The sequence below is a fragment of the Scatophagus argus genome, chromosome 5, assembly GCF_020382885.2.
Source record: "Scatophagus argus isolate fScaArg1 chromosome 5, fScaArg1.pri, whole genome shotgun sequence".
In the NCBI taxonomy this organism is placed as follows: domain Eukaryota; kingdom Metazoa; phylum Chordata; class Actinopteri; family Scatophagidae; genus Scatophagus; species Scatophagus argus.
In genome coordinates, this window is record NC_058497.1 from 12210040 (window position 1) to 12668329 (window position 458290).

Sequence of the window (458290 nt, forward strand, 5' to 3'; positions counted from 1 at the left end):
AATGGGAGTGAAATGGAACAGCAGGTTTAAAAAAGAGAGAGGATTGGATTTCGGCGAAACACGGCCCTCTGGGTCAGAAAGTGAAAGAGAGACGGAGGGATGGAGGCAGAGAGAAAGAGAGATGATGCAGGGAGCGTGGGAGAGCGAGAAAAGGGCTATAAAACCTGAGAGAATTGTTGAGAAACAGGGAAATGAGGACGATGCAAGGGGACAGAGGTTGGGAGGGTCAAAGGGAAAGAGATGGATGGAGAGGGTTAGGACAAGTGATGAGTGAGCTGAGGAAAAATGAACAGGAGGGGAGAGTGTGAAAGAGAGGGAGTGGATAGATAATATTCATTCAAGAGACACTACAGTGTTTTCTAACCACTTTAATTTGCTTGGCTGACAGTTGACTTGTTTTTCACCTTTAATGCACGCTTGCTAGCGTACCTACACTGGTCAAATGTTTCTGCAGTGAGCGTGATTTTTGTTGGTTGTTTAGAAATATGTCGAACAATTCTTCATTGCAGAAACTGGATTCAAAACAGCAAGTGTTGTTGCACAACTCTTCCACAAGTTTTGATGTCTGATGTCTAATCCTGCAGGCAGAGGTGGGAAATTAAAATCAGCATCGCAGCAAACAGGAAATGCTTTGCCGAGGGCTTGTTTCCAAGGCAATGTGTTTACAGAGCTTGTCTTTATCACAAATTAGCATGCCAGGTTTGAGAAACTATTGTGATAAAATTCTGATTCTGACGGCATTCTGTAGCTGCTTCACAGAGATCATTGTTTGGGTTTCTTTCCCCAATTACCACAGTTTGAGCCATTTCAGAACAAACATTTGAATGGCACATGTAATTTTCCTACAACTAACAAAAATATATATGAACTTAGTGTTTAAAGGAAAGCAGCCACAGAAGCCACATTCATATTAACACCTAATCTTTTCTCCATTCTCCTGCTATACTCTTTCCTTTTTCACTTTTGTGACCTCCTCCTTCAATTCTTCCACAACTTCCTGTATTCATTCATCTATGACGTCCACTGTTCACAATGTTTGGGGCTTTCCTATGTTGTTTAACCAACAATACAATACCATGCTTATGTAAAGCTTGCCTATGTGAGACATAACATTTCATTTTGTATCAGATAAGCTTTCTAACACACATATTTGCAACATTTAGTCCAAATAAATACTTAAGCATGAGGACATAAGCAGAAAAGAACAGGGCCATTTCATTTGTTTCCCCGGTCTGAAGATATGTAATCATTCCATCTCAGAATGGAGTCACATTTGTTCGTTTAACAACATTTAGTCTGTCCTTACACAGCTTTCACTGGTATCTTTTTTCAGCACGCTAACTCGGCTCACATCTACTGGGTCCCCATAAAACAAGAGTGGTAAAAATGTTTTGGGTTACTGCACTAGGCTAGATTTCTCATGTGGGTTTTCTGGATTTAAAATGTTAATTCCTGCTGTTTTAGACTTTAGCCACATTTCAGTGAGAAAAACCCAGAAACCTCAGCAAGCTGCTTGTAAGACTTACTAAGTGCAGAATTCACTTACATCGCAACCAGGCAGTAATAACATTACTGTTGGCACCACAACATTGTGCATACTAAAAATGGGACACCTTAGTCAGATTTGAGCATAAAAATGCAATCTAAACAGCTGTGGCATCCACAGGTATTTTTATTTTTTTCTAAGGTTTGGTGCTGTTGAAAGTCTAGGGCTGGAGCCTGGTCTCTTAGGCACCTAGTGATGACACCTATAGTCTCTCCCACTGCTTCCATCATCTTCACTGTGGACACTGTGATATCCCACATTTCACTGTGCTACTTCATCAAATAAACACCTTGGATTGCAAAAGATGTCACAGTATGTCCCACCTCTGCAGAGGGTTTTCAGGGCTGAGAAGTGAGGGGAAAAGCCACCACCGGCCACAGGATGCTCATGAGGAAAAGGAGGAGTAGGATGGAGAAGCACTGAAAGTACACCGCGGAGGAGCAGAGGGAAGCTAGTGTGGCGATAGATGAGGAGCGTCACTGGCAGGATGGCAAAATGTTGGAGAGGACGACTGGGCTCACCCTGGTTTCCTGCAGGTCTGACTGACACAAGGGCCGGTAACACAACACCCCTCTCAGTAAGTGGTGGAGTATGTAATACTGGGAAGGATGTTTCACATACATATATATATAGAAATGTATCAATTTACTCACTACATATTGAATGATAAACACACACACTTTTAAATATGTAATGCAGAAACATTTAGTACATTTTGACTGACCTCCTTTTTGCTGTCATCTGTGTACACTTAGTGATTTTGCTTTCACTCAAGTAAAATTTCTTTGAAATAATTAAAGTGCACTTACTTGAGTAAAATAGGACATTTATTTCCATCCAATGGATTGTGCTCTCTCTGTGTCACCATGACTTTCCTCTGCACCACAGAGCTCTGTTGTTGTTCTTTAAAACTTAACACACCAGTCAGTCACACCGCTGCACATTCCTTCACTGCGGTGAAAATTTATGTAAGTAGTTTGATACAATCCCATAAACCGTCATGCTTCAGTATTCTCATTAGATTCATGACCAGAGGTTGACTGGAACAAATGCACCATTTCATTTTAAAAACTAGAGTGTATAGCTGTTTTAAAAAATATATATTTGTCCCTTTTACTTTTCAAAATAAAGCTGTATATTTGTGATTTATTTTTAAAGACATGTTTAGTAGTAGCAAATGAACTTGGGGTAGACAGTCAAAGGCAGGTTGGTGATGGACTAACAAGCTGCAGGTTTTGGTCTCTGAGATTTAATGACATTGAAGAAAGTGCAGAATATTGCCAGCTTTGTCCTATAAAGCTGCTCATTAGATGAAAAGCTTTTACACCACACGGACACATTTAATACCTGATGCATATTTGCTCGTCCTGCATATTTTCTGTAAATTGCTGTGAAAACCCTGCCATTGCAGTTTCTTCTTTTTGTTATTTTTGCTTGTCCTTACAATGAAGTAATCCCTGTATTTTACAAAACCATTCATTCAGAGTTTGTTTTACAAACATGTTTAAATGTTGGGATGGTCAGTTTGATTTGTTTGCAGTATATATAACAGAATATTAGTTTTAAGTAAACACTGAGCTGTCTTCATCTAGTATACCCTGCAACTGTCTTCACGTGCCTTTTCATCCAGTAATCAAGTTCATGATATAGTGGTTGCCTGCAATATTTTGTTACTTTCAAGAACAATAAATTAAGGTCTGTGTTAGTTTTTCAGTTAATTAACAAATGAGTACACATCGTCACAACTCCACTGTTGCAGCCTGTTTCCTGACAGCCTGCATGCGTTTTCATTATATAATTTCTGCTGCTAACTGGTTCATAGAAACATGTACAAGATTCATTACATCTCATTCAGGCGATGTAACATTTGTGTCAGAATTTCCAAGCACAGAACTGATCTTTCCATCTCTGAGGGGACATATTTTAGCAGTACCCAACATAACGTGATATCTGTGAAACCGTCATCCTGTAATGAGCCTTTCCTGAATGCAGTTCTGTCATCCAGGAGGAGAATATAGATTTTAATGAATCACTATACAAGTGGTCAGCCGCGGCCTCAGCCAACATGAAAATGTCCTCTGCCTGCTAATAACAGTATATGACTCCCAATGAACATTAAACTAATTGCACAGTTGAAAAGATGAAAGGTCCAAACGATTTCACATTATTTCTGCATGAGAAACACCGGCCCATGAAAATAAGTAGTGAAATTGTGGCTGGAAAAAAAAATCCCAGTGTTGTAGCTGCTTCTGTGATATCACGCTGAGCTTCAGCTTTTTTGTCAAGGAGCTGTGGTTTGTGTCACTTGACTGAACCAAAGTACTGGCAGTAATATTCAGGATAGACTGAATGGTATGTTTTATAAATGCAACATATTTACTGTATTATTTAAGTGTCGCAAATGAAATAATGAGTGTGAAGGAGAAAGCTGAAAATAGAAAAGCTGATCGTGCAGTGAAAGGCTTTAGGATGTCATACGACACCATCCTGATTTCAAACCACACACAGACTCCTTTCAGTAGGTGGAAACAGCTTCTGTGCAGTGCAGCAAGTTATTTCATACCTTTTCTTTGTTTGTAGGTGTAGGTAGGAATGTGAGAACACACATATGTTCTCCTCAGTACACTGTGCAGTGGTGTGTGCGTCAGTTCGCTCTTTCCCTGGAGACGTATCCTGCCTCCAGCAGAGTCTGAGGGGCTGACAGATGACCACAAGGTCACTCATCTCTGATCTGTGGTCCTCTCCGGAGACTCAAACACACTTCAGGGGAATGCTCTTTTTCTCTCCCCTCCTGTACTCTCCTCTGTTATTTTCTTCCATTTGTCTTTAACTCTTGTCTCCTCTCAGCGATCTTCTTTGTTCTCTTACACCTTTTTGTGTACCTTCTTCTCTCACCTTTTCGCCCCTCCTCCTGCTCTCTTTACAACTTCTCACTTATCTCTCTGCCTTCTGTCTTTGCTTCTCCAACAGTCTCTTCCTGCGTCACCGTCTCTCTCTTTCTCTTTTTCCTGCTCTACTCCATGATCTCCCTGCAGACTAAGGGGATTATTGTATTATTGCTAGATGTTAGACAGGATTCCTTCAGCACGTCTTACCATCTCTTATACCATATTTGAGACTAGCGACTGCTTAAAATGGCTGAGACAAAAAAAAACAACAAAAATTTTTCCTTTTGAAAAAACCCATAATTGTCCTATAAATTAGAGTGGTTTTTTCTATGAAAAAACTGCCCTGCACCATGGTGAGTTAGTGCCACATTATAATTGACATCATAGCCTATAAAAATAAGCTTGGTTGTGATAATACAATGAAACTTTGTATGTCTAAAATGAAAAGGAGATATGTGTACTACATTAATGTACAATTCAAATGTGATGAGATCTTTGTATGACAGCTGTCTGTACTCACTAATGTGAGTGTGTATATATAGTCTGTTGACTGAAAGAAAATGCAGCTTTCGAGTCTGTTTCCTCTTTTCTAATGAGCGTGAGTTGCCAAAGTGTCAAACAGGCCAGGAATATTTAAAGAAGTTGTCAGTAATATACTGTATAGTTGGTGGATTTATTTCAGTCAATAGAAAGTTAGACATCATGAAGAATCTATCCAATATGTGTGGTTCACCAGGAATAATCCTTTAACATTACCAAGGAAGACATAAGAAAGAACATCATCAGTGTAAGTGATTGTGTTTTCAATTTTTGAACAAATCACATGCGCAGTCTCTTGTATGCCGCTATGATACAGCTTGTGATGTCTTGGCTTGGCTGCAGTTCAGAACTGTTCAGTGTCTTGTGAGAGTCACGTCCATTCGGGTGAAGAGGTCGCCCCAGTGAAACATGGAGGGAAGAAATGGATTTGTATTCTGTTAATACGCTGGGACCTTTACGTTCTCTAAGCACTTTAGATGCTCAGATTTAGATGTAAGCTTAACACTGAGTTTGGAAAGCATCCAGCGATCCCTGTTCAAAGTCTTTCAAATCATCTGCTCTGATTTTCCTCATCATCTTGTTTTGTAAAGGATGTTCGCCAACCCCTCCTCTGAAAAGGAGAAACTCAAGTCAATTTCCCAAATAGCACCAGAGTTCAATACCTCTAACTACAGAGAAGAAATCCTTGGCTCCATTGGTGCCTTGTGCAACAGCTTGAAAGTATTTGGCTAGAGGTTTCTGCCCAGCATCCTTTTAAAGTCAGCTTCAGCAGTTTTTGTAGTTGTCAGTACAGACAGAATTGCTGTCTTTGCAGAAGCATTTTCATTCAGTACAGATGCTCAACAGATGGGCTGGGCTGTTGCAAGGATCACTTACCACCAGGGTACCATTTTGTACCCTGAAGTTCCAATAGAACAAATGGAGATGGATGTAGGAATCACACCTGCTCGGAATAAAGCATCTTAAAAAAATAAATAAACAAATAAAGACACAGTGATAAAATGAGCCTGTTTTGAGCTGCTCTACAAAAACCAAACACATCGTTTCAGCTGCTGGTTACAAAGTGGCCAGAGTATTGAGCTCGTGGGGTTTTATTTCTAATAGTTTCACTGAAGAGTTTTAGAGGCACATCAGAGGAAGTGTTTCTCTGTACGTAGCTGCTCTTTCTATAATCACGTACTGTTTATAAATCCATTTGAAGATGACAGAGACTTTTATCCCAGATATTGAAGTTTTAGTGAGCTATTCTATTCTGTGCTATTCCCCGTGCTGGATCAATGTCACCATCTCCAGCTGCACACACCATCCAAAAGCTGTTTTCTGGATTGATTTCACATGAGGCCTTCAGTCTGAATCAATCACATTTCAACTTCTGGCCACAAATGCTGTCAGTCCACAGATACAGTGTGTTTTTTTTACACTGTCACAGTGGGCATGTTTGGAGCAATTCTGTGGTCTAACCACACAAACTCGTGTCCCTTATGTTCTCTGACATGCTTTCTTATTGACTTAGTCCTAAATGATCTGCAGCTTACAGATGTTTGCTGTAATACAAGTTGAATTATATTCTTTCACTGAGACCAGAATGCAGCAGCTGTAAACAGACACCCTATAGCTACTGTAGGATCCTACTGGATCAGAAAACAATCTTGCAGGAGATTGGACTGTTCATCTGTCCTCCTATAAAAGTGGAAGAGGTTGAGGGGGTGAAATAAAAATGATTAAGAGAAGAGGGTGAAGGCAGATAAAATATATATATATATATAATTAAAGTGGAACAAACGCTAGACCCTCCCAGCAGTCACATACACACTCATGCAGTCTTCTTACATTTATGTAATTTGACTCCCTGAAGTTGGTTTTGTTTTATTTCCAACCCTGCTACAGTTTTCCATCTTACTTCTCCTTCTACAGCCCAAATATAGCGTGCTTATTACACTAGTTTTTATTTTAGTCTATTCTGAAAACTTGAATGTGCCTTCTAAAAACCAAACCAAAAAAACATCATTCCCCCCAGCACGGCTTTCTATACAATTTTTGCTTGCTAAGATTATTCTAAATGCCCTTAAGGAACCACAGAACATGCAGTTTCCTATTGGTTGACATTCGTGTATTGTTTCTGTCATACTGATTCAAGGGCAGATGGCATTAGAAGATGTTAGAGACCTAAAAAAAAAAAAAAAAAAGGCTTAGGACACTTTTCTGCTTAAATTATCGCCTCTAACTCTAACCCCTGAAAAATAAATAAATAATCAGGAGACTGCTGCCTAATAAAAACCAGAACAGGACAGAGAAATCTAGTGTTTTAGTGAACTCAGTTTGGCCCCAATGATCCTCTGTGCTCTCCATCTAATATTGAAGAATGTTCCAGATTAGAAAGCTGACAGCAGTTAACTGACCAGCTGCAGTAACCCCTCCCCTCTGCCGTCACAGCCAATGAAGCAGCGTAGATTAATGACCACTCAGACCCTCGGCCAATCACCAAACTCGGCTCTCATCTCCTAGGAGGGATGCCCTTGAGCAAACCCACACACACACACACACACACACACACACTCAAGCAGGGATACACATACTTGGCACTCACAAACACACGCAGCTCCTCTCTCACCACTTAATTCAGCCTCCTCTGAGGGCAGCGGGCCGCTCAGTGCTGATGTTTATGGTTTCTCTGAACCTGCAAATCACCGTTGTTACAGCTGGGCAGATTTATGAGCATGGCCCTGTCTACCGGCCCTTAGACAAACCATGGATTACACACACACACAGACACACACACACACACAAAAGCATGCATTCTGTTGAGGATGATACACGTGCTCAGACAGCATAAAGGTTCTTTGTTGTGTTTTGTGGCTCACTGTGGTATGTAAAGTGATCCAATCAGTGTGTGTGTCAGAGCAGATGTGTCATGTTGTTCACCTTGCTATTATAGTTTAGTATCCAGTCTAACCTCAGCACCACAAAGGCTATGAAAAAAAAACAGAACGGCAAATCAAATTTACAGAGTCAGATTTAATGCTGTTAAATATGCATTTTTTTATATGCATATTTTTTTTTATTTTTTTTTTTAAACAAATGAATCTCTGGAGGATTGCTTTTCACAATGAAGGGGACTGCTGGATCTGACAGCTGCATGTTGTTTGCTGTGACTAGCCTCTGCAGCACCAGAGGCTTTACAGGGCAAAGTGGTGAGATGAAGGTGAAGATCTTTGCTGGATTTTGCAGTTTACGTTGTCATTCCTGCAGCCAAGTGGGGTCAATTTCCAGTGAGTCCTGTGGAAAAAATTGGCAACTCTCTCATTTTGTTGATTTTGTGGTAAAAGTGCATGGCTTTGTATGAAATTGCGCGTTTAAAAAGGATCTATGGAAGAGGGGGCAGCCGTTTCATCATTTTTTTTTTCCTCACCTGGTTCTTCTTTTTCTTTTTTCTTTTTTTTTTTGATGACTCATCGTGACTTTGACTGCACTCATGTGGGAGGAGAGTCACAGTCGGGGAAATGTCACTAACAATCAAGCGGTGAATACCTGTAGATTCAGATTGCGTGTGGGCTGACTCTGGCCAATCTGACTCACATAAATTTTCAAGGAAAAGCACTTTTTACTCCATATAGTTGCAATGCACATTATTGTCTTAATACGCAGAAATGTCACTACACAGCATGAGACAGAAGCTTAATGATCTGCTGCTGGTTTCTAATATTGTTGATCTGTTTCTTATATCAGACAATCTTTCTCATGGAACCAGAGCAGCACTAAATGTGTCATTTCCTGGAAAGCTATTTTAACATGAGCTGCTCTCACACGTTTGTTTATTGTTATCTGTGATGATTCTGCACGTCCCACACTACAGTAGGACATCAGTTTCCTCTCAAGAGGAGGTGATCTGCACTGCGCTGTTTTCTCTATTGCCAAGTGGTCAGTGTGTCTCAGAATATAGAGAATAAAGAGAGTCAAAAGAAGCTGAAGTGTACTGAAGAGGGCCTTTCTTTTACATTTGGACATCAGTGAGGCTATTATTTCCAAATGCTGTTTGTCAGTGTGTTCACGAGAAGACGTTTTCTGCAGTCGCAGATTTTGTCTGAACATAATCATAATTTCATTGACTTCACTTGACCGGCACCCAACTAAATTTTGCTGCAGTGCGGAAAGCTTCAGATTTTAACAATCCATTTTGTCTTGGTGTGTGTCTGCGTGTGTGTGTGTGTGTGTGAAAAATCATCCTTCAGTACAACAGGCAAACGGGGTGGTACTGTGCATGAAAGTGTTATAGGTGCATATGTGTGAGGGTTTGTCCCCATACTCACATCTGCTTTTATCTGTCTGCATGCTCCAGTGTGTTTGTGCATGAGAGAGACTGTTATCTTTGACTTTCATGTATATCATCAGTATTGCATCAGCAGAGTGGTGGAGTGTTGTGGAGACCCGTCCCACAGTAGCTCCTCTCAATCCACTGTCTCGAGGAACACAAAACTACGATGACCTCCGCATGCCCTGAAAATCTTTAAATCTTTGTAAATAGTTTGCATTTAAATCGGGTCTTGAAAAGATGATGGAATGTGTTTTTATTAACTTACTTTTTTTCTTCTGAGTGGCAGTACTCTACCAGTTTCAAATGCAACACACTCCCTCCCAAATTTCCTAATTGGACACACAAGTTATCTGAATCCAGACCAGCTTTCATATGACGGCAAGTGTCCATGCAGAGTGTGTGTACAATATGTTTATCAGTCTGTTGGATAGTCTGTCTGTTCATTTGTGTGTGTGTGTGTGTAATTCTACTAAGTGCTGCAGCCAGGGCGGGATTAGCTCAACATTTCTGTCACTAACATGCTTCATTAGCAAAGACAGACTTTGCCAACCAGGCAGACACACGCAGTCTGACAAAACAGCTGAACAAATGGGGAGTGTGTGGAGAGATGTGAGTGGAGACAGGTGCTTTCCCCGCATTTCATTCATTTAATCAAATACAGACTACGCTTTATGTGTTCAGCTCGTGTATGGTTAGTCAGTTTATCTATGGGATAAAAAAAATGTTTGGAAAATAAATTTAGAAGCAACGCCAGGGTTTGGGCTTTTCTAGACAGGACAGAGAAAGGGAAATGTAGGGAAAAGTAAAATTAGAAAAGCAGAGAAAGAGGCTTAGGTAGAGATGGAGAAAAGGAGAGAGGAAAATATGGGACACCAAGAGTGTGAAAAGATAAGAAGGTGGTGGGGGGGTGTTTTGGCAGAATTTAACAAACCTACTGTGAAGAAAAGGAAGGATGGATGGAGAGGAAAAAGAGGTAGAAGTATCATTAATACGAAAAAGTAGCATGAAACAGGCAAGACCCAACAGCTAGACTTCTGTGAGAAGGGAAGAGACCAAAGGTGAAGAGAGGTAAGAAAGAAGGGAATGTAAAACAAATGAATTTACTCCATGTTGTTCCAGAAGAATTAAAGATTTGAAAAGCATGAAGGGACAATAACGTTGACGTTGAAATGTAGATAGTAAAAGCAGCAAGAGTGCAACAGAAAAAAAAAATAAAATAAATGTAGTGTGACACAGTAAAAGGGGAAAGACATACTGAGTGAAAGAAAGGAATCAAATGCAAGTGTTTTAAAGAGGACAAAGTGGGAAAAAAAGAACTTGATGGAAGTTCTGGCTTGGGAAAAAAAAAAGATAGGCCAGAAAAGAAGAGAGAGAAAATAAATGAATGTTAGACGAATAAATCTGCGATGAAGTGCGCCAGTAATGGATAAAAAAGAAAGATGAGGAGCATGTTCACATCTGCTTTAACAAGAGGGGAAGAGGAGGAGGTGGAAAAACAAAGGCAGAGGGATAGGCTGAGGAAAATGACAACTTTAAGGGAGCGGTGTGAGGTTGACTCATCTTCATCTGCTGTGATTTCAGTCTCTCTATTAGAGACAGATACACAGTCAAAGCACCAGCACTGGAACAGGCACGGTGTCAGACTGCACTGCTTTTAAAAGGCTGTGAAGGGAGAGAAAATGGTGTTAATGGCTCCAAAATGCTTTTAACACTCCTACCCACACAAGTCAGTCTCCTGCTTTTTCCATCGCGGCTTTCACTGGTACAATTACAGTACTAGGCCCCAGTTTGAAATTTAGGGTGATGCAAAATGGCTGCCGCAAAGTGGTTGCCGGGCCATAGAATGGAAGAAAAAAAAAAGACGTAACAGATGAGCACATGTACACATGTAACATGTTATAGACATGTAAAGCAAGTTTGTTATAGAAATCTGGAATATCTAGAAATAAATTGCACTTGTCATTTCTGTCACTGCTTCTCGCCTTGAAAGCGATTTACATTTCTGGCTACACTCAATCAAGCTGTGTCTCAGATGTTAAGTTGCTCTTCATGGTGGCCCTGAGAGTTCAACTCGATGCAACTTAAAGAAAACACAAACAAATTATGAAATCATCTTGGATAACACTTTCGATTTCACAACACATGCACATCGTTTAGGGGGAAAGAAGGACAACATAACACAGACATTCTGCAAAAAATAGCAACAGAATGACAGAAACTCTTTCCAGGGGAGGATTTAAAAAGTGCTGAATGCGGCTGCGAGATGCTTGTGGTCTCACCACTTCAGCAACTTCATGAGTCACAAACCATGGCAACAACAAGTGTTTACCCGGCAATGTGCATAACTTTTTAGTGCCCCCTGGAAACAGATTCTGTTGTCGTCTGTGCTTCATCAGGAAAGAAGAAGCAAACAGTCCCATGACCTTCAGGAGAGGACTTCTCTACAGCAGATGTTTTGATCAGTCATAACAGGAAAAGCGCGTCTGTGATTAACATTAATGATGGCCATACCAGTCATAGGAGTGCTGCTGATGCTCTAGCGTCCTGCTATTGCCCTCGCTGACTCACTTGCTTAATGGAACAAGGCCATCGTTAATGTTATGAGCAACACCTGTGCGTTTCCTACTGTGTCAAGTAAAAAGATCTTCTGTGAAAAAGTAAAGTTCAGCGTTCTCAAAGAAATCATTGTTTAGCATTGTTTAACTGTAACATCAGTGGTTCAGTTGACATTATGCTTTATCAGAACTGCTTGTTGGATGGTCAAATAAGAAACACACTTTACAATTGACACACGCTGTTAGTTGTCAGCCAGTCAACAAAACTATTTCTGTCACATGTTGTGTAAACACCTGAGTGTACCAGCAAACATTTTCCAGCAGAGGCTTTTGTAAAATACAAGCTGTTGGTCCCGTAGTCTATTTAAATAATATTGCATCTCCCCTCTTAATGAGGGTCGGTTTCACTGAATAAACATTTTTGTTTTTCCGATGTGGTCAGAAAAATGTCCAAACCAGTTCTTTTATTATCATATGCTGGTCTTATCCTCAGTGAATGCTGAATAAATGTCGGCAGTTTTAAGAATTTATCCATCAGTATCTTGAGCATGTAATTGGAGGTCAAAATGATGATATGTGGTCTCTGACACCACAGGATTGATTGTGACAGAGGTTTATAACGTTTGACACATTTTGACACTTCGTCCTTGGATTAAATATTACACTGAATAGGATGATGGGGATGCTGTAATTTATATTTTTCATTTGCTTCACAGTATTTGCAATTTTCATAATATATGAAGTGACGATGCATCTTGTCATTACTGCCAAAGGAGTGGCTACATTTTACATCATCCATATATTTACCATTAGAATGCCTTAAAGCATCATCAAATTTTATTTTTGATGTTAAAATTTCATCAAATGTCCTCCCTGCAATAGCTGTTATTGCTGCCCATGTTTTACTGTGAACCCACAACAGTGTCGATGTTTTTCATATGACCAACTTCCAAACTTCCAATAAGCTTTGTAGACAACTGTGGCTATTTATTAACTTGGAAAAAACAAAACATAGATTGAAACAACAGCAGCCAAGAGCCACAGAAAAAATAAATAAATAATAAAATAAAACACCACCACCACCACCACCACCACTGTATTGCATTAATGTAAAAAAAAAAAAAAAAAAAAGCATTTCCCTGAGTCAGGATTTTGCACAGACATGAATAATGATCTGGAAGTTTCCACCATCAAAAACAGGTCAGACATTCGCTATAAATTATGTAGCTGAGGGGCATCCAGGGCAGCCAGTCTGGACTTTATTTAGTGACACTGTGTGTGTGCCTGTGCGTGTCTATCTGTTTCCAATTGTGTGTTCACTGAGGTGTGTCCATTTGTGATTGCGCACATCAGTAACTACATGCGTATCTATTGTGTGGATTTGTATCTGTGTGTTTAGATGAGTTATGGCAGTCAGACTGAGGTGTCACAGAACAGACTTCCTTTCGTACTGCGGATAAGCTGCCTGTGGCTCTCACACTCACGCTCTGCACACACTCACGCACACACAGATAAACCTAATGTATTTCTGCTCTCGTGTGATTACAGCCTGATTATCACGCTCATGAAATCATACACATTCATGTAATTGCAATAAAAAAACCTACAAACACGCGAAAAGGTCACACTGGTGCTGCATTCAGTGTAGAGCTTCCCGTAATGCTGATGTGTTTTCCAGACCAATCCAGGAAACTGTCCTCAAGTGATGATTACATACAGTAAGGTAATCAAGCTTTTTCAGTCTACTTTGGATGCTGAATAGCTTTTCTGTGAGCTGTTTCTTTCCAGCTGAAGAGCTGAACCCATTGAAGATTAATAACGTCATTTTTCTCTGTCACTCCACTTTTGTCCTTGTCTTCAAAGAGCATTCTCTCAAAGTTAGCCAGCTTTTCAATATGACTCTGTTCCAGTGAAAACAACAGCTAATGGTCTGTTTGCCAGACTAGTGCCGGAAACATCTTTGTCACGATGACAGAACAGAGCACTAATTCACAAAGAACGTGAGGTGGTTTCTCTGTCCTCTCCTGTCTGCATTTTGCCCACACCGGAAAGTGATTGCATTTTTGAGACCTTGTCAAAAAGCTGATAGCTGAAGCTGATGGTGGAGCATAATCTGTATAACTAGTGTGTTTTGCAGAGGGGAGTGTTGCTCAGTGGTTAGTGGCCCATGCTGGTTGTTTACTCAGTGGGTGAAGATATGTCTGATTTGTTTGGCCTTGAGGATGCTTCTGATTATGTAGAGGGATGGTATGTTTGGGCAAGGAGTTCTACTGACTTGTTATATAAACTTTATTTTTGTTGATCGCTCTTTTGGTTGAATATGAAAACAGTTCAAGTGTGTGAATTTAATTTTTAATGGCAGCAGTATTTTTAGTTCATACTGAATCTGCTAAACTGAAATATATAACATATTTTCATACTCAGTGATGTGGTGGGGATGCAGTGTTGAGATGTTAATGCCATCTTGTGTCATTGCTGTGTGTAAATAGCTACTCCATCAGGCTGACTGACAATGTCCTTGACTGACCAGCCAACCCAACATACTGTACATGACCCTCCCACACTATGTGCAAAACATTACATTTATCTTCAGACTGAAAACAGTTGTGAGGATGTGTTGCTTAAAGAACCAGTTAGACATGAAATAAATAACAGACTCATGTGTATAAAGGCTTGTCAGATGCCAAAACACTGCGCAAAGTAGTAATCAAACAAGATTTTACAACTCTGAAAAATTACTCAACCAGGAACATGTACTTGTATGTATGTGACTGGCCAGCACCTTTCCTGCTGGGGGACATCCGGAAAGGTGCTGGCCAACACTGCACCTTTCCGGATGTCCCCCAGCAGGCTCTATTCAAATGAATGAGCGAGCTATGTTTTTTCTACGCAGGGCTCCAGTTGCTCAGAGCGTGGCCTTACATCTACACCTCCATGAAACGACTAATCAAAACAGTTCCAGAAATACTAGATGGACCTTGACTTGAGATTGTTTTGTCAAATATGCACAACAGTTTTCCAGGAGCAGACTTAACCATTATGTAAACTATGAATCTATCACACTACAGCACATAAGCACTAATGAACAAGAACTAAAAACACAGAATTTTTCTTGCATCTGATCTCCTTTGCAGTACTTATAATGTTGTGGCTGGTCTAAATATGACATCATTGTCAGCAAATGTGAAAATCTGACATTTTACCTTTGGTTTAAAACTTTACATTAGCATAGTTATCATGCTTTTACAACTTATCTCCAGCACATTTTTTTTCTCTCTTAGCAGCTGTTCAAATACCAACAGTGGGAAATTAAACCGAGTGTTTGGTGTGGTTCACATTCCCGTAACATAAGTGGCTATGTGTTTACCATGCAAGTCAGAGAAACAACCTTGGAATGGTAAGGTTTTCTTAAGTAGTGTGTGTGCAAGTGTTTGTCCACAGCCCATAGACCTCCTTCCCCAGCTGTGGTTTAGGTTGGGTTTTTACTTTACTTTACTAGAGTTTATTTAGTTACTTAAAGTTTTTATATGAGACGTCTCACATTCTTGGGTCTAACGAGTCACGCAGTACTTGGAGGCAGCATCAGCCACTGGGTAAGCAAGGGTTTCTGAGCAGACACCTTTGGATTCAAGGGTACACCTAAAAGTTTTCTGTTTTTCTCAGTTCCTTGCCATTTCTTGTCTCTTATCACACAGCACATTTCTTTTAAATGAAATGCTTAGCTGCTAAGAAAAAAGTGATTCTGAAGTAGAGGTTTGTTGTAATGGATTCTTCATTCCTTTGATTGTCCAATGTCTGACACTTGCTAGACCAACACTACAATCTGATTAAAGTAGAAATTTTCCAAACTTTAGCAGCCTAACTGGATTATTACCAGAGGGGTACCTCTCTCAGCTTGCATCAACGCAGTGTGCTGATGTTGGATCACATTACTTGCCATTTGGTTAATATTTTTGGTGAAACCCAGCTGTGATTGGTCAGTCCACCACTTTGGTCCAGAATGAAACATTTCAACAACCACTGGACAGTTTAGAACAAAATGCTGTACAGACATTCATGGTTCCCAGAAGGTGAATCCAAAGTACTTTTATGATGCTCTGGCTTTTAATCAAACACTGCACCAGCAGGTCACAGAATGCTGTACAGACATTCGTGCTGCCCTGGGAGATGAATTTCACCGATTCCCTGACTTTTCATTGGTGGTGTCACCATGAGATTGGCTTTTGTGGCGTTCAGTGAAATGCCTCAGCATCTTCTGAGTGCATTAAATTAGGTATGAGATGAAATGCAATAACTTTGGCAATCCTCTGACTCTACATCTAGTGCCACTAGGTCAAAATTTCAGCTTGTCCAACACTTCTGTTTATGAGAAAATCCCTGTATAACTAATGACATAATCAGCCTCAGCTGTGTTTTGTGTTTAGTGCTAATTAATTAATAAACAAGGAAATGCTAGCATGCTAACACACCAAATTTAACTGGTAAACATGGCTAACATTTAAGCTGATAAACAAAAGCATGTTAAAATTGTGAGATGAGAACGTTAGCATGCTGAATTTTGTATTTAGCATAAAGTACGGCTGTGCCTGACTACAGCCTCACAGAGCTGCTAGCAGAGCTGTAGGCTGAGCCTTGTTCGTTCACAGTGGAGACAGCAGTTGATCCAACAGCTGTGATGACTTCAGGAATTTACTGGAATGATTTCTGAGCTTCTGTTGTTCTAGATCTGCACTGGCTATGGGGGTGACTTTATACATTTTCTTTGTTACTGAACTGATGAGGTGCAGCAGGCCTATTCCTCTTTTTTTTTTAGCCTGTCTATGCTTTGATCTAATACGAGATACTGCAGCTGCTGCAAAAATTTAAATTTTGTGAACTTTTCTAAACAAAGTAAATATACAGAGTGTGTTCCGTCTATATTCCAATAATGTGATAAGGAACACAACAAACCCACAGCTACTGACACATCACCATAAAACATCAGTCACTGAGAATTCGTGTGTGTGAGAGAGTGTCAGATGCTCTGTGTAGCCTTCACTACCATGTGTTTCCTGTTTTTTGCACCTTTTTTGGTCTGACCAACCTCAGCTCTCCCAGACGGGTTTCTCGTACATGCACGCACACAAGACACAACATAATTTATAATTCACAGACAAACCACAGACCACACACTTTCCTGCTTGGGGTGTCACTAGGTGAAATCTGTCACTGTGTGATGTTGTTTTCCAGAAGCTGTTATTTCCTTGTTTCATGTTGTTTTTGGATTGGCTGTGTTCCCTCCATCTATTTTCAGAGGTGGACAGATTGAGTCCATGCCTTTATGGGTGTTGTGTTGTTTTATTTGTTATTCTTTCTTCTATGGTTTTCTAAAACAACATGGGCAAGGGGTGGGAAAGGAGAAAAGGGAAGTGATCAGGGTAACATAGTGCATATTATCACTAAGTGACAGGGGAGGGATCTTGTCAAAGGATCAGATTTACATAGTGAGAAGGTCATGGGTATATTTAGGGAGTTTCAGTATGACAGGAGAGGTAGGAAAGGAAGTCATTTATTATATGTGTATAATAAATATGAAGGGATGTTGTTTCCTTTTTAAGTACAATTTTAATAATGTATTTATGAATTTATTATTATTTGTTAGTTTGTTTAACAGGAGCAGAGCACATTAATAGGTATTGCTACACTGTGAATCTGCAAGAGTTGTCCAAATGGCTGTCTTCTATTGCTGCAGTCCCTGGATAGGCTTTACACTGCCACTCTTAAACAGCACATACAAATAAAAAATCAACAGTTATTGATTCAAGCATGCAGAGCATTATAGAGAGGTGGGGCAAACAGACCAACATTCATTCATTCTGTCTCTTGTCCAGGACCACCAGTTCCCTCTTAGGATACATAGCGACGACAGTCACCTTGGGAGTTTCATGCTGTTTCCTGCAGATTGCCCCATCCCTCCTGAACATGTGCCCTGACCAACCTGACAGAGTCATGCAGCGACCAGAACATGATTGGCAGCGTTTCCACCTGTGAGTCATGCCAACTCTGATTGTTACACAGACTGAGCCAGACATGTTGCTGCCAGGAAGTGAACCACGGTGAAAGCAGGTGATTATTTTAGCACTATTTCCTCACAGCATGAATGACCAGGATGAAAATTTAGAATTTATGTTCTCTTGATGTTCCTCCCACTTCCTGACATATAAAATAGGTTTGCCAACTTCTGATACAGAATTAACCATTGTTGTCTGGAGTTATTCAGTATGATATTAGAAGAAATGACTTTAAACTTAAGAAAATTTGCTGTTCATGCTTTTAACAAGACCATTGTTGATGATCGAGTTGTTGGACGACTGCTGTTTGTTCTGCACATGTTTCTCCAGTCCCACTAGAGATCCAGTGATTCAGTTGGTAAAATAACTCTTTTGCTTTTTCCATTTATATCCATTTTCTGTTTCTGTGCTTCTTTGTCCCTATTGTTAGTGTTCCTTTGGCCGGTCTTGGCTTTTAATGTACATCCCCTAAAGCATGAGATACTACATAATACAGCATTTAAACCAAAATCAAATACCTACATTGCTCATACAGGCTAATATAGGAAGGAGCAAGTAAGGTTAGTCTAGAGAACAATTTGAATTTCCTGTTGGTATAAGAAAAAAAAAAAAAAAACAGGAATCATGCCTGCATTCTCACTCACAGCTGTGACTCAACATCCACTAAACTAACATCCAATTGTTTGTGTGTGTGTGTGTGTACATGTGTACCACAGAAGATCCAGTAGTTACACAAAGCAAACCCGACTAGCATATGTCACTTGGGAAGTAAAGCTCTTAATCTTATTTAAATGTGGCTCATATCTGTGTTTTCCTCTGTCTTGTTGATGTTTGCAGTTTTCTTTACGCAGGGTTTGGTGTGTTGTGTGTCCGTATGGCCCTATATGAGTTTTATATGTTTTGCTTGTTTTGTTTGAGGAGTGTGTGTGTGTGTGTGCGTGCGTGCGTGCATGCATGCGTGGGTAAGCTCTTTAAGCTTGTACTGCAGGTAATTCAAATAACTGAATAGTCTGTAAAAATAGTGTGCCATGAGGTTTTTGTGTTTCCTAAACAAACCCTTTTATAATTAATACACACACACATGCACAAGAACATGCAGACCCAACAGTGCATCACTTCCCTAAAATTTAAGTGACTCCGATGCCTCAGGGCTTGTGTTATTTCTTCCTGTACCTCTCTCCATCTACCTCACTGTCTCTCATCCATTTTCCCTGTTCTCGTGGCCAGCTAAACGCATAGCCCATATTGGTGGTCACCTAGAGCTCCACCTTCTGGTTGCCCTGAAAGGAAAATAATGAATAAATAAATGGATAACATGAAAAAACAAAAAAGATTTCTGTGTTTACATTGTAGGCTATTTCATAATAAAAGTCCAGGCCTTCAGGTGTGCAAGGAAGAAAACAGAAAAAAGAGAATCAAAAGAAAGCCCAACGTAGATGTATGTTTGCTGTGTGCATTGGCTTTCTGGCTGGGATGAGTCACAAGGCACCTCAACACATCACTGTAAGCCTGGTCAGTATTGAAACAAGTGTGTAAATAACTCGCAGAATGACACATGATTAATGAAAAACTGATCTTGTGTGGCAGAACAACTGCTGTTTTACCATTACAATAATAATTCTGTGGTATATTATGATTTACACCTACCCAAGGGTCATGTGCAACTAGCTGAAGGCCTAGTTGTGTTGTAACTTATCTCATTTAGTTGTTGAAAATTACAGTTACACCTTTTTACTAATTAAATGCGGGTCTTACAAATTAGTACATCAAGAACCACCACATCCAAGAGTCTGTAGTTTGTAATATTTAATATTTAATTCATTCTTTAATTCATAATTCATTTGTTGGGAAGTAATTTTAATTTAAAGGAATATAAAATATATTTTGGTCTTGAAACCACTTTGGTGTCTTATGTTTACTGCCTGTATTTTTTCTGAAAAATCAGTGATGAGGGAGTAGTGGTGGGTTATGGTGGTGTGTGTGTGTGTGTGTGTGTTCGTGTGTGGCAGGGCACCAAAATGATGTGATGCTCCTATAAATGCAATTTCTCAAATTTGACTTTAGTGGAATTAAAGCAAAAACATCTATTCTGTGCTTATCTCCATCCTTTATGAAGTCACATGTAAAACTTTCAAAAACCTTAGTGTTTAATGTTGCATGCATCCACGGGCCATATAGCACGGAGCACAATAACACGTCCCATCCCCCTTCAAAAGCACTTGTCACTTGGAATAAACAGCAGTCTGTTTCTGCAGGATTTCACAAAGAGCTGCACTCGCTCCTTGAATCATAATACGGAGAAGCTTGCAGTAGTCACACACCTCGCTTCTTGACTTTCACTTTGAGTTAATCATTTATTTAATGGAACAGTTTGGATCTGAGAATGTCATTTTTATTGGACTATTTTAAATGTGCAAGTGAGGGCTCACAAGTACGACTGTCTCTTTTCTCCTTATGTCTGCAGATTCCTCACATACGGTCTTTCTCCATTATTCAAAAGAAATATCTAATATTCATACCTAAATGAAAGCTGTTCTATAATGTAGTGTGAAAGAGGGGAAAGATGGGAGCAAGGGACAAGGAGGACGGATGTGGCTGGAGGTCGGGAGGGACAGAGAAATGATGGTGTGTGTGTGTGTGTTGTGGACCGGTGACTGCTTCTGCTGGTATGTGTTTGAGTGAGTTTTGCAATTGAGGGAAAATAAAACAGAAAAAGTGAAGTGAAAAAGAATACTGAGGTTCAGATGAAGTCAAATCTTCACCCACACATTTCTAAACAAACTCCAACCAACTCTCATCCTTGGAGATGAGAGAAGTGTTTTGAGCACCACAAAAAAAAAAAAAAATATCATGTAAAAATGTGAAAAGATAAACTGATTAAATTGAAAGCAAACTGTCATGTTTTTTTTAACTTGTGTTAGATACTGGGCAGAGAAAAGAGACAAGGCCTCTCTTTTTAAGAAAAGACAGACTGACAGCGCTCCTCCTTTTCATTTCTGCTGCATGTCAGCTCAGTGTGTGTGATGCAGGGCAGCGCTGTCTCGCTACATCGTGTCTCAGTCATGGGTCATATTCTCACCATTCTTTCCTACACGCCTCAGTGACTTCATCAGCTCTCTTCCACCTCCTCATCATCTGTCTGTGTCTTGCTTTTTCTACGTCTGACTCTTATAAAACCTTCTTTCTGTCTTTTTTTCCCCGTCAGTCTTCTCTCCTAACACTTCCTGTCCAGTCTGTTTTCCTCTGTCAACTATAGCTTCCTGCTCACTGTGCCTGTTTGTCTTTTACTTCTTTCAACACTGTCCAGGCTGACTTACTGTGCTTTCAGATTTAACTTTCAATATAAGACAACATGTTGAGGGTGGCCAGATTCAACCACAACTCATATGGAAACAATATTTTCACAATTTGATGACATTGCATGATAAAAATTCACATTGCAACAGCTGCAGAGACTGTGAATGACCAGGAAACCATGAAAATAAAAATAAATTTCTCTTGAAGGTTCTGTTTTCTGACCTTTATATAAACTGATCTGTTGCTGAGTGAGGCTGTTGTTAAAGGGTCAGCTCGCCCAAATGACACAAAGCATTTTTCCCATTTCATTTTCTCCCTTCCTTTGCTGTGTCGCTGCAGTTTCCTTGAAAGACGTTGGCTTCCAAAGTACCCACGCTAAAACCAGGGAAGTGTAGTACCCTTTAATGGGCCTTTCACCAACCTTCACTTATTCAGGTCAATCTGGGCTTCATGAGAATTACTCAGTTTAAAAAGAAAAAAAAAAGTTATATAATGTCTGACTCTGGTGGAAGTTTTCCAAAAGCAATAACCTGGATGATGTAATCTCAGCTTGATCTTGAGACATTTATAACAGAAAGCAAGCATCACAAACTGGTAGTGTGGGGTTTTAAGGAAGGGGGCGTTTAGGAGGAAAAGAGTCTAATGAAAGACACTAATGGAAATGATAGAATCCAGCATTTATAGCGCCTAAGATGTCCCAGTCTGTACGTCTGATTTCCAAAACAAATTTTCCTCATATTTATGGATTTTTTCACTATTATTTAAAACTGCATTCATGATTATTTATTTATTTTTTGCTTTTCGGCTATTTTGAATTGGCTCAACAACCTGTAAACAAAATGCTGAAAGATTTAAGGCTCCTTTGCATTCACCAACTTGTTCACCAACAATGAGCCCGAAACACACCATAAACCCCTGTAGAGCTGGGGGGAGTGATGATAATTCTCTGTGGGTTCATCACAACTAGAGACACCTTTTCCTGGACATGTAGTCATTTGATCTGTTGTTAATATAAAAATATTGATTAGTGCAGCTTTAAACTCTGAAAATGATGACAGCCCAGTAGTGATAATATACTGTGCAATCAGCGGAATCAATAACTTCTAGATGGCTGAACAAGTTTTCTTCGTATTCTTTAAAAACAGCTTCTGCTGTAGCACAAGCTCCTCTACAGTGCAGCTAGTCACCCTTTAGAAAATCGTTAAGTCCTGCCCACAACCATCAGCCATCAAGGAAAATGGTTTGAGAACACAGTGAGTGCTGGAAGGCCTTATGTATGTTCGAGGCCACCTCTATGACTAATACATGACAGTAAGATTGAAAATCAACGATCTCTTTACCATAACACTACTTTCACATATGCACTTAAGCTAACACCATCAGAAAAAAGATAGATGTGGGAACTAGGAAATGAGATATAAAAAATATAAGAGAGAGATATCAAAACAGATGACTGAATAACAGTCCTCAGATGTTTCCCTCCATCCTTTATGGTTTAATTTCCTGGTTTCCTGGGTAACAGCAGGGTGGTGATTTGTCCTGATAAGAAATACAAAGAAAGCATCATGGCACAGACAAGATGAAGGAAAGAAGGAGAAGTCAGTAAGGAGAAAATAATGGAAACTTGGGATGCATGTGAGACATGACTGGATCAAAAGGAAAGTGGGACAGTAGCATGAGGTAGAGTAGTAGAAACTGAGTGGATGGTTAAAGTCCAGCTGGAAAAACTTAGAATCACCTAAATAATTTATGGTACCATAGTATAGTGTCAGTTAGATTTATACATGTTTAAGAAAAAAATACAACCTGAAAGCACCCTAATATTCAAGACAAAGTAGGTTGGCATTTTCTGTATTTGTGTGTGTATTTGTCCACAAGGAAAAGATAAGAAGTTGCTAACAAACACAAAAAGAGCCTGATACGAATGATGAGTTCAAACACTCTCTCTTCCTGACCTTTTCCCTCTCTTTCTGATTGATCGGCGTTTCCCTATAGTCTCTCTTTCTCTGTTTACCTCACTTTTTAACAATATTCTTAATTCTGCTCACATTTGTTTATCTCTCTGTATGTTTATTACTTATTCAGTCTTTCTCATCTCCTGAGAGGAGGCTAATTCATTTTGTTGAATCTCTAACTCAGAGACTTGTCAGTGATAGATGGGTGGCCAAATGACCAGCTGATTGGTGGCCTGTGAGCTGTGACTGGCGAGCTGTACGAGGTGGTCTGCTGTGTAATGATAACAGCACTGGAATTGGCACAGTAACCAGTGGGATAGGGAAGAGTCTTGAGAGATATAGAAAACGACTGAATCAAACAGCATCTGTGATAATATCTTCCTCTGAAATAATGACTGCTTTTCTATTAATTTTGGATCATCATCATTTTAACCGTAAGGCTAATAGTGTGTCCATGTCATATGTGAGTTGGAATAATTACTAGTTTCTGACTTATAAATGGAGGCTATGTAAACACCCATGTCGCTATGACTGGGAAGCAATTTTTTCTGAATGTCTCGGTCCATCTTGCCAATTACTGAAACTGAAGTGTCTGAAAAGGAAAACAAATATGGATACCTTTTGCCATGCAAAGTTAGCTTTTGTTGGTAATTAAACCTGGATTTAATGAATTGTGCTGTATTGTCAATACATTTTTAGTCAGCAAGGCTCCAGGGATGACAAAATCCAGCTGTTAGATGGTTTGCCATGAAAATTTGCACAGACACTGATGACCCCTGGAGGATGATTCATCCTGACTTTGATGATCCCCAGATTTTTCCACCAGTGACAACCATGTGGTTGATTTTTTTTTTCTTGAGAAATTCATAGTAACTGGATGTAATTCCAGTTCTGTGAGTAGGCTCATAGCCCTCAGAATGGGTGGATTGCTGTGAAATTTGGTGCAGATATCCTTGTTACCCAGAAATGTTCACAGCATGCTAAAAGCACATTAAAAATCCCATTGTGAGCATGGTAGCGTGCTTATGTTAACATTTAGCTTAAAACAGACTCACACAGCTGTTAGCATAACTATAGTCTACTATATATATAGTAGACTTAGTTAACATCATCTTCATACATAGGGCGGCACGGTGGTGCAGTGGTTAGCACTGTCGCCTCATAGCAAGAGGGTTCCAGGTTCGAATCCCGGTCTGGGCCCTTCTATGTGGAGTTTGCATGTTCTCCCTGTGTAGTGACGTGAGTTGAAAGTGAGTGCTTGAAAGTTGAAGGAAGGGAAACTGTTCAATCTCCCTCACCCATCACTGACAACAACTCTCAAATCAGCATGTTTCTTCAGTTGATGCAAAATCTGCTCCTAGCAATAACCAGTGCAGTCCTGGGTTAACGGAAAATGAATAGAGATTGGCCACTGACTTGGCTAAGGCAAAATAACTCCTCCCTCCCGAAGCCGAATTCAGTAACGTAAAAATTAAATAACAATTCAGTGTGATTGTCAGACTACCTAAACTTATAGCTGTGTAGCTGAACTGGTGCTGACTCACAGGTTCACAGCACCGTAAAGGTGACTGGAGACTATAATTGGTAGAAATTAGACTGGTGCAATTACGTGATCCCTCCTGAACTTACCACTGATATGCCGGTTTCTATGGTGACCTGTGTGCTCCGCTTGTTGTGTGCAACCCCTCCTCCTCCATGTTAACAGAAGGGACCCTGACCAAAGTAAAAACTCACGTGCACATCGAATAAAACATGGTTTGTCATTTTAGGTTGTTCTCATCACGCTGATGTATGTTCAAGTGTTGTTTTAATTAGTTATTTGATGTCATAAAAGGGGGTGAAACATCACGATTGACACCTGAGTGCTGCCCATGGTTGGTTCAGTGCACATTTAAGGGCTCTGCATGAAGTCATTAGTGCAAGATGGCAGCATTCGTATCTGAGATATTTTGGCTTTTCTTTTGTACAGTGGAAGGAAGTGGAAGCACATCATTCATGGTTTCTCCCCACATTTCTCTTTCCAGTGTGAGATACACACTGAAACGTAACATATTGAAGCAGTCAGACATCAAAAATCAAAGCATGCAGGCAATAATGCTAGAAACACTTTATTTATCAAGACAACCAGCTGATATTATTTAATAAAACAACAGAAAAACACAATAAATTATTTAGGAAAAGCATACAATTTTGTCATGAATATTTTTACGAATACAGCAAAGCAGGTTGACTTTTTGTTGCTAAAACTAACACCAACAACTTTTCTCTGAGCTGAAGATATGTCAATACAACAGTCCTCAGAAGGGAAGCTGAAACTCTGGACCAAATCTTAATAAAAGCTTGATAGTCTAAAAAGACTAATGTAGTGGTTTTGGGACTCTTCGTTATACAATCCATTTGTTCACACAGCCAGGTTTAAATGCCTGACACTGAAATACATGTGGACCTACTGTAGAACCAGAAGTGAACTGGAAGCAAAAACAAACCGATTATGAGGAAAAAGGAATGTCACTTTGAAGCATGCAACAACGGAATGTGCTGATAATGCCAGAAAACTGTCTGAGGATGCATGCATGCACGCACGCACGCACACACACACACACACACACACACACAGCCTTACATACATTTCCAATATATCTTCTGTTGGCAGCAGGTTTCATAAAAGCTCTAACATTGTCACCGTTACAGTAACTAAACATTTTGTTATCTAATCACCGTCTGTCTCGTTAGCTACTTAAGATTTAACAGGGGTAATTTACCTGCTAACCGTCCTCTGTGAAATCTGAACAAATCACCAGTTGTTTATGAGCTTTCTGTTCTCCTTTCAAAATACGACACACAAGAACAAAGCAAGACGCAAGAAGACAGGAGTTTTACAGCAAAGTGAGGCTGCTTTCATAAATGAACTACAGCCAGAAACAACTGTGTGTGTGTGTGTGTGTGTGTATAAATTACTTGGAATGTTGCTACCACAGAACCTGACACAACTCTGGAATATTTAAGTATTCTTTACTGCACTCCTTCCAAATAACACCCTTGACTACACACATGCACATAAAAGCTCTGTCGGCAGCTGATCGGGTTTCACTCTGATGGAGGAAACGGCTCAGTGTCCAGTTATTCTTTTTTGTCTCTCTTTCGTACAAAAGCAGTGTGTAAAATCCCATTTTCTCTGTGTAAATCCAGCCTTTAAGCGAGTTTTAGCGTGCGATGGTGGGGGAACACATGGGACGTGATGATGGAAGGATGACAGCTGACAGTGTCTTTCATTTCCCACTGCTGGGTCATGTGTATGGAAATGATAAGCAGTTAGTTTGAATTCTTGCTGCGCTGCTTTGATACTCTAGCTACCTACACACTCTTGCACGCACAGTCACATGCCGACAATCCACATGCTTATATCTGCTGCCAGCTCTCACAGACTGTTGGTAACATTGCACCCCTTAAACAAAAGGACCTCGTCCTGAGCTGTTACTGGCACACTGGCACACACACAAACACACATACACTCAAGTATTAGTTGTATTTTCAGCAGAGACCAAGAACATTACTATAATCCCCGCAGATATCTTTTTTACTGCTGCAGACGTGCAAAGCAATGGGTCACACTGTTACACATTTGAGCATCTTTGAGCATCAGAGCAACGTAACAAAAATTGTATTAAAAAAAATTGCATGAACATATTGGCTGAATACCGCTGAAGTAGCTACAGTCTGTTATGTGCAGTATTTCAAAAGTGACTCCTCTCTCAGCTCTCATCCTGGAGTGCTGCTAATCTACAAATAGGTGGCTTTTTTGATTATCCCTTTTCTGTCAGTCCCTTCCTTTAAAAGAAACTCCATGTCTCTCTTCCTCTTATGTGTTTAGGGTCTAAGGATCCCGTTAGCAGAAGTCCTGTTAGGAGCTGGAATGCCAGGAACGCTCAGAAAACTGGGCAGAGCACATCGGCCTCATCTGACATGTCCTTTGATGTGTTAGAGGGTGAGTGCGTGTGTGTGTGTGTGTGTGTGTGACACAGAGAGAGAGAAAGTCAGTGAGAAAGAAGGAAAAGGAGCATGAGGCGTACTGATGGAAGGACAGACAAAAGGGAAGTGTGGATGCATGCAGACAGGAATGTGTGTGAAACAAAGGAGGACTGCACTGAAAAATAGAGCAGCAAAGACTTCAGTATAAATTACTCAAATTTTTATCTTTAGGTAGGCGTGGAAGCCCGGAGTGAATGCAATTTAAATCTGGAGGGTTGCGGTTAGCCTAATTTCACATCAAGATAAAGTGTTATTTTGGTTTACACTTCCTCCAGCCCCTCTCCCTCCCTCTGTCTGTCTCACTCTCACTCATCAGCATGCTCCTGGCAGAAGAAGTGCCTGAAAGTTTCTGGAAACTGTCTTATTACAATACAAAGAAACTCAAATACATGCACATGAAATAGGAATAAAATACAGTTTACACAGTGGTTGAAGTCAAATTTAACTCAGTTAATTTGCAATCCATTGAACTCATTTGATCAAAATGTAAATGGAAGTTTAATTCAGTATGGTTGACATTTCATCATTATTTGGTATGGTATTTTTTGCATTCCAAGTGTTTTTGAAGTATTGTGTTTTTGGATTAAATTGAAAGGGAGTTCCTCTGGAGGTTAGCACTTTACAGTACACGAGTGATGTTTATGTGGTCCAGTATATTGGTCTCCAAGTTGAAGGAAAGTTAGATAACAAACATGTTTTGCTGGAAACATTTACGCATTTACAAGCTTGGTCTGTGTGCAGAGGAGGGTTGGTCTTTGTGTATGAAGTGAGCTGCGGATTGTCAGTCAAATTGATGCTTTCTTCTTTGCTGCATATGTGTGTCTGCGTTGCTGTAATTATACGAAGTCTGTTGCAGATAAGGGAAGAGCTCATCCAACAGTTCCAGATGCACGAGCCACTCGTGAGAGTCTCAGCGAGGGGGCTGAGAGGAACACACACACTCACACGTTTCATGGTGTGTGAGGAAGATCTCATCTATGACCCATCGCACCCGTGGCCTCCGATGGCGCTGATACAGACTGACCTCTGGGGCATACTTCAGCACCTGAAGGAGTCAGAGAATAAAACGGGATTAGGAGAGTGGGGAGGAAGTGGACTCACTGTTGCCTAGATTACCAGCAGTTGTTGAAAATACTTCACATTATTGTAGTTGATGCGAATTAATCCGGTTTGAATTTGAAACGGGAAGAGGTATGAGAAATGTAGAGAAAATACTGAGAAGCTGATGGAATGCTGTTTTTAAGACCATAATGCGTGGAAAACCTCTGCAGGAGTTCAACAGAGAAAAGGAAACACTGCACGTACGACAAACAAGCTTCACGGTGGAAGCAAGTGAAAGACATCAAAACAATTTAGAAAGCAGAGGCAAGATTTGTGAGAATAGAGACATGTAGAGTGATATTTTGAGCCATAACAAAACAATGACATGCACACCCTTCCCCTTGTTAATCAGAACTGACCACACTGGAATTCCTGTTTTATTCTGCGCAAAGAGAAAAAGTATAAAATATAAAAATTACATATCGAACAATATTCAACTACATATAAAGTGATAAACACAATCAAGTTACACCATGAACAGGCCAAGGACAATAACATGAGAAACAACCTCAATTCAAAGAAAACGCAGACATCCATGTTGCTCTGAGTCTACCAACAGAGATTTAAAAGGATCAGCTTGTCGACTTTTACAAGTGTAGTATTTTAGAGCCAGTATTCCAATCTCAGTACTGATGGAGGTGATTTTCAAGGACCAAGTAGTCTTGGGACCTAAAAACAAGCCCAGCCTTAGCTAAGCTGGCCCTGGGGAAAGGAGCAGTTTCTCAAGCAAAATCCAAAATAGCAAAAAAACCAGTCAGAAGTCTGGGGTACACAGGAACACAGCAGCAGCGACAACACAGGAAGTAAGCAAAGTCGAATAGATGGCCACAGCATAAGGCCACATTGCTCACAGGTGCCACTTCTTTGAAAATAGAGTGGAAGTACAAATTGTTCCACAACTGATGCAGTGAATTCGTTCTCCAAAGCTCAGTGAAAGCAAGGCTACCCATGATTTATGTCAGGACTTCCCAGCACTGAAACGTGTGAGTAATAATGTGTTTCTGTAGAAGTTCAGTCAGTGAGGGAAGCAGTTACAGGTATAAGACTGCCTGCAAGGGAGGAGATGGAAACACCCACACACACACACACACACACACATGCACACTGTCTATGCAAGAGAAAATTAGGATTCAAGCAGTTTTATGCACGTACAGACACAAACACACATTCTTCATGCTCTTGTATGCAGTGACTTACGCACAGGCTTGCATAGACAAAGCAGTTACAACCCAAATCCCACTTTTGTCTCAGTTTCCATTGTATAATTTTCATCAGAGAAAGAGAGAGAGAGAGAGAGAGAGAGAGAGAGAGCCCTGTGGTCCAAGTTTCAATAATGAAGCTATACAAGAACAAAGACACAAAGAGATGGAGGGAAGAGAGGGAAAAGAGTGAATGACAGGCTTAAAGAACAAGAATGGTGCATTGCAAAGGGATAAATTGAAAATGGGAATTGGGAAGAACGAAAGGATGATGGAAGCCCATAGAGAGAAGGGAAGAGAGAGAAAGAGTGACAGAATTCAAACAATGCACTGAGAGGGAAATGGAGAGACTGGAAAGAGAAAGACGGGGCTGACATAGAAATGGATGGAAGAGAGCAGCAGGGAGAGAGAGTGTGAGGCTGCTGGTGCATTGCTGCTTCATTGCTGCTTCATTGCTGATGCAGTGCCAGCCTCTGCACACCCCATCTCTCTCCTCCATGCTCGCCCTCTTACTCACTTACTCACACAGCATCTTTTTAGATACGCAAATAAAATGTACTGTAAATTTGACATGTCAGCCTTAACGTATGTTCGAATAAGCACTTGCATTACTTTTCTGCAACATGAGCACAGATCTAAAGTCTAAATCTAACACCATCGCATCAGGCCACAGCATGAATGTGCAGAGGAGATATTCAGTGCACAACTTAATTAAAAAAAAAAAAGCATTAATCTAATAACAGTCTTATGCAAGAGAAAATAAAATCTGTTTAGCAGGTGTAAAACAGCATATAACACAGGCTTAAGCTGGAAAAGAGATTCTTCACATGTCAGATCAGGCTGTTTTTAGTTCCTGTTTCCCCTTTCTTGCTGGAGGATGAAAGAAGGAGAAAAAGCTTTGAAAAACTGGAATAAACATCCGTCAATATAACCTTCCATGCCAGTGCTTACAAAACGAATATCAATATAACAAATGGTTTAAAACAAATTAGTGAAGCCAGTAGTACTGTGAGTGTGTGTAGTATTCATGAGTGCCTCTGGTGTTTGCACAGTACTATGACTGGGACTCCGGTATGCCAGTAATGATTAAAACCGAAAAATGAAAGACAAAGGCAGAAAAAGAGAGCAAAAAACAGAAAATAAAGAAAAGCGAAAAAACTAAGAAGGAAGTAAAATAAAGACAAAAGAAATACAAAAATAAATGAAAGCAATAAAGAAAACAAAGGAAGAATATAAGGATTAATGAACAGCTCTGCTTTGACAGGTTCATCAGCGTGTCCTCTTGTTATTAGACCGACCTCGTGTAGTTTGAGTGTCGTCTTGGAGGCCTGACAGGAGCAGCCGTTGTTCCAGTCTTCAGTTCCGCAGCCACAGTTGCCGCCGCAGCGCTTGACCAGCAGACACCGGGGAAAGAAGACCGCGTTGGTTGCCCTCAGTTCCTCGCGCAGATTTACAGAGTAGTTGCGAGGGGTACAGCTGTACCGCTTGACATCGTCATAGAGACGGTTCAGATCAACTGGATGGCGAGAGAGAGAGAGAGAAAAAAAACTCTTTAGTCACAAACACTTTCAGTTCTTTCTCAGTTTTTTCATTATTATTATTATTATTATTATTATGGACTGCATTTGAAAGAGGTGACATTGAATTTGGCCCATAGTGTGACATTTTTTTTGTTGATCAATCAAACTTGGCTATTTCTTTCTGTATTTGCCTTTGATACTGTAGCAACTTACTTATTTTAACATAACACATATAGCGACATCAGGTCCTCATCAATTGGTTAATAACAAAGTTACTATTGTGTAAAAAGGTATGAAACAATCAATAACAAACAAATGTTTTTTTTTCTATCATGGTAGTAGCCTACAATAATACAAGTGGCCATTTAAGTAAGAAAGGGTGAGAGAGCCTAAAAGCCATTTTGATTTATTATTGCTCATCTGTTGCTTCATATAATCACTAATAGAAATATGGGGCACACTGGAGGCAGAGAGGAAGAATGAAACTGGGGAGGGAGGCAAATAAGACAAAGTGGCTGTAATTCACACTAAAAATACGCTCACTATTGATTGAATTAAAATGGCTGAGAGATGGAGGGACACTATTACATGTGAGTACAATTGCTACAACAATTGACTGTAGAGGAACAGATGGAGAGACGAGTTGACGAAAGAGAGACATTAAGATGCAGACAGAGAGAACGCAGGGCCTCTTAATTGATCGAAGACTGAATGTATCGATTGGGGTCTTCCTTCATGTCATCACTTTGGAGAAAATGATCTTGTTTGTGCTCGTACAGTCTTTGTTCATTGGCCTGCTGTAATGGTTCAGAACTAATTTCAGGAGGATCAAGAAGACTGTGGGACAAGCTGATGGGAAATAAGGGATTATAGAACTGGTCCCGAGGGGAAAAGTGGGAAGACCAGAACCAGGAGCTTGATTAAAATAGGTCTGTATTTCTATATGTTTCACCAGTACTGACAAGCGAGACTGAATGACACTGTTGTACATACTGTTGCTCAGCACAACGAGAGCCCAAGGCCAAACTGTAGCAGGTGAGCACTTATTTAAAATATAAAATTGAAGTAACAATTTGCGAAGGAGACCAAGAATATATCCTTTGTGGAATGGAACACTTTCTCTTGCTCATATTCTACAGGCAATCCAGAGTGACCACAGGTGGTTTGAAGGACGGATGAGAAAAAATAAAAGAAGAGATGAGACGAAGAATAGACGAGAAAGACGAGCCACAATCAGCGGCTATAGTGACTGCTGTCTTCACTGAGGTCATCAACAAGGTAATCACTAGCTATACCACAGATGGTGATTGCACTAGACCATTGAACTGCGGCCACAACTCTCAACAACACACATTGGAAAAAAGGGGAAAAAGAACACTAAAACTGACTGGAAAGGTTATGCATTTGAATGCTAGTTCTAAGAGCCCGAAATAGAGTCCTGTCAAGCTCTACAGAGGCCTTGCAATGTTTGTGTCCTTGTTCTTCCCCCTGGATGGCTTTCTCTCTAATGTGGGAAACCCAGAATAGAAAAAACCCCACAATCATTAAATTGTGACTTGTGTATAAATTCCAACAATAGGCAATATTCATGTGAAAACACACACCTTTGTAAAGCACATTGCAGTTGTTTTTCCAGAACATAGAGAGAAAATAGGAGCCTTTTCATTCTGTAAGTAGGCTCTGTAGATTTGTAGACAAGGAGCCCTCCAGGACCCCTCATCACTGAGAATGGTAAGACAAGAAGGTCTCACTCCAAAGAGCTTGATTTACATTATGATACAGTACCCAAGCTGGTGTATACTACATGTGTGTGCTACTATGTGCGCCACAGTAAACCTGATTAGTTTGAATATTTCAGAAAATGTATAGATTTGAGGATTGCAAAACAACATCCATCCGTCAACATGAACAGTTGAATATATTACCTTAATTAGATATTCTTTTCCAAACCAGTTGTCCGTGCACCATGTAAGCAGAAATGACTTGAGCGATGTGTGTGCTCTGCTTTGAATTAATTACTACATGAATAAAAAGGGATGTTAAAGGTTTACAGACATTCCCTTGATGGTCTCCCAAGGTTCAGAAGAGATAACCTTAAGCACCGTAGGAAACTTGCACTAGACTACACTAGCACTTCATTACCTTCAGAAACCACTTCAGGAGAGGGTGACTGAACAGCCCCTCAACAAAAGCAACATTGACAAGAAGAAATCGCTGATGCGTTCACCTTCATGGCAGAATGCAGCTGTCCTCTGTCCAACACAAAGAAGTACAAAAGCATTAAATTGTTCCAACAAAGTAGTTCCCATAAACCTTGCCCTATAGACCCAGGCTAAGTCTATATGCTCCAGGGCTGATTCTAGGATCAGATCTTTAGAGTAACTCAGCTTCCATGCATGAAAAATTCTATTGTGAATATTTTGTTTTTTCTCTGTTCAACAGTTCCTATTTAGCCACTATGACAAGGCTGACTTCTCTCCACTTTCTCTCTCTCTCTCTCTCTCTCTCTGTCCTTTGGCCCTGACAACCAAATACAAACTTAAAATGACAAGTGAAATGAGTAAAGTGAAGAGTAAAATGATATATCTGATAATAAATAAAGCAAAAGAGAAAATTTATGGTAAATACAGAGGTTGGGAGTATGTGTACATATGTATATATTATATATATTAGTACATTGCTCAGTCCAATGCAATAAATGAGGGCAAAACAGTAGTTGACTGACTGACATGATAACTAAGTGGTCTTGAATGCTTGTTTACTTTCTCCCTCTCTCTCTCTCCTCTCTCAATCCTCATTTCTTCCTCTTTGTGCTGTCAGCCAAAACGTGACCATAACAGCTGAGAAAAAGAAAGAAGGTGTAGGAAGATGCGGGAAAATCAATATTAAATTATAACATTCTTCTAACTGAATATTGGGCTGCTGTGGGCATTACAGTCAGGTAACCTGAACCTGGCTGTTTTGCTGAGCCAATAAATAAATATATAATCCATCTAATGAAAATTAATATTTCTTTAGTGTCAAATATGTAATTGAAAAGCACCTTTATCAGTGTCTTTTCTGGCTCCAAATTCATGCGGCTTCTTAAGCAGACCTTTGAAAAAGCACTGCGCTGAAGCTGAAATGAAATAAATTAGCAAAATTTCGTAAATAAAAATAACTTGTTTCTTTCAGGGGGCAGAAAAATTGGAAAGAAAATTATGAAAGTTAATAATAATAATTATTCTTATTTTTCAGGCTGCTCGGGTGAAATATAGGTGTCCTGAAGCACCCCCGAAAGAGGGGAATATCTGCATATTCACTAGTCTAAAGCCATTAAGGGCCCAAATGAGCATGCCCAAGCATTGGCATCTTCACTGTCTATCCAATTAGTTCTCTTTTGCATGTCATGGCTCCCACCTCTATTCAAGAATTCGGAATGAATGTGTATCTAGACCCCACTCAAGTGCACCCACATGAAAACAAAGACCACAGAGCAAGCAGTGTGGAGACCTTCCACTGTTCAGACTGAAATAAAGTACAAGCAGGGTTTGGTTAAGATGGCCATTTCCACAGTCAGTCCAAGTAGAGCCTATAAAGCACACAGACCCAATTAGAGAGCACAGCCAGGATGAAATGGGATAATGAAAGTGAAATATTCTTTAAGTAAGTCCATTTTCAGTGAAGATTAATGAATTTTTCTTAGGCCACCACTAGATTTTTTACATCATGGAAATACAATGAGCTTGTACAACCCAATATAAGAATAAAGGACTTGTCAAGAACAGTACTTGCAGTGAACTACAACAGTGTAGCTTGGTGAGATTGGCTTGTTTGTGAGCTTTGCTGCAACAATGCAACAATAAAGATCAGTCATGCAATAGAAACTACCTGGAAATTGCCAAGCCTCCATATTATTTTAACAATGACAAATCTGCTTTGATGTGCAATATTATGTGTGAGCGAGAGAAGCCAAAGGAAAGTGCGGTAGGGTCAAGGGAGGACTAATGGCATTGATAATCAATAAGCAATTGTTCACAAATTGCAAATGTTCACGAAAAGAAACCTTTGCTGTGGGAGTTTCCATTCTTGACATAAAAGCATGTAGGAAACCCAATGAAGAATGAACAACAATGAAGCGATAGAGAAAAAAAATGTGGGATGTGATGATTTGCTTTGGCAATACAGAGTTAGAGAGATGAAGGCAGAAGATGCACCATTAATATTGACGACCTTGATTGTAATTCCGTGTGAGAGGTAAAATAGCACACATTTACAGATTTTACCCGGGGCTACAGCACAGACCCATCATTCTGCTGCAGTAGCACAGGTCACAGGCACATCGCAGACACCTTTCTACCTACACCTCCTTTTGTAAAGCGTATAGTTGACAGAGAACCCACCATTTATGTTTTTGTGATTTCACTGAAGAGCGAAATGACAATTTTTCAACAAGTGAAAGTTTCATATATGATGACAGAACTGTGAGAATGTCAAGAGTCTTGACAGGTGTTTCTAACATTTGGAATCTTTGTTTGCACCTCCCAAGTTGATGCAAGTCTTGATGTGGAGCTGCTACAAAAGCACATTAACACCACTGCATTGACTCTGATGGGCACGTTCAACGGCAAACACAGGGACAACAGGTATGTGTGTTTGTTTGCATGGGGTAAATGGAGTGCTTATAGTGTCATGTGTGAGTGTGTAGGTGTGTATACTGTATGAGTTTGTGTGTTTGCTTGCAGAGCTCAGTGTGTGTGTGTGTGTGTGTGTCTTTTTTTAAAGGGGAATAAGTGTAATCTCAAAGGAGCAGTGGTGTGGAACCCTTTCAGGTAGGGACAAAAGACAGAAAGACTGAGAGCAAGCACGACAAAATGACTGTGTCACTCAACAGACCCTGACATGAAAAAGGTGTAGTTTCTTTGTGTGTGTGTGAGACAATTATGAATATATTCTGTGCTATTAATGAGTGCTATTGCATTTTTATATTAACTTATTTACGTGTGAGTCAGCATGCATGTGAGTTACTCGCACTTAAAAAGAGCCCCAATTAATATTAGGATCAGACTTACTGTCCTTCATGGGAACAAAGGTGGGTGTGAGATACCGAGTGTGTGTGTGTCTTAATGAAAACAAAGCTAAGCTGCTGACTGTGGCACATTTCTGCTTCGCTGCACAAGTAGAATTTCCAATTAGAGAGAGCTGCCCTGGTACAGTTTATCAAAGACCTGCAGCACCTATGCACCTCCGTGTAGTGCTGCAACATGCACAAACTCCCCCAGTATGAGGAGCCCTCTCATGCCAGCCAAGCACACACATGCACTGCTAAATAGAGATAGATTTGCTGTCAAGCACAAATATTTAAGGAACACGAGAGGCCTCAGGTAGAAAGACAGAGTGCAGAGCAAAGACATAGAGGTAAAGGTGAGAGAGGTGGGGTCAAAAGCATTCAGCTGTGTTGAAGCTTCAATGCTTCTGTACATGAATCACACACATATGCAATGTGTGTGTGTATTAAGCATTTATGTGCCAACACTTTATATCTGCTCTTAAGGGGAAAAAAAAAAAATCTATTACCTCAGTGACTCCAGGTTGTTGGCACTGACTTCACAGTAAAGAACTGCCTTGAACTGCTGGTCCTGTGTCACCTTAAATCTGTCACTGACTCAATTTTAGACCCACTAGAGGGCAAATTGCTCCTCTGATGATGCAACAACTTAGTCAGGCTACGATGTGTTGTTGCATCACAATATGAGCAGGAGCTGGCTTCATTTTTCATGATGATCTTTTATATTTACAGGAAATGTATTTCTTCCATTTGAAGTTCAACTTTTTTTTTTTTCATGACCAAATTCATCAGAATGAATCTTATTTTTTTCCCATTTCTGTGTTCACTTCAGGGGAGTTAAGTGCATAGCCCTCCAGACGACATAAATGTCTTTGTAGTACTTTATGGAACTTGACACAGACTAGATCTCAACTTCAGGTGCATATGAAGCAATTTATCGGCATATTTTCACTGACTGTGACCTGCGCTATATCTGATCATAGGCACCCATCTGGCTCCCTCACAGTTCTTATAAGCCTGACCAGTAATTTCCTTCAAATTACAGACCTGTAGACTCTGTCCACCTAAATGCTGCACCACTGAGTTTTCTGTATAGACTAATAAAAGAGAATGAACCTCCTGTTGTGTGGGTTTCTCTCTCAACTCCCCTCCATCAAACCAGCTACAAACTACTGCATCAGTCTATAGTGAAATACTATATACACAGTAGAGTTGTTCAGGATGACAATCTGCTGCACAATAAAATATCATGAGCATAACACCATCAACTTAACTAACTTAACATGTCACTGCCAGTCGTCTGGCCCCATTGTGAAAGACACAGTATAATATGTAAAATAAGTTTTTTTCCCATGTCATACAATCTGAAAAGTAAATATTTCTGTTAATGGTCTCATTATATATTAAACAAAAATCATAAAATCACTGTACAAAACCTTAGCATTTATAAAGTGCCTGTTGAAAGAGAAAGATTAAAAACCGCAAATGTTATTTTTATTGCTACACAATTTTCTAAAATAAAATATTTTGTATCTCTAGAAACTTTGGGAACTTTGGGACATTTTTTTTTGCAATATTTTCTATATTAATGTACTCATGTATATGTATGTCAATGTGCACTCAACCACCAACTCTCAAGATGATAGACAGCTTTTCTGACACATCTGCTTGGTGTCATCTCATCTCAACCTATTTATGCTTTGACGGTGTCCAACGAACAGTAAATATTGTCTATGCTCGTCATATCCGCTCGTGGTTTTTCTGTATTGTAAAACTGTGTATGTGAGTGATCATTATCATGCAGTATGTTTGAGTTTATTGTTGCGCCATCCTGAAGGACTATAAAACATTAATATTTGAATTTAGGATGATGTGCATATGCTAGTTGGACAGGTTCATGTATGGCTTGTAAAATCTTGTAAAATGGAGAACTTACCTTTATTATGTCTACTTGCCAAATGATAGGCCCTGGATCTATAATGTATGTGTGTCTGAGTGTAGATGCTGTCCAGGTCCTGTCTCCAGGTGTTCGGGCTCAGGGATCTGAAAAGCTGCTCTACAGTGTCAAAAGCAGCTATGGTCCGGTCCAAATCGTCCAATGAGAAAGGAACCTCTGTGACTTCTGCTGGCATCTGTCCACCGCTGTCCTGCGAAAAACAAAGGTGAAAAGATAAAGACAAAAAAATATTTATTCTATTATCGTTTTAAGTTCATGCAATTGGCAGAAGTAACCATGTTGCAAAACCTTCTGGGAAATCTTGGAGTCACTTTGTTTTTTTTCCCACCATCATTATGGAGCAGAAAACAATGATTTTTTTTTTCTCAGTGTCTGGTAGCAGATTGGGTGACTATTCATTGCACACAATGTAGAAGCAATAGCTATATGCAGAGATAAGACAGGCTCTTCTACAGCTGAGGAAACATTGCTGAACTGAACTAGATGAAAACCTTGACAGGTTCCTGGTTCCTTACAAACTGCATATTTTATTGCTCAGCTTTTTTGTTATGTGCTATGATGGGGCAGTCAGCACTGTTACTTTCCAAACATTGAAAAGATAGCCAAGGATTTACGGGAAGATTTGGAACAGACAACAAAAAGCACTGCCACAAAGAAACAAGGAACAATGAACTTTAAAGGCCAAAGTCACTGCTGGTCATATTGACTTAAATTCCGACAGAGCGTTTAGTGAAATGGAAAACAGATTTTTAAGGAGACGTCTTGACCTGATGTCAGTCATTGTTTTCCTCCACAGTGTAGCTCTTTTCTGGTATTTCACTAACAGTATATTATTGATATATATTTATGTATTGAGGAGCGTGATGTACTGTGATTACATAATATAATACTCTTCATGGACTCCCCGTACGCTAAGTTACGAAGTAGGCTTTAACCTAGCTGGGTGTGGGACTGAGTGTGACTCTGCTACAGAAATCAATACATGTTGGAAAAACCGAACTTTATGTTTTCAGATGCCTAAAAATACTTTGATGTTTTCTCTAAACCTGATATCAGAGCAAAGTCAGCAACATAACAACTCAGTAAATAATGATTCCCCACTTAAATAAACTGTTAGCGCCATATTTTCTTTCAATACTACTTTGAATACCACCATATGCAAGTCAAAAAGGGAGTCGCTTTTAAAAAACTTAGTGTTATATAAGACATTTTTTGAACACATGATTTCCTTTTACATGTTGTTAGTTTTCCACTACAGTGAATACTGTCTGCAACAACTGTGACAAAAGTAGCAACATATATCACAGACGATTCTTACAAGGCCCATTAACTCTGCTGCAGTTTATCCAGCGAGAAGGCAATTGCAATAAAATCCTAATAGCATGTAGAGCTTTTAAGCCTGTGACTTTAGCTGCTGTAATCATCACTGGCTTCCATTCGGGTCAAAGGACAAGGGTAGGTGATGAGAAGATTGCAGGAGCTTATGGAGGGAGACTTAGATTCATTAAAGCGAACATGTAAACTAAAACATACCTGTGGGGCTTAATGTTTGCTAACATTTAGTGTAAGAGCTTCAATGCACTGACTTAATGAATATAAATTAAAAGTACTAATTTCAGTGTCACTCTGCCATGCTATGAAAATGTGAGTCCCGCTCATGTGAATACTAGACTAACTGCCTTGTGCTTGTTCGCAAGAGTGGAACAGGTGGACATACAGACAGGCGGATGGATGGATGGACAACACCAAAATATATTGCCCCTTTCCGTGGCTATCCCTGACACGCGGGCATAAAAATATGGCATGACAGCTCTACTGAACATCTGAAGTGAAAAGCTCCATTAGATTATTTTTCTGATACAATTAGTTTCAGATTATAAATCTTAGATTATAAATTGTTTAAAATGCTTTTTTTTTTCCCATTTAGAGTTAAAATTTACATATCAGTGAGGGGCTCATCTTTCTAATGAATCTATCACACTTTACATTTGCTCAGTAGTGTGAAACAGTCACAGACATGAACTTAATTTAAAACGATCACAAATCACCGGGAAAACCCACGAAGCAGATAGTGATTCAGAGCACCATTTGAATATAAAGTGGAAGAAGCGCCAACAAATCATAGCTCTACATGCCATCTCTACCGGCAGTGACATACATGCACACACAGAAACATACACCCACACGCATAAAGCCATTATCATTCCATGCAGAAAACATCCATGCAGCCCTACATACACTGATTATCATAGTCACATATCACACTGAACTCCACTGCTCGCACACACAGACACACACACAAACTGCACCCATGCACTTCTAAAAACATTAGTCTAAGTAAACATGCCATTTCACATCTCAAGCTTCATGTATAATAAATACAGTACATCCATACATGGATGTATTCTGTGTGTGGGTGTGTCATAGCCTATGCAAATAGTCCATATGTTGTATTTATTAGTGTAGTCATAGTCTCCAGTGTGCCAAAGAAGATACTTGATTGGGGTGATGAGGTTGGAGGGCAGTGTTAAAATATCAATACACAGATGTTCCATCTGCAAAAAAGTTATTTAAACATAGAACACCAGTTTGTAGTAAAAAAACTCCAAAATATATATTATTGAGGAGATCCAGCATGGCCATGTAGTTTTAATTCTTGTAAGTTTATAAGGTGTGCGTGTGTATGACTCACCGACATGGGCATAGTGACAGCCTCCCAGTTGGTGTTAGATGCAGGCAGAGAAGAGTCATACTGCAGGGAGGGACGGCAGAAATAACCAGAAATCAGAAACTGAGCAACAGCACAGACAAAGGGTAATAAACTATACTGAAGAGAAACAAAGAAGGATGATAATTCAATTGGATTAAGTGAAAAATATTTTGTGTTTCTTGTGAAGTTGGTCTAGTGGCTTAGAAAGGCACAGTCAAGAAGAATTTCAGTAAATGATGATATCTTGAATATGAATATTCAAGACTATCAAGTAAATAAAGCTGACGCAAATTTTTCCAAAAGCAGCTAAATATGATTTTGATAAGACTATAGAACTCCACATGTAAAGGATTAGGAAACTATCAACATCTCCCTTACATTTGAAACTTTTCAATAGTCACGTTTGCAAGCAGCTTATAAGAAATGGGGTGGAGCATCACATGTAATCTTAGATTATCCTGATGGACTGTCAGCATGTCAGGAAGATCAAGTCGGTCACAGCATGCTTTTGTGCGTGTGTTTGTTTGTGTGTGAGAAAGAAATCAGAATCTGATCAAAGCACGTTTAGGTGCTAAACACTGCAGACTGACTTTTTTTGTCTATCTCTCTCTCTCTGCCTGTCTGTCTCTCTCTGTCTCTGTCTCTCTCTCTCTCTCTCTCACGCACACACACACACACAGTCTCTGGCATCATTCGCCATTGAATCCCTCTCCTTGAAGGGTCTTAAATGCCATCTCCGGTCAATATGGAACAGTTAATCTGTCTCCACCACACTTCAAAGACACAGTGCCCTCACTTTGTCTCGGTGTGTGTGTGTGTGTGTAAGTAAGTGTGTCTGCTAATGTAATAAAGTTGACATCAAAGCCTGTCAGTGTGCAAAGGTTTTTGTTTAACAGATTCTTGCATGTGGCCTTTGAATGTACTCATGCACATAAACGCACACCCAAACCAGCTGTGAATGAGGTCAGAGGGTTTCCTGTAAGCGTGTGTGTGTGTGTGTGTGTGCGCATGCGCATGCAAGTAAATGCATGTTTACAGATTCCTAGTCTTATTTCCTTTTAAGGTTAAATGCTTCATTTCATGCACATCTGGGCTACTTAATAGGGCTGGGGAAAAGGTGAGGAGACAGGGATCAGAACATGCAGAGGGAAGACTGAAACCCTCTGTGCACACTGTAGTCCGATGCCATCTATCAAACTTTTTTTTTCTGTAATACTTCATGACTTCTTGTATACTCACTTGTATAAATTTTGTATAAGTCCTTAGGACACAAAAGGACCCTTTTTTTGTTTGTCAAGTTGCTAAAATAAACTCATTTGGATATACTTTCTTGTATGATTTATGAGGCAATATTTGTTATAGAAGCTAAAAGTAATATTTCAGGCAGTTGCGCCTCATTCACCCACGGTGAGGGAACACATTCTTATTTACAGTAGCAGTCTAGTGGAGGAGACACCAGGGACGTGCCCTTTTCAACCTCCATTTTGTACAGCCGGACACTGAAGCAGCTGAGGATTAAGTGTGTGGTAGATCGTGAGGAAGGCAAGTGTATTTCCCTGTCGACTTTTACTCCGCATGACCAGTTATCTCGCTTACAGCCAGAGGACATTTAGGCCAGTAGATAAATCACACCAACCACATTTATGCTGTCTCATCTCTGTCTGAGTCTGAGCTAATTTTCAAGTTGAAGACAGAAAATGCTCCGTTTCAAGTCAGAAAGGCTTTCCTTGTTGATCTTGTGTGATAACTGCCTGCAGTGTATTTAACTACATGTATTTTTGATGCTTGACATTTTTGTCTTAGTCACTGGCATAAAAACAGTAGTAAATTGCAAGTAATCAAAATTACTCAGATTTTCTTTTACATTGATACCTACATTTGGGATGGGTCATTAAATTAGTAGAAAATATTTTACTGTAGTTCCAGCAGCAGCAATAATACAGGTTTGCCTGGTGCATAGGAGGACTTAGGAGATCAGACAAAGACATTTGTGCCATCAAGATGATCTATAACATGATATATTTCAGTAAGAGTAAAAACAAATGTTTTTGAAAGCATTTGTTTGGTGCAGTTTTGTCTGCAAGTCCAGTCCGTATGGGAAATGCACATGTAGGATGACTCAGAACTGGATTCTGGGAACTCACTTGGATCATGTTCCTTGATCAATAGTCTTTTCCCACTGCAATTGGCTTAGCAACATTTCCCAGGAACACCAATCCAAAATACATCACTGTTACTCATATGATCTCAGACAGCAAAATTAGTGTTGACTTAACTGTTGATTGAGTTGAATAATCGCAGCAAAACTGCCCTCTTGGATATCTCTAAATCAGGATAGAGTGCACACTTAGGAACATAATAATTTTCATCTTATACGAATCTGCATACGGATGGTTTACCTTTTTTGTCCCTGCACCTCAGACAACCTTTGTTCACCACTGAAAATCAGTCAGTCAAGCAGAGATGCAAAGGTTTTAAAGTCTCACAATGATAGTGCTGCTTCTGTTCACAGTAAATAAAATAAGGTTGATTTGTGCACTCATACAGCTTCTCTTTGCGCCAACCAAATAGCTCCTAAAATGTTTATCTTATGCAATAAAAAGTACTCATTACTTCATTCTAAGCATTGCACTGCAGATGACAAATCACACCGTCTGAAAACATGATTTGGAAAGGAAGAAAAACGATTTTGGGTAAAACAGTGACATGACTAATGAGTAAGGCCTCTTTGAATACAGCGTTGCCTGTACATACAGGGCTTTCTTTTCTTTGGAAGGGGTAGCAGTTGTATTCTTATATCACACATGAAGGTCGATTTAAATCCTGCTGTGAAAACCTGCACTTTTGTTTTCTTAAAGAAAACCTCGTCCCAGAAGTAGTTGACCCATTTAGACCCCATTTACCCTTGATATCTCAAGTGTCTCATCTATGAATCAAACCAAGCTGAATTTTAATGTGCTTTTGTTTGGTAGCCAGATGATATACTGCATGCATCTCCCCTGGCCAGATCACAAATCTGATTGCAATCTGTCTTGGTTTCCCCAAGCCACATGCAAATTTGCATAAGCCTCATTTCAAGTAGTGGTAATGTTCCTGAAGCTGTCTGAACTTGGCTAAAAGAGTAAATGGGCACTAAGGCAGTTAAGAGTTTAGCAGAAACTTACTGTAACAATGTGCTGAACACAACCTTGAATCACTCAAACTGATGGCCAACAAGTGAGACTTGTTCACTTGTCTTTACAGCTGTCACTGGCGCTCCCTTGTCCGTACAGATCTGTGCTCTCACATTCACAGCATTCAGTGGATGAGCAATGATGTCACTGTAATTTCAGGATAACTGTATGACCGATGTATTTAAACCCTTTCACCATCTGGGTAGAATGCAACTCAAACTCTCTACCTTGGTGGTTTGAATATCTAGATTCCAATTTATTTGTAATGCCTCTTGAATAAATGTATACTTAGCTTTTTTGACATCAAATAGCTATCATTTGGCAATAGGACGAGAACCTAATCAAACCTGATAAGACTATAAATACAACTTGGGCCTGTCTCAAGTTTGGTCGTGCGTCAGATTTTGGTTCCCAAAATCCTAGAGGATCTGTGAAGAGCTCTAATGATGTATTGGAGAAAGTATGACAGAAACACCTACACACAGAATAGAAACATGGCAGAGGTTCAGTGTGGAAAACGTGTTTTGTTTTGGTCTTTTTTCGCTCTTTTCCCCGTATGCTTCTGTCTGACTCCACCTTACATTTTCTCTCTTTCACACTGATGCTGTTTTATTTCCCCTTATGGTTTTCCTTTTATCTAGTCAACCTCAGTCCATTCCATATCTCACTACCTCACAATGCTTAACTCTCACTTTACCTCTCTCAGCCTCTCTCAGGCTTTGGGTTGTTTTAGTCATTAGCTGACATGCTGATACCATCGCAGACACCTGTTCTCGCCTTCCAATGCTGCGTCTCCTCATTCTCTCTCTGCCTCCTTTCCTCTCTATGCCTCCTCTCCTCCCTCTTATCTGTTCGACAGGTCTGGAGAGAACAAATTAGACTTACTAAATTAAGCCACACACACACAAGGCTCCAGTCTAGCTGAAGGGAACTCTCTCGCTCTGTGTGTGTGAGTGTATGTGTTTTTGTGTATGTGTACGTGTGTAACTGTGTGTAACAGATGGAAAGACAAAAACACAATACAGGAGCTCTTTGAAAAGTGGGTAAAACGGATCAAATAAGACAAGCTCCAAGAGCTGGCTTCTGTTTTGAATGTGTGACGTCCACAGCACTCCATTGCTCAGCTTCCTACACCCCCTCATGCTTCTCCAGACTGGGGGTGTGCTGACTATACTACACAGCCCCACTTCAATAATAAAAAAAAATATAATAATTAATGTAATTAATTATATATGCATATTGAAATACATGACTGTGCTAGTCTAGCCAGGGTAAATGTTTTCACAGAAGTCGGAATTGTGTGAAAGTGAAGGATCATCTGCAAATACAGTATCTCTTTCTCTCTGTCTCTCTCAGTCTGTCTCTGACTCTTTACTCCATCTGTGCTCATGCGGTTTTTTTCCCTCAGATAATAAGCAGGACCACCAGATCAACCCTGTCAGTGATGCCGTGTCTCTTCCCCTCTCTCTCCTCGGCACTCATAAAAAGAGAAGCCAGGGAACATCTTTAAATGCCTCTCTGTCTCCCTGCTGCTCTTTCTCTTCCCCTTTCCTCTCTGATTATAGGATGGGTGAACATCTTCAAATCAGAGTCCTTCTCTTTCTTCTTTCCTTCTCTTGACAGAATGACAAAGCTAATCTCCTTATCTGTTCCTTTGACAGCCTTTAGGAGAACCCTTTCTCATCATTCCTCCTGCCCTCCTATCCCTATCCCTCCAACTCTCCTCTACTGTCAGTGGACATATGAGAAAAGAACAGTTGGCTAATACATTTTGTCATTTTACCGACAGTGTTACCGGATCCTACCTCCCTTACCTCCCTTTGTCTCTCCCCATCATCCCATCTCTCTTTTTTATTACAAGTGGAAGCATCTTACCTGCAGGCTTGCGGTGTTCTTTGGATTGAACTTGAACATTGAAAAAAAATCCTAAAAACTTGAACTTTAAATAAGCGCTCATGGTTCATCGCCAGCTTGTGTGTGTTACAGTGTGTGTGTGTGTGTGTGTGTGTGTGTGTATCAAGTCTCACCAGCAGCGAGTAGTAGACTTTGAATCCTGGCTTTGCGACAAAGTAATCATCAGACTTGAAGGTGACTCTGAGTGTGCTGGTTTTGGAGTTGAGACTAGGCGGTGCTTTCTGTCCACACCAGCGACCCCAAATTATTGTGCTGGTCTCTGATTGGTCCTCCACTTCAACAAAGTCATACCTGGAGCGAGAGAGATGGAGAGGTACGTGAATGTGTGGGAGGTAAAGATGAAAGATAAAAATGATGAAAACAAAAGGGGAAAGTAAAACAACAGTTTACTCTGATGTGTCCATATTTATCATAACACTGTGCACACAGTTTTTCTGAGCAAATTAGGATTGTTACACCAATTTTAGATAAGTTTAATGTCCAAATTAAGGTAAGGGCTGTGAAATATGGTCCCACTTACAATCTCACTCTCACTTCTGGTGACTACAATTTGGCTTTGGTTGGCTCAAACAAACAACATCAAACATGTAACTTAGTGAGCTTTAGAGCCATGCTAGCTTTTTCTGACTGTTTGTGTGCTAAACTAAGCTAACCAGCTGCTTGCTCCAGTTTCATATAGAACAGACATCGATCTTCCCATCTTACTCTTGGCAGGAAGGCAATAACCATAAGCGTGCCCTTGCCTGAGTACGCTACGTTAAGTAGGATATTTTGCAGGACAACTTTCTGGGTAACTTAGATGACATCCAGCAATCAATGCCCCACTCAATTAGTGAGTCCATCAAACAAACACACACAAATACACACAAACACACAAAGTCAATATGACAGATTTGAAGAAACAGGCTAAGCTACTTCCTTCTACTTCCTGCCTATCCAGAAATCCGCTCCCCCTCTTTTCCCCTTGCTGCTCCCCACTGTCTTTTCAGCAAAGTATTCACAAAGATGGCTAATTTGCATATGGGGATTAAAAAATCTATTTTCTCCCCCAACCCTCAAGGACAAACTTCATACTTCCTCCCAAGAAAGTCAACTTTAACTATGCATCTCTCGCATCGTGATTCCACCCCTTGTATCTTTTTATACTCTTTTCTCTCGCATTGTTTCAATCACAGTTTATTGTTGGTGTGTTCATGTGAGTTAACAAGTCATTTTCACACACTGTACTGTTTCTGTTGTACGTCATCTTAACTTGAGACTTTTACTACTACTTAAACTTTTCCTCTCTTCTTTGTCGCTCTGAACTGTCCTCTCCATCATCCCTCTGCTCACACTCTGGTTATGTTAGCACTGTTACTTTCATCTGACATTTCTCCTTTTACACCTTTTACTGTTTCCACATTCTCTTTGTGCTCTGCCCATCTATCTCCTTTGCCCCCTCAGGTATTCTCTCCATCTGCTTTTACCCCCATCTCTAAATCTCATTGCTTTACCTGCACACTCCATTCTCAGCCTCCTCCAACCCAAAGTGTCCGTCAAACTCCAGGTGTATGCGGCTCCCAGGCGGTGACAGCAGTTTCCATGACAACAGCAGATTGCGGGGGTAAGCGTTGGGGTAGCGTGGGCTATGGAGGACTCCACCCACTGGCGTTACTGTGATGTTTTCCTCTTTGCGGTAAAAGTCTGTGGTGAGGCGATTGTCTGTTAGTGGTTACAACTAATCAGTTAGTTAGTCCAGTTGTAAAATGAACACAAGGCAAGCAGAGACATGATTTACATGCAAAAACAACAAACAGACTTGTATGAATTCACACAGAAGCACAAAAACATATGCAAATGCAAACAATATGTTGTGACATTTCAGTTTGATGATGAAATGACTTCTGTGAAGACAGGTACTATAAATCCAGCTCTTACAGTCCTTTCAGCCTAATAACAGAGTATTTTGACATTTTTGGAAATGTGCGGATTCCCTTTCTTGCCAAAAATTAAATTAGGTGATGATACCAATCTCATAAATGCACCTTCAATGTGAACATACAGCCAGCAGCTGGTTAGCTTAGCTTGAAGATTAGAAACAGCCAACCCAGCTGTCTGACGGTAAATAAAATCCACCTACAAAATCACAGTTTGTCATTTTAACAGTTTTTGTACAGATAAAAAAAAAAGTTAAAGTGTATCAGTTAGTGAGCTTGTGGGTGCCAGAGTTGGCAGATTTAAAACACAGCCAGGCTAACTGTCTCCTCCCACTTCCAGTCTTTATGCTAAGTTAAGTAACAGCTTCAAATTTACAGACATAAATAAGAGTGGTATTGATCTGTGCTGAACTACTGGAGCACAGCCTCGTGTGGTTCAGTATTTGTGTGAAAGGAAGAAATCAGAAGCACAGGACAACTGTGAAAAGAATGATACATCATGGCTCTATGGACATGTCTGTGCATATGTTGCCCACTGTGTTTCTGAGAATGTTTATGAATGTGTTTAAGAATTTGGCCTTGTTTCAAAGTGCAAGCTTGACCTTTTCACCCCCATTAGATTTCAATATTACTTTGGTGCAAGTGGAACATTTGGCCCGATGATGGTTCAGGAACAAAGGTCAAGGGGACCGCAAAAATATTCAGATGCATTCCCTGACGATCATAAATATAAACTGCAAATGGCAGGGGAGAACTGACCATAGACCATATGCTGGTCAAAGGGAAGTTCAAAAACCACCTATCAACAAATCACATCCTGTTTTATAACAGCTCTTGAGAACAACAGATGCACAAACTGGCATCACTACTCTCAGTCTGGGCTAAAAACTGTTGTAGTAAAAAATATACTCATCAACACAGGGAACAGAGTGTGTATGTACTGTACAATGCAGCAATTAAACGTGTTGTGTTTTGCTTATGCATGCTTAGAAGATTGTGTAAGCATCAGTATCTGTCTTTTAAAGCAATGAGTGTACAGCAACAGAAGAAGTACTGCATCTACACTGTCTCTATGCCCTATGTACTTTACTAGCTCACTGCAAACGTGAAAATACAGTGTCTCTGATCTGTCATGGGCTTTTTTAGTGTCTGTATTGCTTTACTGACCACTATGAACTACAATGGTTCTAAAATTGTCTTTAAAGTATAATAATTGCTCAATAGAACATCATAATCACACCCACTGAATGTCAAAGCCTGATTAATTAACTCGCATGTAAATCTAATTTCCATATTGCACAACAAAATTCATTATTGTCCCCACAATTTTTTGCTGACTTCCTCAAAATTAGAAAGAATTGCCTTACACACACACACACACACGCACACACAAAAGGTCAGGCTGTATGCTGAAGTAGGCTGACAGGGCTTTATTTTCTGAGGGGTGTGTGGTTTTTGCGCGCGAGGGAGAGCTGAATGCATAATCAAGGCACCACAGCTTGCACCCCTGGGAGATGATGATGAAACTTTGGCCTTCTCCTCCACCTCTTCCCTGCAAACTTCCCTTAATACCTCCCCTAGTTATATCCCACCTCTCTCTCTCTCTCTCTCTCTCTCTGTATTTGCTCCTCTTTACTTTCTCCTCTTTCTTTCAGTCAGTAATTGTGTGTATTCGGTGATTCATCGTTCTTAAAGAGTCGTACCCTCAGGCATTTCTGGCTTCAGTAATTAACACTGTACCTAAGCATTTGTGTGCGTGCGTGCTCCTTTTTGCAATGGTTTGTGAAATTATTGAAGTCAGCTACTGAAGTCATAAGGTTATCGAAATAGTTTCTGTTTTCTGTTGCTGTGTTTGCAGCGTGTTTCTACATTCGCGAGTGTTTTACTCACTTTGCAGCAACAATGCAGCATATATGCTGTCAAATTATTGAAGATGTTTTCTTAATTCGTTTGTGTCTGCCTATTTGCACGACTTGCAGTGCATTGAGCTCTCAGGGTCAAAATAATTTATGCTTGTGTGAATCTGTCAATGTGCGTGAGTGTGTGTGGGTGTTTGTGTGTTGGGCAGAGTTTGTTTGTAATGGAATTCTTCCACTCCGCTGATCAGAAGCCTGACTGTGTAGGACCATTCAGTCATAAAAGTGCTTATGTGTCAGAAACTTTCACCAACTAAGGTCACCCGGGAACAAGATTCTCTCTCTTCTCTCTCTGTGAGCTTCTGCATCGATCAGCATTTGTGTGTGTTCATGGGGAAAATTTGTGTACATGATCTTTATCTTTTTTTATTTATTTATTTATTTATTGTATGTATGTGTATTGTATGTGCAGTGATCATTTGATAGTGCACTAGTGCACATGAGTTCACTGACATTTACACAATGTAGACAAAAGTATTGGGAGACCTGACCATTACACCAACATGGACTTTCATGACATCACATTCTAAACACGCGTACAGCTTTGAAGCTATAACGGCTTCCACTCTTCTTGAAAACTTTGGAGTGTTTCTGTGGGAATTTTTGCCCATTCATGCAGTAGAGCGATAGATGTTGTTGGATGAAAAGGCCTGGTTGGCAGTCTTTGTTCCATTTCATGCCAAAGGTGTTCGATGGGGTTGAGGTCAGGACTCTGTGTGAAGTCAAGTCCAGTCAAGTTCTTCCACACCAAACTCATCCAGCCACGTCTTTATGGACTTTGCTTTGTGCACTGGCGCACAGTCATGCTGGAATAGAAAAGGACCTTCCCTAAACTGTTGCCACAAAGTTGGAAGCATAGCATTGTCCAAAACGTCTGCGAAGCATTAAGATTTCCCTTCATTGCAAGTAAGGGGTCCAGCCCAACCCCTGAAAAGCAGCCCCATAAAGGGGTGTGTCCACTTTGTAAAGCATTTAATATGTTTTCGTGCACTTTCATTATAAGATATACAGGTAGCTCCTTGATATTAGGTTAACTGTGCACCCTCATATGAAACAGTACAGGAAAGACACGGTTCGGTTTCTACCCCTGAGGTCTGAGGTTTGTTGCCCCCTTTCTCTACCCAGTAACTGTGGAGCAATGCTGACACGCCATCGCTGTCTCATCCACAGCTCTCTCTATTGGTGCGGTAGCTGATGGAGAACCAGAATTGTTGTCAAACAAATTACTTAAAAGACATAGATGGGTCTTCCAGCTACAGCATTTCATTTGAGGTCTCCATAGCATGACTGACTCAGAAGCCAATCAGCTTGTTGTGCTAACCTCAGCACAAGTTGGTAACCATGTACAGCTTAAAGTTTCCTGTGTGTGTGTGTGAACTTTGGTTCCACATTTTGTACATCAATCTACATTCATACTATTAGATCCAAATGTTTCCCTCCCTTTCGTCTTTTCCTTGTATCTCAGTCCATTCCACTGAGGATGCATGCAGAGATGCAAGGAAGCCATGTGAGGAGAGGGGAGACAAGGAAAGATGTTTAGGAGAAATGAGACATGCTTTTCTCCTCAAGCGTCACATAAAGCAACGTCCGTGATGACAGCAGCAGCTGATCACAGCTGGATCAGCTGTCAGTCGGCTTGAACAGCTGTAGACTTTTGATGAGTTTGTGTCTGCACACGTACACAGTGCTAATGCTAATAAAGACACACAGTTATCACTGCAGAGCAGCAGTTTTCTGTTACTGGTTTAACAAACTCCTTCACATGAATAACAAGCTGAGTTCTGTATTTATACTGTGTCATGTCCTACTCAGAGGCCCAGGAACCTTTTCAATCGCCAGAATGCATTTAAATTATTAATTTGTCGTTTTCATCTGTATTTATTGATATTTTCATGGCGAATTCATTATTTAGGAAACCAGAATATGATTATGCTGTTGCTTGAATACTGAAAATTATTTATTAGATTAAAGTTTCAGGAAAAAAATGGATTATGTTACATAACAGACCCTCACATGTGACTGAATAGAAATGACAATAAATTATGTAAAAACTGTTTCCTGCCAACAGACTTTCCTATTCTCTCTAACTTTAATTAGTTAATAATTTAAATTTATTAGACCATGAAAATAAAAATCTTTCTCATAAATAGAGAAAGTTGTTTGTGGTCCTCTTGTTGTTCAGACCTACAATTAACACAGTTTTGAAACTAGATAGTGAATTGTAAAAGAGATAAAACACAAAACCTGGGAGGGATAAACTCTGCTGATCTGTCCAATCAGCTGCAGCGTCCAGTCAGTAACTTTTTCATATTCAATATGGTGCTGTGTCAGCTCTTGTGTATTCTTGCTCATGGCTACTAAGAGATGCCTCCTCATTTCACAGAGCAGAAATAAGAGCTTTGGGACTACAAGATAGTAGGCCTTTGTTTCACCAGTCAATCTGCTGAGTATTTGACAAAGATAAAATAAAAAAATCAGGAGTGCTGTTCTGTAGGTGATCCTTACCTGACCTACAAATGGGGAATATTTAATTTTGTCTCACTTGCTTTGATTTTCCTTAATTTCAGTGTTTGTTGCTGCTCTTGTATTATTAGGGCACTATGTTGGGCATACCCAACATCTCCTGCATTTGTTCTTCCTGTGGAAGTTTTGTGGCTATGTGGTTAAGGTTAAGCCTTCTCACATTGCTTATGCATTTGGTTGCTGATTGGCCTCACATACAGTAGGCTGGCTTTTCATTCTACTACCACTTATTTTGTGTGCGCATGTGTATGTATGTATGCATAAGTGTATGTATGCATGTGCAGATATTGTGACATGAACTAACATGCGTCCATCCTTGCACAAAGGTGTGTGTGTGTGTGAGAGAGAGAGAGAGAGAGAGTGTGCTAGAGACAGAAAGCTTTAAGAATGAATGTGGTAAAATGAAAAAAAATAAAAATGTTAATTTGCTCAAGTAGCACTCAGCTTTTTTGCTTGCAGTCTCTCATTTACTCCATTGACCTGACTTTAAATCATACAGTGATGTCAATGGCACCATTGCAAATTCATGCAAATGATACAATAATAAGAAAAGAGGTTTCTGTTCCTGGGCTTAAAGGCTGAAATGCAATCAGGTTTGAGCACAATCCTGCAGAGCCTACCTCATACACTGGGGACACAATGAGACACACAGTGTGCTCCAGAAGTACCAGGACTTTTTTTTGTTTAGCTTTGTATTACTGTCCTGTAGTCAGTCCAATTTGCTGGAGTACAAGGTCTTATAACAAAAAGAAAACGTGTGACTGTCCACACTATATTATGGCTGGATGAGCATGTGATGACTGAGAGGCAGCTATTGCTGGGTCTAACCATGCATGTGAAGACATTTCTTCATCACTGTTGCTCTGATTGCACTTTTGGTTTTGTTGTATCAAGCTGAGGCTGTTTTTTGTTTGCCTTTTTTTTTTTTACTTTCAGTATAAAGTTTTGAATTTTGTATTTCTTAGATATTTTAGTGAAGGTCCACTGAAAATGATTTAGGGGCAGTGGTAGAATATAACACTGATACTTCTGTTTTAAGGACTGTAATCACCTGAAACTAAGAATCAATTTTGTAGTTTTCATTACCTTGTATCCTCAGTATTTGAACAGTCACTCAGATGGACAAACAAAACACTGGCTCTCGAGTTTTTTTTTGTGTGTGTGTGCTTTTAGCAGCCACAAGATGAGGGATAAGATGAGGGGAGTTCAGTTGGTTGTATTCTGCAACCAAACCACTGCTACGAAATCTGACACACTGGACCTTTCAATAGGACACCTTGATGCAGGTGGGAACGATTGTACAATAGCTGGAAAACTATGAGCTGGTGAGGGGTTGTATCAACAGTCCCAGATAATCTCTCGTCTTGGACAAATACAGCTGTATTCTTGGTCCTATTGCCTTTTCTTTTCTTCTTTTTTAAAAAGTGTTTCTTTAAGTTGTGTCTTTGAGGGGATATGTGTTCTGAACCAGTTAAATAACACTTACCTCTTCTGAAACTCACATAAAGTTTAAGTGCTGCAATCAGAGGAAATAAGATGATGTCAAAAGTGCTGATAATATCACTGACAGGCTGACTCACACCCGTAGATTTTCAACTCTCTGCAACTCTCACATGCACATATACACATAATGTCTGACACTGGCAATTAAGCTTTCAGTGTCCTGATCTGACACTTACATAGCCGTGACAATGATGCTGCGTGACAGTGTGATGTGTGTGCGTGGGATCTATTAAAGTGTGCTTGTGGATGTGCAAGAAGAAGTTCTGATGTATGTGTGTACTTGCATGAATGCATGTCTGCCAGGATACATGCGGGTAAATTCTAACTAATTAAACTTGGCTCTCCCACCTCCAGTGCCAGGGTGTGATGTTCTTCATGCCTGTGAGATCTATTTCTGATCCAAGTGCCAATCACACTCTGATCACCCAGCAACCAGCACGAATCAGAGACCAGAAAATAAAGCTCTGTGGAGAAAGTACTGATGTCGCAGGGAAAGAACTGGTAATAAAGACGCAATATTAAACTTATTAAAAGTTTATTTGGTGAGGCCGCAGATGTGCAACACCTCATATTAAAATATTAAGTCTCTGTTGTGTGAAAACTGTTGTTCTTGAGTGACAGTTTGCATATGATACATTCTCACTTAGAGACACACTCCCACAGGACATTACCTATAACAAGCCAACCCCATTTCCTACATCTGCCACTCCCTGTCTAACATATCCTGTCTGACTTTCATCTTTTCAAAATGAATTCTCATAAGCCCCAACTCGAGCTAACAGGACACACATAATACATCCACTTTCAGCTGTGAACCCCCTCCCCCAGAGAAATGCAATGTTGCTGTTCTCATTTTTGGTGACATTCCCAGTTTCTGTCTAAAAAATAGGTGTTCTAAACTATTTTGGACTGGGATTTAATTTGCTTTGGGATTATGAAATTATTTTTAAGATACGTAATTTCATCCTGTTTGTTTTCTGGTGAAGAATTAGACGAGAAAATTGATGCCATCCTCATATCTGTTCACTCACTCTAAGGCTGCTACCAGCTGCTGGTTAGCTTACCTTAGCACAAAGATCGGAAAGAGCTAGCCTGGCTTAGTCCAAAGATAACAAACTCTACAACCCAGTACCTCCAAAGATCATTAATTAACTTGTTATATCTTTGTTCATTTTTAAACAAAGGGCTTTTTGCCAAACTATTTCTTGGCTAGGAATAGTAACTGGTTGCCTGGGAACTGACAGAACACATAAGTGAATTTCTCCATTTTCCAAAATAATGAACTACTGCTTTTATTATATGGAAACAAAATAACTTTTAAGTAAACAGAGCTCATGGAGCAAAAACATGTCAATGGGAAAACTATTAAATAAGGCAATTGGTATGTTACATAGTAGTTCATATGCAACACTGGATTACTATGGCATCTTCGTTCATACTGTGAGACAGTTACTGACTCAACCAAAGGGATCTATGAGATACATGTTGAATTTTAGTGAGGATTTTGAGTGAGTTTGGCTTTGACATGAAAAAACACAGGCATAGTTATTATTATTAGTGTCGCATACCGTGCATGTGTTTGTGTTGTACATAAATGTTTGTGTGTGTGTGTTTATGTCATTGGTTCATCACTGTATGGATCTGTATTTGTGTGTGTATGTATCTATATGTACCCTCAGAGTATTTCCACCCATGAGAAATGACCAAAGACTTTTCCATCTGGCTAAATGTTAGCTCAAGGCCTGTGTGTATGTGTGTGTGTGTGTGTGTGTGTGTGTGTGTGTGAGAGAGAGAGAGAGAGAGAGAGAGAGCATCACCCTGCTGCTTATCAAAGCCTGTGCTGGCTCCACTGTTTTGCGACTCTCTCATGACAAATCAGCTTTAAATATTCTCCCTTGTTTCTCAGTCACGCCCACACAAGCACAGAGGCATGAAAAGACACACACACACACACACACACACACACACACACACACACACACAAACACCCTGGAGGTGAACACTGCATGCCGAGGGGTGTCAGCTTTGGTCAGCATCTGCTGCACAACCCGCACTTCTCTTCCTCTCTCCACTTCCTGTGCTCCCTCCATCCTGCACCATCTTCTCTCCCCCGTTTCCCTCTCTGTCTGACCACGACAGACACACTGAAGCTCTAAGTTGTCTTTGTCTTTAGCTTTTGCAAATGGACACTTGATATACATTCTCATATTTTAATTCGCAAGGACCAAGTGAAACCTTTTCCCCTGAAGCATGACCAAGGTCCCAGAGAATTAAAATATTAATAAATTGAAAAAAAAAAAGAAAGAAAAAAAAACGGTGTGTCACTGCTGTATCTCTTCCTCTTGTACTGTCTGATATCTTACTCTTTTCTTCCAGATTATTGTTTTGGTGCAGCCCCCCCAATTTGCTGCTAAAACCAATTAACTTCCATCAATTTCTTTTGTGCAAAGAGACTGCGCGTTTTCTTTTTTTCAAGTCAGTGTAAAAGTGTGGGGAATTGGGAGGCTAAAGTGGACTGATGGCATGTAGAGGAAGGCAGAATATAGAAAGGATAGAAATGAGGGACCTTTCAATTACTCTCCACTCTAGTTAACAAAATGATGATCAAGAAGGAAAATACATGTTTCAAGAATGTTGGAGAGTCCATTCAGCAGGCCATATAGGCATTCATCTGAGAATTATATATGTGCCAAGGCAGCTGGGGTGTACATATCCATGAATTATAGAGGACAGCAGGCTTATATATAATTATAGAAAAGAACACACTACATGCATTATGTCCCCTCAGTTGGACACACCAGAGCTGATGCATTAGACTGATGACCACAGAGTTGTGGTCAGAAACGTGTTGTAAGATGAACATGAACATGCATTTCCATCTGAATTACTTGGAAAATGTGTTCAAAAAGCTTGAAACAATATATATATATATATATATATATATATATATATATATATATATAGTCCCTACAAGTACATCAAAATAGGATAGCAATAAGTAGAGTATTGGAGTAATGTAGTGAGTTAATTTCCCTTCCTAGTGTGTGTGCATGTGTGTGTGTGTGTGTGTGTGAGAGAGAGAGTGCATGTGTTCCTTTGAAGCCAACACAAAGGCATGTCCTGTGACACGGACAGAAGAGGTTAGACCAACAGCCACAGACCAAAACACTGTCTGGGCTCACTCAGTCTCTTCAAAATGACTATACGCAATGCCAAGTGGACAAGTAACAGAGCAGACAGACCAAAAATACAGAGAGGGACCAAACGAAGGTGAAGAAAGGCTGAGAATCAAGAATGAGACAGAACAGAGATGGAAGACAGTGGGATGGATGAGATGCAAACAGGGGGAGACAGTGATTGAGTGAGGCAGAGAAGAACAGGAAACTGAGAGAAAATAAATGTAAAGACAGAACAGATAACGAAAGAGGGACTAGCGGCAGCGGAAAAATTGAGATCGAAACATTGTTGCTGTACCGTGAAAAGGACGAGGAAAGTCCACAAAGCCCCGAGATACCTCGACATATCAAAGGCTGTATAATCTACACCAAAGAGTTACACTCATAAATAAGCAAAGATAATAACTGCTTTGTGTGCATCTGTGAAGTTATGTGCTTGTTTGTGTGAGGGTGTCACTTGCTTTGTTGTGATGTTTGTGCAAATTCATCATTATTTCGCTTTGTCATCTGTTTCAAAGGCAAAAACAAAGCAGAGAGACATCACTGGAAAACTGTGACTCATGATGCATTTCGAATTTTCTTTGGTACTGAAGCTTTTTAGCTGGTCCTTACTTCTTCACCAGAGAGTGTCAATGGTCCTTTTGGGCCTTTGATTAGCATTAGCATCCACTAGTGCCTCTCAGGCATCTATGACTCAACACCTGTTGATGGGAAAAATTAGCCTAATGGGTGCAAAGGAGAGCAATGGGCTGCACTTTATCCAACCAGGGTGGAAAAGTGGTGGTTCAAAAGTTCAAAAGACAACGTTAATTGATTTTTTTCAGTACATTGTTGGGTAACTTTGAATATTTACTCAAGCATATCTCAAGGATGTAAGGTGCAAACAATGTCAGTCTAGGTAAAATTACTTAAATTGTGCTATTATCCTCTATGGTTGAAAGCAACAACATAACAAAGATATTTTCTCTGGACTACAGAGATGACATGGCCTTTTCATACCACATGCACACATGCAAATTTATGCTTTTCTAAACTGCATTTAAACAACCATGTCAGGAGTTTGTGGGACATGTGGGACATGTTTTACAATGAATCCCAGCACTTTTATATTCTGTGTTATATCTGTAGTATCTTATTACTTAATTAATTGCTAATACTTAATGTTTTTTTAACTGTCACAACCTCCTACATGTTATGTGTTTCTTCGTGGGAGGACAGTGTTCATCAACACACTCAGTGCTCAAATTTCAAGCAAATTTTGTATGCAGACTAACATCTTTGTAGGTGTGAACACACTACATCCACAAATCCATCTTGTAATTCCAGTGAATGGAAATGGGACACAGCTTTAGTCTTGCTTCTACAAGCTAATCTCTGTATCACACTAAGCTAACATCTCTACATTCTCCTTGTCTTGTGCCAGACCACTTAGCATGCTCCCATCCTCTGTGAAGATGTGCTCCTGTTTAACACCTTGGCTAAGCTTGCTGAATAATGCAGAGGGGACCAACACTCGCTGAGTCAGCACTGAGGACAGGTCAGTGGAGACACGGCGGAGGAACTGCTCCAGCCACCCATAACGCAAACCAGAGGCGGCACACACATGTAGATAAAGATACTTGGATGCCAAAACATACATATTCATGGTCACATGCACACATGGACAGACTTAAATTGTGGAGTGCAAACGCATGAACATATACAGATGCAAGGAAGAAGAAGTAAAAAGAAAGTGAAAGATTTTCTGGGAAGCCCGTCTTTGCAAAAATGGAATTCAGCTCAGAGGGCAAGGGATGTGGATGAAACACATAATCAATTCAGATTAAAGCATGTTTCATAGTTGACACATTTGTCTTCATAATGATGGCACACCAACATTATCTGCATTAGACCCAAATTTATATCAGCCAATTTGCTTACTTTTGTCTGCTTGACTAAACAGCTTTAATAATATACAAATTATGTGAAAATCTAAAACAAATTTAGCAAATTATGATGATAATGTGCATAATAAAAAGTATTCTTAAGGACTAGAAACAAAACAAACAACAAAATTCACAGCAACAGCAACATATACAAATATATCTCCATATACATATATGGAGTATGAAAAACGGGTAGTAACTAAGAGCAGAAGTGGATGAGAAAAAGAGAGACAGAGGAGACAAGAAGAAACAAGGAGAAGAAGGTGGGAAAGAAGTGGAGATTAGGCAGAAATCCATGAAAGCAGGTGGGTGTGGGAAGCCAGCTCAAGATGTCAGACCGCGAGGAGGGTTTGAGGGAGGGGCAGGATAGAGAGCAGCAAAGGATGAGGGATGAGAGGGACTTGTCCCTGTGTAACCTCCTACACTGTGATGGAGTGCATTTACCAACACTTGATCAGCAATATCCTTCCTGTGCGTACGTGCGTGTGTGTGTGTGTGTGTGTGTGTGTGTCTGTGTTTTGCATGCCCTGTGCATTATGTTATATGTCATCTCTTTGTTCGATGCTGTATCTTTATTATGAAATTGGAGTGGTCCCAACCATGGATTGCTGTTCCTGCAAATCAAACAGAGGACAAATTGCGGTTTGGCTTAAGGTTGGATTGTTACACTTGTCACATTTCAAGAAATGCCAGGGGATTTTTCAGATATTTCTAACGTCTGTCATTCAAACTGGCAAATGTCAAGAATATTGGCTTAGGCACAATCACACACCATTTTCTACATTACTTGAGCTGCTTCTGTGTTTGCACATGTGTGCTCGTTTAAGTGATTCGGTGCTTCTGTTTTCTACATTACGGGCTAATGGGATAATGTGTGTGTGTGTGCGCTTGCGAGAGGGTTTGAAAATGTGTGTGTGTTTGTAAGGCTTGTTAGAGTAGCAGTTGGCTCCTGCTGACAGCTACTGCAGTCTGAACAACAGGGCTGACGAGGACAATCAATTAACCCTGCATTCACACACACACACACACACACACACACACACACACACACACACACACACACACACATATTGACACAAATACATGCACATAATAAAATCTCTTGCTATATACAGTACATGCAGTCACAATACAGTAAGCATCCAATCTAATAAATGCACACAAAGTCCGTTTTCTTTATAGACCAACATGAAGTTTCAACATAATTTTATCAAGAAATGGGTGAAATATGCTGCTGCTGGGTTGTGTGTCTGGGTGTGTGTGTGTGTTTTAGCCAAGCCCCAGCTGCAGTAGCACAAGTTTATCAAATATCAGCCTTGATCCCTAAGGGCTGCATGGACGCTGTTTGCTAGATTCATGTTTGTGCGCATGTTTGCTCTGAGCGTTGTGTGTGATGCTGAGCAGATGCTGATGTTTTGACAGCCATCCTGCTCTCAGTCTGTCTGCCTCACGTCAGCTGTGTGTAAGTGCGCCTTCGTGTATATACATATGTGTGTGTCGGGCAGCGTGTGCCCTGGTGTGTGTGGTCAGAGCGCAGGGTTAAGCAGTGGTGTGCCTGTCAGTGTGTATCTGACCTTCCATCTACCACTGGGATCACTTATCCTGCTGCAGGCTCCACAGTAGCACATAACACCACCCTTCTGCCATTTCTTTCCCCTTCTCCTTTTATATTCTGTCTCGCTTCTGCTCCTTTTTCTGCCTGTTAACTTTTCTTTCTGCCTCTCTCATTTTCCCTTCTGATATCCCACTAACAATGCCTGCTCCTTTGCTCCTATCCAGGTCCCCTATCCCCATTTCTCCCTCTCCCTCCTCAATATTTGTATTCTGCACACTCATGGCTCTCCGTTCCTCACTTCCTGCTACTCAGATACCAAATTCAGAGAGTAAATGATGAGATGAAAACAGGAGAGGGGAAGCTAATGAAGACAAGAGGAGACGGAGAAAGAGGGAGAGAGACAGCGGGAGAAATGCTGAGGTACACAAATGGAGAATCAGAGAGAGTAAAGGAAATATGGGGAGAAACGCTGACAGTCGGAGAGGGAAAGATGAAAGTGTTTGACAGAGGAGGGAAAAAGAATCTTTTTCATTTGTGTCAGAGCACCATTGTCAGAGTAACAAAGACAGAGCTCTCACAGTGCACTAGAGGATTTCTTCTTCACGCACACACACACGCATAAAACACACGACATAAATACACAGAGTGTTTATCTCTTTCCTTCAGCAGGAATGACTCTCCTGGGGTGAAAGAAGCTCCTGCTCTCATCTTTCTGCAGTGTCACTTCTGACATTTGTCATGTCTTCGCCCTCACTTTGCTCTGGTAGCTGAAACATGCTGGCATCAGACCTTTTTTTTTTCCAGACTCTCTCACTTGTACCTTAAAATTTCAGCAGGTATTGAAAACATTTGATTCATTGTCTGTTTCTCAAGAAAACATCTTATACTATACCTCCTGTGCTATTTTACAGATGTTTCGCTCTCAAACAGAACCTACAAATACTCCTTCATATGCAATGGATGATTTTATTGCTAAGTTCCGCTCTTGTTTTGTTCTGTTGAGCTGATAAAATGTCATATAAACAGCCGCAGCACGGAGTGAACAAAGTTACAGTACAGTTTTTGGGTAGGCAGTAGTAAACAGTACACTCAGGGTTCCATGGATTTATGCTGCAGGAAGCTGAGTGTGTTGTGTGTGAGTGCACCAGTGCACTTGTTTTGCCTGCCTCAACAACCTCAGCTCAACCTAGGTTTTATGATTATTTCCATCATTTCTGTCATCTGCCAACCACTCTGCCTATTCTATACTTTCTCAGAGCTCAAAGCGATTTTGTCAAATTATCGACTGCTCACCTCTGAGAAGCTGGAAGCAACAGTCGGCTGCTTTTGTTTCATACATGACACAAATGATCAACTAAGTGAGCAATAGTTTAAGCACTTCTTGACTCCATTTCCATACTGCAGGCTGAGCTTAGTTACTGTGTTATTTTACTAGTCCCTAAAGCCTTTGTGAACAGTTTTGAGGCATCAGCGCCCACAGTATTGAACAGATTCATGCTGAATAGATAAAAAACTTTAGTGGGCAGAACACAAGCAAACACAAATCGCAGGCCAAACCCTAAAAAGCCACATTGGAGGGGGTAACCCGATAGTGGTGATAGTGGGTCAAAGCTACCATCAATCTGCCAAAACAGCAAAGCAGGTTGTAAAATGGATACAGCATATTGTCTTACATGCTGAGGACATAAAATTGTGTTCGCAAATAGGTAATTGAACTACCTCTCTTTTGGTACATCTATCCTTTGTGCTCTGGGAATGAGCAGAAAGCCACCGTCAGCTGATCTAAGAGGGAACCCAAGCTCATAACTTGTCAGTAGCTCCTTAATGTAATTAGGGGCCTGGTCATATAAAGCCTTGAAGGTCAACAATAAAATGTTTAAATCAATGCGAAAATAAATGGAAAGCCAATGCAGGGAAGCCAGAATTGCGGTTACGTGATCTCATTTACTTGAATTGGTGATAATCCTCACAGCGGCATTTTGAGCAAGCTAATGGTGATGGAGGGAAGGCTGCGTAATACAAGAGTAGAGATCATTACAGAACTCAACACAAGAAAAAATGAAAAGCACCCTGTGTATGTTCTCAAAGTATAGGATCTTTTTTCAATCTTGTTTTTCTTTAAATTAATATGAGTTGAAAGAAACATGACTTAACAATCAAAGTATGTGGTTGTGAGTAAATAAAATAAAATACCCACAGTTGACTTAATATAATTGATTTGGGCTTCAAGACTGAGGACTATAAGAAAGAAAATGGCAATCAATATAATTCCCATTTTGTCTTCATTATTTTTAAAGAAGTTTTGAGAGGTCCAGCAAATAATATCAGAGAGGAAGGCGATAAGTTTGGTTAGGCTGCTATGATTGGTAGACTTTAATGGGGACGTACAACTGTGTGTCATCATGAATAATCATGAAGAATAGTTACAGACCCAAGATTGACCGGGGCCTCTTGAATGAAGTGAGAAAATGAGGAAAAGGTTCAGTGGCACAGATAGGAGCATAATGGTTAACAGCAGACCCTTTTAGACTGAGCTAAGCTTCATCACACAGTATGAAGATGGAGTGATCTGCCATACCAAAGGCATCACTCAAGTCTGGCAGGACCGCAACAGCCTTTATCTGCAGCAGTGCAAATAAAGGTGAACTTTTTCACGTATCCTTTGCCTGAACTTGATACAGATCAGCTGCCTTTTTGTAATTAACTACCTAAAATCCAAATAACTGCCAAATGGTTGCACTCATTTTCATTTCCCCTCACACTCCCCTCAGAGGGCCTGCTTCAATGCAACAGCTTGCCTGAGGGGATGTCAATATAATTAACATGCCAGCTGCAACTACACAGGCAGTGTTATACACTGATATTATTTGGGTAAATAACAAATATGTTGTGGCATCTTACAGGGCACTGCTCTGGCAGTGGCTGGCTATCAATTTGTCACCAAAATGTAAGTTTCTAATTCAGGACTCATCTGGCATACTTTTCCAGGGGGTCTGTGGTAAACTTTGCATTTGCAATTTAAACTGTTTGATATATTATAACCCACTGTTGAACTGAAAGTGTACAGCTTAGAGGTATTTATACTTTCTACATCAAGAAAATGTACAACAGTAAATTACTTTCCTCAGTATGCTTCATTTAAGCCATTTTAAGTGAAGTTCCAGGTGTGGAGTATTTGTATTAGCACTTATCTTTGCTGTAGGTCAGAGGACGTTACTGCGGTTAGTTTGTATTCTCAAATATACACAGTTTCTACACCCCCGTCCATCCTCTAGCACACAAACAAACATCGTCCTTCTATCTGTCGCTCTCTAGATTTCTAACACACTCACACAATTGGATCAGCAGTTTTCTTTTGGATTTACTGTTGAGTCACATTGGCTTTGTTTGTCAGGGACTGAAACAGAGCGAACGCTGTGGGGGGGAATCTCACCATCCAGCACATTCTCTATTCTGCTCCCCTTATTATCCTTAACTTTTATTCATCAGCATTTCGTTCACTGTTGGGGGTGTCTTCATGTGTGTTCACAAACTTCTTCCCACTTTTCAAACTTTTTTCTCCTTCTATGCTCTTCTGATTCCTCAATCCCTTGATTTATTTTCATTTTCTTTGCTTATTCATCACACTCATCCCACTCCCATTTCTTTTCTGAGATAACAGGTGCTCTCTGTCACTCTTTTCACACCTCTGCTCTGTCTCTTTTCATAAGTAAATCGCAACTGGTGATAACCATTTTCACTATTCATCCAGTCACCCAACCCTGGTACAATTCTTTCAACATTTGGACTGGACCTTATCACTTCCAGTCAAACAGAATTCGAAAAGTATTCAAAATAGCCTGTCCCAAGCCAAAGAGGAGAAATATGGCTTTGAAATAATGAATGTACATGACAAAAAAAATGTTCTGAGAAGGGGAAACACTGAGTTCTGTTTGTTAATGCTCCCTTTCCTTCCCTTCTCCAAAATCTCTTTCTTTGATATCTTTATTATATTATATATTATTATATATATATATATATCTTCAAGTTTCAGATTCATTCTTCTCTTTTCTTTCATCCACTAGCCTATCACTTTCTTTCTCTCTTTCTTTCTTGCTCCCTGCATCTCTCTCTGTTTTTTCCTCTGTTGTCTGCATCCACTGTGCCAGTCAGAGGGTTCAGCTATTGTACAAGACCGACTCCCACTCTACAAGTACTCAACATCTGTCGCTTTCTTTTTTCAGGTCTGCTCTCTAATTCTCCTGTACAGCATGTCCTCAACTCGGCTCAGCTTCAGCTCAAGAGTATTAATGGCATAGATTGAGTTAGTATATCCAAAAGAAGATGTTAGACAGCACTGGATGTAGGGAAATCCATATCAAGTTCGCATTAACTCAAATAGCTGTCAGGCTATGTAACATACCAGCCCAAAATCAGTCATCAACCAAATCCACACACAATTTACTCACAGACACATAAAACAAAACCACAGGAAAGCAGCTCACCGCCAAATTATACAGAAAACACACATCCAGACCAATCAACACACTCCTGTAATGTGGATTTAGCTACTGCTACACCACATTTTGTTACTTCTGTCGGGTTTTGGGGCCATGTTAGAGGAGTTTTCTGTTAAAAGTCTTAACATGCAAGTGAAGCACAAAACTTTAGAAGCATTGTCATTTTTTTTGAAAGTCCCCATATCAGGTCTTTGCCTGTTTTCTTTGTTTTTTTTTTATCTGCAACACCTAAGAGATAACAAGTGATGGTGGTTGTTGCCTGCACTCAAATCACCAGTATGAGGGGATTCAATACTTTTCTCTATAAGGATATTATGTGTATTTGGGTAATCCTGAGGAATTCCTTGTTCTTTTAAACAATCACATTTGGGGCATAAGGTGAAGAAGATTTATTTCCACCTCCCTGAGTTTGCACGGCTGTAGCCTGACCCTCCCAGTCTCGGAAGCCGTATTCGTCTGCAGCCTTCATCATGTTCACAGAGTCGTGGTCATGCCTTCTTTTTAATCAGCTCAATCATCTGCCTATTTTTGGCACTATACTCCATACTCTGAAATACCTTATCCCCGCATGCACTCCTCTATCAGTCTAGCTTTCTGCCATCTCCTTTATACTCTGCCCATTTGGCTTGCTGCTGGTCTTACTATCTCTCTCTCCAAGCTGACAGGGCAGAAATGTGGAAGGACAGGTCTTTTAACTTGCCATATCTCTCTCTGCACACCTTTTCCCTCTCCTCTTCCCTGTGCCCTCCAACTCTTCTGAGCACCCTCCTGGCCTCTCCTCACGAAATCAGTGCAGATATATGTGAACCTGCAACTATCTCCACTCAGGGCATCATCTCACTCTTTTGCCTCTCTCTTGTGGCACGCACTCCTCTCCTGTCACACTGTTGAAATGGTCACCACCCTGTTTTCTCTGTGCAGGGGAGGAAAAGACTGCCTGCCAAATGTTAGGGGTGGGGTCTCTTTGGCTCATGCAGTTCTTACATACTAAGTGTGTGTGTGTGTGTGTGTCATAAGTGTTTATTGGGGGATTCCTTTGAAAGGGAGATCCTGTAATTGCGTTTGCGTGTCCATGTGTCATCCTGGGTGGGTGGGTGGGGAGAAGTTTCATGTTGGGTGTCCTGAGTATGACTCATGAATTCCAATAACCTCAGTGACACTCCTCCCTGCTGTCACCGTTGGGTTTAATATAGTGACACAAAAACATTCAGAACCCATTGAACTCATTCATAGCCTGTCACAGACAGATCTATGTGTTCCTGTGTCCAAAAACACAAGGAAAGGATGCATTTAAGGAATTATTTTTGACATTAAATTTTTTTTTAAGTATCAGTGTTATTTAGTTTCCATTGAGATAGTTTGTTTGATGTGATTGAAAGCTTCAGAATAAGTACTTTAGGGTGTAGTCAATTACTGTTTCCAAGATTAATAATGAACTTTAAATCTCAAGTTTAAGTCAACATGGACAAGAAGTCAATGTTCAGAAAAAAAAATTAATTTAAACGTCTTTGAGGTCAAACTGTTTCGTCAAATATGACAAACTCTACAACAGGTATATAAAAGTACATCTGTATGTGTTACTGCACATTTTATGTTTGGATGCTCCAGCATGTTTTGAATAACTATTTATTTTTTGTGTGAGTGAGTGTGTACGTGTGTTATCAGAGGTAAGGCCACTTTGAGTTCTCAGACACAGTCAAGGACCATGACATCACACTCACTGATATCACCAACGCCTTCCTCCAGAGTATGAGAGCACACAAGCTTTTCTGAGTGCAGCCACTAAACACTGATGTTTCTTTTCATGAGCATATGCATGCATTGCTGTGTAACTTGTAAATCTATTGAGTGTATGTCTGTCGAAGTGTCTGTTGGTAGACATAGACTAAATGTATTGTTCTTGTGCGAGTGTGCTAAAATGTGTGACACTGTTTGCCACTGTTTTATATTTGCTCACATAGCCAACAGGTTGAAATATCTTTTGATTAAAAGGAGCAGGAACACATGGAGGGGGGGGTGGGAGGATAAAGAGGGAAATAAGAAAGGGAGAGATTGAAAGAAAGGGATCTGGAGAGATGGAGTGATATGTCATGAGGCACAGACTGATAAGGCAGCACTGAGACAGGAAGGCAACAGATAAGAGAAGAACCACTGGGAATAAGAAGAGGAGGAATCAGACAGATATGCCAGTAGCCTTTATAAAACCTCTGTGCAGATCTCTGCAGGGTGTTTGCACGGTCAGTCTCGACAAGCAACATCTCAGTTTTCATACTTTTAAGTATGAGAGTGTGTTCCTGTGTGTGTGTTTGTGTGCTTTCACACACAAGTAACGTGTGTCAGTATTAGTTGCATAACATTAGTTGATGTTAAAGTTAACAGGTTAAAAAAGATAACCCCACTTAAATCTCACATGTTTTCCATTCCCTCATGCTCACAAAGTTGTGCAACACCTCAGTGTGTGTATGTGTTGATGTGATTTTTAATATTCCCAGTCACTCTGTTGTGCCATGGACTTAAACATTAACAGAACAAATGTGAATATATGTGGATACATTATCCAGTTAATCACTTAGGACTGATTTTTTTTTCTCAATTTGTGACTCTGATTTTACAAGAGCATACAATTATCCCTATAAGAAATTAAATAATACATAACCCATCATATGAACAGTAAGAGGTAGTTGTAGGTATTAAAGGACATGAAAAACAACATGGTGGCTTTTTGTGATATGTCAATTTCCACTGAATTCTAACATCAGAGGACAGACTTTCTCAGAGTATGGCACAAAGACTTATGTAGCTTTGACATTAATACTATCCAGTTACAAACTGGCAGCCAGAGGCAAATATGTTCTCTCGTGATGCATCTGAGAGATTTACTTTTATTGTAAGAACTGAGAGGAAGCAGTGAACTGTATTACAGTTTAGCCTTGGACTTTGTGTCTGGGTGACAGTGTCAGTGACTGTATTCTTCTTTCTGTCTGGGCTTGCATACATGTGTGCATATTTCCCTGCCCGCAAGTGCTGCTCGCACACACACACACACACTCAGTAGTTTGTAATAGGTTTTATTCTATCTGGGTCATATGGTCTCTTCAGCAGAGATAATAAGTTGTTCAGGGCAAAAAGGCCAAACAGTGTTTACTTTGGTCTCTGTGTTTACGTATGTATTTGTGTCTTTCCACTTCTACAAATCTACTTGGTGTCCCCCTGTCTCACCCCCTCCACACAGACGCACTTCAATGGCAAGCGAAAAGAGCAAGCAAAACGCTGAACAAACACAGGAGGAAAAACCTTGGGGGGAATTCCTAGAAGTGAGCTAAGACATTTTGTCAGAACGCTCCCTCACGCACACGTTCAAATACACAAACATACACACATGGACACATTCACTCAAAAATGGATGAGTGAAAGCTCGGGAGCCCCTGTCAGCTGGAGGTTCACCCCTGCACAGTGAAACACAGCTAATCAGCACCAGTCAATCAAATAACGGAACTAAGCTCTCATATTCCACATAAGCCGACACTAAATGCATAAACGCAGGGATACACACACACACGAAAAGATAACTTAGGCGTGTGTATTTTTGTAAGACAGCATGCAGTGGATTAAAGAATAGCTAAAAGCTTGTGCAGCATCTAACAACCAGCCTGTCTCAATAGTAGGTATCAGACAGACTTTTATTATAACAAAAGATCATCGAGCGATCAAAGAATTCACTCCGATGAAGTCAATCTGACTTGATATTAAAAGAACATACATCAGTGAGTGGCTGCCCTGCAGTGACCGTGTTCAAAAAAAAGTGATCTCATCTTTAAAGCTCCTGTGATAAAATGATTAAACACTCAATAATTTTAATGGCTGCTGGCAGGTGATTGAAACGCTGACCCTCTGAAACTGAACTGTGCAACACTATAAAGTCTCCCACTTTGAGTTCCTGTTGAAATGAGTCTCACTTGGAGGACAACTGTCTCCAAAATGTTAACGGCCATCCTTTCCTTCACCGAGTGCACCAGACCAATCATTTCTTCAAAACATCATTACAGGGAGTTCCCATATTTTGAATTAGTTGGACAGATGGTAAGTGCAGACAGCCCCAGGGAAATGTACAAAAGGGAGAGATTTTTCTTTCAATTTCAGTTTATACCAAACACACACTTAAGTATGTGTGTAAAGTATTTATTCTAGGCCTTGGTGGGAACACACACTGAGAAGTAGCACTCCTACTTCAACACAAAGAAGTCTTTTTCCTTTCAAAGGAGAGGATGAGGCAAAAGTTTATTTCAGTGATGATCTGATATGTAATGTGGAGAAGCTCAAACAACAAGCATTGAAATTGTTTCTGAAGTGGTAAATGCTGCTAAAATTAAGTGTTTACATGTAAGAGGAAAGCAAAACTACAGTAATAGTTTCTGAAAATGACAAGGTCAAATAAAAATTAAGTGCACATTTTGCTGTGGTCTTAGAGTGACACTTTTCTAATAACATAAAATCACTACAAAATAGTTTTTTCCCAGAGCAAAAACTTGCTCATAAAGAATTTTCAAAGCATGTTCCAGCTTTAACACAGCTGACATCTTCTACCAGCATTAACTTTTATTTTGTAACGAGCCATTTCTTTGTCATCGCTCTGGTTTGCTCTCCTGTCTGCTCTGTCACAGCAGTCATACTTGTGCTGGGAGCAGAAGTGTTCAGTGTGTTCAGTGTTCAAACATCTGTGGGCGCAAGTAGTAACAAAAAAAAAAAAAATCATCTGAACTTCAGAAAGTTTCAGAGCCATTTGATGGGGAGCACTGAAATGTAGGCTGCTTAATGTATCAGTGTTATTCTTTTGTTATAAACACACACACACACACACACACACACAGGAGGAGTGAGAGGTGAAAAGGGCCTCAGGGGCAGCCGTCCAGGTTAGAACCTAATACAGTGGTATTTTCGTGTGTTCCTGCCAAAAGCAACCCTGCAGCTGTACACAAGCCTGTGTGTGTGTGTGTGTGTGTGTGTGTGATCAAACGTACTGGAGCACTGTGACTTTAGCCTTAGGGCCAAGTGAAAAGTAAGAATGGAGCACCTGTAGGAAGTTAGATAGCAAGAGGCTCAGGGAATCTGAAGAGTTCAGCTTCAGTGAAGGAGAGATGGACTCGAGTCCCACTCTTGACTGGCTTCTATCACACACAGCTGACTGACACATGCACGCTCTTTATTCACTTTTCAAAATCTGAGAAAGTGGAGCAGTTTGGCACCCAAGAGACTTTCCCTTGTAGCACATTTTGGTTCCCAGAACGTCTTGAGAACGTAGATTCAGCACTGCAGAACTGCAGTCGCGTTCCCTGAATGTTCCCCTAATGTTGTTGGTTACATGTTTGGTTCCCTCGATATTTAGGGAACATTAGGCTTCGTTAGGTTTCTGTATGTATGAGGGAACGCTTCCTTCCCGTTAGTTGTTGGTCATGACGTTATGTATACGTTCTGTGTTACTAGGGTTTGCTCTTTCTTCACAGCTTCCTTTGCACCCACTTTACATCATTTAGCTTTTAACCTTTTCTTCACTCTGCCGCCTGTCAACAGGTCAGTCAGCACAACAAACCATGTCAATCTTTTGTCACACTTAGAAAGAGTTCATGTGTATTTTAGGTAACACTGTTAGCCACCACAAGACAATCAGCCACTGCAAGAAAGGAGTTTCCTTTTTGTCCTTCAGATATTGTTCCTCTTAAATCAGTTAAGAAAGAACATGTTAATCCAATGATGCATTTATGCATTAACTTTATGATCGAAAGGTCTATAACTTCAGCAAGTCACACACATAAAGTACAGTAGTGCCAGTTGAGATAAAAAATAATTAGAATTATGGAGACTTTCTTATAAGATGATGGCAATATCTCAGAGAGACACACATCAGACACTAAACCCACAAGCAACACGCGACAGAAAGAAATAACTAAGTCATCTCACCGTCTCTCCTGATGTTGCCCCTCATCACTCTGGCGGTAGAAACCTGAGCCCTCCCGACCCCGGACAGAGTCCCCAGGAGCAAAACCATCCACATCTGGAACAGCACTGGTGTACTCATGGTGATAACAAACTCGATGATTCACGCCTGAGTTTAGGAAATGTCTTCTCTTCAACTTTTAGTGGCTTAAATAAAAGAGGGTTTACTCAACGACTAAAAAAGTTCTTGGCAAAACTTCCCATTTAGCAGCATCAGGCTTTCATAATCAAACTCTACAAAACTCCAGTGCCCGAAGCCAGGCGCACACGATGTCCCGACTTGTGCCCTAAAAATCCAAGTGATCGTCTTTCTCTGAGAGTTACGTGCCCACACACACCGAGAGCAAAACTCCGAAACTATGAAGTGCAGGTGGAGGGTAATATAGCTCCGTTCACGGTCAGCAATGAGCTTACAGGCGCCGAACTTCTTATCGCCGTGGAGTAAACAAATTCTGTTCAGTCACTGAGAAATATCCCGCATAGTTTACTGTTTCTATCTGAGGCGTTTGCGCTATGAAAGTCAGCGCGTCAAAGGCTGCCAACTGAGTGGAGCGCACCGACGTTGGGTGTGTGTGTGTGTGTGTGTGTGTGTGTGTGTGTGTGCGCGCGCGTGTGTAATGTGGGTGTGTAACTGAGCGAGATGCTGGGCCGGGAGGTCAGAGCGGGAAGGGGGGGGTACACACACTTTAAAACGCAATTTGGTGGGTATCTGTCCATCTATGTCTGTATCTTTCACTCCTTCTCTGCTACCTCTTGGCTACTAACTTTACCTCCTGGCTATCATTCGCCTCTTCAGTGTGGATAGAAGCAGCTTTCTGAGGTGACTGATAAAAAAAAAAGTTTGTCATTACATTTATATTTGTGTCTAAAGCACTTGCCAACTCCCTCTTTTTTTCTGCTGCTTTCTTTTCTGGCATCCTAATTTATGTGCAGATCGTGGCATAGCAAGGAAATTCACTCCAGCATTAGCTAGAATTTATTGAGAAGAGTAAATTTCTCAGGTCATGTGGTTGCCCATTAGTGGGACACTGCTGATGTCTTGACATCTTGCTGCATACAAAAACAATGATTCATATCATCTCAGAAAAGGAGCTTTCAATATGAAACAGACTCCATTTTACTAAAGCAACAGTGATTAATAGTTTTGGATAAGTATTTTTGGTTCAAAATAAAATTTGGTGATCATTGTTTATATTAGGATAAACATGATTACTGCTGGCCTCCCTGGACCCACCTACAGGCTGATCCCCAGAAAGCTTTCCCCTTCCCTGAATGCCCTCCCCCGCCTGAAGGGCGGCCCTGAGTATTGGCACACTTTCTCCTTCAAAGTGAACTGAGGAAATGCGCCGAAGACAGAATATTTTTGCAGGAAACTCAGGGGAGGGAGGGTCACCACAGCCAGGCACAGGAGAGGAAACATACCATGCATGAGCTCACTCAAGAGAGGGGAAGTCCCTTGAGTGAGCTCCTGAGTGGAAAGCAGGGAGCTAAGGAAACAGCTGACAGGAGCCCACTGAGATTCTGGTGACAGAAGGGTGGCCATTCTACCATTTATGACATACTGCATGTGTAAAATTCAGTGTTGGGGAACAAAAGGTTGGCATAGGCTATGTGTGATGGGGACAGTCTTTAAAAACATCTAGCAATTATACTATCAAAGGCCTCATCATTTTATTTTCCAAATGCCTTAATAATTAAAAAAAATAGATATTACCAAAGAATGACTGCAAATGACAACATCCTTTTGACTGCTCTGTGATTTTTGTCTTCCTCAGATCACTCACTGTCTAAACTGAGTTGTCACGACCCATCTAGTCTAACACAGATAACATGATTGCACTTGTTGAGTATCTAATAAGAATATCCTGCAAATGGATTGCCAGGAATCATTGAATAGGCAGCTTTGTGCAAGCCTAAAGCAGCCCATTTCAGGCAGGCATTATGTTTGAAGTAATTTTAGTAAGTACATTTCACAGTGATTTATCCACCATTGTAAAATGTCAAGGTTTTACATGCTTTATTTTTCTGTAAAACAAAGCAATGCCATCAACACTTCCTCTGAGTTTATAAATGTGTTTCAGACCAGACTAGTTCCCCTCAAGGCACACTCATAGTTTCATTCATTGCTCCCTTTCACTTTGTGTTTCTCTCACTCATCACACACTTACCATCAGCGTCTCCCACCTCACTCTCATTTCTTGTCATTCATGTTGTTCCATACCAGCACATCTCACTTTTAGTTATTTAGACTTTACAGGATGAACTTGCCGACTTGAGGCTTCTGCTGACTCAGCGCAAACCCCCCCCCACCCATTACCCCAGCAATTGGCTAATGAGTAATGCAGCACCTTTAAAACTTAGAACCACTTAGGGAATGATATAGGTTATTAATAGACAGAGGGAATTAATTAAAATTAAAAGCTATTAGACTACCCTGCTGAGCTTCAAAGGCATGTGCACCCGGGGAGTGAATCTGTAAGTACACGTAAGGATTGCCGACAGGCGCAAATGTATCATACACTGTGCATGCTCATGATGCACACATGTACACAAACACTCCTCACACACACGCATACACACACATACAGATCCATTTGAATCTACCCCACTGAAATAGTAACATGCTATGGTTGTAAAAAATACACATATATCTGGACATCAGTATAGACAATAATTTCACAAATGCATACAGCAAATAACATTAATGACAATACATTTAACCTACTTCAACCAGCCCTGTCTTCTAGTAATTACGTTCATATACAAACTAGATTGCAAAAACGTTTACAAGAGAAATGCAATGTTGCCTATTGTGTTTTCTATTAACCCAATGAGGACACGCATGAAATAATGTATGTGAAAAAATGTCAAGAACAGAATTTATCAGTAAAATATTAACACCATTTGTCGTACGTTTCCTTAAACATTTAACTGAAAAATGATGTTTTCCTAAACTTAACCAAAGGGCTTTTGTTGCCTACACCAAGCCACAGACCAGTGTGTGGACTCAAACCGCCATCCACATCAACCACCTCCTCGTGATTCTCGTGCGACCCATAAATGTGGTGATTCACTCAGTTAAATAAACGTCATCTCTGAGCAAAATCCAGGCATCGATTAAGTTTCCCTTATAAACATATTCACTGTTCCACATTAGTCGTACAAAAACATAATTTCTAGGAAACATGGTTGATTTAACAGTAAGATGCTCAGTATTGCATCTTGAATATTAAGTGATTAAACTAGGATTAAGATGCATTACAGTGCAGTCAGTAACAGATATGATCTTTCTCTTGCTGTGCCACTCTTTCTTTCCTCTTTTTTTCTTTCTTTGTGTGTCTGAAGCGTGTGTCTGCTTGCGTGATCTAGCATCAGTCTTGTCTTCCCTGAAGCCACCTCACAGTGCATAACACATATTGTAAAGTAACCTTACTGTCTAATGTGTGTCTGTGTATGTGGGGGTGGTGGTCTTGCTTTGAGGCAAATATGTCAAACTTCAAATTAAAAGGTGCGGGTTAAATCCACATCACTGAAAGGCTGAAGTGCCCTTGAGCAAAACACAAGGCACAGTTCTGTCTGGTGTGAGTACACTTCAGTGTTGAAGAAAATAATACAAAAATATATAAATACTCAGTCTGAATGTTCCAAATATGTTTTTATTTGAAGCAATCAATATTGTTTAATAAATACCACTTTAAAAGCAATGAAAAACAGGAATTTTGTACTCGGTTGTGACTTCAATTTTCTGTGTTTGTGCTTTGTCCTGTAAAGGATTTCACCATTGATTTACCCTGATTGTCTTGGCTGAAGCTGATCAATATGGTTAGTGTCTACTGTGGTGAAACATGTTCTAAATGGCAGGTGAGTGGGTGTGTGTTGAGTTGTAACTGGCTACAATATTCACAATATTCCATACCACAACTTCTATAAAGTATTTTTTTAAACTTTTTTTCTTTTTTGAAAAATCTTTGACCCGAAAATAGGGATATATATCTATATATATATACATCATATTTTTATATTTTTATTTTGTTTTCATATTTTGTTTATTTGTATTTGTACACCCCCATGAAAAATACTGTTGCTTTTTGGGAGAATTACATAGCATTTCAGGAAGGATTTCTGACAATGAATGTGCAATGAATAACAAATGAACTAATGACTAATGACTAATAGTGCAACACGTGTACAAACCATTTCTCATCTCTATAGCTTGGCTTATCTTCAGTCCTATTATTATGCAGTGTTCAATCTATGTGTTCCAAATAGAGTCTTCCAGCACAGACTTGTGTAGATGAAGTAGATGATTTCCTTCCAGAATATGAACAGACCTTAGGCCCCCTGTCCACATAGCATTGGAAAAGCATTGGCAAGGTGCCTAGGAGAGCTGGGATGAAGCATGCTGAAAAACGCTTCACATCAGTTTTGACTGACATTAGCTAGATAGCTAACATAACAAAATGTCAACTGTTTTGGCTACACTTAACAACAAGCTTACAACTCACAGGGTGAAAAAAGGATAAAACTCACTAATAGAGATCAACAACCTTCTCCATTTTCTTGGTTACCAGGGTGATGAATCCCACTCAATCTAGTATATGATTGTTTGTCTGAAAAAGAACGACAGTGACAACCCTAGTGCCTTTCAGAAAAGCTCAGACATTTTCAACTAAAAGCACTCAGAATGGCTCCACAAGAATGATGGCGTGCAATGAAAAAAGATGCTGTTTGTAGCACTTTTTGTTTATGCTGCTGCACACACATGGAATCCAGCAAGATTTCAGGGGTTTTTGTGCTCTATGTTTATTTGTTACGAGCAGGCCCTCCTATGCAGAAGTCCTTTTCCTGAGCTAAGCTCCTTCCTGTCCAGTATTTTGTTCCTCAGTTAGAGTGCAGATTGCTGGTAATGAAACATGACCAATATTATTTATTCAGAAGCCATGACGATATAAATACGGTACCTCAGTTTATAAGAAGTTTACAAACATATTTTTTTCACTTACTCTTTCTCATGTTTGTCAGATAATTTAGGATGAATGACCAGGCTCAAAATTTCTCACACAACCTCAATAAAATCAAAGTGAACTGGATTTTTAAGCAATTTCTTTAGTTTTGCTCATCACATTAAAAGATTTACATTTACAAGACCCAAAATTATGATTTCAAGTGCTGTTGATACTCGTCTGTCAGTCCAGGCTTCCAGCAATTTTCATATGTCTTCCTCCAGTGGAAAGTAGTTCTGTTCACAGTCAGGTTTTTGGATTATCTCAGAGTAACTAGAACGTTATTTCTGGAAAGACAAGTTAATGTTGATTTCTCAAAATGGATTTTGATTTCTGTAGTAGAAATTACAGAGACAGATATCTCAAAACCTGGAAAAATAAGCTAACATTAACATTGTTTTACACCACTACACAATTTTTTTTTTTTATTTGTTCTGTAAATTTTAATGTATTGGTTTTTCTTTCATTAAGAAATGCATTTTTTTTATGTACAAAGTACCTTGCTTACCTTTAAGTGTTACCAAGGCTCATTTCAGAGACAGAGGTACTATCCAATAACACGCATCCTCTCTCTCTGTCGCACACACACACACACACTCTCACATCGTTATAATAGGTTTTCTGGTTTTGGTCCAAATGGGCTGGTTTCCCAGAATTGGTGTGGTCCTGATAATATATCCATGAATGTGTGTGTGTGTGTGTGTGAGTGTGTATCAGGGGTGGATAAAAGCCATATTTATTATATGAATACCAGACTGCTCTGGTGGAGTTTTTTTGGGGCCAGTGTCTGATCCCCTCTGATATGAACACTGGCAACAACAGGGACAAGAGAAGAAAAAGAGGGTAAAGAAAGAAGAGGATGTGATGAAAAATCAGAGAAAGTAAGGGAAGGAGGGAAAAGATAGAGGACTATTGTCTCATATGGTAATGAAATACAGATACTGGAATCAAACTGAGGACAAACTGTTCTTTTTGGATAAAGAAAAGAACTTAATATTTGATTTAGAGACACAAACGGTGTAGGCAGTCCAGTCATCATGTGATATGTTTTATTTTGCATACATATGTAATAATTTCTCTGTCTCAGAGTCTCAATAATATAACTATTCAAAGGAAAAAGTGTGCGTGTCCAACCATTATGTGTGTATTAGTCTGTGTTGGATGTAAGTTTGCACAAATTCTGCAACCTCAGTTTTGTTTTGGTGAGAAATTATTCATACATGCAGTGTAGATGTAGAAAATTGTCTTTATATGTTTGATTTTTTTTTTCCAAATGAAATCCATGCAAACCTGTGGATAAAAATATGTGTTTGTTTATATATACATACACACCTTGGTTCAAAATGCCAATGTCTCTGCAGACAGTTCACATCAGATGTACTGCACCACTAACAGCCCAGACGTCACAAGTCAGAAGTTAATAGTTCAAAGATCATTGCTCTCTTCTCTTCTGTTTCTCTGTTCTCTGTCTGTTTTCTCTTTTGTCCTCACTGCCCCATCCCCTGTTTACCTCTTCATTCCCCCAACCTTTGGCTTAATGTCAGATGTAGGAGGATTAACTACCTTGATAGAAGGAGACGTGACCAGTGTTTTAGTGTGTGTGTGTGTGTTTTGGCATACCATGCATGTACTAGCCAAAAGTCTAAGAACCGTGACATAAAAAGTGCTGTAATTTTTATTCTTCAAGTCAAAAATGCAATCAATATATCATTAAACCGAGTTCTAAAATGAACAGGCACTGAGTGAAGCAAATGAAATGGTGAGAGATCTCATTTCCTGATTTTGCAGCTGTGTTTAAACACATAAATAAAATATCCATTTTGTGTTGAGTGTTGGGAAAAGATGTATAGAGAAAGTAGATGATATTGCGAAAGTATTTAGAAATCTTTCTAGGGTTATTTCAGTACTTATTTTTGGCAGTGAATTTTTGGCAGTTATTTTTGCAGAACTTTCTAAGTGACATAAATTCAAGCTGCTTCCAGCAACTATTGTGTTTGAAGGAACAAAAATGTCCAAACTTTTAACAGCCACAAAAAGCCTGCAGAGGGCAACTATTTCATATCAAAATGATACTTTCTGAGGATAGAATTTCCTTAAATGCCCAAATTTCTGTCCCTGTTAAGTTACTTTCCTTTCATGTAACATTAGATGCCAGTGATGGCATTATTTAAGATTTTTTTTTTATTTGAAAGACTTTTTGAAAGATAATAAGGTTCTTATAACAAATGGACTGTGGGAAATATCTTAAATGACCTATGCAATCCCATCATTTATTTAATTCTATATAGATTTAGGGTGTCAGCATCAATCAAAAATATTGCCTCCGTCTATTGTTTGATTTTCCTGAATGTGTTCAGTGTGTCTGGTCAGGTAACAGTGGCAGATTCCTCCAGGTTCCCACAGTAGCCTGCCTTTCTTGGTTGCCCTCTGGGAATCTCTTAATGAGCTCGGCATCCGTGTGTGTATGAATACTCAAGTGTGTGCACTGTGCCTATCCGTGTATATGTATGTATGTATGTGTGTGCGTGTGCCACAATATGAGCAATGGAGCATGAAGTTCTTAAAAGGTTGGTTTCATATGATGTGCTTGCATTGTGTGAGTGTGTAGGAGGGAAGAGAGGAGAGTGCGCGTCTTTGCAGGATGTCACAGTGCATGTTTAGTAAGTGTGTGTCTGTGCGTGTGTGTTCTGACATGCTCTGTTCGGCTGTGCTCCAGCCTTAGTTTGCACTAATTACAGATTCCATAACTCCAGGCTGAACTATGGCATCCTGCAGTTAAAGATGTGACCCCTTGATCAACCGTGTGTGACACATGTTCACTATGGACACACAGCAGTCACCCATTACATTCACATGTAAATCAGCATTCGTTTTGGCAAATAAAAGTATGACCCCATATTGACTGATAGCCTTTTGAAAATGAAAAAAAAAAAAAAAATTAAAAGGTTGAACTTTGTAATCAAGATCTGTGGGAAAATGTGTTACTTTTTTTTTCAGCAAATATAAAGTGCATCATGACACACAAGCAGCATTAAAAGTCTTCTCAGTTCCTGTTTATGGAGAAGGTTAATTACACTAAGCTTGATTTGATCACCAGTGAAAGCTAATGCAGGCAAATTTTTATATGGAAAAAATATATTATGACCATCTAGAGAACTATAAACCACTTCTTTACTGCTCATCTACCTCCTCAATTTGTTCTAATTAGACTCATTTTCATATTCATCCTAGTATCGTACAGTTTAATACTCCACTTTCATCTTCATCACATACAGAAGATCCGCTGGTGTGTGTCCATTAGAGAACGTCCTCCTCCTGCAACTGAATATCTTGTTAAAGCATCCAGAGTATTCAGAACCTCTCTTATTATTTATTTGGAGCACGATCAGCTGTTACCATCACAACAGCTACATAATAAGCCAGAATTGACTTATTAACCAGTTTTATTTGCGCAATTTCATTATTTAATTGGCTTTTGCAAATGAAGTTAGACTTCTGTTTCTGTGTGTGTGTGCATGCTTGTGCTTGTATATGTGTGTTTTATGTATTCTTGTCTGTTGCCAGATATGTTTGTGGCAGATTATCAGCAGGTAGGTGTATTAAACTGGGCTTGATACACAAAACGAAGGAGGATTATTATGACAATTATCAGTCCTCTGATTCTCTGTGTTCTACGGTCTAAGGTCTCTTGCCCCAATTTAAGCACATATGCACTATATATGAGTCACCTAGTATGCATTGAAGGCGGACAGACACGCACACACACACACACACACACACACACACACACACACACACCCACACAGGACAAGCACAGGGTCTATCAACATGAATATAAAGAGTAATGCCCCTGGGCACATAATAAACCATATAGGTAACATGATGAGCATATGATGTATTTAAAATAAACAGTCGATACACAATGACACACACAACAGAGTATGCACGTCCTCACACGCTCTCTCTCTTCCTCTCAGTTGCACACACACACACACACACACACAAACAAAGAAATGTATTTGAATAAAAACCCAGTTTAATGCACCACATCAGTGACAAACTAAACAAATAGTGAGCGAACACAACAACCCCCGACAGAGTTGATAAGATTTAATTGCCTTAACTCCTTATTATCAAGCACAGTAGAGTCATAAAATGTGAAATTAAAACCTTCACGGTCATTACAAGAATATAAACCCCTTTATTTAGTGCCTAAGCATTAAATACAGAATAAAACACAGGCACAGTTTGCCCACCATGGATTTATATACAATTTAAATTGCATTATGTAATAATTTCAACTACTTTTTTCAGATTTTCTCTTGGGTTTCTATTTGTTTTTATAAGCTTAAATCTACACCATGATAAGACTATTTTTCATCACATAAAGGTTTTACCAAGCTTGAAAATCAAAAAGGAAGAAAAGATTGTGAATAAGAAGTCAGAGAAAAGCAACTAAACAAACTAATCTGAAAACCTGTTTTGATCTTGTAGTTTTTAATGTTTAATTGTGAACTTCACTGTAAGTGTATCAAGTCATAAACCACTGTGGCTTTATGCTGGAACATTCTACACTTTGAAGAACTTACAGTACTGTGCTAAAAGTGATCAATCATGAGCCAAGAGCATTATATTCAGTCACATCTATATTTAAAGACCCAGCCATGGCACTGAAAAATGAATCAACATGAATGTTGATAAAAACAAACACTGTGCAAAGACTTTTTCATTATGTGTTTCCTAATAACACATAAATGTACCACAACACAACAAACGTCAGCCACCAAATCACAGTGCAGATATTTTAAACAAAATGTAGTTTAGTTTTAAGTGAAGAAACTGTGATAAAAAGTAGATAAATGTTCATCTGGGCATGCTGCCAGTTCATTGTCAAATTATTCAGTAGCATACTCCTACAGCATAGTCATCATTGCTCAAAATCTGTGGAGATCAGGTGGTGGTGGGTGGGGGGGGGGGGGTTGGGTTCATTTAAAGCCTGTTGATAAGTGGATGGTTCAGTGTGGGAAAGAGAGGGAAAGATTTGAGATTGAGTGAGATTAATGGGTTAGTGAGGTATGTTGAGCCTAAAGCCCGAGTCACAATGTTCTGCAGGGAAACCTTGGGTTCTGACAATTATGTGGATGTTTTTAGACACATACCACCCTAAACATTGCAGACTAAATACACCGGACCTAATGCACAGGACCCAGAGGATTTAACATTTCAATGCCAGTGACCACAAAATCCCCCCAGAGGTCCTGTGTCCCTTCCCCTGACAAGTTAGAGCTGTTTTTGCAGCACAAAGGGGACCTATTAATGTTGCTGCTGATCAGTGTCTGGAGGAGGTAATCTTTAGAGTTTTGGATTAAAGTCAACTATAAACACCACCACCTTCACTACCCTAATTCTTTTCCTGATGATATTCTCTATGAGCCGTATAGATTCTCAACTGAAGAGAAACTATAGAGCTCTGCGGATTATGTTTTTATGCTACATCCTGCTTTGCTGCCAAGTCTGTTTTACACTGCTGATACTGCAGCCAAAAAAAACCCACATAATATTCAATAAATAAAATTCATTTCACTTTGATTTGGCCGACAACTAAAGTGATTTCCACACATCCTTCATTATGGGACAGTGTTACATACACAGATTCATGAGGCACCAGAGACTATGGCACTGAAAATGCTCTTTTAGAACACTTAAAACCCAAAGTTGGAGCCAAAAGTGATGAAAATGCAATGCAACCTTTTGTATAGAAATGGCTCCACTTGTCCAGGATTCGATATTTGTGAAGTAGCACCTCTTCCTCCTTTTGATAGATGCTCTGATGTTCAAATTACCTCAGTAACAGGACACATTATTTAAATTACGTGTTTTTGTGTTTAAAGGAGCTTGAGGTTGAATGCTAGTTATATTAGAGAGGCACAGCAAAGATAACTGTCCAGTAATTTTGCACACCAGGCAGAAGTAAGCTGAAGGTGGTATTTGTATGTACTGTGTGACCCTGTAGGTTTAACTTGTCTGTTTTAACTTGCCCAGTGTATCATCATGATTTATAAAGTGCTCACGCTGTGCTTAATTTAGCAGAATAGAAAGAGCCTCTAACTGATATTGACATTATAACTGATGGTCTAGCCTACATCTGCAGTATATTCATATAGCCATACTGCACATATTTGTGTGTCTTAAGTGGCTGAGAGGCTTGGTAATGAGTTTACTGTTAAAGCCACCAGCCATCTGTATTTACACATGTTCTGTCTCCATATATTTCTGTTAGTCTCTGTTTTGCCCTTACACACCTGCAGTATGTTACCTAAGTATATTTTTGAGGATTCCTGCATCGTTTCCCTGTTTGTGTGTGTGTGTGGCTGGGGGTTGTGTTTCTCATTCGCTGTAGAAGAAACAGGCATCAGAAATGTCAAGTAGCCTCCAACGGCCCATTAATCCCTGTGCTTCACTGGTGGTGGTCAGCAGAGATATTTAGCATGTTGCGTGACAGGACAGCCTGATGCCGTCTTTACTCACTTACACTCACAGGCAGCCGAGACAAGGACATGCATTCAGACAAGGACTCCTCCTCCCCTGCTGCCTTCTTTATTTTTTAAAGTGCTGTGAAAAGTTATGTTTGCTGTATATGGGTTGTAAGGGATTCCCTGATGTATAAATTTCCAAAATCTAGCCAAACCTTAGGAGGCCGCTCACCTCAGTGTAACCATGTAGCCTTGATGGAAATGTTCTCAATAGCTCAAGGACGGGGATAATGGGGAGTTATTGGAGAACAGAGAGGGAGATGCTTTATTAAGTCAATGAATCATGATATGCTACTTCAATTTGGGGGACACTAAAAGGTGAAAAACCATTAAATAATTACCTATGAAAGAATCCTTTAGTGACTTATTCATAGTTAAACAAGGGGCTACTTTGGAAGACATTGCTAATTATTTTACAGATACTTATCAACTATATGATTTATTATTATAGTATGGGCCAATGTGTTTTACAGTAACTCCTCATTATATACATTATAGCCCTCAAATCAGAGTAATTCAGGAACTACTCATTAATGATCAGGTTGTTTCCGAGTGTTACTTCACTTATTCATTCGTAACTACTGTGATAAACTATTTTTTATTTAAGTTCACTTCTACAACCAAGAAAAGCTCTGCTGTGTGTGTTGAGCCCGCTTTAATCATTTCCATAGCAGATAACTGATGACTGAAGTGTCACAATCAGCCTCTTTGTTCCCCACCTCCAGCCACATTCCCCCTTCCTCAGCAACATTTATTGCCATTCCCCTTTAGTCCAGCAGATGGCCTCGGACTTGTCCTCCTTTCCCCATCACCTGACTGCCACACCCATTTACACACCTGGTCTCACTTCTCTCATCTGCTCTGTGGTCACTTAACTGGATAATTCCTTCCCACTCCTTGTCAGATTGTTGTGTTGTGCTGGCATTTTATTTTTGCCTCTGTACTGTATTCCGTTTTTCTGTTTACCTAAACTTGTTTCTGCCTGCCTGACCTGCCTGTTTGACTTTTGTTGCATGATATTGGATTTTGGATTCCTGCCTACTCCTTGTCGGATTTGTTTGCCTGTTTGGACTGCTCTCTATGGCTCTGCCTGCACCATTCGGTAAGTCTTTGTTCCCCCCGTTTTTGCTGTTATCACATCACTGAACTGCATTAAGTTATGCCCCCATTCTCTGTGCTTAGGTCCTAACCCTGTATTCTCGTTCTCCTGCATCATTTGTGACATGAAGCTTCCTCTCAGCAGCTGGGGAAAAAAAATAGTGAACAAGTGAACAGTCAATCCTATCATACACTAAAGTCAAAAGGTTCAGAGGACAAATTTATTAGAGTGTGAATGTTCCTAAGATGTTAATCACCTGCCAGTGACTGCAGAGCTATATTCTCTCTACCTTTAATCAGTTTTATAGTTAGCTGTGCAGGCTCAGTCAAAGACCATATTTCTGCAACAACAGTTCAGTGGGATCAGAATTTATGTGGCCACAAACTTTATGTCCCACAATGACACCCGAACTTTTTTGGGATTGATGACTAGCAATCCAACCAACAATAGCTTATTCAATCCACTGTGCTTTACTAGTTTTAAAGACCATATTCCTGAAGCATGAAAGAAAAAGAAATTTGTTTAATCATAAGTGGTGTGGGTACAATGATATGTTGTGAAATGAAGGTATGAATGCACAAATTAAGATTGTCTGGTTGAATTGCTAGACTGAAAGTGAAAACAGAAAATGCATAGGAACAGTAACCTCTCTGCACCATCCTTTCACACGCCTGCACTCTAATTATTCAGAAAAATAATATTTAAATAACTTTTTTTTTGTCCTGTTTGGAGCTCAGTGGAAACAGGTCAGTGACCTATTTTTCTTTTAGTTTAACATTGCTTTAAGCTTCATTTATCCAGGGAAGGTCTTCACATTCACAGACTTTTTGTATATTCGCAATAGGGAGCTACTGCAGACCACTAAGCTGCTCTGTTGAAGCAGTTGGAGTTAAGTGCTTGTTTTTCCTCTGTCCTAGTTTTTCTTTTTTTTTCTTTTTTTTCTTTTTTTTGCCAATTCACGGGATCAAAATGATGATCCTCCTCTCAAAGACCGTGTTCTCTCACATTTAGGTCACAGCTCCCCAAAGTGATAAAGAACGTCAACCTTGCAGTACTGATATGTACAGTAAAACAGTATGTGTATACTGGGGAAGAAAGCTGAAAACTGCAGGTGAATGCTGACTCAAGATGAGGCTGGGATAGCTGGGTTATTGACACTGAATTGGAGTGTGTTTGTGGTAGTCTTGCTTCTCTTAGAGTGAAATTGTCTTGACTATAACAGTTTCAGTCAGTGCTCAAAGTGCCCAGTCTTTATTATCGCTCTTAAAATTGATTATATAAATACATCCACGTGGTAGACTGTGTGTATGCATTAAAGTGTCCTGGCCTTCATGTGTCTTGCACTGTATTTTCACCATATTGTATCATTATTGCAGACATGCATCTGATCACTGTTAACGTATCTGAATGTTTTCCTTACACATGAGACAATGGATGATTAATGATTGTTTTCCTCATTGGGAACATGCCTTGGACTGTTGACTCTATCATAATTATACCGTGGAAAATGACATGATTGTACTGTTCCTGTGGGCAAGTTAAAGTCTCAAATCCATCTGTGTTATGCATCTCTAGAATGAGGAAACTGGACAGCCAAAAAGAGGATGAAAGTCTGCATGGAGAGGCCTAGGTTTCAAATGTGGGCTTGTCTTGCTGCCTGTCAAATCTTGAGCCACATTGCCACCCTGAAAATACAATGCAAGTTAAAAATGTCCTTGAAGACTGATTTACAATATAGAGAAAATCTTTTGTGTTAAGGAAAGTAAGACAAATATAATGTCAGTTGGTGCCAACATTATTTTTTATTGATTGAATTATATTTTTAAGTGACACATTCTCTTGGGGGCAATTAAAGGCATTTTTCTTCAAGATGCAGCCATATAATATATGCATAAAAGAAACAAAGCAACAGTGAGATATACTGTAAGAAGAAAAATGTAACTTGCTGAAGGTAAAATGAATTTTATCGAAGTGTGAGTATTACTTTTTTCCTCGGCCCAAGCTCGCATAATAGCAATGATTGATATTGTTTTGTTTTGTCCCACCCCGGAGACAAACAAACTGGGCAACACCTGCTAGTGTTCACATTCCAATTATTTACCACCTAATTATTCATTCCCCTCTGGCTTTCAGTGCAATATGATTGGCACAAAATAAATTCATACTGTAAATAAAGATGGTGAAATCCTCATTGCAGGCAGTGACTTTCAGCTAAAAGAGATGTATTGCTTGCCTTGGTCCAAACATTGGTGTCAGGTTGTTACTGCTACTTCACTCTGCACCTTTGGGTTCTCTGAATGAAAGCACTCACTTAGATTCACTCTGGGTTTATTACATTTTACAGTATATTTTCTTATTCTTACAGTCAAGGTCTCGGGGTAAAGAATGTCTTGGCAAATTTTCCTTCCCGAAGGGAGTAAATATTCATATCTTGGTGGATTTCTGTGTGTGGAGGCAAAATGAAGAAGATGGGCATGTGTTAGTACAAGAGAGGGAAATGGAAAGAGGCCACTGAGTATACTGAGACAGACAGAGGCGTGAAAAAAGACAAGTTATGTCTGAGAGAGAGAGAGAGAGACTGAGGGAGTGATACATATAAATGAATTGCAAAGTGAGAGTATGAGCATCAAGTGTATCTACATTCAGCCAAAGTACACTGCTGATTCAGCTGGGATGATCAAACACTCTTGTCTTGCATGCACAGTTTCTTTATCTCGTCTGGCTTTTCATCTCAAGCCGCACACACACACACACACACACACACAAAATCACCACTTCACTTTCTCTCCCCCTCCCCATTTTCGTATCCTCTCTATTCCTATTTTTTATGGATGCCAAGCTTATTATAGGACACAAGACTGCGTCCTTCAGAATTCAGATTTTTGTTGCTGCAGGGCAAAAGTTCTCTGAGGCAGTGGTGGAAGTACCCAGTAAAAATACTCATTATGTAGAATGGCCAATTTCTGAATAATGCAAATTATATTATTGGATAATTATTACATGATGTGTAAGACTATAATGTTGCAGCTGGGGAAAGTGGGGATCAGTTTAATTCTTTTGAGGACTGCTGGGTAACTGGTGAATTTTAATTAAGTTTAATTAACTTAACCTATAATAACAGATCACAGTTTATTTGATTATATTCTATATGAATCTGCCAAGTGGATTGCCATAAAATCTGTTGCAGATGTTTATGGGGCCCAGAGGATGAAGTCAAATGACTTTGGGGATCCTTTTCCTGTTGTACAAACAGCAGGTTGACATTTTGCACATAGAGTGAAATGTCTCAACAAATTATCAGCATGAATATCTCTGAAATTTTCTCCACATATGCAAGTTCCTTAGAGGATGAATCCTGCTGTTGAAATGCAAATTATAAAGAGCTTTTCTGATTTGCTGTTCTGCTATAGCACTGCCATGCATAAAAAGCTGTTGATCTGGTCAGTGACAATAATGACTTCGGTCATGACCTGATTTTCTCCCTCATGTTACCAGTTTGTTGATGTGTTTGATTCAGTATCATCAGTTCACTATCATTTTTGTGACACAACACTTCTAACTTGCTGACTTTGGTGATTTAGTGATTGACTTTTCATCATCAGCCTTTTCAGTTTGTCCATTACTTTGATTTATGGCTAAAAACCTGCAAAGCTAATGACATTCCCATCAGTCTCAGATGAATTTTGACTGTAGTGCTAATTAATGTGTCTCTTTCTGACTCTTCTACCTTTCATTGATCCAGCTCTTCCCTCTTTCTCTTTCCCAACATAATTTTTTCATTTATTAGCAAACACAACTCTTTCAACATCATTGTTTCATCTTTGTCCCTTGACTCCATTCCTTCTTCCTACCACTATCCATCTGTTTCCTTCTTACCTATTGCCCCCGTTTGACTCCTCCTATCTGTCTTTCCTCATTCTCCCTCTGCCTCTCACCATCCTTTACCTCCTTCTCTGTCACCTCCCATTGTTCCACTCCATCCTCAATGCCTGTCATCCTCTGTCCCTCCATCCCTCTGTGCTCTTGCACCATCCTCTTTCTTCTGTACTGTAATCATCTCTCGTTTTTTTTTTTTTTTTTTAATTTCCCCGGCAGACAGCTCCAGTGTTGGTCCATTTAGTCACAGGCTTTTAATTAGGAGAAAGCAGATTAGGAAGGCCACTCTCTACCCTACTAATGGTGTACACGCACTCACGCACACACACATACACACAGCCATCTTTGCACACACACAGAAGTGTAAGGGCTTATATCTATCTATCTATCTATCTATATGATTTATAAGAAAGTCTAAATGATCTAGCTTAAGCAGTGTTTGTAGAGCGTCAATGTGGCAGACTGTCTAGGAGGAAGAATAGCAACAGTATCATATTCATGTGAAGGCTTAAAGTAATCCTACTTGATCAGGTAGAAATACAGGAGTGAAAAGAAGGAATTATGACTCATGTAAAGTATTCTTTAATTGGTGTGTGGGAGGAACAAGGCGAATCACAGCTGTTATAAACTCCACATTTAAATTAAAATTGTATCGACTATATAGCACAAGTGTGAACAGAATGTCTTCTATAAATGTACAGGTCATGATATTCATCAAAGTTCATTTTCACAATTTGAAACATATGTAAGAAATCTTTCTTCCCACCTTCAGAGGTTCAAGGTGACAGAGCAAAAAAAAAAAAAACTAGCTTTCAGCTTTCTTAAATAAGTGAAAATGGTTTAAGTAATGAAATATATGGTCTCAGTTGAACAGATGTGACTGGTCTCATCTACATTCTCACTGTGCAGTTAGCAAAACTCAAAATACATTTAATCCAAATTGTACCAGAGGAGATTATCATAGCTGACAAGAAAGTTCACTCTCTCTCCCATATAATTCTGTATTTCTGCTGCAGCTACTAAAGACTAGTGATAAAACCCTATTTAGATTAGATGAAATATGTGTTGCTTCTTCCCTGCACCTGACAGAATACAAACATAGCTCTCAGGGAGGAAATGTTTGTGTAAGACTGTGTGTACATATGTGGGATCAGGCCTTTTAACATCCTGAGCTGGTCATCACACTCTTGTTAAATTTTCCAGCAGAGTGCATGTGTCTCAGTGTTTGCCTTTAGCGTGTTAAGTGTTTTCTGTGTGTGTATGTATTCAGTGCACTTGTACATGTGTCTTATTCCTTCTAATGGTGGAATGAATAAACATGAATTTGTCCTTTCTTGTTTCCTGCCCAGCAGGCTGCTACTATAGTACACAGCATCAACAGCTGTTCTTCTTGCAATGGGACAACAAAGGCAGACTTGGTCGTGCCATGCATCAAGTTGCAACTTTCCAGTGTGTGAGACATTTGCAAACTTCTTTTTGAAAAATGTTGTGCATATCTGGGCAGAGCAGTGTGCCAGCAGAATGCATTCATGCTTTAGCCTCTCCTTTTCGTCCTGACTAACCAGTTGATTCTCACGCTTACTTTTACTTAAGTTTATTTGAGTTACATTTTGCAGTTTTCTTACACCAACTTTTCCTTCTGTTCCCTGAAAACACCTACACACACACCTTCAAATTCAAAACTGGTGCTACTGTTTATCATAACAGAGCCCGTGATTCACTGAGCGAGTGGCTGGCATTTTAACAATACAGGAGAAACATCATTTTCATGGTTTGCTCATTAAATGATGACCTAGTGATGCCAGTGATAATACTCAGTGAGTCTCATCTTTTAGCAGTAAGCAGGCCATGATTTTTTTTTTCTTCCACTTGATTTATACTTGACAATACTTAGACATTTGATGGAGAAAACGGTTATTAACTTACATGCAATTTTTATGTAAGAACGCTGCCCTTTTCTCGTTCATGAGTGTCGACTGGACATAATATCCACTAAACATCTTAAGTTCACCTTTTCTCCTTTCCCTCTTCTCCTTTGTCTCATCCTCTGTCATTTGCAGCTAATTAAGTGGCCCCACAGAGCAAGTAGCGATGCATTAATTTGAGTCACAGAGAAAAGCGTCCGTCTTTCCTAGTGTAGGTTCTTGTAGGTGATGACATTTTGAGAGTGAATCAGTAGGTTTCTGTCAGTGTGCATGTATGAGTATCTGTATGCACTTGCATGGTGTGTGTGTGTGCGTGCACACATCTGGGTGTCAGCCTGCTGATGTGTTTTCTGAAACCAATAAAAGCGCAGCTATTACAAGAGTAGGTGTGGCTCAAACCTGTCTACACACACACACACACACACACACAGAGAGAGAGAGAGAGAGAGAGAGAGAGAGAGAGACCCAGATATTAATTCCAGATGCATTGGTTCTGTTCAAACTGAAGTAATTCTCTCCAGGGCTGTTCTTTCTTTGCATCTTTCTTACAGCCTTGAAGCCAAACACAACATATCAGTGAGGAGCAGGCCACCCTATGTGTTTGTGTGCATTTGTGTGTAGTTTTTTACATATTCAGATTCAATGTGCCTTTAATTAGGCTGTTAGGTAGTATAATTATATAATTTTGCTGTCAAAATTAACTACCAATGATTTAGTGAACTTGCTTCTGTGCTGCATATTCTAGCAGTTTTAAGAGAACACCAGTGAAATGACATGAGTATGTGTTCCAGTTTGCAAGATCTCAAGATGTCTGACAGATACAAGTGGACTTATGTGGCCAATTTAACGCCAAAAAACAGTAATGTATGTAGACCCTGTAGAGTGGTAGCTTCAAAAAGCCAGACCACATCTTGTAATGTTAGTTTATGAGATTTAAAGGGCTGGTTCAACCAGATCCCAAAAAAACTTTACTATGTTACCATTAGTGGTATGGAGTCATGCCGATAGTTTTGGTTTAATAAGCTTTTGTGATATAGTTCTATATTTTCTCCTGCCACCTGGAAACAATGGAGGAGAATATTTTTTTGTCATCGTCAAGTGGAGGGACAGCAAGGCAAATTTTTGATCAGGGCATCGTTTGTTTTTATTCACCCCAAAGAGCCTGAATACCTTACTGTACATCCATCATAAGCCAAGTGGAGCACAGTGTGTCGCCTCTTGCAGACAAGTTGAGAACCAGGTTGCCACATCTTAGAAATTGCATACGTCAGTTTTAATTTGTCCTCAATTCAGCTTCCAAAGAAAAGCAAAATTCTGGTCAATCTGTTTCACTGAGCTTCTTATTTTTCATGTGTTTGGCTTTGGTGTGTGTATTGCAAGTCTGAGAAAGGCAGGTTTTGAAACAGCAACAGAGGAAGAGGGAGGTTAGTTGAAGAAGCTCATTATGCTACAGTTCAATCCAAAGCTGAGACAAACACGGGTCCTGCCTTCCTCCCTCCCACCCAGCAGGCCCGATTGTCGAGATTCTTCACCACTGAATGGAGTCTTATGGTGATCTCTGGAACCGAAACTACTGTGCGCAGTAGTCGGGAGACCCGTCCGTCTCGACTAGATACTAGTCTCCTACGAGATGCATCCTGCTTACCAGCAGCATGGTGAGAATCTCAGCCGGCTACCTCAAACTTACGCTCGAGGGGGATCCGCAGATGAGCTGGCAGCTCCGCTATTTATATACTTTCCTGAGACAACGAATGGTGTCACTTCGACAAAAATAAGAGTTTTAGTATAAGAACTCTGTTAAACTTGGCTACGTCATAGTAACCATGGTGATGAAATTACCCGTATGCCAGAACGCACCTGGGCAAGAACCGTTTGGACTCACGGTGCATCTTACGTTATTTATCGAGCTCGTTTTTCTGCTTATAATGTGGCTAACTATATTAACAGTGAGGTAGAGGAACTAGTGCAACACCCAGTACGTAGTACTCAGTTAGGATAGGGTGGTGTAGTGGAGTGTGGTGTAGGGTGAGGGTGTTAGTGGGGGGCTGAGTTCAGTAAGGAAAATATATATAACTAATAATATATACTACTTGGTCAGGATAAGGGGAACAAAGACAGTTCAAATAAATATATTATGTATTCTGTACATCTGCAATACACCACATAAGTTACGTAAACTTATTTACAAATGTCAATTACATTAGATCAAAGTTCTTTCAGTTTCAGACTCAAACGGTCTCCTTGGTGAAAGTCCTGTTCTTTTGATTCGTCCTCCCCTAACCTCCATGTGTGGACTTTCTTTATACTACATCACCCAATATTTTTTTCTTTGTCATATTTGTGCTTAAAAGGCTTGAGAAAATCTTCATACAGTTTGTGTTAAATGACTCATGAAAAATGTAAAATGAGTTGAGAGACTGGCGTGTATTTCGTACACCATGTGGTGAGGCCAGGCTGCTTTTGAAGCAAGAATGTACAGTTTCCTAAGTGCCATTCTGTCTGTGAATTTCAGTCCTGCCTTCAATTCCACAGGAAGGTTAGCCTTACATTTGTAACAAAAAAACAGTCAAGGCTTTCTTTTTCATCTTATCAGACTGACGCATATCACGCACATTCTCATGCAGTTACACAACTGTAAAAACCAATGGAAGAAATTCATTCTTGTGAATCTCTCTGTGTCAATTTGTGTGTGTCTTTGTGAGATAGTCGGTGATCTGGTATTACATATCTGCAGGCTCTGCTTTAAGCTGTGAATGTTAAGCTATATTGCACACATGCTCATCTGTGCTGTATACTTGTGTGAACCAGTCATCATTATGAGACAACCCAGTGGATCCATACTGTACCTGTCAATCAAATACTCACACACACACACACACACACTCTCTGATATACACAGGTGTAGCTTTGCTCCGCTCCGTCACCACCTGTGTAGAATTGCTAGTGGCAGAACGCTGCTGTGCTGATATGGCTATTGCTAATTAGCCGCTGCATTAGAAATCACACAGTCTATTTTGATAGGCTTGCCACTCATTATTCAAATCCAATAGGCCACATTAAGCTATAGAGACCTCAACTGCCTTCAAAGCCTCTCATTTGTGCAAGAGAATGAAGCATACATGATGATGTTGTGTACGTTGCTGCTACATATATGTGTTTTCTAGACATATTGTATACTTTATATGTCAGTATGGATGTGTGTGGCTGCATTCCAAATTGCATTTCTTTCTTTTAATTTTAGTAAGTAATGCAGCTGCTCTTACATACTGTAGTACATACCGTTGCATGCTGTATGATTGCTAGTGGAACATACTACTTTGTCATAGACTTTGACCCTCTCATATATCCATTGTAGTCCATGGCACAAAATTGAAAAAAAAAAAAAAAGAAAAGAAAAGTATGTGACTTGAAACGCAGCCAATGAGCTGTCATCTGTCTGTGCCCTCAGGGTGGCTTACTCCATGTGAGCCGCAAAGAAGACTGTGGGTCAGAACAGCCAGAAAATCACATTGCTTTGCATACTTTGTGTGTGTGCGCACAGGTTTAAGTAAATAATAATTTTGGTAAAAATGTTATTTCATTACTTAAACCATTTTCACTTGAACTCTTTTCATTTTTAAATATTACAGGGATATTTTGAAGGAAATAGAGAGTTAACAGCCCATGCTGAAAGAGAATTCACAAGCATTTTCAATATTACAAACTTACAGTGAATAAATATAAAAACAAATTGACAACCAATGATCAATGTAACCGTTATCTACCTAATTTCAGTTTGTGTTGTGAAGACCATTAATTGTGCAACTTGATCATGCCCATACTTTAGTAAATACCTTAGGTGTACATGTTTGGCCGAGCATTAGTGAATCATATCTGGTGTTTTATTGTATTGATAAGAAGGCCCACTTGTTTGAGTGGGTACATCCTGGTTTGGTAGCAAGTAGTGTGAGTACAGTGAAGGAAAGAGGGACCACAATTACCTTTGCTCATGTGTGTCTTTAAGTGTGTGTGTGTGTGTGTGTGTGTCTGTTAATTAGTGTTTATAGTGTTGCTCCCCAGCCAGTAAAACTAGAGCAGCAGTAAAACAACCTAATTGCCCTCATAGCCCCTTGAGATAGAGAGGGACAGAAGGTAAGAGAGGATGGGGAGAATGAAAGAGAGATTGAGGAAAGAAAGAAAGAAACTAGGGCAATTAGGTAATAGAGAGATGCTGGTTTTAGAATGAATGGAACAAGAACGATTTCCTACCCTTTTTGCAAAATATTCATTAAACGAGAAGAAGAGATGAGACAAAGTGAGAGTTAAATGAAGGTACAGAACACACACACTTCTTTGTTCCTTTGATGGCCATGTGACATTTCATTTTAATTGTTCTGCACACCTTCACGGGCGTTTTCATTTATTTTCCTTAATTACACAGATTAAATTAAGTTTATCATTGGTGCATTCATGCTGGGAATTGATAAGACCACCAGATGTTTTGTCCTAAAATCACTGCATTCAGTGTAAATACTAAAACTGCCCTTACTGGTGCACAAAAAAAGGTAACAGTAGAGAGAGAGAGAGAGGAGATAATGTCAGTCAAGGTCTGTCAACTCACACAGTTCTGAGTAGAGGTGTAATTAGCTAATACAACTGAAAACACTTATTTGGGTGGCTCATTACTCTGCATGAGCTTTAATGCAGATGCATTAAAAAAATGATTTGATGATCATTATTTATTCTTCTGTACTTGTCATGCATTTCAGATAAAAGCTGAGAAAATGAAGAAAAGCCTCCTCTATGACTTGACTTTGGAGAGGAAATGTCTACATTGCATTTTTCTCAAGGAGATTGCTGATCGCTGTTAAAATGCTGTGTGATCTCCCTCCATATGTCATCTCTATGTGTGCCTGCAGTATCACTCATAATGCCACTTTTGCCTATTTATGTATCACTGACTGACACGATCATGGGCAGAGGCGGTGTGGCTGGTTTCATTTAGCTTTGTTAGATAATCTGATTTGAGTTGAAACATTCAGACACAAGCATGCAAAGGAAAGTCTATGTGTGCATATATGTGTGTACACACGGTGCATCCCCAAAACACACAGATGCACACGTGTGTCTATACATGTGCACAAATACGTCATGGGACAAATCATGTCCCATGTTGCGTGTGTGTGTGTGTGTGTGTCAGTGTGTGTACCCGGGCCTTGGAGGTTCCCCTTGTCATGATGTCTGAAATTTGCCCTGCGGCTGCTCCACCGAACAGCTGCTCTCTCCTTAAAGGCTCTCTCTCATCTTCTGCTCCCATTCCTCTCAGACCAATCTCTCTGTTTCTGTCTGTTTCTCTTTCCTCTCATCGTATCTCATTTGGTGTCATTCGTTGGTTCGTGCTCATGTACTTCCATCTATTTCACAAGGCAATATACATAGACTTGGACCTGGCTACACATCTCAGACCTCATTACCCAACACAAATCTTCACACACTCTACGTTCCCATTACTTATCTATTCTCACCAAAAAAAAATAAAAAATAATCTGATCTGATTCCTTACGTCATCCACTTCCAACAAATGTGGACAACCACAGCAGGCCAGTCTCTTAACCAGAGAGATGTGGGTTTAAGATACATGACAAAGATTCAAGTCAGACTAAAGTCACAAGTCTGATGTTTCTGGACACTTCTATGGAAACTGAATCAAACAAACAAGCAAAAACAAACAAACTGTCATCTGACTTCACTTGGACTTCAGCTTTTGAACTTGAAATAGCTTGATGATGATGACGATGGTGATGAAGACAGTAAATATTCAAATTTAAGATATGTATCATTGTTGGTGCCTGTGGAAAATGGATAGCAGTTGTCCAATATTATTGCTGTTCCAAACTCCAATTTTCTAAATTCACATTTTTACAAATATTCCTAAGGCCAATAAAATCAACGAAAATATAATCGGTTTGTCAGGAGGCAAATGGAAAAGGCACAGTAAGAAATATTGTGTGTTCACAAAGATGAGAGAGAGAGAGAGAGAGAGAGAGGAAAAAAGCATGTTTCAGAAATTTTTCATTTGATTGGCATTTATCCTGGAGCTTTATGAACTTACTTCATAAATGTATGGAGATGAGGGGACAAAGGAGGAATTTCTGCTGAGTTCTGAGATCGGTCAGAGGCTGAGCTGCCGCCTAAACACACACTCAGGCACAGGCAGTGTCTGTGCAGTCAGTACATTGGCTGTTTGGAGTGAATCAACTCGGTTAAATGTGGGCGAATGATGATCTGCAAAAAATTTGAACACACCTTTGCTCTTTGTGGCTGCATATTGCATTTTTATTAATCTTGCAATTTTCTTTTGTTTTTCATATAAGATATCAAAAGATATTTCAAATTGAAATCTAAATTTAGCGTAAGTTCTGTGACTCTTTGTTATCCATCTCTGTTTATTCCTGTCAGTTTTACCCCCCTCTCCCACCCCTTTACTCCTCCACCTCACTTTTCAATTAGAGAAGGAATGGAAGTGAAACATGACAATGAGGCATTTTGCTATTTCTGCTGGTCGAATAGGAACAGGCTACTGAATACTGGATGAGAGGAGAGAATAAAGCAGAGAAGCAGGCAAGCTGTTGGCTGCTATGAGATGGAAGCGACAGGCTTTTCTCTACTGTGTGGTACGAAACAGAAACGTCCTATTGCTCATTCTCTGTGCGTCCCTCCATTTTTCATTATGTCTAACACTAGACTCTGTCTCTCATCATAGCTACCCCCTCTCAAATCTCTTTTACCTGTCCATCTTTTCCTCTAATCTTACTCTTTCTGTGTTCCTGACAAACTCTTTTCCCATCTACACCCTCCCCCTTAATGGGTTCTTTAGATTTTTAATGAGCCTATATTTAGCTTTGCTGGAAAGGAGGGATGTTTCACTGTACCCTGAACAGTATTTCTACTGTCACCTTGGACATTTTTCCCCATCTGCCACATTAGGTTTATATCTTATCTGTGCCTTGTACCCCTCCCACTATCCATCTATCTTTCCTTCCAAGGGATTCATTATGACATGCATTAGTAGAGGAAATGCCAAATGCGCTTGTATCCAAATAATAACCTGTTTTTTCCATTAGGAACCTCTCTGTTTGTGAGTGCGTATGTGAATTATGTGCTTGTATAAAATGCATAACATCCATATTTTAAATGTCCAGCTGAGATTTCACCATCCCCAAAAAGCAGGGCAGCTGACTTCATAGTGATATTCAAAGCCTTTCCCAACTGAACTTTTCTTGACCAAAACTTTTAATAGGTGGTCTGACTTTTTAAAGTACTTCTTAATCAATCCTTTGCATGGAATTATACCCCAAATTTGTGGGCGGTTTTAGTTCTTGCTTTCTAGGAACCAGACCTTTTGAATTCTTCCACTCAATTCAGTTGACTTTAGTTGAAAGGGAGTGTAACCAGTCCTTGTATATTTTCATTAAAAAAATAATGTGCTATTGTATACTGAGAGGTATTAATTAACCTTGTCCTGCGGTGTTCTTTCAACCATTTTTAAAGACTTACTTTGTGCTACTGAAGATGTTTTTGTCGTACTATCCCATAAAGCCGTAAGGTAAACTTGGCAGTAAAATATAGTTTACTTTTGGTCATGGCTTGAAGACAGTATCCGTCAACTTGAGGAGTGATGCCATTCAGTTCACAAATTGAATTCACAACTGGAAGACGCACACATCTGGGTTCCTATTGTGATTTAATTGGTTGGTTATTGTCACTTTTACCGTAATAGGACTACATTTTCTTCATCCATTATACTGTGCAATATTAGATTCTTGTGATGGCATTGAAAAGGCAAATGACGGAAGGCAATGATAGCTGCAGTAGCACACAAATTTTTCCCTCACAATTCAATCTTGGTGTGTATTTTTTCCATGTCGTTTTTTTTAAATGAATGCATGCATTCAATGGGAAATGGAAGGGGGGAATATTTTCAGGATTGTTATTCTAATAAAATACAGATATCAAAGGACAACATTAAAAATCAGACCCCCTGGATTTTCATAACAAAGCTGACATTGCCCCATGACAAAAAGTCGTGACCCCATCATGGAAAATGTTGCCACTTAAGGAAGGCTCTTCTGGCACACACACACACACACACACACACACACACACACACATAGAAAAATTAGTGCTGGGTGGAAGCTGAAATAAAATACAATAGCAGGAAACACACACACACACCCACACACACACACACTAGCAAAATGTGGAAAAAGAATGTTGAATCCACAAAGGCTCGAGAGAGAACAAACATGCTGAGGTAGGAAAAGACACAAACAACACAAATGACCCCCCCCCCCCCCACCACCACACACACACACACACACACACACGCGCGCGCACTGAGGGCTTTTCACAGCAGTTAAAACTGTTATCCATCGCTGGTGTAGGATCAGTGCTGTGCCATTAAACTTTAAGCAGAGCTTGGTGTCAGGAAACGGTTCTTTACCACCTTTGGGCTCTGTGTGAACACATGTGCTTCACGTCTGACCATGTTCTCATTCCTTTGCAGCTCTCCCTCTGTGTCATTCACTCTTCTCAGCTCTTTTACTTTCCCTTTCACAACAAGTTCACCTTCCATGCACTCACCTCTTTACATGCCTGCTTGTGACAACAGGGGAGCTGACTTGTTGTTTCCAGATTAATTGTTGTCTTCTTCATGCTCACTCTTTCTTCCTTTGTTATCCTTAGCCTCTACATACAGCTTCACATTTTGTTATATTTTCAGCTACCATTAACCAACTTCTACAGGCTTACACATTTAAGTTATAACATAAAAAAAAAAACACAAAGCATTTTTATTAAATGTATATGATGGAAATTAGCCTGTTTGTCACACTTTCTCCTCCTCTCACTCATTGTGGTGATCTGAATCTATTCTCCCTTATAATTCAATCATGATTTTCTGTCTGCTGTAAGACTCTATGTCCTTAAGAGCCACATCCCCTCCTCTCATGTTTTTTTTTTTTTTTTTGGAGTCATCAAGGATATCTACATACACACATGCACGCGCACACACACCTTTAATCAGGAAAGGGGTGGGTTCCTTTTATAAGAGATCATGCTGCGTGTGTGTATGTGTGTCTGCATGATGTGTGCCACACAGTGTGTATTGCTGTGTGAAGGCATGTGATGGAGGATGATAACAGGTGATCAGGAAACGGGGAACTCCAGGAAATTCCTCAGGGCATGGGAGCGAGCAGCCACAGGAATGTGCAAACCCAACAAATACATTTAGACAGGGAGTGTATTTGGGCCAACATTTATATCTAACAAAAAAGCCACATGTCTGCTTATTCACCATAATTTCGCAAAGTTAATGCTGCTGAATACAGACAATTCAAAATTAAGCTCACAAACTGTTGTAGCCACAATACTGTGAGTACATATATAAATGTTTTCTGGGAATGTCCTGCCTCATCTAATCTTTGGTCTGAAGTGGCAAGTGTTTTGTATATATTGTAGAAACCTCAATTCCTAAACAGGCCACCTTATTTTTATTCAACAATGATTCTCCCCTCAGTGATAACAACAGTTTAGAGCTTAGGAAGATCATATTTTCAGGTCTAACCGCTGCCAAAAAGACAATAATACACTCATAATTCTCCCCCAAGCCTCCATCAATAAAAGAATGGTTGAATCATTTTAGGGATATTGCTCTCATAGAAAAGTCATTAGCAGGTAATTCATAAAGCGTGAGCATCCACTGTAGAAGCTCGGAAAATCCTGAGTGGTTCACATTTGAACCCACATTTTCTTGTGCTGATATATTGTGTCACAGTGATAGATTGTAAGGTGCAAAATTATCAATTGTGTGTTTTATTTTATTTATTTTTTTAGGCGTGTTACCATGCTTTCTCTTTCTTTCCCAGTAATACTTTCTTTACATTACGAGGGCATTCGTAGTGTATTATAATATGCTCATAATGTTTTCTGACTACATTCATGACCACATAACATGATGCTTTCTGGGGCACTATATAAACAGTTATGAAACAATATAGATGTGACCTGTAATGAATCAAAAGTTCAAGGGACTTATGATTGCTCTCGATTCATTTTATCTCACCTATACCCCCACAATAGGCCAATAGTCACTTAGGATTTAGCATTCAGCAGTCTTTTTTAAAGACATGAGAATGCATTACAGTTTGCTTACCACCAACAATGAAATGTTATGATGAATCATGCATTATCATGCATACATCATACATGTACTTCACTTTACTTTATTATTTACTTCACACTTTATGGCATGGAATATTTTAGCAAATTATGAGTCCTTATAACGCTTTATTGTTATGAGGTGTGTATGATGTTTTTTTGACCCCAACAAATCCTGCTAATTTAGAAGACTTATAATTCATTAAAAGTTGCATCTGTAATATTTTATGACTGCTGATATAGTGCCTCAGAAAGCATCATCTGTGTTGAGTGTAGTTATAAAACATTATGGATTATTACACGCTATGGATACTCCAATATCACGTTATGGATGTGGTGTTACCAAAACTTTTGCAGGTTTGATCTGAAACACACAATGTTGCTGCTTGTTTTTGAAAAAGTGGGAGAGCCAGCCTGTTATCTTGTTAGTTGTTTGTGGCAAAACACACCGAATATAAACTAAAAATTCACTTTACTTAGATTCTGAATTCAGCTTGCTTGTTATCTTGGCAGGAGAGTGAACATGATACTCTACTCCAAGGTTTGCTTTGTTCCTACTGCACCGCTCACATAGCCAAGAAATATTTTATTGATACTGCAATCATCTTACAGCTTCACAGTTTATATTGTTTTTCTGTCACAAAATATTACACCACAATGTCATTACACTTCTGAATATTACAGGGCTTAGAAGACAAAGAGAAGAAAAGCTTGTCCCCCGTTGCTTTCCTGCCATTTTGGAAAGTAGTAATGCCTTGCGAAGCTGGAGGCACCGCTGCCTGGAGTTAAACTCAGGTCTTTGCAGTCACTTGTGCTATACTTAGTACCCTACTTATTAACTGTTATTTTGTTATATATAAATTTTATATGTTGTGGTTAAAATAAATCCCACCGACAATTTATCATCAACAAATGTATGAAGGAATCCCTGAAAAATCTGATTGATTAGAAGCATGTTAATGACGTTTCCATCAGTAAAATCCTATTATGTCCATTCCTGAATTGCAGGCATTGCAAGAGACTAGCAGACAGCCTTAGACTATACAGAAAGCTAATGCCATACGTATCAATGCCATTCCACAGTCTTAATTTGAATGACAATACCTTCATGTTCTGTGGTCAAATGCTTTCTGGCAGTGCTGTGATCTCATGCAACTCAAATGACCACACTGACAGGTGTAGCAGGAATCATGCTGCACTAACGAACAGGAGATAGAATGATATATCGGGATTGGGAAGTATGATGGTGGGTTGGGGGTGCTGAACTTACCTGCTGTCTGCAAGAGAGGGAGAATACTGATGAGACTGAAACAGACAAATGGTGTGTGAGAAGGAGAGAAGAGAGATGGCGAGCCAGGAGTAGATGACAGAAAGCAGGGGGAGGTAATGGTGGTGGTGAAAGGGAGATAAATGGTATGAGAAAGTTAATAACAAGCATTGTGGTTCCTCAGCTCTGAGAGGAGGTAATAGTAGAAGAGAGGAGAAATGAGAAGAGAGAGAGCAGAAGAGGCAAATGGCTGAAATGTGCATTCCCTCTGAAGATGAGTGGCACAAATACCTCATTTTTTAAAAAATAAATTTTAGAAATAATAAAAGCAAGAATGGAAAAAATATAATGACATCCCCAAGATCACATTGAACAAACTTATACATCCAGGACTAGAGAACATGGTAGACAAGCAAAACCAACAAAGAAGGAATATTGCAATGAACAAGTGTATCTGCTCTTTGTCTTACCCTCTATGTATTCATTTCCACCTGCATGTGATGTTTGCTTTTGGATCTGGAGTAGAGTACAATTCAGTAAAACACAATGAATTTTATTCTCTGCTGAATAAAATTCATTGTGTGGACTGCTGAGTTTACCTGTCATGATATCTATAATATCTAATGGTTAATAGTTCCCGTTGCACAATGTACGTAGAAAACCCTATGAGAAGAAGAAAAAGATGACATGAATGGTGCTGCTCTACAGTTTGGTGGTATGCAGCAGATACTTCTGTATTGCTTGTCAGACAGCAGCTGAGTGAACAGGCGGTGGCTGTGGTGGGTGTTGTGTTTGTTGTGTTTTAATATTCTTCAGGTTCTGTGCAGAACCTCATCTACATCACTGATGCTGAGCATCATGAGCAAATGGGTACAGATGATGTTCTGGGAAGCTTTAAACACCTGCTGCAGAGCCCTCCTTCTTGGGCTGTGCACAAACCATGACAGTTTATAATGTTTTCAGTCAGGATGTTTTCTATCTCTCCTCTGTAAAACTTGAAGCTAAGTTGAATTAACTCTGAGTAAGCCAGTAAATTAACTGTTTTGATTTCAAATATGTTCTCGATTTATCAGAAATAAGGACATATTGCATACTTCTGCCTGTGAGTACTTTTATCTTACATATCTTGGGAACATGGACTGCTGAGTTCAACTTCCCATCTCCTTTTTTGTGTTGCGAAAGGGATTTTGACTGGCTAGATGTTGCTACTATTTATTGAATTGTTTGTAGCTAGTTGACATGCATTTGGTTGGGTGTGATCTGTATCAGACGTACAAAAGGAAACAGCATTGCAGTGGTCGTCGCTGTTTTGGCGTTGGATGTGATTACCACCCACCATATATTTGTATAACCGCTCTACAATTGGAAAGTGTGCACAGGACAGACTCTAAGTCAGCAATGAAAAATGGGAATCCATGAAATGAAAGAAAGGAGAGTTGCAGGAAGCAGAGAAGAGCAGATCACAAAGATATGCCCGAACATGCTCCAACTGTCAGCAGCTAGGCACATGAAAAGATGCAGGCACATAAAAAACACAGAATATGACAACACAACATGTGATGGAACACATATGTTAGCTCAGCCTCATCTAAGTGAGAGAGAGACGAGAAAGGTGGCTAGGTGGCAAGGGAGAGGCTGACGCAGAGGGAGGCAATTAGTGTGAGAGAGAAACGAAGTAGGAGAGAATGAAAGATCGAAAGTGACACTGGGGAAGAGGAGACAGACAGTAAATGAGGGTGGAAGATTTCTGAGAGAAAGAAGAAAGTAGGTAGGTCATGCAGCAAGGAGTAAACAAGTAAAACTTAAAATATTCGAAAATGCAACAGATGCAACAGCACCACTAACTTCAGGCCACAAAAATGATGTCTCTTTCATGGTCTGAAATAAAACTGAATATTGCATAACAGGTCCTCCATATTAGAGAACAAAATCAGCATTAGTCCATGTCTTCTACGATGACATTTTCTCATCTGAAGGCACTCACAAAATCGTTCTTGAAAAATAAAAATGTTTTATGATGTGACAGTGCTGTGGTTAAGGTTTAGATTTTTCAGGAGTTGGACTAGACCTCTTACTTCCACTGAAGGGAAATCTTAATACTTCAGCAAACCAAGACATTTTGGACAATGCTATGCTTCCAACTTTGTGACAACAGTTTGGTGAAGGCCCTTTTCTATTCCAGCATGACTGTCTCCCAGTGCACGAAGCACAGTTCATAAAGACATTGTTTGGATGAGTTTGGTGTGGAAGAACTTGACTGGCGTGATGGGGCATGATGGAGTCCTGACGTCAACCACATCAACCACCTTTGGGATGAAGTGAAACAGTGATTTTGAGCCAGGCTTTTTGATCCAACATCAGTGCCTGACCTCACTATTGCTCCTCTGCATGAATGGGCAAAAATTCCCACAGAAACATTCCAAAATCTTGCAGAAAGCCTTCCCAAAAGAGTGGAAGCTGTTATATCATCACATCTAAAACTCATAAAATGTGATTTACTGGATCGTAACAACTCCTTGTCTTTGGTGGGTTTTCTACCACTGTCCAGTGCTGGGCTAATTATTAACGGAATGATTTTTTGTCACCTTCCTGCTTTGCTCTCTTAATTACTACAGCTGCTTGAGGGCTTTTACACTTGAACATAAACATATGTTGTTTATGGGTATTTGCTGAATGACCAATACTATCATTCTTATTGGATGGACAGTTTCACATTATAAGCTTCGCTGGAAAAGGATATATTGCTTGGCTGTTCTCTACATGCATATTAGATTAAGCTATAAGTGCCCCTGATAAACTGGTCACACAGTGTATGCTGTTATGAACGCTGCAGTTCTGTGAGCTGAAGAACTGCTTGGTGATGTCGAAGGTTTGTGCTTTACTAAGTGCATTCTGTTATTACTATCACACTGCGTGTGTCTATTTAATTTACTCTAAGGCTGTTCACTACTCGCTTGTGTGTGTAAATGTGTTTTAGTTTGTGTGTGTTTCATATTTCAGGACAACCTATTTATTCTGCTTTTATGCATGTGTGTGCATGCATTTTGCACATGTGCATATGCATGTACATATACTGCACATACGTGCATACATGCAGGCATGTGTGAAAGTTTGTGTATTTGCTATACGGTCATCATGCTGCAGTCCTCCAGTCCCTCGGGGTTAACAACTCTGTTTGGGGGGGGGTCCAATAGAAGAAGCCAAAGAAGTGACAGGACAGAGAGAGTACTCCAAAGATCAGAGAGTGAGTGACATTTAAAGAGGAAGCGTGAGGGGGAAAAAGAAACAACAAGAAAATGTCATAAAGCATCAATACTTGTTTCTCTATAGTGTTTGCTTTTGCTTTTGTTTTAACACAAAATTAATTCAGCCAATGGTTCATAATGTAAAAGCCAGACAGAAAAAATGCTATATCCTCACACACACGCACACACAGACATGTTCTTATTGTTATTATTTCTACAGACAAAGACATTAGTGAAATGAACAAAAGAGGACAGAGAATGGGGGAAGATTTACTATGGACTCAACAATGCCTGAGGCAAAAAAAATAAGGGAACAACTGAAAATTTCATTTTCAGTGAGACGAGATGGAATGGGACATGGAAAAAGAGTGGGTGACAAAATCATTGAATGTGAAGATGAGAACAATAACAGAAAGAAAAAGGACGGAGATGAAGAGTCATTTAATTGTTGTGTTTACTAAAGTGGATGCCAGCATCCAGCACCTCAACGAGGACAGTGAAGCAGAGTGTGTAAACAGCTGACAGCACAGAAATGGTTGTCTAGTTTTTTCATTGTGCTATTTTAGGTTTCAATTAAGTTGTTGCATTTGTTGTATCAGCAGGTGAAGTCAAAGGGTTAATTCAACTGCTCTCACTTTTGCTTGCTTTTTCATCATCATCAATAAGTATTCCAGAAATACAAAGGTTTGCAGCTTATTTTTTATGCTCCCTGGCCTTACTATTGCCTGCTTTTCATAACAAAGTGAATTAAATTAAACTGTTTGGCCCAGAACATCACCAGCTGATATTCAACATGAAAGAAACAAAGGCTCAGGCATGAGGATTAAAGCTACAATGATGACAGGGTGATGCAGCAGGGCCATGTTAAACCGAGGATCAGGTTACAAAGACTACAAAGGTCTACAGGACAGAAGAAAAAAAAAGATGAAAAGAAATTCAAGCTGTTTTCCAAATAATGTCACCAATGCTTGTATGGTAATTTCCACTGTGCAGTAATGTTTGATTAAATTCTGTGCTTACTTAAGGCAGGCATGATCACCAAAAACAGCTGCAGGAGGGAGTTGTGACATCAGCCGAAAGCTCATGATTGTCCCTCATCAACTCAGAAGCTGCAGATAAGAATACGTGATCCACAAAGGCAGACCATTGTGGCCAAATAGATGAGAAAATAACAAGAAATGGTACAAACTTGTGAGAGGTGTGATAAAGTAAGGGGTGTGTAACAAAGAGCTAAAGAAAAGGAGGAATGAATGAAAGATGAGCCATAGAATGTGCAGAGGAGGTTAGGAAATAATGCTGAAGTTCAAGGGTGTTGGAGATGGGTGGGGAGTAAGGTTTCATCCTGAAAAATTAAAAATGGAGCAAATCAAATCTTTTCAAAAGTAAAATCTATTAGGGCTACATGGGGGAAAAAAAATCTTCAAATTGTTCTTATTCAAGTACCAACACAAAAGATGTGTTCTGGTTAGTCATAGTAACCACAGTGACAGATTATTCTCTCTCTCTCTCTCTCTCTCTCTCTCTCTCTCTCTCTCTCTCTGTTTGCACACTTGATCTGATGACCCACCAGATGCAACAGACATATTTACTCCTGTAGCCATTGTTCAAAATGAGCTAATCAGTAGAAGTGAAGAAAAAAAAAAAGAACTTTGGTGTAATCTACATTCTGCAGTTGTAGCACATTAAAATGTTGGGGGGTGTATGTGCCTTGAGGCTGACAACACATTGACTGCAGCAGTTGAACAAACACTGGAACAAACTGTAGTGTGGCTTAGTAAACTACCTGATTCTCCTCCACAAAGACAAGGCAGGCTGAGGCCGCTGGGTAACTGCGAGGTATTTTTCTGCCAGTTGCCGCAGTACAATTTCAATTTAATTTCATGCCTGCAGTGTGACGGGCGTGATTAATCTGATCCTAACAGACCATTTTGCAGAACACGTCTAAACAGTTGGTGCAGCTGAAGAGTCAGCGTCGGTAATGGGGATGTCGATCTTCTACATGTAATTCCTCAGGAGTCTGCTTAAACATCTGCTGTACTAATGCATTTATGCATTTGTTCTTTTAATTCTGTTAAACATCTGTGAGGCAATGTGCCCACTTGATCAGCCCAATCACATGCCCACTCTCTTTCACAATCTGATATCCAAAATAGATTTCTCTGATCGCCGACTTTACATGAACTCGCACAAAGTGGATGAATGTTCATCATCACACTGTGCCAATCTGCAACATCTGAGTTACTGACTGGTGTCTAACGGCATTACAGCTCCCAAAAAGTGAATATAAATAAATCATTTTGCAAATTTGACAGTTCAGACTAATCTACCTATAATACTATAACTATGAAAATTACTGCACCTGTGATTGTCCTTTTACATCATTTTGGATTAATGGCACTTAGGTGACTTTTAGCTTGCAGTAGAGTTTGCATCGGCTATTGTCTATAGTTGATTTGGCATTTGGGGCGCTGGCCAGTGTTTTGGGTTTTCTGGTTTAGCCAGTGAATGTTCAGATAATGATATCTGAGCCAAGATTGTGCTGGTCATTGTTCACAGCCTGATTAGCAACTTGTGATGCCCAGATGATATTGCGGCTAATCACTATAAACAGATTTCTGCATATGAGTGCAGATAAATTAGAAAACCCCAATAAACTTAAATTGTCATCAGATAATATCCGATGGGCTCCAAGATTACTTAATCTTCTTTCCATCTTAGCAGAGCAATCATTTTGACAAGCTGAACTGGGGGGTAGAACGTCCACTGGACATTTCCTAACTGTTCTCAGTAGGACACATAAGCAGTCCAAATGCTGGGACTGCTACCCCCTGCACCTATTTGAAGTTCTCAGGAACTCAGTCCTGCCTCCACAGTGTGTACAGTCATGTTTTTTTCTGTTTTTATAGCATGACAGGTATTTGTAGGTCATACTGACAAAGTTTGAAGTTGAAGCTTTTTTAAAAAAAAAAAAAAAAAAGTAAGATGATTAAACTGCACAGCTCGACTTGTAGTCAATATCTTACTGCCTTTCCTTTCCTGGCTCCATCCCTAACCTCACTAAAAATGCATGAATTTACTCTTTTGTCTCTTATTCATTCTCCTGCAGGTGCCTGTTTTTCAGCATAACCATAAAAGCAAAATCTTTCCACTTTTCCTTTCACTTTTTGAGTCTGCTTTGACTTTTGACTCTTGTTTCTCCTTCTCCCTTCTGCTTCTCCCAGCATTGTTTCCTCGCTAATCTCCTCTTCCCTCTCCTCTTATTTCACTCTCCTCTCTTGCCGTGTTGTCCTCTACCAACTCCTCACTCATCCTGCCGTGCATCTTCTCCTCCGTCTCTCCCTCTGTGCTGGGAGGTGAAAATGGAATAGAGTGAATGAACCCAGTGGAAATCCCGTATGAGGTTCTAAGGTCTTTGCAGTTATTAATTAGCTGAGATATTTATATCGGCATAAGCTGCGGGGAGGGAAAACATGAACAATCCTGCACATGGATAGAAATGTATACACAAATACAGGTGCGTGCTTTACACAATAAGCACTGGGGAAAGACAGGAAACAATCTTATCTTGTACAATACAATATTTAACACCTAAAGAAAAATTGTGGGGGGGGGGCAGGAATGTTGGAGAAATGGGGTTCATACATGGCTTAGATTTGACAGCTTGTCCTTGGAGATCTGGGCTTTAAAGGAATATTCCTCTAAACACAGTTCTTTTGAGTATTACCCCCCTCCAAGCTTGAAAGGTACTTTTGAAAACATAACTTGCTGTAGTCAGCTTGTACTCACAACAGCTACAATAAGTCCTTGTAGTGACCTTGATATGTAACAAAACAAGCAAATAAACAAACAAACAAAAAAAACCAAAAACTGATCCATACACCCAGTGAATCTTACCAAGCTGCTACCTACAACATGATCCACTCAGAGAATGAAAAGTCACAAAAGATGATTTAGCACACGTGTGATGTAGGACCTGAACAGCAGCTCGTAGCTGTAATTGTACATCAGCAAATCATCTTATATTACATTGTTGTAAATACGGTCGTCGCAAATTTCTAGTAAACCTAAATTTCATCTCAGTACAGCTACACCTAAAGAAATAATGGCTTTAAAATAAGACAGAACTTTTAACTGTTAATCTATTTTAAATGTAAATTTATTTAAACTATTAATCCTGATGGAAATTTTTGTGCCAGAGGTTGCTTAAAAGAGCACATTACAGTACACTGTTTACAGGTTAAAGACAAATTAAACTGCGAAACAAATTGCAAAACAAAAGACACCAGTACCTTTCCCGGCCGTGCACTCATTCTAGTTATTACTGAAAATAATAGTGAAAGTGATAAGATGGTTGGAGTACAAAATGCTAAATATGATGTAGGTCGGGTAAGTGAATATTTTTTTTAAACAAAATAGCAAGTAACAAAGATAAGGTGACAGATAGTATTGCATGATACTGTGAACTGACATTGCACATGATATTGTGGAATCATTGCATATTGATATTGGTGTGATGGCAAGAATTGATATAGATGTTGTGTGTTACACAGTAGAAGTGATGGTGATGTCAGTGTCTTTACTGCTGTGAATGGAAGAGAGAAACAGTAAATACCAGTAAAGATGGTGGCTGTGCTAAAGCCTCTTTTGAAGTTCATATGACTCTAAAGAAATGTTATTCAAATCAATGCATATACTTTTGTTTGCCCTTTGGTTCACGACAAAGAGAGAGAGAGAGAGAGAGAGAAAACGTAGGAACCAGGAAAAAAAAAGGGGGTCGTGCAGCCAAGACATTTTTTTACTCTCATCACTTTATTATTTGACTCTGCACTGGTAAATGGCTTGTTAAGCCTCCAGTTTAGTAAAAAAAAAAAAAAAAAAAAAGTGGCTGCAGGGCAGCTGCTCCCTGACCATTGTTGTAAATTGAAATATCAGCTAATATCAAAATATGAATATATCAATTCAGTCAGTCATCAAATGAATGGAAAGATTTGCTGGGGGGTTAAACACTTTAACACTGTATTCATGTCACATTCTCACGAAGGGCTGAGCCCTGCAACACGCCTTGTTTTAAAAGAAAAGCATTTGCCAGAAGTGCCTAAAGGTGAACATATTTAAAACTGCTCCTAGAGCTATGAAATATTCAACAGAGTATTTCGATGGAGGAAGTCCAGCAAAGGATCAAAGCTTTGTGCTGGAGTGAGAAGCAGCATCATGCACAGAAACACGCATAGATGGTTTGAAGGAGGAAAAAAAACAAACACAACTCAAATTGCAATAAAGAAGACACTGACTAATGGCCAGGAACTGAGGCCCAGACCAGGGCCCTTGGTCTCTTTTATTGGATAAATGAGTGCACTTTTGGTCTTTGGCCACATGACAGATAAAGGCAATATGTGTTTTGAAAATAAGTGGGAATGCAAGCTCTCAAGATAAAATGGGTAGTGGTGGTCAACTCCCTGCACGCACTAGTGACTAGAGGAGTATGTGATGCCATTTGGTTATAGCATTGATCTTGTTTCAAAGTCTGGCAATGAATCTAGTGCCAGTGCTGACAGACTGTTGCATTTGGATTGCTGCTAAGTGAGAATGAATGCCTCATGGTTCAGCAGTTTATCCCATCGAATATGTTTGCCACCACAGTGGCACCCAAGTCATGACTTCATTTGTCTTCTCCATTTTTTCTTTTTCTTTTCTTTCTTTATTATTTATTGATTCCACTTTCATTTGTTTCCTTGTACTGACCATGGTTTCTTCAAGGTTGAAATGTCCCCTTTTTCAGCTGTAAAATACACAGACTAAAATTTGTAATACATCCACTTTGGCCTTTTCTCCTGTCATATTCACTCATGAAGTTGGCAGCCTGGTGTTCAGAGAATAACCTCTTTCTGAACAGCAAGAAAACCAAAGAGATCATCACTGACTTCAGGAAGCACAGCACCAACCCAGCCCCCGTTTGCACGGCGTGTGTGTGGAGAGGGTCCACACTTTCAGGTTTCTCAGCGTCCTCATCTCCGCCAACATCTCCTGGACAGAGAACATCACGGCAGTTATCAAGAAGGCTCAGCAGCAGCTACACTTCCTGAGAGTCCTCAGGAAGCACAACCTAAACTCCAACCTGCTGCTGACCTTCTACTGCTCATCCACCGAGAGCCTGCTGACATGCTGTATCACAGTATTTTACGGTAGCTGTACCGTTGCAGACAGGGAGAGGCTCCAGAGACTTGTAAAGGCAGCACAGAAGATCATCCGCTGCCCTCTTCCCTCCCTGATGGACATTTACACCTCCCGCTGCCTCAGCAGAGCCAAAAGCATCAGCAAGGACAGCTCCCACCCTGGCTTTAACCTGTTTGACCTGTTGCCTTCAGGGAGGCGCTACAGGTGCATCAGGACAAGGACTAATAGATTCAAAAACAGCTTATTTATACATTGTATTGTTTATTCTCACTTTATTCTATGTTTGCACTGTGGAGTTTGGCATCTCAATGTACATGTGTATAGTGACAATAAAGGCATTCTATTCTATTCTATTCTATTCTATTCTATCTCTGTACTGTTCACCTCTGACCTATTGTACCTATTTGAAACTCAAGCAGTACAATAGTACAAATTCCACCAAGCTACCATGTCAGCTTTAAAAGAAGAATGTGCATGCTGTATGTTGCTTGCTGTTGCAAAGGACAGTATGCACTTGCGTACATTTACAGACTGCCGCACACACCCACACATCATGCTGAGTCGATTTGCATTTGTGGATGAATAGTCATTGGTGTGAAGCATCTGTATCGACTGGCGGAACAGCCTTTATTGATAAGGCCATAAAAGACGTGACATCTTAGAATTAATAACTCACCACAAAGCTTTCCTCCGTATATAACACAGATATCATTAACTGTGGCACTGCTGCCACACTGGTAATGGCTATAATCAAGCTCCAAGCAGCAGCTGAAAGTTGTGTGTATGTGTGTACACAGTTGTCTGAGGGAGTGTGGAGCAGCTTTTTCAGCCTTGTTTTGACAGAGAATGGATAAAGTAGGACTGCATGCATGAAAGGAAGGGCTAATTTTGTCTGATATTGCAGTGGCTGACCTGAGTATAATTCTACATTCAAGCCTGTAAGGTGACATTAAATTGTTTTCAACTATAGGGTTATTTTGTGGTTGCCTGTGTATGCAAGAGTGTCTGAGGATAATTACAGTTGTAAATACAGTATGTACTGTATGCTATAACCTATACAGAAAAAATAGGGTTAATGGCTAATCTAAATGAAAGATTCCTCGGTATTGGAAAAAAATGCTGACCAATTTATATAGGAAAAATGAGATTCTTTGAACCATTAGAGCATCTTTATCTTAGCTCACTCACTGGCTGCCTTATGGATTTAACAATTAAAGAGCAGAAGGTAGTTGCTTAGACCAATGCACATGTCTGATCTCAAGGAAATAGATTTGAGATGTTTCTTTGGACATTTTAGTTTGACTATGGCTCATTTCATTTGTATTTTTGAACCTTTTGATTTTTAACGCTTCATACATACCCTATTCAAATGTTCAAATAGTGTGTTTGATGGCGACCCAAATCAAGGCCACAAGCCGTAACTCTATGCTTTGACAATAAAGTTGTTACAAAGGCAGATATCTATGTTGCTATTTACTTCCTTAAATCATGTTCCAACTAAAAATAAACATGCTTAACCTCGTTCACAACAGTGATTTTCCAGACGTTTAATGTTACCAAAATCATGCAACAAAAATAATGTGTGGACTTAAAATATTTAAAATAATCTATGAAATTATGACCACTTGCAGACCACTTGGTTCAGAGTTTTTTTTATTTTTTTTTATTATTATTTTTTTTAATGGCCATTTGACACAAGTATACATACTGATTCATCCCTTAACACTCTTATTCTCTGACATACAAATGTGCTTAGGAGTTTGCTACTGAATATATGTTTTCAGTGAAAACGCTTTTATCTGACTGCTTTTTAGGATTAAATATGTAGGAATTACCTTCAAATACAAAGAACATGGTTAATGCATTAGCTTGAGCGTGGGAGGAACATATCTCTATGCTTAGCAGGACTGGATAGGTCTATACTAGGACAGACCTCCTGTTTTTTATTCCATGCATCACAACCAAAATCTAACAGCGCTTTTAATAGGTTTTGCATTCCATTTTAAATTTAGCTTGCATTTGAAAGTTATAAAATAGTTTTTTTTTTTGTTATTTTTTTTATTATTTAGTCTTTTGAATGACAATGCAAACCTGTATGTTACAGTGAAAATGAAAACTGATGAAAAGATTAAGAGAAAACATCTACCTTGGGGAGGAATTTAAAAGGGAAAGAGAAAGTCGGGTTTTTGGCAGTTTTGTGTTAATTTGGTAACTTTTTAATTACCAAGGCTCTGAAAGTCAGATGAATAAATTAAATGGAGCTTAACACAAGTTAAATCAGGAGGACTGCTGTAAAGAAGAAAGAAAAAGAAAGCATTGTACAGAGCAATATTAAGTACATCCAAGAGCAAGTATATCCAACAGAACAGCTCTGCTGTATCAAGTGCAGACAACAGAAGGCAGACAGGATCAATAATAGTTATTTATTGAAAATAAGCAACACTGAGCCACAGAAACAGACAAACCGTTTATATTTAAGGGTGATGCTGACAATTTAGAAAACATTATCCAGATTAGATCGACAGAATATGTGATTGTTGGATTACTCAAAAAGTGTTATGTAATCTACATGTAATCTAAATGGCCTGTAACAATGTAGTTTTAAATTTAGGAAAGAAATGTAAGCACATGCTCCATTAACTACTTTGATTACCTATAACAAAAAGAAAGACAAAATAGCATAGTCAGTATTAGTTGGTGTGAGCGAAACAACAATAACTGGAGCAGAATCATCTTGGGTTTCAGACTCAGTCACCAACAATCATTAGTAAGTGTTTTTATTAAAAATGGCCTAATTCATTTCCTTTCCCCTTTATTGCTGATGTGGCGGTACAGCTAATCTACACCTGAAACAGAACAGTTTGTGAAACATACTCTTATTTTTAATTTTGAAAGAATGATAACATCTGTGATGTTTAAACCTATTTTAAACAGAGACACTATGCAGTGCAACACAAACACACAAATAGCGAGCAAGTCATTCTTGAAGTCGTTTTGTCCTCTGAATGCTCTTTTAAGTACAGTTAGGCAGTTGTGCTGAAAACAAAAACATGATTCAACGTAACAAACCCTTTTCATCATTAATAATGAATAAGTCCTTTTAATACAGATGTAAACAAAATGTCCTGTAACAACTGCCATGTATATTCGACCTATGCAGGAGCGCGTATATGTCCATGCCTGCTAATGTATGCGAAGTGATGAGTGTGTGTGTGTGTGTGTGTGCGTGTGCGCAGTGTTGTTTTCCAAAGGAAAAAAAGAGGCGATGGGGATAAATGTTTCAGCACATTAACCTGCTTATATGCACATACAACATATGAACAGAGGACACACAGCAGCAGAGGAACACTCATGTATTTACATGAGCGACATGAACAAAACATGAATAGTCTGCCAAAAACATGTTTTGCAGTTAGAATCAAACACTAATCCAACAACCCTACCTGCTAAGTGTTATGTTGATATATTGTTAAATACACTAATGAGAGGAAGTTTAATTATTGTTGACTCAAATATGTTAGCTGGAAACTTCTTTTTCAGAAATTTATTTTCAAAGTGCAGTACCAGGAAATATTTTAGTATTTAAAAACTTCTTTGAGTTTCCTAAATATAACCAAGAAAACACCAAACATGCTTTCGTTGCCATTTTAGGCAACATGTAATACAGTCACTTTTACTTTATAGCCTGACATGTGTATCATATCAAGATAAATTTTAGATATTACGAAAATATCTAAATAAATCCAAGTTATCTGTTGAAATAATATTGACAATAAAACAGTAGTTTTAATGAACTCTTTGAATTTTATATCACCACTGTGTGCATGCTAATGATGAATGAGTTACAGTCAGGAGTGAACAGTTTATTTTCATTTTATCCATTACCCCAAGGAAGAACAAAAAAATTACAGGTTAGTCCAAACAACAATAAACACACTGCAAGTAATCGATTTATTCTTTTTACAGGCTTTAGGCTCTGGTGTTCACTGTTTGATTTAGTTTTACTGTTTCTTAGAAGAACATGAAGAACAGAGGAATGAGAAATATGCAGCATTTCCTCATCTTTAATTCTTATTCCAGTGCTTTGCTGTTTTTGATTTTTTTTTTTTAAATCCCACCAATAGCTAGAAGAGAGAAGGAAGGGAAGAGGGTGTTAATGTTCTGACAAACAGCCTGTTAATTTGAAAAGTCAAGCAATGTCTTTGATTATTCTAGGGTTTATGTACCCATTTGTGATCAGTTCAAGAGATTCTTAGTGTCTCCATTTGTTCCTCAGACTCTCTCATGTCAGATTATATTAATTAGAATTTGAGAAACACAGATAGCTGTTGTACACATTGAAAGATCACTGTTGCATTGTTGATAACAGCAAAAGGGCTCGATGAGTAAATTTGATGTGTTGATTTTACTGTAATAGGATAAGAACACAGTTGAAGAACCACTCAGACTTGTTAATATTAGTCTTTGTTGAGCCATGTCCCTAGAATGCACAGAATATCAGTTGCTCCTGACTGGCAGCCTGCATAACTGCAGATGTGTTGTCATGAGGGGCTTATATAGTGTGTGTGTCTGATTGTTTGTGTGCGTGTGAATGATTATGAAATGACAGTTCAGATATAAATAGAGGGGGAGCCATGCAGGTTAAGGTGGAAGTAAACCCGGGGTCATTTATTATGAATGGCATGACCGGACCACCTATGGTGATGGAAGCCAGCACCGCATGAGAGACCATAAAAATGTGAGCACAGATTGAAATGTAGAGACCACAACATAAAGGGACAGACAAAACCGAGAAAACATGCAAACAAAATGTCTGAGCTGTAAGAAAAGGCACTAGAAGCATGCAGTGGGGCACCATCATGCAGAAAGTCAAGATGTACCCGTCAGTGAAACAGTTCCAAAGGGTTTATATAGCATGTAGGGCAGCCTCTATGGCACCGCCTTACATTTCCTCTACTGGAAGGGCCCTCTAGGCAATTTATTTTATGTTTTATCTACCAAAGGGATACCCAAGAAGGCATGTTTCTTTCAAACATTGGAGCACCAGGGGGAGGGTGGGGGTAATTGCCTGGCTCCCACCCCTGAGTCCACCAGTATGTATGTTAATGCATGTGATGATGAAATGAAGTGTTTGGCAAATAAAGGGTTAAGCTCTCCCTATCTGCAATCACTGTGAAAAGCAAGGTTCTTGGCTGAGCATGGAATTACAGCAACACATTTGTTCCACATAACGACAGAAGGTCTTTTTCCCTTCATAAGAGGATGTCAGCACAAGCTATGTAATATCGTCATTGTAGAAACCAAATTAATGAATTTTTCATCTAAGGGGGGGCGCTTCCTGTGGAATCAATTCTTTTTGACAGCCAGCGCTAACTGGCATACACATGCTGGTTTGCTTTCAAGGTCTGGGGACCGGGAAACATTCACACCTTACTGCCTGCTTCAGCTACTGGGGAAGCTAGACCTAGATGAATACAAACCAAAACAAAGCTTTAGCAACAATTTCAGATGGGGGCACAGTGCAGAAAAATCAGATTGAAGCTTGAATGACAAGTGTGATAGCAGCTATCCTTCATAGAGGAAATAAACACTCTAAAACTAATTTCATTCATGACAAAAAACATATTGACACTTCATCACTGAAACAGTATGTACTTCTGTAAGTGTTGGTAACTTGGATATTTCCTTTTTTTGTGTGCAGCAAATACACCATGTACTGTAGCTCAGTGGAGGTCTGACAGGAGAAAAAGTGGTAAAGGGGACTTTGAGATTTTAGCAATTCTAACAACACTTGTGGTACTTTTATCCATGTTTGGAGTGGTTTAGTGATGTGTGTTATGGCAAAATAGATGAAGGCCTCTGTCAGGGGTGATATGTATCAACCACAAGCATGTGTGTGTGTGGGAGCAATCTCACATCATTTAGTTTGTTCAACCACCATAACATGACAACCCATAATTGGATATTTGGATAACAGTCTGACAGCTTATAATAGGTGTTTGTTGCTGTAAATATGTTAAGCTTTCTGACTTGGGCAATTATCTACCTCCATTCTGTCATGCTGCTGTGTTACTGTGACAGACTGATGTGCAATATAACCACTAGGTTTCAGTGTGATTTGGGAGGGCTGTCCTGGTGTTTGCGTGGTGTGTGCAGATGTGCATGCACCGGCACAAGCACGCACAATATGTGGGTGTGTGATGATCACAGATACCTTCCTTATAATGTGCGCATATAAACGAACATATTAACAGGAAATGTTACTGTAACTTGGTCTCTCAGCAAGCAGTAGGGGTCCCACCCACTGCGGGATAATAATTTATTAATAATGAAGAGAGAGAGAGAGAGCACATGAGGGCATGTCCCAAATGATTACAGTTCATAAATAGACAATGCTGTACAATTTGTGTTACAAAATTAGTTTTGTACTGACTGAACAAAAGAAGCTTTTTAAAAGCCATTTGACAGAGAGAAACAGTGCGAGAGCATCAGTGTCTCAAAACGGTTGTGAAAGCATTGCCTAATTATTTTTTTACTCAGTTTTGTTAGTGTAATGTCTAAATGACTTCATGCACCGTATCGAGTGGGTACTGCATCTCGTGAAAAATTCTCAATTTTAAATTCTGTTAAAGAGGTAAACAAAATCAGTGAAAGCAACACAAGATATAGCATACCCATGGGAAAATGCTTATTGTATTGTATCATTGCTTACAGTACACTAATACATAGCAGAATAATGTATAAAATAGAAAATGAAAAGCATTTATAATGGTGTAAGTGTCATGTTTGTGCAGGAAAGAACACAAGGAATAGGAGGACCCACGTGCAGACACAATAGGCAGTGCTTCATGCAGTTCAGTGATTTAATAATCAAACTATAAATGAGCGAAGAGACTTACACAAGACAGAGGCAGCCAAGGGTCAAAACCAGAGGTCAGTCCACACAGGCAAACAAATTCAACAGGGAATAAACAAAAGCAACTTCAAATTCCTTAGTTTTTCATTGCCTGGGAAACGGAGACTGCAGTACAAAAAGCACGGAGAACTCTGTAGCAGTCAGTTAGTCTGGATAATTTCGTGAGTTGCTGTTGCTGCCATTCTTAATTTGGATGGCAATATTTTCATATTGTTTGGACTATCTGTTAGACTACTGGTGCATGAATAACCCAGTTCTGCTAACTTGTAGGTGGTAATTGAAGATATTGTACAGACAGGTTTACAGTAAATTTAAATGTCAACAGCAGACTGTAATGTAAGACTGTAAAATATCCATCACAACACGCAATGAGAAGACCTGTCAAAGAAGTGATCAAATAAAATAAAGAACATTACAGTGATTCACTTAGAATGATGGACAACTGGATTTTTCATTGTTCTATTCCTCTTGTTCTTATTTTTATTCTGTCTTCTAAAAAACAAGTTTAAAAAATAAATAATTAAAAAATTATTATTATTGGCAGGCATCAAAACTGAATTTAGCCCTCCATGGAGGAAGAAAAGACATAAAACCTCTAATACAACAGTCAATTGAATTAACAAAATAGGAGTGCCTATGTCAGTTATGTCTGGGCAAATTAAAGTCCTCAATATTTTTAAATTCATAAACTCAACCAGGGTGCCATTCTAACAATGTGTTAGAAAGTGTTACCTTGTGCATTTGGATGAGATATCGAGGAGCATTATTGGATGACCTGAGATGAGAATGTGTAAAATCTTCTGAGATGTCAGTCACTCGTTCTCTAATATCATTATACCAATTATAAACTGGAACCGGTTTTGCTCTTGGCGTGACTTGACTGGTGGTAGTGTTTGCCATTTGTCTGTTGGTCTGTCCACCCCTTTGGTTTAAACTATAATATTCCGACAGTTAATGAATGGATTGCCATGCAAGTGTGTACAGATGTTCATTTTTTTCCCCTGAGGATGCAGTCTACTTATGGTGTTGATCCCTGGACTTTTCCTGCAACACCACCATGAGATTGACATATTTGGTTTGGTTTTGGTGAAACAATTTCAACATGTGCAAAAATTATACTTCTGAATATCAATATATTAGCTTTGTGCACTTTCTAGCATTAGCATTTGGCTCAAACTGCAGCCTCACATAATTACTTGCATGGCAATAGACTCTTAGCCTTGTTTTTATAATGACTCAGTAGTATTTGGCCTGACTGCAGCAAAGCGGGGACTGGAGTAATATCTGTGGCTGTTGGCTTTTCAAACTGAATAGTTGCATATAATCCTGAATTAGAGTTTCTTCTTTTACGATGGTCCTCAGTCATGTGCTCGGGAACCTTTTACAGCAACACACAAATAGTGCTCAGTTGTCCTCCAGAGGCTTTTACATGAGATCAAACGGTACTCAAATTTATTTTGTAGAGACTAAGCTGACCTTACATGGTGCAGTCATGCACTAGGTTTCAGTCTGGTCTTGTTCCTCTGATGGAAACTTGGTACCAGTAACATAAAGCACATCTCACTATTACTGAAATCTTTTTAATAATGCCGGTTTTAGTTCAGTCATCAATGATTTTTCATCTGAGCAGGACTAACAGCACAAAGGTCAGCTCTCCTGGGATTTTAGTTTGTTACTCTTAATTACTGATATTATTACTAATAATTGAAGAAGAAAAGTTTTTAATATTATTTTATTGGTGAGTGTGTTTTTATTTTATATCTATTTTTATAGAGGCATTGAGTAAATTAATATTCTTAGAGAATTTAATCATAAACCCTTTACCCACATACACATACTTCCCCCCCATACACACACACACACATGGAGGGACCAAGAGACAACCATCTCAGTCTTAATTGAAAGATGTAATCTTGCAAATGGAAACCATGAAACATTTAGTGTGTGTGTGTATGTGTGTGTGTGTTTATGCGTATATACTGTATGTGTGTGAGCTTCAAGAGACTGACTCAGAGACACTTTTGTCTGAATAAAAAAAAAACCACTGTTGACCTGCCTTCATCTCCTTTTATCTTCTCCTCTCCCTCCCTGTGCTCACTGACTCCATTCTCTTCTTCTCCCCTCTCGCTCGCTTTATCTCTTCTTTTCAGCTCACTCTCCTTCTATCCATCTACCCTTATCATTACCCAAATCTAAGACTTAATCCCTCCAGTACTGTCATTCCCCACCACTGTCCCCCTTCCTCTACTTCTCCCATCTCCTCCTCTCCCTGTAGCTCACATCTACCTTTTTCTCTTAACATGTCCTATGTCTTCTGTCCTCATCTCTCACTTCCATTGCACCCCTGTCATCCCACACACTTGTCCACTCAATCACTCTAATTTCTGCTCCTCCCATTCGCACTTGCCCCTAATAGGTACCACGTCTCACAGCCCCTGCTCATGTTTTTTTATGCTCTTTCATATCTGTTCTTTTTTATGCCATGTGTCCCCTGCTACTTATGTCACTCCAAACAATATTTTGCAAGACAGTAATAACTTTCTGTGTGTCTCTGTGTTGCTGCCTGAAGGCCACATGCCATGAAGGCCAGATGGGAAATTCATAACAAACATGTTCTGCACTCATCGGCCATTTCACCCATCCCAAACAAATCATACTGTGGAGGGTTTTTCTGGGATACAGTCTTGGCACATATTGATGTTGGCATATATTCATGTGCCAACTTGCTGCAGTCTTGACGATATACATCATTGCTGGGAGAGTTATTCACACAGTTTGTTATCTGTTTTTAAACAGAAATTCTCTGGTTAAACTGAGCCTAACAAAATTATAGTTGAAAGAAAGTGATGCAGGTCATGTTACATATTACACATATTGTATAACTGGAAATTTTATGGTTAAATTTGAGACAATCGGCTTGAGCCAAGAACCATGTTTTCAGTTATTATGTGGGTGAAGACATTTTCTCACCTAGATAACAACCATTTTCATGCTCACTGGTTTTCATCTTATTTTGATGAAGTGCTTTTTTTGGTGTCATGATCTAAACCTAGCTCATCTATTTCTATTTGATTTTTTTCTCCTACCTACTGCAACTTGTTATTTTTCATGTTTCTGAAAATTATTTCAACTCCCCCTGGGGAGGTCTAGCCCTAGCCATGTCAGTGTGGTCACAATGTGTATTTTATCATTATGTATTTATTAAATAAATGTAAAATGTATTTATTATTTTGATTTATTGAGTTGTAAATCATAATATTTCTTGTGTCAAAACTGTATTATGGTTCTCTGAGGCTGCTACTGGGAGAAATTAGTGTCTCATAGCTCTACTGCAGTTTATTTGTATCTGCGTTCTGGTTCAATCTTAGGACGGCAGGTGGACAAAGTGAAACAGAGGAGGATGAACTTGAAGACAGAGCGAGGAGACGGTGCCATTGATTTGACAGCCTACAGGTCCGGACATGCAGTTTCCAGCATCCAAGCTGGGCCACATCTGTTCAAGGTAAGCAATACTTACATACTGTATTTGCATCACTTGCAGGTTTCTCTGGATGTTTGTGAAACAATATGTTTTGTAGAGTTTATGGTCTATTTTGAAACCGAAATTTTATAGCGAGCATAGAAAAGCAGAGAAAAAACACATTTCATTTGATGGGCTTGGTTCAACTATGCTGTGTGTGTGTGTGTGTGTGTGTGTGTGTGTGTGTCTGTGTCTGTGTCTGTGCCTGTAGGTGGTTTAGGTTGGCTTGTGTAGAACTTTTGTGGCAATGACCAAACAGCTTCTCCTTGTGGAGGATCTGGCTATTTAAAAGTTTGATCTTTATCTTGATTAAACCTGAGAGTGCGTGAATGAGTGAACAAATCTTTCAAGGTACTTCACATCAAAAAAGAAAAAAAGAAAAAAAAAGGAGGAATGTTGGAGACATGATGTCTCAAAAAAGAATGAGAACTTGCATCAGAAAACATTTCTGGCATGTGTATTCAGCAGGATATTTGGAATCCAATCAGACTCGGACTCACACATTTTGCAGTGGCTCTGCACTGGCACACACATTTAATCACACATTTACTCCCCTGTACTCATACGTAGACACCCACATGCATGCACATAAACCACTAAGTTTAACTGTCAAGACAAAATCCCTGCTGTGCGAGTTCAGGAAAAAGGACTGCCTTTGATGGGTCCCTGAGAGGGATAAGGAAGTCTGAGGATGAGACTGAGACTGTCAGGGAGTATTTGACTGAAAATATTTGTGGGTGTGTGGTTGGTTCAAAAGTGTGCTCATGTGTTAAGTGTCTAGCTAGATCTGTCGACTATGGGATGGATCTGAAGACAGACACTGCAAAGCAATAAATATCAGTAATGTTAAAATTTGTGACTAAATAAGCAACAATCAAAGACAAATTCAGATTAGAAAACAAAATTATTAATATCATATAATAAGAGTTTACCACTCAAAACCTCTGGCACCATAAGCAAACACCCACACAACTGTAAATATATTCAGATACTAGACATATTTTCCTTGACCAACACAGAAATATTCCAGAGCGTTTCAGCTGACAATTATATAAAATGGGAAAAAGTGAGCAAATCTTTCAAAGCTTTCAGAAGTTCGCAAAGAACTGAGGCTGTGCATGTCTTCCCCATTTTCTATTTGACTACTGGAGGAGAAAATTCACTATCAAATTGATAACTCTGAAATTGGCCACTTATCCACATGAAACAACAATCTGGAAAGAGAGATGTCAAACCAGGTTCAACTGCACTCACTGCTGCTGACATCAGCAACTGAAGCAGATCACTTAAACTCACTTTTAAACCTATCAGGGCTCCCCACTGTTCCACATCACACAACATGAGGGATGACTCGATGACTCGCTGCGACACACTCCTTCACCAACCAGAGGGGAAGTGATGGAGAGTCAGTGAGTTTGAGAGCCAAAAAACAGACTGAATGCGCACATCAGGAGGTGGAACACAAACTGTTGCCACAAAGAGATTAAGCTGTGTTAATAAAACTTTGCAGATCATAAACTGGCCTTATTGAAACAGACATCAAAGACTTGTTCAGTGAAAGCCACCATACAACAGTCACAAATTTGCTGCTGCGCACACTGAGAATACGAGAAAACTGCTGCACCTGCCCCAGCGGGAGCACCTTTATTCAGACTCGGCACTGCTTCTTCGACAGATGGAGCTTTTTTTCCCCCGTTTTTATTTTATATATTTATATATATCACAGCATCAAGCAAGCCGTTGTGAGAGTGAAATAAGAGCAGATGATCAGAAGTACGGGTTTCACCACTGTCACACTGTGCCATCCCAGCTGGGTCTACTGACTACTGAGAAATGACCTGTGAGTGAAGTTGCTCTCATCATTCATTGTGTAACTGTAAAATCGCTCAAATTTGACAAGGCCCAAGTTCCTATTCTAAAGAACAAGGTACAAAAGAGGACAGCCAAACCTATCTGATTTCAGTGCAGGCTCTGGAAATATCCAGTCAGAGTCATCAGCAACTTAACTGCTTTGCTATCTTAGGTACTGTCAGTGCAGTTGCTAGTGGCCCTACAGCTGACTGGACTGTGGATCACAGGGAATGTCACTGTGAGCAACATGGCTTTGCTTTGCAGGCTCACACAGCTAGACACTAGACTGGGACCGGACACAGCCTCCAAGACCATCTGAGGTCAATTCGATGACAGGTGAAACAGTACAAAGGTGACTGACAGTGACTCAGATGAGGAAAGTGACTCGTGAGACACGAAAACATGGCAAGAAGGGACAGGGGAAAGGCAAAGTGAAATGGAGAGTTAAGTTGGTCATCAGCAATATACAAAAACAGCACATAGAGCATTAAAATTTTAATATATTTTTTATTTTATTTTATGTTTATTTTAATATATTTTAACTTCTTGATTGGTGAATTGAGAATTTGTTACGAAACCAGGGGTGACTGTGGGAAGACCAAACTAACATGGTTTTGGTGAGATTTGTCTTGGTCTTGTTTGAAGATGGGTTAACAAGCTCACAAAGAGAAACTCACTGTAACTCAATTCACTGTAGACCTCTGTACTGTTTAGACAGGAAAATACATCTAAGATTTTTTTTTTTTAAATTTTATTTATTGGACCAAATGTTAAGAGAGCTTGTGAAGTCTAGCAAGCCTTTTTTTGTATACATATTCCAGCTGAAACTACATGGGGCTATCAAGCTATTGCAGCTAGAGGCAAAAATTGGTATTACGAGAAAGGACAGTCAGAAATTAGCTGGTTAACATGCTAACTTCAATAGAACTGCAACACATTACACAGATGTCTTTGACATAACAGAAACACTGTTGTTGCTGCACGGTCCCTTGACAGTATTAGCTCATTTTCTGACCATATCTTACATATTGCACCTTTAATTTTTTTGGCTTTTAGCAATTTATTCAGTTTCTTTGTATTTAGCAACATGACAAAAGACAATCAACAAAATATATCTTGAAATGCATGAAGCTACATAGGCCCACACAGAAAATAAAGGGCATAAGACAGAGATATGTGGAATGTTGGGGACAGGCAGAAGAGAAGATGGAGGGGATGAGGGAACAAGAACATCAAGACAAAGTGATGTAAATTGGAAATGGAAGGTTTGGAATAATAAAAGAAGAGAGGGTTTAAGGACAGAGAAGTAGAAGGATTGGGCACATAAAACAGGAACAAGACACAGATGCAGGGATGGGGAGGGAAGAGATTTGATAGATAAACAAACTGGAGGAAGAGAAGCAGCTAAAACATCACCTGGGAAATGTAATGATGGTCCACAAAAGAGTGACAGAGAGGATTCCTTGGCGTGACAGTCAAAGAAGAAGAATCTGAGAGAATGTGTGCTGTGTGATTGAGGAAGGCGAGTTAATGTTCAGACAGGAAAGAACCAAATGAAAATGAGCTGAACAAGAGCTATTATGTAGATACTGAATGAATTCACCCCCACTCAAATAGTGAGGGAGGGAGGGAGACAGTTGTGAGGATGGTCAAGACAGGGAGGATGAGAGTAAAAGTGTGATCCAGAAAGCGATGGGGGAGGGATGTGGCGGGAGGAGACAAGCTCAGAAAGGGGGCTCATCTTCCGCTCAGCTGTGTGTCTTGGCTGGCTGTGAAAAGCCGCTCTCTTCCTGTCAGCACAGGAAGCCCACAGGGCGCCATTGTACCAGACTCAGAGGGAGAGATAGGGACAGAGAGAGTGATGGACAGAGGTTTGAATAATTTAGTGGAATTATTGATGAATTTAAGTTTCTGAAGGTTAAGTGTTAGTTGATATTCAAGTCATGCTGGTTTGCTTTAAGCTGCCTTTCTCTTGATTTTGCTTTTGCATATCTGCATGGCCAACGTCAGGCCAGTCTCATCAAGTCACTGATTGGTGTGCTTGATTGATTCAAAGTCCCAGTCCTCACCAAGACAAGAGTGAGAGTGCCTTCAAGCATGAGAGTTGCTCACAGTCGAGCAAGGGCCCAGAACCCACAGCCCCCCTCCCTAGCCCTGAGTCTCTGTTTACCAAAAAACTGAATTATGGTGAAATGTTACCACTGTCTCACAGACAGCTCATTGTCTGCTTTTTGGTTACAATTGGTCTTAATTTCAGGCAGAGATTAATTGCCAGGAGTGTGAGGCAGTGATTACGTCTCCTCCAAGGAGATGGCTCTTTCAAGGTCTTTCAGTGAAATCAGAGAATCTTTTCATTTCATTTCACTTGTTTTTGTAAGTGATTGCGCAAGTCACATACTCAGAGGAGCTGGCTCAAATAGCAGTGCACAGCTGTGTGTGCACTGGTACATAAATGTGAATCATTTCTCCTGACTCATTGAAACACTCCCATTGATTGGTCCTAATTGCACATCAAAAGATTACATTACATGATAGAGAATTGTATGTCTTTTTTATTTATTTATATTATTATACAATTTAGTTTTTAACCAGTGTCTGAAATCACTGTGTCTGTGTCTGTGTTTTCTGTTTTATTTATTTATTTATTTATATTTATTGAATCATACATTTTCCCCATTATTCTGTCACCAGGGAGGCTATAGGGTTAATGTAATAGGTTGAAAACAACACACAATTTTTCCACCTTGTCCAGAGACTAGGTGCTCCATGTTGCATTTGAGATCAGTTTCACGCAGTCTGAAGGCTTCAGTAGAGTATTTTCCCTATAAAAGTACAGCCCTGTAGTGACCCCATTCAACTGACTGTCACTGCACTCTGTCTACCATAGCGCCGTGTTATCACACATGAATTGCTTTTGTTGTGTGTGTGAGAGAGAATTAGAGACAGAGTGGGAGACAGACATTGTTGAAGACATGTGACCCCAGCAGCAGAAAAAAAGTGAGCTTTGCATCTGTTTATTTGATGATGTGTTTATGCATGTTTATGCACATGTGTTTACATGACTGCATTCAATATCCTATTCCACTGTGCAATAGCACATCTGTCCTGCTCCATTTATTGTATGTGTGTCGTGTCTTCCATACATGGAGTAGTTTGATATGTCGCAGCAGTGACGTGACTCTAGAAATTAGAGTAATTGGTAGCAATAAAGAAATGTGTGCAAAAGAAGCCAGCGAAAGAAAGGATGACAATAAGCAAGTAGAGGGAGAAAGGATGTGAGTGAGGAAGTCAAGCAGTGGATGAATAAAATATGTTCCTGCAACAAACACTCATGAGAAGGGGGCACAGAGATCCGGGGTTATCCCTATACCTTTTTTCTTTTTCTCTTTCACTTTGTGTCACTGTAATGTTCTTTTCTCATGTAACTGTGTCCATTTTTCTTTCTGTCCTGGCAGTTTTTACATCCCTAATGCTTCTTCCTGTTTTATCCTTCTCTTGGAGCAATTCATCTGTTTCCGCCACATTAACTGTAAGAATTAAATACACGTTGGAAGATTCTGCATATCATGAATGGTGTCTAATGCCAACATTCAGTGTCTATCATGAGACAGGAATGGAGGATGGGTGTCTACAATTAACAATTATCTTTTTTTACATTTTATTTTTTATCCACTTTCCTTTCTTTTCCTCTCTGACCCATTCTTTCACTTTTTTTCCCATTTCTTTCCACATTTCTCTCAACTACCATTTTCTACTTTCCATCTCCCTGGTCTACTTTTCTCTCCATTATCCTTGCTCCCGCCTCTACTCTGTTTTGTTCTCCCCCATTTTGTCCTGTTATCTCCTTTTGTCTTCAACTTTCTGGCTCCCGCTTTTAAGCCACCCTTTCATCTTATCTTTCCTTGTTCCCATTCTCCCATCTCATCCTTTGTCTTTTCTTTCACATTCACATTTCTTCTCTTAGGTTCTCTACTTATTTTTGCTACTGTACTTCTCTCTTTCCTATGCATCCTGTGCTTCTTGCATCTCCATTTACTCCACTCATTGCCCTCCTCATTTTTGGCTTCTTCTTTCATCTTGTCACCCCTCCTCCACTGTCGAACTACTGCTACCAATACTCCACCCCCAACAAATGTCAGCCTGGAGATAGCAGTTGTAGGGTAGCCATATTCTACTCATTTACTCCCATGCCTCTAAACTACAGTAATGCCAGACCACACCACAGCTGCGTCCCTTTTGCACAAAGATGTGAATGTTAAAATCAAAAACCCACAGCAAACTTCTGAACATTCTTAAACACTAATTCTATCTAGCTGCCAGCTATGTAAGGCACAGACCCTGCTGTGTATTAATATGTTGCACCAGATCAGCATAAGCGCAGGGTTTCCTCCACTTGTGTTTTTCTTTCTGTTGATAAAATAACTCCCATCTCCAGTCATTTTCTGGTGTTCAGATTTATTCACAGTAGGGGATTACAACTGACCTACACGAAATCACGACACATTCCCATGCTCAAACAAAATGTCACAGTGATTGGCTCCACATGTTGTTATACAGGTGAGCACAGGGAAGACGCTGTTTTTTAAAGATAGGTTCAACTTTCAATAGATTTTTAAGCTTTGGTGTTAATTGTGTTTCAATTCTACAATGCTTTTCTGTCATTTAACTATTACCAGTCTCACTGTTTTCTCAGTGAGACTTTTCTGTCCATTACTCAGCAACCATAACTCTGTGAGCGAATAGCAGATTGTGGACATGCTTCACATTTGGTGAGATATTGGTGACACAATCTTGGGCATCCACTCTAAAACTGTGCTGACTGTATAGATCTTCTGTGCTGCCCGGTTGATGACGTGTGTGAAGCATCCGTGTTTTAGAGTTTGTATCTTCTTTGATGCCATGTCCATATTTGAAGCATTGTAGTCCACCACAAGCTCATTGGCTTTGATGATGTTGAGCTTCATTACACCATGTGAGCTTTTTATCAGCCACTAAATAGATTATGTAAATTTGGACAGACAAGAATGTAAATTGTCACTTGACTGGTGCGTGGAGGCAAACAAATGCAAATTCTAGTTCAATAGTGATTTGTAACAGCTTTGGAAGTCAGAGAAAGCAATCAACCAGTCAGAAACAGAGTAGAGCTGGTCATTGCTTCACCATCCTAGGAAATGAAAATTGGCACCATTGACTGTCATGGACCTGGCCAGGATGACTGTATCGTAAGTTGAATCACTCCTGTCCTGTTGCTCGGTTACGTATGTTCTCCCAAGAAACTTGTCTTGCCTAATCCTCACCAGTGGGGGGTGTAATATATATGGCAGCTATAGCAAAACATTTATTTATTTATTTATTTTATTTTATTGTTCAATTTGGAGAACTTGCAATGCATCAGGGCTATAAACCAACACATGCAACAACAGTGCACACTGAAGGTTTTTAACATCTGGAAGACATGAGATGTTTGTTGAACCCTTAATGAATTCAAGGATCATTGAGGGAGCTAGCTGCCAGTGTGAACACAGACTGTGGTGAATTATTTCAATCTAATAACAAAATAGTTTATTTTCAGTAAAGCAGGTTGAACTGGAAAATCACTATATTCCATACAAAACATTGCACACACCTAATTTGCTTTATTTTTCTCTGCAGAATGATAAAATATGACAAAATACTGCTTTGGTGGTATTTACAGGGTGGCACCAAGCAGTGCCAGAAAATAAATGAAAAGGATGGATAATAAATGTTGTTGATCCCATAAGCGTTATTTAGCTGCAGCTTTGCTTGTTATTGTAAAGTTCATGCTCTGCTCTTCTACTGCATGCTAGCACAATTAATTCATTGTGTCATATGTAAAATCTTAATTCTGTGTTACTATAGCAGGACTGCTGTATGTGTTAGAGTGATGTTGACAGTGTGTGTACATGCGCACACATACATGTACACCCACACACCACTCCCTGTCACCCCCCATTATCATCATGATCATTTATTAAACGTGGCTTCCGACAGAAAGAGTGAGACTAAGAGTGAGGGAGCTCAGGGGAAGGAGGGATTGCTTTCTTAATTAAACGAAAGAAAAAAGGGAAAGAGCACGGCGCCATGGGCTGGGCTCCTTTGAATAAAAAACATTTATCTCCTTCACTGCATTCCCCTGCTCCTCATTTCTCTCTTTCTGACTTGGGTTAGTTACTCTGTGGCAGAGAGCAAGACACACACACACACACGCACACACACAACACTGTGCTGAGGCTCATTTTCTTTGTAGAGGTGAAACATGGGCATTGTTTGTTCCAGTTTACAAGAAACCGTGCTAAATTATATAACATTAAATGTTCTTGTGCACCTGCCAGTTTCACTACATGAACTGTTTCTCTCTCTCTCTCTCACACACACACACACACACTTTGGTGTTTTTGCCTTAGAGGGCCAGAACATTGTGAAAGAAGCACATACTAGTACTGTTGGTTTTCAACTTTCTTTTTAGGTCATATACAACAGTTATTAACTAAATGCCAAGATGCAAGAAGAGCCCTGAAGTGGCCCCACAGGTTTGATCGATGCCTTTTGCAGCACATCACTCTAAAAAGGGTACAGCACTGCAGGCAAAAAGTTGCTCTTATAGCCCAAGGAAAGTCTCACAGAAACTGCAACAATTATACTATATAGACAAAAGTATTGGGATGGGGCTATTTTTCAGGGGTTGGCCTGCCCCCCTTACGTCCAGTGAAGGGAAATCTTAATGCTTCAGCATACCAAGACATTTTGGACAATGCTATGCTTCCAACTTTGTGTCAACAGTTTGGGGAAGGCCCTTTTCTATTCCAGCATGACTGTGTCCCAGTGCACAAAGCAAAGTCCATAAAGACATGGCTGGATGAGTTTGGTGTGGAAGAACTTGACTGGCCCACACAGAGCCCTGAGCTCTTTGGGATGAACTGTGAGCCAGGTCTTTTGGTCCAACATCAGTGCCTGATCCCGCTATTGCTCTACTGCATGAATGGGCAAAAATCCCCACAGAAACACTCCAAAATGTTGTGGAAAGCTTCCCCCGAAGAGTGTTCCCTCTTTCAATGTGAATGTTCATTGCCATTTCTCTCTTGGCTTCCTAGTGTGAGGTGGAGGGAAAAGGGCATGTTGAACCGTCCTGAACCTTAAAGAACACCTGATGTTCTTAGACACGAAGGCCAAGTTAAGACTGCACTGTGGTGTGAGCCGTCCTCTGGCCATGAAATAAGTCATGGCCTAAGTTGTTTCTCAAGAAACTGAATAGCTTGCAGTGTGAGATCAAGAAAGGAAGGGTTGAAAATTTTTTAAAATGTTGAACCCTACTGAATTTCACATGAGGTAATGTAGTGATTTACCCAAGACTAACAAAGGAATTGTGATGCAGGTAGTGGACTGAAAAGTTTTGTCTTTACCATCCGTGGAGAAAATGTCCAATACTGTCACCGTCAAGCAAGATGTGGAGTTGAGTGATTTTACTTTTTTCGTTCATGGGTAGATGTTACTGTCTGCTAGACAAACACGGTGGTCCCTTCAAACTGACAAGCTCCTTAGCTGGACTGATGATGGATTGGTGTAAAAGATGACATACTCTTTTGGCTGAAGTCAAAGTGGGTGGAAAAGCTGTCCTGACAGAGAGGACCTTAAATGAAATGTACTTGATTTGCTCAAAGAGGACTCCTGAGAACTCCACCAGAGCTCTAAGTGAGAGGATTTAAACATGCTGTGTGTCCTCCTCACTCCCTTCAGGAAACATATTAAGATAAAGTGTGTGAACCCAGCCCTTTTGCCAGACTTAAACTTACAAAAGGAAATAACACATACAACCTGTGACAAGATGTGACAAGATTCTGTCCAGTAGGGGCTGCAGTACAACAATATGGAACCAACTGAACAATGCAGCGGAGAAGATTGAGACTCTAATTTCATCCATTTAGATTTTTAGGCAGAAATGTCAGATGAAGCAAGTGCACTTTAGTCATACAGTAGGGAAGTAGCACTAAATCCTGTCATGCTCTTGGTTATGTGTTCTTATGATCATCTACTTCTGCCTGATCCTGTCTTGTGATGGTCTGAGTCTAAATATGTGCACTTAGGATGGGAAAGTACTGGGAAATGTAAGGTTGTCAAGAGTTAAATATGGCCCATTTCCTTACCAACACATCCTTGGGGCAAATGAGTGGCGTGAAAATGAAGAGGATACAGAACATTCCATGCACCATATCCATCTGTAGTATATTAAAGTGACAGGTTCTATAAATAGGTCACACAGACCAATTTTGCCACATTGGTCCCCTTGCCACATCCTCATTGGTGTGTCTAAAATTATACTGTTATTGCCAGTGTTTTCCTGCATCAAAACCTGAGGAGGTTTACCAGTATTTTCACCAAAGATTTGTAGAAACATTTAGGTGACAGTGTTTGTTTCTGGTCCAGGCCTGGACATTTACACCAATCACATAAGCCCAGTTTTCATTACAGCAGCTGATGAGACTTAGGCATATGATATTCATGTTGACACAGAGCAAAGCACTAAAGCATAGTACAAGGAGACAAAGTCATTTTAAGCTTCAGTGGTCACAGGTTGGTGACAAATTAAAGCAAAACTAATCATTAAGCATCTTGTTAAGGGGCTGGGTCACTACTAGCCACTAAAAACAGGAGGTACAGGGGAGTAATGCCAGCTTGTGTGACCCAAAATTCACTAGAATTAACACTAAATATGATAAACAAGTACTGATAAATAATTAAAGCTATTCATTTGCTAATGAATTCATAAGTCAGAAGTCCATACAATAAAATCATGGCTCTGCTGCTGCCTGCTTGGCTACGTAGATCATCATGTTGACTGCTGACCATAACACATTTCAATTTTTATGAAGCTAACTAGCAAAGTTTAGCAAAACAGACATAACAAAATATTTCAAACTCAGAGCCACCGCTTCCAAATCCCAAGTGCAGTCAACAGTGTTACATATTGTGATGTCATTTTAGGCATTGTCGACCCCAGATGATGAGGTTTGGTGGTTTGGTTATCAGGAAGGTGACAGACCAAAGGAAAAAAAACTTCTTTAAAAGGTCAGGAACAAAGAGCATATTGTACATTGAAATTCACATGCGAGTGGCAGTGAGTGTGTCATTTCTCTCCCAGTGGGTGTATAAAATAAGATCTTACCAGAAAATGTCACTCTTAGTACCACTTTAGGCTCACATTGCAAGTAGAGATTGATATTCCATTTGATTGTGGTTGGTATGCATCATTTTGTTTATTGGTGTTTAGTGGTGCGATACGTTGGCGTATGTTATAATGGGATTACACAAGGGCTCGGCTGAATAATTCACTGCGGTTCAAGGATGGGCATTAATTCTCAGTAAAGAGACACCTCTGGACTGGCTGAAATCAAGTGTGATAACTTTGCACCACCAATAAAATCTCTGACCGTTTAAAAAGGAGTGTCCCTGTGATGAGCCTGTGCCTCCTTGGTGATAATTGTATGATGCTAGTGCTGACATTTGGTCAGTCTCTACAGTAAATGAAAATAGATGTAAATTGAAGTTAACAGTGCCACACCACATAAGATCATAAAATAGGAAATTAATAAAAAAAAAAGACACGCTTCATGCAAATTGTCAGTCCCCAAGCAGGCAGCGCTAAGGCCTGTGGACATGAGTAAAACTCATGTGCAACCTGCATGCATGATATGGAAATTCTGAGGCAAAGTTATGCAGCTACACACGTAATTTTTTGTTTATTTTTCTCTTGTATTTATTTATGTATTTCCTTATTTTTCTTATGACAGACTTTGTTTGGATTTTACACCTGTGCTGGCTATCAAATAGGGTTTTAAATTACATGGGCTATTTTCTGTTTGTATATAATAATAATTGTCATTATTTATTTATCAGGATAAATACCTCCACAGGAAGGAGAAAGCCTGATGCACTGCAGATAAAGGTCATGAAAGGTTAGCGACTCCTCCCACTTCTCACAGTCAGAGTCAGTGCTCGATCAGAGACAGAGAGAGAGAGAGAGGCAGAGAGAGGGAGAGAACTGATGAGAGGTGAAGGAGGTGGAGTTACTGTAACATAAAAAACTGCAGTAGCAGACAAGTGAGAGAGAAGGTGAAGGATGTGAATGTCAGGATGGATTAGAAAAAAGTAATGTGGTGGGACGGAAGAGAGAATAAATGGAGAGCAACCTCAGACACGGAGTGACAGACATAAAGCTACAGGAAAGAAAAAATGAGAAGAGTAGAGATGGGAGGAGGCTCAGAAAGAGGGTTTCAACAGTAGACCACTGACCAATGGCTGGCATTTAGCTCCTCACACTACTTCTAATTAAGCATGGTCTCTTATGTGTGTGTGTGTGTGTGTGTGAGAGAGAGAGAGAGACATTGTTTTTATTACATTTTATTTGTTTGGTACAAGCCCCAGTTGTCCAGCTGTCTGGTCTTGCAGGAACTTCCAAGATAGATGTGATTCTTTTGAGATGTTTAGTCAAGACGAACAGTGTTTTATTCCGTTATATTCCATGAATAATGCTCTCAGTTCAATGTTTTACACCCAACCGTCCAAACTGAAAACACACAAGTTCACTGACTGAAGTTGTAAAGAGTACATAGGGGATATCCAAAACCTGCACAAAGGACAACATGCACTTTGAAGAGCCACACCCCTGTAAGCATACATCCCAAGTAATTTTAAACTAGACACAGGAAAGCTTTTTGTTTGACAAACACTACCAGGTCCTGACACACCAGCTTTTGTTCTTACTACCTTTTTTCTGTCCCATCCACAAATTTGTATTGTTGGACTACCCTCTCCTGGAATACTTTTTCATGTTTTTGCTCTCTTGGCATGCGCCCCACATACAGTCGTCTCTCTAATGCCACAGAGTCTGAGAGCTGTGGGATAGCTTTTGTGGAATTAGTACAACACTGTTGTGGTGAGTCAGGGGTGTATGACCCCGGGGCAAGTCATGGGATGATTTTGGAACTGTATTTTCATATATTTCACAGTTTTCCCTCTAGCATCCAAGTCAGGTAGTGGTACATTTCTGCTCATCTGACATCAACTCCAAGTATTGAGGTCTGTTGACAGAATACTGTAGTGTAAATCATGCACAAACACTTAATAAATATATTTGTGAACATTATCTTTACTTTTCTTATCACTACTCTACATCACAATGAAAATGCACTTATAGATTACTTTACATTTCACAATTTTGTGTTTAAATGTCCATGCATTCATATTCCTTAATCCTTCCGATTCCTTTTCCATTGAATTTAAACACTAAGTAATTGTTACATTTAAATATGTTTCATAAATAATTTTATTGTTGTGGATAATATTGTTCCTCAGTGGGAGGGGTTTCCAAGTGGTATTATCGTTGCTGTTGCTGTTGCTGCTGCCGCTGCAAAGGCAACTAACTCGCATTTGTTTTTTTCAGAGCAACAACACATGACGTGTTTATTCATTCATTTTGTCTATATTGGGGATATGAAAGCAGTCTTCCAGCCTAATTGGAAAACCAGTCAGCCTTCATTTTTGTGTCTGGTGACTGACAAAATTTCAGAGTGAAAGTTCAACGGGATCCAGTCTAAACATTGATGGTGTCGCTATTCTGTAGCCATTATGCAATGCGCTTACTTTATAATGATGTACTTCTGTGCCTCTACTTTTACTTATGTGCTTATACTGTCCACTCCTACCAATGAAGACACCATATTTTGCTTCCGCCTATAAATAAACTCAATCCTCCTTCCTGAGAAGAAATAAATGCAAAGAACTGAACACACCAGATTGCATTTTAGAAAGATTTGCTTTTAATTAGCAAATACAGCATAATGTTTTACAAACAGGGAGTCAAATAGAAGTGACAGAACACATTAAGTGTAATTTCATAGATAGGAACAGCCCATCGGATAGATGATAAAGAACCACTTATTGTTGCCAGTGTTTATGTTGGGTATCATGTTCAGTAAATTTGTAGAGTTTAACCACAGACTTTTTTCTGAGATATTTTTTCTCCTGTCCATCTGGTATCTTTCTCTGTAGCTCATTTAATTCTGTTGGTTAGATGGAGGGTTGCCAACAAGCAACCAACAACATGGTCCTCAGACAGAAAACAGAAGAGTCCAAATTTGTTAAAACAAAATTATAAAAAAGACAGTGTAGCGTTAACTGTGAGATCAGTTTTATCAGTGGTAGGCTGTGGTGCAGTGGTCAGCACTGTTGCATCATAGCGAGAAAGTTCTTAGTACAAACCCTTTTCCATATGGATACTGTCTGCTCCGGCTTCCTCCCACTGTCCAAAAACATGGAGGTCAGGTTATGTGAACATGAGCATGAATGTTAACTCGTCTCTATATGTCACCCCCCTGATGAATTGTCCAGGGTGTACCCAGCCTAAAATAATAAATATCACAGATCTTTAACATGCATGATATAAAACAAAACAAAAACAACAATTCCCAATATTTTAAAATAACAGAAGAAAAAATAATGAGAACAATTTCTAAATGTATCCACATTTACATAAATGATGTCTCATCCACACGATGGAAATGGTGTTGCCATAGTTGCATGCTGCAAAACTGATCCACAGAGCAAAAGGAAAACAAAACCTGTTGTGGCAACTTCAGCCGCCACCAGACTGAAGAAATTAATCTGGCCTTTAGTATTTGAGTGCATATGAAAACATTTTGAGTAGATGACTGATGTTGCTGCTCCTTTTATACCTGGAGCAGCCCCGTTAGGCAGCATAGGTTCACTCTGAGTAGCTTTGCTCGCAAAAACAAGTTTGTGTGCATGGTGATGTGGAGGTAAATGGCCAAGTTAAAGTCCTTACAGAGAGCAGAAGCTGTGCAGGTAAATGACAAAGAGGTGAAGTTTTAGTGGTCAACTGAGAGGCAGGATGTGGGTACAAGAAGCTGAGGAAAGTCGGAGAGGTGGCAAGGCAATCGACAGAAATGAAGAGATGAAAAGGGACACACACACAGAAAGCTTTTGTACCAAATGTAAAGTGACAAAGTGGTTTTGAGAGAAAGGGGGAACATCCAACACAGAGAGATGAAAAGAGACAGGTACAGGTACTTTCCTACAAAACCCCACCCAAAGAGACTAAGTGCTCTTCAAGTATTTCAAACTCTCAGGCTACTGGCATGCACTTCCCATTAACACACACACACACACACACACACATACAGAGGGAGAGAGCTGTGTGTTGAGAAAGACAGATTTCAACTGCATTACACATATGCACTTAAATTTTCTAGGAGGGGGATAGACAACATGTTGGTACCTTCACTCTGTATGGCTGTGGTGTTAATTCTACAGACGCACACAACAACCTCCCAAGTTTACTTAGCACACAACAGGCAAAACCAGTGTGTCACCTTGAAAACATACTAATTAAAGAAGCACATCCCGTGCTTCATTTTGTTTGTACTTTCTGCATTTATTTACCTTTGCAAACAGACATAAATTACATACAAATCTGAAATTAAATAATTAATCGCATGTTTATTTGAGCAGGGACTGCCATGCATAAAGTATTGACTTTCAGGACATCACACACACACGTTCTCTTTGTCTCACACATACACACATACAGTGCATGTCAAAGCATGCGTGCAGCATAGACATGATTTTCCGCAATTTACAGTGAAAACAAACAAGTGTTTCATTATTCATGTTGATTAAGGAAACAGCTCAGTTTCTGTGTTCCACTAACAAGCCAAGTAAGAGGACCAGAGGAGGGGAAAGATGGCAGTTGTCTTGATTCCCATCAGCACATTCAAAGTCACACTCACATACCGTACACAACACATGCACACACAACACACAAATGACAGATAGCTCAGGTCCTGCATGGAAGCACTGACTTGCTTGGAGTGTTTCTTTGTCTTCATGGTGTAGGTTTCTCCATGAAACTGACTCAAAAAATGCTGGACCTTCCTGATAAAATACTACAGTCAACACACAATCTCCATCTAACTCAGTATTTGACTTCAAAAACCATCTAGTTACACCAATGACGATTAAATGTGACAAAAAATTATGTAAAAATGTATTTTATATTTAGATCAATTTGTCTGACATCAAAGTATTTTTTTTTTCATTCACTTTTGTCTAAAAAGCCTCATTAAATCAAATTCGATTCAACAATGTAAAAGCAAAAAACTTCCAAGAAGCCTTTTTTATGAACACTACATGTCTAAATTCAAAATCAAATCACATCAATATTCAATACAGCAAATTTGATATCTTGTAAATAGAATATTATTGTTTACTCAGTGTGAAGAGGACAGAGGGTAGGTAACATTTATATTTTCTGTATTTGTGCTGACTGGAGTGGTGAGAAAAATTATCTCATGAAGGCCTTCATATAAGAAATATACAGCATCGATGAAATCAAATCAGCAAAGAGCAGAGCAGGCCGTCACTACAGACCACAGGTATTCATATCTGGCTATCACAACATCATTAATGCTGTTTCTTGGAGGCATAGCAGAGGGAAATAACCTGTGATAAGTGAACAAGTAGAAAGTTGCTGGCACAAAGAAAAGTATTACAGTCTCCTAGATTCTTGCCGAAAACTGCAAGATTCCTGCTAATTTGTGTTTCCCATGGAGAACCCGACCGCGAGTGCTGATGAGATACAAGATGCTAGCAGAGGACAAGCTGTTTTGATGCTAAACTGCCATCGGAATCAGCAGTAACATTAAGAAAAACAACACATATATATACGTTCTTCATATTTTCACAATCCCATATACCCTAAATATCTCCACCTACACACACATACATGCTATCATGCACATGGGTAATGTTCATTGGGTTGAAAAGGAGACATTTGGACCACTTCCCACCTTTTGAATATTCATGTGCACCTGCTCTCAACCAAAAACTTATGAGATCACCAACATAACATTGCCACAGGCAGATATATGCGCCTCTGTTAGGCCTTGTACTTTGTGTGTGTGTGTGTGTGTGTGTCTGTCTGTTTGGAGAAAGCCTTTAACTAGAAGAAGACTGCGTGAAAGTGAAAAGGTGGAACACCTAGCCTATATAAATGATTGCATGCTAAATGCAGAGACTTTTTTAATGTGTGCATATTCAAGCATTTGCCACATAATTTTATTTAAAACTCTACTGATGTCCAGCGCAAGTGGGAGTGGGGAACAAAAGGACTGTTGCAGCAGTCGGCAAACTTTTCATGTACATTTTTATTCAATCTATTATAATAATGAGAAATTATGCAGATGGAAGACCTTTTTTTTTTTTTTTTTGCCTTTTTCTTGTGTTATCTCTACCCAGCCCTTTTTAGGTAATGCCATAATTAATGTAGTATGTGAGTGAACAAAAGGCATTGCTGTTTCAGATTCTAATACTGTAAATGCTTCGGGTTTTTTGCTGGAAGGAAGAACAACCTTGTCACTGTGAAAAGATGATCACAGAAACTGGCATTATGTATAATGTGATGTGGTATAATATGCCCTTGCATAATCTATGACAAAAGCTAAGATAATTTAGTAAATTATGGACAACCTTTATTAGTGTCTTGGAAATTGCTTAATCCACCTAATGCCAGGGGACATGTTGTGCAATAGCTAAATTGCAATTGCAACACTGACAGGCCCTGGCCCTATTTTGTTGTTTCTTGGTTCATATTTTTTATTTATTATTTAAAAATGCATGCATTTTGTTATTTTAGTGTGTTATTGTAAAATGATAGCACTTTTTGCGGTTGTGTGAAAGGAAGATGTGGTCATTGAGGGAATACATATGCACTGTAAAGTAATGCAGGGCGAAGTAAAATGTAAAAATGCAGAGTTTATTATTTAACTGCTAATTAAACATTTGCTTTTGCAATCTTTTCTAAGACACCACAATACTGCACATAAAATGAAAGAAATTAAAGATTGTGCAAGGTTGTTTCAAATTCAAATGGATAACACTCAGACATGTGACATGTCATCCCCTTACTGCTTTATGTTCCCTTATCACTTGAATTATTTTGACTCTTGGTTATATTCACAAAGTTCCGGATGGTTTGCCCTAGCAGCCACAAACAAACTCCCAGTGTGGTTTATCTGTATGCAGTAATAGTAGAGGAAAGGGTGCATGCGTCTACCTGTGTCAAGATTGAGTTGCCATTTTGCTCCTTCAAAGTAACAGTTTGCTTACAAGGAATTTTTTTTGATTTCCTTTTTTTTTTTTAAATGCTAAATTATTGGTAACATCGTTTGAAGGAGTCAAACGTCAAAGGAGTCATTATAATGAATTAATTCTCTGAGGGCTCCACCTATCAACATTATGAAGAAATATTAGTCTCCATGAGTCTAACTGATGACATAATGATTATCATTAAAACTGGCTTTGTTTGGAATTGTAACAATGTTTTCTAATCATTTAGAGAGGCCTTTGGTTTGACCTTTGGGAGCAATGAAGATTGATTGTACTGAAGAACAGCTCCAGGAGATGAATTTTAACTGAGTTCAGGTCGCTAGTGTCAGTGGTGAAGAGACTGAACGTTGTACTTTCTATGGTTGTTCAAACATGCAAGCTCGTTTGGTTTATGCTGATGTTCATGAAGTCCAGTCAAAAGCACAGAATATTGGTATTTTATGGTTGTGTAGGCCGTAAAATATATGCTATATGCTAAATATGTATGTTCTAAGTATTAAGAATTACACAATACTTATCATATTGTGCTCAGATCCATTCCGTATCAGTTAGGTTCTCATCAGGAGGGCCAGGGGACGATGGTGGCGTTAGCAAAGTGGCTGTCAAATGACAGACCAGTGTTTGAGACAACTTCGACTAACGTTTTGACGTCCCTGTGGCAACAAAACCCGGATATTTTCAGTGAGACATCAGGACATTTTAGAGCCAGAAACACAATATTTTTAATGAAACCCTGGGACATTTTCCATCCGTGTTTCTGGCAGCCAAACCAGATTGTTTTAAATTTTGTGCCTAAACCTAATCAGACCCAAAGCACAGCAGTGTCACAATATAAAATTGAAAACTGAGGCATAATGAAACTTTCAACATATCAAACAGTTTTAATATTTGTTCTGCCAATTAGGTTGTGTTCATGACATGACCCCCTCACTACATCCTTCAAACTTCCACTGACTATCTTTGGTGTTTGTAAGTAACCAACAACCATATGGTGAGGACCTGTCATGTGATGTGCACACTACAAGAGACCACAAGTCATGTTCAACTGACATAAAAGCCTTCGATGTAGACCCCCACCTTCCTTCCAATCCAATTCTCTGCAGGCACATTCACATCACAGAAAAATCCTTCCTCTCTCTCTCTCTCTCTCTCTCTCTCTCTCTCTCTCTCTCTCTCTCTCTCGCCCACCCACACCCACACAGACACGCACAGCTGTACTCCATGATTGGGGTTAAGCCTCGGGTTATCATTGAGGAAGGTAGGGGGGAGTGAATGGAACATGGAGATGGTCAGATATATTGTTTGCGTGTGTGTGTGTATGTGGAGGGGGAGATTTGATTTAAAATCTGCTCTTTAAATAAAAGACTGCATGAAGATCAAAATGTGTTCCGAGGTCAGAGAAAGGATCTACATCAGACAAGTAAGAAAGCACATGAGTAAATTCAGTTAAATAACACAGTTGTTATGGCTGGTGTGCATGTATTTAATCTAAATAATGTGGTCTAAGGTCCATTTAAAACAGTGTATTGTGTAAGTGTATTGAAAAACTGTCATGAAGCAGACAATAGCAACAACTTACTGCTTGCTGAGCCAAAACCAGTCAGTGATTCACTCCCCGTTTGAAATAAGATTCTCATGTCGTTTTTATTCAGATGATACAGTACCTGGGAAACATGCCCATATTAGCCTACATACAAAACGTGGCATGGACCTAAATTTGAAAATGCTAGCTAATGTTTTTGGTGATAATATGCTGATGTGCTATGTTTTAAGTGAGTGCATATGCATCCTCAAAGAGAAAAATATTTTAAAGGAAATGGAATCAAATGAATAACTTTATTTTTGTTTGGAATAGATATATAGGTTTTGGGTCTTCTTGTTAATAAGATTTGAAACAAATTACAAACCCCAGTAGCTATTTGCACATCAGTTGCGACTCACTGATTAAATATCTCTACATATTATTTGATACAATAAGCTAAAGTGATAAAAGTTTCCCATAAGAATTACACAATTTGGTGTGATTGAAGTTAAGCATTGCTATAAAGGTGAAACACATTCTGAAGCAGCAACAGTAATTAGCCGCTCAGTCACTAATTATAACCTACAAAAGAGTGAGAGCTACTCAAAGCTGAAATCTGTTGATGCCAGCAATAGAGAGAGGTGGCTGAAGTGATGTTCAACGACAACAACCAAGAGGCAGAGAATCCAAAGGTGACTGTGTCTCACATGCTTGTTCTGTGTGTACACCTACCTGAATGTAAATGACCTCAACCAGCCGTGGTTTGTTGTGTGTTCTCCATAACCGCAGAATTGATTAATACACCATAAAGGTCAAATTAAATAGCATATATCCATAGTAAGTTCACAGTAAATGTACATTTATATGTGTAATCCCCCTGATTTGAATAGCATTTACTGCCATTTTGTGAGTCAGAAAAGTAGCAGGCAACACGCAGACAGCAAGTTTCACAGTAAATGTGTCACTTTTAACCTTTAACAACACTGAATCATGCAGATGATTATGATTTTTTTTCTTCTAAAGGTTTTTAAGTATATAAGTGACGCATGTAGGTAAAATGAAAAGAGGACAAAACAGATTAAAACAGAGAGAGAAGCAAGAGATGGGTGGATCATCAGACTAGTAGGGAGGAAGAGCGATGGAGAGATGGAGGCAGAGGTTTGTGACCGCTACATTAGCCTCTGTGCTTGTCTCCCTCCAGCACCATTAGCATATCATTAGAAAACATCTGAACCCACAGATGTTGGACTCTTAGCCTGGCAGGCTTGCTGAGAAGCCAACACACACTAACACACGCACAAACGGGCTCGCTCCAAATCTAGTGCACTCTCATAGTGAACACACACACACACAAACAGTGTGAACTCCCAGATGTTTTATGTTGGCCCATGGCATGATCAGAGAAGAGGAGAAAGGAGCTGGCACAGATCTGAGTAAGAGATCTGACTGAGAGAAACACAGAGATAGTCTGTGTGCATTCATTCAGTAAAAGCATATAAAAGTGCAAAATATTAAAAGATGGACCTGCAGACCCAATCACATGTCTGTCCATTTTTAATGTTTTTATACATGCAAAAATGCACATCTGCAATCTGTATTTGTGCACATTGATAAGTGTGTGTGTGTGCTCATACACCCATATTATCAAGGCTGTTCATAGCCATCTGCCTGCCTGTGGGGACAGTGCTGTCTATGATCTGTCACACAGTCTGCATTTAGTCTGCCCTGCCAGAACTCGGGCAGAGCATTTAGACAAGGTGTCTGAAGATCCAGGACCATCGCACAAGAGGGTAATCATTATCTGACAGGCACCCAGGGATGGCATTTAATGGTTTTGGCAACCAGCCCGGCTAAGTCATTTGCTGCCGGCTTCATACCATCTCCACAAAAATACATCAAAAAAGAGGTGATGAGGATAACCTGAGGCACGTGCAGATTAAAGTACAACAAGATTCTGTTCCATGGAACATAAAGTGATTTTGTAGACTAAATAAAACTATTTCAAAACATATTTTTAAAATACTTGTTCTCTTCATGCAGTGTGTTGCGAAAAGTGCTTACCAAGTACAGCAGGGTACTTCTTCAGTGCACAAAAGGAGAATTCTGAGGGTTGTAGCAATACAAACTTCACATATCAACTGGGAACTCTTGGTAAGGATGAAAGGACTGAAATGCATTTTCTCTACAATGATTTTGTTAGCAATAAAGAAAGGCAGTAACAAAACCAGCTATTCCAACTTATATCACTATTATATTTTGTTAACAAGCAGTCCAAAATGTGTCCAAGGCTGCACAGTTCATTTCTTGACACAGCATAAATTTGAACCATTGAAAACTGTAAAATGCAGTTTTTATGTATACTAACCCAGAGCAGCATGACTTAAATATATTTAATAGATCTAATTTATTTAAATATATTAACATAAACACACACAAAAAAATACTCAGCATTATACAGTACCAACACAGAGACTATCTATTCAGTTCTCTGTCAGCTGTTTGTAGAATCAGCACACAAGTGCATCTTGCTGAGTGTCTTCTGTGAGCTGCTGTGCATGTTTATCATTGGGAGGGACAACACTCTGTGTGTATGTGCATGTTTGTGTTTACTTTAAAGTTTGTGTGTGACTGTGTGAATGTGTTGCTCTTGAGATGCTGTGAACATAGTTTTATCAAACAAAAAAAAGTTAAATACCCGACAGATTAATCCTGTGAAAGTTCTGAAACCTGAGTGCCTGTCATCTGCACAGCACGAGTAATTAAAAGTAGATAAAAAGTAAAATAAAAATAATAATAAATAAATAAATAATATAAGCTTTTTACTGTATCACTATATAATATATACAGTTGAACTTACTTACTTGTCCCAGCACTCTATAATTATTTTATTTATTTAATAGGTTTTTCTTATTGTTTTGTGGGTTCCAACATAGAAAATCTTATCCACGTTCAAAGAAAGTCAACCACATATGAACACAAGTTATACACTTGTGAAAATGTACATTTCACATGGAAATGTTTTAATCAAATGAGAAAACAGCCCATCACTAGAATGAGAATACACTCTACATGTGCATGTGAGTTTTTCTTTTGCTCAAGTAAATGTGCATGTGTTAATTAATAATTATTATATTCTCTTCACATATTAGACAATGTCAGTTTTTATAAACAACACTGTGATTGTGTCTTGTCAAGACAATGATGAGCACAACTGTGCTGGCTTAATCACTGAATTACTAGCTACCTTGTGGTTCCAGCTGCCTGTAATTTAGCCTGACGTTAATTCTTGCCGGTAGTCATATTGATGCGGCACGCTGCCACTCTGTCACTGAATCAAACCATAATACCATTTATTTACAAGTCACGGTTTATCGTCACAGAGTACTCTAATTTGACAGGTCTAGGAGAGACTGAGTGGAGTCTGTAACCATAATGAGTATGCTAGTTCAGTCAATCACCAGAGTGTTTGGCAAAGACCTTCAAACCTTCAAAGGTTTGGAAGGCTACAAGATACATAGGTTTGTGCTTCAGCCTGACTATACAACAAGCTGCAGTGAGTTGTTATGACACTCAGCTACCCTTTAATTTGTTAATTAAGTTTTGTAAAGAAAAGGGACATCAATGCCCACCTTTGATAGATATGTTTGTTTTCTGGTAACCAACCTATTTTACCCAATTCCAGGAAAATTGCACACAAAAAAATGTTCTCAACAAGGAGGAGCATGGATTTGCATGACAATGAGAAAACCAACACCCCTGACTATAGTGCTTGCCCATTGCCTCCTATTCATTACTGTTGAAATATTCAATCCGTCCTTTCAATGAAAGCTGCAAGTCACAAAAGCTGAACAATTGCTTTTGCATGTTATAAATGTACCATTCAGCAGCTACCATTGACGCACATTGATCCTCACCTTACTTAGAGTAATGCGACGAGTCCCCAGCTGCAACCTCACAGTGTAGCACCATCAATTGATTTGTATCTGCTAATGTTCTTTTTGTGTGTTTCCAATAAGAAACAAGATAGCTACTGGGGTTATAGGAGGTAGAGAATGATAAAAAGAGATATTCTTCAGCAGAAACAGGGAGAGAGAGAGAGAAAAAAGCGATTTTGCTTGGCACAGTGGGTTGAATTGGAGGAAAGAAATGCTTCTGGGCAAAAAGGAGATGAAAAGACAAAGGTGAAGGAAGGATACAGAAAGGGCTGGTTAATACTGATATAACCCAAATGATTTGCTGAAGGAAACGCAGAATGGTCAAAGGAGAGATGTTGGGAGTTGGAAGAATACAATCATGGGGCACACAGCTAAAGCGGAGGATACGGCAGGAGAGCTGTGAGAAGTTGCAGGTATGAGGAAGGTGGGGAAGAAGGAGGTGATGAGGAGGAGAAAAAGAACATTTAGATTGATGAGTCATCACACGGTGGATATGGGGAGAGGGGAAGAGAAGGATGGATGGATGAATAGCCAGAGATGAAAGTGGAGGGGAGGAGGGTTATTCTTATAACCTTTCGAGCAGGAGTGTTGACAAGCTGGGTGACTGTCGGCACAGACATAACATAACATCTGTGACACAGTCTAAAACAACTTGTTAAGAAGTGAGATAGATAGATATATAGATAGATAGATGGATAGATGATCATTGCCACCATATGTCACTATGTTGAGAGAGTGTGGCTACTGGCATAGTGTCCATTATTGTGTGAAGTACAGTCTATGGGAGGTCTTTCCATAATGACCAGTTGCTCTGCATGATGACAGCAGAAATAGATGAAGTTAAGTCAAGGGAAAATGGGGTAGGAGGAATACAGACACACACACACACACTCTCACACACACACACACACTGATGGACTTACATTGCTGCTTTTTCTTTGTTTCTCACACACAACTTAAAAATGTAATGCATTCCTAGCAAACCTTGGCTTGATTCACAAGCGTTTTTTCATCCTATGTATCTTTGTTAACTTACAGTCACGCTACAAGTGTGACAACATCAACTGCAGGGGTTAGATGGAGATGATGGATGCAGACAGACAGCATTGCTGATGTTGTGTTTTGACTTGCACAGAGCTGAGTGTAAGTTTCAGGGTGTCACATTGTCTGCCATAGTGCAATAGCACATTATGTGTTCTTTGACAAGAAACACAAAATGTGTGATCTCTTTCAATTTTGTCTTGATATTTTCATATTTCTCTTTTCAGGGAAATACTAAATGTGAAAAAAAAAATCAGTCCAAAAACTTACTTTTGAATATTGCATTGTGTCTAGTAAAAAGCCAATTAAAACTAGGAATAGAATAAAAAAATCTGTTCATTTATTTTAATTCACTTTGATGACAACAGAGTTGCACACAGCTGCAAAGACGAGAACCACACACCCACACAGATTGGTAAGGAGGTAATAGATGCTAAGGAGTTCATGAGTTCAAGGGTCACATTACAGAAGGGAAAAATATTTCTCAGACTGTTTGTCCTGGATGGCTATGATTTTTAGCACCTCCTAGAGGACACTGCCAGGAACAGGAAGTAAGATGAGTGCGTGCGAATCAAACAGATTCTTGAACGTATGGACAAAGTGTCTACAGTCATGCTAGTCACTCTCTGAGCTAAATGCAAACATAAACATGCTAACATGCTCTCGGTAACAGTAATAACATGTTGATGTTTAGCAGGTATAGTGTTTATCATGTTCAGTATCTTAGTGTAGTACATGCATGCTAATTGCTAATTTATACCAGCAGCTGTGGCTGCACAGACAGGGTGCAGATCTACTAACTGCAGGATTGTGGGTGGTTGATGTCCTTTGGGAAGAAGATTCAAACCTGAATAGCTGCCCATGGTTGGGACAGAACCTTGCATGATAGCTTGCTGCATCTGTGTATGTGTGAAGCACTTCAGCTGGTAGTACTGTAAAAGGGCCGTAAATCAAAGTATAATACACATTAGAAATTGAGAAGTCAGGTGATCGTCAGAGTTGTTTGTTCCAAGTGGAACATCAATGTTTTAACAAAGTTTAATTGCGATCTGCCCAACTGAGACATTTCAGAAAAAAATGATGGTAGCTCATGGTGGTACTGGGTCAAAAGTCACCAAAGTCATTAGAATTCATGTTCCATGGATCATACGTGTCTGTACAAATTTTAATGGTAATCCATCCAACACTTGTTGAGATATTTAGTCAGGATCATCCAGCAGACAGACTAATATTACCTTCTATCAAGCTACACTGCTTATGTTGCTAAAGATGCAACACAGTTTGTGGTTTTTGTCTGGATTACACAGAAAACGATTGTTGGGTTTGATCTGGTAACCATGAAACATTTTAATTTTTCTGACTGGGTAGTGCAACATGATTGTTTCAGCTGTGATCCAGGTTTGGCTTAAATGCTGCTGAGGTGTTGGCATTGTGCCAGACAGGGCATCTTAGGTTTGAACTCTGGCCAGTAGAGACTTGGAATTAGTCAGGTTAATTTGTTCTCTGAACATCTACTGCCGTTATGCCATATTGACTATAATCTTGATTTGATTAAAAGTGTTTTGCACTGGGACCAGGTGTTCAAAATGGGAGTGCTCATATGATTTGGCAAGAAAAATTTCTTCATTATAATCTCCATCATTGTGTCAATTTTCACTCAACATGGTGTCAGTACAAAGCTGACTTCAGTGGATCTGTTATGTCCATAGGACATCTGCGTTAACGGGTCTTTATTATCTAGGTGGACTGTGAACTGAGTAATTGACTCAATCCAGCACTGGGAGAGTTTGCCTGGGAGGCTGTGGATGTATGGATGAATGGATTTAGATATCTTGGATACTGATTTATAGATTAGATGTTCCGTGAGATATAGGAGAACAAGCAATAATCCTCTGCTGGGACATCATCCAAATTGACTTTCTGCAATAATATTTGTGATGGCAATGTTTGGTACTGTAACCGCTAATTCCATTGACGCATTAGCAGCAAAATTATTAGTTTTAGGTATCACTGTGCAGTTTGTTGAATTTATGCCCTCACTGAAGGCTACGAATGACTTGTTTTTTCTAAAATGTCTTCTGGGTTAAATAAAACTAGTTCATTCTTAACATTTTATAATGCAGTGCATTAACAATGTGTCCCAGGGTCATGATCCATTTTCTGCATTTCTGAGGCAAAGGGAAATGTCATTGGCACAAAATGGGAGAGATGCTAGAGTTCAGGGTTTCAGCAGGAGACACACAATTGCCTTCATTTCCCCCCCCCAAATGCTTCATCATGCCTTTGTCAGCATGTAATACAAGACTGATTCTTCACAAGTCAAGGACAACTAATAATAATAATAATTCAAAACTTATTTTCACGTCAAGTGAACTTCCTGTGTGACATAATATCCTTTTGATTCAGTAAAGCTGGTTTATGTCATTCTCCGTTCTCAGTACCTGTTGTTCAGCTGGGCATCACATACTGTACTAATAACTTGGTAATGCAATTGGTAATTCTGTCTAAATGGCTGATTTGTTTTTGATTGATTGGTCTATGGATAGGCTTACACTCAAACATATGACCCACTGGCCTGTATGGACTCTGGAAACTTGAACAACTGGGAGAGCCCCATGCAAATCCAGTGGAGGAAACCCACAAAGCACCAGGGAGAAGATTTATCATCATGGCCTTTTCACTTGAACGCATTCTGAGGTAAAGTCGTTTTCTACCCTTTTCACTTTGAAGCATGAGCACTGTTGTTGTGCAACACTTGGAGCATCCTTCTCTATCCTATTGCTTGCATTTGGGTACATTGTTTCATATAAAATGCATCTTGTGCTTTTGGATGTATTTTTTGTTATTAGTATTATGGATTACAGTTGAAGAATAGAAGCTGGATGCTCATAATGAACATGTTTTCCAAGAGCCACTGATGTAATGCCAGAGGTTGAACATTAATGGTGTCATGTGGAGTGCAGCGAGACATATCCCTTTAAAGACACCTTTAAACACCCACCAAGTCACCACCACTGTGCAAAGAAAATATTCCCACGGGGAGACCTCACAAAGGTGCTGTGTGTAAGTGCCTGTTAGTAAATGTAACATGGTGCAAGCAAAACTGGACATTTATTATGGTTATTCTGTGGAGAAAAAACTTTTTTTGAAATATTCAACTGTGCAACAACCTGCAGCACTTCGCCGAATATAACCCACTCAGTGTAAAACCTGAAGTCCTAAGATCAACCAAACAGGAATGAAAACACACTGCTAAGAGACAGAGGTAGAAATATATTGCAGTCAGTGGGTATTCATCATTGTGCTGGTGACTTAACCTCAGCCTACCGAGAATAATTTGTGAAAATGACTCTGCCCTGAATCCTGCACACTTTGGTAAGCTGTTTGTTGTACAAAGCCATCACGAAGCACAATACATCTACTATGGCAGCAGGCCAAAGGTTAATAATATACAACCAGATGAAACTCTCTCCACAACATATGCTCGTTATTCTACTTGGAATCATAGTGGATTGATCAGGCCAGCTTCTCAGCATGCTTGTTGCAATGAAGCATCATTTAGGTTGTACAGAAAATGATGCCGATTTGGTTCATCAGTTAGAAAAAGAGTCTCAGCGATAACCTACATTTTTTCAAGAGACATGAAATAGTGATAAGCCTTGGCTGTCCCTGTGTGTGTGTGATTTTTGAAGTAGTCAGACACTTTCCCACTTTCCATTCCGTGCACATATAGTCATTAAAGGTTTGGTGTAAATGTATGTGTGGTTCAGTCATTAAGCATTATACACGCAATTGGTATTATGAAGATTATTCCAACCTAACCAAAAGATTTGTTTATATGACATGACATGAGTTGGGAAAAAGACATAGCAGGAAATACACTACATGCTATACAATAATATGTGGCCTACTGGAGGCCAGCTGAAAGAGTCCCAGTCTGTCGCGCGAGGGGATTTTTCTAATTAGCACACCCTTATCCAGAGAGAAGTAACTAATCAGTGTCGTCTCCTGGTGGGGTGTTTGTCTTCTTCAGCAATGCCCGCAGACTCTGTGCTCCCAGAGCGGCACATGGTGTGAAAGCAGTGGAGAAAGAAAAGCCAGTTTCTTCCACCTCACCCCGCTGCCCGCATGTAGCGCAGTGAGATTCAGCACCATGGACAGAGTCTGATGTCAGTCTGATGGGGGGGAAACTGAACGCTGGCTGCATGAATCCGAATAACACATAACATGTACTTACTGTATATACAACATATTACCACACATATGCAAGGCTTCCCCTCAAGCGCATGTGGTTATATGTGATATAAAGACAATTTGATTTGCTATTACAATCCATATCATATAATTAGCTTTAAACTAAAGGTGGAGGCCGTCTATGTATGTTATCTAGTGTTGACGTGATGATGCTCCAAGTAAATTATCATCCTGTATGTAGTGGGAGGTGTAATGTAAAATGTAAAACTATAGTAATAATAATAATAACGTTGAATTCACTTTGTTCACGCTATTTGATTTACTCGTTTGATTTGCTCTGCAGCCGAGCGGGGAAACTCCTCAGAGATGGACAGACCCCATCTTTCACTGGGACAAGCCGTGAAGCTTCCCTTTCGTTTTGCCATCTGGAAAAATGAAACTGTGCTCTCCACCGTGTAACTATGCGATCCCAGACCGTCTGTCAGTTTTACCGACCTGCTACCGGCAGGATAGATAAAACGACTGTGAACAGGATACGGCCATAACATAATGCACTTTTACAGAGTGTACTCCCGGCTATGATTCTTCTTCTCCTTCTTATGTTAAGCTACACAAAACATTATTTCTGGCTTTCATCGTTCTGTGTAGCTGAATGATCGCATTTCTTGTGTGTGTGTGTGTGTGTGTGTGTGTGTGTATGTGTGTTTCCTTTCCGTGGCCAGATGTTTGCGCTCGTGATGTCGTGACGTTAAACATCCACGACGATGATGTTAGCTGGTCCCTGGGGCGCCATCAGCGTCCGGCCCGAGGATTCCCTCAGTCAGCTGGCCTGCGTGCTGCTGCCTTGGTGGGACGCACCGAGGCTGCTTCGGCCGCGGAACTGGACCGCTGCGTCAGAACGGATTGAGTTTGTAATGCAATTAGTTAGGCGCGAGTAGAGCCCCTACTCTTTCGCTTTCTCTGTCTCACTTTTACTGTACCTCACCAACAAAACCAATCAAAAGCGCAATAAATCATCGACCCCCACGAACCATTTCTCCCGTCTCTTTGAAGCACTCATTCCTTTTGCTGTCTTTCTTTCTTGAGCTTATACGTTATGTTAAAAAAGAAAAGATCTGGCGGAGTGGTTACAGATAAAAATATGAATCCTGTTAGGCTAAAATCTGTCAAGCTTACACCGAGGGGCGATCATGACCACAGAGTAGTACGCGCAAACACGCACGCATACTCACGCGGGTCACTTTTTTGGCTATTTCCTACATGCGCCTCGACCAAGCCTTATCAATCGGCTACAGCTACGAGACTCCGTGTTACAGCAAGTTAAAGACAGCAGACCATTTGTGTGTTTGTGTGTGTGTGTGTGTGTGAGAGAGAGAGAGAGAGAGAGAGAGAGAGAGAGAGAGATACGGGGCGCGCATGTCCAGTTCCTCCATGCAGACTGTTCTCTCAGCTCGCCAATCATTCTAGCGAGTTTTCCCACTCTTTCTCTCTCCCCGTCTTTACATGTGCACCGGACACACAGCTCTTTCCTGAGCGGACACTGCAGGGGAAGAAACGATCGAGCCCACCATGGAATAGGAATATTGCTGGACAAAACGGGGGAAAAGAAACCTCTCTCATCTTTCTTCTTTATTTTCCCTTTTTCTGACGCCTTTTTCTTCTCTCTCGCATCTCCCCCCGTTCTTCTCTCGATGTCTCTCAACAGTTTCTGAAGGGATTGAAGGAAAGAAAAATGAGGATTATTATTTTTTCTTGGCACTTTCTGGGGGTGTATTCCGCCCTTTGGGGGCTGGCGACGGGGGCTTTCCCCAGCTCTGTGCAGATAGGTGAGTTGGAGGGATTGCTGGTTTTACGCACGGACACTCAGATCTGACACACTAGACTGAATATTTAAGGATATTAGCGGACAGCAGTCACCAAGGAAAGGGGGCGCACCGGGACCCTCAGAACACAAAATCACTGTTAAAACTCTAGAAATCCACGCACAAGAGAACATACAAGTATAGAAACAAATTTCCATCTGTTTTTTTTATCCAAGATATTATTGGTGCGTCGTCTCTGCTGTGATTCATATGGTTTTCAAATGCGCACTCACTCTTTCACCCTATTCTTTTCATGTATTTGCGTGTATTTTAAAGGGTGTTGTGGGCTCATGAATGCTGTAGCGAGCTTTGTTCCTTTCTTGTCTTCTTCACTGTTTAGACACTGCAGTATTCTCGCTCTCTCTCCCCCTCTGTCTCTCCCTCTCTCTCTCTCTCTCTCACCCCTTTTCCATTTACCCTCCTGTCAGTGCGGGAGAAGCTTGTGATCAGTGATAAAGTTAACAAAATCTTGATCATCATTGGTTTGTTCAGTGCATATGGACCACACATGCACAAAATCCCTCTTCTGGCTCTCTTACGCACACTCATGCATGCACGTAAGCACACTTACACATTCCTACAGGCATGTGTGTGATAATGAATGCACTGCATCACTCCTGGTGGGGGGCAGCTGGGAGGTCCTATAATGAGATTCGGCTCCTTGACTCTGTCTCCCTACAGCTGCCAATAAACTTAATACGCTAAATATTTTTCTGCTTGACACACACACACAGACATTTGCACAGGTTTTCAAGCATGCATGTGCACATGCACAGTACACACACACACTGTATGCTGTCACACAGCTGCAAATATGCATTCATATTCATGTACAGCATGTGGGTGCACACTTGTACACTAAGAAAGCATACATGTGAACATGCATGCATGCACACGCATACTGTTTAAAGCATGAGCGGCCGTGCAGAAGCACACTCTTTCCTTCTCTCTCACTCATACAGGCATGTAGGATCATTCAGTGGTCTCTCCAGTTCACTTGAAAAGTCATTTGCATATCTCTGCATTGCACACAAGTGTAATGTCATTGGAAACACACGCACAGTTTCTTTTGCGTATATGTGTAAAAGAGACCTCCGTCTCTTTTGACACTGACACAGATGGGAATGTATGTGAAATTTCTTTGAGAGACTGGCGCAATAACGTGTCATGTTTGGTTATATCGAGACTCACCTGGTTGAAGTGCATGTGTATTAAACAACACACACAGGAGAGGTAATATAGATTAAAGCAATAAATGATTCTGTTAACACAAAATATGCTTGGCATGTATTGAAGATGTACATCTTGTTATTTGCATGTGTACGTTTGGCGCCTAGTTTTGGTTTCTGGTCTACTAAAGGAGCATACTGAAAAATTCAGAGAAATACAAAGGAAGAAAAAAAGGAAGACAATGTAAACTTTTAGTATGACCGAGGCACACACAGATAAGTGGCATGTTATGTGGCGACGATTGCTCAGTTCAATATGCTCTGCCTCCCGACTCCTCCCTTGTCATCTTTTCTCCCTCCCTCCCTCCCTTCTCTCTCTCTCTCTCTCTCTCTCTCTCTCTCTCTCTCTCTCTGTCTCCCTCTCTCTCATTGCACAATTGGCCAGTGTAATCAAATTCAGTTCGATATGATTCAGTAAACCTTAAGTGACATTTATTCAGTTTTTACATCAGTTCATTTCAATTAAGTTCAACCTACTATGTAAAGAAATGCAGAAATAATCTAAAGAATGAATAAAACAAACTCATGTGTATCAGTGATATCCATGGCAATACATCCAAACAACAGTCTCTATTCAGGTAAAGTACATATTAGACACAGAGGATGATTCTTATCTCTCTCTTTCCCATATGCTTTCACATTAATCCTCTCCCCCTTAAGTTTTCTTATGCTGTCAGCTCCTTACCATCACTTCTCTCACTTCTAATTCTTTTTTCAGATGGGCCACATTGAGGGATACTCTCATTTTTAAAGGCCAGCTGACACTTAGCTCTCATCTCCCTCTGCCTTTCTTTTAGCGTAGCCCATGCTTCTCCTTTATTTAGCTGACACTTTCAGATCTGGTTTTGTTTTATGTTCTCTCCAACTCATTATCTCTTTGACTGCCTTCCTGTCAGCTTAGTTGTCTCTCTTTTCTCTTCCACCCTTCTTTCCCCCTCCATCTTTCTCTGATTTCATCAATGAAATGCTAAGTGTGGGTACCCATAAGTGTCTTTTTACTCATGACTACAGTGCGTGTTTGTGAGTGAGGGTGTGCTGAAAGACAAATTACCTTTTATAACAAAGCTAATGAAGATCTTGGCTTTCTTCTCTCTCTCTTCCCTCCTCTGTTTTCTCTGCCCTCCCTCCCTATCTGTCTTTCCTTCTCAACATTACTCTCTGTCTTCCTGTCTCTCTCTTTCTCTCACCACACTTCCATCCGACCCCTCTCTGGCCTACAATAACTCACTTCCTTTCCTCTCCATCATGTTCTTCCCCTCTCTGCCCTCTCTCTTTGTCACTCTCTCTAGGTGGATTGTTCATTAGGAATACTGATCAGGAGTATACAGCGTTTCGACTAGCTATCTTCCTTCACAACACCAGCCCGAATGCTACGGAAGCTCCCTTTAACCTGGTCCCACATGTCGACAATATAGAAACTGCAAACAGCTTTGCCGTCACCAATGCATGTAAGTACTTAAAAGTGTATGTGTGTGTGACTCGCCTATGTTTTTCAGTCTCTATGCTTTCATTCTATTGGATAAAGATTGGTTTAATTAGGGGGTTATGTTGTTTAAAGGATCAGATAGTGACTTCATTGTCTTTGTCATGCACAATACAGTGGCTGAGTGGTCTTTGAGGAAGTGGTTTAAAAATTGGCTTTTTTGTAACCGTTGGTGAACAAACTGTCTATTTGAAAATGTTAATATTAGTCACTGAAGTAAATCTTAATGATCCTAAATACAAGACAGACTTCTTACTGCAAGGCATTGTTAGGCAATGTCAGTGGTTAATTTTCCCAATTACGGCCAATACTGGTTTTTAATTGTAATTTCGCTTCTCTATATATTATTCGCGTCTATTCACTCTGCACTGTTCCATCTGCAGGAAAAGGTAATAACACCCATCACAATTATAGCTTATTGCAACTATAAAATTAGTCTCGGAACAGTTGCAGACAGTTATGAAAATGGTTCCTTCGTGTTTAGAGCAAAGGGGAACAGTTGGTGCTTGTGTCCTCTCTGATCGTTTGAAGGATGACAGCTAATCTTTCAGCACCACTGTCTATTCATTGGGAGTGGAGATCTAATCCTTCACACTCCCTCTTGACCTGGAAGCCTGCGAGATTGTTTGCCTGATTTGTTTTGTCTGTACGGGAAAGCCAGCGGTAACAAGGCTATGTGGAAGGGCAGCAGCTGCCAACAGTTCAGAGCCACTCTGTATGGTACAGGTGTCTGTGTGTGCTTAATAACAAACATTTTATCATGATAAAAATGACAATTTTTTTATGGTAAATGCAGATTCTTCTTCATACGCAATTTTGCAACTAGAATTGGTTCTGGCTTTTTTATGTGATCGTACAGTGTTGAACTGACCACATGGTGTTGGTCATTAAATGACTCTGTTTGGACATGTTCTTCTCTGCACCACAGTGTGTATTTATTCACATTCATTCTGACACTTTTTTCTATACGAACATATTTGGCTGCTGCAAGAAGTTTATCATCACCCCTTCAGTCTGACCATTGGGCTGCCACTAGCCCAGCAAGCTGTGGAAAGCATTGCAATTCGCTGAAACTGATCCGATCATATTTTGTCGAGACCAAAAAACCTGATCTGTCAGGACTATGAGATGTACTTACTTGGTGGGTTTGCTTACGGTGGTGGAGCTTTGCTGTGGCCCTCTGCATGTATCCACATGACTTGGTTTGTGCCACACTAATCTAAATGCCTTTGATGTGTTGATGGTGTTAGGTGTGTCTCACTGTGTGCTTGTGAGTGTTTGCCCCTTTCAGATGGGAACAAATCCCAAGAGGATACCCTCTTGCTCATCTGCCTCTTGATGAAAGCTGATTGAGTCAGTACATGATGATGGTTACATTATTACTTTGGACTTTGTGATTTAGGTTTTGGAATAACTTTAGATTATTTACTTGCACTCAGAGCAAAATAAAAAAAATTAGAGCAGTGTGGCTGAGAAGTGTGTGGTAGTTACGCTGAATAAATAGTTTATTTTCTGTCTGTTTTCCTTGCTGTAAAATGCGAAGGTGTTCACAGTGTTTCGCACTGTCTACACAAGCCAAATATCCCTCAAGGGTATCATATCATATCCCCTCATAAACACACTCATATGGTGCATCCATCTTTTAGGGAAATTTTCAAGTGATGGTACTGTAATCTGTAACCTGCTTATCTCATTAAACTTTAATAAACTGACTGCTGGGGCTGTTAACTATAGGCACAGAGAACACAATCAATACAGTACAATACAACAGTGGAGTACTTCTCCTCATGATATTATATCACTTTGTTTAACAAGATTCTTTAAATACATCCTAGTTGTAAATGAAAACTGACACAAGCTGTTCCAATGTCAAACAAGGATACTGAAAACTGCAAAGACCCTGTTCTCAAAAAAGTGCTTCAGAGTCTGAAAGAGCTTGAATATCATCTTGCAATTGTTTAGTTTAGTGTTACTTGTGAGTGAAAAAGGTTTACACATTTTATATCCCTGAAATTAATATTATTATCATCATAGGACTTAAATGCAACCAAATACAAATTACATAGAATCAGAAATTAAAACCTTGTAATGCGGTTTCTTAGCCCCTGTATTGTTGCACCACTTGAGTCTTAAGTCTATCTACTTACTCCCACCCACAAATACGGTACTATTCTGTTATCTATGTGAGTGGGAGGGTACACACTTAATACGCATCAGGTAGCTTTTGTTTAATGTAAGGGGAGGAATATGAATTGTATTTGTGATTAGTAAAGAGGTGTAGTGAGGGGCAAAGATTTGGTACAAAACAATCTAGCAGGTGTTTTACATTATATGTGCATGCACAGAAGCCCCACTGACTGAGATACATTGCAGCAGCCTCCAGAAACCTCGCTCTCTATTTGTACTTTTACTCCTATGTCCACTACGTCCACTGAAACCCCAATGGCCTGCCGGTGGTTTAATTATAACAAATTCATGCTGTGTGGCTGAGGACTTCATTTTGAATCCTACTAGATATATTAATGAATTCAGAAAATGTGTGCATCAAATGTTACTTATCAGTGAAAAAGGTCCAGTTTGTCAGTTAGCTTGCCCACCCTTGGCAACGAGCAAAAAGTCTGTAGTTCATAGCTAATAAAATTAGATTATTCTCCAACTCCATTCTGCTCTGTGCTCCCACCACCAAACGGTTCACTCCCAGGATGGCCATTCTCTGGAGCTGGCTGCACTACAGGAGGTAACTCCTTATATATTTATTTGTTTATTTGAAAGTCTGGTCCCCATACTGTCTGCCTTGAAAAATTCTGGCCCTTGGGCAATGTAGTTGATGACCCCAACTTTAAGAGGATATATGTTTCTTGTCTTTTGCATTTTATATTAATTTCATTTACTTTGGTATGCATGTGGACTTAGCTACCAACTTTCTTACCTGTTTGGATGTCTCTTTGCATTTCTCTTTCCAGAGATAGTTTCACTACCTATTGTCTATGCTCTACCTTTCTATCATAGATGTACACACACACACACACTCACACACACAGGCATTGGGCCGTAAGAGGAGGAGTGTTTGGAAAATGAAGCTCTTCTATGTGAGCAGTCTGCTCTCTCTCTGCAGGCTTCACATAACAAGCGTAACCACTTTTCTCGCTCTTCCTGTCCCTCTTTCTGTCTCTCCCTCTTGCCCACTTACTTTCTCGCTTGTTCTGTCTCTCTCATTCTCCTCTGTTACCCCCTTGTCTCCTCATCTCCCCAAATTTTCTCTTCTCTTCTCTTCTCTAGTCTTCGTCATGTTTTGCCGTTTCTCCCCTCCATGCAGGCGTGGTGAATGGATCTCTAAATTAATCCCTGACTCTTGCTCCGGGTGGTGAGCAACGCTCCGCATTAGAATAGGGAATTCTCTCTGACCTTGGCTAGTTCCTCTCTATTCTAGTATTCAGGAAGCGTGAACGGATCATAAAAATCCCTGGTCCCCATCGTTTCCCCTATTCACCAAGGAATACAACCCATTTTCTTGTCCCAGGGTCACACATCCTCTGCTGTTGTCAGTCTTTCTTTGTTGTTTCCCACGTGCACATGCATTCCTGTGTGCATGTCTCTTTTGCGGTATCTGGACAAGTATATCTGTCTAGGTGCGTATTTGTGTCTGACTTTCTCCTTGCTGTGTTTGCATTTGTGTATATGTGTGCATGTGTGTGTGTCTTTTTGATGTGCCTCAGCCAGAGATGCACGCCATTCCACAGGGTTCACCACTGCATCTCTATTCACTGGCTTATAGAAAATAATTCACATGGATTAGCATGACCAAAAGCTGCAGTGATTGTGTGCCTGTGTGTGCGTCTCTCTCTCTCTCTCTCTCTCTCTCTGTATGTGTGTGGTGGCATTTCTGTCCATACTGAATGTGTGTGTGCAAACCTGTGTGTCACTGAGGTGCACTGGCACATATGAACCGACTGTGCGTGTGCCTGCTGAGACAGAGTGTGATGAAGATAGACAGAAAGAGATAAGGTGAATTAGGGATGGAGGAGAAAGAAATGGAGAGGAAAGGATTTGTAACAAAGAGGTGGTTATGGCTGGTTTGGGGTGTCAGAGCTGAGAGGCAGAATGATGTGCTGTTATGGCGGTAAATGCCATTCCTTATATATGGGATGGCATATTACTGTTATTTTAATTCACTGTATTTCCAAAATGAAGACAAAAGACAAATAATTCTCTTATGTTCTACGCTATACCAACTGCTCTCTACAGCAGTAATAATAATGATGATGTTGTGTGGTATGGTGGTTTTGGTGGTTGATTATTACAGTGAGGCATATCCTAATTTGTCATCTAGAGTTAATATACAGTAGATTGTGCCTATAGTGAATCATTCGAAAATCAATACTGTTTATATATTATTGACTGATGCCACAGATTGCATTTACATGCAGGCTGCACCTGATTATCCTTGCAGCCTGACTGAGTCAAACTGTTGCAGTCACTATCTCCTTGAGGTGTCAGTCTTGTTTTGTCGTCATTTAAGGATGAAATTAATTCATTCAGAAGCGCAAAGGTGATTAGACTACTGAATTAGAAATGGTACACTCATGACTTGGGAAAGTTCCCTTCTTATCATTCCTCACATGGTTAATTATTGTATTTGCATTAATATAATATTCTAATGAAATATTTACACATCACCTAATGTAACCTTGGCTCTTGTGCTAGCTGTTAGCACTCTCTGAATAAATCTGTGATCTTCATACTCTCCGGGATTGGGACCAGGACCAGGCCACATGAAAGCATTGTTGATAAAGTGTAACTGGGTGGCAATCAGTGTGTGAGTCAGTCAAGGTGATTTAGATTGAATGTGTAAACTCTGTGACTGAGTTCGGTCTCATAAAAACAAAGCACAGGGTCTCTAACTATAACTGCATTTTCAGATACTGGTGTCTTCTGATGTTAAATGTTAAATGGCATCAATTATGACTGTTAATGCAGAAGTGAAACAGGTCATGAGTTGTTAAAGCTGGATATATCACAGTGTGTTAAAGGGGTTTGTGGGGTAACTAAGGAGCTTGTGTATGTGCTCGCTATTACAACGCCATAGGCTAAACTGATGTGCACCTTCTCAAAGGTGCAACTAAATGTTGGAGCTATTGTGGCTAAAAATGAAATGAAACATTGTGCCTGGTCAGTTTGTGGTTTTCCCCACAAGTTTCTGTCCTGTGACAGCTGCAGACACTGGATTTTTTCCTTTTTTCACAGCATTCACTTTACTGATTGCTGCTGGCATGTTAAGAGATTTTCAAGTAATATAACAAAAAAAAAGCTTCTAAAATCCTTTACCAACCTTACCTTTAAAGATACCAAGTGGAAACACACCCTTAAAGGTCTTAATTCCTATGTCAACAGGAAAATAACTGCCTGTGTGGTAACTTAGTTGGTAATTGGTAAATGGTGTATGGTGTAAATACGGTGATGACACACACACAAACACACACTTTCAAAGAGTATATTCATGTCCACACTTGGAGCTTTGATTAAACAGATTCCTGGAACACCAATTCAGTAACACTCACCCACACATACACACACTTACACACACACAGAAATTGAAGTTTTTGCAGTCAGTCTCTGTGACACATATACACATTGATTTGACAACCTGTCCATATATTTCCAACTTCCTCACATACAGCACTTCTCTGTGCTCACTCATTTCATTAAATGGCTCTGTCACCATGTAGATGATTTGAGACGCTCAATAATAGCACTGTACTCACCTTCATTGGTGAAGTTTTGCATGGTTATATGTCTTCTTAATGGCCACACTGGGGGAAATAGAGTGAAAAGATATCTGAAAACCCAGCAAGGCAAGGAGATTTATATTGCAGCAAGCCTTCGTGTATTCATGTTACTGTCATACTGAAAGTGTTGGATGACTCTGATGGCCCATAAATGCTTTTCCTGACATCAAGAGACATTATTAAGTTCAGTGCTAATAGCACGGCAATAATGGATTAGTTTAAACATCTTCCATTTGCAGGTGCCTTCACTGGTGCATTATTTTGTTAGCAATAACTGTGTAATTGAAATGCTTTACATGATACTATTTAAAGTCAGGTTGACACTGGAATAGTGGTAATGAAACAGTAGGGAAGAGCAACAGTATATTCAGGGATGAACTGCAGCTCAGTTGATATTTTTCAGTGCCTTTCATAAGTTCAGAGCCTGCAAGCTTTACAGACAGTAGCTCTACTGGTCAAGAGGTTTAAAGCTGCCTCTTCACATAGATGGTCCTTACTTCATCCAGTCAAGTAATTTTAACATACATCATCCCTGCAGTTGGTCTATGTGCATATATTTGCATCAGCAAGCTAGCAGTGAGAACCACCAGTTTCACAAAATATCTGTGGTCTTATTCTTAACAGTATTTCATAAGAATTCATCTACCTCCTACAAGACACTGATAGCTATATGGTTAGTAAACGAAAAACGAGAGGTTGTGGAAGGAGATATCAGGTTTTGAGGGAGATTGTCAGACACACACAATTAGAAATCTAATAATATGCAGATAAAGTACTGTTTCTGCACTGTCCTGCTGTGCTAACAAACATTGATTGCAAAAATATAGTGACCATATTTGAACACATATAGAAAACTGTAAATTTTCTTTAAATGCATTTTAGGACTATTGTGGTTTTTAACCAACTCTTTTGTTTGTGTATAAAAGTACTGGTTTTTCATGCTAAACTGCGTCATGAATTTCAGCCATTGTTTTTCAGTATTTTCTCATACACAAGTATAAAGGTGAAGTTGTAAAGGGAAAATGATTATGTATAATGATTATGTTTCATTCCCTGTCACTGTGTTACAATTTATGGGAATGAGACTGCACAGGAACATCTTGTACTGATTGTACTGTACATCTGTACATCAGATTAATGAACACCACTTTGTAAATGGTCATGTATTTTTAAAAGTATTCATTAGCGGTGTTAGTATATTTCAGCAGCTATGCGCTTGAGGAGCTTGCAACCCTCCACTTGAAGCAAGTCATTAAAATTGTCCAAGTAGGTACTGTATGCCTGATGTACAGTGTTGAATTATATGAGCTTAACTGACCCACTTGTCATGTAGATGGTTTTCATCGTCTTGCTGATCCTTCATTATTTCCTGTTTTGGTCAGTCTGTTTAACAGACACTATCTGAAAATTCACAGCTACCGACAGCGTTGTGCACACATGCATTTGTGCTCATCACACTAATAGATTCACATTTTCTAATTTTATCATAATCACCAGTGACAACCAAATGTGTGTGTGTGTGCACACTTGCGTGGTGGCTTATGTGGTGTGTTGTAAGTGCTCCCTGAAGAATAGCTCTGTGCATCACTTTATTCTCAGCCTCAGTAATGACCAAAAAGCAAGCAATAATATTAGACCATGCAGTGTGTCACGATGCATCCACTCGTTCGCTCCAGTTTATCTGATTTCACTTAGTGATACAATAAAACAGACTGTTTCCCAGTTTGGCTCACTTCTTTCACTAAGAAGTCCACAGCCAAGGAGTGAACTTAACATCTGACTAGTAAAGGGCGACACTGTGATGCACAGGTAGCATTGGTCCCAGTAGAATTTGATTCTTTATTGTCAAATGTACAATAAATATGCAGCCCTTCTTGACAGTTTCTAAGACCAGTGTAGATGACAAGTGTAGGGTAACGCAGGAAAAGTTCCTCAAGCAGCTATTTTGTCAGAATTAAAACAGAGGAGTGTATCTGCTCATAGTGCAGCTTAAGAAACACATGTTGTTTTATTAATAAAGAAGACAATCAGAAAGAGCTGCAGTTTCATGCTGTACACTGTGTCAGTAGTAGTTTTCCCCACAACAAAAGGGTTCAGTACAGAGTAAACTTGGTTACCTTGCTATGGAACAGCTCAGTGTCTCTCCTTTGCATTGTTCCATTTCCCCCTGCAATAACTGACAAAATATTTTTTGTGATGAATGATCTACAGTTAGCACTAACAGCATTAACAAACTCATTGCATACCCTGTGGCTACCACACTATGTCATCAGTGTAATGTTCTGAATGTGAGGCAGATGCAGCTGAACGTTCTGTTAACATTAGCATTAACCTAATACTTATGATACAGCACTAAGTACAGCTCAGTTAACTATGGGACTGTTATAGGTGAGGTAAAATGACACTGGATCGCATGCATTTCCTTGTGAATCCCTCATGTAAACTCAGGCAATCTGAAATCAGCACAGAAATGACTCTGTCTTACTAACACTGAAAACTTTTTGATTTTGATTTTGATTTTGAAAAGGAAAGGCTTTGAAACAGAACTTTGACTATGCGGTAAATCCATAGCTATGGTACTAAAATGTGAATGAGTTTATGGAGACCATTAATGTCAGAAATATTTTTTTCTGACACTAAAGATGTCAGTAGGCAATATTGGTACACAACATGGTTTGTGATAAGAATAAAATAACGGTGAAACATGCATTTAGAAATAATAACGATGACCTGAAAGTCGTATTAATGAAATTCCTCTTCGTGTGTCTGCAGTTCCTGGAAGCCAGTTAAGGTAGAGTGAGACAGTCTTATTGCAGGTTTTTACAGACTGCAGAGCCTGAAGCAGATTGAGTTTAATTCTCCCACAGCATGCTGCAGTGTTTTGTCTGGGTCGGCCTGGTGATATGAAAGTAACAAACATTGCTGTAGGGAACGTCAATCAGAAGGACGGAGCAGTTCCTACTGAATTCGAAGTTAGCACTGTATTTTCTTGCGTGTTTGTTGAAGGCCCAGTACTAATGAACAATGAATAACATTATTAGACAATGCTGTATGTCTCAGTGAATAGTCACATTCCCCGCAGGTAATCTGACTTCGCCGGGATAAAAGGCAGACTGCGTCTCTTTAACCCACTTGCTGACCCACACCTACACACTCACACACACACACACACACACACACACACACACATACACACCATAAGTGCCTTGACTGTTTCTGTCTGTCTAATGTGTTTCATTAAGACTTCAGTTTTCCCACCGGGCATGATAGCTGCGCTGTAAACAGAAAAAAAAAAAAAAAATTGTTTCCTCCGTGTTTGTTTTTCACGCTGTGGCGTTTGGAAGATGAAAAGCATGAGAAGAGATGACAGCGGATTTTAAGTGTTACCCATTGCCTTAGCAAAACACAGGGGTCTTTATACTGCATGGAGCCATGTATGCAGTAATTGTCTGTGACGTCTTTTTGTTGTTCTTCACTCTCCCTCGGCTTAGCTGCTGTTGTTGTCATGTTCTGATCAAAGGATTTCCATTTCCAGTCTTTCTCCTCTCCTCTTTCTCTTCTGTCCCTCTCAAATTGCTTTTTTTAACGCTTAGAAGCACAGGAATGCACTCGTGCATAATCGCAAACACAAACACGATGCTTTCCTCTTGTCTTAGTTGTCTGCTTCTCCTTTCTATATTTCTCAGCTTCAGTTTCCTCGAGTCTTGCTCACCAGTCAGTTTCCACTGCGCTTACAGTATTTCCTTCCTTCCTGTGTCTCTCTTGCACACCCACCTCTGTCTGTCATTGCTCTGTCTCATTACTCATTAGCTGTTAAGTGGCTTTTGGCGTGGGACAAAAGCTGTGATTTGTATGTAATGGATTTCTTTAAACTAAAACTGACACATTGGTTGCTGAAGCACACACTGTACCTACGCCTACGTCATCACATCTGTCACCTGCAGTATTTATCTGTCCCAGTGTTTCTTTTGATTTCCCTCCCTCTCTCGCTCTCTCTCTCTCTCTTTCTCTCTCCTTATCTCTCCTGCGCATTTTATTTGTCCATATTTGCCACACTGGAACTTGGATCCTCAGTGAATATGAATGATTTCAGGACATGATGTATTTTGAAATCGCACTGTTTCACTGCAACACTGTTTATTTGGACGTTTCCTCTTAATCATGAGGCTCCCTATGTAGTCTGTCTGTCTTTCTGTCGCTTGTTCTCATTCTCTCTTTCTCTCTCACACCTACATACACACACACACACACACACACACACACACACACAAACACATATACACAAACAACAAGAACTTGTTCCCTAGCCCTCATGTGTGTGTTTGTTTCCATGGATTTATGATGTGGATGAAAGGAAGGGCATTAGTTAATATTGATGAGTGCTGCCACTCAGTCCTTCTCACTGAGGCTCACTTAGAGATGAGAGGCATGACCTTTTGCACACACACACACACACACACACACACACACCCACACCTGCACACCAGTGTGCACACACCTCCGCACATTCACTAACACTGACAAATGAACACAAAAAGCCCAACAAAAAAATGAAATTAAATTGAATAAAACAAACACACACATGCAAAGACTCGGTGCATTCATTGTTGTATTATTGAAGTTGACCTCTGTGCCTCTAACTGGAGAAACAGCATCTACATGTTTGTGCGCATGTCAATCTGCAGTGGTTAAAACCTGTTTGCTCATCAGGAACATTGAGATGCTTCCACACCTCAAAACCAGCATTGGCCTTGAACCAATTCATCCCTAATGGCCCATTGGTATTCAGCAAGAGTAATAGATTCCTAGGTAACCAGCAGGTAATTCATCACACTTACAAATAGGAAGAGACAGAGTAGGAAGCAAAAAAAGCTATTAAACTGATCAGAGCGGGAGCAAGGTTCATATGAAGAGAAAGAAAGGCTCTCATGGAAATAGAGGGAAATAATTAATTATGCGCTTTGAGACGATTATCGTGGGGGCAGATGCACATAAAAGAGGCAAGCATGGCCAACACATGTGAACACAGAGACACACATATATGCATGTGCGCACACACACAAACGCACACTCACACACACACACTCAGCAGTGCAGTTGAAGCAAGTCATCTAACCTTTATGCTAGACAGAAAGATGGGTATTGTGTATGTTTGTGTGTTTACTGGTCTTAGAGGTCAATTTCTTTCTGACAGCAGTGGTATTTACCTCGTTAAGCTCGCAGGTTTACCTGTGTGTGTTTATATGCATGTGTGTGTGTGTGTGTGTTGGGGGGGGTAGAGGGACAGAGTGCAAGTGTGTGTGTATGTGTCTGTGTTTTGAAAGTCACATCACGGTTTGCCCACTCACATTCTGGCTCTTCTTGCTGAGGTAGTGGAGTGCACCAAATCACATGCACACACACACACACACACACACACACACACACACACAATCGATCTGGCCCTTCAGACAGTCACAGTGATGGATGGATACTCCCTTGCTTCTATTTTTACCCCTGAGTGTCTGCCTTCTCATCTTCACAAGTATAAAAGCAAAAATCCCCTGTATAATAGTATAATCCACAAACTAATCGGTATGTGTGCTAAGAGGATGTTTTTCCATTATTTTCATTTTTATGACTAGTGTGTGTTTTTCTTCCAGCTAGCAGTCCAGCAGTTCTTTTTCTTTTTTCCTGGCTGAGACACTCCTGACTCTCTTTCTTCTGAGGCATCATTTATATCATTTTAATTACTTAACTGCTGTAGATATTAAATACTGAGCTAATTGTAGCTACTTTATATACTGTCGGTTAGGTTTATCTACAGCAAACCATCATATCCTCTAAGCTCATTTGGTTGTAGCATCATTGTACTATAAGAACCACATATACTATATAGCAAAGGTATCCAGACACAATTTCTGGGGGCTATTGTTAGTGCCTGGACTTGGCACCTTACTTCTAGTGAACTGAAATTGGATGAGTTTGATATGGAAGAAGACTGTAAGACCTTTGCCAGACCTTTTCCTCCAACATCAGTGCCTGACCTCACTATATTATTATTATTATACTATTTATACTATTATACTATTTCAAGAATTTCCCTCCAGGGATTAATAAAGGAATTCTGATTCTGATTCTGATTCTGATAACTATTGCATGAAAGGGTAAAAATGCACAGAAACTTTTCCAGAAGAATCTATGTATTCATGTTGGAACTTTGTTGGGAAATACATTATGTCATATGAGGTATGCTTTCCTGACCAAACATGTAGAGCAAAATCAACACAAGGGTGAAAGATCAAATTAACCAAATGAAATGTGATTTATACACACTCAGACAGTTCTGAGAAGAGGTCTCATTAGGTAACATAAGTGAAAACATCTGTATGAGAGTGCAGGAACATTTTTATATGCAAAATATACTATATTATAATTTGCTCTACCACGACCGGTTACAACATTAAAATGCTTGTGATCATTTAATACATCATTAAAAAAAATTAATTATTCATAAAAAATATTACACTGAATAAAGAGCACTTTAACTGTTGAACTGCTACTTTAACTGCAGTTGTAGCAGGAGAGTTGTTAAGGAGAGTGAACTTAAGTTTCTTTTTTTCTGATGGCCTCATCTATGAAAACTTTTGATAATGAATTTGACACCAAAAGAGAAACTGTTGTTAACCATCACCATACTTCCTACTGTGACCCTCACTAAAATCATTCCCATTATTAATATAAGTATTTCTCCACAGGCAGTGACTTTGGCAGCGTTAACACTCAAGGATAATACAGCTCTTTGTTACGCCATGTTTCTTCTCATTATAAGATCTATCAAAACAGTACCCAGACAATGACTCCATTTAGACAGGCATTGAGTTGGGAAATGTAAACTAGCTGAGCATTCACATTACCTCTCGGCAGTGCTGAAAAAGTTCAAAACAAGGTCAAATGCTTCCCATCTGGGGCCCTCCCCTAGTTAGAGGAGTGACCAGAAGGTACGTATAAATGGGATCACCAACCGCCTGGAGGACCCCACTGCTGTTGTTTTTTTTTCCCCCCTCTCTAAAATTCTCAAGGCAGAGGGCACTGCTCACTGTCTGCTCCACATTAAGTTAACAGTGTCTCAACTGTCTCAGTAAGTGCTTACATTATCATTAAAACATACATGCATATTTGTATTTCTAGAATTGTTTTGTGTCTGTGTGTTGTGTTCGTGTGTGTTCATCCATTCGTTTGCAGCACATACAGCATTTGAGTTCAAGTGGCTAAATACCATTCATTAGCAGCTATTACTGTCTGGCGACTGAGCAGCTTTAGGAAAACACTCCGCTCTGAAACTGTTGACTGCAATAGCTGTCAAAGCACATTTAGTAATCACACATATAGAGTCCCATAGGTAAATGTCAGACTGTGTGAGGGAGTGTGTGTCAAGAGAGAGCCCATTACTTATCTCTGTTAAATTAAGAATGGCAGTCTTTCTTTCTTTCTTTCCCACAGCCAGGGTTTGCTGTTTGTAAGGCAGTAGGTGAAACTTGAAAGGAAAGATTTGGGTCAGTAACGGTTTGGTGTCTGCTGTAGGAGGGACTGGGAGGTCCAAGAGAGGGTGAGAGAGGAGGAGGAGAAGGATTGAGAGGAAAAAGGAGAAGAGAAGGGCAGCTGTTATGAAGATCTACATTTTATGATATGTTTGTGTATATACATCGAATCACCTTCATGGTGGTTGGTGACAAGCAAGGATGCATGAATGTGATGCAGCTGTAGACATGCAGACATTATGGCAGCGTTTTACAGACTGTGCATCGTATTGAGCCAATGCTCATGCACTTTAACACTGTGTCACACTCATTCAGACAACTACAGACATTTACACACACACACGCACACATACCCACACACATGCACACGTCCTGGACTCTCGTCAAGGATTCTCCCACAAGCTCTATTCCTCACACACACACACTCACATGCTCGAGGGGATGATAGGATGATAGTACAGATGGCATACTAGAGTAATATTCTCCATATGGGATGGTAATATCGTCAGAGCAGTCATCTGGGGAGAAGGAGGGAAGGAGATTACATCTTCAGAGAGAAAGTGAGGGAGAGAGAAGCTGGCTACAATCATTGCCATAGGATTGGCCATGACTGAATTTGGTACTATAGAGTAATTGCTACTTATAATATAGTAAGTAAATGGAAGTAAATGTAGTCATAAACAGATAGGTGTCCTATACTTTTTTAAAGTTTGAATATTTAGCCATTCATATTTTACTATCCCTTTAGCGACATAGTATGTAGTTATATATATTTTCATATTAATACTGAAACATCATGTTGGTCATTAGACCCACCTTGTGTTTTGTTTGATTACGTGTGTTTATGTGATTATGAGGACAATAGAGGGAAAATGTGTAACTAAATGTCTTGAACTGTTTATTCGAGGTAACTTAGACCTGAAAGACTCACCCACCTGTGATAACACTGGCTCATTCCTCTTATCGTATGTGTCTACTCCTTATCCTCAGGAAGTGAATAACAAGAAATGATTTGTTACTTATTGCCCAAAATTTCCATGACATTTTCATTGCACTGCAGAACTATTCCTTGGTTCAGCACAAAGGAATGACTTTGACATACTGGGATGACTGAACATATTAATACAGTTTTATTTCATGGTAGTAGCTTACTGGCTTCATAAGAGATAATCCCTATCCAAGTAAAACCGCTAAGAGTCTAAGTGTTTTCTCTTACGTGTCTAAGTGTTTTCTCCATAGATTCTAACACAGACAAATTACAGCGTAAACAGAGGAAGAGCTACTTCCAATTGCAAGTTGCTAAATTGCTAATTGCTTTAATTATGCCTTCATGTTATGTGAAATCAGTCAAATGAATGTATTGAAAATACTAATTGGTCCGTTTAATCACTTTATTTTGTGGATTAATATCTAGTTATTATGAAGACTTCCTGTTTTTGCTCATCACTGTATTGTAGAGATTATCTCCCATACATGTTGACACATTTAAATCAAAATAAGATTACTGTGCTGTTGTCGTATTGTCACCACAGAGGATTACATAACAAGTTCCCTTGTCGGTTGTTGGGTGTTTAGTAACTTAATCACTGATATAAAAAAATTATAGCTGTCTATTGAAACCAGTTACTGTGGAGCCTTCTGACAAGGTCCTGGTCAGGAGCTGCTTGAATAGAAAAGGACCTTCCCCAAACTGTTGCAACAAAGTTGGAAGCATAGCATTGTCCAAAATGTCTTGGTATGCTGAAGCATTAGGATTTCCCTTTACTGGAAGTCAGGGGCCGAGCCCAACCCCTGAAAAACAGCCCCATACCACACCTGAATTTAATAGTAAAGAGGTTTGTTGCACTACCTTTGTCTCTATAGTGTATATTTCTGCAAGGTGTATCTTACAATGCACCTAATCATAGATTTATCCTTTGAACTTAAATACATATTAAAGGAAAGACAGAGCAAAATCTTAGACAAAAGTACAAGGAGGACCTCTGCTTTTCCTACAGAACCAACCACGACTCTGTCTGCAAAAACAGGCTAATCAGCAACGTAATTTACCCTCTTAAGAGATACTGAATGTCACTACACTGCCTGCTCCTCCAAATCGCTTCCAGTTCTGTAGAAACAACTCGAACAGACATGAGGATATAGATTGTTGGTTCTTTTTATAGTTCAAATCTATTTTTCATGAGAAGTCTTCTGCATTTTGAACTCCTTGGACTTTTTGAGTGTTTGTCTGTTGTGGATACAGCAAACAGTGCTGCCAACCAAGTGAAAATGGAACATGGGAGAAAGAGATGCAGAGACATCACATATGACACTAGCTACACCTTAGGCCTGGGAAACATGTTTTTCGTTATTAATTGACGCAAGATGCTATATTTCCTCTCAGGCACATTGTACTACAGTACCATGTGACCACAGAGCTTATGTATTCTTGCATCTGTGCTCATCCAACCAACCATCTAAGCAGTTGTCCATGTCCTGCATGTGTATTTTCACATTCTTCCCCCACATTCATTTTGTGTGTGCAATTATCTGCCCTGTTTGTTTGTGGTTATCTGTATGCAAACAGTTTAGCCTGAAGAAAGACAGAATGAGTCATTATCAAACATTGCTCCTGAGATCTTGATGTTCAGATAAGGCTCTGGATGTTTTTTCTGCCCATGTGTGATGATATGTGTATAATGCATAAGCCCAAGGGTGTATGTAAATAGCAGTGTTTGTGCTACAAGGAAAATTGTGTACCTGACCTAAAGGCAGTCCATGGATGTTTACTGCACAAGACAGAACACTGTTTATCTGGTAGAAATGAATTAATTTACCTCTGCAGTTTAAAAAATTATATATATTCTGTATACTGCATTCTCCTTCCACTAGTCCTTGTAAATTGTTCAGCTCAAGTTCCCAAGCCACTGACTTGTTAATTAATGATATTTTCTGTCCTCACAGGGCTAAACTCACCCATTCATGTCTTTACTTGGACGTTTATGTTTTTGTTTTACATGATGTGTTCACTGCGGCTGTAGTACAAATTAGAAAACTGCAGTATGAACTGCTGCAGTGGCTAAACTTAAAAAAAAAAAACATTACTTAACTTCTCAATTGACACAGTTTCTCTGTCAAGGAGAAATCTGTTCCAGACAGCTTTCTAACTAGGACGTTATGGTGCTGTGCGTCTCTGATAAACTTTTTTCATTGTATTCATTGGATAAATCCTCAACATTGGATTCCCTACTCAATAAATAAATAAATAAATTTCTAAAAAAAAACACAGTGAAGAAAGTTTCAGAAGAGAACAGCATGTCCTCAGCTCTGTACTGTCACAAAAACTGCACAAAGCTACAGTGAGTTTACACATACGTTACAGCTCTTGTATGTATGCATTTGATCATTCGACAGCATCCTAGTTGTCATGACTGTGGTCATATAAAACTGCAAGAGCTTTAGCTTTTGGTTGAGCTATCTCTGGCAAGATTGCGGAGGTGCAGTGTTTACAAGTGCTGTTGTTTTTTCATTCTCGTCTCAGTCTAAGTTCATGAACACCAGATGAACTGCTTATACAGTGTGTATTGTGTTCATTATTGTATTCTGCTATTCCGTTATATTGCTTTCCATTTTTCCCCCATCTGTCTTTGTTCAAATCCACTTTGTTTTAAGAGATGTTCATGAGAACATGTTTTTTATCATTTTTTTGCAGGATCTCACAGTTTCAACCCTCTTGTGAGTTAACTTCTCGTACACTAGATTTCGGTTCTCAGGGTATTTTTCCCAAAGAGGACTATGATCACACTTTCTGAAAAGTTGGAATGTGGAGTTGTCTTTTTTTCCTATGCCACTACATAGCAAAATTCTCAGAGTTAGTTTTCCAGTGTTAAGCAAAAGTGTTAAAATATAGATTTGAAAGGACATTGTTAAAAGTTTATTTAAGTTTATTTTACTTAGTTGTATGTACTTTAAAAAGTGTTAAATTAACTCTGCAAAGACTGGGACAAAATAAACAAAATAACAATACAAGAACTGACTCTCTCAGAATTAATTTAACACTATAAAATTTGCTGTGTATGTAGCTATAACTAAATAGTTTTTTGTTTTTTAAAAAAGGTACTTATTCATCATTTTCTGAAGAATACCCCCATTGGAGATAGCATAAAAGCTCTAGCTTGAAAAGGTAGCTTCAGCTTCTGGGCCTTTGATGCACCGAAGCCTTGAAGAATTGCAGATCTTTGAATGAGTCTGTGTTTACTTTTATTTTATGAGTCCTTGTTTACGTATACAAATGCACTTATTGTCAGTTATGAGCTCCCACTTATTCATTAATTGTAGGCTCCTCTTTACAACTTTATCTGTTGTTTTTAACTGTCCACAGAAAAGCTCCACTGGAGCAATAAATATTGAGTGCCTTGTTCAAGGGCACCTCAACAGTGGTTGAGGAGAGATGTTAGAGCACTATTGCTTTCCTCTAACCACACTTGAACCAGCCATCCTCTGGTCACAGTTCTGCCTCTCTATCTTAAAATCTATCACCACCCAAGTGGGTTGACATTTAATCATGTTTTGCATGGTTAATTCACCACAGTTGCCCCAGCATTTTGACAGATTATTCTATAATAACAGCCTTTGGTTCCTGGTCTCTCGTTGCCAAAGTGCTTGACCATGACATTGAAACTCTACCTGCTCTTGATGTAATTCTCCAGATGGAAATTTTAGCAAAAGGCTAAAATGTAAATTGATATATTTTGTTAAAGAAACGGGGGTTGAAAGGCATGCAGCAACCTTTAGAGATGTAAGACTTCTGGAGCCAATTCATTATCCTTTCACTGAGAAAGGGCAACATAAAACTGGTCTGACATACCAGGAGTTACACACAAAATAGATCAGGTTCACAGTTATGTTTCAGAGGTCATTTTAAATGCTTATGTGAACAGCTCTAGAACAGCAAAAGGTTTCAATAAGAAACTGAAAACCTGAGTTTGTTCTTGTATGGTTTGCTTTGGGCACAGTTCTTTCAGCTATGATCATATGTGGACAAACCTCAAGAGAGTGTTTGATTAATTGTGTTTTTTGTGTGTGTTGCACAATGTTGTCTTAAGGGAAAAGGGAATTATATTAGCACACAGAGATGATAAATAAGACTATTTATTATTTAAGAATAAGAGTGTGTGTGTGTGTGTGTGCGTGCGTGTGTTTTTCTGATCTCATGTGGACAAAAAGGGTTGAACACTTGGTTTACAGTTAGGTTGAGTTTGAGGCATTGGTTAAGGTTAGGGGAAAGGTTAGGGTTAAACAAGTAATGGTTACGGTTGTGATTAGAGTAAGTCTCCAGGGAATGAATGTTAGTCTGTGTAATGTCCCCACCGGGCATGAAAACCTACACCGTGTGTGTGTCTTTGTCTGTGTCTGTGTGTCTGTTTAGCTCTCTTGGCAGAGGTTGACTTTTTGCTTGAGGACAAATACTGTTCACTGTGCTGCTCCCCTGCAGCGTGTGGAGACTCCCAGGGGGGACTGAAGGTGTAGTTACACTCTGTGGCAGAACTGTGGCCACTCACAGGAACAAGGAAAGGGGAAAGGACCCATTCTCTGACACACTCCCTCTGTCTTTTTGTCTCTCATACTCTCGTTTTACTTTTTGTTACTCAGGTTTTGCTGAGTCTTTTGAGACAAGGAGATAAATGCAGCAACAGACACATCTGGCAGCTTTGCCCCTGATGATTTTAATCGAGAATAGAGCTAATTACAACATGCTAAGTATTCATCAGTCAGTGTGTTTTGTGTAGGTGCATACCAATTCAGAATCAAGACAATCCCAACATTTGGTAAACATCCATCCATCCATTTTCTATAACGCTTATCCGTCAGGCGGGGGGGGGGGTTTGAACCTATCGCAGCTAACTACGGGCGAGAGGCGAGGTCACCAGTCAATTGTAGGGCTGGCACACAACCACACACTCTCACACTCACAGCTAGGGGCAATGTAGAGTAGCCAATTAACCTAATGTGCATATTTTTGGGATTGTGGGAGGAAGCTGGAGTACCCGGAGAAAACCCACTTCAGCATACCAAGACATTTTGGACAATGCTATGCTTCCAACTTTGTGGCAACAGTTGTCCACTATTGCCCACTTGAGTATCCATTATTTTTCTCTGATGAGATATACCAAGTAAATATCATCATACATTAGTTCCTTGTCTGCACCAAAACTTACATGCAGAATCCACCAGAAATATTATTAGAGACTGGATTTTCACTACAACTACCTGACTTTATCATTTAACAGATTATGCAAGATTATTCGGTGTTCAGCTGCTAATTCGCTTGTCACGCTAATCAACATTGTATAAAACAGCAAGCCCAATTTATTCCCTCAGGTCTAGGGCTCGTTTTTGTCCTTGACAACTACATTAACATTGGAAGTAACAAGTCATTACAAGACAAGTTTGTTCACAAGTTTTCTTTAATGATTAATGCATTTTGTGTTCCCAAACCTTCTGTCTGAGACAATCTGTGTTTACCCAGGCTGGGAGCTCAGCAGACTCACAAGCAATAGCCACAGTCTGGTGGTTGAGTTTTGACATTTGGGTTTACATTTCACAGTCACATGTAATAAATTTAATTTGGTGCTGAATACTGTTCAGCCTGCTGATACTTTTCACAGAGGGTGACTGTAACCACGTCACTGTAACCACAGGGTTATGCTCCCTGTGTGCTCGAGAGATGTTTTTTTTGTTTGACTTTTGATTTCAATGCGACCCATACAGCAAGGGTGGTTATATAGTACCTAAATCCTGCATTTGTCATACAGAGGGAAGAACAGTTGTACAGAAATCTGTGTAGCCACTTCAAGTCCAGATAATGACAGCCCATATCCCTGATGTATAACCAGTGATGGGTCAGTCAGAATTCTTGTGCTTGTGTAAAATATACTCCTATCAGATGGTGCTTACACTGTGCTAAAGTCCAAATTATGTTAGATAACATCTATACTTAGTGAAGTAAGAAAGCTGAAACACTATGTTATTAAACTGACAGACTTTACAGGGGCCTATATTATGGTCTTGTATATTCTGTCAAGAAACCACACAGGAACTGATTAGTAAGATTCAAAACATATATAAGCTTGTAGCACCTTGCTGATCTCTGATTGACATGGTATCTTCACCTCCATCAGCAGGTCAGAGACTGCAGGGTCAACAAAGTCAGTGTCTGCAGGAGCAGGAGGCATATCACTGAACTGGAATAAACACAAACAAATAAGATTTGGTACTCCTAATTTAATAGCTGTCTCTGTTCATTTTGAGAGAGATATGAGGCACTTAGAGGTTGTGTCCACCAAGCACCTCTTTTTTTAGCTAGCAGCAACACTTAGCAGATGCTTGGGGAATGTGCTAGCCATGGTTCCTACTGTTGCTATGAGACAACTAGAAGCACAAAGCTCTTTGAGCAAAATTGGTTTTTAACTATAGTCACACTGGCACATTCAGTAAAAATATGCTCATCTCTTAACACATTAAGAAGTAAGCATCTTTTTCATTGCAAACAAGGAGGTAGAGAGGCCAGTGAAGAAGGCTCCGCCAGACACAGCCAAACTGTGCAGACATCAGCAACATGAAATGAAGAAAGAAGAGTGCAAACAGACATCTCTTTCACCTGTTTTTCACGGTGAACACTAGGTTTTATGACACTGGAGATGAGTTGCTGTCATTGCAGATTTCTGTCCACATGCTTGTGCACATATGGTATTTTCTGTCTAATCTGCTTTAGAGTAAAAGTCTTAAAAGTGTGTTTGTCTTGTCATATGCATTTCATATATATTGTGGTAGAGATTAGTGCAGTTACCTCTGTGCTTTTTGACCAAATAGTGCCAGAACCAAGTAAACTGATTAGCAGTCATAATTTTCCCCTCACGCATCCACTGATGGCACACTGAGCAGCACCTGGCTATCAGAAGCAATTTGAGGTTCAGTGTCTTGCTTAGGGATACTTTGACATGAAGAAGAGCCAGGGATCAAACCAACAATCACACAATCAGTGACAGCTGGCTCTCCCACAGCCACGCAAGCATTGACTGTGTTCTTATAAGATGAATCATCTGAAACTGGCCTGACTTGGATTTACTTGAACCGAATTGAGCTGAAATGACCAAATTATATAGAAACAAGTCCAATTCAATTTAAGGGTACAGTAAAGGGGAGCAGAGATGAGAGGCCAGAAGATATGGAAAGATAGAGAAGAAGAGACAAGCAGGAGAGAGAGAGAGAGATGGATGGACTGGAGGAAAAATGAGGAATAGTGAAGCGAGAAGTTAGACAGCAGGACGAATGGGTGGTAGGGTGTCATTTCCTGGTCTGTTTATCTTGTGAGCACTCTCAATCTCTGTGGACCTACTCAAAACACCTGTGTGTGTGTGTGTGTGTGTTTGTGTGTATGTGTGTGTGTGTGTGCATGCATGCGGTAGACACACATATACACAGAGATGAGGGCATATTTTTATTACTTTTTGGGACATTCCATCAAGTAATATTCTGCCAATCATGGTTATAAGAATTTCAAAGGATAGAAGTATAACATAAACACACACACACACACACACACACACACATACTGCACACCACTGTGCCCAGATGCAGTTTTGACTAAAATATATTTCTCCTTAGTCTCTCTGGTTCCCTGGAAAACCACATTCACTCTCAATTAACACTAGATGCCTTTCTTTCATTCTAACCATGTTAAAGCCTTGCATTTTATTGTAATAGCAGAAGAGACAAGCTTCATGATGAAAAGAAAGTGAGAGCCAGGAACACATTCTGCATTTTTTTTACAGCGAGAGCAGATAATAGTAGCACCATGAGAGATGGTTACATGAATTTATCCCTGACAGCTTGACAATCTGTTGAACTATAGGCATCATTATACATCAGTCAGCGGTCAGTGCTTTGTTCTATGGCACTGCAAGAAAACTTTTGAGATGAGATGTGATTGCAGTCTCCCCAGCAACACTGGAAATCAGACTAGAAAACTTCATTATCTCGGAGTTGCTGAACTGTTGTTCTGCCTTGGAAAGAGCACTAGATGCAGTGCTCCCTTTAACACAACTTGATTAATAAATAGACTAATGTTTTTAAATAACTGATTAATAGTTAATAGTCCTCAGCAGCCCCTGCTACATGTAAACATGTGTAATAACATATCCACATATGCTCTAGTTAGCTCTCTGTGGTACTGCAGTACAGGACACTCATCATGTTCCGGCACTCTTAAGAAGCAATCACACAGAGACGCGTCACAACTGAGGCATCGACTTCAAAAAAACGCCTGTAGGTAAACCACATTGGGGAAAATTGCTCAATGCACCTGGAGCTGTGTGGCTTGTGTGTGAAATTGACATGATGAGAATATGTTAAGGTCTGGCTACAGAACTGCAAGGAAAATCAAAAAAGCTCTTCTCCTCCTTCCCTCCGCACTTTCTTCTCTTCTCCTCCTTCTCCCTGTGTGCTGTGATGAATGGTTTTGATATCAGCTGTGTGTGTGTGTGTACGTGTGATGAATGACTGTGTTCGTACTGGACAGGCCCGCGGGGCTTTAGCTACTGTTGGTAGTGCTTAAAGATGACTGGAGTAAAAAGACTCTCTGTCACATCTCTCTATCTCTCTCTCTCTCTCCCTCCCTCTCTCTCTCTCTCTCTCTCTCTCTCTCTGACATGCACACACCTACATATGCACACACAGATTAACTCTGTTTAAAAGGATTGAGTCCTAGGGGTACACAGCACAGCACTTTGACAGGTGACATGTAGTTTCCTTCTCTCTTTTTCTCTTATCTTTTCCCTGCCTCTCCCCCTCCCTCTATCTTTTATCTCTGTGGCCGCATGAGGCAAAGTTTCCACACCACATTATCAATGTGTGTGTGTGTGTGTGTGTGCATGTGTGTCCATGAGTGCTTGCATGTTTTACCAGTGAATCATGCTGTAAGCAGATATGCTTTGAGCCTCGGTTTTGCCTCGATTCTTAATTTGGCAGGTTCAGTATTACAAGATTTATAACATGCCTCAGTGAACACAGGTCCTGAGGACATTTTTTTAATAATGTAGCCACAACAAAAAGCATTGTTTTATTCCTTAAAGGGCATGAGATATAGATAGTCAGAATGCTTATTGCAGATGCTGCTTGAATGTTTAACGAAGATGGTCCTTTGCTGTGTTGACACATCGTTTTTCTGGTTGTCACGGACCAGATGTGCACGGCTGCCATCGTCACCTTAGCAGCTATTACAACATTCAATGATCCCAATTAAGGGCAACTTTTATTATCTGTTCTGATTTAACTGTGCTCAAAAGGCAACAGATAACCTGCTGTCACCAAGTTATGGTCAGGTGCTCTTCTGGTTGTATTCAACATGGAACACATGGTGAATTACTGCCCTTGCTCCACCCAAACTCTATTTTTTTATATACGTTGTTTGTTTTTATAATTACCAAAAGAAATACAGCAATCTCTTGGACAGAGCTGACAGTTCAGTTCTTTATTAGATCACCCAGTAAAGTCAGTTGCAATTGTGGTTGTTATGTCCATTTTTGGGGGAGTTGAACTTCACTCAGTCCAGTCAAGTTTCATTTGGCAGCCTCGATGAGATGCTTTCTCTCTTGACAGACACTCTCATTCCCTCAATGACCAAATCTCCACTGTGCTTCCCTGAATCTGACAGCAGGGTTTCGGGTGCTGTGGACGCAAGCTGTGGTTCTGTGCTTACATAGGTGTTAACTTTGTCCATGAGTTGTCCAAATCGTTCTCCCTTAGCGCCTGCATCTGTGCTGAGGGCTGCATGAGGTTTTGCTTTTTAAAATTCGGGCCACTGCCTCAGAAGATCCAAAAAGAAGCTGGCCAAAATATGTCCTCACTTGTTTGGTTTGTGCAGTCCAGAAATCTTGGCCTTCATCTACCACTCGGTAAAACAAAGTTCAGTGCTTGGTTTGGACACAAAGACAGCCTGGATACTCTGCCTATAGTTTCGCTTGGACACCATTCCAAATGACCAGACATGTTTGATGCAAAACAGTAACATTGTAGCTGTTAGAGAGGTAAGTTTGAAAACAGAGACTCATCCTTGATGCATGAAAACTGTTTTGCTGATGAGTTGCATGCACTGCAAAATCCAAGAAACACCTTCTGAGCTGTCAAATTTGATTTGACAAACTGCAAACAGCATGACAATTGCTCACATGCACAAAATGTTTGACGTTCCCTCTGCTTTGAGCCCAGAGAAAGAGCAGTGTTGAGTTTCCAAACTTATCTCCCACTGAGTGGCATGAGAAAATATTTCAAATATTTTGTTTTGAATAATATTCATCATCCAATTGTCTCCAATTGTGTAAAAGCCATTCCCTCCCACATGAACTACTAAACTATGCCATTGCAGTTAATGTGTCCTCTAAGTGGCATCCCTTGTCTGCCCAGGAACTTAATAGCACTGAATGAAAGTTCCAATGCTGTTCTGGCAGTATTTTGATCCTGAGCTGCTGCCACTGAGAGTGCAGAACTGATTGGAGTTGCTTTATGCATAGCTAAGCACACAGTGAATTGAAATGTAGGTTTAATAACTTGCATCATGCAAAATTTTCTCTTGCTATTTTTAAGTCCTTTCATGGTAAAGGAAATGTCATTGCGGCCATGAACCGAGATGGCTGTATTTGCTTTGTTGCAGATAAAGCAAAGAAGAAAGAGTTTGTTTCTGTAATATCCTTAAACTGTTTCCATTTTTCGAACCAGTTGCAGTCTGGCAGCCCCCCCACCCCACCCCCCACCCCCACTTCCTACGCTGATGGAGTTCGCAGTGTGTCTGTAGGTGCTATGTTACAGCTTTAGTCCAAGGATTCTCTGCTTTTGGTCAGCTATGAAAAATTGTCTGAAAATGTTGTGACAGATGTCACTCCAGCAGAGATTTCACTCATTGCACCTGCCTGCTGCATGTTGTAGAACTGCCACAGGTCATATAGCAGTGGCTTCCAATTCCAGGAAATATGTTTGACTTCAGCAGTTTTGTGGGTAATGCCTCTTGTTCGTTTGGTGGCAGAACAACAACCGGGCCCTACTCTGTCACTGTGTGTGACTCAGACAAGTCTGATGTTCCAAGTAATGTGCTGAGCTAAGAGATATGAACTTGAGACACTAATGAGATGTCACCAAATTTATTCATTTCCTCATGACTTTCCAGAATGGGAAACAGAAGTGCTTATTGGTCATAACCATGGCTCATTGGACTGAGATAGTTACAGTTACAACCAACATCGATGTTCAATCACTTTTGCATGTAATTCCCTATCTCCCCATTTTCTGGCAACCCTCCATTTTCACTGTTGACTAATGCAGAAAAATGCTACAGACTTAAAATAACATAATTTTTGAGGCTAATGATTTCTCTAATGTTCAGGACTCCACACCACATTGCAACAGGATATTAAAAATTACTTTCAAAATGGCTATTTATGAAATGTCACTTTTAACAGTCCTGTTATTCATTTGGTATTCATCAAGTTTTTTGGGTTTTTTTTCAAAATAGTAGTACTTAAACATATATGATGTTCATATTTGCCAGATATTGCATGTCTTAAAATCTCACTACAAGTAGTAAATTCTACATCTGTCCTTTTTAATTTGGCTTGTCGTGTTGTGAGAGGGCTCAAATCTCTACAATGGACAGGTTTTTCTTTTATCACTTTGGAACATACAAAAGGTAAACCCCTATTGTTGTATTTGCATCCTTGAGTTTGACTGATGTTAGATTCTAGCGTATTTTTTACAAAAATATTTACTGTCTCAACAAGGCAGAGAAGACCTTTTAAGTGATAAAATATTAATTGAAATACGCACATTGTATAATATGCTTACAGCCTCAGGAAACTCCACTAATAAGGTAAGTCAGCATGTATGTAGCCTGAAAGGCGAAGCCCAGGGCAAAAAGAAGTAAGCAAGGCACTTGGTGCTCTGCTGGCACCTGCTCACCTGCTTTATTGCTGTGCCTTCTGGCTATTCTAAATTCACTTTATATAAATATAATTTATAATAGGCAGTGTTGAATAGACTGGCCACCCTGTTCCTTGTATATAAGTATGAAAATATATATAAATTAAAATATAAACTGAAAATCAAACAGCAAAGCTGTCATTGTAGCAGCATTGCATATACACATTTCTGAGGATTCAACATTTTCCTGTACAGTGATCAATTAATAGAGAAAAAATCAGTCAGAGACGGGAGTAAATGAGGTGTCAAAGAATAGAACACTAAAGAAAAACAAACTATGTGTAAGCCAGCTGGAAACTAACATGATGATCAAAGCCAGCATTATCCCTTTTGTATCCTTAACATTTACCCTTGTGAACACTAGAATTTAGAAGCAATTACATTCCCACCACTTTCCTCATTTATTCCACTTTGTGACTGTTGTTTACATTTTCACTTTGAAACATTATAGCCAAGTGTAAAAATGATCATTTTTTAAATTAGCCTCAAATGAAAACTAGTTTATAGCACAGTTGGTGTGTCTTTCCATACATTCCATTCTCAGGAACACCTCCAGGGAATGTCTTCAGATTTGACACAGTTGTCCACTTGGACTCAAGGATGAACTGATTTATGTGATGAAAGGTCAAAGGTGACATTTTATACCCAGAAAAGGCAAAAGTCAGCTTCACTGCAACATCATAAAAACACTTTTCTGAACATTACTCAACACCATAACTCATGAACAGAAGGGGAGATTGTAACTGTATTCCAAATGTAACGACACTTACCTTGGGTGTTCACCTTGAAACTGTGCTGATCGTATAGATCTTCTGTGCTGCTTGTTGTTGACGAGGTGTCTGAAGCATCCACTTTTTAGTACTTGTAGCTTCTTTGTGTGTTATATCCTTGTGTGAAGGCTAGCTGTGTGTTATATCAGAATCAGCTTCAACGTTCTAGTGCGTGAATACAAGGAAAGTAATTCTATTTTTTGTTTCTCTCTGTGAACTTACACAGTAATAGGCATACAGCAGTAGTCCAGTGCAAGCTCATCAGTTTTGCCGATACTTGAGCTACACCAAAATAAATACATATGATACCTTTTATTAAATTCTTTAATCGTCTTTACTTCATGTATTATATGAGTCTGGACAGACATGGATGTAAACTGCAACTTGACTGTCTTGCAGGAGACATAACCTTGAGGTTGTTATTCTCCTCTTTCTTCCTATTTTACACACATAGGAGGAAGCCATGTGCTAGCAGCTATAGCATACTCACTAATTGTGACAACACCAAATGCCATAGAGATCTCCTCATTTTCTCCAATCAGTCCTCTTATTCTTAGAAGCTTTATTCATGCAGCGTGAGGAACAGAGCCTGAAGGAGCAGTCGGGGGTGGAGGAAGCCGGAGGGGGTGGGGGTGCAGGTGCAGGGAGGTGGAAAGATGTAATCAAAGAGAATAAAGAAGTGACAGTGAAGTGTAGCACTTTTACCCAAGAGTCTATTCTCCTGCTGTCCCTCACCTCTGACCCCACACTCGGCCCTGTTTTCAGACACAGCTGCCAAAAAAAGAAAGCTATATCATTCTGGATGGCACTTTGAGGCAGCTGTGTGTGAATTTGTGTGTGTACTGTATGCAGCACGCTCATTTAATGATCCAACTCTGACACCGACACTCAACTTACACACAAAGAGCCGTGAGAGCATTTATGGACTGTTTTCCAGTATTGTCTTTCCTTTCGCTCGCTTGCAGGACAGCATTTTCTCACTTTCTCTTTTTGCCTCTGTCATATATATATATATATATATATATTCACCTTCAGTATTCAGTTTCTTCTGCATTCTCTCTTTACCTCTACCTTCTGTCTGCAGTGTCTGCTTGGCAGACGTACCTTTTCTAATCACTGTTAGAGCCCCCTTGTGGATTTTGGAACTACTTTCTTCCTCTCTTGTGCTTTCCCTCTCGCAGTTTCTTCTTTCCTTTCTTCACAGACAATATATGAAGCCCCCTTTTCACTCTGCTTAAAGCAGTTTTGTGAAAGAGGGACGATAGACAGACAGGAGGAGGCTGACAGAGGGATGAATGTCGTCATTCACAAGCATATGGAACCACACACATACACACACGCACACACTCAGATACAGGCCAATCCATAATACACTATCATTCTCAATGATCGTTGCCCTGTTTATGAAGCTGTAGCAGCTCAGTAATCTTGTAAACTATGTTCTAATGGAGAAGATCCGATATGAAATCCTAAAGGTGGCAGAAATCCCCTACCAGTCTATTCATCATTAAACTTTAACTTTTATCCTCTCTTCATGATGCTGCTGATGAGCACACTTGAGACTTTGTGTCAATGTTAATGTCTCAGCAACTGAACACTGCGTGTTGCCATGTTTTGCATGATAAACCGATTTTATTAAGCTAGATATAAAACATGTATTAGGCATATCCATATTTTTAAGTAAGTATAAACATAAGTTATAGTTAGCATATGCCTCTAAAAAGGAAACAACAGGGTAATTTCATTTTTCAGAAGTCATTCATAATTCTCGATTTGTAGTTTTGGCTGAAAATAGTTGGTACCTGCTTGTAAAGCTCTTCTGTTTGCCTTCTCATTTCTGTCAATGTAATAAAATAACCAAGCACGCGCTCTCAAAGAATATTGATCCTCAGGCTTTTAACTTGTCGTCATAGCATTAGGATAGATGAGAAGTTGATGTCTGGGTTAAAAATAATCAGTCCATGTTCGTCTGGGGATGGATGTAATGCAAGGTATTGTGCCAGATTATTTTCATTCTAATGAAAAGATGTATTGAAAAACAAAAGTAAATAACAAGGAGTTATTTTAATAATGCCATTAGGGTAGATGTTCTTCTTCTTCTAGTGATTCTTTTGTTAAAACACCATGTAACATTATTTCACATCATATCTGACACAATTTCTTCTAACTTCTGAGGTGACAGTGTTATTTTTTTTTGAGAAGCTGCTCTATTATGCCATAATATATGTTGCAGTGTAAAGGAACAAATATGAAATCCATACAGTGATTGTGTTCTCTGCCAGACACTATTGATCTCCAGATTTTGTCTTGTGTCTAGTCTTTAAAATGTTCCTCTGTAACAGAAGGAACTTTTACTGTATATCAACATGTTTTATAGAGAACACACTTGCTATGTTTTTAATTCTGTTATATTAAGTTGGGTCCCTCACAGCAATCAGTCATTTAATCAGTCTTTAAAGATGCAGTAAACTGCATTTTGCAAATCACATAGTCCTTCAAAAAGGTATTCATACAGTGCACAAAGGAAAGAAAACACTGTAATTATAAATGCCATTTGAAGCGCTATCCATTATCCAGTACAATATCCAGTTTTATTGTACATGAATTACATGCACCATGCTGTATTTCCTGTCTTTTGTCTGCTTTTACAGTGTCACTGTTTTGGAGAGCTGAAAGTGAATGGATTGTAACTTATATAGCACCCTTTTTAAAGAACTTTTACACTGCTGTCACATTTAAACACTGATGGCAGAGGCTGCTGTCCTTCAGAACGCCTTAATCTAAACATTTGCACGTAATTACACACTGATGGCATAGCATCAGGAGCAATTCAAGGGTCAGTGTCTTGCTCAAGGACACTTTGACATACAGACCGGAGGAGCTAGAGATCGAACCACCAACCTTCTGATAAGTGGAAAACCCTTTGTCAAGTTCATAATGTTGCTGTCATATTATTACAATTGAATGCAATAGAAATAAAAAAATGCTGAGCATCATTGGTTTATTGATTTACTTTTGGAAATGGAATAAGTGCCCGAAATGTAAAATAAATATAAATAAAATATAACATAAAAATTATTCCTAAACATTTATCAGTCTAATTAACAAACCTGTAAGACCAAATCAGGGTGAATTTTAAACAACACTAAGTTATCTCAATACTCGCTCATTCCTCTGCCAACTGCTCTTCAGTTTGTTTTTAACCATCTTATTCTTTGCACATTTTCAGTATATTAACTGATCAGCAGTCCCCTACACTCTGAACTAGTTGTGTCAGCCTGGATTACAGCTTCAGTCATTACAGAAACTCTGTTGCTTGCTGCAGGAGGCTCCACTCCACTTCTCTGTAACATCTGCAGAGCCAAAACAGAATAGGAACAGGAGTTACCTCTCTCAAGGCAACCACTTAAAATGACTTAAATGCGAAATGTCAGCGTAAGGCATTGGGCAGTAGATTTTTCTCTAATTATATAGCTCATAAAAGCTTATTACTGGCATTCACTTCCCTTCACGCTGTAGGTATCACTGTGCTGCACTGTAGGTAACCCCAGGCAATGCCAGGAAAAATACACAATATGGCTTTTAAACTAGTTTGTATTCCTCATTTACTCAGGTGCTTCCTTTATCTTGGCCTTTACCTGCATGTAATGAGAGCTCACTGTATTCTTGCGGTGTTTCTATGACTGTCTGTCTCTGCGGCTAGATGGTTGTTATTTAGACTAATGGATGAAGTTTTTGAAAGTTGTATGCGTGGGGTGGAAGATAGTGGTTTGTCCTTGTTCTTTTTTGTGACTGTATAGTGACTATGTGTGTCTGTGTGTGTATTAGATTTCATGTCATGCTGTTGTGCAGAAACAATGAAATCAGTAGAGGTAGAAGTATAAAAATATTAAAAAAAAAAAAAAAAAAAAAAGGGAGGGAGGGCAAATTCAGGAAAGAGCAAACGCACAGAAAACAAAAAGAAAAGCAAAGATATTAACTTGCAAAGAAATGCACTGCTTAAGCAATATATTTTCCTTCCTGTTATGCAAATTGGACAAATTTGAATTCAGAGAACAAGAAATAAAGTGATGTGCAGTGTACACGCATGATTGAGTGGGCTTTCCAAATGCACAGGGACACAAATGAAATTTATCAAAGAGAGAGGCAGGGATGGCTGCATTGGAGGATGTGAGGATGCTGAGGTTTGATATTCTTTATGGAGTAATGCAGATGAAGGAGGAACTTTTTGAAAAGATTTATGAAGAGGTCTGCAAAGAGAAAGAGGCAGGTTTGACAGACAGAGAGAGCAATTAAGAACCCCGAAAGACATGAGATTGTACACAAAAAATCGAACATATGGAGATGCTGAGAGAACAAGCGAGGGGGGGGTCAACAAGAGGTAGAGGGAGTCCCAGGAGACCTATCGTGTCCGATGCTTTTACTGTTGTGATGATGCACCATGCCGCTGGTCCCTTCCTCTCATTAAAGCTTTATGAAGCAAGCTTAGCGCGCTTTTTATTACAATGACGCCACTGTCTGGCACATTCCAGCCTTGCGGCAGAGGTGGTGGTGGTGATGGTGGAGGGGTTTGCAGAGAAACAAGCTCATCGAGACATACATCAGAAAACGAAACACTGGAGAACGAAAGGAAGACTGAAGTCAGAGAGGCAAAGCCAGGATCAGAAGACAATAGATAGAAAATAAGGGAATAAGAGAGTGAGGAGGTGAAAGATACGAGAGAAAATCAGAACAAGTACATGAATGAACAATGAGACATACGTAGAGCTCTTGTTATGCACAAGGCTTGTGCTTGTTTGTGCATATGGTTGCAGATGTCTTGGTATCTATATTTCTTTGAAATTTGATGAGTACCCAGGAGAAGGGTGAAAAATACACTTTGCAGACAGCGATGCCATAAACTGCATCTAGACAAGTAGTTTTATTCAACTTTCTACAAAAATCCATCGGTTGGCAGACTGCACCAAACTGTTTCCCAGTTTCCCTGTTTCCCTGGACTTTTTCCTTTTGTTATGGTATCAAAATGAAAATGTTTTTATACTGAAAAGAACTTTCTGGTATCCTAAATTGCCATACAGTACATTGGTTAGTTCTTGTTTCTTTTTTTTTTTTTTTTGGTATATGATCACTTTAAACAAGCTAACATGAAATTTTGCAAGTGTAACTGTGCATTACAGAACATGATATGCATTCCATTTGTGTGGCACAGTGGAATATTTAATGCTCTCCTTGTAGGTATGAGGACTAGCTGAAAAGTGAGAATAAATAAAGTCTACTGAGCCAAAGGTTACGCACTGCAACAGTCCAGTGAGGAGCAGAGAAGGGAAAAGGCAGCTCTCAATGTGCCGACAGGCAAAAGGAAGAGCGCACAAATCACCCGATATCAATCACTCTGAAAAAACACTCAGTACACAGTGAGTCATATAGAAAAATGGGAGATCCCACAGAAAAAAACCACTGAACACTGAAAGAGCAGGGAGACGAACAAGGAGAAAACCACAGCCAGCGCTCTATGTGAACAAGTGTGGCAAGAAACAGACAGTCACTCATCTTTTCAAAAATATTCAACAAACCTTAATATAATCAAATTAACCTCCTTCGCTACAAAGCTAGTTGCAAGCTAACATCCATCCATCCATTTTCTATACCGCTTATCTGTCAGGGTCGCGGGGGAGCTGGAGCCTATCCCAGCTGACTATGGGTGAGAGGCGGGGTTCACCCTGGACTGGTCGCCGGTCAATCGCAGGGCCAACACACAAAGACAGACAACCACTCACGCACACACTCACATCGTGGGGCATCGTGGAGCCGGAGTTCCCGGAGAAAACCCACGCAGGCACAGGGAGAACATGCAAACTCCACATAGAAGGGCCGCCCGTGCAAGCTAACATTAAATACTAAATTAAACATGCACTAACGTTAATCTTCACATTATCCACTGTGTTTTCAGGGGTCTGATGAAGTTTGATGCGAATATCCAGCACCATTTATTGTGTTACTGCAGATGTTGCATCTAGTGATGGCTATAGCCAGAAGTTATAAGTGTGCTCGCCATGATGTTGTAATTGCAGTGTCATCTGTGGCTGTGCACACAAGACACACCAGAAAACATCAAATACAGACCGTTCACAAGTCTCACATCTCGAGTCCACAGCAAGTCTCAAGTCAAGTTTCAAGTCATTTTGTATGCAACTTGAACATTCAGGATCATTCTCTTATCTTGTGCCCATTATCTTCACTGAACAACTTCAGTGATTTAGTACTTTGCATTTCGGGTACTGGCATCAAAGTAAAATATAGTACATCAGTCATTTCGTAGTTGATGCCACACATTTCCATCTCTATAAACATGTTGTTCATGTTGTTATGTGGTCTAGAGTATCAAACAAAACCTGGAAATGCCATAAAAATCATCATGAAAGACGCTAAGTCCATTGACTTTGAAGATGTCATGACTCAGCTCCTGCTGAATGACGCAAGCTACGTGGTACGCTAGCTCTCTGAATTGAAGACATTTAGCTCCTGTCATAATCGAAGACTAAATCCCTGCCTTATCGCCTCCTGGGTGCAGAGGCCTCGGCTTTGTTTAATTGCCACAAGCTGAACCGTCAAAGCTGCATCTCCCTCAGTGTTTACCCCCACTGAGGCTTATAGCTGATAATGGAATTACTCAGAGTCCCGGGAGGAGGGAGAGAGGGAGGAACAGAAAGAAGAGGCAGTCTTAGAGAAAGAGAGGGAGAGCAGAGGTGAAGGAAAGTGGATGGTGGAAGCCAAAAGTAGGGAGGATTGATGCAGTGTCCACCTTGAAATCAGAAGACAGAGGAAAGGTGAAGCGATGCACAAGGAGATCAAAAGAGGGCTAAAGAGATAAAAGCCTACTGAGTGATAACCCATTGTAGCCAAAAGCAAAGTCTGCAGTCTCTTCTGTCTCACTGTTTACTCCAGTGTGACGTATTACAGGGTGGAGAGTGCATTATGACGCAGGATAGAGCTCAAGCTCAAAACATGCCTGCCTGAAAGAATCCAGCTGAAAGGATGAATGGGGCTAAAAAGAGAAAGGAGGGGACGAAGTAAGAGGATGAAAGAGAAAAGAGGGCAGACAACACGAAACATTAAAGAGCGTAAAAAGAAAAACACACACTTTTATTAATACACACGCCGAATCCTCGAGAAATTGAAGCATATGTTTGTGTGAACATATTTGGTTGATTTGTCAAAATATTCAGGATTCTCCGATTCACGCACCCAAGAGCTTTTTGTTGATGTTGTTGTTATTGTTGTTCAAACACATTTTTGTTCGAGCCATTCGGATGAACGACACACTGAAGCAAGGGGGAGATTTTTTTTTGGAAGTGAGATAGTGGAGGACGTCAGTGCTTTTCACCCTCTTCTCTGTCACGGTTGAAAGCTTCAGGGGGTTTTGAAGACGGAGCTGCAGTGTTGTAGTGGAAAATGACTTCACATTTAAAGTGGGCTCGCGGCTCGGTCAAGGGTTTTTTCTATCTGCTTGTGTGTGTGTGTGTGTGTGCATGCTTGCATGGATGGATGTTAAGCTCCAAGCAGATGGGATTATTTGACTGTAATTTTCTTAACAACTGTATGAGCAGCCATGCCAGTTGTGGCTAGTGGGAATAATTTTGTGCCAGTCAGAGCAGAAATTGTGGAAATTGCTTGCCAGGGGCTTGTGAGGTAGTCTGATTTCTACCAATGTACATACAAGTATGTGTGTTTATACTTTTTAATTACTTGTATATGAGGAGGCAGAGAAGGATTTTGTTTCTGAATCCGTGTTGTTCTAGATAAAATAGTCGTTTTTTTTTTATTTTTCAGAAACTCAGTATTATTTCTGTCAAACAAAATTTAAACCAGTCCCACTTTCAAACACACTGCACTCCAAAAGCACAGGTTGTGGGTCTAATTAGGAGTGAGAGGGTTTAGCTGAAACAAGCTGAAGCTGTCGCTCATTAAAATGGTTGACATGAGTAACCAGATCGCACAGTGTGAATTCAGTCAAGGACCTCCTGTCTCTGTTTAGCGTTCTTATTGCTCTTATTCTATTCATCTGTTCATTTGGTAAATCATTGCAAAGCTCTGAGAAGCTCTCACTGAGTATACTCTGTATTTGTGCTTGCTAATTTTTCTCCATTCACCCTTTTTCTCCTTCTCATCTGGATCCCTCCATTCCCACCATACCACCTCCCTCTCTCCTCACATCAGTCTGTTCTCAGTATTCAAGAGGGGTCTTTGCCATCTTCGGCCTTTATGACAAACGCTCTGTGAACACGCTGACATCGTTCTGTGGGGCCCTGCACATCAGCCTGGTGACACCCAGCTTCCCCACTGAAGGAGAGGGCCAGTTCACTCTGCAGCTCCGACCGTCCATCAGAGGGGCTTTGCTGTCACTGCTGGACCACTACGACTGGAGCCGATTTGTCTTTCTCTACGACACAGACAGAGGTAAATGCACACTGATGAATATGTTAACTGCTGTTCCAAAATCAAATGAAAAAAAAAGCCACACAATTTCCTTAAATGTATTTTTACTGAAGTGTGTTTTGTTTCGTATAGGGCTTTGAAAGCAGTCTCAACCTGGGAAATCAACAATTCACTCAGTGTTATTGTTGGACCTTGAAGTTGATTATTCCTTTTATAATCAAGTACAACATAAAAAGTGCATTAGTCATCATTAGTCACTCAGTTTAGAGACTGAGGGAGGGAACTGTGTGACTGCAGTGAGTTAAAGTGTATGTTGTTATTTTAAATTCCGCCATCATAGTGCTGCAGTATGGCACTGTTATGATGTAACAAAGAATTTGCCTCACAGGTTCTCATCTGTTTTCGAATCCGTTTTGCTTCCTTGTTGGTTTTAAAGAAAAAGGTCAGAGAGTGATGTAGGGGGTAGCGTAACTCAGCTAACTCCGTCTACATTCACGGTATCCCTGAAATGTCTAAACAAAGTTAACTGGAGCAGCGTTGTGTTTTTATGGCACTGCCAGAGATTCATATGCTCTGCAGTGTTAACAAGAGCTAACTGGGTAGATCTGCAGTCTTCTTTATCTTGGCTTAAATTAAAAACGTATTCATCGAAGATAAAAATAGATTTCAAATTTAATCAGGTCCCAAACTTGCTTTTTTTTTTTTTTTGCTTGAAGAAATACCCATTAATTTGAATTCCGTTTGACATGGCACACTGAGAACAATATTATAATATCATCAGGTTATAATATCTTTAAAAGTCTATTTGCCTGAGATTATTTGGCCTTCCCATATTTAGCCTTGTGTTTTGATAGAAAAAGAACAAAGGCTGTGCTACTGGATCTGCACTTTCTTAATGAAAGGATACAGCTGCAGAAACGAGGGAGGAGTTTGGTACTTTACAGCCGAGAGCTTGGGTTTGGCATCACCTCTTGCAGCGTTCACCTGCCTTTAATTTAACCATCCCATCGTGCAGTGCACCTAACTTAGTGGAGCAGGGACAGCTGATGCCTTTGGCCCCTAATCATGTCATGGGAATGCTTGGCACGTTATCTCTCTCACACACACATGCACACACATGCCCACACACAGACTAATTCCCTGCCACAGGGAGAGAAACACAGGTCAAACATGACGCAGAGTCCCCAGACCAAGGTATAGTGGTGCGTTAGGGAATCAGTGAGTTGCACATTGTGTGTGTGTGTGTATAGCTGTGCATAATATGTCTCTGCCACTGCCAGCCTCCCTCTGGTCCGGATTGTCTGAGTTAGTACCCAGGGGGAGCAGAGTGAGAAACAAGGAGGGGAGAGGGGGAAACAGGAGAGGCAGGTAAGGTGAGTCGAACTGCTGGAGCAGCTGAAAAGAGAAGAAGTCGGAAAGACAGGTGTCTGAAAAGAGAGGACGTGGGAAGAGACAGGAAGAGGAGATAGTGGAGGAAAAAGGCAGGCACTGGAGGGAGGCAGGGGGAGCGATCACAGAAAAAAGGAGTAAGGGGGACAGACAGGATCACAAACCTCTGGGGGATATACAGTAGCAAATAACAAGCGGAGGGGGTGAAAGGAGGGAGAAATGGAACGGAGGATGGATGCATAGAGTTTGGGCTGTGCTCACCCATGACTAGGCCAAGGCAGGGCCCTTCATTATAGGCTCCCATCAGGCCCTGCTGCCGGTAATGTGCTGGAAAATGGGCAGTAACGCTGTGATCTGTTTTATGCTCCCTGCTCTGTTCTGCTCTGCTCCACAGACAGCCTGCAGACACACTCACAAACACACACATACGCACATACTAACATATGTCCACAGACCTGCGCCCCAAGACAAATGCATACAGACACGTACTAAAATGTGCATCAATTCACAAACGGTAGATAAATGTATGTGCAAATGTGCTTTACATTACATTAATGTAAGCAAGATGATACAAACAAAACACATAAACAATTTATAACCAAATACATTCATTTAGAACAGCCTCATCTGAAATATCCCTCATGGGGCTGGAGAGGGGAAAGCACAACCTCACACCACACATACATACATACATATGCCACTTCTGTGCAGTGTAAACCACAATAATACACACACACACACACATTCCCACACATACACGTCCATTATTACTGAGGCTTCAGATGTGCTTTTTTGTTTCTACTCAAGCAGTAAATAGCTGCCTCCACAGAAGTAGAAAAAACAGTTTAACTGTTGGCACTGTTGCTCTGCAATGTTTGTGTGTGGTTTTACGTTGTGCTGCACTTGTGTGTCTATCCATGTCACTGTGTTTCAGGCAGATGTATCCTGTGCATTTTCACTTTGTGCATGCATTTGACCATGAGTAAATTATGAGATATATTTATGTTATGGTTTTTTTTCCCCAATTCCCATTCCAGCTCCGAGCAGAGTAACCACACACTTGCTGTATGCCAATATTACAAAGGACTGTTATTATGATATTAAGTTGTCTCTCATTATTGTTTTTTCTCCTTGTTTTGACCCATCTTGACAGCTGCACAATGTAATATACTGTACAGTAATTCAGCGTTACTGATGTTTCCACCTGCTGCTCATAGGATTAACTTTGAAACACATCTGATATCACACAGAGAGACGTCCTCACCCTGTTCCAAAATGTACTCGATAGCCATGTAGAAAAAGAACTTTGTGTTGCGTTCAGGGCTGTCAGATTTCACTACTGGACAAAAATCAATGAGAATTTCAATGAAATCTCTCTGTCATTGAAACTGGCAGCCTCTATTGTTTTCCCATGTAACTTTCTGTCCTCATGAGCTCTGTGTGCAGGTTGGTAAAGTGACATTCAAGAGAGGAGTATTGCTAGAGTTACTAAGTGTTTTATCCCCCATGATGGAAGAAAAGACATTGGCATTTTGTACAAAGACATTGTGGTAGATGAGCTTAAATAAAAGCAAATACTGGTCTGATTTTTTTTTCCATCAGTTTTATATGCAGAATTTGGTAAATATAATTATTTTGTGTCCCATGTATGACTTCTGTGTAGCACAGCATTAATTCTACATTTTTCTTTTTTCCCTCTCTCTGTTTTAGGTTATGCAATACTGCAGGCAATTATGGAGAGAGCAGGGCAGAATGGATGGCAGGTCAGGACACACACACACACACACACACACACACACACACACTTAAACCCCTAATTTTTCTGTTGTTCTTTTGTTGTTCACCTGCTTGTGGTTTGCATGCATGACCATGTTCCTACATGCTCTTTGTGTTTGTATGCACATTCACACATTATATCCTGTGAATATGTGTATGTTAACCCAGGTGAGTGCTATCTGTGTGGAGAGTTTCAATGAGGCAGCATATCGCCGGCTGTTAGAAGACCTGGACCGACGTCAGGAGAGGAAATATGTCATTGACCTGGAGCCTGAGAGACTACAGAGTATCCTAGAACAGGTAATATTATTACACACCCAAACAGTTTACAGCACATGGTGATACTAAAACCTGCAAAATGATTGGGCATGTAACCTACCTTGCTTAACCCAATATAGCCCTGTAACATAATATTACAATATTTATGTTCAACTTGTTTTATAAAACCTAATTAACATGATGGAAATGTATGGTACTGAACACTGCAGTCCATAGTTGTAAATCACAAGATATTAAAAAAAATTTAAAAAATCCTTAGCTGATGACTGACACTGATCTTGAAGCTGATGCAGCATTTTAGATCACTGACCTGATATTCACAGCACTTGACCTCATACCACATTAAGACATTAAGGCCACCTATATAGAAAGAAATGAAACCTGAGCCTTTATAGCAATTAGAATTAGTATTACACTATCAATTATAGTATCCTGTGTTGTTTAACAATAACAGTTTTGCTGGTGTCTGTCTGCTGCACTCAGCTAGTTGTAACAGCACTGCTAAAGCTTCCTGATGTCTGGAAAGAAAACAAGCTTTGAGTGTTTCCCAGGAGTTCCTAATGTGAAGAGAAAAATGTGACTACCCCAACGTCTATATCAGTGTGTGATTGCAGTAAACTGACAATACTGTCCACTCAGATACAGACCTCCATGACACATGCACACAAACACATGCAGTATATGAGTACACACACACACTGACACCTTATGCCTTTCCAAATCCATGACTTTATCTGTCTTGCTAGATGGTTGAGCTCTGACTGGTAGTGCAGACACTCTCTCTCACACTCACACATGCACACACACACACACACACACACACAGAAAGAGAGCGAGAGATGGAGATGCACAATATCAAGCAAGCAGACATACACACCACATATACAGCTACAGACGCACACCAGTAGCAGCATCTCAGACAGATAGACAGACAGTCTCTTAATTGGCTTCTGTGGTGTGTGAGCAGACAGACAGAGACAAACACAAGTGTACACTGACACATACAGACACAAACACACACACCCGTCACAGTGGGCTCTGCAGTGCTGGCACTGGCTAGCATCCCTGCTCTGAGACAGAGACTGCTCTGTTTGTCTGCCCCTGCCAGCTGCAGTCTGTGTGTGTGTGCATCTGTCTGCATCAGTATATAGCTCTTGATATGTGTGGGTGAGAGAGAGAGAGATGAGAAGAAAAATGTGAACAATTTACTAATTAGGTTTATGCACCATGTTAATATAAAGATGTTTATATCTTCTCAAATAACAATGACAACATGTGCAAAGCCGTGGTAATTTATGTTCACTGGCAGCATTTATTGAAAGTGCATGATAGTGGAGAAGAAAGGATGTTGAAGTCAAGGTGGTGTAACATACCTTTGACTTTGAGATCACAGAATGTGTTTTTTTCTTTTTCATTTGCCTGAACTTAAGTATATTTTAGTCAGGTTTTGGTTGCAGTACGATGATGCTGTAGGGAAAGCTGAAAACATTGAAAATGTGTTTCTGTATATATGTTTGTACTTAATATATTTCCAAATGTTCACTGGCTACCTCATCAGGAAACATTTTGCATATATGTTTTAACTGGAATGTTTTTTTTAAACTAATCTGTACTACTACCTTACTAAAAATTTTCATGAAACTGTATTTTTCTCATATAAATTGTGAATGTAGCTCTTTTGGAGTTAAATTTGGTCGCTTTTGGATAGGCACCTCATTAAGCTTATTACCAAAACAACTCAAAAATTCATCCTTCTTACAGGATACAGTGTTATTTTATTTTTTAATTCAAGTTGGAATAGACAGGTTCCTGACCTAACATTACCGAAGCTCTTTAAAAGTTCCATGAGGCTGCAGAGTGTGAGCCAGCGTGGTGCACAGGACAAATTAAGTCCTCACAGGTTCATCACTCCCTCTGCTTTTAATCAGCATAAGAATGTATCCACAGCCACCACTGCCAGGTGAGGCAAGAGCCGCAGATAGGATGGAGTTTGCTTTATTTGTGGTTTGCCTCCCGTGCCCTGCTCTCTAAATCTAAATTAAAGTTCTCTTGTCAGTTAACTCAATGGCTGGTAAATTTGATAATCTGACATGTCTCCCGGTTTGGTACAACACATTCTTTGCAATAGATAGTAAAGAAATTATGTTTTCTCTTTCTCCCTCCCACTCTCTTTGTTGTCTTCCAGGCTGTCAGTGTGGGGAAACATGTGAAAGGTTACCATTACATCATAGCAAACCTGGTAAGAACTCTATGGAGTTGTCATTGGCTGTTATTTTAAGACATGTTTAGGAGAGTGTTGGTGTTTTAATAGCCTATACAAGGACAATTTCTCTTTAATATGTCATAGAGATAAGACAGATAAATGGACATTGCAGCAAATTATTAAGATGAGGTCTCCAAATAGTGTGTATGTGTGTGTGTGGTGTGTTTATTTCATGAGCCAACAATATGAGACATTTTTACTTAACCCTACTTTGACACTTGTCCAAAGGTTGTTGTTGTTTCTGCAGTTATTAGCTGAAAAACAAACAACCATATTCCTTTTCCATTTCAAAGTCTCCCCTCAACAAAGCCATAGCAGCAGGTAACTGCCAGAACTCACGTCAGTAAATGAGATATTGTTTCAGCCTTAATCCCTAAAATCTGCTGCACCGCATTTCTCTCTGGGATAGTTAAAAAGGGGCCAGTGAGGCCAGGTCAAGCTAGATCTGCTCCCAGAGCTTTTAGCAATTAGCATCCATCAACCTAAGATAGCATTCTCATGTTTTTACTCTCCACCTCTGTCTATGGCCCATTCCCAAATGGATCCCTCTCCACAACCACTTCACTGCAAAGTGTCACTCTGCTTAAGTCACGCTCACAGCTGTGGAAGCCACTCCATGTTAAGCAGGGGTATAAATAATCTGGTAAACTGTTGGAGTATGTGGAGTATGATGTCAGCAAAGGTGCGATCATTTGGCATTTGTGGGCTAATTGTATTCTCACGTGGCTGGTTTGGGAGGTCTTTCCATGCTTGCTCCATCCCACATCTTTCCAAATTTCTTGCTCTGTCCTCCCCAGGGATTTAAGGACATATCGCTGGAGAGGTTCATGCATGGTGGGGCCAACGTGACTGGTTTCCAGCTGGTGGACTTCAGCAGGCCTATCGTTATTAAACTGATGCAGCGCTGGAACAAACTGGATCAGAGAGAGTACCCTGGATCTGAAAGCCCACCCAAGGTGATACAAATATAATGTCCCATCCTTAAATAGACAGACTGGAAATTCATGCCTGAAAAAGCTGCCACAACCTCAACAAACGTCATTTGAAATAGCTGCAATGTTCAGTCTTGTTTTTTTCATTTCAGCAGTCTGTATTCTACCTCAGCTGCTTTATACAGAAAGTGCACACACATAAACACCAGAAAACTGAGCATAGTACACACAGATATTTGCTTTGCACATACACAGATTTAAAGGTTATGGACTACTTGTGAAAAATTGGTCTATGTAACTGAAAATCAACACAGAAGTCAGACATACAACCTTCTCAAACAGGTAACCGGTCGCAAGATGATGTGCTGCATTTGAACCATTCAGTCTGTGGTATGATGCATTTGGTTCAGCTTCTTAGTAAGTCAGAGTGTGACCTCAGAGAGGTGAACTGGCTGATCCTACCATGACTGAATACATAAATTTTGTCTATGACTTTATGTGTGTGATTTTGTGTCAGGGTCAGCGTGATGCATGCAGATTCTTCAGACTGAAGACCTCTTTGTCCTGTCTGTCCTGAATGATCATGATGTTTCACCTTTTCACTCTTACTTTCTCCTATTTTTTTTCTTCTGCCTTGGTCTTCAGTTACTTAACCAACAATAAAATTGCATCCCATGTATATGGGTTTCATTATCTTTCTGACAGTATGCCCCTTCTCTACATTCACTGTCCTCAGTGTCTGTTTTCTCTCGCTAACCCCGTCCCTTTTTCTGTCGCATTATTGCACCTCTATTTAGTCTCTACCACTCCCCCTTTCCTATCTGTCTCTGTCTATATCATTCTCTCCTCCCTCAACACACCTCTATTGACTGGGCAGTGACCTGCAGCCATTTGCGTTTGATTTGTGCATATATTAAATGGAAATATGTCCACCTACCTATTAAAAATACATCATACTGCAGCTCTCTGCTCCTTGACCCACTCACAGAAAGCACACACATACACAACGTCTGTATGAGTCTTCCACCTCTGAAGATATATATTGATGGTGGTATTCTTTCATGATCAGGATGTCATTTTTCACCCAGGAACCATATTAATTGGCTAATTATGAGACTCAGATTGACCTGATGAATTCTCATTAGGGGATGCCAGCCGCATCAGTGACCCTTGACTCATCAGTATAGTATCACATCAGTTATTGTGTTAACGGAGGTAAACTTACTGGACTTGTTTGTTACAGGCAGACACAGTGAGCATGCTTAGAATATACAAAATGAAGTTAAACACAACTGAAGGTGTAAACCTTCACAACTTTGCAAACATCTTTGATGAAGTAAGTTCAAAGAGTTTCTTGACATGCATCCACAGAAATTGTATTTTACCTCTCTTTTGCAAACAAGGAAACACAATTTTAATGATTTAACACAGCAGATATCTCTAGTGCTACGGGCTAATTGGTGCTGTGCAAAAAAAAATAAATAAATAAACTCAGTTAGCCTTGGGCCAACTCGTAGCCTCAGGCCAAGTGGAACTCTGGTCTAATAATGTGCACAGAGAACATGGACTGGAACGTGTCCATTTTGCACTGGAGACTGAATTTTGAGTCAGTTACAACAATCAATCAAAATCTTTTAACCCACTGATTCTCAGCTGGTGTGCCTGAAGATTTTGTAATGGAATGGAAAAATATCAGTGATGTGATAAATTAATATATTAGCCTCATTAAAATTCAACAACAATGTTTATGATCACACATATATTCTAGGAGTCACAGCCTTTTTTGGGCTTTTTCCATTAAAATATTTTGCTTTATCAGAATATGAATAGGTTTGCATCATCTGTGTTTGCATATTTAACAGAGCTGTCTTTATCAATATTTGTCCATATGTAAAGGATTTAATATTTGCCAAACATCAGTGCACAGCTCATTTTATAAATCAAATATGCGTGTCCAGATTGTTTCAAAGCTACTGTCTTAATTTTTCATTTCAGTTTCCAGACTCATCTGACAAAGAAAAATTAATGACTGAGCTTTGTGTTTTTCAGTGTGTCATTAACACTGGCTCTGCTTTATTATAATGTGTTTCCTGTGGTACAGTCTGTGGTGAGATTATTTAATATCATTAAAAAGCAAGCAGAGGCTTGTACACAGAGTTTGTGCTGAATTGAGATGTCACTGCATACATTTTATCCTGTTAAGCTACATAGATGAATGACTCCAATAGCCATTGCAAAGTTATTCATAAAACAATGGTGGCATGTCTCTGTTAAAGTTTGGAACACAAACCAGACATATGCTGTCCTTACTGATGCTGGGTATGATCATCATCTGATGATGTCACATGGACTTATGCGTCCTTATGCTGATATTCTGAGTTGTAACAGCCTGGTGGTCTTTGATTCATTCAAACACCAACACCAAACACAAAACTAAGGGTTAATGGGAATGCAATTGGTTTTTCAGGTATTTGTTCATTAACCAAAGTTAAAAACTCAATCAAATTCTGAACTCATGACTGCACTAGATAAAAAGTTATGTGAGCACTAAAGATTTAGATTCCAACTGTTCACAATGTTGCCCTGCCACACTCACATCAGTTCACTCATAAAAGCCATCAAAGCCACGAGGTAAAGGATCAATGCAGATATGTACATTCTAAATGCACTGTGTACATGTTTTAGAAACATTAGTTTCTGTGTGAAAAGTGGCACATGCTTTCTTTTATTGCATCCATCATCTATAAATCAGGTCTTTGGTCTGCTATGGAACTGTAGAGTAGACTTATATTAGGTTGTATATTTTATCCTATTTGAGAACTCACATTCAAGGTGAACATCTGTCTTTATTTGGTGAATTTTTAGCTGAACTTGAAGATCTTAAGTGATTCTAGAAATATTACCTAGTATTTGGCATTTTGTAAAGCCAACACTGTTTTGTATGTGTCCCGAAGGTGTTTCTGTCCTACCCTTGACAGAAACGGAAAACTGTATGCTAGTTGGCTCCATTTTGTTGTTGTTTTCTCCTTGATTTGGATTCTATAGCCGTCATCTGTCAGTCGCACGCCCAAAGGCTTCTTTAGTTTCAAAGAGGAGAGATGAAAGGAGGATGACATGGTTGTGCAGCCTTCCAAAACATGCCTTTTGGGATATAAATCAAGGGATGTCAGTAAGAGAGAAAACTACCTGCAGAGGCGTGGAGAGCATCAGCAGAGTCTCTCAGCCGACTTCCCTCTTTCCTCCCATTTTCATCTCACCACTTGTCTCTACCGTGATGTGAAAGCAGCCCGCTGTGTGTTTGACTGCCTCCGTCTGTGTGGCGCTGTGTGTGGGCTGGGTGGGCGTGTTGCAGCTGAGTGTGTGCAGCTGAGTGTGTGGTGCTGTTCCTTGCTGTGATGCATCTTACCTATAATGAATTTGTCCAACAATCTGTCAAGATGACCACCACTTTTAAGAGTTTCATCAGAGAGCAGATTCCGATAATGTCTTACCCTTTGTCTTATTCGCTGTCACGTTTCGAAGGTCCCTTAAAACATCGAGAGCTCACTCTTGAAGTGCTACATACTCTTTTAGAATATAATCCAATTGAACCACACTTATAAATCCTGGGAATCTGAATTGTAGCATCAAAAGGAATTCCCCTCACAAAGTGGATTTTATGAACGGATTTACAATATGATTTAAATACACTTGAATGTCATTTTCATGGCCTAGTGAGTGTATTTTAAAACCATAAGCCTGTCTAAAACTGGCAGTTTTGTTGCATTTACAGTTGTGTTACATTTACAGTGGTGTTGATTGATGTTCACCGTTGTTAACTGTGGAAGTCAAATAAAAGTCAGAGCGGTGAGATAAATTGAGGCACAGGTCAGCATGTTCGCATACTGGTGAGGTTTCACACAGGCCTACAGTATAGCCCCGCAACCATGACATATTCTACTTCAGCTTTGTAAATCGCAGAAAGCAACCATTTAAACACATTTTGTTGTGTGCGTAAACTCATATAGTCCTGCAGAGAAAAACTGCCATCACTGAATTGAATTTAAATAACCCTGAGTACCAAACACATCAGAATAACTGTGAGGTGATTTTGCTATACATTGTCTTTGGGTTTCCTGCATTGACTTGTCTGGAATACTGATGTGGAAATGTTGTATATTTTATCACATGTCACAGAAGTTCAGAGCACATGCCTGGGGAAAGGTTAAATTTATCTGATGTTACAGGTATGTAGATATCACTAAAATAAAAACTTTCTTTCTCTTGTTTATCCCCCATTCTTCAGTATACCTCATCTCTAACGTATGATGGTGTCCTTGTGATGGCTGAGGCCTTTCGCACACTTCGGCGTCAGAAAATTGACATCAGTCGCCGTGGCAATGCTGGTGACTGCCTGGCCAATCCAGCTGCTCCCTGGAACCAAGGGATAGATATGGAGCGTGCACTCAAACAGGTTGGATATTCTGTTGTTTAGTATAGACAGATTGGCAACTGCTTTAAACAACTGTTCACAAACATACATTAACAAACGCAGTCAGTGAAACTGCTCGCATAAAAGCTGAGAAATTGTTCCGGAAATTCATGCCAACATTAATAGTATTTCTTTTTTTTTGAGACTCTGATGGAGCACCCACCAGCCTGCACACATATTTAGCAGTGCACAAACCTGTACAGGTATACTTATGGGGACATTGTAATGGCTTTCGTCCATTTTTCATGTGATTACCATAATGTCAATAATAAGCATGTAGTAGTATTTATCTACCCTGACTGTTTGGTTGGAGATGTTGAGTTTTGGAGATGTCACCTGTAGAGACATCCGTCCTTACTATCATTGTTGATATATTTTCAGGTGCGGATTCAGGGCCTGACAGGGAACATTCAGTTTGATCACTATGGTCGGAGGGTCAACTACACCATGGATGTGTTTGAACTGAGGAGCAACGGACCACGCAAGGTAGGCTTAGACACAAAGATGAACAACTCTTTGAATTTGAGAGTTGGACCACATAATAACATATTTCAGTCATTCCATTCAATTTCTGGGATATATTTTCAGGGTGCAGTGGTGAAAAGCAACATTAAATTCATCAAATGTGACTCAGTAGAAAGTTTTAATCAACACTGAAAGCATACAGGCTTAATGTTAGGATAACTCCTGTAGTTTTCAATCTGTGATGCATTTCTTTTTCTTGTTTTTTCCTTTTTCCTTTTCCTTTTCTTGCTTTTTTCTGAAAAAATTATTTTGCTAATTCTTAATTAATAAATGTGTTACTACAGTAATAAATATCTTCAGATAACTCCGATTGAGTCAGCCCAGCTTGTGTTTTAGTGGCTTTGTGGCATGTTCATTGGCCAGCAGCTCTTAGACAACCTGGGAGGGCATAAAACTCTGCAGTGACATAAATAAGGAAAGTTTCAACCTAATCCTTCTTCATAATAGGACAAACTGGGGGATAAGGCTCAGGTTGAAAGTACTCATTATTTCTCTTTACTGGGGGGAAAAAAAACTACATATAGTGCCTATAATAAAGAAAAAAACCCATGTTCCTGCTTCTCAAGTGTTCCTTCGACAGCAATGTGTGTTTATTGAAAGTTCTTGGCACACGTTCAATATCTCTCAATATCTTCTACAGTTCCAGTGGGAAATCTGCTGGAATGAGCTCATTCTGTTGACTCATTTTTTTTTTACCTTCTGTTCCTTTGTCTTGATCTCACATAGGTTCTATTTCTTTTTAATATATATATTTATTTGTTTGCGATCTTGTCCATCTCAATTTTTTTGTAAGAGTTTGAAATGTCTTTTTTGTACGAATTACACAAGTTTGATTGATTGAATGTCTTTTTTCTTTCATCACTCTCTTCACTCTCTCTTATCTGTCTGTTTCTTTCAGATTGGCTACTGGAACGACATAGACAAACTTGTGCTGGTCCAGAATGAAAATGCTCTGTCCAATGACAGCTCAGCAATGGAGAACCGGACAGTAGTTGTGACAACCATCATGGTAATGTACCCTCAGACTGTTTTCATTTTTGCATAGTTTGGATGCTGTTTGAGATATGAGTGAGGTTGTCCTTCAGTCTTTCCAGTTCCGTCATCTAATTTCACAATCTTCCTCCCACCTGACTTTGCAACTCGCAACTAACTCAAGTAGGCGCTTGAAGTTATGTTGAAGCAAAATGGTGTGAATGCAAATGACACATTAGGTGTAGGACAGATAATGATTTTTTTTTTACTCCAATAAAAAAGAATATTTTCCTGAATTTGGAATCAGGTACAAGTACAAGGGAGGAAAGTGGTTGACCACAGTTTGGGAGTGAGGAAGAAACAAAATGCCAGAGTTGGACTGTGGTGAAACAAACGGGTACTACATTAAGGTGGTTAGACAAGACTGCTTGGAGTAAAGACCAGTGTATTACAGGTATGTCTTTGCTACTGTAGTATAGCGCTCAGTGTGGGACTCAAATGGTTGCAATACATATCTAAGAGGTCATACATTGGTAGTATAGAAAAGGAGCAAATTGTTTCATTTTTTTCTGATTTTACACAAATTCTTGCTTTTTCATGTAATGTAGATTTAACACAGAAAACATTTCCTTTTTGTCATATACAGGTAGACATATATGCAATCAGGGGTCAGGGGTTGTAAGTAGTAATTGCTTTATTTTAAGTGCTCAAAGACCTGACACATGTTGTTGAAGCATGGGCTGCTGGCAGGACTTTACACCTGTTACTGGCCTTGTAAGATTCATTCAGTTTCAGAAAACCAGGGAATGAAATACAACAGGGGTGTCTTGTGGTAGAGTTTTGTTAATGTGGAATACGAATCAGGCTGGAGGTGGAAGAGTTGCATGAAATGCAGTGAGCTCTCAGACCACAGCCAGGAGGAAGTGGCAGTTGTCCAGCTGGAAGATTACACTAATATCTCATTAGTAGGGAAATCTAAAACTGACCTCGGTTGACAATTTAGGAGTGACCTCAGTCCACTCTCTTCTAATGGCTTTCACATAGACACCCATCCGCAGCCCAGTGCAATTATTCCTCTTTCTTCTGCAAACACTGATAAAGGAGGACTAATCGGTGGTTTTGTGCACATCCTCTGCTTACATTTGATTTCACTTCGCCCATCTGCAGCCTTTTTATGGTGGCCATCCACTTCCTGTAGATACAATCAGTCTAATTCAATTGGACATGCAAAATGATGCAAGTGAAAGCAACTAAAATACTTTCAGCCCACAGATAAAACAAGCCACAGATGCTTGGGCTGTGGCAGTTCAGCATTTTGTTTCAAATCACATTTCTTCATCCACAAACTCCTTAGTATGTCCAAATTGTCCATACAGCACTGCAGTGTTCATACAAATACCTAACAATGGGCAACTTTTTAACGACGTTGATTGATTTTTAGATTTTTGATTTATACTTATCTTGTTTTGTTTATCCTATTTTTATACCTTTCACTTTTCTTTCGTTGTCAGGAATACTGCAAGTGCAATGTCTGTACGAATAAGAATTTCCCTTTGGGGACAAATAAAGGATTTCTGATTCTGATTGGTTGATACAGCGAAAGTCTGCAGTGCCTCTGGTGGTGAGAAGTGGTACTGACTAGTCAGGTCTGCACAGAGGAAAACGATCACGCATGCTACAGGAGAGCTGAGAAAAACAAATTCTTACTGACTAAATGTCACAGTGTATGTGCTGCAGTGCATTAGACCTCAGTGCGCTGCGTGGTGTGGTGCCAACAGCCAGGCCCAAGATAATAACATCAACACAATCAAATAAATAAAGAGCAGGTTGTTATTCTATGACAAAATCCTATTTTGAATATGTGTATATTATGTAAAAGAAATGAGTGTGCGAAGCAGAGTTTGGCATCACTGCATGGGTTTTTTCGATGTTTGTTCCCTCCCTATTTCTTCCGTTCCATGTCTGTCTGTTCTGACTTTTGCCAACACCACTATCCACATTCTGTCTCTCTCTCTCTGTGTGTCTTGCTTTCTTTAACTCTACTCATTTGTTCACTCTGCACATCCATCATTCTCACCTCTATGCATCTCCCACCTGCATATTTCTCTGTGGATGGTGACCTCAGCAGGCCTTGGCTAACATTAGCTCAGCCACCTCCTCCTCTTTGCAGCCTCTGATGATGAGGAAGCCTCTGCTGCGACATTGATGCCGGGTCTGCAGACAGAGCAACAGACCGAAACGCAGACTCACCTGAGTCACAAACCCCTGGGAAAGACTGAGGACAGACAGAATGTGTCTCTAAATCACTGCACAAAGACTCAGTGTTTCTTTAGTTGTCTTTTTTACATTGTCTGATGGCTTTTTATTTTACGAATTTTCTGTAAAAAGGTGATATCTTCTTTTTGTTGTTTTTAAATTTTTTCTTTCTTTAGAAGTGGTTTACCCTACACAGCAACAAAGAGAGACTGAACAGAAAAGGAGACTCATGGGATGCCATGTTTTGGGATTGCTCAGTCTGCTCCTGTCTTCCTCTCATGACAAAAGCCACAGTTGGATAAGATCTTTGTGAGGGATTCTGTCAAGATATGGCATTTGAACCTAAAAAAAAAATCACTGCAACATCAGACAGCAGATTAATTCAGACCACAGTCATCATCACCTATAAATCACCTACAGGAAAAATTACCTCAAAAAAATGTCACTTTTATATATACACATTTTAATTTTTTTCCGTGTTGTTTTTATTATTTTTTTCATGAGAAAATGTGGTACAGGTCCTCGTGGCAGTCCTGCTATTTGTAGCCCTTACCTCTCTCTCCCCTCAACCTTATCTTTCCTCTACTGTATTTCAGTTGCTCTGAGAGCTCTGCTCCTGAATGGAAAGGTGTTCGGTGCCAGGAGGGGCTTGTCTGGTGCACAAGAGAACCCCATTGAAATTACACTAGTATAAGTGATTTAACTTGTTTAGCATAACTTTCATCCCAGCTGTGTTTTTTCCTCAGTACTAAAGTGGTGAGAGTGAAGGATATATAAAAGCACAACTGTAACTAAAAGGACAGTTTACGAGTCATCATATACTGGCATAACAGTCCATCTGACATTTGAGGAGGGATGATTACACCCTGAAAACTATTCATACAAGCAAGCACGTAAGCCCTCACGCTGTGAATACCACACATATTTTCACAAACACAACCCGAGTGAGCAAAGTGCAAAGGGATTGATTGTTTGGTCGGTTGTCATGTCCCTTTCAGTACTCGACGTACTTGTTAACATAGCCCTTGAAGATATGACAGTCTCTTGTTTATGCCTTTGTTTTGGCCTTAGTTAACTGCAACATACAAAATGCTCCTTTGCTGATTTGTATGTTTAATTGGATTTAATATACTATGAATATTATAAAACAAATCAATGAAATTTTTCTATACTTTTTGATGATGGATGAATTATCTGAAAGGATAGCATACTCCTGTATAGCACACAGAGCTTTGAGAAAACTATACAGCCCACTCACTGTTAAACTTTCTCCCACAGTGTTCATGAATCAAAGGTGAATGATTGTATCCCATCAGGCGTTTCATCAAGTTGGAGGACTCTCATAGTGAGACACATACAGAGCTGAAGATGGGAAAATGGTATTAAGAAGGTACATAATTTATGTGAACGTATAAAGTAGGTCACACTACATAAACCCAAGACAAATTATGCAAGGATCTAAAATGTTCCCCTTGGAAGTAATTCAGCCAAAATAGTGACAAATAAAAAGGTCACTTGGTTGTCTGGCTGATGATTCTGTTAGCAGACTGAATTACTGGATAGACTGACAGATGATGTGTTCGGCTGGCTGGTTGGTTACCTTGTAGCCCGACTAACTTGTGACTGGCTTTGCATCTGGCTGATTTACTGTGAAAAAAATAAAGTTTAATTCAGTTCAAAAGCTGTTTAACTGGCAGGCAACTAATAGACAGGGTACTGGCTGACCGGCTTGTTGACTGAACTGCTGAACTGAATTGCCTTGCTGAACTGCCTTGCACCCTTTATGACTGTGGCCGGATAATCATACTGACTCACTGGCCTAATATGTGCACTGGATAGATGATTATGTAGTGTAATTGCAGTAATTAATGAATGAATGCACTGACTGACCAACTGACTGACTGAAGCTTGGCTTGTCTCTCTGGCCATCTGAATAGATAGCTCGCAGGCTAATTAAACGTCTCAGTGAACAGCTGACTTATGCGACAGTCTGGCTTTTTAAATGCTGAACTGACTGAGAGTCTCTATGGCAGCCTGAATGACTGACTGGTGACTGTCCAGTCAGGTGCCTGTTTTAACTGGCTGGCTAACTGGTTTAGCAAGTCCTCTTTGGCCCCAGTGTGAAGTGTTTCATGTCTTATCAGCCCCAGCCATTTGCTTCTACAAAGGCGTTCCCACTCTTTGGCCCATCCATTTTCCCTCTTCATGTCTGTTTTTTCATCCTATCCTCCCTCTTGCATTCTGCCTTTTTCCCTCCTCATTTTTCTCTTTGTCATTTCCCCCTTTTATCTCTCCTTCATGCTTTCCCTTTTCTGTTCCTATCTATCCTGTTTTCCCTGTAGCGATCTATTTGAGGTCTGATCTACTCCTTCATCTTTCTTCTGCAGTTTCATGCAGTCAACACACCCCACATCCCTCTCTCCATCTGCATTTCCTCCACTTTCTTCCTCATCCCCTCCTTTTCTTTTTCTTTCAACATCCTGATCTTTGCTCTTACTTTCACCCTTTTTCTCCTCCTGTTTCTTTCCATTGCTTCTCTTGTGTTGCCTGATGGCACACGCGACACCCAACCACGGTGCTTTCTTTCCGGTAGTAAATACACACTCACACACACATTGACATTACTACCTTCACACCAAGAAAAAGGCGTCTGGAGCAAACTGATAACAAACCTTAAGGAGGCTTTCAAGTGAAACAGTGCCACTGTTGGCGGAGCTCCCGCTGTTATGTGTGTGTCTGTTTATGTGTAGTTGCTTACGTAACACTAAATTAACTCTTAAATAAAATTAAGTAGCCTGCTCTGATTCCACACACTTGACCTTCTCACATGATAAACCTGGGGCTAATCTGATGTATTATTCTTGTTAACACAAATTGAGTGAATGATTCCTCCTGAGATTCAATGATTTAAGCATGATTAGCCGTTTTTGCATTTTTCAAGGAGGGTCACTGATAAGGTGATCTCCTGATGTGGAACTCACCTGTGCTTCTGGCCTTCCTGGACTCTGACAAGAACTCATCACAAATTCACGTGAAAACAGTCAGAACTATTTGGTGGTTCTGCGGGCAGTTAATTCGATACCAAATTTGAAACCATAAAATTTATGATTGCATAAGAATAAAAATTGAACTGTAAAAAATCTATAATCATGCAATATATGGTATTCACAGAAAGATGATTGTCAATATATTAATGGTATTGTCTTTTGAAACATATTTTTCACCTCACATCTTCATTTTGTCTAATCGATGTCCTTGCTACAGGGCAGTCCTCATGGCCGTGTTGATCTATGAGAGGAAATTCACTTGAAACTGTTTTGCTGTTCATTAACATTATGATTCATGATGAGTCAGTGGAATGAGAGCCCCAGGACCTGCTAATGTCCCTGCTAATGACATTTTAGGAGAAATGTTTTTGTATGCTCAACAATGAACATAACTGGGACAAGCTTTGTATCTGATGGTGATGATGATGATGATGAAAGGTGATGATGTTAGTGATGAAAGTGTTAAGTGTTTGAGAATAATGTTCAGAAGAAAAAGAAATGAATTTGTATTTGTGTGGTTTGTTTTGGAAGAAATAAAATGTTATACTGATGACTTAGTAATGGTTTGTAACAAATGTGATGATGTAATGCTTGTTTGTTTATGTGTGATTTAAAACTTTTCATATGCGAATTTAAGAATTATTTATTTATTTATACATGCACCTTCCAAGAAAATTTTGGAAAACTACTGCAATTGTGGCTTAACATTTACTGGACAAACCACTGAACAGGAGGAAAACTGAATTTCTCATAACAGCAATGTAGGATGTTGATATAGCAGGTATGTTATTTAACACTATAGTTAAGTTTGTTCATATGCTGTCATTTGTTAATTGATACTAAATACAAAGTACAGCTGCAGCTGATAGGAATGTCATTAGCTTTAAGGTATTTAATCATAAGCCAAAGTACTGGACAAATACCTACTATAAGAAAGCTTCAAGAATTAGTGATTTTCACATCTGATGACATGTAAGGTCACTGGATAAACTTGAAAAGAGAATTTCTCCCTATTCTACCTTTCAGTTATGTGCAAGTACTCGAGTGCTCTTTGTTTACTGAAGAGGATCAATTTGGTAAATCCAGGTTCCCTTTGTAGCATGTTTCCATAGTTCAGTTTCTGAATCTGTTCTAAATCCCTCTTCCTGCTTACTTATGATCTGGACATGCTTTCAGTCTAATTCAGTTTCTTGGACCGAAGATTTTTCTGTCGATTCCCTTCAAATCTCTATGAGAGCAATTCCACCGCTCATTTTACCCCTTTAGCAACATCAGTCAACAATCCTCTTTGATTAAACTGTTCTTGTTTTCAGTGTGAATCAATTTCCTAAATGAAGGATTCAATCCAAAATATTTAACCATTTTGTGTTGTGTTTTATTATCTTCACGAACCATTTCATAGCTTGGGAGTGCTGGATATTATAAAAGCCTGTTTGATTAATTAGATGAGATTAGTCTTTGATTAAAAGGGGTTTGATAGCATTTTAATAGGCTTGGTTTCAATTGGATTACAGGGTGAGCAGCCTCAGGCATAATACCATAACTCACATGCTCCTGATGGATGTGCTGCCATTCAAAGATCTCTGTGTGTGTGTTTCTTTTCATTATGAATATCATACGCAGGTGTGATAATGTACATGTGTCTGTGTGTGTGTGTGTGTGTTTTTCTGTGCCCTGGCATGCCTGTGTTTGTGTGCCAACTCAACAACATTAAACTTTGCCTCGTTTGCTTTCATCTTTGTTAAGCGCATGCACAGAAATCATTCTGCCTCCTTTGACACATCACCAGAGCAGCAGTCTTCCCCACTTCCTCTCTCTCCCTCCCTGTGTTCTTCCTCTCATTTTTCCCCTCTCAGCATTAGTGATGTACTGAGACAGGTTCAGTTCCCATTGGAGGTGTGTAGAGTCAGACGAAGGCATGAAACGCTACACAGTACTAGAAGTCAGAACCACAAAATATAAGACATCTACCTCGGGCACGGACTTTTAAAAGCAGTTTTCATATTTCCCCCATTTCAGAAATTGTTCACATGTCTATGTTTTCCTGGAAAGATGGTTTCTCTGTGAGATGTTTATCTCTATTAAATTTAAAAAAAGAGACGAAGAAGATGTTTGAGCTTCAGTTTGCTTTCACTGTCATAGAAATATGTTTAAATTATTCTCTAAATGTTACAGAGACAGCTTCACAGTCTGCTTTAATTTGTCAAAGCAGAATTAAATTCAGTGTGCACTTGTATATTCATAAAGTTGTGTAATAAAAACATACCTTTTCAAAGTGTATATAGATATATTTTTCCCCAGGAGTGATATTCAGTGGTATCATTTTTCTTTGTACGGTATGTGTTTTCCCCTGGTATGCTGTTTACAGCCAAACTGCCGGTTGGCCTTAATACGTTTTCAGTTTCCTTACTTTAATAAACCCTGCTTCTCATGTTCCTCCAAACAGCTGTATCTTTCTCCTCTTGTGCTGGTTTCGTAGGAGGGTCCCTATGTGATGCTGAAGAAGAACTGGGAACTTTATGAAGGCAACGACCAGTATGAGGGATACTGTGTGGACTTGGCCTCCGAGATCGCCAAACACATCGGAATCAAATACAAGATTTCCATTGTGCCAGATGGAAAATATGGAGCCAGAGATCCAGAGACAAAGATATGGAATGGCATGGTTGGAGAGCTTGTGTATGGGGTAAGTCTGGATACACTTTATTGTTTTGTCAGTTATTTTTACAATGAATCATTTAGTTTTTAGTCCATTTCATGTTGGAGAATGTCCAACATGTCCTCTCAGATCCCAAGATGATGTCTTCAAACTGGTATTTATTTAGTTTGATTCAATTCATCTTTAACTTTAACTTTAGCTTCAGTTCATTTATAGTTCACATCACCCAAAGATTGTGTGGTAGAGATTCCAAGTATTAGAAACATGGTTGAGATCCCCACACAAGTAGGTACGCTTGCAGAATTCCAAACAGAACTGACGTTAAGAAATTAAGTTAATATAAAAGACAACAAGAGAACCAAAGTAAGTAGTTGTCAAAGAAGAAATCAGCTGAATGTTTACTCAATCAGTGAAAGTAAGCGGCAAAAAGGGAGAGTTTTAAACCAAGATCTAATTAAGCTATTACTTGATTACCAGAACTTTTCATTTAATTATATGTCATTAATTTTTTTCAAGTGATATATTCAGACTCTGAACAACTAACAGACTGTGTCTCCAGATTTGCTGAACTCGTCTCAAGATGCTGTGTTACCGTGACAATTCAAAAGAGGGTGGGGGTAGGAGAATAGGCAATGCATTCAGTCCAGTCCAACAACATCGCAAATTCTGGCCACAGAGATGATGCGTTTAATCAACACACTATTTGACACTATTTGAACCTTGTAATCTTCATAGAGATCATATACTGTATGCATACATAATATATGGTTCTGCTATTGTGACTCCTGCTATTGATGAGAAATGCCCAGAACAACTCTCATGGGGCACACAACCAAACTTGTCTTGAGCATTGCGTCTCCCGTGTCAGTTTTCTGTATGTGTGCCTCAAAGGGTTCACTTATTTCTTAATAATTTGGCAAGCTGACTAATTACACTGACACCCATGCACTGTCTGGGATTTCGCACTGCTGTCTCAACTCAGACTTTGTCCACATGCAGAAGACAATGTCAGTCGTCCCTTTGCGGAAGCCTGAAAGTGGAGACGTTGCTGCAGAACAGTGACAGAATTAATTAGCCTCCAGAATGCATATAGTGGAAGGTGACACAGCAGAAGCTCTGCACTGGCTAATCAGGTCTGATTTGTTCCAAACACTCACAGTCCTCTCTGATGACTATACTATTTGTAAGATTTTAGCACTTTGTCCTGCTCTGCACATCACATTTACGTCGTGTTTATCTTTGTGACTTTCTTCTCCTTTTTTATTTCATGCAGTGTACTTTTGTCTGTAGCTTTTTGTCTCCAATTTGTTTCATCTCTCTTTCTGAAGTGCATAGTGGATTTTTGATATTCCTCTGCCCTATCCTCTCCTGTTTTGCTTTCCATATTGCTTCTGACTTCCTTGTCTTTTTTTTTTTTTTTTTTTGCTGTTTATTCTCCTTGTGTTGTAACATCCTCAGTCCATGTAGCAAAGTAACACTTGTTATTTGATATGCTGTTATTGTAGCCTTTTTCAGTTAAGACTGCAGACGGTGTTTAGACACACGCCTCTGCACAGAAACAGATACCCAGTGTGTTGAATGAATGATGTTTTTGACTCTTCTCCAGATTGTGATGTGTGTGTATGTGTGTGTGTGAGAGAGAGAGAGAGAGTGTGCATGCGCATGCATACATGCAAATGTGAGTGTGAGACCTTGCAAACTAATTTATATTCTGGCCCTGGCTCTTTCATTCCTACATATGAATTACTTCTCTGTCATTCTACTGGTGCCCCCCCAGTCTTTTTCAGCCCTTTTCTCACCCTTTTTTGCTCCCTCACTGTACGAGTCACCCCCTTTTGCGCCTCCTTTATCTCCCTCATTCATTTCCTTATGTTGCTTCTGCTTCAAACCCCATTGATCATTTAGTCTGCTTTCCTTCTTTACCTTCGACTTGTGTTTCAAATTTTTATTTCTCCTTCCTTTATCCTTGTCATCAGACTTTCCCCTTCTGCAGCGTTCACAGACAGCTCCTGCCCACCATCACCCACTTGTTTTAAATGGCCTTACTGCTAATTAACTCCACTAGCATATGACTAAACTTTTTTTCACAGAAAGCAGAAATTGCAGTGGCCCCGCTGACCATCACTCTGGTGAGAGAAGAGGTGATTGATTTTTCGAAGCCCTTCATGTCTCTGGGGATCTCCATTATGATCAAGAAGCCCCAGAAGTCAAAGCCAGGTGTTTTCTCTTTCCTTGACCCGCTGGCCTACGAGATCTGGATGTGCATAGTGTTCGCTTACATTGGAGTCAGTGTTGTGCTGTTTTTGGTGAGTACTTAAACCAGAAGCCAACACTTGAGTTGGATTGTAGGACTGTAAAGGCTCGGGGTTTAAGGATGAAAGAACAGAATCTTTTATTTGGCTCACAGGCTGAAAATATTTTAATACAACTTGTGGTCTCCAGCACGCAGCTTCCTATATCTAAGCTGACTGCTGCTGATCAGCAGTCAGTTTAATCAATTTTATGAATACAGATAGAGGAAAGGAAATTTTTTTTTCATGGCCGTTTTTACTGCTGGATGCTTATTTCTGATGATTTAATACCTTTCAGTTAGCATGTTAATTACCATAAACACCATGCTGTATTTTTAAAAGTTTATAGAAATCCTTCAATAAATGCATGCAGTTTAAATACTTTTTCTAACGTGGTGACACATGGTCACTTAACTGTAATGTCTTGAGGACATCCTGTGTGACAGAAATAACATCATAGACACTTCAGTAAGATATGCAAACACTTGATGTTTGTAAGTATGCAAGAATGTAATGTCTTAGCATTAAAATGTCTAAAATGACTAGACTTTTGTTATACTTCCAGTTGAGTTGAGCACTTGCTTTATCCCAGATGTTTGTTTTCATTTTTTTGATTGAGAGACCCCCAGTGGCAGATACTACTGTGTGTTTAATGCGAGAGCATTTAAGACATGCAGCTTCACACAGTCAAGATCATGTCGGCATAACTCCTCTTACACCAAAGCATCTCCATACTGAAGGAAACACTTTCCTCTTTCACACCAGTCATGAGAAATGTACCGAACTGTGGTCGTGATTACAGCTGGACATACTTTTTCATTTGCTACAATAAGTTTTAAGAATAAAATGTTTTTATTGATTGTTTTGATGTACCTACAATGGGCTTTCTTTCTTCTATAGACCTCGAAATGATCTAACACTTATTTTTCCCTCACTGTTTCAGGTGAGTCGCTTCAGTCCATATGAGTGGCATGCAGAGGAACCAGAGGAGGGCACAACAGAGATGGGCCCCACTGACCAACCTCCCAATGAGTTTGGCATCTTCAACTCCCTGTGGTTCTCACTGGGAGCGTTCATGCAACAGGGCTGCGACATCTCACCTCGGTGAGGGAGAAAATTTGTGTGTGTGTGTGTGTGTGTGTGTGTGTGTGTGTACCTGTATTCTTGTAGTTGTGGAGACAAAAATCTGTTCAAATACTCACATTAAGAGGACCCACCTTACTTACAGGGATGCACGTTCCCACAAAATAAAACATTAAATATTAGGGTGAAGACTTGCTTTAAGGTTAGGTTATGGTAAGCGTTAGGATTAAGAAGGTAATGTTTATTGTTGCGGTGAGGTGGTGGTTAAGCCTCCAGGAAATGAATGTAAGTCTATGTAATGTCCCCAAAAGTGGTGGAAACACCACTGTGTGTGCATAATGTGTGCATCAGACTGAGAGAGTAAGAGTTAGTATTTGAGGCTGTATACATAAGAGTGTGTATCTGGGCTGGGGATAGCGTGGGTGTGTTTTACTGCCTGTAATGTTCCAGTGCTTTAGTATTTGGCTGTGATGATTCAGGCTGTTGACAATGAAACACACAAAACACAAAAGTGAGAAGGAAACACCTGCATGTAGTCCAGTTGTCATGTCCATATGGGTGTGCTATGGTGGAAGTTTTAGCAGTTAGCAAGATGTTTATCAATTTTTAATGCACCACTGAAAAGGCAGAGTCCAGATGTAATTTTAGAATATTTATAAGAATATGGCATTTTATTATTGATAACCTGAGAATGCAGTTTAGTGAAATATTCATGGCCATCATCTTCAGGACCTTTAGGGAGCAAATCTAAGGAGAGACGCAGCAGCAGATAGAAAAGAGTGATAGACGATGAGCTGAAAGAAAGAAAAGGAAAAGGTGTGAGCCGTTCAACAAAATGTCTGTGTGCTTCAGAGAACTGATAGCTAGTATGTGAAAGGACATTTCTCCCTTCTCAATATTGACATGAATTCGTGCCCTGGCTCTAAGGAAGATATCTCTGACATACATAAAATCTTTAACAATCTTTTTCTTCTGCTTTTAAACCTAGCTTTAAACCTATAGTATCTCTCAAACCTTTGTACTGCACTGCCATCAGCATTTCACTGTTGAGCAAAGAACAAAAGTTCTGCACTGGCTGCCAAACAGTGAAATGCTTTCTTGACTTTCTTCCTCCTCCTCTTTTGCTCCTCAGTCCTTCTCTTTTGCTCTTTCATCCATCTCTTTCACACTCTCTTTTTTCCTCTCTCCCCTGCTCCCCGACACCTGTCGTCTCCCACTCCTCCGCCCTTTACTGTGACTGACAGGCCAATTCTCGCTCCAAGATACAAAATGGAAACAAGCACACCAGCTGCACGGACACACACACACACACGCAGAGAGAGAATACAGACAGACACTTCACACACTGACTCTGCTTACACACACATGCAGAAAAAAAAACATCTGGTGTGCAGTTTGGTAACAATCCAACATGCACATGCAGAGCTCACCATCACTTACAGGACATGTTATATGTGTGTGTGTGCATAAGCTAACAGCTGTCATAGCAATAATGTGATACTTAACATGAAGCCACTGGTCATCATATAAATCACCCGACCCTGTCACTCCCAATACAGCACAACTCCTCTGTAAGCCAAGATTACTGCAGTCCTAAATGCCAGATTATATTTGTAAAATCAGAAATCTGTCACATGCAGTTTCTCTTGTTCTTCAGATTTTTTTTTTCACAGAAGAGAAGAGCTTTCAGTGCAAACTTAAAGTTGCAGTGTGTAAGATTTTGGGGCCTTTAGTGGCAGAATTGGAATATAACATTCATCATTATGTTTTCATTAGTATACAGTCACCTTCGTCCTTTATCTTCATATCTACTTTCACAGAGCCCACCATGTTGCACTGCCATCTTTCTACAGTAGCACAGATCAGGCAAACCAAACACTGACTTCAGAGTTTTTCGCAACCACCATAGATTCACGTACCTGCTTGAAATGTGAAGATGAGTGAAGGACTGTTCAAATGGCTAAAATCTGCAACCTCAGTGCTATATGTCACTAAATCCTACATACAAGAACTTAAAGTCTGAGATCTGTTCCTCATATAGGCAGCTGATATAGACTTTAAATTCAACATGATATCTAGTGTATTACAATGTCAATCTCGTAATATAATCTATATTGCAACAACTGGCACGACAGCTGCGTTTAGACGTGTGGCTCTGGTGGCGGGATGATTAGGGAGCTGGTGGAAACACGCTGCAGGGTTGGGTCAGGGTATAAAACCCCCCCCCCAGAGCGCTGGAGATGCACATTTCTTTAATGGAATATTGACAGTAAGGAGGCAGCCAAGGACCCTCTCAGCACCCAACAGCAGACAGACACAGTTGACAACCAACTGGTGAAGATGGAGAGCCAGGTCTTTCCCTGTGGAGACCGTAGAGACCAAGACAGAACTAAAAGAAGCCACAAACATGATTCCAGATGATTTATAATGTAATTGTTGTTGTATAATATGATTGTTGATGAATAAGCAACTGTTTGCTAATATGTCTGCTATATCATCTTAATGTTAACATTAAGTTTAGTTCCGCTGTACACTCTTAGCTCTATTACCTGTTAGCTTCCTTAGTCAAACACACCACAAGACTCTGTTGCTCACCTGCTGCTAACAGCTAAGAGCTAACTATCTAACCTCCTGCCAGATTCAATATGGAGCAACATATTTGCGAGGTCCTGCCAGCAATTGACTGAAGGGATAGACAGATAGACCGGTACATCTGAATCCTGCTGTGACTCTCCAAAAATACACACTCTGTTATCTATTTAATCTGTCATGCTCTGCTCATTGTTTTGTTCTGCCTAAGCTGCTACTGTGACACCGCTTACTGTGAGCATGATTTCATTATCATCATTATCATCATCATCATCACCACCATCATCATCATGCTTACATATAGCACTAAGTCAGCCTCACCTCTACTCCACCATTAACCTGTAGCTGCTGATTGTGGTGTGTGACTCCCGAATGTCTCTGCATGTGGGCCCCGGTCTGTGCTGCAGGGGGAGAAGAGGTTTGACTGACGTGCTTGGATGTCAACACATTTACTGTACCTTGTATACACATATTAACATAGCTCGTAATGAAGCAATTTATGATAATGCAAGACAAAGAAAAATATAAAGATGAACAGTCAAGGACTTATATTAACATATTCATTAGAAATGAAATAATCACGCAGACCAGGCTTTCAATCACAAAGCCATGTGTTAGATGAGATGTCAGATAATTTTTCTATCCCCTCAGTGCATTTCCTTGAATCTCGCATTCTCTTGTTCACCTTTGCAGGCCAACAAAGTTATAATCCTAACTTCAGTCACAAGTGACAGCAGGAATCTGCTACAGGACAAAGAAGATTTTTAAAAAATTGCCTTAATATACACAAGGGAAGTGAAAATCTTTTTGTATGTCTTTCTTAGTTACACACATACAGCACCCCTCATGCAATGCTTCAAAGGAGTCGCCTGCAATGCAGCACCCTCACACAGTTTTGGGATTCAGTGCCTTGCACAAAGCGGGCAAAGACAATATGATCATATCACAAGACGTATTCTTATGCAACTCCTTCACATGTCCATCTTATCCAATCTATATCCCATATTTAATGTTTACTTTTGATTGCAAAAAAAGAAAGACTAGAAAGACATAACACAAAACAGAGCTGGTACATTTCTTGCTAGTGTCTCTACTCATCCAGAGTTTCATTAGCAGATCAAATCCACAGAGTCTCGATTACAGAGTATAACACTCTTTTGTGTGATGTGTTGATTTAGGCCAGTAAGTCAGGTGTAATTTTATGAAGAAATCTGAGCTAGTGGAGCTTTTGTTTCTGTCATCATTTGTGATGATACAATATGAAAGACTGAACTGGAACTATATGGGTTTGAATGCAATGATGCAACGTTCTCCCTGTGCCTGCGTGGGTTTTCTCCAGGTACTCCGGATTCCTCCCACAATACCAAAAACATGCACATTAGGTTAATTGGCTACTCTACATTGCCCCTAGGTGTGAGTGTGAGAGTGTGTGGTTGTCTGTCTTTGTGTGTTGGCCCTGCGATTGACTGGCGACCAGTCCAGGGTGTACCCCGCCTCTCGCCCGTAGTCAGCTGGGATAGGCTCCAGCTCCCCGCGACCCTGACGGATAAGCGGTATAGAAAATGGATGGATGGATGGATGCAATGATGCAATTAATCAGCATTTTTTATTTTTGTTTTATTACATTATTTCTGAGATAGACTTGCTAGTAATACTGTCATCTGCCCCATCTTATCTGGAAGGACATGAAAATAAGCGTCAAAAAATGTTTATAAGAAAGTTCTCTATATTTATATCCCACTATACCTACTAGTTTTTCACCACAAGAAAAAACGGCAGCATTTTTCATCTCATAATTATTGTTTTTTTCATCTTCCATACGTTTGCATGGACTGTGGGATGCCTGGTCCAGTTTTATCCATTTTATCCATCCTGCCACTTGTAGGGATCATAGTACTGAGGCTGACATTTACTGTGGAGCTCAGAATAAAGGGAAGGAGGTAGCCTCTACAGGAAGAGATTTTCTTACAGACTGGTTGAATGCTGTCTATCTCTTCAAAAACAAGTAAAAACAAAAAAAATACATTATTTAAGAAAATTTAAGAAAGAATGAGAAATATCTTATACAAACAGCCAAACAGCAGTTTGATTGATATTCTTTGTTTGCACCAAAAAAAACTTAATAGAGGAAAATAAATCGAAACAAAGATGATTGTTGCTGATGAACCGTTTGTTCAGATGCTTTGCCATATGCTTCTTTGACTACTTACATTACATTTGTGTTTGTCTTTGTGAAGTAAAAATCTCTTCCCTCTTGTTATATGTATCGTCTTAAAAACACAATGAGCACCTTTTGCCGACTGGTCCTCCGTAGGTATGTGTGCGTGTGTGTGTGTGTGTGAGAGAGAGAGAGAGACAGAGAGAGATTGTGTATGTTGTGTATTGTGTATTGAGCTGCAATAGTGGGTCCATTGGTATTCAGTGTGGGTCCCTCTTTTCCTGCTGCAGTCATCTCTGCAGTCTGGGAGACACAGTATAACACACACTCCTATACAACTCTCCCACTTTCTCTCTCCTCTTTCTTGATCTACCTGTCTGTAGATACAGATAGATAGATAGACACATATCTATCTATCTGTCTGTCTATCTATCTGTCTGTCTGTCTGTGTTTCCTTTCTTATATCTTTTGCCTCTCTTATTGTTCTTTTATACCATATAATCATCACCTTAATTAAGTCACGTTTTCATAGCTAGAAATTATCAGTACATATGCTGGCATGTCTGTGTGTTCGTGAAAACACTTCACTTTTTTTTCTCTATCTTTAGCAAACACCTCAACTTGTGTTTACTTCACCTTTCCAATCAAGCAGAAGGTAATGGTTGCTACCAGACACAAATGCATTCGCACACGCTCACATGTGGTGACCTTGAGATGACATTTTCACCATTCACCTGTCATCTTCCAGCCCAAGCTTTCTGAGTTTGTACTGTGTGTCACTGGCCTGGTCACTGAACAAAGGATGGCGACAGAGTGATGGATGGTTAGATGATGAGACTGGAATTTTCAGAAAGTAAAAATGTATAAATGGCAGAAAAGTGAGACGGTGTACTGAGAGAGCCAGAGAAGACAAGCGGGAAAGAGAGGGGGGGGGGGGGGTAAACTGATCACCAGTGAACATCTCAGAGGGATTGGATCAGTCCCTGTCAATAAACATCTGAAATTACAGCTCAGGTCAGGGCACTCGTGCACTTCTTGTGTGTGTGTGTGTGTGTGTGTGTGTGTGTGTGTGTGTGTGTGTGTGTGTGTGTGTGTGTGCGTGTGCATGTGTGTGTGTGAGAGAGAGGGAGAGAGAGAGAGAGAGAGAGAGTCAAGTGTAAGTATTGAGTAAATGGCCGTGGGTGTGTTGAATAGTTAATGGCAGCAACAGATCCAGCTAATGGTTTGACAAACTAACTACAGTGGAGCACTGAAACTCACTGACTAATTAATGATTAGTCTCAAGGTCACTGATTAGAAACCAGTCACCCTGACTGAGTGTGTTCATGAATTTCACCAATGATAGTTATGATCTTGTGTGTCTGTCTCTTTGTGTAAGTGTATCTCACATCTTTTCTGCTTCGCTTTTATGATCCCTGTTATTATTTTATTTCATTAGGCCTCCCATTATCTGCCTGCTGCTCCTAATCTTCAATCTATTAATCTGATTTTCTTTCACGTGTGGCTGTTTTGTCTTCACACCCTTTATCCTGCCTCCATCTACTGTAGAGTCTTTCTGCCTGTTTCAATCAGTCAGTCGATTCACTTAATTTCACACCTGTAGTCCATGTGCGAGAGAGAAGACAAGAGACAAAAGACAAGAAGGAAAGGATGTTTGCCTGTATTTTTGTCTGCTTTTTTCCAGTCTTTCTATCCTCTATTGTGTACAAATCAAATCATCAAGCTTTACTTTCCCAAAACATCAGGCACACTAACTGTCAGACTCAGACTTGTTAACATATCTGTCGCCATCTGAAATCTTGTTTGTTCATCAATTGGATTACACCAATATGTGGTTTTGTTTTATAAAAATAACATGTTTATCGTTTGGTTCACATTTTTCACAATTTCTTGTCTGCCTTAAAAGAGTAGGCAGGTCCCTATGGAGTATATCTAAGCTGAAAAAGTTGCTGCTTGCGGTGATCATTTCTCCTGTTCACTGTCCCCAACGTGCATCTTCACCAAAGCCCAATATTAGTGATGGAGACCAAATCCACAGTCTTTGTTCTGTGTAAAAATATATTCCATCACATATCTGATGCTAACATAAGGCTTCAGTAGTCTGCATGAGGAAAATCAAATGGACATCTTCCAAATTTAGTCTATTTCATACAAAATTTCCTTCCTTGTTTGTTACTGTCACTCCACTGAAGCTACAGTCAAAAACATAATCAGTGGAAACACAAAGAGGGAATTTTGTATTAAAAACACAGTAACTTTGGAAAATACCCACTTGATTGGACTATTGAAGCCAAAAAGAACAGGAGGTACAATCACAGCAAGCAAAAACTGTTTCACAGTCCATATGGACATCTGACAATTGTTTAAAGATAAGACTTGAAAGAAAGTTCAGCTCTCCTTTAAAACTCAGCTAAAACATTATTTAGACTGCCAAAATTGCCATTATTTTGAAATTCAAATACATATGTACCCCAATGTATACAACATCTTAAAGACACATCCAGAGTGAAAAACGTATGTGTGGACAACAAATACCAAGCACTGGTTCAGTTTGTTGTTGTTTGTGTATCTGGCATCATTATCAATCTACTGTAATGCTTTTATATGTTTGTGCTTCTGTGTGTGTTTGTGTGTTGTTATGGCAATTGCATGATCAGGTTTTTCCTTCCAAGATGATTGTGATTACTGTCATACATCCAAAGAGGAAAAAAGCTGATGATGAGAAACATATTCATTTACCACTAGTCCATTTAAGGAAGACAATAAAACACATTCAAGATCACAAGCACAATTACAGGTTCTTCTGTTTGGTGAGAAAATTCAGATGCATTGGATGAAAAGAAACCGAATAGCTCAGAACTGTGTGTGCGTGGTGTTTGTGTGTGTGAGGGAGAGAGGGGGGAGAGAGAGAGAAAGAGAGAGAGAGACAGAGGAACAGCATGCCATTAATCTTTCACACACAGGATTGGGGAAGCAATCTGTTGGCTTTCATAGATGATACATGACCTGCTATAGAATGATTCGCCTGTTGCATACCAACACACAACAACGGGCACAGGCGACTCACACATTCGCACTGCTGCAAACACACTTGCCTCACGCTGACATATCACATGAAGAGTCAAGGACGTCACTCCCACAGCTCACCCACGTACACCGCCACACAATACAGAAATGCAGGGCAACGGGATACATGTGCACATATGAACACACACACACACACACACACACACACACACACATACACACACACACAGGATTTCATCTGATTCAAACATGCAAGTAAACATGTTTTTCAACTAAGCTCCAAGGCCAAACACCAGTGAATATCTCTCTCTCTCTCTCTCTCTCTCTCTTTCTCTCTCTCTCTCTCTCTCATGTTCATTCAGACACACACACGCACATGCAGACATGTTATTAGTCACGTTGTCCTCAACCCGTCTAATTTTTTCCTCTGTGAGATTGTTTGCCTTTCATGCCCCTGAGCTCCCCAAAGCACTATAGTTCCTCTGTCCTCTGTCTATCAGCCACATAGTTCACCTAATGATGTGGTTGTTGTCATGTGATTATTTTTGTTTGTTTGTTTCACTTTTTTAACAGTCTCAATCTAATGTAATATTGTCATGTTCCTAAACCGATTCAAATTTTATACACTTTATACAAAACAAACAAACAAAGAAAAAAACCCTTGCTTGCCATTCCAAAGTCTTTCCTTTGCCAGCTGAAAATTAGGCGCACAAAATAAGTTACTATTCACAGCTGAACAATAGGATATCTGTAAAATATTATGCGCTTTTCCATCACAGGGTCTGTCGTCTCACTGCAGCAGTTCGAAAGGTTATAAAAAAACAAAAACTTAAAGCCAAAAAGGAGAAATTTATATAGTATTTTGAATTTTTCAACTCCAAATGAGCTTATCTCCCTGCCTGTACTCATGGCATCCTTTTTTTCCCCACTGCCTTGCAATTTAGAATCTACAAAAATCATTTCAAAGATGACACCACATAACTTTTTTCTATGTCCAGGATCCTTCAGATTCTGTAAATGACCGTCTGAGTCCTTCTTCTTCTTTTTACTGACAAACTGCAGCGCTATGATCATTAAAATTGTTCTGTTTCATTATTACATCCTCATTTAGTCATCAACAGCATTAAAAATGTTTAATGTCTATCATCTCCTCAAGTCAGTGTTTTTAGGATGCATCTTAGTATCTGGACCTCCCTTCTCTGGAGAATCCATCATAGGATACAGTAAGTTCATTAATTCAGGCAAACAGATCAATGCGTCAAAGACACATGCTATCATTTCGTATTTCTGTGTGTGTGTGTGTGTGTGAGATTAAGAGGTGTGATTGCTTTTGAACAGCAGCAGAAAAGGTGACAATTTATGCCAAGTCAGGCGTCACATCTCTGTCTGCTCTTTTCTCTCTCCATCTTGCACTCTTTAAAACACAGCCCAACCTAAATATGACTCAGAAATCACTTCTCTGCTCAGTCACTACTACCTCAAGACCAGTGTTGGGGCATGTTTTAGCTCATTGTTTTTGTTTTTTGGCTTGGAACTTAACTGTATTTTTTGGTTAATTCCGGTTCTCATTTCAAGAAGCTCACTACCTGTCCAGAGTCCACTAGCAGACAAAAGTTTGTATTGCATTTATCTATTTTCTTAGCATTTAACAGCCAAGGAGTCAGATATTTCCCTCAGGAGTAGTTATGGACCAAAAACAGAGTGAAAAGGACAATGACGGACTAAATTAGATTTCCCAGGGGGCCAGAAAGTCAACTCCAAATGAATGATAATGTTGTTGGCTGAGTAAAGCTTGGCGACATATCAACTTAAAAGAGGATAATGTGTTATGTTCACATCTAATTCTTGCTTCCCTCAAGTGGCCAAAAACTCAGGTTTAATTGCACATTGTTTTAATTAATAAACACAAGTTTAGTATCAGCTGAGTACTTTTTCAGTCCCAGCATGTTAAACTGAAATTGAATTAAGCTCTTTTTGTTTTTTTTTTTTGTTTGTTTTGTTTTATTTTTTTGTGCATACTTTAGGAAAGGAAATCTTCCTCTGTGAACGCAAGGGCTTTTTTGCTATTTTTCTTCTTTTGGAGAAACTGAAAGCATGTGTCTTATCCAACATCCTTCTTGATTTTCTTTCTCGCTCTTTCTAAAATGTGGATTTTTTTATGCGGCTGTTTGTGTCCATTAGAATTTCAAGGTCTTTTATTGACTCCAGCACTGAAAAGAAAACTTCACATTTCACTACTTCCTCACATCTTTCTCTCCTCTTTCTCTAATGTGCTCACTTTTGCTTGCTCTTCTCCCCTGTACTCAATGGAAACAAGTTCACACAGACAAAATGAATTGCCACTTACTCTGATGCTTCTGCCCACAATTGGTAGATAAAGAGCGTAAACACGGAGAAAGAGAAAAGAGAGAGAGATTAGGATGAGAGAGACGGAGGATGGAGGAGCGCCCAGATTACAGTCAGTTTAATGTTGCCTTATTGTTACTGCTGAATTGGTTCAAGGGTTGAAGACAGTTACTTTGGCGGTACTGTCGTTTACACAGTCATGCACGCAGTGGTGTCGGGGAAACAAACAAACTACAGTGTGTTGTTTTGCATATCTCTGAGGAGCTAACCTTAATTATATTTCCTTCTCTGTTTCTTCCCCATATTTCTTTTATTTTCTTTTTATCTCTTCAACCTCCACCTTCATCTTTTCCTTCATCATATTCTACTTGTCCATCTGTTGCTTTCCTGTTATTCCTTTCCTTTATCTCCTTAATCTTGCCATCTCTTCTGCTTTTTTCCCAAACCTCTTTTCACCTCTTACTCCTCACTCCCCTCTTTCTTGTTCCCTCCCTACCTCGCTTCCATCTGTCTTCTCTCCAGGTCTCTGTCTGGACGTATTGTTGGAGGTGTGTGGTGGTTCTTCACCCTTATCATCATTTCTTCTTACACAGCCAACCTGGCTGCTTTCCTCACTGTGGAGAGGATGGTGTCACCCATAGAGAGTGCAGAGGACTTGGCCAAACAGACAGAGATAGCCTACGGGACACTGGACTCAGGCTCTACTAAGGAGTTCTTCAGGGTATGGACTCAACATGCTTAATGCCTTTAGAGTTTTCAGGCTTTTGTTATGTAGCTAATTTGCTGCTGAGCTCAGGCTGCAGAAAAGCCATAAAGTCTTACACAACCTGGAGGAGGACTATTTTCACCCAGCTGGTCTCTCTGTTAGTACTCCACCAGCACTCGACAACCAGCTGTGTTCATACATACATGTCCTGTTTACAAAGGCACCAGGTCATGATAATTCACAGAGAAATGTAAGCTTAAACTGAGCTAGTTTACATCTAGAACACCAGATGTAACAAATAAGCCCAGAACATGTTTAAAGGTACTCTGCAACACAGTTTTCTATCAGTGGTTCTCACTGTTCCACTTGTTGTAGCAATGAGATAGAAACTATCAAACATGGATGTGATAAAAGGCTTTCAATATCCATGAAAATTAGTCTTTGTAAAGGTTCCATAAGAGCTTTCAACACATTTTGTTTGAGCTCAAAGATACATACAGCGTGTTTGGTGAGAAACACTGAAAACAAGACTTTGTGTGAAAGGGCACTTTTAAGGAATGGATGACAATGCTCATATTTCTTGTTTTCTTTATTTTTTCTTTGTAAATGGCCATTGTATAAATGTGATGATATCCCTCGGAGGTGAAAAATGTCATTCTGCTATACTTTGCAGTGTTTATAACCTCTTCTTCCATTACTGCATTATTGCTTACTTGTTTCGCAGTACATCATAGGGAAGTAAACAGCATGCGAGTGGGAAGAGTCCAGTGGAAGTACAGAGGTTAGAGGTTAAAAAAAATCATATTTTGTGCGCTTATGACTTTTTTTCTTTAGCCATATTATTGTAAGAGGTACTGAGTATTGTTTTTTATGTTCATTTTGAGGAGGAAAAAAAATAGGAAGTAGGTTTTGTCCGCATTATTGAAACTACACTATAGCTAAGCAGGTAAAATCTGCTGTGACTGTAGGTGGGACAAGGACAAGTGACTAATGACAGCATAAACCGATTTACAAAAGTCCAGGTGCGGGGAGAGGAATAAATGGATGATTTCACCTAATCTTGAATTGTGGAAGTGACGCTAAGCTGAAATGTCTGGCTTTAACTTTTCAGCTAATTTTCTATAAAACTTGATGGTTACATTAAAGTACACAACAAGACTTTGGAGGAACATGCTGAGTACAAAAAGAAAAAGTACAAAAGGTGGGCTTTTATAGTCTCTTAGAATGATCACTATGGAACAATTTTTAATTACTTTCCTACCCTGTCAAAAAAGCACTAATAATGATACTAATAAACAGTAAAGAGGGAGAAATAAAGGTGCACTAGGTGGACAGAAGAGGCAGACAGAGTTTGGGAGGGGGGCATATACTGCAGGGAACCGCTACCTTAAAATAGTGAACAGGAAATTAGTTGAATGAAGTGGCCCAGAGGAGACCTGTAGTGGCTTCACCCACTGACCTATTCACCCAAGTGGACTGCAATTACTCAAATAGTCACAAACATATACATAGACACACACAAATGCACACAGTGCTGATGAAGACAGAATTTTTCTGCAGACATGGGCAGAACACCAATGTCATCACATGCACAAAAAACAAATCTGCTCTGTCACCTCGTCACGCTCTGTGAGGATATTCAGAATTGTTTGTGAGCTCATACATTGTATGGTTGTGTGTGTGTGTATATATAGACATATACCAATTTACGATTTATACGTTGTAAAGATGTGTGCACCAGTGTGTGTATTTGGGGAAGGGGGGTGGGATTGTAGCAGACAGTTTGTGCTTCTGTGAGCGGCTCTGGCATCATCAACATAACGAGCGGGCTGAAATCTGTGGAGGGTGAAAAAGCAATTTACTCTCCCACAGCTGAGGGGGATTCGCCGGCACCATTAATTATCTGTGTGTGTGTGTATGTGTGTGCGTGTGTGTTTATTTGAGAACACACATGTACATTTTTGCATGTGTGTCAGCATGCATGTATGCATATTCAGCCACATGTGTAGACGTGTACATGTGCATGTGAGTGTGTGCATGCAAGGCCTCTCTTGCAGAGCAGTTTTTTTTGTGTGTATGTATATTTACAAGTGTTTTCTATAATGTGAATGCCTGAAGGTGACTGGCAGCATCCATTTCCCCCTTCACAGCCTCACTCATTGTTAAAGAATCTGGAAAGAGTGGCACCGTATTGCCACGCATCCATCCCTCCAAGGCCAAACGCAGTCATCATCATCACTGCCTCTGTCCCTCGCTCTCGCCAACACACACACACACACACACACACACACACACACAGAGGGACAGATACAAATGCATACACACACAGTACAACTTTTGACCAGACAAAGAAATCAGCAAATACAAAAATGCAGAAAATAAGTGAAACATTGATGAATGGTTGAAAGATTAAATAAATTCATTTGAGGAATGAGGCAGCAGGTGTAGAGAAGTGACTCGTGAGAGGAGTTTTCTTTTTTCTTTTTTGTCTATGATAGAGTTTGAGAAATATTGAAAAAGAAAGAAGGACAAACTGGAGAGAGGACAGGGGACTGCTGGTCCTTTTGAATGTGAGTGGCATTATTATGGGATAGGTGTCCATAGGTGCGAGTAACACACTCACATACACATACTCACCGTTTCCCTGGGTGCTGGTTTCAGTAGCCGAGGCCGTGGCTAGTGGCTTGCAGAGCGACAGAATAACACTTTAGCACGGGGAGAGAAAGAGAGGATGACTGTTTGACTCCTCTGCTTGTTATTTTCACCCTTGAGTACACACAGTCCACACACATGAGACAACAAAAAAATACCCACATAGACTGATGCGCAGAACTGCAAGTACACACTCTAACACACACAAAAACTCACATATGCAAGGCAGATACGCAATATAATACAATCTATTGCACAATGCCCAGCAGATGTCCTCTGAAAGGCTCTCCCGTTACACCAGGTGACTGAATTCATAACCACACAACTGGATCAGCACGCCACTATTCCAGTCATAATCCAATCATTTAAAGTAAGAGTGATGTCTGACTTGTCAAGTGAGACATAGTGTTACGTTTTAAATGTGGCTATAAATGTCATTATGTGTCAGAGAATGAAAATGGAAGACAGAAGACAAAGCCCAGCATCAGTGGTGTAATTTCATTCAAGGACTGTAAGAGTGAAGAGTCTCAGCACTTTGTTGTACTTCATATGAAACTGCAGCAATAAATGAAATACGGTAAAAACAAGCATCACGCATCATCCTAATACATTTGTACACGTCCAATTTTAGTACCCTACTGTTGTTCCTTTTGTAGGAGCATGGAAGAAACACTTGTGCCTAATCAATAACCAGCATTGAGTGTCATTGTGTCAACATAATGAATAGCGCGCATTGTTTTCATCTCCTCAGCCTTCATATTTACATCTCTGATTCATCGTCTCAGTAAGAATGGCATGTTGATTTGAATAATCAAATCTGTGGTTGGAGAAGCTGCTAGCGCTTTGGGCATCAGTGAGGTGTGAATGGCCACGTAGCAGACAGACACAGAGCAGGGCTGTGCTAACAATAGCATTCTTAGATGGGTGTTCTGTAATTTTCTTTCAATAAATCCACTGAAAAGCCAACAATGAGTGAGTTAGTTCATGTTCAATGAAGGAAAATTACTGTGAGCCGACTTGAACAGACTCACTGGTGTGTTTTAAATAGTTTTTGGATCACAGTTGAAGATCTGTGGCACAGACGAATAGGATACTTGGTTACACGGCCAATACTTGTTAGCAGAATTAATTCATTGTTGGTTCTGATCTGTTCATGACATTGGATGACTCTATGAATGTAGAATATCTCCATCCTTGTAACACTTTCAGTGAGCTGCTGCTGTGAAATGCTGCCTGTTTACCAGGTCACTTGAATGCAAGCTGTTAGCAACTGATGTTCAGTCAAATTGCACAAACAGCCTAAAATATCACTTTTTGTTCTTTGCATGTGAGACCTTACCCATCCACACTGTCAAAGATTTTAGGAGTGCCATGGTTATTTTTCTCCCAGTCTGTTTTGTAAGCTCCTTGGCTGCTGGTCTTTTCTTCACTGACTATTAAAACTATCATCTGTGACAAAATCTGGCTAGTTTCTTGGCAAAAATGATGGCCATTTATTCCTAATTAACCTCCGTTCTCTCCTTCTCCATCCCAGAGGTCCAAAATAGCCGTATATGAGAAGATGTGGTCATATATGAAGTCTGCTGAACCGACTGTCTTCACCAAGACAACAGCGGAGGGTGTGGCAAGGGTCCGCAAGTCCAAAGGGAAATACGCTTTCCTCCTTGAGTCCACCATGAACGAATACACGGAGCAGCGCAAGCCTTGTGACACCATGAAAGTCGGGGGGAACCTGGACTCCAAAGGATATGGGATTGCCACACCGAAAGGCTCACAGTTAAGGTGGGTGGAATAGTGTAACAATAGGAGACAGTAACAAAGCTGATACTGTACTATTGCTGCGATATTCCACCTACCCTGCTGTGCCTTTTATACTACACTGAGATTAACCAGTCACTGCTGTCCGGTGAAAATTTCTCATCCATAAGATTTTAAGAATTGAGTCTAAATTGACCATTTTTTGATTGTTTCTCACAAGTTAAATACCAAATATTAAATGCACCAGTAGCCTTTATGCATTTATTATAATAAACTCCAAAAGTAAAGACATAGCTATAGGTTTTCGCCCAGCAGCAGCGATATAGGATTATATGTTTCGTCATGCTTTTCTTTCTCATTCTGACCTCTTTTTTTTTCAGTCTGTCTCTCTCAGCTGTACTTTTCCTTACTTTTTTGCCATTCGTCTGTTAGTTTAGGACTTGTTATCTCCATTTCTAAGTCCTGTGTCACCGTCATTTGCCCCATCCCTTCATGCCTACGTCCTCTCTTTTGTTCCTCTTTCAATCTCTCTGTTTCTCCACAGGGCCACCTTACAGGTAACTCTGTCCATTTGTCTCTCATCTTGTGTCTTTGTTCCTTTTCATCCTCAGAGGTGTCATGTTGGTGATGATGACTGTGATTATTATAGGAGAGATTTATTAACTGAATATGACCATGAGGAGGGGCAGAACCTCAGGCTGCTGCCACTGCATCCAGAGCCACGAGGGGGAATTTATAGATGAGCAGGAGACAAAACGTGAGAAACAGGAAGTAGAGGGGCTTGACCAATGGGGGGACTAGAAATTAAACATAATAATGGCTCCCACAATAAAGACACTGAGTCACAAATGAAATGAAAATAAAACAGCCTTTCAGTTCTACTCAAACTACATTTAAAAAGAATGATGGTTGGTAATTGGACAACACCAAATCTCCCAGTCAAAGGAGTAATTATTTAACAGTGTGTGTAACCCTTTATAAAGAGTGCATAAGCTGGAGGAAATGAATGAGACCGAAGTGACTGAGATTCTAAAGTCGGTCCTTTTGTTTTGATTTTCCCTCTGCAGACACTTGTTTATCTGTCTGGTTAACTTGAGCCTACAGTAACAGTCCCAATAGGTTTCACTCAGGTATGTTAGCAATGCAAATGACTTATTTTTCCAGGAGGCTGTGACAGCAGTATAGAGACCTTGTCTGCTGGGGGAGAATAATTGACTAAATTCAGCAAAGCTGGACCACTTGCTCTCTCTTCTCTCCCTCCATCTCTCGCTCTGTCAGCATTTCAGGTTTGCCTTATGAAAGGCAAACACAAACACATCAGCCTCACATCCTGTCCTATAACTTTCCTCTGTGTGTGGTGCAAACAAGTCCCTCAAAACCCCAGTCACTGTAGTTTATCCCTTGTTATTTATACAAAGGTTTTTCTGTTCATGAGGGAAAAGCGACAGACAGCGAGTGGATCGGTCCCTTTTTAAGCCCCCGTCCCCAGAACATATTCCTGGGACTATCCACGGTTGTCTCTGGCTTCTCCCAATCAGCGGAAACCCGATCTACCAGTTGCACACATGTGGCGCGGAGTGTGCACGTCAGGTGAGCCTGCCTCTCCTCTCGGTGCACTAATCACAGCTCTAATTTGACTTAACGATGTTGATGAGAAGAATGAATACCCTGATGATTAAAATGAATGTTAGGAAGCTTTCTGAAGTGTAGCTACTTTTCTTATGATTATCGATATGTGACTGTTATTATCATAACTGACAAATATATGTTTGAACTGTTTTCATTCATACCTTGTGCATTGATGAGATAAGTCATGGCTTGTAGATTAGACCACCCCAGAGAACAGTGTCTCTCTCTAAATCCTCTTGACTATCTTTATTCAGAGAATTAAGCCCATACTCTTACTTTCCCATCTTGTGCCAAACTAACAGCTTTTCAGTCACAAGCAAGCTCTTAACAACACACTTTGAGATGAGATAGGACTTCCAGATACGCAGGTGTACTGACAAAGGGGCAGACTAACAAACAAGCAGGCAGTGACTGCAGTGCCCTTTCTGCAGAGATTAGCGCTACTGATTACAGCATTTCACAAACAAAAGAGTGGTCAGCAGAGGGTAGTGGAAGGAGAAAAGAATGACAGGAAAGTCCTCTGCAGGTCTCTGTAAAAATCAGAAATGTGCCAAAGGAGGAGAGACAGGGGAAAAATGAGTTTATAAAGGACATGCAAAGAATAAATTGACAAACTCATTCAGCTCCTTCCGTTGTGCTTTGTAGACACTCTTGTGGCCATCACAGTCAGGGAACAGGCCACATGGCAGGCAGGCATTTGAAGCAGTAGTGAAATTGAAAGTGGTTGCTGTACCATATTTGTCCCTGTGTATCTCATCAAACTGTTGCTGGATTATCTGTCTTGTGAAAGGCATTGTTTCTGAATGTTTTAGTTAGACATAATCCAATGTTGCATATACTTTATGACCCTTGCTACCTGTTTCTAAAACTTAATTTGAACAGCTGAGGTTGAATGCATAATACCTTTCAGGCAGTCACTGGCAGTCTAGAAGAGTTCTCTAGACATATCATCCATTTTGTTCTCTTTACATTTCTGTTACAGCAGTATTATTGCTGCATGATAACGCAGTTGAAATCGTGGCCTCTTTGACGTCTTCTGAGTGATGCACTGAAGTGCCAATGAGAAACACTAACATTTGAGATCTGAGAGTTGGCTTCTAAACAGCATACCGTTCAAAAGGTATACTGTAATGTAAAAAATCTCATTTGACAGTAACCGAGCAGATGTGGGCATCATGTGAAGCTTATCAGCAACCTTTAAAACTGTAAATAGAAATCCAATTCACAGAAATCACCATATGTATTAACAGACAGTGAAGTGATTTACTAGTTTCAAGAGCGTTATCACATATCAGCAAGTTGGTTTTGATAATATCCTAAAATAATGAACTGCAGCTCTTCTTTTGCCAGTTATAAAAAGCTTACATGTGCACACGCCGCATGAATGCTTGATAGTTAGCCCTGTGTCCCTGAATTTTGTTTGGAGGTCAGTCTCTTCAGGGGTGTGAGCAAGAGTGCTGTAGGAAATTGGACATACACACACACACACACACACACAAAGCAGTAGGAAGGTAGGGGAGCAGCAGGAGGGTACAAGAGCACCATCAGCAGGCTGCAGAGAGCTGGTAAACACACGTTATACCAGCAATCTGACACTCATTGTGGAGCATCCGCTGTTAGAGGAGCTCGGTACGGGGAAAAAAAACACAGGAGAGATACAGTGGAACTGTAAGTGAAACTTTCTGCATAAAAACTGAAAATGTTAAACATAAGTGGCTGAAGTAGAAAGAGAGTATGAGAGACAGCGTTGTCTGGGGTGCATCCTCCACCAATAACCCACCTTTGTCCCTTCAACCCCCTCTGATCCCGTCCCCAAAGTCCTCCCCTGTTCCCTCTCCTCCTTGTTTCCCTCCCCGTCTTTCTCCTGGTTGTGGCCCATGTCCATCTTGTCTGTCTGTCCCTCCATCCTCTGCTCTGACCAAACTATCTTATCTGTCCCTCCTTTTTTACTTAAAGAAACGCGGTCAACCTGGCCGTTCTAAAGCTCAACGAGCAGGGCCTGTTGGACAAATTGAAAAACAAGTGGTGGTATGACAAAGGAGAATGTGGCAGCGGGGGAGGGGATTCCAAGGTTAGCCCTCTCTGTCTGCCCACCCCACCACTAGGGAGACGGGAGCCGCTCACTGGCTAGGAAGCCGGCGACGGCCCCCGTCCTGGGAGTGTAACACATGCATCTGCCCTGGCGTCAAGTCAAGCAGCATACGGGGGGGCAAAAGTGACACCATAATGTCTTATGAGACAACCTGCAGTTCAAAAAATGGCACAATGTTGCATCTGTTGTCAGGGGTGTGGGCCTTTTTATACAAAAGGTTCAGACCCAATGACTAAGGTGCAACACTTGAGCTTGTTGAGATAAAGAAAAAGAGAATCTTAAATTTATGGTAAAGGAAAACACTAGACAAGTTACTTTTGAAAGGAATCAATTGGCTGTACAAAGATCAATGTGTTATGTTATTTAATGATGAATCATTTAAGTATTGTACAGAGAAGCATGTTCCCTTTCCAGGTGAGTGATAAATCAAGCACACATCATAATGATAGCCGCTTAGACACTGATCTGGCGATGCCCCTCTGAAAGGTAAATGAGGTAAGGGGAAGAGGGTTCGAATAGGTAGAAAAAAGAAGAGAGCAATTACTGTCAAGACAGGAATATTCACCTCCTAGTGGCAGCTCTGGGGAGAGAAGAGCGAAGAGGAAGGGACTCTGGCGATAGTCAAATTTCAAGAAAGACACCAAACTGAACCTTATCAGTCATTCAGCTGAGAATATGTTGCTTAAGTACAGGGCAGATGAAACTGGTTTTGAAACATTTAATGGAAAACAAGACCCAAGTGTAATTGTAGCTCTCAGATTCTTTTAGGCTCAGGTTGACTTGAGGCACAGGGGAAGATGAATAATTGATAGCAGCAACAATTACAGGATACATTTTCCTACACATCTCCTTCATTCATCAAATTTCAACAGTTTTATTGAGAGTTCAGCTTACTCTGTTGTGTTAAAGATTCAAACATCTTCAGGTCTCCTACTCTGTTTTTGTTATTTTTAGGTCCTGAAATTATTCTTGTTTTCTTCTGTATGTTTCTACTGTACGTTCTGTATGCCGTAATTTGATTTTACAAACATATAAAACAACTTATAGCACAGCAAACTTACTAATTAATACTCAGATCAGTCTTTCTGCTGGGCTGTCATTCCTTTTGTGCACAACTTCAGTGAATTAGTTACACAATAACTAAGTCACATCTCTCATAAATAGAGGAATTTAATTGTCTTTTTAGAACTTAAATATCATTTGCTTTATATCTTTTTCTGGACCTCTGACACTGGAAATTTTCTGATTAGCACTAAACATAAAAAACAGCTGAGGCTGATGGAAATGTCATTAGTTTTGCATTGTAATTTGGTATCACAAAGGAAATGTCAAGAGAGCTCCAAAAGCAATACAGTTCATCTTTAGGGGAACATGAATGTCATTAGCAAATTTTATCCAGATTTCATGGCAACCAACCAATAATTGGGATGACTCACCAAAAGATTTGCAATGCCTTGGGTCTCGCCATTAGTGTAGCTATAAAAATTAGAACACAGCATTCAGATCAATGTGTCAGTAGTCAGTAGACACAGCTGAATTTTTATGCCTTACTAGAAGTTAGAAAAAATGAAATGTCAACCAATACGTTGTCTCCAAAGGAATTATGAGGGGCTCATCAAAGTGACTTAGATCACGGATCATCAGGGAAACATGAATGTATGCACAAAGTGTTGTGCCTATCCATCCCGGAGACGCACAGGTACTTTACTGGATCAGTGAAAGCTTTGACCTGCTGGTGAAACAAAGTGAAAAGTCATAGGATTGCCAGAGTTACAAGGATTCGTCCTTTGTCCTTTTACCATGAATGTCTATACAAAATGCAATGCCAGCCCATTTAGAAGTTGCCAAGATATTTCAGTGGACTGAGCAACTTGATGTCCAACCTGCAAGTTGCCTTCATGTGAAAATATTAGGGAAGCATGCAATCTGAGTTTACGAAGAAATCATCATACAATGTAACAAGACAGGAGTGTCCTCTGACCTTTAAAGTCCGGAGAGTTTATGAAATCCTCACTGTAGACAGCGTCACTGTAGCTTACTCTCCCAGTCGTAGCACAGGGCTAGTCTGACACCAATAGTCCTGGCTTAGCAGTACTTGTCTCTTCAGTATTCGGTGAAGGACCAGCTGGGGCAGCATGGATGTGTTACCTGAAGTGACAAAGGTGGGTCCCACTCATATGTCTGTAGCTCGCTATAGCTCCTCGCTCCCCCCAGCCCCTCCTCAACGAGCGTACACACATGTACTCAGTGGGATCCATGCTAGGTCACTTGATCTAAACAAAAGTACCTTTCTATGTGACTGAGCTGTGCAATGCAAATGTGAAATACCCTAATAACATAAAATAACATGACCTATGATGTTATTTATGTTATTTTTACACGCGAAGAACCCCGGTAAACCTTGCAGTTTTGAAACTGAGCGAAGCAGGCGTCTTAGACAAACTGAAAAACAAATGGTGGTATGACAAGGGAGAGTGTGGACCCAAGGACTCTGGAAGTAAGGTCAGTCTCACGCTGCTGCGGCCCACAAAACGCTAGCCTGAAACTCTCATCCTGAATACGCTCCAGATTACTGCAACTACTGTTTAACCAATAGAAATATTCTCAATTAGCCTGAAACATACCTTAAATATCCTCAGTAGACTAAACTGTCCATTTACTGATTTTCCTCATACACTTTTCCTTCTATTTTAATGACGGACCACATTTATCTGAATATGCATCAGATTGACATAAATATATGTTCAGTTTCTGTAGCAATCTGTGGCAATCTCATTTCCATTACAGTTACCCTAGAAATATAATGAAACTTTTGATAATCATCAGTTGATTTTCACTTTCATGTTTTTTGTTTTAAGCTCATACACAAGCCCATTTTTGATAGCCTGAAAATCATCCACCAGAAGAGACAACCACTATTGTTTTAGCTTTAGGAACTTGTTAGCAACTGCTGGCTTTAAGATTTATGTTTAAGATTTATTCAGAGTTTATCTATTTGTTCCAATACCTTAGAGTAACATGTGGTAACACTTTATTTTACAGGTGCATTTTCACACAGCTCACTCCACTGCTTAATTTTCCCTATTTAGAACCAAATGAGATTTTTAGAAAACTATGGATCTGTTAGATAAAGTGTTACCACATTTGTTTATTAGTTGCAGCCCACCCTAAATCTTAGCACAGTAAAACGCTTGTTCCTGTAATAATACAGACAATTTGTACCATGCAGAACATTGGAGCTGCTCTACTGTAGATATTTAGACTGCTAGAGCCTTAAATTTCCAGTGAAATGTCATCACAGCTCAGATTACAGCCTGCTCTGTGATTTTTTTTTCTCTTTTTGATTTAAATTAGATTTTGATTCAAGATGCTTTGATATCACTGTATGTTACAGTTGTAGACATGTAGACTGTAGATGTATTGACTGTAACAGATGTGAAGTACTGTATGTAGTCGCTGTTGTGGTGATAGTAGTATTGTAGTTGTAGAGGTAGAATGTAATTGTACTATATTGTAATCATTTCAGTACTATAGAATAGTACATTTGCAATATCAGAAATTGTCACTTGATGTTTTTTTTTCTCCATTTCTCTGTCTAACCCCATCTATCCTGTTTTCTATTTGCTTTTCCCACCTCTTTCCCAATCTTTCACCTCCTACTGTGTTGCTTTTCTTCTCCTTCACTGACTTCTCCTGCCTCCTTACCTTGGTTATTTTCCTCTTCCCCATCTTTCAAATTTTCCCTCCACCTTTCACCCATCTGACTTTTCTCCTTCACGTAATCGCACTTTTTTTTAACCCTCAATCATTATCCCACTCTGTTAATTCCCTCTCTGTTTTCATTTCTCACATTGACCTTCACACTCTGCCCTGGTCTCGACTTCTATTCCTTCTTCTCGTCGTCCTTTACTCTTCCCTATACCCCATCTTACTCCCTCTCTCCAGGACAAGTCATCCCAGGCTCTGAGCCTGTCCAACGTGGCTGGGGTCTTCTACATCCTTGTGGGTGGCCTAGGCCTGGCCATGCTGGTGGCCCTGGTCGAGTTCTGCTACAAGTCAAGGGCCGAAGCCAAGCGCATGAAGGTGGACCTTAGCCCCCCCCACTGCCCCAGCCCCTCCCCCAGCACCCAGAATCTAGCCACTTATAGGGAGGGGTACAACGTGTACGGCTCCGAGGGGGTCAAGATATAGGGGTAGGATTTAGAGGCTCCCATATAGGTGGGGTAATGGTGGTGTTGATCATGGTGGTGGTGCTGTAGATTATTGTATTGTCGGTGTAGAGGCTGATGCAGCAGCCCCATGCAACTGTGTTGTTCTTAATGTGGTGATGAGGATGCGGTCAAGCATTGTGGAACCAATGTAGCCTTTTATGTTTCTTGAAAGCTTATTTTGGCTGTTTTCTTTATTTATTGGCCAAATGTTTTCTTACATTTTTGGGGTTTAAATTTGTTTTGGATTTTGTTCAGGATGGTATTTTTTATTCTGTAGCACTTCGCCCCTGGCGAGATTGGGGTTAGATTTGTGTGACTACAGATTTGGTTCCATCGTCTTTGGCTGCAGATGATGATGATTATGGTGATGATGATGATGATGGCATTGATGGTGATGCTCTTGGCTGATGACTTGACTAGGCACCTGCATTGTAATTTTAGCTCACAGCCAACAAAATAAAGATGGAGCAGGGATGCACAACTCCATCCTCAGGGGCTAAAGTTGTATTAAATACATTTTTATATACTGCGAAAGGCTGCTACTAACAATTATTTTCATCACTAATAATTATTTTCACCATTAACTATTGTTTGCCTTCAATCAGCAATCAAAAGCCCAAAATATTCAGCATGCTTTCACACCAGTCAAAGAAACACATGCTAGCCACACATGAAATAATTACTTTAACAGTTAAATAACTACCAAAATATGTTTTGATTACTTAACTACTAATGGGCTGATTAATTAATTGACTAATCTTTTCAGCTCTAATGTTGCACAGAAATTTTTGTCCAGTTTTCATTGATGTTGAAAAACATCAATGAACCTAGACTGACTTCCAGGTCAGCATAGTCATCATTAAATCTAAAAATTTCAAGTTTATTGAGACTAATACCTGAAACTTGTTTGTTAAGATTTCCCGCTAATGTTATCTTTGCTAAACTATTTTAAGGTTCTAGCAGTAGTCTTGGTATTTTACTATCCTGAGAGCAAAAACTGTACTGTTCCTCATTAAAATCTGTGACTGCTTCGAGCTACAAATTAATTAGCTAATGTGTGGACACCAGTTATCACTAATTTGGGTCTGACTAAAACTTTTGCAGTCATAATGTGATGGATATCGCAGGAATAAAAAAGACTTTTAAGTTGTTTTGATGCCAGTGGACCATCATAATTTTCATAACTAGACCAGTAACTTCTTGAGCACCTCTGCAATGTCAGAAAGACCTCTGGGAGAAGTATTTTGAGAGCTGGGCCATGAATGTACATGAACTAATTAGAGTGAGAATGAAGCTTTTGATGATTTGAACAAAGTTTCAAACATCCCCCTGAAATACTGATTTAATCTTCTTCATTCACATACTACTTATGATCAGCAATGTCCAGTCTTTTAAGGGAACACATGAAATATCAGAGTGAGTTTTTTAGCCCGCAGCAGTTTCTAATTGCTTTTAATTTTTGCTCATGGATATTAATCAACCTGCAGTGGTAGTCATTTTTTTGTTAATTTAAAATGCCTTCATGATGCACAAATAGTTCTTGTCTAAAATGCTCATAATCATTATCTATTTATAATAACATAATCCTTTATAGGGAAACGTTTACTAATCTTCTACACCTGCTATAGCTAATAGCTAATATAGCCAATATAGCCAACACAGCAGCTAATCAAAACATTAGTAGTGGTTTTATTTTGATCGTTTTGATTTCCTGATAGACACTCACAGATGTGCATTTAAGTGGTGTAATTTGAATTATAAATCGGGCAGACCAGGACTAAAAGTATTGAGTGTATGCATGTGGAATTGATTTACCAACGGCAAACCAGGATATGAAAATCTTTTGTGCACATTAATTTGCTCTTGGTGGCTAATAGCCGGTTCTGTTTCCTCTCCATATACTGTACCGTTAAACTGTCATCCATAAATTGGAGTTGTGCACCCCTGTTGTGAACGGTCCAAACAGGCACTCTAACTTATTCCAGGCCTGATAACTTCAAAACAGCCCAGCTACTTAGTGTTAATGCAGAGGAATAATTTATGAAGCAAACACTTCATATAGAGCAGCTACTTAGTGATGCTGTTGTTAAAACATGATTCACATTTATTGATTTCAGAGAGCAATTAACTGGAGCGAAAGAAAACACTTGGACTTCAATTTGATGATCTGCTTAACGGACCTTTCCGAGGCATTATAGGGGGTTACTTGATGATCATCACCTTGAAATAATTAGCAGGATCGATACCCAGGATGCAAACATGAAGACAGCTAAATGCAGTTCACAAAATATTGGCTATTATCAGGGCAAAGATAAAGCTGCGGTTCCTTTAGCGTAGTCTATTCTGTGTTTTCTCTTTAGTTTTTAAGTGAGCTGTACATCAGCATGACAGCACTCATTAACAGAGGATAGGGGTAAACTTCTGTCCAGGTTTTGCCTTTGTTATACCAAATACTGTACTGTACTGGTTGTTTGTAATTGCTGTGCTACTGCCTGGTTTCAGATACTGTCCTCTAATTCAGGCATCCAAAAGTGCTTTTCTCTACTATACAGTATAAAGGACATCAGCTTATACACGAAACATCAAATTCCTTTAATGTTTTCATGTTGTTTCTGAAATCGAGGACAAACCATGAACTGTTTACTGTCAGAGCATCCTTTGCAGAGGTTATTCTCTCTGGATTGCCAATAATGTTTGTGGAAAATTTCAGTTAGTAGCAAAGGCATTTTAAGAAATGTACCAGTCACAGCACCAGCAACACCCAGTTAACTCATTACGTGTTCTCAAAAAATGAGTTCAGCGATTTTTATTTTTAATCCCACAGCAGCAACAAACACTTCAGTGAAACATCATAGAGTAGCCTGTCTGTGTGAAGTGTCACCCTACTCTGAGCAGTATAGTCAGTCACTCCCTCTCTATAAATCTGAAACCTTGAAAGAAAAATCACTCCTTCATGTTTTCCTTTTGTCTTTTTAGAGTCCTCACCCTTCAAATCCTATCCTTTCAAATCCTCACCTGAATTTCTCAGATTATAGAAACCCAAACCCTAAAATGCATGGTCACCTATGAAATGCAGATGTCTACAACCCAAATCCTCGTCTACTATGTACATGTTTGTTGGTTGTTGCCTGCTTTTACGTTTACTTTTGCCTTTAGTAATACTGTGTTACCGTAGCATTTGAACAGTGTGGTTGCCTTTTAGTGAGATCTGACTGAGTAGTTTTGGGTGCATTCACACCATGTCTGAAGTAAATCAAAGGAAGTCTTGGGCATTTCTAACTGTAGTCTATCTGGTTTGAACAGAGAGAAAAATGCCATTCAAATATGATGTTCAGCAATTAAGCATACAGTTAAATGTTAAAATTCTTCAACAGTAGTGGTTTACTGTCCATGACTTTTACTAACAAAACACAGTTGTCTTTAGGACTGCAACTAATTCAGTTTTTCAACATTAATCTTTAATTTCTAAATTGGATGTTTAATTAATTAAATGTCAGAAAATTGTGAACGACATCATAGAAGCAGCTAATTCATACATTTCACAACAACCGACAAACAACCGATTATCAAAACTGTTATGAAATAATCTGATGTTGACTAATAGGCTATCTGACTTATTGTTTCAGCATCAGTTTGCACAGTGGCCCCTGAGACCTCAACACGCAATGCAGCTTAATAGAAAACCTATAACAGCAACAAATTAAGAAAACGGCTTCCACAATTTGACAATAAATATATTAGAAACCCTTGTAGTATCTTCAGTTGGAGTGTGTTGGGTTTTAAGGGCCAGCATAAGTTTGTTTATAATGTGAGACAATAAAAATAGATGAAAATGCAAAAAGCAAATATTCCACAGTATTGTTTCACCGATATGTGTTATTGCACCCTCAGACCTCTCAAACTGTTTGTACAGGCACATGCATGTATGAGCATTTTTTGCGCATGTGTTTGTATAGAAATGTAGAAATGTCTGTATTTGTGGAAGTGGTTGCATTTGTTTTGCAGTTACTATGCTCATGAGATTATTTTTGTTCAACAACAAAAATTTCTACTCTGCCGTCTCCACCCTCTTCTCCATCCTTCCCTTTATCTCCTCTTTCATTAGCTGTCTTTTTCTGAAGCCATGCGGAACAAGGCCCGTCTGTCCATCACAGGAAGTGTGGGGGAGAATGGCCGCGTCTTGACGCCAGACTGCCCCAAAGCCGTGCATGCTGGCCACGCCTCCCTCCGACACCCCGGCCTTGCAGTGGTCTCCTCCGGACTGCCCTGAAAACCAAAAACACCTGCTGTGCCTTAACAACACACAAATACAAACATTCAGACTTTGACAAACACACACATGCGCGCACACACACACACACACACCCACACATACACACACACGTGCTTACATACAGTCACATACGTACCATTTTCATGCACAACACACACACACACAAATGCATATGATTACAGATACTCAAATGCAAAACAAATACTCAGATACAGAGACACTGAACAAACATTTTTACACACTTGAAAACACAGACACATCATCATCTCACCATCCTGCTGCCATTGACTTATTATACAAGAGGCAAGTGAAGTACAACTGTGGAGTGAACAGTGGAGAAAAAAAAAACATAAGACAACTCTGACTATCACACTTGCCTGCAGCATTAATTTTATTGGGTTTTTTGTTTGTTTGTTTGTTTGTTTTTGTTTGTTTTCTGGGAGGATACCATCCTGATATCGACAAAACCAACAGGAAAGCCAGCACAGACTTGAGCTATGAGCTGTGAACATGACCACGAAACTGATCGTGATGATGATAGTGATAGCGGTGATGATCATGGCTGACAGTAAAGAAAAAAGAGAAAGACAACCAAACAATTCTGTTCCTGCTCTCATTGTCACGGACAGTGTTGGCAAGCAAGCCACGCCCCTTGATAACGCCTTACTAAGACTACAAACATAGTTTTCATCATCATCATCATCATCATGGTCATCATCATCTTAACTTGCCTGCAAAGACTGAGTGCCAGGTATTTTCACCCTTAGAAGACCAGAAAACTGTAATCTTGAACGTTCGGACTGTGCAAACCTGCTACTTTACCATGGACTGTTCAAACCGAATGAAAATGCTTTCTTAGTACACATATAGAATGATTTCTCACCTCCCAAAAAAGAGAGTGAGACAATCAGCCATTATAGAACAGAAGTAACCTCCAAACTCATAACGTGTGGCTGATCTCGGCTACAGAATCCACAGGGGTTTGTAAAAGAAAAGAATAAACCATAGTAGTTAACAAAGTCCTTCATCGACAACATCACCATGACAGTAGAAATGCTAAATAGCAAATTGATGATCATATTTTTGCTGAGTGGCAAAGGTGAGGTTTAAACTGTATATTGAGTGATGGAGAGAAAAAATAAAAAATACACGAGCTGATCTCACACGGCTACCAAACAACGTGCTTCTCAACCTGAACACTGGGACCTTATAGAAGTTTGCAAAATGAATGATGGAGGCAGTGGGAATAAATATGATGTTTATGGCATTTGGGATCAAACAAATTCAGCCTCTATGTCCTCTTGAATAATTAATCCAAATAACCAAGAAAATGAAAAGACAAGTAAAAGTTCATTAGTCTTTGCACATTCCCCAACAGTGAGGTGACTCGAGCAGTAAACCATTTGTTTCAAGGGCCATAATAAGGTTGAGAACCACTGGTCTATGCTGTCTGTGCTTCATTTGACTCAAACTATAAAGACATGTAGATGCAGTTTTCAATTTCTCTAAAAGTAATGACTCCTAATGGGCAGTTTGGTCATCATTTGAGATCATCAGTCTTTCCCAGTGGCCGGGGACAAGTACCGTATCAGAAAGCTTGCTTTTTAAAATAGTTGTAAATAACTGCGTAGCAAAACAGAACTCACTTGTCTTTTTTAATCATCTTAGATAACAATTCATTGCAATAATGAATATAAAAGAAAATGCCACTACTTGTAATTAAGATCAAATCTTTTTTTATAAATCTACATATTATATATAATACAAATAAATATATATCTATACGTCTATAGAGAGCTATAGAAAACATTGATCACAGATTGTCAGAGGCCATGGCATACATTCTGTTATATGGCTGTTTTTTGATAACTTGAGAATATTAATATATGTCATAGTCTTTGTGTGTCCTACTCAACACTGAATGTCCATCTGGCACTCACATGGACACACACGTAGAAACACGCTCACACACGTTGTTGCACACACAGGGTCGGCTCCGAGTGATCACTCCAGCACCATGAGATGTTCGGGTGATTTTGTTTCTGCCTGTCTGTCTGCTTCATGAGTAGTTATTCACTGTTTTTCATTGTCCAGCACTGTTTTTACTCCAACATGTTCAGCTGGTGGGCTGCAGAGACCCCTGAAACAGCACACAGATGCCAGTATTCAACACTGAAGCCCATATAATGAGTACACAGGCCTCTACAGAGGATAGGCCGCTGTGACTGCTCTACTGTCGAGAAACAATGCTGTCTGACATTTGGAGAGTGTAGCATTTGTGTTACATTTCACATGACCTCAGTGCTTTTAGCTATTTGTCTTCTCACCAGATGTGAGTCAGCTACAGATTGAAATCCAGTAAAAACTGAGCAGGGTTTGCGCTTTTTGGGGACAAGATTGGATCCATCATGATAGGCAAGGCAGGTGATCAAGCCCTATGAAATCTATTTTTTAAAAAAAAAATCTGTAAAAATCTGTTATATACCATATAGCAGCCTGTTTTGGCACATTCACTTACTGTCAGCCTTGGGGAGAGGAATATATGTATCTCATTATTATTTGAGGAACAATTGAAGGAAAAGAACAAAATATATTTTTGTGGATTTACATTAAAGCAGTTTTACTTCACTATAAGCTAATACAAATCAGCATGGTGGGGATGCTTACATGGAGATTGTCATAATACAGTAAAATGGGAATGACTTACTGTTTTCTGTCCTGCTCAGCTCTTTTCCTCTTTATCTTTCATTCTACTTTTTCACTTGCCTTCTCTTTCTTGTTCCTCCTCTTGTTTTGTCTTCCCCTTCGCTCCACTTTATGATTTCATCTCTCCTCCTGCCCCACTGTTAGACAGAATTCTCTGTAAAAGTTCATCTCAACAATGACAAATGACTTTATTTTATCCCCTGATACTCTGCAAAATAATGGCATAGAGATAAATTGAGAAATTGTGACACCTATTGACAATCTGGGTTTGTTTCTGGCCCTATGCTCTGAGCATCTCATACATTTTTGTAACTGTTTATATTACGTAAACACACACACACACAGTGGAACTTCCATCTCTTTGTAAAACTCACACGCATACCTCATCATGCATCATTCCCTCATCAAATGTATTCAAATCAAACTCAACTTGAAAAGCATAAATTATAAAAGATATCTTATAACAAGTATCTCGGACAACAGCCCTCTTTATGGCTGAGGCAAACAAGTTTCCAACCACTTCCTCTCAGCCCGGGGGATCAGTGCAGCAGTACTGCAGCAATCCAGCATGGGAGACGCAGCGGGTTTCTACAGTGGTTGCATCTGCAAAGAGACAGTTAACACTGATCTAGCTATCAGCACACCAGACACCCCAGGCTGTCGAACTATATGTGATACTGTTGTGTTTATTTCTTTGCCACCTCCAGCACATTAGATTTCATGCATAGACAGCAGAAAGCTGACTGTTGGGCTGTCAACACTCTGGCTTTACCACGGTCTCTTTCTTCCTTTGTTTCTGTCTTTCCATTTGGTTTCTTTTTCTAGTAAAACATCAATGCTGAACCTGCTCTCTCTGCGTCGTTATTTATCCGCTCATTCTGTCCCCTGTCCTCATGTTTACAGACAAGTCATAGTGATAAGTGATCTTATTCACTGTATTTTATTGCCATTTTCTTTTGGTTTTATTTACTGTATGCATACTAGGAAATTGTGTAAAATGGACTAAAAACACTGAAAAAAGAGTTTATTTTGCAATACATATGTAAATATAGTTAGAAGAGTTCAATCCCGCAGGAAAGCAGCCAGTGTATAAATATTTGGTTTCTCAAATGTGAAACGTGGTAACTGACTAAATCAAAGAGCTATGGGGTTTTAAACTGCTGTTAGCTTCAATGAATGAATTAGTTAAATTCTATAACTTTTCTATTACGAGACTCAGAGCTGGTGTCAAGTCAGGATTAGCAGATCTCAAGCTTGAGCAATCAGTAATGATCACAACTGACAGATGCGCATTTAGTAAGAAAAAATATTATTCAGCTCTTTTACAGACTAATTATACTATTTCCTGTTAGATAAATCATATTATTATTATTATTATTATTATTATTATTATTATTATTATTATTATTATTATTATAACTTTATTCGTATAGCATTTTTCAAAAACCAGGTTTCCAAAGTGCTTAATATTCATTTAGGGAAAAAAACAGCAATTGAGAAGACAATAAACAAAATATAAATAGACAACTGGTGAACAATAGCTGTAAAAGGTTGAAGATTTAAAGTAAAAGAACAGCAAATATTAAATTACCGCTAAGACATCAGTTCATGAAACACTACCCAGTGGGCTTCCAAATGCAATCAGTGACAAGATAGTGACTGCGGACAAATGTGAGAACAAATGTCTTGAAATACAAAACAGTACCACAGTGAAATGTGAAACCAGTACAAATATGAGAATCACCTGTGTGTTAACATGCTCGCATGCTTTTAACAGCTGTGTTTATTAACAGGAGTTTAACATGTTAGGATGCCAACACTTATCATTAGCACTAAACACAAAGTCCATCTGAGGCTGACTGGAATTTATTTCTATTTTGGAAGATATTTGGACGTTATTTGGTCATGACTTAATGATGGCGCCTGATGAAATGCACACACCAGATTTCATGGCAATCCATCCAATAGCACAGATAAGGTGGGGGGTTTATCAGGACGAAGTCAGATCACACTCAGAATTCAAAAAAGCTTAAAGTGTATCTGTTTCGTGTGAATGTGAAGCCTCATGCTGCTGAGTCTTTGTTGTAGACCAGCAGTGATGGGGTTAAACCCCTCGCTGCTATTTTGTCATTTGGGCCTCCTTTTCAATCCATGGAGACCTAACACCCCTAATGCAGAGCCATCACTGACAAGCATTTCCCATTATTTCCCCTCTCACTCACACTCTCTCTGACACACACGCTCACATACCATGCCGGGTTATTACTGACAAGTATTTCCCATTTACCCGAAGATGAAGCAAAATAACAATTTTGAGGCGGTTCTGCCACCCTTTTAACCTTGCACCTTCACGTGCAAATACACGCACACACTCACACACGCAAACGCACACACCTTCAATCTGCCTCTTTTATCGTCACTGCAGAGACACAGCAGCCTTTTCACCTTTTTTATTTTCATTGGCTCATTTCATTTCCCCTTTCTCTGTCTCTGTCCTTCCCTCTCTCAGCTCTGCATCATCTCTCTTTCTGTTCAGCCCCTCCTCATTTCTCCTCTCTTCTCACTCTATATTCCTCTGCTCATTCTCTTTATCTTCCCTCCCCCTGTCATACTTCATTTCTCTATTTTTTCCATCCCACTCTCAGAGGAATCCATCTCAAACCCTGATTTCTCATCCACAGCTCCTCTCCGGTCAGAACAGCCTCCACTGCTCCCGCTATTTCTTCGAGGCATCTCTCATGATCTGGTAGGAAATTGAATTGCACCAACATTGTCAGCATACACAAGCAACTCATTCCTACACTGTTTTGTTGTTGTTGCTGCTGCTGCTGGTGTTGTGGTTTACATCAAGACCGCTTAGAAGTGTGTTGACGCCATCCAGCAATGTAATGTACTCGCAAAGACAAAACACAAGATGGCACACAAAAAGTTGTGATTCTACAGCGTTGAATTAAGCAAATATTTTTTGACTGAATGAAGGAAACATCTGATTTTTATTCATTTTGATGCCACCTGAGGTGCGAGTAAAATATTTTAGGTTGAGATTAGAGTGAATCAAATACTATGAATTATAGGTTTACTAAAACCAAAGGTTTATTTCACACTCAGTAAAAAATTTGATTTTTTACTGAGTGAAAAACTATTTGATGCTTTGATACCGAGTATTTTCACATCCTGTGTTAAATATGTCTGACAATTTATTTAAAATGTACACTAGGAGATGGAGAGACCACAGACCTCAAATACAAATTGCAGGTCCTCTTCATCTCAACTGCAGTTACAGGAGCTGTAGAGAGCCTGATAGATTTCTTTCCTATACAATCATGTGCTAATCTGAAAGTAAGCCCAGGGCTGTTCACTAGACTACATTAGTTTAGTGTACTTAAAAAAATGGCAAAGTTTTGTTTTGATGACACACAGCTGTATGAGTCAGTGTCACCTACAAGATAAGCTGTACTGATGTAGATAAATGAAGATTTCTTACACCTGAACAGTGACAAAACCAAATCACTTCTTTGCACTTTTTTTGTATTTGGGTCTGATCGCAAGCACTTCAGTCCATGTCAATTACATCACATGCAGAGCTAAAGAAAACCACTTTAAAATGAACATTGTTTAAAATGTTGCAGCAAGTCTGCCCAGAAAGACCCACATTCATCTCTGAGGTCCACTGTTTTTCAAATTGCAAAACAACAGGGTATATTTAATGTCAGACATGCTTTAACGGTATTAAACCCCATAAAGCCAAGGTCAGAGACCTTTTAGCCTTGCCAAGAGTGAGCTCTGTGACCTGTGTCCAGGCAGCTTTTAGCTGTTGTCATCACCACCTGTGGAACAGTCTGCTGATGGCCTGAGGGCAACTTAGTCGGTGGACAAAGTTACAGGATTTTCTTCACAGTATTTTCTTCTCTGATGGATCTCTAAGAGTGACAGATTGAGTCACCGCAGGCCTCCAGTACTGAGGGACCCTTTTCATAAGAATACAGTGGATTTTTACACCAGTTTTAAACCCACAGAGGGCTGAAGAAGGGTGTATTATATATAGCTTTCATCTCCTGAGCGGACAACAAACCCTCAGAGACGGAAAAATAGACTTGTCATCGAGATTCGATCTGCCTGCTTGGAGTCATTGTCTGTGTGTTTGTGTCTCTGTGTGTGTGTGTGTGTGTGTGTGTGTGTGTGGGCTCAGGTGACTTGAGTGTTTAAAAGACATCTCACTTGTGGTTGTAGATGTTTCATTGTCAATGCATACTGGCCAGCTTTTTTTGTCTCAGTTTGTGGCTCCAGTTTTGGAGTAAAAACTGCGATGCAGACTAACAGCTTAAATATGAAATGCAAAAAACAGCATGAGTGTCACTGGGTTACATCAGCCTTAGTGAAATCTGCTTTAGAGATGCAGTGTTATGTTCTCAAAGTAATGTTTTTTTATGCTCCTCTATTCTTATTAGCTTGCATTGATCTAGGGAATCCCTGATGGGCTTCCTGAGGAGCATAAATATAGAGGAGATGAAAAAACTGAATCATCTTATTCTCTTTTACCATTATTCTTCAAAGGCAATGCTGAGAACATAAAGATATGAGAGAGACCACAGAGGCTGCTCATCAAATGCTGTATTTTAGGGCTTAAATGTTGTAAGATAGATTTTATTCAGCTCATCTCACTTCAACATTACAAAATATGTCTGAATGTCCCATTTATGTTCCTCAACAAACTTTATATTCATACTTATTACCACAGTGTCACAGGACCTGAATAAGTAAGCACACACAACATGCATAAATACATAGATATATGCATATTAGAGGTAGAATTATAATACAAGAAAACATTAAAATTGGGCTGCTGGCCGTGTGAGATAATTTTAATTGTTTAATGAGACAAACGAGAAATGCTGGTTTAAAATTGGTGGTAAATGTACACAGTCACAAGCATCAGAATGTAAATTATATTTCTACACGTCGGTAAAACATTAGACAACCCAAAAATCTCTCTATACAAGTAACAGTTCTGCGCTTTTGTTTTTCTTTTTACAGTGTTGGAAGCTAAATTATATTGGTCTAAAGCACCCATTTAGTAGATTACTTGGCACTGATTTGGTGCATGAATGCAGAATAAGACATCATGATTCCATTCTTTCTTTACACATTTCTGTACTAGTGAGGATGTGTTTCTCCAGCATTTATTTTGTGCATTTGTGTTTTGGGATGGTGTACTGAACAACTGTTAAAACTTTACTGTCACAATTTTCAGCTTTCACAATTTATAAAACACACGTGCCCAGGACGAACTGTGCTTGCCAGCCAAATCCTACATTTTATTATCTCAGCGTTTTTTATTTTATGAAGACATCATAAGGCACTGCTTTATCATGGTGGTCATCAATAGGCCAGGCGTCCATCATCAGTCTTCTCCTTGGCCAATTTCCAAAAATCATTTAAGCATGTGTGGGAAACTTGATAAGGGAGCAGGTCTGATGCATATCCACATATTTTGGGTTGTTTTCAGTGTTTAAAGTTCTCCTGGGAACTGGTGAAAATGTTATGTATTTATTTCTTTCATTCATTCTCCTTCTCGTCTGAGTATTTTCTCAGTGGCCCTGATGATCTTTGTGCAGCTGCATTCTTTCTTTCTCCACTCGGAGGCGATCTCTCTCAATCTGCAGTCTGCCAGCCTCAAATTTGAAGAAGTGCAGCCTCTCTTTTTCCAGCTGCAGCCTCTCCTTCTCCAGTTTCAGCCTCTCTGTTTCCAGGTCCACTACTGACATCCAGCCTTTACTTTCTTTCTCTCTCTCCCTCTGTCCATCATGACTGGAGGATAAAGAGGACGTGGAGGAGGAGGGCAGGCCTTGTTGTGCTGGCAGGTTAAAGGAAGAGTCAACGTACTCTGATTGGCTGAGGAGCAGAAGCCTCAGCCTCTCCCTCTCCACCTGTAACCTCTCTCTGTCCAGCTGCAGTCTTTCCCTCTCTACCTCCATCTGACGCAGCCGCTCCTTCTCCACCGCCAGCCGCTCTTTCTCCACCACCAGGCGTTCACTTTCCACGGCCAGACGCTGTTTTTCCAGCTCCAGTCGCTGTTTCTCAATAGCAACTAGAATCCCCGCTCCCTTGTTTTCATAATTGGTTAGTCCACCAAGAGCTTGGCTTGGCATCCCCATTGGGCCACCAGGAAGTGGCAAATCTCTTGTGAAGGTGGGGGTCGGGGCCTTGGTGGGGCTAAACATGCCCACGTTGTTGTGAGAGAAACCATCACCAACATGGCCCTCCCCACGTGACTCGATGTCTCTTAGAAGGGACGGAATATCATCTTCATCTATTTCCCCATCTCCCACATCGCCGTCACCATCCAGCTACAAGGACAGAGTGATATCATTGAAGGGGACGCGACTGATTTTACACATTAAGTTTGGTTTACTCATAATGATAGGTGTGACTGTAACCCTGATGAAAGGCAAGGAAAGGTGTAATCAAGTTGCATTATGGGAACTGGAGGATGTAAATTTTTTGGAGCCTGACCCATACTAGAGACAAAAATCAGAGACAAAAAGATATTTATGCCCCTGCAGATTCACTTCATCTAGCCTCTATAAAGAATGTTGTTTTCAAACCATCACTGTCAGTGCATTTTGTGTGTTACCTTGTGATGGTTATGGAGGCACTTCAAGGTAGTATTCTATATCTCAAGCCCTTACAGAGATGGTGAATGATTCCAGAGACTGCAGTTGATGCTTTCCTGTGATCATGCTGCTTTCACAGATCATGATTTGATCTAAAAACCAATCTTAAGCCCATCGGAACAAAGTGTACATTAAAGTTTAAATTAAATCTTAATCAATTAACACATCCTTAATTTAATTTCATCCGTGCCTTGTGAACCTGCGTGAGCCCAATCAAAGCGTTACATTAAGAAGAGCCACTTGAGTTACATAACGTGTCGGCGTAATCACTGTGATATATTAAACATAGCTACCTCTGGTGATGGGGACACAATGGAGCTAATTAACACATTAGCAAATACTTGAATCTCCAGAAAGGCTACTTGTCTTTTCATAGCGAGAACACAGTTGATATGAGCTCTGTATCAAAAAGCATGAAGGTGTCTGAGAAATGACTTTGTCTTCATTTGCATGCAGATTTAATCAATAGAGTCCAATGTTTATCAGAATCAGAATATTTAATCTATGGAGGGAAGAGCAAAGTGTTGGTCTTGTACTATTGTTGTACACATACCATCACTGCTGTGCCACTAGACAGAAATGATGAGCTTCTGTTTCTTACTCTGTATTCAGTGATGTCCTCCTCCATCTTAACACCCGGCGGTCCCATCACGACCTGCCCGCTCGGCTCACTGAGAGCCGCCAGCTCTGGCCAGTCACAGTGACAATCCTTTGGGAGGCCTGAGAGGTCAAGAAGCTGGTCACACTCCGGTCCCAGAGAAGCTGTCTCATGCTCAGGGGAGGGTTGATCATATTCGGTCTTAAGGGCCACAGAAGAGGATGAGGAGGAGAGGGCGAGCTCAACCTGAAGCTGTTTTCTCTTCATCAGAGCACGCCAGTCCAGGTAACGACGTTTCACCTGTGCAGGGAGATCAGGAACTAGTGTGTAGAACTAGTGTGTAAAAACCTAAAGCAATGATATGAACATAGAAATGAACTCACCTCAACAGCAGTTCGAAGCTCTCCCTCCCCCAGAGAATTGACACTTCGTGCCACTTCCTCCCATGCCTCTCTCTTCAGCTCGTTAATGGCTGTGTTCTGTTCACATTGACATGACATTGCTTCATTCTAACAAAACTATCATGCCTTTTTTGACAACCATGTTGTGCTGAGCACTGCAGATTCCAGTCAAAATAAGGGGGAAGGTCACTTTTTCATAAAACACAACTAAGCTGCCGTGTCTGTTCAATGAAAATCCTCTGGTCTGTAGTAGTTTTTAAGGCCAATACCACTTGCGATATTTAAAACTTTTGAACAATGATACATCAACATTTTTCCATAGGCATATAACATTAAGAAATTATTTATTATTCTAAATATTATAATATTATTATATTATTTATTATTATATTATTATTTATTTATTTAGTTTAAGAACTGTGACCAAGATCTGTGCTGTATGTGATATCTTGCAGTTATAAAATAAACTGTGGCAGTGCTCTCTGGTGGACAGTGGAGATAATGGAGGTGTTGCTTCTAAATTATTTCGACATAGCTTACTTAGCAACCAACACATTCATTTTTTAATAGAAATTTATATATATAATATAATATCAGCCAGTATTTTGACCCATCAATTGATTAGTCCAGGTTGACTCTCTTTGTGACCCATATTTATTTATTAGTTGTTTTTTTGGATGTTTTTTTTTAACTTGTTTGTTTTTAATTTACTTAATAGGATCAATCAGACACAAACTGTATATTCTATACATCTGAAAAAAAAAATCTAATTTCACACATTTAACAAGAGCTTCCTAAAGACATAGAAAAAGTTGTTAATTGCTTAAGACTGGTGGGTTCGTTAAGCGATTTGTGCTACTGTTGATCTGTTGAATTTGGCTCACACTTCAGAGAATGGAGATGCAAAAAAAAAAAAAATAAAAAAGAATGCTTTCACAATGACTGAGTGTGAATGAGAAGATGGTGCAGCATGTGCAGCTGGGATGCTTGGGAAAAAAATTAACCTGTACAGCAAATACGGGATATACATGCTTACATCATTTGTTGGCAGCATGACATGGTGACAAATCTGGGACATATTTTTAGCATTACTACGCATTATTAGCTCTCGTGATCAATATCTCACTCTATTAGTTTATGTAAGATGTAGAAGAGGAAATTTGCACCTGCTGTCTGGAGAACAACACGCCCCTCCTCTTGTGGATCTCTCTGATAAGAGTCTGTGTTTCTCTGACACTGTAGTTGCTCTTCCTCTTCCTCTTCAGATGCTTCACCTGCAGGAAATCCAGCTTGGCAGCGAAGACAGGGACAGAAACCCAAGAAACACAGACAGAAAGAAACAGAGACAAGGACGGACAACTAGGGGAAGACAAACAAAAAGATAAAGGGGAAGGGTGGTGTAGCAAAAATTAAGGAAGAAGTTATGAGAACAACGGAAACAGGGCTACAAAAAGAGACAGATGGTGCGTCGGATTAAAGGCAGGACTCAGTCCACAGATGGAGATGAAGTGTGAATTGTTGTGAAGGTTAGTCCATATCTAGTAGTGTAGCTTTCCTTCAGAAGCACTGTAGTTTTCATCAGATGATGAATCCCTCAGTTTCTCCAGCAGCCCCTGTGAAGTTCTCCACCTGGCAGACTGCTGATCCCAGCTGTATGTTACGCGAGATGCTGGCTCTGTGCTAAAAACATGCGAGAACTGAAACTGTGGAAATATAATTTGGAAAGAAGTGTGTGTGGTTGCAGAGGTCACAGCTGGTTGGCTGCTTCTTTTTGTCGCAGTTTTAATGAAGAGTTCACTATTTGCCTTGATGAGGCCCTGACTGGATGTAGCTAAGGCCACAGAGAAATATTGTGATGCATCTTGCTGTGTTTTACACCTTCATTTCCTGGCCTGGACTGCTGCCATCCATTTGAGCTTACATGCGGAGAGAGGCATCACAGGATTAAAGAGCTTTGCAGTCTTCCTGTAGGTAAACAGAGAGTCATTAAGTCATCGGAATATATAGTGTGTGTCAAGTTAGGTCCATACATCCATCCATTTTCTATACGCTTATCTGTCAGGGTTGTGGAGGGGCTGGAGCTAATCGCAGCTGACTATGGCGATGAGTCCAGGGTGAACCCCATCAAACACGAAGACAGACAATACAATCATCAAACACAAAGGCAGACAATCAATGTAGAGTAGCCAATTAACCTAATGTGTATGTTTTTGATTGTGGGAGTAAGCCAGAGAAAGCCTACACAGGCACAGGGAGAACGTGCAAACTCCACTCAGAAGGGCCCAGACTGGGATTTGAACCCGAAACCCTCTTGCTAACCACTGCACCACTGTGCCACCCTGTATCAAGTTAGGTCCCTTTATTTAAATAACACAAAAGGGATATTGAAAATGGAAATGAAATTGGCCTTGCAGACTTTGGGGTGTCAAGAGAAAAAAGAGAGGCAGGTTTACAATATGGAAACCCACAATCACAACATCAAGTAAATTGCAAAAGTGCATTGTATACAATATTACAAAAAATAAATTATTATATATGCAATAATGATATATTATTGTAATAATATTATATTATATTATTGCAATGTGATCCTCTGTCAGTTTCATTTTGTTGAAAAAAGAAAGATAAAGATTTTTTTATGGATCATAAATATTTCATCATGTTACAACAATAATAATAATAATAATGAAATGTTGGGTTACAAATCAGCTACATCTCCTCTGTTACCCTGCACGCAGACAAAATTTTAGGTTATGTACTCCTGTTTCTCTCCTGCATTTCCAGTTAAAATAACGTCCTTACGAGGAATAAATAGACACACTGCGAGAATTATTTTCTAACCAGTCGATTAGCACAACACCATTTCAACCTCACTATCAGAAACATAATGAAGTCTCGAGTGTTGCTTATCATACCATTATCTTCAATAAAACGATATGTGCAGCCTGATGTATTGTAAAGATAACTCACCTTTCACATACAGATGTCGCGTTACCGCAATCATAATAACATTGTAGAAGTACAATTTTAATGATGCTTTCAGCGGTGACTGGGAAAAATGAGTTTCTTTGGTTCAGATTGTGATTACGACGATATCGGTACAAGTGGGATATAATAATTTGGAACTGAAAATGCAACCCATCAATGAAAACAACTATTCTTTTTTTCAGGGAGCACGTCGTAACTTTTACCATGCTGATGCAGTACACAGAAATTTATGATTTTCAAGAATGTAGCCAACCTAAGAGATGTTTTTTACCTTTTATTAGTAAGGTTAAAACACAACATCATCACAGCCGGTTGACTTCAATTAATTACCATTAAATCTCTGGTAACAGAAAACTTTTATATTTATTGAAAACCCTACAGTGATTGTTCGGATGAGCAATATTCATGACAGCATTTGAAGGTATCGTTGGTCGGACAAAGTATCCATCGCTCCTATTGGTCAATCCTCCACCGCGCCCACTTATGACGACATTGAGTCTCGCCGGTGTCTTCCGGGCATGTGCAGTTGTGCACCGCTTTCAAATCCAAAATGTAACCGAAGAGTGAAAGTTTTGTGCAGTAGGATATTTTTTAGGATGTAGGATATTTAACAGTCTTCAGTTAACCAATGCTGTTGCTATTCTACTGCGAAAACCCAAATATGTAAGAAGTCATAATTTACATTTGTTTGTCAAACCCTGCGTTCGAACACGAGACGCTAACGTTAGCTCAGTAACAAGCCGTAAACAACCTGATGTTGTGGAGGAGTGATCTGACAGAGGTGAGGGGATATGGGCTCTGTTCGTTGGGCGTTTCGCTGTGGGTCATGGACCCCAAGCAGGTCTGAATGGCTCTTTGCAGCCCGCTGCATTCAGCGGGAGGAAAAAGACAGGATCGGGCAATATGTGTTTGCCAAGGATGCCAAATCAGCCATGGTGAGTGTTACTGTGACGTTTTTGAGCTGTGGCACTTTACGCATGTTGTCTAATATAGTTCACAAGCTACCAGTATGTGATACGCTGACTGCCAGTCTCTGTGCCCCCCCAGGCTGGCAGGTTGCTGCTGAGAAAATTTGTGTGTGAAAGGATGGGGGTTCCCTGGTCAGAGATCAGGCTGGAGCGATCTCCCCGAGGGAAACCTTACCTGGCAGCACCACTGAAGGTTCACACTTTACATCTAGATTGTTTCCATCAAACATATCAGAGTTAATTTAGCAGGTTAGCTCACTGCACACTGCTGTCTCTTCTTTTTCCACTGATACTGTCTGCACTACATTAAATGCAGTCTATGACATCAGGTTTGCCCCTTTTACTTACATTCAATTAACATATTCCACACTGTTCACACAGTCTCTTCTTGTTTCAGCTTTCAGTGTAGCACTCAAACCTAAGACAATGTATTTTCAAATGAAAGAATTTCTAGATTATTAGTGAATGATTTTATCTAAATTTGTTCAAAATCTGCCATTTAAACTTTAGGAACCACACTAAAATTCAAAATGGATGTTCTGTGGGTTCTAAATAAAGTTTGGATGCACAGCTTGTTTTAAACTGCTAACTTGCCCACTACTGGGAAGGCAGCAGCCTTCATTTGTAACCCCTAAGCTCATGAAAATATCCACTATTTGACGACTTCCTTGCTGTCTGCTTTCAGGTCAGTTCAAATTCAGGCCCTGAACCTCCAGCCTGGAGTTTCAACCTGTCCCACCAGGGGGACTACGCTGTGCTCGCTGCAGAGCAAGGGCTTCAGGTCGGCGTGGATATTATGAAGACCACAATGCCAGGTACATATTAAAGTTATGTTAAAGCAGCTCTGACAGCCACCATAAGCAGCACAGGTACATTCATTGAGATATTCATTGACACAGGAAACAGTAATGAAAACAGCCTTTAGTTCTAATTGATTGTTGTTTGCTGTTGTGCCCTATAATGCGAGTGTAATCTAACATGCTTTAATTAATGATAATACTGCTGTCTGGGTCATTCAAAAACAGAAGAGCTGTCTAATTTATTGCTATCTGTTCTATGACCACAAGGGGCCACTGTTGCCTTGTGAATGTCTGGACTTGTGGGCCTGTGTGTGTCTTTGTGTGTGTGCGCACGCCTGTGTGTCACAGTCACATAAAAAAATAAAGAAATATAGGAAACAGTCTACACTTATCTCTAAAAGTGAGCATATTGGTATAATCTTGAGAAGCATTTGTGTCTATCTCTGTTTTACATCTGATGCTTCCCTTTGTCTTCCTCTCACCTCTTATTGCTTCCCACACACATAAACGCACGTCTTTCCCTCCAGGTAGCAGCTCTGTGCCAGAGTTTTTCCGCATCATGACTCGTCAGTTTACAGTGTACGAGTGGAGTGTCATCCAATCAGCTGGCTCAGAACAGCAGCAGCTCGCCACGTTCTACCGCCACTGGGTAAGCATGGCAACCATACTGCCTTGTTGTCGCATTGCATCGTCGCTGGGCCCAACAAGTAGTGTTTTGTGTGTGTGTGAGTGTGTGAGAGAGAGTGAGAAGGAAACAAAGGGAGAAAACGTTGTTGCTCATACCCCTTAAGATGCACACATATTTGTACATTTTGTACATACATGTGCAAACTACGGATTTCTCTCCTTAATTTCGCTTCTCCTCACTGATACACAGTAGCCCATTCTTTTCCCTTTCTCACTTTTTGTCCTTTTTATTTCTTCTTTCATGCGTTTTCTTTCTCACACAAAAATACAAACACGCAGATGGACGGCAACAGCAACGGCGGTGCTAAGTAAAGATGTTGTGAGATTGAGAGGGTGGCACAGAGACGTCAAGCTCTGATATCATCACCACACTGTTGACTAATGGCAGAGTTCGACGGTTGCCATAGCGATTAGCCTTGCAATACTGTTATTGTGACTCATTGGCTGCTGAGCAGGGTTGGTTTTGGCTGAACACACACACGCGCGCGCTCAAAGTCGCTCTTTTGTATACACACTGTTATACATGTGTGCATAGATTCCCATCTGTTGTGGTTTTAAGTTATTGTCCTACTGAGCCAGAATACACCACACACACACACACACAAAGAAGCACACACAGACTGTCCTCAGCTTTGTCAGACATACAGAAGTCCATTTTCTTCCTTATGTCCCTGTGATCATTTTCTGCATCTAACTGGTAACACTTCCACTGAGCTGAAAATGTTTCCTCTCTTTCTACCAAGGCCCTGAAGGAGAGCTTCATCAAAGCCATCGGAACAGGTCTGGGCTTCAACCTGCAGAGGGTGGAGTTTCACCTGTCCTCTGAACCGCTCACACAGGGTCGGGCACTGCGCCACACCAAGATGCATCTAGATGAGGAGGAAGAGGAGGACTGGGCATTTGAAGTGAGTCTGTGTGAAGAATTAGAGTAGCGTTGGGTGTTATGACGGTATATAACGTGCAACAGCAGAAATGTGTGGCTGGTAGAGATTTGGCACCACCGTTTCCATGGCAGGAGCTATCTCGGCCAATCAGGGCTTGAAACGTGAGAGAATGACAGTTGGTGTGGTGGTAATGCACCTCTAAGCTGGTTTGCCGTAGAGGAAGAGAGTGACAAGAAGACAAGGAGAGTGAAATTGTAAATACAGAACAGGAGGCTTTAAGGTTCCCATTTTGAAAAAAACAAATGATAGTTTTCTGGTTTTGAATCTGTTTTTTTTTTTGGTTTGTTTGTTTTCATCTCAGGTGTTTTCTCATGTGAGGCATTTGTTTGTGTTTGTCTGAAAGTAGAAAGTAGAAAACAGAAATAGAAAAAGATTTTGGTTAGTACCAAGAGGTATATTTGTAGTATAGGAATATCTAAATGTATAGACAGAAATTGTTTCAAAGGCAGCCTGACTTATAGTCGCAGGCACTACAATTAATTGTGGCAGCGGATGGGTTTTGGCTTGGTGAAATAATACATAATTAATGAGGAAAATATTAATTGTATTACCTGCAGCGATCCCAGAGGAGCAGAAACGAACGCTAGTCTCCCCATGCAATAAGTGTAACTTCATTGATTATTTACGACTCCTGACGCGCTGACAGGATCAGTCAGGATTCAATGTTAATGTATGTTCTGTGTTCTTCCATGCATCCAAAAGGTCACGCACACAGTCGTCCAGGTTACAGTGAAATTGTTTGGAGTAAAGCAGCCAAACTCCTGATAAATTCTGAGCTCCATCAGAGGTGTCTAAAGCTTGTCTAATCAAGAAGGTAAATCATTAATACAGCATACATTAAAGAAATCACCTGGAAAACTTGTGCTTCAGCTTTTGCATGCTATGTAAAGGAAATGACACAGGTAGCCTAGGTTACCACAGCCTATGTCATAATTAAAATAAAGCCCAAAGTCATCATTTTTATTGAAGGTTAATTTTGAAATTTTGGTTCAGTTATAGCCTTTTAATGTAGACCCAGACGGACTCAGCCTTTAGGAAATCAATGAGATTAAAAGCAGTGGTTCAAAGTACTCAGCGGCTCTGCTGTGGGTTCCCGTGTCCTTCGTTCCCCACTGGCTGCTGCCCCCCCACCCTTGAAAGCATCTGCAAAGTGATTCACAGGTGGTCTTAGAGAGAAATACACACAAGAGATTGCATTAGGGGGGGCTCTCAAGTGGCCCTCCAGCCCTCCTAACACCATGACAAGAGATTAGAGGAGCGTCAGAGCAGAAGAATCATCTGTTTCCATCACTCCTCTCACTCCCCTTCTATTTCCCATTTCATCTACTCCTTTCTGATCTTCTCATCCTCCCCCCTGACCTTCATTCCTCATCCTGACCACATCTCCCTTTGATGTTTTCTCCAATATCCCCTTCTCTTTTTCTCTCTTCGCCTTCTTCTGTCATTTTATTCTGTGTCTGTATTTTTCCTCTCTATTCCCCCTCCTCCTCTCACTCTTACCTCCATGCCCAGTGGCAGAGGGATTAACAAGTGACTGCTAAAAGGTTACCGTTGGTTTGAAAAGCCTGATGTCTCCTCTCCTCTCGGGGTCATGGAGGCTTTAATGCTGTTTTAGTGTCTGTGTTTTCGCACCGGAGAGTAACAGTTCACTTATATCGATCGCAGGTAGAAGGTAATGCATGTGTCCTCTTTTCAACGACAGATTGCAGGGCAAGGTGAAGTAATGGCAACATGCAGAATGTTGAGGTTGTTTTGTGACGCAAGTTGTATCAGGAATCAGTGAGGCAAAGGGGAATGGAGAGAAATGGTTAGAGGATGGTTAGGAAAAGGAAAATCTTCCCCACACTGTCTCATTTACTGCTGCTTTATTTGTGTTTAAAACTACCTTCACCAGAAATATTAACAAGCATCACAACAGATCTGTATTTATACAGACGATAAAGGCTGTTAGTAGTGCTGAGTGAGAATTCAGCTGAAAGAAGTACCCAGTATGTACTATTAGATAATGTAGTAAAATATCTCTACTCACGATGAAGGAAGAACTTAATTCTGTAGCTAATTAAAGTATATTAATTTTTAAAGAAACCTTTTCTGTAAATATAAAAATCGTTCTCTTATGATCAAAATCATTGATCAAAAAGCTCAGTTCTGAGCTTGCTCTGTAAATAGCTTTCTGATAAATAATAAATATGGCAACTTATGATTAACGCTAATTGCTTTTAGGCTTGAATGAACAATTTCTAGTTAATCCCACCCTCTTCTGGTTTGAACTGTTGGTCAGACACAGTAGGAGCTACCACAGGCTTGGGGTGTTTTGCGGAGAAAATTATTAATCGATCAATAGAGGAAATAATCAGCACATTAGCCGATAATGAAATTAGCCGCAAGTTGCAACTCTAGTGCAAGTTTCATTGAAAATATTAATTTCATCACATTTTACAGGAAAGGTTCACTTCAAAAACAAAAGACCTCAAACTAAACCAAAGTCAAAGATTTTAATGAATGTGTTATTGTTATCATCAATGGAATAATTTAATGCTGTCCAAAACATGAGGGAACAGAAAGTAGATTAGAGCCCTGAAGATTACTCAGTTACTTGATTATTTGATCAAAGGAATATCAATAGGCAACTATTCTGATATTGATTATTGGTAATCGATTAATGCTTTAAGGATTTTTTCTTTTCTTTGTAATTTATGAGAGTAAATGAAGCCTTTGGGTTTTGAGACTATAATATATTATAACCTCACATTAAACAGAAGCTCCTGTTAGGCAAATTTCTATAAAAAGAAAGTTCTCACAATAAAGTCTCATGTTTTGAAAGTTTAAACGTGTTTAATCGCATAACAATGTAGAGCTGCACTAACACACCTCAGTGAAGCTGGCCGTCTCTCTGTATGTCCTCAAGAACAGCGACACACACCATCACTTGTGATCAGTGAATGCACTGACCTCAAGTGAACTGAATCAATTTGTCACATTTGTCTTATATACAAATGGACACGCTCAGAGCTCCAGGTGTTAACAGAGAGAGGAGATGAGCAGCAGTGCTGTTGACCGGGTGTCCTCTTCCTCACTGGGTGCTGATTGGCTCGATCAGAGGGCAGTGATGAGACTTATTACTTCCTGCTGACCTCTGACGATGTCACCCCTGCAGCTTCTAGACACAGACCCTGAGGGACATGATAACACGCATACAAATCAGACTGTAACAAAGCCACGACAGCATATCCAGATTTAAATGCAGTTTCCTTTGAGCTTCTTTTGATGCTCCATTACTATCTGCCATTTTCTGACTAGCCAACCCCTCCCCACTATACACACACCACCACCTGTTACTCCCACATATACACACTCAGCTTTTGGCCTTTAATGTCCAAGTGTATTTTTGCCATTTTGCCAAGAACAAAAGCAACTGCAACACAAACTGTCTTTGGAGTAGAAGTTGGAATAATTCTGATCTGGATGAATATCTTAAGGATTTATAGCATGTGTCCTTGTGAATATAGGATGTCTATGTTAAAGTAAGATGGTCAACAGTGGCATTCACATAAGCATGGCTGGATACGAATCTGGTTTTTCATACATGTTAATCATAAATGCTACATGATGGATTTATATCTTCAAGCTAGGCACTGACATATTGAAGTGAGCGTTATGATTGATGCTTCCTGTTATCACGAGCGCAATTTCTGCTCTGGAAGCTACACGTGACTTGTAAATGCAGTGGTTATCGGATCACTAACATCTCTCTCCTTCATGATATTGCATGCATGCATTCAGTAGATTTCACACAACAAGTGGACGCGTGCTGATAAGGATGCATGAATGCATTATTTGTCATATGGCCTTTGCTGTATTTTTAAGTATTTGCTCTGAATTTGAATGAGTGCGGAGGGGATTTTTTTTTTTTTTTTGATTTAGTGTGATGTGCAGGATATGTACTTGCATTTGATGATGCCTGTATGTGTGTCTGCAGGAGAGCTTGCTGGATTCTGACCATCATGTTGCCGTTGCACTCGGAGCAGTGGACAAACCGGGCTCTGCAGTAAGGACACATAACACACATTTGACTCACCATGTTTCTCACAATACATGATTAAAGGATAGCTTTTAAAAGCTATGTAAGAAATGTTTGCAGTCACAATACTGTACATTTTTTGTGTCTCTAAAACCCAGCAGATGTGCTTGAAGAGTAACATAATTGACACAATGTTTTTATAATAACAAATGTATAAACAACAACGTAAAATCAGCGTGACAGGAATTGCTCGCAGTAATGAACTTACAGAGTGCTGACACCTACGGCTCCCCTCGGCTTTTCAGCTCTGTATAGTTTCAGCTGATACTTTAGCTATCAGGCCTGCAGTTTTACTGCTTTGCTTCACTCTCATAGCATCATTATCAGCCACAGTAGGCAGCTGTTTTCAGAAATAAAGCTCTAAAAACCCACTGTATACTACCTGCTCAGCACCAAACAGCAGCAGACAAAAGGTAAAGGCTAGCTTGAGATCAATGTGGAGCATTTAGCAGCTAAAGAGGCAGATTTTCCCCTCGCGAGCTGGTAGAGACCAATACTGTTATATTATTCACCAGGGGGCCAGAGACATACCCACTGCTACAGACTTCAGTTTAAATGGCACACACAACAGGTAGTCACACTATTACTGTCATATATGAAAAATCGCAAGTTAGCATGAGTCACAATCTCAATCAGACATTAGCGAAGAAACAGCTGGACAAAGAACTGATGAGACAGAGAGATGATGGATGCAAAATAATTACAGTATTTTCATTTTAAGTAATTAATTTAAAAGAAATGCTAAATATTTGTAGGCTTAATCTTTTCAGACAGTGAGGAGCTATGACCTTCAGTCTTTAGGAAAATGTGATGGGCATTTATCTGTTTTCACTCATTTTACAGGCTCAAAATGAGTCAATAAATAAAAAATAAACAATCACTTCAACAGTTTAATGAAATTAATCATCAGTTGCTCCCCACTGCATTTCAGTAATTAAAGACTTGATTTTCTTTTCCTCTCAGTCTCATCCATCTCTTCCTCCTCCCACTGCGTTCACACTGCTGTCGTTCAGTGACCTCATCGCCTCAGCCTCACCTCTGACAGAGGAAGACCCCGCCCACTGGGAAAGCTTCGAGATGAAGGCTGAAGCCCCACAGAGACAGAGAGATACACCTGCATCCAAATAACCACCTGTCTCACCTGCCGCACACACACTTTTCAGAAGTACCAAAAAAAAGGAAACATGCTGACACTGAAGCTGCTTTCTCATTCAGCATAAGACCAGTCAAGTCAAGTTTCATAAAGCCAAAAATCACTCGTCTCAAAGGACTTCAGAATCCATACAGCATCTGACACCTTCTGTCTTCTGATCCTCAGGCCAGATAAACTCCACAAAACACACACACACACAAATACTGCACAGTTCATCCAATCATTTAACCATGTCGATCAGTTGATTGAATTTCCCTAGTATCTAAAGTATCTATCTGTCTATTGATATCCTGTTGTTTTTATTAACTTCCTATCAATATGTGATGAGATTGTGCTCAAAGTAAGATCAAGCTGTCCTTTGCAAACTGCCCAGTTATGTAATTTCAGAACACGTATCGTCAAAGATTCTGCACTGAACTCCTCAGTATTGATTCTTGTGTGCTCCAGCTTTCCATCAAACAGTGTAACAGAAATCTGTAATACGGAATGTGTGTGTGTATAATGTATAATATGTAGCATAAATGGTGCATATCTCACAGATAAAAAGATGATTAATAACCTGTTTTTGTTTTGGTCAAATCAGTCAAATCCCTGTGTGCATCATAGATGTAAGGATCAAGTAAATACATTACATTAGTGCTAATGTCTGCTCACAAGCATATATATATATATATATATATATATATATATATATATGTGTGTGTGTGTGTGTATGTATGTATATTACATATTGTTGCCTCTGCCATTTTGTCTCTTTCTTTCCTTTTCTCTGTCAGTGTCTTGTCTCTCCATCTGAAAGCGGATCTTTTGTTTTGAATCAAGGACAGTTAGTTGACCATTGCGTTCTCACTCTGTGCTGTTCGTCTGTGCTCCATCGTCGACTTCTCGCTTCAGAACAGCTCGTCAATGCGGCTTCGCTCTGCTCATTCAGCCCTTCTGTCTGCATCGCAGCACTTTAATCACAACGTATAATCATGAGCTCTCTTCCCTGCGCACACAGAAGAAAATGACTGAAGTTAGAGGTCAATTGATATGTGCGTGCAGTCACACATGCACCACGTCAGTGACATCACACACCTCCTGCGCCCCCCCCCCCACTTCTCACCTCTGAGGCACAGACACATCAACATGAGGAGACTGCAGCGGAGCGTTCGGCTTGTTGCAGTAATTACAACATAGTATAACCGAGATCAGTGAGTTGCCTTGATTCTCAAACTAATTGGAAGCTGAAATCAAACAAAACCACCAACAAGCAGACAGATGACATCCTAAGAGCAGGTGAAGATACCTTACTGACACTTCTGACCGACAAATAATAGTTTGAACTGCCATGACCTCACACACACTCAGACGCACCCTGACACTCATCTGAGGTGTGTGACATGAACATGTCAAATAGCAGTGATGTCAAATAGCAGGTGATGGACCTGCTATTTGACACCACGACCTGCTGCTCATATTCGTGTCAGGTATCCCCTCTTTCTTTGTTTATTGCACCTTCTTTCCATCCAAGTTTTCTCATCACTTGTTCTCCTCTCTCTTTTCTAGCTCCACATGATGCTTTTGTAATTAAAAAAAAAAAAAAAAAAAAGTGCCGTAAAAGTGCCTTCATTCAGGTACATGCGTGTGCTGTGAGTGAAAGACGCAGAGCTGGAAAACAAACACAGACATGCACTCACTGCCTGCAGCTGGAGTGAATTAGTTTGCCTCTCTCACTGTCTTAAATCTTGTGCTCTCTGCAGCATAGAAGGAGGAGAGAGGAGGCGGCAGGGTCAGACTCAAGTCAGGCAGGCTTTCCTCAGAGAGAGGCCATTTTTAGTTGCCTCAGGTTTACTGGCATGTCAGAGACACCATAGAAATAGATTTTGTTTTTGTTTTTTTAGTTATTTTTTTCAAATGTGGGATGGAGACAAGAGTGCTCTGAGCATCAGACTGAGAGTTTACCCTGAGGTAAGAGATGAGACCCTGCTCAGCCTGCTGTTGAGGATGAGAGCAAAGTTTCTCCCTCGGGAGGAGGAGGGGGAAGGACATTTTGTGCCACATTTCCACTTTCACTTGCACATTTTTAAAACAAGATTGAGGTTCAAAACTGGATGAATGTTTTTGTAAGGCTTTGCTTTACAACCAAGAGTAGTACGGTATTTGCACTGTGACAGCAGCTCTAACGACACTGTGTTTGAGTGAATCTCTTAATGTAAAACCTGACTGTAGCACTGTGCTCATTAGCTGAGCAGGAACATTTTATAACTTGATAACATGTTAGTGTCACAGCTGTACACATAGACTCAACATCAACTAGTCCATCACTTTGGTCCAAACTGAAATATCTTGACAACTGTTAGATGATTACTATGAAATTCAGAACAGTTCACCTCAGGATGAACTGTAATAAATAGACTTTTCATCTACCTCGGATTCCAGATTTGCCCAATACTTTGGTGCATGACCGAATATCTGCAAAGGAAACAGGCAACATGTTTGAAACGCGTTACAGCCATCTGATTAAGAATAACCATTTATCAGCTCCTAGTTTGTCCATGAGCAGCAGATTCTCCTCACTTGCTAAGGTGGGATGGGAAATAAAATCACAGAATCGGTAAATACGAACACTGTTGATTTCTTCCTGTGGGGGTGACATTAAAAACATTTTTGCTTCATTAAAAAGCTGCTGTCCTCTCAGCTCCCAGGGAGCAGCTGCAAACAGACTGCAGCTTCAGCGTACAACATATGACAATACTACCAGCATAACAAATTTCTCCAGGTGTGTGACGTAAAGGGAAAGTTTTTTCTGTGAAATTTCCATAGTCAAAATTGTCGAGCCCCCTGCCATAACACAGGCTTTGGACTGGATTGTTCTAGGAGGATTTTTACTTTACGGTACATATTAACAGAAGAGACCTTATTTTCAACTCTTGTTAAGGAGAAGGTCTTAGGGTAATATGCCAAATAAATATGCCAGGTCTTAGGGTTCGAAAAACAATTTATTCCTCAACCACTGCAGTGGAAGAGCACATTTTAAGCCAAAGCCTGAAGTGATTTACTGTGATGTCGAAGACCAGACTTTGTTATGTCTGTCTGGCCGGCTGGAAAACATACTCCGAAGGTTTTTTTTTTTTCCCCTCATGGATATTTGATTCTTTGGTAGGCCTAACTTCTAAGGAAGTGGGATGCTACTTTGATGTAGCTGGCAGCTTGGAGTCAGCAAAGAGGAGGTTGACGTTGCCCAGAGTGAAGCTTTTCCTTTTCCAGTCTGAGCTTTGAGGTTCATGTTTGCTCAGATGTGAAACAGTGTCACTGCAACTGGTGAGCAGCCTGGACTCCTCGTGCCGCTGAAATTAGCTATAATTCGTAATCATTCAGGTTGTTTACGCTTCAGTCATGCCTTTCGAGTTTGATGTATAGTGTTACGCTTTTGCCATTTTGCACCTGACCAACTAAATCCAGTGGTTTCCAATACAAAATGCTATGAAGGAGCCATGAAAGAGCACAGTGGTTATAAGTAGCATCCATCAGATAAAATTGGATCTTTGATCAGATTAGATTATTAATATGAAATAAGTAAGAGTTTGTTGAAAATGAGTGACATACATAAAGGTCAGAAGTAGCGTGAAATTGTTATATTAAAGTGAGCTTTACTTGTTTTTGAGGTTGTAAGAACATAATGTATCTCAGTACAGTTAAATTCAAATCAAGTTGTTGCAACTCAAATACTCGGTCACATTAACTTAATATATTCTGCCAAAACAAGCGGACATCACTTGAAATTTGTAATATACTTCACTAGAGGTATCTTATTGGAATCCACTTCAATAAAGTTGACAGAAACTCAATAAAGATAAGTCACATTAACTTAATATACTGTGCCAAAGTAAGCTGTACTTAATTTTAAATAAATGCACTTAACATAACTTAGTTTAGCTAACTTAAAAATAAGAATTCACAAAATGGCATTACAAACACGTTTTGTTTTTTTTTTCATTTCAGTATCTGTAAACAACAATAATAATCAACATGATGCTCATTTGTAAACTTGTCTGGAAAGAGATCATTAAAGGTCAAGTTTGGCTCAACAATTGGAGGGATTGATGAATTAAAGGTCAGAATATCTTTTTAGCATCACATATACTTAGTTTTTAATGGGGTTTACCAAATTTGACCTCTATCAAAAAATACATATACTGTAATTTGAATAATAATACTATAATAGTACTATAATAGTGATGTATGAGTGAGACTTAAAAGTGAGAATGAGCATGAGTGAGGTGTGCTAACCGGTCTGGGTATAAGCTAACAGAAGGCCCTTGATTCACAATGGACACTTTCCTGAATGTCTCACAGCAACAAACAGACTTGGCAACATTTAGTCTGTAAAAATTTAAAATCTGAATAAAACCTGATAATTAAAACTGGGTTATTACATAGAACTGTACTTGTACATACACCTTCAAAGCAGCAGCTCTTTAACAACTTTGATATATTCAACATTTGTTGCAGAAGCACACTACACTCTAATACTAAATATCATACTGTTGTCTGAGGTTCAACAATATCTTCTGGATGAACTCAAATGTGTTCTTCATACCTTTGGGGTAATCCAGATGGGGTGCATACATTAAGCTGAACAGAAGACAAAGTGCTTGAGAGGTTGTGGGAATCTCATCCATGACAATGTTTCCTTCAAGGATGATTGTCAGAACCCCAACAGGCAGCTGGGTGAAGCCACATGCAGAGTCTGAATCCTGCATTAAAAATAAAAGAACACAAATAAATTACAGTAGTTATAGTGTGTTCACTCTTATGATGCACAACATCACAAAGAAGAAACAAGCACTCTGGAATACTGTCTTAGAGAGCTCTTTAGATTATGAGCAGATAGAAATGGCTGCATTTCAGCACCAAGTCTTAAAAAGAATAAAGAAAAAATAAAAAAGGCTATACAACTTCACCTGGGAAGCTCAAATTTGGCTCAAACTTTGAATGCGTTGAAAATTATATAAAACATAGATGTGTTGTTGCAATTTAGTGATATAACCTTCTAAACACAATTCTATATCGGGCAGAAATTGAAATGAAACATTTTCACCATAGACTAAGAAGGAAAATTACTTTCCTTCAGCATCACATGTGAGGCATCAAAATTGTTTGTAACTCCCAACTGATTAAAAATATGTCACTTGTTTAATGTTGTGACATCCCCACTTAAATACATTTTGTTTGCAAAGTGTGAATACAGGCCATAATAACTAACTTGGCCTCAGTTTTTGGGAATTTTACTATTGGCTAAACCTGAGGTCTGATGATGTCCTGTGTAAAATGTGCACTGTGCGATGGTCAATCATTATCATTATAAATGTACTTACTGAGCAGCTGAGGAAGAATTTCTTTGGAATAATCTCCAAGATACAGGGGCAGAGACTGCAGGACAGCAGTGCGTGCTGTGGTGATGTCATTGGTCTCATGGAAAAGATGACAAAAAAGAATAAGCAGAAGACTATATGAAAGCAAACGTATTTGGAAAAAAAAAAATCTGTGGATACGTGTGCTCAAGTTATAAAGTTGAATTCTAAAGAATTACTTGTACTGTAGTAGCAGCTGTAGGCCTAGTTGAAGTTTGCAAGCACACTACCATAAGGTGGGAATGATGAAGCATCTGAAACAATACTTACTTGTGAAGAGGCGATCGAGCGATTGGCACCAAACAGTTGTCTATATTCTATAAGACAATACCAAAAAACATTTGTCACATTTATCATCATTTTTTTTTTAAACAAAGGTTTTTAATACTTATACTTATACTTTTGCAATGGTGAATCAAACTAAGACACAAAAATAAACACGAAATAAAAATTATTAAGAGTGACAATACCGTCTCAGAAGGATTTTGGTCCAGTCTGCTGAGAAAAGCTTCTTATCAGTGAAGCAGCAATGAGGAAGGAGGTGCAGTGGGACGACTGTGTTGGTCTGGCTGGGTAAGACAGTTATCTGGTACCAAGGGTACCTCTTTTCCAACTGCCACCAACTTCACTGTCACAGGCACCACCTAAGGCAGGCTATATGGAGAAAAAAAATAAAAAAATGTATTAAAATCAGTACAATATTAACAGTCATGTGTTACCACATTCTCATGTCCTTCATATCTAAGCAAGATTAAATGATGAACTGATTAATATTATTTCAATACTGTTTCCAGATTAGTGTACTGAAACAGACCACAGTGTCTATGAAAACCTCCTTATTCAGACAAAATGTATTACTTAAGGATAAGCATCACTAATTAATTAATCTAACCTGCATTTCTGAATGTCTAAATGAAGGCAGTACACACCTTGTCTCCTTTCTTCTGTGTTGGATTGTTGGTTTTAGTATTTATGGTCTCATACCACCTGCATGAAATAAACCCAACTGGGTAAAGTCACTAGTTTGTGCCAGGCGTCAGCATTTATCAAAATACTGTAGTTATAAATAAGTGTAAAAATTATTGAGTGTAATGTACGGTTGTGACGGCTGTGATAACATGATATTTTAGAAAAGTACGACTGCAGCGCTCGACTTCCGTGCTCATCGCGGCTCCAGTTGCCAGCGACGGCCGTGGATCAGCGTGCTGCTCTCGGCCTGCATTTCCCTTTCTCTACTGGGTCAGATATGACGGCTGTCTGGAGCAGCGGACGTGTACTGAGCCAGAGAAGAAGCGCTCAGTTTGAACTGAGCAAAGTGCTACGAACACACTTGACGGACCTTAGCTAATGTTTACGTCCCAGCACGAGCACGACTGCACCCTGACACACGTGTAAGTTCTGCTGCCTGGAACTGAAGCCCGGAGCCGCCGCCGCCGACCATAGCCTGTTAAGCTAACGGGTTAACTCATACAGCTAAATTAGCAGCTCGCCGTAATCCAGCAGCTAACAGTCAAAAACCGGCGGAGACATGTTAAATATTAACACTACACTGGGGCTCCAGGCAGAGTCAAAGCACTTTTAATCGCATTCGCGCATGCTGAACTGTTGCTAACGCCAGCTCTGTGAACCCGCACAGACACACACAAGCTAACATGTCAACAGAAAGTCGGAAAGTCAGAGATGTCAGCTTTCTTCTAACAACTGTCATTCCAAACATTAAATTATATTGACAAGATTACAAACAAAAGCTTTAAACTTACCGAAATCAACGTTGGAGTCAGCCGTCGGTGAGAGCACTGTAGCCAGGTGCACGACTTTGACCTCTTGCGTTTGAATGAGTTTGGCGGTAGCGGTAGATGCGCGCTAACCGGAAATGGACATGCGCACTGGGGTGCACATCTCTGTAACTTAAGTCTCATACCACAAACCATGCTACACACTCAGAAAAAACAAGTTTGTATAACTTAATTTAACAAGTATGCGGGTAAAAAGTGCAGAAAACTCGATGAGAGAAAGTAAGCTTAAAAAAACTAGTATGAATTAAGTTAAATGCACTATTTCATCTTAAGTCAGGACATTGTTTGCATTTACAGTGAGATGGACATAGTCATAACTTAAAACAGGCACCTAAACACATCACTAAAATCATGTTGGCACCAGTATGGGCCCTTCGTCATCGCCTTTGGTTCAAAAATATGGACAAAAATATTTAAAGTGGGCTTCACTGGACTTACGAGGAACACTGTGCTTTGATCATCCCTCATCCCTGTTTTCCAGACAGCTGGTTTGAGTTTTGTTGCTTTTGTGGTTTTGTGTTTGAGCAAGTGTGTGTTTGCGTGTGTGTGTCATCAGTCATCACTTTGTTTATTTTTCCAATACTCTGAAACATGCACTGTGCAGCCCCATGTGTGATTAGAAAGTTACGCCACATTTGACACAATCAAAACGCGTGCACACACACACACACACACACACACACATATCAGCAGACACAGGGCAGATATGTAATACCTCCACAAGCCAATCAAAAACATTAGCACATGTTTACACTTGTTGGTTTGTCCTGATTACAGATGCATCCATTGTGACTGTCTGTCGCATGCTTAAATAATCAGGTATTTGGGTGAGCTGTTGTGCTGAGTGTTTTGTGTATGTTTAAGGTGAAGTTTGACTTTTACAGGGAATCACAGGGATCATGTAAAGGTTGCTGATGAATCCTCGTTTCCCATTCTAAGTATTTGATTGAGACATTTTTGTATTTTCCAGAAATTGCTTTTTTCAGTATTCATGCATTTGCTAGTGTCAACATGCAGAAATATGGGAAATGGCAATGACATGCAAACTGGAAGTGCACAAAAAATGCCTTCATCTCAATGGTATAACATTTCAATTACATAAATTATCTATGCTTCATTTTTTTGTTCAAAACTTTGCTGAGTCACTCATAAGATACATTTGGATGTATGTTTTTTTTTTTTTGTTTTTTTTACAAAATAGTCAATGAAGAAAAGACAAACCTGATCCTGGTAAAAATGCAAAAACAAAGGCACCAAAAGCTATTTTACCTAACTAGCTTACGAATATATCTGAGAGAATAAACAAGCCATGCATTCGCTGAACCTTCATGAATTTTTAAAAAGTACCAGCCAGTTTTAAAACTGTTCTTATTAGATTCAGGCTTTCAGTTGGCAGAGAGTTTTGCCCATTTCACTCCACTCAGCAGACAGCAGGCAATCTGCTGACTGTTTGAATTGTACATTATGCTGCATTAAACCTAATCATTCTGTTGCTTAACTTAAACTCAGTATCTAAGCATAAATCAGTGGGAACTGAAACAACAGTCATTGTGGAGGACTTTACTAATTCCTGGATGCACAGATGCACTAGTTTTTCAGGTTATGACATTTGCAAACCTGTTTCTCACGTGTGCAGAACAAGCGGCCTCGAGACACACATACACACAACTTAATCACAACCATCGTCACTGCCCCATTTTCCATATATAACTGGGACACCTACATCCAGCCAGCTGTATTAATGCAAACCTGTGTGCGTGCATGCGTGCCTGCCTGTGTGTGTGTGTGTGTGTTCCCAGCCATCTGCACAAATGCAATCCAGTGCTTCAGGCAGAACTCTAGCATCAGTCACAAGAGCATGATGGAGAGGAGGGGGTGGGAGGGGGGGCGACGGGAGAATTACTCCAGTTTCCTTGGTGAAAATGGGGAAGTAAAGAGAGGAAGAAGCAAGTGGTAGGAGGGTGAATAAATTAAAAATTAAGAGAATAACGTGTAAAAATAACACAAGAAAAGGTCATCATGAAAGGACATAAGGGGTGAGATAACTAAAATCAAAGAAAAATGGTCAGGATCTTGAGACAGGAAGATATTAAGAATTAAATGAAGGACAGAAAAAACGACTGTCACTCAACACAAGCATCTTCTCCTGTGGTGTTACTACTAGATAACTCTGGCAAAAAGTCAGTATTTAAGGCGACTTGGTTAAATCTCCATGAAATTGCCTTGGTTAAATCTATGTGCTGTCAATTTTGGAGGAGAGGTGGTCATATTCCCAAACTAAACTGCCCTCACCACGCAGTAATGCAAACTTTCAGGCTGCCAAAACCATTCTGTCATCCATGAGTGGGAAAATTATTTCTGAAATCGTTTCATAGTGTCTCAAAAATATTTTCAGTCCTTGAATAGAGACTCTTAAAGTGGTGGTGTGGAGCTGCTACTCAGGCAGAAATAACTGGTTTGGAGAGGGAGATGCAGAGAGAAATTGATGTTTAGGCAATGGAGACAGGATGGAAAAGGGGAAAAAAATCAATTTATGTAGAAGAGAGAGAAAAAGAGAAACAAAAGGTTAATTGAAACTGAAAGCATGAAAGATTGAAATACACAGAGAACAACCAGCAGACACCTCAACCTGTTGCCAATAACACCAATAATCCTAAACTGAGCTAATCAAACTGATTGACGGCTGGATATAAAAGCCCTTGAAAGTGATCACTGATTGTGAGCACTCAGTTACGGGTCATGGGTGCACAAAATCAATTCACCTTTAGGCACTGACACACATACATACACAGCACTGACGTCAGAGCAAAGTCAGAACTGCCACAGTGGATTAGACCTCAGTCTTGGTCCGCTGCCTTTAACCCCCCCCAGACAATACGTGACTTCTTTAGCTGCTGTGACTGCATGATACACAAGGAGCGACGAAAATCACAGCAATCAAGTTAGAAAACCAGTGTGACTGAGAGATTCCACAACTTGAGTTTCTGTAATGTTTAGAACCAACACCAAGAGGACAAAAAAGGCAAAAGACAAAAAAACAAACTCATAGCAAAAATGCTTTTGTATAATTAACATCAAAGCGACTTGTGACCCGAGTCCTTTCTTTCCCAAAACATCCCATGTATAGTCCAGTATTCATTTCCATTTTATCTAAGGTTATCAGAGTTTTTATGGCTCGCTAGATATTCGAATTTTGTTTTCTCTTTCATTCAGTCTGGCGTTTCACCTTGCACATGTAACATGCAGTAGGCTCTTTTTTAAACACTGGGGTCAGTGAGTGCCACTAGGACTCGACCATATGGATCTGCAAACCAACGCAATGAGCCAAAAGTGTCTGAGAGCTGACGCTGTAGAGCTGCACAGTCAGACTGTTTCTCTGTGGGCTCAGCACTACTTTGCAGGGAGTTTGATTTGACTCAACAAAAATATTTGAACAGTGAGGATTGTCTTTTCTGTCAGTGTGCTTCTTTGAGCGATTCAGACCTTTTGTGTGCCACATCTTTTTTGAGACTGTTATACTCCAGACACTTTCTGTAAATTGTTTTTGTATTTCTGTGAAAACTTATGTGCTGTTACAGACCTCTGTCACATGCTGCATATTTATAGTGAATTTATATGACTTTGTGGTGTAACTGTTTTTTGCTGTTCAGGGTAATACAGCTTGACTGTTTGAGGTTTAATTTGTCAAGTAGTATCTCGGGAATTTTTCAGTTTACAGAGCCTGAAGTAACTGGGCAGCGGGTCGAACAGCTGCGCTTCACTGTACAACATAAATTCTGCGCACATACTATAAGAAAGCAATCCATTCACCTACGCACTGTAAGCGGTTAGTAAGCAATTGGTGCTGATACGTACAAAAATACCAACATGTTATAATCCCAAGTTATCACATACCCACCCTTTGTGTGTCTCATCCAGATGCTGATCTGCAAAGCCACAACATGAAGCCTGAAACACCACTTTGGTGTTTGGGTACTAAAACTACATGGTTTGGTTTAGGAAAAGATAGGTGTAGTGTGTTTGCTTTCACACATGACACAACTACTGCCTAATGGATGAAAGTCATGACTCAGCACTCAAACCCGACTTCCACCCCTCTTAGGACTTTCTCAAACTACATTGCGTTGCGCTGTTGATCTGATCATCTAGATAGGCCTTTATTAGTCCCACAGAGGAGAAAGTCTCAGTTCTTATAGATGTGTTTGCTATGGATGTGCATTAAAACCTGAGTGATGTGCCAAAAACGCCATATTTTAACAACCTGGGAATGAGACCAGGCTAAAACAAATCTGAATAAATTAGCCACACCCACACCTGCTTTCTCACGCACACACTCAGTTTAAGCGTCCTATGGGATCAAACCATCATGCTTCACCCCAAAAATAAACCTCACTCCGGGGTAGGAGACGAAGGACATGAACATCACACAAACACGAGCATTTAAGTGCACATCCACCCACCAACTGAAGGAGATTCAAGAAGAGAGAAAAAATGCAAGAAACGTGTTTGTGTCAGTGTGTGTGGAATGGTTCACCATTTTAAAAATGCTTCATTATTCAGTATGTACAATGTGTGTGTGTGTGTGTGTGTGTGTGTGTGTGTGTGTGAGGACTCATGCAATCGAATGACTAACTATCATTATTAGTGTTTCATCTGATACAGTTTGCAGCTTTTTGTACTTGAGATTATGTGTGACTATAGCGGACACCAGATCTCCAGCATCATGCAGTAAATCCACATGGAAAAAAAACACCATTCACCAGCTGCTTAACCTAAAGATAACAATGGTGTGTGATGGATCATCCTCATCCAAACAGCAGTATGTCTCAGAGAAAGGTTTTAATGGGTTTTTGCAAAACAATAGGACCTTGTGACATCCAGGAGCTTTGCCGAACCTGCAGGAAAACAGACAGCAGACGGTGACGAATGTTGTACATCAGTGAGGTTACACACAGAAGCTGAGAACGGCTGTGCGGGCAATCATTCTTTTTAATGCTGTTATCTCACGATCACAAGTCAATTATTTATTTATCTCAAGAAAATGAGCTTTGTTATCTCTAGATGACGAGATAATCAACCTGTTATCATGAGAAAACAAAAGGTCGTTTCCTCTTATTGCTTACAGTGTTCATCAGCGATTTGCAGCACAATGTCAGCACGCACAGACGGCATCTTGACAACTTTGACGAATGCTATACAGATGCAGTTACAAAGTGTGCAATTAAAAAGCTTTTTTTCTACATCATACAAGCCTTAACAGCTGTGTACTATGTAAAAAATAGTGCCAAATTGATACATCTCTTCAGAATTCAAAATCTCTTCCAACGAGTCTAATTTATGTAAAATTCAGACAACAGTGTAATGGAACAGTCCTCAATATTCATTTTCTGTCATTTATAGTTTGATTGCAGCATAAATTTGCTACATAAGAAACATAACACACGCAATAACACAAGATTCATAAATTGTAAGTGGATTAAAGTGAAACAGGGGGGTTGGAATGTTTTTTCTTCTCCATGTTTTGCTTGTTTCACCCTATTCTCCCCTTCCTGTCTCTCCTGTGTCTGCGTCTCCTCAAGTTCATGAGAAGGAGACATACATGCAGCCACACTCAAACATGCATAAACACACACACTGCATTGTGAGTAGTGTAGTACTTAGAGACGTTCATGCTTGCACACCCAGAAGCATGCACAGGGTTTATATACAGTTTAACAGTAAACATCCCCCCCTGGCCTGTTTGACATCCGACCTTTGTGAACTCGTTCTATTCGTCTTTCGTCGTCAGCTGCAACAACAGTCATCCTCGTGTGAGAATGAGCGTGTGCAACATGTGTGTACGTGCATTTATCCACATGAAGAAACCGACTGATGGGAATTTATTGATGTTTTGGTCATTTTTCAACCTTCGGTGGTCACAGCAAGAGGAGATCAAGGGCACAGTGTTATTCATGTTTTCAAGACCTTTAATGCCTGAACTGAAGAATGGCAAACAGTGAACAGATTTATTTTGTCATGTGTCTGCTCTTCAGCCATGTGTGAACATGTCCCAAAGTCCCAAAGTCCCAAAGAAATGAGTAAATTGCCACACTCCCACAATCCTAAAAACATTCACATGAAGTTAATTGGCTACTCTACATTGGCCCGAGGTGTGAGCGTGATGTTTGTCTTGTCCTGTGACTGACTGGCGATCAGTCCAGGGTGTACCCCCACCTCACAGATTTGTGTATGTGTGTTCTTCCCTTTCAGTCTCTTCATGTTTCTTCTTCCCACTTGTGTCCTAAACTTCATCTAAATCAATTAAGGCCTTCATTCTCTAATTTACCGTAAATCTCTCCCTAAACAAGCATCAGCCCAATCCCATGTCTGTTCCTCACAATCACCTCTGTGTTCTTTCGCTTCCTCTCTCTTCAGGAAGCTAGATGTGCACACACACACACACACACACACACACACACAAAGACACACACACACGTTTTGATATTCTCATGATGGTCAAAGCCAAAAGTAAGTCAAAGCACATTAAAATAACCTGAATGCTGTGTGCTGAGTGATCGCATCAAGGTGACCGCGGCCTCCATAGCTTTCACATTACAGAAACATGTTATTTACTGGGAGTAGAACAGACCACACACATCTCTCCTGCACACGTCTCTCCTGCACACAGAACAGCAGTGAAATATATTGTGATAGCTTTCTCTTTCTCAAAATTACAATTCAAACCAGCTTAGTGAGGAAGAGCTCCCTCTAAAATGCTCTGTAAACCTCCAACCATGTACAAGAACACAAACACACACACAGCAGGTGGTGTGTCCCAGCTCTAATTAGCCGCATGTTTGCAGTAATAATAGATTTGTCTTATAATTTATACGGAATGATTAGATTACAGAGCAATCTGATTGGTCTAAATTAGTATCTAATGAGAGCACAGTAATGAAGTTACAGGATGTTCCAGGAAGTAGGAGGGAACTGAGAGCATATCCTTAAATCATACTCATAACAACACACACACACACACACACACACAGTTACGTACATTTTGTTTAATCAGCTGTCTATCTGTGTCCAGCCAGTTCCTTTGAACAGCCATGAACTGACTTCAAAGTATGACATACACACACAGACACACACAATTAGACACAGTTAGTCTCTGGAGTGTAGAAGTGAGAGTTTAGTATGAGAATATTGTTTGCTGTCTTTTGATTTGATTTTTCACAACATCAGGCATTTGAACAACTTTTTCAACATGACCTTCATTTAAAAAAGAAAGAAAGAACGAAAGAAAATTAAAAGCATTTTGGGAAATCCGGTTATATATTATCTTGTGGAGATGAGAAGATCGATACCGCTGTCATGTCAGTACAATAAAGCTACAGTTATCAGACAGTTATCTTAGCTTGATTTAAACTGCTAGAAGAAAAGGCAGTCTGATTTCTTTTAGGTTGTTGAAGACATTTCATCTCTCATCCGAAAGGCTTCTTCAGCTCTAAAACTGGTGGGGAGTCTGAGGTACAGTGGGGTTGTCACCTTAAGGGTGGTCCTGAAGCCGCTTGACACCTCCTGCTATCATGTGACTCATTAGGATGTGACTCATTAGTGAGTCGTTGTCCCACCATGACCCAGATGACTGAAAACCTACATAGAAACTTAGATTTGTTTATCTTAGCTTAGCTTAACTTAACTACCAGCACCTCCAAAGCTAGCTGACTAAGATGTCACATTTGCTAAAAAAAGAAGTTTGTTATCTACCACATTTAAAAAAATCTGTTATTACTAATATTTTGAATTCTGTCAGTCCTTAAATCTGCAATAACTAAACTGACATGTCATATTTTACTGAAGTTGAAATGTTGAACTTGCTAGCCACATATAAACCTGTTTACACATCTAAAAATTCTCAGTTATTATTATTAGGAATCATTTTTGTGTCTGACGAGTGACTTCAAGCAGAACCAGTTTCACTCTTCCTTTAGCTCTGTTTCTGTTCTCTTGAAGGAATATATCCATACGTTTAGCTTCTAAATGCTCTGTTTTGTACAGCTGGTAACTAAATGTGTCTGTCAGCAGTTTGGTTTGCTGAGCAGGTAGAACAGAACGGGATTTCAGTGGGGGTATTCTTTATAAGAGCAGTTAGCCTGAACCAAAACATTGTTTGGTGGCTGAACCTGATTCAGGTGACAGGTTTTTGTAGGTTCATGACCACAAGTGATCTCACAATCTCACAATGTCACATTGTTTTCACATTTGATTTGATTTGATTTGATTGTTACTATAAAAATATTGATAATAATTATTTTGATTGCAGAGAGCTTTACAGAACTCTTCTGTTGTTTCCATAATGCTCACAAGTACAATTGACTTGTGTTGAGCTACTCATCTCAAAGGAAAACTGATGCAAACCTCTGACAACATGTGTCTGATTTCATTCTGTTAGGCCACATTATAACTGAAAATCCAGACTTTCTAGGCCAGTTCACATTATGTTTGCAGCAACATCATTGTTTATGTTTTCCAGTAATCCTGTAGACTGGGTGAAAGCGCTGTCCCAAGGATATTATACACTGATCTTCGAGATTAACCAGGATTTCACATAGGGGTGACTGTGGAGAATTCAAGGAAAAAAAATATACGTTCATGGTCTAACCTACAAATGCAGGCATCACTTTATTCATCCTCTGAAGATTAATGGAAGCCAAATGCCCCAATAAATGCACACAGCACAACGAGATGGAAGTGTCGGGGTGGTCACAAACTCCCTCACATGCAGACACAAATGCAGACCTGCAGATTCAAGCAAAGGGCATCCTACTCTCACAGCTTGTGAGGTTGCCTCTATGATCTTTTAATTTGCATGGATCAACACTAATCCTCCAATCCCGCTCATCTCTTTTCCACTCCGGTGACCCTGGTGGAAATATCAGAGCGAGGCAGAACATGTGGATTATTGCTTGTTTTGGATAAAGTCATGTGAGGCTTCAGTTTGTCTGTCATCCCTGCTGCTGTTTCTAAAGATTGCTCAGCCAGTGTTTCACTTTGTGTGATTTTAGGGTTATTAAAACCATTTTATTTGGCTCTGGAGTGTCTCATATATTCTGCGTCAGCTTGTTCCAACTTGTCATCGAAGCTTTATGATGTTTGCACTGATTAAAATAATCAGAGATGATTTATGATTTATGGTTGAAGTGTTGCATCAAACACAAATATTCTGCAGGTCTTGTTTAGTTTAGCCTGATATATTTGGTGTTTTTGGAAACTTTGAGAACTCCACTAGAATTAAAAATAAAATTCTGCTGTTTGAAAAACCTTGCCTCAAGCTAAATTATAGTCAACCTATGTCAAACATGTAAATAAAAAAAACTGCAGCGCTGAAATATGGATTGGGGGGTCAATTAGGAGATGTTCATTCGTAAGTGAGCCATGGTCTGAATTCAGATTATCAAAATGTTTAAATTCCTTATTTGCATTCAGGTCAAAGGGTGAAAAAACATAGTGCAAGACAGCAACAACAGCAAAATTTACGGGCAGGCTGATTAGAGAGGGACTTGGAAGTAAGAGAGTGACATAAAAGAGCTAAGGGAGCAGGGTAAGTGACGTACAACAGAAAGATGGAGGGAGACGAGAAATGAAAGAAAACAAAAGAGAGGGCAGCAGTAATTCATCACTGAGGACCACGCCTCTCCACTAAAGTACCTAAAGGTACACACAGATTGGCACTGGAGAGGCTGGCAGGGTGGTGGAGTGGGTGTGAGTGGACACGCCCTGTGTTCCAGAGTGACAGTTTATTATCTAACAAGACCCACAATGAAGACGAAGGTCAGGGAGGACTCACTACATATGTCTTCTTCTGCATGTTTACAGCCCAGTGCATATTAAATTGATGAAGGTAGAAGAAAACTGCAACGTCCAGTTGTTTTTAAATGCATATTTTCCCCTTGGACTGTAAAATTTTTAAACTATCAAATCTAAAAAAGAAATAAATGAAAATAAAATTGGTATTCTCTATTAGAATTAGTGTACAGCAGTGTAAAAATGCAAAAATGTTTATTATGCAATGCAGGAAAATAAAATACAAAGAAAATACAATCAAATATTTAAATAAATATATAATTGTGGTTTTTTTATTTATTTATTTTTGTAATGGTGACTAGTAAAAAATGTTTTTGGTTCCATGGAGGATATTTGGGTTTACGACTACAGGATGAGAATTCTCCCCGGCTTCCCACCTGAGAACATTAATCTGCCTTTAATCCAGGAATCTGCAGTGGTGGACAGTAAATTCGCTCCAGAGCCAACTGTGCGCTGGACTAGATGTTGTTTTTGCGGAGTTTGATTTGCATTCAAACTTCACAAATTCTTAAGAAAATTTTAATTTCAAAGGCAAACTCAGACAAAAGACAGATTACATGAACTGAACATTTACCAAGATTTAACAGCTCTTCATTTAAATGCATGAAGCTCATCAACACTGGAAATAGTACTGAAACAATCCCCACATATGAGTCCTATAGATGAATTTATGACAGCAGCTGACCTCACATATCTGCAGAACTCCATGACAACTGTGCAAGCTCCATCCATTGATGAAGACTATAAATAGAATTGAAAGCAGTGGGGAAAGCCAGTTAACGGAGTTTGAGTTTCTTTGTTTCGTCAAAACATTAAATGATGTTGAACTGACCGTCCAGAACAACAATAGACTATTGTCTTCCTGAGATATTAAGGCAAATTAAACAACTTTTGGAAAACGTTTTGGAAAAAAGTGGTACAAACTTGCATTTGACTTGGGTTCTTGGACGCACATATTAGAGATCAGCAATATGTAAAACAATGTCAAAATAGCACTTGTGTCCATTTGCATTATCACTCTCACAACAGAAATTCTCCTACGAGGTCAAGCTGAAAGGAAAACATACCAAACCACACCCTGTGTTCTTCATTAGAGACAGAGAGATCAGAGAGCATCTCCTCTACAGATGCATCCATGAATAATAACTGCATAATTCATTCGGATACAGAGCGCTCTGACACATACACACACATACATACACACAGCCTATCCCCACACCAGCTCATAACTCAGCCCTCCTTCATTTGGCTAATATGACATGCACAGTGTGTAAATTACATGACCTTTGTTCACCCATTCATACTTTCAGTGCATGTGAGTTCCATTAGCATGTTAGCTTGTGTGATATTATGCAGCCTGTACTCACCCGCCTGTGCAGTGAAGATAGTCCATGTGAAATATTCAAACCTTCTAGATCCAATTACTGTAATGGGAATGTATTTGCATATATGGGGGGGGTAAAGGGAGGAAGGATGGATGAAGGGCTGGAGGGTTAGAGGAATGCAAAGAGGAGAAGATAAAACTGAGCAGAGAATACATGTGAGGGAAATGAACAACACAGTTGAAATTGACACTGAGCATTTTGCAAGCTCTGGCTCAAGTGTTACTTGACTGTTACAACCAACGCTATTACCAGTTTACCAGCAAGGGTGCACCGCCTGAGAAGAAAAAAATAACAGAACAGAGCAAAAGACAACCTTGCTGGTTTCCAACATTTACATCATTTACATGGCAACCAATATATTTTGCATGTTGCGTATGGGCTGGAAATAATCTGCACAGCTTGAAGGCATCCTCGAACAGTCAGACTGATACTACCCGGTATCTAGTTTATAGGTTTCTCTTCTCTTTTTACACACATACACACCAGTGGTTTGTGAGTTTAAAATGATAAAGCTACATCTTGACTAGTGAGCAGTAAGAAACCAAAACTAGATTAATTTCAACCATCTGTGTTATGGCACATGGCACTGTTCTGAAGGATCTCAACAAGACAACTGGGTCACATACCGAAAAGCATATACTATGGTGAAATTGGAGGTAAAAACAGATAGACCCTGAGTATTTTTTTTTTAGTTTTTGATAGTCAATTGGCAAAAACCTTTTGACCAATTAAACTGACTACAAAGTGTTCTTATGCCAACACTGGCAGTTTGTACTTAAATAGTCAAAAAGGAGGAGACAGTGCAGAATCAGAATGAGATCCTGGATGGAGGTGTGTGGGAAATGTGGATGTACTGCAGGCTTCAAAGGGAATTGGAGGTGAGTGAGCTTAGTAAAACAAAGGTAACTTAAGGTAAAGCTGCTTATTTACCTGCATGTCAACACACAAGTGATCACTGGTCATTGATGTTGGGCTTTAGAGAGCAGGAGGAACAGCTTTTTACTCTCTCTTCAGCTGCAAAATAAGTTTGCTGTTGGTCCAGCTAGCCTGTTGGGCTGGTGATGCTTGTTGGTCTTCATGAAATAAGCAACATAATCGTGTGTCCATTGACAGGGAGCACTAATATGAAGCTAAACCTGCTTCCTTGGAATTTAAAGGGCCTGCACACACACACATGCATACATGCAGGTGTTTTCAACTGCCCAGCCTGGTTAGACTTACAGTCAGGTGGACGATGGGTGAATGTTACCTTACAAAAAGGAATAAAAGGTATAAGATGTCCCACCCTCACAGGTGTAACAGAATTAATAGGAGATTGAAGGAGATGGCAGTAAAGCACAGCCCATTCACACCCACACAGTCCTGAGAGGAGCTAGAATCTAATCAGGAAACAAGTGAAAACATCTGTGTGGGTGGATGTGGTGTAGAGGGTTTTTACTGTAATTCTTTGTATAGTCCAAGAGAAACTGTGTTTCAAGGAAATCAGCTCAGTTGATTTAAGACTGTGATTTAAGATGGATATATGAGAAAAGCAATTAAATGTGAATCTGGTCGATTAAATCTCCCAAAAACACCCTACACTACCTACTCAGCATCAAACACCAGGCAGACACAGTTAGCCACTAGCTGGTGAACATAGTGAGCCATTTATCTGCTGAGCCAGATATTGGTGAGAGAGAGAGCCAGATGGTGGAGACCAAAATCAGAGATAAAAGAGAGGAAGAGCGTTAATACTGGACTCAGTAGGAGGCTAGAAACATGACTCCATCTTAAAGATAATGTTGCACTCTACCTGCCAGATGTGTAAATAAGCAAGTGTTTGCTAACAGTGTGTCAATAAATAAGGTTGATGCCACAGCATCTTAAATGTTGTGTTCACTTGTTTCTGTGTCAAGTGGCTAAAAAAACAGTTACTGCATATCAAATCTGTGTTTCAGCATCTGAAAAGAACAACTAAAAAGCATGTTGCTGACAGCTGTGCACAATCTTAACCTGACAGCTCATCAGTCTCAGAGCTAGAGAACAGTGTTTTAAGTTGTGAATAATATTTGTCCTATGGGAAAAACATGCCTCAATAATGAGAGAGGAAGATGAAGCTAACCACAAAACACAAACATTGAATGGCCCAACAACGTGCTTCAAATCCATGCTTTAGAAGCATTGATAACTACTCCACTGAATGATTATATTTCAAATATTTTCTTGGGAAATATCTTCTATTTTAGTATCCAAGTGATGTACACATGCAGTCAAGCAAAATATTCGAGCACATGAGATGCTCTGGCATTTGAAATGAATGAAAAAGAAATGTATGCTAATTTGAAGATGTGTGACTGTGATTTTTATACTTTACTCTCTCACACTGACTTGCTCACACACTTCATACACAGACATACACACACTCATATATCACACATGTGCAAATGTGTAAATGCATGTAAACACACTAACAGCCAGTCTTTCTTCCTTATTAAAGATACTTGGTGATTTTTTGTTTTTGTTTTTTATTTACATCATATAAGACAGAAGATGTGCCCTTAATGTCAGTCAGAAACCAACAGCTGTCATCAAGCCTCTTCCACATAGAGTACACACCTGATTCCAGCCACAGGGTCAAACAGGGTTTAAGTCCAGGGTCAGCTCTGTATGTTTACAACATGACATCAAAGTACAAAGTCCTGATCAGATTTTTGACACGTGACATTTACCAGCAGCTCCCAAAGTCTGAGAGAGATCCCGGTGAAATGAACTCTTAAATGTCTTATTAGCTTTAAACAAAACTGGTGAACAAATGCTATGGAAGCTACTTTTCTCATATGGGTAAAGCCTTATAGATTTGGTGGAGTGATGTCCATCTGTTAGGAGGAGCCTGGACATGGATGACAAGCATCCACTGTGTTTGTTTCTGCTGTTAAAAGCGGGTCATGTTAAACAAATAGGGGCCAATTTTCCATCAGCTTAGGCACAACTGTAAGTCCGTGTGGGTGGAGATGATCTTGGCAACAAGACAGTTTATAAAAATGCCCTGCAAAAAACATGTTAAGCAACTTTATTATTTTTTTCTTTCAATAAAAATGACAGTGTCATGCTCATTCAGTTAAAGAAAAAAGTTTCAGAAATTCCATCATTTAAGGTAATCATTCAAAATTTGATGTGTGATGAAAAAAATTACATTAGCGTCCATGAAAAAGTTTTGAAGAAACAAAAAAAGGCGTTACTTGAGGGTGTGAAGGTTTTGTGGAACACTGGCATGTTGGGAAAACCAGCCTGGTTTTAGATGGCACACATACTGACATCAAGTATCTGGCTGAAATAGAAAACACGACAAAGCAGTGCAAATGTGATAATGTCAAATCATTTTGTGAATTAGAGCCCCCCAAAAATTAATTTTATTACAATTTCCATTTTTCAGTTTGGTCATATTAAATAGAACTAAATTGTACATATTTGTTACAGGTACAGTAGGCTTTTGTTAACAAATTATGTGTTACATTATGTTATGTTTGTATATGGACATACAATCTCAGTATGTTCTCATATTCTCATGTTTCCCACGCACACACACACACACACACACACTCATGAACAAAAATACAAATGCAACACTTATTTTTGCTACCAATTTCTATAAATCGAAATAAAAGATCGACAATTTTTTTTCTCTGCAAACAAAAGGCTCACTTCTCTCAAATTCTTTTCGCAAATTTGTTTGAATTTCTTGGCACTTCTCCCAACAGTGATGTGGTTCCACATGATCTGTGGTAGTGAGGCTGGTTGAATGTCCTGCCAAAGCCAAAGTTAATGAGCAGCAGCTCTCAATGGGCAGGTGAACATTCCTGCAGATCTTAACAAATTTGTGAACAAAATTTAAGAGAAACAATCCATAGACACAAGTCTTAGATCTTTTGTTCAAATTCATGAAAACCGGCTGTGATCATAATTTTGTTAAATGTATTTGGTTTTGTCTCACTGGACCCTCCCACACTCACCACAGGCTTATGACAACTTTTGTTCATGATTGTTTGACATAGCTTTTACAGTACAGCTCGGTTGTATTGCCACTGTAACTGTGCGCCTGGGTATGAGTAAGTGACCTACAGTACATTATGCACTGCAGTGTAATGGTCCACGAATGACAACAACACTGTAGAGAACCAGTACCTGCAACACCCCCGCATCATAACAGCAAGACTTGTAAGATCTGACCAAACATTTAATATGATGCCAAAAATTTACAGACTTGGAGACATGAGCGTTGGACACAAGTTGCGTGGGTGTAACACCGATGTCCTTTATTTAGCTTGGATGCAGAATTCAAGCACGCCTGAAGTTGAGTGTAAATGACACCTGCACTACATTTATGCTACAATAGACCTTATATACGTTATTTCATGTATGCATTTAAGTATATCAGTCAGTCAGGGAGCCTGCCCTGGAAAAAACCTTCCCTCTGCCTCAATAACACCACTATCAAATACACTTAAGAGTGGTTCACCTACATAACAGCAACCCTTGTGAAAATTCTGTTTTTTAGAGCTGGATATAATGCATTGGTGTGTGTGTGTGAATGTGCACTGAGTTGTTTTGCCACAGTGAATTTAACATCGCTTTCTTAAATCCTCTTGTAGTCAAATGTTGTTGTTTTGTTTGCGTTTGTGATTCTGCATTGGTGATTGTATCCATGCAGTTCCTGCTTTTGGGTGTGTGGGAACATAAGGTCAGAGTATTACAGTAGTACAGATTTTTATGCTCTTTAAAATTTTCAAAAGTAGAAACTGTCATTCTTCACAGAGGGAAAGTTCAGTTAGGCTCTTGGAAACCCTGGTGAACCACTCTCTAGAGTACTGAACCAGCTTTAGGGTAAAACAGGCTTGTTTCAAGTGGGTGCTGCAGATTTTGGTTCTCTTTAATAGCAAAAAAAAAAAAACATGATTATTATAGACCTTTTAGTCTCAGGAACAGTTGTGTCTTTGTTGCCACCAAGCAATAAAATGTGAACAACAATATGCTGCTTTCTACTATGGGTAGCAAACCCCCCCACAAAAAAGTAAAATTTTAAGTTGACACTTTTCTTTAAATCAATTTATACTCTTGATAAGTTCTCTAGGCTTAAGATTACAAGGTCGACCTACTAAACAATCGCACCTAGTTAATACACATATTTTCTTTGTGTTACAATTCCTAATATTTTTAGGCTAAAAACTACACTGCCATGTGTTTAACTGATTGGATTTCTTTAGGTGTTATTGTTTTCTAATCCGTTGTTAGTTCTACACTGCATAGTAAGCTTAAAGCGTGAAGAAACCATTTTAAAAATAGGCTACCGTTATTTTTGTTTACAATAAAAGATGAGACTATCGGGTTATATTCTTAGACATGTCTCTTTCCATTGCCAACGTTGATCAGGACCTTGATAGAACATGATGTAAGTGTGTTTGGAGCTTTCTGGTGCTACTCCTGTCAGAGAATCTGATGACAGGTTTGAGAATTATCTATGGCAAAAAGGATTCAAACACTGGCAGGTGAAAGGAAAGCTGATTGACTTCTGTATTTTCTTCTCCTCCCATCCTTTCCTCAAATATGGCACATTGCTTTGTTTTGCTGGTGTTAATCTCAGTTAGAGGGCGCTATGCTTTTCAGTGGCTGAAAATTTCGGCCAGACGAGCTTTACTTTCTGCGTCCAGGAGTAAGTAAGTTAACCTTCTGATGTTTTCCTTCAAGCTTTGTTTTATAACGTATAGCCAGCACATGCTGCTGTTAAAGCCCTGCCACTGGGCTGACAAAGTGTGTTAGCCCTGCCCTTTAACAACTGAAAGTGCATAACAGAGAGCAGGAGTCAAACCTTGACTTAAAAAGGAGAATTAGCTTGTGCTGGTGGTCTCTGAATTCAATCGTCATCTTTTGTTTGATCTTTTAGAGTTTCAGCAACCGGTATGTCGTTTGGCAAGATGTAGTTAAACAGCCTTTCCATTCCAGGTGGGGCTTTGTGATTTCCATAGTCAAAAATTTGTGTACATGTGTATGTATGCATTAACTTATTTGACAATAATTTAAGTCATATTGTGATGTTGTTGTACAACTGGAAAAAAAAATATGATCTCAAAAAGGTAAGCACGCACAGGTAGCACCACTTATTCCAATTTAAACAAACTAAATTATTTCTGAGCTTTTTTTTGGTTGTAATAATAATAATAAGCTGATGGATGTGATGTTGACAAATCTCTGTGGGTTTATTTGGATAATAAAAACATTTCTATCAACATCAACAAAGTAATATTTAGTGAAAACCTATGCTTTTTCTTCTGTGGGCATGAACAGCCATCAGTTCAAACCGATAAAACTTGATTTATGATTTGCACTGACTAATGTCACATCTCAGAGATGGAAAGAAACAAAAACAACAATGGAAACAATGTATGTAACCAAATGTGCCAAGTCTGTTAAATAACACTAACTTCAGCCCTTCACTTCCCACTTTATGATGACAGTTTCTGAAGATTTTCTTAAAAAAAAAACAAACAAAAAAAAAACAACACACACACACAAACCAGAAAACAACAACAACAGCAAAAAAGCCTTCTGACAGTTATTCCCCCCAGGTCTGGGTTACTGAGCTACGCTTTTAAAGTATTTGGAAGGCCTGAGATTTCCACTGAGTAGTTGGAGTCAGCAGACTAGTAGACATGGATTCAAATCCTGTTGTTACATTAGCATGGGGCTAGTAAATACTGTTATATCCACTTAGTAAAAAAGAAAAACAATTAAAAAAAAGATTATGTATGTAGGTGTGAACTGTGTCTAGCATGCATGCTGTGACTATGTGTACAGGTTAGTATAGTACTATATTATTAGTACATACTGTGTGTATTATTGGTTGATCCGGACAAAAAACAGAGAAAAATTTCCAATATTTGAACTCTTACAGGAGCGCTTGATTTATCTGACCAGCAGCTCATGACCATCTTAAAATGAAAGACACGACTAGTTGAGACTTGTGGTGGCTCAGTGGGATAAGGCGCCTGCTGTGACTTACAACATCACGGGTTTGTAACCTTTGGCACATGTCATTCCCTCAATCAAATCCGTCACTCTTCCATGTTAGTTCATGAAACAGAAATGTCTTCAAAATTTAAAAATAAGATAAATGAAGCGCACCTTATCTTTTTTCTTTTCTTTCAAATATTTAGAATTAATCCATCTTGTATTTGTCCTGATTTGAGCAGTAAAAAGGCACTGAGCTGGGAATAATTTTCAGTCCTAAATGTATGTACCTGCAATGAAATGGCTGAATTGTTGTTGGTTAAAGTTTGCAGTGGGTTAGAAGCAGGAAAGGCTCTAAGATCAGCTTGGTATTAGCATTTTGGCATTTGTCTCTTGATGCCCCCTCCTCAAACCTATTTCCTTTTTTGCCTCTCACTCATCTCTCTCGCCATTCCACCAACTGCTCCTAGGCTGATGGACAGATGTTAATGAGCAGCAGATGTTCAAAGTGTGTTTGGCAAAGCATGACATGATTTAGGGACAGTTGGAAGGAGAGATGTATTGTTCTTCAATAGTGGTCTTCCTTGTACAAGAGGCAATGATGTTACAGCAAACATTTGTGGCAATGGTGCCATTTTCTAAACTTCATACAACTTCATTCCTCTGCATCCACTTTGTTAATGGAAAGCAGATTTGTTCTATTTGCGCAATTCCATTGCTAACAAGTGCAACACTGGTCACGTAAATCGTCTCTCTCCAGGTTTTCTCCAAGCACTCTTGCTTCTCGACCCAGGCCAGGGTATCGTTTGGGAAGGAGGACCACAGCTGAGAGCTAGAAATCACATATGAAGCTGAGGAATCCAGTGAGATCATTAAGCTTAGTATTAAGGTTTCCCCACTTATTGACCCCATCAGTACACCTCTTTGGAGAAGAGTCCATGCGAGATGAGCACAGTTGCTGTTCCTCAGGTCTTTTGAACCATCTCTCCTTTGCTCAGTGGAGATGAGGGCATGATGTTCTTTTTCACCTATGACGACAGCAAGTGTAAGTCATACAGGCCATCCCACAGGTCTGAATCCAAGTTTTCACACGTAATTCATTTGCATATCCAAAGATTCGTGTGATCTGTTCCCTGCGTATTCCTCGGGTTTAAATACAGCCTCTCACATAATGAATATTTGCGTATCCTAGTCTGTGCGTGGGACCTACAAACTTGTTTCTCTTAGAAACATGGTGCCGATGCTGTAGGAGACTTTCCTCATAGAGGCCGGAGGGGCGGAGCGAGAGCTGGTGAGCGAGGCATGGCTGTGAGATGTCCCTGCCTCCAGGAAGTAACATGTCCCTGGGATCTCTTTAGGAAAATTTTCCGGGAGCTCCAGGCGTGAACGAGGGACAAATGAAAAAGAGCGGTCATCTTTTAGCAACCTGTTGAGAAGAAAAGTCCCATTAAATAGCATGTATTGCCATGGCGACAAGAACGAGATCATGTATACAGAGTACACGCATTTGTGGTTTGTCTGGTGTTGTCACTTACTGGTAAGTTGTGGGACTAACATTGATACACCTGGGATGGCTCCCCGATTCAAACTTGCTGGCCAGTGTAACATTGTTCCCAAACAGGCAATAACGTGGCATTTTAACCCCGACCACGCCCGCCAGCACCGAACCTGTGTGGATACCTATCCTCAGCTAAGAAAGAAAGGCGGGAAACAGATGGTAAAAGGGGAGTGTAGAGAGAAAAAAAGTTAGAAGGGGACAGATATTAGAGCCGCAGCAGGATCTTAAAAGTACAAAGAGTTTCAACAGTGTTTGACAACGCACATGCACTTGATCTGAAAGTTATTCATCAGCTGCTGTTACTGTATTTTCACTTAAAGTCTGTGTTTACTTGACTTTTTGTCACTGTTTTAGTTATTTTTGGTTTTGGTTTAGGTTTGTTTTTGTTTTGGCCCCACTCTGACCACTCATTTCTTTGTGAGTGCATTCAGCTTGAGTGCTCATCAGTAAAATATGATCTAGAGCTGGAAGTTTTGGTTGATTGTTTAGTCAATAAAAAAAACAAAACAATTCTTTTGATAATCCCTGAGTCCAGCATCTGAAACCAGAGTTTTGGACTGTTGGTCGTATAAAGCAAAACATTTGAAAACATCTCTTTGGGTGCAGGGATATTATGTTACATTACATACATGTTACAAATTTTTTCTGACTTTTTATAGACATTAAGATTAACTGACAGAGAAAACAGGAGATGAATAAAAACAAAACTGCTTGTTATGTTGCTATCCTAGTCTGATCTCACTATGCCTGTCTGGCTTTACAGATCATACAAGGTGAGCAAAAGCGTTGGCACACCTGGCATCTAAAATGACTAACCTGTCACATCCTGAGCTGCATCACTACGACATCCACTGACACTGCTTTGAATGTTCATAACCTAGATCTCTCTGCTGAACTGATGCCATTCATTCTACAGCACAAAAGCAACCTTGTTTTGAACCAGATGTGTTGTACCTGTACTGATCCGCAGAAGCACAGCAATCATACTTCAGTATTAGTGCAACTGTTAATGTCTGATCTGACAGAGTGATGATCATCTTAAAGTAGAAAGAGTGTCATGATAATCTTAAAATAGAAAGAGTGTGAGATGGAAATTAATCAAAGAAGTAATTGCTTCCATCGCTTGCTGGTAGCCAATATAGGGCAGCAACATGCTCATATAATAATGTAGCTGAATTATGAATCTATAAATGGCTGGAGGCAGAGTGAAAGCTTTCATTCCAGTTTGACCATTCCACTTCATGGTCACTCAACCAGCTATTGATTTCCTCCACTTGGGAACAAGTCATCACACATACAGTGCACTCACACATCCATCCAACAAAAGCCACTGGAACCCGGCAGATTTCTAATGATCTACTTGAGCATCTCATCACCTAGGTATCCAACGCCACTCTGTGCATGCCAGCACACTGCAAGGTAGTCATGGCAACAACAGACGATGGGGGTAGTGAGGTAGAAAGAGCACAGATAGACAGAAGGACAGACAATGGAGAGGGAGAGGGAGAGGGAGAGAGAGAGAGAGAGAGAGAGAGAGAGAGAGAGAGAAAGACAAAAATAAACTTATAATTAGATGGCAAAACCTTGACAGCAGAGGAGGGGGGATAAAGAAAGGAGAAAGAGAAAGACAGAGAGGGCTGGCAGGTGCCCTAGTGTGACCTATTTTTCAGCTAAACTGCTTACCGATAGCCATGCACTTGTCTGTGTCTCTCTCTACAACAGACAACCGCTCACAGACACACACAAACAGATCTGCATCCAGCGCCCACTCTGCTCTTTATTTCTTGGTCTCAAAACACAGACACAGTAACACTCATGCACTCTTCATCTCCTTTTCGCTATGAGTCAGCATCCCACAGCACATGGCCCTCAGTGAGCCAATGAGCAAATGGCGCAGCAGCACAGACGACCAATCGCATTCTAGCCTCGGACCAAGCTGACACAAGGATATAGAGATGGAGAAAGACTGAGAGAGAGAGAGGAGGGAGTTGTTAAAGTGTCAGTGTTCTTTTATTTACACTCAGTTGCCAGTCTAGTAGCTGCTCCTAGCTTTAACTAATGCAGTCAAAGACAACAATCCTGCATTATATCTTACTGCCATGGAAGTCATAACCTTCACTTTTTGTTGAAGCTGAGACGTATTGACTAACCTTTATGGTCACATTGCAGGATATTGTTATGCTGTTGCATTACAGAGGTGGTTTTGTTATTCAGCAAACAACTGTGGCCTACAAACCATCCATCCATCCATCCATTTTAGATACCCCCTGCAGGGTCACAGGGGGGCTGGAGCCTATCCCTGCTGACTACGTGCAGGAGGCGGGATACCCCCTGGATTGGTCGGCAGTCAATTGCAGCGCAGACACATGGACTCGAACCTGGAACTCTCTTGCTGTGAGTGTTTGCCACTGTGCCACCGTGCCGCCCGCCTACAAACCACTGCATTCCAAAATGACAATCATAATCAAACGACTTTTCTCAGATGGAAAAGTCATTTTATGGTTGTTAGTGCCAAAGCAATTAGGCAATTAATCCACTGGTCGAATGTCAGAAAACGCTACTCATATGCTGCTTCCCACCTCTTGAAAATAATAACCAGCCAATGTATAAATAATGAAGCTAATCATAGGTTACATTGTTAGTTCAATGGAAGTGCTGGCAACTGCAAGATGAGCATATGCAAGAAGAATGGATGTAGCCATGAAAAAGCACCCATTTCTTGTTGACCTGACAAGCCCCTGACCATTTATGAATTCAAAACGCTCAGATACTGCTGTTACATGTAAATGGATTTGAGCCCATATAACATACAGAAACATTAATCACAATTCAGCTTTGTCATTTAACAGTAATAATATCAATCCTTCATTCAGAGAGTAGATGTGAGCTTGCATACTAGATACTAGTTTCTAAAATGATTGTGAACAGAAAACCATGGCCTGAAATTAAAGCTTTAGTATGGATGAAAACATCTGTGAGGTTTCTATATGTGTTTCTCTCTTGACATCTCACTCCTCTGTATATTTCTCTCTGTGTCCCTGGATCACTCTCTCCAGCTCACTCTCACTAAACATTTTCTCTCGGTTCTCTCTCGCAGCTCTCATGCTAGTTTGCATAACAGTGCAACATTGGCTGGAGCTGAGAGCACTCACTGAACAGCATTTATCATGCTGAAGTGTTGAATATTTCTATAACTCTCCTTTATACCAACATGAAGTGAGGAGAGACAAGACAGGAGAGCATTACAGAGAGTGCAAAAATATTGAAAAGCGGATCAAGAACAAAAACTGAAAGAAAGAACAAACAAGAGGCGGAAGAGGAAAATGAAAGGAGTGAGTTAGAGAGAGGACGCAGAGGAGAGGGTGAGGGAAAGAGAGGAGAAGGGAGGGAAGGTAAAGAGAGGAAGAGGAAAGACAGAGATAGAGAGAGAGAGAGAGAAAGTAGAAGAGAGGAGCAAGAGAGCAAGCCAAAAATGCTTGGCAAGGCCTTTCTATTTTGAGACAAATGGACAATGTTAGGAGCACAGCACTACACAGAACACTGTCCTGAATGATCTCTGTTATCTGGTTTTTGAAAAGACAACCAACAATGTGTTAGTCTATCTCTAAATGCTTCAAAATTAATTCAAATTACCCATGATGTCTGTGACTCTCACTGGCCCCAAGCCAATTAAATTCTTATAATGAATAAATAAAAACAAGTCACAAACATGTAGTTTCATTTTTCAAAAAAGACATTTCCTGAAAAAACAGAGTATTATAGTTTCTAGCAAGTGTTAAACATCCATCCATCCATTTTCTATACTGCTTATCCGTCAGGGTCGCAGGGGGGTTGGAGCTTATCCCAGTGTTAAACAGAATTTTTAAAAAGTTAGGGGCTTTTGTTTTTATGTCATGAGAACTGTTCACAGCAAAGAAAAAATCTAGCCTGACACCTGTCTTGTCCTTTAATATGAGTCCATACAGAGGATGTGAACAGTTAACTGTCTCTCTCCACTGCAATTACACTACACTACTATTCCACTACAGCTATGAGCTCTGTTTCACTGATCACCTGTGCAAAACCAGAGATAAAACGCGGCTTGGTGTAGGTAATGACTTTGACTCATATTTATCACAGTGCAAGTAAGCACCCTCACTCCCAGAGTTCCTTAGGCTGATGGGCGACCTTGACGGGGACTGGACTGAGGAAAGATATAAATAAATTATATCCTGTGTTCCACATTTCAAGGCATGCAACAAACAACCTGCCTTTCTCTCTCTAACTCCACAAGTACACACAATGCTTTAAAAGTAGCAGTCACAGCTAATGGGCACTTACACAATTACAACTTCAATTCTGAGAACAAGTGTGTGTCATTTTACTGCAGCTGATATATTGGACACATGCTTCACTTCTAGCAACATAACTGTTCTAAATGTCGCGTAATGGTAAAAATGGTAAAAAATAAAAAAAAAATAAGGAAGCTGTGAGCATGTGATGATATAATTTATCTCGAGAAAACACATTGTGTGTTTTGTTAATTTATCATGAGAAAACTACTTCATAAAACTCATAAGAGTGGACCACGGAATAAGCACACTGCTCTGTGAGGTGGGTTAAGGTGTGTCAAAGCAAAGTAAAATAACCTTTTAATAATGTGAGTTGGAGATTTGATATCAAGTGATATCTAATTACTTCAAGGGATATGTGTAACAATAGTATTGATGTGTGCTGATTGTTTCCACACAGACTTTTTATAGTGATACACATGTGAGGAGTAGTTGGTCAGAGTCTTCATTATCCCTTGTATAAAGTTGTGACAGATTTTGCAGTGTAAGTAGCTGAAAATGCCACCTCAGCCTGCTAGAGTTGCAGTGCTACTCTCCTTTGAAACAGTCAGGTTCTGCAGTGTAGCATTTCATTTCATATGAGAGTGAAAATTATATGAATGTGAAAAATGATGTGGTTGCATCCTTGGTTGAGAGGCAGTGTTTTTGCTGTCTCTGTATTCCCACCTTAGCCTTCAAGCTACATAAATTGTGTGTCTTTCTGCAAAGTAAATAAAACAATGATTATAGCACTGAGAGTTATCAGGATTTTTTCATTCAAGTCCAGACACTGGGATGACAATATGACAACTGTAGGCAAAAACAGACACAGGCTCACAGATATTAGTTATTGCGTTTCTGAAAACTGTCCTCAGCTGTAAGTGATAATACTGGCCAATTCATTTACTTCTAAATAAAGTCTTTTGCAGTTGGTTTAAGGGCGGCAGTGTCCCAAGTAAATCTTTTGGCAATTTATTTTAGTTTTCAATAACACTGCCAAAAATGTATTCATTTTTCGTTTTTTAGTCTCTTTTGTCTCCACCAGAAGTGAAAAAATATTGCTCAAAGTTATAGATTTGTGTCATGGAGCTGAAGCACGAGATTGTAAACAACTTAAGAATACACTGCAGGCATCAGAACAATCAGGGTGCACAGTTACGTTTATAAATATATATATTTACATATAAAAAGGGCTCAAAAGATTCAGACCCCTGCATGGTGGAGAATGAATAAAAACTCACCTTGATAGGTTTCCCATCAGGTGTCAGCACTTCCTCTGAAAGTTCCATCATCTTCAGAGCCATGTGTGCAATTGGCTTTGCATGACTATCAACCTTCTTGTGAAGTCCTCCTGCCACACAGTAGGCATCACCTATTGTCTCGATCTGTATGAGAAATGGAGGAGGAGGGGCAGAAACTGAAATGAATAAGCGTGGCTGTGATGTTGAAGTGTAAAACTCTTTAATAAGTCAATACATTCCCACTGAGTAGTGGAAATTAAAAGCATCCCTTTCATTCCTCTTGTGATGTAACTGTTTCTCTCTCTTGGTCAATATTATTCACAATAAGAGTGATAAGCATTTGGAGAGGATCTCAGTAAAGCAACTTACAGCACCTTGCATTCTGACCCAGCATAAAACAAGGTTTTACGGTATTTTGTAAAAGGCATGACAAGAAGGTTTACTTTATTTCATTTGTAAGGGATCATGAACAATATTAAACATAAATGTGTGTCATATTGTACAATATATATATCATATGAAAGCTAATTGGCTTCTGCTAAGTGTCAAAAATAATGTAACAAATGATAATATAGCTTTAAGCTCCCATATACAAGAGAGATGCTTGGAACAAACCAGTACCATCGTTATCAGCTGAAATTCATGACAAGAGTAGTGTTTCCCACATTCCCACGTCATTAATTTGGACAACTCAACCAAACATTTGTTCGTACTGATAAAGTATTCTCTTACTATAATGACAGCAAATGGTGTAATGAGCTCCTTCCAATACCTTTTCACAACGAATGCACACACAGAGCTAAGAAGTAATTCCTAGTCCCTGTTTGGGCTTTCTGTGCCAGATACTGGAGTGGTAGCAAGTCGTCTTTGTGTAAGAGTGACTTCCCAAAGTCAAATTCAAAATGAACACATGTGAACTAAGCAAACAGACAGTGCTACTTTCAGGGATGTGTTGGCGTATTTCCAGGTGACAACATGAGCTAGGTGTCATGGCAGCTGACACTGCCCTTAGAAAGAAAGAAAACAGATAGCACAAAAGGAGAACAAGGAGGGGAAAAGGAAAACTAGGAGACAAATTGCTCTCATTTAGGCCTGCCACCGGCTAAATCATTTCGACAGTAACCATGACAATGGCAACATATGGGTGCCTCAGTCTCCTCACTATGTCCTCCTGTTCTTGCTTTCTTTTTTACACACACTCACTCTCCATCTGCTATACACATAAACTCTTATATTCACTCCATCTCTTTGCCTTCCTTTTCCTTCTTCTTCCTTTTCTTTTCTGAGACAGGACATTTGTGAGAGATAACAGAGCAAATGCATGTTTCTTATGTGGAGTGGCAAGCATATATCGTTCTCAAAGAGACTGAGGTAATGAGACGGGAAGGAAAGATGGATGGCAGTGGTGATGATGGAGAGAACCCAAGGTGGACAGAGTACAGATGGTGGGAAATACAGATCTGTAAGGAAGGATGAAATAAGGGAAAGACAACACACTAAAGTGAAGACTGTAACAAGGCCCAAGCCACACTGTCACATGGAAAATATTGACACATCTATGTTAAGCTTCCACAGACCAGTCATTAATCACTTACTTTTTCCACATCACAAGAACACCAACACATCAGTGCATACACATACACACACACACACACACAAGGATATGTAGTGCACACAGAGAAGCGCTGATCAAACATAACTGGCGACCCTTACTTCCAAGAAAACTATCACTTCCTGGGAAACTTGTAAACCCTAGGAAGTTTTTAAGCAAATCTCTTTGTTGTTATCACATTGTTTCACAGTTTAGAATTAATAGTATGGTGATGTTAATGGGGTGGTAATATGATAATAATGAGGTAATACAGGTTGATTTTATCACAATATTGAATGCTTCTATGAGTGTAATGCATTCAAAGTCAAGAGAAATGTCTTGGAAATCAAGATTAAAATGCTAATATCCGTCCTCTCTTATGTTCCAAACATTATAATTAGCTTCGAGATAATACTGTACAAATTATATGTTAAATGATTTGACTTGTTAGTGGTGGTTTCTTAATCAGGACTGTAAAATGCTAAACAATCTGTTTTAATTTAATTTAATGCAAATATTAGATTAAATTAAACATCAAGAAGCAGTGAAAACCAGGAAACACTTGTAGTTTCTGTGCAACAACCAGGGCTGAAACTACATGTTTCTATTTAATTTGTAACTACTTTCAACTAAAAACATTTGATACGTTGATGCCTTGCACATCAGACAGTGCAAAATCAACAAAGAAGTACAAACTGGCTTAAGACAGGGTAAGCCAACTAAGCTAGCCACTTAGCTAATTTAAAAACAGGCTAATTACTGAAACAAGTCTTTCCATTACAGCATAAATACATGCAATATTGACCTCAGAGTGCAACATCAAGAATTACAGAGAGAATCAAATGACGGCGCCACGTCACACGTCACTGCAATCAAACAGAAACACGTCTTTTATCAGCCCATAAGTGTAACCTGTATTACTTCGCTGTTAAAAGTTTTGTCTTTTGCCTTTTGTTTTTGGCCTCCAATTACCCTGTTCAATACATTTCTGTCCAATATTACCTAAAAATACCCACTGTTAATACCATGCTATTACCTGGTTATTGCATTGGCAATTACATGCTGTTAACTTATTATTATTAAACTATTATCCCACTATTACCATGTTATTACCAAGCTGTAATGAAAAAGTGCTACCATTATGGCTACATCACATAAAGAACATGTGTGCAATTTTCTGTCTACTAACCTTATACACATCCAGAATGCCACATTGGTAGTCGAACCGCGTGTAAAGCTCGTTCAGCATGGAGATAACTTGCATAGGTGTGCACTGGGCACACACAGCAGTAAAACCCACGATGTCCGAGAACAGCATGGTAACGTCATCAAATTTTCGAGCGGGCACTGGCTGACCCTGCCACAGTTTCTGTGCCACATCACCTGGAAATATGGAATACAGGAGGTCCACAGTTCTCCTCTTTTCCTCCTCCAGTGCCTGGTGAGTTCGCTCTAAGGTGGCCTGGGAAAGGAGAGAAGCAAAGGAGATTAAAAGGTTTTGTTATGTTTTGTGCTTTGCTTTGATGACGGCACTGATGAAAATGAAGCTGAGATGTGGGAGTACTGCACCAAATTAAAACTGCTGGTGCATGTAAATGTATTCATGTATTAGTTTGATTTATTTTTGATTGTGTGTATCTGCATATGCTTATCTGTGTCTGCAGGCAAGCTTCTTAATGCCAAATCTGTCTGATGCAGCGCTATACCATTGTTCAAGGAGGCAAGTGAACTAAGCTATAGCTATTTTTAACAGTGGCCTGGGGGAGTAAGCTGCAGAGAGAGACTAATGCAGTGAGCAGTGTATAGGAATGGGTCAAGACTCAGTGATTTGCTCAAAGGTACTTTGAAAGCAAATTATAGATCAAGTCCCAGGAGCCACATTCTTCCAGCCTGTATGGATTCAAACAGGCAACACCAAGATTTAAGCATTCAGTACAGCTGATGCATTACACTTAACATGTCTGCTTCAGTGAGTTCTTGCCTGATAGAAAACAAAACTACAGACCTGGAAAACTTACTGTATATTTTTGTGAACTCTCTCTCGAAGTACGAATAGATCCAGAATTAATAAGTAAACAGTCTACCTTAAGTTTGTCCATTCTCTTCTTCAGACCATCCTGGGCCTTGGCCTGCTCCCCCACCAGAATAACATCCCGTGTGGCATCATGGATGGGAATATCTGACAGGTGGAGTCCCCTGCCCATCAGCTCCTCCAACTTATCAACACGTGGCGAGCCCAGAAACATCAGGGAGCAGGACTCGGGCACATGGATCATCTGACCCTTCAGCTCCATGACCTGGCATAGAGAGCAATCATATTAGGAAAGTCATGCCATTGGTTGAGTTTGTTTGTTTGTTTTTTGTTTAATAGGTATTCACTGAAAGAAAAAGAATTTACAGTAGGTAAATCTCAAACTAAATATGTAATTAATTTTTCACTATCCAAATTCCATGGTCTGTGGAAACACAGACATCTAGACAGCCATGGTTATTTACATAATAACATACTAGAAAGTGTCCATAATGTACCATACAGATATTAGAATAAAGTGTGCAACATGATTCTCACCTGTAGATTACACGAATAATGTTGAGAATATAGAGCAGGCCTAAAACCACCTATGTAACCCCATATCTAACTGCATAACTACCATTTGTATTCTACAATAACAAGCACACATGTTATATACATACATAGAAAAGATTATAATTACAGAAACTGTAGATTACTGTGATTTGGTGCACTTTGAGCAAGGCCAGGTTTCATATATAAGGAAGGAGACAATCCTGTCATCGTAATGTTACTGGTCAGACCAACACAGTCCATCCATATGTACTTAAACAACAAACACTTGAATATGATCATAAGTAATGTCTTTAAAGATGAAGTATCTCACTATATAGGACAAATTAAAAAGCAAACTTATCAGTTAAAAACTTCTGTCAAGAGACATATTTTTCAGTAAACACAGCAAGGCTGCAAATCAACAAACAACTGCACTATTATTGCCAACGGTATTTGCAAAATATGAATAAAAATTTGTTTCATTAGCCTCTCGACATTTTGCTCACAAGCAGTTACACATGATGATAAATATGAGCAGGACCTGCGGAATGGCCTTAACACATGTGTGAGGAGAACAAACTGTGTTGAAGAGAAAGACAGAAACAGACATGGGTAGCTGATTACCCAAGGAGATGCTGAGGAAAGACATTAGTGCCCATTCGAATCCAACTCTTGGCTGTTTCATGGTGCTAACTAGCTCTGCCAGAGGCCGTGTGGATAAACCACTCTTCAACTTCTCCCTTTTTTCGATTTATCTCTCTCCTGCTCAGTCTTTGCACCCACCTCCTTTCTTTAGTTTTTCTTTTTGCTCCTCTCTCCATCTTCATCTCTCTTTCATTCCTGCCTGTCGCACACTTTCTCTGTCTGTGCTCTTCTCTTTCTGTCTTTCTCTCTCCCTCTCTTTCTCCATAGTGTCAGATAGATTATTCCGCCAGTGAGCACACTGCAGCCCTGTTTTATTTATAGCACAAGGCTCTCCTAGGTCTGCATAATACATACAGTCTACATCTACACACACACACACTGAGAGAGAGAGAGTATTTCCTTACACATAAACACACAGATTACATCCAACAGGGAGACACGCATACTGCCTTTGACATAAACACACATGCAAACATACATGCACATATGCAGCCTACAGCCCACAGGATCTTGGTTGGAGACACAGTCATCTCCTGAAACAGAAATCTATGTGATTCAGTACTTCTTTGACACACACACACACACATATGATAGGAACAATGTTTACTAACTTAATTTATTGCTGCAAACATGAGTAAAGTTATCCTTTATATCAATGACAAAGGCTTTCAGAAAACTGACATGAGGACAATAGAAATGGGTTGCAACTCAGTATTAAGATGTTCCTAATCATTTGAAAATCCATTGTGTATATCTGAGGGGTCATTTTGTGAAATGAGACCGCTACAGTTACATGTAATGATTTGTTACAAGGCTGTTTGTCATACAAGCACTACGAGCAGCAATGCTGATTGTGCAGCTCGGCCTTGCATTCAAATTTTTCATTCAAATGAAAAATTGCTGGGTGCACTTTTAGTTGACAAGCACCGGCTGGAACAATCACTAATCAGGTCTAGCTTATAAAGCAACCAGGTTAACCAGGTTAAAACTAAGGTCAATACACTGTGAAGTCCAGACTTAGTCAGATTCCTATGTGCACTGTAATGACTCAAATGTGTGTTTCCCTGCATGGTAGGATCAGGAGATGCACTCTGCTGGGAGCCATCACCCTCATCAATCCATTCTGCAGGACTGACAAACTGCTGTTAATGTTCACGCTTACTTTAATGTTGTGCTATTTTGTTTTTCTGTAAATGTATCACTGCTTTTTCCTGTCAGACTACAAAGGTTGAAATTTTCCTCTAACTGTACTGTTGTGATGGCTTTTTAAATCATATACACTAATTGTGTCCATTGCCTTACTCCCAGTGTTTGTCTCTGTTTCGTTGTCACTCTCATTTCCTGTCTTACTCTGTCACAAACTTACGCACACACTGATTCACGGATACAAGCATACATGGACACACACATACACACATCCCTGGAGGCAGTTGTGTTGGCCTAGTTGTGCGTCTCTGTTTAACTCAGCACTCTCCTTCTGCCTGCATCTCTGTCATCACAGCACAGCTAGAGGAGGTGAGTGAACAACGAAGGACAGAAGGGCAAAGAAACGGGGGGAAGGGTAGAAGAGATGGGAGACAGACAAAGTAAGATGGAAAGGATGAATTAAAGGGGGGAAATGGGGAAAATGATGAGCAGTATTAGCATTGTAGAAACAGCTGGATGGAGGGATGAAAAAGAGAAAAGGAAAAGGAGGCAGGAAAAGTATAACGAGACAATAAAACCGTATTGAAACAACAGTGAAAAAGAGAAGACGTGAATGAACTTTTTGGAGGCAGAAAGTAGAGATTGTGAACTGTACTTTTATAAAAGCAGATAAGAAAACTGTTACAGGAGGCCAGGATGTCGTGTCCTGATGCAGTATGAACAGTGGTGACTTTTCTTCGAAGCAGACTGATACACAATTACAGTAAGCCCTCAAGGTCACTACTTTACATTTTTTTTCAAGGTAGTTCTGCCCTTGTTACTCTGAGATTTCGTCACAGATAAATTATGCTTGTTACAGTGCATTTTATATATCGGAGCATGAAAACAGCTTGCGCGGATGACTTGTGCAGTAAAAAGAAAACCATTGTATTGGGTACGTTTTTGGTTAAAAACATCAGCAAAATTATCTTAACAGGAACTACTGCTCTAGTAGTCCTTCCTTTAAAAAATGCATCGATGGCAGAATTATCTCTCTCCTTAGATATAATTTTACAAGGTACTTGTCAGACACAACTGCTTTCAGTTTTTTTTTCTTGGCATATAACCACTGGATGCACATTCCTGTTTATTCAACAGTGGTAGTAATCGGCCTGCTGATCAACTGGGCTGATATCTCACATTCAGAGACAACCAGCATTGGCCACTGTCTGCGCTCTCAAGTCCGATTCTATAATATTGCAATTAAATGACTTTGCTGCAAACCTAGTGTACCCCACTCTCCCTTAAACGTCAGTCACCTTCAAAGACATCCTCAGTGGGATGATGGAACTCAGTATGTAGTGACTGATTTTCACATTTCTGAAAGCTTTGCAAGTTTCCATTGAGAACTTGTGCATTTTACATTTTTTTTTATTATACTGCAAATATATGTAAATGTTGTTATTCCTTATAATAGCGAGGCGTGAGCAGCACACACTGTGATGTTCACATTTTACACATCAGGATTATCAAAATGTACAGATTGAGGTTGTTATCGCCATAGGCAACAGGGAGCTGAAGGTAGCTGACAAGGCCAGAGGTGGAAATCGAGGCAGAAAGAGAGGGGGAGTAAGGAGAGAGGGAGACAAGAGACAGAAAGAGAGGAAACATGGGGAAAATGAAACGCACTGGACTTGAAAAATGGAGACGAGGTACTGGGGAGAAAGATGAAGAGAAGGATGGCAGAAGGTGGAAGGGACAGCTAATGGATTGTCTTTTGTGAGCAGACTCTGGCATGTCAACAGACTCTCATTTGCATGAACAAGCACTGAGCAGCAAAGAGTCAATGAGTCAGCCTCTCTCATCCCTCTCTCACGCACACACGCACACAATGCTGCAATGCTCTTATCTTGTCAGACCCTGGCTATACTGTGCAGTTCTCTTTCATGGCACTCTCACACTAAAACATGAACACAAGCACAGAGGCACACACTCACACATGCAGCCTAGACAAACACTACATTGCAGCCTTGTGCCTTCCTGTTTCAGGTGCGAGAGTCAGGAGAGAGTCAGCAGAAGCTTTAAAATGCTGATGTCACATTTCTTAAAAAAATAAAAATCACAGCTGAAAGGTCAGTTCATTTAGTACTTGAATAAGAGGCTGATATGACTGCACTGGATGAAACTCGTCAGTCAGAATCCAAGAACACAGTCAGCCTGCATCACATTGAAAATTTTAGACCCCTTTTAAACTCCAGTTGATGGACAATTTGATGTAAAGTAGAAACTGCATAAAACACCTTTGGTGCATATATTTCTTTCACAGACCAGAACTTTGGTCATGCAGTCTGATAATTACCCTTTAGGGTGCTTTCACACTTAACCTGTTCAAATAAATAAAACCCATGTCCATGTGACCCGTTAATGGGGCAAGTTTGGATTAGTTTGGGCTGGTGTGAACGCTGTCAATCAAATCCCAGTGCGGACCAAACGACTGAACTGAGACCACCTGGTCTCGGTCTGTGGTCAAGCGGACTCTGAAGCAGTTTGTTTGTGGTCTGAAAGCAAACAAGTCAAGCCCATGACTTTATGATAGCAGATGTTATTTTAGCATGAAATGAAAAGCTAAACTACCTCTAAATAAATCCATCTGCTGATCGCGAAATTTGTTCAAGATCTTATAATTGATGTTGTGTGTGTGTATATATAGGTATATGTATATATCAACGCAAATCATTTGGTAACCGTGGTAACATGAATGCACATCAGCACTTTCCCTGATTAATCGATCAAAAGCCGTTAATAAAGCTGTGCAGTCGATTTGCAGTCTAATAATACTAATGCTTATAATCTGTTATTTCTTTGTGAGCTGTGACACCAAAGAATGCAAATATACACATCAGAAGCATTAAAACGCTGCATAAAAGCCTGTCAGTCCATTAAACTTTACCTAAAGCATATTTTACTTGATGTTGATGGCCGTGACTGTCATATATGGAACTTTTAACTATTAAAACGAGAAAAGTGGTGCAGTTAGGCCCAAATGTTACAAAATAAAGAAAACCAGCCTTTTAAAGTGATATTTAGGTCAAGATCTACCATCATAAAGTTGATGTGATGTGAAATGTCTGATTAAATTTTCATCCCTGAGACTTTTGTTCAGTCAAACACCAACTAAGCTAACAGCCTTGGGAACAATGCTAGCCTACATACAGGATGCTCATTCAGAAGGCACAGTGCTGCTGCCAGGTCACACCTTCTTGACTTTACACTCTTTACCAAGCTGTTGTAAAGGTTTGCGGAACTGAAAGGTTAGTGGAAATGTTTAGTGCTGTGCTTATATTTAGTTTCTGAAGAAAAGAAATGATGTAACCAAAGACACTCAGTTACATGAGTCAATACTGTTTAAACAGCCTTTTGATTACATGTGATACTAATTACCATCTAAAGGCCAGTTATTATTGTATCAAGCCCACAGTCACATTTCTGTTCTCTTTATCTTTGTTTCAACAACCAGAATAAAAATGTCTTTGTCGCTTTGTCCTTGTCTCATTGCCTCTCTTTCCTCCTCCCTTGTATTTTCACTTGCCCTGTTTCGTGTTTTGTAAATGTATCAAGAGCGGCCAGAGAGATTTTCAAAGCACTCTCCACTGAACAAACAAACCATCGCAGCAGTGATTTATCTACAAACAGATCAAAGGTGGTGCTAATGTCAAGATACTCTTTGTACTCAGACACACAGGTGCACACATGCAAACACAAACACGTCTCATTTTGCAGCCAATGCACATGCAATACTGTAGCATTTGTTAAATACAAAGTATGACACTGCAAATTTGAACATCCTAAAGATTCACAAATCATTCTCATCCTCGATTTCCCTTCTTGTACCTCAATACTCAAAAGGTGGCATTCTTACAACAACTGCTCAAAATCAACTGAGTATAGATGCTGACCCAGGCTCCAACTCTTCATTTTTGTTATCTAACATCCACACAGTCCGTAAAAAAGAAGTGAATAATCCTAACCAGAATTTTGACTCTATGACCCAAAGAGTCTGGGAACTTTTGGCTGTTTACGGAGACGGCATCGCTACTGTGGAGGTAGGTGTTGTGATTCACAGATTCTCTGTCTTATTCATCCTGTTATTTTTAAGAGAAAGAAAGAATCATCGTCCAAGTGCATCTACATCCACGGCTTATCCCGGCCAAATAGCATCAACGGTCGTGTTTTCCATAATATGCATCAAGAAGGCTAAATTCCACATGAATGTTCATGTATGAAAGCCAATAAAGCACACAATGGTTGAGTGTATGCTGATATCTGAAATTAGTTCAGTTCTGTTCAAGGTTTCAAGGGCATCACCTTTCATTAAGAACCGCTCACAAAACTGACCTACTGATAACTGACCTCCACCAGGTCAGCGGAGCTGGAGAGGTTGAATCAAATAATTCAGTCAATCAATCAACAGCACAGTGAAACTCATTTTGCATGCATTTACTCTAAGTCGTATTTTTATCAACTGATGCATTATGCAGAAAGCTGCTCCACTTCTGTTTGACGGAGACCACAAGATTAGGGAGGGAGGACTCCCATTAAGGATAGAGGAGACACGATGAACACGATGATACGCTGGTTAGAGGAGAGCTTTTGGCAGTGCAACCTGTGCACACTCCCCTGTGTGCTGACCACAGAGCTAATACTAAGCAGACAGAGAGAGATGCTATTTGACATTTTCAGAAGGTCTTCGTATGCCTCTTGCACAGCGCATGTCCCTGGGCGAAGACAGGAAAGAAGTCAAACTGAAGGTACACTACAGGCCACTCAAACACACACACACACAAGTGCAGCACAGGGAGTGCTCTTTTGTGGCCTCTTTACCTTGGCCTGTCGCCTTTTCTCGCTGCCCTTTCTGGTGAAAATGCCAGCCCATCCTTTCTCTTTCCCTTTGTTCTGCTTCTCTACCCAGGTGACACAACATTTCTAGGAGTCACAGCACAGAACCAGATGACATATATGTCAGCTGAGCCTGAACTCAGATACAATCACGTGACTGTGCTTCTTGTCATTAATTTACAAATACTGTCAATATCACTAATCTCAAATCTTAAAAGATTTAACTCAGACATTCTTTCCACAAAAATTTTGTGGAAAGATGTAAGTAAATCATAACTTTCATGTAAGGAACCTCTGCATCAGTATACATTCATCTTCCAGTTACATAGGATAACACTAAAATTACAAATGCATTTCCTTGGTTCCCTGAAAATCCTGCATATGTCATTGAAAATATATTTGCACATGTTAAATGGACAGAGATGTAAACACTGCTTCACTATAATCTATAGAAATGAGCAAGCAGTTACAGCAAAATACATGAGAGTGATCTGTGCAACTACCATAGAATGTAATATTGCCAGACACACAGGGTGAAACAGAAAAGACAGAGTGTAGTGAAACAGGAAAAGGGGAAGACTCATGAGAGAAAAAGCATTTTTGAGCAAGTGCAGTTGCTTTTCCATTTCTGACAGCTACAAACCTTTTCAGAATCAATTTTCTTCCTGACAGCGTAACAGGGAGAAAATAAAAATACTGGGAACATGTGAAAGGAGAAACAGGAAAGCATTGTGAGAAAAAAGGACAGAAATGGGTAAGCAGCAGAGAGGGAGAGCGAATGACAGAGAATTTCTGAGAGACACTGACAGAGAGTAGATGAAAGCTGCAGAGAGGACGTACTGTAGAGGTACTCGAGGTCTAACTGTGAAGAGGGGAATCCTGCTGCTATGCCTGAGGGTATGTGGAATGTCAGCATTGTAGTGTATTTTTATCTGCATGCATGTATGTAGAATCTGTGAACCTACATGCATTATATGGAGAAAAGTATTAGGCCTTCTGAGGTCAGGCACTGATGTTGAATGGAAAGGCCTGGATCACAGTCTCTGTTCCAGTTCATCCCAAAACTGTTTGATGAGGTTTAGGTCAGGGCTCAGTGTGGGCCAGTCCAGATCTTCCACACCAAACTCACCCAACCATGTCTTTATGGACTTTGCTTTGTGCACTGGTGCACAGTCATGCTGGAATAGAAAAGGACCTTCCCCAAACTGTTGCCACAAAGTTGGAAGCATAGCATTGTCCAAAATGTCTTGGTATGCTGAAGCATTAAGATTTTCTCTTATAAAGGCTCTTGAAAAACAGCCTCATACCACACCTGAATTTAACAATAAGGAGGTGTGTTCCAATGTGTTTGCCATCAGTGTGTAGCTGTGTTTTTCCTCTGCCCTGGGATTGGTTTATATAACCAAAGGTGATCAAAATCACCCATACAGAGCTCTGTGTACTAACTACTACATCTAATTATATTAACAATCACCGTCAATGACATTTTAAAATGTCACTGAAATTCAATAACAGGATAGCTGTAACGATTAGTCCTTTAATCAAGTAGTTGTTCAACAGAAAACAGACCACGAGAATTTTATGTTTTTCTTTGTCATGCATGACAATAAACTGTAGCTATATCTTTGGAATTTGGACTGCTGGATGACTAAAACAAAACATTTTTAGACATTATCTTTGTTTTTGTTTTTATAACATTTTAGGGGCAAAACAACATAATAATTTTTCAGTGCTTGAATTTCCCTCGGGATCAATAAAGTATTTATCTACCTATCTATCTATCTATCAAGATAATAATTAAGAGCAGTAGTCCTTACACTCAGCCTGTACACACATTCTTCAATACAATATCTAGATGCACACAAGATCTATTAGACTCCATATTCATAAATAAAACATTCTCTACAACATTGACATGACATAAATTGACAGGAAGTTGCAGTACACATCAATGATCCTTCAGAAAACCGAAACAAATCTGCAAATACTACTTATATGAAAGGGTTTGAGTGCTGTGTGAGTACGCTAGCTGTCTATGGCTTTCTTTTACATGCCAAGACAAAGACTGGCATGTGACAAGAAGGCAAAACATGACACAATTGAACTTTTAACCACACCATCTGCCTCTGGCTACAGATCTGTTGTACTGTTCATTCACATATAATGATATTTTCCTATTTGGAGAAGCCATTCGGTAAGCAACACTTGGAATTGGAACAGCTGTTGAAAATGTATGAGACAAGTCAGTAAATACAGTATATGAGATTGGTTGCCTCAGCAACCAGTAAAATGAAGTAACTTGGAGGAACTGTGTTCAACCAAAGGCTGAAAGCTGCCTCAGAATCAGTGACACTATATAATACTGTATTAAAGTTAAAAAGTCCCCTTTTGTTTCCCTACTATTCACAGCCTAAGTGAACAAAATGTACCTTTAAACAAGATGTGACCCCTCAACAGCTTCCCAGGCTCCGACAGTAGGCTATCATTTGTGATGTGCAGCCGACAAATACCTTTTCCCCTGTACCACTGCCTCAGTCAGAGTCTCTCCAGAGTAACTGTACCTTTAATCCAGAATGAACTGGTACAACGTTGTTGCCAAAAAACATCAAAAACCTAGGTTATACCTTTGTGGTGGATGAGATGCCTAACACATCCATCCATGCACAAACACACACGTGTACAAAATACAGCACAGCGGCTGGACTGATCAGTCTCCTGTCTGTCAGTTCTGTTTAGCATCAGGGTGCTCGGTGCTGACACTTATTGCCTGCGGAGGGCATCCAGTCAATAAAGAACTGGATATAGCATACAGCTGAGATTGATTAATTGTTTCTGGCAAACTGGAACCAACTCCACACTCATTCCTCCCATGTGAAAACATTGCAGGCTTGTGGCTATGGTACAGCATGTGGTGGGACTGCGTAAAGTCTAGACAAAAGTTCAATCAGAGTTAAATGGTTTTTTTTAACTTTTTGGATTATGATTCACACAAGCACAAATAACTGATATATTGAACTTTACCAAACTCCGTAAATGCGTGTGTCAGCATTCACTGGTGACATTTGTGACAAACTGGAAAATTAATCAAATTGTGGCCTTACTGCACGAGTTTCCAGTGTTTCAAATGAATGTCTTATTTCATAACATGACTGCATATTTAACTGGTGATTTTTGTGCTTTTTTCCTCTGCAGTACAGATGCTATCCATGCTTGACCATGACATCACAATGTTAAGTTATAATTCAAATTAGCGATTTGGTTAAATGGGTAGATTTAAAGCTTAAAAATTGCCGTGTCATGACTTGCCTTGTGCCTGTAGAACTCCATGTTTGTCAAAAAAAACAACATCATAGAGCATCGTACCACAGCATTTGGGTGACAAAACATAGCCAGTGTAGTCTGTTTCTCTCATCAGTGTAAACACAGAACCATATGCTCTACAACAAGCTACTCTCTAGTGATACAAAAATGAAATAAACCACCCTGGCCTTGTTTATTTAAATAACAATAGTAAAAGGAGGCTTTACAGTGTCATCACTTATGATATCTTTACCTTCTCCTTGGTGCCAGTCTGCATGGTATCAGGTCTGGTACGGATGGTAAATGGGGATGCAAGCCTCAGAAGGATGCCTTGGAATGAAGGCTCCATCTTGGGTGAGACAATCTCAAAACAGTCCCTGAAAGAGAGGCTCCGGTGAGGCTCAATACGAGCCTGTCTCCTCAATCCCTCTCCAAGCTGCAGTAGCTCCATGCGAGGCCCCAGGACAAGGTGAAATGGAAAGGCACGGCAAAAGGTGGCCAGGCCGATGCGCAGATCGCTGGGGTTAGTGGAGAGTGAAAGGGGAGGTCGTTTAGTGCTCACCGAGGCAGCATTTGGGAAGGAAGAGAGAGAAGGAGGGCGTGTTTCCTGGATTTGGAAGGACAAGCAAACTGTGGGTACAGATGTTGGGAAAGGAGAGGGAGGGGATGGGGATGAGGAGGGTGAGGGTGAGGCATTGGGGGACGCAGTTGGGGTGGGGGTTGTGGAGTCACCGTCTGTATGTTCTGTGTCTTCATTGGGCAATAAGGGAGTTAAAGGTGGCACCTCCTCCACCTCAACTTCTGAATGAAAGATCCGCCTGGCAACAGCACGGATCAACCCCGGCATAACCAGTCCAACAACAGGGGCAGGGTTAAAACAATGAAGAAGCAACATCTTCCCTCTTCCATCTCTTTCTCCTCGCTCTCCAATGCTAACCAATTTTCTTCTCCCTTTCTCCTCCTCATGAGGATCCTTGCACTGGAAGGAGGGACTCTCAGATGAGGCACGGCGCCCTGTGGAGGTGCGAATGTGTTCCAAAATGGCATCGAAGCCATTGAAGAAGTCCTGGAGGTTACCACCTACAGCCCGAAGAACTCGTTCATTTTCTTCGAAGCAGAGGCCGAAGAACTCTTCTCCAAAATGTTCTCGCAGTTCACAGAATGGTACTCCTGGGAGAGAGGAGATGGAAAACACCAGTGTCAGTGATGCAGAACTGCATTCTTCTGGGGATACACACAAATAATCAACAGTCATACATGACAATAAACCTAACCTGACCAAAAGCACACACTCAGTGCAGAAATCAGTACATGAACACGTGACTGTGTCTAAGTGTGTATGATCGCTTCCTGTTGCAGCTTCCTTTCACATGAAACATTGCCTCTGCTCTGTGACATGTTTAGTCCAAGATTTCTTTCAGGAAAATATAATTTAAAGCGCATCAACCGCAGAAGATCAGTGATCAAAGTCATCACACATCAAAGCCATGCTAAATAATGAATACTGATAAAATAAAATAATCGTGTCACATGCTTACTGACTAAATAAAAACTGTCAAAAAATAGGATTAAAGGTTTATTTAAATTTGACATTTAATATAAATAAAACCTAACACCATAAAATAGATCAGTAGATCAAATCAGTACAATCCAAAAATGTGCAAGAAAATAAACTAAATTCAGAAAGCACTGAGGGCGACATAACAGCACACTACTTCGGCAACTACACAGACTTACACAAGGAAAGTGGCAAACAATGCATTATGAAGTAACACTAGTTTTTAAGACAGATTTCAGAAATACAGTTATTAAATACATCTGTCAAATTAGCCTTAACAGACAGATAATATACGTTCAAACACACATGTACAATTTTAATTGACGTGCAAAACTGACTCTAAAATACTGTTTGTATACAAGACACAAGGAGCCATAGAGGGTTTTCCTTGCAGGATGGCTGGCTCAACTTTTGGGAAAAAAACTATCGCTCATTCTAACTGAAAAGAGTCACTTGAGGTGGTTTGGGCGCATTCATTGGCATTAGGGCCTGTTGGACGTCTCCCTGTGGATGTATTCTGGGTACATCTGGGCAGAGATCCCTGAGCAAATCCAGAACATGATTCAGGGATTATTTATCCCATCTGACCAGGAAACCCCTCAGCATCCCCCAGGAAGTGCTGGAGGATGTGGCTGTGAAGCAAGGTTGGAAATTAGCATTCACCACCAGCCAAATGCGGGTGATATTGGGTAGTGGTGGGTGAATGAACTCGACCTACTAGACACAGTGATGGGTAAATCAGTCTGCTGGTTTCACTCAGACACTGTAATATAAGGAGGATAGCCAGGCAGCCTTGTATGCAAAGCAAAGTGGCCAACCTCCCCATCGTGTCAAAGCAGTTGCCAATGTTTACAACTTCATTGAGGGGATGAAGCAGAGTTATCCTTCTGGTCATGACAAGAGGAAGAAAAACTACATGAGAGTGTGGGAACACCAATCAGGTAGACTTGAAGAGGTTCTCTCCTATGTCAGCAAATAACAGTAACCTTAAGTTTATGTGCATTTCTCTAGCCTGTCTGTTTGTCTTGGTAAGCTGGCTAGTGCCCCTCTTGGTCTGTTTGTGTCATGTTTGCTTGTTCCAGGACTGTGCTTTGTGACTCTGTGGTGAACAAAAGTGAGAGTGAAATAGTATAAGGTAAATAAAAAACAAATAAAAATAAGGACGCTTGATAAACACCAGCAGGAAACAATGTTTGCGAACCGTAACTTTGTAAAGACAGCCAACATGCACTCATGGCCGTGTTCACCGCTTTCCAAAAGCAAACTCTGTGAAGACCAATCAGTTCTGATAATATACGAGTGTGGTGACACTGCTTATCAGCGCAGATAACGATTATCAAGATTCCCAGTCAAAATTTAGTCACAGCTAAGTAAACTCTGAAGCATACTGAGCATGAAGGCATTGACCAGCCTGAATCACATCATCAGTTCACAGTTTTGTGTGTTTGTGTGTACTACGTGTGTGTATGAGAGATAGAGAGACAACGTCAGTATTGTCCCTGGAAATATTTATTGCTTGAATATTTTGGCTCTTACTTTACAATTTTTCACAAGCATTTACACAATGCCGCTGTTTAAAACAATATCGCTAGTAGATTTTGGAATCCACCAACAACAGCAGCAGGTGGACAAGAAAGTTAATTTCCAACCCTGCCAGTGAAAAGCATCTCCGGGCTACTTGATTAGCCTGCTGCCTCCATGACTCGCAACCCGATAAGTGACACAAAATGGATGGGTAAAGGGATGAACTCAGAGACTGAGTGGGAAAAAAAGAAATAAAAACACATGAGGAAGGCTGAAAGAGATGAAGAGAGGAAAGTATGGCAAAGACAGAAGGAGAGAGAGAGAGAGATTAAGTGAAAAGCTGAAAAAGGATAGACAGCGAGAGGCGACAAGAAGATGACTGAGACACTGAGTTAGATACAGTAGTACCATACAGTTAATGCATACAGTGATGGTGGCTCTGCACAACAGAAAGACGGGACAGAGAGGGAAGATTAAAGGGACGTGAAAGCCCGTAGAGGCAGGGAGGAAGAGATCTTAGATGGTACAGATTGAGGATGAAGCTGTACTGAGTGACTCACCAGGACACTGTGTGTTTGTGTGTGTGTTTTTTCATGTTAGGCCACAGAGACAATGTCAGCCTCGACAGTGAGTCATACGGTGTGTGTGTGTGTTTTTTCATGTGTAAATAGTATCCGTGCGTGCCCTACTTAGGCCATGATACTGTATTTCCCATTTTCATTAAAAGTGTCTACAATGTGTTTTAGAGGTCTTGCCTTTGGGGGTGGCTTCATTTTACTGACGCTACACACACACACACACACATACATACATACATACATACACACACAGACACATAAACAATACTGATACTGGAGGACATGCACAGAGGGAAAAAGCTGTGCCTATGTGTGTCTGGGTGGGTAATAAAAATAACACACTACAGCACAACTGATACTTAGCAATAACATAAGAACACGGCTAGAGACAAAGGGGTGAAAACTATATACTAACTCCATACACACACTTGAAACAACATCAGCCCATACACAGGGAAGAGCATGCAAACATAAGTCCCCTCCATGTCCTCCCTTTCCCACTGTTAAACACACAATAATACACACACATCTTACTCTATTTCACTGACTTACCCAGTATGGTGGCCATGTACTGAAGGATTTGTAGGACATCTTCCTCTGAGCCAGAATTTTCTAGAAATGGACACTTATCTTCTCTCTTTTCTCTTCGCCGCTCTTCACTGCCAATTTCCTGACACCTGTCAAAGACACAAATCAAACACGCATACAGGATAAGCCATGATTAGCCATGCGATCAGCAAATAAGAAGCACTAATAACAAGGTGAAAGTTCATTTCAATAATTCACTACAAACTGTTCTGTCAAGTTCTTTAGGACTATTTCTTCAGTAGAACATGGAGCCATTAAAAATTTTGAACTGCTATGGGTTATTGTGTCAGGAAAGATACACCACGAAGGAGTGAAGGTGAGTGGAAGAGGAACTCACCATAGGAAAAAAAAAATACAGAGATGTCCCAATCTACTGTATGTATTTTTACACAGTATGTGCCTCATGGACAATGTTAGCATGTGCTGTGATCTGGCTGAACCCTCTATAGTGAGTTTTAATGCATTGACAACGAGGGACAGCAAGAGAGAGGCAGAGGCGAGTCTTTATATGTGACCTAACAGGACAGGGATTCAAAGAGACTGAGGGGCAGCAGAGACAGTGAAAGGCTGCTGGGGAATGGACAGGTGTGTGTATGTACATGTGTGACAGACAGACAAAATAAAGGCAAAGGGGAGAAAATGAGTGACAGGAACACCAAGACAAGACAACAGGCAGACAGCAAGCGTGGAGTGTGGAGACTGATAAAAGAGGACGAGTGGAGAAGAGAACCAGCAAGAGAGGCCGGCAGCAGAGGGGACAGACAGCCTTACCTGAGCTCTTGCTGTCTGTAGAATTGTAGAGTTCGCTGTAGAGCCTCCTGAACAGTCTGTGTCTGCACAGAGAAACACAAATATCAGACAAGCACATATGTATTTGTGTATCTATTTGTGCAAGTCATTCAGTTCCTAAAATCAGTCACTTCATGCACACCTGGTCCATCTGAGCCTACCAACCACCCCGCCAGAGCGCCGCCTGAAGTGTTAAGAAGCCAAGATATATTCATACGTCACAGTTCTTTTTCACAGAAGACATATTGACATGTCACAGTAGGAAAATCATGGGTTAAATAACAAAACTAGTGATGAGTGAAGTCCATGTAGCTGCTTCATGCTCAGGTTCCTAGTTTTGCACATGCTGTCTCCCTGTCACACTGTCACGGCTACTGGGACAAGATCATTACTGTTGTAAGCTTTTCCTCCTACTACTATACTACTGTTTTTGTATATATATATATATGTATATTATATAATATACAAAATATATAATATATATATATAATATTTCCTCATCTCAAAGGTCTGCTAAATAAATAAATATATACATGCTGGAACTAATAATAAAGATCTAAAGTTGACTGTAATACACTCCTGACTGTCTGTGTGTGAACCTGGCTTATTTTGCATTACTGACAGCTTAAGCTTGAGAAGGCGGGTCCAATGTGATTATCTGTGATACAGCTCAAAGGCAAGGCTGTTAGGACAATACTAGAACACAGTGTGCCAGCTGGAGAGGTCATTCTGAGGCCTCCACCCACTCTGGACAGTTACAGGACTGATAGAGAGAGAGAGCGTGTGTGTGTGTATTCTTGTAGATGTGGGGACAAAAATATGTTTACACAGTCACACTGTGAGGACCCACTTCACTTATGGGAAAAAAATGCAAGTCCCCACAACATAAATTGTTAAAAATCAAGATGAAGCCTTGCTTTAAGGTTAGGTTATGGTTAGGGTTAGGATAAGACAAGTAATGTTTATTGTCATGGTTAGGTGGTGGTTCAGCCTCCAGGAAATGAATGCAAGCCTATGTAATGTCCCCAGAAGTGATGGAAACACAACTGTGTGTGTGTGTGTGACCGAGGGAAGGATACAGACAGAAACTAGTCAGTTGTGGGACTGTAGAGCAAATAAAACATAACAGTAGTGAGAAGCAGTGAGAAATGAGAGAGACAGTGTGTGAGCGCACTTGTGTATCAGTCAGCCAGGTGTTTTTGGAGGTCAGTATAGTTCTATCAGGTCAAAAAGGAGGTTAAACATTACATTGTAGCTAACCGAGTGGATCTCTCTCTGCTCACTTGTTTTTCAGCATGCTGCATTTATCATCCTCAACATCCTCAACAGCACCAACAAGTGAGAATAATGTAACAGTCGGAGCCACTTGAAACAATGCCTGCTGATACAAAAATACTATTCACTTTTAGCTACAGCGAGCCTTAGCAATAACAGAAGCAAGATAGGCATTTTATACAAGTAACTGCGCAGACATGATAGCTAAAATAACAAAGAAAAACAACCCAGTGGGCCATATTTTCACAGTATACATGTGAGAAAAAAACATGCTTTTACCCCCCATCACCTCCCTATTCTGCTCTTGCGTGAATGTCTGCAGTAGACGTGTTTGTGTGCAGAGCAGAAATGGTGTTTTCTCATGCCGATCTCCTCCTATTGCGCCCTTGATTCAGCTACTCATTTACAACATGCACATTTGAGCGTGTGTACATAAGATTCTGCAACACAGCCAAACACACAGGTTGCTATCATTCACACACACATGCACACATGAGCAAACATACATCATCATTAGTCTGCATTGTCAGAATCACCGGCATGTTTACTGTACACACAATTCCATACCCTATCACACATTAATCTCACTCAGTTACACACACACAAACATGGCAGGAGTGGTAGGAGTTGGCCAACAGCCCCCAAGCACCTGGTTCTTATACGATATACTGTTAAACATCTGCAATAGGAGAATTTTGATAAGGAATATATAAACATAACATGGTAAAACAGAATTATGGGAATAAACTTAAAAATATCATTATGTAATTATGACAACGATGATGGAGTGTAGACAGAGACACATGGCATGTAAGGGAAGATTACAAAAGCAAAATGTTCCAGAAACAGTGTCTAACAGAATTTCAGGGTCCTCTCTCTTTTTAAAGAGAGAACACACACTCCCCTTCTTTATCTCACCCTTCTCTTTCTTTGGTTCACTGTCTTCTAGCCAAACCACTCTGTCTCTTTTGTTTGCTCTGTTTCTTTACCTTGGGAGAGGAGCAGAATCTCACCACTCCATTCCTCTTGCCCTGCTGTTCTGTGTCGCTTTCCATCCCTATGAGTTTCAGTCAAAGTGTTTGCTATTGTATGTGAACCTGCCTTTCCTGCGTCTATGTGACTGATTCTGATCCAAACACACACACTTGCACATGGCTCCTCCTTGCCTCCTTTTATTGCATCTCCCTCCTCCAAATTTCCATTAGCGTGGACTGGTGTGGTGTATGGTCACAGAGCAGTGGGTGCTGGTGCTTCAGCGCAGTTGGAAAGCTGCCACCGCTAAAGAAAACAGAAACTCATGCACCAGATGAGACACCGCCAGATAAATCCCAGCATGAGATGCATCAGGCCTCTCTGTCGGGGAGCAGGGAAGTAATAAAGCAGGTACAAAGAAAACAATTTTGTTGCAATCTGCTTTACATCAGGATTTTCAAGGCCGCCTCTGAGCGCAGCAATTAATGTGACGATGAAGTCCTGCAGTGTCAGCGATATAATGCAGCCACTACATCAGATAGGGCAGGATTGAATGTTTCCCCCTCACCTAAATGTTTCAGTGTGCGATTCATCACCATAAAGAGGGGAATATATTTTTACACAAAAGTTGCTGGGATACAAAAAGGACTGGAATCAACCAGCCAACTTGCTTGATGCAAAGGTCTGCACATACACAGTTGTGATTTGAGAGGTGTGCGCATCAACTCCTCTGCAAGCCTGTTACCCATAATACCCTGCTCTGAAATGCTTCACTGAGATGTTTATATGTATCTTCAGATAAAGATAATCCTTCTTTAGGTAAACTTAGGGTGAAAAAAATTGTACTTTTACAATCAATAGAGGAAAATGTGCAAATTGTAAGTCTTTCAGTTCACTGATGGCAACCTTGGGCCTTGTTTACACAGTCCATTAGTTGTGTACATCTATAAATTCTGCTGTATTTTTTATTGCATTATATATATAGATATATATATATGCATTATATATGCATAATATTAGTGTGCAACAGCGGGAGCTCCTAGACTTTCAAAGCATGACGAACGGCTGCAGCATGTAAATAATCTTCAAAAGCACGAAAGCTTCATAATAATTCAGTTATTTCTATAAACAAACTTAAAAAAAACCTAAACCGATATTCATTATCTGCAGTGAAGGTATAGTTGTAATGAAGGGGAAACTTTTATGCCACCACTCTGGGTAGTTTTACAGTCTTTTTTTTTTTCAATAGACTGTTTGTGTTATAGTGTATTTTTTAGAATGGCCAATGAAGTTATGAATGAATGGTTGAAATAAAATCCTGGGAGAGTGTGTAACTCTCCAAATTGTAAGAAAGTTGCCCCATTGGTGGAAAGAACACAAACAATGCAGACAGGTTAATTACAGCAACCAGCCAAGTTCAAAAGGTAAACACACACAAAGTGGTGTGGAGAAATTTCCACAAAAAAAGCCACCAGCACAAAGGCCAAACTGTGTATTTAGCTAAAAGCAAGAAAGATCCACTGCTGAATAAAACTGGTCCCTGACAGTGAAGGTTTAGGATACACACATATACACTGTGGCACACTCACACACTTGTCTCACACTTTTCATATTTGTGGCCAACACTCAGGGCCTTTTGATTAGCATCATGGGTCACTAAGCTAATGGCCACCTTCCATGTGTATACACAAAACTGAGAGAGGGGGAGAGAGGAGACAGAAAATGAATGTTTGCACACATGTAAATGTCTGTGCATGTGTGTGTGTGTGTGTGAGAGAGAGAGGGAGAGAGAGAGAGAGAGAGAGAGAGAGAGAGTTGTTGCTTCTGGGTCAGGGTGGTCAGGGTGAAGGCAGCCACAGAGAGCATGCTCTGTTCTCTCTGTCACGGTCCATTGCAGTCAACAACACACACACACACACACACACACACACACACACACACACACACACACAGAGGCTGCGCAGCCACTGTGTGTGTGAGAGAGAGAGAGAGAGGGAGAACAAAATATAACAAACAGTGTGTTGTGTTGTATTGTGTTGTGCGCGTGTGAGTGAGTGTATATTATATCTGTCTATTGGCGAGCTGGCTACTGTACGTCCCCGCTAATGGTAGCAATTAAACATGTTGACGATGATGCAAGTGGACAAACTTTAACACGCTTTGAGGAGAAACTCGCTGTCTGACTGGTTGGGAAGAGAGTTTAAGCTTCTCTATTCAGTTCAGCCTCACACACACACAAACACACGCACTGGATATTTACCCTTTCTCTATCCCTGTGACCAAATAACAACACCACAACGACCCTGATATGTTTTAATTAAAAAGAAAAGGCTCCATCGATGCCCATCGGATGTAATTGCACTTACAGGCAAACAAACACATACGTCCACACACACAGAACCACAGTATTGCCCACACGTAAATACTGGATATCATCCTCGCTGAGTGTTATACAAACCTGTCTTTAAGTGTTCCCTCTGCCCTGTTTTTTTTCACAGGTCTATTAAATATCAGGGCCAGTAAGAGCTGCAGCTGAGAGGTGAAGGTGGCTCTCAGTGGTGCTCTCTACACCAACTTCAGATTTTGTAGCTGCGCTGTTGAATTTCATTATTTTTGCTCGGCTGTCTCCCAGCAGCAAAAAAGAAAAAAAAAAAAAGACCTGACAATCACTGTTCTGCTATATGGATTTCACTGCAATGTCTATTTCTCCCAGGAATAAGACCACAGGGGCTGAGCATTTGCAATTTGGAGAAACCTATTCCCACGACCTCCTGTAGTCTGATAACAACTCAGCAACATTCTTATTATGTGGGGAACCAATATAAACAGACCTGGAACCCATTCGAGCTCAAGATGCTTAGAAGCAGTGACTGGAATGCAAAATCTGTTTATCTATCTGTCTATCTATTATTAATCCATCTAGCCATCTCTATCACTGTCAGTGATACTATGTAGGCTATGCAGACTCAAACAAGATGTGACTGCTGGGTTGAATGCGGATCGCTTCGCGTTTATACGGCTTTATTTTTCACTTCATTTTTCAGGGATCAAAACTGCAGCTGTTGCTTCTCTTTGAACAAGTCTACAGATGTAAATCAGAAGTGATTTAGGCAGTATTTTTTTTGTTTTTATATCAACGTTGAATCAAGTAGCTCATAGTGAGGTTATCGCAGTGATGAACAGTTTGCTAGCATTGCTGCTAACACTGAGAATCAACGCCCCACTTTGGTTCTGTGCTTTCAGACACTTTCAGGAACTCAACTGGACTGACAAAACTAAAACAGTGTATCCTCATACTAAACTGCACCAATGCACCACAGCGGACTCTGCTTTATGATATGCTAAATACCCAATTGATTGAAACTGCAGACAGTGGAAGTTTACGAGTGACTGATGGAGCCACTGAGAAAGAGATTATCGTCAGGAGTAGACACATCCAACAGATAAACACTTTGTATTTATCAGAGTTTGTGACTTTTAAATACACCCAAATCTGCTAGAACAGACTTTGTTTTTTGACTATTTCACCTTTTTTGTTGGCTTGAGTTTTGATTCATGGTACAAGAGACAAAATGGCCCATACTTGACTGAATTTGATCTTCAATCCCTGTCATATCTTTCGTGGTAGTCATATATTGCCAGGGTTGAAAAACATTAATGTGCTCTATTTACATTAGACCACCTTCTAATTTGAAGCCACCAAAACTCAAAATTTCTTGACGCCGATTCACATTTTGCGGTTTACTACACTTTGAGGAGAGGCTATTTGACCTCTTTGACATGTAATCATCTGGTGAAAAATGGTGAATGTCAGAAGCCTCATACAGTTTTATGCTAACCGCTAAGTGGCATCCAACTTTACATAGCTGAACTGTGTAGCTGCCTTTGAGGTTATGGTATGATTTATTCATGTCAAAGTCCCGTCTCATATGACATCCACATCTTTGCTATCTGTCTACTTATCAGTATGTTTTATTGTTGACCAACCACAGAACAGGAGCCACATTACAGGAGATGTAATCAAATCCCAAAGTGGTGTACCATCAAAAAAGGATTACGCAATAACAAATGCCCCAATCACACGGCATCTATCACAGTTGTGCTCATCTCTAATAACTGCTTCATTACATTAGAGCCTGTGATAAAACTGAGACACAGATAGAGCCGAGACACACAAAAACAGGCTCATTCATCACACTCCTCACATCATACACACAGACAGAGCATGAGCATCTATCTATCCCCCCCCCCCCTCTCTGTCACACACACACACACACACACACACACACACACACACAGGCAACATATTTATTATATAATCTGCCAGATGATTCAGGCTATCAGAAGTGAAGGATGAAAAGAGGCTTTTTTTTCCACAGACAGCACAGTACACATCACATCATGATATGAGTAAAGACATCGTCTGGGACTTTGGAAAATGATACCATGGCGGATTAACTTGAAGGTTGTCTTTTCCTCGTCTTAAGGGCTATGTCCTTTCTGAAGTTTGGATACTGCTGTGTGGAACATAAATGTCTCTGGCTGTCATCATATTGACTGAAGAAAAATACTTCAAGAGTCACTGATTTGGTCCGCCCAGATCCAAGCAAACTAGACTTAACATGGTTTAGCAGATTCAAAAGAATGTTCTACAAGTTTTTAGTAAAACTGCAAACTGAGTTAGGCAAGCTGAGCATGGGATGTTATCACTTGTTAAGCCCCTATTTAACATTAGTTACGTAGGACACTATGCTGAATGTGCCACTACAAACTTTGTGTTGGAACATTTCATTTTCTTGAAGGCACTGACTGGAGGCCTACCATGGGTGAGGTCAGTCGCCTCAGGCTCTCTCCCAGCGAGTCCAGGTTCACCCGTCTCCTCCTGGTGACCCTCTTGTGGGGTACACCGGGTCCTTGCTGCTCTTCGCCCGCCGGGAACGCCGACCTATCGCAGGGACTGCGGCCGTTCCAGAGCACCGCTCTGTGGGACGAGGGGAAGGATGAGAAGGGACAGCCTCGGGTCTCCTCCGCCGTCTCCAAACCACCGTCCACTCCGTCTCCCCCGGGGCTTTCGAGTCCGCAGTCCGAGCCCACCGAGCTGCTGAACGACTCGGAGGAGATCTTACGTGACGACGAGGACATGGTGGTGGCGAGGAAGAGGAGGAGGAGGAGGAGGAGGAGGAGGACGGTGTTGATAAAAGTGGTAGTGCTGAAGATGATGGTGGTGCTACAGTCGGTTCCGTACCACGTCCACCTCTGCGCCGGGGAGTCATTAGATAGTGGGAGTGGGGGGTGAGAGGAGGGGTTGGGGTGTGGAGGGGAAAGCCTGTGTGTGTGTAATTATGTATGCATATGAGATGTGTGTGCTTTGCGCGTGAGATGATGTCCAGGTCGGTCTGTGTCTGTGTGCATATGAGATGCGCCCGTCTGCGTGAGACTCAGCAGCCTATTCGGATGAAGAAGGGGGTCGGTCGAGAACGAGAGCACTAACGGCACGCAAACATTTATGTAAGGGGGGGGGGGACTGGGGGGTGTCGCCTCTTAAAAACCGCCCTCCTTTACCCCCAAACAAATCCACTCCGCTCCCTGGGAGGCCCAGCCCTGTCCAAAGGATGCATCAATATATATGTTTATATATAAACCGATAACCCCCAGCAGCGGTGCTTTCATTAAAAGACGTTTCTCGCAGCTGACTCACATACGGCGTTGACTCGCGCTGCAACTACGTTAATGAGACGTTACCTTAACTGACGAAACTGCACAGCAGAAAAATGACAAACGGTCGCCAAAACCGACATGCTTGTCCATCAGGATAATTCCGACTCATATTCCTCGTTCCTCTCACAGAAAGGTGAATTTTGGCATCCAAAGAATGTGCCGTATCCCCCCCTTTTTATCTCCCCACTTTGCCGGAGAGAAATCCCCCCAAAGTCACGGCAGATGTGGCGCCTTTTCCCTCTCTCCTCCGTGCCTTCTCCTCCTCCTCCTCCTCGTCCTCTGCGACAGCGGTCCCCCTGTACGTCTGCCAAATAACGGCCCTCGCATTATTCGTCCATATTTCATTTATATTCCTTCGCCGTTGTTCCTTGTCTAGTCACTGTTTTTGGTCATTGACTCGGAGTGCGGCCAGAGAGGTGACTGGAGTGGAGGTGCGCGAGATGAGGAGCAGGGAGAGCGCGAGAGTGAGCGCGTGCGGTCAGTCAGCGGATCAGAGCGATCTAAGTGCGCACCAGCGCGCTGCTCTGCGTTTCTGTTAGACAATAAACCACAACCAATCAGAGGATGGATGGATAGATGGATAGATAGATAGATAGATAGATAGATAGATAGATAGATAGATAGATAGATAGATAGATAGATAGATAGATAGATATGCACACGTTGTCCATATTTTAGAATGAAGCAAATAAAGCCAAAATACCACAAACGTGTACCAAGATGATTGTGTATGCTGAGAGCATATAAGTGATAATAAGTGGAGTCCATCTTGATAAGACTGCTTTGGCAAAGTTTTGTTTTCAAGGCAAAGAACAGACTTTGATCATACCATGGATCAAAGTAAGGTGACGTCTCAGCAGATACATCTCAATCACAATTGAGTTAATGTCACCAGCTGATGACAACTGTGTAGTACGGTAAAGGTAAAGGTAAAGCCAAGTGGACTTCCGTTGTTTTATCTATGTTGCAGCTGTCATGTGTGGGAACTTACAATGTCTAAACAGGAGGTCCAATGTCATTTTTTTGGCCAGTTTTTTCTTTTTTGTTTTGCTTTTTTCAAAAGCATAATCAAAATAAAAGAAAATAAACAATAGTTGTGTGGTAAAATGGTGATATCTTGGCAGACAACAAACAGATGATTGTTCCTCAATTAACTAAGTGGAAACTGCAATCAAGCAACATCTGATTGTAACCAAACAACAGTCACGGCCAATAAGCCAAGTTCATGGCAATGTGCCAAATGTGCTCAACACGGGTATACAAGGACAAATATGGCTCCACAGGCAGATAATGGAGCTGGCAGCTATGGTACACGCTTGTTGCCTCCCATCAGAGTACAGAATGATGCTTGTGTCTGGCACTAATCACAGCCATGACCTTGGCCTTGATTGGCAGAGCATGTCTGTTCATTAAGTTCCCAAAGGGACAAGCAGAAAGACACTGCGACAGACATGATGCATCACGCACACACACACACACATCACAGTGTAATTTCCTGGAGGTGTCTACTAATTCACTTGACTTTCTGGAGCAGCATGACCCCACTACATTGCATAGAATTTTGTTCCTTCTCTCTTTCCAACATGCACCCACACACTCTGTCTTTCAAACGTAGCCTGCCCTGACACACTCTAACACATGCTCACACACAGTCTCTGTCTCGCTTTCACTTTCCTTATCTGGTCGCTTGCTCTTAGCAGTCTGCCATCCATCACTAATAATGTGGGCATTTAATAAAGCCAGCACTACAATGGAATAAATTATGTTCCACGGAAGATAAGCCCACTAGCAACCAGACGTCCACAGCTGAGGGCAGACAGGGCTATCATGGAATTAGAATAAATAGAAAGGGCACCTCTTGGGGTATCATGGTAATTGCATTAAACAGGTACATCCAACATGGATGACATCAAATTTCAAACAACATTACCATGGAAATCAAATATGGAGCAGTCCAGCCTTGAGTTTCAGTATTGCTCCTTATAACTGAAACAGGGTGATGGAAGCACAAGAAATATTTCTGAATACTGTGTCATGCAAACTCTTTTCCCCAGGACCGTTAAGTTATCAAATTATCTACATTAATACCAACTGGACGTCACTCCAGTCCAAGGGAGCACTAATGACCTTTAAGCATGTCATGATTTAAAGGGATTTTAAAAATATTAAGCAATAAAATTTACATTATTGCAGTAAATAGGTCCAAAAGTACTAAGCACATGAGAAGACAAGGAAGAAATAACTATCATATTTTGCAGACAGATTTACAGAATCATCTCAGGTACAACACTGCATGTTTACAGTCTAAATGCCTGCATTCTCTCTCTCACACACACGCACACACACACATGCACAACATTCACTCATACAAACAAATGGATATTTCATATAAATTCATGCAAAAAGGGCAATGGACCATATACAGACAAAACCATCCAGGAACACACACACACACACATTAAGCAGGCTCTGTATACATGAAATACATGTGTTTGTGGAATGCAGGAAGATAAGAACAGGTTCAGCCCCTTGACACACACCAGTGAGTCAACATGAGGTGCTTTCCCCCCAGAGATAATCGTACACTCGCCCACTGTCTGCCACAGCACACACTCACACACAACTTGAGGATTTTATGGCACTTGCTAAAAGTTTTAGATATTTTAGTTCTCCCCTGTGTGTGTGTGTGTGTGTGTGTGTGTGTGTGTGCGACAAGTACTTGTGTGTTAGCCGGCATGTCAGTTTTGCTATTGTGACACAAAAGACTTATTATTGTCACATCTTCCTCTCGAAAGCATCGTCTCCTGCCTGCTAATGACGCAGAGCGACTGTGCAAAGCACAAAAGAGAATGTGAGAGAATTAAAAAGGGAAGAAATTAGAGAATCCGGGGCAGAGCGAGCAAATGAGTGAATGAACTACAGAAGATGAGACAGCATGGCGTGGGGGGCTTTCAAAATAACTCTAGAAAGGACGTGTGTGTGTGTGTGTGTGTGTGACAGAGACAGGGAGAGAGAAATGGCTGTCTCGATCATAAATCTGCCCCCAGCCAATCTAATTGGCCATAACCATACATCACTCCACGCCACTCTGCTGCTATTAACCGTGAACCTGGGCCTCTGTGTCACTTGGGCAATATAAATAACCTGCTGTACTGTCCTAAGGGACGGTTTCAAAGGTACAAATCAGTTTAAAGAATAGCAAATTGCATGTTCTGTTACATTAAAAACTTCATCACAGATTGAGTTGCATTTCTTGAAAATGATCACATTATGAGCCAACCTCTGAGTACACAGTTTGATTGGGGAATTTTGTTTTAGCAGTTACATCATATTCAAGTGGTGGGCTGAGAAATTGAATTACTGCTGATTTATGGCGGAATTGTCCCCCTGATGCACATACAAACGATAATATTAATAAAAATAATCTGCAGTCCACTGACCGCCAAGCTGCAGAGACACCATGGCCGCTATCATTTGCTGATCTTTACAGTGAAACAGGTCCTACCAAGGTAATGTTATAGTAATGATTAATAATAACAAAACCCAACACTTTCTTCTAAGGGAAATTAATTTTCCCTGTGCTGTCCTTGCTGACAGGAACTGAAGCATACAAGGAAAGGACAATTTCCCAGCTCTCATAATGTATCCTTTGTTCTTTTAGCAGACGCTCATTTTCAATGTAACTTTCAAAAATTGTAAGCTGGGGATGATGATTACAATTGTATCATAAATGAAAGCCAAATTTCACTCCTGTGAATTAAATAGAGAGTACACTGTGTTCTACTACGACAGTAATTCTTAAACGCGTATATTCAAATTACAACAGACAGCAAGAAATTAAATTGTACTAGCAGATCGACATACGCGGCGGGGGGGGTGAATGTAGTACAAGTGATTAACCAGTCTCTGATGAGAGGGACTGATTAAGGAGAACAGTCTCTGTTTACTGTGACACTGGAGAGGACACAAGAGTGAGAAAATCCTGATTCTGAAGCATTTTTCCCCCGTGACGTCTCGTAGCGCAGTAAAAAACCAAATCATCTTCAGTGATTCACACAAATTCAGCACTAACTGGCGGCACCCATGCACCACATGGTGTCTGAGAAATAAGGTGAGTCCCTGAAGTGATGAGCTCATCAAAGAGTCAATGGCATAGCTGAAAAGAAAAATGATGGGGTCGCATGCAGGGGTACAAGCTGGCCAGTTGCTCATGTATGCTTGTGTATCCACCAGTGCATGTGGCTGTGATGACACTGAAACCTCTTAGAATTAAGTGACAGCTGCAAAGTATCATGAGGCCACAGAATAAGAAATTAAATCCCAGGACTAGAGAGCAGGGAGGGCAGTACTGGCAAGAGAAGCTTGAAAAACAGGAAAAACATGGGCTATGACACACTGACACAGCTCCAATTCATGTCTTGGCTACAAGAAAGTGCTTGATAGATGTTCTACCATCCACCACCAACTCAGCTGTATATGTGGCATTAATCAATTAGGTCATTCTTACTTGACTGATTGTTCAGAAAAAGTCTTATTTTATACTGAAATAATTTCAAAACCGTATACACAAATGACACTATTTAAGTTTTCTGTTTAATATTTATTATAATGCATGATGGGAGAATGAGATCCAGGTCTTTTCAATGTAAGGATACGCATCATACAAATAACAAATACAGCAATCGAAGTTGTTCTGTTCATTTCTTTTTATTTAATTAAAAATGTTCTTTCTAACTTCTACTAGGAATTTTGAAAGTTTAAACTGGTAGGTGCAGCAGTGCATGCACTATATTCACTATATTCACCATATGCACCTGGTACCACAGTTTGTGCCTCCTCTAGCTAAGCCTCAGTCTTGGTACAATCGTAAGGTTTCCACCACTGTGCAAACTGCAGGACTTTTTTCCTCTGATCGTCAAAGTTCTCTCTAATCAGCTTCCTCCAACGTCGTGGCTCCAGGTCCATCATGCCTCCAACCACTTCCTGTGAGGGGAAAGGATCAGTCATATTTGAAACATCAGCGTAAAATTAACTGGATGTAACGACGATGTACCAAACAGAACAGTCTTAATGCACACACTGACCTTGCCAAAGTAATGGGGAAACTTCTGTTCATTTTCAATGACATGAGCAAAGCCTCCCTGGAGTCCAAAGTCTACAGCAAAGTAGGGCAGAGCTCGAGGAATCTAGGAGGCGTCAAACAAAAATTTAACAACAATTAATAATAATGAAAGGAGAACAGAAAGAAACAAGCAATGGAGGAAGAAGAAGGAAATCAGAAGAAAAAGTAAAGAAAAGCAAAGAAATACTTTGGAAAAGACAAAAGGGAGCTTACAGCTTGGCGGATGTCTTTCGACGAGAGGTCAACAACCTTCTTGTTCATGGCCCATTCCTCATCACACTCCATGATAGCTTTCTGAGAGCACACAATAACTGACTTGCGAGGACTTTCACACATTTATGAATTAAACTCAAGTCCTATCCTTACAACAGTCCAAAGACAAAATGAACACATACAGACCTTAAAGTATATAGGAGCCATATCCCCCAGTTCTCGGGGTAGGGGGATACACTCAAGGACCATGTGTTGTCTTCTGCGTGGGTTAATGTGCGTTTCCATGAACACGCAGTCCAGCTCCTGAGACTCAAACATACGCACCAAAGCACGCCGGAACAGCTGAGGACAGCAAAGCAGCACAGAAGGGAACTCAGTTAAATTTTCATCTTTCTTGTTTGAAGTAAATGTTGAAAATGAAAACACTGATTTGGTTCTGATTATATCTTCCACTGCTATAAAACACGACTGATAATACTCGGAGTGCTGATCGGCTGACCTGCATTTCGGACCAGACATCCTCATCCAGTCCGGTGGCCGAGCAGTGGTGTTGGAGAGGACAGATGAGACAGTGCCCCTCTGTCATCGACACTCCCGCAGGCAGGCTCAGGTACACCTGGACATAACATTGCGTGCACACACACACACATTAAAGACAACATTTAGAAAGGCACAGATTGACCTGCAGATTTTTTTATATCTTTTTTATTTTCCTCATACCTTGAGTTTTTCAGTTTAGAGCAGCAATGGTCAGCCTCATTCCCTCTCAGCCTACACTGATACACTGATGACTCCTTACCTTGCTCCCTATCGCCACGATGAGGTGCTTCTGGAGCTCTTGGCTGTTGAAGCAGTGCTGGCATTTCTCCATGGAAGCAGCCAGCCTCCTGCTCTCCCCGATGGCTCTGTTCCTCATCCTCTCCTCCTCTCTCCCCTCGCCCTCCCGCTGCGCTGCACCCGACACAAACATGTCATCCAGCGTGTAGTTGTCACCGTCTGTCTTCCCCATCATCTGGAGAGTGGAGTGGAGTCAAAGTGGTGGTGATGGAGATGACAGAGACAGCAGAGGAGACGGGGGGGGGGTCTGATCATTCTTGGCCAAATCTAGGAATGTGCTTAAGTATGAAAAGTCACACTCTGTGCTCAAGTAAATTCTTTTTGAGGTGTATTTTAAGTAATTTATGGACATGTTTTATGGATAAAGAGAATAAAACAAAAAGGATTATAATCTCTAACTTCTTAGAACAGACTAAAAGTCATGGTAATCCTTCTAATACTACTGTAGAGATACCAACTGACTTAGAAACTGGCAGGTAGCTTCAACTGGTGTGTGCAGTTGCTGACACAATATTAATGATTGTTTCCACACCATATTTTGTATGTGTGTGTGTGTGTGTGTTTGTGACGTGCCTGTGCTACCCTGTATGTAAGTTGGTGCCTGCATGTTAACAGTGTGAGGACGCCGGGTATCGACTCTGGTGTTTCGTCTGAGTCCTGTCACCATGGCGACCGGGCAACAGGTTGGAATCGGTGTATATGTGAGAGAGCGAGAGGCGAGCATGGCTGAAGTGTGTGTGCATGACTCGCTGTGTAGGAGTGAGTGTGTGAGTGAGAGTGAAAATTGGATTAGTTTAGTGACAGTGTGGGAGGGAATGTGAATGTGTGTGTGTGTGTGTGTGCGTGCGCATGTAGGAGTAACTGTGTCCAAAGTGTGTAAGAGGGTTACAGTTCTAGCTTCTTACACACATACACACACGTAAATGTCATCATACATACAGTTGCATACTTACATGAAGACTAATCAGGTATAATATGGTAGCAATAAGTCAGCGTCCACGCTGTCAGCCTTCAGCTTGACTGTTGATGATTGTGTCTTTATGGAAGTCTTAGCTAATGAGGAATGGACACATTCTTGATGCAGTTTAAATTATAGATTGTGAATTCAGCATGTAGCACGCGAGTGGAAGGGGTTAGCATATGTCTGGCACACTACTCATATTTTATTGAAAAATACACTACGTTAAATCTCCAGACAATGTTGGTCTGCTAACTTAACAGACTGTCTCTGACCAATGGCTAAAACTGGTATTTATAGAAGCCCTGCCATGGTAACTGTAAATGTATTTTTAGTGCCACTCTTTGTAGGTGCAGAACGTGTGTGTGTGCGTGTGTGTGTGTGTGTGTGTGTATTTTTATATGAATGCAAGGTAATGAATACATGGGTGAGTGATTATCAGAGAAAATTGGAAAAAGGAAAAACATATACGAAACTAAAAACATTTGTTGTTTTAATTGCCATGGTAACTCCTCCAACCCTTTGTTTCCACACACACACACACACACATCTGTCAGTAGGATTTTCACACTACTTCTTGTCATATTCTTACCTAGAATAAGAGACGTAGATAAAAAGGAAAGAGAAGAAGGGACGAGAGTAATGTGTCTCGGCTCATGGAAAAGTGCAGTGTGTAAATCTGCTGACAGACTGACAGGCGCACTACAACCTGCCAGTACCCATCTGCTGATGTACGTCTATTTCAAGCACACAGTGGAGGACAGACAGTCGCTGAGATAGAGACAAGTAGATACAAGAGTCATAGTGGAAAGGAATGGATAGTGACACAGAACTACATGCATACTGATATGACAGAAACAAATCCAAAACATCTACACTATCTATTCAGATCACCCTGACACTTACTTGACTGATCCAACAAAGCAACCTTTAGTATGTACTGGTGAAGCAATATTATTTGTGCATATGTGAGGCATCTGTTCCACATTGGTTTTCATCAAGTTTTCAGTTCCAGCAGATCTAATTTGCTGTCATTCAGATCTGTCAGCTAAAAATGAGCAGCCTGCTATTGGTATGATTTCTATTGCTCTTTGCTAATAAAGCAGGACTGAGGTGAGACATAAGGTGTGATAAGAGATCCATCATCACTTAGCAAATCTGGGTATTCTGCCGACCGGAAAGTGGATCCAAAATGGAACCAGTCATTGAACCCATCCATAATTTTTGGTAGTAATTAACAGAGCTGCCCAAACTGTACAGTGTAATCATTCATGGTTGCTCCTGCCTCCTTTGCAAACTCTCCTAATATAATGTGGTCCTTTTTCCTTAATTTGTTCTTACTGATCTAAATGTTTACTAATCACTTAATGGTTCTTCTCGTTTCCTTTGTCTTCTTAAAGCCCTAAACATTATTACTAAGAATAATCTGCCTACAAAAAAAGCACTTAAGTGTATATGTTTGTTTTGTCGAGAAGACAAAGTGAACAGACTGCTCAGACCACCTAATGCTTTTATCCTTAAAATAGAACAAGACAGTCTAATTAACCAGTCTCAATGACAAGTGGTCTTTGCACATCTGTATGCAGAAACATCTGGGGTCGACTGATAGTGGATTTTTAAAGGCAGATATGATAAAGACAGTTTGGAGCAGGAAAAGGCTGATATTCTGATATCCACGACGACCCACAGCAGCTGCCAAGCTGAGTAATCAGGCACGTGAAACTAAATATGTCGAGTAAAAAATTAAATATTATGCACAAAAATGCACACTTCCAAAGGACCATAAATTCTTAACGTGTATTATAGCTCATTTTAAATTTTAGAATCAATTTAGGAAAACTATTTGCCCTAAAACTTTATCCCTACACTGCAGTGTTCCCTATAGCAGCGGTTCTGTAACTCGTTACACAAATGAGACTAAGATCTACTTCATTTAATGAAAGTTCTATTAAAAATGTATGATTTAACAGTTCATAAAATAGGCCTCATAATGGGGCAGCTCTGGCTCAAGAGGCAGAGCTGACAAAACTGGCAAAAACCAGAGAGCAAGTCAACTCAATCAGCCTTACATGAGTTTGCCAACTTCAGGTACAAACAGTTCTGTAATGATTCATTATTTTCAACCCAACTTAAGTTCTGTTTGTACAATAAACATCTCTTTTCTTTTTACTTCAATAGTTGAAGAAGCTGCCACTGTGTCAAGTACATGCAGTTCTCTGACTGACTCAGAGGTCAACCTGACTGGTCAGAGAAGAAACAGCAGAAGAAATGGGAAAACAGCAGCCTCAACTCTATGAAAGTACAGAAACCCACAAGGGCCAGAGCCATGTTACGCCAGAATGCTATAGAGCAACCACAGGTGTGCTTTGAGGATTAAACGATTAAAAAAAAATCAAATAGAAAAACATCTGAAACACTCAAACATCTTTCATTTTGCAAATGAATGCAATCTGCCTGCTCTGATTATGTTTGATTACAGACTTATTAGCACACTGTCTTTGACTACATAATTACAGTTTAAAGCTGCAATCTTGTGATAACACCAGCTCTTAGGTTGCCAGATTGTAGGAAAAAAAAATCTTGCCCCTGTGTTGGTGGACTGAGGAATAAACCGATCTAAGCCCTTTATGCCAGGATGTTATTTCTCACCTTAAGACAACCTGTGGAGTTTTCATTATCTAGTAATACTTTAGTGAGTTGCTATAGTTTTCAAATGAGTGGGTCCCAGTTTTGTTTGTCCGTTGTGGTTACAGTCATACACAGTCCAACCAATGGTTTCACACACCGATCTACAGGCGGTGCACCAGGAAACGTAATAATGCATCGACAAAGGCAGAGAACAAGAACACTCCCCCTAAACATGGAATCAATTCCGGTTTGCAACATTTCAGAAAAATTGGCTTTGCAAGCCTTTTATGAAAACGGAAATGCATTAATCATGGCTGTTTGACTATCAATGGTGAGCAACAATGAATGGAAACATATTTTTACTTGTTTAAAAGAACACCCCACAGGGAACCTTTAATTCCAAGTTACACTGTTCATTCTGGTAATAATTATCAACATCCTAGGTTGTTTCACATGTTGTCAAGTTGTATTCTGCAGTTGCACAGTAGCAGTACAGTTTTCTTACCTTAGCAGCCATGCGAGAGTAGAGGGCATTCTGATCCTGTGCAGAGCTCATCTTCTCCCTCCTCACCATCTCCTTCAGGCCCACATTATCATCATCCTGAAAGTAGCGCACACGCTGCCCATCAACATGAGTCTCGATCTGAGGAGAGAGGAATGTGGAAAAGAGGTAGGGGTGAGACATCGTGGTGAACAGCAAAATTCACTGGAAACTGAATGCTGCATGCAAAAAAAAAAGACACAATCATAAAATCTATTCAAATCACATCTTTGAAAAGGATGGGTGAGAAAGTGACAGCCACAGGACAGTGCAGAGAAAAGGGGAAGAAGAGGATGAGAGGGAAGAAAACAGACAGAAAGAAAGAGACAGACCTCAGAGAGTGAGAGACTGAACATGGGGGAGACAGGGCCAGACAGAGAGTAAAGAAGACTGCGCCATTTCATGAATTTATCATTACCCCAAACAGAGAATGGACCAGACAGTTTAGCTTGCATTACACACGTTTCAGCTTGGAGTCACACTTTGATGAACACCAAATGGCCAAGAACAAATTGCAGGACACAAACTCTCTCTCTCTCTTTTACTTCTTCCTGTAACTGTACGCTTGCCTTTTACTGCAACAGTGTGCACGATCCACTTCATCTCTTTATGTCCTACACCGTGGATTTTTTTTCCTTTGTAGAAACCTTCCCTCCCTGCTGTCCTGTCCTTTTGTTTCCCTTCTTTCTTTCCAACTGTCATGGCTCTCTACTTACCGTTTTTTTCTTCCGCCGTCCTCCGTGGGGCTCCTGAGGTCCAGAGGGGGCGTTGACTGGCCAGGCCCGACCTGACTGGTCTGTTCTGAACAGCAGGACTTCATGGTCGCCACTGGACTGACCAGTGACCTACAAAGAAAAGCAAAACAAGCCAGGTCATGCTTTTTATTTGTTTTCAAGACTGACAGTGTTCCTGAAAAGCTCATTTTTTTATGTATTCACCATTTGGCATTTAAAAGATCCTCAACTGAAGAAAAAGGATAATAACAACGACAATAAGTTATTGTGAGATATTAATAAAAACGTTCATAAAAATGAGCTTTACAAATGTTGCTACAGCAGCAGGAAACCCGATGTATAACTCTGTGCGGCAGCAAGATAATATTACAGAAATATCACAAATTGTAGAGAATGGGGAGATTTTAACCTTTGAAGAGCTGAGATGGAGATACAATCAAAACATAGGTGCTTTCTTGTAGTACATTCAGATAAAATCAATTTTCTTAAAAACTTCCAAAGACTATTTTGACGATAATTCAGAGACATAAACAATTCAGAACTTTAGCATGAGACAGACGTCCTGTCTCAGGGTCATACCGAATGGGAACAAGATTTAAGGGTATTTTTTTACACTTCTGCAGAATGTGAGAAAATATGGGGGGATCTTGCAGTAATTTCAAAGTCAGTCAGTTATACAATTGAAAATCCATCAAAGAGCTTATATCACTCCCTCCAGACTCAAAAAAATAGATCCAAGCTCCTCTGATCTCTGCCGACATGGTTGTGGACAACTTCAATGTGGGAACTTTGATTTACATGCTGCAGCACGGCCCTGCAGTTAAGTCTTATTGGACAAAATTTGTTCATTCGATTTCAGTTATGATGAACATAAAGATTTCCAGGCATTTGTTTGCTGGGCCACAAGGCTGTACAACTAAAGTAAACTGGAGGGTTTTGCCTTTTTGGCTGATGAAATATTGATTTTGTTAGACTGGAAGTTCCCTGAGCCAAAATGTTTCTCAATAGAAACATAATTATTTTTGTTTTGTCTGGTACTGATATGATCAGGGATTCAAAATACTATTCTGGAATGAACTGAGATGTTGTTTAGAAAAGCACTGCATATGGGCAATTAGTGCAGACTGATACTAAGCTGCCCTTTAAGAGAATGTTTTGAAAAATACTACTAATTCGGGGGAGGGAAAAAAAACAAGATAAAACTGCTGCTTAAAGATCAAAAAGTTTGCTTGTTAAAAAGAGTCTACTTAACCCCGTCATATTATGTGGCGCTCAGTTAAATACTATTGGTGATTGACCACCAGACTGATGACATTCAGAATAATAATAAAAAAAAAAAAACAGCCAGAGTCTGGTCAAACAGCTTATAAAAGACTGAAGTTCTACCTGACAGGTAGAGACAGACAGCCAAGAAACAAGTATAAGGTGTGTATAGCGGAAAGGATGGGAGATGGTGAAACTGGACTGCTAGAAAAAGAGAGTATATTTCCTTTTCTCCAGTCAACACAGACAGGCCTTTCAAGACTCCTGTGCAGGGAAAACATTAAATATGAGCCAGACATGCAGCAAGAGTCAAAATACTGAATAGTGAAGACAAGCCAAAAGTCTTCCATAACAAGACAAATTTGAAAGCTCTCGAATTAATGCAAATCAACAGTGCTCCATCTCCAAGAGGGATGAAGTACTTCTCAGCTGATAAGTGCACTAAAACTTAAGAATTATGACATTTTCTCTGAAACACTACTGAGGACTCTTTTAATGTGAACAGGACAGCCTTAGTTGGGATGAATCCGGTCTACCTCGCAAACAAAGGTATATACGGGTCATGTAAATAATCACAGCCTGCTTTCCATGTGTTTATAAAGTTGTCTGGAGCATGTGTCAGAAATAGGCCTCCATTCATTTATATGCATATAGATGTGTGTGTGTGTGTGTGTGTGTGTGTGTGTGTGTGTGAAGTAAGAAATGGCATTAGCAATGCCAAAGAGGGGAGATATAGCAGTGCTGAAGTATCAGGGCACTGTCTCTGCCCTCTGTTAATTGCCTGTACTACAGACGCAGAGGGGACGGCACATATCATCTCTCTGCCTCAATCTGTCTCTTTCTCGTTCTCTTAGACACATAAACACGGGGCCACACTCAATGACCCCTGGGAGGGAAGACATTTGCTTTCCATTAGTGTCTTCTAAAACGCCAAACAGGAGCGGACATGCGGACAGCAAGACGAAATAGCTGAGAAGCAAAGAGACTTCAAATAAATTCCTTTTAAAAGCAGTCAGATGTAACAACAGAGAATTTAGTATCATCTGAAGATGAGTGTGTGTGAGGCACTTTTCTTCCCTGTAAAGTGAGAAAGATGGACATTGCTGTAACTGGTGTGTGCGTGCGTCTATGAACTTCAGAGTGTTTGGATTTGCATCTAGACGAGGGGAGAGGAAAAAGCAGCAGCCAGCAGATAAATCTGACACAGGAAGATTCAGTATGTGTGCTGTGAGTGTGTTTGTGTGTCAGGTTAAGGGCTGATCTCTATCAAGTCCTGTCTCTGCATGTGTTTATATCTGTGTGTGACTTGAGAGTGAGTATATATATATCTATATCTATAGATATAGATATATATATAGATATTTTAAGATGATGTTTCGGTATCCAGGAAATTACGCAATTATACATGTGATAATCTGCAGGGCTGGGCTGATACGTGGATATCAGCCCAGGGGTAAACTACTGTCAGGAGACAGCATTCAGATAACAAAGAGACAGATAAAAATAGGAGAAGGAGAAAGCAGTAGATGAAGTGGGTAAAATTAATTTCCAAAAAAAGGTCCTCTCTTTTCCTCTATCTCTTTTTAAACTTTCTAATTATGTTTTCCTTTTTGGATAGAAGCTGTGGGTGGCTCTCTGAATGTCCACTTAGCCATTAAAAAACCTGCTAAACCAAATGCTAATAGAGTCTAATACAGAAGCCAAGCTGTTTCTTCAAACTGTTAATACTGTTATTTTTACTACCCCGTTAACACTACTAAAATTAGTTATTACTTCATTACTTTCAAAGCTTAAACAGTATCTACAGACCTGCTTTGAGTTAGATGTTTCTTGCAGCTTCTTTCGGGCGGCGTGGCTCTCTTTGGCTTTCTGAGCTGCGTCCAGCTGTGATTTCAACTTCTCAACCATGGCCTGAAACATACACACACACACACACAGATATATATATATATAGCTAACTACTTTCTGCATTCAAGTTTAGAGTATTTTTTCTAATGGTGTTTTTGCCAAATGTCAGATAAAAGACGTTAAGGCTGAATACTGTAAAACAGAAATGCTACAGAGAACTACGAGAAAAGACACCTTTCTCAAACAAACAATGAACCTCTTGAGCTAAACTGCTGTGACAGATATCGATATCTTTGTGTACAAGATATATAAGTGCGTGACTGCTAAAGGCACTTCTCACACACACACACACACACACACACACACACACACACACACACACACACAAAGAGGTTCGGGAATATCAGTGTGATTGCTTTGTTGTGTAGGGAGATGCTGGATGTCAGGTTAGTAACACTTAGCATTACAAGTGTGAGTGTGTGTGTTGAATGAGTGTTATAACAGACGGCTCTTTAACATGCTCTATGACACATCCAAATAGCATTGTTAGCATTGACACATGAAGACAGACAGATGGGGAATTAAGTGCACAAATCAATGAATGTTACCACAATAAAGAAAACGGACAAAGCAAGTGCGCTGACAAAAAGCAAGTCAGCTACAACTTTTCCCATACAGCTGAAGGCAGTGAAACGAAAGTCCATCCTAAAAGAAAAGCTCAATGAGCACTTAGTTGGGAGGTAACAAATCAGTAAGAGTAAGATATATTATATTAATTATTGTATTCTTTAATGTTGGAGTTATATGTATGCACTGCCTGTAATACATGTGTGGTTAGTAATGTCTCCATCCTATGTCTTAAAAAAAGGTATTTTTCCTAAAGCAAATATTGAGAGCATTCTTATAATTAGGGTGGTTGTATATTCACTTATAATCAATAAGATAATGTCCATTAGAAGCCACTGTGATTGACAAAATGATAACCAACTCACCGTGTTGCCCATGATCTCTGCCTTTACCAGTTTGGCTCCCAGTTTGTTCATCTCTTCCTCTGTCAGCAGGGGAACTTCCTCTTCCTCCTCCTCCTCCTCCTCCTCACTTTCACTCTCAACCCTAAGGTAAACATGAAGAGGAGAGTTTGATGGGCAGACAAAACCAAATAGTAAAAAGGGAAATTTAATGAATAAAATCCTCATTTCAACCACATTATATAACGAATATATGATACTATAAACTGACAGCCTTACCAAGGAAATCTTTCAATAAAATGTCCAGGTAAGGTTTCCAAAACACATTATTGCTAGTGATACACAAAAACGTTGCCATACAATCTGCTCGTTTCGTGCTTCAGGGTTTCAGTGACTTAATTATTCCACCCTAATGATAGTCCTAAACCCTGTGATGAAAAACGGATTTGTCAAATTTTTAATTTAACCATTTAGTTGTTTTCTTCTGCAGTCACACTGTTCATCTGTTACGATTCATTTGAGTCTTTGTGCCCCCCCAGAGATCATTACAGGTTTGCCTCGGAGGATCTGAACTGCAGCCCGGGAAGCATCGTTCCAGGCTATTACACTTCTCATAGCCTCATTTCATCCTGCTGCCACACTGCAGACTCATTTCATGCCACAGGGGTTCTGGGTGCTGGTTTACCCAAACAACTTAGCCTAATGAGGCAACACACAGAACAACTAAGAAGGCTTTACAAAGCAGAGCTCCGACATCAGGCCTACAACAGTGGGATAACACTTGGACTGCTATGAAAATCAGAAAACATAAAATCCTGTGATCCTACACTTGACTCTGTTCAAAAGAGTTTCTGTGCCACTGATTGTTGTTGAAGCTAAGTGTCCCTTTGAATGAGACACAATATTCATGCATGGGGAAAATTACTTTAGACAGAGAGACAGTTATTAATAGTACAGAGAACATATAAGTTAGGTGCACAGGGTTCAGAGGGAGTTTGGTGTGGGAATATTAAGATTAACGTTCAAAACAGATAAGGACTTAAAGAGTTCTTGCAGGTCCCTTCAAATTAATCAATTGCACAGGTGAAGAGTGACAACACAGACGGGTTTTATGGAAGGAATTACTGTGAGAAAGTATTTGGTGAGGTTGTCATATGAACATTAACATGATCTAAGAAAGATTGATACTTCTATCAATCTTGCAAGGGAGTTTCAAGAGTGTGTTTATGTGTATGTATTAGCAGTAAAATCCAACAACTCAATCAATGCAGTGGTGTTTGACAAGGCAACGAAATAAAAAGCGTAAAACCTTGTCAGCACAGCAGCTTTATCAACACTCAGACTGCCTTGAGGAGAAGTTACAGTTTTCCCAAGATCCTTCTCTTTCTCCTGCTGTGGTTTTTCCAGGCTCTTAGATTCACGGGCAGGACTGTTGCTCCTCTTCCAGGATGGAATGCTGCTACGACGAGGAGCGGAGTCTTCATCATCAGAACTCGGTTTCATGAATCCTGTGGACGGTCGTGCTAGGGGAGGACGATGCTGTGGAGCTGCACACAAAAGAATTACAAAGCTTGGCTTCTGAGACTGTTGGCATGATAGTTTGTATAAAAGAATTGACTTTTGTTTCCTGATTTGTGGTAGGAACTGAGCAGATACACTATAGAGACAAAAGAATACCTCTTTATGGGGCTGTCTTTCAGGGGCTGGGTGAGTTACTGAGCAGATTACTTCCAGTGAAAGGAAATCTTAATGCTTCAGCACACCAAGACATTTTGGACAATGCTATGCTTCCAACTTTGTGGCAACAGTTTGGGGAAGGTCCTTTTCTATTCCAGCCTGACTGTGCACCAGTGCACAAAGCAAAGTCCATAAAGACATGGTCGGATGAGTTTGGTGTGGAAGAATTTGACTGGCCCACACAGAGTCTTGACCTCAACCCCATCCAACACCTTTGGGATGAACTGGAACAGAGACTGTCAGCCAGGCCTTTTGGTCCAACATCAGTGCCTGACCTCACTATCGCTCTACTGCATGAATGGGAAAATTTCCACAGAAACACTCTAAAATCTTGTGGAAAGTCTTGCCAGAAGCTGTAGCCGTAGCTTTATAGCAGCAACTACATTGTTCGTCTTTTTAAAAAAAAATCTGATGTGTTAATGTGCAATGCAGTCAAACAAGATCCAAATACTATTTACTACTGCAAAACATTTATTACAAAGAGCCTTGACATCAACCTACCTCCACCATCGTCGTCTTCTGATGGTTTGAGGAAGCGGCTTTTCAGTGACTCAAGAGACGGAGACTGGTGACTCCACTTTTGTTCAGATGATGCTGATGCAACACTGGGTCTCTCTCTTTCTCTGTTTCGGTCATTATCCCTATTCCTCTCTCTGTCTCTGTCCCTATCATCATCTCTGTCTCTTCTTCCATCCCTGTCCCTGTCTCTTCCTTTATCTCTGTCTCTATCCTTATCCTTCTCTCTGAACCTGTCTCCATCTCGACTTCTGTCTTCCTCTCTGCCTCGACACTCTCTCCTCTCCCTGTTTGTCGGTGATGAATCTCTTTCCCTTTCATATCTTCTCCACCGATCTCCGTCCCCCTCTTTTCTCCTCCATCTCTCTCTGGACTCATTCTCCCCTTTCCTCCGCCCGCCTCTCGTTGTTGTATCTCCTTCTCCTCCTGCATTCGTCTGTCCATGCACAGCTTTCTCTGCTTCCGCAAGTCTTTGCTGAAAGCTTTCCATTGACTATAAAACGAGAAACACAATACATATTAAAATTCTCAGGTTTAACAGTTCAGATCTTCACAAATGTCCAAACCATCCACCTTTGGCTCTTTCTTTCTTTGTGCATGTTATATAAAACCCAGTCTAACAACAAATGTATCTAACTGACTGCAGCAGTCTGTAGACTCAAAGTCGATTTGTTTCGTAATTTCCAGTGGGTTACTATAACATAGTATACTGGTTTGCTGCTTGCCCCGTGAATTCGTCTACTATCGCGATACCTTCAACATAGTTTAACTGAGTTAGTCCACTGAGTTAATACAAGCAGTCTTTCCGGCAGCTGTGCTGGCTATCTTCCTAGCTTGAAAGCCAGTTCACTGAAGTAACTGATCTCACTATAGGTCACATACCTATAGTGAAAATTAAATATGGTATAACAACATAGCATTTACAACAGAATGTAGCTGGTAAATAAAACTAAGGCCAAAGACAAAAAAACAACTAAATCTGTTGAAATGTAAATTTTACTATTTAGTCAGCTGTTGTGTAATCTACTACAACTGGCTGCATTAACATGATGTCAACTGAATGCTACTTGAACACAATGGATGAAATGGAGAGTTTGACAGTTAAAGTTCCAATGCTGTCAACAGGAGGCACAGATCCTGACACTGCTGAGAATAACTGAACAAAGAAGACTGGACACTGTGTGTGTGTGGTGTCAGACAGCAAAGAGATTAATAATAAAACAAGGTATCTAAACACACATTCATCCCACAGTAGGGAGCAGGTATATGTCTGTGCTGACTTCAGAGTGCAAGTCAGAGCACATATGTATCAATATTTTTATGTCCAAATCTCCAGTTGCAACAGACAGACTATTATGCAATATCCTCACCAATCCGATAAACGTATGTGCTAAATTGTGTACGTGAATGTGTGAATGCTGCCTGTGTGCCATCGGTTCTCACTCCGTATCTTTCAGCCACCACAGCGTCGAGGCTGCGCTGCTCCCTCTCTGCCTGTTCCTTCATCCTCTGGTAGCTCTTCCTCAGCCAGCTCAGACCTCCATCGTTCATGACTGTGCCTGCAGGAACAGAGGGGGGAAAAAAGGTTAAGGCGTTAGAAACAAATACAAAAGCTTTGGTGAGTCAATCATATCTTCTTAATTGTCACTGGCGTTTGTCCTGACACCACAAAGCCATACCAGTGCATTGTAAAAACTGTTAGGTAAAGAAGGTGAAATCGGAAAAGAACAAGAGTTAATGCTGCGCCTTGTGAGAAACTGAAAAAAGGGAATCAAATCCAGAATAAGAAATTCCACAGACGAAAGGCACATCCAGGGAAAACCCAAGAGAAAAGTCAGAGGAGAAACGAAGGTCAGAATAAAGGGTTGTGAGAAAAGATTTAACTCCATGGGAAATAAATGTTCTTTCAAAAACAGCAGTTCACACAACTTCCTAGAGATAAAATAAATGCACTGTCCAAAACCTCTGGTCAAGGTCAACAATGAGTATCTGATTTAGTGTGTTTGAGCACATGGTAATGTTTAATCATCTCTAACTTCTGCTTTAAATTGTAGGTGGACAAAAAGTTGAAGGAAAAAGAGCAAAAGGGTTCAAAAAGCTTTATGTTGTTCAAGGTACTCAACACAAATTTAACATTTTACACCTCGTAGGAGAAAGGTTAGCAGTGATCAGTGGTGATAAAGGGGCATTTTTTAAAGACCAGTGAAGCACCCACACATCAGCCTGTACCTCCTGCAAATCCTAAGTTACACCACAAGATGAGGTAAACAATCTGGCATACGGTTTGACACGTCTGTGCGTGTTGCTTGCGTCAGCTTATTTTGCCTCGTTGTTAGAATAAAGCCTGCAGAGAGACCATGTCAGCTCTAGAGGGAACTGTACTTACTGTGCATAGATAAGGGACACATGCACACACACCTGCATTTGCTTGTCAGCTTAACACAGCTTACTCTCTGCTGTCTGTCTGTCTCTAAATCCCTGACTCAGAAGCTCTTCCTCGCTCTATCTGTCCTCTCATTCTTTTGTCGGCCCTCCATGTTGACTTTTCTGCACACACATATACGTATTCAAGTCCTCTCTGAATTTAAAAACTCTCCTGCACTTGCAACGCTGACAAACTCTTCAACTCAATCCCACTGGAAATGGGTGAAGTTGTGTATCCCCAATTTACAGACACTCCCATATGACAAACACACATCTCATTTTGAGCAGGACTGTGACTGCCAGGCATAATCACATAAATCTTTTCTTTTTTTGAAGCAAACAGCTCTGGATAGAAACATGAACGTGGGGATGAGAGGTCTCTGAGGATTGGTGGTAAGACCAGGAACCATCCAATTCCGTGAAAGCTTGGCTAACACAGGAAACTTGCATGATAAGATCAAAAGTTCCACAGCAGCAACTAAATAAAAACTGTTTTTTCTATATCTTTTATAAATGTAAATTTTACATTGGTTTCTCTTTCTGAATGGAAATAATAATAATCAATGCACTGGTCAAGCATACCATTTACATAAGTACCTCGTTTAAGCTGGTTGGTCTTAGTTTAAAAAAAGAGAGACAAGAGAGAATGAAACAAATAAAGACTGAAGAGGGAGACAAGGCAGGAAATGAGATAAAATTAGGGATGGAGAAAAAAAACAGGCAGAGGGCAGAGTGTAAAGTGCTGTAAGTAAACACAGAAATGTATGAGCAGTTTATGACTGCAGAGATGCTCTAAATTATGCACTTGCGCACAAGTGACATTAGGCAATAGTTAGGTAACAAAACAGACAATACTGCAACTGCCCTGCACTCTGGTCTTCTCAGGTAAGTTTAATCAGAAAACTGACAGCCCTGACTCTTCTGTTTTCTGCATTTGAAAGATAATATCGGTGAATAAAATTTAGAGTGAAACTGTATTCTAAAGTGCTGAGACCACAAGATGTTTACAGTATATTTTACATAGCTGGAAAACATTGTGTTTTCTGACTTTTGGAAATGCCTCAATAGCGTTCTTGTTATTACTTTTTGTTGCTGCAGTACCAGCCATCTCCTCTGGGGGCAGGCCAGTTCCTCCATCCTTCCAGTATGGGTTGAGCTCCAATTTGTGCAAACCAGCCTGAGGGATCCACAAACACACATGTAAACTGTCACATCAGGGGTACAAATGCTAAAAACCCAGACAAAAACACCCTACAGAAAACCCTAAATAAACACACACATACTCATACAAACACAACACAGTATGCTGCTGTCCGAGAGGGGCCAACCTCTGTTACCTTGGTAACAGCACAGTTGGGAAAAAAGAGGAGACTGACTACCACAGTGTTTTCATATAGTGTGCAATTCACGCACAAACAATCAAGTCCACTCTTTCCCTCCCTCTTATACACACACACACACACACACACACACGTAAAGTTCACTTTGCACTGGCATTCAAGTAACAGACACATGCAAGGACACCATAAGCATCAGAGGAACCACATGGTTCTCTTAAATTCTCCACGCCAACAGTGGAACAAGAACCACAGCACGAGGGAACTGGTCAGTAGAAACTGGAAAGAAAAAGGTGAAATCAAACACAAACACACACACACACACACCTGTTCAATGGCCTGAGCCTTTGCCCTCTCCTCCTCCTTCAGTCGTTCTTTCTCAGCCCTCCTCTCTGTTGTGGATGTGGTTCTCATCGCCAGGAAGTCAAAGGTCATCCATTCATCTCTCTGGAGGAAGGAGACAGATAGTGTGGGGGGTTGATCAAAGAAAGAAAACGATGTACAGATTGAGAGAATATCAATGGCCGCTTAGGGACAACTTAACGCATCACAAATATACTTTCATACACACACAGTACACATACACAGAGGACAAATAAACACCTGCAAACATTTAAAAATCCACAACTTCTCAGTAATAGAGGATGATGTCATGAATGAGTAAGTCTGGTTCGAAAGCAGAAGAACCAAATTAAGAAGAGGCACGTCTGCATGCGCAAAACTTCTTTCCTCTGGATACAGTATTAACTCTAACACTTATGCTCTATTTAGCTTCTTTATTCATCTCCACCGTGAAAAATGATCTTCACTATTCCTTGGAATTTACTATTTCTCTGAAAACTCATGGCAAAGCTAGAAATTTTTGTGTCTACAGATGAGTTGCTGTAATAAATCCTAAATGAAAATAAAAGAAAGCATAAAAATAAGAAATACAAATTTGAGAGAAAATCTGCGACACCAAACACCATTTTAGTGGGTAAGGAAGTTACCTGGACATTCTGAGCTGGGCTGAGGGTGCTCTCTGAAGGCTTGCACTCATCAGGAACCTGCCAGGCTTTAGTCGCTTGTGTCTGAGGTTGAGCCTCAACCCACTGGTCCTCTGAATCCTGACAAACACAGAGATGGAGGAGACAGAAAAGGACAATGAAAAGGAAAACTATGGAAGCTGCGAACAGCCGTATGCCAAATTATTTTTTATTGCCATTTTCTCAGTTATTTCATCATCATGAGAAAACGTTTTTTTTTTATGGCCATGACATAATCAACTCATTATCACATTTAAATAGATACTTTATTGTATCATTCAAAAACTCATACAAAATGTGGATAGTTTCTTTCCCCTATGCCTGCAAGAATTCTTTTGGTTGTAATCTACTGGACAGTAGTACATATCATATCTGCTTTAAGTACTACTGTATGCAAGTCTATTCTGTTCTGACTGTTGTCGTTAAATAACTTCATTACTTACCTCTGAGCTGTCACTAGAGCCATCTGCTGCATCTGTTGCCTTCTTCTCTTTCTTGGCCTTCTTTTTCTTTTCCTTTTTCTTTTTAGACTTCTTCTCTTTCTTCTTCTTTCTCTTCACAGAGCTCTCCTGAAGGGGTTCAGATTCAATGAATTGTGTTTTTTCCCCATTATTCACATTATTGTTTGTTATTAAGATGCAATATATTCAAAGACTTGGTTCTCAATCACAAAACATATGCAGGAATAAATAATTTGCCTCTGTTTTTTTTTGTTAGTGTGTCTCCGCAATGGCAGAGCATCTAGCTGTGTTTTTTCCAAAAATTATAATTGACATCACCATAATCATCTTCAAGGACTTACTGTTTCTCCTCTGTTTAATTCTTTAAATATCGATCTTAATGGCAGGAAAACTGTGCATGAACAACAATGTTCAAACTACAAAGGTGTTGAAGTTCTGGTATCATGCATGCTGGTATCATGCTTTAGACAAGCAAAACAGTCACCACTGTTTTGAAGTAAAGTACATTCTGACATGTTATGAAGTTAGTCTTGCTAAAGTCTTGATTTGATTACACATATAACTTTAAGCTTTAAAACTTTGCATCTTACTTCCTCAATCTCGTGCAGCCTCTGGTTGATCTCTGGGAGCATCCAAGTGTCCTCCCCTCTCTGCCTCTTCAGCTCATTCCTCCTCTCTTCTTTCTCATACTGATGTTTAGCCTGAATGGCATAAGGGAAACAAAAAGTTCAGAGAAATATTACACCGGCATTTACATTTTCAGACACTTTTCTATAAAGCAAAGCAAGTGTAGAGCTGAGCTGATTCCATGAGGCTATCATAAAATTCATGTTTAAAATTTAAAAAAAAACATACACCGAAAGTCCACAGATGTTTTTCTCTTTACAAAATGTATGATACAGTCTTCACACTGTCATGATTGCGGAGTTATGGTTTTCAAATACTCTGTAAGATGCTGTAAGATGCATAGTTTTATCTTCTGGAAGCTGAACAGTTCTTAAGTCATTACGAGCCAGTTGCTCCTCTTCAACACTATTTGCTTTGGTCAGTTCGAGCACAGGTGAAGTGGGCAGATAACGTGTTTACAACCTTTAGCGCTCATCTACAGGAAGCATCAATTGTCTGTATCATCTGCTCTGTGTTAGTCTGTGCATCTGGCAACATACAAACACAGCTGTGTACATGTGATTACAAAAAGAGGCTAATCTTTACGCTGGAGACCATGAGGAAAAGCCTCTATAAAACACCAGCGCGGCTCTCCTATCTGCCTCAGCAGTGTTTGTCCAGTAATTTCCTGCCCGCTATTGAACAGTATCAACAGACACATGCAGTATGTGCTTACTTTTAAACCACACGTGTACTGCTTTCCGAGAGACACGGGGAAATGGAAAGAGACACAGAGATACTAACTTACATCCCGGACCAAAACAATTCCGCACCAAGACACGGTTAAACTCGTCCGATCCTAACGTTAACGCGACGTTAGCTGTTAGCCTGCTTAGCTTGTTAAGTTTTCATTTGGATCGAACGGGTATATCTAAACCATAACGGAGGAAAACAAAATTTGCTAAAATTACAATTACCACGCTCACAGTTCATACCTTTTCTAACGCCTCTTGCCGTGCTTGTCGTTTGGCAGCCTTTCTTTCTTCGATGTTGTTCGAACTCTCAAAACTGACACCGTACGCCGCCATGACACTGTCGTCAATGTTTTGGTCAACGTCGTAAAGTGCTGCCGTTTACGTCAATAGCTGATTCGTCTAAAAACAACAACACGGTAGAACACAGCAATTAAAATTAATAGGTGCATATAAACTAGAATTACCGGTCAAGTTGCAGTTTACCTCCATGTCTGTCTGGATTCATATAGGAATTTAATAATGTGGTGCACTACAATGCCTCAAATCTGGACATTACTGCAAAGAAGCTACAAATTCTAAAACGTGGATTCATCACACACATTTTCAACCCAGCAGGACAAAAGATCTATAAAATCTGCACAGTTTCAATGTGGGCACTCAAGATTAGTATCATCAATCCAGGATCCAACCAAATGTGAAATGTGGTCACAATCTCCTCGTCTGCTACTGAGCTGTGGTGTTGGATAATTGCCAGAAAAGCACTTCTACAGAACATTTTGATGTCACAGTGAAGTTGATCTTTGGCCTTTTGGACATAAAATGTCATCACTTCAGCTTATGGCCAAAAAATGTTCTGTGAGGTCACAAAAGAATGTTTGTGCCAAATCAGAAGAAATTGCCTCAAGGCATTCCAGAAATTTCCAGAATTCACAACATGAGATGGACAACCCAAAAACACATTAAGTCTTCCACACTTGTGGGCAGACTCATCAACATGAAAGCAATCACATTTTAAAAGTACGTGTTTATACCAAATGCAGCCGACTCAACAGAGGGGATCATCTACAGTTTTAATTATGTCTACGTAATATTAATAGCCTAAAATTTTGATCATGTGACCTATCAAGAAAGTTACTCATGTTTACTTTGAACATGTAAACCTGTTAGAAATGGGATTGCAATTTGGGTTTTAGCTCAGGACTTGCTTGCCCTGCCTTTCTGTAAATGTACTAAGTAAAATGTTTCTGTCATTGTAACATGACAATTATGCATCTGGCTATTACGGAAACATTCCACCTATGTGGTGTAAAATCCACACTTATTTTATTACAGCCCTTCCTGTGTTTATTCCCTTTTTAATGGTGCACAATGGCACATTTCACTAATCTGTCAGGGAAGGGACTGTTACACATTATTTCAGGATAGATGTCTCTTGACACCTGTGAGCTGAAGATTGCAAATGTCTTGTAGCCTCTCAGATCAATGGGCTATACCTGCGGGAGGCATAGCTTTAAATTTTAATGATCCTTCCAAATGTCAAGCAACAGACTCAACAACAATACATGAACAATAACATAACCACACACATTATTGTGCATGGAAGCAGAAAGGACATCTCTCTATCTCACACACACACACACACACATACATACATACATACAGCTGAATGCATCATCTTAATCAATGAATCAGTCAATAAAAGCACCCAACCATCTCCCTTCAGTTCGACAGTGTGTTTGTCTGTGTGGGTCCCAGATGACTGAGCAGCCGTAGCTGTAATTTACCAGGAGCTGCTGATCAATTACCAACCTTCACTCGTCAGCCATCTCTACCCCGTTATCCCACAGTTCATTCTGTTTAGAGCCGTCTGGTAAGGCTTATCTTGTAATACAATGTAGTGTAAAAGAGTGCGTGTGTGTGTGTGTGTGTTGATCGACACTAGAAACAACTAATGACAGCACAAAAGCAGTCATTTCAGTTAGGTTTAAACCCAACTTAAGATCACATTTGAAGTTGTTCAAAAGACTGGTCTGGATTAGTGGCTTTATGGTTCAAGGAGGCTGAGCTGGCTATAAGTTATGTCAGTTTCTGCATATGAAAGAGAAATATTGTCATAGATCCAATGTTAACTGAATGGAAAAATCTGTATTTGAAGTGTTTAAAGAAAACATATATTTGATTGTTAAAAAAAAGGTCTTTTTCAAATAAGTAAATGTTCTGACAATTTAGCCCTTTGTTAGTATTTGAGGTGTAGTTAAATACAGATTAGTGACTCACTTCACTTGCTCCAAAAGAGGGGGGGAAGAGACAAACATCACAAGAGAGAGAGAGCTACACACATTCTGCATCTTGAATGAGAACAAATCCCCCACAGCCTGCAACACCACACTGCTCGCTGGCCCTTTAACTTGAAAAGGTCGGGCACACACAGTACAGCTTAGCTACAGCTCAGTGAATTCAGAGCAGACGCTGAGGTCAAAGACAGGGGAAGAAGCAAACTACAGAGATAATTATTCTTGGTGAGGTACTGTACGGTCTCTTCACTATGGACTGTTGCAGAGCCTCGTCTGCACCTTTGGATTGCACAACCAGACAGAGTATATTTGAGTATCTTTGCAATGAAATGCAAAACTATCTCCAAGTTTTCCATTTATTTATTTATTTTTTTTTTATTTGGGTGGGGGGGGGGGTATAAAGCAGATTATTGTTTTAAATTGATATTACTGCAGTTGGACTGTTCAGGTCAGGTAATAATAATCTTTATTCATATATCATCATTCTTAACAAGGTGCTTGTACAAATAAAATACTGTAATAATAAAAGTTATCCAATGATGTAAGTGTAAAACATTTCTAGTACTTGTTTTCCCCATCAATACACCAAAATAACTAAAGAAAAGAAAGAAAAACATATCCACATCATTTATAAAACTAATATTATATATATATATATATATATATATATATATATATATATATGTGTGTGTGTGTGTGTGTGTGTGTGTGTGTGTGTGTGTGTGTCTTGGTCCACTTTCAAGAAATGAGGCAAGAAGTAAGAGTACAACAAAATGAGGCATTTTGTAAAATCTTTACATTTATTTCATGGCACTTGTTTGTTCGGCATTCAGACAAATAAAAGATCCGTTGTTTCATCGTTGTTTTTATTGGATTGACTCTCTCGTTCTTCAACTATGTAAATTTGTAACTAATCATTGCTAAATTCTAACTGTGTCAGCTCATCTCCTTCCCTAATATAACACACCAGTTTCCCTGGTCATGGTAGCTGCTCTGCACTTTGACTCCAGCCACCTGAGCACACAGCTGCTCCAGCTCCCCCTGCTGGAACACGTGGTAATAGCGGTGAAAAATGGGCGTCGGGCTGCTCTCAGATGTTTCAGTAGAAGTGAAAGAGGGAGAAGTGTTCCCACTTGGACTGGGTTTAGAGTCTGGCCTGTAAGTGGCATCATTGGTGTCTTGTCCTGATCCAGAAGACATGTTGGAGTCAAAATCTGGACTTGGATCAGTTTTACAGCCTGATTTGGTTATGGGACTCAAACTATAGGCTGAGCAGGAATTTAATGAAGACATTTTGGATTTCTCTTTACTTTTAACCTTCTTCACACCCTCTCCTGGTTCTTCCTGCCCTTGTCGTTTTCCCTCTTTCAGGTGCCAGGGAACCAAAAGGTCCTGGGTGTTGAAGGCTGTGCGGTTGGTGTGAATACTAAGCTTACCATCGCTCACTTTGCTAACATCATGTATGTTGTCTGCAGGCCTGCATTCGTCTGCTAAATGTCTGCTGGTATGGATACTGGATTTCCCGTGATGTTCCTGGCTGTCTTCTAATGTGTTGTTGGTGGGGCTGTGGTTCTTCTCTGAATGCTCTTTCTTCTGGTCTTTGAGGTACTTGGACCTCTGCTTGTTGTACTCTTGTTCAAAAGCCCAAACATAAATGAGCGCTCGACCTCCAGGCTTCAAAAGTCTTACCAGCTCCCTCACAGCTGCCAGTCGTCGCTCCTATAACATACACACACACAGACACACACTTAATTAACGAGATTATGAGATGTTTAGGGAAATGATTCTAAAAGATTATAAACAATTGCTTGTTTTGATGCATTTTTGAAGTCATGAAATGAACTGTCTTATGCTTGTGAGTGAGTCAGTGTTGGAAAACAGACGGGAAGGGAATTTAAAAACAACAGATATAAAAGACAGCCCTTTTTGTATAGTAGCAAGCAAGGGCTGAGCGTGTTTTTATCTTTCTGGAGTTGCACCCAGGAAGTCTTTCACAAACCTGTTTAAAAAGCAATTGAGAATGCATTTCACATTTTAAGTATAACACAACAACAAGAATTTCAGTGCCACCAAATAGCAATCAGTGTACTGCCAACCTGCGTACCTGTGTGGAAAAGTGGTGTATGACAGCTATAGAGATACAGGCATCACAGGAGGCTGTTCGCAGAGGGACACTGAGAGCATCAGATACAAACGCCTGGAAACCTCTCTCTGCGCAGATTTGGATAAGAGCACTGCTACGATCACAGCCAACCTGAAAAGAGAGACAAAACACACAGACGGGCATACAAAATCAAGACCAAGGGTTGAACGCAGCAATGCGCTCTTCATCTCTAACACTATAGTGCAAAAATCACCCAGAAAGCAGCAGAAGCAACTCCTACTAATTCCTTCAACCAGTGCGATGAAGGAGAAAGTAGAGAGACAGAATGAGAAAACAAACAAACAAACAAACAAACAAAAAAAAAAAACACAAATCAAGCGTGAACAAAACACATAGGGGATAGTGGTAGGAAGATTAAGTGCAGAGAATGAGAGAAAATGGATAGAAGTGATAGAAGAACACAGAAATGACACAAGTGAAGAAAAGCAGGGAACCTGGAAAGAAACGTAAAATAAAGAAAAGAAAGGAGGGAGGTGACTGGATGCCATCAGTGATTATCTTCAACACATTCTGTCTCATTTCAATCGAGAGAGAGGCGATACAAGATAGTGAGAAATAATACACAAGTGCACAAGCAGACACACACACACACACTTAATCAGTGACTGACATGCAAAACACACAAGCTTTTTAATTTCAGTTGAAACTGCGAAGGTTAATCTGCAACAGAAGGCAGACAGAGAAGGGAAGGGCAGGGGTACCGAGGAGGCAAAAACAAAGTCCAGATGGAATAAAACAAATTGGAGAAAAAAAAAAAACAGCAGAAAGTTGCTGTGTGACCTACATGATCACTCTGTTCTCAGTAATGATTTATCACGGTTACGGTCTGAGTCAGGATAAGCTGCTTACACGCACCTCCAAATCCCAAACATGAACATCCCAGTGTGCATACGTAAACAGAAAATTTAGGATACTGCCATGGAAACTGTGCTAATGCAAAAGATGACAACCAGAGGAAAATCAGAGTGAGAGAAAACACCAATGATATCAACCCCTAGGTGTATTATTACAGTTTATTTAACTTATTTTAAATGCTTTGTACACTTTGGACAACTTAAAAACAAACTAACTGCTAAATCATTATAGATATTTCCCTCCATGTACTCCATGTAGTGTAAAAGCATTATCCACATCATGACAGATGCACACTGTGAGGTAAATAAGTAAAGAGCAGATTCTTGCCCAAGGGAGGCGTCAAGATGCAAACCTTTGTCTTCTAACTCGCTTCGCTCTGTAGCGGAGGGAGAGCTCTGGCTTACACAACAGTAACTGTGCGCTGAGGACGTGACACAGCTTCTCATTTTCATTTTACATTTATGGGAATGTCGAGCGGCGAGGCTGTGACCTTTGCACACGCCCTCGGTGTTGGTGCATTTAAGGACTTTTCTAATCTCAAATATGTATCATGGAATACAGACTGGGACATACGTTTATAGTACTTGTCTGCTCTTTAGAGGATCTCCGCTACCTTGTCCTTGCAAATCTACCGAAGCCTCAGCTTGCATCTGTAAAGTGTTTTACCTCAGAGGAAGACTCCCTGTTTGCCCTCTCCATTGCTGACTGTGTATGAAACAGGCCTTGCAGTTATGTTTGTGTGCATAAGTGACTTTTGGCAATTTATTGTGATGATCATATAAGTGGCAGTCGCAATAAAAAGTGGAATGGAAAAGGAAATGTGCCTACTGGGATCACTGAAGTATCACAAAATGACACAAATTATGACAATACTCACTGCAATCAGCTCTGGGTTGACACAGAGGTATTTCCCATTTCCACAGCCAATATCAGCCAGCACGCTGCCAGGTGGGAGCGAGCACAAGAAGTGGCAGACCTGAGGCCAAGGGGAGTGGCGAGTGCTGCTGAAGTGGGAGGCGATGGCGTCGTACACCCGGTGCACGTACTCCTCCTCCAAATGGGCAGCGTCGTCATGGCAACAAGGTAGTGAGGGGAGAGATGGCGAAGAGGGCGAAGGTGCTGAGGGTGCACCCTGACTGTCACAGGCAGAGGGGAAGGCTGGAGAGTGAGACAGAAGAAGGGACAAGAAGAGGGGACATCAGGTACTGTTGTATTCAGCTGAAGCTGAATCGAATAGTGGTGGCAGTGTTAGAGTATGTTAGGATTCTCACCACAACGGCAGGGCTCATGTTTGATCTTGCGGAAAGTGAAAGAAGTGCGTGTGCCCCTCTTGCTCAGAGTGAGATTGTTGTGGGTCCTGAGGTCAGGCGCTGTATGAGCAGGGGACTGTGGGTCGCAGGCTGGCACCGTGTCAAACTTCCGAGGAGTAATCCTGAGAGGAGACAGGAGACTAACTAATCTGTAGATGTGAACGTGACCAAACCCTGAGCCTGTATCTGGTTTTATCTTCACATGTGATGGGAGAAATGTTTGGAGAAAGCACACAGACACACTCCATTGTACAAAATACGACATGAAGCCCTGAAAAAGCTCAGAAAATTTAGTATTTTTGTGCTCTACTACAAAAGAATAGAGGTAGCGTCCTAGGTAGGTAGAGTCCTGTCTGGAGAGACTGATCCACATGACACAGTCCAGCTCACCCATGTGTCCACAGGTATCTGCTCTCTCCCTTCATCACCAGGAGGCTCCGTCCAGGCAACACCACAGCAACAAGCAGACCGTCGGGGTGACGGAACTCCATCACCGTCTGTAGCGACGCACACACAAGCACGCATTTAGAATCAGAAGATTTAGACCTCTCGTACGAACACTGAGTTGACAAGCTACAATGATCAATTTCTACAAAAGTACCAATTGTTAATTACCTTCCACAGCAAGGGGACTGTGCAAAGTATTATGGATGCACCAATTTGAGGAAACACTAAATATTATAGTGGCAATGGAAAAGACACTGTGGATTGTTCAGGGTACAGCCAATACCAGTTACTGTTTAATAAGGCTGGTAACAGAACTGATACCAATAAGGCATTTGAGATCAGTCTGTCCCGACATATTATTCTGTAGCTGCTACAGCCATGGGGATCATGAGTATCAAACCTCAGTACTCACGGTATTGCTTGGTAGTAAGAGTACTGAAGTGTGAGACTCATTGATCACCAAAGGTTTCACTGAATTCTCAATCTTGCTTACTTAAATTCCCAGTTTTCTGTATTCTGCTTCGGCTGTGTTGTTGTACAGCTATTTGAGTCATGACAAAATCAAACTTTTCCTGGAAAAAATGTGTTTTTAGTAGGAATCTGAAAATCATCTGTACTGATGCCGAAACATTTCAACAATCGAATAGTGATGTATCAAATTGAGTGACTGTAGATATAGTTCATGAAGAACTACAGTATCACTGTGGCGAATTAGAGATTGAACAAATGATGGTTTATCTGCCAGATCAATAACATCACAAATGAGATACAGCACAGAAAAAAACATCTTCCATTTTTCCTTTTACTCCAGCTCCAACAGCTTTGAATGGCGTCAACCTTAAGGCAAACAGGGTCTGTCTGCCTCTCAGTAACATCCAGCAGAAGCATCGCCACCCCAGCATTGGTGTTTAATCCTAATGTTTCCTTGTAGTGCGCGGCATGAGCTCTGCTGGGAAATTACATCTACACAATTTCAAACTACATCTCGCCAACTTCTGACAGTCGGAAAATTGGATTTTATAAAGTAGAGAAATGTGTGCGTGCGTGGGTGCGTTTGAGTGTGTGAGTGTATTTGGGTACAATCGTCAGAGTGATACACATGCAACACAAGCAAGTGATCAGATCTCTGCCTGTAACCACAATTGAAATCTCTCTCACACAAAGGACAGACAGGACTGTTCTGTTCCCATCTGAGGTGTATTAGCCGATCAATGAAACCAGTGGAATGTGACAAAATCAATGAAATGCTGGCAGCTGCGGTACGACTTACGACAAGGCTATTCATCTCTCTCTCACTCTTTCTCTCACACACACACACAGGTTTGCGCAGCTATCTTTAATACATTTTGTATAGCGATACCCAACTCGACCACAAATCATAGCACAGCCCAAACCAGGCTCTCAGAAATTATGTTTTGCCCCATTAGGACTAGTTTTTGGCTTCCATTACAACACCTGGTCCCAACAAAACACACACACAGTCTTGCGTCTTCTGGGGACATTACATAGGCTAAAGCATAGGATAAAGCATTTAATAAATTATGTTGTGGGGACTTGTGTTCTGTTCCCATAAGGAAGGTGGGTCCTCACAATGTGACTGTGTAAACAGATTTTTGCCCCCCCTCCTTTACTCTCTCTCTCCAAACTTTGCATTTGCAGATTTTGTGATGCAACACATCTTTTCTGCAAGATGTGAAATTGCAGTTGGATTAACTTGTTACACCCACAGATTAACAACACACTAAGAAAACACAAAATAAGATGAGTCACAAGTACACTGGGTTACTCATGTGTGCCAGTGCTTGGGTTTACCCTTTATCTATCTATCTAGCTATCTATCTATCTATCTATCCATCCATCTCACTGTATTTGAAATGTAATGTTGAAGTGTCAACCTTATGCTCAATAAATCTTTATTTGAGAGCGTCTGTTCCGTGTGTGTGTGTGTACTCCTTTCTTCTCAATAATGTTAGCCCCACATACTTGCGTTTGATGTATATACTACATCAAATGCCTACCCATTTGTAGCCCAAACTCTCCACTGAAGTGCCATGACAAATAACACACAGCCGTCTGTCAGTCTGTCTGTGTGTGTGCGTCTGAGACAGATGCTGTGACAGATGACAACTGATTGCTAATGGAGCTCCTGCATTTTAGACAATCAGGGACAGATGGGTCTTCATCAACGGCAGTCACAGACTACGGCAGCATCACAGTACCCGCTCACACCACGTAGTCACATCTGGAATTGTCAAGTATGCAGCAACATCCACTGTTCAAAGGGAAATCTGTGTCTCCTCTGTTCATTAAACCAGGGAGACGGTGACAGCTCTGAAAGAGTCATTAACTGAATACTGTATTAATAGACAGCCACACTGAGCAAAAGATTATGACAGCATACATACAGTGTGTCAAATAGAGAGAAAAGAATGACATGTAGCAGGCAAAGTGACAAAATGTTCTCAGTCAAATCACAAGGACACCAAATTCAAACATACTGTTGCACACACTCATCCCTCACAGTTGTGCCCCCTGAGACAGATGAATCACACTGATCAGTGAAGTGACGGATAATTTGATTGATCAGATGGTGACACAGAAAAGCAGACAAACACAAGCGTCTGCTACGCTACGTCACTACATTTCCATTAACATCCACCTTATAACATCGCATCGACAAGATTGTTTTCTTAAGCACTTGTTATTTTTAAATTCATAAGTTCAATTTTAATTACTGATGAATACACCTCCCCCCACTGGTCGATCTTCTTACCTGCGCACCCAGACTCAGTGACATGATGGTGTCCTCAAAGGCAGAGTGAGTGTCCACATGAGGAGGAATTCCTGAAAATATAAACACGTGGAACTGAAACAGCTAGACCTGCCAAAATGCATCACGTTTCATTACAATATTGCTATTTACTTTCAGCAGGTTTCTGGTGGACCCACTGAAGCTTTTCTGATGTGTAACAAATTCTTTTATCAAAAATCCTCATTTCTGCCTTAAAAGTAATAATAACAACAAAGCATAACAATAATTAATAGCCAACAGGACATAAAGACTTTCATTATACCTCGCTGATGTTGGAAGGCTTCTGCTGCCACCTTGTGGTATAAGTCAATAAAACCTACACATGTGTACCTTTTTTGTCAGAAACCAGAGCTTCTTTCTAGTTTTAGTCTTTCACTTGACTTCCTCTCTGCATACAGTGTGTGACACCACATCTTTTTTTGCACACCAGATTAAACTTAATATGGTAATGATTAGGTACTGAACCATCCCTCAGTAAAAACACTGATATCTCTTTGATTTATTCCAGGGTGTAAACAACAGTTTTATCATTTTCTCCACATGTGGTCAGTTATGTTTACATAGCCTTGATGATGATCTGTGAAAAACATCTAAGTTTAATTAACTTATTTTTGCAGCAGCTGTACGCAACAGGCCCATTGGACACATGCCTGGAGTAACTCACCCTGTCCAGACTCATACTGGTTGACAGTCAGCTGGTCTGGCATGATGTTGATGTGTTTGTTCGTCACACACCGCTCCAAAACAGGAAGACACTCCTGAGGAATATCTGGATACAAACAGACAGATTCATAAGCTCATCGGTTACCGCCTCCTAATTTTTTTAGTGTTGATAATCTTCTAAAGATGTAACACTTTATGCAATAAGAAGCAGTCATGATATGCTTATCTAATGGCACACTGTCCAATACTTGAGTTACAGGTGAAAATAGAAATATTGAGAGCTTACTACATTTTCTGTGTAAAACAAAAAATAAACAAATAAAATCTCCCATGTGAGCCCAGAGATCCTGAAAAGATTAGAATTCTCTGCTTGACATTAAGCAATAAGCAGTGTAGTGATTTGGGGCGATTCCTACTGGTAATTTATAAAAAGATACTATTGAGAACAGCACAGCACTGCACAGCAAAACATACAGGGTCTCAAATTGTATTGTATTTTTAATCGTAATGAGTGCAATCACCAAGTAAAATTTTATTGTAAATGACAGAATGGAAAAATCTGTGAAAACACAACCTATAAAACCCCGATTGTAAGAAAAAAATATTTGGATGGGGGAAAAAAAAAGCAGAAAACCTACCAGCAGATAACGGCTTGTCCTTATCCACGTTGTTGTTGTCATAGCGAAATTCAAAGCCATAATGTTTGACTCTTCTGTGCTTCAGAGCTTTCTGAGCTGAAAGACATCAGAATGAAGTTAGAGTTTCTTGTTAAACATAATGAGAAGTTTAACACAGCAGCCGAGCCAGAACGTAGGAACCAAACACAAACTGACAAGGAACACATTATGCAGCCCCTCACCAGTGTCATCATCATTAGCAGATGACCAGTCAATGGCAGCAAGCAGCAACGCCTCTTCTTCCGGAGACACAAAATTCTCCACCAAGGTTAATCCCTCTGGCAAAGGAACGGAGCACTCCTCTTCACAGGTTACTTCGTGCACACATAAACAGGACATGCAGTACAAAGATGACTCTACTGGCTGCAAAAATATGTTTATTATCAGAAAACATTTCCAGAGCATAAAGCACAAAAAAAACAAATCAAATGGCTGTCTTCAGTTATAAATTATCCAACATACGGACAAAATGTAAGGTAACCAATGCTTTAAACAACCATAGGAGTTTTTGCATGTGGGTGCTGGTGTTGAAGGTAGGTACCTGAGTCTACATAACTGAGGTAGAGGGTGACATTGTTCTCTCCAGATTGCAGCTTTTCTCCATTGAGGTGGATATGGGCTTTCCGAGCAGACTCTTCAGATCTGGGATTTGAATGGCGATAACAACTGTGTGAGATGTAAGCCAAAATCTTCCAGAGGCAGTTCAAATGTTTAAAGTAACTTCACCGTGTGACATAGTTCCATCCATGCAGTATCTGTACCTGTATGTTACAAAAGCGTAGGGCTTGTGAGGGGGCATGACCAGCATCTCCAGCTCTCCCATCTCTTTCATGGCTGCAGAAAGCTCCTCCCGACTGACGCCGTTCCCCAGGCCACCGTTGGCGACCACCAAACTCTGCAGAGAACAGAGAGGTTACTGCTTGATTTTATACAGACCGTTTTATTGACAAAAACAAGTGCAAAGATTACATCTAAAAACAGACTGAAGGTCCGAACCAGTGACAGCATTGCCGTTTGACACATTACTGTAGCATCTTTGTTTGCTGAACACATTACAGCCACATCCATCAATTTAAACAATATTTTGTTGGTATTTATACTACAGTCCTGAAGACACTTTATTTTATTTCTTCATCACTCTTTTCTAATTAACTTAAATTTTTACAGTCCAAGACACATGTACAAACTTTACAGTGAGTTTCATTTCACTTCTCGTTTGCTTATTTCTCTTCCTTTGAGATTCTTATATAGAGTCCTTTACATGTTTCGTGCATCTGACGGACTTTGCTGTCATTTTATTTAATGTGTCCTGTGATACGACAGAACAAAACAGATTCCCTGGGCAAATATGACTTGAAAGATTAAGACTGATTAAGACTCGTGTCAGCTGACTCAATGTGTCACAACACAATTATTTTAGGTTGCGACACTGATCCCAATTATAAGCTAGCAAATGACAAGACCCTCAAAAAGCCTTAACTGATATTATTTACTTGTTTTCTCTATGACATCAGTAGATAAACATTAATATCAAAGCTACCTCGGCACATTAGACAGCTAGCTGACGGGCTATTAGTGGACCTTCTTAATCAAACTCGAATTAAACTCATCTGAGCTGAAATTTTATAGCGTCGAAAAGCTGCAAAAAAAGACATGTTAGAAGTAAAAGGTGCTACATGCTAGCTACCTGCTAGCTCCCTTCCCTGACAATTTCCACTTCCTGTTTATTAACCTTTATTATACTGTTTTTTTCTGTTACCTTGGTGGGCTGCGATGCTGTACTGATGCCCTCATGTTTCAGCAACGTGTGACTGGCTTTTAATTGTTTTCGAAGAACTTTCTTTTCCTCTTTACTCTTTCTGATGGCCTTCACGTTGTTTTCAACACTGGGATCCATGGTACGTCATTTTAATTTGTCCGGGTGAAACAAACACTACACCAATAATTCCCAAGGGCTCGCCTTAGCGCTATCACCCTTCCTCCTTTTTACTGAAATGTATTCTGATTTAAGTCACTATATAGGTTGTGAACGTAATCTTTGCATGTTTTAAAGTATTGGTAAGGATTTGTCCTGTTCTGAGTAGCGGTTCCCATATTGTTTTCTGTTGTGGCCCCCATTGAAAACTGGCTGAAAAAAATCTGCTTGAAAAATCTTGTACTTATCTTGTTCTTGTGAACAACCTTGTTGTATGGTGCGAAATTAGGACTCAGGTTCCGGGAGCAATAGGTAGGGTATTTTATAAAAAAAACATGAAATGAAAGGTTAAAAAAAAATAGAAATATAAGCTAAATAAAAACAGAATATATAGGCTAAGAATAGAATATATAGGCTAAGACAAATACAATATAAAAAAGCTAAACATTCTTAGAAAAGAAATAAATAAATTAATAATACGCGCAGAAGTGGGTTTCCAGTGAGACTGATATACTATGGTGTATATGCATTTATGTATACTCTTTTCCTGTCCTTCCCTCTGAACAACTCATCTCTCTCTGAGTCTTTATCTAAGCCTTACTAACGAGTGATTTGCCCTGTGGCTCCATTATACAGGACCTAAACCCTGATAGTAAATCCATGCTGCATGCCTCCCTAATCTCCCAACAAAAGACAGACAAAAATGCTCCAGGGATCATTCTATAGGCCCTGCTAACTCGATACCATGGGATGAAAATGTAAGCATATAGGGAAGCTATCTTGTTGAGAATGTTTGCCATTCCAGTTTCATCCATCATTAGATTCCACTCAAATGCTGGCAGTTGTGAATCATCTTGCATTACCCGTATGAGAAAGTATAATCACGACTGGTTAGTTGGCTTACTTCTTTCTTTCTTCTTTCTTATTTTCAGAAAACTGAGTACCTCACACTCCCCTGTCAGGATAGACATTTTTGTGTGTAGTTGTGAGCAGGAAACGTGTCCCAGTGTGAGTACGTGCATTAATACATGGCTTGTGTAATGAAACTCTCACCTGTCCTTGGCCATCTCAGTAATTACTGTGTCAGGCTGAGCTGCTGGCAAATGCGAACCCTTCGTCGTCTTAACAGCGTGCTCTGTTTAGTCTACAAAACAACAGCTGGTTGGACAGGAGACCATGGCTGCCCTCTCCAACATGAACACAACACTGCTCCATTTTTGTTTATCAAAACAGTCTAATAAAGTCTTTTTCTTTTATGACCACTGGATGGTTCACACAGACATCAGTGAGGTTTGTTTACTGCATTTCTAATCAACACCAGTACGAGTAAGGCTCAAAGCTTTTGCTTTTGCTTCTTAGAATTTACATCATTTTCATCCAGTTAACTTTGTGATAATCCTACAAAATGCTACCACTATTATATTAAAAATTAGCAAGATGAGTTGATTCAAAAGGCAGGAAGCAATTCTTCTTTTAATCTTTTTTTTGTTTGTTTGTTTTTTTGTCTTTTGTGTATATCTAATTGTCGACTTTGTTGCAGTACAGTGAGTCATCTTGACATGTCCTCCTCCTGAATGTTTTGTAAGTAGGAAGTACCCTCACTATCAGGTCCATTCAGTCACTGCTCTGGAGCTTTCAAACATATCAAACAATCTCACTCAGAGCAGTTGTTACGATTGCTTGAAAATTTTTATCCTTTTTTTTTGAGAGCACTTAACAAAAAGACTTCTCATCCAAGTTGGTTTACAAGCTCGGTTTCAAAGTTAATTGTTTGCCTCTAAAAACAACAGGTGAGAAAGCAATGCCACCACATAGTCCACTCCACAGCTGATGAATGATTTGCTAATCAGAATCAAAAGCTGGGCCTTGTGGTCAGACATGTTTCTCAACTGGTCAGACATGTTTCTCAACAGAGTCAAAAGCAAACACTGTACCTCATCTTATAAGTCAGATATTAAAAATATTTCACAGTTGCGCAACCACTGAGTGTTAGCATTCTGCTCAGTGGAAATTTAGTCAAGTGGAGATCAAGAAGACATTTCCCTTGTTGATGCTCAAGGGCAGCTTCACCTTACACATCAACCAAACTCTGAAAAAGCAGCGTTAAGGTGAGAACTAGAGTGGAACTACTTGTGTACCCTGAGGCATGCCATCAACCTTTGATACGCAGCGCCAGTAGCCAAAGGCCAAAATCCTGTTGCTGGCATCTGCGTATTCTAATTAGCTAGAGACTGCATGACCGAGATGCACGGACAAAGAAACCAGAGACTGCATTTTAAAATAGTGATTCTGCCCCCTCTCTAGGGACTCTGTGTAAGCAGATGTCAGTCTGTTTGTGGAGAAAGATGAGTCATAAAAAACTGAGGTGATGAAACAGCCAGGTAAAAGTGCAGACGTATATCAGCCAAAACTGCCCTGAGGTTTTTTCCAAGTACATGATGAAGCAAAAAGAGGATGGAATGAATGTGAAATAAATAATACACATGCGTATTTCTGAAATCTGCAAGGGGTTTGATGAAACACATGCATATGCACCAGTTCTCTAATAATATGAATGTTTCTACAGGGCAGTTCAAAGGGAAATATTACTGATATGCCACCAGAGCATTTGAAATGTTTTCATAGTATAAAAATGTGTATGGCCAAAGACTTGCATTACACATCAACAAAAAAGGCATATACTGTGGCACTGAAGAGAGCAAAATAAAAATCTGCCTATTCATTGACTAAAAGGCAGCCAAGTTATTCAAACAAAATATTTCAAGTGGTCAAAATTCTGAACAGGGCTGAGCTTTGTGTTTGGTGATCCATTTGGTGTGCGTATCACCTTTCTGTCAGGATGACAGTCAACTGAGATGAATTCCTGTCTCCCCTCCAATCACTGCTGCTGTAGTGGAGAAGAATTAGACACACGATGAGCAAAGCTGAGGGCTAAATATTTTTTCAGTGCCAGCTATTTGTAGACTAATGTGCAGTCTTGACAAGGGGATCTTTTGTGTTTTGTGGAATTAGGGCGTGAGGACACAGCTTTCCCGATGAGCACATTCTCTGCATCATGTCTTGTGTTTGACTTATTTTTTCAATATTTTATTGGTTATCAAATGTAAGAATATATTATCTATTTATCTTTGAAATTTGAGTAGAAATAATATGATATGTAATAATAATATATTTGTTAAATTTACACTTTGGTTTTTGCGTCAAAATTCAAAGCTAAGCTAATTGTCTCTTGGATTTAGCTCGATATTTAGTGTAGAGGCACAGTACAGTGTAAGTATTTAATTATTAAAACTGGTTTTATTGACCCTTGAAGGACTTTCTACATAATTATTTGATGGACTTGTTCTGCATATATTAAATTAATATGACTAGATATGAAGATACAGCGAGACAAGACAATCAGTTTAGCTTAGCATAAAGACTGGAAGCAAAATCTGGATTGTCATTGTCACTTTGGTTTGTGTGTGGATTAAACTACATATATTTTTTCAAACTTTTTTAGATAAACTAATTGTCTTGCTTCATATTTGTGATATAGAGATTAAAAAAATTAAAATTTTAAGTCACTGCGAATTTCTTGCCCGACCTTTGAATTACTAAATGTGTCACTCTTGTGTTTATGATGTAACAGCAGCACTGTAGGCTTGTCGAGAGATTATCGATGATGTGAATTGTCCGCAGCTTTTTCATTTTGCCATAACATTCACAGTTGGCAACCATGAAACTGTCACCAAACTAGCTTTCACTTGATAATAAACAGTAGTCTTATTGCATGCACATATAGGCACACACACACACACACACACACAAACACACTCACAGTGTCCCAGAACGTGTGGAATGTGTCTCTGAGGCCTTGTTGACACCCCTCTGTCTCACCACTGATTTAGAGGGTAACTCTGCCAGCACTTTTCTATCTTAAACACACACACAGCTGTCAGCCTACACACATCGCCCGGCTTTATTAAATCACTCTAGCACTGGATCTCCGTGACAATGGGAATCCCTGGGTCAAATACCCAGTGGTCCAATGCTGGCAGAGCCACAGGGTGATAAAATGGCAACCGTTTAAATCCGTTAAATCCTCTGGGAATGACCTTGGAATCCTGTGATGGAAAGGTTTAAGGGAGCTGTGCTCATACACATTTTGTCCTGCTGTGACCCCTCTGTGAGTACAGGGGAAGGTGTGTGTGTCAAGGGGGTTTAACATTAGTTCAGAGATAACACCGTTGTAAGCAGCTGTCAAGTGTTAGATGAACTGAGAGGTTCGCTGTGGCGACCCGTCACAATGCTTTTCTTAGCACCACCATAACAAGTACACAACAACAAAAGAGAACACAGTAGCACTTTCTAATTAGCATCTTTTTTAAAGGAATAGTTTTGTTAATATGTTTGTTTGAGTTAGATGATACCTCTTTGGTGACTTTAAGGCAAAATATGAAGCTACATCCAGTAAAATTCTCCTACCTGCTCTTCTACAGGTTATTAACACAATACATACATAGATAAATCTATAGATACTTTATTGATCCTGAGGGAAATTCAAGCACCAGTAGCCTAATATAGCAGTGTAGGTTAGTCAAAAGTAAGCAAACAAACAACCAAGGCCTAACTGTTAGTGGAAAAAATAGAAAAAATAGACTAAACATACTAAATAAACTAACATATGCTACATAAAGTACAATAGGGTGCAGAGAAAGCAGGTCGACCAGATTGACATTTCATTTGTTAAATCAATACCATCATAGCACATGTACAGTGATGCTGGTAAAATTAGTTTAAGTTTAGTGGACTTCATTTCCACTGAGTCCCATGACTGTACAAGCTACTAAGAGGCTACTTAAATGCTCTGATTGATACCCAACAAGGAAATGATGCAGGCCTTACCTGAAGAGCAGGTGAGCTCGCCCAGCTTTCTGCTACCATTCCTCTTGACTGCACAGTTGTGCTAGCTCTGCTCAGGTCCTCTTCTTGTGTTAACAACCACCCACAAACTAAAACAAAAATACTTCAGGGATGAGGGCTGTCAGGTAATGTCCACCATAGTCTCAAAGAAGAGGACTGTTTTTCTCTCTTCTTCCCCTACTTTCACCCTCAGGCTGGCCCATGTCACATAAGACTCGCCCTCTCAAGAATAGCTGATCAAAACTGACAACTGACAATCTGTAGCCTTTAAAAAACCAAAGTATTAAAATGAGATGTTGCAGTTTTACAGGTGGGTTATATGCAGGACAACTGCTGCATTCCACTGGACTCCAAACTCAGAAAAAAGAAATGATTTATGACACACAAAGTGTAAATGAATGGTCTTTAAAGTCAGGGATACTCACTGCCAACTTGTAATGGATTGCAGGATGATACCTGGCTATGAACAGTGTCATTGTCAAACTTTAAACAACAATGTGAGCCAAGTTAGCTGTTAACCCCCGTTGCCCATCTTTATGCTAAGCTAAGCTAACCAGCTGCTAACTGCAACTTAATATAAAAATATATAAATATATAAAAAGTTTCAAATTTTTCAACATAAGAGTTGTAAAAGACAAAAAAAAAAAAAAAAAACTCAACAAAAAAAACACATAACCTACTTTTCCCACACCTACTTTTCCTTGCACATTAGCCTGTCTTCATTTCACTGGGGGGGAGCAGAATCTCCTGGATTTAGCCCTGACTGCCTGTGTCTGTTAATCCATCAGTTAAGAGAAAGTGATAGAGGAAGGATGTCAGCCACTAAATGCAACACTGCCACATGACCTACACATCTTTGTATTGAATCCATGACTGTTAGTTCTCATCCAGCAGCCAGGAAGAATACTGACAGTAAATGAAGTACACTGCCAGAAACACCGCATATGTCATGATACTTTTGAAAGTATCCAAATAACTATGGGAAGGCGTAACTTTTCCTGACAGCACGATGAACTGTGGCATCGGTTGGATTTAAACCACATGCCTCACATGTTGCCTTTTAGAGAGGCTCCTCTGTTATTCCTCTTTCCTCTTGTGCATAGTTTCTACCCAGATACCGACTGATACTGTTACAGTTTCCTATATCCATCAAAAGATATGAGTATTGTGTTTGGAAAAACTGTAATCCATCTAGTATCTGCAATAATGTTTTATAAATAACCTTGAGTCCCTCCTCTGGTGTGTGTGAGAGAGAGAGACTCTGTATGGATACAGATAGGAAACACTCCAGCGGACAAGATTGTGGAAAATCACACACACTATTGGTTGTTAAGTTGGTGTGTGACATCAGTCAGTGTGTATGTGAACCATGGGCGGTCCACTGAGGATGGCTACTTTAGGAGTGGGCCCTGCCCCTGGCAACCACACAAGGCTGGACAACAGCAAGAAGATCGGCTGCTAACAGATGCTACAGAAACAAAGTGCCACAACAGAGAAGCTTCCAGTAAGAGGCCACACCATCAGAGATCGAGAAAAAGAAACGCCCGGCTACTGGAACACATAAGAACGTCTGCTTTCTCCTCTTCCTGTTTATAGTGAGATCACCACCAAAAGAGGAAAGGTAACAGCTCACTGACGACGCCTGATTTTATATTATTATTCTCAACTGTTTGGGGAGTAATGTAGCCTACTAATTCAATCAAAAGGTTTCAAGACATCTGCACTTGATAACTAAGAAATTTAAAAAATGTGCTTAAAGAATCTAAAATAATGCAAAAGGGCAAAAATATTATGTTTTAATCTATCATCATGTTTTTCCTGCAGTTCTTTCTAACCCAGTCATGTGTATTATCGTCAGTGTTGGAGCCTAACTAAACACATTTAGACAAGTACTATACATAGGAACAATTTTGAGGTACTTGTACTTTATTTAAGTGTATTTCAAGAATATTTTGACCCTAATACTTTTGTACTTTAACTTCAGAGTTTTAGGGTTCTTATTCCGAGTTTTTAACACTGAGGTATTGTTACTTTCACTTAAGTACAAGATCTGAGTGCTTCTCCTACCTCTGACTGTCATGTATGCTTTGAGGGTGTGTGCATCATGTCCTATGTGTATATGAGAGGATATTGTGGCCACCCTCCCAGCTGAGTGATGGCAACTGTGAACAGATGTAATCACCCCCTGAGCAGTGACGTATCCCTCTAATCTATGATAACAGAGGCAGTATGCATGCACACACATTCACAGCATTGCCACTGTGAACACACTGTATCCATGTATTCCATCTTATTTGCTTTGGTCATACCTTGGGAACTCATATCTTTCATTCTACACCTCTCAGGTCAAGGACACTAGTCCCAAAAAAAAGAGCCACACCTCTTTAAAAACATCCAACACATCCGCATCTTTCCTCCTGTCTCCTCGGCGGAAGCACCCTCTGCTTTTTGGTACTCCAGTCCTGCCCCGCTGACCATCCCATCTGAGATACCATCATGGAGCGCTCGGCAAAGGAGCTGTTCCTCAACTTCATGATCGTCTTAGTCACTGTGCTGCTAATGTGGCTGCTGGTGAAAACTTACCAGGACTGAAACGTGGAGCAACGAGACGGAAGATGAGCGAGAGGCGAAGGAGATGGAGAGAATATGTGTGGAGGGAAGCCAGCATGGTTACTGTATGACTTTGCTGCTGATTGATTCTTGTTCAGACACAGTTTTTACATCTTTTAATTCTTTTAGTCTGTGGTCACTGGTCTGGTCCAGAGCTCTAGTATTCCAGTGAGCTCAAAAACCGTGTGATTGCCACAGTCAGATGAGCAGATTGTCGATGACAAATGAGTCTGGCATCTGTATTTGTATTCTGAGATGTTTTTTGAATGTGGCCTTGAATTTCTGGCAAGAGCCAAAGGGGAACTCACAGTAGCGATGGGAGGGTGAATAAAAATAAATGAACAGGGGTTTGAGGCTCTTCTCTCCCACCCTGGAAAATAATACGGGGCTAGTAAACACTGCAATCAGTAGAGTACGCTGTAGCCCATGTCACTGTGTCACTCGTGTGATCTTTGATGCATGTGAAACCATGTTGTGTCTATTGTTCTGTTGTGATGAATGTGCCAAATGCAGATGCTAAAAAGAGACATCAGCACAGATAATGAAGCATTATGTTTATGTTCACTTCTTGCCATTAAACAGTCTTTGATTCTATTTTGTATTCTATTTCTGTTTCACACAAACCTATTGTGCATTCATACGCAATTTACACCATGAAGCCCATATTTTTCTCTCCTGGTTTCTGAAACTTTAAGTTACTGTATACCTTGAAGCTGCAGCATGTTTCTTTATGATGGACAGGTACAGGTAAAGCTGCACATTTCCTTCGAACAAGCAGTGACTGAAGGTGCTCAGGTGATCTATCTATTGGTCACATGTAGAATTGATGCACATAGAGAGGAGAAAGAGGGCATGCATAGATACATGACAGTCTGAGGCAGAATCAAGGCAAGTAGTTTTAAAAGAAAATCCACCCAAATAATGTACACAGTCTTGTCATTAATTTTAGAAAGATACCTAGTGACATCATATGACAGGCCTACATCTAAGACCATTATCTGAAAATATTACAGTATTTTCTAAACTGTCTATTTATTTAATATATTTTTATATGGCAAAAAGACATAGTACAGGGACTTGTGAGATGTTTCTCATAATCTTAACAGAAAAATTTGGTCTGTTCAGGCTGTATGACTTAACTCATAACAAAGTCTTCTTTTGTGTAGTCTAGCTGTGGGAGAGCTGATAAATTTACAGATAATGTAAGCTTTTCATTGGGTGAATTCTTCTTTTAAAACATACTAAGCAGAAATAAATATTCATTTACTAAAATAGGATTTCTTAAATAGTCTTCTTCTCAATAGCCTTCCTCCATGGGAGGCACCACACTTTGATTGACACATGAAAGATCCTAAGACAGTAGGCGCATAACACATACAAAGTCAAGGATTAAATCTTTAAATAAAAAAATAAATAAATCGTTTGGCTCAGTGTGACGATGATCTGTGAGAGATGTGTAGTTAGTTGAAGATTGTCATTCTCTTGCGAGGTGTTGGTCTGTCAGCTGTCCGTCATGCACCGAAGAGACTCATGGGTACCTGTACACACATGTATATCCACTCATGCGTGCGTTCATCAGCGTGTGTGGGTCAGCTGTGCGTCATGCCGCGTCACCCCATGGGTCTCTGTATCTGTTGAAGCTGATAAGCTGGCAGTGGAACTCAGTGAGCGCTCTGGGCATGGGAGCCACTTCCTCCCACCGACTCCTCCCACTGTGGTACACCTGCACAGGCCACAAGAAAACACAACACAGAATAAATGAGCACAACCCTGGGAATTAACTTGTTAACTTGGGTTTGAGAGCAGGGCCACATCTCAGCCATAACTCTGATCACCTGACTATCATATCCTTTCTCCCTTTCCCATCCCTTCACCCACGTATTTATTTATTTAACCCCATACTGTATTGTTGTTGGTATTTGCTGGTTAATTAATAGCTTGATTAAACTGACATGTTATATACAAGCTTCTTTACCCATCTTACATTCTTTTACAGTACAGATGAACTGATATATTGTTAACATTTCAAGCCTCTCGGGGACATTGACAAAAAATAATCAGTCTCCATGGTGGAGTGGATTAATATTGACATACATCATTTTAAAGAAGAAATTCTCTATATATCGCTGCTGCTTGCAGTGAGTTCTGTTGATTATCTTGAATAACCGGGTCATGGTTTCTGAAAAGGGATAAAGTGACCTTAATGCATTCTTAACAGTTTTTAATGTATTTTTTGGCAATTTGAGGTGCCATTGTATTTGAGAAAAGGCAGACATCTCTTCAGCTGATATCTCCAAAATTCACGGCAAAACAACATAAATAGATAAATAGCACTGCAGGTAAGTAGAAAAATATGTTTTTGTTTGTGTCCCTTTAAGGCTTAGAAGACCATGACAGCTTCTGGATTAAAAAAACTACCTGAACTTCATCAGTAATTTCGTCAGGTGAATAGTCTCCACCCAGGATGTAGATTTTGTCTCTCATACCCACTGCTCCAGCATTGAACCCAGCACACTCAAATGACCCTGCACCCTTCCACACACACGTCTCTGGACAAAAACTGTAGACCTGGATAGGGGAAAAAAAGGACATTTTAAACTGTGTTTAAATATATATACATTCATGCTCAGAAAATTAAAACAATATAAGCCTTTTTTTACTGCTTTCACACTGCATTGCATTGTTGACTCACCTTATAAGTGGACAGGTCACAGAGGTGCAGTGTGTTATTAATTGACACAGCCTTGACCAGTGTAGCATGGAAGAACTGACCAAACTCTGCCACCAGGCGGTTCCACTGGTCCTTCTGGGCGTTATAGCTGAAGAAGCAGTCCAGTGAGGGGTTAAAGGAATCTGTGAGCTCCACCTCTGATCCCAGAGTATAGATGACACTGCCACAAGCACTGGCCTCAGGGTAGAAGATGGCAGTTGGCAGCGAGCTGACTGAGGACCAGGTGCAGGTCAGAGGGTTGTAGTACTCCACCTACAGTATGGGAAAGCAAAGACCTGAATTTGTACTGCACAGGGAAAATCTACACTCCAATTCCTAAGTTAGTAATAAAAGAACATCTCACCTGACAATGCGGTCTCACTCATATGTAACCGACATGTTCTTACCTCCAGCAGACTGGGTGCTCCCCCTCTGGATCCCTTGGTTCGCCCTCCAATGACATACACTCGGTCCAGGCAGGTTACAGCCGTGTGCATGGTCCTGGGCTTCAGCATTGCCGGTGCAGGCGTACAGGACAGGGTCACAGGACAGAAGCACCAAACCTCGTCAGTGGCATCATGGAAAGGCTCGGCCACATGGAGACGTATTGCCCGGCAACAGTTCCCCTTACAGCCGCCTGTCACAAACATCTTCGGTGGAAGGATGAGAAAATGGTGAACTTTGATGAACGTGGAGAACATGACAAAAATGTATATAGTACATGTGCTATTACGTATATGATTAATTGCAAAACACTGTAAATAAGGTCGAGGACCTGACATGTACGTTCCTTTATGATAAATCCCAGCAAAGATAATTAAATAGACAAGACAGAAAAAAAGACTTTTCTGACTTTTCTTTTTTCTCTTGTTAAATAATGGATTCTTTTACATCTTGCGGTTGCTAAAAAACTTTGAAACCAAAACTGTCTGGGAAGAAAAGCTTGCTCTTTAGTCGAACTGCTCACAATATGTGTCCACACTGAGGCTATAATTTGTAATAAGGAGTCACAAGTTTATACAAAATCTACCTTCTCAGCGTAGCTGGTAAGGTAGCATCCTGGTGGGTCTGGTATCGTTGCTGTCCCCTCCCCCTGGGCTGTTTCCAGCTCCTTCCATTGGTCTGTTTCCAAGCAGTAGCAGAAGGTGTGGCGGATCTCTCCGTTCTCCTCCGTCTTGTGGATGTAGATGTAGCTCTGGGTGGTGGCTGACCTGGCATCAGTGAGCAGGCCACTGTACTGATCCTGTCGACTCTGAGCCTCTGAGAGCAGAGCGAGACAGGACTCACTGTCGCACAGGAGAGTGTCTGATTTACGCAGAGTCTGAAAAAGAAGGGGAGGGTGAGACGATCACAAAAAAATCACAAGAAATTGAATTCCAAGTCCAAAATCCAAATCATGCGGAGCATTTCTACCTTGAGTTCAGTTAGATGGTGGAGTCTGGTTAGAGATAACAAGCTGGGCAACAGTTTTTGTCTTCCAGAGAGCTCATGGCGGATCCATTTGAGAAGTGACATCACTACATCCTCCTCACTGGGCACATTTAAAGCATCTGACCGTAGGCATGTTTCCAACACATTCACCTATAGGAAACAATAGAAATAGTACCAGAATCACTTTTTACACTGTCATTACTATTTTACAAAGCAGAACTCTTTGGAAATAAAAATACACCCCTAGGATTTCAGGGTATTTATGAGGACACTGTTATAAATAAGTTTCAGTTTATTGCCAATGGAATATGATTTGGAGCTGTCATGTCATTAAAAGTCATTGCTCAGGCAGACAGAATGCACACATATAGTCAAGGTGCAAGCTTTTTCAAGGAATGTACGCATTTATTAACAAATCATCTACAATCAGGATTGTAGCTTCAGTTTCTCTGATAAAAAATAAATAAACAAATAAAAATAAACTTTCTTATCCACTCTTAAGCAGCACCTGCATATCCAGAAAGTCCTGTGTTTTGGAAAGATCAGAGAAGTTCTGGATCACAAACTCAGTGGCACTTCGTAGAAGGGAGGCAGAACCGTAAGCCTCAGCGAGGGAGAAGAGGGACAGACAGTTGCCAAGATCCATGGTTCCTATCAGGAAGTCGCTGCATGCTCGGGACAGGACTGAGACCTGAGGACACAAAAGTGACCAGAAAAATATTGGAAATAAAGTTCGAAGTTGTCCAGTGCTAACGGGGGGGGGGGGGGGGGGGGTGTCGATCTATGATTGGTAGAATCTCTACCTGCAGAAAAGAGGCAAGCTGAAACAGCACGTCTACATTGCCATCAGTGATGAGAGTCTCTCCTGAATAGGCAAAGTCCAGGAAAGAACCCACTGCCACAGGGCACTGGTTATCTAGAGTCACTGAACCATCACCACGCTCTCGCATATCCACCTCAAACATGGCCCTAAAAGAAAAGCAGTTACATGTGAGATTAACATATTAATTACATTGATAGCCAGACACTAACACAACAAAAAACAGAATGAAAATGAGACAGATAAAACAGATGTTTTGTCAGCTGCTAAAAGAATATCATTGAGAACTTTCTCAGTGAACCGTCTCAGTGCTATGACCCACCCTAAAACTGAGCAGGCTGATGGACAGATAGATAGATAGATAGATACCTGAAGAAATCACTGCATGCAGCAAGGACACAGCGATGACAGGAAAAACTGTGTCCCTGGACCTTAATGGTGAAGTCAAACATTAAGCCCCGCTCCCTAAATGATCTGAGCACGCTCAGCAGCTGGAGTCCGTGTGACTCAGACATCCGCAGCAGGGTCCTGCACTCTGGGACCCCATTGCATTGTGGATCATTGCCAGGTTGAATGCTGGGAGGGCTGCTGTTGCTGCTGCTGGGGTTGTGGGCGTTGGCGATACAGGAGGACAATTCTTGAGATTCATCCATCTTTACAAAATCTGACAATATCAAGGAAAAAAATTAAAGTTCATAATGTGTTTTCAGAGGAGGTACTGAATATGAACAACTTGTCCTCATACATTATGTGAATGTTTGTGTGTGTGAGTGTAAGAGAGAGAGAGAAGCATAAGAAATGAGCACAGGGAAAGGGGAATGCGTGAATAACAATCTGCTTCACTTCAGTATCAGTATAATATTGCAGATTAAAGGTTCAGGAAAGAGCTTGGTTTGTGTCTAGCACATTCAGTATCTTCACATAATTATTACGTTCATACAGAATCAATGTATTACACACTTGTGTATCGCAGTGTATCGTATGTCAAACACATATAAGTAATATGAATACATGTTAAATATACAGGTAGGTATTCTCACGCAGGACAAGCAGTACTCACCGTGTCAGCACCTCGGACAGTTCTCTCTTTCATGCCATTCTGACTTCCGGAAGTGTAGTGAAATCGCGCGAGGGCTCGGCGGACTTTTTTTTTTTTTTCTTTTTTGCTGTTACACTTGCCGCAATCACTTGGTCTTTTTTGAAAGTGTGCTTGTTTGTTTTCAGGCGCTTGTCTCGTTTATAAAACCCATCGAATCGTAGACGCAACGCGGCTCTTTGTTTGTAGAAGTGGAAGGTGCAATGACAGCTGGGAACTGTAGTTTAATTAGTTCGTCTTACCAGTTGTAGGCTATGGCTAAAACTCTGTGCTGCATTCGTGTATAATGTCTCGTATAGTAGTAGCATGGTTTAGTTGTAGATAGATATTACTGAGGATTTACAAATACCAGGGAGTAGAATAATTAACAGTTCTGATTTTTCCCTCAGTTAAAATGCAGGTCTGAAGGCAGTGAAGTCGCTTTATTTATTTAATTATTTAAACAATATCTGAAAACCATTAAATTAAATGCAGTGACCATTGCCACAGGATGCGATACTGAATTAATAACATTAATATCTATCGATATGTAGGGAACAACATAAATGCAAATAGGCGCTATGCTGCAATACAACCTATCACCGCTGGATGGCGCTGCCTTCCTGTGAAGCAAAATTTGTACTTCTGCCTAGCGGTATGTATGAGGCAAGAACCACTGAATTTGAATTATTGAACGTGAACTTCCAACTACGCTGCAGTACCGTGTAACCGCCACAATGCTGCTGACCAAATAACACACTTTCCTGCTCGATTATGTTAATCACAAAGATACATACCGACAGGCTTTTGCAGACATTCATACACTAATTCCAATGCAAATAGTGTGCGTTAATCCAGGTAACAACACAGTAATAATATATGCAAAGACATGCCGCCATAGGTCATTTCTGTCAACACATAAGCCACAGACTCAATCAAGGGCAAACACAAACGAAAAACATCAAAGAGCTAACACTGTGAGCTAAGAGCCAACCATTTACGCTATCTTCCTTCATCTGCATCATTTCTGTGAATAGACTACCGTAGACTATGGTAATCGATTTGCATTGACCCTTAAATCAAATGCTATATTACTGAGTGAATGAGAGTAGGACCAGTAATATCAGTGAAAATGCACGACAGAAACTAAGGGCATTCCGTCACTCATTTGCTGTTTTCTTTTCGGTCTGAACCATATTGATCTGCTTATTATTATTATCGTTTGGCTATTAATATAGGCTCTGCATACTGTCGGTGCCCCCCTCCTCTCTCCTTGCATCCCTGCATCCCTCCCTTCCTCTCTCCCTCCCGGCAGTGCATCCCCATCCCCCACACGGTGGCCGTCTCTTCGGGTGAAAGCTGTCTTCCCTGCGCCACTGGTCCGACAAAACGTTGCTGTAGCAGAGCCAGTCCGCACCGACCTGAGGAAGACAAGACACGAGAGGAGGCACGTACACACACGGGAGATCGCATTTTGTTCAACCGAGTGACTTTGGTAAGTCTCGTCCACTGTTTATTATAGAGGGAAGGAATGTGCATGTGTCGACTTGCTAGTTGTTGTTTTTCCTGTCTTTTTTCCCCGTTCCGTATCCCTTCAATTGTCCTCCGTAGTGGCTACAGCGGGGGACTAGCAGGCTAAGCTAAACGGTCTTGCCCAAATTGCGGAATCAAACTGATTCTAGTTGTTTTATCGCTACTGGTTTTGACGTTAACGGTTTCGACCATACGACAAAGATTAGGAGCTGCTGCTCCGGTGCAGTCCGCTCTGACCCACTGAGAGTGTTTTTCATTGTCAGTTGCTAATCTTTGCCCAGCTAGCTCGCTAATTAGCAGTCAGCAGCGTGTGCCGAGGGATGCAGGGATGCTACGGCGGGTTAGCTGTATTCTTCTCAGGCTAGCAGGCAAGCTAAGCTAATGTTAGTATTATGTGACCCGGCTAGACTCCTGCATAAGGTGCTTCGGAATGGTTGAACAGACATGCTAACGGTAGCTCATCTGGCGATAATTGGCAAGATGGCATCTCGGAGTTGTTATCTAGAAATCAGTGGATTTTCAAAATGGTGCCTTAAGCTTCTTTGAGTGTGACCATTTTTGTTCAACGATTGCTGTTTTGGCGTTGCTTGCTATCTTAGGAATGTAGTGCACTGCCAGTGCATGTCATACTCTGATAGATACAAATGCATATTAACTACTGATATGGTGAATACAAATGTATGCATAGTAAGCTGTATCCTCCAGGTTACAGTTACCATTATTAACAAATGTATTTTGAAGTGGCACTAATTTGTTTTTAACTGAGTTTTGTACAGCATTTGTGCTGTGTTTGAAAATTTACATAAATATTTAAAAGCTGCTTAAGTAAATGTTTGCCAAGTGGATTTAGATGCTTCCCTTTCACTGTCAACTCACCGATCGATTCTCAGGTTCATCACTGACACGAGGTTCCTCTTGAGGTTCAGGTTTAGTTACATGACCACCCATGGTACAGTCAGAATAAGCATTAACTTACAAATACAAAATAGAGTTTTGTTTTGGTGTGATCGGTGTAGCGATTAGGGTAGCAACTAATGATTATTTTCATTAGTGATGAATTTGTAGCCCAGCTCTTGATTAAATAATAATTTATCAGGCTGCAGAATGTCAGAAAATGGTGAAAGATGCCCAGTACTGTTTTTCAAAGCCTATAATGATATCTTAAAATTGCTTGTTTCATATCATACACACTTCAAACTTAACTGAGTGATTAATCAAAACCAAGTAAATTACAATTGAGTTGTAGTAACAGCAGTAATGCAGTATGCAGTAATAGTGCAAAAGAAACAGGATTATGGGATATGCTAAATGCATAATTTTTAAAAATTTTTTAAAAAATCCTTTTCACAATCATCTCTTGTGTGTGTGCGTGGGGTGGGGGGGCGTTACTTATTTTACTCACTGACTGCTAATCCCATTTAATTTAACAAAAATGATCTGTCTAAAGGGATTTCTGATACACTGCTGTTCTTGGCCTTCACTAGGAGCAATACAATGTAAGTAAACTCCACACAGTTCAAATATTATTCAGCAAAGACTAGAAGAAATGCTATACATTCAGTGATGTGATTTGTTTTCTTTTTTATTTAAAGTCATGCAAAAATATATTACTTTGTTGACAGCTGTTATCATAACCTTGAACAGCATATGAATCATATTGTTTCTACCAATCAAAAAAATTACAGGGTCTGCACAGTCTCGTTAAGACTCATAAGAAGGCAGGATACAGATGAAAGCCTTTTAAATGCAATGTCATCTTCGAGATATCCACTCACAAATGGCATTGTATTGGTTGCTTAATATCAACTAGAATTGTTTTGTTTTTTTTAAAGTAATGCTGTTCTGATTCAAATATCTGTCAAAGTACTTCAAGTATTTGCTAGTCCAATGTCATCTTCTGACTTCTAAAGTGACCCCTGTCTGCAGTGGTAGGGGAAAAGGGGGTGGGCATTCATTGAGCACTGTCTCATTTGTATGAATGGTGGGCTGTACAGTTCAGTCGTAAAACTGTCAAACTATTGAAAGCTGAAGTCACTTAATGTTACGAGAGTCACTGGTTCTATAACAGGCTGTTGTCTTCTTAGCATTTACTTCCCATGTGGTTTGAACCACTTAATAAGTTGCTCATCATGGATCTGTGAATGAAATGCTTACAGGCGGCAGCTCCTAGATTCGTCCTGCTCTGATGTCCAGCCTGCAGTTTGTTAAACTTGATGATCAACAATAGGCTAGCAGATACAGACAGTGGTGTGGTTGGACTGATTGGAAAGTTTGCAGTGTTTTACAATGACTCATATTTGAATACACTTGATTTCATAATGGAAATTATTTATCAGTGTAGTTCATTGCTAAAGCTGGGCTTGTAACAAATGTTTATTTTCATGCTCATCATTATCATTATCTTTTGATTAATTAGTCGATTGATCAGTTAATCTGCAAAATGTCAGAGGAAAAAAGGCCAGTTTAATGGAGCCCAAGGTGAAATGCTTATATTCCTATTGGCAATATTGTACACTTTTACAGTCATATAAAATATATAGATAGATAGTTAGATACTTTATGGATCCCAAGGGAAATTTAATCAAGAGGAAATCCTCACATTGTAGAAGCTGGAACCAGTGAATATTTTTGTTTGGTAAGTGACTTTAGAGGTACATTTGCTAGAAATGAACCACAGAGTCCAGTTAAATAGAATTGGTTGTGACGAGATGCAGAGGCGGCATGTTGGCAGCAATGTTAGCATTACCAAAACAGTATGTAATGTGAACTCTTTGAGTAACTGTCAGAAGTAGGGGATGGAAAGTTTGATGTGTAACAAGTATTTAGTGGTATCCTCACGATCTTCAAAGAGTGTGTCATTATGGACAAAAGAAAGTTCAAAGACCCCATCAACACCCAAGACCGTCTGGCAGTACATCTCAGGTAAAACTTTTTTTTGTGTGTAATTGTGTAATGTGCAGTCTAATGCAGTCTTAGCCTATATATGATATACCACAATAGCCAAGACAGATTGATAAGTGTAAAGTGGACATCCAACATCATAACTGTCTAAAAGATCAGAAAAAGTACAATATATCTATTATGAGTGGCACCTTTATCTGTCAGCGTGTCTTGTATTAAATGCTGCTATTACAAAATGGTACGTTACATGAGTTTCTTCTTGTATTTTATTTTGGAATTGGGACACAGCGTTTGTGTTTTGATTCTTCATACCCAGCTACGGTACACCTGGGATGCTGTTTGAATAATTACTTTTCACAGAAGACATTTGACATGTTACAATAGCAAAAGCCCAAAAATAAACAACGACGTAAGGGACGAACACGCTACCGTTGAGCAAATGACAGACTGACCAGAGGACTGTCCACATCAGAGTGCGTCTTCCCATGTTGTTACTGTAGTTACAGTCTGCAGCTTTTGACTACTCAAGATTGTGAAATATTCTTGTGGCCCTGGTCTATCTTTCCCTTTAGATACAAGTGGCTTACTGGCAACGCACCTTGGAGTTTATAGTAAATACATGTACCGAAGGGGCGGCGTGGTGGTCGCCTCACAGGAATAGGGTTTGAGTCGGAGTCTGGGTTGGCCCTTCCCTGCCACATTTTCATGTTCTCCCTGTGCTTGCATGGGTTTTCTCAGGTACTCTGGCGACCTCCCACAGTCCTGATAACGTGCACATTAGTTCTTTGTGTGTTAGCACTGAGATTGACTGATGACCAGTTCATGGTGTACCCCACCTCTCGACCCTGTTTGAATAAAGTGGTTAAGAAAATGGATGAATGTACATGTACTGAAGTACTTCAGCTGAGTACAGTTTTAAGGTAAAAATACTTGGACATTTTGCATCTGTGTACATTTGACCAAACATCTATCAGAGGAGAGTAACCAGATACAAGTGGTGACCAAGTGGTGAAATAGTGGCTTCAGGACAATTGGTGATCAGTCCCTAAACATTTTAACTACAGTGCTATAGTCTTTTTTTTCCTCCTGTATTTGTCTTGTCTCTCCTTCACCACAGACAATAATGCCTGTCTGCTGTTAATATTTTCTGGAGGTATTGATTGTTTATCAGAGGTTTGACTGTCCCAGCTCACAATGGGGTGTGTGTGTGCATGAGTAACCTTTTTTTTCCCCCTGTAACTGTTCAGAAGTTCTTCAGAAAATGAATCCAGTGAAGAGGACATTTGGAATATGTTTTCACTTCTTAAACCACTGAGTAATAGAGCCTGTCTTGAGCAGCTTTTATACTAAAAGCCTCAGTAAATTTTAAAGTTATCTACAAGACAGTGTCCTTCTCCTCAGTAAAAGTAAATTCACATTGTCTGTTAGTTTTTGCTAAAGCAGTGTTAAAAAAATCTTAAAGATTATTAAAACTCAAAAACAAATTCATGACAATCTTCATACAGATTTTGCCCTTGCCCAGCAGCTTAAGTACTCCCCTATCTTAATTAGGATGATGAGGCATTTACTGTATAAGTAATCAAAAAAATGATACGCCTAGTGATTTGTAATAAATTAGAGCATTACTTAGCTTTTGTAGCTCATGGAGGCCAACCAGCATTTTGAAACTTTAAAATTTAAAAATAAAACAATAGGCCTTTAAGGATCCTTACAGAATTTTCCAAGATTTTGTTTTATTCAGACAAAGATGGCAAAAGCTGGAGAATATTTGTGGCATGTGTGGTCTACACAGTTTGTGCACACCAGTACAAAATCACAATATAATTTATTACTTAACTACGTGAGGGTAGACAAAAAAAAGAGGACAGGAAAAAAGATAAAGGGACACACAGCCCAAATGGAATGTTCCAGTGTAACCGGTGAACGGGTACCAACAGGTGGAAGCAAAATCCAGTAAAAGTGATGTGTCCTGTTTGTCCAGTTTAGTACGGTAAATAATTTTGCTATTGATTTAGAGTCCCTGGGTCACATGACTTGAAAGCTAGTGGGGGAAAAAATGCAGTTATTTGCTGATGAAGTACTTGTGAAATAAAGGCCACATCCGTGCCTTCGACAGTTCATCAATTTGCTTGATTTGCAGAAATAATGAATGTTTTCCCCATGGCTTTCAAACTTGAGGGCCTGCACATAATGTGCGCACACTTGGTTCAACTGCATCAAAGAATTTGCTTATAAAAGTCACAATAGTGTCTAAAAATTGGATTTTTTTTCCACCAGAGTTCTTGCATGATTTTCTAGCTCCTCTGAAGTGCTTAATTTCCTTCTGGGTCATGGTAACATGGTATCTACAGATGTCTCTTGGAAATCTTTTCTCTCCATTTAACATCCATCCAACAATTTTGTTGTCTGGTTTAAAAGGACTGTTACAGATTCACTAGGCCATTATACATGGCCGTAGACCTCCAGTCTTTTTTCCCAGTATTGTTCATGCCTACTATCAGTGTTGTAATTCCGTAGTTGATGTGCAAACTTATTAAAGTCAAATTACTTGATGCTCCCTTTTAAGAAAGTTAGACAGAAGCCGCTAATTAACACCTTAAATAAGGACTCTCTTTGTTAGGGACGACTTTATCATCCTCTCTATTCCTTGTAACCTCAGTGGAGGTAATACTGTTAACTTTTCACACTATAAAATGTTTGTGATGTTGGTAAAATGTTGGCCTGATCCTGTCATTGTGTTAAAAAATTGATCTAAAGCATGACCCATAGTAGGTACTAGGATTGAAAGATCAGTATAGTACATGGATATGACATTTTGCAGTCCTAAAAATGTGTGCCTCTTATCGGTCAATACCTTTGAAAACTAATAATTACCACAGCAGAAGCATAAACCTCCATAAATGGATAACATTGATGGGCATTTATGTTATGGTATAGGAACTTTGTGCTTGAAAAAAACATTTCCATTTTTTTCAGGGCTGGGAGAATATTGTCACATAATCCAAGGATGTGGGTCTAGGAGGTGTGTGACTGATGAGATGATTTTGTAAAGGAGAATAGAAGAGGAGGACGCCGGCACAGAGAAAAGGGCAGATGCTGTCCCAGAGTGTATAGTGCTGTCCTAGATCTAAAATAGCCCAAGGGTGCTCGGATCTCATTGCTTCAGGGCAGGTCTGATTGTATAGAAGGCAGGCAGGGATTTCTGATTCCATCACAAAGTGTTAGGATCTGGTCTTGGACTAGACTGCCTCTTCTTTCTGTAGGTTGTAGTTAGTGTGATCGTTAGGCCCGTGTTATGTTATCATCCTGCAATTAAGATTTCTGCTTTATTAAAGGCCCAGGAGACCTATTTGCTTTATTAACTTCACATTATGAGTGATCAGATCCTGCATAAACACTACATGTTATGGCCATGGATATTAAGTCAGTGGTCATACAGTAGGGTTGCAACTGAAAATAATTTTCATTATCAAGAATGTGTCATTTCTTTTGTTGATTAATTGATCAGAGGTGGTCAATAATTTTTCAGAAAATAATGAAAAATGCCTATGACATTCTCCCAGAGGGCAAGGTCAAGGTTTTTAATTAAATTGTGGTGATCAACATTTCAAATTTTTTTTCAGTTTATTATCAGTGATGACAAAACAAGAGAGAGGGAAATTGTTTGTCATTTGAAGAGCTGGAACCTGTGTACTTTTGACATTATTGCTCAAAAAGGTCTGAAATGATTAACAATTACTCATTATTTCTTTGTCAATAGACTCACTGTCAGCTTCACAGTCCAGGGAGCCCATGTTAATATGCTATAGAATAAAGTCAACAATAGGAAAAGACCTACCCAGTGTAAGCCTATGAAGTGTGAGTTCTTATCACCGTAGGTATTTTGAATATAAATTGGTCTGTAAGGAAAAAAATACTATTTATGCATCTTATTACACTTAATTTATTGATAGAAGATTTTCTTTGTTTCCTTCCTGTATGGTCCAAGTGAAACGCTGCCTTCCTGAGGATTTAAAAAAAAAAGAAAAAAGCTGTTTTATTCTCTTCTGTGCAGAAGTGTGATGACGCCTACCGTTTTTGATTTGTTGCTTAAAGAGTAGATGCCTGGTGAGGTATTATGTGGGAGGATAAGAGTCGGTGTGGGGGTTGTGTTATATTGTACATGTTCTCCAGGAATGGTGCTCTTTGTGTGTGAGTGTGTGTGTGAGAGAGCTTTATTCTTTCACAACCCTTCCCTCCTCCTCCCTCATTATTACCTCTTCTCATCCCTCTGGGCTGCAGGAATCTCCCTTTATGGAGTGGAACCAACATTATTGTTTTGAATCGTGCATGTATTTATATTAACATGCACAAATAAAAAAAATGTGGGCATAAACTTTAATGATCTGGAAAAAAAAACCTAACTGGCACATTACTGATCTCACACAAAACACGTAAAGACAGACAGACGGACCACAGCTCTATGAGCTTGCAGGCTAGCAAGCTTTGTTTTTGAACTCAGGCCTTGGGGCTATGTGCATTCAGTCCAAATGAAGTCCCACTAATAGAGTTTAAGCTTGACAAAGTCCTGAAAAGTAACACAGGAAGGTCTCTTTCATTATGTCAATCAGCAGTGAATGAATCCCTGAAATGATGAGCCGGTCGTCAAAAACATGATTACCAACTCAGTGATTTGATGGTTTCATGTGTTTGTCAAGCAAAAATGGCACATATTTCCTGGTTCCATGTTCTCAAAAGTGACCATTCTGTGCTATTTTTGTCAAATTTATGATAGTAAACTTTTAATTATTTTTTTGTTTCGATATTACCATATATTTTATGTTACTTTGTTATGTTGTGGTATTTTTTTGTGGTAGCATTTAGTAAGCCTACATATCTTTCAGGAAATGAAATATAAAGTGAGAAAAATCTTCAAAGATAAGTGTGAATTATTTTTGGTCGCTGTAGTGGTGACAAGCCATCGACAGAAAGCAAGTCAGTTCGTAATTGTGAATAACATCCACTAGACGGCATACCCCATCTTTTGGCTGTTGTGTAGCAGTTTCAGTGAGCGAGTGGGAGACAGACAGAGAAGGAAACAGAAATAGCAGTATCAATTTTCAGTGCAAATCCAATTTTCTGATAAATGATTTTCACCGTTGCAGCGTAGCAGAAAGAAAGATGAACTGAAACTCAATTCCATGTTGAGGATGGCAAGCTGTTGTGGAGTCAAAATTGTGGTAACATGGTCACTGGTTTGATTGTCGTAACCTACCGAGAGGTGTAATAGCTGTCAGGAGATCCGTGAAAGGACTTAGTGTCACGTACAGTTTCATCATCACTGTCCCCTGTGAGCAGCAGCCCTGTGGCTGATGGAGGGATGGTGCACTGCAGCTAACCCTGCCCTCTTTCAAGAAGGTGTTTTTCTATCATGGAGAGAAGAGTGAAAAGAAAAATCCCCAAAAAATTCATCAAAATGTGTGTGTGTGCTTAGTGTAAATTCTGATGCAGCTGTTATAAAGTGCAAGTATAACTTCAGACCATCTCTTTGTGACCAGATAGTCCTCAGAGCTGCTTGTGAACGCCGTGTACCTGCAGTTCTGCCGCTCCTTCACAGTAAAAGCTTTCTGCAAATTACACTACTTAAAGTATTTGGCCTTGACAGCCCAAACTGTTTGCTGGTGTCTGTCTATAACCAAATGTGGGTATGTTTTTGACATTGTACAATATGGTGTAGTTTTAGTTCATCTCTGTGATATGTGTGACTCACCTCTGTTCCTACAAGTAACTGTACACTCCTTTCTCTGTCTGGTTATTGTGAGGTCTTTTACAGTCATGGATAGTGGTTTGGAGGTCTTCTGACTTAAAAGGGGACTTTTTTTTTTTTAAGGAACAGAGGGCTAATGCGCTTCATCGTCACCTCCTCCTCAAAACAAAGGGACTTGTGGTTAGACACTCCTACTCATAACATGCATCTCTGCTGTCTTCTGTTCCTCACACACACACCTTCATTAGACACACTGTTGTACCCCTCTTGTTCTCGCTCATTCACTTTTTGCCACCTTTGCCCCTGCATACACACACACACCAGGCTAAAACAGATGAACACACTCGTCTTTCCCGGGCAAAACTGTAATTAGGTGTGTGTTGTCTTTGCAGAGTTGGACCTCGGGGTTAGCCACCTGTCCATGTGTTACTGGGTGCTTTTCCCTCACACTGTGCATTTAGAAGCGCTTTGCAACTTAGCTCCCTTGAATAACCAGCGGATTATGGTAATCATTTTGTTAAAGCTCTTACATGGCTGGTTGTAACTTCGATTTGATGATTTTGATATTCAGTGTCTGTTAAGCTATAAGAAAATTTAAAATGTGCATCAAAATACTACAAATACCATAAAGCAAATAAATAGTCATGTGATGTTCTTCTCCTGAAGAGATGATAATGATGGTAATTAAAAAAAATAAATAAATAATAATAAAAAAAAAATAGTGAAAGCAGTTTTTACCTGCGCCATCAGCATTGGCCATAGGGATGGCAATCATGCTGCCATGCGTGGTGGAGACCCACTCATGAGGAGCGATTCAGCGCTTTCTGTCCACTTCAACACACAGCTATAGCTCGGGCTCAAAACACCAACCTTCTGGTTAGTGGATGAGCCAGTCTTCCTCAGTTCCCAGATCAGGGGTCCTAATCATCACTTGACCTTACCTCTAGCATCCACTAGCAGGTTAACATTTATGGTTTAAGTAAATTGTCTTGATGACTGTTGTTGAAATTTAGAACAGATATCCATGTTACCTTCAGGACAAATAGTAATAACTTTGGTGATCCCTTTTCAGCAAGAGTCATCATCAGGTGGACATTTTAATTTTCCCAATGATTTGTTTTTCAACACAGATGTTAATATTATTACAGATGTGTTGGTATGTGATCTAGGGATCAACTGACATGTTTTATTTATTTTATTGTTAGGACTAATCGTTAGTCATCAAAGGGATTGATCATATATTAGGTCATATTTGTGACCAGTATGTATTTACAGTAAAAATAAAAATTTTGTCAAAGTTTAGAATAACCACTGAAGGACTTAAGTACATTATTTATCTCAAGTACTGTATGCAAATACAATTTTGAGGTACTTGCATTTTCTGTTACTTTATTTTTCCAACCACCTACATTTTGGAGGGAAATATTGTATTTTTTACTTGACTAAAAGTAATTTATTATTTAATTTAGTCATTTGCCAATAATCGGGAAAAAAATGCTGTTTCTAGGTGTTTTTTTTTATTATTATTATTATTTTGATTTTTTTGACGTAGTGTCAAGAGGTATTGACTATCTCTTTTTTATTATTATATTAGTGTTGTATCAAAGTAGTCCTAGTGGAGGGAATTACTGTTTAGGAGATACAGTAGATTAATGAGGAATGTAGTGTGTGCCGTGTTCAGCAATAAGTAAATCAGTTCACCCGGGACATTCTTTTGTTCTAAGATATGAATACGTGTATTATGAATCAGAGTCGACATATCCCCCGCTCTTGATGTTTTACACACCCACAAACAAGTTCATGTTTTTGTTCATTTTTGGGACATGCATACATATGTTTCAGAGATGCTTAAAACATCTCAAAAGCCTCTGCACATGTGTTTGTACTCACATTCAGCTGTCAAAGTGTCTTTGGGTGTTTTGACATCAGCGTTCCTGGATGAAGCATCGAAATGCCTTCTTGCCTAATTTGAAGTGTCACTTGGTGCCATTTGGCATCACCACGGCACAGTGTATGCCCAGAAATTATGACAGTGAATCTGTGTGCATCTAAAGGATTTGTCAACTGGCCATGAGACGCAGATCCAGGATGGATCGGTCGGGTATAAGTTGGAAATTTACCTTGGGGTAAAATCGAATTCACAAATATCTAGAGGTGAAAAAGTCATTCGAGTATGTAAAAATGAATAAATTAAACTAATATATAAAATGAACCTCTACATGGTGAATGGGTAACTGATTTGGTGTGCACAGAGAACACTTTATGTTTCACACAGTCTTCTACCTTCACACACATACACACATGAAAACCAGACACGAATGGCCTCATCACTGTCATCACATATCAGGTCCCATCTCTTTCACAAATGGAAGTAAGATACGCATGAACTCAAATAACATGCAGCTCTCACATACACCTCTCCTCTCTTTATTTTTTCCTCAGCTCTTCTGCTCTATGTCTGTGCAGTGTTCTTGTGGTTCTGGCTCATGTGCACTGGATCATGCTTACTCATGGCTCGGAGCAACACTCCGTCTATTTGTACTATATTTTGTTCTCTTTCCTGTTTTGCTCTCTGTCATTTGCCAGCTCACTGGGTGTGTTGTGCTTTTTCATTTGGCTGTCTTGATGTTTGCTTTGCTCCTTGTATTGGATGTTCTGTACTGCACATATGCACATATATACACTCACACTCATGCCTTACTTTGTCACGGAAGTCTGCACATCATATAGGCTCTACACAGAAATTCGTAAAAGTTCAATCCTATTTTATCCTTCAGCACTGCAAGAAACAGCTTATTCTGTATGCACAAAAACAACTGTTGGTGTTTGAATAAAATAAAAGCAAACAGTCCATTTGTCACAATATTTGCAAATTGTTTTATCCATGCACTGTTTAGCATTTAGCACTGTTATTAATTGCATTTATTGGTTGCCAAAGACGAAGTAGTTAGCACAAACACTCACTCAAACATGCTGTCCAAGTCACTGTCTCCCCCTGCTGCTGTCACTAACCATTTGCCGTTGCACTGGTGCTTGCTTTTTTGCTGTTTATTTTATTTATTTAATTTTAATTTTCTTTTATTTTTATTTTTCTGTGTTCATTGTAATCATGACCTCTCGCTGTTTTAATTTCAGATTTGCATATCCACTTCCACTCCTTCCTCATTTGCATACAGCAAGAATGGCGAGCGGGCATCCCACAGACAAATTCAGTTTCATGTATCAACCAGACACGCACAAGAGGTACGGGGCATGCATGTTCACACACACACTCTCGCGCACACACACACACGTACATGATTTCCCCATGCCCATATTCTCAATGACAGGTAAGTTGAAATAATAAAGAAAAACTTGAGGTCTTTTCGCCAACATTGGGAGGCCGGTAGAGAGAGATGTCTTCTGGGAGATACAATATAAATAGTTATGAGGTCTTTACCCCAGCCATTTCCAGCACCATACATTTTTTACATTTGGCCACTCTTACGTTCTGGCCTGTAGTGGAAACCAGGCCAGGGGAGTTCGTCCTGCATTTGGCTACATTTGGCTAGCTGTAATGCCACACAGGAAACCAAATGATTATTTTCTGTGGATCCATGCGTCCTTGTGCTTTCTTGTCAGTACTTGTGGCTTTTTATTCCAGCACTGTGTTTTTAAATACATGCTCATGTTGAGCCTACTTGAGGATGAGGATTCACGGGGCTTGTTTTTTTTGTTGCATGCTGGCAAAATGCTTCAGCTGTCGCCTTAAGAACCCGAGTTTGGGATTAATGTGTGTGAAGCGTGTGTGTATGTGCTTTATAATCAGAACAATTTTCTTTCCAATTTACATGGCTCATGTCTCTCTCCCCTCCATTTTCCTTCTCTTCTTTTATCCCCTTCCCTGCCACACTTTCTGTTTCCTTCTCTCTCTCTCTCTCTCTCTCTCTCTCTCAATCTCTCTCAATCTCTCTCTCTCTCTCTCTCTCTCTCTCTCGCTCACTCTCGCTCTCTCGCTCACTCACTCTCTCTCCCTTTCTCTCTCTTTGTCTCTCAGTAAGAACAGGTTATCTTCAGCTATGAATCCGGTCTACAGCCCTGTTCAGCCTGGCACCCCATATGGAAACCCTAAGAACATGGCCTTTACAGGTAAGATGCTCACATGTACATTTATCCTCCTCTATATCACTAAAATGATCTTTTCAGGGATGGCTGCAATGGGCAAACCTTGCTGAGTCACTCAAGAAGAGAAAGATCATGCTGCTAATGGCTTCTCAATGATCCCGAAGTTCTGTAAAAGTGAAAAGTTTTGAGTGATAAAGCCTCTTTTGTATTCTTTATAAATGGGTTAGTGTTAGCATATCTTAAATCACTTTTTCACGGTTTAGAAAATTGTTTTTCCGGCAGGTAAATATCAAGGTGAAAATACTGCGAAGGTTTCAACTTTGATTGACAAGTCCTTAATGCATCCAGCTGATGTGATTTTTGCTCATTCACCCCATATTGGCTCCTCTCTCTTGCCAACCTGTTCCCATGTAGATTTTTAAGTAACAGCATAATTTTTATGCATACTGTCTTGCAATTTTACATTACGTCCAGTTTTTTCCAGTCCACAGAATATGTTCCAGAGCGATAAATATTCTTAAAGGGCATTTGAACAAAGCATTAACATTTTAAGCTAAACAAACGTGATTGCTGCAGTAGAAAAGACATTTAATAAAAATAGGTGGCAAAAATCTGAGCAATGGATTGAAATGCCTTAATATTATGACTGTACACTAATGTAGTTTTCAAAGAGGATATGTGCAGTAGAAAATATTAAAATTAAAAACTAGTGAAGGTTTTGTTAAAGCCTTTTTCGCATTTTCAGATTTGTTTCTTTTGTCTCTTGTAACGTCTTTCTAACCCAATGCAAAAGTTTGAAACTGATAAACTGACTCCATCTTGATGTTATTTTACTACTATTATTTTATTTCTTGTTTTATTTTGTTGATACATCCATCACTCTTTACACACAGTTTCCTTCTCTTGGTCTCTTTAAATGTGCTGTAGGAGTTTCGATTAGAAAGTGTTAGATGTAGTTAAGTAAGTTTACACATGTATTTACAAAGGAGTTAGTATGAAAGTAAAATGAAAGTACTGTTTTGCTTGTAGTTATGTGCTTTCACTCCTGTTTAGTTTACATTTGCATGTGCTAAAAGACATACATGTGACAAAGTCTGAGGAGCTTGTTCTTCAGGTGTTATTCCCTGAAAGAGACTTTATTCTTTTTCTTCATGAATGTCATTTAGTAAGCAGTCCATCTTGTGTGTCCATAAAAGTAGATTTTAATAGATGCAAATCTAACTGATAGTAAATAGCCTCTCCCTAACATAAGAAAATGAGCCCTGAAATATTCTAACCATACTAACTGTGGCCAACACATCTCACCAGGAATAATGCAACAGAGAGGGGCTATAGTACAACATTGTTAGTTGTAATTGTAATTAAGATGTGAACAAATTCAGTCATTATTTCTGAAGCAAAAACACCTTTGTAACTAGGCTGTTTAACACCTGGTTTGTTCATATGCTTTATGTCAGTCTTTGAGCTGGTCTCAATTTTATGTAGCATTACAGTAGCGTCTCAAATCGTGTAAGTCAGCTAATGATGACAGTTTGAGAGCTTTGCTTGGTATTCTTTCATTTACATCGTAAAGTATTGACATTTTATTTTTAGTTTGTCAATAGGCACATACATATGTTTGTGCCGGTAAGGAGCACCAACCATGATCATTCCCCCTTCTTAGCACTGGCATATCACACTTAAAGAGCTTGTTAATTAAAATAGCTTGGTGTGTGTTTATAAGGATGTAACAGCATCTGGCGCACTGTTGTATCATTTAATGCAAGGCTTCAGATCAGCGCATATGATGAATTGAACAAGTTACCAGACGTTTTGTTCATAGTCCTTTGAACCATGCAGTGTTGCAGCTGTTCAGCTGAGATGATACTTCTGTTATTCTTCCAACTGGCAAACCACTCAGATTCTTAAAGTCTTAAATTATTTAAAAGCAGGAAAAGTAGCTGGAATGTGAAGATGTTTTGGGATCACTTATAAAATTTGAGTGATTGAAATTATATTTATTTTGTTTTATATTTAATTTATGTCAACTTTTCTCTCTGGGTAATTGAAATGTCAATACTTCATAGTTTCAGCACTAATCAGACTATAGGTTATGGAGTTTTGTGTGAAATTGAAAATGTAAATGCAATGCATATTTTCAGTTATATCCATAACAACACATTGAATTTAATGTTGGCTTTTTGTTATGTATGTTAAGTAATGAATTTTTTTTGTGTAATCTGTAATACAAATGTACTAAACCGAACTGAGAACAGATTCACTAACCTTAGTCTCTGCTGCAGTGTAGATTGACGCCGATATATATATATATTTTTTTTACATTTGTTCCATCTGACTGTAGCTCACCCTGCAACAGCAGCAGAGAGCAGTTAAAGCTAGATATAGCAAAGGTGCAAAGCTACTGAACAGTCTGAGATTGACTGCCAATAATAGAAAGCGGTGTGCAGAACGTACTGTCTCTTAAGTCTCCTGCTTTTCTCCTCTCTGCCTCCCTCTCTATCGAACTCACAGCTTTTTCATCAGCAAAAGCTTTTTCACAATGTGCTTTGTTTGGTTGATTTGTAATTGATGACGCACAATGGTGTGTGTGTGTGTGTGTGTGTGTGTGTGTGTGCATGCGTGTGTGCGCGCTGTGCGCTTGCACCGCTTTGCACATGTCTGTGTGCACTGCTAATGTTTCTGAATTTATCTCCTCCCACAGCATATTGGCAGGTGTGTCTTGTCTGTATGTAAGACACATTCAGCCGACCGTGTTATTGGTGCAGACATTTTTTTAATGAGCGCCATCTGTGCAAAACCGACTATACCAAAAACTGCCCTACCTGTGTGTGGGGGGTGGGGAGTGTAGTGTGTGTGTGTGTGTGTGTGTGTGTGGCTAAGCTGTGGTTCCTGATATTTTTTCTCTCATCTTCAGGCTATCCAGGAGGGTATCCTGCCACAGCTCCCACCTATACACCCAACCTCTATCAAACAGGCAGTCCCGGGTATCCACCAGGTGAGCCCCAACACACATACATACATGCACACCATTTGATAATTTTGTTTCTAATTAACAAGGTGATCTTTGGAGGAACTGCTCTTAGAGTCTGGGGGATCCAGCCAAGTTTAATATATGTATGATCTCACACAGACACACTGGTAATATGCAGATGACTTTACATCATTATCACATATCAAGCTGCAAGGATATGTTTCTTTCTGCCTACTTTTTGTTGAATAGATATGATGCTGTTGCCCATTTGTTTATTTGCACAATACAAAATAGAAGAAGAGCGTAATTACAACAGGTTAAAACATAAGTTAAGAATCATACAGTTAACACAAATGTACCAGGAAGCCAATAGTGTGTGGTTCCCACTGAGAAGAAATCACATTTCATGTGCAAAACTACTGCTGACAACAGTAACACAGTCGTCATGGGTACAAACCTGGCTTTAAAATAGTGACATAGATGCAAATCCATAATAAAAGCCAGCCAATCGACGGCAACAAGGAATCTTTCAACTCCTCCTAATGAGGAGCTCCCTCTTTTTATAAAGCCTGAGGAGATGTTGACAAAATTGAGTTTCAGATTGTAGGACGTCAGTAAATTCAGGATAACTATTCCTAGTTTGGTGGTTGTGATTGGTGCTACATCAGAGTATTCTTAAATAACTATATCTAAACGGAAGAACCCTAAACAACACATGGATGTTCAACCAGTTCATCATGAATAATTGCTGTAATCGTTCAGTTCGCATTCTGAGAAGCACTTGAGAAATGTGTTGGTGTGAACTGAAAGTCAATGTTTAGATTAAGATGGGATGTGTTGAATAAATTACACACTGGTGGAATTTTAACTTTGAGTCCTATGATCTATTACTGTACTGCTTTGTAGAGCTGCGCTGAATTTATGTGCTGATTATGCATACATAGCACATTTTCAAATTAGTTTTTTTTTTTTTGTGGTTCACATTTTGTTTTGATGTAATTCCACAATCATTCATACTTTAACACGTTTCATCGTAGTATGTTCTGAAGAAGCAGAAGGTTGCTCAAAGCTCCACCCAGGTTGTAATAATGTGAAAGCACTAAGTGGTGATCCCAGCCTAAAGGGCATTGATGGTGAAGAAATGGGAAGCAAGCCAGCTAACAGCTGCCAGTGGCCTTATAGTAGCAGATACGTACTCTGCTGGGGTTCAGTGTCTGGTCCCTGCAGCAGATGGGAATAACAGTTGTCTCGGTGCTTTCCAGATATGGTGTGTCTGTGTGGATGTAGATAGTTTAGTGTGAGGCGATCTTGAACTTTTAAGCCCAGACACTCAGACTGAGTCCAGTATGATCATATCACGTTACAGCCTCTTTTTGTTTATTGGCACATTATGATGTATGCGTCAAGGCTGGGTAATATATTTATATACTGTGATATGAAACTATATATAATTTTAGATTTTGTTTAGCATGATATCATATGTGTTGTCCTGGTTTTAAAGGTTGCATTACAGTACAGTGATGTAGCTATGAGGTGTATGAACTTACAGGCTGTTCAACTATTTGCCTTTACCCAGATAGTGATTTTATCCACATTACTGATGATTATTTACCAAAAATCCCATTGTTTTAATATTTTGTGAAAGCACCAATAGTGATCCCTATAATGTTGTCACAATACTGATGTGCTTTCAGTAAGATCTGTAAGACATTCTGTGAAGTTGTTGATTTTAAAGGTGATATTTAGGTGGTTCCAGACAGAGGGGTGACAGATGGTAAACGAGTGTTTAAAAAAAAAAAAAAAAGGAGAAAAAAACTATAAAATCCCTGAATGTCTCACACATGACAAAAAAAATCTTCATCTTGGAAAGGGATTATAGGGATAATCTAATTTATTTTAATTTTAATAATATTTGTAAATAAAATTTATTTGCAAACCATTATTTACCATCAATATATAAAAGATAAGATTTTATGATTTTTATATGGGTGAAGATACCGCCTTGAATTGTCTCCTCCTGAATTTTAAGTATCTCTCCAAGGCACTATGGGTTTGTAGAATTCATCCATGCTGCTTTTGAAGCCCCTTTCGTCGCATCCCCTCCCCCAGTTTGGTTTTATCTTTTGGAAGTCTAGCAAAATATCAGGTATGCTTTGGCAGGGCTCACCCAGCTTTGTTCCAACGAAAGACTCAAGCCTAATTATTGAGGCTGATGTTAAAATCAGCAGATTTCTTCTTTGTTTCACTACTCTCTTTGTGTTCTGCTGAGCTTAATATGTGGTGAAATCCAAATCTTTAGATTTTGTGTTTTCGACTAACATCCATCTCCAGTCAAGCCAGCTGCGGTTTGGTTAGAAACATGTCTAGGTCAATGTCATTATTTCTCAAGACCATTGAATAGACAAACTCCTTTCTATCAGCAGGGCTTTTGTGTAATTGTCACACACTGTTGTCCTCTAATGCCCTGCATCCATGTTGGAGCAAAGAATGTGTGTGTGAGAGTATGCACACACACACACACACACACACACACACAGAAGCTCCAGCATCTCTTTGTTCCCTTGTCCTTGTGTGAGAGAGGCGCTTTCATAAGCTCCACAGCAGCAACTAGCTAGTAGCATGTTTGACCTTCAGGCTCCTCCGAGTGGCAGTTCAGAGGTACTGCACCCCATGGAGCAGAGCTCTGTTCACAGCAGACATTAATGCAGTGGTCTGTGGCAGATTCCTTCACTGTCCTACAGTAAAAGCCTTTTGAAGTAGGCTTATTTAAATGGTGACTACGGTTAAATCAAAAGGGATTTCTCTGAAACTGACGTCTTTAGGTTGCTTGACTGTATATGCGTCAAAAAAAAATAACGTGAATATACTCCATAAACACTGATAACACTGCTGTTCTTTTTAGTGGAATGCAAGGCCAAATTGCTGTCTTCAAAGACTAACTAAAGGAGGTTCGTGTGTGTTTGTGGCTGTGTTGTTTTGAGACTAAAGCCCTATTAAAAGACAGCACCAGTCCCCCGTCTAGAGGATTTTTTAGGAATGAAGAACAAAAAAAGATTTGCTAGCTAATTATTTTTATATTATCAATTTTTCTCCCAATTATTCTTTTCACTAATGGATTAATTGTCTGGTCTGTAAGATATCAAAAATCAGTGGAAAAAAAAAAAAAATCTTAGAAGAGTCTAAGGCAACGTCCTGTCTTGTTTTGTTGGAGCAAATGTCTAAAACACAAAAAATCTCAGATTTACTATAAAATACTAATGTTGCTTTGTATCTGCTGAATGTGTAAACAGCCAGCTGTTTTCCAATAAGTTCCCTATAACACTCTCAGCTTGATGATCTGTCAGTGCTGTGCTGTGTTCACAGCTTGCTGCAGTAACTCCACAAAAAAACAGGGTTAAGACAACAAACTCTCATCGGTGAAGCTCTAATGGAATTTATTTCTAATCCTTTTTTATTTTTTCCCCCCTCTGTCTTTGCCTGTGTTCAGGATATACTTCAGCAGGCACTCCATACAAAGTGCCTCCCACTCAGTCCAATGGAGCACCTCCTCCCTACACCCCGACCCCCACCCCATACCCAACAGCGATGTACCCCATCCGCAGTGCCTACCCTCAGCAGAACATTTATGCACAGGTAAAGACACTGAATTAACAGTGACAACATTACCTCAGAGACGCACTCTCTACTCTGGTACTGAAAACTGTAAACATCAGATTTGTCATGTCGCATCTGTTCGGTTGGCTGTGCCATGTAACTTGGACTTTAATATGCTTATGTTGTCCGGTTTGTTGATTACACTCAACAGCACAAATACAGTCAGGTGAAGCAATTCTATAAATGGAGCAACAAATAGTCTATCATCTTTGCAAGAGTTATGTATTTTAACTTTAAACAAATTCTTGTGAGCAGGGAGAAAAAAAAATCTCCTTTTTTGCCTTCGGCTCAGATTTTGTTTCTGCAGTAATTGTTTTTTAAGTCACATTTCATCATTTCTGGCTGCAGGGATGTAGCTTTGATTCAGACCTTGTACTGTGTTCAGTGTGTGGATGAGAGAATTTCTATTTCTCTTTCCTCTCTCAAAAAACATGAAAAAGAAAGGAAAACAAGGCGCTGTCTGTTTCAATAAATGAACTGGTTTATTCGCAAGATAGAATTATTTGAATATATGATATATATTATATATATGATATATACACTGTTATTGACTCATCATTTGCAGTTACAAATGATGAGTCAATAACAGAGCCAGAATATTTTTTTTTCCTAACGTGCACATTTCTAATGTTTAAATAGTTTAAAAGGAAGAAGAGAGATGGAAAATTAATCTTTTCTGTTTGCTTCTCTTGTTCCAGCGGTGAAAAATGACTATGAGTAGTTAAACCATCTTCTCAGACTTCCTTCAAATAAGATAAACATTTTTATTTTAATGTGAGCGTTATATGTCACACACACACACACACACACACACACACACACACACTCAGCCTCACCTACCATCTCCTGTGTTCATCCTGACAGGGAGCGTACTATCCCCAGCCAGTATATGCGGCTCAGCCACATGTGATCCATCACACCACTGTGGTACAGCCTAACAGCATCCCGTCTACAGCCCTCTACCCTGCCCCCGTCCCTGTTCCTGCTCCTCGCAACAACGGTATGGCTGCCATGGGGATGGTAGCCGGGACAACCATGGCCATGAGCGCAGGTAGGCACAAAACTTTGTTTCCGTTCAGAAGTGACATTCTGGTATTGAGGCCTCTACCTTGACTGTAATCTGATTTTAAGTCAGTTATTAGCGCTGGAGGTGGGGGTTTCTGACACTTGCACACACACATTTTTCAATCTTGCTCACTGAATGCGTGTTGAAGTGTCGTGTTTAGGGTTTTAGGGTTTCTATTTATTTTGGCTTGCATATTTAATAGATTTTGCATATTGTGTATTTGGCAGCGTCAGGTCTGTATATCATTAAACAAGGTATGGACTAGATCCTAAACAAGTGGACAGTTAATTAACTAGCCGCTTACAACAGCTAAACTCCCATTTATTTTGATCATCAATTAATGACACTTTTTAAGTAAAAATAATTCTCTCTTTCCTGCATGTCAAAGATAGATAAAACAAGAAGATAAAACAACAATAAAAGTAATTGTGAGTTACAGGACTCACAATGTTGGAGCTGGAGTATGTTGCCATGGCTGCTTAAATGCTTTAAAAAAAAAAAAACAGGGCAAACATAACAAAATGTTTGGTGAATCTTAAAAAAAATAAAATGGAAAAATGCTTTCCACTGAGAGAAGAAAATACAACCTGAGTCTTCTTGGCTTATTGCCAGATGGATTCCTAAATGGCTAAAGCTCATTAATGGTGTTGTTAACGCGCTGTAGGGACCCTGCTGACAACGCCCCAGCACCCCCAGATCGGAGGACACCCAGTAACTGTGCCAACCTACAGGCCCCAAGGGACACCTGGGTACAGCTACGTACCGCCTCACTGGTAGAGCCCACCCGTCATGTGAGTCTGCCCTCCTGCTGTTTGCTTTTTCTTCTTTGAGTTGCTCTTCAGCACCCCAATTTTCTCTCCTCCATCTGTGTTGTCACTGTGACTTGAACAAACTGCGCTGCCTTGTATTTTTTTCTTTACCCTCCTCTTTTCCTCAGAGGACTGTGGCTGGTTTAAATCAGTCACCAATGTGTGCCTCTGCTCTCCTTTCCACCCAGATCTGGAGTCCACCATCGTATGCAACTGGTCAAATCTTACACGGGCTCCCACTGGTAACCACAGGAACTCGGCACCTGTCTGCAAGAACAAAACTAAAGTGCAACAGCCACTTTACTATTATTGTTATTGTTATTAAGCGACATTCTCTAACGTTTTTTCTGAAAGCTGCTTTTATTTTTTTATTTTTTTCTCTGTTCATTTGCCAACCAGTCATTACCTTATTTTGAATGGTTATTTTTTTTCTTTTTAATTATTATTATTTTTTTTATCTCCTCACTTGCTTTTGCTCTGTCTGTCAATGGAACTCCAGAAGGACTCTTGACCAATCAGGTGTCAGTTGCTCCTGTTTCTGTGTTGTGCTGGTGTGTGTGTGGTCCTTCCTGCTGCTGCTGCTCAGTTGGCTGGAAAATATTGGGCACTTATTCCTCATTATCATCTCTGTCAGTCACTACAAAGACTTATTGACTTATGCTGCCAAATTTTCTAACAACTAGATATCAGCACAGGGTTTTAACAGAATTAGGATTTTATTTTGTGTGGTTCTGTTGGGTTATTTAATTTTTTTAATACTTAACCCCACTTTTTTCTGTTTTCCTACCTTTGATCTTCCTTCCTTTTCATCCTTTCTTTTTATCCACTTTGTTTCATTTTCGGTTTAATCGCAGTCGTCTTCCAGCGTGTAGCTGTCTGTCCAGCAGTTGTCAATCTGCCATCCCTGTCGTTACGTCTCCATGCGAGTGCTATGTCGCTATGAGCAGAGCACTTAAGTGACCGTTACCCATCCTGCTGCGTGTCCCACTGTGTCCACATTAGCAAAGTACACTAAGAAAACAATGCCTACTTAATGCTACATACTATGCAGGCTGGTATGTTGTGGCACTGTTGAAATTTTAATCACAGCATATGTGCAACATATTTAGAATAACCATATAATAACCACCAAAAAATGGGTGGTCGTGGGCACGTTCTCATGCACACAAGCATGCACACGCACAGTGGCTCCAGTGGTGTGTTGGAAAACACGCAGTCACTTAGTGGCACTTACTGTATAATACCTCCAGTCAAGTTGTTACTGATGAACAAACACACACAACATGGACTTCTACATGAGGCGAGCGGGATGACAAAGGGAGAACAGACAGCAAGGAGGGAAGGAAGAATGGGGTCACAGTTGGTCATTTCATTTCAAGGTACAATACATTTGAGTTTGTGACAGTTCACCTGCAAGAGACTGCACAAACACACTGCTATTTTTGCTCTACATGTATTGTGCATTGATTCTTCTCACTATGATTCCATCGTCTCCTCCTCCTCCTTCCTTCTTCCATGCGAGGACTTCTAACCAAACACTAGACAGATAGAAACCCAGACTCTTGAGTATATGCTTAATAAAGGACCAGCCATTACAATACATTTTCTGATTGACAGACAGGATTCAGTCCACTTGTCCATTCCACAGTGCCATGAGTGCTGAAAAGACCAAACCAATGACATGGATGGGTCTGCACCATATTGACAGATTGGGTCCGGTCAGCTGTATTGTTGTGGACATCTGGCCCATGTCGTTGGGATGATTTGTTATTCTCAGAATTTGGGTCCAAGTTTTTTCACTGTGTGGGTATTCCCATGTGAATCTCAAGAGAAAAATGAGGGTACTGTCATCCAAAAAGTGCTGGTTTCAACATTCATGGCTATAAAGATTATTAACAAATATTCGCAAGACTACAGAGCTGTGATAATGCAGTGTCACTCGGTTTTAAACTGGTTCAGTCCAGCTTAGCCTTCAGGAGCAAATGGGAGGCTTTTTTGGACTTTTAGTATTTTTTTATGAAAAGTTCGCTTGTGCTCCTTTTCTTTTTTCTTTTTTGCAAAAGTTGGAGATTCACACATATCTGCATTTAAACATTAATCTCAACTATTAAATATTCAGCATAAAGTTTGATTTCATGAAAATTGTCATTTGCTGAGGATAATATTTGAGCCAATGAGACGAGGACCATATATAGCCATTTTCTGTTTGCCTTTTTATGCTTCTACATGTAAAGGCATTTCTGTTCATAGAAAGGTATTGATCACCTGTCTGAATCAAACACTACGAACACACGGAGTGGTGGTGGTGGTGGAATTTAATATGTAGGTGAGGCCTGTGGTATTTTTCAGGATTTAAAAAAAACATAAAAAAAAAACAAAAAAAAAGGAGACTCAAACAACAACTTCATGATCTGCAGAGTACAGATTGGTATAACAAAAAGCATTTACTGTGCGGGTATGTAGATGAAGTGGTTTGATAATGCAATAAAATAAGAGGGAATGCCTCCAGCTGTTAACTTACAGTAATTATTTTATCAGCGTTTTGAATTGATTTTTTTTTTTGTTTGTTTTTTTGTTTAAATATGCTTAGTTGTAATCTCTAAATGTGGATTACAGGCTCTGTATGCAGCAACCATTTAATATTAATTACTGCTAAGAAGAGTAGAACATATCAAGAATTTGGGTATTGAATAACTTTGTGAGGAAATATTGCACAATATAAAACAAGAAAAAAACTTGACTATAATACGAAGTAACAGGTACCTAGGCTTTGTAGTGCAGGAGGGAGGGAGAAGCAATTTATATTGTAATTAAAAATAAAACAATAAGGTTGAGTGTTTGAGGTATTCTTAGTCCAGATGTTTGTACACGAGTAGGTTAATTCTCAAGAAAATATTACAAAATGCTGCTGTCGGATGAAAATCGTCTATCTTCGAGCCTTATTTTTAAAGCGACCCTCGTTTAAAAGATCTAAAGTGGATTTTAGTCGGCATGAGTGTATTAACATGTTCCCACCATGTAAGGATCTTATATGTTTTTAATTCAAGCCAGTAAACCTGAAAAGATAAAGGAAGTGGATTTTCTTGCGACAGCAGTAATATTATTCGTATTAGGATTTATTTAAACAACCACTACTTCTGTCAGTATTTCTCATTTAAACTTTTTTTTTTTCCTTTGTTCCCTCTGGTCAGTTAAGCATAATAAGTATGCATAATATTCAGGTGTATTTCACTATAGCATTGGATCTCTAAGTTTAAAAAAAAATGCAGTATATTTATACAGCAAGTGGTACAGTAATGTATTTCTAGTTAAGCATGGTTGCATCAGTGTGGCAGCTACTGTTGTGCTTTTAATATATATATATTTTGTTTTACCTCCTCTGCATCTCTGTCCTCTACTTATCTGGCACTGAGGGGTGGGGGGGAGTTAAGACAAGGTCTAGTAAATAAACTTCAGGACTTGGGGAAATTCTCGTCATCAAATACCCACTTTTTATAAATACACCGGGATTTACAGACCTTGAGGAAACAGAGGACGGAGTCATGACAGAACCAAAATGGTTAGCGTTAGCAAAGGGTTACCAAGATGCTTTTGGATCTTTCTGTTGTGTCTTGTGGGCGCAAAGATCTATTGAATGATGTCTTGAAAACCCTCAGCCTCCATTTGTCCTGTGCCATATTTCACCAACAGTCGTTCAGTAAATATTAGTTTCTTCTCTTAAGTAACCGGTGAATTCTGAGTCCTTGTTACGTCTAGCTTCCTGTGAATCTGTGTTTTCCTATTGCTGTCCTTTTTCTCACACTGTTGTTAATGCTTATTGCCTGTCTCCCCTTTTATCTTTATTACTGTATCCTCTGTGTTGCTCCTGTTTTCACTTTGTGCCACAAATTCCCTCAGAGGCCATTTTGCATCTCTCCAACCAATCAAACATTTAGTTTTGTCACGTTCGAGGATGCAAAACGATGCAGATGTTCAGCCTCCTCCCACATTCACTTTTGCCATTTCTTTTAACCCTTTGCTCTCACAGCCTTTATGTGCTTTCAGACCTTTGCAAACCTCTCCACCCTGTCTCAGTAGCGGTCATATTGAAGTATGGGATAAATTGGTGTCACTAATTGTGATTATCTATTGTATTTTTCTTTTTTTCTTTTTTTTTTTGCCATTTGTTAAATCTCCACTAGATGTCGCCACTGACAAAGTGTGGATGTTGCATCACACATCACCGTGGTTCAAGGTTTTGAGCCCACTAATTGGTGTCGTTTAATACTGGATGTCACATTTTTAGCACTAAGATTTTCTTTTCTTTTTTTTCTTTTTTTTCCAGGGGTATCTTTCCCAAATTAATGTCTCTTCAGAAATGCCAATTCAGACAACAAACTAAAACTCTCAAAAAAAGGTTTTATTCATTGCTCTTAGAGGAGGAGTTGATCATTTTATGTCAAAAAAAAATAAGAGTTTTTAACATGAAGGCTCACTAGAGCAGCAGACACACAGATCACAGTGAGTTTTTCAGCGTGGTCAAACTGCTTCCTCATTTTACTTCATTCCTTGCCTCATTTCTTTCAATTTGCACTTAAGTGAAAATGGACAGTTGAACACTTTGATGTGTTTGGGAGGGGAGAGGAGGGGAGGGGGGAGGAGCTGTGCAGAGTTGTCTTAATCATGAATCTTTTATCATCTTTTTATTACCCATCATTCTGTCCTCAGTGACGTTTCCAAATGTTGAAAGCTGGTAACTTTAATTAGGATTGCTCTGTTCTTTTTCCCCCCCCACACTATTTGCTGAATATCTCTCTTCTTCTTCCATCTTCCCTCTCCCACTCTCTCTCTCTCTCTCTTTTCTTTATTTGCCTTGCAGTTGCTAAGTCTTAGTTTTTTTCACGACTATAAATTAAAACACTACTATCACAGTGAGTAGTAGGCTCTTAAATGTCTTCGATGTTCTGCTGCAGCTTTTTAATTTCAATATGTCAGAGAGATCTCTTAGTTTAATTTGACTAAATGTGATGCAAAAAGTGGAAATTCCTTGTCTTCCAAAAGAAAAAAAAAAGCATACTTGTATCCCCATTGGATCGAGTATTAGGAACAACCCCATCTTTGGAAGTTTTAGTTTGGTACCCAGTTTGCACATGCTATGGTATATCTGTTACCGTAAAGGTTGTGTTTGAAACAGAAGCCCAACGTCTGTTAAGCGTTGAGAGAAGTGAATTGTATGTTAGATATTTGGTCCAGAGTAAAGGACCAGCGTCAGGCTTGTGATATGAAGTGTAAATCTGTTTTTAATTTTGTTAATTTGGGTTTTTTTTGTTTTTCTTTATTTCTTTTCTTTTTTTTTTTTTTTTGTTTACTTTTTTTGAGTTTGTTTGTTTATTTTTTTTAAAGATCAGTTAGTGATCTTAGTACTATAACTAAGCCAAGTTTGTAATTGTATATTTACTGTAAAATGTAGAACATTGAATAACTATTAAAATTTTCCTATAAAAGGAATCTTGTCTTGTGCAACCCTTTTTATTGTCAGAATTCTTTTTCCTTTTGTAGGATACATCTGATTAAAAACTGAACAAATGTCTTCATAGTTACCCTGTGGGAGCAGTCACTTTATACTGCGAGAAACGGATATGTGCCTGCATATATACATGTTGGGATCTCTGGTCATGTGCTCTGGAGAACAATAGAGAGGCCTACATGTGACCCATAAAGCCTGACTTAGAGTGACTAACCGTTAGAAATCTATTTTATGGCATACGCCTAGTCATAAATTCCTGAGTTCGAACCCCGAACGAGCACAGACATTGGCTGTGTGCCAGCCATCCCTAAGGAATCTACGGTGACGTCACTCAGGTAATAAAAGGTCACTGCGACCATCAGCATGCGCTTTTTCCCCGTGCGTGCTGTGACAGTGAGAGCTGCTCCAGGCTCTCCAAGTGTCCAAACCGCCCAAAGGGAGCAACAATCAAACGTTTTGATTAACATCATTTTAGATCCCGGGTCACAGTTCTGCAACTCGCAGGCCGAGAAACAGACTGCTGTATTTTTCTCCGTAACTTTTCCTTTTTTTCCTCATACGACGTGGATCGCTGGACAATCAGCTGATCGCACGTTAACGAGCCGCGCGCCGACTTTGTTAAGGACGAAACAAAGTTTGTTAACTTTTCTTCAACGGTGATTTTCTCCGCTGCCGCCGAGAGATCAACACTCCGCATCATCAGAATAACGGACCGCCAGCATCCCGCCGAGGACGACGCTGCGAACGTTTAAGCGGATCATTCTTTCAAACTCCGAATGATCGGAGCAACGCAACGTAAGAGGCTTATGTCTGGGCAGAGATAGTGTAACATAGGGTTGTTTACACATGATTTCTGTAACTTTTAAGTGCTGCATTCATTGATTTTGTTTTCCGGTCGGTCATTTCCGCCGTTTCAGCGAGACCGCGCGTCACCAGTTAAAGGACCAATAGCTGAGCAGATAAGCTCCGGTTTACTGACTCCGCTATTGTGTGGTGACACGCGAGTTTCTAAAGAATTAGAGTGGATTCTTTTATTGGGTTGTGTTTCTTGTATTTTCATTTCTATCTTTCCTCACACTCTTCTTTCTGAACGGTGAGGCGAAAGTCCGAGCACGCGATCACGAACCGTAACCAAGGGGTACGTGGCGCTCAAAGGCTTCCGCCCATCGTTCTCTTCTGTGACCACATAAGCAACATCACGTTGGTTATCACCATCTTGGCTTCGAATAATACGGCCGGCGTATTCTTCGGTAGTCATTTGGAGTTTTGCTGAGTCATCACATGCGTGTGACTAGCTGTTTGTTTGCTGAGCCATCCTTCATGTGGTTGTTCATCCCGGTGTGCTGACCCCTCCTCATGTAGTCCTCCACCATTTTGGTTGTAGTTTCCCCACTCGCCATTCTGGTTGTAGCTCCTCCCCTCATGTGGCCATCCGCCATCTTAATTGTAGTCAGCCACTAGCTTGTTGTTAGCTGCTATCTTGTTAGCTGCTATCTTGCTAACCGCCATTTTGTTTGTTTTTAGCCTGTAGCTTGTTAGCCACCCTCTGGCTAGCATGTTAACCGCCATCTTGTTTGTTTTTAGCCACTAGCTTGTTAGCCGCTACCTGGCTAGCTTGTTAGCCCCATACTGTTGTCATCATCTCTCTCTCTCACACACACACACACACTCCTGTATATAGGCACACCTATGTATAGATATACTCTTGTTGCTGTACCTGTGTTATCTTAGTTAATAGTTAATGTGTGTTGATAAAACTTAGATTATAATAGTGTTTATTATAAAGTGATACTTATCTATGGATGGTTGTTGCTGTTTAATAAATCCTGTTATAGTTTAACCTGTCGTTGTCTGTGGTTATTGTGTATGTACTTGTAATAACAGCTGAATTCATGACAGCCAGTGCTCGGATTCATCCTTCACAATTTTAAGAGACTGTTTTCCCATTAATTAATTTGGCTATTGGTCCCTGGTAACAGGGTGGTGCCCCGATATTTATGTGTATTAAGCATACACTGATTTTACTTTAATGATTATTTCCCATAATCATTGACTCTTTGCCAATAACCAAATTGCTCCTACTAAGTCGCACAACATCATTGGTGCCCCGTGTGAGGCTGTCTTATTCTAGCTGTGTTACAGTATAAACACAATAACAAAAAAGGCAAAACCAAACTTTTCCATGGGTCCACCAACATAATTGGGGTCCCAGGTGAGTTTGTCTAATTCCAGCTGTGTTACAGTATCACCACAGTAACCTGCTGCTGACGGTTTAGAGAATTTCGTTTCTTTTGTGTTGTTTTATTATTCTCCTTATTCTCCTCTTTTCTCAGAATTAGAGTGAAGAAGCCGTCCCCTGCATCTTTAATTGTTAACTATTAATTACGGGTACTAAGAGTATTGGTTGTGTCGTGTTGTGATTGCACTAAGAGGTGCCATAGATTGGACAGTGGATTACCTAGGTTAAGTGGCAGAACACAGGCCGTGTTCTCTTGCTTTCCTGGTTCTGTGAGTCCTGTTTTGACGTGCACTAACTCCTTTAGCATAAGGTATAGTGCTACTGTGTAACCTCAGTTACAACTACTTAGCAGCCATAGTTAGCCCAGCACATTGTTGATTTTTGTAGGTTTGTAAGCCACAGGTTGAAGCCCACCTGTGCAACTTAAACTTGCTCAGTGTAGCAGTTTTGTGATTTTTGTTTTGTCTGTTCAGTGGAAAGACAAAATGAGCAGTAGGGATTCCCACACCCCAGGAGCTAGAGGCTCCCAAGAGGCAGATGACCTGGACATGCAGGCCACAGTCACTGGCCTCGTGAAATTGGCAGTTAATGGCATGAGTGACCTGAACAGCTACAACGCTAGCACCTGTGATAAGAAAATACAGGAAGTGGTCACTTGTCACTTGTCCCTCATTTCTCAGATGCTCAGTCAGGTAACAATGCTTTATCACCGTAAAGCCCAGTTACAAGCTGCAGAGTATATGGAGCAGATTACAGTGTTGCAGACCGGCTATCATGCTGAGCAACACAAAAACTTGATCCTACAGCAAGAGGTTAAGGACCTTAGGGATCAGCTGAGTGAAGTTAAGGAGGAAAATGAGACCATCCAGCAGGATTGTCCTTATTTAAATTTGCAGCTCCAAACGACGGAGGATCAGGTGAAAGCAGCCTTGATCCCTGACCCGTCTGATAGTGTTTCTGACCCAGATGCAGCCCCTGTCCCAGAAGAGATGGTTAAAACGCGAACGGCGGACACCATGGAGGACAAGCTGCGGGCTGAACGACAGGCATCCCGAGCACGGATAGCCACCACATGTCAGGAGCTTGAGGGTGCTCGACAGACAGTTCGAGTCACACCCACTGATCTGAGGACAGTTAGTAGAGAGGTAGAAGCCCCTACTGAGATGCCCGACATGATCATTCTTGACCAGTACACTCCTCCACTGGTCCACCATAGGCATGGGAATGCCTCAGGCACAAGAGGTGCAACTTCATCAGCTCTCCAGCGCTCCATACCTGACTTTGCCAAAGGAAGAACCTCCCTGGAGAAAGGTGGACATCAGCCATACTCCTTGAGAGACGACAGGGACTTTGGCCCCACACCGGCCGACATGCCATATCTAGGGCGCCGCTCACGCCCTCACTTTGACCAAACCTCTTCTCCGCAGCGAAGGAGGAGTCATGGTCTTTCCCCCCAGTACTTGAGGAATCCAGAATCCTCAGATGACTCTGACGATGCCAGCACCTACTATCAACAGGGTCTGCGCATACGTCAGCTTGAATCTCTTGCAAGAGACATAGAGAGCTTTGACCCCAGGAACCAGGAGTCATCCATCGATGACTACTTGAGGGAGGTAGATCGCTGTCTCCTTGATCTTCCCCATGCGTCTGCCCGGGAGAAACTTCGCTTGATCTGGAAAACCACCTCCAGGAGCGTCCGTGTCTTCATGGAGACTCTCCCACCAAGAACCAGAGACCATTACTCAGCGCTCTGCCAAGCCCTGCGGGAAGAATACTCCCACTATACAGACCATGCTTCCGCCACTCTTGATGCTTTTGCTGTCACGCAGAAGAAACTTGAGCCTCCCTGGGAGTATTACAGGCGTCTCAGAGCAGCATATTTCCAAGGGCGTAATGCGCCTGGATTAGAGGAAGAACATGCATTCAAATCTCTGTTCCTCCATAACCTGCACGAGAGCGTACGCTACGACGTGACCATGCACTGCCGCACTAACAACCTCAACATGCAGGAGATGAGGCGGTACGCGCAGCTGGCATGGGAAACACGAGTACGCCCAAGTAGGACAGCTAACAGCAGCGCCAGGGTACTGAAGATCCAGCCGTCCGCCACTGCAGAGGTGGCACTGGAAGGCGGCAAGATGCCTCGTGCCCAGATGCAAGCGGGACCAGGTCCCCCGGCATACCAATCACTCCGCCCACAGGGTGGACACCCCAGTCAGAGGACCAACAGTCCTAACTGGTCACGAAACCTGAGCCCACCGGCAAAAGACACTCCCCAGCCAGACAGAAAGGGCAGGTTTAAATCCAACTCCAAACAGGGTAGGAGGTATGGTGGCAAAGCCCCACTTCCATTTAAAGGGGAAGACTTCCAAAAGGAAAGTTTAAAAGAACTTATAAGGAAGTGTGTGGCGGAGACGTTCAGATCGACCACTCAGGCCGCCTAGTCACCCAAACATACTCCTAACACCAGAAACCCTGTTCCTTTAACTGCTTTTGTTTTTCCTTACATACATATATTTCCCCTTTTGATTTTCTTATAGCATCACCAGCTGTTTAGGATAGATTAACCCGACCAGCCACGGGGAGGGGGGGGTTGATGCTAACGCACACCCTGACTCACCTGTGGTGGTCACTATGGTTACCAAGCCACTCTCCAGACACTTCAGCAGGTTGCATATTGGACATCCATGAACAACGACACCAGAGGTCAAATTCAAGGGTGCCTTACCTGCTGTCATGTTTAACCAACCATCCTCTGAATTGAGCACAAATTCAGGGAAAGGGGGGTCACCTTTTCATGTTCTAATCATCAACTCAGTTGGATTGAACCAGTCCCGAAATATACTGGTAATAAATGGTAATAAATCCCTCCTTATAATTATCATAGACCTCTAGAAATTAGAGCTAGGCTCTGTTGTAACCATAACTATCATAGACTGGCAGAATGAGCAACTGAAGTCTGTTTTGAATGTTGGTTTGGCAAGACACTACACGTATGTCATTTATATTGGTGTATCATGAGGGAGACTCCTCATTGTATTTTGAACCTTAAACACATGTACCTGAACCAGGAATCTGAGTCTGAGTCTGCCCCAGCAGCCATTTGTTAGAGATGTGAAGGATCTCTGTGGTTTGAGAGTTGACTCACCCTAGCAAACATGCCAGGGTACCGTGTCTGCAAGAGCAGAGGAAAGTGAGATCCTCGCAGAGTGAATTGGCCACCTATGGTTGGTGAATACAGTCACCACAAAGCTCATTAGCCTACGACCGGCATGATACAGCCACTAAGCTGCTGACTACATTAGAATACATAGCCAATTCACTGATACTCCTCCTCTTCTTTCTCCTCTCTTCCTTTCCTTGGGTACCTTAAAATTGTGTTAAATGTGTTGTTGAAATGCCAATTAATCATAGTGGAGTCAGTTAGCTCATTATTCATATCTGCCCAGACTGTGCCTCAACTCTGTCCAGACATTAAAGCCTCAATGAACTCTGAATTAAAGCCTCAATGAACTCTGAGCTAAAGCCTCAATGAACTCTGAACTTTGAACTGTTGATCACTGTGTCTGCTCATCAGCCAACAGGAAGGAAGCCAGAAGGATGACCACCTTCAGCGCACATGGACCATTCGACCTTAGAGAATGTTGCTCTAAAGACCGTGGCCCCTACCCCATTCTTCAGACCAAAGGGGGGATGTTGGGATCTCTGGTCATGTGCTCTGGAGAACAATAGAGAGGCCTACATGTGACCCATAAAGCCTGACTTAGAGTGACTAACCGTTAGAAATCTATTTTATGGCATACGCCTAGTCATAAATTCCTGAGTTCGAACCCCGAACGAGCACAGACATTGGCTGTGTGCCAGCCATCCCTAAGGAATCTACGGTGACGTCACTCAGGTAATAAAAGGTCACTGCGACCATCAGCATGCGCTTTTTCCCCGTGCGTGCTGTGACAGTGAGAGCTGCTCCAGGCTCTCCAAGTGTCCAAACCGCCCAAAGGGAGCAACAATCAAACGTTTTGATTAACATCATTTTAGATCCCGGGTCACAGTTCTGCAACTCGCAGGCCGAGAAACAGACTGCTGTATTTTTCTCCGTAACTTTTCCTTTTTTTCCTCATACGACGTGGATCGCTGGACAATCAGCTGATCGCACGTTAACGAGCCGCGCGCCGACTTTGTTAAGGACGAAACAAAGTTTGTTAACTTTTCTTCAACGGTGATTTTCTCCGCTGCCGCCGAGAGATCAACACTCCGCATCATCAGAATAACGGACCGCCAGCATCCCGCCGAGGACGACGCTGCGAACGTTTAAGCGGATCATTCTTTCAAACTCCGAATGATCGGAGCAACGCAACGTAAGAGGCTTATGTCTGGGCAGAGATAGTGTAACATAGGGTTGTTTACACATGATTTCTGTAACTTTTAAGTGCTGCATTCATTGATTTTGTTTTCCGGTCGGTCATTTCCGCCGTTTCAGCGAGACCGCGCGTCACCAGTTAAAGGACCAATAGCTGAGCAGATAAGCTCCGGTTTACTGACTCCGCTATTGTGTGGTGACACGCGAGTTTCTAAAGAATTAGAGTGGATTCTTTTATTGGGTTGTGTTTCTTGTATTTTCATTTCTATCTTTCCTCACACTCTTCTTTCTGAACGGTGAGGCGAAAGTCCGAGCACGCGATCACGAACCGTAACCAAGGGGTACGTGGCGCTCAAAGGCTTCCGCCCATCGTTCTCTTCTGTGACCACATAAGCAACATCACGTTGGTTATCACCATCTTGGCTTCGAATAATACGGCCGGCGTATTCTTCGGTAGTCATTTGGAGTTTTGCTGAGTCATCACATGCGTGTGACTAGCTGTTTGTTTGCTGAGCCATCCTTCATGTGGTTGTTCATCCCGGTGTGCTGACCCCTCCTCATGTAGTCCTCCACCATTTTGGTTGTAGTTTCCCCACTCGCCATTCTGGTTGTAGCTCCTCCCCTCATGTGGCCATCCGCCATCTTAATTGTAGTCAGCCACTAGCTTGTTGTTAGCTGCTATCTTGTTAGCTGCTATCTTGCTAACCGCCATTTTGTTTGTTTTTAGCCTGTAGCTTGTTAGCCACCCTCTGGCTAGCATGTTAACCGCCATCTTGTTTGTTTTTAGCCACTAGCTTGTTAGCCGCTACCTGGCTAGCTTGTTAGCCCCATACTGTTGTCATCATCTCTCTCTCTCACACACACACACACACTCCTGTATATAGGCACACCTATGTATAGATATACTCTTGTTGCTGTACCTGTGTTATCTTAGTTAATAGTTAATGTGTGTTGATAAAACTTAGATTATAATAGTGTTTATTATAAAGTGATACTTATCTATGGATGGTTGTTGCTGTTTAATAAATCCTGTTATAGTTTAACCTGTCGTTGTCTGTGGTTATTGTGTATGTACTTGTAATAACAGCTGAATTCATGACAGCCAGTGCTCGGATTCATCCTTCACAATTTTAAGAGACTGTTTTCCCATTAATTAATTTGGCTATTGGTCCCTGGTAACAGGGTGGTGCCCCGATATTTATGTGTATTAAGCATACACTGATTTTACTTTAATGATTATTTCCCATAATCATTGACTCTTTGCCAATAACCAAATTGCTCCTACTAAGTCGCACAACATACATGTGGCAAAAAGTACATTGGATTGCTGTTTTATTTTGCTGTATAAATCTGATGTTTTCTCTTAAAGTGAACAGAATAGACACAGTTAAGTCACTGTCTCACCCATTACACGCAAGTCCTCTGCAAAAAAAAAAAAAATGAGACTGTAGGTCTGCATGAGTCACACGACTGTCACAGCATCAGATTTTCACTACACACGCACACATATATAAACTATCAAAATACAAGTTGAGGAGGGTGGAGGGTCTGCAACTATAACTGTACAAGATTACAAAAAAACAATTGTGCTTAATGAATAGTGACAAGGTGATTATATTGAATGGAAAATATAGAAATCTGTAAAATCTAGAATAGAATAGAATGCCTTTATTGTCACTATACACATGTACAATGAGATTAAAAGCCAACTCCGCAGTGCAAACAGTGTAATCATAGAATAAAGTAAGAATAAACAAAACAATATAAAAATAGATATGGTGCTATTTACAGTGTTATATATATATATATATATATATATACATATATATATATATATATATATATATATATATACATATATATATATATATATATATATATATATATATATACATATATGTATATATATATGTATATATATATATATATATATATATATGTATATATATATATATATATGCATAGGAGGTAAGAGACCGGTGGTTGAGGTGAGTGGACTATAGAATCAGTGCCTGTGAGAATTGAAGGTGGTTATTGCTTTTGTGAAGAAGCTGTTTTTAAATCTATTAGTCCTTGTCCTGATGCACCTGTAGCGCCTCCCTGAAGGCAACAGGTCAAACAGGTTAAAGCCAGGGTGGGAGCTGTCCTTGCTGATGCTTTTGGCTCTGCTGAGGCAGCGGGAGGTGTAAATGTCCATCGGGGAGGGAAGAGGGCAGCGGATGATCTTCTGTGCTGCCTTTACAAGTCTCTGGAGCCTCTCCCTGTCTGCAATGGTACAGCTACCATAAAATACTGTGATACAGCATGTCAGCAGGCTCGCGGTGGACGAGCAGTAGAAGGTCAGCAGCAGGTTGGAGTTTAGGTTGTGCTTCCTGAGGACTCTCAGGAAGTGTAGCTGCTGCTGAGCCTTCTTGATGACTGCTGTGATGTTCTCTGTCTGCTTTAAAAAATGTAAATATGAAATAAATACATTCATCCATCCATTTTCTATACCGATTATCCGTCAGGGTCGTGGGGGAGCTGGAGCCTATCCCAGCTGACTACGGGCGAGAGGCGGGGTACACCCTGGACTGGTCGCCAGTCAATCACAGGGCCAACACACAAAGACAAACAACCACACACTCTCACACTCACACCTAGGGGGCAATGTAGAGTAGCCAATTAAACTAATGTGCATGTTTTTGGTATTGTGGGAGGAAGCCAGAGTACCTGGACAAAACCTGAAATAAATACATATTTTACATAAATGCGTAAAATATGAAATGAATAATTAGAATAGAATGACTTTGTAGATGGAACAGGCTCACGTTCAGAGCAGCAAAGGGAACAACACAAAATAAACTGAAGTTTTATGTGAGGCCACCCGATGACATCAGCTCAACAACTGAAGCTGACAAAACAGTCTGACCACAAGGTCCATTAGTGGTGAGGCTGTTATCAAGGTCAACAATGAACTCTCAAACAACAACTCAAAGGTACCTCAAGGCACCTGCAAAGGCAGCGAGGATGCACACAAGTCAGCAAACATGGGTGTAAAACTGTTTGTTTGTTACATTAACGTCTGTACACAGAAATATGTGTTTCATTTATGTTCAGTAATGAAACAGCTGTGGAGCTGAAATGTGGAAACAAGTCAAGTCAGTAAGTGGTAGAGAGAGTGGATGTCTGCTTTTTTGTTGGCTTAAAGAGTTTAAACAAATAGAAACAAGCCTAAAAAAATACCAGCCAAGTGTATGTTTTTAACTGCACAATACAACCTCCCCTCAAGTTACTAAGATCATATCTGAAGGAAAAATATCCAAGATATGATGCCAGTGTTTTCAATGGCAGCTATGGCCTGCAAGAAACCATTACAATACTGTGGCTTGTTCCTTTCATGGCACATTACTTGTGCTTTTCAGGAACAAGTCTAAGGACATGATTTGCGCTATTTTTTCACTACTTTTACAAGAACCAGAAATCATTATTTTCTTCCTCCAGCAAACAAACAGGCACTCTTTCACTTCTCTATAGCTCCATTACCACACATCCTACTGGACTGTGCAATATTAACCACTTCTCACACAGACACGCACTGAACAAACACTTCATGTATGCATAATGCCCCACCAAACACACACACACACACACAAACATATTTTGTATCCTGACTGCGTTGATTTCTGATTAGAAGATCTGGCTGTTGTGATGCTAATAAGAAAATTGCTAATTTGTCATTAAATAGATTAAATAAGCCTTTGTGGATATTCAGAAAACTGGGAAATTTGAGTTACAGGAATTTCACTTTCATGCCAAGTGCTGCTGTACATACACACACAAACAAAGAGTTTATCAGAGCTCTCATCAATGCTACAATGTGATCGATCATTCCATCAGTCAAAAGTTTGCTTATATCACTAATCATACAAGGAGAGCAAGACTGAATATTGACTATAGTAATGAATAGGGGATGAAGTGTGAGAGCATTAAAGAGTCATCATAAAGTGCAATGAAGAAGCATTGAGATCCTTTAGTAAAACTGTGAAAATACTCCTGCATTCAAAACCTCATTGAAGAAAAAGTATGAAAGCATATGTTTGTGGTGCTGATGTCCTGTGAGAACCCCATTTCCTCCGAAAAAAAGCAAAAAACAATCCCGTTTCCTGCTTTGTGATGATTCATGTTCCAGCTAATCCGCAGAGAAGCACACATGGAGGAATTTCAAACACATGAAAGAACATTAAATTCTTGAGAAATTGCCACAATCACCAAATTTGGAGATATATGCTTTTCACTGCACAAGAAGGGCACAGAAAAAACTGTAATCTTGATTAAATTAAACTAGCTTTGGACATGTGTAGCAGATTGAAAAGTACAATGTGTGTCTATGACATATAGTGGACTAGAGTATAGAGATGCATTAAATGGAAATACTCAAGCAAAACCATTTCGAATCTGTAGCTGTGCTGAATGTAACCAAGTGCAAGAAATGTACTTAATTACATTCCACCACTGGTAAAGTGACACAGTTTTATTGCTTCTAAATTCTGCTGTTTGTAAGAGGAAAAGAGGTAATATATATTCAAAGTAGTGTATAAAAATGGTTAAAAGAGATTAATTCTTTTTTTATATACCAAAAATGTATTCAGTTAGGGGATTACTGAAGTGTACAAGAACTGTCAAGAGTATAGCTGAGGTGACGAGTGTGTTAATGATGATGACCACAGAGGTTCATCACTGATTAAATAATGACTAATTTTCTCATCCTGCATGCCAGATCATACAGCAACACATGGCCTCCCAGCATGAGATTTAACCTTCCAGTCAGCGCTTCAAAAGAAGACAAATCCTGCACCTGTGCGTCTGCAGCCACGTCTCAGCTTGTTTTTATGTCAGTCAAGGGCTTAGAATTAAATCACAGACGTGTTTCAGTTGGGGTTTATGCCCGATGTTTGTTAATTGGGTCATGAATGCTGCAAGTGCTTATGACAGCGGAAACTGATTGTGTTGTTATGACAAAAGCCTGTCAGAAACACACTCTGATCGCCGTCACTATACACTCTTTAGCAAGAGGAGAAAGATTATATAAACCAAGGCAATGAGTTATTTTTACTGTGCAAGTACATTAAGTATATATTATTCTGTTTCCTCAGTATTTTTCTATGCAGTAGGGCCTCTTGGTCAGGTTTTTTTGCTTTCTGTTTCTGGTTTTAATTACTGCACATCCTGAAAACTCACACTTGATATTCCTAAGAAGTTCTGCTGTTTTGTAAAAGAATTTTCAGCCTGGCCAAGAATAAATCCTAAACAAACACTGTGTTCCCGTCATTTTTGTGCCCTTTTTCTCCATGTTTCTCATTGAATAAGTGGAGTGCACTGCTGTACAGTGTGTTTAATGTGTCAGTACAGCAGTTTTCAGATTATTAAATGTCACCGTTATGATCAAAATCCACACAGCTATTTAAGCAGACAAGTTATAAAATCTTATTGCAACATGAAGCGCGCGGACGCATAATCACACACAATTAGTTTTGACATTACAGTTTCAGGACTTTCATGTTAAAGTGACAGCGATGGACAACCTGGAAAAACCAGATGCAAGTTGTTAAAACATTCCATCTCTCAATGAAATTAATCCTGAGGGGTTTATGGGATTGGACTAGCGTGTGAAAACAGGCAGTCCCACACTAGATTGTTTTCAATAATGACTTAAAAATGATTCAGCTCTAGTGGCCTTCGTGAACTTTAGGGTCATCGGGATATTTGTCAGTAAACTTCTTTTATGGGAAACCACACACTAAGATTGTTTGTCTCAGCTTTGTGTTGTTGGAATAAATTTTGGAGCCACTAAGACCAGACCACCTTGGAGCAGGGCAAAATAAAAATCCAATATTAAGAGTTTGTTTGTAAATATGACACATCGTTACATAGCTTGTTTTTCTTTTTCCCAAGAAGGGTCTGGTCTGACATGTGCACTCCACCCCAGCTGCCCCTTCATGAATGAATGAATACAATGAGTTTGTAGCGGTCGAGCTTTACTGCACTGTGCTACTGCAGAACAGATGCACATAAGGGTGGAGGCCTAAAATGAGTGCATTTGGATCAGAGAGGCTCTTGCAATATCCCGCAGTCATTACGAAATTTGCTGATTAAGCTGGGTGAACTTCCCTGTCTGCACAAGTCTCAGTTTCAACATGATGAATGAGCTTGTTCAGACAAAGAGGCCAGCTGGATGACTGCTTAGAAATTTAATGATTTCACTGACTTGACCCTCTTTCACATATTTATTTTCTCTGCCAGGGGCAGAAAAACATGTTTCACACGAATGCCGCTCTCTGTTTATTTAGTTAATAATATCCTGTGAACGATCTCAGTGCCACCATCAAATTACATGTAGGGAGCATCTATATGCAAATGTTGTTTCAACCTTGCCAAACAACCAGCTCTGTGCTGTTACATCAGTGTGTGGTCAAGGTTAATGGCAGCCAATTTTCTCATCTAGTGTTTACTGTTTCTTTACAAGCAACTAACTGATAATCAGTCTTGCAAGCAGAAGCTAATTTCTGTGAACAGTACAGTTTCCCTCAATCCAGACTAAACACTGCTATTTAGTATTTTTATCTTCTCTCACAAACACACACTTAAAAATATCAGTCTGTTGCCTTTTCCGTGATTTGTTAGTCTAAATTTGGAAATTTGGCTTCTTCACACACACACACAAACACTCAGTCAGTTGAAGAGCGACTGACAGCTTCATCTGCAGGGTTAACGGCAGCAACACAAAGCTTTGTGGCAGTTCAATAACATGCAAAATGCAAGCTGCCGGTGGTTTTCTTGTCAACAGACAAGAGTGACAAATGCTGGATTCAGACCGCATGAACATTTTGATGTCGCAGTTGAGGAAGTTCTGAGGCTTTGGATTTGACAGCTACATATGAGATTAGTTAAAATCAATCAGTCACACTGGTTAAGTCATGGGGGGGTGACGACTCAAGAGCATTGTGACAGCAGACAGCTCTAACATCTGATATTGACGGGTTTGTTAATAATAAATGATGAGACCACAAAGGACGGATTCATTGTGAATGACAAGGCACAAATTCATTCTTAGAAGAAAAATTGAGAAAGTAGATATGTGGATGCATGTGGTCGTGGCTCACAGGCCACAACATGAAGACAAAAACAGAAGTACATAAGGTGCAATAATGTTTTGTGTAGTTTAAAAACACAAACAAGGGATTCCTTCGGACCTCAGACTCTTAATCTTCAGATCAGGATCCAAAACACAACCATTACTTCTGTTGTGTCTTTCAACTATCTTTTTTTTACAGGTCAGGTCAACCTGGACCTGTGGTTTTGGCCTAATTTACATTTTGTACTTTCTCATATCATTACATTAACATCGGTACTCAAATTTTAATTACTTTTCCACCCTTTAACTTATTAAGGGTACAGAAAATCTGAAGAGAGATGGCAGCTACGACTGCATCCTATGCTCAACTCAACCATTTTTTGGGTGTCACTGACACCATTTAATGCTTTGAGAAAGTTGACAATTGACAGCAAAATGATGGCCATGACAGACATGCATGTATCCTCTCAGAGACTCACATTTAGCGTTTGGAATAATTTAGTGAGGACTTTGTAGAGGGATGCTTTGGGACCATGACGACTACAGATATACATGAGGTCTTGATACTTCATTCAGGGTATTTCATATATTTAATATCAATATCAGTTAAAACGTAAATGTATGGTGTAAAATGCCAATGTAAAATGAATAAATAAAATATTCATCCCATTCCTGAAGTTAGTTTTAACCAGTTCAGCGGTGAATTCATTTGCATGACGCATACGTGATACCTGCAGTTTAACGCGCCTTGCGCCTTAATTTAGAACGGTGATTAAGCTGTTGACCGGAACTATGTTTGGGCTATGTCTAAAACACACCTGTCTACCTACCGGTCATAAATCAAGCATTTCTTGTGACAATGACATAATTGTTTACAAAGTGTTGACAAAACGGGTTAAAAATAACTTTTAAAAAAACGCACGCATTTGTTATAATGTGAACGTTACGTCTGTCCTGTACTGTGTGGCGCAAGCTTCAGTGCGCGTGCGTGGCCCGGTATAGCGCGCGCCCTTGTACAGTGCCGCAGAAACAGGAGCTAGTGAGTGTAAAGTGTGTGCGGGGGGCGGAGACACCTCACAACGTGGAGGTCCAGGACAGAGAAACAACGAGTTTTAACCACGCTTGGTGTTTGTATATAATACATCCAAATGTGCTCATTGTTGTCTCTTTACACTACTTCTCCTCAACCGTTGTTCCCCCACACGCTGAACTGAAGGACAGAAAAGAAACGGGACGCGTCTTCTGCCATGGCTAAGTCGTCAACTTGTTGATGTTACCACTTCATTTGTTTGGCTGTCATTCGGGGTAAGTTGGATTTCTTTACTGTTTTATTGTCTTCTTCTCACCAGCCTCTAAATGAATGTAACTAATATATCCAGCTAAGGCACTTGAATCAAACGAATGAGAACATGATATTCCCATTGGGGCATAGCGTGGCTGTGTTGCCAAACACCAGTCTTATAGTGCCAGCTATAATGTTACATGGCCTTTCAGCTCCGGTGGTATCATTATGATTCTAATTACAGCTTTATTGTTTTATTGAGACATTTGAATCCTTAATATACGAGTTTAAGTGTTATTACAGGAAGGAAACGGTTGAAATGTTAATGAAACAGGAACTGAACGAAATGAACAAAACAGTAGGACGCATCTGGTGATAAAATAAGTCACGCAAATGCCCCCCCACAACCCACCATGCCTTGCAGATGTCTTCTTACGTGTGGCCAGTGTGCAGTCTCTTTGCTTTTGATAAGAGCTCACACTGCTCTGATAACAGCAGATTTGCTGTATCCCTTCCCTGTTTTCTCCACTTAGTCTTTTTATAAAAATAATCAAATTCCACACAAAACGCAGTGAACAGTGGCAAAGGCACTAACGTGATGCACGCTGGGCAGAGGCAGGCCTCAGGCACCGGGGTTTAGCTGTGAACGCAGCATCTGTGTGAAGTTTAAATGAAATGTATAGTGTGAGCTTATGCAGAACATCAGAAAGAAAATGAAGAAAAGAAAAGATGTCTCAAACCACAAAAATGAGGCCGTCAAACCATCCTGAGAAACTTCCTGTATTCCCATGAATCGGATGCACATGTTTGTGAGAAAACACGGCACATGTTGACATCACATATAAAACATAAATACATAAATTGTAAAAGCTCGTTCATATTCACATATCTTGACGCATCAAATATTTGTTAACCTTTACATGTTGTATTGAACTGGACCATTATTTATGCATTTTACAAGAGAATTGGAATTAAGGATGTTAACAAGAACAAACCACACATCATTTTTATATCTTTGTTGGTTCCTTCTTGTGGATAATCTTAAGAATCTTGCAGCCATGATGAATGTCTTTGTTTTTCAGTACAGCATCTTCCACTTTAACCAGAGTTGTGTGGTCATCTGTCATTACGTCTGTATCAGCCATCTAAAAATAACCAGTACAGTGTTTAGCAACAGTGGGCTCACGTGGATATTTTAACGCAACCTGAGATTCGACTTTTACTTAATTGAGGAAAAATGAGGAAAAAAAACATCCTCACGGGTAGTGTAGGTAACACAAAGATATCAGCCAGCTGAATGCTCACACACACAAGTAATGAGACCTCTGATTCAGAGTGAAGAGAACGTACAGAACGTATAAAAATGGGGCAGGTTATAATACACATTTCTTTTTACATGCATGTAGGGCTGCAAATAACTTTTTTTTTTACATTATTAACAAATCTTTCTTGATTTCTTTAGTAATGATGTGGTGTATGCAATGTCAATGTCGATAGGCAATGTGGCGTCGTCAAGAGTCGTTTACTCACATAAGACAAAGAGCAAATCTTTGGTTCTAAATGGGTCGTTTTTCCATTATTGCTTGAAAAATGACTTGAAATGATTAATTAAATGTTTGCAAGCAGAGACAGAGAGGTGATACAGGGGTAGGGAGAAAGAAATAGGACCGAAGTTGTTTCCAGGACAAAGTCAAATGCACAGCATTAGCTCACTGTGTAAACAATCAAGAGCCCAGTGGCTGACATCCAAAACATGCCAGCCCAATGGCTCCTCAAAATTGGTAGCTTAATTTGATTGTCCTCAGATAAATCTGACTTCTCTGCTCGGTCTGAGTGGGGTTCCTATAATTCAATAATGTTACTAAAAACTACTGTATAACTCTCCAAGACTGTCAGAGATACATTGGAGGAACAGTTAGTTTGTATTTATACTTCACTGACTCTGCTTTTGCCAAGGCTGCATTCACATCCCCTCTGCAGCACAAACCCATGACAACAGCCACCACAGGGTACAGGCTAACTGCTACTCACCGCTCTGTTAAGCTTTTGATGAGCTTTTTGCCTCACCAAAAGTGCATATCAAGCGATTACAGCACCTTACTGCAGCTCATGTTTGGAAAAAACATGTTTTTCTATCAGCATTACAAGTACAACAACAACAATTACCATTCAAGAGCAAAAAGATGGATAACAGAAGTTGAAAATAAAGTGAGTCCCTGGGATATTTGTGCATTATGAACCATTAGGCCCTTGCTATTCTAATTATGCTTGAGTGACTGTTATATCTGTCTTTATGCTTATATGTGCATGTTGTATGTAAGAACGAAGAAATATTTGAACTTAACAGGACTGTTTTTCAGACCTTTGAACATCTGTAATTCATTCAGAATTTCAAATGGTGTTGTGCTCTTTTATGGCTAACAGGACCAGTTGAAGAGTCAGAAATTTGTTGTCAGGAGAAGGAAGGTTGTCTTTCTCACATACATCCAGTTAGCTACATCCACAGAAAACAAATTGAACAATTGAGATTGATACGACTGTACACGATGGAAATCTAACTAAAGAAGTAAGAAGTCTTGGAGCACCCTTGTGGCCTGTGGGTTTTGAATCTACTCTCATTTCTGGTCAACTTTTGACTGCTTATGCCAGGGGTCGGCAACGCGCGGCTCTTCAGCGCCTCCCTAATGGCTCTCTGGAGCTTTTTCAAAAATGTTTGAAAATAGAAAGAAATAGGGGTGAATATATATTTTGTTTTAATATGGTTTCTGTAGGAGGGCAAACATGACACAAACATTCTTAACGTTTTCCAGTGCTGTAAAAATGTTTATAATAAATATTACATTTCAACATTTCTGTCAACGACGATGTGCGTCATAGCCTGCGACACACGTTTCAGCGCGGCGCGGTGCCACGCAGGTGGCTGTTGTAAACAAACCGGCGGGTTTGTCATGGGCCATGGATCCCAAAGGGAAAAAGCCAAAGATAGCTGATGAGAACAGAGGATTCAAGGAAGAATGGACTGAATCATTTGCTTTCATTGCCGATCGTCAAATAACAAAAAGAGTGATTTGGAAAGACATTTCCAGGGAAGGCATGCTAAATCTGCAGCAGACCACCCAGTTGGGAGTGAGAGAAAAAGTGCGATTGCTTTACTTCTGGAGAAATTAGGAGCGCAAAGATAGATTTAAGAAGTGGATTGCATCTCCAAACTCCACTTCTGCTGCTAGTTTTGTTGCAACCCGGGAGATAATAAAGCGTGGAAAACCGTTCACAGATGGTGAGTACATGAAGGATTCATTCATCAAATTGGTCATTTTGGTAAGCTAATATAGCTAATATACACTTACAGCCTGTGTTCCCTTCATATAAGGCTTATATAAGGCTTTTAATTTTTTGCGGCTCCAGACAGATTTGTTTTTTGTTTTTTTGGTCCAATATGGCTCTTTGAACATTTTGGGTTGCCGACCCCTGGCTTATGCTAATAAAGATGAAAAATCTTACCTGATAATCTGACTGAGTGGAATGTTTGTGCTTTTGGAGTCATTCCTGCTGAAATTGAGTTCATGTCAGCTGATTTCTTTTTGGGAGGGGGTATTGTTAAGACTTGCAGCTTACACCAAGTGTTAATCTCATCCATGCTTCCGAGAAACAACTGCCTTTGGATGCAACACCAGACTTATTTGAATTGCTTAACAAATTAGTTATGTGGATGTCTGATGTCAGATGTCTGGAACCAGGTTAGAAAGAAATAACAACTCTTAAGTCTGTTTCTTTTTTGGGGGCATTTAATTTATTTATTAATTTTAAAACTTTATTACAAAGTTGACATTTGAGACACATCGAGTCCACTGGGGACCTTGTGGTCCGTGGCTTGTGCTTTTACCCATAAGCCACCAGGGACTCGAATTGGCACATTTTTTTCAACTGTCTTGCTAAATGGCCCCCATCCTCCCACAACCTTAACCAGAAACCAGCTAACCTGAACACAGTGCCAGGGTGAATGAATGATAAGGAACAAAATAACAGCTTACTCCGTCTATCATACAAAAAGGAACCTTGTGGTTTATCCACATTTAGGTTTCATGCCTGCTGCCCCACTGTCCTGTCTCTGTACTTGTTTCACTTCCACATGACAAGAGTCACATAAAAAAAAACAGCCTAAACTGTTGTCGTATCAGTCTTTACATGCCTGATGAAATCTTCGCTCCAAATCCTTACAGCAACACGCATCAACACGTTTTTGTCTACAAGTTACGGCAAATTGTTACCAATAGAGCGCTGCTGTGTACTGTCACCCGCTGCCTTGCGTGTGATCCATATCACTTTCCAAGGCATTCCTGAACATCTGTGCTTCTTCAGTGGGCTGGAAATAACTGGCTTAACATTTTGGTTTGGTTCTGCCACAAGGGAATTGTCCACCCTGGATTACTGCAGAAATTCTTCTGTCTAGCCATGCAGTAATGTCATGTCCATATTTGTGCTTGAAGTCTTCACACTTCCTCTGTGGAAGTTAAACAGTTGGTGCAAACACATCATTTTTCAAAGGGGCGGGGCGGGGGGAGTGGGGGGAGTGGGTATGTAAGAGGTAACCTGTGCTCTCTGAGGAGAGTTTTTAAGTTGTTTATTAGGGCTGTTGACTGATTGCGATAAGGACTCAGGCAATAAGTCACTGTTTTATTCTCCTCCTGGCCGTATGGCAAGCAGACTGTTTGTCTTGAACACCAGCCTTCCTCATCAGCCGTGTGTCTGTTTATGGTGCAGCTGTTTAAAATGTCTCCTGTGTGGTGGCTGTGTGATCGATCGACCCTTTAAACCTGCACTGTATTAGCTAAAATAATTAGTAGTGTTTTTTTCCCCCTCCCTATAAGTAAGACAAAGGGCTGCAATATCTGCAGTACGCTGCTGTGTTTTGCTGCTGCTGCATCTGCACGTGTCTACATTGGGAAAAAGAAATAATTTCTATCCCAGTAAAGAGGATGTTTACGTTTGTGCATGTTTTGCGTTACTTGAGTCCATGTCTCTGTATTGTCTGTACAGCAGTCGAATGGTTATTTTCGAGTGTGTATGTATGCATAGTTTTTTTTATGTATGTGTATGTCTGTGTGCGTGCAAGTCAGTGAATGAATGTGTGCTGCATTTTTGCAAAGTGAGAAGCATCTGGCATTGAATCATTGATTAGCATGGCCAGGGACAATAGAGATCAGAGATGGGAAAGTAATGGTTGAGTTGTTCCCTGCTCTTTCACCTGAACTCACCAGCTCTGTCCTTTGTTCATCTTCTGCCATGTGTTTATTCCAGTGATAGAGAGAGTCTGTGTGTGTACAGTATATCGTCTTTATGTGCTCTTATCTGCCAGTCAGCTGTTACCTGCTTTTATGGATGAGATAACCTAAAAGGCAACATCTCTGGAGCCAGCCAGGGTATAGAGTGATTGCTGCAGCTAATGAATCCAATTTGAGTTTTTCCTTTCTCTGTCGTGTAGCTTGTAGGAACGGCCACAGTATTGCACACTCCTGCTGTACCTCCCACAGGGCTCTACAGGGGACATGATTGTAGAGACTCTTCAAGTCCAAGGCCGAGTGTGAAGCATGAGTGACACCTTTCACGTTATTCGCTGTCATTTGAGCAATTGTCAATAAAAAAAAAAGATTAATGCTGACTGAAGGTTTCTTCCTACGTTCTCTGATAATATCGCATAACAGAAAATTATTGCCAAGCTCTGCTAACTGCTGCAAATGTTGTCTCATGTTATCTTAACCAGGATTTGAATCCCGATAGTAGTACCAAATAAACCCATATGCAGTGTAATAAATAACCCTTTATATGAGGTGTTAGATTTACAGCCCTGTTTGACTTATGTCAAGTTGTTAATCTCCTAAGCTTGTCCTGAGTTGCAGTCACATTCTTGCAATGGTTCATGGTTTATAAATAACCTTGCATCACCTTCAGCTCTGCCTTTTGGCAGGCCTGAGGGCAGAGAGTACGCAGCAGCGCGTCTCTCCTGTCGAAGCATGTGTGAGAAGGAGATAAACAGTGCGGAGTGAGGGAACGTCCCTGTCAGCAACTGGTAACAGTAGTCCTGTGAGGAGGATGTGTATAAGACCACCACATGTCATGTGGTGTATGTTGCGCTTTCTGCCAGCAGGGGAATTAGCTCAAATGGTAGAGCGCTCGCTTAGCATGCGAGAGGTAGCGGGATCGATGCCCGCATTCTCCAGTATATCTTTTGACCGTAAAATGCATACAGAACAATTCTTTTAGGAGTAAGAGACTTCCTTCAGATTATGAGATGAAAAGGTACAGAATCTCCTGGGAGTTTGTGTTACATGGTGTTATGTTGACTGGTGATGCAGTCAGGCTTGTCAGGTTGGTCTGTTTCTACTTTAACTAAGCTATTGCATAACTGTGTCATGGCCTAACATCACAAGGTGGTGGAACTGTAACTGAACTGGTGTGGTACAGATTGTATGACTGTTTTCTCACAGACAGATTTGAGGAAAAGATGTACGGACAAGTTTCAGAAATCCTCCAAAAAATACTACAACAATGTGGGCACAAAGAGCTGCACTGAGTCATAGAGCCAAAGTCAATGACTCCTTCACACCCATAATGGCTGCCAAATGAATTCCTGCAAAGTTCGGTGAGCAATGTTTTAATTAGTGTTGGATGGAATAAACTTGGCTTGTGCAAACCGTGTCACTTTCCACTGAACTGAATAGTCATTTTCTTTATTGTTATGCATTAATGTGAAACACCACAGGTATCTGGGTGTGTATCTCTATACACACACACACACACAAAACACCAGTATTGTTTTTGCATCCTGTATTGACTTTGAGTTTGTTTTACTTAAAAAAACAATAACACATTAAATGCCATAAGTATCACAACAACAATTTTTGACTCTGGTCTGTGCTTCTTGCTTTGCTTTAACCTGAATATATGATATACTGCTATTAAACTGAGATCAGTGCCCATTAGGAAATGGATACAACCTGGAGATTAGCTTTGATCATACATTTCACACACACACAGTGCACATTGGACTTAGAGGCCTGTGATTACTGTTTGAACATTGGAAAGACAACCATATCAAACACACAGCTATACACACTATACACAGCTCAGTTTACACAGGACTTGTTCTGAATGATTGGACACTGTTACAGCAGATTCATACTGTATTCACAGTCATCATCAACACCACACAAAATAATACATTGCTGTTATTGCAAGTGAAATGTGAACTTTATGAAAATTGTTAATGTTTTTTGTTGACATACCTAATCCTCCTCATTTTGAGACTGAAGAAAACACAAATGTGTGCAGAACAGACAGAGGTTTTACAATCACTCCCTCCTACCCTAATTAATTTAAAAGAAATTAACACTCAACAGTTCAGCTCATTTTTCATAAACAATATCCCCCTCCAGTGAAACATGATGGGCTCCACCACAAAGCCACTCCTAACGGAGTACAGATATTCAATATGGAAATCAGAACCGAGCTTGTTGCAGTTGGCAGATCTCAACTGTTGTTCCTGCTTTGATTTGTAGACCGATAATTTGCTTAGGATCCAGAATGTGGGCTTGTAGAATTGTAAGAAAGCGTGCAGTGGAATACTAAAGGAGAAAAACCTGCCAGTGACTTCTTTAGGTCTGGTGATACAACTTCACAAGCAGGAACCAGCATCATTTTTGGCTGTACTCCAATCCATACTGAAAGTTTCACAGACGGCAGGCCTGAGCATGAAAGCAACTTCAGGCAAAAACAAGAACCATCGAAATATTTGTTGCATTTGTGTGTGATTTATGGAGCGAATCACTAATCGCTTTCTACAGTGCAGTGTGTTCAGAAAGTTTAGTGATTTGACAGTGATGATGTCACAGGGCTTTCAGGAAAGCCAAGAAAGTTGGACTCAGCTGTAAATCAGTCATCGGCAAATGAAGCCGGTTGCTCATTGGTTCAGTGCAGTGAAATGTTTTACGGTCTGCAGACTCTCCATCCATCCTCCTCCACTTCAATTACTCTATCAGAAATTACGAAATAATGCGTCACTGTTGTTCCCAACAAACTATTCATGCACCCACACAGAGGTTTTAATTCCAAACCCACACAGTTTTGTTTAATAAAAAACACACAGACTATGTTACAAGATGCAGCCCATGTGCACCTACACATATGCACTTTTCAGCTGAAACGGTGTTAGCTCTGAAAAGCAGTGAGTCACAGTCTGACAAGGCTATGAAGGAAGTGGCTTAAGCCAATCACTTACTCGCCCACATGCTGCCATGACAGAAATGGATATGATTGATGTTGGTGGTGGGAGCAGTAATTAAGATTGTTGATTAATCTCACTCTGCTTCAGACATTGTCAGTTGTGAGTTGAAGAGCAGACGGTCTGCAGTGATTTTCATTTCAAAACCGGCAGCTGTCCAGGCTCCACTTGTTATGAAGTGACGGAGGGATTAAATTATCCTAGTCTGATTGGTTGGCTCTCATTTTATTGCATTCACTTATTTATTTTATAGTGACAACCTACTACTGCTGCTGCTACTACGACAGCCAACTACTGCAACTTAATACATAATGACTGTTTTGCAACCACAAGCACAGGTGGAGAGTAACAAAGTACTGTAATGAGATACTGCTAAAACACTTTATTTTTATTTTCTGCAGTTTAATTCTTTTATTGCACAACACCCACGTCATGATTATATAATGTGCTACCTGTGGTTGCTATTCATTGCTTTTTACCCCTTTAAAAGAAGCAATTTCTAGGTGTATCCAACTGTGACCAGTTCAGGCATCATGTTATGCAGCTTTCAGGGCGCTGTGGCTTAGTTGGTTAAAGCGCCTGTCTAGTAAACAGGAGATCCTGGGTTCGAATCCCAGCAGTGCCTTGTTGCCAAAATAAACAGGATTTGTCTTATCTTAACAGACTTTATAAAGTGCTTAGTATGTTAGTGCTTCGTATCTGAACCCAACAAGTGATAAATTGTAAGTCAAAGTAAAGTCTTTACAATGTTGATGTCATAAATCAATTAAGTTCTGATCTCTTCTGCCCCCTGCTGGAGACCTTCTATCTGTGTTTATTAATACTTGAATACACAGTGACCACGTGGGTGCTGAGGAACTGCTCACGTGGAGCACAAATGGATACAAATTTTGAATCACTTAACATATTGACACTATCATCAAACGAACAACCCCTTCATTTCTCTCCCTGTCTCTCCCCCAGAATGTGAAGATGCCATATTCTGTCAACTCCTTCTCCACGGAAACTCTCATCTCCAACATCTCTTTGGCCTTCTCTACCAGCCCTTCAGCACCACACAGAGAAGACAGCTTCATCACCACTACCAGTAACATCAGCAGCAGTAGCGGGTCAGACAACATTCGCTGCACCTATAAAGAAGACTTTAAACGTATTCTACTCCCTACTGTGTACATCTTTGTCTTCCTGCTCGGCCTTCCTCTCAATGCTGCTGTCATACTGAAGATATGGAAAACTCGGCCCAATCTGTCCAAAAACAACATCTATATGTTCAACTTGGCCATAGCCGACTTTCTGTATGTGATGTCACTTCCTTTGCTCGTCTACAACTACGCCAGTCATGACTACTGGCCCTTTGGGGAGCTTGCCTGCAAACTGGTCAGGTTTCAGTTCTACAGGTAAGATGCTTAACTGAACGTTGATTAATTATGCCTGCATACAGCTGTGTGCTAAATGTATGTCATCTTTTCTGATCTTGCATGGTCTTTCGATCACTATGCTTCAAAGGATCTAATTCCCCTCACCACATCTAAAGTCAAACAAGGATGTGGGGTAAAACATCTTCTGGCATTACAACGGGCTAAATGTGACAAATTATAAACAGCACAAACCTTTGGCCTGTTTTTCCTTAAAGGCATTAAGGGTGTTTCACGTGGTGACACAAGTAGGCGCGTGAATCTTATCGCTGTGTATGGGGGGCAAACGTTACAGATTCTCTGCTTGAAAAATTACAATAATTGATGAAAAAATAGCCTCCTGATTCTGCTGTTGGGGACGTGATTGCCACTGCTTAACGGTGACCCAGCAAGCACTGGATATACCAGATATACTTTATTTATGTTTATATATATATGCTGATGTTTCAGTGAATGAAGCAGGTCAGCAAGTTGATACTATTTTCCTCTTCCTGTTTCAGTAATCTGCACGGCAGCATCCTCTTCCTCACCTGCATCAGTGTGCAGCGCTACATAGGCATATGTCATCCTCTCGCGATGTGGCACAAGCAAGGTGGCCGCAGGTTGGCGTGGTGCATCTGTGGAGGTGTGTGGCTGGTGGTCATTGTCCTCTGTGCGCCAACTTTTCACTTCGCCGCGACGGGAATCCAGCGAAATCGTACAGTGTGTTATGATTTAAGCACACCAAAGCATTCAGTGGACTACTATCCCTACGGCATGGCTCTAACCTGCCTCGGCTTCCTGTTGCCTTTCATGGGCGTGATGGTCTGCTACTGTCGGATGGCCCACGTCCTCTGCCGCCCGGTGTCCTACCAGGGTGTCTCAATGGCAACTGGAGAGAAACGGGACAAGGCCGTGAGGATGATCATCGTAGTGGCAGCAGTGTTCTGCATAAGTTTTCTGCCGTTTCACCTCACCAAGACCTTGTATCTGGTGGTGCGTACTCTGCCTAATGCACCCTGTGGGACAAGAAACCTGTTTGCAGTCATCTATAAGTGCACCAGGCCATTTGCCAGCATGAACAGCTTTCTGGATCCTATTCTGTTTTACTTCACTCAGCCACGCTACCGCCAGAGCACGAGAAGGTTTGTGCTCAGAGTCACCACCCTCAAGGACAAGGGCACCAGTGTGTGAGCAAACAGCAGATCACAGCTGCAGCAGTTTTCTTAAAGCGCTGTTTGCGTACGCTGTTGCCAGAGTTGAAATGAAAATCCATATTCTCTGCACTGTACTGTACATATGATTGCTGATTATACCATCAGCTGTCCAGTGAATTTTCATCTTGAACTGTCCGTGTTATCTGTGAAATGTTTACTTTGATTGTCTACTGTGCAGCGAGTAGTTAACAAGAAGCTTTATTTTTTGTCTTTTTGTTTCACACTGTGAACTGCAGTATAACAGAAATGCTCCAAAGGTATAAAATAATTAGGAGCATGTCCACAGTTTATATAGAACTAAAAATGAGAGATATGTATGAGATATGTATGAGATACAAATGGAGAAGGCGACAGACCAATTAACGTATGTTTTAATAATACGATAATAACCACTGTGGCACAAAGCCATGTGAAATGCTCAAAGCAGTTATTACGTGTTAGATGACTGCATGTTAGAATTGCATGAAGTGTGTATGCAGATGAACTGGTGTTAGGGGGAAACATGCCTCAGAATCAAGGGACTGCAAAAATATAGCAGGTGAAGTCGGGAAATGTATTTTTATATAGAGTAACTGCACTTTCAAATGAAGGTTTGTGCTGTCTTGTTGCCTACAGTTGACACTCTAACATTGAATGAGTTGTCGGCTTGTCGTTGCATGTGTTCACCACAGGATGGCAGTTGTACCCCACTGCATGGAATCGCTGGTTCTGTTCTTTCTGAAAATGATATGGTTATTAACTTTGTATTCAGCAAGTTTTAGATGTTAGTAGAATCAGCGATGAACCTATAGCAAGAAAACTTAGATATATATATATAGATATTTAGATATCCACTTCATACCACACATGCTTTTATCTGCATGTTCTTTAACTTCTCCAGTAAACAGAGGAAATCTATTACATTGATGCATCCTTATCAGGTGCGTTAGACGCTCAGAGGGAAGGAAGAATGCAATTTATGGACTTTAGGGCTGGGTCTAAATTGAGGAGCAACCCTGCGGTTTTCCACTTCCTGTGAGTGCATGAACCCTTCCCATAAAATTGAGATTTCTGCTTCGAGAATTCCCCTCTGTTGATGGAAGTGTACTGTTAGAGAGATGATAGAAGAAAGAATGAATAATAGAATAGAGACATTTCTGAAAAGCAGCTCACTGCTCTTAAAGAAGCTCTCTAGAGTGTCCTTGAATTGTTTAGCACTTAGCACTGTTATGATAGGTCTAACCAGATACAGTACAGTCTAAATTTGTACAGACTACACATTGGAGGAAATTGTAATTTTAAACTTCTTTTTTGTATTTCATTTGGGGATATACTAAGTAACTGAGTTACTGAGCGTATAATTTGGTCTGTAAAGTTCATGAAATGAACATAAATGCAGATGTGCATTGTAAAAGGATGTGTTGATGTGTAGTAGTTTTTGCATTTTGTTGTAACTTAATGTTACTTTAATTAAAATTTTCATGTTCTTCTGCATACTTTTTTTCCCAGTCACTTTTGCGTGTTGTATTTCAGACACACACTGTAAAGAAAACTTAACCACTTAACTCATATGCTATACATTTAGTGTGCTAGCAGCTTTAGAATTGCTCTGAAGCCACTGTAACAGATGACCTTTAGGCAGCTTTGCTATCTAAACACTTGGTTCAAACTTGCAACTGCAGTTTGACTTTTGCACCCATGAGGGGAGAAATACTTTGTGTATTGTTTTAATGTGAACGTGTCATTTTTAAAGGAACATTGTGACCAAAGTAATGAGGTCATGTGCTTAAAAATGTTTATAATCTCTGTCATTTGTGTTTGTATAATGTGCATATTAAGTAATGTATTAATTGTGGTAAGTTAACTGTATGTCCTGCTTCTGCTTCTTTTTGTTTATGTGTATGTTTGGTCAAATATTGTTGATGCCTGATTTATTTCTATTTTTATTTTTCCATAACTGTCTCAAATGTATTCTGTGACATCTTTGCTAACATATATTTGTATCAATCAGTATTATTTAGAAAAAGATCTAATATCTGTAAAATACTGTAACAGTGTAGTATCAGGAGTAGAATTTTATTTTTGTTACATAGAAAGAAAAAGTGTCATTAAGTTTTTTTTCTTGGATTACTTGTGAAAATGTTTTGGATGTTGTCATTATGTAAAAGTAACTGAAAAGAAGCCATTAAAAAGTAATGCAGCCGGTCATTAATATCTTTACTTCATATAGATACAAATAATTTTCTAATGTGTTTATACATATATAGTTTGTATATATAATATATATATAGTTTCCCTTTATTTTCAACAACACAACTTTTACTGCCCCTGTCCTCTCATTGTGTCCAAATCAAAGGTAGGCTGATGTATTTGGCAACATGGCTAACAACATTAGTAGAGAACACAACAAAAGAAAAACAAGGTTATTAGTGTGATTAGAATTTACTGTAGAGCTTTATTCTATTGTTTTTTATCATTAGCTTGTTGACTTGTATGTGTACATATTATATATCTAATTGGTAAATATTAAGGATTCTTGGATTTCAACTTTATTGACAAAAGTAAAAATATTAAACACAAATTTTCATGTAAACATGACGCTGTCTGATGCAGATTCCACAGAATTTACTGGGGAAAATGAGTATTGATGATGTGAACCTGAGCCTCTAAACAGAACAAAGATAAAGAAAAATTGCCAACACTTATTGAATATGTAGTGGAAATACTTTGAAGCAGTGTTAAACCTGAGAAGGGCAAATGGACTAGAGCCAGATTAATCACATGTGCCATTAAAAGTAATTATTGCAAATGGTCACTTCATTTCATCTAAGGTGCCCTTAACCATTAAAAATGACCTGACATGTAGCAGGTCACACTGAGGGGGGCGCTGCAGTCAGCATCTCCTCCTCTCAGAGGGGATGCAACATAAAATTCCTCTCTGGAACAAAAGGACCTGTTAACCAGACAGCCACATGGGAAGCACCACAGAGGGCTGATTGTGGTATTAGTACTAACTTTATTCTTTGCCCCCCCCCCCCTCTCTGAATACTGACACTTTAATTCACCAACATCTTCATAACACACGGTGATTCGGATCTGTTGCTGAATATAAAGTTGCCATTTGTTTAATCATAGTGCATCAGTCTTTGGCTTCCTATGTGAGCCTCTGAAGACAGAAATGCTGTTAAATTTATGTTGCATCCCGTAAATCAAAGGTGTGTTTACAATGATGTCTTCAAGGATGTGTTTCTAAGTTTCCTGCTGCTCTTAAATTCTCCTCTAAAATGTTTGATTTTTTCTTTCTAAAACGTCTGACAGTGCTGCTGTCTTTTTCCGCAGAGGAAACGGCTATAATTACTTGAAGTTTGTCCACAGCAGGCCTATCTGCCTTCTCCTATCACCAAAAAAAAGAAGCTTTTCCTCTCATTCCCCGAGGGGGTTATGACAGCCCCTATACCCCTAGTCCCGCCCACCCCCTCTGCACTATCTCAGACATTAACATGCAAAAAACAACATAAGTCACGGAAAACCAAATCATGCCAAAATAAGGAATCGACAAACAGTTTGGGAATAAACAAGGGATGATGCATCGGGCCCGTACAGGCGTGCTAACCTGGCGATGTACAGAGGTTTAGAAATGGTAGGGGGATAACAATGGAAAAGTTGTGTTTGTGAACAGGTTGGGAAAGTTTTGGCCAAAAAAAAAATAGCGCTTTTCCTCCTTGCACGGATGCGGTTTCAGGAGTCGACAACATGTAAGTTTGATAACAGAGCAGCTCTCGCCTACTCACTCACTGAACAGTTTACCACTTGATTAAATTCGCTATAATGCAGTTTGAAACTTTGCCAGCGATTAAGTTTTAAAAGGTGATTGTTTTCATGGTTTTCGTGTCGCTAGGCTGCGGGAGAGGAGGAGGGGGGGAGAGAATGGACCACAACCCCAAAAGGTGCTTGGATCAGTAATATCCGTGGAGTTAAAATGTCTGTGTGAAATCTAACAAAGAAAGACATGAACAATGGCAGAAAGCGAGGGGAAGAATGCGACTGTGTATCGCAGCGTCTCTTTCAAAAAGTTGGGGTCGTGGAGCGCCAACAGGAGTGAAGACCAACAACACAAATCAGTGGATTTGGAGGCGTCTGGCGTCGCCCTTCCCCCGGAGCCCAGCAGAGCAGAACAAGCCTTAGCGACTCGTAATGTCAGTGTGTCAAGAAAAGTTTCCAAAATCTCTGCCACCACCGCCAGCCTCCCGACCGCAGATTCAAAGAGAGGCTCCTCCACTCCTCTCTCCTCTATTTCCCCATCCATCCGCCAGCTCACTGAGAAGTTCAGCAGCAGTGCCTCCGCCGGGACGCACAGAGCTTCACCGGGAGACGGTGCAGCACTGACGCGGGGGAGCAGCACTCTTCCCCGGGCCAGGTGCTCCAGGAGAGACGGGTCTCTGTCTCGCAAATCTTTTCACGAGGATAACGGTGCGGGCTATTTCCAGGACAGTGACTGTACTACTGCAGAGTATCTCAGAGACAATAAACTGCAAAAGTTTCACTCTGGCACTGACTCTGTGTCAGGCTCGGACACGGAGAAAAAAACTGTGAAGCGGATTTTTACACGTTTATCGACCGACAGCAGCAGCACCTCTGGTAAGAGAGATTATTCACACATCAATGCATGTCTCTCTGATCCCAGAAAGACTTTGAATACGGGTGAGGAAGAGGATGTTACTAGTAGAGGGGTTCCTCCACCCTGTAAAGCTCATAAAACTTTTCTGTCTACACACCACGGCGAGTTTATTCCCCTGCACTCTGACAAGTGGCCCAGTGTCACCAAAATTAGACAAATTTTTGATGAGAGACAAAGCAAAGCTACGCACAAGACTGAAACTAGTGAGGATTTAAAAGCAGCTGGCAGGAGCCACCTGCATGAACTCAGCCTCAGTGATAGTGCTCCTTTCTCAGATAGGAGCGACCAATTCTCACCTTGCAGCTCTGCTAATGAAGCCAGTAGCATTTCTTTGCATGACAAATGCATAGTGGGAGCACAAAGCAAAGAAAGCAGTGCTGCTAAAGAGACATTTTCTTACGGTATGGACTTTTATTCCAAAGCTGACCTCCAGCTTTACTCAAATGATGAGGAGGCAGACATAGAGACGCGAAGTTCTAGTAACAACAAAGTTTCTGGCACAAACACTTTTGAAAGCAAGCGCAGTAGCAGTCGCAGTTGCACTGGGGGTAGTCACTACCATAGGATTAACCCATCTCCATACAGATCTCATGGTCCTAGCGCTGTGGCAGCGACTACCCGTAAGACCCCTAGGACGACAGGGTTGACATCTGACCCCAGCTCTGACCTTCAACCCCCTTCAATTACGTCTTGGAGTCGGTTGGAGAGCTCAGACACCTCCTTCCGCTTCTCCTCTCTTCAGCAGCCGACAGTGAGGGAGAGAAGGGATAGACAGGGGGTCGGGCTGCCCAGGGATAGTTTACATTCCTCACATAGCTCTTCTAGAGCACCAGCCCCCACCTCCTCCCCCTCCTCCTCTGCTCCAGCTCCAGATAAAGCCATTACCTCCTCCTCTACTGTAGCTCCCCCGACTGAACTCAGAGTCCCAGTAAGAGTCGCCTCTCCCCTCAGTTCCCGCTGGAGGTTTAGCTCTGGAGACGAAGAGGAGGAGCATACCAGGCGAAGAAGAGGAGGTGGTTGCAGTGTTTCTTCCGGCCCTACTTCTTCCATCTCCTACAGAGCAGGAGAAAGGGGCACCGCAGAGCAAGGAGGCAACTATTTATCCCGCAGTAAAAATGGCTGGTGGGGTGCTAAGGGCATTGGCAGGTCTTCAGGCAGTGAGGAGGACAGTCCTGGTTCTTTAGGCTCCCACAGCCGAGAGGCAGTGCGCCGCCGCTCACTGAGAAAGAAGAAGAAAGCCAGTGGACCTGCTATAGCAACTGGCCGTGATGATTATGATGATCATGATGGCGAATCAGAAGACAGCGACAGTGACACCGCCTTGACAATGGAACACTTAGAGAGGCAGCGTCAGCAAAACACAGGAGGAGAATTTGGGGGAATGAAATCTCGTAGCCACTCGGCAAGAGAACCCAGCATTCACAGTAACAGAGCCAGGGTGCAGCAATGGGAGCGCATTACCTCACCTGTGACGTCCACAACACTTCCTGGTGTATCACGAGTGTCAAAGATCAATATCCCCCCATTTGTTTCTAGTCCTGGTGGTTCGCGTTGCAGCAGTCGATACTCCAGTACTGAGACACTGAAGGAGGAGGACCAGACTAGTTGTGCCAAACGCGCAGCAAATAGCAGAGCAGCATCCTCGTCCATGCTGAGCAAAACTTACCATGGAAATTTCACCATGTATCGCTCCCCAAGCTTTGGCCATGGGGATAACTTCTCCCGTACTCCTTTGCGGGTGCGCCCCAAGATTGTACCTACAGTCAACCCCTTACCTAGTGTACTTGCCAGAGAAGGTGGGGTATCTGCAGGGGTTAAGGGTGGTGAGACAATGGCAAAAAGGTCAACGGGTGAGGTAGAGGATAATGATAAAAACCGAATATCCATGTCCAATCCTGATATCACATCAGAAACAATGTCACTCTTAAGTTTTCTGAAGTCTGACCTGTCAGAGCTCAAGGTGCGGAAAAGGGGTGGAGACAAATCAGGGGTTGTGGAGGGGTCATCAGTATACAGGATGGGCTCACGGACGCATGGTGGGACCCTTCTACCTTCTGGTCGTCGCCCATCACTAAAAGATCTGACCGCCACCTTGCGGCGTGCAAAGTCCTTTACTTATTCTGACAAACCCACAGCAGCCGTGAGGTGTTACTTGACAGGTGGCACCACAAAGAGGAGCTCCTCCGAGCAGCAGCTTGACTTAGAAGGAGAGAGGGATGGAGGGAGGGTGTGTGTGTCAGATAGGGAAATAGAAAGTGATGGGGGTGATTTTAGGGTTGGGAGAGGAAGAAGAATGAGGGATTATGGATTTGATGATGATGACGATGATGAAGAAGTGATGCTTCCGTTGCATGAGAGGTATGTGCAGGAAGCCAGGCAGGTCATTCGGGATATCTGTCAGATGAGTACAAGGGAAGATGATGATATAGATGCAAGGAGAATTGACAATGATTTGGATGATGGATGTTTCCATGACAAGAAAACAAATGAGGAGAAAGCAGGAGTGAGCATTAAAGATGAGACAAGGATAGATCAAGAGGCTGAGTTTAAGAACACAAAAGACAGGGATAAACATGAGAGGGAGAGAGAGAACAGGGAGAGGGAGAGGAGTGAGAGGGATGGACAAAGTATGCAGTTGGAGAAGCTAAACAGCAGGGGCATAGAGTACAGGGAGAAGACAAAGAGACAGAGCAGAGAGACAGAGAGAGCCTTACTGAAGGGCGACTCGGAGGAAAGCATGTTTTACGACCGGTCTGTGGATGAACTTTCAGGCCACGAGTCTAGTTTAACAGATGAAGGAATTGTAACAGAGCCAGAGATGGGCCCCAGTGACCCTTCTGAGAGGACATTCCTGGGGTCGGCAGGGGTTAATTTAGGTCCACTAATCGCTAGGGATGTACTAGGGCAGCCTGTCACCATATGGAATCAATCTGGTCTCCATGAAGCGGAAGGGTTTAAGCAGGAGAGAGAAGAGATGACGGAGAACAATGTGAGTTGTGCAAATCGTCTGAATGAAGTCAGCGTACCTTCCTCCTTGCTGCCGCCCGCTCGTATGGGTGAGAGCGACAGTATCGTCATGGAGATGAGCAGCACCACTGTTACCAACAACGTCTGCACTACCAGTGAGGAGATCTCCACCAACAGTGCTGTGTCACAGAGATCAGTAGGCACAGCAGGGGAAGGAGGAGGACTTGAAGCCCCTGCAACCCCAAGTGCGATTCGTCGAAGGCGCAAGTTCTCTCCATCTGGTAGTAACAACACAGGCTCTGATTTCAGTAATGGCAGTAATGCAGAGTCAACAATAGCAGCTGTTGGAAATGGGGAGTCCACAGTCTACCGTTCTCTCAGTGACCCCATGCCTCAGCGATGCTGTTCCATAGCAGAGGAAGGGAATAACAATTTTTCCTCTGTAGACAGCAATTTGTTAGGATCTCTATCAGTCAAAGGCGGAGGTGGGGCTTCTCCAGAGGCTTCTTCTGTGGCCACCTTGTCAGAATACAAGGGCAGTGTGGCCAGTGACTTGTCAGTATTCAGTGATGGTGGGCTTCGTGATGATGCCATTCACGATTACAGTGGGGTGATCAGGAGCATCGTAGCTGAGCCAGGTGCAATGGACAGACTGATGACAGATGACCATGGAAACGGCAAAGCTCCCAAGAAGAAATCATTCAGTGACCCCAGTCGCCGTAGCGATGCCCCTTTACTTTCCCAAAATGATCCTCAGTTTAAAGGTCAGACTGGCTGCACTCAGCCAATCAATGAACTGGATCAACCTGTCCAGATTCCACCTTCTAGTAGTGAGCCAATCCTGAGTGAGCAGAGAGAGAAACTGTGGGAGCCAGAAGTTAAGCCTAAACATGCAATGCCGACACAGCCACTTCAGCATGCAAACAGCAGTAATAAAGCCAAGAAGGCCCGTTCCCAGTCAGAAAGCACCCCTCACTCTGATCATCATGATGAAGACGATGATGTAATAGACCAAGGTGGAGAAGAGAACGAGCTGCAGAAGTTTAACTTTGACCTCAAGCTGGCTGGAGTTCTGTCCCCGAGGATGATTCGTCGGCCCTGCAGAAAGCGTCCAAACAGGCTGGCTCAGTTCTTCCCACATGAGGACCCATTTGAGCCCCCAGAACATAATTCAGAGCTGCAGGAAGATCACAGAGACCAAGCCGACCTCACCCCCCCTCTCCCCCCTCCCTCACTACAATCCAAACCAAAAACCAGACCGAAGCATGTCCGCCATGCCAGTGAACCAGCCACCTTTATCCCCATCTCCACACCTCCACACCTCCAGCCACTGAAGGAAGCAGACTGCCTCACCATCCGACCCACTGCAGAGCCTCCAACCTTAAGCAAGCTTCCAGGAGATGAAGCCCCATCTCTGGAGGATGTGACACAGAAATATATTCTGGATCCGCGCTCTGCTGAGAGAGATGCTGAGGGCCCAGGCCCTCTTCCAGTGGCCAGGGATGGAGCTTCATTGTCAGCTTCAGAGGGACCCAGCGAGACCAGCACCAGTGGAATAACAGAAGTTGGATCACAGAAGAAGAGCACAGAGGACACTGTGTCCATGGCTGCCCCGCAGAACACCAAGCCCAGAGTGGTGAGTCCACATTTTTTTCTCTCATTATCATCTTCATTGCCGTGTTGTGAGTGTGTGCAAGACCAGTGTTCTCAATTCTCTCTTGATGCATTTTGTCTTTTACTTCATGTCTTGGCTTTAATTGAGTTACAAAGGCAGTGTAACTGATTTGCTTTCTCCATATGTCTCCAATATGGAGACTTGATTTTTGGTGTAATAATGGAAGATAAATGAGTTTTAAGGTAATACAAAACAGCCGATGTTCTTGTGGTTTCATATCTATACCCAAAGGTGTATATGTCTGCCTGTGCTTATTAACAAAGTACTGTGAATCAGGACTCGTATGGTTAATTTCAGAGTGAACGTGGGAGCAGAGTTACAATACAGAAGCCATTAAAGGCTGAACAGTGTTGAACAAACATCAGAGGATGTTATTAGTTTGATTAAACAAATCGCAGACAAAGGGCATTAAGCAGTAGACCAAGTCCTGCTGAGTGTGTGTCTGTTTTCATTTATTTGTTTCACCCAGTACTGATTGTCTCTGTGCCAGAATTATAGAGTCATACAGAGGGGATATAATAAACAGTTCACCCAAACACAGACTGGGTGTGTGATGTCCATGATGCTGCATTTACTCAGCAGTTGTCTAAACAGTTAGAGACTTCTGGCTTGTTAGGTTAACTGATCAGGCTGAGATCAGAAGTCAATATTATGATCATTTTTACAGAAAATTGTTTTTGAAACCACCACTGGGTAGAATAAGCATTATACACTGAAAGATTTTTGTATTGTTTGTTGACCGTAGCCACTCCAGATTATGATTTGTGTAATAGTGGCGTGAAAAATAACACCGCAGCAGCTAAATGTGTCTCTCTACATAGTCTCTCCTAAGTCTCTAACACACACACACACACACACACACATTGTCTCACCTGGAGGTCTGAGTTCAGCACAGAAGGCTGCAGAAACATCATCCAGGGCTTTTGCTTTTGTTACGTCATAGCTGCTTTTTTTTTTCTTTACTGCAGTGATTATTTCTCATTTTTATTTTATTCTGCTCCAGTAAGGTGGACAAACGTCACCTGATTCCTCACCGTAAATGTTCCAGTAATCCTCAGCATGTTGTTCTTATTTGCGAGAAAAAGAAATCTTCGTTTCGCTTGTCCCTCCTTGACTTTGACATCGCCTCACAAATCTTCCTTGCTGCCTTCTGAGGTTATTTACATGCATCGCCTTGATCTTCATTAGTTATTTATTGTTTGATTTCCTTAGCCATTGTCCTAACTTGTTGCTGTAGCAACTTTAGCAGTAGCTGGCGAGTGACCTAGCCAGGCAGGAAATGGGTTTAGGGAAAAAGGAAGTTGTTGTGGTTACTGAAGTGTTTGATGATGTCCAGCACTGCCGGCTGCCGTGTGTGTATGTAGACTCCATTGTGTTGAGTATGTGTGACTTACCCACGTGTGTGTATTGAAACTGGTTTCTTCTTCTTTTGGTGTGTGTGTGTGTGTGGGTGCATGCTGGCTGTCTGGAATATATCAGTGGCTTGTTCAAAGGTTTAGAGCCCAGAGGTTTGCCAACACGCTCTGTATTTAGAACACTGCCATACAGCGCTGGTGCTCGGTGGCTGTGTGTGTGAATTGGACTGAATATAATAACAACTGTGCCAAGTGAACATGGAGGACAGACAAGCTCTGAGAAAGAAGGAAAGAAAGGAAGAAAGAAGGTAGAGAGAGGGAAGGAGGAAGAGAGCCTTTGCCTTTCTCTTTAGTGTGGCTGTTTTCACCCAGAGCTTTCTGACAACAACATCTCTCAGAAAAATCTATCTGAACCATTCCATTCGTCTTTTCCCCTTCCCTTCTTTTTCCTTCACTGTTCATCCAGATGTGGGGTCAGTCAAAGTCTATAGTCTAAGTCTGAAATATATCACTGTGTTGCATTTTCAGCTCAAGCTTTCACCTAATCTCCATTTGTCATTTTTTAAAACACTAATTCTTCAGCATTTTTCCTAATGTTATCTTATTCTTCTCTTTGCTGTCTCTCTCTCGCTCTCTCTCTATGTCTCTGGAACATTGCAGTGAAGTGAGGTCATAACGTTTGTCTTGGTGTGAGGCAGGCTGTCGAGCCAAATGTCAGGTAAGAGAGGGAAAGAAAGACAGAGACAAAAAAAGAAAGGAGTTGGAAGGAAACACATGCTGGTTTAAGAAAAAAAAAAAGTTAAGAGGTCAAAATAGAACTGAGAGAAAGCTGAAGAATGAAGCCATGATTGGGTGAGGAAATGAAAGGACAGTAGGAAAAGACTGGACTTTAGTTGAACCAAAGGTGGGTCATATGTTCAAAATAAAATCCCAGTGCTTTTTGAGATGTTGCAGCTTGTGTTGTGGTGGAGTATTTAAAGCCATATAGCATACATTTTGTCTCATGTTTGCCTCTTTCGGTTGATGAGAACAAAATCCTATAACTCTTAGATTGCATGTTGTGCTGGAGTTTCAAACTGGGACAGAGTTTGATGGGCGGTGGGACGGGAAGCCTCTTAACATTAATTTACAAGTGAAAACTCTAATGTAAAACATCTTTATATGAGAATTTTGTCAAAATATCATATTTACGGGCCATTATTGATAATACAGTGTTAACACCCTTGCTTGAATATAAAAACAGCTGAAAAAGTAATACTGGTGTAAGTAGTGTTCACTGTAAATGTGTTAAACAGGTAACCACAGTTTGTCCAGTCTGTGTAAAATGAGTCTTTCACAGATGCAGAACAGCTCAGAGTAGTTAAACAGGCATGTTCAAACGAAGAGCCTAGTGACTGAACAATAATAATATTAACTGGAAAATTTCACACTTCGGCTTTACATTAAGTCCCATTCTAGTGCATTGGCCCACTGATGATGCATCTTAAGTAAGTGTGTGTGTGTGTGTGTGTGTGTGTGTGTGTGTGTGTGTGTGTGTGTGTGTGTGTTTCATGTACGGTTTGAACAGTTTTCACATTAGCAGGCAGAAGGAATGTAGCCCATCTTTCCTTCTCCTCCTGTTACATAACAGTCTTTAACTTACCTAAAGAACTGAAGACTCCCAAATGCTTCATTCATTAGTGACCATATTTTGATATGGTATGGTAAGTTTTGATACTGGTACTAACACAGTTTTTTGGCATTTTAATTTGGGAATATACATGTCTAAGCCCATGCTAATTGCGTCAGAACCATTGTAAGAACCACCTACTTAAAATGTCTACAATTAGAAACATTCAAATTGGGATGTACACTGTATATGGTAAAAGAATGAGCAAAGAAGAAAATTCATCCAATACCAACTGTTGACACTTGCTGCTCGCACATTTTAGTGTGTATTCAAAAGGATATCCAGCTGTAGTAATATGTGATGGTATGTAGTTCTTGAATATCTATAGTCATTTGTGCATGTATCACCTTGTTTAAAGAGAATGCTTGTGGGAGTGCTAATAAAAGAGCGCAAGAGGGAAATAGAAAGCCAGAGAGACAGAGCGGAGGCCAAAAGATTGGTTTGCGCTTTGTTCTGCGTGGATTAGGTCTAAAAGCACAGTGTTTATAGCTTCAGATTTATGACTGACTTTGTTTTATCAGGCCACCCACTTGGAATCAAATACTTTCCCTGTGTTTGGTCTTTTTTTCTTTCACTCCCCTGTTGATGGAGAGGAACAGTAAAGGTTGAGATACGCTACATAGACAAAAATATTGGGACATCTGACCATTACACCAATGGGAATTTTAATGACACTGCATTCTAAATACACAGACAGCTTCAGAATGTTTCTGTGGGAATTTTTGCCCATTCATGCAGTAGAGCCTGACGTCAGGCACTGATGTTGGACACAAAAGGCCTTGTTCGCAATTCCAGTTTATCCCAAAGGTGTTCAGTGGGCTTGAGGTCAGGGCTCTGTGAGGCCAGTTCTTCCACACCAAACTCATCCAGCCATGTCTTTATGGACTTTGCCTTGTGCACTGGGGCACAGTCATGCTGGAATGGAAAAGGGTCTTCCCCAAACGGGAAGGTGCTGAAGCAGTTGTTCTTGGTTTGTAGGTGCTATTTGAAATAATCATTGAGAGGCTAAAGCAGGCTTATTGCATTTTAGAATATGGTTGTCCTTGGGTGCTCAAATTTCCACAATATTCAGGGATAATCCACTTCGGACCACGTCTCAATCTGAGATGTCCCAGCACGATGTTTCCATTAGCTGTTAAAGGCAAAGTGACTTTAAGTTACATCACATCGATTTGGGCATGCAAAAAGGTCAATGTACTCAAAGGTTTACGTTTAAATGTCACTTGTGTGTTAGAAAATGCACCGTCAAACCCTTTTATTTTGTGATCAATGGAGAGGAAGGTACTTATCTAACAAGCAGCTTGCTCCGCTTAAAGCAGACATGAAAGTAAATTTAAAGGACACATTAGACGCACACATAAAGGATATAGTGTGGGTGCCAGGGTCCTGCTTTTGACTGGCAAAGGTCGAAAAGTGAGGGATGCTGAGTGAGGCAAAGGTGAAAGAGAGATGAAAAGAAAAGGATGTGGTTTGTCCTTATTGAAGGTCTCCATGACTCAGCAGATGAGACAGAAGGGGTGGGATGAGGCCACATCAAAGGCCACACTGCAGCAGATAGCTGTGGTGTTTCACTGACAGCCACATAGGCAGCCTCTGACCGTAGCCATTTTGAGTTAACTTTTGCCAGTGCAGGTAGAAAACTGTACCTAAAAGCTTATACGTAACAGGATGGATGACTGCAATGGGAGTGTGTTGTCTTTCTGTTTAAAAATGGTTGAGTGGATTGACTATGTCAAACAAGAATTTTATTTAAAAGAGACATAAAAGGAACGTTGGAACTAATCTGGTTCCTTAATGTTTGTTATGGTTTGTGTTCCTATGTTGTCCCAAGAGAGCAGAGAGCTTTGGAGAGAAAAGGATCCCCACCTACCTCCAGCCATCTTGTCTTCTACTCACATACTATCAGAATGCTTTTGGCTGTCCCTCTCTCTCTTTCTCCCACTCTTTCATACTGCCTTGTATTGCTTTTGGTATACGCACAGCAAAAATGTTTTGTGTTCCTCTGAGTAAGAGTGTGTTGATAGATAACTAACTGTGGACGACTGAGTGTGTATGAGTTTGTTGGTGGTTCAGCCAGCAGAAATCAGGAGGATCCTCACTGAGGAAGAGACCAATATATTGTTTGTAATTTCAAGAAATGAAATGCAGACCACATTTAGACTTTGTTAGGAATACTAACAAACGTAAATGAGGTTAAACTCTTTGGCCAGACAAGTGTGAGAATAATGAAGTTTTTTTTATTTTTTTTTTTTTGAAGGAGCTTGTGAGCATTTAAGAAAAAAAAAATGCATGTAAAGTCAAATGACATTTGTGTCACTGCAAGCAAATCACAGCAAGAGGCTCCATCTGGTTTCTCACAGTGCGGAAAACAAATTCTGTGGGAAAACAGTTCTGGACGTCCTCGCGCTTGGTTGATGACAGTTGCAATATGCTTTGAAAATCTTTAACTTTGCCTTTTAAGGATAGTCTGTGGATTTTTTTTTTTAATTCACTGTAGCTCGTCAGTGGAAAGTTGTGACAGTTTAAACCTGTGAACCGTGGCTATTCGGGTTCTTCCCCTGTCTTCTTTTGCTCTTTGTTATCCTCATTTCTTGTCCCAGTTGCTCCCCTCCTGACTGTCTCTTTCTAACTCTCTCCTCTCTCAGTCTGTGTGGATCCACCCAGTGTAATTACAGAGCAGTTTGCTTATGTAAGGAAAGCCTCCTCTGAAACAGCACTTTCTAGCAGAGCTGCTATTTCAGCTTTTTTGTGTGCACAAGCAGATTTCTACATGCTAAAATGTGTGCATGTGTGTGTAGGGTTTGTAAGTGGTCCAGTAGAAAATGAAGAACGGTTTCACCTGGTTCTTATTCTACTTTGCAAATGGGGTCATCTGTTAAAGGGTGTGTGTGTGTGTGTGTTCCCTGAATATGGTACATGTTTGATAGGGTCTCTTTTTTCATTTTACTGTTCCCTGTAGTTTTCTGTCTGAGTCATACATCTGCTGTCCACGTGGCCACAAAGATGTCTCATGTGAGAGTCCCGGTTTTCAATTTGTTGATGATTCACCTAATGCAGGGCTGCACTCTTACCTGCCATGTCCGCAGTGGAGTCACCCAAGGTTTACAGTACAGCTGTTGCTGATTGAGTTCCTTGAAAAGGGAAAGAAAAAGTAAAAGAATACAAAAAAGACCACACAAACACTCTAACAGAAGTCAAGGGGTAACACCTTGCAGGTCCTGGTGCTGCACACACAGATCGTATCCATCGGTTTTGCCTGTCAGCATTAGTGTGTTTGTGCAAGGTAAAGAGAGAAGTTAGAAAATGTAACTAACTACACTTGCCTACATTTCATAGCGTGTTGATTAATTATTCAGTCAGTTAAAACAGTCAGTCCTAAAAGCAACAATTTGATGAAGGATTCAAGTCACCGACTTCAACTTTCCAAATACGAAGATTTAATTTGTGTCTGTGCTTCAAATAATAGCAAACATGACTTGAAGGTGTTGCCTTGTCGTTTTTTTTTCTTTTGAGTGTTTCGAGATAGATTGAATTAATCAATAGATTTGTTATTTTTTAAAAAATACAGTTGAGTGACTCCACACCTGCCAGTGATTTTGCAAAAATAGAATGAATCCCATGTCTCAGTCACTCAGTTTAGTACTCATTTAGTGTTTGTTGTATTGTGAGTAGTGAATTAGGGAGTGATTTTTGAACACAGCAAGAGTCATCTGAATATACAGAGTCAGAGTCAAATCCTTCCCTGTAACAAATTTCTAACTTTGGGGACCCCTCCATTTTGTATTTATACTTCATTTCCCAGCCACAGTTCATTATCAGAGCTCACTTTGTTATCCAGTTAGCTGGTTACCATGTGACACAATCTGATTTACATATTGTCTAACAGTCAGGGCATTCATTTAAGTTTGCGTGTCATATTTTGAAGCTGGTAAGGAAAAGGAAACAAAGTCCATATTGGATATCCAAAGCTGTTTATCAATACCAGCACCAGTCAAATGCCATAACATTATCACTGATGGACTCAAACATGTGGACAGTCTGCTATTACACTATTATGCATTCATTTGGGTTTGTGTACGTGCATATTTGTTCATAACTGACTGTTGGGGACGTGTTGCCTGCGTCTCCCACAGTCGCTCACAATGGTACAACTGTGTGACCCGAGCAATGTGTAGCACAGCATAGTTTACTGCGTGGTCGGACACACACACACACACACACACACACACACTCCTATACAGGGTCTAAGCCTTGGTCTAACTGTGGGCTGACTGGGCCGTTCAGTCCCATTCTCTCTCTCTCTTGTCTTCTGTCATCCAGAGAAACATGACTGTAGAAACACTGCTTCTCCGTGTCTTATCTGTTTCTGTCCTCGTCTTCCTCTCACCTGGTCTTTCTTCCGTCTTATGGCATCAGTCCGCCGGTTTGGATCATGCTCTAGCTGCCAGTTGAGAAACTCTCGTCAAAATGGAAATGGGAGAAGCTGGAAGTGTCGCAGTGTTGTTCCCGAGTGGTTGCTGGGATCTCGGATTAAGGCGCAGGGAGAGGAGGAGGTGGAGGATGATGATTGGAAAAGAGAGACGGGAGCGGCTAAGGCCAAAGCAGCCTCACAGGCAGGTGGTGTTGCTCCTCTGTATGTTTGTGTGGGTGTTTTTCATTTTTGCTTATCTTCCCTTGACATTCTAAGTAGTCTTGTGACAAAAAATAATTTTGGGTTGTTAAAGTGACCACAAAATTTGAGTTAAAAGAATGTGTTTCCTGTGTGTGTACAGTGTGTGCGGATGGGTGTGTGTTGTGTGAATCAGAGGTTAGATAAGTCTAAGTCTAAGTCTAAGATAAGTTGTAAGTTTTAGCTCCAGGCTGCTGTCATCATATTATCTCGTCAGTGACATCATCCCTATCATGTGGATTTCATCATCCCGCACACCCACGGTGACGTTACATCATCCACAGCACGTGGATGACATCATTGCAGAGGACGGTCAGTTTACACGTCCCTCACAGTCCAAATAGCGTGTTATTAAAGGAATTTAGTATGTCTAGTTTCCGGTTTTTCAAACTGCTCACAAGATAAGCAGAGGATAAAGTGGAATAGGCTGCAAATCATTTGCCAAAAGTAGAACATTCGTATTGCCTGAATTAATATTTCACTTGGGTTGACCCCTGTGCAACATGTATTTCACACAAAGATGAATCAAGACTGAAACAAAAAGCTTTTTCTTATAACCTTAATCCACAGAAATGTCTTTACTCTGCAGCCATAATAGCTATACTTGATATGAAGAGATGTCATTTTCCTCCTCTGCAACATTGACTGATTTATTACAATAGTGACTGAACCTGTACTATATAACGTTTACCTTTGTTTTTGTAGCACTGTTCTACCAGGAAAGCTTTAATTGGTGGGTTCATGCAGACTTAAGTAGATGTTTTGAGATCAAAGTAATGTCACACATGCTTTGATCGCTGCACAGCCTTTTTGGCCAGACGAGTGAGGTTATTTGTACAGCTTTGTTCACTACTCCCTACTACATCTCGCCTATAATTTATTGTTTTAGCAGTAATGCACTCTATATACTTTTCATGCGCATCCTTTTATGGCATATTTCCATTTTATTTCTTTGTTTACACTGCCTGCCATGGGTGATCTTCTTTCCTGTGCTCATCTCCAAGACTAATAAGTTTGAGTTGTGAATGTTTGCACCATACCTGACTGTCTAAATGTGGCATATTAAATCACAGATCTACAACAGTTCAAATGACGAAAATGTAAGTAATAGTACAGGGCTTATGGTGTCTACCAACACATGCTTAGAAAAAATATCTCTACATTGCATCACTTTGACACTGATGATTTTTGGATTTATGAGCATAATGTGTTATACAAATCAGCACTCAGACTATTTGCAGTCTTTGTTTTTAAATTCCATGGAGTCTTAAAGAGTGACGTGCTCTCCTTCCTGCCCTCCTCACAGGTGAGCGTTGAGAGACTGGATCTCTCCGGACGCTGCCAACCTTTGTACCTAAGTAAAACATTTTGTCCTGAGATGAGTTTTTGCAAAACTCTGAGTCATTCTGAGAATATGTTGACCTTACTTCAACTGTGTGTGTGTGTGTGTGTAGGACTGAATGAGAGAAACACTGAAGTAGACAGATGCATGAGGGTATTGGGTGTGTGCCCATCTGTGTTTCAACAACTTCACTTCAAGTTCACACAAAAACAGACACATCAGCGTCAAAGTCAGACTAAGTCACTCCCAGCCTTTTTTGGCCAGTGACCCTTTAAAGCAAAACACTGTCTGTGATGATGCCCTCTTATATGATTTCCTTGGTAAACTGTAATTCACAGTTGAAAAGCAAACATTAGAGGAAAGCCATTTATGTTACAAAGATATGTTTTAGTGTTTAATCAACATGTGTGAACTAAAAGTTTCAGTGACTGTGAGAATATTTGCTTTGAGCGATAAGAAGCTATTAAAATTCACTTGAGTCACAATGTCATACATATCAGTTCCTCTCATGCCTCTGCTATTCTTGTGTTATGTTTGCATGTGGCATTGAGGCAGTGTTACTGAGTGTTTCTCAGCTAGAGGTTTTCTAATACAGTTGAGAATATACTCAACGGTCAAGGTTCTTGGAAATGTGCCTGATAAAATGAGTGTATTTTGCATTTTTTTCACAGTTACATCCTACGAGACAGTGGTTTTCAAGGTTTCTGGTGGTCGGTCCTCCAAGGGGACACAAAAAAAAACTCAAAAACTTTTCACCTAACTCTCACCAAGAAAGCGAATTAAAAGCATATAGCCATAAATACCCCAAACTGCAGATTATTCCATGAAAATAAAATATATTTAGACAAATACTGCTTATTTTTTTTCCGTTTTTGTTTGCTGAGTGTGAACTCTTCAGGCCTATAGAAAGTGAAATAGAAAATCAAACAGTCTGAGAAGGGAATATTTGGTTGTACCTCTCACAGCTCAACTCAAGACATTTTCAGCCTGTGGCGTCGAGTCATGAGCTGCTGCTATCAGAAGTGATCATCTTGGCTGATTACAGACATATTTAAGGATACTTTGGATGTGCTGATTCCCTCTCTTGCATTAGGCCTAACCTGAATCAATCCTGCAAGTTTAACACTCACCACTGGCAGTGACTGGAGTCGTAGATACCTCTCCAAAGTGTCTAAGGACCTCTCTTGGCACGAATACTGCTGTTTAATTGAAATACTTGAACCAGATCCAACAAAACATTTGCAGTGATACCAGCCTCATTCATTGCATTTGTAACTAATCTTTGTCTGAGCATAAGAGTATAAAAAGAAACTAGCAAACTTTTTTCCAAGGTATTTATCTTGCCAAGCTTTTCTAGCGACCCTCATGAATCGTAAAGTTTTTTTGTGTGTGTGTGTGTGCTGACCTGCCGTCCTTTGGCTGTCTCTCTCACATTCAACCAGCAGTGTGGACATTTAGCCAAATATAACAGCAGTAATCACTATGGTAGTGATGAGGGTTAATGATGATGACTGCCACTTATCTGGAGATTGTAGGTCTGTGCGTATGTGTGTGTGTGTATGTGTGTTTCCCAAAGATATCTTTGAAGGGCTCACACAAAGCTCACATCACCCAGTGACAGTCAGGGGGTTGTGGGTCATCGGGTCTGTCTTTCCTGAGACAATGTTGTCCTTCTTCACTCCTCAATAGGCTTGGTATTTTCAACCAGACCTCAACTTTTCCCCCGTTTCAAACATTTTATTCATCAGTTGGCATTTCAATTGTGTGGTTCTGAAATATTGTTGTGAAAGGAAGAGAGAGAGAGAGATGATTTAAGGTTCATACAATGTGCTACGGAGATGCCTGTAGCATTAAACATTGCTGGAGCACATATTTTCCTGACCAGAAGTAAATCTTGCTAACTGATCTCCAGCGGAATAAAACTGGATTTGAGACCTGAAAACATGCCTGTGGTAAAACATGTCCATCCAAACCCAATAGCTGAACAACAACAGGTGAAGTGGGATCAAATACCAGTGACTTTGACACCAGTCCTTTTGTTGCATTTTTTTATTTTCACATGTCCATTGTCTCACCTTGTGAATCTCGTGGTTTATCATTTCCGTGCAGCTACAAATCTCGCTGGAAAGCTGCAACATTGTGAATGAAGGCTGACCAAACAAAACGCTCCTGACAAGAAGTTGCCAAGTTCCTAAAAATAGCTCACTGTGCAACCTTGAAGTGAAACCATTTGTTGAAGCTTGATGGGAGTAGTGTACCCTTGTAGGCAGTAGAGCTGCAAAGATTAGTCAGTTAATAAGTCAGTTGATTGACCGAAAATTAGATGCCAGCTATTTTGATTAAACATTTAAGTACATTTTCAAACAAAAATGTCAAACATTTGTTGAGTCCTGCTTCTTAAATGGAGGTTTGGCTTCTTCTTTTTGTCATTCATGACTGTAAATAAAGAGTCTTTGGGTTTCAGACTGTTGGTTGAACAAAAGAAGCTTTTGGAGCTTACACTTTGGGTTACGGGAAATTGTGATGAACATTTTTTGATATTTTATAAACCAAATGCTTAATTGATTAATGGTGAAAACAATCAGCAGAATGATTGATAATTAAAGTAATCATAAGTAACAGCTAGCAGCTAAGGTTGATAGCTTTTTTGTGTCTTTTTTTTTTTCTTCATTATCAGCCCACCGTGTTTCATGGATACGAAACTTTTACAGAATTTAATTATGTGTTTACATTTTGAACACTAAACACAGTAAAATAATGTCAGTTTGACATTGTTCTGAAGCTGGAATTATGCTACTCTAAAGATTGACGTAAACATTTTTTGCAAACTTACCTGGAGAACAGGTTAATGGTCTGAGGTGTTTTATGCAAGCTGATTGGTTGATCCATGTCCTTACAGAGGCGGGTTCAAAATGGAGAAAAAAAAATATCATAACATTATCAGAAATCATACAAATATAAAGAAACATCTGCCAAAAGAATTTTTGACTAAGTGCAAACTGGAGAATCAAGTTGTATCCATCCCACGACATTTTCACTTGAAAGGGAAGCTGTGGTAGTGTTTGCTAGGGGCATTTAATGTAACGTTTGTCCTGTCGATCTTAGTAATATGTAGATTTCAAAGCTGTCAGGCCATTGGTAAGTGTCAGGACGTCCAGCCAGTCAGGTTGGTATGAAAGAAAAGGCTGTTGCCATATGGTTGTGTCTCAGTAGAAAACCACATTATTAGCCTGTGATCTATGTGCCCTCATGTCACGGTCTGCTTTCTAATAATGCGACACTGCTGTTATGGCTTGAGCTCTGCAGCCCTCTATACAGATAGAGAAAACTTTTCTTTATATTTGAAAAACACACAGTATTGGCTTTTAATTTGAAAAATGTGTGCAGAGGTGAAAACAACATGGATCCTGCCTTTTAAGGAGCTATTTCTTCTGTGCTCTCCTTCTTGCAGGAACCATAATTGTCTTCACTGAGAGGGCAGGGCAGGAAGTGGGTTTGGGGGAGGCATTTTTGACCATCGTGTGCACACACACATAGATGCGCTACGGCCCTGAATCTCTTTTAATGTGTTTTGTCAGAGCAAAAAAGACAGGAAGGACAGTAGGGGTTCTGCTGCTTCAAAAGACCAGGGAATTTTATTTAAGCAGCTACCACTGTATTTAGGAAAGACAATGATGGAGCTGTGGACTTTTTTGGGGCTTGAGAAAGATGATGGTCGCCACTGTGTTCCTTCTTTGTCGTCCGTGGCAGACGTGTGTGTGTGTGGGACGGGTGTGTGTTTGTACGTTGCCGTAGGAATGTGGTGACATCAGAGGGGTTAGTGTTTCCGTTTGATCGAGGAGAAGAAGAAGGAGGAGGAGGAGGAGGAGGAAAGAAAAATGTCGGCTTAATAGACCAAACACATCTTCCCTACCTTTCTGTGCACCCTATCAGTGTGTTTGCTCTCCATCGTTTATGCCCCAACTTTTCTTACTGAGATCATTGTTTCTCTGTCTCTCCCTTGCTGTCTCTCTCTGACCCTGTCTTCGTCTCTCTCTCTCTCTCTCTCTCTCTCCCCCTCTCTCTCTCTCTCTCTTTCTGTCTCCCTCACCTCTCTCGCTCTATTTTTATCCCCTCTCCCACTGAGCTCACATCTGGATCTTATTGACAGAGTGAACAGCCCTTCAGCCATAAAAGACTCTCTGGACTCTGTGTGTAGTGTGTGTACTTATGTGCTTGTGTGCTGATGGCAGACCTAAATATAAACGTCTCTTGATTTAAGGAAGATTTCGCCAAACTGCGCACGCATTCGCACAGCGTATCATCAGCAGCCATAACAATGCATGGATGTGTTGAGAAAAAAGCAGCTGAGGAGGAATGCCTGTGGTTTGTTTTTAATATACCCATAATTTATAGGACATTGAAAATGTTTTATTTATTTATTTTTTTACTTACAAACTGTCTAATTTCAGTTTTCTGCATGTAAATGTTGATGTAACATCACATTGTTCCTTTAATTGGCAATTATGAAGGTAGAGGTATCATGTGCTAATAATATTTGACAGTGGCATATTGACCTAAATTCACTCCTTACATCCTTTTCAGTTGTTTTTGAATTATCAGTATAATTACAGATCAATGCAGTGTGTAATGTCTTATAGAGATTACAGTAACAATATTTACATAGTGCTAATTGCTGAGTGAGGTGAACACAAAGGCACACATTATGTTACATCTTATAATCGGCTCCTTGCATGTAGAAAGACTGTGTAAAAGAAGTTGCGTTTGATATATATATATGTATCTTTTTTTTTTCTTTTGGGTACCATCGAATTTTGAGCTTGTATATCATGGTGGAATGTGACTGCGGATGTTGTCGCTGTACCGAGGCCCACCATTTATCTCTGCCATGGATGAGCTAACCGAGTTGTGCACAGAAAACCTGCAGTTTGTCAAGTTAATACGAAGCTTTTGGTTGTGTTGACAGCTTAAAAATCTCATGAAACTTTTCCTCAGCCTTTTTATGTAATATTATGACCCATTTTGTGAGTCAGATTGTGAAGTGAGGATGCAACACAGAGCCTCCCATCCATTGTAATTATTTTGCACAATTTGACTACGTATAATTTACCAAACGACACCTAAGACATTTCACACCATAAAAATATAAGATTCCTGTGAATGAAGGATCGTTGTTTTATTATCTCTTGCTGTCATTTTCATTTTGATTTTACTTGTGATTGTTGCTCCTGTCATGTAGAGCCTCTCACAGCTCACCATAAATCTGACCACCACCTCAGGTGCTCTGAAAAGCTCCGAGGTGAGCAGCCTCCAGGGTTGACTCCAGACCTTGTGACCTCTCATTCCTCACCTCTGTCTCACCTCTGTGGCAGCTAAACATTGCAAGCTTTAACCCAACAGAGAGTTAACAGCTAGTTACATGACAGCATCTTATCTTCCTAATGACAGGCTGCAGTGAAATGAAAGTTTGCTTGGGGAGCGTTTGTGAGGGGAAGGAGGCGGGGGGGGGACTTCTGACTTTCTGGATGTTTTTCCCAGTTTACTGGTGAACTAGGACATAATGTGAGTTAACTGTCAGTGCAAAAGGGTTTACATGTGTAAGCCAAATGTGCAAAATAAATCAGAGACCAGGCTCGAGGCCCAAGTTAATATTCATGATGAATGACAGTGATGATGGGAAGTGAATGAGAGGGGCAAGAGTGCTCAGTGTGAATCGTGTTAAACTCTGTCAGTCAGGGGCTTTTGTATCATTCCTATTTATCAGCTCTTTGAGTAGTGGATAATTGTAACTATGTTTGCTTGCATTTAGTGCCACAACATAATATACAGGACTTGTGTTCTCCACAGTAACCAGAATGATACAAGAGCTTGTATTTGGGCTGTGTGTGTGTGTGTGTGTGTGTGTGTGTGTGCGCGCTCTATTAATAGGAAGAGGAATGGTACAGGCCTGGGAATGTTGTCCTCTCCGGAAAAACAAACTTTTCTCCCCCGCCTCTGCCCCTGTCTCTCTCTCTCTCTGCCTCTCCATGGGAGATAGGACTGACATAATGGGGAGAGAAAATAAATGGACAAGATAAGGGGAAGGATGGAGGAAGATGCATGGGAGAAGATGAGGGAAGGAGGGGTTTGATATATTCCAAGCAGAAAGGAGACTTTTCTTCGCTGAATTTTGATACCACCATTTTTGTGTATGTGGTTCTAGAGGGCACGAATAAAAGGCATATTTTGTCGTGTGATTTGGAGAACTTGTTGATTGTCATGTTGTGGCTAATACTGTAGACTTCACTGAAATTGTGCTGTGATATAAATAAAACTGAGCTTTGCAGCCGAACAGACCGAACAAGCCGCCTGCCTTTTCTCAACCCTCTCATGTTTTGTTACTTTCTGTTCAAAACATAATTACTTTAAATCACGTTACGTGGTTAACCTTGTTAGAAGTTTGGTAAGGTGTAGGCAAAAAAAGTAATTGGTTCGGTTTAGGAAGTCATCATGGTTTTGGTTAAGTACTTTTATTATGCAATTATGTCAGTTAAGCTATCTATGTAATCATGTAAGTACCAGTAAGCAAGAGACAAGATCGGAGTGGACTGGTGTGTCAGGACTTTCACACAGGAAGCTGGGATTATTTTAACACCACGATTTCATCCTTAAATATCCTGCGACTGTCAGAAGAAACAGAAATACGAAGTCAGTGTGTAGAACAGGTCACATTACGATCTTTTGCGTACTAATTAGTTAGATTTGATGTATTGTGGCCTTGGACACATGTCACAACTACAGCTTGGCTCTAGAGAAGGTTTTTCACATTTTTGCTTCTACTGCAGGTTTCCCTACACGCTTAGAAGGTGAGGGTGAGTGGACGGGTATTTAGTTGGTTGCAGTGTCAATAGACAAAACCGATCAGAGGTTCTGTTATGTCAAGTGATCCCTACAATGTGAGCATTAGCTGTCCTGAAGGCAATTAAAGCTTTCATTGATCTTAAATCTAGTCCCATATCAAAGTGTCTTCCCTGCTGATCACCAGCGCGATCAAAGTAGGTCACCCGTTTGACTGAAAGTCTGATTTGTGTATATTTACATGTACAGTACATTCCTCTCTGTACTATATGTGTGGATGGATCCTGCATACCAGTCATTTGGGCTCAGGCCAGAATATTCTGGGGAGCAGACCAGTGCAGCAAGGAGGGAAGGAAAAATGAAATGAAAAAAAACAAGAGAGGAAAAGAAAGAATGAAAGGATTCTGGCTTCTTCTGATTCCTTCCACTCTGAGGCAGAGATCCGAGGGGTTATTTTTGTCCCTTCTGAGGAGCCGTAGCCATAAAGAGGCTCATTGTGATGTAATCTCTTGACTTTTTCCTTCTTATATTCCTCTCCCTTCCTCCTTCCCTGCCATTTTCACTGCTTCTCAAAGATGAAAATTGATTTGTTTATCTCAAATGCTCTCGAATTTCGACTTCAGGCAAGAATCGCTTCATTTCTTGTCACCCAGGCAACTGTTGTACAAGACTTCTGTAGAGTTTTAAAAACAAACTCTTATCACATGGATTAGTTTCTGGCAGTTTGCATTCATTTTAGTGTAGCAGTTTTTTAATGAAGTGTGTTTTTGGAAAGTGGCAAAACCGAGCTGTGGCGATGCAGACAACAAAAAAAGAATCCCGACTCTTTAGTTTCAGTTTAGTGTGCATTTGCTGATCTAATCGCTCCCTCTGAGAGCAACGCTAGAACTGAGCCCGTATCACACACACACACACACACACACATATACACACACGCAACACTGCCATATAAGGAGAGAGCGAGAGGGAATCGGGCAGGCTTGAAACAGGGGGTCTCTTTTCTTCTCTCCCTTTTTCTTGCATTTTCTCTGGCTATCCTAAGCAGCTCTCTATTCATGCTATCATCAAACCCCCCCCTCCAAAAAAAGCCCCCCCCACCACACAGTCTGAAACTGTCTGTCTCTCTTTCTTACAGTAGACGGTACACACCCTGTTCTTGGAAATTTCTCTCTCTGTATTTTAACTTTTCTCCCTGACTTCACTCATGAGTACACATTACCTACATGTCCCACAGCCAGCAGTCACCAGCCCCTGTTCAGATAGACCACTGATATTAGCTTAGTCCAAACACACGGTTCACAGAAGTGTAAGGCCATTAGGAAGTAAGTCAGTTTTAATCTCGAGTATAAGCAAACAACAGAGCGCTTCCACTACCACTGACACATTGTGACAAAGGCAGCTTGTTCACGCTTCGTTGTTATTTTCTGTTTTCTGCATACACAATGTTTTTTTGAGACTGAGCCCTGCAGACAACCTTGATATTTGACATTTCGTAGTGTGTTTTCAGTGGTTTGGCTTGCCCCACGAGTTGTAAACCACTTGGTGCATTTCAGCAGCTGATATCAATATTTGGAAATATGAGGTTCTTGTGGCAAGCCGACAATACTTGGGATGAATAGTTGAATCTGTGCTGTCTTTTACCATAAACTACTTCCCAAAGGCCTGGTTTTGATTGCATTGTTGATCCTTTGTGTCAGTTTTGTTGATGTAACCTTCATCTGTGTCTCTCACTCAAGACAAAAGTTACGATCATTATTAGCTTCCTTAAATCAAATTGAGCATTTTGGACCTATGCTGTGTTTTACGAGAAGCAAGAAAGGTCAGTGTGACACTATTAGTGAATATTTTGACAAAGTGGTGGTTAATGTGTACAGTAAAGATGACAGAGAGCACCCCCTGTGGCTTCTGTGTTTTGTGTGTGTGTGCAGATGTAGAGGAATGTGACTGTTTCATGTGAGCGGTTATAAACGAATCCACTTCCCTGAGAGTATCCGGTATCAGACTGTGTTTATATGTGTGTGTGTGTGTGTGTATTTCTGTGTCTGTAGCGGAGATAAAGAAAACGTTTCCCTTTTTTAGTTCTGCCCCACTGGGAGCACAACTTCTGGGAGGGAGGTCCTCAATCAGGTCCTCTCCTGTTCACGTGGATGACGAAGGAGCTCTTGTGTGTGAAGTCACTCTTTCAGCACATGGGCTTATGTAAGCTTATGTGCTCGTTTTACACGTTGTGTCCGTCATTGTTGCAAGCCGGAAATGAGAAGTGATTATTCTGACATTGTATTTCTTGGTTAGAACTGTATCTGTTTAGCTGAAGTAGCTCATTAACTTACTAACTGTAGTATTTGGTCGGCTGACTAACTAAATCAAAAGCTGATGGATGTGGTTGCAGACCAGCAAAATGCCTTTTTTCACAGAAGACATTTTGACAGTAGTAAAAGCATAGGTGTAAATATTAAGATGACTGATGGCTGAATTCCATTTAGCTGCTTCAGTGTTAGGTTCCTGGTATTGTTTATGCTGTCTTGCTGTCACACTGTCATGGTGTGCTGGGACGACTTGAACAGAACAAAGACATTGCTAATGCTTTTGGTAACACCTGTGCTTTTTCTGCTATGACAAGTTAAAATGCCTGCTGTGAAAAGGGCGTGCCGTACTGTACGTGGCAGTAATCTTACCTCACTGTTAAACCGCAGTCCAGTGTTAGCTTGCATTTGCTGCATTTAATGTTAGATGAAAATATCCATCAATCAGCTTGATTCACACTGAAATTTCTCAACACTGATGTCATGAATTGGAACAATTATTTAGCAGGTTTTTATATCTGTCAATGTCTAAGATTCCCTTAAATTTGATATTTATGCTTTTGAGCAAAATATTTTGACACCTTGAAAGACACGACAGACTACATGTGGGTCCACGACCAGTCATAACCTGCCATCTCTCACGATGCGTGTGATGTCACCAGGAAGGAGGTGCGAGGGGCATTTGGAGCACATTGTGGAATTTGTTTTCATAAATAAATAAATGTGTAATGTGTTGGTTGTCATCCACTATGATACACAGGATAGAATGATCAATAAGCCATGCTAGATGCCCATTTACATTTCAGGCGCCTTACATAATGTACCTAATGGAGCACGATGTATTATCATGTGTTATAGTGACCAAAATTTGGAACCCCATCAACATTATTCGGGACATTTTCCTGCTGCATTATTCAACTGACCCACATACCTGACAACAGCATGTTTTTTTTTTTTTCAGGTATCTATTTTTGACCTGCCCCAATAGTGGTTCATAGCCAGCTGGACCTCCATGATGGTCCCAGATGCTAGGAGATTCGTGTTGAAACTATAAACTCTCTCCCTGTGTGTGTGTGTGTAGATGTTAATCATGAGGTGCTCTGCTTCTGCTGCTGCTGCTTGGTCTTTTCTTTCTCATTCATGCTTTCTCTTCCACTGACGTGTTTCTGTGGCAACCGGTGTTACATAGCAACTGACCGGCCAGTAACAGAGTTTGATCTCCCTGCTTTTATCTGCTCCATCTCTCTGTCTCTGTCCACAGTTCACCTGCCCTCCTGTCCAAACTGAAGGAGTCTCAAAAGAGTTTCTTCTCGTTAGGCTGTCAGTTGTCATTGATCCTAAAGGCCCTTCAGTGGCGAATGCAGCAGCTTTTCCTGAATAGGAACAGACACACACAACTGCAAGCACAGGGCTCTGCTAAGTTTGACATGGCCAAACTTCTGTAGAAGCAGTAGAAAAGTAAAAATGAGTCTTCGTTCATGTGGGCTGTGATGGCCTGCCCTCTCTGCTGCCAGTGCCTCCAGGCTGTGTGGTCAAGCTACCACTAGGCAACTGCGCCTATGTTTCTGCTGTCTGAAGGACTTTACGCTTTTAGTCACTAAAATCAAACCGTTTACCTCTGAGCTTTTGCTCCTCCTTCTTCAATCATTGCACTCTCAAACAGTGTGAAGGAAGCTGCCCAGTGGGCGGCTGCCATGCAGCACAACCAGGTGTGCAAGCGTGCGACTGTGTGAGTCTAAAGCAGATATTTATTACGTGAGGCCCAGTTTAGACAAAGAATAAGATCCACTGATAAAGCTGGAGGCATCGTGAGAGGGTGAGACAGAGGGAGTTTCCCATATCGCTTCAATCAGTGTTAGAACATTTGCACATCTATGCTGTCCAAAAAGAAAAAAAAAACTCTGTCTCCCAAAGGGCTCGCTGCACTGTCATTTGCTTTATTTTTCTTTATTACAAGAAAAAAGTATATTTCAAGCCCAAACTGGCTTTTTGTCAGGTCAAGATTGAATCAAAGCACATCACTTGTCTTATTCATCAGTTGTTGCAGTTACAGCTGACCTGCACTGCATCTGCTTAAAGCTACTCTGTGACAATGAAACACACCCATCCTGGCTGCAACGACTTAGCAAGGTTACAAAGAGTAACTGCACGCAGATTAATAAACCGACATTGCTCTGCAAACATGCTTTTCCACAACCCATGCAGCTGAAATATTGCGTGGCACCAAAGTTTGAGACTACATCACAGCTGGGTGTGGTCAGAAGTACAACAGACCGCACCTGACCACTCCCAGCTGTGATTTCTGTGTTTTCCAAAATTCAGAAGTCTTTTTAACCTATAAGGGCCAGTGCAATTATGTTTCTCTGCTTATCAGTGACTCTCTCAGCGGCACCTAGAAGTAAAACTTCTCCCCCCATTACACCCTCTCGTGAGACCAGCCTTTGTTTTGTTGCATTGTCATGTCACTCCCCTGTTTGTGTGTCTCTGACCACTCATTGTTTGAATTCAGGCTGGCTCTTTAGCTCCCTGTGATGCACCAGTACAATACAGAACTTCCCTTGTCTCCCAGTGCTTGTGGTGTTTGAGCATTTTCATTGTCATAAATCTTCTCACAACTGACACCATTTTCCTGGGAAGGTTTAGCTCCATTCATCATGTTTTGATTGCCTAAAGCTGTAATAAGACACTTCATCTTTTTTGTAGCTTTACTAGCCAGCCTGTGCACACCAAAAAAAAAAAAAAAAAAACAAAAGCCACACATGAGGATTTTAGGTTGTGAGGGGTCAGGAATGTTGAGGAAAGGAGGATAAAGAGGGGAAATGGAGAGAGAGAGGGATAAGGGGGAGGAAGAGGGGCTAAAGTGTAAAGTGGGACAGAGAGAGATTGGCTTAATCCATACTATGGTGTTTAGTCTCAGCTAAGCTGTAGTATTATAACAGTACTAACTGCTGGGAGCGATGCTGACTAACTGTCTGCTTCCCTCCCAAACTGCTTTTTGCCATCACATTTTTTTCACCCATGTTCGTATTTTCTCTCCCCACCTCCTTCGCCTCTTTTCTCCACTCTGCTTCAAACCGTATGACTGAGTCAGTGCTGCTCAAGAGCCAACACTGGCACCGTGTGCATCTTTTACGAGACGCGCTTTCCTGTGGAATTCAGCTGCCTCCTCAAGATCATTAGTGATGCATCTCCCAAAAATAACTTGTGTGTTTTTCAGAGGAAAGAAAAAAACAGATTTTTGTCAGAGAAGGCAGCATGAGAGGTTATCAGAGAGAGAAAAAGAGATGGCAGAGGGTGGCAGAAAGGACAAACTGGGTGGGAGAGAGAGACACACAGAGAAGGTATTTCCGGAGTTGTGTTGGGGTTAAGACTAGTCTCTGTGGCTGATTGCTATCTCTGGATCCCAGTGCATTGTGGGATATGTTGCTGGACAGGAAGTGGATGGGATGACAGCTTACAGGCTGCGGTCGGACTGGAAATCAAAGACGTAGAGTGGATAGAAGGCTCCTCCTGGCGTGTTCCTGCGTTGCTGTCTGGTTGGACTTGGATGTCTCCTGATAAAGTCTGCGTGAC

General features: G+C 40.2%; 12 protein-coding genes, 2 long non-coding RNA genes and 2 other non-coding genes across 24 annotated transcripts in view; 9 read left to right on the plus strand and 7 right to left on the minus strand.

The window, feature by feature from the left end:
* Positions 1-24454: 24454 nt before the first annotated feature.
* Positions 24455-71366, minus strand: pdgfd (platelet derived growth factor d). 2 transcript variants are annotated; one of them, XM_046388814.1, is made up of 7 exons: positions 70762-71366; positions 47287-47494; positions 45907-46084; positions 40689-40748; positions 37976-38186; positions 30771-30988; positions 24455-28217 (listed from the first exon to the last, which is right to left on the minus strand). In XM_046388814.1, the coding sequence occupies exons 1-7, from the start codon at positions 70877-70879 to the stop codon at positions 28083-28085; spliced, it is 1128 nt and encodes a 375-aa protein (XP_046244770.1). In that variant the 5' UTR covers positions 70880-71366; the 3' UTR covers positions 24455-28082. The 2 variants fall into 2 exon arrangements, with proteins under 2 accessions (XP_046244770.1, XP_046244771.1); XM_046388815.1 differs by having other exon boundaries at positions 24456-28217; positions 47287-47476.
* Positions 71367-83185: 11819 nt separating this feature from the next.
* LOC124059070 lies at positions 83186-149304 on the plus strand. The gene is made up of 4 exons (XR_006843362.1): positions 83186-83435; positions 120401-120534; positions 147648-147798; positions 149135-149304. It is a non-coding gene; the product is annotated as an uncharacterized LOC124059070 (long non-coding RNA).
* A 1386-nt stretch (positions 149305-150690) lies between these two features.
* On the plus strand, positions 150691-244314 carry gria4a (glutamate receptor, ionotropic, AMPA 4a). Of its 4 annotated transcripts, none has more exons than XM_046388821.1 (18): positions 150691-151121; positions 153676-153834; positions 189171-189410; positions 192489-192541; positions 192723-192854; positions 195019-195072; positions 195894-196052; positions 200314-200481; positions 200881-200985; positions 201923-202033; positions 209779-209985; positions 212049-212264; positions 213193-213353; positions 223975-224173; positions 228345-228592; positions 232154-232268; positions 236235-236372; positions 240606-244314. In XM_046388821.1, the coding sequence occupies exons 1-18, from the start codon at positions 151028-151030 to the stop codon at positions 240768-240770; spliced, it is 2724 nt and encodes a 907-aa protein (XP_046244777.1). In that variant the 5' UTR covers positions 150691-151027; the 3' UTR covers positions 240771-244314. The 4 variants fall into 4 exon arrangements, with proteins under 4 accessions (XP_046244777.1, XP_046244774.1, XP_046244775.1 ...); XM_046388818.1 differs by lacking the exon at positions 232154-232268 and adding an exon at positions 234677-234791; XM_046388819.1 differs by lacking the exon at positions 232154-232268 and adding an exon at positions 234677-234791 and having other exon boundaries at positions 150692-151121; positions 236235-236482; positions 240606-240743.
* Positions 244315-248107: 3793 nt separating this feature from the next.
* msantd4 (Myb/SANT-like DNA-binding domain containing 4 with coiled-coils) lies at positions 248108-252558 on the minus strand (the record flags this gene model as incomplete). The annotated part of the gene is made up of 4 exons (XM_046388941.1): positions 248108-249826; positions 250755-251051; positions 251135-251230; positions 252319-252558. Coding segments are annotated over 4 exons (1392 nt in total), but the record flags the coding sequence as incomplete, so codon positions are not given.
* Positions 252559-254658: 2100 nt separating this feature from the next.
* aasdhppt (aminoadipate-semialdehyde dehydrogenase-phosphopantetheinyl transferase) lies at positions 254659-263333 on the plus strand. The gene is made up of 7 exons (XM_046389105.1): positions 254659-255075; positions 255188-255301; positions 255794-255923; positions 256436-256557; positions 257339-257500; positions 261519-261587; positions 262584-263333. Exons 1-7 carry the CDS (start codon positions 254932-254934, stop codon positions 262746-262748), a joined length of 906 nt encoding a protein of 301 aa, XP_046245061.1. The 5' UTR covers positions 254659-254931; the 3' UTR covers positions 262749-263333.
* LOC124059254 lies at positions 260016-270082 on the minus strand. The gene is made up of 8 exons (XR_006843375.1): positions 269930-270082; positions 268640-268823; positions 268440-268486; positions 268134-268227; positions 267356-267512; positions 263624-263761; positions 261485-261582; positions 260016-260712 (listed from the first exon to the last, which is right to left on the minus strand). It is a non-coding gene; the product is annotated as an uncharacterized LOC124059254 (long non-coding RNA).
* Positions 270083-287402: 17320 nt separating this feature from the next.
* On the minus strand, positions 287403-322951 carry gucy1a2 (guanylate cyclase 1, soluble, alpha 2). 2 transcript variants are annotated; one of them, XM_046388823.1, is made up of 9 exons: positions 321515-322951; positions 314429-314490; positions 313622-313746; positions 309663-310579; positions 298962-299174; positions 298067-298339; positions 295287-295430; positions 289713-289867; positions 287403-289603 (listed from the first exon to the last, which is right to left on the minus strand). In XM_046388823.1, exons 1-9 carry the CDS (start codon positions 321833-321835, stop codon positions 289384-289386), a joined length of 2430 nt encoding a protein of 809 aa, XP_046244779.1. In that variant the 5' UTR covers positions 321836-322951; the 3' UTR covers positions 287403-289383. The 2 variants fall into 2 exon arrangements, with proteins under 2 accessions (XP_046244779.1, XP_046244780.1); XM_046388824.1 differs by lacking the exon at positions 321515-322951 and adding an exon at positions 316711-317623.
* Positions 322952-326990: 4039 nt separating this feature from the next.
* cwf19l2 (CWF19 like cell cycle control factor 2) lies at positions 326991-346764 on the minus strand. The gene is made up of 19 exons (XM_046388878.1): positions 346625-346764; positions 345614-345724; positions 345006-345131; positions 344527-344643; positions 343865-343984; positions 343284-343377; positions 341220-341335; positions 339762-340269; positions 338833-339070; positions 337548-337668; positions 336517-336618; positions 333427-333555; positions 332675-332812; positions 328546-328758; positions 328246-328362; positions 327933-328088; positions 327747-327827; positions 327496-327597; positions 326991-327394 (listed from the first exon to the last, which is right to left on the minus strand). The coding sequence occupies exons 1-19, from the start codon at positions 346715-346717 to the stop codon at positions 327254-327256; spliced, it is 2823 nt and encodes a 940-aa protein (XP_046244834.1). The 5' UTR covers positions 346718-346764; the 3' UTR covers positions 326991-327253.
* A 2693-nt stretch (positions 346765-349457) lies between these two features.
* On the minus strand, positions 349458-359546 carry alkbh8 (alkB homolog 8, tRNA methyltransferase). 2 transcript variants are annotated; one of them, XM_046389349.1, is made up of 12 exons: positions 359366-359546; positions 358368-358501; positions 358148-358248; positions 357789-357920; positions 357568-357663; positions 356931-357035; positions 356228-356298; positions 353398-353504; positions 352969-353129; positions 352575-352855; positions 350783-350932; positions 349458-350397 (listed from the first exon to the last, which is right to left on the minus strand). In XM_046389349.1, exons 1-12 carry the CDS (start codon positions 359501-359503, stop codon positions 349615-349617), a joined length of 2259 nt encoding a protein of 752 aa, XP_046245305.1. In that variant the 5' UTR covers positions 359504-359546; the 3' UTR covers positions 349458-349614. The 2 variants fall into 2 exon arrangements, with proteins under 2 accessions (XP_046245305.1, XP_046245306.1); XM_046389350.1 differs by lacking the exons at positions 358368-358501; positions 359366-359546 and having other exon boundaries at positions 357789-357969.
* Positions 359547-365790: 6244 nt separating this feature from the next.
* Positions 365791-367630, plus strand: LOC124059074 (sarcolipin). The gene is made up of 2 exons (XM_046388827.1): positions 365791-366047; positions 366772-367630. The coding sequence occupies exon 2, from the start codon at positions 366923-366925 to the stop codon at positions 367016-367018; it is 96 nt and encodes a 31-aa protein (XP_046244783.1). The 5' UTR covers positions 365791-366047; positions 366772-366922; the 3' UTR covers positions 367019-367630.
* Positions 367631-367763: 133 nt separating this feature from the next.
* On the minus strand, positions 367764-373959 carry kbtbd3 (kelch repeat and BTB (POZ) domain containing 3). Its single transcript, XM_046388826.1, has 10 exons — positions 373058-373959; positions 372367-372661; positions 371981-372146; positions 371686-371868; positions 371160-371327; positions 370777-371067; positions 370154-370396; positions 369729-370019; positions 369455-369604; positions 367764-368759 (listed from the first exon to the last, which is right to left on the minus strand). Exons 2-10 carry the CDS (start codon positions 372648-372650, stop codon positions 368637-368639), a joined length of 1899 nt encoding a protein of 632 aa, XP_046244782.1. The 5' UTR covers positions 372651-372661; positions 373058-373959; the 3' UTR covers positions 367764-368636.
* Positions 373960-374360: 401 nt separating this feature from the next.
* fam168a (family with sequence similarity 168 member A) lies at positions 374361-401343 on the plus strand. Of its 3 annotated transcripts, none has more exons than XM_046388829.1 (8): positions 374366-374567; positions 386388-386495; positions 387289-387380; positions 390271-390351; positions 393815-393960; positions 394846-395032; positions 395712-395838; positions 396045-401343. In XM_046388829.1, exons 2-7 carry the CDS (start codon positions 386434-386436, stop codon positions 395822-395824), a joined length of 681 nt encoding a protein of 226 aa, XP_046244785.1. In that variant the 5' UTR covers positions 374366-374567; positions 386388-386433; the 3' UTR covers positions 395825-395838; positions 396045-401343. The 3 variants fall into 3 exon arrangements, with proteins under 3 accessions (XP_046244787.1, XP_046244785.1, XP_046244784.1); XM_046388828.1 differs by lacking the exon at positions 374366-374567 and adding an exon at positions 376256-377527; XM_046388831.1 differs by lacking the exon at positions 386388-386495 and having other exon boundaries at positions 374361-374567.
* Positions 401344-416114: 14771 nt separating this feature from the next.
* On the plus strand, positions 416115-429428 carry LOC124059217 (P2Y purinoceptor 3). Its single transcript, XM_046389053.1, has 3 exons — positions 416115-416377; positions 425596-426029; positions 426548-429428. Exons 2-3 carry the CDS (start codon positions 425605-425607, stop codon positions 427218-427220), a joined length of 1098 nt encoding a protein of 365 aa, XP_046245009.1. The 5' UTR covers positions 416115-416377; positions 425596-425604; the 3' UTR covers positions 427221-429428.
* Positions 422499-422571, plus strand: trnaa-agc. Its single transcript has one exon. It is a non-coding gene; the product is annotated as a tRNA-Ala (tRNA).
* trnat-agu lies at positions 425184-425257 on the plus strand. Its single transcript has one exon. It is a non-coding gene; the product is annotated as a tRNA-Thr (tRNA).
* Positions 429429-430691: 1263 nt separating the features above from the next.
* Positions 430692-458290, plus strand: part of LOC124059077 (rho guanine nucleotide exchange factor 17-like) — a 62454-nt gene continuing 34855 nt past the window's right edge. Inside the window, exons 1-2 of the mRNA XM_046388833.1 lie at positions 430692-430977; positions 431121-436503. Coding sequence (XP_046244789.1) covers positions 431239-436503 — 5265 coding nt within the window. The 5' untranslated portion in view covers positions 430692-430977; positions 431121-431238. The remainder of the gene's footprint in view (positions 430978-431120; positions 436504-458290) is intronic.

Bases quoted from the DNA above. Each gene is read 5' to 3' on its own strand.
- pdgfd (XM_046388814.1), bottom strand. From the start codon at position 70,879: ATGAGTACACCAGTGCTGTTCCAGATGTGGATGGTTTTGCTCCTGGGG. The intron at 30,989-37,975 runs GTAAGTTCTCCA...CTCGCCATCCAG, and splicing joins GGCAAGTAGACATAATAAAG to TTGATCTGAACCGTCTCTAT. The intron at 28,218-30,770 runs GTCGGTCTAATA...TGACTCCTTCAG, and splicing joins CGACACTCAAACTACACGAG to GTGCTGAAGTATGCCCCAGA.
- gria4a (XM_046388821.1), top strand. From the start codon at position 151,028: ATGAGGATTATTATTTTTTCTTGGCACTTTCTGGGGGTGTATTCCGCC. The intron at 192,542-192,722 runs GTCAGGACACAC...ATGTTAACCCAG, and splicing joins CAGGGCAGAATGGATGGCAG to GTGAGTGCTATCTGTGTGGA. The intron at 224,174-228,344 runs GTATGGACTCAA...TCTCCATCCCAG, and splicing joins CTACTAAGGAGTTCTTCAGG to AGGTCCAAAATAGCCGTATA.
- aasdhppt (XM_046389105.1), top strand. From the start codon at position 254,932: ATGGGCTCTGTTCGTTGGGCGTTTCGCTGTGGGTCATGGACCCCAAGC. The intron at 255,302-255,793 runs GTTCACACTTTA...GTCTGCTTTCAG, and splicing joins ACCTGGCAGCACCACTGAAG to GTCAGTTCAAATTCAGGCCC. The intron at 261,588-262,583 runs GTAAGGACACAT...TTTTCCTCTCAG, and splicing joins TGGACAAACCGGGCTCTGCA to TCTCATCCATCTCTTCCTCC.
- gucy1a2 (XM_046388823.1), bottom strand. From the start codon at position 321,835: ATGTCCTCGTCGTCACGTAAGATCTCCTCCGAGTCGTTCAGCAGCTCG. The intron at 298,340-298,961 runs GTAGACTGTTTA...CTCCTTTCCCAG, and splicing joins AGAGAATGGACAAACTTAAG to GCCACCTTAGAGCGAACTCA. The intron at 289,868-295,286 runs GTGAGTTTTTAT...TTTCTTTCTTAG, and splicing joins CTGATGGGAAACCTATCAAG to CTGAGGATAGGTATCCACAC.
- cwf19l2 (XM_046388878.1), bottom strand. From the start codon at position 346,717: ATGGCGGCGTACGGTGTCAGTTTTGAGAGTTCGAACAACATCGAAGAA. The intron at 343,378-343,864 runs GTGTGTGTGTGT...TGGATCCCTCAG, and splicing joins AGGCTCAGGCCATTGAACAG to GCTGGTTTGCACAAATTGGA. The intron at 339,071-339,761 runs GTAGGTTGATGT...TTTTGTGTGCAG, and splicing joins AGAAGACGACGATGGTGGAG to CTCCACAGCATCGTCCTCCC.
- alkbh8 (XM_046389349.1), bottom strand. From the start codon at position 359,503: ATGGATCCCAGTGTTGAAAACAACGTGAAGGCCATCAGAAAGAGTAAA. The intron at 357,664-357,788 runs GTGAGGGGCTGC...GATGTCTTTCAG, and splicing joins TGCTAATGATGATGACACTG to CTCAGAAAGCTCTGAAGCAC. The intron at 356,299-356,930 runs GTGAGTTACTCC...TTATATTTTCAG, and splicing joins CCAGTATGAGTCTGGACAGG to GAATTCCTCCTCATGTGGAC.
- LOC124059074 (XM_046388827.1), top strand. From the start codon at position 366,923: ATGGAGCGCTCGGCAAAGGAGCTGTTCCTCAACTTCATGATCGTCTTA.
- kbtbd3 (XM_046388826.1), bottom strand. From the start codon at position 372,650: ATGGATGAATCTCAAGAATTGTCCTCCTGTATCGCCAACGCCCACAAC. The intron at 372,147-372,366 runs GTATCTATCTAT...CTTTTCTTTTAG, and splicing joins GCATGCAGTGATTTCTTCAG to GGCCATGTTTGAGGTGGATA. The intron at 369,605-369,728 runs GTGAGTCAACAA...TCCCCTATCCAG, and splicing joins GTGACCTGTCCACTTATAAG to GTCTACAGTTTTTGTCCAGA.
- fam168a (XM_046388828.1), top strand. From the start codon at position 377,466: ATGGACAAAAGAAAGTTCAAAGACCCCATCAACACCCAAGACCGTCTG. The intron at 387,381-390,270 runs GTAAGATGCTCA...TCTCATCTTCAG, and splicing joins TAAGAACATGGCCTTTACAG to GCTATCCAGGAGGGTATCCT. The intron at 393,961-394,845 runs GTAAAGACACTG...TCATCCTGACAG, and splicing joins AGCAGAACATTTATGCACAG to GGAGCGTACTATCCCCAGCC.
- LOC124059217 (XM_046389053.1), top strand. From the start codon at position 425,605: ATGCCATATTCTGTCAACTCCTTCTCCACGGAAACTCTCATCTCCAAC. The intron at 426,030-426,547 runs GTAAGATGCTTA...TTCCTGTTTCAG, and splicing joins GTCAGGTTTCAGTTCTACAG to TAATCTGCACGGCAGCATCC.